At 43.5% G+C, this 576716-nt stretch overlaps 2 protein-coding genes across 4 annotated transcripts; one reads left to right on the plus strand and one right to left on the minus strand.

The window, feature by feature from the left end:
• The first annotated feature begins 37451 nt into the window (after positions 1-37451).
• Positions 37452-463957, plus strand: LOC121287539 (solute carrier family 12 member 5-like). Its single transcript, XM_041205472.1, has 26 exons — positions 37452-37638; positions 76343-76437; positions 98051-98182; positions 190035-190181; positions 226817-226871; positions 303521-303651; positions 320549-320790; positions 324283-324494; positions 346967-347134; positions 380751-380849; positions 383528-383585; positions 389619-389793; positions 392162-392280; positions 400417-400515; positions 402886-403005; positions 412839-412943; positions 413389-413557; positions 432226-432421; positions 437528-437697; positions 440876-441007; positions 442206-442313; positions 444175-444297; positions 446530-446717; positions 446990-447004; positions 453256-453389; positions 463866-463957. Exons 1-26 carry the CDS (start codon positions 37452-37454, stop codon positions 463955-463957), a joined length of 3471 nt encoding a protein of 1156 aa, XP_041061406.1.
• Positions 463958-481161: 17204 nt separating this feature from the next.
• On the minus strand, positions 481162-521640 carry LOC121287420 (nuclear receptor coactivator 5-like). Of its 3 annotated transcripts, XM_041205286.1 has the most exons (11): positions 521481-521640; positions 517315-517524; positions 508296-508403; positions 507518-507584; positions 505058-505198; positions 496581-496699; positions 493364-493487; positions 488946-489145; positions 486277-486591; positions 484964-485458; positions 481162-482103 (listed from the first exon to the last, which is right to left on the minus strand). In XM_041205286.1, the coding sequence occupies exons 2-11, from the start codon at positions 517505-517507 to the stop codon at positions 481517-481519; spliced, it is 2349 nt and encodes a 782-aa protein (XP_041061220.1). In that variant the 5' UTR covers positions 517508-517524; positions 521481-521640; the 3' UTR covers positions 481162-481516. The 3 variants fall into 3 exon arrangements, with proteins under 3 accessions (XP_041061220.1, XP_041061221.1, XP_041061222.1); XM_041205287.1 differs by lacking the exon at positions 508296-508403; XM_041205288.1 differs by lacking the exons at positions 508296-508403; positions 517315-517524 and having other exon boundaries at positions 521481-521636.
• Between the last annotated feature and the right edge of the window lie 55076 nt (positions 521641-576716).

Genomic DNA, 576716 nt, shown 5'->3' on the forward strand with positions numbered 1-576716 from the left:
TGACAACATACCGCTAGTGAATGTGGTAATATTATCTCCAACCTGGTAATCACAGCATTAGGAAGCTTACAGTAACCAGATTGTCATGTGTGCCTCTGAGTTTGACCCTGAACCCTGCAGAACAGGATGGTCATCTATTGTAGCCCTGTTCTGTGCTCGGTTTGGTGATCTTATGATCTTAGTCAGAATGGAAGAAAGCTTGCTAGCAGCATTACGGGATTGCCACAAGAAATGACCAATCCATGTAGAGCAGTACACCTAGGAATGGCCAGACTATGTAGAATATTTCTGCAAGGAACTGAAAGACTGTATAGAACAGTACCCCGAGAAATGGCCAGTCTGTACAAAATGGTACTTTACGGAAAGACCAGCCTGTGTAAAACAGTATCTTGAGGCATGGTTAATCCATATACAGAAGTACCCAAAGGAATTGCAAATCTAGTAGAATGGTACCAGAAGGAATGGCCAGTCCTTGTAGAACGGTAATTGAAGAGTTGGTCAGTCTGTGTAGAATGATCCTGGAAGGAATGGTGATTCCATGTAAAATGGTCTCCCAAGGAATGGCCAGTCTTTGTAGAATAGTCCCAGACGGAGTGGTCACACCAAGCAGAATGGTACTGCAAGAAATGGCCAGTCTCTGCAGAATGATTCCCAAGAACTGTCCAGTTTGGGGAGAATGTTACTGCAAAAAACCACAGAAATACAGAACCTTTACAGTGCAGGAGAAGGCCATTCAGTCCATCAAGTATGCACTGGCTCTCTGAAAGAGCATTCTACATCATCCCACCCCCCTGCATTATCCCTATAATCTTGTACATTCTTTCTTTTCAAATAGTAATCCAATTTCCTTTTGAATACCTCAATCGAACCTACTTCCACCACCCTCTCAGGAAGTATGTTCCAGATTCCAACCACCCTTGTGGTGAAAATTTTTTCTTCATGTCACTTTTACTCCTTTCGCTAATTATTTTGAACTGTGCCCTCTAGTTCTTGATGCTCTCTTGAGTGGGAACAGTTTCTTACGACTTACGCTATCCATGCCTCTCAGGATCTTGAATACCTCTATCAATTCTCCACTCAGCCTTCTTTTCTCCAAGGAAAACAGCCCCAATCTCTCCAATCTATCCTCATAGTCACAGTTTCTTTCATCCCTGGAGTTATTCTTGTGAATCTCTTCTATTCTCTCCAATGCCTTCACATCCTTCCTCAAGTATGGCACCCAGAACTGGACACAGTACTTCTGATGAGGCCTAACTAGTGTCTTATACAAGTTTAACATGACCTCCTTACTCTTGTACTCAATGTCTCTATTAATAAAGCCTAAGATACTATATGCTTTATTAACTGCTCTCTCAACTTTCTCTGTCATTGCCAATGACATATGCATATATACACCAAAGTCCCTCTGTTCCTGCACCTCCTTTAGAGTTTCTCCCTTTATTTCAAATGGCCAGTCTATGTGGTATGGTACTCCAGGAAATGTCCAATCTCAGTAGAATGGTGCCCCGTGAAATGTTCAGGCTGTAGAGATTGATCCCACTTTTTACTATTCAAAAATGAAATAGACTGCTTGTTATGAGTAAAGATAGCTGGGTTTTATGCAAGGAAAACTAGTTATTTTTTTAATGGACTTCTGTTCCAAGCATAAGATGATTCCAGGCATGTGTACATTTCATTTCCCCTGCTGGTGACAGTGATAAATAATGGACACAGCAATAACTTAATAAATGAAGGATTTTTCACAATGACCTTAAAGCCTCTGCATAAACACACACACCACAGCTTATAGTACCAGCACTCTGTTTTCCAATGTGAAAGGGACATTGTAGCATTTCAGTATTGAAAGGGAACATCTTGGTTAAGAGCACTCCCTGAGCCATTGGAAGACACCATAATGTAAGGCATATGTTGCCTGGTCATACAGGAGCAGGTATTTTTTAATGTATGCATCAATTTCTGTTTATCAAAAAAAGGTTTTTACTTGGAATGACATTTTTATTGATGAGAACTGATGACATCATTGGATAAGGTGCAACATAACATTTCCTCTCCATTTTCTCCTCTTAAATCTTGATAGCACACACTCTTACTCGGATACAGCTCCATGTGTTTGGCTTGCCTTCTGATACCTTACACAATGTAGCCATTCTTCATGAGCAGGCTTGGTTAGTTATTTCTGTATAGGCTCTGTGGGTAATTACTGAGGAGCCAGCGCCTGCACAGAAAGAGGTAATTTGCAGGGCTTGGTTCTGTAACTATTGTTGTTTTTCAATGTATCTCAAAAGAGAAATACCTGATGTTGAAAATATTATGCAGCCATGGGGGAAACGCAAGCGAGTGAGGCTAGTTGGATAGTTCTTTCAACAAACTGGCACAGCTACAATGGGTCAAATAGAAGTCATCTACACTGCATGATTATATGGACCCAGATATTACAGCAGTAATGGTGGCAATACTGTTAGCTTTCACTGCCATTACACCTCTGAAATTGAAACTTCAGAGACCTCATATACAGAGCTAAACGTGGAAATTCAGAAGTTGCTGTCAGTAATTCACTGCTTCTCCAAAGAGTGTACTGTTAAGATGCCCCCCCCACTCAGACTGCAATCAATTAGAAAGCATTGAACTAAGAGAATTTCTATTCTTAATCTCGCCGTAAAAGCCCTTACAAAAGCTACAACTTCTTAAATGAGGTATAATTGGGTTTTTAACAGTGTACTAAGTTCATGGTTACTGCCAAACTGCCTCACTACCCCAAAATAGTAATTTTATATTTGTTGAATGTCAAATTTATCTATTATGATGAAGTTTGAGTATAATATTTTAGCTTCTCCCTTAATCCCATGTAAACATTCCAGTCATCTACTTTGCTTTCTATAAAATTTTAACTTTAAAGTGAATGGATTCCATGGGTGAAATTGTCCCAGATTTGCACTAAGTGTGGTATTGGGTGGGTAAAATGCCATTTTACCCACTGGCGGTGATGACAGGTTTCACGCCATATCATCCCAAATCCATTGTATTACTTATGCATTCCCGGGAAACACACCATTTCCATGGCAGGTGGGCTCTCATTCACCCACCTCGCTTCATCACGTCAGGCACCACATTTGAAGTACAGCCACTCTCAGTGCTCCCAGCCTAAGATGTGGCCCTGAAAGGCAAGAAGACTGCAGCCCTCGAGCACATTTTGGATGCCTTGGAGGCCTGCCGTGATGTTCTCTCCCCCCACTCTGGCTGCAGGAGGGGCAGCATCATTATCACTCTGGCTTGGTAGGCGATAGCAGTGGTGTTCAGCGCCCAGAAGAGGTGGGCCATTCAATGCAGATGGAGGATAAATGATCTCATCCATGCAGCCAGGGTGTGGCAATCATCTCATCACTCTAAACTCACACACTCAAGCCCATCACGCATTCACTGGTATCTCATTCACTGCCAGCTCAAGGGACATCACTCCCCATTCTCACACACATAGCCTCATATGCCCATCTGGCCTCATCTCCTCAGCAGACTGCCTCCTCAGCACTCACCATCTTAAGGCCACTTGCACAGATCAACATCTGCCCGCCCACACACACACACACCCTGGGATACCCTCCTTCCCTCTTGTCCTGCAGCCTCTTCCATTTCCTGAGGCCACTTCTCCCCCTACCCCAAGCAAGATCTTGCTCTGCAGCCGTTGAAAAGCCACCCACATATGGCTGATCTGGTAGGTAGAGGCCTACCATGAGCCCCCCTAAAAGTGATGTGTTGCTGTCTGTGAAGCCTGGTGCTGATGACTGTGAGTGCTGACCAAAGCAAGGTAGGCAAACAAACCTTGAAGTCCAGAGTGAAGTGCAGTCCGCCAAGTGCACACCTTATATATGCTGTTGTGAAACAGTTTGGCATGCTTTCCTGCCAATGTGGGCGAACGGTCCAACGGGGTTGGGGGGAATGAGTCCAGTGGGCTGGCCTTATAATGATATGCTGATGTATTACAATGAGATTCCTGACATCTGATCGCGGGGAACACAGCCCGCCATCGGCCGGTGGAGCGGATGTTCGCACACTGGTTTCACGATGTTTGGCCCACTCACCACGTTTTCCGCACACGCTCCTACACACGCCCAATACTGGTGGGCATGGAAAATCCCAGCCCTTGTTTATCACTTGCTGGTTTACAGTCTGTCAGAATACATCAATCTGATTGACTGCTTACCCTGCATGCTGACATCACTGCTGCTGACCACCTTCGTTAGGCAGCAGATTCAAACGGACATTGGGAGACCCATGCCATTGAGATCTCTAAATTGCCTCACTGCTGACTGAAAAATCATGACTTTGAGTATGTATTGGTGATTTGAAAGGAGCGTCTGTGGAAATGACCTCAAGTTTGACAAAGTTGTAAATAGTGGGGAGCAAATGACCCAATTAAAGTGGCATCTGGACTGGTTCAAGATTCAGATCAATGGAAAGAGATGTTGTTTACCAAGACAGATTAAAGACATGAAGCAGGTGGAAAAAAAAGGAATATAAAATAAATGGGTAATGCATACAAGAGCTGAATTAGAAGAGAGATATAGGATATTTAGTGGAAAACACAATCAAACTGTCAGCTCAATGTGCAGTAATGGTGTAAAAGGCAAATGGGATTTTGCTGTTTGTAGCTCAAGGTGTAAAGCAAGAAGACCAGGAAGTAATTATTAGTTTGTGCAAAGCATTGGGCATCTCACCCTAATTATTAAGCACAGTTCTCTGGACTATATCCTAGAGGGACATCATCTACTTGGTGGGTTACGTGTGGTAGGGGAACGTCGGCAGGGTGGGGGGGGGGTGGGGGGCGGGTGGGTGGGGGGGAATACAAAATCAGGTTGATAAATGAAATTGAGTACTGGGTTTGCAAAGAAAGACAAAGGATGTAAGTGATATTTACATTGGGAAAATGTGGCAATGCAGTGACTTCATTGGGATAATTAAGGTCTTCAAGGGAATAGGTAAACTGAATGTCAGAATGGCATCCAGTATTAGCATAAATTCCAGGATTAACGGATGTAAAGTCAAATTCACGCTCAAAAAGGTGGATGCCCAATTAAGAAAATATTTTATGCATGGTGAAGGTAGTAAGCATATGGAATAGCCTAGCCAGTGAGGCTGTAGAAATAAAATGTTATACCTTTTAAGGGCTGAATTTTCCCCCGTCAGGTGAAAGTTGAATGGTGGCACATGCGTGCTTCTGATCGGCGCCCCCAATTGGAGGCGCAGCACCATTTTACGTGGGCGGGCTAATTAAGACCCGCCCAGTGTGACGTCCACACAGTAGCACTATGCGCTCCCTGTGTGGGTGGGGGGAATCCCAAAATTGAGAGAGCGCTCTTTCGCACGTGTGCATGAAACAGCGCACTCATCTCCCTGAGGCTAAGTGCAGCCTCAGGGAGATCGGCTCAAAATGTTAAAAACCTTAAAATAGAAATGTAAAATTTCCCTAACATGTCCCCTTGCCAGTGGATGAGGTTTCATCCTTTTTCTAGTTCACGCAGGGGCTCCTGGCCTGCCCGCCAACCTTAAGGTTGGATGGGCAGGTCCTTTAAATACATAATTGACTCCATCAATTGGCCATTGACAGGTCAGCGGGTGCGCAGCTGATTTTGCTGTGCCCCCGCCTTCCTGAAAATTTAAATGGGGCACGGTGACGTCAGGAGTTCCCCCGACATCACCGTGTGTCATTTTACGCGTCAGCGAGTGGGCCCCTCCCCTGCTCGCCGACGCGTAAAATCCTGCCCTAAGAAGGTGCAAGATACATTTTTGGCAAAAGGAACTAGAGAACAGTATCAGATGTAAAGCAGTCTGACAGATGAAGATGATTATTGTCCATTCTGTTTATGTGTTCTGAAGAAAACTGGGACAAAAGGGATTGGGGTGGAGGGGCAAGAGGGATTGATTTCTAATATGTTTAGTAATACTTTGAGTAATAATGGTTTCAGAAAAGATATTGAATTGAGACAGGTGTTATAGTTGAACACAATTTTATTCCCACATCCTAATTGCACATGTGCATTTTACATCAACAATGAGGAATAATGAACATGAACTTACGCTGATGTCAGGTCGTGTCAGTTCATTTGTTGCCACTCTTACTTCTGAGTCAAAAGGTTATGAACCCAAGTCCCACTCCCAAGACTTGGCTGCAAATCCCATTTGACACTCCACTGTACAAATCAGGAAGCCAGTTGGATAAGACATTAAGCTAAGGCTTTATCTGTCCCACAAGGAGATGATAAAAGTTCCATGGCATGATTCAAAGAATAGGGAACTTTTCCTGGTATCCATGTCAATATTTATCCAACAACCAACACCTAAAACTGATTGTTTAATTGTATTATTGCTGTTTATGAGAGTTTATTGTGCTTGGATTGATTGTCGTGATTTCATATTACAATTTCAAAACAGTACTTCACTGGCTGTAAAACACTTTGGGATGTCCGAAGATCATGAAAGGTGCTATAAAAATGCAAGTATTTCTCTTCCACAGTCTAAAGGCAGTAAGGCTATTCCTAACACTCCTAATTCTATCCTGCCTAAGCAAATATTCTAGGGGCCTTTCTGTTACAAGTCATTTTAAGCAGGAGAGATCTTTTAACCATAGTTATGATAGCCTTGGTGCAATGTGCCCTGTTATCAACTTGCCTCATTCATTATTAGTTCAGTACAAAATGTTAACAGGATTCAGGTTACTCTGTGGACCCGTGTGAGTGCAGACGGCTTGTTCTGGCTGTATTAGGTGCCTACAGTTATGGTTCCAATGGTGCGTAAAGAGCTGATGCAATTTCTTGAAGAAGGTTAATCATGCATAAACTATTGCCAGACTACGCTCTGAAGGAAGGCATCAAATAGTGCCTACTGGTGGAATATAGATTTCTGGCTCCATTGTCAATACTTGAAATGAACATTGCAACTACAAGTAGAATTCTCAGCAATTTGAAAGTCTGAGCGTGTAAATTGTTTTCCATCCTTTGCAATGAGAGTTAAAACAGAAAGCAGAAGCAATTCGGTAAGTATTGTATTGCAATGGACCTTCATGACCCATGTGGATAAACCATTTTTAAATATTAATATACAGACCACTTGAATGTTATCAAGCAGGGGAATGTAAGAGCTAAAAGAATAGTGTAACAGGACTCTGAATTACATGGAGATAGGACATTAAATATACTGGTCCATGCCAGTGTTGTTGCTCCATATTTATTTCATTCAGCCCCTCTTCATCTAGCCCTACCAGAATATCACATGTTTATCAACGCTACCACAATGAAATCAGTTGGCCTCCAAGGAGCTGAATGAAAGGGTCCAAAATAAAGAGCTCACGGACTTTCAAAATGGAAAAATAAATGTGCCGAGAGTACATGAAAGTCAAAACATTCAGTAGAAATGGTACAGCCATCAACCAGAAAGTCAAAAATAATGTTCAGAAATGAAGTCTGAAAGTGAAATGATTAACCAAAAATCAGGGAAATTATTAACTACAAGTTACATGATATCGGGTTTCCCATTAAGTCACAGCTATGCTATTCACCTCAACAATCCATGACCTGAATTTTGTGTTCCGAGTCAGGCGCACGTCTGACCTGGCCTGAAATTGCATGAAATGACTTTGAGCATGTGTCCTGATGTCATTGCACACACAAGAAAGGTTGAGGTCAGCGGGCACGCACAGGAGTTACAATCAAAGGGCCAATTAAGGCCACAATTTTACATTGCCCATGCAGTTTTGCACTCGTCACACAGGCAAAACGGGCAGGTGGGCAGCCCATTTTAATTAATTGCCATCCAAGGGCAGGATAAAAAGGGTCTGGAGCAGTGCCATTATGAGTAGTGTGGAGTTTGGGACATAGTTTGCTGCTGGTTGCTTTGTGAAACTTGACAGCGTTATCTCTGTTTTGAGCGTCAGTCTTTGCATTGTTAGCCTTCATCTCAGCACTCATTGGTATTCCCAAGGCCCCTGGAGGATTTATGCCATGTGGACCCTTCCAGTCACCAAACGGTTTTCTGTTTCTCTGATAATGGAGATTGTGTTCTCCACTGGTAGCACCTTCTCTGAGGAGGAAGAGAGGAGCAGAGGGAGAGGAGGCGAAGTGTCGATAATCAGCATTCAAGGGACTGCAGTGCCAGCCAGAATCCAAGGGGGAAGAGGCCACAGAAGACACCACCATCCTGCTACCAGAGTGTACAGGCAGCAATGCAGCTCCTCAACATGTCAGAAGTGCAGTGCTAAAGGAGGCTCCACCTCCCCATGGAGACTGTGACCCCCGTATGTCGGATGATTGGGCCTGAGATCAGTCCGACTATGTGGGTGGAAACCCATACCAGTAGCTTTGAAGGTCACAGTGGCCCTCAATTTCTATGCCTCCGACTCTTTCCAAGGGTCAGTAGGTGATCTGTGTGGAGTGTCCCAATCAACTGTCCACAGTTGCCTGAAGCTCTTTTCAGGTGAGTCATTACATTTATTTATTTCCAGACAGATGAGGCCAGGTAGGCTGAGTGTGCCAGAGGCTTCGCTGCAATTTCTGTGCTCCCCCACATCCAGGCTGCCATCAACTGTGCACCTGTGACCATCAAGACGCCAGTGGGTCAGCCGGGTGCCTTTGCCAACAGGAAGGGATTCCACTCGATGAACATCCAGATAGTTTGTTACCACAAGACACAGATTCTCCAAGTCTGTGCAAGGTACCCTGGAAGCTCCCATGACGCTTACATCCTCAGACACTCCCAGGTGCCGAGGCTGTTCAGTGCTCCAGCCCGACTGGATGAATGGCTGCTGGGTGATAAGGGATATCCGTTGAAAAGGTGGCTTCTGACTCCTCTCCACTGGCCAAGAACAGAAGCAGAACTGCAGTATAATAGGAGTCATGCCTCCACAAGGACGGTGATAGAGGGGACCATAGGTCTTCTGAAGATGCAGTTCTGATGCCTGAACCATTCAGGGGAAGCACTACAATACTCTCCAGAATGGGTGACACTGATAGTTGTTGTATGCTGTGCTCTCCACAATCTAGCTCTGTCAAGTGGCGACCCAATGGAGGAGGAGGATCTTGAGCCAGCTCCACAGGCCACACATGATGACTCCAGTTGTGGATCAGAAGAACAGCCCAGGGAAGAACACGGTAAAGACGTGGAGGCAGCCCTCCTGAACATCAGGGAGGCAGGGACACAAGGGAGGCCTCGATTCAATGCTCCTTCAGCTAGCCTACCAAGGCACTGCTTTCACCTCACACCAGGGGTGCCGCCTCCTTATCGAATGTTTGAAGTGACCCACCCCATTGAACCCAAAGTCTACACAGCACCTGTGCAATAAAATTTAGAGCCACTCACAACCAGCATGAGATAATGACTTGCCCTGCACCTACAAAATAAGTTAAGCATACTCAGGCCATTAACACAAAAGCAAAATTTGTATACTGTTGGTACTCACAGAAAATGAACATAACAATATAAGGTGCTAATGGTCACACCAGTAAACAATTAACAAAACATGGCAGAACAGAAGATCACCCATGAAAAGTCCCTGTTGTGCTCATGGTGCCTTAAACTTGTGATTCTGAGTGCTGCGGTTTGTTACTGCCCCCTCGCTTGCACCGGCTTTGGAGGAAGCCTGCTGATTCTGCTGTTCTGTTTGATGAACTTGGCAGTCATCCTTTGGCCAGTGAAGCCTGTGCTGGTCCCACCTGGGAGGGAGTGTCCAGTGCCACAATTGGACACTCTTCGGTCATCGCGGCCTCACCAGATGCCACAGTCACAGACAGAGGGGTGGAGGAGCTGCTGTTGTCATCCAGAGAGCCCTGAGAGGAGCCCTCAGAGATGACAAGCAGCTCGTGTGCCAACATGAGCTTGTCATTGATGGACAGATACAAGGTTCCTCATCCATCTCCCACACTGCAGTGACCTCCTTCGGTCATTGCCTGTGTGAGGGCTTGCAATTCCGAGCGCAACCCCAGGAACCCCTGTTTCTGTTCCTGGAGTTGCCTCTCCATGAGAGTTGCCACTCTCTCCATGGAGAATGCAGTGTACTCATAATGAGGGTCAATGCAGTGCTTATGCTCCGCATGGACTCCTCTACAACAGAGACCATGGCATGCAAACCCTTGGGAATCTCCGCCAAGTCCTCCCGTGCATCCCTCTGGGTATCCAGCATCTGCCACCTAATGGAAACTCCGGAGCCTCATCATCTGCCTCGGACTCAGCATGGTCCTGGCCTCCAGCTGTCCTCCAACTGCCAGTGCCCTGGGCACTCTTTACCTTTGCCTGCTCCTCATGTGAGTGTGCCATACCAACATTGTAGCCGATGATCTAATGCCCACCGAGGCACTGGTATCTGCGCTGGTGCCTGGGTGCAGAGAGCATCTGAGGAGGTGCATCTGACGGCACCAGTCGTCTGGCGTCAAGGGTGGCTCAGCAGGGTTCTGCATTTGTTGGCACATGGCGATTCTAAGGGAGGAAAGCAACGTGTCAGTCGTATCAGTCATCACACTGTCACTGTGCATGCTAGGCAGGCTGGTGAGACAATGGAGATCTGCATCATGATGCATCTGCATCATCTGCATCGTCTTTCAATGAACAATGGGGACTCCAGGTTTGAGGCTTCCGTTACAGATGAGACAACACAACAATGTTTATACACCTCCGACGCTCTCACATCTGTGCACTGCACTCATACCTTCATCAGAGGCCCCTGCCACCCCACGAGCAGTGGGCTGAGCTGGGCGCCGACACTCCATCGCTAAGGCAACCAGCTCGTACCTCATCAGTTCAATGTTGTTATGGGTTCTCTTCTCCTGAAAGGACAGAGGACCATTGATTAGTCCACTCTCTATCTGCAGCCCCATTGCAGCCTGGCCAACCCCATCTCAGGAACATCTTGCAGGGCACATCCGAGCAATGCACACAGGCCAAGCAGCTAGAGCTCACCCCCTTGGCCGGTGCTAATGTCATTGACAGTTGGCACTCAGACTCTTACACCCCTGTGCACCACGGAGGGGAGGGGGTGCTGTGTCCAGCCGTTAACACTTCTCCACACAGATCCATGCCAACTCGGTACTCACCCTTGCCGAGAGCAGCAGTCGTTGAACCTTTTGCAGCACTGCACCCATGTGCACCTCACAACACCATGTTCACTGACCTGGGCTACCACCTCTGCCCATGCTTTCTTGGTCAAGTGCGGTGGCTACACCTTGCCATCCCTGGGGATGAGGATGTCTTGCCTGGCACTGACCTCCTCCATGAGGATTCCCAGGCACTCATCAAAGAAATGGGGAGCCGAGTGCCCACGGGACTTGGTCTCCTGACTGGCGTGCCCAGAAGGGGCAGATGCCATTGCAGCTCAAAAAAAAAGTTTCATCAAACAACTCCAAAGCTACAACATGTCCCCTGGCAACCCTCAGGGAGCTGTCTCTGCTGCTTTTCAATCCCCCACCAGTTTGCCATTGGACCCAGTGCTTGACAGGCCCCCGCCCCTGTCCAGCCCTTCCAACCATTGAGCAGACGCTCATTGCTGGTCAGCACGTAATTGGCCAACCAGTGTGAAATTGCTTTGGAAACGCGTTCCCACCCCATCCGGGAGCGGATTATACGACTCCGGGCCCGCCTGCTTGGTGTACACACCAAGTGTGAAATTCAGGCTCATGTGCTAGCAATTTTCACATTCTAACCAATCTTTGGGTAAAGAATGGTCTCCTGAATTCCCTTTTGTGTTTAGTGACTATCGTATTGCCCTTAGTTTTGGTCTCCCACACAAGTGGAACAGACTAAAACTGCCCAACTCATAACAAACGTAATGGACTAGGTTATCTGTATTATTAAAAATATCTTAGTAAGCACGCATTGCACATCCACATTCCTGTTACCACAATTTTTGTGCACATTTTTATGTCAACTTTTAATATGGAAACTGGCTATGTAAACATTTAGAATAATGGAAATCCTGGGTGAAATTTTAACTTTGGCAGGGCATAAAATGCCAATATCAGACCAGCCAATTTTCTTTCCTTTGTAAGTCAATGAGAGGACAATCATGAGGAAGTTTACCAAGGGGCAGCCAGTTTTAGAGCCCCAGTAAAGTCTGTATGTAAGCAGATGCTTGTAACAAAGTAATTGTATTCTCTGGCTACTGCTGTAGAGCATGTTTTTGCAATCTCTCTGTAAAGAAATACTTTTCAATTGACCATGGGCAACACTACATGCAATTTACTGGTTTAAAATCTAAATCAGCTACTGACGTATCGTATTATCGGTCTCTGGTGAGTGTCACTCATTGAACTGAGGTTGACATTATATTAATCATGGCCCATGAAAAGTTATCTCTCATAGTTCAACAGTTCAATCCACAAAAAATATACATCTTGCTTTTAATTTAACTAGGTGATAATACATATTTCTAAAGAAAGCAATAGTTTCTCAAAATTGTGATTTTTTTCAAAGGACTATAAGTTATACCAAAAAATAAATGTTGGCATTTTTCTTTTTTGCTTGGCCCTTGAGTTATTCTGTGTTAAAGTCAGGAAATTCTTGATTGATTTTACTTTGTGAAGCTCTGGGTTGTATTTTGCCTGAGTGATTTTAATTTCTTGTGTCAGGAAATCAGATGGGATTAAGCGAAAGGCACCAGATTCAGCCCAATAAAGAGCAGAACTGGGATTCTTTCCACTCTCATTGGACCTTGATGAAAGCTGAACAGATGTTGCTCAGAGGTGATTTCCCTGGGATCAGAGGTTACATTAATGTCAAAGCCAATTAGACTGTGACATTTTGGAATAACTCGAGTATACACATTTGAAAGCAGGAAGAAGTTTGTACATTATTGCCTCTCCCATTGTTAATACCTTGACTTGATTGCAAAACATGTTAGCTCAGTAACGCAATGTAAGTAATCATTGGTCTCCTGATGAGCCAGTGGAAACATTGCACAAAGCATGGGGAACGCTTATTTGCCACAATCATACTCTCTTCTCTTTTCTTCCCTCCCTGTAAAAGAAACATTAAATACAGCCTGAGTTTAGTTAAAAACACTCTTGAGACACACGTAGAGCAGTGACTGTCCTTCTAGTACAATCACTGCAAAGAGTAATTAAGAATCGATTGACTCACATTTCGTCTTAATCTGAGGCCATAGATAGAGTCATACCCCACGCATAATAATACAGGTTTTGCAAAATGCAGCTAGCATTAAGCAGCAGGCATGTCCTACAGATTTGTTGTTTTCCCTACAAATTATATTTTAAATTATTCATTGTGTGAAGTGGTTAGGGAATGTTTTGAGAATGTAATAAATCAGAAATATAAATAAGAGTTTTTCTTCCGCTTTGTTTCCTAACAATGATCTTATTTTACTTTAATGTTGCTTGTCATGTTAGACCTTCATCTTATTGTTATTTATTCATGTGAACACCAGTATTTTTGCCCATCCCTCTTCACCCTTGAGAAGATGGTGATGAACCAACTTCTTGAACCACTGCAGTCCATTGTCCATTTGGTGTAGAAACACACAAAGTAATGTTAGGGAGGGAGTTCCAGGACTTTGACCCAATGACAGGAAAGGAACAGCGATATAGTTTCAAGCCAGGATATTGTGTGACTTGAAAGGAAACTTGAAGGTGGTGACGTTCCTGGTGGTGGTCTTCTAGGTGGTAGAGGTCATGGGCAGAATTTTTCTGTCGGCGAGCTGGGGGCAGGGCCTGCTCGCTGACATGAAAATGATGCGGGATGATGTCAGGGGCAACCCCTGATGTCATCCACCCCATTTAAATATTCAGGAAGGTTGTCTGAACAGCTATCCGCCTGCCGAACTGTCAATGGCCAACTGAGGCCATTGACAGGGTAGTAAAACCAATTAAAGGCCCTGCCCGTCCAACCTTCAGGCTGGTGGGCAGGCCAGGAGTCCCAGTGGGCTTGTGAAAAAACATGAAACCTCATCCACTGGTGGGATGAGGTTTCATGTCTGTTTTAAAAAAGTTTAATAAAGTTTTATGATATTTATTAACATGTCCCATCTCGTATGGCATTGTCACATGAAGGGGACATGTCAATAATTTTAAAATTTTTTAATTAAAGTTTCAAACACTGTGAGCACTCTCCCTAAGACAGCACTTAGTCTCAGGGAGATGTGCACTCTCTCACACGCATGCGCGACAGAGCGCACTCTGACAGCTGGGGAATCCCTACACCCCCCCGCACAGGAAGCACATAGCGCTTCCCGTCAGGCGGCCCACCCATTTAAAATGACGGTGGGGCCCGTTTCGGTGGCAGCGATCAGCTGCCCTCCCGCCGCCGAGCAGGTGGAGCCCGCCCGCCCATCCAGGGCAAAATTCTGCCTGTTTGGCAAATGCTGTCAAAGGAGGCTTTATGAGTTACTTAAGTGCATCTTATAGATGGTACACATTGCTGCCACTGTGCATGTGAATGGGGCAATGGGATGCCAATCAATTGGGTCTGGATAGTGCTGAAGTCCTGAGTATTGTTGGAGCTGCACTCATCCAGGCAAGTGGTGAATATTCCATCACATTCCTGAATTGTGCCTTGTAGATGGTGGAATTAGGAGGTGAGTGACTCACCAAATAATTCTCAGCCTCTGATCTTCTTTTGTAGTCATAGCATCTACATGGCTGGTTCAGTTAAGTTTCTGTCAATGATAACTCCCAGAATGTTATTGGAGAATTCAGCGATGGTATTGTCATTGAATGTCAAGGGTAGATGGTTAGATTCTCCCTCATTATCTGGCACTTGTGTGTAATGAATGTGACATGCCACTTAAAAAGTCTAAGGCCGGCATTTTCTGGTTCCCGCCCAAAGTCAATAGAACTTTGGCTGGTCCATCAAATATTCTGTCCCGCCCGTGTCGATTCCTGCTGCAAGATGGACCATAAAATCCCAGCCTGGACATTACGCAGGCCTTGCTGCATGCGGGCACAGACGGCTTCAGCATCTGAGGAATTGCAAATGGTACTGAACATTGTGCAATCATCAGCGGGCATCCCTACTTCTGACCTTATGTTGGAGTTGATGAAGCAGCTGCAGATGCTTGGACCTAGGACACTGCCCTGAGAAACTCCTCCATTAAAGGCTGAGATGCTTGGCCTCCAACAACCACAATCACCTTTTTTTGTACTAGACATGACTGCAACTAGTGGAGTGTTTTCCCCTTGATTCTTATTGATTACATATGCTAGGGCTCTTTGATTCCGCAATAAGTCAACTACTGCCTTGACATTAAGGACAGCCACTTTCACCTCACCTCTGGAATTCTGCTCTTTTGTTCATGTTTGGACCAAGGCTGAACTGCGGTCAGGAGTCAAGTGGTCCTGGCAGAACCAATTTGAACATCGATGAGCAGGTTATTGCTTGATAGCATTATTATTAACAAGTTCAGCACTTTGTTGATGATTGAGAGTAGAGGGTGATATTTGGCCAAGTTGAATTTTTCTTGCTTTTTGTGGACAGGGCATATCTGTGCAATTTTCCACATTGTCAGGTAGATGACAGTGTTGTCAATTATGTCACTGCCATATACAACTGTGATGCACTGTGGATTACAATACATACACTCCATACCCACCCAAAACCATTTTATCTCCTGGGAGCCATTTGCTACATGAGAAAATGAAGAGAAGTTTTGCTATGTCAGTTATTGTAATTAAGTTAAACAAAGTAATTAATATTAAGTTGTTAGAGTAAATTGCAACTAATTAAGCACAGAATTCCATTCAGGAACATGAGGTTTTAGCATGTGCTTTTTTGAGGGACAGTTGCCTAGAGAGACACATGCATAAAACTGTGATATGGAATGTATTGCCTGAAAGTGTGGTGGAAGCAGATTCAGTAGTTACTTACAAAATGGAACTGGAGATATGCCTGAAAAGGAAAAAAAAAATTATAGTGCGATGGAAAAGAATAGGGGATTGGGACAAAATTTCAATAGCTCTTTCAAATTGCCAGCATAAACATGACAGACCATTTGGCCTCCTTCTATGCTGTTTGATAAGATGATGCTATAGTTGATGACCTTGATCCTTTGAAATGGCACAAAGGAAGGCCACAATATTAATTCCAAGCTTGAGACACCTTAGTCACTAAGATAGGTTCAATGCATTGGAACTCTAGAATTGCGAGTAGTGTAGACTCAGTTGTGATTTAATTGTGGTTTATAAGATGAAGGAATTAGATTCTTTCATGTAAATAGAATAGAGTGGATAAAGGGTCACAATCTCAAGTTATGTAAGGCTTAATTTAGGTTAGATAACAGAAGATGGTTCTTTTCCCTGACAATAGTGAACATGCGGAACAGTCTGCCAGTTCTTGTGGTGGACAAGTGAGAGCTGGAACTACATCTGACTGTGCAGCGGTCACCCCCTACCAGAGATAGTGATTGTATAACATTAGTCAGGACTAGAGTCCTGACTAGTTTTGATCACCTAAGGGAGATGAAGAGGAATTTTCCAAATTATTTTTGCCCCAGTGGGCCTGATAATTATTATGTGGTTTGCCATCTCTCCCAGGAGATCAAATGGTTTTGGGTGGGTATTGAGTGTACTATTGTAATCCACAATGGATCACAATTGTATATGACAGGCCAGTTGGACCAGTGATTCTCTTCCTGTATGTCATCATTAGTAATTGTATGTTTTGAATTTGGTCCCCTTCTGTTTTCTCATGTTGGAATCTCTCCATCCTGTGGACCATCTTTGTAAGAGAGTAGGCTGAGGACTTGCTATCCCTTGGCCTTTGCTAATACTGTTGGCTTGCTGTTAGAATCTGTACCTGATCTAACTCAATACTGAAGCTCGATTTAAAATTGGACGTTCATATTTCAGAAGTGAAGGTTGTGTAGAAGGGGTGGAGATCAGATTTGAATCCTGTTCTGCTCGCTCCAAGATGAAGCTCCAATACCTGCATCACTACAATGTCCACACAGGACTGTGCCATTCAAATTTAATACTCGCATGTCAATATCTTTGCTCAAGTACTTTAATCCAAGTGCCATTTTTAAAAATTTATTGGTTAAAAGTGATAGATAACCACAATCTGTAACCTCACAGCTGGCATATCTCTCACTCTGCCATATTCGTCAGGCCAGGAAGCTAGTCCTGGTTTAATGAGGAGTGTAGGAGAGCATGTCAGGAGCAGCAGCAGGCATATCTAAAGGCAAGGTGCAACCTGGTGAAGTTACAATACAGGACTGCATGCATGCCCAACAGTAGAGGCACACGGTGTTTTGATATAGAAGCAATTTCTTCGATGACAGACCCGACTGCCAACCCTGCACAGGAAGAATAATGACAGTGCACTGAAATTGACCAGAACTGCAGTGTGAATCAATGTCAATATCATTATTGTTAATTTCCATCACTGTACCTGTTGAAGTGATTAATTGGCAGCAGTGTCACAAGGGTGGATTGAGTCGAACAAGTTCTTGTTATGAAATAGCCCTCTCCCCAGTGATGAGAGATACAAAATCCCAGGCCCTCCTTTCATCAAACCCCTGTTCAGTTGAAGTGATACAGGATACAGCCTTGGTGTTATGACCAATGCAGTTGGTAAAGTGGAGTTATCTAAAAATCCCAGAGGGAAACTTTAAACAACTGACATAACCTATAATTTTAAGTGTTATGTTTGAGATGCAACCCTAAATTCAGGAAAAAGACCACCAGTTCTTGAGGTTTCACATTAAACTAAATTAAACATTTTATTTAATTTACACAGGTTAAAATATATACACATGGCTACAAATTACTACGATCATAACTTTTAACAAATTCCCAAACTAATCTCCATTAAGGCAACCCATAGACTTAACCAAACACCAGGCAAAGCATTTTCACTTTACGAATTCAAAATGAGCTTCTTTTCTCTTTGGTTCCTGTGGAGCCAGTTAGAAGCTTACAACTGCCTTTTGACCTCACATTGCCTCTGCCCTGCACACCCAAAAGCAACTGAAAGTTATACCTACCACTGCCCATTGAATATTAATCCTCATTGTATCAACACCCTCTGAACTAAACCTCTCTAACAATAAAATCCCTTTCATAGTACCAATTTTATTAATAATATAAGCATATGGCTTGGTATCTCCTAGATAGGTATCATTTTTCACCCTACTTCTTGAATGTTCTAATCAAAAAATGCAAATGCACGCTATCTCTCTTACATCTTAAAGCTAGTACACATCAAAGCACCCAGGCTAGCTGACTTTAATCCAATTATGACACACCCACAGAGTAAACCGCTATTTTAAAAGAAAAATATTTTCCAATAATATTATGTACATTAATAGCTTCATGCCACTTCGTGTTATGCTAGCTGAGGAATACAACTATCTATTGCTGTTACATATTCGAACAGGATACTAGGCTTTACATACCTTGGTTTCACCTCAGCAGGTGACTAGAGATAATGGAGTTGGTGGCAAAGGAGCAAAGTTTATTGTAAGATTAAAAGCAATGGTTTGGGCCTTTTCTGGTATTCAGTTGGGGGACGTTATTACTTGATTCCATATATGCTTCCTAATAAATAGGTCAACTAAATGTCATGCATTTTAGAGAGGAATTTACTTTAAGTAACTTCTACTTAAATAAGTGATCAGCCTGTGCCGTTCTCAGGTATGTCAACATTGATCACAATATCTGTTTAATATGTTATGATCCTTGGCCAGACCTCCAGGTTGTTGGTAAGATCTGGTTAGGGATCAAAAATGTTTTGTTTAAAGTAGACAAAGTTGAGATTCAAGACACTTGCTCAGTGAAGAAAGCCAAAAGATTCACTGGGTTTTGAACAAATAAAAATAATTTTTTCTATACAAGGTTAGAAGGGTAAAACAATTTACAATATTTATCTTATACTCTAATATTCAGGGTAGGTATGAGGTACATGTGAATTATCAAGTAATCTGTAGTCAGGCACACCACACTAGACAGTAAATAACAGATGTGACCCAAACAGATTCCATGGATTTCTCAACTACCCACCCAGACATTAGTCACACTCTGAGTCAACCAATCTACTGAAACTCCTTCTTCCACAATGGTTTCCAAACTACACCTTCTATGATCTCACCTTGGAATTCTCTCCAAATCTCTCTCCAACATGGATGGCTTCAACAACAGCTCAACTCTCAGGGTTTCAATCTCACCTTCCGAGATTTCATTCCCCTGGATTGCCGAATGCACTCAAACATTCACTTACAAGCACAATTTCAATTCCTCGGCAGAACATTGCTACTCCAAAAGGGTACCTTTGCCCCAACAGCCTGCAGCACAGTGTCACCAACCTTTGGCTGCCTTCTTGGATCTTCAGGCTTCTTCTTAGCCCCCTTCAATTACTGGGGCTTCTCCCAAGCCCACTTCACTTAAAGTCTGCTCCTTTGGCCCTTTTCTCTAATTGGAACCTGTTTCTCTGCTCCTTTCTTTTCCTTGACTTAACTGGGACCTGTTTCTGTCCCATATTTGTCCCTTCCCTGGGACTTCCTCTCAGGGCCCTTCCCTGTGCCCCTCCTTTGTCCCTCTCTCTGGGACATCTGCTGGCCCTGACACTCCTTACTCGGTCACCTGACCGGGCTTTTGTGTCATTTTCCTCCTTTGCACAAGCACACTCGAATGGGCCTCGGCCCAAATGGCTTAAAGCTGCAACTCTGCACACATGTAGCCTGCTCCCAGTCGGCGCATGTGCAGAAACTCCAAAGACTATTGGAACTTGGAGTTCCCAATCTTTGTTCACAATGAGCAGATAATTGTGGCTTTCGTAGGAAATAAGACTGATATGAATCTCCACAGTGCATTGAAAATGCACAGTTGACAAATATGACACAGACCAGCACAGATTCTATTCATGAATTCTTATTATGGCTTTTATTTGCCATTTTTCACTGAATAAGAAAAGTGTTACCATTCATTGGTCAATGTGTCTCTTCCATCTTTAAGACTCATGCATCACTGTAAAGGTCACTAAAATGCTACCAACAACTGCTCACTTATAAACAGATTGGCTAATATCCAAACTTGCAAGAAACCAACCAGTCAGTATTGGCCAGCTGGAATTGACAAGGACAGGATTAATCAGTAACTGCATCTCATGATACACAATCATAAAAATACAACTTTTTTCTTCTGAAATGAATACAGCTCAAAGAATATCTTCAGAAAGTTGTATGAAGCTCAATCTTCCTGAAATTCTGAATAACAATGTTAATACGCTTTGCCTCTTGGATCTTCTAGGAGGTGGAGGCAGAGAAATCAAAGCCTGATTCAGATACCTTTCAGCTCATGGCCATCTTCACAGAATCACAGAATAACACAGTGCAGAAGAGGCCTTTTGGCCCATCGGATCTGCACCGATATGTGAGAAACACCTGACCTACCTACCTAATCCCATTTACCAGCACTTGGCCCAGAGCCTTGAATATTATGATGTGCCAAGTACTCATCCAGGTACTTTTTAAAGGATGAGGCAACCTGCCTCCACCACCCTCCCAGGCAGCGCATTCCAGACCATCACCACCCTCTGGGTAAAAAGGTTTTTCCTCAGATCCCCCTAAACCTCCTGCCCCTCACCTTGAACTATATCCCCTCATGACTGACCCTTCAACTCAGAGGAACACCTGCTCCCTATCCACCCTGTCCATGCCCCTCATAATCTTGTACACCTCGATCAGGTCGGCCCTGTCTTCTCTGCTCCAACAAAAACAACCCAAGCCTATCCAACCTCTCTTCATAACTTAAATGTTTGATCCCAGGCAGCATCCTGGTGAACCTCCTCTTCACCCCCTCCGGTGCAATCACATCCTTCCTATAATGTGGCGACCAGAACTGCACACAGTACTCCAGCTGTGGCCTCACCAAGGTGCCATACAACTCCAACATGATCTCCCTACTTTTGTAATCTATGCCTCGATTGATAAAGGCAAGTGTCCCATATACCTTTTTCACCACCCCACTAACATGCCCCTCCGCCTTCAGAGATCTATGGACACAGACGCCAAGGTCCCTTTGGTACTCAGAAGTTCCTAGTGTCATGCCGTTCACTGAATACTTCCTTGTCAAATTACTCCTTCCAAAGTGTATCACCTCACAGTTTTCAGGATTAAATTCCATCTGCCATTTATCTGCCCATTTGACCATCCTGTCTATATCTTCCTGTAGCCCAAGACACTCAACCTCACTGTTAACCACCTGGCCAATCTTGATGTCATCCACAAACCTACTAATCCTACCCTCCACATAGTCATCTATGTGGTTTATATAAATGATGAATAATAGGGGACCCAGCACAGATCCCTGTGGTACGCCACTGGACACTGGCTTCCAGTCACTAAAGCATCCTTTTGTCATCACCCTCTGTCTCCTACAACTAAGCCAATTTTGAATCCACCTTATCAAATTACCATGTATGCCACGTGCGTTTGCCTTCTTTATAAGTCTCCCATGTGGGACCTTGTCAAAGGCTTTGCTGAAATCCATATAAACTACATCAACTGCACTACCCACATCAACACACCTGGTCACCTCCTCAAAAAATTCAATCAAATTTGTTAGGCATGACCTCCCTCTGACAAAGCCATGATGACTATCCCTGATCAAACCTTGCCTCTCCAAGTGGAGATAGATTCTCTCCTTCAGAATTATCTCCAATACTTTCCCTACCACTGACGTGAGACTCACTGGCCTGTAGTTCCCTGGCTTATCTCTATAACCCTTATTAAATAGCGGAACCACATTAGCTGTTCTCCAGTCCTCTGGCACTTCCCCCATGACCGGAGAGGAATTGAAAGTTTGGGTCGGAGCCCCTGCAATCTCCTCCCTTGCCTCCCTTAGCAGTCTGGGACACAAATCATCTGGACCTGGAGATTTGTCCACTTTTAAGCCTGCCAACATCTCCAATACCTTGTCACTCCCTATATCAATTTGCTCAAGAACCTCGCAGTCTCTCTTCCCAAGTTCGATACTTTCATCCTCATTCTCTTAGGTGAAGACAGATGTGAAGTATTCGTTCAACACTCTACCGATGTCCTCTGGCTCCACCCATAGATTGCCCCCTTGGTCCCTAATGTGCCTTACTATTTCCCTGGTTATCCTCTTCCCATTGATATACTTATAAAATATCTTGGGATTTTCCCTCCTTTTAGTAGCCAGAGCTTTCTCATATCCCCTCTTTGCTCTCCTAATTGCTTTCTTAAGCTCCACCCTGCACTTTCTGCACTCCACTAATGCCTCCACTGATTTGCTTCCTTTGTATCTGCTATAAGCCTCTCTTTTCCTTCTCGTCGTATCCTGAATATCTCTGGTCATCCATGGTCCTCTGGGCTTGTTATTCCTTCCTGTTACCCTAGAGGGAACATGTTGAGCCTGTACCCTCCCCATTTCCTTTTTAAACCCCCCCCCCCCCCCCCCCCCACTGCTCCTCTGTAGATTTCCCCACAAGTAGCTGTTCCCAGTCTACCTTGGCTAGATCCTGCCTTATTTTACTAAAATCCGCTCTCCCCCAATCCAAAACATTTATTTGCAACTTGTCCATAACAGGCTTAAATTGTACCATGTTGTGGTTGCTATTACTGAAATGCTCCCTCACCACCACCTCAGCCACCTGTCTGGCTTCATTCCCCACAATTACGTCCAGCATTGTGCCCACCCTTGTTGGACCCTCTACGTATTGACCTAAAAAGTTCTCCTGTACACATTTCAAGAAACCCACTCCATCCAAGCCCTTAACACTATGTCAATCTCAATTAATATTGGGAAAGTTGAAATCACCTAATATTGTTATTGTTTTTACACACCTCCGCAAATTGTGCACATATTTGCTCCTCAATTTCCCACTGACTATCTGGGGTCTAAAATAAACAGCTAACAATGTGGCTGCCCCTTTTTTATTCCTAAGTTCTACCCATAAAGCTTCATCCGATGTCCCCTCCAAGATATCATCTCTCTGTACTGCAGTAACTGACTCCTTAACTAATAATGCAACACCTCCTCCTCTTTTACCTCCTCCCCTGTCTCGCCTGAAGATTCTATATCCCGGAATATTGAGCTGCCAATCCTGCCCCTCCCTCAACCATGTCTCAGTGAAGGCTACTATATCACAATTCCACATGTCAATCTCACCCTTAACTCAACCATTTTACTTGTAAAACTCCTGGCATTAAAGTAGAGGTCAAGGAGCCTTGCCTTACTCCCTTGTAACTGAATGCAGCTGTACTCCCTCTGACTTGCTTGTTTTACTGTATTATGATGTTTCCCTATTCTGCTAACATTCTGTATCCCCTTCCCCTGCTGAATTTAGTTTAAACGCCTCCCAACAGGACAAGCAAACCCGCCTGCAAGGAAGTTAGTTCTGCTCTGGTTCAGATGTAGACCTTGTACAGCTTGTACAGGTCCCACCTTCCCCAGAAATGGTCCCAGTAATCCAGGAATCTAAAACCCTCCCTCCTGCACCAGCTCTTAAACCATGTATTCATCTGCGCTATTCTCCTATTTCTGAGCTCACTAGCACATGGCACTGGGAGTAATCCAGGGATTACAACCCGAGAGGTCTTGCTTTTTAGTTTACTGCCTAACTCCCTGAATTCTTGATGCAAGACCTCATCCCTCTTTCTACCTATGCCATTGGTACCAACAAGTACCATGACCTCTGCCTTATCACCCTCCCCCTTCAGGATGCCCTGCAGCCGTTCAGTGACATCCCAGACCCTGGCAACAGGGCGGCGACACAGCATCCTGGAGTCACATTGATGGTCACAGTAGCGCCCATCTGTTCACCTGACTATAGAATCCCCTATTATTATTGCTCTTCCTCGCTTCCTCCTCTCCTGTGCCTCTGTCTGCACTCCCTGGAGGAACCAGTGCCCTCATCAGCCTCCAAAATGGAATATCAATTTGCGAGTGGGACCCCAGGGGACTCCTGAACTACCTGCTTGTTTTTCTTGGACACCCATTCCCTTCCTTCCTCAAGTCCCTTCAGCTGCGGTGTAACCACCTTTCTAAATGTGCTACCCACAATGCTGTCAGACTCACGGATGCTCCACAGTGTCCCCAGCCGCCGTTCCAGCTCTGAAACCCGAGCTTCCGGGAGCTGCAGTTGGACACACTTCTAGCACACTATGCTGGTCCTGGGCACTGGAAATGTTCCCAGCTTCCCACATGGAGCACGAGGAGCACACCACAGCTTTGAGCTCTCCTGCCATGACTTATCCCTTTAAATTAAACCTTTTAAATCAATTACTCTAGGGCCCTTATTTCCTGATCCTCGTTACTATAGAATACTCAGAGCTAGGATTTTCATTAATTCTGCAATGCACTTGCAGTGTGCTGCATGTTAACCATTTCTGCTGAATATGATTGAATCTATGCTCAACGCAACTTGTTATGGCTGTCATCCTAATTGCAACAGATATAGGGCAGCATTTAGCCCTTGTCGGGCAGGCTCGGTGGGGACGGGTGGGGGCAGTTGGGAAGCCGAGTGCTACCCGCGATTGGGGCTGGAAGGCAATTTCACGCTGGCGGGCCAGTTCAGGCCCGCCCAGCATGAAATGTGGACAGCAGTGCTCATTGCTGCCTGTGCAGCATGGCTGGGGGGAGGAGGGCTAGCAGGGCGAACGCAAACTTCACGTGAATGCACGCTTGAGAGCCTCCCTGAGACACAGAGCTGCCTCAGGGAGATGAAGAGTTTTCAAGAAAAATAAGAAGGCTCATGTGACTCTGTCACATGAGCAGGGACATATTATTAATTACATTTTTAAATTTTGATTTTATTTTTATTTGCTCCTGGAAACCTCTTCCCACATGTGGATGAGGTTTCTTAAAAAATGTAAAGGCTGCTTGGCCTTTTCACCTGCCTGCCAAACGTAAGGTTGGATCTGCAGCAAAAATGCAAGTTAATTGAGAGTTTAATGGCCTTAACAGGCCTTTTAATTGTCAGCAGGCGCACAGCCAATTCCCGTGCAAGCCCGCCAACTGAAATATCTTGTGACTGCGCATTGATGTCGGGACACTTGCCCGACATCTATGCGCATCATTTTACACTTGAGTGGGTTGGGCACACATCCATTCACTGAGGTAAAACTTTTGCCCATAAATTCACTTAAATTTAGGAATATCCAAATAGGCCAAATCAGGCCCATCTCAATTAATGGTAATGTGTAAGTGGCTAACAAACTCTCGGATTGTCAAGGGCTATAAATCTACCAGTGAAAATGGGCACATGTTCTTCTGCACAACACCAAAGGGTCACTGAATATTCTTACTGCCATGCTCAGTTCACCAGCAATGGTAGGGCAAATGGATGATTTTTCTGTCATGAGATTACCAGGGATGTGACCTTCACCATCACATGTATTAGACCACCTGGGAAAATATATACACATTAGGAATTGGCCACCCACTTTAGATTGCCAACAGTCATGGTCAACAACATGCACTATGCATCATTTTAATAAAGTTCAATGACAGACAAGTCACTTATAACATCATGGGTTCTCCTTCACCTGCAGAACTCATAAAGCACCCAGAGGCTTGTTGAGAACCAACACATTTAATGATTTGCAGCTTGGCATACAGAAATCAAAGTAAATTAAAAGATGTTGAAGATCACATCAACTTAACAGCAACTTAAAAGTGGGTCAAAAGAAAACCACTGGTGATAAGCCTATGTTGTGCTTAAAGTGCTTTACATTTACGCTTGTGGGTGCTATGTCTTGGTGCTCCCCCTCACTGGCACCGACATTGGAGACAGCCTGCTCACTCTGCTGTCCCCCTGGGCTTGATGAATTTGGTGGGCATCCTTTGGCCCATGGAGCCTGTGCTGGCCCCGCCTGGGAGGGAGCAGCCAGTGGCACTGCTGGCATCTCCCCAGTCGCTGCAGCCTCATTGGATGCCATAGTCACTGGCAGAGGTTTCGGAGGAGCTGCTGCCATCATCCAGAGCACCCTGAGAGGAGCCCGCAGAGACAACAAGCAGCTCGTGTACCAACGTCAGGTCGCTTTGGACCTCCCTGCTCACCATTGATGGATGGGCATCCAGCTGGGATACTGGGTGCCCAATCCATCTCCCACACTGATACTGACCACCTGAGGTGATTGGTGCTATGAGGACTTGCAGGTCCAAGCGCATCTGACTGTTCTCCTGGAGGAGCCTCTCCATGAGGGTCACCACTCTCTCCATGGAAGAGGCAGTGCACTTGGCCATGAGGGTCATTGCATTGCTCATGCTCCGCATGGACTCCTCCATCACGGAGACCATAGCATGGATTCCATCATGTATCTCCACCAAATCCTCCTGCAGACCCTGCTGGAATTCCAGCATCTACTGCCTCAGGGACGACTCCAGAGGCACATCATCAGCCACTGACCGAGCATGTTCCTGGTCCCCAGCATTCCTCTGAGTGCTGGCGCCCTGGGCACTCTCTGCCTCCGCCTACACTCAAGCAAGTGTGAAGTGCCCTCACCACTGAGGCACCAAGACACTAGCCGATGATCTAATTCCCACCGAGGTGCTGGTATCTGCGTTGGTACCTGCCTGGCTGAGAAGGTGTGATGCTGGTGCCTTAATATCTTCTGTGTCCTCAGGGGTCAGCGGTGGTCTCTCAGCCTCCTGAGTCCGGGCATGCTCTGGTGAGGCTGAAAGGAAGAACAAGGTCATTTGATTAGCTGAAGTTGTTACACTGTTACTGTGCATGCCTGGCATTCACTGTCGCTGGGTCAAAATCCTGAAACACTCTTCCTAACAGCACTGTGGGTGTACCTGTGCCACATGGACTGCAGCGGTTCAAGAAGGCAGCTCACAACCACCTTCTCAAGGGCAATTAAGGATGGGCAATAAATGCTGGCCCAGCCAGCAAAGCCCACATCCTGTGAATGAATGAATAAAAAAACAAAATTCTGAGGTTGGAGGGGGGCTACAGGGAGTGGCAGGGAATGGGTGGGGGGCCCCAACCTAACTGCTGTGCTAAGTGATCGTGCCAAGACGTTACTCACCCTTCCTGATCGCAGGAGGTCATTAAACTGCTTGCAGCACTGCACCCAGGTGCACCTCACCACATCATGGGAGCTAACCCGTGATGCCGCCTCCTCCCGGGCATTTTTTTTAGGTGGAGGGGACCCCCTCCTTCTGTCCCTTGGGACCAGGATCTCACGTGTGCTGCCACCTCCTCAAGGAGGGCAGCAAGGTACTCATCAGAGAACCTCGGGGCCGACTGCCCTACCGACCTGCTCTCCCACCTGGCCTGCTTTCGAAAGACATTCTGCATCATATAACCACTAACCAAAATCAGTGGCAGCCTTAGAACGGCTGCCTGCGCCATTTTTGAACAGGCCGTCTGGTCGCCATTGGACCGGCGGACACTGGCCTCCCACCATCGCCCACTCCTTCCCGCTGACCTCGGGAGCCACAAATTACACTGGGCGGGCATTAGTTGGCCCACCAGCGTAAAATCGCAGCGTGTACCCAATTGCAGGTGGTGTTCAGGAACCCAACCGCCCCCGCCCACTCCCGCCAAGCCCGCCCACCAACTGAAAAATTCTGGCCCTAGTGTCTCAATTAATTCAACTTCTTGTGGTTTCGGGGTTCTTTATCTGCTTTTAAAATTCTTAACGTTAATATATATGTTGAACAAAGTTCCCAATGAAGGTTGAAAACATTTCCAGCATACTTTTTCAGTTCTTACAGTTGATGATAGCCCAGTACTCCAGCTTTCTAAGTTATAAATGTTAGAGAGGCTATGGGATGCCTTGCTTTTGACATGACTGAACTTACTCCACTGACCATTGTGCACTTGAAATCAGGCATGTTCTGCCTTCTTCAGATAGCTTTTGTTATTATCATCTGTTGTTTGAATGTGGCATTAAACTGAAGCACCATCTATCCTTTCAGGAGGATGAAACAGATCCCATGGCACTTTTGGAAAGGAACAGAGTGGTTTTCCATGTGTCCTGACCAACACCACTAAAACTGATGACATGATAACCTATTTCATTAATGTTTGCTGCATTTCACTCAAAACAATCTAATTGGCTGTAAGCTATTTTGGGAAATTTGGAGATTGTGAAAAGTGCTATTTAAAATGTCAGTCCTCCCTTCCATTCCATCTACTTCCCCCCTCCCTCCCTCCCTCCAATGCACAAGTATTGGCTGAAATTGGCAAATATTTTGACAAATTATTAGACCTATTGTATAATTTATTCATGTTTTATTCCTGAAAGCTGGCTGGTGCAGGGTAGAACTAAAGCCAATCTATACACATTTTTACATTTATTTACAGCATTTTATATTACAAGTAAATATCTCCTAATGCAACAGCTACAGTTTTAGTCAAGCTACAGGAGCTAAAGTGAATACCCACCATCTGCACATGGTTAAACATAATTAATTAATGTACAATTAATAGTCCACTAGTTACTGATAAAAGATTACATTTCTGTTTCTTTTTTACATATTGAAATTATTGGCCAATATTTTGTAAAATAGGTCAGACACAACGCAAGTTCCCGTCAATGTTGCCTCCAACAATGGCTCAAGATTCCAACATTAGAATAGTAACAAACCTATTGGGACTTTCTATCTATCTTCTATCCATGTGACTTGGTTAAGAAGGATTGTTAAGCTTGTTAATGCTAAATTTGATAAGAATATAAGAACATAAGAAACAGGAGCAGGAGTAGACCATGCAGTCCCTTGAGACTGCTCCACTATTCAGTGCAACCATGGCTGACCTCACGCCTCAACTCCACTTTCTTGCTCACTTGTCATATCTTTTAATTCCCTGAGAGATCAAAAATCTGTCTTTTCAGCCTTAAATATACTCAATGATGGAACATCCATAACCCTCTGGAGTAGAGAATTTCAAAGAGTTATAACCCTTTGAGTGAAGAAATGTCTCCTCGTCTGAGTCCCAAATGATTGACCCTTTATCCTGAGACTTTGCCACAATGTTCTCGATTCCCCAGACCAGGGAAACAACCTCTCACCCTGCAAAGCCCCTTCAAAATCTTGTATGCGTCAATGAGATCGCCTCTCAATCTTCTGAACTCCAGAGTATAACCCAACTCACTTGGCCTTTTATCATAGACATAATAATGGCTCTTCACTAGGGGTCAAGCTTTCTTAAACACATTTCACTTAGGAACCTTAAGATTCTTCAGAGTGAGCGGCCTCCATTTTTTTCTTGCTTATTCTGGACAGGGAGGTGAATGTTTTTACAAACCACAGAGCCGTGGCATCATACTTCAGTTTATTCAAGAACTCTGCATACCCACAACCTTCATTCCCTGCTCTTGTTTATCTGAACAATATAGGACAGATTACATATGACATACAAATTTGTTAGAGGTAAGTATCATGTTGTGCTTCTTGAGAGGTTCGTGGATCATTCTGACAGTCCCTTTATTAGTGCTTGTGTGCTGGTGAGAAATTAGATGCATATTTCATTCTAATTTTATTTGTCAATTTTTTGACAAAACCAGAAAAGCTTGGATAAAGAAAATTATGTATAGGTCATACACACTTTTCTTTCAATACAAATTGGCCAATTTATTGGTAGATGGCTGTGGATTTTTAGTGACTAAGAGCTTGATGGGTAAAATTCAACTTATGTGGTCAGGCAAAAGGCAGAAGTGGATCGGCCACCTATTTTATGCATATTATTTCTGCTGAAGTCAACTTGAAGGAAAATTGGATGCAGTATTCACTATCAGCCTTTTTGAAGTGAACACCCTTTTTAAGCTTAATTCAGATCTCATTTTTTCTTTAATATTACACTCTCCATTGCCTTCCTGCCTCTATGACTTCCTCTGTCAGCCCCAGAGCATCCAAACAGTCTAATTCATAGATATAACTATTGCAACCATTTTCAGCCAGAAATGTCAAGTGGATGAACAATTTTGGCCTCCTCCTGAGGATCCCCCCATCAGTTACCAGTCTTTAGCCAATTCAGTTCACTTCATGTGAAAGCAAGAAACAGCTGAGCACACTGGGTAAAGCAAAGTTAATGCGACCCAACAGCATTTCAGCTGTAATACAAAGGATTTGTGTTCCAGAACTAGCCACCCAGTAGGCAAGCTATTCCAGTACACTCACAACATGTACATCTACTTAACAAAGTGAAAAATTGCCTGGGTACGTCCTGTTCACAAAAAAGTAGAAATATCCAATCTGGCCAATCACCATCCTACCCGTCTATTCTTGGTTATCAACAAAGTGATGGAAGAGTTTGTTGACAGTGCTATCAAGCGGTATGTACTCAGCAATAACCTGCTCTTGGATGCTCAGTTTAGGTTCTTCCAGGATCACTCAGCTTGACATCACTGCAGCCTTGGTCCAAGCATGGAAAAAAGAGCTGAGTTCCAGGCTTGACTTGCCTTGACATCAAGGCAGCATTTGACCATGTGCGGCATCATAGTAAAAGTGAAACCAGGGGCAATTGGGGGAACATTCTCTACTGGTTGAAGTCATACCTAGCAAAGAAAGAAGGTTTTCGTTGCTGGATACCCCAAGCATCTTAGCCAAAGGCATTGCTGCAGGATTTCCTCAAGACAGAAACTAGGCCCACATCTCCAGCTATTTCATCAAGCACCTTTCTTCATAAGGTCAATTACCAATAACCTGCTCGCAGACGCTCAGTTTGGATTCCACCAGGGTCACTCAGCTTCTGAGCCCATTACAGCCTTGATTCAAACATGGACAAAAGGGGTGAACTCCCGAGGTAAGGTGAGAGTGGCTGCCCTTGACATCAAGGCAGCATTTAACTGAGTGTGGCATCAAGGAGCCCTAGAAAAATTGGAATCAGGGGGAAAACTCTCCACTGGTTCGACTCATACCTAGCACAAAGGAAGATGTTTGTTGTTGTTGGAGGCCAATCATCTCAGTTCCAAGACATCACAGCAGGAGTTCCTCAAGGTAGTGTCCTAGACCCAACCATCTTCAGCTGCTTAATCAATGACCTGCCATCATAAGCTCAGAAGTGGGGATGTTCGCTGATGATTGCACAATGTTCAGCAACATTCATGACTCCTCAGATACTGAAGCAGTCCATGTCCAACTGCAGCAAGACCTGGACAATATCCAGGCTTGGGGTGACAAGTGACAAGTAACATTCATGCCACACAAGTGCCAGGCAATGACCATCTCCAACAAGAGAGAGTCTAACCATCATCCCTTGACACTCAATGGCATTACCATAGCTGAATCCCCCACTATCAACATCCTGGGAGTTACCATTGATCAGAAACTGTACTGGACTATATATATAATCACTTTGGCTACAAGAGCAGCTTGGAGGCTAGGAATCCTGTGGCAAATAACTCACCTCCTGACTCCCCAAAGCCTGTCCACCATCGAAAAGGCACAAGTCAGGAGTGTGATGGAATACTCTCCATTTGCCTGCATGTGTGCAGCTCCAACAATGCTCGAGAAGCTCAATACCATCCAGGACAAAGCAACCTGCTTGAATGACACCCCATCCATTAAACGTTCATTCCCTCCACCACCAGCACACAGTGGCAGCAGTTTGTACCATCTCCAAGATGCATTGCAAGAATTCACCAAGTCTCCTTTGACAGCACCTTCCCAACTCACGACCTCTGCCATATAGAAGGACGAGGGCAGCAGATGCATGGGAACAGCACCACCTGGACATTCCCCTTGTCACACAACATCCTGGCATGGAAATATTTCGCTGTTCCTTCACTGTCGCTGGGTCCAAATCCTGTAACACCCTTCCTAACAGCACTGTGGGGGTATCTACAGCACATAGTCATAGTCATAATTATAGGGGTCTACAGCATAGAAAAAGGCCCTTCAGCCCATCAAGTCTGCGCCGGTCAAACTAGTACCTAACTATTCTAATCCCATTTTCCAGCACTAGGCCCATAGCCATGTCATCGCAAGTGCACATCGAAATACCTCTTGAATGTTATGAGGGTATCTGCCCCTTCCATCTTTCAGGCAGTGAGTTCCAGAGTCCCACCATCAGCTGGGTGAAAAGATTCTTCCTCACATCCCCTCTAAACCTCCTGCCTCTTACCTTAAATCTATGTCCTCTACTTATCGATCCCTCTACCAAGGGGAAAAGTTCCTTCCTGTCTACCTTATCTATGCCCCTCATAATTTTATACACCTCAATCATGTCCCCCCTCAATCTCCTCTGCTCCAGGGAAAATAACCCCAGTTTATTCAATCTCTCCTCATAACTAAAATTCTCCAGCCCAGGGAACATCCTGGCAAATCTTCTCTGCACTCTTTCTAATGCAATCACATCCTTCCTATAATGCGGATTCAAGAACTGCACGCAATACTCTAGCTGTGGCCTAACCAGCGTTTTATACAGTTCCAGCATTGCTTCCCTTGGCTAATAAAGGCAAGTATCCCATATGCCTTCTTAACCACCTTTTATCTACCTGTCTCACTACCTTAAGGGACCAGTGGACATGCACATTGAGGTACCCTGATCCTCGGTACTTCCCAGGGTCCTAGCGTTCATCGTGTATTCCTGTGCCTTGTTTGTCCTGTCCAAGTGCATCACCTCACACTTATCCGGATTAAATTCTATTTGCCACTGATCAGCGCATCTGGCCAGCCCGTCTATATCCTCCTGTAATTTAAGGCTATCCTCCTCACTATTTACCACCGCACCAATTTTCGTGTCATCCGTGAACTTACTGATCAGCCCTCCTACATTCAAGTCTAAATCGTTTATATACATATATACCACAAACAACAAGGGACCCAACACTGATCTCTGTGGAACCCCACTGGACACAGGAAACCCAATCACAAAAATACCCCTTGACCATCACCCTTTGCTTCCTGCCAATTCTGGATCCAATTTGCCAAATTTCCTTGGATCCCATGGGCTCTTACCTTCATTATCAGTATCCCATGCAGGACCTTATCAAAAGCCTTGCTGAAGTCCAAGTAGACTACATCAAATGCATTGCCCTCATCTACAAACCTGGTCACCTCTTCAAAAAATTCAATCAAGTTGTCAGACATGACCTCCCCTTAACAAAACCATGCCAACTGTCCTTGATTAATCCCTGCCTCTCCAAGTGTAGATTAATTCTGTCCTTCAGAATTGCTTCCAATAGTTTCCCCACCACTGAGGTTAGACTGACTGGCCTGTAATTCCCTGGTTTATCCCTTCCTCCCTTCTTGAATAACCGTACCACATTGGCTGTCCTCCAGTCCTCTGGCACCTCTCCTGTGGCTAGAAAGGTATTGAAAATTATTGCCAGCGCCCCTGCTATCTCCTCCCTTGCCCCACTCAACAGCCTGGGATACATTTCATCCAGGCCTGGAGATTTATCTAATTTTAAGCCTGCCAGACCACTTAGAACCTCCTCCTTTTCTATGCTAATTTCTTTAATTATGTCGCAAACCTTCTGACTGATTTCCATACCCATGCCATTCCTCTCACTTGTGAATACCGACACAAAGTATTCACTTAGAACCCTACCTACGTCTTCCAGCTCCACACACAAATTACCACTATGGTCCTTAATGGGCCCTACTTTTTCCCTAGTTATCCTTTTACTCTTAATGTACTTGTAAAATAACTTTGGATTTTCCTTTTATTTTACCTGCCAATGTTTTTTCATGCCCCCTTTTTGCTCTCCTAATTTCCTTTTTAAGATCCCCCCTACACATTCTATACTCCTCTACGGCTTCCGCTGTTTTGAGCCCTCGGTTTCTGCCATAAGCCTCCCTTTTTCTCTTTATCCAATTATGTATATATCTCGACATCCGGGGTTCCCTAGACTTGTTGGTCCCACCCTTTGTCTTTACTGGAATATGTTGGCCCTGCACTCTCCCTATTTCCTTCTTGAATGAGTCCCACAGCTCTGATGCAGATTTACCTAAAAGAAGCTGCTCCCAGTCCACTGTGGCCAAATCATATCTGATCTTATTAAAACCAGCCTTCCCCCAATTTAGAACTCTGATTTCTGGCCCATCCTTGTCCTTTTCCATAACAACCTTGAATCTAACGGAGTTATGATCACGTAGGCTGCAGTGGTTCAAGAAGGCTGTTCACCATGACCTTCCCAAGGGCAATTAGGGATTGGCAATAAATTCTGGCCTAGCCAGCAGATGCCCACATCCCATGAGTGAATGAATTTTAAAAAGTGCCGAGGTTTGCTGTTTGCAGTCTATTCAGTTACATTTGCAATTCTTCAGAAAATAAAGCAGTCCATGCTTGCATTCAGCAAGACCTTGTTAAATTCAGGTTTGGGCTGTATGGGCAACCAGGGACTGACATTAAATGCTGGCCCAGCCAGTGAAGCCCACATCCCGTGAATGAATAAAAAAAATGGCAAATAACACTGATGCCACTCAAGCACCTGTCTATGACCATCTCCAACAAGAGAAAGTCTTTCCACCTCCCTTTGACATTCAATTGCATTGCTATTGATGAATTTCCCACCACCAACAGCCTGGGGGTTAACATTAACCTGAAGCTGAACTGGACCAGCCATATAAATGACTGCAAAAGCAGATCAGAGGCTGACAATTCTGCCACGAGTGACTAATTAAGTCACCTCCTGGCTTCCCAAATCCTAACCACCATCTAAAAGACATTAATGTGATTGAATGCTCTCCACTTCCCTGGATGAGTGTAGATCGAACAACTCTCAAGAAGCTCAACTCCATCAAGGATAAAGCAGCTTGCTTGATTGGCACCCTGTCCACTGCCTTAAGCCTTCATTCCCTCCACAAGTGAGCAACGTGGAAACAGTGCATATCATATCCAAGGTGCACTGTAGCAACTCACCAAGCCTCCTTTGACACACCAATCAAACCTGTGATCCCTATTGCCAAGAAAGACAAAGGCAACAGGCATATGGGAACACTATTACCTGCAAGTTCCCCTTCTAGTCACACACACCATCCTGACTTGGAAATATATTACTGTTCCTTCAATTAAAATCCTGAAGCTCGCTAACTAAGAACACTGTAGAAGTAACTTCACCACATGCACAGCAGCAATTCAAGAAGAAGGCTCAGCACTACCTTCTCAACTAGGGGATTGGCAATAAAATGCTAACTTTGCCAGCAATGCCCACATCCCATGAATGAATGAATAAAAATCTTGGAGCAACAATCAGGGATAATGACATTGAAATATCAGTTAATATTTGCAGTCCAATCCATAACTGGCAGGAACATAATTGGAAAATTTTGGAAATACTGAGCAAGTCTGGCAGAATTTTTACAGAGAGAAAGAAAGTTTAATGTTTCAGGGCAAGGCAAAAGGGAAGAGTAATGGCTCAAGTAGAGAAACAAAAGATGGGTCTAGAGGAGGTGTAAAGGAGCATAGCACAATCACTTCTAAGAGCCGCAATCTGAAAACTAGTAGCAGTGATTATCATTTAATTTGTTGAAATCAATATTAAATCTGGAAGGTTCTAAAAGCCTAAATGGAAGATGAGGTGATTGTTCTCGATCTTATATTGAGCTTCATTGGAACAATGTAGGAGGCCGAGGTCAGAGTGCGAGTGGGTGTGAAAACTAAAATGACTGGAAGCTCAGGGTTAACCTTGCAAATTGAACAGAGGTGATCCACAAAGTGGTCACAAAACTGGCATTTGGTGTCCCCGATGTAGAAGAGACCACATCGGCCTAGATTTTCACTCCCAGATTGGAAGCACAGCATCGGGACATTTCCTGGCTCCACAAACCCGACCTGAGGGATAGTGGCTGGGAAGGTTGGATTTTCGTTCTGGAGTGAAGGGGTTCTCTGGGAGTTGTGCTGGGTGACCCCTGAAGGAATGCAGAGGATGCTGGCTGCGGACATGGGCTGAGTGGAAGGCCTGCCTCAGTGCACCAGCACTGTATCAAAGTTATTTTTAAAAAACAGAAAAACCTACAACAGCCTTCCAGTCCTCAGCCCTCACCTCCCACACAATCCTAATGCCTCATCCATGCCAACACATGCTATAACACCCCAGCCCCAACCACCCCATAGCCCCAATACCTTCCATGCCAACCTATGCCTCTCTGCCATCCCACCACAGTCCCATACTCTGAGCAATTCTATGCTGCCCACCCACTCCCATGGTCCTTTATTGCCCCATGCCAATTTAGTGCTAACTCATGCCCCCACCCACCACTCTTTGCTCTTACATCTACCATGCCAACTCACCCAGTATTCACCTTGAGCAAACCTTAGGACATATGCTCAGATTAATTAAAATAAAGATCCAGGTGTCTACTGCCGACCATTTTTAAAAAATTCTCATTCATAAAAACCCATTTACTACATTTACATTTCTTCAAATATATTATCCCTTATAACAACAAACATTTAATGCAATAATCCTTTATAAAAACAAGCATTGGAATTCATAGTCTCACTTCAAATGGTCCATTACCACTTGGAGCTGTGAAATGGGAAGCACTCTATTGTGATCATTGACAGTTGTGAAATCACTCATGCAGCCTAATCCAGTAATAGTAGCCCCCAAGGATTATACCAATGCTTAGAATAAAATAGCAAGCATTTTTTAACACTCCAGATAGTTTTTCCAAAGATTTAAGGGGCAGGGGGTTTAAATACATTGAGAGCTTCCTTTGATAGTTCATCTGATACTTTTGACAATTGTTTTTGACAGTTCCAATGAGCTTCACAGTTCAAATGAGTTTATGTGCTTTTTACGCACATTTATGCCTACTTTTAAAAATCCTAGAGGGCACTTAACCTCTCCAAAGGGCACCTTGCCTCTCCCAAATGGCACCTGAAATTCCCCAACTGTGCCCGGGATCATATCCAAAGGTTACCTTACCTCTGCTAAAGTGTACCTGGCTTTCCAAATGAAATTGCAAAGTTCAGAATTGGTCCTACCAGGTCTAATCTGCGCACATCAGGGGCAGAATTTTATGGCCCCATTTCGGCAGGGACGAGGCTGTAAAATGCAGTGAGCCATTATAAACCCCATTGACGACAGCGGGAACGTAAAATCCCATTGTTGTAAAATTCTGCCCTAGGTTTCAGATACCTCTGACATCAAAACCACACGAGTGGGGCAGCTGCTGATTTCTTTGGGCAGCTGTCTCCACAAAATGAATCCTGACCAGGGCACATGCCCACCCCTGCAAAAATGATAGATGCCATGATCAGTGGTGGGACTTCCAGATTCGGCCTCATCTGCTGTTACAAAATTCCAAGGCCACCGTGTGCAGTGAATATAGCATGTTAAATTGAAAGAAGTGCAAGTAAATCACTGTTTCACTTGGAAGGAGTGTTTGGTGCTCTGGATGGCAGGAAGGGAGCAGGTAAAATGGCTGGTGTATGGAATGGCATCTTGGGAGGGAGCTTCAGAATGATGAAAAGGGAGAGAAGGGGAAGAGGTCTTAGGTAGTGATGTCACTTTGCAGGTAGTGGAAGTGGCGGAGGATGAGGCATGTGGAATGGAAAATCTGGGCAAGGGGAACCCTATGATGCTTCTTGGAGGGAGGGGAATGGATCAGAGCAGAATTGCGGAAAATGTGATGGATGAGGTCAAGAGCCCTGTCAACCACAGCGGAAATGTGGCCTCAGTTGAGGAAATAGAAAGGCATATCGGAAGCCTTGGTATGGAAAGTGGCAGAGCAGATGTGACAGAGATGATGAAACTGGGAAAATGGAATAGAGTCGCCACAGGCAGAGGTGGGTGGGGGCGGTGGTAAATGTGGTCAAGGTATCTGTGGGCTATCGGTCAATAGCCTACCCCCAGAAAATGAGATAGAGAAGTCAAAGGAGGGAAGAGAGAAGTCAAATGTGCACCATGTGAAGGTGTGGGAAGCGTTGAAATTGGAAGCCAAGTTATGAACTTTTCAATCTCAGGGCAAAAGCAGGAATTGGCACTGATACAATTATCAATGTAGCAGAAAAAGAAGTGAGAGAGGAGACCTGAGTAGGACTGGAACGAAGAATGTTCCACATATCCCATAAAAAGGCAGGCACACCTACGAACCATATGGATTCTCATAGCGACTTATGTTATTTGGAAGAAATGAGCAGAGTAAGGGAGAAGTTGTTTAATGTGAGAACAAATTCAGCCAAGCAAAGGCGGGTGATGCTGGATGGGAACTAATTGGGTTTCCAGTCAAGAAAAAAAAGGAGGATCCTTAGCCTATCCCGATGCGGGTAGAGGTGCAGAGTGATTGACTATCCTTAGTGAAAAGGAGATGGTTAGCACCAGGAAGCTAGAAAGCTGTTAAAGTGTCAGATAGCATCAGAAGAGTCACAGATATAGGTGGGATGAGACTGGACAAGGAGAGAAAATACAGTCAGTTCCATGGGGAAAGAACAGGTTGAAATGATAGGTCTATTAGTGGTATGTTTAACTCAGTCCATAAACCCATGGTCAGAGAGATCTAGATCTTGTTCACCTGTTTTTTGAAATGCTAAATCCTTCTGTTTTTAAAGTCAGGATTATAGAGAGATGATGAAATGACTGAAAATTATGGGTCAGTTGAGTTCAGTAATCTCTAAAGATGCATCCTCTCTTACCAAGATATATCATCAACCTTTTGATGGTTCTCACTACTGAGACTGATTAGAAAAAGCACTGAAATTGTTTTGGACTAAAAAATAAACAATTGCTTGAGCACAATTTTTGAGGCTTTAATCTCCTTAAAGAAAGAACTTGCATTTATAAAAAATCTTTCATGGCCTTAAGACATTGCAAAGTACTTCAAAGCTAATGAAGCACTTCTGAAGTGTAATCACTGTTGTAATTGTAGGGAAACTTGACAACCAATTTTCCCATAGCAAGATCACACAAACAATAATGAGCGAATGACCTGATAGTCTTATTTTTTGGCAGTTTGACTTAAGAATAAATGTCAAGCAGGACACCAGGAGTTTTCCTGCTTTTTTTGAAATAGTGTTATGGAATTTTCTGTGTCCAGCTGGGAGAGTGCCTGAGGTCTATGTTTTAATTTCTCATCTGAAGGACAGCACTACCTGCGGTGCAGCACTCCCTCAGTGCTGCACAAAAGTGTCAGCCAGGATAATGTACAAAAGTCTCTGGAGTGGGGCTTGAACCAATTACCTTTTTAATTGGAGGCAAAAGTGCTACAGCTGAGGTAAAACTGATACTTAAGCCCATGTATTCTTCAATTTGTGATCACATGCAGTTTGAGGAACTATTTGCATGCAGGAGAAAGGTTTATGTGTTAGAAATATTGGTCATCAATTCTTTTTAAAATGCTTTTACAATTTTGCTATAAATAGCAATCACAGCAAATCTTCCTGCTACAACCATATCAACCATTAGGATTTTAATCTGACATCAGCTTTTCAACCTATTTATCAGTTTATCAGTATTTCACAAAATGTAAGCTTTATTTCCAAAATTAGGAGATTCTCAGCATCAATTAATCAGGGAAAGAAATTTGTTGTCCCACGCAGACCAACCTACATGTGATTCTAGGTCCACAGCAATGTGGTTGACCCTTAACTGCCCTCTGAATTAGACTAGCATGCCACTCAATTGTATTCAAGCTATTGTATACACCACCACCTTCTCAAGGACAATTAGGGATGGATAATAAATGTTGGCCTTGCCAGTGGCACTACATACTATCCACCATAAATAAAACTATATTTTTGTGAGATAAGGAGGGTGTTCTCTGTTGTGAATGAATTAAATACTTGAACATTCCTGTCACTGCATTTATTGAATCTGTAATGACTGTAAATTTTAAAAAAGAGGAATGGCTTGAAGCGGTATTGAAGTTTACTTAAGTGCAAAAGAATGCAAAGATACACAGAGTTACAGTCAGTTCAAAATTCCCATATTTAAAAAAATCTAATCTTTTTGGCTACATACCACCATTGCTAACAGCTCAAAAATAGCATGGGTATAGGCCCTGTGACAATTAGAAATGGCTTCTGATTACTTTGAACTATTTTTTGGTGGCTGCATTGATTCTAAAAAGTTTTTGGTCAGCTTCTTTTAGGGCCAGGATTTTACAGCCCTGCCATGGCATGTCTCCCCCCCGGCGGATGCTGCAAGCCATTTAAATCTCCATTCAGTTTGGCGAGACCGTAATATCCCAGTGGGTGGGAAGGGCCATAAAAACCTGGCCCTAGTTTTGCAGGTCTATATTTGGTGCATAATGATCAGAGAAGCTAGTTTTAGCTGTCTATGATTTTCTGACCCACTGGAGATGCAGCTGCCCACTACTTTTTTTTGTTGCATTTCCGGGTTTATAATTGCAGACCTTTGCTGTGTTTTAACTATCCAATCGGAAAGCTGTGGAATCCTATGAAGTAAGAGACAGAAATAACAGCTACAACTTTCAGGTCTCTCAAGGAAGTTGAATCATTGAGTATAATCCCTGCCAATAAGAACAAATTATATAGTGACAAAAGGAAACCGCAAAATCCATACAACATTTAAATGTCTCTGTGCTTCTAAATTTTCATATGAGAATTATTTACCAGAATAAATTATTATTAATTATGAAATTTGCCCTGAAATAGAAAGTGGGAACATTGAAGAGTTTAGGGCATCAATTAGACCAATTGCATTGTTTTGTGAAATTATATCATTTTACTTATTGAGGATAAATAGGAATCCCATGCTTCCCATGAAGAGCTGCATTTCAATGAGGAATGGATCAAAGAGCTAGATTTAGTGTTTTAATTCTACCTTCCTTCAAATGTAGCTCTCTGCTAGAAATTTCCTCTTGCAAATGATGGTTTTGAAAAGAGAACAACATATGAATCCCATGATATATTTCAGTAAAGTTGTAACTCTTTTGAGTACAAACCCGTTTCTATCTGTTCCTATTCAGATGAAGTTACATTGTTTCATAGTTTTGCCATTGTGAGATTTGAACTCTTGATCTTGGGGTTACAAACCCAGTACCATAACCACTTGGCTATTTAGGCCAAGCCTTCAGTAAAGTTGTAGTGGTGGAAGTACCTTTTTCTGTTAATTGTGCATTAGTGCTGAGTTAATGTGTAGTAATAAGGTAGCATTAGCATCAGTTGAGAATTATCATTTTTTCCATGCTCCAAAACTTCCTTCCCAGATCAAATCTGTTTAATGTACAAAATGCACTTGACAGTTTTTTGACTCAGTATGTTCCTGTTAAAGATGAAGTGCAATTCAGCTCAAACTTGTCTTCCAGTGTACACTGCATAATTAAGCTTGCAGAGTTGGCAGAAAGGTACAAAGCAGAAGGCATTCTGAGAAGCGGCTGAACTGTTTTAGCAACATCAACCAACCTCATTCAGCAGCAATGTGGGAAAGTTAGGATCATCAAATGTCTTCACAGGATCTAAGGCAAGATGTTTATCACTGAACTGCATCAACCTCAACGCGGAGGATTGTATGAAGAGGTTACAGATCATAAGTGAAACGTCCTCCTTCAACGAGATCTGCAACCAAGAGCAGTTGCAGCACAGTGTTGCCCATAGTGATAAAGCCTCACAGGATCCTTCCAGGCAATGGCCAGAGACTTGGCACAGATCAGTTATCAGATGCCAGCTAACAGACCCACTGTGTACATGTTCAACAAAATTTGAGGTTCAGAAGATTATGCAGAGGGAGAACGGGAAGCACCTGAGTTTCTGAGAGTAATTTGGGAGACACAGCAAAAATTCATCCCTAGGAAGAAGAAGCATACTAAAGGGAGGACGAAGCAACCATGGCTGACAAGGGAAGTCAGGGACAGCATAAAAGCTGAAGAGAAAGCATACAATGCGGCGAAGAGCAGTGGGAAACCAGGGGATTGGGAAGCATATAAAGACCAACAGAGGACAACTAAAAAAGAAATAAGGAGGGAGAAGATTAAATATGAGGGTAAACTAGCCAGTAATATAAAAGAAGATTGCAAGAGTTTTTTTAGATATATAAAGGGTAAGAGAGAGGCAAAAGTGGACATTGGGCTGCTGGAAAATGACGCTGGAGAAGTAGTAGTGGGGAACAAAGAAATGGCGGAGGAACTGAATAGGTACTTTGTGTCAGTCTTCACAGTGTACGACACGAGTAACATCCCCAAAGTTCAAGAGAGTCAGGTGGTAGAGGTAAGTATGGTGGCCATTACCAAGGAGAAGGTGCTAGAAAAACTGAAAGGTCTGAAGGTGGATAAATCACCTGGACCAGATGGATTACGCCCCAGAGTTCTGAAGGAGATAGCTGAAGAGATAGTGGAGGTGTTAGTGGTGATCTTTCAGGAATCACGAGTCAGGGAGGGTCCCAGAGGACTGGAAAATCACTAATGAAACCTTCCTGTTTAAGAAGGGAGTGAGTCAAAAGACAGGAAATTACAGGCCGATTAGCCTGACGTCGGTCATTGGTAAGATTTCAGAGTCCACTATTAAGGATGAGATTTCAGAAAACTTGGAAGTGCATGGTAAAATAGGGCAAAATCAGCATGGTTTCATCAAGGGGAGGTCATACCTGACAAATCTGTTAGAATTCTTTGAGGAGGTAATGAGCAGGTTAGACAAAGGAGAGCCAATGGATGTTATCTACTTGGACTTCCAGAAGGCCTTTGACAAGGTGCCGCACAGGAGGCTGCTCAGTAAGATAAGAGCCCATATTGTTAGAGGCAAGGTATTACCATGGATAGAAGATTGGCTGTCTGGCAGGAGGCAGTGGGGATAAGGAGGTCCTTCTCAGGATGGCAGCCGGTGACTAGTGGAGTTCCGCAGGGGTCAGTGTTGGGACCACAACTTTTCACTTTATACATTATTGATCTAGATGAAGGAACTGAGGACATTCTGGCTAAGTTTGCAGATGATACAAAGGTAGGTGATGGGACAGGTAGTATTGAGGAGATGGGGAAGCTGCAAAAGGATTTGGACAGGTTAGGAGAATGGGCTAAGAAGTGGCAGATGGAATACAATGTGGGGAAGTGTGAGGTCATGCACTTTGGTAGGAAGAATAGAAGCATAGACTGTTTTCTAAATGGGGAGAGAATTCAGAAATCTGGAGTGCAAAGTTGACTTGGGAGTCCTAGTCCAGGATTCTCTTAAGGTTAACTTGCAGGTTGAGTCGGTAGTTAAGAAGGCAAATGCAATGTTGGCATTTATTTCAAGAGAACTTGAATATAAAAGCAGGGATGTGCTGCTGAGGCTTTATAAGGTTCTGGTCATACCACATTTAGAATATTGTGAGCAATTCTGGGCCCCGTATCTCAGGAAGGATGTGCTGGCCCTGGGGAGGGTCCAGAGGAGGTTCACGAGAACGATCCCAGGAATGAAAGGCTTAACATATGAGGAACGTTTGAGGACTCTGGGTCTATACTCGATGGAGTTTAGAAGAATGAGGGGGGATCTTACAGAATACTGAAAGGCCTGGATAGAGTGGACGTGGGGAAGATGTTTCCATTAGTAGGAGAGACTAGGACCCGAGGGCACAGCCTCAGAGTAAAGGGAAGACCTTTTAGAACAGAGATGAGGAGAAACTTCTTTAGCCAGAGAGTGGTGAATCTATGGAATTCATTGCCACAGAAGGCTGTGGATGTCAGGTCATTGAGTGTATTTAAGACCGAGATAAATAGGTTCTTGATTGGTAAGGGGATCAAAGGTTACGGGGAGAAGGCGGGAGAATGGGGTTGAGAAACTTATCAGCCATGATTGAATGGCGGAGCAGACTTGATGGGCCGAATGACCTAATTTCTGCTCCTATGTCTTATGGTCTTATGGTTTATGAAACATCAAATGAAGAGCTCGTTGCAGAAGGAATAATTATGCTAAATGAATAAAGTCAGCAGCAGCAGTGGAGACTGACAACATTTTCCAATAGAATGGCTTTCCCAGATTACAATGTGGCATTGGAAATAGCAATTGAAATTCGTCAACAGAAAAGAATGCCATTCGAATGCCCATGTGGCCAAAAGAAACCCCACCAGATCACTCTACACGTACATGCACTTTCCAGATAGTGCCTAGGCATCAAACCTCGGGGAAATCATGGGATCCCCATTTAATCTTAGTTGACCTGCCTGTGATCCAATTGGCTGCTTAGCTAAACATGTGAGAAGCCCAAACTGTGCTGTACTGGTTTTGGGGCCTGCTTTTATCACTTTATAGCAGCATTAGTCATGGAAAGGATTAGACATGATTTAGGGGTCATTTGCCTGTTCCTCTGCTTTTGGTCATATTTCCCTGCTGGATGCCAAACCCTCATATCTGCAGTTTATTCAAGGACAGTACACTGCAGTAATATCTTGGATTTGTGGTACTCTGGATATATTGAGGAACACCAACAGTCTTGTGCCTTTAGTTCCCACAACCTACCACAACAGTATTTATATAACATCTTTAATAAAGTAAAAGCCCCCTAGTCTCTTCATAAGAGTGTTATCATATAAAATTTGACACCAAGCCACATAACAAAATCAACAACTTATTTATTTATATAGTGCCTCTAACGTAATGAAATGCCCCAAGGTGCTACACAGAGTATTGGAAACCAAAATGTGACAATGAACCACAAAAGAGGTATTAGGACAGGTAAACAAAAGCCTGGTCATAGAAGTAGGCTTTAAAAAATGCTTCATCAGAGGAAAAAGAAGTGGAGAGGTGGAATAGCTTAAGAAGAGAATTCCAGATATTAGGGCCCAGGTAGCTGATGAAATGACACACTGATACCATAAGCAATGTAATATAGACATAAAAAGAGGCGTGCAGGGAAAGCTAATAGCTTTGAAAAGATTCACCTTGAAGGTTGTGTTATCTTGCCAGCCATTTTAGACGCAAGGTACAAGATTCTACAATGCATCACTGGAAGTGCAAGGGGCAGAAATTCTATCGGCCACATTAACCGTCCACTGACCCTACCTGAATACGCAGGAACAGGGTAATTTAAATAAGAAGAGCCGTTCATCTGCATTTGTAGTGATGCATCAGAGATGTTGGCTACAAAGAGGCTGCCGCTTTCTGAAGGAGAACATGAGGGTGGATTGATCTGAAAATGGAGAACAGCAAAAGTAGGTCCAATAAAAGAAACCACGTTAAAGGTCCAATGTAGAGTAGGACAGGCAGAAAACTGATTTCCAACTACAGATCCACAAGCTGGGAACAGGGGAGCTTGTCAAAAGCCCCTGGCATGGGGCCCATTGGATAGAGCGCTTCATAGAACTAACTGTTAGAGAAGGAACAGAAAGGAAGCATGAAAGGAATAATATAGCGCTTTTCAAACTTAAGGACTTCCCAAAGTACTTTATAGGCAATGAAATACTTTTTCATGTGTAGTAACTATCACAATGTAGGAAACACAATAACTAGTTAGCGCACAGCATCTCTCACAGACAGCAATAAAATAAATGACCAGCTCATCTGTTGTTTAGGCTCTCCTGCCTGGCCCCATATCTTACAGCTGTCGTGTTGTTATAATGATGTAAGGGCACCAGTCACTTATATGGAATTGGGTGAACACGCTGTGTGTTCATTTATTTAAACTAGGTACAAGAGAAGTTACACACAGATATAAAGCTTGGAGTCACCAGAGCTCTGTGTGTGTGTGTGTGTGTGTGTGTGCGCGCTCTGCTCAAAAGCAAAAGTGGGTCACATGGCATACTTCACTTCTAATCATGTAATGCTGTTATTCCTTAAAGGCATATACTTGAGCTCATCCAAAACTCTAAGATAAAAGCAAAAAACTGCAGATGCTGGAAATCGAAAACAAAAATACAAAAATATCTGGAAAAACTCAGCAGGTCTGGCAGCATCTGTGGAGAGGAGCACACTTAACGTTTCAAGTCTGCATGACTCTTCAACAGAACTAAGGAAAAATAGAAAAGGGGTGAAAGATAAGCTGGTTTGGGGGGGTGGGTGGTGTTGGGACAATAGAGCTGGATAGAGGGCCAGTGATAGGTGGAAATAACCAAAAGATGTCACAGACAAAAGGACAAAGAGGTGTTGAAGGTGGTCATATTATCTAAGGAATGTGCTAATTAAGGGTAGAAAGCAGGACAAGCAAGGTACAGATAGCCCTAGTGGGGGTGGGGTGGGGTGAAGGAATCGAAAAAGGCTAAAAGGTAGAGATAAAACAATGGATGGAAATACATTTAAAAATAATGGAAATAGGTGGGAAAAGAAAAATCTATATAAATTTATTGGAAAAAACAAAAAGGAGGGGGAAAAAGCAGAAAGGGGGTGGGGATGGAGGAGAGAGTTCCTGATCTAAAATTGTTGAACTCAATATTCAGTCCGGAAGGCTGTAAAGTGCCTAGTCGGAAGATGAGGTGCTGTTCCTCCAGTTTGCGTTGAGTTTCACTGGAACAATGCAGCAAGCCAAGGACAGACATGTGGGCATGAGAGCAGGGTGGAGTGTTAAAATGGCAAGCGACAGGGAGGTCTGGGTCATGCTTGCGGACAGAACGAAGGTGTTCTGCAAAGCGGTCACCCAGTCTGTGTTTGGTCTCTCCAATGTAGAGGAAACCGCATTGGGAGCAACGAATGCAGTAGACTAAGTTGAGGGAAGTACACGTGAAATGCTGCTTCACTTGTAATGAGTGTTTGGGCCCTTGGACGGTGAGGAGAGAGAAAGTAAAGGGGCAGATGTTGCATCTTCTGCAGTTGCATGGGAAGGTGCCATGGGAGGGGGTTGAGGTGTAGGGGATGATGGAGGAGTGGACCAGGGTGACACAGAGGGAACAATCTCTACGGAATGCCGCCGGGGGCGTGAAGGGAAGATGTGTGTGGTGGTGTCATCATGCTGGAGTTGGCAGAAATGGCGGAGGATGATCCTTTGAATGCGAAGGCTGGTGGGGTGATAATTGAGGACAAGGGGGACCCTATCATGTTTCTGGGAGGGAGAAGAAGGTGTGAGGGCAGATGCATGGGAGATGGACTGGACACGGTTGAGGGCCCTGTCAACCACCGTGGGTGGAAAACCTCGGTTAAGGAAGAAGGAGGACATGTCAGAGGAACAGTTTTTGAAAGTGGTATCATCAGAACAGATGCGACGGAGGTGAAGGAACCGAGAGAATGGGATGGAGTCCTTACAGTAAGCGGGGTGTGAGGAGCTGTAGTCGAGGTAGCTGTGGGAGTCGGTAGGTTTGTAATGGATATTGGTGGACAGTCTATCACCAGAGATTGAGACAGAGAGGTCAAGGAAGGGAAGGGAACTGTCAGAGATAGACCATGTGAAAATGATGGAGGGGTGGAAATTGGAAGCAAAATTAATAAAATTTTCCAGCTCCAGATGAGAGCATGAAGCAGCACTGAAGTAATCATCGAAGTACCGGAGAAAGAGTTGTGGGAGGGGGCCGGAGTAGGACTGGAACAAGGAATGTTCCACATACCCCATGAGGAGACAGGCATAGCTGGGGCCCATACTGACCTACTTTAACTTCTGTCTATTCCAGCCTTGCCTAATGTTTATCCATCTTAGATAAAAACCTCTCATGTCAATCAGGTCTGGTCAATAAGTTTCAAGTGGGCATCATCAATAATAATGGACCAAATGTCACATTGTCACAATGGGACAATGATGGAATGAGTCACTGGCAGGACATAAGATTCAAGTTGGATGAAATGTGAAGCATCACATCTTTTGAATGAGGTGTTAAATGTCTGACCTCTTGGATAGATGCAAAACAATCTATAGCATTTTATAAAAAACGCCAGAGGAGCGCTCCCCAGTGTCCTGCCAACATTCCCTGTAAAATGTCATTGTTGTGCATGGCCAGTTTTTTCAAGCACCTTTAATTTTTTTGCTCTGCCGTGTAAGTGCAGTATTTATCACAGAGGCCTACATGGTATCATCCGGGTTTCTGTGTGACCGTGCATGCACGCAGCTTAGTGTGAATATTAGTCCTGAATAAAATTTATTCCTCAATCAACAGCCACAACTTGCTTTTATATAGCATCTTTAATATAGCAAAACATCTCAAGACTCATAGTCACACCTTTTATTTGGAGAAGTGAGTAAGGAGAAATTGTTCAGTGAAATTGCTCATCCAATACTCTATTGTCCATACTGTAACTCATGCCAATTCTTGTTCACCTATCTGTGCTTGCTGATCTTTTTTGGCTACAGCTCCAACAACCTCTCAGTTTTAAATGCTCTGCCTTGCTTACAAGTCCCAACATGGCCTCCCCTCTATAACCTCCTCCAGTCCTACAACCTTCAGAACCTGTGCTCCTCGAATTCTGGCCTTTCTTACACGTCACTGATTTTCATCCCCCAACTATTGTTAACTGTTCAGCTGCCAAGACTCTAATTTCCTGAATTTCCTCGCTAAACCTCTTCAATTCTCTCCTCCTTTAAGAGACTTCACAAAGCCCGTGTCCGTGCACTAGCTTTGGCCATCTGTGCGAATGTCTTCTGATGTGGCATTGTCACAACGTTTAACTGTTAAACCTCCCGTGAAGTGTCTTGGGATGTTTTGCTGTATTAAAGATGCTATATAAAAGCAAGTTATGGTTGTTGATTGAGGAATAAATTTTATTCAGGACTAATATTCACACTAAGCTGTGTGCATGCACGGTCACACAGAAACCCGAATGATACCATGTAGGCCTCTGTGATAAATACTGCACTTACACGGCAGAGCAAAAAAATTAAAGGTGCTTGAAAAAACTGGCCATGCACAACAATGACATTTTACAGGGAATGTTGGGCAGAACACTGGGGAGCGCTCCTCTGGCGTTTTTTATAAAATGCTATAGATGGTTTTGCATCTATCCAAGAGGTCAGACATTTAACAACTCATTCAAAAGATGTGATGCTTCACATTTCATCCAACTTGAATCTTATGTCCTGCCAGTGACTCATTCCATCATTGTCCCATTGTGACAATGTGACATTTGGTCCATTATTATTGATGATGCCCACTTGAAACTTATTGACCAGACCTGATTGACATGAGAGGTTTTTATCTAAGATGGATAAACATTAGGCAAGGCTGGAATAGACAGAAGTTAAAGTAGGTCAGTAAATACAAGAACAACTTGTACTTGTATAGCACTTCAACATAGCAAAATGTCCCAAGGTGCTTTACGGGCGTGTTATCAAACTAAATTTGACACTGAGCCCTAACTGGAGATAAATTGGACAAATGAACTAATGCTTGGTTAAGGAGGTAGGTATTAAGGAGGGTCTTCAAGGGGGAAAGATTGATGTGGAGGGATTTTGGGAAGGAATTCTGGAGCATCAATGCAGAGCAGTGTTGTCAATGGTTGTGGAGAATGTAGCACCCAGATCCGATTTAGAGGCAATTGCATGATCGTGAATAGCAGAGAAGAAAAATAAATTAGGAGAAAAGTTAGCAGAAGGAAAGGAAGTAATAGAAATTCAATCAAATAGAGAATCTGGAGGTTGAAGAATCCTCTTCCTTTTTACTCAGGGTATTATGTGTCCCTGGCACCTTGACATCAGAAATGTTGCAATCCTTTTGCAATGTTGTGTTTAAAACAGCACTGCAAACTATCCCTGTGATCCTGATAACAGCTTTTATTGTTAGTGATACTAGGGTGATATTCTTTAATGCAGCTTTCAAGTAGAAGGTTGCCAGCTAAAGCAGCACCAGAGCTTATTTCCAACAGGGAGCCAGCAGAGTATAATTTGATTACTGCACTAGATTGTCAGCTCCATGCATGAAGTAACTCGGAGGGAGGCAGTCAGTAATAGGTCACTGGCCAGAAAATTGTAACAGTGTCAACTGCATTAAAAATAATTTTAACCCTTTTTGTTTCTGCATTCATCCACATACAAAGGTGTTTGAAACATGCACCCATAAAACAAGGCTTGTGATATAAATGGCTTCTCTGATATTTTATGACAGCCATTAATTCAGCCTTACTCAGAATAGGTTGTCAATGGAGAACGTTTTAAAATTATTTATTCTTTCATGGAATTCGGGCGTTGCTGGAAAGGCCATTTGTTGCCCATCCCTAATTGTCCTTGAACTGAGTAGCTTGCTAGGTCATTTCAGAGGGCAATTAAAACTCAACCACATTACAGTGGATCTGGAGACATATGCAGGCCAGAGCAGACAAGAATGGAAGATTTCCTTTCCTAAATTACATTAATAAACCAGATGGGCTTTTATGACAATCGAAGATAGTTTCATGGTCACCGTTATTGAGACTAGCTTTATATTCCATTTTTTATTAATTGACTTTTTACCTGCTAACATTTGAACCCATTCCCCAGAGCATTGGCTGGGCCTCTGGATTACCAGTTCATTGAAATTACTACAATGCCACCTTCTCCCCAACAACTGATTTTTTTTCCTTGAAAATATATGGTAACTTATAAATATATCATAGGCCCAGAATTTCCTCAGAATCTTTGCAGAAGTGCAGTGGAATTCCCGTTCATATGCACGGAGAACACCAAACTTCTAGTGCAGCTATGGTGACTGAGTGGAAACAACTCTAAGAAAACCTCGGGGCCCAGAGTTCTTTCTGCAAACATTGGTTTTGCTAATTTATATTGTACACACTTTGAACAAACACTGCTTTTAGATGCTGTCAGGCATTCTACAGTAGAAAAACATCACACCTCTTTTCAGGTCACCTGAGTAGGTTTCCTGAAGAAAGCAAAACTGTAGTTTACCAATGCATTATTTAATGTTTCCTGTATTCACAGAGAGGCTATAAATATTTGTTGTTTGAGGTTGTGGTATATCAGAGTATATTGTGAGGAATATGTTTTGGAATAGTGCTCCCTTTTGATTCCCTGTTTCTGAAGCAATAATAAATAAGGCCTCCAAAATTTGGCTTCTAGCACCCAGTTTTCCAGTCCATCGCATGCCATTTTGGACCCAAAATGGTGTCCGCAGTGTGCACGCACACTTCTGGTGCAAGCAGGTCTGGATTCCATTCTGGTGGGTACATTAGCACGCATGCACGCAAGAAGTGTAGAATGTTGACTTGATTCCAGTACTGCCATTTTGGAGCTCAGTTCCAGCTAATGGCATCTATTTACTATGCTCAGCTGAACAGCTGGAAGGAACCTCTCACCATTGCTATTTAAAGCGATCATCAACTGCTTACAGGTTGTTGCTAATAGATTTCTACTGGCTGTTGCTGCAATTCTAAAAGTGTTTGGTGGTTTCTAGAATTCTTTTAAATTTAAAGTCCATTGTGAGTAGTGTGGTAGTTGTTGATGGAAATTGTCCTGATTTCAAGTGTCAAAGTGCTTTGGAAAAGCTATTGCAGTCACACAAAGATATTTGTGGAAATAAGTTGGGGAAGACAGATTTAGCTATGCATGACATATCTGTAGAAGCCTCATCTTTGGTAAGGTAATATCCATATAGATTAAATCCAGCAAAGTTATAAGTACAGAAAGAAATTGACTTCATGCTTCAAAATGATACCACTGGGTCTAGTTGCAGTAACTGGAGTTCACCTATTGTACTGGTACCGAAACCAGGTGGAATACAAAGACTGTGTGTGGACTATCGAAAGGTGAATGCAGTGACAAAAGTGGATTCGTATCCTATATCAACTTTGGAAGATTGCATTGAGAAAGTGGGACAATCAAAATTTATCACAAAACTTGACTTGTTAAAAGGACATTGGCATGTGTCGTTAACGGCAACATCTGGAAGAATTATTCACTCGATTGCAAGAAACTAATTTGGTAATGAACTTGGCTAAAAGTGAATTTGAAAAAGCACAAGTTACGTATCTAGGCCATACCATTCGACATGGTAAGGTGGCTCCGAGAGATGTGAAAGTCAAGACTATCGTGAATTTCCCGGTGCCTACAATAAAACAAGGAGTTTTGAGATTTCTGGGCACGAGTGGGTTTTATTGGAAGTTTTGTACCAGATTTTAGTAGTGTGGTTGCTCCACTGACTGAACTATTAAAAAAGAACAAGAAGATTCAATGGACCCAGGAGTGTCAGAAGGCATTTGATAATTTGAAAACTATATTAACTACGACTCCAGTTTTGACAGTACCCAATTATGCCAAGCAATTTAAGCTGGCCATTGACGCAAGTGATATGGGCATTGGGGCCGTACTGTTACAAGAATATGAAGCTGAAGTTGAAAAACCCACAGGGTATTTTTCACAGAAGTTGAATGTACAACAGAGAAGATATTCAACGGTCAAAAAGGAGACTTTGGGCTGGATTTTACCGTCGGTGAGCAGGGGGCGGGGCCCGCTCACCGACACATAAAATGAAGCGTGCTAACATCGGGTGGAACTCCCGATGTCACCACGCCCCATTTAAATTTTCAAGAAGGCGGGGGCACACCAAAATTAGCTGCGTGCCCACCAACCTGTCAATGACCAATTGAGGCCATTGACAGAGCAATTAAAGTAATTAGTAGACCTGCCCATCCAACCTTAAGGTTGACGGGCAGGCCAGGAGCCCCAGCGGGAAGTAGAAAAAGCATGAAACCTCATCCATGGGCGGGTTTTAAAAATTTTGTAGGGTTTTAAAATTTTAATAAAGTTTTTTGGGAAATTATGAACATGCCCCAACTCATGTGACATTGTCACATGAGGGGACAGGTAAGAGAATTTTTTTTCTATTTTTAATATTTTTGAAAGTAGAGGAGATCTCCCTGAGGCAGTACTTAGCCTCAGGGAGATGAGTGCACTCTTTCGTGCTCATGTGCGAAAGAACGCACTCTCGATTTTAGGCATTCCCCCCTCACCCACACAGGGAGCACATAGCGCTTCTGTGCGGACGTCACGCTGGGTGGGTCTGAATTTGCCCGTCCACATAAAATGTCACCGCGCCCATCAACTTCCCCACCAATGGGGGAAAATTCAGCACTTTGGCTTTGGTGTTAGCATTGCAGCATTTTGAAATTTATGTGGCACACAATTCATCAGAAACAATTGTTTTGTAGACCACAATCTTTCAAGTTTCTGGACAAATTTCGAGACATAAGTGCAAGGCTATACAGATGGAGTTTATTACTGCAACCATTTAATCTACAGATTATACATGTAGCGGGATGAGAAAATCTGATTGTAGGTGCTTTATCAAGAGGTTGAAGCTTGAAGGGGAAGTTGGACATTTAAAAACCTGGACTCTGAGCTGGAATGAGTTTTGCTGATGCAAAGGATATATATTATGTTAATGCATGCATCTGGTAATGTCATAGTGTAATTATATAGATAAGTATAGGAGATAGTATAAAATGGGTTAATAAAAATGAAGCTGTCTTTTTAAATTATGATGGTTCATTTTTCAATACGGGGCGAGATGTCAAGAAGATATAATAATTCTCATAATGTGATTGGAATATGTTGTAAAATAAAATGTGTGTGTGTATGTGTGTGTAAGACTTAACTGAATTAGTCTGGGTGCTTTAATCTAAGAAGAGAGGTTAGGTTTGAAATGTAATTGGGTAAACATGGGGAAGTTTAGAAACATAGGTGTCAAGGGAACATTCGCATTTTGAAATAAACCAGGCTAGATTGTTTTCAAAGGAGGGGTGAAATGTGTCACCGAGCCAGGAGAAATTTAAAAACAGTGTGTTTAATTTTCCCAAAGATTACTGGTAAAATTTAGTGCTATAAGAGGTTTTTATTATCAGGAAGATAAAGTCCAAAGGCATAGTGAAACAATGGACATTTGCATTTAAAGGGGAAAATATGTATAAAGGAGGAAAGGCTGTGTGTAAGGGTAGGCATTTTTAAGATCTTACAGCATCTATGCCTTAATCTGCTGTCTTCAAAGGACTGAAGCTAAGAAAACTCACTTTGAATTCAACTTGTTCAGGGTATTATGTTTCTTGCCTGGGTCTTTTTAAAATCTATGGGAAAATTTTCCCCCCATTGTGGGGGTAAGTGCGGGAGCAGGCACTCCTCTGATCGGCAGCCCCCCAATTGGGGAGGGAATTCCCTCAGCCAGGAGTGTGCTCTTTTGCGCATAAACGCAAAAGAGCGCACAGATCTCCCTGAGGCTAAGTGCTACCTCAGGGAGATCAGCTCCAATTTAAAACTTTCATTAAACATTTTTAAAAATTTTCCCTGCCATGTCACCTCATGTGACACTGTCACATGAGTTGGGAAATGTCCATAAGTTTTATTGAAACCTTTCTTAAAGATTTACCATCTGTGGATGGGGTTTCATGCTTTTTTCGAAAAAGTTGGATGGGCAGTTCCATTAACAACCTTAATTACTTTTTCATTGGCCTCAATAGGCTGTTGACAGGTTGGCAGGAATGCAGCTGACTCGGCTGCGCTCCCGCCGTCCTGAAAACGAAATGATGCAGGCTAATGTCAGGAGTTCCACCCGACGTCATCTCGCATCATTTTATGCATCGGTGAACGGGCTCTGCCCCCGCTTGCTGACCAGAAGATCCTGCCCTTTTTGCCTTACTACTGCCTTAATGAAAGTGTAATTGGGAGTTAGATTGGGACTTCAGAAGTTATCATAGTAGTAATTTATAGATCTATGTATGTATTTAAAATAATTTCTCTTAATAATAAATGATTAATCTAGTTTTGTAAAAACCTATAAGACTCAGTAGTTTTATTACTACTGCGTTCAAGGCATGCATTGTGAAATTTATACAAATTGAAAATTAGTTGTGACAGTTGTTTCAAGTTTCCCTCTGGGATTTGAACAGCTCAACATTTACCATCTGCGGTGTCTTAACACCATATAAATACTGTGGCTACAAGAGCAGGCCAGAGGCTAGGAATCCTACGGTGAGTAACTCTCTTTCTGACTCCCCAAAGCCTGTCCACCATCTACAAGGCACAAGTCAGGAGTGTGATGGAATACTCCCCACTTGTCTGAATGAGTGCAGCTCCAACAATACTCACGAAGCTTGACACCATCCAGGACAAATCAGCCTACTTGACTGGTACTCTTTCCACAAACATTCACTTCCTCCACCACTGACAAACAGTGGCAGCAATGTGTACCATCTACAAGGTGCACTTCAGAAACTCAGCAAGGCTTCTTAGGCAGCACCTTTCAAACTCATGACCGCTACCATCTAGAAGGATAAGGGCAACAAACACATAGGAACACCACCACCTTGAAGTTCCCCTCCAAGCCACTCACCTTCCTGATTTGGAAATATATCGCTGTTCCTTCACTGTCACTGGGTCAAAATCCTAGAACTCCCTCCCTAACAGCACTGTGGGTGTACCTACACCACATGGGCTGCAGCAGTTCAAGAAGGCAGCTCACCACCACCTTCTCAAGGGCAATTAGGGATGGGCAATGAATGCCAGACTAGCCAGTGACACTCACATCCCATAAATGAGTAAAAAAACATGCAAAAATGTGTGAAATTGTTCCAACTGCTTCATGTGTTTGGGTATAAGGTCCAGGACTCACAACCATAGAGGAGGAGAGTAATGGTAAGAGCGTTGTACATCTGTAACTTCATGGACGGTCCAATGCTGTGGTGGTTTACTATTTTGGTGTGAAGCCTTCTGGGTGCTTGGCTCGCCTTGCTGATCCTAGCTGATATCTCTATCGAGCAAACCATCGTTGGAGATAATGGTTCCAAAGTATTTGAACTTATCAGCATTCTTCAACATTCTATCAATGATGGAGATGTCTGGTTGAAAAATGCTGGAATTTGGCAAGGGCTGGTAAAGAATCTCAGTCTTTCCAAGAGTGATGATCAATCCAAACAGCTTTGAAGCCTCTGAAAAATCTGTCAACCATGATCTGCAAATCTCTCGTTTGTGAGCCATTAAGGCACAGTTATCAGCGCAAAGGATTTCCTGGATAAGTTTCTCAGAAGTTTTGTTTTGTGCACTGAGACATCGTAGAAGAATGAGCCGTCAGATGATAGACTCCCTCTTTGAGATCCTTGACAGCATGGCTAAGGACACAGGTGAAGAACAGGTTAATGAGGGCTGGTCCTAGAATGCAGCCCTGCTTCACTCCGTTCAAGACCTCAACGGAAGCTGATGATTTGCCATTTAAAAGGGTCTGGCCCGTCATTCCATCGTGGAACAGATGTATGATCACCACAAATTCTTTTATGCAACCACGCTGTTCCAGGATTGTCCAGAGGGCCTCCCTATTGACTGCATCAAAGGCCTTTGTGAGGTCAATGAAAATTAAGTAAAGGGTCACGTTCTGCTTGGGGCATTTTTGTTGGATTTGTCTCACAGTGAACATCATATCCTCTGTGCTGCAACCTGGTCACAGTGACCATCATATCCACTGTGCTGCGGCCTGGTCACAGTGAACATCGTATCCGCTGTGCTGCGACTTGGTCACAGTGAACATCATTTCCACTGTGCTGCGACCTGGTCACAGTGAACATCATATCCACTGTGCTGCGACCTGGTCACAGTAACCATTATATCCACTGTGCTGCGATTTGGTCACAGTGAAGATCATATCCACTGTGCTGTGACCTGGTTAAAGTGAACATCAGATCCACTGTGCTGCGATTTGGTCACAGTGAACATCAGATCCACTGTGCTGCGGCTTGGTCACAGTGATCATCATATGCACCGTGCTGCGACCTGGTCACAGTGACCATCATATCCACTGTGCTGCGGCTTGGTCACAGTGATCATCATATGCACCGTGCTGCGACCTGGTCACAGTGACAATCATATCCACCGTGCTGCGACCTGGTCACAGTGACAATCATATCCACCGTGCTGCGACCTGGTCACAGTGACCATCATATCCACTGTGCTGCGAACTGGCCACAGTGTAGATCATATCCACTGTGCTGCGACCTGGTTAAAGTGAACATCATATCCACTGTACTGAGACTTGGTCACAGTGTCCATCATGTCCACGGTGCTGCGACCTGGTCACAGTGAAGATAATATCCACTATGCTGCGAACTTGTCAAAGTGAAAATCGTATCCACTGTGCTGTGAACTGGTCACGGTGACCATCATATCCACTGTGCTGCGACCTGGTCACAGTGACCATCATACCCAATGTGCTGCGACCTGGTCGCAGTGAACATCATATCCACTGTGCTGCGACCTGGTCACAGTGAACATCATATCCACTGTGCTGCAATTTGGTCACAGTGACCATCATATCCACTGTGCTGCGACCTGGTCACAGTGAACATCATATCCACTGTGCTGCGACCTGGTCACAGTGCACATCATGTCCACTGTGCTGCGACCTGGTCACAGTGCACATCATATCCACTGTGCTGCGACCTGATCACAGTGCACATCATGTCCACTGTGCTGCGACCTGGTCACAGTGAACATCATGTCCACTGTGCTGTGAACTGGTCACAGTGAAGATCATATCCACTGTGCTGCGATCTGGTCACAGTGAACATCATATCCACTGTGCTGCGACCTGGTCACAGTGAACATCATAGCCACTGTGCTGCGACCTGGTTAAAGTGAACATCAGATCCACTGTGCTGCGACCTGGTCACAGTGACCATCATATCCACTGTGCTGTGACCTGGTCGCAGTGAACATCATATCCACTGTACTGTGACCTGGTCACAGTGAACATCATATCCATTATGCTGCGACCTGTCACAGACACCATCATATCCAGTGTGCTGCGTCCTGGTCACAGTGAACATCATATCCACTGAACTACGACCTGGTCACAGTGACCATCATATCTACTGTGCTGTGACCTGTCACAACGAACAGGTACATTGCTAGAGTTGCATTGCTAGAGGTTGAACGCTTGAGGTTCAATGCTTGAGGTGCAATGTTACACATGCAATGCTGGAAGTATAATGCTAGAGGTGCAATGCTGGAAGCGCAGTGCTTCAGGTACAATGATAGAGGTACAATGATACAGGTACAATGATTGAGATGCAATGCTAGATGTGCAGTGCTTGAGGTACAATGCTTGAGGTACAATGCTTGAGGTGCAATGCTTGAGGTGCAATGCTTGAGGTGCAATGCTTGAGGTGCAATGCTTGAGGTGCAATGCTAGAGGTGCAATGCTAGAGGTGTAAAGCTTGCTGTGCAATGCTTGAGGCTTAATGCTAGGGGCACAATGCTGGATGTGCAATGTTAGAGGTGCAATGCTTGAGGTCAAATGCTTGAGGCAAAATACTAGAGGTGCAGTGCTAGATGTACAATGTGAAAGGTGTAATGTTAAAGGTACAATGCTAGAGGTGTAATGCAAAAGGTACAAGGCTGGAGGCGCAATGCTAGAGGCATAAAGCTAGAGGTACAGTATTTGAGGTACAACAATAGAGGTATAATGCCAGAGTTACAATGCCAGAGGTACAATGCTAGAGATGCAGTGCTTGAGGGGCAATACTTGAGGAGCTTTACTAGAGCTGAAGTGCTTGAGGTGCAGTGCTTGAGGTGCAATGATAGAGGTGCAATGCTTGAGGTCCAATGCTAGAGGTGCAATGCTTGAGGTCCAATGCTAGGGGTATGACGCTTGGGGTGCAATGATTGAGGTACAATCCCAGAGATGAAATACTAAAGGTACAATGCTTGAGGTGCCATGCTAGAGATACAATGCTAGAGCTGCAATATTTGAGATGCAGTGCTTGAGATACAATGCTTGAGGTGCAATGCTTGAGTTGCAATGGTAGACATGCAATGCTGTAAGTACAATGCTACAGGTGCAATGCTAGAAGTGCAGTGCTTCAGGTACAATGATAGAGGTACAACGATTGCGATGCAATGCCAGAGCTGCAATGCAAGAGGTACACTGCTTGAGGTGCAATGCTTGATGTGCAGTGCTTGGGGTGCAATGCTTGAGGTGTAATGTGAGAGGTACAATGTTAGAGGTACAATGCTAGAGGTGCAATGTGAAAGATGCAGTGCTTCAGGTGCAATGATAGAGATACAAAGCTTGCTGTGCAATGCCTGAGGTGCAATGCTTGAGGTGCAATGCTAGAGGTGCAGCACTGGGTGTACAATGTGAAAGGTGTAATGTTAAAGGTTCAATGCTAGAGGTGTAATGCATAAGGTACAATGCTAGAGGCACAATGCTTGAGGTACAGTGCTGGAGTTGTGATGGTAGAGATTTAGATGGAAGAGGTTTGATCATCCTAAAAGTTTAAATGTCCATACTTACCATAATCAACATTTTTTACATAAGCAATATATTGGTTATCTTTTCAATTTCAGATTTCACATCTGAGATAAACTAGATAACTTGTACAGCACAGAGTTTCTACAGGTGTTAAATAATAGAAACTTTCTGACCTTTTGCTCCCTGTGAGGATCCTTCCTTGCTGTTGCAGCTTTAAAAACAAATCCAGGGTTCCTTTGTACCACCTGAACAATGTTTAAAGTTACCTATATTTAATTTAAACCTTCAAACAGTGAATGGCTTGTGTCCTCTTCAAACATTTGCAGTTTTAGTTTGAGGGTCCTGCACACATGTTCCCCTTGAGTGTGCTGTGCTGCTCAAAGCTCCAGACAGGAATCAAAACAATGTAAGTGCAACAATAGAAAGCTAAAAACAAAAAACTGTGGATGCTGGAAATCCAAAACAAAAACAGAATTACCTGGAAAAACTCCGCAGGACTGGCAGCATCGGCGTAGAAGAAAAGAGTTGATGTTTCGAGTCCTCAGGACCCTTCAACAGAACTTAGTGAATCTTAGGAAAGGGGTGAAATATAAGCTGGTTTAAGGTGGGGGGTGGGGGAGAAAAGTGGGGGGCGGGGCGTGGTGTGGTTGTAGGGACAAGCAAGCAGTGATAGGAGCAGATAATCAAAAGATGTCACAGACAAAAGAACAAAAGTACACAGAGGCGTTGAAGGTGGTGATATTATCTAAACGAATGTGCTAATTAAGAATGGATGGTAGGGCACTCAAGGTACAGCTCTAGTGGGGGTGGGGTGGAAAGGCTAGCAGTGCATAAAAGATTTAAAAATAATGGAAATAGGTGGGAAAAGAAAAATCTATGTAAATTATTGGAAAAAACAGAAGGAAGGGGGAAGAAACAAAAAGGGGGTGGGGAGTTCAAGATCTAAAGTTGTTGAATTCAGTGTTCAGTCCGAATGGCTGTAAAGTGCCTAGTCGGAAGATGAGGTGCTGTTCCTCCAGTTTGCGTTGGGCTTCACTGGAACAATGCAGCAAGCCAAGGACAGACATGTGGGCAAGAGAGCAGGGTGGAGTGTTAAAATGGCAAGAGACAGGGAGGTTTGGGTCATTCTTGCGGACAGACCGCAGGTGTTCTGCAAAGCAGTCACCCAGTTTACGTTTGGTCTCTCCAATGTAGAGGAGACCACATTGGGAGCAACGAATGCAATAGACTAAGTTGGGGGAAATGCAAGTGAAATGCTGCTTCACTTGAAAGGAGTGTTTGGGCCCTTGGACAGTGAGGAGAGAGGAAGTGAAGGGGCAGGTGTTGCATCTTTTGCGTGGGCATGGGGAGGTGCCATAGGTGGGGGTTGAGGAGTAGGGGGTGATGGAGGAGTGGACCAGGGTGTCCTGGAGGGAAGGATCCCTATGGAATGCTGCCAGGGGGGTGAAGGGAAGATGTGTTTGGTGGTGGCATCATGCTGGAGTTGGCGGAAATGGCGGAGGATGATCCTTTGAATGCGGAGGCTGGTGGGTGATAAGTGAGGACAAGGGGGACCCTGTCATGTTTCTGGAAGGGAGGAGAAGGCGTGAGGGCAGATGCGCGGGAGATGGGCTGGACAGGGTTGAGGACCCTGTCAATGACCGTGGGTGGAAAACCTCGGTTAAGTAAGAAGGAGGACATGTCAGAGGAACTATTTCTGAAGGTAGCATCATCAGAACAGATGCGACGGAGGCGAAGGAACTGAGAGAATGGAATGGAGTCCTTACAGGAAGCGGGGTGTGAGGAGCTGTAGTCGAGGTAGCTGTCGGAGTCGGTAGGCTTGTAATGGATATTGGTGGACAGTCTATCACCAGAGATTGAGACAGAGAGGTCAAGGAAGGGAAGGGAAGTATCAGAGATGGACTACCGGGACAGTTCTAATCTGTCTCTCTCTGAACTTACTGCACTCTGTTCTCTCAGGTCCAACCCTAACATTGTCATCAAACCCGCTGACAAGGGTGGTGCTGTTGCTGTCTGGCACACTGACCTCTACCTCGCGGAGGCTGAGCGTCAACTCGCAGACACTTCCTCCTACCTCTCCCTGGACCATGACCCCAGCACTGAACATCAAGCCATAGTTTCCAGGACTGTCACTGACCTCATTTCCTCTGGAGATCTTCCTCCCACAGCTTCCAACCTGATAGTCGCCCAACCTCGGACGGCCCTCCTACCCAAAATCCACAAACAGAACTGTCCTGGTAGACCGATCGTGTCAGCTTGCTCCTGCCCCATGGAACTCATTTCTCGTTATCTTGACTCCCTTCTCTCTCCCTTTGTCCAGTCCCTTCCCACCTACATCTGTGATTCCTCTGACACCTTTTGTCACATCAACAATTTCCAGTTCCCTGGCCCCAACCGCTTCCTCTTCACCATAGACATCCATTCCCTCTACACCTCCATCCCCCACCAGAATGGTCTGAGGGCCCTTAGCTTCTTCCTCAAACAGAGGCCCAAACAATCCCCATCCACTACTACTCTCCTCCATCTGGCTAAACTTGTTCTCACACTGAACAATTTCTCCTTCAACTCCTCTCACTTCCTCCAAATAAAAGGTGTGGCTATGGGTACCCGCATGTGCCCCAGCTATGCCTGTCTCTTTATGGGGTATGTGGAACATTCCTTGTTCCAGTCCTACTCCGGCCCCCTTCCACAACTCTTTCTCTGGTACATCGATGATTACTTCGGTGCTGCTTCATGCTCTCGTTGGGAATGGAAAAATTTATTAATTTTGCTTCCAATCTCCACCCCTCCATCATTTTCCCATGGTCCATTTCTGATACTTCCCTTCCTTTCCTTGACCTCTTTGTCTCAATCTCTGGTGGTAGACTCTTCACCAATATCCATTACAAGCCTACCGACTCCCACATCTACCTCAACTACAGCTCCTCACACCCCGCTTCCTGTAAGGACTCCATTCCATTCTCTAAGTTCCTTCGCCTCCGTCGCATCTGTTCTGATGATGCTACCTTCAAAAACAGTTCCTCTGATATGTCCTCCTTCTTCCTTAACCAGGGTTTTCCACCCACGGTCGTTGACAGGGCCCTCAACCGTGTCCGGTCCATCTCCCGCGCATCTGCCCTCACGCCTTCTCCTTCCTCCCAGAAACATGATAGGGACCCCTTGTCCTCACTTATCACCCAACAGCATCCGCATTCAAAGGATCATCCTCCGCCATTTCCGCCAACTCCAGCATGATGCCAACACCAAACCCATCTTCCCTTCACCCCCTCTGGTGGCATTCTATAGGGATCGTTCCCTCCGGGACACCCTGGTCCACTCCTCCATCACCCCCTACTCCTCAACCCCCACCTATGGCACCTCCCCATGCCCACGCAAAAGATGCAACACCTGCCCCTTTACTTCCTCCCTCCTCACCGTCCAAGGGCCCAAACACTCCTTTCAAGTGAAGCAGCATTTCACTTGCATTTCCCCCAACTTAGTCTACTGCATTTGTTGCTCCCAATGCGGTCTCCTCTACATTGGAGAGACCAAATGTAAACTGGGTGATCGCTTTGCAGAACACCTGCGGTCTGTCTGCAAGAATGACCGAAACCTCCCTGTCTCTTGCCATTTTAACACTCCACCCTGCTCTCTTGCCCACATGTCTGTCCTTGGCTTGCTGCATTGTTCCAGTGAAGCCCAATGCAAACTGGAGGAACAGCACCTCATCTTCCAACTAGGTACTTTACAGCCATCTGGACTGAATATTGAATTCAACAACTTTAGATCTTGAACTCCCTTCTGCATCCCCACCCCCTTTCTGTTTCTTCCCCCTTCCTTTTGTTTTTTCCAATAATTTACATAGATTTTTCTTTTCCCACCTATTTCCATTATTTTTAAATCTTTTATGCCCTGCTAGCCTTTCCACCCCACCCCCACTAGAGCTGTACCTTGAGTGCCCTACCATCCATTCTTAATTAGCACATTCGTTTAGATAATATCACCACCTTCAACGCCTCTGTGTTCTTTTGTCTGTGACACATCTTTTGATTATCTGCTCCTATCACTGCTTGCTTGTCCCTACAACCACACCACCCCCCACTTTAAATCAGCTTATATTTCACCCCTTTCCTAAGATTCACTCAGTTCTGTTGAAGGATCATGAGGACTCGAAACATCAACTAGTAGAAAGCTAAACATGGCCAGTTTGAGAGAAATTTCAGCACCTTCAGTGACAGTAGTCTTCGTACTTAATGAGGAGTAGATAGACATTGTTATCCAACGGGAGAGCCGAGCTTTGCAAACTGCTTGCTGCAGATGGTGCAATATTTGGATGGGTAACTGTACAATTTCAATCAGTGCCAGGAGCAGCTGGTTGAGTGGGGATGCTTAAATGGGATTATCTACAGTAGATGGGATCAGATGCTTTGTGCTGAAGATATGAGGGAGCAAACACCTTAAACCTCATTTGCACTAGTGACTGGAGAGGATCTGATCTGCCTACAATTTGATTATCATATAATGTGGTTGAATTATGCGTGCTGAATTAGCCTTGATATGAAGTGAAGCCAGGATTGAGGTATGTTTTATGGCAGATGCAATTTGAAGGCATTTACAATTTAAACTCCCCGTAGATTTGACTGACGTCATTTCACCTGGATGTTAAAAATGCATGCAGATTGTGCAAACAATTGTAAAGAAATGTTGTTAATGTGTGTGCTGCAGAGCACACAGGCACAATAATAAGAATATTTAAAATTATATCTAAAGTCAACAGAATAAATCAAGCAGCAGCACTCAATCCACTGGCTCATATTTGGACATTCAGCCTGGATCAAGATATCAACAAGGCCCCTCACTTCCACTGGACCACCAGGATATTGCATCCTCCCATTAGATCTCAGTCAGGATACTGTGCAGTGCAAAAGGAGGCTCAGCATTGTCCTAGTGGGAAGAGGAAAAGAAAGTCTGTGGTGTAGCACATGTCTAATCTCATACACAGGTTATTAGCTGGGTACTGTGTGATGGTGCCATCAAGCTTAGCCTCAATACCATGGCCTGGATCTTCCAAGGAGCTGCAATCACTGTCAGATTTCCGCTCCGCTCAAAAATGCCTCCGACTTGACGCTGCCCCACATTTCTTTCAGGACCTTCCGAGCTCGGCTTTTCCAGAAATGCACAGTGCAGCAATCCCAGGGGGACACCATCAAATATGTTATTTTGGTCCGAATTACTGATTGCCATAATTTAAACTTGCCCATATGTGGTGTCGTTCAAGTGGTGATCAGATGCGATTTTCATGGGGCAGTGTATGTGATTCCTCACAGCTACTTCCACTGAAGGTGTAGAGTGTTCTGGCTGGCACAAAGCATCATGTTTCAGGATGGCTTAGGTACTGAAGAAAGGACATGCCTCCTTTTTACAGAACTAACTGCCATATGGTAAGATTAAGTATACAGTGTTTGAATGTTAGTGAATGGATGAGTGAGTGGGCAAGTGGATGAATGAGTGAATGGGTAGGCGGGTAAGTGGGTGAGTTAACTGGGTGGGGTGGATAGTTGAGAGTGGTGGGTAGGGTGGTTAGGTGGGTAGGTGGACGAGGTGGGTAGGGTGGCTGGTGGGTTAGTGGGTAAGTGGGTCGTGGTATTATCGGGTTGGGTCGGGGGTAGTCATGTGGTCAAGGTAGTCAGATCAGGTAAGGGGAATAGCCGATTGTTTGGGGGGGAGTGTTCAGGAGGCTATTCGGGGGGTCAGGAGGGTAGTCAGGTGGTTGGGGGGTAGTTGGGTTAGGTTGGGTCTGGGAGTAGTCAGGGGATAAGGAGGTAGTATTCATGGGGTTTGGGTGTTAATCTGGGGGTCAGGCGGGTGACGGGTTGTCGAGGGGGTAGTCAGTTAGCATGAGTGATTGGGTGCTCAGTTGTGTAGTTACCCGGGTGTTAGGCTAAACTTTAAACTGTCTAACATTTCCTAGGTAACCCAGGTTAATACCACAAAACTTTCTGAAGTCTCTGACTCTAACTCAGAGTCAAAGACATTCGTGGAGGGTCCCATATATCAGTACACTGAAAAATGTACTAAACTTTCAAAAGACCTATCCGGAGATACACAAACTATATTTCCCCTCTCCCGCCCATTGCCCACCCCACCTGGTGCATATTTAGTCTGTCTGCTCCACAAATTGTCAGGGCATAAGCTAATAAGCCATTGTCATCTCGCCACTGTCAATCTACTGTTGGTGGCCTGGGTCCTCCCCTCTTCTTATTGATCTTCCTTACTAAAAAGGCAATAAAATATTAATAAATGTAACATATCAATACCATCAGCCAATTTAGTCAATACCAATTTATTTAGGAGCCTTGCCCACATATTTGGCAATGAAGGTTACAACAGCAATAGGCTCGAGCAGACGTTCAAAGCAGATTGCGGGACAAATGTAAATGGGAAGCTCTTCCGATTATTAATACAATAATTTGTTATGACAGAGAATCAAAACATTCTAACCTCTATTACATGTACTCCATTGTATACTCAGCCTGACTTAGGAAGGTTAAATAAGATGGTATTTAATCTGATTTATAAAACTAATTACCTATGCTAGCCCAGTAAAACAAAATGGCAACGTTTTGCCCAGCCACGCTGATTTATTAAAACCTGTTGTAAGTTGAAAGAGGAGTTGCCAGTAAATATTTACCTGATTCAGTCACTGTTCAAATTTCAGTCACTGCCCTTCACCGTTACTGAACTGGATTTGTTTGCCAATTAGCTTATGAGCATAGCACTGACTATATTCCATTATGAGCATGTGGGCCACAGATGATGATTTTGAGAGTCATGTGATGAAGGTCATTTCTGTTAAAAGATAGAATAGGGAACCAGAAACCTAGCTCAGTTCACGTGCTTGCTGTTCAGGCACATAAAAAAAAACACACGTGATGTGAGTAATGACAGGCACAATTAGTAGTTGTGCTGATCTTCTTCTGCCACTAGTCATATATCTATATACACCTTTTGTAGACCTGAGTAAGTTCTTGAAAAACCCTTTAAACAAAGGAGGTTCAACCAGTTCCTCTATAATTGAAAATGGATTTATTTGATGCCAGTGATATGGAAAAGCAAAGCAATTCTATTTCATCAAATGTAATTTTCAAAGGATACCAATAAAAATGGAAAATGCTGGAAATGCATAGCAGGTCAGTCAACAATCTGGCTCAGGGACAGAAGCAAAGATTAATGGTCGATGGGTAATGTTGTGACTGGGAGGCTGTTTCTAGTAGGTTTTCAGAGGGCTCCGCACTAGGTCCCTTGCTTTTTGTGGAACATATAAAAAAATTGGACTTGAATTAAGGGGGCAGAATTAAGAAATTTTCAGGCAATACAAAAATTGGGCATGTGGTTGATAATGAAGAAAGCTATAGATTACAGGAAGATATCAATGGACTAGTTAGCTGGGTGGCAAATGGAGTTCAACCCAGAGAAGTGTGAGATAATGCATTTAGGGAAGACTAACAAGAAATGATAGGACATTGAGAAGTGTAGAACCAAAGAGGGACCTTGGATTGTATGTCCGCAGGTCTTTGGAGGTAGCTGGACAGGCTGATAAGGCGATCAAGAAGGCAAACAAGATACTTACCTTTATTAGCTGAGGCATAGAATATAAGAGTTGGGAGGTCATGCTAAAAACTGTATGAAACACCAATTAGGCCGCAGCTGGAGTACTGTGTGTGGTTCTGGTCACCGCACTATAGGAACGATGTGGTCATACTGGAGAAGATATAGAGGATAGTTACAAGGATGTTTTCTGTACTGGAGAATTTTTGTTATGAGGTAAGTTTAGATAGGCCAGGATTGTTTTCTTTGGAACAGAGAAAGCTAAGGGGCGACCTAACTGAACTGTATAAAATTATGAGGGGTCTAGATAGCGTGGATAGGAAGGCCCTAATCCTCTTGGCTTGAGGGGTCCATAACCAGGGGGCATAGATCTACGGAAAGAGATAGGAGATTTAGAGGGGATTTTAAGGGAAACTTCTTCACCCAGAGGGTAGTGAGAGTCTGAAACCCACTGCCTTGAAAGGGTGATAGAGGAAGAAACCCTCATAACATTTAAAAAGTACTTGGGCATGCACTTGAATTGCTATAATATACAAGGCTATGAATCAAGAGCTGGAAAGTGGAATAGACTGGATGGTTATGGGCCACATGACCTCCTTCCATGCTGTAAATTTCCATGATTCTATGAATACACTGTTGAAGATACCCAGCTTTACTTGTCCAGTATAAAAACAAAAAACTGCAGATGCTGGAAATCCAAAACAAAAACAGAATTACCTGGAAAAACTCAGCAGGTCTGGCAGCATCGGCGGAGAAGAAAAGAGTTGACGTTTCGATTCCGCATGACCCTTCGACAGAACTTGAGTTCGAGTCCAAAAAAGAGTTGAAATATAAGCTGGTTTAAGGTGTGTGGGGGGGGGGGGGGCGGAGATAGAGAGAGAGAGAGAATTGGAGGGGGTTGGTGTGGTTGTAGGGACAAACAAGCAGTGATAGAAGCAGATCATCAAAAGATGTCACAAACAACAGAACAAAAGAACACATAGGTGTTAAAGTTGGTGATATTATCTAAACGAATGTGCTAATTAAGAATGGATGGTAGGGCACTCAAGGTATAGCTCTAGTGGGGGCGGGAGAGCATAAAAGATTTAAAAATATTTAAAAATAATGGAAATAGGTGGGAAAAGAAAAATCTATATAATTTATTGGAAAAAAACAAAAGGAAGGGGGAAACAGAAAGGGGGTGGGGATGGAGGAGGGAGCTCAAGACCTAAAGTTGTTGAATTCAATATTCAGTCCGGAAGGCTGTAAAGTGCCTAGTCGGAAGATGAGGTGTTGTTCCTCCAGTTTGCGTTGGGCTTCACTGGAACAATGCAGCAAGCCAAGGACAGACATGTGGGCAAGAGAGCAGGGTGGAGTGTTAAAATGGCAAGCGACAGGGAGGTTTGGGTCATTCTTGCGGACAGACCGCAGGTATTCTGCAAAGTGGTCGCCCAGTTTACGTTTGGTCTCTCCATTGTAGAGAACACATTGGGAGCAACGAATGCAGTAGACTAAGTTGGGGGAAATGCAAGTGAAATGCTGCTTCACTTGAAAGGAGTGTTTGGGCCCTTGGACGGTGAGGAGAGAGGAAGTGAAGGGGCAGGTGTTGCATCTTTTGCGTGGGCATGGGGTGGTGCCATAGGAGGGGGTTGAGGAGTAGGGGGTGATGGAGGAGTGGACCAGGGTGTCTCGGAGAGAGCGATCCCTACGGAATGCCGATAGAGGGGGTGAAGGGAAGATGTGTTTGGTGGTGGCATCATGCTGGAGTTGGCGGAAATGGCGGAGGATGATCCTTTGAATGCGGAGGCTGGTGGGGTGATAAGTGAGGACAAGGGGGACCCTATCATGTTTCTGGGAGGGAGGAGAAGGCGTGAGGGCGGATGCGCAGGAGATGGGCCCTCACCAGCCCATCTTCCGCGCATCCGCCCTCACGCCTTCTCCTCCCTCCCAGAAACATGATAGGGTCCCCCTTGTCCTCACTTATCACCCCACCAGCCTCCGCATTCAAAGGATCATCCTCCGCCATTTCCGCCAACTCCAGCATGATGCCACCACCAAACACATCTTCCCTTCACCCCCACTATCGGCATTCCGTAGGGATCGCTCTCTCCGAGACACCCTGGTCTACTCATCCATCACCCCCTACTCCTCAACCCCTCCTATGGCACCACCCCATGCCCACGCAAAAGATGCAACATCTGCCCCTTCACTTCCTCTCTCCTCACTGTCCAAGGGCCCAAACACTCCTTTCAAGTGAAGCAGCATTTCACTTGCATTTCCCCCAACTTAGTCTACTGCATTCGTTGCTCCCAATGTGGTCTCCTCTACATTGGAGAGACCAAACGTAAACTGGGCGACCACTTTGCAGAACACCTGCGGTCTGTCCACAAGAATGACCCAAACCTCCCTGTCGCTTGCCATTTTAACACTCCACCCTGCTCTCTTGCCCACATGTCTGTCCTTGGCTTGCTGCATTGTTCCAGTGAAGCCCAACGCAAACTGGAGGAACAACACCTCATCTTCCGACTAGGCACTTTACAGCCTTCCGGACTGAATATTGAATTCAACAACTTTAGGTCTTGAGCTCCCTCCTCCATCCCCACCCCCTTTCTGTTTCCCCCTTCCTTTTGTTTTTTTCCAATAAATTATATAGATTTTTCTTTTCCCACCTATTTCCATTATTTTTAAATATTTTTAAATCTTTTATGCTCTCCCCACCCCCACTAGATCTATACATTGAGTGCCCTACCATCCATTCTTAATTAGCACATTCGTTTAGATAATATCACCAACTTTAACACCTATGTGTTCTTTTGTTCTGTTGTTTGTGACATCTTTTGATGATCTGCTTCTATCACTGCTTGTTTGTCCCTTCAACCACACCAACCCCCTCCACTTCTCTCTCTCTCTCTATCTCCGCACCCCCCCGCCCCCCCCCCCCCCCCCCCCCCCCCCCCCACACACCTTAAACCAGCTTATATTTCAACTCTTTCTTGGACTTGAACTCAAGTTCTGTCGAAGGGTCATGAGGACTCGAAACATCAACTCTTTTCTTCTCCGCCGATGCTGCCAGACCTGCTGAGTTTTTCCAGGTAATTCTGTTTTTGTTTTTACTTGTCCATTGTTTTTCTGAACACAAACACCTCTGTGTTGGTAGTATGTGTGCTTGACCTCAAGCCATGGATGTCTATAAATGTCCTCCAGTTAAGTCCAGTTGATATTGGACCAGATCATATCACATCTTGTCATCTTGTTTGACCCATTCAAACACCATTTTCTATTACAGAATCATAGGCTTGCACAATGAATGCACAAAGGCAGGAGTCTAGCTGATCCATTGTATCTGTGCCGTTTCTGAAAGGGCGATCGAATTAGTCCCACTCCCCTGCTCTTTCCCATATCTTCTGTCCAATAGATACGCTCTGTGTCTCACTCATTTGAGGAATATGTCCGGACAATTCAATTGGCTCTGGCAAAAGCCCAATGTTAATAGGTAGGCTTGGTATTTTTTGTTTGTCAAAAATAGTGATAGCTGATGCCTTCTTTTGGGAACCTTGGCTAGGATTTCCCGGTATGTGAGCGGGGTACGGGACCCGCTCGCCGACACGTGAAATGACGCAGGATGACGTCGGGTGGAACTCCTGACATCACCCCACCCCATTTAAATTTTCAGGTAGGCAGGAGCTCAGCAGAAACAGCTATGCACCTGCCGACCTGCCAGTGGCCAATCGAGGCCATTGATAGAGTCATTAAATTAATTAATGGACCTGCCCGTCCAACCTTAATGTTGGCGGGCAGGCCAGGAGCCCTGGCAGGCATTAGAAAAAGCATGAAACCTCATCCACTGGCAGGATTAGGTTTCATGTAGGTTTTTAAAAATGCAATTAAAGTGTATTTAAAAGTGATGGACATGTCCCAACTCATGCGACAGTGTCACATTAGGGAACATGTCAGGGATTTTTTTTTCTATTTTTCTGATTTTTTACTGCGGAGCCGATCTCCCGGAGGCAGCACTTAGCCTCAGAGAGATGAGCGTGCTCTTTCATGTGATTGTGCGAAAGTGTGCACTCTCGGCTCGGAATCCACCCCCTCCTGCACAGGGAGCGCATAGCGCTTCTGTGCGGACGTCATGCTGTGCGGGCCTTAATTGGCCCGCCCACGTAAAATGGCGGTGCGCCCCCAATCAGAGGTACGCCTCTGCACACCCGATCTTAAACCTGCCCCCACAACGGGGGGAAAATTCTGCCCCTTGAGTACTAGGGTACCCTTAAACCTAACTATCCTTAAGGCCTGAGATAAGGTTTAAAAGCAGATCAAGTGTGTTCCTTATGCCCTTTAAGTATTAGTTCCAACAAAAAGTCTTATTTTGACCTGACAGCATCAGAGGATGTTGCTTATCTTGAACTGTAATAGATGTGCTAGTTAGTATCAAGATCTCAAACCTCTTAGCTTCGATGTCAACATCTTCAAACTCTGGATCAGTTTGGAAAGGAGTCTCTACACTTGTGCCTTTGAAGAATCGATTGATAGTTTCCAGTACAAATTTAGAATTTTGCTGCTCAATGAGCAGAATGTTTCAGGCACTTATCTGGCATGGGTCAGGAAGCATTGAGAGCTCTGATCATCCTGTGAGGCAGAAACAGAGGGTCACATTCCCAAGCATGAACTTAGTTTCTCCAAACAAAGACAGTTTCCAATGCTTATTTTTAACAGGTGCACAATATATCTGTTAGCATAGTATCTATATGTAGTTCTATGTCAACTTTGCCACTTTTGAACATTTTCCAACCACTTCAAGCCATGTTTTTGCAATGCAAATAGAGCATTCATGCTATTCTACTGTAAACTTGCACACAATGTTCAAGGCCATTCTAATAGATAACCAGCTTATGTGAGAGGCAAATAGAATGGCATGCTATATTCTGTGTAAGCTTTATAAATACTTAACTAACACCTCTTCACTTCTGAGATTGAGCATAGCAGCATTACCAGCAGCAGCACAGCATCACAGACATTGAGAGTGGGATTGGTAGGTGGCAAAAACAGTGCGAAACATTGGACTAATCAAAATAGAGGCATATAAGAGCTGTTGCTAGCCTATTTACTGCATAATAAGCAGCCCTCCTATAGAATGACCTTGCCAGTTATTGCTATTGGTGTTCGGAAACAGCACTAAGAAAAACTGAACCTTTATGTTCAAATATGAAGGGCAAAATGTGTGTACAGCATGGGGTTGGGGATGGTGGAATTTTAAAAATCTATTTGAGAGATGTAGGCATCACTGGCTCGGCCAACATTTATTACCCACCCCTAATTGCTCTTGGGAAGGTTGTGGTGAGCAGCCTTCTCGAACCGTTGCAGTCTGTGTGCTGTAGGTACACCCACAGTGCTGGTAGGAAGGGAGTTCTAGGATTTTGACCCAGAGGCAGTGAAGGAATGGCGATTTAGTTTTGAGTCAGGATGTTGAGTGGCTTGGAAGGGAACTCGCATGCAGTGGTGTTCCCTTGCATCTGCTGCCCTTGTCCTTCAAGAGCTCTGCCACTCCAGAACTTGATGACCAAGGAAGGTGTGTTCGTAATGCAGCCAAACAGGTTGAATATCAACTTGTAAATACTTCTAACATGGCAGGTGGTAAGAGGGCAATTCCAATTAGCCATATGTTGGAAAGAAATTGGAACATCTAACATCATTGTTAGCCACAGCAACTCGGAACCCTTTGGTTGGGGTGTGGGGTGTGGTGCAGGGGGTGGTGTAGGCAGTTTGCTGGGCAGCTGGTGTGGATCAGATTGGTGCCAACAAGAGTTTGATCCCTGTTCAGTCTGGGGTGGATTCAGGACTTGCCTCCTTGTCCTACCCATGGTGCTGTGGGGAAGACCTGCCTTCAGGTAGAGAACTCAAGAAGAGGAAATCTGAAGCTGTACAGAGGGATACAGTAGTAGGGCACTCAAAGCACATTTGGAATGTTTTTTTAAAAATAAATATTGAATAATATGTTTTTGACATTGGAGACAAGAATGTTTCACCCACTGCATTGATATATTTAACACCGTTTTAATAATGCAGGATATACACATTGCAGCTAAAAACCTTAGTTTTTATCCAGATCTCTTCATATTCAATTGCATTGTTCCACACAACAGAGATGAAATGATTAATAGTGACATTCCTGTGCTACCTTTCACAATAGTTTATGTACAGTAGTTTATTCCTCATCCAAGACACTGTCTCTATGAGATCAGCACTTTGGCAGATTCTTACCTGAAGTGTTGAAATTATTTAAGAATTTCAGATTCACATAATTTAAAAATAAACTTTTATCATGAGATCTGTCATTTTGAACGTAACAACATTTCTGAAGAAATGAAATGTATTCATCCTCCTGACTATGTGAAACCAGAATAACCCAGCTTCAAATCTATTAGACTGCTACAGTTTTGTCAACTTCAGCGTAGTGGATTTGTACAGAAAATGGTCACATTATTGGGAAACATCTTAACTTTAGAACATAAAGCTCCTTCAGCTCATAGAAGTGGTTTTTCATGGTTTTCCAAAAAAGTTTTGAATTGCTGTTAACATAGCAATAAAAACCATAAAGGCATAAAAAGTGAACTGAAACTATCAGAAACAACTTTCGGGATGGTAGAAAGTTGACATAAATATGTTAAAAGATATTGAGATGGTATAAACCTCCAAGTTATCCTAATGCCAAAGAACTTTATGCACAATAATTATCCCATAAACTGAGGCATGTTTACCATTGGTCATCAGTTATGTCTCCATACAAGAATGCATAGGCTAGAGAAACATTGCATAGTCTATTAAAATATTGTTAGTTTTGCATTGTGAATGATTATGCATGCATAATTAACATTGTTACCAGCAAGGCTTCTGAAATTTGTACTCGGTCATATTCAACCATTGGATTTTTGGGTATTATTTTTCCATAAAGTACAGGTATTCAAAAGCGATGTTCAAGCATCTAATGTATTTTCAAGGTGTAATGTATCAAGTTTCACTTTTTGCACCTCCTGCAAGTTTGTCCTTCCATGGATGCTTCATTCCTCCTTCAATACATTCACTAAAAAGATAAGTTTATAGTTATAATTATTACTTAGCAGTGTATAAAATAGCCTTAATATGAGACCCAATATTCTGTTACGTTTGCTTTTTGTAATTAATTGAAGTTTTCACTTTTAGTAAATTAAATCTATTGGTGAGTGACGCTATATGCATTAATCCTCATAGTTTTGAAAAAATACTGTTTCATAAATTCATATATATGTCTCCTTGACCTGGTGATAACCGATAAGACAAGGACTTAATTCTAAAAATAGTTTTTTTAAAACACAGGCCAAGATTTTTTTTACAGAAAATGCAGAATGATTGAGATTGTGGACATAATGAATGCAGAAACTTCTGAGTAAATCAGGATCTTCACAGTGAACCAAACCTCTAAGGCATGCATATTGAACAATAGAATTCACAAAGTATTTAACATTTGAGTTCATTTAAATTTCTAAGTAGTGAAGTAACAAGTAGTTCAGCAGCGTAGTTTGTAGGTACGTTAGTTCTTTAGTAGTACACATTAAAGTAGTGCACTTCACAGAAAACTCTGGGAAATAAAAATATTGTGGAACATCCTAAAGCTTACGGTGGCTGGGATTGGTATTTGTCAGCAGTGTGAAATAATCCTATAGAAAATATGCAGTCTGTTTTGCTCTACTCCCAATATTCTTCTCTGTTGACTTCAGTGGCAAACAAAATCAAGCATGGTGTAAAATGGGTTAGGTACGGGCCCATTTTGCATTACTGGTGAAGAGCAATTGCACTCCAAGTTTCTGAGCAGTGAGAACAATCTTCCACCTATATGAGTTCTAAAGTTGGCCTTTTATTTCTTTTAACATGTTATTCAATCCAGTGCAGAATACCAGTTGGCGAATCACTACATGTCATGCACACTGTTATGATGATGTATTTTGTTACAACCTGAATCCACACTTTATGGGTCAGCTTCCACACATATGTTGACACTCAGCTTTACCTCTCCATCACCATACTATCATATCATAGAATAATTACAGCACAGAGGGAGGCAATTCGGCCCATCATATCTGTGCCGACTTTCTGCAAGAGTAATTCACCTCATGTCATTCCCCTGCTTTTTTTCACATAACCTTGGAATTTCTTTCCTTTTCAAATAATGATTCAATTTTCTTTGGAAAGCCACACTTGAATCTGCCTCCACCACATGTTCCCTTGATTTGTTCTCAACCTCTCTGGGACCACTTGTCCAACATTAAGTTAAGAATGTGTAAAAACTTCCTCCAGCTAAATAATTGGAAGGCTGAAGGGTATCTATTTTGTTCTTGTTAGTTGCTGTGCCTGAAATATCTCATTCTGTCCTCTCCTCAGCTTCCTAGTTTGTTTGATAGCCTCCTGAGCTCCGAACTATATGGCCAGGATTTTCCAGTTGTTGGGCAGGCTCGGTGGGCAGGCCGGGGAGTGGTTGGGCAGTCGACTGCTGCCCACAATCGGGCCCCGACCATGATTTCATGCTGGCTGGCTAATTAACGACCATCCAGCGTCAATCGTGGGCTGCAGCGCTCAGCATTGCCAGGGTGGGGGTGGGAGGAGTGCGAGTGCTGAAGATCACGCGTGCGCGCAGTAAAAGCTCCCTGAGGCACAGAGCTGCCTCAGGGAGCTGAAGATTTAAAAAATAATAAATAAGGATATTAAAATAATGAAAACATGTCCCCTCTTGTTACTTTGTCACTTGAGCAGGGACATGTTAAATAAGAGTGTTAAAGAATTTTTAAAAATTACTGGTCGAAACCTCATCCCACCTGGGCATGAGGTTTGGCCAAAAATGCAAAGGCCGCTTGTCCTTTTCGCCTGCCTGCCAACTGAACGGTTGGACAGGTAGCTATAAATTCTAGTCAATTAATTGATTAAGGGCCTTAATAGGTCACTTAATTGTCGGCCCGCATGCTGCTGACTCCCGCACGTGCCCGCTGACTGAAATATTGCGTTGAGTGTGCGATGACGTCGGGATGCTTGCCTGATGTCATCGTACGCCATTTTACTCTGGTTTGGGTTGGGAGCGCGCCCACCTGGCAAGCAAAAAATTTTTCCCTATATGCAGAAATTTACCCAAAATTACACTGCCCACATTTTATCCCCTTATGTCTAGAATACATATCGCCCCTGTGTTCATTTGCCTCTACCAGCTTTCCATTCACAAACAAATTGACTTTGCAAACCTAATTTGACTGCAAATTCTCTAAGATCTACTCTACCTTATCTGTGCAGTTCCTTTCCATCCCATATCTCAGCTGAACCATACCCTGTTCTAGAGTCTAGACTACTCATTCCTCCATTCAGCCATCGATAACAGAGTCCTATTTTCAGGAATTCTCTTCTAAATTGTCTGTACCTTGCTTCATCTTTCCTTGTTTCCGATAACCTCTCTAAATCCTACTTCATCTAATTCATATTTGCTTGTGTCTTCTAAACTACTCCCAGCCGTGTTTTTGAAGGGGCCCTTCTATCCACCCATTGTGAAGCACTGTAGGATACTTTCTTATCTTAAATGATTGGTGTGGTTATAGATGTTGTGGAAAGTGTTTCTTAGCATTTCCACCTTTCCAACCATTGTTATGTAAAGCAGATTTTGGATAACTTGACTGAACTGCCTTACCTTGTTTTCTGTGTTCAACTGTTAATTTTGGAATGCCATCTAGCAAGAAATATCACCTTCAAAAAAATGCAGTCAGCATGCTGCCGCAACCATGCCCAAACTGGTACGAAATGGACTCATTTAGACTGATTTTTATGTTTGTGTACTGTGTGGATCGGCTGTTTATACATGTGATCTTTTCCTTACTGAACACATTCTTATCAGTGCTTCTGTTTTGTTTGTTTTATTGCAGGAGATGGAAACCCCAAGGAGAGCAGTCCCTTCATTAACAGTACAGAAGTTGAAAAAGGAAAAGAGTATGATGGGAAAAATATGGCTCTTTTTGAGGTACAGTAAGACAATTTACAGCAAATGCCAAAATCCATCCATTTAGCTGAGAGAGTTCTGACACTAATTTAAAGGATTTTAGTGTCTCAGTGTGACAAATTAAGACTCTTAACAAGATGATGTAGTTAGCCATCTGCCACCTTGTTCTCGGCCAACTTGCAGGTACTATTACAATGAGTCATATGTGTCTATGTGTTGGAACAGAATGTGTTCAAAGTTCAAATCCTGTTCCTCTGCAGTCTTTTGCTCAAGATCAAGTTACAACGTTATGCTAGTTGAGTGACTATCGCTCAACAGTTCTAATGATTGGTTTATCATTTGCTGATCAGCTGCAAATATTGTACAGGTATCCATTGCACCCGTTAAGTATCCTATAATGTTTTATGAAGAGTAATGCCTTTGCATTTCGATCTCAGTCCCTTCTTGTAATTCTTAGTCCAAAACTTTTTGCCAGCTAGTGCCTGATTCATTTAGATTCCCTGGATTTGGGGTAGGTTCCATTAGATTGGAAAATCGTGAATGTAACTGCTTTATTCAAAAAAGGATGGAGACAGAAAACAGGAAACTACAAGTCATTTAGTTTAACATATGTCATAGGGAAAATGTTAGAAGCTATTAGTAAAAGCCTTATAGCAAGGCACTTAGAAAAAAAATCAAAGTAACCAGGCAGAGTCAACATTGTTTTGTAAAAGTGAAATCATGTTTAACCAATTTATTGGAGTTCTTTGAATGAGTCGCATGTGCTGTGAATAAAGGGGAACAGGGGCAGGTGTACTGTACTTAGATTTCCAGAAGGCATTTGATAAGATGCCACATAAAAATCATTGTGGAAAATAAGAGCTCATGGTGTAGAGGAAACAAACTGGCATGGACAAAAGATTGGCTAGTTAACAAGAAACAGACAGTAGGCATAAATGGGCCATTTTCTGGTTGGCATGATGTAACAAGTGGTGTGCGACAGGGACCTGCGCTAGAGCCTCAACTTTTTACAATCTATATTAATGACTTGGATGAAGGGACTTGAAGATATGGCTGCTAAATTTGTTGATGACACAAAGATAGGTAGGAAAGTAAGTCGTGAAGAGGACATAAGGACACTACAAAGGGGTGTATGTAGGCTAAGTGAGTGAACAAAGATCTGGCAAATGGAATATAATGTGGGAAAATGTGAAATTGTCCATTTTGGCAGGAAAAATAAAAAAGAAGCATATTATCTAAATGGTGAGAGATTGCAGAATTCCTGAGATGCAGAGGGATCTGGCTGCACGAATCACAAAATGCTAGAATGCAGATACAGCAAATAATTAGGAAAGCTTATAGAATGTTATTATTTATTGCGAGGGGAATTGAATACAAAAGGTTCAGTTATATAGGGCATTGGTGATACCACATCTGGAGTATTTTGCACAGTATTGGTCTCCTTATTTGAGAAAGGAAGTAAATGCGTTGGAAGCAGTTCAGAGAAGGGTTACTGGACTAATACCTGGGAAAGGGTGGGTTGTGTGATGAGGAAAGGTTAGAAAGACTAGCCTTGTATCCACTGGAGTTTAGAAGAATAAAAGATGACTTGATTGAAACATATAAGATCCTGTGGGGTCTTAACAGGATGGATGTGGAGAGGATGCTTCCTCTTGTGGGAGCATCTAGAACCAGGAGGTCACTGTTTCAAAATAAGGTGTTGCTTATGTAAGACAGAGATGAGGAAAACCTTTTTCTTTCAGAGCGTTGTGAGTCTTTAGAACTTTCTTCCTCAAAAGGCGGCGGAAGCAGAGTCCTTGAATAATTTTAAGGTTGATAGATTCTTGATAAGCAAGGGGGGTGAAAAGTTATCCGGGGTAGGTGGGAATATGGAGTTCAGGTTACAATCAGTTCAGCTATGAAAAGTGGAGCAGGCTCAAGGGGCTGATTGACCTAACCCTGCTCCTAATTCACGTGTTTGTTCATATGTTCGTATTCTGTGCAAACTGATAATTACCTGCCCACCACTGAAATATTTTCTCTAGTATATTAGAACACAGTTAGTCTGTTCTTTTGCCTTATCTAAATAGTAGCATGGATATGTTGCGTCTGACCTTGCTAGAAAAATAATGGCGTGTTAACAACGCACCCCATTAGTAATATGCAAATCAATTGACAAGTGCATGAGATTCTTGAGATAAGGCATGAGGTGTGAATCTCCAGAACTTGCTGGTTGATTTATGCTGCTCCACCATTAGTTCTACACAAGCAGTGGGATGCTGCAGATTAGCAAGACCCAGCCCTATGGCCCAGAATTTGCTGGAATGAGGCATCTCATGGCATGCCTGGATAGTTAAACTTTTTCTTGCACTCTTCAATTCAAAATACTTTTTTACTTTTTAGTTTGGTGCAAATGTGAGCTGAGAAGGGCATAATGAGGGCCACAGGATAACTCAGATCCTGGGAATGCCAATATCATCAATGCATCCAATGAGAATTAAGGATGAATAAATAAACAGAGGTGGGGGGGCGGTGTACTGAGAAGAGGGGTGAATTAGAGTGGGTGAATTCAAAGTCAATCAGGTCAGAAAGAGAAATAAGAAAGTGAAAAGAAAATTGAATTGAGAGAGAAAAAAGTGACAGAAAGGAAAAGTAAGAAAAAAGAATTGACTTTTATAAAATCTCCAACAGCAGTTGCCTGAAAGAAAGAGGCTCCACACTTTAATTTTCCCTTTCCTGGATCATAGAGTTTGATTGCAATTATTATCACTTTGTTAAAAGGGTATTTGAGTTAGTAATCACTAGGCAACATACTCTGATAAGTTTATTGGGCAATTAATGTGCAAATGTAGCTACTTCACGAAACTCACGGGAAGGTTAAGGGTGAGGTAATGGTCAGAATTTTATGTTCCTCTACTGGCAAGTGTGTAGGCAGGCGTGGCTGTAAAATTTTTTGGATGGCTTTCCCACAGGGCTCTTGCCTGCCCCAACCTCTCTGCATTTTTACACTGGGATGGGTGAGGCCTGGAATGCTCCCCCAACACCCTGCACCCCATCTCTTGCCCCAGTTGTGGCCCTTAAGTAGTCAATTAATGACTATTTAAGAGCCATTTCCCACCCAGCATCAATTTTCAGGCTGGCAGGAGTGGGTTAGAGGCAGGGAAACCAGAAAAGTGAACCTGCTCAGGCCTCGAGCGGGGATCGGATGTTAAAGTATGTTTCTCATTCACTGAGTAAAGGAGGAATCTGGACCCAGTCCTTCTTTAACATAGATTTATTCCAAAAACGCAGATAACATAGGCACAGAAACCCTTTTCCTTATCCCCACACAGATGGAAACGGTTCTTATATATAGTTAAGAATAATACCATAACCTTTCCCCAGTTAGCAACAGCTACTGACTTACAACTAGAGCATGCACTTCATTGTGACAGTATTGCAACATTAACAGAGTAGTGGGGAGGCGCCTCATCAAAGGCCTCCTTTTAACATCGGGTGTGCACCACAAAGGTCTGGCCCTGTGGGTCCTACCTTACCCCCCATTCCACCCCCCAAGCCTCTCCACCAACATGCATACCCACCTCTGCCTACCAACCCTCCACCCTGGCCACACCTCCCCTCCCCATCCTGTACTGTCTAAACTGAATTTTGGAACTGTTCACACTGCTACAAGTAGCCTTTTATCATTTAGAATTTCTGAAGTAACACCATAGGAATTGGAACAGGAGGAGCCTGTTTCATCATTCAGCAAGATCACTGTGGATCGGTACCTTAACTGCATGTAACCATTTTGGTTCCACATCTCTTAATACCCTTACCTAACAAAAATCTATCACCATCAATTGTGAAATTTTCAATTGACCTTGCCTCCGCAGCTTTTTAAGAAGATAATTCCAATTTTTCACTGCACTTTGTGAGAGGAAGTGCTTTCTGATGTCATACCCTGAATGTTTAAGATCATGAAACAATATGATATTGGAAATAGAGAGAAACAATTTCATCTGGTGGGGTAATTCACAACAAGGGGACATAATATTAAGATTAGAGCTGGGCAATTCTCTTTTTTGTGACCCCTTGTGGATTCGCCACTAGAGGAAACAATTTCTCTCTAACTACCATGCCAAATCTTTTAATGACTGTGAACATCTCAATTAAGTCATCTTTCAATCTTCTGTTTTCACTTAAATAAAATTCTAATCTATGCAATATGGTTCCACTGTATCTTTATCCTGTATTTCACATTTCCTCAGGCTGAATGGTTCCATGACCACTGGTTGCTCTCCAGTACCTTGATAACTGATTGTTTTTCAATGTGTGAGTGCTAACAGGTTGTTCAACCTTGGAGTATAATGGGTGAACCTGATGCTATGCTTACCCAAGTGTATATTTATTAGCAAGGCCAACTAGCCAACAATTAGAAATATACTCACTGGCTGATTCCTCTCTTCCTAGTCTGAGGATGCTAAGGTTAGTTTGCAGAACACTGTATTCCCATAGCAGAGGGAAATGAATTCAACACAGACTAGTCTTCATAGCTGGAATGTTACTGGCCTGTTTTCTTCAGTACTACACTATGGAATGCATCAACCCACTGTGTCTTCAGTAGAAAGCTCTTTTTCAGGCTTTTCAATTGAATTCATTCTCACATTATCCCATTTGTACCATTTCTTGTCCTTATTGTTTTGAAGAGTAAGTTAAAAAAGTAAGTTTCACTTTAAAATTGTTCTGCTTTATTTAGATTTTCTCCTATTTTTCCCTTCTCTTCCCCTTATCATCATGGTATTTGCCTCTTTGTATTTTTTCTAGCCAAAGAAGTGATTAAAACAGTGGCAATACCTGTCTAAATCTCCAAGTTCTGGAGCAGCGTGTTAGGTATCTATCATAATATGTGAATGCATAGGGCAGCTCTCTGCATTCCCAGAGGAGTGTGTGGCTACTGTGCCAAAAGGAAACAAACATATCTTGAAACTAGCAGAACAGGTGCCAAATACTCAGAGATCTTCCAAAATTGACATTCTATTGAAATCCATAGCTTAAACATAGAGCAATATTTGGAAGATGGACTGATAGTTTGTAATCTCAGTGGGGCTCTCTGCTTTCATCACTTGCCCCACCTCACCCGAAGCCCAAAAAACAATTAGACCCAGCACATTTGTCAGCAGCTGACAGTCCCAGAGCCAGCTGGTTTTGGAACTAAAATCTAAAAGCACAGTCATGGATAATATCAGCAGGTTTAAACACACAACATTCATTAGACACCTGTATTTATTGGTTCCCAGTCTACTAATGCCTCAAATTAAAACATTCTCATTCTTGTGTTCAAGTCCCTTCATAGTCTTGGGCTTCTCATTCTCTACTCTTCTCCCACCCTATAGCCCTCTGAGGACTTTGTGTTCCTCCATCTCTTGCCTCTTGTGCAAACTCGCCAATGGGGGCCATGCATTCAGTGACATAGACCCTAAGCTCTGGAATTTCCTCCTTAAATCTCTTCACCTCTCTTCCTCACTCTTGTCATTTAAGATCCTCCTCAAATCCTACTTTTTTGACCAGTCATCCAGTCATCTCTTCAAATATCTCTTTCTTTGGCTTGATGTGCAATTCATGTTTGACCCTACTCTTGTGAAATGCCTCTGGGATGTTTTCCTGTGTTAAAGGCAAAAAATGCAATTTGTTCTTGCTATGAGTCTCTCTAAACTAAGGTTATTCTGAACAGTTTTGAAACATAGTCCCCTGAACTTGCACAAATCACAATGCAAGAATCTGCTTGCTGGTGACCTCCATGGTTCATTCTGCCACAGTATGGAGAGGTAGTGGGATCCAACACCAATAATCTACCACACATGGGTTAGAAACTCTGGTGTGTGTTGCTGTTGTGGGGGTTGGGCAGTGTTTGGCCAGGTCTCCCATCTTCCCCAGGAATAAATTTCTGCCCCCTCAGCCCTCTTAACAAAGATGACTGATAATTTATTTCTAATTTACCAGTATCCCCGCTGTCCATGCTGCTTCCCTGGACAAGACAACCACCACCACCCCCATCCCTACTCACACGTGCGTGCACAAACACACACACACGCACACAGTGTAAAAACAGATAACAAGAGTTTATACCGGTGCTTAAAAAGGAAAAAAGTAAGTAAAGTGGGTGTTGGTCCTCTAGAGAGTGACAGTGGGGAGTTAATAGTAGATAATAAGGAAATGGTGGAAGAAATGAACAAATATCTTGCTTCTGTGTTCACTATAGAGGATACAAAAAACATTCCAGTAATAGCTGCAAATCAGGAGGTGAACAGGAGAAAGGAACTTGGTGAAATTGAAATCACTAGGGAAATGGTACTGACCAAATTGATGGAGCTGCAGGTTGGCACATCCTGGGTTCTGATGGATTCCATCCTAGGGTCTTAAAAGAGGTGGCTAATGAGATAGTCGATGCACTGGTGTTAATTTTCTAAAATTCACTAGATTCTGAAAAGGTTCGATCAGATTGGAAAGTAGCAAATATAACCCCTATATTCAAGAAGGGAGGGAGGCAGAAAACAGGAAACTGTGGGCCAATTAGCTTGATGCCTGTCATGGGGAAGGTGTTAGAATCGATCATTAAGGAGGTTATAGCTGGGCACTTAAAAGAGCTCAATGCAATTCGGAAGAGTCAGCATGGTTTTGTGAAAGAAAAATCATGTTTACCTAATTTATTAGTGTTTTTTGAAGGAGTAACATGTGCAATGGATAAAGGGTAGCCTGTACACATACTGTACTTGGATTTCCAAAAGATATTTGATAAAGTGTCACATCAAAGATTATTACAGAAAATAAAGGTGCATGGTGTAGTGGGTAACATATTAGCATGGACAGAAGTATGTTGTGAAGAGGACTTAAGGAGGTTGTAGATGGATATAGATCGGTTGAGTGAGTAGGCAAAAATCTGGCAAATGGAGTTTAATGTGGGAAAATGTGAAGTTGTTCACTTTGGCAGGAAGAACAAAAAAGCTTTGTACTACTTAAATGGAAAACGGCTGCATAATTCTGAGATGCAGAAGGATCTAGTTGTTCTAGTACAGGAGCCACAAAAAGTTAGTGTGCAGCTACAACAAGTAATTAAGAATGCTAATGGAATGCTATCCTTTATTATGAGAGGGATTGCACATAAAAGTAAGGACATTATGCTTCAGTTATACATGACATTGGTGAGACCACACCTCAAATACTGTGTGCAGTTTTGGTCTCCTTATTTAAGGAAGGATGTAAATGCATCGGAGGTGGTTCAAAAGAGGTTTACTAGACTGATACCTGGAATGAGTGGGTTGTCTTATGAGGAAAGGTTGGACAGACTGGACTTGTTTCCACTGGAGTTTAGAAGAGTGAGGGGTGATTTGATTGAAGTATACAGATCCTGAACGGCCTTGACAAGGTGAACGTCGAAAGGATGTTTCCTCTTGTAGGTGAGTCCAGAACTAGGGGGGGCATTGTTTTAAAATTAGGGGTCACCCTTTTAGGACAGAGAGGAGGAGAATTTTATCTCTCAAAGTGTTGTGTGACTTTGAAACTCTCTACCTCAGGGGCATTGAATATTTTTAAGGCAGAGGTAGGTAGATTCTTGTTAGGCAAGGGAATCAAAGGTTATCAGGGTTAGATGGGAATGTGGAAATTGAAACACAAGAAGATCAGTCATGATCTTGTTGAATGGCAGAGCAGGCTCGAGGGGCTGAATGGTCTACCTCTGTTCCTATTTCGTATGTTCTTATCCCTAAGTAGGAGGCAGCAGCCCAGCAGGGAGCCAGTCACAGAGCTTGGTCCATTTAGCATCAGTGAATCAAAGGGCAATGGTTCATGCAGCTGATGTAATGATGATTTAAGATCATATGATTAAGTAACAGAGATCCGGAGGAAGGAGAGGTTCTAACCTCATGCAGAGGTCCCAAGATGTATATAGCAGTTGTAAATAAAGATAAATGATTTTAATAAACTACAGTCTTGAAAGCTTACAGTGGGAGAATAGACAAGCCCGAAGAACTCCATCTAGACAGCGAACATACAACGAAACATGGTGGCAGCGGACAGCAAGCAAAAGACCCAGAAAAAACTCCAAGAAGTAGCTACAGACCTGGCAAGTCAGGAAGCCCTTAAAAAAAAATGAAAGGAACAGATTCACAACTCACCAAAAAGACAGAGCATTGCTGGTACAGCAGATGCAAGCTGAGACACAGACACAAAGTCCAGACAGCAGTGAGCACAGACCAGAATCAACAAGCAGCACCAGTGAAACAGCAACAATTCCAGGACTTGGTACAAGCATGGAATCCACACTACACTCCCAGAACCGGAATGCTGAAGGATTGCAATAGGCTCAGCACTGGGACAACTGGAGAAAATGGTTTTCCAGATATAGAATTGCTTCTGGTTTGCACAAAAAAGAACAAAAGGCTCAGATTAGTACATTACTCTATGCAGTTGGAGCAATTGCTGACAATGTAATAGTGAGACGGGGAATCGATGAGGCTTCAATTTCTTATGAAGAAGTCCTGCAAGCATTTGATTTATATTTAAGCGTTTGAAAAAATTTAATTGTAGAAAGGGCAAAAGTTAACAAGCGAAACCAAAGGCCAGGTGAAAGCATGGATTTGTTCATCAATGATCGATACAGGTTGGCAGAAAATTGTGACTAGGGAATATTGATGGATGAATTGATTTGTGATTGGATAGGTGAAGCTCTATCAGGTCTCTTGCCGGCAGGAGATGATTTAACTCTAGTCAAGGCAATACAAATCGTGACACAAACTGAGCTTAGAAACCAAAATGGAGTGAGTGTTTGTTCACAGAAAAGGTGAGGTCCCATGGAAAAGAATGATTGAGGCTATTCAGTATGTGGGCCATAAGAGGGAAAGTGCACCAAAGTAGAAGCCTGTGAAAATGGGGAAAAGAGCACCAACTATCATCTTGAAGTGCTCTTGGTGTGGCAGGACAAACCTGCACAAGTGGGAAGAATGCTCTGCAGAAGGAGCGAGTGTCACAACTCGGAAAAATAGAACATTTTAAAACTGCCTGCTGACCTAAAACACCGACAAACTCCAAGAAGGAAAAAAACATTAAAGCCAAACCACATACAAGAATTGGGAGAACCATGGAGAAAGGAAATAACTGACCTAGGGGAAGTAAATGAAATGGAAGTTAAATACTGGAGTATGAAACTTGAAGCAGATGAACAGCCCACAGTGTTTAAATTAGACACAGAGGCAAGAGTTTCTGTCTTATGCAACAAAGTGAAATGTCTTTGGCACATTACACTACAGCCTTCATCTATCAAGTTACAGGGTCCAGGTGGGACTACATTGAAAGTCATAGGCCATCACATGGCAAAATTGAAGTACAAAGATCGAGAAATCATTGAATCTCTGTATGTCGTCTGGAATCAAGAAGCTTCTTTCCTAAGTGGGAAGGCGTGCTTAAACATGAAGCTAACCGATAACATTGATGAAGTTGCTGGTGAGAATTACAGCAGTGCATTCACGGATGAAGTTCCAAGATTATTTACAGGCTTGGGAAAACTGAAGACTTGAGTGCTGTATCACTCCATGAGCTGATGCTAAACCAATTTGCCTCTTTACACCAAGAAAAGTCCCTCACCCACTCTTGGACAAAGGTGAAGCAAAGACAAGGGTGAAGTTGAGAACATGCTAGAACAATGGGTTATCTCACCAGTAACCATGCCAACAAAAGGGTGTTCCGGAATGGTCATGGTCCCAAAGCCAAACGGCTCAATTAGAATATGCATGGATTTAATTCAACTAAACAAATCAGTGGAACACAAGATCCAGTTGATGCCTTCAGTGGATGAAAGTCTTGCCAAACGAGCAAAGTGTACTCTATGCACAAAATTGGATGAAAACAACAGATTTTGATAGTTGCATTTGGACAAAGAATCCAGATTGCTGACTACTTTTATAAACACCCTTCAGTTATTATTGCTTTGGAATTGTGCCTGTTCCTGATATTTTCCAGAGAACATTGTCTCACACTCTAGAAGGCATGGGAAGAGTAAAAAGCCATATGGATGACATACTTGTACATTTTTCCAGGATAGAAGATCATGACTGTAGAGATAGAGGGATCTTGAAAGTCTTAGAAGATGCAGGTCTGATATTGAATAAAAATGTGAGTTTGCCAAATGTATGATAAATTTCTAGGTCACATTGTACAAGCCTCTGGAATAACAGTTGACTCACAAAAAACAAAGGTAATCAGAGAGTTTCCACAACCCAGGAACATCCCTGAGCTTCAGAGATTCCTCAGGATTGTCAACCAAGTAGGCAAGTTCCTATCAAATTTGGCAGAGGTCAATGAGCCTTTGAGACAGTTGTTAAGACACGGTCAACAGTGGTGCTAGAATGTGGACCAGCAAAATGCTTCTGAGAAAATTGAAAATCTTTTAATTTTCTCTGAAATTTTGGCACATTACAACCCAGAACAACTGACCATAGTAGCAGCAGATGCACTGTCTACTGGCCTGGGTGCAGTATTCTTTCAAGTACAGAGAGGCATTAAACATAGACCAGTTTACTATGCCTCAAAATCACACACGGACACAGAGAAAAGATATGATACAATTGGGAAGAAAGCAATGACCGCAACATGGGTGCCTGGGAAATTCCCGGACCACGTGATGGGATTGTGGCTCAAAATTGAAACAGGCCAGAAGCCACTAGTCACTCTTATGAACATAAAAGAGATTGCAAAGATGCTGCCTAGAATCCAATAGCTCAGATTAAGATTAATGAGATATGATTCCATAACAGAGTATGTTCAAGGGAAGTACCAGACAACAGCAGATACATTATCAAGGATACCAGTCGAAGGAACCATTATAGAAGCTTTGCATTTCATCAAAAAGGTGGAAGCCTTTACATCTCTCATTACGTAATGGTTTTTGCAAAAAGGTTGCAGGAAATAAAACAATTACAGTAGCGAGAATGTATTCATATGAGAAAATACTGTCTGGAAGGATGGTCACACTGTACTCCTAACAATCCAAGATTATGGCAGTACTTCAAAGAGAGATAGCAACTCACATTTATTGATGATCTCCTAGTTTTTAATGACAGTATAGTTCATTCCGAGAACACTCCAGCTTGACATTCTTCAACGTCTTCACCAAGGTCACTTAGGGATAGCAAAATGTTAATCAAGAACCCAGCAATCAGTCTGGTAGCCAGGCATTACTCATTCTATAGAAGAAATGATTTATGATGCCTTACATGCGCATTAAACATCCGAGAGCAAAAAGAGCCATTATCACCTCCTACCTTTCCATCACGGCCATAGAAGCCTAGGAGATGGGTTTATTTGATTTTAAAGGTAAGATATTCCTTATTATCACTGGTTACTACTCAAGGTGGATTGATGTGAAGAGATTGCACAGGATCACAGTGGAATCAATCATTCAATCATGGAATTCTTCACTGTGTTATGATGTGGCAGATGACGTGTGCCTGGCAGATCGAATCCGCAAGAGAAATTTGATCCCGCTATCACAACAGTTTTGCAATTTGTATTCATTTCGAGATGCATACCCTGAATTCAGTAGTATTAAGTCCACAAAGACTTTAGAGATTTTTTAGAAAACTAAATTAAACATTTATTAACAAAAGAAAGGGTTTCAAGCACATACATAGGTCTACAAATTGCTACCATAATAACTCGTAAAACCCCTAATTAATCTGGTTTCCAGTTACACCCAATAGAATTCAAAATGGCTTTTTCCAGCTTCAGTTTCTATAGACCGCAGGCTTCATGCACAAATACTGGAGGCTTTTTGCACTTCTGGGAGATCTTACAATGCCTTCCCTGAAACATAGCCTCTTCTCCTTTTGAACGTAAATCCCATTGTTCCCATATGTCTTTGGAACTTTACCTTCCTCATAATATAAATATTTTCATGGTGCTAATATTATCAGTAACCTTTGAGAAAAATAAACACATTGTTTGGCCTAGCTTTTCTGGCTAGGTGTAACGCCCTACCGTCTCTTTGAAATTCAAACTACCCTGATTTATCTAAAATTGCAAATTCTCCTCACGTCATTCTAAGACTTCAGCCATGTTTATGTATTTATCAATTCAAACCTAGCTTCTTTTGATGAATCAAAGCCCCCAGACCAGCTGTCTCCAATTCAACTAAATCACACACATGCACTCCAAAATTTTGCAAAGGAGTCTAGATTCATTCACATAACCAGCTCACCTCATTACCCTCAGGCAACCGGAGAAACTGAAGGAGATGTACAAACCATCTAAGACATGATGAAGAAGAATAAAAGTCTTAATTTAGGTCTCCTTAGTTACCAAACCACACCACTACAAAATGGATTTTCACCATCAGAGTGGTTAATGGGAAGGAGGTTGAGAACACCACTTCCAACTCTGCAACATAAACTAAAACCTAATATCACCTCAAATGACCACGGGAGGGTAAAAAACATGTGGAAGAAACAAACAGGCTTGTAACTTTAATTTCAGGCACAGAGCATGAGAGTTACCAGTGCTGAAGCCTGGGGAGATAGTATGGGTACGAGACCAACAGAAAGAAGGCATAATAATCAAAAGAGCCCCATAACCGAGATCATACAGGATTAAGGCAGACCAGGGGACTATAAGGAGAAACTGCAGCAGCTTAATATCCTTGGAAAGAAAGCCAGTAGAAACTTAGGCTCACAGCTCAGATCCTGCTGGAGAAAAAGAAGAAACAAGACAAAGCTGTACAGCCACTCAGGGGAAGAACACTCTCACGGACAGGAGATAGAGTGCGGAACGTCCTCAACTTCAGAAAGAGATCAGGGAGATTGGTCAAGGCACCTCAGAGACTGACGCTATGAAGTCTGAAACATTGGGGGAGATGTAGGAGGGTGCATTTAATGGGATAAAAAGTTGGGGGGGGATGTAGAGTTAAGGGTGAACATTAGAAGTACAGGATGCTGATGTAAAGATGAGGAAACACCACATGATTGAATTGTAGAGATCTGGAGGAATGAGAAGCTCTCATGTCATGCAGAGGTTCCAGTGGACAAATGGGGGGTTTTAACAAACTACACTGTCAAGCAGTTTACTTTGGGAAAATAAACAAGCCCCCAAAAATCTCGTCTAGTTTCCAAACACATGACAAAACAGATTCAACCATGATAATTTCAGCCATTGAAAGTCAAGGGGAGATTCTCTCTTGTTGGAAATAGTCATTGCCTGGCACTTGTGTGGCATGGCACAAATTGTGCTTGCCATCTATCAGTCCAACTTGAATGTTGTTCAGGCTTTGCTGCATCTGGACACACTGTTTCAGTATCTGAGGAGTTGTGAATAGTGCTGAACATTGTGCAATCATCAATTAACACCCCCATTTCTGACCTCATGTTGGAGGAAAGGTCATTGATGAAGAAGCTGAAAATGATTGGTCCTTGGACACTACTCTGAGAAACTTGTGCAGCAATGTCCTGGGGCTAGTTCACCTCCAACAACAACAACCAAGTTCCTTAATGCTGGGTATGACTCTAACCAGTGGAGTGGAGAATTTTCTCCATGATTCCTATTGACTTCAATTTTTCCAGGGTTCCTTGATGCCACACTCAGTCAAATGATTGATGTCAAAGGCAATCACTCTCACCTCACCTCTTGAGTTCAGATTTTTTTACCCATGTTTGGACAAATGCTTTAATGAGGTCAGGAGCTAAGTGGCCCTGCTGGAATCCAAACTGAACATCAGTGAGCAGATTATTGGTCAGTAAGTGCCGCTTGATAGCACTGTTGATGACATCTTCCATCACTTTGCTAATGATCAAGAGTAGACTGATGGGGGCTTAATTGGTTGGATTGAAATCCTCTTGATTCTTGTGGACAGAACGTCGCTCAGCAATTTTCCACATTATCAAGTAGCTGCCAGTGTTATAACTGTACTGGACTAGAATGGCTAGGGTACAGCTAATTCTGGAGCACAAGTCTCTAGTACTAGCACTGAGATGTTGTCAGGCTCCATCGCCTTTGCAGTATCCGGTGCGTTCAGCTGTTTCTTGATATCATGTGGAGTGAATTGAATTTTCTGAAGACTGGCATCTATGATGCTGGGAACCTCAGGAGGAGGCTGAGATGGATCATCTACTTGACACTTCTCACTGAAGATGGCTGCAAATGCTTCAGCCTTGATTTTTGCACTGATGTATTGAGCTCCCACATCATTGAGGATAAGCATATTTATGGAGCCTCTTTTTTTAAAATCTTTCACAGGATATGGGTGACACTGGCTAGGCTAGCATTTGTTGCCCACCCCTAATTGTTGTTGAGAAAGTGCTGGTGCTGAGTCACCTTGAAATGTTGAAATCAATACACCCACAGTGCTGTTATTAATAGAGTTTCATTCCTTTTTGACTTTGTAGCAGTTTAGTACAGATGCACGGCTTGCTAGGCCATTTCAGAGTGTATTTAAGAGTCAACCACGTTGCTATGGCTCTAGAGTCACATGTAGGCCAGGCCAGGTAAGGCAGATTTGTGAACCACCAGTTGGCTTTTTACAAGTTGATGATAGTTGCTTGGTCATCATTACTGGGATGAGCTTTTTAATTCCAGATTTATTAATTAATTGAATTTAAATTCCGCTAGCTGCCACAGTGTAATTTGAACCTATGTCTCCAAAACATTAGCCTGGGCCTCTGGATTACTAGTCCAATAACATTACCACTATGCCACCACCTACCCCCTAACTCCTCCACTCAGTTGTTTAATTGTCCACCAGCATTCACGACTGAATGTGGCAGAACCACAGAGTGTTGATCTGATCCGTTAGTTGTAGGAATCCTTAGCATTGTTTATCACTGCTTCCACTGCTTGGCATGCAAGTAGTCTTGTGATGTAGCTTCACCAGGTTGACACCTCATTTTTAGATATGACTGGTGCAGTTTCTAGCATGCTGTCCTGCATTCCCATCACATCCTGGGTGCCTTTGTCACTCTCACTGCTTCCCCCAAATAGTATTCAATATGGAGGAGTGCTGATTCATCAGCTGAAGGAGGGTGGTAGCTGCTAATCAGCTGGGGGCCTATGTTTGACCTGACACCATGAGACTTCATGGGATCCAGGGCAAATTCTCCCTGACCTTAAAACACTGTGCCGCCACCTCTGGTGAGACAGTACATACCCCAGGGATGATGATAGTGGTGTCTGGGACATTAGCTGTAAGCTATGATTCCCTTAGTATGAATATGTCAGGCTGTTGCTTGATTAGCCTATGGGGCAACTCTCCCATTTTGGCACAAGTCCCCAGAGGACTCTGCCAGCTCGACAGCACTGGGTATGCCTTTGTCACTTCCAGGGCCTAGGTTGATGCTGGTGGTCCATCCAGTTTTATTCGTTTTTAACTTTTCTGTAGCAGTTTGGTACAACTGAGTGGCCTGCTGGGGTAGGTCATTTCAGAGGGCAGTTAAGAGTCAACCACATTAATGTGGCTCTGGAGTCACATATTGGCCAGACCAGGTAAAGGACACAAAAGAAAACCAAATGGGTTTTCACGACAATCAGTGAAAGTTTCATGGCCTCCATTGTTGAGACTAGCTAGACAGAATTATTAATTGAATTGTTTTTTTATCAACTGAATTTAAAATCCAGCAGTTGCTGTTGTGGGATTTGCACTTGTGACCCTGGAATAGTAACCTGGATTACTAACCCTGTAACATTACCACTGCAGCACTGTCTCCTGGTCAATGATCAACATGTGTCAATTTTCTTCTTCCTCATCGATTAAGGATATATTCTCTCTTCGTCCCATTTTCCTGACTCATGTCCTGGGAAACATCTGGATATTCTTTAAGCCGATATCCCAGAATTTCCTCTCCAACATCTTTGAGGATTGCCAGCCCCACCAGGCCTCCAGCAATTCACGTAGGCAGCACATAAGCCCCTTCTCAGGGAAGCTACCAAGGGGCGATAAATCCAATGTTGACAACATTGCCCACACTTCAAGTTTATTAAAAACTATCACTTGACCGATGCAAAACTAAATAGTTCTTTGCTAAACTATGATCGAATCCATCAATTATATGCAAGCAGCTATGGGTAGAATTTTGACGGTGATGTTTGATACCAAGATGGAAAACTGAACCAGTGCGCAGGAACACAATAGAAAGACAAATTGCCTATATCTAATTTGTTGTTGGTGATGGAAATAATTTGATTTGTACAAAAATTGAAAAATACTCCACTGGTGCAGTAAGAACTGAGTAAGAGTAAGGGAAGATATTACTTCCATTTAAATTTGCTGTATCTGAGTTAGAAGCACTACATGCCGGCATTGAATCCCTGAAATTATTCTGATCCCTGGCATTAACATTTCAGCTTGATCAGTATCAAATTTAACAGACAACAAAGAGAAAAATTGATTGAACCCTCAGCCACATTCTTTGCATTATGCATTCAACTCACGGCATTATTAAGTGGAACTGTTCACATGAATAGAAGGGAAGATAATCGGGCCAATAACATTAAGATGAATCCAAGATTTTGACATGTTCATGGCTGTGTTTTAGTAATGTACTCATTATCTGTCAGAATGAGCAAGAGGAATCTGTATTCAGTTCTAAATTTGTTTTCAGAAAACAGATGTTTGATGAAGAAGTACATTTAACTGAGATAAATAAAATATTCAGTACAAATAAGCTCTGTCATTTAGACTTAAATAAGGTGAGAAGGACTGGCCAGTCAGATTTGGCAGTCAAGTGATATTTCTTTGAGCTCATTAAAATCTTTGCTAGGTAAAAAGAGCAATTAAACTGCCGTGTTTCAAGATGAATATGACTTGTACAGCAAAAAAAGCTGCATGGGTCAAATTTAATTCGGCGTGCAATTTTAAATAAAAAATAGAATCTGCAGCAAGCCACCACTTCTGAGGCGGTACCCTCCCAATCTGTCACCTCCAGGCTGCAAGGCTGTTCCTTGGCTCCTCTGAGGATAGGCTTTCTCTTTATTCATTCTTGGATGCTAGGCCATCATTTATTGCCCATGGGCATTTAAGAGTCAGCACAGTGGGCCTGGAGTCACATGTAAGGTGAGGACAGCAGATTTCCTAAAGGGCATTATTGAACCAGACTGGCTTTTAACAACAATCATATTTTAATTCCAGACATTTATTGAATTCAGATTCCACCATCTGATTCAAACCCAGGTCTCTAGATTATTATTCCAGTAGCAATACCACTACACCACACCTCCTCTTGAATATTTAACTGGGTCAATTGCCTACCCACCACTAGAGGCTTTCCAATCCTGTCTCTGGGGAAATGATCGGGGGTGGCATGATGTTGGCAAACCAGTGGCATGAATCTACATGCCCGTCTGTCTCCATGCTCACTCTTATTGGTGACTAAAAACCCTGTCCCTTATTTCTGGAAACCCTTGAATAATGCTGTAAATTATGTGTCAATTTCAACAAGTTTTCTCTTGAAGTCCGCGTGCTCCTCCATGCTGAATTAATCGATCTAAGCCAAGGAGTCAGTAAGTGCTACAATGGGCCTCAGGCTCTGGAGAGGACAATCAACCCAATGTTATTAACAAGTTAATCTTGTTATGATTTATGTTTCTCTGACCTCCAAAATCCATGTTGGAAAACTTGAACTCAGTCAGGGTGTTCAGTTGTATTTAGGAATAATGTCAAGGATAGCTGTTTTTCCTTAGAAAATTACATAAGTGACCAATGTCTAAAATACAAGGTGCTGTAACGATTGAAAAGAATTGGAAAGAAGATGAGATATGGAAATGTAAGTCACTAGGCTGCGACAACATACATCACAGAAGGAAGTTGAAGAGGGAATATGGGGAACACTAACCATAATTTGCTAAAAGCCTTTGGAAACAGATATTGTGCCAAATAAATTGATGGAAGAAATTATTATAATTTTTTCAGAAAAGGAGAAAATGACCTGCCAGAAATTCTAGGCCAACTATTCTTATGCCACAGTTAAATATGTCCATAAAATCCACTGAGTCCATATAATGGATGAAACTAATAAACGCTTAGAAAGGTTAAGTCAGATGACAGTAACTTGTTTGTTCATTCATGGGATGTGGACATCACTGGCTAAGCCAGCATTTATTGCCCATTGTGAAGGTGGTGGTGAGCAGCCTTCTTGAACCGCTGCAGTCCATGTGGTGTAGGTACACCCACAGTGCCTTTAGGGAGGGAGTTCCAGGAATTTGACCCAGTGACAGTGAAGGAACGGTGACATATTACAAGCCAGGGTGGTGATTGGCTTGGAGGGAACTTGCAGGTGGTGGTGTTCCCATGTGCCTGTTGCCCATGTCCTTCTAAATGGTAGCGGTCATGGGTTTGGAAGATACTGTCCAAGGAGCCTTGTTGAGTTCCTGCAGTGCATTTTGTAGATGGTACACACTGCTGCCACTGTGCGTCAGTGGTGGAGGGAGTGGATGTGGGGCCAATTAAGCGAGCTGCTTTTTCCTGTATGGTGTCAAGCTTCTTAAGTGTTTTTGGAGCTGCACTCACCCAGGCAAGCAGAGAGTATTCCATCACACTCCTGACCTGTGCCTTGAGGATGGTGGACAGGCTTTGGGGAGTCGAAAGGCGAGTTATTCGCTACAGGATTCCTAGCCTCTGACCTGCTCTTGTAGCCACAGTATTTATATAGCTAGTCCAGTTCAGTTTCTGGGCAATGGTAATCCCCCAGGATGTTGATAGTGGGGGATTCAGCAATGATAATGCCATTGAATGTCAAAGGGTGATAGATTCTCTCTTGTTAGAGATGGTCATTGCCTGGCACTTGTGTGGTGCAAATGTTACTTGCCACTTGTCAGCCCAAACCTGAATATTGTCCAGGTCTTGCTGCATATGGACATGGACTGCTTCAGTATCTGAGGAACCAAGAATGTTGCTGAACATTGTGCAATCATCCCCACTTCTGACCTTATGATGGAAGGAAGGCCATTGATGAAGCAGCTGAAGATGGTTGGGCCTAGGACACCACCTTGAGGAACTCCAGCCGTGATGACCTGGAACTGAGATGATTGACCTTCAACAACCACAACTATCTTCCTTTGTGCTAGGTATGAATCCAACCAGTGGAGAGTTTTCCTCCCAATTCCCATTGACTCCAGTTTTGCTAGGGCTCCTTAATGTCACACTCAGTCAAATGCTGCCTTGAAGTCAAGGGCAGTCACTCTCACCTCACCTCTGGAGTTTAGCTCTTTTGTCCAGTTTTGAACCAAGTTTGTAATGATGTCAGGAGCTAAGTGACCATGCCACAACCTTAACTGAGTGTTAGTGAGCAGATTATTGCTAAGCAAGTGCCTCTTGATAGCGCTGTTGATAACCTCTTCCATCACTTTACTGAAAATCGAGAATAGACAGATGGGACGGTTAATGGCTGGGTTGGATTTGTCCTGCTTTTTGTGTAGAGGACATACCTGGGCAATTTTTTACATTGTCGGTTAGATGCCAGTGTTGTAGCTGTACTGGAACAGCTTGGCAAGTGACGAGCAAGTTCTGGAGCACAAGACCTCAATACTATTGCCGGAATATTGTCAGGGCCCATAGTCTTTGCAGTATCCAGTGCCCGCGGCTGTTTTAATATCACGTGGAGTGAATTGAGTTGCTGAAAACTGGTATCTGTGATGCTGGGGACCTCAGAAGGAGGTAATTGGTAAAGAAAAAGTGTGCTTGACTAATTTCATTGAATGGAGAAAATTACACAGTGTATCAATAATTGTCTCCTTTTACCACATGTGTCCATCAAGGCAGAGACTAAAATAACATTTAAAATGAAACTGGCTGAATGTATGAAAAGGAAGAATATAAAATAATACAAGGAATGGGCAGGAAAATTTGATTAAAGTAAATTGTTCACATTGAAAAGCTAGCACCAGTACAAGCACAATAGGCCAAACGCCATCATTGTGTGTTGCAGATTCCAAGATTTTCTTACATCCTGTCCATTAGTATAGGAGGGGTGTTGTAAGAGTCATCTACAATAGAGGAACAAAAATTAGGTCATGACAGCATAAACCTGAAACTTTATTGCCGGGAGTTTATTAGGTTTTCATTGAACTTAAAATCTGCACCGTACCAAGCCCCTCGTCCTCAATTTTCAAATTGCTAGTCATATCCCAAGAGGCAGGCTACTTTTTAAATATTTCAATCAGTCTGCATGCCTCATATTAATTTTCTGCTCCAGCTTTGATGCTGGCATTTCCTGGGTCTCAGGAAACCTAGCTGCCAAAGAGATGCAAGGACTGCTACGTGGAATAGCCAGGTGCTTTTCTGGCACTGCTTTGAGACTCTAAGCCAACCAGTATACCCAGTTAGATCAGAACCCCAGCCCCCACCACATCAATCCAAACCCCCCCCATCCAGCACCGATTTCAGCCCTGGCCCACAATCTTCTGCCCTGCTCCTCTGATCTCTCCGAGCCCTGCAATCCTCTCCCTTGCTAACCTGATCTCTCTGACACACCCCCTCTCTACCCCCCACCCCCCCCCCTCCCCCAACCCCCCCCCTCCCCCCCACAATCCCCCCCCCACAACTCCCCACCAATTTTCTGTCCTCCTTCCAAATCTCTCCCTCTCTCCTCTCAGTCTTCGCCAAGGCCTCCCCCCATGACAGCCAGCCATCGTCTCAATCTGGCTGTGGCTGCATGTTAAACAAAGTTCAGAAATGGAGGTCAGGCTCTGCCATTAAGAACAGGCTTCTTCCAGGATCCCCCACAAAACTGATCCACAGTATCACAGGCTACCAGGGACATTAAATGTGAAAAAAGTAAACCAACAGAGAAATCAGACAGCTCAGTGGCACTTCTCTCAAGGCATCAGATGGTTTAGATTCATTCTCAGCCCACTCTAATCCAAAATGTATTTAAAATAAATAGATTGGATGTATTGTAAAAAACAAAATATTTCAGAGCTGGAAATCTGATACAAAAATATAAATAGCTGAAAACTCTCAGCAAGTCAATTAGCATTTGTGGGGAAGTAGATGAGTTAACGTTTCAGGTGCAGACCCTTCTTCAAAACAATATATATGTTGGGTCCAGGACCTACTAAACTCTCTGGGTAATTGAACCCTCAGTCACTGAGCCACAATGAGAAGCAGACTGGATGTGGACAACATTATAGAAGCAACATTTTCAAATATTTATTAAAAAATCACTTGTCACTCCCCTTTACAAGAATCTGATGCCCACAATCAAATATGCAGCCAGTCTGAAATCTGGCAGATCACGTTATCACATTTAATATGTTGCAGCATCAAACAATAGGCTTCTCTCAGGCTCAGAATATAAAACATCAATGTGACTACTTACAATATCCTTGGACCTTCATTTCAAGGAACAGGATACCCTGAATCATAATTTACCCCAGTTTAGATTAATGCATAGGTTTACGGGGCTAATAGTGGCAGAGTGGGCCTGCACAAGCTACAGATGAATTCATAACATTGGATTTTGGGTCACTACCTTTAAAATGTTCACATTGTTAAACTTTGCTTGTGCATACATGGCATTTAGATTCGAATGGTTTTGTAAAGTTTGTATTGATTAGTAGTGCGGCGCTAATCGGTCGCAGAGCACAAAGTTTGAATTGTTGCCTTGCTGTATGAATCATTTTGTTTTCTTCCCTTACTGTTTTACAGGAGGAAATGGATACCAGCCCTATGGTATCATCTCTTCTCAGTGGTCTGGCCAATTACACCAATCTTCCCCAGGGGGTCAAGGAGCATGAAGAGGCTGAAAATAATGAAGGAACCAGGAAGAAGCAAGTCAAGGTACAAAAAACAATGGAACAAAGAATTACAATGTAGTTATACTGAAATATTATGTTTCTTTTACACTTTATGCAACCACTCTACAGTAATATGAAAATGCCAGTATAATTCTGGAGTCAGATCCCAATCTAACTCCAAGGCAAAGCAGTGTGGGGCTACCTGATTCCAATGTCATCGGAAATATGATCCAGTGTGGTGAAAATAGTTCTAGGAAATGCGAACCGGTTATCTTTGATCTTTTGGCACTTTATAAACTTATCCCTGGGGTTGTTTTCAGTGTACTAAGAATGCAGAAGCTCCTGCCCGTTCTCTCAAGACATCTCATCATGGAGCTTCAGAGCAATTCACCCAACTTCAGCCTAACCAGCATAATTGATCATAGAATTTTAAACACAAATCAATCCAATTGAGTTTCCGCGATCTTTTGTGTTAGTTTAAGTAAACACTGCTGGAGGCTGGCCAAGCTCATGAAAATGACCACGTCTTCAGATCAAATTAATCATCATTCCAGGTTTCTGTTAATTGTGTCTGTTTGAGTATCTTCAAAGAGGCTCATATTATTAAGATTTTTTTTGGTACAAGAAAGCTAATCGGCACATTATAAAAGCTTTTGAATATATATTTATATAAAGCAAATAGTTCTGCAGTTCTTTTTTTAAAGCCAGTTTCAATTATTTAAAATCAGATTATCCACAGGTCATGGACTGGACACTTGGATTTAAAATGATTATTTTCTTTGTGATAAACCCCTTTGTACTTGAGTGAATCAAACTGTGCCAAGTTACCAAACAAAACAAATGTTAAACATATCCCATTCTGAAACATGGCAGATTTTATATTTGGTGATATCCAGATGAGTTTCAGCAGAAACTTGAAAGAAAAAGGCACATCTGAAAACTAGCACAATTTTGGGCACAATTGCATGTGGGTCAATGATTGCATCCAATTTTTTCTCTTCAAATTTAACACCCTGCAGTGGTGCTCTGGGCAGGTGTATGTTTGCAGTGTGGACCTTTATCCTGGTCCTGAGAATTTTATTTGCAAGGCAGTGCAAATGAGGTTCTGCCAGGTCGCAACTGATTCAGTAATTACTGGTGTCAGACCATATTCTCCAGTGGAGTAGCAAGTCAAATTGCTGATACTGTACAATCTTCATTTGCAATTTAACTTTATTGCTACTTTTCTAAGTTCAGCACATCACTAATTTATGTACATAATTGAATGTAATATTATTAAAACTTCACTTCTGGTACAGAAGGGTACTTTAATTATAATGCGATTATCATCTGCTCATGCTGTTTTTTGTTTCGATGCTAGAACTATTGGAAAAATTCCCGTAGGTCAGAGGAAAGCATTGCTTGCTTGTTACCTAGTCTGTGAATAAGGAAATTAAGCAATCTTCAGTTTTGAATTTCTAGTTGCTACTGTAGGTAAAATAATTTCAAAATGGAGGCACTTACTATTAATATCTCTCATGGCCTGTGTAACTCCCCCCACCCCCACTTAAAAAAAAAAACAGCTGCAAGAAAAATACCTTGGCCAAATGGTTGTGAGTAATAATATTGGACCAAAAGTATCATGAGTAATAAGACCATGCCAAATGGGTTATGATCAGTAATATTGGACCGAATGGATTGTGAACAACTGAACTGCTAGTAATAATTCTGGGTCACAAAGAGTAAGGGTAATAATTCAGAGACAAATAGGCTATGAGTAATAATTTGGGAGTACCACATCCATGAGTAATATTCTGGACCAAATGGACTGTGAATAATAACCCTGGGACAAATAGACTGAGCAACAACCCTTAGTAAAATGAATTGTGTGAAATGATACTGAACAAGAAGGAGAAGGATTAAATTAGATCAAATGGGTTGTGAGTAATAATTCAGGATCAAAATTAGATTAGAAAACAATGTCACCTGAGTGCATTTGTTCTCCTAAAATGTGAGTGCTCCAGAAGGCAATGGTACAGAACTTACTACACCATTATTGTTCATACCAGGTTTTAGAAGATTAGAGGTTAACTGAGGTACTGAAGAAAAATATGCTCTCTGCAGTAACATCCTACTTCCAACTTTTTTTGAGCCATTCTCTGACCAATATGTTTAAAGTGTTAAAAGGGTGGATATGGTAGATGCAGAGAAATTATTTCCTCTAATGGGCGAATCAAGAATGAGGCCACGTAATCATAAAATTAGAGTGAGACCATTTAGAAGAGAAATCAGGAAACAATTTTTCAAACAAATCTGGAACTCTCTCTCCCAAAGGATTGTCAATGCTGGGTCAGTTGGAGTTTTCAAGACTGAGATTAATTTATTTTTAAATAAGGATATATTAAGATATGGAGTTAAGATGGTTAAATAGAGTTGAGGCATGGATTTGTCATGATCTGATTGAACGGTGAAGCAGGCTTGAGATGGCTGTTGTTTGTTCCTATATCCTAATGTTCCTCAAGGCATTGTGGCCTTTAAGTAATTTTTTTCAAGTCACTGACTGGGAAAGAAAGGGCAAAATTTTTAGCTCGTTGGGTGGGTGTGCACCCGAACTGACCGAGTGTAAAATGACGTGCGATGATGTTGGGTGGGCGTCCCGACATCATTGCGCATTTGCGCAATATTTTGGCAGGTGCTGCTGACTTCGGCACACCTACTGGCAATTAAAAGGCCTATTAAAGCCATTAAAAAGTTAATTAAAAGAAATTTTTTTGCTGCCCATCCAACCTTATGGTTGGCAGGCCTTTGCATTTTTTTAGAAGCCTCATCCACGGGCAAGGTGAGGTTTCCAAAAGCAAATAAAAATGTTAACATTTAATTAATAACATGTCCCTAATCATGTGACGGAGTCACATGAGGGGTCATGTTTTGTAACATTTATAAAAAATTTAAAAAAAAATCTCTTCATCTCCCTGAGGCAGCTCTGTGCTGCTCACGTTTCATGCTGGCCGGACCTTAATTGGCCTGCTGGCGTGAAATCGTGGTTGATCCCCGATTGTGGGCAGTGGTCAGCTTCCTGACTGCCCCCGCTGAGCCACCTGACATGGGTGAAATTCTGTGCTAAGTTTTTAAAAAGCACACTTAAAAATAAGGATCAAGATTAAAACCAGCAATGGGATTGTTCCCATGCATCAAGATAACACACAAGAGTGTTGGGAGAAAAATATTGCAAAGGAATGAAAGTTCTGAGCATGTTGACTATTTCTAAGAAAAATATGCACAACAAATCAATACCTTTAACTTTCATTGTTATCTCAGTTACAATGAGGACATAATAGACAGATTTTTATGTTAGTGGGTGTCTGTTCTTTACAAAGAACATGACAGAAGTTGATTAAAACTAGGTTGATTCAAGCTTTTTTAGTAGAATCTAGGAATGTCTGCTTGCAGTTTGTATCCCTCTATTCGTAATAATACCATTTTGTTTTAGATATTTAGGTGACTGCTTGGCATTCATGGTGGCCCTGACTTCTTGTGCTTATTTTCCATGATAGATTGTTGAATCAGTGTATCCCCATAAGTCCATCTATTTTCCCAACAATATAGAATGAGTAACTCCTTATTTATACATGCAACTCCTTAGTGTTTTGCTGTTAACTGCAAAACCAGCATTCAAGTCTTACAGTGAATGTTTGTCCAGTTTTTTGGTGCCCAGTGATAAATAGGCTCTGACACACAGCTGCTTTATTGCTAAGCTGCATTCAATTCCTGCCAGTCTCTCAAAAATATTACCTTGAAAAATAATAGTGCAGGAAATAAAAGGTTTTGGGGCATTGAGCCAGTTGGACATCACCACGCCAAAGCAAATTGGTGAGGGCAAGATTTGAGAGCTTGACATAATCAAAAGGAACCAAATATCTGCTGCTTCCCTTGTGCTTTTCTACTAACTAAGCACTGTTTCAATTGTTCCTTAATCAAGTTTACCAGTTATACATGGGTTGTTCTGTGTTTACTTCCATTTGACTGCGAGGGTAATTTGACACACCAGGAGTAAGGATTCTTCTCGTCGCTGAGCATGGACGCGTTGCAGGTGTTTGCGTAGAGTTTATCTTGCAAAATTATGGCCTGAGTCTTCCAGACGGCGTGCGGGGGCAGGCCCAACATGCCGATACGTAAAATGACGCATGATGATGTCGGGCGTGCATCCTGACATCATTGCGCATCATTTTGATATTTCGTTCAGCCTATTAAGGCCATTAAAAAAGTAATTACACTTGTTAAGAATGCTCCCCCTCCAAACTTAAGGTTGGTGGGCAGGTGAAGGGCCCAAGTGGCCTTCGCATTTTTCAGGAAATCTCATCCGCAGGAGGGATGAGGTTTCCTGAAGTTTTTATAAGATAAATAAATAAATTTACTAACTTCACAAACATGTCCCAGCTCATGTGACCCTGTCAGGCTGCCCGTCATAGGCAACATTTTCCCCTATAAAAAGAAACTTTTGTGTTTTTTGTAATAATTCACTCACAATCATGACAGTAAAGGGGAAGGGGAAACTTTTATCTTACCTTTACCTTGTCATAACAAATTTGCAATGATGCTATGTATGGCAGAGGCAAATTCTTACCCAAGCTGAAAAAAATCGAACTTCCTTCTGACAAATAGGTTCATGACAAAAACACAACATCAAAATGGACAACAGCTGCTAAGTGAAGTTTGGGCCCATATTCTTGGCCTCCCTCCCCTATCCAGGAGCTTGACAGGCAGACTGGGCTAGCTCCATGTGCAAGCACAGGCTTCTGTTCAATCCTTTAGGTAAAATCCTGCAAAGCTCAGGGCTATATGAAGTAGGAGTGTCACAGGGCCCTCTCCCTACTTCCTGTCATTAGCACTGGGCACAATTCAGCACGACTGACAAGAAAACTGGTCCTTTTTTCCAGCTATTAATTGTCATTTAATGGATAAAAACACTGCTCAATCCAATGTATGTCTGAATGCTGATATGATCTTCTCCTCTCCCCCCCACAACCCAATTAATTTTTCTGTTTTCCAAGGTCAAATTATTCTGATTTAGGAGTTTTCAATGAAGTGTACAATTTTGAAGTTCACAGGTAAATATAATTAATGTGTTAAATGAAGATTAATTGGCCCCTGTTTTCACCTTCTCAAATGCTGGTCCAAATAAATTCATGCTTAGGAATTCCCCACAGAGTTTGAAGTCCAATTAGCTCCAGATATGATAGCTTATCTATATTTAACACATAGAGTTGTAAAGTGTGAGGTTTGTGTGTAAGTGTAAAGAATGAAAGGTGATTTTTTTTTTCCATTTTCAACATTAAAACAGTCAGTCTGAAGCAAGCTTAATAGTGCTCACAGAAATTTCTGGGGTCTGCCTAATTAATTAATCTAGGCCCAAATTGAACCTAATGCAATGAGCTCACCAATTGGGAAGCTGTCTATCCCTTTAATATTTAGCCACAGCCATAAAGGACTTTAAGTAGCTCCTTGTATGGGGCTAAAAATGCTGCAGCATTATGAGGACTGTAAATATTTTCTTAGTTTTCTTCCTTTACAAAAGCTGACTATTTAATTTTATTCTTGAATCTTTACAAAGGTTGTTTGGACATAAAAGAAATTTGCTCATCAAAAGCTAGCTGCAGCCATTATAAATGTGAAGGTGAGAAATGAATTCTGTGGGCAAGTGATGGAGCAGCACAGCCACCAACCACCAGAGATTTAAGCACATAACCCAAGCTGACACTCTTGTGTAGTGCTGAAAGGGTAATGAACTATCAGAGGTGTCAACTTTCACATGAGAGGCTAAATCCGGACCATGCCTGACTCAGGTGAACACAAAGGATTCCATGGTACTAGTCAAAGAGTGGTAGGGGAGTTATCCCCGGTGTCCTAACCAATGTTAATGCCTCAACCAACATCATTAAAAATACAGACTATCTAGTCATTATCTCCTTGCTGTTTGTGAGACCTTGTAATGCAGAAATTGGCTGTCACGTTTTCTACATAACAGAAGCTACACTTCACAGGTTATGAGGTCATGGAAGGTGCCTCTATGAATTCTGAACAGCCAACGGAGTGGTGTGAAATGGGTGGCACTGCTTGACACAAGTGGTGCCATGCTATGTCAATGCTGTGTACACCACCTGTACAACTTAGGAATAGATGTGGAAGGTGACGCACTTTAAGGAAGCTACTGCCCAACTGTGCCATTTACCAACTAAGTGGCACAATATACAGATTTTGATATGTTGCCTGTCAACTGCTTGCACATAATATTAGTCCTAGCCAAGTACTCACACAGTCTTACAGCTGTTTCACTGCCGATTGTTCATATCCTTACTACAGTAGGGCACATGTTCAACCTACAACTTAAAGTTGAAAGCCTTGGTGAATTCACATTTTCAGAAGGTTCGATACATAAATTCATCATCACAGAATATTGTTACTTGTTGACACACAGATGGGCTGCAGATTGGGCACATGTCAATCTCTGCTTCAACTTACACATCTCAAGACTCTTCCGCACTTGCATGACAAGAAGGCATCGATCAAAGGGTTTATAAATTAGATTCCTTACATTCCTTTGACAGAGGCACCTGGGGCAGAATTTTGACCTCAGTGGGCGGGCTCAGTGGAGGCAGATGGGGGCGGCCAGGAGCCGACTGCCACCTGCAATTGGCGCTGGACCGCGATTTCACTCTGGCTGGCCAATTAAGGCCTGGCCAGAATGAAACTCGGGCTCGTCACTGACTGGGAAGAGCCAAGCGGGGCGGGGGCCTGTTGGTCGCTGGGTCCAATGGCAGCCCCAGAAAGGCTGCTAGGGAAGGGCGTCTGTCTACCACTACAAGGATGGGAGTCCAGAGTGTCAGCAAACGCCAGGTGGGAGGGCAGGTCGGGGGGGGCACTCAGCCCCCCCGTTTTACCGACAAGTGCCTCACTGCCCTCCTGGAGGAGGTGGCTGTTAGAAAGGACACCCTTGGCTTCAGAGATGGAGGAAAAGGCCACTGCACCTCATCAAGAGGGCATGGGAGGAGGTGACAGCCTGGGTGAGCAGCCACGACATGGTGCGGTGCACCTGGGTGCAGTGCTGGAAGTGCTTCAATGGCCTGCTGTGCTCAGGAAGGGTGAGTACCATGTTGGAATGGGTCATTGTTTCAATTGTTTTGGGCTGGCCATTTCTCCATGGAGCTCAGGGTTGTTAGAGTGTGAGTGCAGTCACACTAGAGCTGGCCAAGGGGGCGAGCCCTGGCTGCTTTGCCTGAGTGTCTTGCACCTCAAGGGCCACAACTCGGATCTGCCCTGCAAGATGCTCCTCAGCTGAGTTGGCACTGCAGATGGAAAGTGGACTAATCAATGCTCATCCGTCCTTTCAGGAGAAGACATCCCATAACAATAGTGAGAGGTCCCGGACTGGTGGAGGACCCCCACACCTCATCATCCTCTCCCGCTATGAACAGGAGGCCTTCAAGCTCGAGATGCGCCAGGCACCTCGGTCAAGTGACCGCGGTTAGGCTGGGGTGCCAGATGAAGGTAAGAGTGCAGTGCACTAAGGTGAGAATTTTGGCTTGTGCAACCATTCTAGTGTAGTCTCTTCATTGATGCGAGCCTCGACCTGGAGTCCCCATTGATCATTGAAAGACGAGGGCACCATGACACAGATCTCCAGGTCTCACCTGGGTGCCTGGCATGCACAGTGACAGTGTGATGACTTGAACTAATGACATGTCCTTCTTCTCCCTTTTAGGTTCACCAGCAGGCGTTCGCCCTCCGGACCCTGAAGGGCCACCCCTGACCACCAGGCTCCATCTGCAGCTGTGTCACACCTGCTCTCTGAAGCAGGCACCAGCGCAAATACCAGCAGCTTGGTGGGCATTTGTTCGGCGGATAGTATCTCGGTGCACATTGGTGAGGGCACATCACACTTGTTTGAGGTGTAAGTGGAGGCAGAGAGAGCCCAGGACATCAGCAGTTGGAGGACTGCTGAGGACCAGGACGATGCTTAGTTGAAGACTGATGATGTGCCTCTGGCGTCATCCATTAGGCGGCAGATGCTGGATGTTCAGTGGTATGTGCAGGAGGATCTGGCGGAGATACATGAGGCTGTGCGTGCCATGTTCTCCGTTGTGGAGGAGTCCCTGTGGAGCATGAGCACTGCATTGACTCTCATGGCCGAGTACAATGCCTCCTCCACGGAGAGAGTGGCGACTCTCATGGAGAGGCTGCTCGTGGAACAATATCAGGGAATCCTGGGGCTGCGCTCAGACCAGCAAGCCCTCATGCAAGCATTGACCTCAGCTGGTCAGAGAGATGGATGGGGCACCCAGTATCCCAGCTTGGTGCCCGTCCATCAATGGCGAGCAGGAAGGTCCAGAGCTACCTCATGTTGGTGCACAACCTGCTTGTCATCTCTGAGGGCTCCTCTCAGGACGCTCTGGATAAAGGCAGCAGCCCCTCTGCCAGTGACCATCAATCTGATGAGGCTGCGATGACTGGGGAGATGCCAGCCGTGGCACTGGCCACTCCCTCCCAGGTGGGGCCAGCACAGGCTCCACTGGCCAGAGGACACCCACCAAGGTCATCAAGGCCAACAAGACAGCAGAGTGAACAGGCTGTCTCCAATGCCTGTGCCAGCGAGGGGGGAACACCCAGACATAGCACCTGTAAACGTAAATTTAAAGCACCTTAAGTACAAGAGAAACTGCTCACATGTGATCTTTTGTTCCCCCATTTTTTTTCTTTTTTAATGTGTGACTACCAATACCAGTTTCTTTCTTTTCAAGACTATGTGAGGTCAAACATACAATTAAGTTTGCTTTTGCTTTATTGGCTTGAGAATGCTTAGTTTATTTTGTAGGTGCAGGGTGGGGCAATATGTAATGCTGGACACGGGTGGCTTGGACCTTTATTGCACAGACACCAAGTGCATCTTGGGGGCCAAGGAAAGGGTCATTTCTGTGATCCAGGATGGAAGTGGCAGCCCTGGAATGAGGTGGTAGTTCTTATTTGGCAGCCTAGCTGAAAGACCATTGGATCAAGGCATCCTTGGCATCCCTGCCTCGCTCGAGGTTACCGAGGTTTGCCTCCATGCATTCCCCCCACTGTGCTCCTCTTCTGACTCACTGCTGGATTCATCCTCTGTGACCTGTGCAGCTGCATCAATATCCTCTTCCTCCAGTGGGTCCCCCATTGCCAGTGCCAGATTGTGGAGAGTGCAGTATGCAACCATGATCAGTGACATCCGCTCTGGGGATGTTGTAGTGCTCCCCCTGAATGGTCCAAGCATTGGAAGCGCATCTTGAGAAAACCTATGGTTCTCTCTATCACTGCCCTTGTAGAGGCATGGCTCCTGTTGTACCGCTGCTTGGCTGCTCGGCCTCTGTCCATGGGTGGTGGAGAGGCATCATGAGCCACCTTTTGAGGAGATAGCTCTCATCACCTAGAAGCCATCCACCAAGCCGGGCTGGATCACTGAAAAGCCTCGGCATCTGGGAGTGTCTCAGGATATAAGGATCATGGGAGCTGCCAGGATACCATGCACGGACTTGCAGAATCTGCATCCTGTAGTCACAAACTATCTGAACGGTCATGGAGTGGAAGCCCTTCCTGTTGAAGAAGGCACCCGGCTCATCCGCTGGTGCCTTGATGGCCACATTTGTGCACTTGGTTGCACCCTGGCTGCAGGGGAACCCAGCAATTGCTGCGTAGCCTCTGGCATACTCTGCCTGGCTGGCCTTATCCGTATGGTAAAGAGTAAAGGTCAGTACCTGCCTGAACAGATCTTCTGTCACCAGCTTGATGCAACTGTGGACATCTGATTGGGACACTCCACACAGATCCCCCACTGACCCCTGGAAAGAGCCGGACGCATAGAAGTTGAGGGCCACTATGACCTTCAGAGCCACTGGCATGGGGTGTCCACCCACACAGTCGGAGCTGATCTCAGGCCCAATCATCTGGCAAATGGAGGTCACTGTCTCCCTAGAGAGGCGGAGACTCCTTCAACATTGCACCTTGGACATATCAAGGTAGCTGCATCACCGCCTGCAAACCCTGGCAGCAGGATAGTGGCGTCTTCTGCGGCCCCTTCCGCCTTTGACTACCTGCTGACCCTGCATCCCTTGTGCCTGCACCTCTCCTCCCACAGGTCACTTCCCTGGAGGTAGCATTGGGACACCTGGCCTCCTCTCCCTTCTGCTCCCCTGTTCCTCCTCCAGCGGAGACCACAATCCCTGTTATCAGGGTAAGGGAATGCTGCCTGATACCGGGAAGGGTCCACATGGTCCGAATCCTTAGGCGGCGTGGAAGACACTGGTGTGCCCAGAAATGAAGCCTGGAAATGCTCAGAATGAAGCCCCAATCAGAGAATAAGCCGCAAAGGCTTAATAGGCGACTAGCAGCAAACTATTTCCAAAACTCCTCACTACTCACATTGCCAAAGCTGCTGACCCTTTTTATCCCATCCATGGATGAGGTTTTGCAAATTGTGGCCTACCTGCTTGCCCGTTTTGCCTGCGCAACGAGCGAAAACCCACACGGGCAACATTAAATTGCCGTCAATTGAGTTGTTAAGGGCCTTAACTGGCCTGTTAATTAATGGCGGGTGCAGCTCCAGCTCCCGCGTGCACCCGCCGAGTGAAATATCACGCAGGTGCGTGATGATGTTAGGAAATTTGCCCCGCATCATTTTACGCCTGAGCGGGTCAGACACACGCCCGCTCAGCAAAAAATTCTTCCCCTGGAAATTCTTACATACAAGAGCATGAAAAAAATAGGCTGGAATTCCACACTGCTGGCACTTCCAGTGCCACTTTCCTGGCTCTATTCTGCCTCCGAGCTATTTTACTTGAGGCACAATGGTAGGATGGCAGAGCTACCCATCTGCCAGTGATGGGCAGCCGATTCTCCTAATTAATGGCCTATTGAGGCCCACTTTTGGACACCAACTGGAATTTTTCAGTCAGCCTCCAGGTCCCTGGTGGCACTAAGGAACAGCCCTCCCCTTGGCAGCCACCCTTCCTTGCCTGCCTGGCTTTAGTAGTAGCTGCAGCCGCAGGCTCTCCTGTGAAAGGGTTTCCTCTCCACAACAGTTGCCAGCTGCTGAGAGAGTTTTTAATTTTAAATTTTAAAAAACTTGAAGCGATGGCACCTCGACCTTGAGGTAGCCTCTCTCTCATATACCTTGGAAGTCCAGCTTCTGCTTATTCAGTGTTGGTGGGCCTCCTATTGGCCCTCCAGCTTTGAGAGCCAGCCCACCGTTTTTAATTGGGCAATGAGCCCAGCCTCTGGCCACTAATTTCCCAATTCAGGGAAAATCACAGAGGTGCGAGCCATTTGAACTGGGCAATGGGTGCCTGGAGTCAACAGGAAAATTCCTGCACATAATGGTTATTGGAATATTTTCAGACTAGAGTGATGGAAACAGTGGTATCCCCCAGGAGGCGGAGGGGGGGGGTCAATGTTGAGCCAACTGACCTTTCCACGTTATAGATAGCCGAGTTGGACTTGAGCTTGGAATTGAGCACGTTACAATTTACATATCAAACAAAAATAAAGAGCATGATTAACCGTGAAAGGTACTACAAACAACCTAAGCAGAACATAGCTTAAATTTTGATCAAGTTAAATGTGGAGAACTGTTACACATTTTAGGAAGAAGACAAAGCAAAGGAAAATTGAACAAAATGGTAAAATGTTTAAAGGAGTTGAATTGCAGATTGACTTAGGAATTCAGATGCACCAGCCTTAGGGGACAATAGCTGTAAAGAAATGCACGCAGGATTTTTCTTTTATAAATGTCACATTTAATACATAAGTAGAAGTAATGCTAAACCCATACTGAGCATTGATTTGTCTAGTTATCTAGTTTTTTGGTACCCTACTTGAGGAAGGATGTCAGGAAGAATTGGAACTCTTCTCACTGAAACACAGAAAGTCGAGGGAAGACCTGATAGAGGTGTTCAAAATTATAATGTTCTGACCAGGTAAACAGAGTCTAATAGGATGAGTTGCCCAAAGAGGCCATAACCAAAAGAATGGGGAGGATAGCAGAATTTCAGTTTGCAGTGGGTTGAAAAAGTGAAGGATGTAGAAAGTAAAATGGGTTTTAACAAGGAAGTGGACCATTACTCGTAAAAGAAAAAATTGAAACTATGCAAAAGTTTTGAAAAATGATCTACAGATATTTCTTTCAGAGAGCCAGCACAGGCACAGTGGTCAATTGGCTTCCTTCCTTATTGTTAAATTCTATGGGCAAAATTTTGCCGTCAGCGAGCTTGGGGCGGAACCCCGATGTTACCCGGTCCATTTAAATTTTCAGGAAGGCGGGCCCGCAGCAAAATCAGCTGTGGGTGCGTCGACCTGTCAATAGCCAATTGAGGCCATTGACAGGATAATTTAAACAATTAAAGGACCTGCCCGTCCAACCTTAAGGTTGGAGGGTCAGCCAGGAGCCCCGGCGGCAAATAGAGAAAACATGAAACCTCATCCAGCGGCGGGATGAGGTTTCTTGTCGGGTTTTTAAAAGTTTAATAAAGCTATTATGTAAATTCTGAACATGTCCCATCTCATGTGACATTGTTATATGAGGGGATGTTAGGGAATTTCTTTTTCTATTTTTCATATTTTTCAAACTGTAAGCTATCTCTCTGAGGCAGCACTTTGCCTCAGGGAGATGTGCGCTCTTTCGTGCGCATGCGTGAAAGAGCGCACTCTCACTTTTGGAGAATCCCCCCAGCCCGCACAGGAAGCGCTTCCAGCCAGATGTCACGCTGGGCGGGCCTTATTTGTCCCGCCCACGTAAAATGGTGGTGGGGCCCGCTTCTCCGGCGGGGATTGGCTCTCTACCCGCTGGAGATTGGATCAGGCCCGCCCACCCTACAGGCAGAAAATTCCGCCCTGTGATTCTATAAAAATGATTGAGCATCACTCACACACTCAACAGCAAACTTACCACATTGATTTTAGCTCCGAATGTGCAGCACGAATTATCTTGCTATTTCTCTGAGCCTGCATCTTCTGGCCTCTGTTGAAAGGTCCTTGGTTCTGATGGAATGAGATTGTGACCTAATGAGAAGGTAAAGTCTCACATTGTATGGCAAAACTGCCAATTGCCTGATGAATCCCCACACAGAATGTTATTATTCGCCCAGTTGCTGCCTATATAACAACTCTCCCAGGCCTGTAGTAGTATGCGGGTGCCCTGCTGTGCAATCTGACATGCTTTACAATGGCTCATTTTCTGCTACATGATTTCTAAGTATGAGACAGACACAGTAGCTTATAAACACATGTTCTGTCACACTTTATTTCTTAATATATTCTTGAAAAACCTAAATCCATAAAGATCAGGATAAAACAATATTAAATATAAATCATTGATCCATTTCTCTGTTGCTGTGACATTTCAAAAAATATCTGCCACACCCTTTAGATGCTGGATACAGAAAATTGAGAGGGATGTGACTAAACATTGTTAATACTTTGTAGTGAGACAGTCAGGTAGATATTCAAAATCACAATTTAAACTTTGGTGAACATTCCAGACTACATAAACTGTATTTAAAGGTGGGCTTTGATTTTTCAAACTCTTTCCCTGTTTGACCAACCTTACATTAAGATCTTACATTGCAGGGAATTGATAGGGGTGAGAGTTTGTTCTGCTATTCTGGTGTGATGCAGCAACACACCAATGTGTTACAACACCAGCTCGCCAACTGCAGTCTGCTAAAATCAACCTTCTAATACATCTTTCTGGTAGAGTTGTGTTTTTAAACCTCTAAATCTGTGTTTCATGGAGGCAAGAAGGGGAGGACTATACAGTTATTGACACAGCTCATTGTGAGAGCGAATTCATGGTGAAAGTGATCACATCTTAGAATCTGGTGGGACTATGTTATAATGCATCTCCCCTCCCATTAACATATTCCCTTGTTCACACTTTTAAACATGGTGCGGTGCCACATCTGCTGCCCATGTTGACAGAAACTTGAAAGTGAAATATGATTAATGAAACTGGCAGATTAAAAAAGGTAGAAGACAGAGTGTAACAGTTAGCAGGTAGCTAAAAAGAGGATAAGACAAGAATGTAAAATTGACACTACTACTGTATAAATAGTAAAACAATCTAGGCTGATATTTCAGTTCAGATATAAGGGACTGCTGTACTGTCAGCCATCTTTTCAATGAAATATTAAACTGAGGCTCTGTCTGTCCTCTCAGGCGGACATAAAAGATCCCAAGGCACTATTTTGTAGAAGAGCAGGAGAATTATCCTCGATGTCCTGGCCAATATTTATCCCTCAATCAACATTACCAAAGAAAAGATCATCTGACCATTTTCACATTGTTTTATGTGGCAGCTTGCTGTGTGCAAATTGGCTGGTGCGCTTCCTACATTACAATGGTGGCAACACTTCCAAAGTACCTAATCGGCTGGAAAGCTCTTTGTGGTCTCCAAAATTGTGAAAGATGTTATATAAACTCAAGGCAATTTTTCTTTGTACAGATCATGGAAGCAAAAGCATGAGTTGCCAGTGAATGACAATGGGCAAACTTTTATACCCTCCTGTACACAGCTCTCCTGCCCTCCCGGGGATGGGGGGGGTGGGGTTCAGAGGCGGTTGGGGGGTGGGGGGTGCATGTGATCAGGTGGGAGGGTGCAGGACGAAGATCCTGCTGCCTTCCCACCTCCTTCCGATCAAGTCCAGGGTAGGAAAGCTTCCAGGTGACCTTCCTTCCTGGTGGCCAAAGAAGGCCCCTTAAGAGCCTCATCCTGCCACCACTAATATTCAGCAAGTGTGGGACTTGCCATCTGAAGATGCCACCCAGTAGACTCTATTGGGTTTTCCAGTGGCTGACTATGGGAGTGGCTACTGTGCCTGATTGAGGCACCTGCCATTGCGAAGGGGGCCCCTGCAGGAAACCATCTCCCACCCTGGCTTCCAGTGCCCCTTCACACCCCCCTTACTGGTGACCCCTTCTCCATGACCCCCATCCCGCCCACACTCACCAGGATCCATTGTCGATCCCTAGTGAGGGCCCTATTGTTATACCGCTCCTTGTGGCATTGCTGGTACTGGAGAGCTGCTGGCCTCTGATTGGCCAGCAGCTCTCGGGACTGAGATTCCCACCCTACTGGGGGCTTAACTGGACAGAAGGCCCAACGCTGCCCAGTTAAGTGCCTGATTGGAATGACATGTCGGAGCTTCCCTGAGAAAAGTGATGCAGTCCTCCCACCGATTCTTCAGCCAATGGACGAAACCCCTGTCACCCACATTAATTCCTAGCCAGAGTGAGATGGATCCCAAACAGACAAAAGACACTACTTGTGGTTTTGTGAACGCACTGGGACTATGCATTAATCAATGCCATGAGGAAGAACTTTTGGTTACCATGCCAACCTCATTGTGATGTAGTTTTGGCAGGGTCCAGATATTGTCAAATAGAAATATATTACTGCTATAGTTAAGCCCATATGGGGAGAGTTTTCCTCAAGTCAGTGTCTGTTACAGTCCAGGTTCTCTCTCTAAAATTTCCTCTGGTGTTCATGGGTAGACAGCACGTTCCATACACAGGAGAATTTAAATCTTGCACATTATTTACTACTGGGTATGGCTTCTCATGTCTGTGTTTAACAAACTATCTTTCACCATGACATATCACTCACAGGAGGATGCTCATGACATTCTTTGAATTACACTCAGTTTTCTTTTCCTATTTTGCTTCATTGTAACTTCAATGGGCAAGAAATCATGAGGAATGTAAAATGGCAGCGCATTCACTATCACCCAATTTGTGCTTCCGCCGAAATCAATTACACCACCTGCAGTTTAAGATGGCTGTCACCAAACGTAATTCGCAGCAGTGTTGAGGATGCTAGGCACATGAACATTGGGCGAAATTGTCCCAGATTTGCACTGAGTGCAGTAATGGGTGGAACAACATTTACCCGTTGGCCGCACTGGTGGGTTTTCATGCTGTATCATTCCAAATCTGCCTTATTATTTATGCATTCCTAGGAAACACGCCGTTGATGGGCGGGCTCCAATTTGCCTCCCACGCCGTCATCTTGTCAGGCACCACAAGGGCAGATTGGGTCGACTAGGCCTGTAATTGCTGGAGTTTAGAAGAATGAGAGGGGATCTCATTGAAATGTATAAAATTCTGACAGGGCTGGACTGACTGGATGCAGGGGTAATACTTCCTCTGGCTTGGGAGTCTAGAACAGGGGGTCACAGTCTCAGGATACGGGGTACGCCATTTAGAACAGATAAGGGTGGTGAATCTGTGGATTTCTCTAGTACAGAAGGCTGTGGGGGCCAGGTCACTGAATATATTTAAGAAGGAAGTAGATAGATTTATAGATTCTAAAGGTGTCAAGGAGAGAGCAGGAGTATGGCGTTGAGGTAAAGCATCAGCCATGATCATATTGAATGGCGGAGCAGGCTTGAAGGGCTGAATGACCTACTCCTGCTTCTATTTTTCTATTAAGAGGTCTCCCTCTATCTTGTAGCTATTTTAGCTTTTCAGTAGAATTAAAACTATGGTAAGTTCTGCCCTGAGCCTCAATCCTTTATCAAGTGCAGTTTTAATTGTAATGCTGGTGGCTTCCTTTCATATTTGGAAATGCAGTACATAAAATAAAACCATGGGGAGAATTTTCTAGTCGGCGAGCGGAGGCGGGGCCCGCCTGCCGACACATAAAATGACGCGCGGTGACGTTGGACGGGTGTCCCAAAGTCACTGCACGTCATTTAGATTTTCAGTTCGGCAGGCGCGCAGCTGACTCGGCTGCGCGCCTGCCAAACTGTCAAAGGCCTAATTAGGCCTATTAAAAACTAATTAAAATAGTTACGTGAGCTGCCCATCCAACCTTAAGGTTGGCGGACAGGTGAAGAGCCCAGGCGGCCTTCGCATTTTTCATGAAACCTCATCCATGGGCAGGGTGAGGTTTCAGGAAGTGTTTAGAAATTCAACAAAAATGCTCAAAAAAATTCATTGACATGTCCCAGCTCATGTGACACTTGAGGGGACATGTTTTAAAAGTTCTTAATTTCTTTATTTTGATGTTTAAAACTTAAACAAATCTCCCTGAGGCACCGCGCATGCTCGAAAGAGCACACTTCCGACTCAGGGAACTCCCCCCCCCCACGGCCCGCACAGGGAGTGCTCAGCACTTCCGGGCAAGCATCACACTAGGCGGACCTTAACTGGCCTGCCCATGTAAAATGGCGGCATGTACCCAAGTGGGTTCGCGCTTGCTCCCACCCGCCCCCAACACAACCTCCCCCCCACCCCCTCCCCCCCCACCACCACTGACAGGGGGAAAGTTCAGCCCCAAGGAGAGGACACCCAGATGTGAAAAATAAGCTGCTGAGTAGAGCAGAGCGAGGCCAGTCCTTGGACAGGTTATTTCTAAGCATCAGCAGCTGCTTTATTTTTAACATGTCTTTAGACAATTATTGGCGTGAAAGAAAATGAAACCCAGTTAATTTATTTGTTCTGACAAAATAAAACAAAACGGCGGAATTAATGATGGTGGTGACACAAATGAGTCCCGGTGATCTACTGTGACATCAGCAGATGCACTTCAGAATGATAAAACATCCAACTAATAATGTGCCACCACTCAGGCTTCCTTGTGTGTTCTATGAATTGACGCTGTCTGATTTCAGAAGGAGCCCATCAGGCTCTGCTGAGATACCAGCAGATGTGCGCCATGGGGATTGCTCACTGCAGACAGCACAGGGCCCATGTGAGCTCCTTGTTTATGGAAAATCAGATTGAGGTGTGTAATTAAGAAATGACTCACATCTCTCAAATCAGCAGTATGGTGCAGCAATCCAGAACAGTCATCATTAATTGATAAACTATAAATCGGAGAATTGCTAAGCATTATGGACAGCAAAAAAATAATGTTACTGTCTATCCATTACAACAGTGTAAAATTTTTTGTGTTAAGTCACTCTGTTATAGTAATTGCGCAACAGGTTAAAAAACTCCCTTGTTGATTGGCATTGTCGCCAACAATTTCAAAATGATATCTGGATGAAGGAATGTCACATAAAACAGGTGGGTTGGAGTTGAGTGGGTTGTTAAAATTTTTAAAATCTCAAACTCAACCCCAACTCGGAAGAGGGATGAGGGAGGGGATTGATGCAATGAATTCGCTCCCCGTAGGCAGGGTGCACATTTAAATATTATAATAAGGCTGCTTGCCTAATATTTAATCTGTCTTTCAGGTTTAACCCTGGCTAGTCCGGGTTTCCTGGGTCTCTGGAAACCTGGCAGCTGAAGGGAGGTGAGGGAATCTTCTTGGAAAAGCCAAGTGCACTCACAGCTTGGCATATTGATGAAGAGGAGCAGGAATGCCTCCTCCCAGCCCACCAATTACTTGCTGCCTTGCCCACCATCATCCGTCGCCTTTCTCCTCCCCCACAATAAGATCTCCCAATCCAAAGAACAGCTCCTCCTTTACCCCCGCATGTTCAAGGATTAGAACCAAGAGGTCCAACACCCCACCAGCCTCTCCTCACAGGGATTGTTGAGTGCAGGCTCCTCTCACCCTGACACTAATGCAGTTGAAGGTTTCACAACTGGTCCTAGGGCTGCAGCATCTTCCAGAGCATTCCCTGGCTGACAGGGAGTAAAGCACACTTCCAGACGGGAAAACTGCCAAAAAACAGACCCACCCACACTGGGGAGTCGAAACTTCATAGCATTAAGGGACACACAATCAAACTCCTCCCACCTAATCAGGGAAGCCACCCCAGTAAATATTAAGACATTGGGTTGTACTTAATGGAGGCAACTAGGAGTCTCGCCCACCAGCTAGAGAGCTGTCGAGGACCCTGTGTCGCTTTCTTTCAGATAGAACCACAAAATTAATTGCTTCTCAAGCATTTAACTAGGTAGTGATGGACTTTCCCCAAGATCATGGACCTAGATGGGCAGGCAGGTGCAGAAATAATGACCCCCCCCCCCCAAAGAGCTGCCAGCCAATCAGAGACCAGCAGCTGTTCATTGCTTGGCACTACCACCAAGGTAGCAGTGGCAGCTACTAGTAATGCATAGCAAACATTGCTGAAATAGCCACTTAAAAACTCCTCTTTTAAATGTCCTCTTTGTAAAGGTCATAAATCTGCCAAAATAATGAAGCTCACATTCCCATTGAAAGCTGTGTCAACAAATCCCCTGAGCAGAATCCATCAGTGAGTTGTAATTCAGCCAATCAGTCATAATGAGATACCCCATGACAGCTGCATAAATGAGGCAGAGGCATATAAGCAGCCAAACAGATGACTGAGCTGAACTTCAGGGTAAAAAATCAAAGCAATGGAGACAATTCATATCATCACTTCTGGATTTCACGATTTTAAATGTAAAGTTGCATTTTGTCCAGTGGATAATGGTCTCTAATGCATCTGAAGACTTCCCCACTTTCACAATACTGTTCTTTCCATTCACAGCTTGCCAGTTGTCAGGAGTGACAGCCTGGCAACCACATTATTTAATTCGCGCTTACCTTTTCAAAACACTATGATTATTCACTGTATTAAAACACATATAAATAATTTTCGGTACAACATTTCATTATGACATGTGAAGTAGCCAACACCTTTAGTATTTACTTTTCATATGGCTCCTGGCTTCAAACCGTGGTTTCCCCACGAATCACCAAACCTCTATGCTGCTGTGATCACGGTGACTTCCAAAACCTGCCTGGCTCTATCAAAATTGAGGAAAGCCTAAAATGTTCATTTCTACAATGGTGCCAGCAATGTCTAGACAACAACATGTTCCAAAATAAATAGGTAACTGGGTTGTAACTAAGGATAAATCAAATTTTAATTTTTCAGTGAAAAAGACTCATCTGGTTCCTTCTAACTCAATGTTACATGTAAGACATAGCTCTGAAATAGCACTCTATGTTATCTTGAATATAGTATTCCTAGTCTGTTGAAGTTCACAAGTTTGTTTAAAATTCACTGGCTTGACATTACATCTGTGGTAAGTCTGTGGTGTCAACTTGATTCCTACTGCCATTAGATAGTTATCATAGTTAAATTACTATTGTGGATGCCAGTGTGAACAGGAGTCTGCACTTTAGAATGATAAATTGTCAGTTAATCAGGCTTCTCTAATTGCTGCTGAATGTTAGGAGGCCTAAATGTAACATTCTAAACGTTTATAAATTATCAATTGGAAAAAAAAGTAGTATGTTTATCATGGTAATGGAGAAGAGCAATTAGATAAAACCCTTAAATTCAGAGTAAAATAGTATTACCATATTACTAGCGCACTTGACGTTAAAATAGGTTATTTTATTCATTCACTTTTCTAAAAATGAATTTCCAAGAAATTGGTAGGTCTGATAAGGCTGTCATTTATTGCCCATAACAAAAACAGAATTACCTGGAAAAACTCAGCAGGTCTGGCAGCATCGGCGGAGAAGAAAAGAGTTGACGTTTCGAATCCTCATGACCCTTCAACAGAACAGAACTATAGTTCTGTTGAAGGGTCATGAGGACTCGAAACGTCAACTCTTTTCTTCTCCGCCGATGCTGCCAGACCTGCTGAATTTTTCCAGGTAATTCTGTTTTTGTTTTGGATTTCCAGCATCCGCAGTTTTTTGTTTTTATTTATTGTCCATTCCTAGTTGCCTGAAGAAGGTGGTGGTGAGACTTCTGCTTGAACCTCTGGTTACAATTTTAAACAAGGAGAGATGAAGTGCAGGAGAGAGATGAAGCCCCAGAGAGTTCAAGAACTGAATTTATTTGGCTTGAGCTGAGGAACAAAAAAGGAGCAATTGCATTGTTCAGTGTAGCCTATAGGCCACCAACTATTGCAAAGGATGTAAAGGGACAAGTTTCCAAGGAAACTACAGAGTGGTGCAGGAATTATGGAGTAGTTATAATGGGAGACTTTAATTATTTGAATATACACTGCGATAGTAGTACTGTAAAGGACAAGAATTCCAAGAGCATGTTCAAGAAAATTTTCTGCAGCAGTATGTTTCCAGCCCAACGAGAGGGTCGGCACTGCCAGACCTGGTTCTTGGGAATGAGGTGGGCCAAGTGGATCAAATATCAATAGGAGAACACTTAGGGAACTGTGATCGTTGTATCTTCAGGATAGATTGGTTATGGAAAAGGACAAGGAATGATCTAGAGTGAAAATAATTAACTGGAAAAGCTAACTTCAATGGGGTAAGAATGGATCTGGGCTTGATAAATTAGAATCAAAGATGGCAGGAAAAATGGTAACTGAACAATGGGCTACCTTCAAAGAAGAGATAGTCCAAAAAGGAGATAGCTTGGGCACAGTTGAGTTATATACCCTCAAAAGGGGAAGGTAGGTTAAACAAATCCAGAGCTCCCTAGATGGCAAAAGAGATAGAGGTTAAGATGAAGAAGGAAAAGTGTGTTTATGACAGATGTCAGGTGAATAATACTATAGAGAACCAGGCTGAATATGGAAGTGAATAAGCAAGTAAGAGAAACAAAAAGAGAGTATGAAAAGAAACTGGCAGCTAATATAAAAGGGAATTCCAAAGTCTTCTATAGGCACATAAATAGTAAAAAGAGAACTGTGGCTGATGAGGGACCAAAAAGGGGATTCATGCATGAAGTCAGGGGGAATAACTGAGATATTAAATAAATACTTTGCATCTGTGTTTACCAAGGAAGATGATGCTACCAGGCTACAGTGAAAGAGGAGGTAATTAGCACACTAGAAGGGAAAAAAAGGGTGTAGAAATAAGCCCAGGAACTACAAGCCAGTCAGTTTAACTTTGGTGGTGGGGAAACTTCTAGGGAAGAATTTCGAGCTCGGCAGGTGGGTGTGCGCCCGACGTGGTCGAATGTAAAATGGCGCATGATGATGTTGGGAAAGTGTCCCGACGTCATCGCATAGTCCCGTGATATTTCATTCGACAGTCACACGTCAGAGTTGGCAGTGCACTCGTAGACAATTAAAAGGCCTATAAAGGCCATTAAAAAGGTAACTGAATTATAATTTATGCTGCCCGTCCAACCTTACCATTGGCAGGCAGGCAAAACTGCCAAGTGGCCTTTGCACTTTTTAGGAAACCTCATCCACAGGCGGGACGAGGTTGCCTAAAGCAAATAAAAATAAAATAAAAATTTTTACACTAGAATTAAAAACATGTCCCTGCTCATGTAACAGAGTCATGTTTTTTGACATTTTTATTTTGTTCATTAGTTTTCTTAAACAGCACTTCATCTTCCTGAGGCAGCTCCATGCCTCAGGGGGATTGAAACACTCTTTTGCACACATGCACAAAGTTCACACTAGGCCTGCTCGCCCTCCTTCTCCTGCCCACACAGGCAGCGCTGAGCGCTGCCGTTCACGTACCACACTGGGCAGGCCTTAATTGGCCCGCCTGTGTAAAATCATGGTGCAGTGCTGGTTGTGGGCAGTGGTCAGCGTCCCGACTGCCCCCGCCTGCCCCTGCCGTACACTCCCACCAAGGGCAGAATCCTGCCCCTAGAAACAATAATTCAGGACAAAATTAATAGTCACGTGGACCAATGTGGGTTAATTAAGGAAAGTCAGCATTGATTTGTTAAGGGAAAATGTTTGTTTAACTGACTTGCTGGAGTTTTGTGAAGAGGTGACAGCAAGGGTTCATGAGGCGATGCTGTTGATGTGGGATACTTGGGCTTCCAAAAGGCATTTGATACAGTGTCGCACAGCAGACTTATGAGCAAGGTTATAACACATGGAATAAAAGGGAAAGAAGCAATAAGGATACAAAATTGGCTGAATGACAGGAAACAGAGGGTAGTGGTTAACTGATGCTTTTCGGGCTGGAGGAATGTTTGTAGTGGAGCTCCCCAGGGGTTGGTATTGGGTTCCTTGCTCTTCATGATGTATATTAATTATCTACACCTTGGTGTATAGAGTACCATTTCAAAATTTGCTAATGATATGAAATTTGGAAGCATTGTGAACTGTGAGGTGAATAATGTAGATCTTCAAAAGGACATGGACAGGTTAGTAGAATGGGCGAAAACATGACCCATTTTACTAACTTCATTCTATGAACTTCAATGCAGGGAAATGTGAAGTGATTCATTTTGCAGGAAGAACATGGAGAGAAAATATAAAAGATACAATTCTGAAGTGGTCGTGGGGGCAGAGGGACCTTGCTGTATGTGTGCATTAGCCATTGGCGGTGGCAGGACAGGTTGAGAGACCATGCAGTATCCTAGGCTTTATTAATCGGGGCAAAGAATACAAGAGCAAGGAAATGTTGTACTTGTATAAGACACTGATGAGCTAAGCTGGAGTATTGCATCTAGTTCTGGGTGCAACACTTTAGCTAGGATGTGAAGGCATTGGAAAGAGTGCAGAAAAGATTCATGAGGATAGTTCCAGGGATGAGGAGCTTCAGTTCTGAACATATATTGGAGAAGGTAGGACTGTTTTCCATGGAAAAGAGAAGACAGAGAGGAGATTTGATAAAGGTATTCAATATCATGAGGGTTCTGGACAGAGTAGATAGTACAAAACTGTTCCCATTCATAAAAGGATCGAGAATGAGAGGGCACAAATTTAAAGTAATCAGTAAAAGAAACAAAAACAACATGAAGAAACCTTTTCACGGAGCGAGTGGTTGGGGTCCGGAATGCACTGCCTGAGAATGTAGTGGAGGCAGGTTCAATCAAGGCATGCAAAAGGGAATCACATTGTTATGTGCAAGGAATGTGCAGTGTGATAGGGAGTAAGCAGAGGAATGGCACTAGGTGAATTGCTCATTTGGAGGCCCGGTGCAGATACAATAGACAAATGGCTTCCTTCTGTGTTGTAACAATTCTGTGATTCTGTGAACTGAATTGCTTGCTGGACCACTTCAGAGGGCAGCTAAAAGCCAGCTATGTTCATGTGAAATTGGAGTCAGAAGTGGGTCAGACAGGGTAAGGGTAGCAAGTTTCCTTCCTTAAAGGATATCAATGAACTGATTGAGTTTTTTATGATATTCCAACTTCTTTATAGATGCTTTTCCTCTTTATTGATCGAGCTTTTTTGAAACTCAACTTAAATTATCAACTCGCATTCTTTTGATTACTAGCCCAGTATCAGAACCACTATACTAATGCATGCAGAAAATCAAAAATCAGGGCTATTAATTAATTGCTGATAAATCTCCTCCAAGGCTTTTCTGTTTATGTGAAACACAGAAAAATATCACTCAATATGAGTGAAATGGCATTCTAATTAATCTCAATGCAATATCTGTACTAATGTCAGACCTAAAGTAATGGCAAATAGCTACGTCTCATGAAAGGTAAAGGACATTATGTATGAAATAAGCCAGCAGTACATGGTCAACTGGCATGAGTTTGTTTCTAAGCAAGGACTCATCTATTCATTACAGTAAAAGTCATCATCATGTATGCTCCGCTCAAAGGCAAATCCTCTGCAAATGCTCATCTTGAGCTATTGTCAGTGGTGGTTAGCCATTGCCTTCCACTCTCAGGGGCAGGGCAAGAAGGCAGGTTCCAAGTCTGCCTGGGCTGGAACAGGAATTAAACCTGCGCTTATTCTGAACAAAACACCAGCTACCTAGCTAACTGAGCTAAGTACTTCATGTGTTGAAACCACTTTTGATCCACCCAGAAGGCTGCCATTAAAGAGGAACAAAGGGTCCTTGAAAAAGGAACTATTGATATAGTAAAACCAAAACCAAATACTTTTAAAGGAAATTTAGCTAATAAGATTAACGTGACACTCCCAGGATTGATGATGCACATCAGTCTCCCCGCCCTCCAAAGCACTCCCCGCCCCATCAGTATGGCTTGAAGTTTACTGGAGGACACTGTGTTCCACCTCCAGGGATGTCAAGGCAGGGATGTAGCTGCAGAAAAGAGGCAGGCAGTCAGGCCAAACAACTCCCTCAACCACTTGTTGCCTGGACTTGTTGATGACCACCTTGGCCCAGCGCAGGAACAGTCCCATGAGGGGATCCTCCTATCTGCACACCCCCCTCCACACTTAGTAGCCAAAGATCAGGGGCATGGAACTGAAGTATTACCTGATATTAAGGAGCAGCTCCCTCTGATATTGAAAGAAGGACTGCAACCTCACACATCCTACATAAATATGAAATTACAGGTGGTCTTGGAGTCTGTTTATCAGGTTCCATCTGGTAGATTTTGACTTTGAGCATTAGTGGAAAGCAGATGATCGAGAATTGGCAGCCTGCCTTACATTTCTCCTGATTTTCATTTCAATTGATGTCAATTGGTATGTGCAAGAACATAAACCTGCACTGACTGTTTGATGTCTGGAAAAAGGCAACTACATTGTTACACTTTTAACCTCTTTTCCCCTGAGGGCGCTGACTTGTGCCAACAACATTTACCCAGTACTTCATTCAAATGACATATATCTTAGATTGAGCCCAAGCGGTGAATTTGACTGGTCTAAGGCAACTGTGGAGAGAATCAGCATCATCCACAGCTGGGCCTCTGTCTAGACCCAGCTGACATCTGCAGATCCTCTACTTTCCACCGGGTGACACTTTAGAGAAAAGGGGAGCAGGACCTCTGGCTAACTTTAACTACTTAAATTTTAATCGTCGTTCTCCCAAAATCAGATGAGCTAGGATTAATTGACACAGAAAAAACGGAGAATTGAACCCAGGGCACTTTCCACATTGGATATTGCATTTACCAGTTGGAATGTTGGGGAGAGCCACATGTTAACAATGTGACAATCTTATTTACAATCAGATATGATAAGTATTCCTTGAAGAATTTGTTGGATTTTATTTTTCTATCTTCAGAATGTTTTCTTCCCCTCATTCCATTGTACTTGCACCATTATCCAAACCAAAAGGTGGGTAGATTGGCTGTTCGCAAGGATTTATCCATACCACTGTGTAGCCAGATCATTTAGGACAATGTGAGAGTGGATCTGATCCAACTGTTGACCTTGTTTCACTCCCACTTCCTCCCACCGTTCCAACGCATCCACCAGGAAGCACCCTGTACTCACATTCCAAGCCAAGATTAGAAACTCAATCATGAGAACCAGTGTCCACCGGCATTAGCCATGCCAGAATACGAGGCACCAGTGAGAGGGTAACTTGTGGGTGTAGGCCCAGCAGCTTCCCTTACCATTACAAGTGCTTCAAAGCCACAGCCAACCCATATGGCCAGCCAAAAAATATGAGGCAAACTCACTTTTGATCCTGAATACACTGTAAGGTCAGCAACTTAGAGGGTACACTAGCATTTTTTATTATTTGCTCATGGGGTGTGAGCATCATTCACAAGGCCAGTATTTGTTGCCTATCCCTAATTGTCCTTGAAAAGATGGTGGTGAGCCACTTTCTTGAACCATTGCAGTCCACAAGGTGTAGGAATGCTCACAGTTCTGTCAGGGAGGGTTATATGGTTAAGTCACTGGGCTAGTAATCCAATGGCCTTGGGCAGGATTTTCCTTTCATTGGGCAGGAGCGGCGGGTTGGCCCAGGGCAGCCACGAAATGGATTGCCACCCGTGATTAGGCCCTGCCTGCAATTTCACACTGAACAGCCATTTAAAAGCCAGCCAGCATGAAAGGTGTGCTGAAAGGCTCAGCGCTGCTGGGGTGGGGACGGGAGGAGGGCGAGTGTGGAAGTCTGCGCATGCATGGGGAATGCATCCGCTGACAGCTCCCTGGGATCACAGAGCTGCCTCAGGGAGCTGAAGATTTGGACAAAGGAAAATAAATATTTAATAAATGATCTAAATATGTCCCCACATGTGACTGAGTCACATGAAGAGGGATGTGTTTAAAAAGAAGTGGAAAATTGTTTTTGCATTTTTTACTCACTGTTGGAAACCTGATCCTGCCCGTGGATGAAGTTTCGTAAAAAATGCAAAGGCCGGCTGACCTATTTGCCAGCCCGCCAACTGAACAGTTGACAAGGCAGCAAAATATATAACTTAATTAATTTGTTAAGGGCCTTAATAGGCCTCTTAATTGTCAGCGGGCGTGCTGCCAACTCTCGTGTACTTCCACCAACCGAAAGATTGCAAGAGTGCGTGATGACGTTGGGCCGCTCGTCCGATGTCATCGCACGTGATTTTCCGCCCAATCAGGTTGGGCATGCGCCCGCCCAATAAATATAAAATCCTGCCCCTGGACTAATAATCCTGAGAATGTGAGTTCAGATTCCAGCATGGAAGTCTGACACCTTGAATTCAGTGTAAATAATCTGGGAATAAATGATGGCATTAGTAAAATTAACCATGAAACTGTCAGATTGCCATTCAAAACCCAGTTGGCTAATTAATATCTCAAAGGAATGGGCAAAGAGTGGAAAGCTCAGTCGTAAGTATTGTATTCCTGACCTATCCTATTTTCCTTCCATTCATTTCAATAGAGTGAATGTCAGGCAGGCTTTATCAGGGATTTGCAATTCTGCTGCCTGATTTTTCTCTTTGCGCTCTGCTCATCTAATGCTTAATGCTCAGGCAGTCAAGGTGACAATTCCCCCATGCTGTACTTTTCCATCAGTCCTATTGCCTTTTTTTAACACAGCCATTATTATAGCAAGCTCACACTCTGCTAACATACACTAAAGAAGCCTTAGAATACAATGATATCCTTCTCAGAATGCATTGTACAAAGGAGAAACAATGCTGCTCGATGAATGGCAGGAAATGGGACATAAACATCCACAGATGATGCCCACTGTACACGTACATTAATGAATGTTAAGCAGGAATGTTCATGAGTCTGAAACCGCAGTTTTGGCTGGCAATATTTAGGGATCTGCATGGTGGGTATAGCAGCCTTTTGCTGTTCAAATGATTTAAATAAATTGGCCAGCCTTTCATTCCAAATTTAAAAGGGTAAGAAAGAAAATGAAAAGGGGAGCATTTCAAGCACTGCCACATCTTTGGAAGACCCCAGAAAGTTTCTTCAAGCTCAGGCCTGAATTCCAATTCCATTTAACATATGATGGTACCGTTACATTTTAACACTGATGCTGCGGCTTTTTACAAACAAAGGCCATAAAACCTGACACCTGATACTTAGGGGTAGAAATCTGTCTCGTTTAGTACTGCAAGATGGTTTGTATCATTTGGCCCATCCATAACATTCACCACTCAAAGATCAGTAATTTTAACTTCAATAGAACTCTACCCAATGTGATAAGAGGCCAATGTGATACAGCCATTTAGTGTTGCCACTGAAGACTAATCTCCAGTTCCTGATTCTTTACTTGACCACATACATTCAAGTATGGAATTAGTAACCAAATAGCTGCTATGGCTGAAATCAAAGACTTCCTAACAACATTTTTCTTTCAAGGCATATATTCACTTCTCTAAAGCAGTGGATAAAGGAATGTAACGTGAGCACTTATCTCCCTGAAAGAAATGAGCAAGTTAGCAGCGTGTCATTTTGCTACTTGGTGGGTCAACTGTGAAGAAAACTAGTCTGACATTCTGCCTCTTTGGCTAAGTGTCACAAATGCTTGAAGGAAACTTTGCTTTAGGATTAATGAAACTAATCAATAACAGATGCATAGGTGTATAATAGATTAGAAATGAGAATATACAAGGTTATTGAAGCACAGGATTGTGCATTGAAGCCTTCAGTTAAGCTTCATGTTCTTAATTTCAACCCATTGCATCACTTGATGGCTATTACAGCTTTAAAAACATGTTGTGAGATGAATTCAGATAAGTTGAAAAGTGCAGAATGTCATATAGGTATGGGTTTGAATGGACCTTATTATGCTTGGAAAAGAAGTGCCGTACAGTTTGCAGAAAATAAATAATTGTTCATTTTCCTTTTATACTTAAGCGTAGTCAACAATGAATTGCTATGAGGGATTGCTATGATGCTGTCTCTTACTTGGTACTTACAGTCAGTTCCGACTCATCTGTCAACACCTAGTTCTTAATTTTCTCCAACACAACAATGACTACAATTCAAAAGTATTTACTTCTTGTAGAGCACTGTAGGACATCTTGAGGTCATGCAAGATACTGTATAAATATAATACCTTTCCTATTTTTCTTCATTCTAATTTGGCATTGTCTGACCAGAACTGCACACATTACTCCAGCTGTGGCCTCACCAAAGTTCTATATAACTCCAACATGACCTCCCTACTTTTGTAACCTATGCCTCGATTGATAAAGGCAAGTGTCCCAAATGCCTTTTTCACCAACTTACTAACATGCCCCTCCACCTTCAAAGATCTATGGACACATACACCAAGGTTTCTTTGTTCCTCAGAACTTCCTAGTGTCATGCTGTTCATTGAATACTTGTCAAATTACTCCTTCCAAGGGGTATCACCTCACACTTTTCAGGGTTAAATTCCATCTGCCACTTATCTGCCCATTTGACCATCCTGTCTATATCTTCCTGTAGCCCAAGACACTCAATCTCACTGTTAACCACCTGGCCAATCTTTGTGTCATCTGCAAACTTACTAACCCTACCCCCCATATAGTCATCTATGTTGTTTATATAAATGACAAATAATAGAGGACTGAGCACAGATCCCTGTAGTACGCCACTGGACATTGGCTTCCAGTCACTAAAGCATCCTTCTGTCATCACCCTCTGTCTCCTACAACTAAGCCAGTTTTGAATCCACCTTATCAAAATACCCAATGTGCATTTGCCTTCTTTATAAGTCTCCCATGTGGTGGGACCTTGTCAAAGGCTTCGCCGAAATCCATATAAACTACATCAACTGCATTACCTCATCTATATACCAGGTCACCTCCTGAAAAAATTCAATCAAATTTGTTAGGCATGACCTCCCTCTGACAAAGCCATGCTGACTATCCCTGATCAAACCTTGCCTCTCCAAGTGGAAATAGATTCTCTCCTTCAGAATTTTCTCCAATAGTTTCCCTACCACTGGCGTGAGACTTACTGGCCTGTAGTTCCTTGGCTTATCTCTACAACCACATTAGCTGTTCTACAGTCCTCTGGCACCTCCCCTGTGGCCAGAGAGAAATTAAAAGTTTGGGTCAGAGCCCCTGCAATCTCCTCCCTTGCCTCCCTCAGCACTCTAGGACACAAATCATCCGGACCTGGAGATTTGTCCACTTTTAAGCCAGCCAACACCTCCAATACCTTGTCACTCCCGATACCAATTTGCTCAAGAACTCGCAGTCTCTCTCCCTGAGTTCGATACCTTCATCCTCCTTCTCTTGGGTGAAGACGGATGTGAAGTATTCGTTCAACACTCTACTGATGTCCTCTGGCTCCACCCATAGATTGCCCCCTTGGTCCCTAATGGGTGCTATTCTTTCCCTGGTTATCCTCTTCCCATTGATATACTTATAGAATATCTTGGGATTTTCCCTACTTTTACCAGCCAGAGCTTTCTCATATCCCCTCTATGCTCTCTTAATTACTTTCTTAAGCTCCACCCTGCACTGTCTGCACTCCACTAATGCCTGCACTGATTTGCTTCCCTTGTACCTGCTGAAAGCCTCTCTTTTCCTTCTCATTATATCCTGAATATATCCAGTCATCCATGGTTCTCTGGGCTTGTTACTCCTTCCTATCACCCTAGAAGGAACATGTTGAGCCTGTACCCTCCCCATTTTCTTCTTGAACGCCCGCCACTGTTCCTCTGTAGATTTCCCCATAAGTAGCTTTTCCCAGTCTACCTTGGCCAGTTCCTGCCTTATTTTCCTAAAATCCGCTCTCTCCCAATCCAAAACATTTTTGTGCAACTTGTCTATTTCTTTGTCTGTAACAAGCTTAAATTGTACCATGCTGTGGTCGCTATCAATAAAATGCTCCCCCACCACCACCTCAGCCACCTGGCCGGCTTCATTCCCCACAATTAGGTCCAGCAGTGGGCCATCCCTAGCTGGACCCTCTACATATTGATCTAAAAAGTTCTCCAGTACACATTTCAAGAAATCCACTCCATCCAAGCCCTTAACACCAAATCTATCCCAATTAATGTTGGGAAAATTGAAATCACCTAATATAATTACCCTATTGTTATTGTTTTTACACACCTCCGCAAATTGTGCACATATTTGCTCCTCAATTTCCCGCTGACTATCTGGGGGTCTATAATAAACACCTAACAATGTGGCTGCCCCTTTTTTATTCCTAAGCTCTACCCACAAAACTTCATTCTATGTCCCCTCCAAGATATCATCTCTTCTTACTACTGTAATTGACTCCTTAACTAATAATGCAATGCCTCCTCCTCTTTTACCCCCTCCCCTGTCTCGCCTGAAGATTCTATATCCTGGAAGGTTGAGCTGCCAATCCTGTCCCTCCCTCAACCACATCTTTGTGATGGCTACTATATCACAATTCCACGTGTCAATCCTCACCCATTTTACCTGTAATACTCCTGGCATTAAAGTAGAGGCCATCCAGCCTTGCCTTGCTCCTTTGAAACTTAATGCAGCTGTACTCCCTCTGACTTGATTGTTTTAAACAACATAGATGACTATGTGGGGGATTGGATTAGTAAGCTTGCGGATGACACAAAGAATGGCCGGGTGGTTAACAGTGAGGTTGAGTGTCTTGGACTACAGGAAGATATAGACTGGATGGTCAAATGGGCAGATAAGTGGCAGATGGAATTTAGCCCTGATAAGTGTGAGGTGATACGCTTTGGAAGGGGTAATTTTAAAAGGAAGCATTCAATGAATGGCATGACACTAGGAAGTTCTGAGGAACAAAGGGACCTTGGTGTGTTTGTCCATAGATCTGTGAAGGCAGAAGGGCATGTTAGTGGGGTGGTGAAAAAGGCATATGGGACACTTGCCTTTATCAATCGAGGTATAGATTACAAAAGTAGGGAGGTAATGTTGGAGTTGTATAGAACCTTGGTGAGGTCACAGCTGGAGTACTGTGTGCAGTTCTGGTCATCACATTATAGAAAGGATGTGATTGCACTGGAGGGGGTGCAGAGGAGATTCACCAGGATGTTGCCAGGGATGAAACATTTAAGTTATGAAGAGAGGTTGGATAGACTTGGGTTGTTTTCGTTGGAGCAGAGAAGACTGAGAGGCGATCTGATCGAGGTGTACAAGATTATGAGGGGCATGGACAGGATGGATAGGGAACAGCTGTTCCCCTTAGTTGAAGGGTCAGTCACGAGGTGAGTAAGTTCAAGGTAAGGTGCAGGAGGTTTAGGAGGGGATGTGAGGAAAAACCTTTTTACTCAGAGGGTGGTGACGGTCTGGAATGTGCTGCCTGGGAGGGTGGTGGAGGTGGGTTGCCTCACATCCTTTAAAAAGTACCTGGATAAGCACTTGTCACGTCATAACATTCAAGGCTATGGGCTAAGTGCTGGTAAATGGGATTAGCTAAGTAGGTCAGATATTTCTCACGTGCTGGTACAGACTCGATGGGCCGAAGTGCCTCTTCTGTACTCTATGATTCTGTGAACCGTGTGCCAGTGCTCCTGAATCCAATCCTGATTTGGATGTTCCCAGATTTAGGAAACAGAATGTCCAACATTAATCTTTAGGGCATGTCACTGAGCACTTTCCCTCATTATGACTGTTCATGAGGACATGAAAAGTGAGGATTAACATAAAGATACATAAAGCCTTGCAAACTGAAGAGAAGGGTCTTTCTGCAAATTGCTTTTCTTCAATTCCGTTTATTATTTGTCCTTTTGAGCCTAATTGAATATAACCTCATTATATTAATGCTCACTACACTCAGAATATTTTGGTTTGCTGTTCAGAGTGAGATTGGTAGTTTTGTATGACTTTTATTGATATTGTGCCAAATTCATAGGTGGTTTTTGCTGTAGATTATAAATCCACTTAGGGATTAGTCAGAGAATATACAGACTCATGACCCCTTATGACTATCATTGACAAAATCTTCATCCCATCTGTCTGAGCTGGATTGGAGTCCATATGCGGGAGGACACTGTTGCAGCATGCCATTGTACCCAGTCACCATGATAACTAACAGAGATGACATATATTGTACAAGTAAAGCCAATCAGATATGGGAGCTCTTCAATTCACCAAAGAAAAGATTATCTGAATGTTGATGTAAGCTTATCAGCAAGAAAATGCATTTAATATTAAATTTTTGTTGGATTTCTAATAAATAAAGCAGATTTAAGAATATTTTGATCACATTGCAAAATAATCTTAAGGGGTCTCCATCCTACTCATTCCTGGGAAGTTGGGATCAGATTAAAGTCAAAGTTCTTTGGCTCTGCAGGTCTGTTATCTCTATAATGACTATTGATGTTTTTTAGTTAATAGAAATAGGCCAACGTGGAATGATTATCTTTCTTTGATTTCTGCTCTTACAGAGCTCACTGCATATTCCACAAACTAGAGGATTTTAATGGGAAGCTGCTGACTATTTGCTTATACAGTTCAGCTTTTTGCTCTCCCCGACCTTAAGTAGATCTCCCTCTGACAGTGTTGGTCATGCTGAGTTAGACGTTACACTTTACCAAGCGAGAGTACTGAAATATGGGAGTGGAAATCATTGCAATCTCCACTGAAGAAGGTTAGAACAAAATATTCTAAGACACCTGCTTGAAGATGGGCAAGGAAGCAGTTCTTGATTAGTTCCTGGAAATCCATTGATGATGGACAAATACAATTATTCCTCAGACATTAAACCTGTGCAAGTTACCCTGTCTATCTGTTCGATCTGGTGACCATAATGACAACATAAAATATTTTATATTATGGGAAAAGTAAATTCTAAAGACATGGGGGAACAATGGGATTTACAGATTAAAGAAGAAGAAATATATTTAAAGAAGGACTGGAAGGCTATGGATGGTGTGGCTGTGTAATATCTGAAAGTTACGCCTGTGAAACAGACTTGGGGAAAAGCGTCTAGCCACTTTGCAAAAGTCTGCTGTTCCAGTGACTGAAGTTGTGTTAAAAACCTTTGGAATTCCACTGTCAAGGGGATGCCTGTGGTAACCTTGCTGGTTTGTCGCTATAAATTTAAATTCTATTTTGCACTGGTGCTTTGCTTTTTGTTGAGGGCCAAAAAATACAAAGAAAACTTAAGAAACGATGAAATTAGTGTTCAAACTTGCACTCCTAAATTTCTCAGCAGTCAGTACTTAAATGTTGCCAAAATGTGCTCTTTAACTAAAAATATTTTAATACAGGACATTTATTTGAAACTTCTCTCTAAACCTAAATAACAGCACAGTTCTTCCAGATTTCACAGCTTAGATTAAAGTTTTTTTCTGATTGCTTCAGGTTTACTACATCCTCCCTGCCCCCAACGACCATCTCCCAAGTCCACCATTCACCCCAATCCCGCCCACCATCTCCCCACCTGACCACCTCTGACTGAAATCTATCCTCTGACCACCATCTCTCCCCTTACCACATCAGCATCTTGCCCCCAGGAATCTCACCAACTCTTCCGACACTAGACCCCCCTGTCCACGGTCTCTCACTTCCTATCTCTTTCTGCCTCCCTACCTGTTCTCTACTTGGGTGCAACTTTTTGCCACCAATCTTCCAACCCAGAAGGCAGCTGGGCTGCCAAACAGACAGCCAGTCAGTCAAAAACCTGAAGGAAACATTTAGTTAATATCCTGCAGTTAACCAAACTACAGAACATCCAGGAACTCCATTCTTCCTGCATGGTTTCCCACCAACAACACTGTCCTCTCCCCGCTCCCTGCAACATACACATGGCCTGTAAATATCAGGACCAACGTTTCAGAGGTGAATGTGAAGCCTGGTGTACATCAAGGGTCACCTATTCACAGCCTCAGGCAACATCTGGGGAGGATCATTGAGTCAAGGTCAGAAATATTTAGGTGTTTCAGGGAGTTGTCAAGAAAGGTTTTGGTTTTGCCTGCATTGAGCTTCAGAAAATTTGACACTGAGCTATACAAGAAGATAATAGGACAGATGACCAATTGCTTGGTCCAAGAGGTAAGTTTCAAGGAGTTTTTTAAGGGAGGATAGAGAAGGTGAAAGATTTAGAGAGGGAATTCCAGAGCATGCCATCAATGATGGAGTGATTAAAACCAGCTCCATATAAGAGACCAGAATTTGAAGAGGGCTGGAGAGTTTACACAGATAGGGAGGGGCAAGACCCTGGAGGGATTTGAAAATAAGGATGAGAATTCTAAAATTAAGATGTTGCCATACCAGGAGCTAATGTTAGTCAGCAAGCACAGAGGTACAAATATACAGGGAGAAGAAGGAACTTCACTAGTACTGGTTGTGCATTGCACATGCTGAGTTAGTTGTGCTACTCTCTATTGTTCAAATTTCAGCACATTTAAGTAATTGGATCCCTAATCAGCTTGAGCCATCTCATGAATTGCTGCATCACAGTTGTCACGGAACTATCATATTTTTCATAGTATTATTAGGGGATATTGTAAAGTAGGCTTATGTTTGTCTGTGTGTGGATGGTTCTGTCTGTGTGGCTGATTTACTTAAATTAGAGACAGATACCACTTGTTGTATCATAACAAAATTGGGGGCTCATCGGGGAGTTTAAAAAAATTCCTTGATTTGCTTGTAGTTGGTGATTCTTAAGGCTACGAGTACAAGAAGAACATTGAACTCAGGAGATGGTGTTGAGAGATTTTAGAGTGGTGAGACTGCAAATATGACTTTAACCATAGCAGATTGGTTTTAAAAAAAGTAACTAAGATTAAGTCAACAAAATTGGCAGATAAGTTGCAATTAGGTTTGTTAGATATGGAAATCTCACACCCATTTCCAACAGATCCCAATTTTGCCAGTGGGGGAAGAAGGCAGAAAACACAAACTCAGCAGGGCCATTTGAACTTGGTTCTAAGTTCAACATGCCCCAGTTTGGTTGTTCCAAGGGCCTTAATCCATAATGTAGGAGTCATGATGGAGTAGACATAAACTCTTTTGAAGGGCAGATAAAGTCTGTTTGACCAACATTATCTGAATCTTTTTTAAAACACCTGCTCTTTAACCTGTGAAAAGATAAATGACTGAATCTGTCCGTGATTGTTAAAAAAGAATTCTGCTGGAGTGCTTTGATAGGTAGGCCAGCTGATGTAGCACATTTTCAAGCAAATTCAATAGAGTTCTTTGTTGACAATTCCCTCAAGCGTTGGTAAGGTGTTATTATGAATGCTTGGTTGTGTTTCAAAAGCTACAATTACCTCAGCAGGGGGTAATTCATAGTTTGATTGAGAATTTAAGATGCTATTAAAAGGGGATGACACAAATTACTTAATTTTTATAAGTTATTAACCACTTGAGATTTAAAAGCTTTGATGCTTCCATGAATGGGAGCATTTTCTCACTGTCAAGTCTGCTAGTAAGAGCAGTATTAAACGCTTAGAAGTTCTTTCTCATCTCCACGTGGCTTCTGAGGTCTGCCCACGGTGGATACTAAGTAAGTTGGCATGGGAGTGTGAGGGTCCATAGTGGGCAGTTGAGGGGCACAAGTTGACATTGAGTTGGCATGGATGGTACGAGAGTGCCATATAAGTGTGTAGGGAGTGAGGGGGTGTAAGGGTTGAGAGCTTAAAGAGCCTAAACTCTTCTAAAGCAACTGGGACCAAGTCCTAGAAAACTGACGCAGACCTTCCAATCAGCCCTCAGCTTGCCTTGACATTTTCCAGCCTACATGTCCTCCTAGCATTTGCTTCCACGGTCGGGCTGGCTGACTTCATCACGCACCCATTCTCCCCCCCCCCCCCCCCAACCCCCCCCCCCCCAACTCTCACCCACCCATGGTGCAAATTCAAGGCACTTTTCACTGCCTCAGTGGTCAAAATCTAGCCTGTGACTTCTTCTACTGCTCTGCCATTATTTTTACTGGGAGAAAACTATGCATTTCCAATTGATTCTACAGCTGCTAAGTAATTCATCAATATTGACTTCCAACAAGACTTTAACAAATTCTGACTTTTTGATTGTTCTTCTCAATTTTTCTTCCTCCTTTTCTGGAGGGGTATGAATGCCCAGATCCATGCTAAAGTGATCCCATTAACCTCCTTCCAATGTGACACCATTATCTCCTCATATACTTTTTGCTAAAATTAGTAACAGAAATGTCAAGCCTAAGGTTACTCAGTAAATTGGTAAGGGCAATATATTAGTAAAAGCACATTAAGTTCCTAACAAAAATATATTAACCTTTTTGAGATTTTAACTCTTATCCAGGTTAATATTTAGCCTGACTGAATCCTTCACCACAAGGTGATTTTATTAATTAAATGTGAAGAGAATCTACACAGGTAACTGCTTGTCATACTATTAAAAAGAGAGGGCAAGAAACCCCCAGAGTACACTCCCAGCCCCAATCTCACAAATCCCTGCTCCCTGGCTCCTAGATTCCTGTTCTCACCAGTCTACCACGACCTCAGCCATGAACTTATTGAATGGTGGAGCAGGCCAAATGGCCTACTCTAGTTCCTATTTCTTATCATCTTTACCCTCAAGCCTGAAACCCCCATGCAATTTCTCTCCACATTGGCTCCTGCTATCAATACCCAGGTTTTGGGCTCCAGCAACTACAACCCTCCAACGTGATACTGACCCCTGGCCCCATGTAGTATTATTTCCCCCTGCCATCTCCAATCTCCAACTCAAACCCCAGGCCCATTTACCTGGCCCTACATTTTTCTAGTCTTCGCCAGTGAGATCTTTTGCCCCACCAACTCTAGTACATTAAGGTCCCAGACCCAATGTTGGGTAGCCCGGGAACTCCCCCATTGAGGCAAAAGCATTGTCACCTGCATCCCCCAGTCCACGATGGGCAAAGCTGATTACCAGGCATTTTGGCAAAAAGAACATTTTAGCCCAAGTGCATAAAGCAGATCAGCAATTTATTACCATCGATTCATGGCCATCAATCATTATCATCAATTTATTATGTTGCCAAAAATCAGTGACAACTATATTTGGGGGATCAATACTATGGGCTGAATTTTTCCATTGGTGAGAAGGAGGCGAGGCCCGCTCGCCAACGCGGGATGACGTCAGGGGGAATCCCCGACGTCATCTCGCCCCATTTAAATCTTCAGGAAGGTGGGGGCACAGTACGATCAGCTGTCCACCCGCCGACCTGTCAATGGCCAATTGAGACCATTGACAGGATTATTAAAACAATTAAAGGACCTGCCCATCCAACCTTAAGGTTGGTGAGCAGGCCAGGAGCTCCGGCGGGCAATAGAAAAAACATGAAACCTCATCCACTGGCGGGATGAGGTTTCATGACGGTTTTTAAAAAGTTTATTAAAGTTTTTGTGCAATTTATTAACATGTCCCATCTCATGTAACATTGTCACATGAGGGGGACATGTTAATGATTTTTTTATTTTTCTATTTTTAAAGTTTGCAAACCTTTCAGCGATCTCCCTGAAGCAGCATTTTGCCTCAGGGAGATGTGCGCTCTTTCGTGCGCATGCGCAAAAGAGTGCACTCTCGCATTTGGGGAATCCACCACCCCCCCGCCCGCACAGGAAGTGCATAGCGCTTCCTGACGGACATCATGCTGGGCAGGCCTTAATTCGCCCACTCACTTAAAATGATGGCAGGGCCCACTTCTCTGGCGGGGATCGACCCTCCGCCCACCAAAGATTGGGTCAGGCCCGCCCACCTGCCAGGCAGAAAATTCTGCCATATATCCTTTTTGAATTCTCTTAAAAGCGAAAGTAAAGGATTGGACCAAAAGTCTCAGTGTGAAGTACTTACTCATAGGTATGCTCCCCATCATCCTGAGCTGAAAGCCTGGCTCTGCTGGAAAATACTGCTTCAGTCAAAGAGAGGTGAAGTCACCCACTGCACCAAACATTGGATGATCATGGAGGAAGCCATTGAGTTCTACGCAGTGAGTCATTATAAGGAAGAATCTGATGTTAACTTTTTTTCTCGCAATGAAGTCCATGGCATATATTGTTTTTAGCACAAGACAAATCAACTATGAACTTAACAGGAACAATGGCTAAAATGAAGATGCGTCAATTGGAGATATAAATAGTGTACCTTTTGTTGTCAATCAATTTTTATGCATTTGCTTAAGATTAAACCATGGCCCAATTTAGCAGTGAAGATAATGGCACAAATCAGACATCAACTTTAGAAATTGGCAGATGTGTGGTAAAATGCAGAAATCCAGAAGTAACTATTTGAAATGTGCCACTCTGCTCTTAGCTTCACAAAAGTGAAAACTTGTGTCTAGTTTCCCATTCTAACGTTGGACATCATGAGGTTCTTTTTCTTGTATTGTAGCGATGAACTAGTTTCACCACAGAGGGGTAAATCTTCTCCTTTTCAGTCTATAAGTACCATTTTTAGCAAAGTGATAAGTCTTAATGACTACCAAACAACTTCTCTGCATCTGAAAAGTAACTATTACAAGTGTGATATCTCATTCCGCTGACTTTCAATTGTTGTTGAAGATTTTTTAAATGTTTCAGTTACTTTATTGCACCTTTTCTTTCTGTTTCTTCTCTCTCTCTCTCTCTCTCTTTATCCAACCTTTCTTTCCCCCTTTTTATTTTTCTTTCTGTACCTGATTAGGCATTGAATTCACCATTCTGACTTGACCTTCCTGGTTTTGATTCTGCACTGTAAATTTCCCAATCCTTCAATCTGATTGATTTGGGAGATATACAGTTGCTCGTTCTCAGATATCAGATATCAGATCCCAGATATCATTGAGGGCATAGAACCATTTCCATCTCCCATTTCCAGCAACTTGTGAAAATGAAACAGGCATGAGCAAGTCTACTAATGGGCAGGCACCGTTTGTTGGTCAGATACAGCAAATTTGGGGCCCACCTCCTAAATCCAGGTCTTTATTACTCTTAGTTTGGGATGGAGATAGGAGTTTTTATTTCACCTGCTCTCATAGACTATTGATTTGAATATTTCCAAGTTTAGAAAGCAAAACTTGAATTGCTGTTAGATGAATTATTCACTTAAAACATTTGCAAAGACTTTTATAATTAGATGAGATTGTACAACACTCTGGAAATGGCCAAGCCTAAGGTAATTCTCTAGATTGCAGTATGCATTGTAATCGGAGCATATCATATCTTCTGCCTTCTTTTGAGAAAAAGACTAATGAAAAGAAATAGCTTGCGCTTGCGTCATGCTTTCCATATCTTCAGGTTATTCCAAAGTGCTACAGAGCCAAAGGACAACTTTTTAAACATAGGGCAGGATTTTCCCAGATTTGCATTAAGTGCATTAGCGGGCGGGTAAAACAACGTTCGATTTTCATGCCGTATCGTTCCTAATGCCGCCACATTATTTATGCACTCCCAGGAAACATGCCGTTTCTATAGTGGTTGGGCTTTCATTCGCTCGCCTGCCATCACCCCACTGCTGATTCATGCCGGGCGCCACAGGCATAGAAAATTCCACCGGTAGCCTTTGTTGTCATATAGTCAAAGCATTAATAGGTTTAGGAGGCTGGATTAACGTCCTGCTTTTCTTTGAATAATTCCATAGAATCTTTCATATCCACTACAACTGGTAGATGGGACCTTTGCTTTATGACAAGATTTCGAACAATGCAGCCCTCCCTCAGTATTGCAATGAAGGTGTTAGCCTCGATTACTAGATTATGTATGCAAATAAATGGAGTAGAGCCGATGCCAGAGTGCTATCATGGAGCCAAGATTAAAATCTTGATTTGTGTGAGACTAAACATTACTTAAGTAGAGCAAACCTATTCCAGAAAATGTAATCAGCTACTATGGCATTAAATAAAAAGTAAATAAACACTAAGCTTCTTGGTCAGCAAAAGCAAATGGCTTAGTGCTTCCTTGGTTTCTATCGATTCCTGAATAATTTGAAGTAGATTTCATTTTATTACCAAAATAAATTTACTAATTCTCCCTTTTTTACCATTCTCAATCATCCATCCACCATTATCTTTGAAATTTTTACTGGTTATTAAAAACTGTATGGCGCAAGTTGAACCACCTTTTAATTTTCCCTCCCATTTTGAGGCAGTGGCTTATCACAACTCAATAGTTCCCCTCCCAAATAGTCCAGCTGAAATCAAGACGTGAGTGCCACTGAGTTATCATTATAAGCTGCATTGTTAATTTTACTTTGGACACAGAATTATTTTGGTTTAGGATAGCAATAAGTATTCCTGAGATTCTAAAAAGCCAGTTTGAAGCTAAACAACTGTGGAGATTAGTGGAAAATAAAATTAGTGTAGACTCATACAAGGCATTTTAATACCAATAGCACCAACTGCACAATAAAGGTCATGATCTCAGACAGGTGATGGTTGGGACTCTGCCTAGGAACAGCAAAGCTGAGCAGGCTGAAATAGTTCCTGATGTTGAGGGCCAGGTTTGCTCTGTAATGCATCCCTTCCAAGTGTCCTTTCAACAGACATATAGCAGGCAACCCATCTCATACCAACTGTTTTAGTCCATCACTGGAAGTTGAACTTAGCCTCATGACTCTTAAGGGACTGGCGTGATCGGTCTTTATTTTTGGCTCGAAATAGGAAATGGGGTGCTGCTTCATAGCTTGTTGCAGAATGCTGTTAGTCTTTACACTTCGTGATGGAAATTATTCTTAATACTGTACTAACACCCCAGTTCACCCCCACCGCCCTCCTTGGTTTATTTGGAGACAGGTGATGGGAAGCAGCTGAAAGCCTCTGTAATGACTGCTGAAGTCATTTCACTGGCCTTTCCCTGAGCCATTCATAACCATTTCCCTATCTCAGAGTAAGAATCTCCTCTCCTTCTGATGATACACATGTTCCATATCACCATGGTTATAAAACAAGGCTCACAGCTGAGCCAATACTTTCCTCCTATTTCCATATGATCATTCTTCATGCCCACACTTGTTTTCCAACTACTTGGTGTTACCCTCTTATCAATTCAGATTGTAGAAGTGCCCTGACTGCTATTTGCTGTGTTGCTACCATCAGTCATGGTACAATGGCACAATAATAGAGGGAACAAAAACAAAACTACCTGGAAAAACTCTGCAGGTCTGACAGCATCTGCGGAGAGGAATACAGTTGACATTTCGAGTCCGTATGACCCTTCATCAGAACAATAATAATAATAATAATCGTCAACAATAGAGGGAGTTGTCCTGCTAGACCAAAGAAGAATGCAGCAATAAAAAAGAATCACAAATTTGGTGGTTATAATTCATTTCAGTGCTCACCATCTGCTGCTGCCAATGTAATAATTGATGTTTAAAGCATCAGGAGATCATGAAAAATTGTTCTGTTTTACTAGACTTCCATTATGCATGCCTTTTTGAAGAGGGATTTATGGCAGCCTATACCCTGGCCATTGACAAGGTCAACTTCTGGAAGAACTTAACTGTAAACCCTTCAGGATAATGGGCAGTATGTTCAGTTTGACGAGTGGGGGAGGTGGGGCCCACTTGCCAAAGTGTATATTGACTCGGGATGACGTCAGGCGGAACTCCCGCTGTCACCCCGCCTCATTTAAATTTTCAGGTCACCATGGGCGCAGCTGAATCAGCTGTGCACCTGATGACCTGTCAACAGCCAATTGAGGCCATTTAAAAACAAATTCAAGCAATTAAAGGACCTGCTCGTCTGTCTTTAAGGTTGGCAGATCGGGAGCCCTGGCGGGCTTCTGAAAAAGCATTCCACCGACGGGATGAGGTTTTATGTAGGTTTTTAAAAATTTAATAGGTTTAATTAAAAGTGATGGATATGTCCCAATTCATGTGACAGTGTCACATGAGGGGACATGTCAGGGAAATTTTATTTGTCTATATTTCACATTTTTGAATTTGGCGCGAAATAGTGCACTCTTGGTTGGGGGAATCCCCTCCCCGCTGCCCGCACAGGGAGTGCATAGCACTTCCTGGCGGACATCACGCTGGGCGAGCCTTAATTGGCCGGCCCACGTAAAATGGCGGCGCGCCCACATTCAGGGGCGCCGATCGGAGGTGCACCCGCTCCTGAACTTCCCCCCCAACGGGGAAAATTCTTCTCAATGTTTACTCTTAAGATCCAGAATAAGCCCACACTTCTTCCTCTTTGCATAGCCATAGTAACTACTGGAATTTTCAATTGACCTAACCCTATCAATTTTGGGGGGAGAAAATTCCAGATAAAGGCATTACCCCTGAACATCTAAACCCTAATTTTAAGATCCCAATTTCAGGACTCTCCCATTAGAGGAAACATTTTGCTTTATTCACCTGATCAAATCCTTTAATCACCTCAAGCACTAAGATCACCCGCTAATCTTCTGTATTCAAAGGGATACAAGCTTCGTCTATGCAATATGTCCTTATAATTTAACCCTTTTAGCTCTGCTATCATTCTGGTGAATCTGTGCTGCAACCCCTCCGAGGCCAGTATATCCTTCCTGAGGTACATGTCCCAAAAAAATACTCCAGATGAGATCTAACCAGAATTATTTACAGCTGTAATGTAACATCCACCCGTTTGTATTCCAGCCCATTTGATATAAAGGTCAACGTTCCAGCAGCCTTTTCATTTTTTTTTTGGTACCTGTCCACTGACTTTTTATGATTTCTGTACTTGGATCGTTAAATCTCTCTGCTCACCCACAGTTCCTAACCTCTTGCCATTTAAAAAATACTCTTTGATCCAAATTAAAGCATGTCACTTTGAGCTCCATCTACTATCATTTTGTCCACTTACTTACGGGTAATCTATCAATATCCCTTTGCAAATTTCTAGACTATTTTCTGTGCCACCAAACGTATACCTGGATTTTCCAGCCCTGTCATGGTGGGACCTGCCATGGGAGATTCAGCAGCCCAGCCAAAAGTCCATTGACTTTCAGCAGAGCTAGATAATCCTGACGGTGGGCAGGGCCGGAAAACCCTGATCTTAAGTGTCATCAGAAAAGTTAGATACCTAACTCACTATTCCTTTGTCTAAGCCATTTACAAATATAGTGAATAGCTGCAGTTGCAATAGACATCCCTGGGAGACACCACTAGTCACGTCCTACTAATCTGAGTACCCACCCATCATCCCTACTCTCTGTCTCTTACCTTGTACCCAATTCCCTATCTACATGAATAGGTTGCCACCAATACTATGCAATCTCATTTTATTAACAGTATCTTAAGTTTAACCTTGTCAAATGCCTTTTGAATGTCCATATAAATAACAGTCACAGACACTCCTAAATCTGTGACAATCATTACCTGTTCAAAAAATTCAACTACGATCATCAGACATGATTTACCCATTACAACTCTCTGCTGACTCTCTCTCATCAGCTCTTATTTGTCCAAATGCTCAGTCACTATGTCCCTAATAACAGATCCTGGTTACTTTCCATGACATGAGTTTAGACTAATAGGCCTATAATTTCCTAGTTTATTTCTCTCACCGTTCCTAAATAGAAATTGGCAATTTTCCAATCCAAGTAGCAAATCCCTGAATTTAGAGAGTTTTGTAAGGATCAACAATTTCCACAGTGACTTCTTTTAAGACCCTGGGTGTAAACCATCAGGTCTTGGAAATTTGTCTGTCTTACCCTGCTGATTTATGGCCCCTGCTTATTCTACTCTCACTCTCCATATGCTGCCCTTCCTCCTGGAATTATCTTATCACCATTCATTCAGCTACACTCCCATTTCTGAGTCTCCGTCTCCTGAACTCAGCATTTGTCTCACTTCAGCCTTAGGCCCTGCCCCAGCCTTGGACTTTTTAACTAATCCCCTTCGCTCACATTATCATGAGGGAACGATAACTTACGTTTGAATCCAAGAATAAATTGATTGCAAGCCAAAAATTAAAAGAACAAAGGAATTTTGCAGATCTAAATTGACATGGACATACAAATTAAATGGGAGCAGCACCATGAGATTTCACATATATAAAAATATAAGCAGTGGAGGAATAAGTCATGGAGCACATTAGCAGAAGAGATGATCAAAATGGCCAGTACAAGAGGGGTCAGTAGACAATTTGATGAGCTTCTGGAGAGCAAGGAATTGAGGGATATTGGGAGATGCTGGTAGTTGGTATGAATTTATCAGAAAGAACTGTTGGGACTAATGAATTTTACCTGTTCCTAAAAATTGTTATGTTCCTTAAAAAGTCAACTTTGACCAAACTTTCAAAGCAACTTTGGTGCAATGCTGCACTTAAACAATAATTAACTACAATACGTGTACTAAACCTGGATCTGTGCGTCAGTGATGAGCAGTAGCTGAATAGAGTACTAAACTACCAAGCACCCTCCCCCACAAGCCACTCCCCACTGCCCCCCGCCGACCCCACCCCAGGGGTGAGATCCCAATCAGTGAGCACTTGCTGTATTGAATTGGCACATCCCATTAAAATGAATGAGATACAGCAATTTGAATCAGCAGATTAGTATCAGTGACTTTCTCCAGTGTGTCAGATCAATGAACTCTCAACTCAAGGTCGGCAGTACATAAAAAGTGCATTTATTTATTGGAATTTGAATGAGTTTTTCAATAATACAGCTCTTTTCACATACTGCCTCTGATGCCCCTGACTTTTGCAGTAACAGCTCTAAAGCACAACAAGAGCTGACACTGCCTGAAATTGTGACACTGCCATGGCTCTTATAATGGCATGTATTTCTCAGGTTCCTTCATGTTGATTGAGACTGTAATCTGATGGAAGCCAAACAATGGGCTAAATTAAAAAGAGAAAAGAAAGCAAAACTGGCAAGGTAAAGATGGGATAAAAAGAGAAACTGAATGCTAGAGATCTGCACTAAAAGGAAAAGGACAGCAGTTTTGTCAGCACCTGGACGCAAAGGATAGATTAGAATTTCAGGTAGAGACCTTTCATTGTGTGTGGTATAAATTTGAGCCTGAAGCTATAGCAGAGCTGAATATCACCACCTTTAGTTGTATTTGTGCAGCTAACCTCCCTCAAATATTACTCACATTTGGGCAGAATCTTACGAGTCGGCAAGCGGGGGTGGGGCCCGCTCGCCGACGCTTAAAATGACACGCGGTGATGCCGGGGGAAACTCCCGACATCACCGTGCCCGATTTAAATTTTCAGGAAGTCAGGGGCGCAGAGAAATCAGCTGCATGCCCACCGACCTGTCAATGGCCAGTTGAGGCCATTGACAGGGTCAGTTAAGTAATTAAAAGACCTGCCCGTCCAACCTTAAGGTTGGCAGGCAGGCAGGAGCCCCGGCGGGACTAGAAAAGACATGAAACCTCATCCACAGGTGGGATGAGGTTTCATGTAGGCTTTAAAAAATTTTAATAAAGACTTTGTAAAAATTATGGACATGTCTCAACTCATGTGACATTGTCACATGAGGGGACATTACAGGGAAATTTTATTTTTCTATTTTTATCTTTTTTACATGTACAGCCGATCTTCCTAACGCAGCACTTAGCCAATTAAAAGGCCTATTAAGACCATTAAAAAGGTAATTAAAAGAAATTTTTCACAGCCCATTCAACCTTACGGTTGACAGTCAGATGAAAAGGCCAAACGGCCCTTGCACTTTTTTGGAAACCCCACCCACGAGCAGGATGAGGTTTCCAAAAGCAAATAAAAACCAAATAAAAACTTTATGTCTTCATTAATAACATGTCCCTGCTCATGTGACAGAGTCACACCAGGGGACATGTATCATAACATTTAAAAAATCTTTAATTTTTTTTTAAAAATCAGTCCATCTCCCTGAGGCAGCTTGGTGCCTCAGGGAGATTATGAGGTGCGCAACTCGTGTGCACATGTGAAGGGCGTGCTCCCCGGCACGCACACCCCTCCCCTCCCGCACAGGTGGTGCTGAGTGCTGCCGCTGAAGTTTCACACTGGGCGGGCCTTAATTGGCCCGTCAGCGTGAAATTGCCTTCCAGGCCCAATCACAGGCAATGGTCAGCTTCCCGACCACCTCCTCCTGGCCCCTCTGAGCCCGCATGCCAAGAGCAAAATTCTGCCCATTACATATATACAAATCAGAGCACCATGCATCCGGTTTGTGAACTGTGGACACTTGGGGCTTGATTAGACAGTTGTTTTATTATTAATTGAAAATTGGAGCAATGAAGTCCATGGAACTTATGCAGTTACCTGTGGCGAAATCATATCCCATTATTTGACCACCCTCACTTACCTCCTTGTCCATTAGTGGTTTGGCTTTGGGTTTTGGCCTTCGTTAGATTGCAGACTCAGGCTGCATAAAGAATTGGTACAGTATAATTGTGTTGACTACTGTAATTTTCTGCGTTTGGTTCAAAATGTGACCCTGTTTAGAACTGATGTAGGTTATCCTTGGAATTACGTTTATTGTCTGGTTTTACATAGGGCAGGCAGTTTTTCGTGATTGTCATGTCTATTTGTGTTTCTTGGCGGTATGAAAGTTCTGCACTATACAAGGAACATAGAAACAGGAGTAGACATTCAGCCCTTGAGCCTTTTCTGCCAAATTGATTGCATATTCATAGCACAAATTAAAAAGTGACTTCAGAATATCTTCATGGCTACAAAAACCACACAGTATGCATTGTCTCATTGTAATAGCGGTTTTTAATACAAAATGAACTTGTTTTTAGGTTTAATGAATGTTTTCTGTTGCTAAATAGAAGTGATTTTGGTAATACTCAAAAGAAAACAATTCTGAAAACCTAATGAGCCAAATCATTGACAAACCATCCAGATCCTGAATAAAATATCTGGATCAGTGATGAACTATCCGGATCATTGATAAAATATCCAGATCATTGATAAACCATCTAGATCATTGATTAACCACCAAGATCATTGCTAACATATTGAGATCTTCGGTGAACCATCCAAATCATGAATAAAATAATTGGAATAGTGAAAAACCATCCACACCTTTGGTCAGCTGTCCAGATCATTAAGAAAATATCCAGATCATTGATCTAGTCACTAATGAAATATCTTGATCACTGAAAAACCATCTGGATCATGAATAAGATATCAGGTTCGTTGATTAACTACCCAAGTCATTGATAAACCAGTTCAGGAATAAAATTTCTAGATTATCAATGAGTGAGCTAAATTATTAGTAAAAGATCCAGATCCTTGATAAACCATCCAGATTATTGATGAGCCATCCAACTGGGGCAACTGAACACAACTTCAACAAACTAGCTAAGCTCTGAGTGAAAACATACAGTCACGTGACAGTATTAGATTAGCTCTCCCAAGCTCCCTTTGATAAATAAGTACATACTTTGGTTCTGTCTTCACAAATAACATACTAGAGATGTTGGGGAACACAGGGTTTAGTGAGAGGGAGGAACTGAAAGAAATCAGTATTAGTAGGGAAATGGTTTTGGGGAAATTGATGGGATTGAAGGCCAATAAATCCCTGGGGCCTGATAATCTACATCCCAGAGTACTTAAAGAACTGGCCCTAGAAATAGTGGATGCATTGGTGGTCATCTTCCAAGATTCTATAGACTTTGGAATAGTTCCTACAGATTGGAGGGTAGCTAATGTAACCCCAATATTTAAAATGGGAGGCAAAGAGAGAAAATAAGGAATTAAAGACCAGTCACCCTGATGTCGGTTGTGGGGAAAATTCTAAAGTCCATTATAAAAGATTTAATAGCTGAGCACGTGGAAAACAGTGGCAGAATCGGACAGAGTCAGCATGGAAATCAAAAGGAAATCATATTTGACAAGTCTACTGGAATTTTTTGAGGATGTAACTAGTAGAGTTGATGAGGGGGAGCCAGTGGATGTGGTTTATTTGGACTTTCAGAAGGCTTTCGACAAAGTCCCACATAAGAGATTGGCGTGTAAAATTAAAGCGCATGGGATTGGGGGTAGTGTACTGAGATGGATAGAAAACTGGTTGACAGACAGGGAACAAAGAGTAGGAATAAACGGGTCTTTTTCCGAATGGCAGGCAGTGACTGGTGGGGTACCGCAGGGATCAGTGCTGGGACCCCAGTTATTCACAATATATATTAATGATTTAGATGAGGGAACTAAATGTAATATCTCCAAATTTGCAGACAACACAAAGCTGGGTGGGAGGGTGAGCTGTGAGGAGGATGCAGAGATGCTTCAGTGTGATTTGGACAAGCTGAGTGAGTGGGCAAATGCATGGCAGATGCAGTATAATATGGATAGATGTGAGGTTATCCACTTTGGTAGCAAAAACGGGAAGACAGATTATTATCTGAATGGCTATAAATTGAGAGAGTAGAATGTGCAACGAGACTGGGGTGTCCTTGTGCACCAGTCGCTGAAGGTAAGCATGCAGGTGCAGTAGGTGGTAAAGAAGGCAAATGGTATGTTGGCCTTCATAGCCAGAGGATTCGAGTACAGGAACGGGGGTGTCTTGCTGCAATTGTACAGGGCCTTGGTGAGCCCACACCTGGAATATTGTGTGCAGTTTTGGTCTCCTTATCTGAGGAAGGATGTACTTGCTATAGAGGGAGGGCAGCGAAGGTTCACCAGACTGATTCCTGGGATGGCGGGACTGACCTATGAGGAGAGATTGAGTCGATTAAGATTACATTCGCTGGAGTTCAGAAGAATGAGGGGGGAGCTCATAGAAACCTATAAAATTCTAACAGGACTAGACAGGGTAGATGCAGGAAGGATGTTCCTGATGGTGAGGGAGTCCAGAACCAGGGGTCACAGTCTGAGGATATGGGGTAGACCATTTTGGACTGAGATGAGGAGAAATTTCTTCACCCAGATAGTAGTGAGCCTGTGGAATTCGTTACCACAGAAAATAGTTGAGACCAAAACATTGTATGTTTTCAAGAAGGAGTTAGATATATCTCTTGGGGCGAAAGGGATCAAATGGTATGGGGAGAAAGCGGGAGCAGGCTATTGAGTTGGATGATCAGCCATGATCATAATGAATGGTGGAGCAGGCTTGAAGGGCCGAATGACCCACTCCTGCTCCTAGTCTGTATATGTATATGTATATGTTTCAGTGCCCCCAAACTCCAGCCTTTCCAATGCCTCCTAAGTACCAGCTTAACTGAGTACCCCATTAGCCCAACTCCCCTGATTGTTCCCAGACCCCACCTCCCCCAATTGTCTCACACCCCAGATCCTCTCAATCCTGCACACTCTTAAAGTGGCCCCAGTGGGGAGGCGATGGCATAGTGGTATTATTGCTGGACTAGAAATCCAGAGACCCAGGGTAATGTTTTGGGGGCCTGGATTCAAATCCTGCCACAGCAGATGGTGGAATTTGAATTCAATTGGAATCTGGAATTAAAAGTCTAATGGTGGCCATGAAACCATTGTCAATTGTTTTAAAAACCCATCTGGTTCACTAATGTTCTTTAGGGAAGGAGGTCTGCTGACCTTACCTGCTCTGGCCTACTTGTGACTCCAGACCCACAGCAGTTGAATCTTAAATGCCCTCTGAACTAGGGATGGGTAATAAATGCTGGCCTGGCCAGTGTTGCCTACATCCTATGAACAAGTAAAAAAAAAAGGAATGTGGCACTCTCTACTATATGGAGTGGTTGAGGTGAATAGGAAGCTAGACATGTAAAGGTGGGACCAAAGAATAAAAGGATATGTTAATAGAGTAGATAGGAGGATGTTCATTATGAAGCATAAACACCAGTATAGACCTGTTAAGCTTTATGACCTGTTTCTATGCTGTAAATGCAATGTAATACCTTGTCATTTATTGGCTGCAACTTTGCTATTTAGCTTGGGCTTTAAAAAAGATGACATTAAACTTTAATACTTCAGGAGAGGAGCAGATGTCTTAGCCCTACAGAGAGCTTTTGAAAGACACATCAGAGAGAAGAGACACAGGGCAGGCTGACTTATAAATAGATTGGGAATGTTAACCCATTTAAAATAAACAATTGAAAACATCTACATTAAGGGAAATGGACGGAGGAATGACATACACAGGCATTAAATATTAGTTTTCTAGTATTATTTACAGTCACTTCTACGGTCATTTATCTTTTTATGATGTGAAGAGGCAATATTGTTTATATCTTATGGAAGAAAGAAGTTATTTGAAAAATGAAATCAGGCTGCAAAGAAGATCTGTTTTGTAAAAGATCAGCTTTTTTTGGCTATATAAGGAATTTGTAGGGTGCTTTTGTTTTCCATCGGCTGCCCCCTGTTTTTTGCCCATTCCAGGAGAGAGCTGGAGCAAGAAGTTGGTGATTGGTTGCAAAGTTGCTACAACATCTGGATGGGGCAGCTGTGTTTAGCCTGATTTTTGTATTTTGGTACTTGGTATTTTGGCATTTTGTCATCCTTCCTTTTACATCTTCCAATGTTTGTTTGCATGAGTTAAGAATTATAAGAAGCTGATCATTCTCTTCCCTCAGACCTTTCTGCCAACATTGCTAAATCCACTTTTGGAATAGGACAAGACTGAATAAATTATCTGCAAATATCTGTAAATATTTGCTTAAATAGCAAAAGCAAATTCATACATTTGATGAACAGATGAATACCTTCATTTATTTGTGCTGTATCTCTGCCTGATCAGCAGTGCAGGATATTCAGGATTGCACAGATTCACAGAACTGTTACAGCACAGGACATCATTCAGCTCGTCATGTCTGTGCTAGCTCCCCGCCCCCCCCCCCCAACTGAATTCTTCCTTTTCAGATAATAATCCAATTCCCTCTTGAATGTATTGGTTGAACCTGTCTCCACTCTCAGGCAGCACATTCCAGATCTTAACCACTTGCTGAGTGAAAAAGTGTCTCCTGTGTTTGCCAGTTACCTTAAATCTGTGCCCTCTCATTCTCGATCCTTCCACCAGTGGGAACAGTTTCTCCCTATCCACTATGTCCAGACTCCTCATGACTTTGAATACCTCTATTAAACCTCCTCTTAACCTTCTATTCTCCTAGGAAAACAGTCTCAACTTCTCCAATCTATCTTCATAACTGAAGTTCCTCATTCCTGGAACCATTCTTGTGAATCTTTTCTGCACCCTCTCCAATGCCTTCACATCTTTCCTGAAGTGCACAAAACTGGACACAATACTCCAGTTGAAACCAAACCAATGTTTTATCTAAGTTTGTCATAACCTCCTAGCCCTTGTACTCTATGGCCTTATTAATAAAGCAGAGGATACTGTATGCTTTATTAACCAAACCCTCAAACTGCCCTGCCGCCTTCAATGATTAATGTGCATATACACCCAAGTCTCCCTGTCCTGCAGTCACTTTAGATTGTACCTTTTATTTTATGTTGTCTTTCTGTGTTCTTCCTACCAAAATGAATCATTTTACGCTTCTCTACATTGAATTTCATCTGCCACAACTTGCCTATGCCCTTTTGAAGTTTACAATCTATCCTCCTCACAGCTCACAATGCTTCCAAGTTTTGTATCATCTACAAATTTTGAAATTGCTCCCTGTACACCAAGGTCTCGGTCATTAATATCTATCAGGAAAAGCAAGGGTCCCAATACTGGCCCCTGGAGATTTCTACTACAAACCTTCCTCCAGTCCAAAAAACATCCATTAAGCATGGCTTTCTGTTTCTTGTCCCTCCGTTAATTTTGTATCCATGTTGCTACTTTCCCTTTTATTCCATGCACAATAACTTTGCTCACAAATCTGTTGTGCACTACTGCATTAAATGCCTTTTGGAAGTCCATGTACAATACATCAGTAGCTTTACCCTCATCAACCCTCTCTGTTACCTCTTCAAAAAGCTCCAGCAAGTTAGTAAAAATGATTTGCCCTATATAATATATAAAATTTGTGTGTTAAGAAGAGTAAAGTGGCTTCAGTTTCATTTAGGTTTTGTTTATGAACCTTGGTACCTGGGTTTCTGGAATGAACTTGTGACTTAAAGGTCAGGTCTTTTGGGTTTGTTTGTATATGTGCATTTTTAATGAAGACTTACAACCCCTGAATTTAAAAAGATGGGTTAAAAGGGATTGAAAGTAGAAGAGCTTGACTGTTGCCTAGCAACAGTGCTTCAGTGAAGCAGACACAGAAAAGGCAGGAGTTCAGTGAGAATTATCAGAGATAGAAGACAGGGATTTGAAGCTCACTGAGATGATAAACTGCAAGGCTAGTATGACAGTGGTTAACTGAATAATCAATTATGGGACTCGGTAAAGTGATCTGTTTAGCAGAGGTGCTACTGGAAGACTGAGTTTAGGGGAGTCGTTTATTTTCCCTGCAGTTGCAGAAACAAAGGGCAGAGTTTTCTGCCTGTCACACCGCCATTTCACGTGAGCAGGCCAATTAAGGCCCGCCCAGTGTGACGTCCGGCGGGAAGTGCTATGCACTCCCTGTGCGGGTGGGGGAATTCCCTAAAAGCAAGAATATGCTCTTTCACGCAAGCGCATGAAAGAGCGTACATCTCCCTGAGGCTAAGTGCAGCCTCAGGGAGATCACCTGCACTTTGAAAAATATTTAAAATAGAAATAAAAACCCCTACATGTCCCCCTCATGTAACAATGTCATATGAGATGATACATGTTCATAATGTATAGAATAACTTTATTAAAATTTTTGAAACCCTGCATGAAACCTCATCCCGCCGGTGGATGAGGTTTCATGTTTTCTCTATTTGATATCGTGGCTCCTGGACGACTTGCCAACTTTAAGGTTGGACGGGCAGGTCCTTAAATTGGCTAAATGATCCTGTCAATGGCCTCACTTAGCCATTGACAGGTTGGCGGGCCCGCAGCTGGTTTTGCTGCACCCCCACCTTCCTGAAAATTTAAATGGGGCGGGATGATGTTGGGGGTTATGCCCGGCATCATCCTGCATCATTTTACATGTCTGCGAAAGGCCTGACCTCTGCTCGCTGATGGCAAAATTCTGCCCAGTGAGTTTAGAGTGCAGTTTTTGGGTGTCTTGGGGAGAGGTAAAGGTTAGGTGTGAAGCATCAAGTGAATGCTCAGGAATTCACCAGAAGAAAACTGTTTGCAACTGTGCCAGTCCCAAGTAAGAAGCCTTTATGTCGTGCTATGGTAGCTCTTCACTGGCTTATGTGGCTGTAAAAATATTGCTGAGGTAAAAGGGGGAAATTGTATCATCTTCTTGCGTTTGTATTGAGATCTTTCCAGCCTTTTTGTTTAGTGTAATATAGTTCACTTTTCTTGTTTTAATAAATATTGTATTCCTTGCATTAAAGGTTCATCAGCAGACTCCTGTGAATTTATTCAGTAACTTTCCTCCACTGTTTCTAAAGAAAGTTTGGATCTATCAAGCCAGGTTTCACCCTAGGATCTGACTTGTCCAGTATTAACAAGAGCTGAGATTGTAACACCCTTAATCCACGCTGGTTTTCCTTAATTAACCCTCATTTGCCAAAATGACTATTAATTTTGTCCCAAATTATAATTTCCAGAAGCTTTTCCATTACTTTTTTTGAACAAGGGTGTAACATTTACAATTCTCCATCCTCTGGCACCACCCCTAGTTTTAAAGAAAGCTGGAAAATCATGGCCAGCGCCTCCATAATTTCCTCCTGGAGTATCCTCAGATGCATCTCATCCAATACTGGCACCTTATCAACTTGAAGTACGCAAAGTGTATCCAATATCTCCTCTTAAACAATTTTAAACACTTTACGTTCCTGAATTACCTCCTCTTTCACAATGACTTGGGTAACATCTTCTTCTTTGGTAAAGACAGATGCAAATAATTCATTTAATACCTCAGCCTCCATGTCTAAATCCCTTTTCAGCCCCTAATTGGCCCTATTCCTCCTTTCGCCACTATTTACTTTATATGCCTTTGGAAAACTTTAGAATTCCCTTTTATGTTAGCTAAAACTCTCTTTTCACACTTTCTCTTAGCTTCTCTTATCTGCTTTGTCACTTCCCCTCTGAATCTTCTATATTCAGCCTGGTTTTCAGTTGTATTAGCAACCTGACATTTTATAAACACACTTTTTCATTTTCATCTTAATCTCCATCTCTTTCATCATCCAGGGAACTCTGGATTTGTTTGCCCTACCTTTTCTCCTTGTGGGAATATACCTTGTGTTACTTCTATATAGTGATTAATTCTTCCACTGTAACCTACCACCATGTGCCCAAACTATCTCTTCCTTAAAGGTAGCCCATTGTTCAGTTACCATTTTTCCTGCTAAGCTTTGAATCTAGCTTATCTGGCCCAGTTCCATTCCTTCCCCATTGAAGTTGATATTCCTCCCTGTTCATTATTATTGCTCTGGATTGTTCTTTGCCCTTTTGCATAGCCAGCCTAAACCTTATGATACAATGATCACTGTACACTAAATATTCTCCTACTGACATTTGATTCACTTTGCCCACCTCATTCCCAAGAACCTCGTCTCCTTTTGCATTGGAGTGGAAACATACTACTGCAGAAACTTTTCCTGAATACACTCTTGGAACTCTGCCCCTCTCTGTCCTTTTACTGATACTATCCCACTCTATATCCGGATAATTAAAATCCCCCATTATAACTGCTCTCTTTAGGTTTTAAAGTGCAACAAACTGTAAAACATTTAATAATTAAGAAGGAGCTGGTAGATTCTAATGAAGCAAATTTATACAAGTTCTCTCATCTTATTGTTTAAACTGTGTTTATGCATCCTTGCAGGGGTCATTGATAAGTAAGCCACCGTATTAAACTGAGCCATAAGGACCTGGCAGATCCTAACAATAAGTGTAGATTAGGACATCTCAGCCTATTCAGATGAAACTTTCCTAGAAATCTATAATCCCACTATCACCATATCCAGCTGCCTCTCAAATAATTCCAGTTTATGGCACTAGTATATTACCTAAATGTTGAATAGTCTGATTTAGTTGGTCCCAGTTGAGGCAACATCAGGGTCACTACAAAAAGAGGAGAATCAGCCTTGACCCAGTTCCTAATCCCTTTCCATTCACATTCATTTATTTGGGAAAGTATGGATCTGTAAACATCAGTTGAAGACAAGGCTGGGACATCTGTGGTGCTTCCCAAATTCTAATATGCTCACGCATATAAATAGAATGGCTATCTGCCTGCAGTAATGGAAGTGTTTGATGACCATGGAGCCATTTTCAAGGAAGGGTCAGCATTTTCAGAAAAGGAGGGGGAGAAAACTGGATGAATAAAAGTAACTGTAGCTATAGTGTCCTTCCCTTTGATTCCCTTTCATTTTAATACTTCCACATAGCGAATAATGCTTCATCTGTAACTGATCTCCATGCACATCAATCAACCAATTACCTGTTATATTTACTGTCATAAGATAAATAGACTAAAAAAGGCTTTCAGTATCCCAAAAATAAATAAAAGCTGCTTAACCTAAAATATGTTTGATAAGTTACAAAGACAGAACAAAAAATATCAATACTGGATATCTGAAATAAGGGCAGAAAATGCTGGAGATATAAAGCAGATGTCTTAGCATCTGAGGGAGAATGAGAGGTTAATATAGTTGACACCACCTTTCACCAGATCCAGGGTTCAACCTGAAGCTTTAACCTATCTTTCTCGGATCACACTGATGTGAGTTTTCAGCATTAAATGCAGTTTAATTAAATGACCTAAATAGGCAAAATGTGGGGTAACATTCAAATATACTGTGTGACTTTGTGCCTCTGTGCCAGTTTGCAGCTTAGATTCAGAACATTGGCTGATCAGTATATTCATAGTAAACTCATTCCATACACATTAATTATTAATGTTCCAGGTCTTCTAAGTACTCCAGCTCCTTTAGTAAACTGTGGAATGAGTCAACATAAGGAGACGTACTTACTACCCTGCCTAGCTTACCCAAATTACTCTAATTATAATGCTATTACATAACCTATCATTGCTTGAGAAAACAGTTTTGAGATACGCATTAGAAACTCTCAGACATATTCTCCATAACTGTCAGTCATGACAACTTCAGTATCAAGCCTCATCAATTATAAATATGTACTTACATAACAATCATTGTTTTCACCTCACTGGAAGAATGAAGCTGCTATACATAGTACAAGAGGGTAATGCTTGACTGGTTTTAGCATCCTTTTATTACCAGGCTACTTGATAGACATACAGGCATAAATCTACTGTCTCCTCTTAAGTATAGCAGCTCTGACATTCTATCTGTTTACTGAGCATAAGCAAATCAAAGCTGAATACAAAGATCTTCTCCCAGCCAGTTCAGAAATGAATGGGAATTTATTACATTTTATTTGATGCACAATTTGCCAAGGGTCCCAATCCCAAACAGTGCCTTATTCAAAGGAAACCCTTGAAAATGCTCCAATATACTGCACCATTGCTTAACTGGATCTAGGATCTAGGTCTGTGCCAAAGCTCCCCAGGGCTGAGCTCAGTATTTGAAACATGGCACTCTCACTGGTTGCTGAATGGAGGTAGACACTTGGCCACAGAAATGGAAGAAATCAAAAACAGAATCCAACGGTCTCATTAAATCAGTCAGAATATTTTATTGGACACTAAAAAAAGGGAAAGGGATAATGCCAAAAAAAAAGAAGGTAATTGATGTTCCCTGGGATGGATTACTTTTTTTGAAACATGAGAATGACTCACTTTGGACCTTCATCCTGTGAAGGACCTTAGGCAAGTCAAGGACACTAGTCTTGGGCTATTCCACCTTTCAAGGGAGGGCTAGGGGAGGCAATTGTGACATCCAGTGCAAGAACCAGTCACCCACCCTGGATTGTAGAGATGACCCCATCTCAAAAATTTAGGTGCATTTGGATCCAGCAACCCTAACTTCTACTGGTGAAGCAGGTTATTGGAATGGTGGGTGACTGGTTCTTGCACTGGATGTCAGCATTGCCTCCCCTAGCCCTCCCTTGAAAGGTGGAATAGCCCAAGACTAGTGTCCTTGACTTGTCTAAGGTCCTTCACAGGATGAAGGTCCAAAGTGAATCATTCTCATGTTTCAAAAAAGTAATCCATCCCAGGGAACATCAATTACCTTCTAAAGGCCTGGGACCTTTCAAAAGGCTTCAGTGGAATTCAGCCCTTATCTGGCAAGAGATGATGGAGGTCCTGAAAGGCTTTACGGTGTGGAATTCTGGAATATCTCAGGAATTGTCCCTGGCATTTTCTCTTGACATCACAGTTAGCATTCTCCTCCATCAGAAAATGGTTGTATAGAAAAAACAGGTCAGAATCCCAATGGAACTGAATTCTGCCCCAAAATATTGCAGCCAAACTGACCACTGGCTACACTTTATGCCACCAAGAATTTTGGTGCTTCGTATATTTAATTCCTACTTAGCACAGTTTTTACAGAGTCCCCCATATTTTCATTTTCTCAGAATATAAGCACATAAAGAAAACATATATAAGTGAGATGAAAGTCTGTCCATTGTGCAGGTGAATAGATTTGTCTTACCTTGATGTTCTTGTCACAGGTATGAATAGCCTATTTCTCAACTGATACTGGTTGGGTGATTCTTAGTCTCCTGGAAAATGCCGATATGTGAATCATAATATTCACACAGGAGAAGGCCATGTAGCCCATCGAGTCTGCATCAACACATTTGAGGAGCAATCCAGTTCATCCCTTTCCACTGCTCTTTCCCCATATCCCTAGGGGTGTGCCACAAAAATGATTCAAGAGGGAATTAAGTTACACAGTGGAAAGAACCATTAGTTCCTGTGTAATTATAAGATAGAAAGGATGAATGGCTGCCCATATTTCTACTTCGCTTTATGATCTTTGGGGAAAAAAAGGCTGTGATTTGAAATCCTTTAATTTTTTTCCACAGATGATCATGGTGGCTTTTTTGTGCAGCGAAAAAAAAACTTGTGTTTTCCTTCATGGTAGCCGATCTTCAAAATATTTTGTAACAGGGCAATTAGTGAATGTAGGCAGTATCCCTTCTTTCTCTCCCTGCTTCCAGTCCAACGAACACAATGCATGCACAGTCATGACACCAAACCTAATGTTCTGTCCTGCAGAACTACTGAAAGAGACTTCAGGATAGAATAGGATATGGGAAAATAAATTGCCAACAATATTAGCAAAGAATTATGTAGAACAACAATGGAAAATATCTAAAATGGTGTTCAACAGAGTGCAGAAAAATATATTAAATATTATACTAAAAGGAAAAAACAAGTTAGGCACTAGTGAGCTCCATGGATGAATAAAGACAATTGAGGGTTAGGAAAGAGGCATTCATTAAGTGCATAGACAACAGAGGAGTGCCTGATAAGAGAGAATGTGAAGACATTAGGTAGAAGTAAACAAAAAATAGGAAGACAAAGAGGAACTATGAAATTAAATTCTCAAGGAATATAAAAACAAAGTGGTAAAATATTTTACAGGCACGTCGATAAAAAAGGAAGGCAGTGATGAGAATTAAACCATTAAGGGATAGGCAAGATAATAACACAGGTAATGATAGAGAGATGGCAGAAATATTAAACGATTATTTTGCTTTGATATTTACTAGGGAGATAGAACAGATAGATGTGGCATTGAATGATGAGGTGATCAATGTGGTAAGTGCATTTAAAATACAAAAGGAATGCATCAAATAAACTAAGCAAACTCAAAAATGGTAAAGCCACTGGTTCAGATGTATAGCATCCACATATTTTAAAATAATCTAGGGGTGAGATAGCAGAGGCATTATTACATATATTTAGTAATTCATTAGAAAAAGGTGCAGTACTGAAAGACTGGTGATTGCTAATGTAATTCCTATATTTAAGAACGAGACAGCGCACAATGGCGAATTATAGACCAGTCAGTTTAACATTTATGGTAGGAAAAATAATGTAATTCTTACTGAAGAAGAGAATAGAAGAATGTCTATGATTTCAAAAGGGAAAACCTTACTTGACCAACATTTTTGATTCTTTTTTAGTTGGTAACAGAGAGAGTAGACAATGGTAATGTAGTAGTTGCAATTTATCTGAATTTTTAAAAGGTGTCCAATAAGATGCCCCAAGAATCAGATCAGGGAATGTGGCATTTGGGGACAAGTGGCAGAATAGATTGCTATCAGGCTCCAATACAAAGTAGCAATGGAGTAATTAGAATGGCAGAAGGTTGGAAGCATTGTTCCACATGGATCAGTGCTGTAGTAATAATGTGGGCTTTGGAATCAAAAACTCAATTTCTAAATTTGTGGATGACACCAAAATCTGTGAATGTGTGTGTGAGGAATTGGTTTGGGGGGGGGGATGTGTGGGGGGATGTGGGTAGGGTAGTCAATACTAAGGAGGACTGCAACAACTTACAGGAGGGCATTAATAAATTTGCAAAATGGACAAGTATTTGCCAAATGAAATTCAGCACATGTAATTTTGGCAGGATAAATAGGGAGATCACTTGTTACTTTGAATCTACAAGTCTAGATGGAGTAGGGGAACAAAGCGATCTTAGAATATAAATACATCAATCACTAAAAGTTGAGCCACAAGTGAGCAAGGCCATCAAATAAAAGCAAAACAAGCGCAGGGTTTTATTTCCAGAGGAACGGAATTGAAAAGAAGGGAAGTTATGCCTTGGCTCCATATCCTTTTACACGTTTGTCTAGAAAAACATTGCTGAATTCAGATTTTAAATTATTAACTGAGGTGGCATCTAATGCTTTTGAGAAGCATTTCCAACTTCACTCCTGAATGCCCTGGCACCTTTCATAATCTCAGGGCATTTCAAAGTGTTTCACAGCCAATGAAGTAGAAATGTAAGAAATGCAGCAGTCAATTTGTGCACAGTAAGGTTCCACAAACAACAATTAGATAATGAATCCGTTTTTTGTTGATGTTGGTTAGCAAAAACCATTGGTCAGGTCAGTAGTGAGAAGTCCATTAATTGGCCACTTAAAGGCCTTAATTGACCAATATGTAGCAGGCCACCTGCGCCTCCCCCGCCTCTGGTAGAATTGTGATGGGGGCAGGGCCAGGCAGATAGGCAGTGGCCACGCTGCCCATGGCATTTTACAGGTGCCCAAACTGCAAACTCACTGCAGGGCTGTAGGGGGCATGTAAAATTCAGCCATTTTAGGTTGATTACAAAGTGTCATCTTCTGACTCGGAGCTGAGAGTGCTAGCAACTGAACCAGTCTGTCATATAAAATAACACTGACTCATGCAGGTAGCATAAAGGATAGAGTATGCCTGCAATGCCTATGCACACAAAGTCTGCAGGGCACTGGAAAAAATAGCACATGAAATGATTGAGGTGACACTGAATTTAATTTGATTAGTAGCTGACACCTTACCATGTGATTTAATGACTAATACTGTACCATTTGATTTAATGACTAACTACCATGTGATTTAGTGACTGCTGCTGTAAGATGTGAATGAATAACTGACACTGTACTATATGATCAGGCAAGCAGTGACAGTAGGATTTGTTTTCTCGATCATTATTGCGTCTAGTGGAAAACCTTTCACCTGTTGACCCTTTCTGTTCTCGCTGAAGAGGAGGATGATGGACAGGAAAGATTTTTTTTCAAAAACATACCACCCAACTGCTGCCTGAGGCCCATGATTTTTGGCAGCTTTGGTAAAATACATAAACGTGGCTGTTATGTTATTTGTAGGAACTTGGCGTCTTTTTGGAGTACCAATGATCAGAGCGTACACTGGAGTCTGTTCCAGAAACATTGCAAATATGGCTTTCAAATGACTTTTGTTGGGCCAAAAGAAGCATATTGCCCTTCTTGGCCTCCCAAAATCATCCCATCTGCTGCTAGCCACTCAGATGCTTCCCCCAACCCCGCACCCCCCACCACACCCTCACTTGCTAAACCTGCCACCAAGATTCCCTTCCACTGTTACCCTTCCCGCACCCCCACCACACCACCAAACCGCGCCCCCCCCACCCCTCCACCCTATTTCAGTTTTGAATTCTATCTGCTCTGCAGAGGGACTGCTGGATTTCCTGTGCTGCTGCCCTTTACCCACCACCACCGCCACCCCTCCCACCACCAATCGAGAAGATTCCGGTCAATGTTCATGGTGTACTTGGCAGCTTATTGAAATTTTGCAGAAGAGGCTTCAACTACTAAGGTAGTCCGGTGGCTGCTCACTGGTGTTCTTGGATGTGTGGCTTTGATCCCTTTACCCACCACCTATTTGGTATTATGTTGCACTCAATCTGAAAATCGCCATTATGTGTCATTAAAAGGGGGGCAAAACAGAGATACAGAGCTCAGGACCAACCATTCCAGCTTTCACCTCTCTCCAACACAGGTACTGTGCCCAAGTCCCCTATTTCATGGATGATGCTTTTTGCTGGATTTCTTTGTATGAAGATGGCACTGCCAGCTCTCCCGTGTTTCCTCGAATTGTCCAAAAATTCAAGATTAATTTCCCACGCAGTGGCACAAGTAACCTGATTGAAAAACAAAATGTGGGATTAAATCAATTTTCATTTTATTTGAATGCCTTTGTTTACCAGTTACGAAAATATTGAGATAAAAACAAACATTTCTAGAAATACTCGGCGTGGCAGTATCTACAGAGAGAAACTCCAGTTCTGATGAACAGTCGTCTCAGCCTGTAAACCATCAACTCTGTTTCTCCTCACTGATGCTGCACGATCCACTGAGCATTTCCAGCATTTTTTATTTTTATTTCAGATTTCCAGCATCTGCAATATTTCATTTTAGGCAAAAAAATTGAAAATAAGAAAAAGGCTGTTTGACCGGGCAAGGACTGATGAAACTTCCAAGAATATATCGAACTAGAGCTGACAAACCAATATGAAGAGAAAACGTTATCAAGCCACACAAAATAGGGATGGGACAACTTTGCTTGAATAATGATTTCCATCAAATTATAAGAGGCAATAGATAGCTTGCCAACTTATTACATGTTGTGATATTAGCTGAGGGATTTAATCAAAAGCGTGAAGCCAAGCACACTAAAACTAAACTCTGAACTCGGATGCTCCAATTTAAATTTCTATTTGAATATTTACACACACCCCAGGTGCCACATTTCGCCATCAGTCAGGAAAGGGAAAGGAAGAAATATTGTTCCATGTAGAAAATATCCATTATGCCTTTGGCATTCACCTAGAGGTTCAGCGACACTGTATCATCTACAGGCCAGACTGTCACATTGGAACATGGACGTATGAGGAGCTCACTTATGTGAAGGAACAGGAAACAGAACATTATAAACAAGTGCAAAAAGAAACACATAAAGTGTTGGGTTTTCTTCAGATTCAAGGAAGGTATTTCATTCTAATGAATTTTTGTCAAAGCTTATGAGGCAGGAATATTTGATTTTAATTTACAGTATATTACAAATATAGACTCTTTGGGTGTAATTTTCCATTCCTGAGACTAAGTCTGGTGGCAGAAACAAAAGTCGGAGTGACTTCTGCTAGAGAACGGGCCAGCTGAACACACGAGATCTTGTGCTGTTCAGCTTATTAATTATGCAGCTGCGAGGAACACATCGAATCTAATGGCAGGGCGGGCAGGAAGTGACCCACCCTGCCATCACCTCATAGACTCCAACGTCTAGGAGCCATATTTGAACAGCACCCTGACAGCCATTCACTCGTCCACTCTGTGCCTTGACTCCACCCTGCTGCCATCCTGGCTCAAACTCACCACCACACCCCCCCCCCCCACCCCCCCCACCCCCACCCCAAAACCATGCCCAGCCTTGGCACAGCATGTGCGACAGGCAGCTGATATCTCTCAGTGACGGTGTGAAGCAAAGGTGAAAGCAACGTTTACTGACCTGAAAGTCCAGGAAGAAGTTGACCTTGCCAGGTGCACACCACTTATGTACAGTTTTGAAACAGAACATTCTAAATTCCTGCTGGCAGGGCACTGAAGTTCAAGGGTTGACAAGATTCCAGTGTAATGAGTAACACCTTTTAATGAGCAATCATGAGATGCAAATGAAGTTCGCGACTTAGATCAGTGGGACATTCGACCTGCCTTGAACTCACCAGGAAAACTGGGGGAACACGATTCCAAACTAATTTTCCAACATCGGGAAACTGATTTTTGGCCTCCTACCAAATCTTGCTCCCCTGCCTGCACCATTCCCACTGCTACCAGGAGTGGAAAATTCCACCCTAAATTCTCTCTACTTTAGTTCAAAATACAGGAGTAATTTATTTCCAATACAGCATTTTTTACAGTAGTTACATAATGGCGCTCATCCTTCTATATGGAAGACGTCACACATCAATTGTTTAAAGCATCATTGATGCCGAGATCCATGAATGAAATAAGACTCTGCCCAAACTCTCCACATGGAATAAAGAAGCAATCAATAAGATTGATATCCAGGCAATAATCTCATCACAGTATTCAGATGTTTATAATTTGCCCTGAGATAGACAACCATTGACAGAACCCTTTGATGGGTTTGCTGCGTGGGTAATCTTTCCTCAGTAATATTATTCAGTATAGTACACCTTCCTGTGACTCATTTTATGTGCTATTCCATATTGCAGAACCCTCTCACAATCACAAAGCATTACGGTATTTACCGCATAGAAACAGGACATTTCAACTGACTATTCAATCCAAGCTTTTATGCTGCATACAAAGTTCCTGCAAACCTATTTCATCTAATCCTATCAACATAACCCTTTCTCCTTCATGTGCATATCATCATTCATTCATGTGTGCTCTGCCCTAAGGCATGCCTTTGGCTCATTGTCTGCTGATGCTTCATCCTGAGCCATTTTCTTGGTCGTTTGTTAGTGGTTTGCCATTGTCTTCCACTTTCAAGGGTAAGGGGAGGAAGCAGGCCCCAAGCTTATCTCAGCCAATGGGAATCAAACCCACACTGTTAATCTTATTTTGAACCACACTATAGCCCTCTATCCAGCTGAACTAACATACTTCCTATGTGCGTTTCTAGCTTCTCTTTAAATTAATCTAGGTCCCAAGTAATTTAATGTTCCACACACATCTTCACACCTTGCTCTCCTTTTGTTAAATACACAGCAACTGTTAGTTTCTCTGATTGCTGGTCTGCACACGAGTGTTTACTGAACAAAATCATCATAGAGTAGGCAAAGGAGTAGGTATAGTGGCGTGATGGGTGGTGAGGAGGATATGGTCAGCAGGTGGGGAGGTTCATAGTGGTGGATAGAGCTGTCACTGATTTGAAAGGAAGAATTGGACATAAAAAATTCATTGCTGAGTTAACTTTTGCAGTGTTGATGGTCTGGTTAGAAAATTTAAATATCTATTTCTTTTCCTTTAGAGGAAAAGTATAAAGATGTTTGCAAAAAAACGACGGTTTTTTGGTCAAGTAACCTAGGAAAGATGAGAAAACGGAGAAAGAGCCCAAAACCAATTCGGGGGGGTGGACTCTTCTGGGATATTCCTCTGCGAAAAAAATTAAAATGAATTCTAGGAGATCACAGTGACTATGAGGCATATATCAATATGCTTTCTGCTGTTTGTGCACTACTCTTTCAACTATAACCAGGAACTCATCAAATTCAGTGAGCGAATCTGCACTTATTATACAAACTGCCAACTTGCTCCAAAGGTCAATGATCCTCTGCAAAAAGAAAACCTCCTGATGGTGTATATTGGGTTCTTTAGGTGTCTCAATGATGATATCTTGAGACTTGTATATTTAAACATGGACCATTCATTGTTAACTCTTAACTATTTACACATCCAAGGTATGGCCATGCATGGAGCTGTTACCTCCATGCAGGCTGGTTCCAGAGTGTTCTCTCTAGACTGTTCTCCCAATCTATTACCATGTGACTCTATGTATCACACCGTGGGTGGTGCTATTTTCCAGTCTCACATTAACCCTTCCTCTGTCAAGCACTTTTACATTACAATGGCATGCAGGCACATCATACAACATCACCCTTTCTTCGCCATAGAAAATTTTCCTCCCTTCCAATGGAGCATTACAATACAATCTTTACTTGCTATCCCTTTTCCCGCCACCTCAAGTCTCTGACTTTATGAATTCAGATGGTCTTGAGGCTTGATAGTTCTTCCACATCTCAGTCTGCCACAGGTGGAGGATTGGTGGTAGTACTCTGTGTTTCCGTTAGTTGGCTCTCTTCAATTGATTCACTTTTTGTGCTTCTTCAAGCTGCGTTTCTCTTTATTAAGACCCATCTGCTTTCTGCAGACACTGTGGGGTAGCCCCATTCCTTCTGATGGGAATGTGCACTCCGTTCATTGCTAGAGTGGACTCAAAATATCTTTTTCCATGGTCATATTCCTGCTGGAAGTGGATGTTTCACAAATGGAACCTTCATTTCTACTTGTTTCACAATCTCAGCCAAACGTTTGTTTGATGTTTTATTTTCAAATCCTTTTGCAAGCTTTTGAATCTTTTCATTCAGCTCAATGGTTCTCAATACATCTGAGACATCCAGTGTGCTTCCTTCTTCTAGTCGCTTGCACTTCAGTATCAGATTTACATTTTCTGATCTTATTTCTGTCTTTTCTTCCTCCGTCTGCAACAGAACTTTGTCCTTGTCCTTCATTTTGGTTTCACTGTTGGCCAGGCTGTCTCTGATGCAGTCTTAACTTGTTTCAGCTTTTTAATCATGCTACTCAAGGCTTCATTATCTGCTCACATTTTGGAAAGTTCTACGGCTTTTCCTTTCACCGACTCCTCTTTGCCATTCAACTGCTTCTTCAGCTCTTCAGTCTGTTTCTTATAGTTTCCTGGCTTTCTCCTGGAATATAGAACATTGCTGGGTCTTCCCTGCCAGCTGGTTCTTCAGTTTGTTCAGAGTGGCATTAAATTCATTTTCCTTTGCTTCGTAATTTTCCAGAGAAATAAATTTTGACCTAAGGGATTCTTGGAATATGCGAATGTTCTTCAACATGTTTTCCTTTTCTTTTGCATTGGATCTTGAAGGACAATAAATTGTTCTTTCAACTGTGCATTTTCTTGTTGACCTCTTGCAACTCACTCTGGGCTTTAGTGCATTGTTTCATTGCTATTGATAATTCCAATGCATCTTTTTCTGAAGTAACATTCAACATCCTCTGTAGCTTCTCATGTCTTTCCATGGCTACATATTGATTCTTCAAGGATTCTTTGAGGGCTGCAACTTCTTTGTGTACCTTTTCTGCCTACTGTACATCTGATTGAGTTTCCCCAATTCTTGTTTTGTGTGGAATTGCTGTGGAATTAAGGACCATTATTTCCTCTGGTACCTTTGTATCATCTCTGAAATTTGTTTGTTCAGATCTCAAACAACTTGGTTCGTTGAAAACTTCAGTTTATCATGTGTTTTCAAAGGTATATACTCAGATTGAATCTTGCACTTTAAATATTCCAGTTCAGCCCTGAAGTGAACATTTTCCTGTAGAACAGCTTCATTTACTTTTTGTACATTTTGCTTCTTTTGAGTTACCTCAAGTTCTGAGGCCTTCTGTTGCCTTCCCTCTTGGGGTCCCTTTTGTTGTCTTGTCTCTGGGGTCATTTGCTGCCATCCCTTTGGATCTCTGTTTGCTCTCCCTCTGGGTCTTTTGCTGTCTTATCTCTGAGGTCTTTTGCTACTCTTTCTCTAGGGCCTTTTGTTCCCTTCTCTTTGAGGTCGTTTGTTGCCCCCTCTCTCTGGGGTCTTTTTTTGCCCTCATTCTGGGGCTGCTTGTTGCCCTTGGCATTTTATTGGGAGTTTCCATCTCTCTGGTGTCTCTTGTTACCCTCAGTGGTGTTGCCCTCTCTCTGGGGTCTCTTCTAATTTTCTGTCCATGGCTGTTTTTCTTTTGTAGTTACAGCTTTAAATCTCATCACCCCTTTAAGAGCTGTCAGCGCAGTAATGGTTTTCTCAATCAGGCCATCTGTAACCTATCAGTTCTGGCTCTGTGGTCTTTCAGCACTTTTCGGGTCTTGGCGGGCTCCCTGGTAATCAGCCACTTCGGTGTTTGGTAAGCTTTCTAAGCTTAAAATTTTTATCTTGCTCAAAACAAAATGTTCAGCAAGTGTGCTTCTTTTCTTTTACTCTCAGTGCCGGTTTTGTTTGAACCAAACTGCTTTGGGAGTCTTGGCAGGCTTGCTTTTTTTTTTAACTTAAAGCTACAATGCTTTTCTCCTCTGCAATGCCTGTCCTTTTTTTTTTTCTTTCAGGTAACTTTCTTTTTTTTCTCAGTTGCTCCTTCTTTACTAGTTTTTCTTCTTAAACTTTTGACTCTGCCAACCGATTTGTACAGGTTTGTGTTTTTTTAAGCTTTGTTTTTTACTTGCAGCTCTCTTTCAGCTGCCCTGTGATGCTGAGCCCTGGGAGTGCCATCTATTCTATAATGTAAGTGCAGCTTTTTTTTGTATTTTTGTACACCATCTGGTGAAATTTCTCACTCAGGTTCTTGCAATTTTCTGTAATAGATTTCCATTCACTCTGGTGGATTCCTCACTTCTAAGTCTGTAGTAAAGCTTCTTCAACATTTCTTCAAGTTTTCTTCTTAGGTGCGTGCCTCTCTAGTTTGGCTTCAGTTGCTTTTAGTTTTCGCACCTTGGGAAACTGTTCTGCGTTCATGCATCTAGCTGTCACCACAGATTACCATATCGGATTATGGTACTAACTCTGATGTGATATCTTGTAGAGGCGATTGCTGTTGCCAACTGTGTTGTATTATGCATTCTTTAGATGACACTTTGAGACTTGTATATTTAAACATTAACCATGTATTGTTAACCCTTAACTATTTACACAACCAAGGTATAGTCATGCATGGTGCTGGTTTTAGAGTGTTCTCTCTAGACCGTTCACTCACTCTATTACCATGTGACTATGCATCATGCCATGGGTGCTAGTCTCCAGTCCCACATTAACCCTTGCTTTGCCGAGCACCTTTGCATTACAATGGTATCCAGGCACATCATACAACACTTGACATCTGATGTAGTTCTAGGGTTCTAGGCTTACATAATTTATAAGGATAGATGCTGATTGTACCTAAATCAATTCAAATTGTATATCCAAACGGACCTTGTCTAGACTCTTCATTGAATGAAATGCTTCAATCAAATTTTCCCATTGTCTATGTTTTTCTAAAGTAAATAGCCCAAGCTCTCTAAGCCAGCTGTGATAATTAAGGGCTTTTAAACCATGTATTAACCTAATGGTTGTCCACTGAATCTTTTCTTGAGGGGTACAAAAGCTTTTTCTTATTCTTTCCCAGGATGTGGGTGTCGCTGGCTAGGCTAGCATTTATTGCCCATCCCTAATTATCCTTGATAAGGTGGTGGTGAGCCACCTTCTTCAACAGCTGCAGCCCATGTGGTCTAGGTACATCCAAAGTGCTGTTGTTAAGAAGGAATTCCAGGATTTTGATCCGGTGGAAGTAAAGGAATGGCAAATATAGTTCCAAGTTAGGATGGTGTGTCACTTGGAGGGGATTGAAGATGGTGGTGTTCCCATACATCTACTATCCTTGTCCTTCTAGATGGTAGAGGCCATGGGTTTAAAAGGTTCTGTTGAAAGAGCCTTGGTGAGTTGTGTAGTGCATCTTGTAGGTGGTACACACTGCTGCCACTGTACATCGTTGGTGGTGGGAGCGAATGTTGAAGGTGCTGGATGGAGTGCCAATCAGGTGAACTGTATTGTTCTGGATGGTGTCACGCTTCTTGAGTACTGTTGGAGCTGCACTTCTTCAGGCAAGTGGAGAGTATTCCATCACATTCCTGACTTGTAGTTGGTGGACAGGCTTTGGGAAGTCAGGAGGTGAGTTGCTTGCTGCATAATTCCTAGCCTCTGACCTCTTGGAGCCACAGTATTTACATGGATGGTCCAGTCCAGTTTCTGGTCAATGGTAACCCAGGATGTTGATAGAGAGGAATTCAGTGATAGTAATGCCATTGAATGTAAAGGGGAGATGGTTGGACTCTCTATTGTTGGATATAGTGATTGCTTGGCATGTGTGTGGTGCGAATGTTACTTGCCACTTGTCAGCCCAAGCCTGATTGTTGTCCAGATCTTAAAAGTGGACAAAATGTTCTGGATAAGACCTAACAAGATATCAAAGAAGGATAACATGCTTTTGTTACCTCTAGACTCGACTATTCTAATGTCCTCCAGGTCACCTTGTGAGCTGTAAACTTGAGCTCATCCAGAACTCTGCTGCCCACACCCTAACTAACACGAAACCACATTTGCCCATCCTCCTTGTGTTTGCTGATTGACATTGTATCCATGTCAAGAAATGCCTCTATTTTAAAATTTTCATCCTTGTTTTCAAATCCTTCCAAAGTCCCTCTCATCGTTAGCTTTACAGCTTCTTCAAGCTCCATAACCCACTGAAATCTCTGCACTCCTTTAATTCTGACTCCTTGACTTCCGCAATTTTAATCACTACCATTGGTGGCCATGCCTTTAGTTACTTAGGCTTGAAGCCTTGGAATTCCCTTCCTAAATTTCTCTTCCACTTTATCTTTTCTCTCCTTTAAGATGCACTTTTAATCTATCTATTTCATCATGTGTTGGCCACCTTTCCTAATGTCTCACATGTGGCTCAGTCAAATTTTGTTTTGCACTCTTGTTAAGTGCCTTGGAATGTTTTACCATGTTAAAGGCGCTATATAAAAGCAAATTGTTGTTGATATTTTATACTGTATTGTCCTAGCAATCATTCTCACACTCTTGTTGCTATTGAGCTCACAGCTCAATATTGAGCTGCACCCATGTTGGTTGTAAACAAAAGCTTTGCAATAAAACTAGGTTATCATCCACTACATCCAGTCTATGTGCTGCAAATCTGTCTGATGTACTAAAGCAATCTCAATAATGCACATAATGGATTTGTTACATTAGGCTTTAGTTGGCATGCCGGATCATTGGCTCATTTTGAGTCAAATGTACTTTAATTTCAGGTACCTTATGTTACAGAGAATTGTAACAGGAATCCTCCCCATCTCCACCCATCCCAAAGAACTCAAAACATGAAAATAAATTCACACCTCAAAGGGAGCATACATTGGAGAATGAATACAGCAATGCCATAGCCCTGTCTGCTTTCACATGGCTCTCTGCAGGGAGTGCTTTATCGATGAATTTAACCCCGAATGTGTATGCAAGGTGAAAACTACATGGAACAAGCCTGTCAATAAATAGTTTTTTCTTTAAACCACATCCATATATATCTTAGCATTGCAGTAGGAATCGAGATGCCAGGAACATGACTCCCTGAGGCAGTGGGTGATTCCCAACATGGTACGAATATATGAAGTGAAGCAGAAATCTCAACATTAGTCAAGGAAGAAATTCTGATATGTTTCTTTGTATTATTACCACATATTAGCATCCGCTTAAGATTTCATGGGCTATCATAATTCAAGTTTGCAACATTCTTATTCCAGGTTTCTGTAATGTTGCTAAATAAATTTTGATTTTAACAATAAACATCATTATCATGTTTTTATAATTATGTGAAGGCACCAATCCCTCATAAGAGATTGTGTCAACATGTTGTGAGCTCATTTATTTAGACATGAACATTTATACAAAGATAGAAAACTTGAAAACATCTGCAGCAGCGCTGCGTGTGCTGTGTTCTGTTCACAAACTAAAGTTAAACTGAGACTGGATCACATGACACACATTCCCTCTAATGATGACATGTTCCTATCCCCTAAAAGCATATGACAACAATCACTTGGTTTAACTATTAGGGGATAAAATTTCATTTCACAGTAGCTTTATGTATACAACATGCTTAGGAGCAGGAATATCCAGCTGTGGCTGGATTTACAAGTAATACAAAAGACTGCAGTTGAAAAATGTCTGGGTTTTTAATCTCAAATATCCTAGTTACATTCGGCAACAGAACAACACTGGCAACACCATCAATGGTGATGTGGTCATGAGCTGTGGTTTTTCTTGAGTGGACAAAGGCTGATGTTGCAAATGTGAACTTAGCACATTTCCCACTGGCCACTGACTGCCAGTGGTAGTCAATTCTGTCAGGACTATAGTTAGAACTGAATGATGGCTCAGTTGAACACCTGAGCTTTTTTTCAAACTACAAAAGCTAAAGTTTAAAAAACAAATTGTGTGCCCGCTGCAATTCATGTGCACAACATGCTGAGTGCTCCTGCTGTAGGACTATCTTCTCCTTAAGTGCCCAAACAACAAACTGTGCCATGAAGCCAGTCCCACTGCTTTATATTACAAGTTTTTCATTGATGTTTCATGGGTAATTTGCAAACAAAACACAAGATCAAAGGTTTGTCCACAGATAATCTATGTCTCAGTTGGTAGCACTCTCACATCTAGCTAGGTAGATTATGGATTCAAATCTCACTCCAGTTACTTGAGCGCCAAATCTAGGCTGATACTCCAGTGCATCCCTAAAGAAGTGCTGACTGTTATAGACACTGTCTTTCAGATGAGAGATTAAATCAAAACCCCATCTGCAATGTTCCCTTTAAGTGTGGGTGTGCAGTTGCACAGTAACTCAAACATACCAAGCAGAAATGCAACTGGCCATGCACAGCTAACATTCCCTTTAAGCTGTATGGTCAACGTGTCAATCTTAAAGGGATCATGCAGTGCAACAAGCCAGTTGTGCACAGCAAACAAAAATCAGAAGGAAAAGTGCCATCAGCTCTTTCAGATTGACATAAAAAAGCTCTTTTGAAGAAGAGCGGATGAGTTCTTCCAAAATCCTGGTTCATATTTAACCCTCAACCAACATCACTAAAACAGATAATCTGTTCGTTATCACATTGCCATTTATGGGATCTCGCTGTGAGCAAATTGCTGCTGAATTTCCTACATTACAAAATTGACAACACTTCAAAAGTAATTCATTGGTTTTGTAGTGTTTAAGGACATCCTGAATTTGTGAAAAGTGCTCTATAAATCCAAGACTTTCATTCTTTACTGCTCAATTTTGATGTAGTTGAAGTCAGTTATTGAGAGTGCCCTCCATTACAAATTTTGCCCTCCACAGCCAATTTTCTGCCATTATTTTGGTGTAGGATATAAGTACTTGTCCTAACATAGCTGTGTATATTTAAATAAAGAGATAAGCAGATAATAATGTCATATGCCACAGCTTCCATCTTTAGCACTTCATTTATGCTCAGCCACAATCGAACCCACAGAAATAGGTGTTCTGTGCTTCTAAACATTACAGAGAAGACAGAAATGAATTAAAATGGCTCCGTAGGTTCTTAAATCTTGCAGTAGTATCCTATATCCTTGACCTAATAAGAGATATTGTCAGTGCCTACACTTTGCCCAAGCTATTTAAACAAAGTTGATACTGGAAATTAGAGAAGGGTTCAGTGTTAGTCCTGTGAGCAAATAGACAATCTATTATTCTTGTGGCACTGAAGATTATTGAGGAGGATCCAAGCTAACAGACCCAGAATAACCAAGATATAAATTGTAGCAGACAGTTAGAATATGTTAAAAGGAATGTGTGATGTTTGTGTGTAATCCTGTATTTACTGGCAGGTATCTAAAATTCTGCCTAGCCCGCAGAGCTTTACGAAAGAACACTCAAACACAAGTTATCAGGCTCCTTTGTAAAATTAGTCTGAGCATTTTCAGTCTAGTTCCCAATAAGAAATGCTGTGCAAAGTTGCTTTGAATTTGACATTAAGTTGGCAATTAGAAAGCCCAAAGGATGTTTGGTTTGGGAAATGGAAAAGCAATGAAAAGTTTGAAAGGGTGCATTTTTGAATTTAGAATTATGGTACACCATTAGCATGGAATACAAGGAGCTTTCAACACCTTGGGGTATGTGTGTATATATACTGGATTTATTGATTACATGAGTGGCTGGATGATATGAATATGACTTCCATGCTCAAAATGATTGTACATGTGTCAAATAAGAATTAGGACCAGGTCAATAATAGACCCATACAAGGATCATATTCTTCCCCAGAGGCTGCTGTTTACATTCACTAGCAATTCATCTCACCCCTCCTCCCACTAGTGAACCAATTACAGAGCATGGTTAAGAGAGGCAACATGCACTTTATAATGCCACAAAGGGAAACAAAGCAGCAAAACACAGTGAAGACACGTGCAGCCCACACTGTTGATTAAGGTCAATAGAAGTTGGAATAGCTGGTCCTCTGGTGTTTAGATTGCATCATTCAGGAGGTAACTATTGAGCAGTGCTGCTGGGTTTGTAGGTTCTGATGTAACTCTATAGGAAATGATGGCAACTTTTTTTCTTTTTTTTTGCCCAAGAGATTGGGTATTCATGTGTTTGTATTTATGCCTGTAATCACAAACAAGCTGGAAAAATTAAAGAGTGAGCGAGCTTCTGTTCACATAGGGATGGAACTTGAGGCTGGAACCCATATATCCACTTGCATGTCATTGGTAATAACCTAAAAATTGCAAAATCATGCCAGATGGTAAAAGTGCCAATCTATCTCACGTTGCTGTGTATTTCTTATGGAACAATAGATCAATTAAGTGACAGAAAAGGCCTCTGCAATCTTCGTGACACAGCTCTGGACTGCAGGTTGGAAACATTTGACAAATATTGCTTGCTGTTGCTAGGAAACGCCAAGTGGTGTGAAAGGTGAAAACAGATATTACCTGTTTGGGCCATCCTTGTGTGGGAATTCCTTCCTCGATGTGCCTCGGTGTGCACGGTTCTGTGATGGGCTTCTTTGGGAGTTGTCCCCACCTTCAGGAGTGGGGTCATACCCAGGGACAATTGCATGGCCCTGTATATACATATAGCAAGCTAAGGGAGGATCCTAACTGAGTGTTTCAGATGCATGCATGTCGTTTTTGTATTCTTCTCTAATCCCCTGACAAGCGGAGAGGATTCCCCTGAGTGATTCCCATACAGGCAACACAGTGTGAAATGCCAGCAAAAGCATGCCAAGCTATCACATGAAATTCGATTCAATTTAATTCAATTTCACTTTATTGTCCATCTAGAGATTAATTTCAGGTGCATTGCGCATTCATTCGAAAATAATGTGTAAATGAATAATAACAAAAAAAAGAAAGAAAATCACCCTGTCACAGAGGTCTAACCTTAATTAAAATGTATTTAAAAACTACTCCTATGCATTAAAATAATCAGTTAGTGAGTCCCATCATGATTGCATATCCTCATCCATTCATCAAACTTCTGTTAAAAGCTCTTATGCAGAAGCACACAGATGGGTTCAAGGACACATTTGTTCTGCATCTGAGGGATTGTGGTCTTTTCCCTGAATGCATCCAGCAATAATACTGAGATAGGGGGTGATTCTCATTGTCATAGAGTCATAAAGGTCTACAAAAAAGAAAAAGGCCTTTCGGCCCATCAAGTCTGCATCGGTCAAACAAGTACCTAACTATTCTAATCCCATTTTCCAGCACTAGGCACATAGCTTGTCCTTGATTAATCCCTGCCTCTCCAAGTGTAGAATAATTCTGTCCTTTATAATTGCTTCCAATAATTTCCCCATCACTAAGGTTAGACTGACTGGCCTGTAGTTCCCTAGTTTACCCCTTCTTCCCTTCTTGAATAACGGTTCCAGATTGGCTGTATTCCAGTCCTCTGGTACCTCTCCTGTGGCCAGAGAGGTATTGAAAATTGTTGTCAGTGCCCCTGCTATCTCCTCCCTTGCCTCACTCAACAGCCTGGGATACATTTCATCCGGGCCTGGAGATTTATCTACTTTTAAGCCTGCCAGACCACTTAGGACCTCTTCCCTTTCTATGCTAATTTATTTTTCATTGTTCATGACATGCTTTACTTTAGTCAAAATTCTTCGAGACCAGATTTCATCAAGAGAGATCTGCTCATCAAATACCCTTCCTGCCTGGCTCAATAATCTCTGTACCCTTAAAAGTCTACTTTCCTAAGACCATGGTATCAGGAGGGACATGCAAAATGGATAGAACTCCCGACTACAGCCATATAGAAGAGTTTCATGGTTGTTGGATCAACTGTTGGAAAATTTTAATTTTCTGAGGTGGTATAATCATAGATATCCCTTGGCCATCACATCTGCACGCTGTTCCCTCCTGTTCAACTTATCATCCACTTTGATGCCCAGTGTCAGGAAGATATAATAATTTTCATCGTGTTATTTGAAATTTATTGCAAAGTAAAGTAATTGTGGGGTCTGTGTGTGTGGGATTTAATTGAGTTCAACAAGCTGGTCTGAAGGCTTTGGTGTATCAGAAGATAAGCTAGGTTTGAAATGTTAAATAGGTAAACATGGATGAAGTTTTAGAATGTGAGGTGTAAAGGGAACTTTTGCATTTTTAAATAAACCAGAATAGCTTGAATTCAAAAGAGCAGGTGGAATGTTTCACCTGGCCAGAAGTTAAGAAACAGTGGGCAGAATTTTCCCCCTGATGGGGGGGAAGTTGATGGGCTGGCGCATGCAAGCGCGCTTCCAATCGGCGCCCCTGATCAGAGGTGCGGCGCCATTTTATGTGGGCGGACCAATTAAGGCCCGCCCAGTGTGACGTCCGCACGGAAGCACTATGCACTATGCGGGAGTAATGTCTAAAATTGAGAGTGCACTCTTTTGCGCATGCGCACGAAAGAGCGCACTCATCTTCTTGAGGCTAAGTGCTGCCTCAGGGAGATCGGCTCTACTTTCAACAATATTAAAAATAGAAAAAAAAATTCCCTAACATGTCCCCTCATATAACAATGTCACATGAGTTGGGACATGTTCATAATTTCCATAACAACTTTATTAAAATTTTTAAAACTTACATGAAACCTCATCCCGCCAGTGGATGAGGTTTCAAGTTTTTTCTAGTTGCCGCCGGAGCTCCTGGCCTGCCCACCAAACTTAAGGTTGGACGGGCAGGTCCTTTAATTGCTTAATTGATCCTGTCAATGGCCTCAATTGGCCATTGACAGGTCAGCAGGCCTGAAGCTGATTTTGCTGCGCCCCCGCCTTCCTGAAAATTTAAATAGGGCTGGGTGACGACAGTAGTTCAGCCTGACGTCATCCCGCATCATTTTACGTGTTGGCGAGTGGGCCCCACCCCCGCTCACTGATGGTAAAATTCTGCCCAGTATGTTATTTTTCTAAAGATTACTGGTATAATTGACATTATGATATTTTTATTACTAGAGAAGCAAAGTTCAAAGACTTAGTGAAACAATGGGAATTTGCATTCAAAGGAGAAAATATGTACAAAGGAGAGAAGGCTGTGTGCATGAGAAGGAATTCTAAGATCTAACAAGTGTGAAAAAGCATCCAGCCTCTGTGCCCAAACTGCTGTCTGCAAGGAACTGAAGTTGAGGAAAACTCACTTTGAATTTGACTGTTCAGCTTAACAAGTTACTTTGCCTGGGTGTTTTAAAGTCAATGTGTCTTACTGATGCCTTAACGGAGGTGTAACTGGGAATTAGATTAATCAGGGGATCTAGAAGTTATTATATTAGCTATTTGTAAACCTGTGGATGTGCTTAAAATCATTTTTTTTATTAATTAAGCTTTAATTTAGTTTTGTAAGAAACCTATAAGACTCGGTGGTCTTATTACTACTGAATTCAAGGCGCGCACCTCGAAATATATACAAATTGCAAAACAAATAAGGCAATTGTTTCAAGTTTCCCTTTGGGATTTGAGCAGCTCAGCATTTACCATCAGCTGTGCCATAACATCCAGATGCTTGTAGCTGCTAACTATTTCAATGTCTACATCATAAATTTTCATGGAAATAATATCATTAACTGGCTTTATTCTAAAGTCAGTGATGTACTATACTAGGCATACATGCACATCATACAACATCATACAACAACTAGTTCTTTCATCTTGTTTTTGTTCAGTTTAAGAAAATTGTCATCTCAACATTTTATGAACTTCTCTGTTGAGTTCCTACAGTTTAATTTGTTATCCGTGATAAGGCCCACAAGTCCTGTATCATCAGCATACTCCAGGATACATTTGAACATATGAATTAGGAGCAGAAGTAGGCCATTCAGCCCATTGAGCCTGCTCCACTATTCAATAGGATCATGGCTGATCTGATTGGAACCTTAACTCCACATTCTCATTTACCCCAATAACCTTTCATCCCCTTGCTGATCAAGAATTTATCAAGCTCTGCCTTAAAAATATTCAAAGACTTTGCTTCCACCACCTTTTGAAGGAGGGTTCCAAAGACTCACAACCCTCTGAGAGAAAGCGTTTTTCCTCATCCTATATGGGCAACCCCTTATTTTTAAACAGTGACTCCTAGTTCTAGATTCTCTGACAGGAGGAAACGTCCTTCCCACATTCATCCTATCAAGACTCCTCAGGATCTTATATGTTTCAATCAAGTTGCCTCTTACTCTTCTAAACTCCAGCAGATACAAGCCTAGCTTGTCCAAACTTTCCCAATAAAACAACCCACCCATTCCAGGTATTGGTCTAGTAAACCTTCTCTGAACTGCTACCAGTGCATTTACATCCTTCCTTAAATAAGGAGACCAATACTATACACAGTACTGCAGATATGGTCTTACCAGTGCCCTGTATAACTGAAGCATACCCTTCCTACTTTTGTATTTAATGCCCCTCATAATAAATGATAACATTTTATTAGCTTATCTAATTACTTGCTGTACCTGCATACTAATCTTTTCCGAATCTTGCACTAGGGCACCCAGATCCCACTGCATCGCAGTGCTCTACAATCTCTCACCATGAATATATTTTTTTCTTTTTTATTCTTCCTGCCAAAATGGACAATTTCACATTTTTCCACATTATACACCATTTGCCAGATCTTTGCCAACTCACTTAACCTATCTATATCCCTTTTTAGCTTCTTTATTTCCCCTTCACAACTTATTTTCCTACCTATCTTTGTATCATCAGCAAATTTAGCAATGATACCTTTGGTCCCTTCATCCAAATCGTTTGTATAAATTGTAAAAAGTTGAGCCCCCAGCATTGACCCCTGTGGCAACCACTCATTACATTGGGCAGGATTTTCAGGTCATCGGGCTCAGGAGCAGCCGGGAAACAGTCGGCCGCACACGATCGGCCCCCAACCGCAATTTCACGCTGGCTGGCTAATTAACGGCCAGCCAGTGTGAAACATGCACTGAAAGCCTCAGCGCTTCTGGGGTGGAGGCAGGAGGAGGGCAGGTGCTGAAGTCTGTGCAGGTGCAGGGGAGCATGCAATGAAAGGTCCCTGAAGGCAGAGTTGCCAGGGAGCTAAAAATTTTTTAAATCAAAAATAAAGATTTGGAAATGATGAAAAAAATGTCCCCACATAGGACTCACTCACATGAACATATACATAATAAAAATTATGTCAAAACATTTTGTTTTTATTAATGTCGGAAGCCTCATCCTGCCCATCAATGAAGTTTCCTCAAAAATGTAAAGGCCATCTCGTCGATCACCCTGCCCACCAATCACAACGCTGGATGGGCAGTGAAAAATCTCTCTTAATTAATAAATTAATGACCTTAACAGGCCTCTTAATTGTTGGCAGATGTACTGCTGACTCTCGCGTGCAGCCGCCGACTGATATATCATGTGTGTGCGCGATGATGTCGGGATGCTCATCGCAAGCTATTTTACACCTGACCTGGTCAGGCGCGGACCCACCTGCAGGACGTAAAATTCTATCTATCTTGCCAACCAGAAAGAGACCCATTTATGCCTACTCTCTGTTTCCTGTTAGCTAGCGAATCTTCTATCCATGGCACTATATTACCCCCTACACCTTTTCACAATAACCTTTGATGTGGCACTTTATCAAATACCTTCTGGAAATCTTAAGTGCAGTACATCCACCAGCTCCCCTTTATTCACAACACATGTTACTAAATTGGTTAAACATGACTTCCCTTTCACGAAACCGTGTTGACTCTGCCTGATTGCCTTGAATTTGTCTAAGTGCCTAACTATAGCGTCTTTAATAATAGCTTCTAACATTTTCCCTTTGACAGATGTTAAGCTAACTGGACTGTAATTTCCTGCTTTCTGACTCCCCCCCACTTTGTGAATAAAGGAGTTGCATTCGCTATTTCCCAGTCTAATGGAACCTTCCCAAATCTAGGGAATTGTAGAAAATTAAAACCAATGTATCAATTATCTCATCAGCCACTTCTTTCGAGACCCTAGGTGAAGTTCATCAGGACCTGGGCACTTGTCAGGTTACAGCTTCAACAATTTGTTTAGTGCCATTTCCCTGGTGATTGTAATTTTCTTGAGCTCCTTCCTCCCTTCCAATTCCTGATTTACAGCAATTTCAAGGATATCAATTGTATCCTGTAAAATGAAGATCGATGCAAAATGCCTTTTCAATTCATTTCCCATCTCCTTATTTCTCATTCTTAATTCCCCAGATTCATTCTAAATAGGACCAATGCTCACTATGTTAATTATTTTACTTTTTATAAGAACATAAGAACTAGGAAGAGGGATAGGCCATTCGGCTCCTTGAGCCTGCTCCGCCATTCAATAAGATCATGGCTGATTTTCTTGTGTTTCGATTTCCACGTTCCCATCTAACCCCAATAAATATCTATAGAAACTCTTACTCTCTGTCTTTATATTTCTAGCTAACTTTCTCTCGCATTCTAATTTTTCCATCCTTATTAGTCTTTTAGTCATTCTCTGCTGGTTTTTATATTCTGTACAATCTTCTGACCTGCCAACTATCCTTGCAAAATTGTATGCTTTTTCTTTAAGTTTGACACTGTCTTTAGAATGTTTATAGTTAACCATGAATGGTGAGTCCTCCCTTTGGAATTTTTCTTTCTCTTTGGAGTGTATCTATTCTGTGTATTCTGAAATATCCCCTTAAATATGTGGCACTGCATCACCATTGACTTAACAATTAACCAAATTTGCCAGCTCATTTTAGCTAGCTCTGCTTTCTTGCCCTCATAATTGCCCTTATTTAAGTTTAAAATACTGGTCTTAGAACCTTTCTTCTCTCCCTCAAACTGAACGTAAAATTCAATCATATTATGATCACTGCTACCTCGGGCACCTTCACTATGAGGTAATTAATCAATCCTATCTCATTGCACAATACCAGGTCTAGTATAGCCTGCTCACTGGTTGGGTCCAACATGTTGTTCTAAGACACTATCCCAAAAACATTCAATGTACTCCTTATCTAGGCTATCTTTTCCCATCTGTTTTTTCCAGTCTATATGTAGATTAAAATCCTCCATGATTATCACCATATTCTTCTGACAAGCTCCCATTATAATTAGCTCCCAGGAATGTTATGCCATTATGTGCTGATTGCCAATCATTTGTGTAGAGGATGAAAAGTAAAGGTGAAAGTACACAGCCTTGAGGAGATCCAGTATTAATTAACATGGTCTCCATGTAAATCCTGGAGACTAACATCCGTTAGCTCCTGGTGTGAAGGAAGTCACTGATCAAAACTAGGAGAATGGGATTCACATCAGATTTTCCAATTTCCTAATAAACTTGTATGGTTGCATGGTATTAAAAGCTGAAGAGAAATCAACAAATGTAGCACCAGCATTGTTGTTTAATCTATTCATGTCCTGCTGGATCAAGGTCAGAACAGCATTGTCCACTGACTTATGAATTTGATAGGTAAACTGCAACTGATCACAATGTGGGACAAGACGATCTAAAAGACATTTTGACAGAATATGCTCAAAACGATTCATGACTATCAACATAAGAGCAACTTGTCAGCAATCATTCAGCTCAGCAGGTCACAACCTCTTTGCAACCAGGACAATTAAGGTTGATTTTCAACAGCAAGGAACAGTATGCATGCTAAACAATTTCTGAAAGACCAGTGAAAAGGAAACTGTCAACTGCCACATTCCTTAAGAATTTTTCCACAGATCTGATCTGGACTGCATGTTTTCTGTAGATTTGCTCACTTGAATTGCTCCTGTACCTTCCATTTGTTAATTATAACACCAGATCCTTCTAATTCACAAAGTGAAGCCACCTGCCAAATCACATGTTCCTCAAATACATCAATTTTCAAACCAGCTAAAAAATCCACTCAATTTATTCACATCAGGAGGATTGTCTGCAGACAAATCAGGATCAATGCTCTTTCTCGATGTGAAATCTGACATTTTATGCGTACACTTCAATACATCCCTTGGATTATGCAGCTTCAAAAAGTTGCTTGTAAGTGCCTGTGATGCAAAGGAGTGCAACAACACACACCTCCCCAGTGAAGAAGGAATAAAATGGATGGAAAATAAATAGCAAGTGCTAATGAATAAGGACAGTTTAAAGGCAAACAACAACAACTTGTATTTATATAGTGACTTTAATGACATTAAATATCCCAAGATACTTCACTGGAGTGTTAACAAACAAAAATTTGGCACTGAGCCACATAAGGGGATATTAGGGCAGGTGACCCAAAGCTTGGTCAAAGAGGTAGGTTTAAAGGAGTGTAAGAGTCTAAACAATGAGAGATAGGCAAGGCCATCAAGAGATTTTAAACCAAGAGTGGGAATTTTAAAATCAAGTTGTTGCTGGACTGGGAGCCAATGTGAGCCAATGAGAAAGAGAGTCATGGTGACTTAGGACATGGGCAACAAAGATTTGGATAAAAGCAAAATAATGTGGATGCTGGAAATCTGAAATAAAAACTGAAAATGCTGAGAAAACGCAGCAGGTCTGGCAGCGTCTGTGGTGAGAGAAACAGAGTTAACATTTCGAGTCTGTAAGCCTCTGAGGTTTGAATAACCTCAATTTTCCTGAAGGTACTTGGTGGGAGGCCAACCAGGAGGACATTGAAGTGGCCGAGTCGAAAGATAACAAATGAGTGGATGACTACTAACATGAGTCATGCTTCCTTTGAAGAGTACAATGTCTGAAAATTTATGCCGCAGCCACGTTATGAGGACTTTAAAATTAAAATAGACTATAGGTTGAGTTTTTTAAAGTCTTAAGTCTCAGTGCCCAAAAATACAGAATTCAAGAGGGGGAGGAAGTCAATTCTATATGAAGAACTTATGATTCAATGGAGGGAAAGGGGCAAAAGACACCACAGTGGGAGTTTTGTCATGTCACTGTGATATTACACAATATTTTAACAGTCACCAAGTGGGCGGAAGAGGTTATTTGTTTTAATAGCGCAATAATGTCAGGGGGAGAAAATAATAGAATCTGATAAATATGTGCTGCAGTGTTTCAATGCATCAGTATTTCATCACAGTAATCTCTTTACGAACGACAGTTCACCTCCCACGCCGTGCAATGGGAATGAATCCTGTTTGTTTTGATATCACATTTTGCTAGCATCTCTCATTGCTGGGCTCGGGCAGGTTTGTTACAAATTGCACCCATTAATACTGAGAAACAATTCTCAGAAAACAAGCAAGTGTAGAAATTATTTTGCCTGTTAAAATATTAATTTTCCTGAGATTATCCTGTTCATAACACAGATTTTCAATTTTGATTTGAACAACTGCTAGTGTTTGAATATCTCTCTTGTCTTTTGGTTAACAAAATTCCTCAGGATATGGTCCGACCACAGTTTGAGTATGATTTCCTTTAATTTGCACTTTGGCTACTTGAGCATTCTGTTTACTTCATTGATTGCTGTTCTGCAGTGATTGGACATGTTGGACATTAAGGCTGGCCTGAGCTCTGCATATCTTTCTATCAGTTGTTTCAATGCCAATCGTAAAGTCCTTTCTGTTCTCCATTATTACTTCCAATGTTCAGTTCTTTGAATTTGTGCTAAATTTCAGCAACCATTTTTTCTACCTGCTTACACATTGGGCAGAATTTTCTGCCTGTCGGGCGGGTGGGCCCGACCCAATCTCCGGCGGGCGGGGAGCCGATCCCCGCCAGAGAAGCAGGCCACACCGCCATTTTACGTGGGCGGGCCAATTAAAGCCCGCCCACGTGATGTCCGGTGGGAAGTGCTATGTGCTTCCTATGCAGGCGGGGGGATTCCCTAAAAGCGAGAGTGCACTCTTTCGCGCATGCGCACTAAGTGCTGTCTCAGGGAGATCGCTGACACTTTTAAAAATATTAAAAATAGAAAAAAAAATTCCCTAACATGTCTCCCTCATGTGACAATGTCACATAAGATAGGACATGTTCATAATTAACATAATAATTTTATTAAAAATTTTAAAACCCTTCATGAAACCTCATCGCCGCTGGATGAGGTTTCATGTTTTATCTGTTTGCCGCCGGGGCTCCTGACCTGCCCCCCAACCTTAAGGTTGGACGGGCAGGTCCTTTAACTGTTTAAATGATCCTGTCAATGGCCTCAGTTGGCCATTGACAGGTCAGCAGGCGCACAGCTGATTTTGCTGTGCCTCCTCCCACCGTCTTCCTGAAAATTTAAATGAGGCAGGATGACATTGGGGGTTCCGCCGGACATCATCCCGCATTATTTTACGCGTCAGCGAGTGGGCCCTGGCCCCTGCTTGCCAATGGCAACATTCTACCCATTATATCCGACTCATTTTGTATTTCTTCAACTACCTCCTCAGAATCTACTAATGTGGTATAATGTGCAGGTGCATCAAGTTTTAAGAGGCCTTCGCTGTTCCAAGATTAACAATTGCAACACATCAAAAAATTGAAGACTTTGGGCGGAATTTCCCCAAATTTGCACTGTGTGGTAGCGGGCGGGTAAAATGGTGTGCTGCCTGCTGACAACGTTGGTGAGTTTTCACGCTGTATCATCCTGAGCTCGCCTCATTACTTATGCACTCCCAGGAAACACGCCGCTTCCATGGTGGGTGGGCTCCTCATCGCCCACCAGCCATCATCCCGCCGTTGCCTCACGCCGGGCACCATGTTTAAAGTTCAGCCGCAAGCACAGCGCTCATTGCTCCCAGCTCATCACTACTGCCTGGGAGACATGGTCCTCAAAGGCAAGAAGATTGCAAACCCCAGTTTAATGATGGGTCCCTTGAGTGACAGCAAGATGCCGTGGAGGCCGCTGGGATGTCCTGTACCCCTGCTCTGGCTGCAGGAATAGCAGCAACATGACCAGTCCAGCTTGGGAGGTGGTGGCAGCAGTGGTCAGTGCCAACACTCTGCAAAAGAGGACAACCACCCAGTGCTGCAAGTGGATGAATGATCTCCTCTGTTCTGCCAGGATATGTCACACCTTTCATCACTCTCAACTCACACACTCACAAACCCAGCACACTTCCATAGGGCTCTCACTCCCTGCCAGTTCAAGGGACATCACCGTTCACTCTCTAACACTTACTGTCATTGTCCTCATCCCATCCATGGGACCCCTCACCACCCTCACAGGCCAAGCACATTTACCATCTGGCCTGGTAGGCGTCCTGCTTACATTCTCTCCATCTCTATCTATGCAGGACAAGCTGGTGCACAACAAGAGAGATAGGTTGCAGACCAGTGGCAGAATGCCTGAAATCAAGGTCCTCATGGACTTTGAAAACAGAGCCATCCAGCTGGCCGGCAAGGATCTGGAAAGGTCCTGTGCTAACGGTGAGGTTGGTGGTGATCCACCAAGTGAGGATCCAGCAGTGCAACATATTTCAGACAACCATGCTGTGAGTGATGTGTCCTCTTTCACAGGCCACTGCCATGCACTAATTCTCTCCCCTTGCTTTTGCAGGCACATCTGCCAAACAGCTGATAGAGTCCATGATCCAGGGCCTCCAATTAAGTCCCAAAGAAACTTCTGAAAAGGAATCTGAAGCCACCCTCCCTGAAGTCCCATCACAGTGCTCACCCACACCCTCCACCAGCGCAGAGGCACACACCTCGGTGGGAATTGGCTTTAGAGTAGCCTTGGGATCACAATCTGGTGAGCACATTGCACTTCCTGATCCACAGCAGGCAGCAGTAGGGACTTCCCAGGTGTCCGGCAATCGAGAATTGCTGGATGCTAGAAATTTGCTGAGTCTGAGTCAGATGACGAGGTTCTGGACTTGGCCATGTCACAGTTGCTGGAGGCAAGCTCAGAAATATCAGGAAGGGATGTCCGCTGCACTCCTCGTATTGCAGAGCAGGATGGAGGAGTCCGTCCACCTTCAGCTGAAGTGAGAGCGCCGGCATTGCAATGCACCGAAGTCAGCACTGGCAGGATGGTGGCCGCCATGAAGACCTTGTCCAGGACTTCGCTCTTGCACTGCTGCGCGAGCTCAACAACATCGCTGATGCCATAGTTGACCTCCAACAGTGTGTATGCGAGAGAGGTGCCAGACAGCTCGGTCTGAATCCAGCTACCCCTGCTCCTCAAGGAGTCAGCCTGGGGTCCCTGGGTACCCATAGGGAGGAGGATCCATAGGCGAAAGCAGGCCGGGGCCCTCCAAGTCTCAGCCCACCAGAGGATGCCCGCCAAGGTTATCAGAGACAGGGCGTCCCAGTCAGCAGGCTGCCTCTGCTGTCGATGTCCGGGGAGCACTAAGACGCAGCAGCTGGGTTAAGAAATTTAAGAAGAATTAGCTGCACAGCCTGGGCATGGGTGTTAACCACTTGTACAAACTGTTCACTATTGTCAATAAACTCCCAATAAACTCCCTGCCTATGGCTCCTTGTTCTGATGAACAGTGTTCCTGTCATTCAGATGTGCAACCTTTCTTCACAAGATAAAGGCAGGTGCCTCAGACCAGGGGCTCTTCCCTGTGCATCCTCTGGTGGGCTGAGACCTGGAGGGCCCCTGCCTGCTTTCAGGGTCCTTCTGTGTGGCAGTGACACCCTCCTCAGCCTGTGGAGCTGGAGCTGCTGAGGTCACGGGGGAGTCGGATGGGCTGGGTACTCTCAAAATCACCTTGATGGATGGGCCCAGAGTGTTCACCTATGGATCCCCCTCCCTATGGGTGCCCAGGCACCCCAGGTTGGCTCCTTGAGGAGCAGGGGTAGCTGGAGTGAAATCGAGCTGTCTGGTACCCCTCTCACAAACAAACTGTTGGAGGGCAACTATGGCATCAAGGATAGAGGTCACAATGATGGTCAGGCCTCACACTTCCTGGAGACATTACTGATACTTGCGCCTCCGGGATGCTTGTTATTACTGCCAGAATGTAGTGGCTACAGGGTTCTCTCACTCTCTCTGTGTGCTCTCAGCACTTTTAAGGTGGGGCTGGCCCCCATCTATTCAGCATCTGTGACCACTGATGCTGCGCTCCAGCTCCTGAAGGGCTCAGGTGCTAAAGGAAGACAAAGCAACAGATGCTTCTAAAGTTTCATGGCTGTGTCTCTATGATATGACCTTGATCACGGAATGCAAGCAAGCTGCCCTACAGGAGTCAGACGTTCTCAGTGGCTGTGTAAAAATTTATAGAATGTCCTCACTGCATGTCGTCATCATTCCCTTGAAATCAAGCAACAATTATGCCCTCAACTGCATCCTGATCACAGGAGCATTCTCACAGAGAGTATTCACGCTGTAATAAGCCAGACTGGAGTCAAACATTCACAAATACTATGCGAGGATCTATGGGGTCACCTCACTGCATGTCATCATCATCCTCCACAAATCTGGCAGCTATGTGGGCCTCCCAAGCGCGTCTGCCTCATTGAGCCAGTGCGAGGGCCTCATCCCCGTCATCGTCGCCTCCGAGGATTGCCTCAGCCTCATCCCCGTCAGCGACCCCCTCATCAGAGGAGACGTGAATCTTCTCCTCAGCCAGCTCATCTCCCCGTTGGAGCACCAGGTTGTAAAGGGCGCAGCAGATGACAACGATGCATGACACCCTCTGTGGACTGTTTTGCAGGGCTCCACCAGACCCACGCACTGAAACACCTCTTTCAGCATCCCGATGGTTTGCTCCATCAAGTTGCAAGTTGCAGCATGAGCCTCATTATAGGATCACACTGCTGCAGTCTGAGGCAGCCGCACGGGTGTCATCAGCCATGGCCTCTGCAGATAGCCCTTGTCTCCGAGGAGCCTTCCTTGCAAGTTCTGTGGACCCTGGAAGACTCCAGAAATCTGTGACCGAATGAGGATGTAGGAGGCATGCACACTTCCTGGAAACTGTGCACACACCTGCAGGATGCGTTTCTGGTGGTTGCACACCAGCTGCACATTCAACAAATGGAAGCCCTTGTGGTTGATGTAGTTCACCATGTGTTGCTACGGAGATCTGAGTGCCACATGAGTGCTGTCAATCGCACCCTGCATCTGTGGGAAACCTGAGATCAAGGCAAATCCAATCGCTCTTGCATCCTGTCTGTCCTGGTCCCGGGTGAAATGCACAAAGTTGTGTGCCCTCGCAAAGGTGGCATCCATGACCTCATGGATGCATTTGTAGGTGGTGTAGGGGGTAGTGGTGTGTGTGTCAGCTTCACCCCTGACTTCTGAGCAGTCCGAATCGCTCCCACTCCCTGGGTTCTAGACCTTGGACTTATTCGGGGGTTGTGATAAAGTACAGCAGACAATTGGTTTTGGTGCAAGAAAAGAAAACTGGGTTTATTGAAGTCACAAATGAACTTATAGCATTCGAATTACACTGAGATTATACAGACTTACAAAGTACACTTAGTTAAGAATGGGGAACACATGGCATAAGGAAGGAAAAATCATGCTACTAATCCCTTTACCCTTGTCCCACCCCCAAAATCTAACTAAATTGAACTAGGAGAGGTCAGGGATCATGCTCACCAACAGGGTTCCTTGACGGTTCGAAGTCCAGCCAGGTAAGCTGGTTGCAGTTTTGGGGTACGCTCTTTGTGCCCTCTGGGATCTGCTGTCCCCACCTGGCCCTGGTCTGTGGAATCTGCGAAGGTTCTTCAGTTGAGTGGAGGGCGCGGTTGTGGGTGGTCGATCTTCGTGAGGGGCTGCAATTGCTTGTTGTCTTCGGTTGAGCCTGCCACCCCGTGCCCCTTGCCGTGATGTTGCCTGCGGGCCTGCAAACCTCCAGATCTCCTTCCTCCACTTGGCTCAGCTCCCTGATTAAACTCTGCTTCAACTGCTCCAAAACTGCTCATCCTCCAGATCTGCCCACCTCCTTCGTAACTGGTGGCCCAGTTATACTGTTTTTCGAATTTCTCTATTTGAAACCAAATCAAGGTAAGTTCTTTGTCTGATTTGGGCTTCTTCAAGTGATTGTTGTCTCGTTTTTAATGGGCTCACATGATGTTTACCATTGTCTTCCTGTCCCTGTACTAGTCTTGAACTGAAAGCCATTGTATATGTGGAGTATTGATGGGTTCGCATCATTGCATTGATTGTGCCTTCCTGCCATAGTAGTTAGTAGCGATTATTTATGCAAGATTTTGATGGGCTTCAGTTTCGTGTAAGATGAAGTCTTTCTCTGGGTTGATTGTTTTAAAGGGAAGAATGCCTATTCTGTCTCCCCTCGTTGTCTGGTTTCAGGCAACAATCCACACTGCACTCAACAAGCCTGGGCATGTCCAGTCCCAGGCCTTCATTGGCCTAGCTTCCTGTCTGCAGGGTTCTACACTTAACTCAGCAGTTGGGTCCTCAGCCATAAAATTCATTTCCTTGTTGATGATATGAAAAATGTGGGAATTTTGAGAACCCTTCAGTGGAAGCTTGAGAGATCCCACAGAGGTCACCCGTGGAGCCCTGAAAGGAGCCACTGGCATAGACATTGAGCGCCACGGGCACTTTCATAGCCACTGGTAGTGGATGCCCTCCATGTCCCCTTGGCGCCAAATCCTGCAGTAGCTGGCAGATGTGAGATACCAGTTCCCTAGACATTCGCAGTCTTTGGTGACACTGGTTCTCAGTCATCTGCAGGAATGAAAGGTGGCATCTATAGACCCTGCGCTGCATGGCCCTGTTATCTTGTGCCATGAGGAGACTGGTCCAAATCGGAATGCTGACGTAGCAAGAGGCTGCGAGTGCCTCTAGTAGTGACTGCTACATGGCCAGCTTTAGTGAGGAGATTGTACAACGTCTGCAGTCCACAAAATTGCTCATGAATTTGCAGTATGTGCTGGGGACAGGGGGGCTGGGGTGGTGGGAGCTCTGGAGAACTTGATGGCACTTTGATGTCTCTGCATTGCTTGAGTGGGCAGATAAGCTCACTCATGTCAATGTGGCTGCACCTGAACAATCTGAGTTGCAGAGGAATGGTCACTTTTTACAGGTTTCCCAAATGTGTGGCCACTTCCCTCGCCCACCCTACCCCCCCACCCCGAAGGCTTATGTGCTATATTCAACGGCAGGGCTGCCCTTGCCCACCGGGCACACCGTTCGTGCCCCCCTGCCACCAGTCACCTCAACAGCAAGGCTGCACTTGCCCCCCACCCCGTCTTGCCCCCGCCCCCTCCAGCTCCTCCCCCTCACGCTCAAAAGTTGTCCCTGAGGCAGGGTGGCACTTAATTCTGACCCCCAGCGCCTCTGAAGCCTGCAAAGCAACAGATGATGCTGGCGAGCTCTGCAGAACGTTGCTGTTCACTAACCTCCAGTTCACCCAAAGTGAAGGCTGCCAAGTGCACATCACCTCAGTGCTGCTGTGAAGCACGTCAGCATGCTTTCCCGCCGACGTGGATGGATGATCCAGCAGGGGGGGGGACAAGTGCCTGGCGGGATGGCCTGATAATGATATACTGATGTATTACAATGAGGTGCCTGACAAAACCAAAGGCGGGAAATGCAGCTGCCGTTGGCGGGCTGAGAGGACAATCGGGACTCACCTTTCTGCCATATCGTGCCATATTGTCTGCTCATGCCACGTATCATGCCTGCCACCAGCAGACATGGAAAATTCCACCCTTTGATTCTGTTGAACATTATTTCTTTTGTATGCCATTTGTGTTTTTATTTTGTAACTTTTATTCAACAAGCATCTTAAAACCACTTGCAGGGCATTACATTACGTGAGATGTTCCGCTTGAAAGAGTTAATGTCTTTATCATCAATATGCGCAGTTGAAACAAGTTCCCTGGAGCACCCTGAATTAATCATGACTTCATCTCTACTGATAGTCTGTTTCCTCCAGTGGGAATGCTCTGTGTTCCTCCTTCCTGACTGCATTTCCCTTTGATGTGATCATCATTATCAGTTGCACAGGTCATAACGAACAAAAAGTAGATCATAGGAAGAATGCTGGAGCTAATCCTGGCCTTTTTTGAGAAGTTGCCTTGATGGTGGTGCTCAGTTTTGAAGTAGCTGATGCTTGCAGAAGTTGAATGTATGTTGCAGAACAGTGATTTTTCCATCACTTTCTCTGTAATAATGTAGAATTGGAGAAATAAGAAACAGTTAAGGGTGAAGGGTAGAAGAACAGCTCTGGTCAATGAAGTTCTCCTCGGGGGTGCATGGCATATGTTTTGAAATTGTCATTGAGATTTCAATAGCAAATAGCAGTGTACCATGAAATTTTCATACATAGTCAACTCGAACTGTGGAAAGTAGTCAATTACATAATTAAAGCTTTTGAGGTAGAAATTTGTCACGTCCAATTTTGGTTGCATAACTGATGTCATGTTTCCAACACATGTCTGAACCTGGAGGCCTGATGATGGACAAAAATTGCCACAGCCTCCAGAGGCAGATCTTCATTTTGCCTGGAAGCCATTTGGGCTGGCTGGTTTGCTGGCAATGGAATGCATGAAAGTTCATGGAGGGGAGGTACCCTTCAGCTGCTGCTGGTTCCACATGGACGTAAATATAAAGAGCTTAACTCCCCATTTCTTTAGCAGCCGCCGACGACCACTGGTTGGGCAGCTGTGGATCTAGAAAAGTAGCAACATCTTGTTCAGTACAGGCCCTGAATGTTCTTAAGGAATTTAACAAATGAGCCATTGAAACGGATGCAAGTCCCTCACTTCAAGTCAAGCCCATGCTCAGTTCAGGCAGCCACCTTGACAACCTAAAAAGATGGCCTTAATAAACTTAGCAGTGACCAGAATGCCTGAGAGATTGGCTGCCGCTCATTACATCTCTAAATTCATCATTGATGTACACAGTGTACAACCATAAGTGGAATTTCTGCCTATTTTTTCTTCCAAATTAATGCTGCACTTGAATAGAACATTTTAAACCACATGATTCTCTGGTAAAATGTTGGTGGTTATAGGCTTGCTGCTGATGATGGGAACAATCTAAGTTGAATGAATTCTGAATATTAGACAAGAAATGTATCACACAGCTTTAAAGTATTTATGTGCAAGTTTCCCCTGATGTCTTGATACTAATGCCATAATTAAACTGGATTGTTTTGACAGATTTTAATTCATTGAAACTTCAGATCGGAGGCTGTTTTAATTTTTTCACTAACTTTTCTTTCTTTGCAGGCTACACGGATGGGTACAATCATGGGAGTCTACTTTCCCTGCCTGCAGAATATTTTTGGAGTCATATTGTTCTTACGCCTGACATGGGTTGTGGGGGTTGGTGGAATCATGGAATCTTTCTTCATCGTCATGTTGTGCTGCTCCTGTGTAAGTAACAATTCCATCCCAACTTGCTCATCTGAGAGATTTCTTTAATGCCTAACAGAGCACTGCACAAAGTGGATACTTTTCAGGCTCAGCTTGGCTTCCAAGTCATAATGGCAGAAGTGTGAACAAGACAATCCAAGCATTTTATAGCCTCAGTAGAAGGATAAAACACGGTGTTTCACTCTTCTCCCACCTGCCCTAAAGAAAGGGAAAAGCCACAAATGGAAAGAAGAGCTGGCAATAATGTGTCAGGGTTGTGATAGGACACAGTGAATGAATAAACAGAACAATGTTGTTGCAATTTCTGTCTAATTATTCAAGGCATATACTGAATTACTGTTAATTCCAGCTGTATAACATAGGAATGTACAGGATTGGAGAACACCATTACAGTCCCTCTGGCCTGTCCTAGTTCAGTCAACTAATGGATAGCTGGCATTCTAGATACATGTGAAAAAAAAATGAAAACTGCAGTTTCCCTTATGACTTACTTGGTGAATACACTGTCCAGTTGAGTTGAATTATACAGACCAGAATCAATGCCCACCAATGCTTGTACAATCTGATCATAACCATGATGGTGACTGAGCTCTTCCACAACTGGAACTTTCTGACCATCCTCATTGTCTAGGTTTACACTTGAACAAAAGCTATTTGGGCAAAGCACCAAAAAGCATGGACAGAAATTTTTGCCTGTGGCCGGGCATGCGCCTGACCCGATTGGGAGTAAAATAGTGCGCAGTGACGTAGGCGAGCGTCCTGACTTCATTGCACACTCTCGCGATCTTTTGGTTGGTGGGCGCGCATGAGAGTCGGCAGCGCGCCCACTGACAATTAAGAGGCATTAAGGCCATTAAACAAGTAATTAATTTGTATCTTCCATCGCCCACTCAGCCGTTCGGTTGGCGAGTGGACAAATCAGCCAGATGGCCTTTGCATTATTTTACAAAGCCTCGTCCATGGGTGGGATGAGTTTTCCAACAGTAAATTAAATAACAATAAAAAATTTTAACATCATTTTTAACATGTCCTTCTTCATGTGACTGAGTCACATGTGGGGAAATGTTTATATCATTTGTAAGGTCTTTATTTTTCATTTTAAAATTCTTCAGCTCCCTGAGGCAGCTTTGTGCCTTCAGGGAGCTTTCAATGCGTGCTTCCCCATGCATGCGCAGACTTCAGCGCTCATCCTCCTTCTGCCCTCACCCTGGCAATGCTAAAGCTCTCATTTCATGCTGGCTAACCATTAATTGGCCAGCCAGCGTGAAATCAAGGTCATAGTCTGATCGCAGGCAGAAATCCATTTTGTGGCCATTCTGGGCCCGCCCAGCAAAGGGAAATCCTGCCCCCTGTAGCACTTATGGAATTGTGCCCAGGTGTGAAGCTTGACGGAGCAGCAAAAAAAGAAATTCCAGACCATATTATTGAACATCTTCTAATGAATAAAGATAGAGAAATTAAGGTAGAATTTACTCCAAGCCTCATGTACACCCTTGGCTCGAACTGCTACTGCTAACCACACCACCATTGGCAGTTTGCCACATAATAAAAACAATATGGTGACCATCAGGTAAGTTTGGGGAAAATGGTTAGATTGGGCAACAGGTGGAAAAGGGAGCATGGCAAGGGAAATCTCCCGAACTGTGGAGTCAAAGGATGTCTGGTTACTTAAAAAACTTACTCCTATCTGATGGCCATAGGACCTGCCAAAAAATTCTGAGTGAGTCAGGTCTGCCCCTCCTCCAGATTTGTACAAGGATCCTTTTAGACGTATTAGGCTCCTCATTGACTTACGGCTCAATGCTTGTTTAAGGCGACTGCCTGAGTTGCTTGGTCTCCCAGTCCTCATTTATTTTCATTTCAACAATTCAGCATTTCCATTCAATTAGATAATTGTAAAATTATTTTTAAAATTTCATACTTAATTTAGAACCCTGCCACTGTTGCCCATTGAATAAGCCAGAAAGAGGAGTTTTATCTCCCTCCTTTGGACAGAAACTAGATGCAACGGGAGTTAAGCTCCAAGCTGTACACAGCGCTCTTTGACAGCCCTATGACTATTCTAATGCTTTCATCATCCTCCCACATCCACTCAGAAATCCATATTTGACCTTTTTTTCCTTGCAAACAACACCCCACCTCCAATCTTTCTTCCCACCCAAAATTCTCTGAACGTGTTGTCGCCGCCAAAATCTATACCCATGTTTCCTGTAACTCCATATTTGAATCTCTTGAATCAAGCTTCTGTCCCTGCTAGAAAACTGAAAAGGTCCAATTCAAAGTCATAAATGACATCCTCTGTGACCTCTGTGTCCTCTGTGATTGTGACTGTGGTGCACCTGCTCCTAATCCTTCTCTCTGCAGCCTTTGACATGATTGACAATGCCATCGTCCTCCAGTGTCTCTCCTCCATTACTCAACGGATTGGCACTGTCCTCACCTGGTTCCACTCTTGCCCATCTGATCATTGCCAGAGCATATCCAGCACTGGCTTCCCTTCCTGCCAGAACACCATCAACTGGAGCCCCACAAGTATGTATTCTTGGTTCCCTTCTCTTCTTCAACCACATGTTGTGCATCATCAGAAAGCATGGTATTAGATTCCAGAAGGACAACAATGAAACCCAGTGCTACCTCTCCAAAACATGTCCAGTACCTTTGAGACAGCTGAAGAGGAATTTGGAAAAGGACGGAAGAAATCCAGTTGTGGTCCATGTTGGAACCAAGTGGGCACAGGGACGAGATCCTGCAAAGGGAGAATCAAGAATTTGGAGCTAAATTAAAAAGTGGGACTTTAAAGGTAATAATCTCTGGATTATTACCTAGGCCACATGCAAATTGGCATAGAGACAGGTCAGGAGAATTAACACATGGCTAAAGAGCTGGTGTGGGAAAGAGGGTTTCATTTTCATGGACTACTGAGTCCTGAATCTTCTGGTCAGCATGCAGGGGCAGGCTCCGCTCGCCGACACGTAAAATGACACGTGGTGACATCGAGCATGTGTCCTGATGTCACCGTGTGTCATTCAGATCTTCAGTTAAGCAGGTGCACACCTGAGTCGGCTGCATGCCTCCCGAACTGTCAAAGGCCCATTAAGGCCACTTAGATACCAATTAAAAGTATTAACATAGCTGCCCGTCCAACCTTAAGGTTGGTGGGCAGACAAAGAGCCCTAGCAGCCTTTGCATTTATCATGAAACCTCATCCATGGGCGGGATGAGGTTTCATGAAGGCTTTATAAATCAAATGAAAATTTTTATTAAGGATCAGTGACATGTCCCAGCTTATGTGACACTGTCACATGAGGGGGCATGTCTGAATTTTTTTTTCCTTTATTTCAAATAATAATAATTAAACTCCTTGAGGCAGATCTGTGCCTCAGGGAGATTTCTGCACTCTTTTGCGTGCATGCGCAAAAGAGCGCAGGCCCCGACTCAGCCTCCTCCCCCCGCCCGCACAGGGAGCGCTCAACGCTTCTGGGTGTGCGTCACACTGGGCAGGTCTTAATTGGCCTGCCCACGTAAAATGGCGATTCGCAGTCGATCGCGGGTGACGATTGGCTGCACGCCTGCCCACTCCCGCTCAGCCCCCTCGATGGGGAGAAAATTCTCCCCTAAGTTCAGTTCAGGGACAAGAAGGAACTATACCAATGCAAGAGGTTCCACTTGAATCAGAGTGAGACCAGTGTCCTAGTGCAAATTGAGGTAACAAAGGCTTTAAATTAGTAAAATGAGGGAGGTTTCTGCAAAAAATGAATCAAGCTAAATATAAAAACGACAGGAAAGGAAAGTATGGTCATGGTATAAATAGAGTTTTGGAACGGGAGCATATAAAGATTGGTAAAAAGTAAAGTGAGAGGAACGGCAATTAAAAATGAGTTAAACTGTCTGTAAAGCAATGGACATGGTATATGCAATAAATCAGGGAAACTGGAGTCAGCGATACATGATGAGGGACAGATGTAGGATTACTGAGACATGGCTATAGAAAATCAGCGCTGGGAATTAAATGTTGCCGGCATTAAAAAATATACTTATGAGAGATGATATAATGGCAATAGATAAAAGTGATGCAGCTATTGGTGGGCAGAAATAGAATCCATGCAGATAGAGTTAAAAGACAATAAAGGGCCACTCACTCTAAAACAATCGCTTAATAGCAGAAGGGAGGTGGAGGAAGAAACAAGCATACAAATTAGGAAAATGAATAAAAAAGATAGAATAATATTCAAAGCGGATTTCACCTATCCTGAAATTAATTAGCCAGAAATCATTGGTTAACGGGTTAAGGGAATGGAGAGTTCCTATAATGTTTTCAAGACTCCTTTCCAACCCAATATGTAAGAAGCCCAACAAGGGAGGATTTGCTACTGAATCGAGGAATGAACTAGAGCAGATAAGAGGAGTAAAAGCAGAGGAACATCTAGACAATAGTTACCATAATATTGTACACTGTAATAATTGAGAAGAACAGTACATAACAAAGATCAAGGTAATAGGTTGGAGAAAAGTAGATTTTGAGGGTCTGAGAAAGCAACTTTGGAAAGTGAAATAGACAACTATATTGGGAGACAACAATGTAGAATAGCAGTGGGAAACATTTTAAATGATGTTCAACAGAGTCCAGGAAAAATATATTCCACTAAAAGACAAACTAAACATTAAACAGATGCCATGAGCAGGATTCTCAATCACTCATGGGGCGAGGTCAGGTGCGCGCATGCTCTGAAAATAGTGCACTTAGATGGCATGACAGTCTTCCGATGCCTGCATGACGCGCTGGAATTTTAAAGGGAGGGTGGGGTGGGGGTTTGTGCTGCAACCTGCATGCTTCCTATTAAAATGCTGCTTAAGCTTGTTGAAAAGCTTCTTAACAGTCGGGAGAGGGATAGAATCAAATTTTCAATGTTAATACTGGAAAGATTGAACAGCCTGGGAGCACAGCCAAGAGCCATTATTCATTGTGACTGCAGATGACAAAGGATAGTCAAATTCAGGTGCTGATGCAGCGCCACATGTTGCCATCTTGTGAGCTGAGAAGATTGAGGTCTTGAGAAGCGAGTGTTTGGGTACTTGTATAGGCCATGAGGCTGCTAGTTGTTGGCCCTCCTCCTGCTCCATTCCTCCAGGCAATGGCAAGCCTCATTATGGCTGCTATTTACTTTTTAAAATCACCCTCCAGCGCGAGTTCCTGCCTCCTCCCTGCACCTGCCACCCCTAATTGGAACATGTCTCTAGGCAAATTAGGGCCTTTCTCATTGAAAATCATATTGCTTGACTGATACTAATTTGGTGCAGGCTCATGACACAGACTGGAATGAAAATTCAGGCCCTGAATGAATAAACTATAAGGGAAAAATTGAGAGGAAGGAAAGGGACATACACTGAGCACGTGGAAAGTACATGGAAAAGCATGACGAGAAATTGGAAGATTAAATTAGAAATGGCACACCACATTTAAAATAAAAAGAGGAGAAATATTAGATAAACTAATTAAAATGAAAGAGGATAAAGCCCCTGATCTGGATGAATTGTACCCACAAATTTTAAAAGAATGTTGAGAAATGAATGCAGAGACAGCAGGTGGAATCATCCGTGCCCGCTGGCGTTGGGCATGATCGGTGGCGTGAGCAGACAATATGGCGAGAAGGCCAAAACTTGGTCTGACAACATGGTGAAACCAGTTTGCGATTGTCTGCTCAGCCCGTGGATGGCGGGCTGCATTCCTTGCCATCAGACGTTGGGGATCTCATTGGACTCCAGCAGCATACTAGTATCAGGCCAGCCCACCGGACTGGATCGTCAGCCCACTTCAGCGGGAAAACACATCGGTGCAGAACATGTCATGACATGTGTGACATGTAGAAGTCAGGATTTACTGTCAGGGCCTTGCTCACATCACGGACCTCCGAGTTGCAGAAGATGCTGGAACCCGACAGCACTGGCGCACTGAAGGAATATCCACGGCATGCCGGGTGGATTCTCATGGACCTAGCTCACGGAATGTGCAAAATCACCGTTGATGCTCACAATGGATGAAGGTCAAGGGAGTGGGAGAGAAAGATCTAGGATCAACTGGGAGAGAAGAGCTGTTGGCTGAGTGAAAATGAGAAGGAGGGAATAAAGGTGCCGGGAGGGGTGAGGTTGGGGAGGGAATGAAGGTGTCAGGGGAGTGAGGATGGGAGGGGGTAATGAAGGTGTTAGGGGAGTGAAGTTGGGAGGAAGGAGGGAGTACAGGTGAAGAAGGGATAATAGGGGAGAAGGTGGCAACTGGGGAGCTAGGTGTAAGGAGGATGGAAGGTTTAAGGGAACGAGTTCGGAGGGGGGGAAGAAGTGCTGAGCGGGCAAGGTGTCCAGGGGGAGGAAGGAGTGCAGAGAAAGGAGGGGATTCAGGGGGAGGAAGGAGTTTGGAGAGGGTAGGGAGTCCAGGGGGAGGAAGGAATGCGGAGAAGGGAGGAAGTAAGGGTGGAGGAAAAAGTGAAGCTGGAGGAAGAAGTAAGGGTGGTGGAAGGAGTCAGGAGGGGGAGAAGGACTAAGGGTGGTGGAAGAAGTAAGGGTGTCTGAGGAAGTCAGGAAGGGAGAAGAACTAAGTGGCGAGGAGCCTGGGGGTGTGGCGGGAGGACTAAGGGAGAGAGAAGGGGTTCTGGGGGTGGGAGGTGGGTTCCGGGGGGAAGGGGGAAGGGGGAAGAGCTTCCATAGTGGGGGAGGGGGTCCAGATGCAGGAAAGCGTTCGGGGGATGGGGGAAGGGATCTGGAGGGATTATATCTAGGTGAACATGCAAGGGACAGTTCTGATGGGTCCATGACTGCTACCTGGGGTGCAAACTGAGAGTAGGCATGGTATGAGGGAAGGAGCAGAATGACCGAGGGCAGAGTGAGGCGGTAGATTGGGAGAGTGAGAGTTCGACGGTAGCGGTAGTAGGGACGACGAGTGTGGTTAGTGGAGGCAGACATCGACTCTGGGGGTGGGAAGGAAGAGGTGGGGGAGGTGAATGTGGATGGGGGTGGGATTTTTGGGAAGGAAGGGAATGTGCACATTCATCTGGATATACATAAATTTTTATTTTTCTTTCATTTAATAGCGGAAACCTCACCCCAGCCTTGGATGAGGTTTCATGAAAAATGCAAAGTCCACCTGGCTGTAAGGCTGGACAGACCATGAAAAATTGGAGACAATTACCTTAAGTGGCCTCTTAATTGTGAGCTTCCGACTTTTGTGCGCATCTGGCGACCGAAATATTGCGCAAACACAGGATAATGTTGGGACGTTTGCCCGACATCATTTCGTGCGATTTCACGTCCAGTTGGGTCGGGTGCACACTCGCCTGCCAAGCTAAAAATTCTGCCCCTTCAGTAAGGTACCGCAGAATAGGCTAATGAATGAGTTCAAATCTTGCAGAGCCAGAATGGATAGCTAACTTGTGACAAGACACAAAACAGAGGGGTAAAGTGTAACTATTCAAAGTGGCAGAAGGTGGAAAGTAGGATCCAGATATAAATGGTGCAATAATTTATTTTGAAAAACAGCAAGGGAGTTCTCACCCAACATCACTCAAACAAATTATCTAGTCATTATCACACTGCTGTTTGTGGGATCTGGCTGCCACATTTCCTACATTACAACAGTGACTACATTTCAAAAGTACTTTGTCAGTTGTAAAGCACTTTGGGGCATCCATGTCTTGTGAATTCAGGTGCCAAGACAAATTATTTGACACTGTGAGATTAAAATTTCATCTTCTTCAAACATGGGAATTATTTTCTCTTTTTTTAGTTAAGGTTATCTTGAACAGTGGGTACCAACCATTTGAAAGACACTTCAGTATTACTTTCTCTGGCTGAGTTTGCTCTTGCTGTATTCTCACCGTGAATGGTGCTTGTGAGGAAGGTGAAAACACTATTCCTCCATCTGGATTGAATGAATCATGTTTCTTTTATTCTCCATGCCATCCTAAATATAGAATCCTTTACTGCTAGACAAGGCATTGGGTCAGTTGGTGGTGCTGTAATTTGGAATCTGCTGCTGCCTGCTGTTGTGTTGATAGCTGCCCAAAATATGATAGAGAAGTCCAGCTCTCCTGGTAGCTAAGTGTTCTACTGGAGCATGTAGACCTGATAGGTTGCAGGGTATTTCTCTGCTAAATTATATAATTCACAATTGGATTGAATATGCTCAGGGAGGATATCTACAGATTACACCCTGACCCCACCAGTACAGGAACTATTACTGACCCTTGGGATATTTGAACCTCTCACTCTCGCCAGGAATTTCCTCAAGGGGGTCCTCCAAAGCAGGAGTGTTGTAAGGATTTTGCAGGCTGGCTAACAACTAACTTTGAGCCACATGAACACTCCTGTGGCCACCATGTTCACTAAACTTGAACCCAGAGCCTTCACTCAGGGGCAAAAGTGCTACCAGCTGAGCTGCAAGGCCATCCTGTTCCTGTAGTAATATTTTATTTGCAGTGTAATATGGACAAGTGTTTATCAAAAGTTGGGGTTCCCCAGATCATCATGGACCAAATACTTGATAACATAGAGCCTCCAGGACTATATAATATTTAAAATCCATGTCCAATTAACTTCCATACATTTCAAGTTGCTGACTGTGAACAAGTCAAATATTACAATGCTGGTCTCAATATAATTGGGCTGGAATTTTTAATGCACATTGCAATCGAACCTGGTGAGCCGAAACTCTCTCATCATTCCTGTCCCATGGTCAAATTGCCTTAAAAAAGATCATGATGGAAAGCAGAAACAATTCCAATCTCTTATTTACCATCAATCACTTTCTCTAATTTCTTTGCACTGCATTCCAACTTCATGTCAAACTGAAGTATACTGGTGATTAAGCAAGTGATTAAGAAGGCTATTGGAATATTGACGCTTATTGCAAGGAGAATGGAAAAGTAGGGAAGTTTTACTGCAGCTGTACAGTACCTTGGTGTGTCCATATCTGGAATACCACAGAGAGCTTTGGTCTCCTTATTGGAAAAATTGGGTTAGAAGCAGTTCAGAAAAGGTTCACTTGACTCATTCCTGGCCTATACCCATTGAAGTTTAGAAGAATAAGAGGCGATCTTACTGAGATGTATAAGATCCTGAGGGGACTTGACAGGGTGGATACTGGGAGGATGTTTCCTCTTGTTGGGGAGACTAGAACTAGGAGACACAGTTTAGGATAAGATGGAGATGAGGAGAAATCTTTTCTCTCTGAAGGTCATTAGTTTGTCTGTAAAATGCCTTATAGGCAATTAAGTACCTTTTTTGAAGTGTAGCCACAGTTGTAATGTAAGAATTGTGGCAGTTAATTCGTGCACAGCAAGATCCCACAATCAGCAATGTGATAATGAGCAAGTGATGTGTTTTTTTTAAATTAAGTTGGTTGAGGGTTAAATATCGGTCAGAATACTGTGAAAAATTCCACTCCTTTTCTTCAAAGTAGTGTCATAGTATAGTTACTAAGGAAGTTAAACAGGGCTGTATGCCAATGCCAGCCCTCTTTAGTATTTTTCTCTCTGCCAAGCTCTCCAGTGCCTTCCATGATAGTGAACCTGGCATCAAAATTAAATATCTTCCCCAGAAAGCAGTGGAGGCTGAGTTAAGGAATGTATTCAAGGCTGAATTAAATAGATTATTGATAGACAAGATAGTCCAGGGTTACTGGGGGGTAGACAAGAGAGTGGAGTTGACACCACAACCAGATCAGCCATGATCTTATGGAATGGCAGTGCAGGCTCAAAGGGCCAAGTAGCCTCCTCCTGCTCCTAAATCCTAAATTCCGGTGTTCCTGTGGAAGAGTAAATTTTATGGAGCTCCAAGCAGGCATGGCATCATTCAATCAGAACATGGATCGGATAACCCAGTTATTTTGGGAAATTTGTACAACGCAAGATCCTACAAACAACAGTGTGATGATAATCCATTTTAGTGATGCTGAGAGTTAATTATTGTCTGGGGAGGACTCCCGTGCTTTTCTTCAAAATAGTGCCATGGCATCTTTTATATCCACTTGAGATGACAAGACCTCAGGTTTAATATTATAGACAGGAGTGCTACTAAATGAACCACAGCTAATACCTGTTGCCATGTAAACATGCATAATCTTTTCCACTACTCTGATCCTTCCACACACATTGCTTCCTGCATACAACACTGGGCCTGCACCAGGTCAAGGCCCTAAATGGCATTCTGTTTGATTGTCAGTGTGGCTTGCTGTCATTCCTCTTCTTCCTGTTATGATATGGCAGGTGATATGTGCCAGGAGGACCAAATCCATAAGGGAAATTTAGCCATGCTATCACAATGGCTTTGCAATTTGTATTTATTAAGAGATGATTTGTGCACTGGATTCAAAAGTAATGAGTCCGCTAACACCTTTAGTGATTTTAAAAATTAAATTAGAACATTTATTAACAAAATAAAATAATTTAAACATATACCTAAGATTACAGCTACTTGATATTATAACAAATCCCAAAATTCCTAATTAACCTGACTCCCAGCTATACTTCCCATTTAAAGCAACAGTCCAAAATAGATTTTAAGGCAATCCGGCAAGGTTACCACAGCACCCCCTCAACAGTGGATCACTAAAAGCTTATAACACAACTTTAGTTACTGGAACAGCACTCCTTCTGCAAAAGTGGCTAGAAGCTTTTCCCCAAGGCTGTTTCATATGGCATACCTTTCAAGATTATACACCGTCACACCCACATAGCCTTCCATCCTTCTTTCTATATGTTTCTCTCTCCTTGATGTATAAAATCCCATTGTTCTATATGTCTTTGGAAATTTACTTTTCCCATAATATAAAATTATTTCATGTCATCAATATGGCCTTTTTCCTTTTGGGAAAAATAAACATAATAACCTTGCCCAATTTATCTTGTTAGTTGTAAACATCCTACCATCCTTTTGAAAATCAAACAACTCCCCACTTAACTTAAAATGCAAATTTCATTCACACCTTATCTACTGACAATTATACTCTAGTTCACTTATTATCATTTCAAATACAATTTTTACACCTAACTCTTATGATAATTTCAACTTTGCAGTCTATCTGACTCTAATTCAATTTGATCAGCCACCCACCGAACCACACATAAGCCTACCTTATAATATCCCACAATACTGTTAAGAAAAATATAATAGTTTTTTGACACCTCCATCCTTATGGAAAAATGAACTATCATAATTTTAAGATAACTTCTTTTCTCAACCCATCTTACATTACTTACTATATTTATCTACATGCACAAACTATTACTATACCAAGTGTGTGTATTAACATAACAATATATCCAAATCCTTTGCATCAACAGAAATCATTTCAGTCCAGTGTCCACATTTTAAATGTTCAATTTCCTTTGAGCTTTAAACTCTCATCAATGTGCCTGCAATTAGATTTTCTTATCCAGCCACAAATAGAATCTGTAAATTAAGTGGTTGCAGTAATAAGTTCCGTCTGACCAGTCTTGCACTTTGGTCTTGAAATTTGGCCAGGAATTTTAAATGATTGTGATCTGTATAAATAATTGCCTCTGATAATTGCTTGCAACATAAACCTTGAAATGCTGCAATGCCAACACGAGTGCTAGAGTCTTCTTTTCGAAAGTTGAATATCTTCTCTGATGTACATCCAGCTTGCGTGAAAAATATCCTACCAGCTTCTCAATTCCAATTTCATCCTCCTGTAACAATACAACACTAATACCTACGTCACTTGCATCAATTGCCAACTTAAACTGCTCGACATAATTAGGCACTACCAAAACTGTTGCTGCAGTCAACACTTTTTAAATTATCAAATGCATTTTGACATTCCTGTGTCCATTGAAACTTCTTGCCTTTTTTTCAGCAGTTCAATCAATGGAGCAACCACACTACTAAAATTTGGTACAAACTTCAGTTAAACCCACTTTCATGTCCAGAAATCTGAAAACTTCTCGCTTTGTTGTAGGCACTGGAAAATCCACGATGGTTTTTACCTTCACATCTTTCAGAACCACCTTACCATGTCCAATGGTATGGCCTAGATATGTATCTTCTGCTTTTACAAATTCATGCTTAGCCAAGTTCACCACCAAATTAGCTTCTTGCAGCTGATCAAATAGTTCTTTCAGATGTTGTAAATGCTCCTCCCACATTTGACTGAAAACTACCAAGTTGTCAATATAAACAGCACAATTGCTCAGCCCTGCAATTACTTTGTTTGTCAGTCTCTGAAATGTTGCTGGTGCATTTTTCATACCAAATAGCATATCTTTAAATTGATATAGTCCCTCTGGTGTCACAAAAGCTCTTTTGCTCCCTCTGATAATGGTACTTGCCAATATCCTCTCCACAAGCCAATCTTTGTGATAAACTTTGATTGTCCCACTTTTGCAATGCAGTCTTCCACTGTGAATGGGATATGGATCCACTTTTGTCACTGTTTATTTTTCGATAATCCACACAGTCTTTATGCCTTATCCACTTTCAGTACCATCACAATAGGCGAACTCCAATTATTGCAACTAGATTCAATGATATCATTTTGAAGCTTGAATTCAATTTCTTTCTGTACTTGCAATAATTTTACTGGATTAAGGATGTTGCCTTATTGATACTGGATCACCCACATCTACATCACGTGTAGCTAAATTTGACTTCCCCAATTTATTCCCACAAATAGTTTTGTGTGATTGCAATAGCTTTTCCAAATCACTTTGAAACATGTCTGGAAGGTAACTTAATATTACATTTACATTTTTAAGTACCCCCTCATTGTCTAATTTGGTTAGAGGAAAATCAATTTCAGAACATTTCATTTCTACCTCTTTCTTTTTATCTACCATCACTAATGCCTCCTTTTGGTTATCTTCCCTGTCAAAGTACTTTTAAAGCATATTTAAATGACATACCCTTTGCTTCTTTCTTCTATCTGGTGTACTTATTAAATGATTTACTTCACTCAGTTTCTCCTCAATCCTGTAAGGTCCACTAAACCTTGCCTTTAATGATTCACCCAATACTGGTAACAAAACTAACACTTTCTCCCCAGCAACAAAATTATAAGCTGTGGGTCTCTTATCTGCCTTGGCCTTCATCACCTGCTGTGATATCTTGAAATATTCTTTGGCTAACTCAGATGCTATGCTCTATCTTTCTCTGAATTTTGTCACGTAAGCCAGGAGAGCAGTTTCCGAATTCTGATCCACTAACTTCTTCTGATCAACTTAAGCGGTCCCCTTAATTCATTCCCTTCAACCGTCGCTTCCTGTACAATCTTTACAGAAACAGATCCAGCTAATTGAATATCTGCATCTTTTCCCTGTCTTTTAAATTCTTCCTCTTCCTGTTTCAACCTGTGAGTTTGCGATCTGGAAACAATCTGGGATGTTCTTCCTGCAACACCTCTGTTGAATGCGCCTCCAGAAGCTGCTTGACTACAGTAGGCATCACCAACACCTGTGACCCAGCTATATCATTACCTAAAATAAATTGAACCCCTGCAATGGGAAATGTTTCCACTACTCCAACAATCACCTCACCTGTTTTCAACTTAATCTTTAAATTTATTTTCCACAGTGAAATAGGTTTAGCATCTCCATGAATTCCACTTATTACCGCTCTTTCCTGCAATACTCCCTCTGGACAACAAATATGACTATCCCATAACATTAAGGATTGCCTAGCATCTGTCTACCTGAAAATTTTAATATCCTTGCCTGCTCCACCCTACTACATATGGAAAGACTTTCCCTTCACTTACAAATTCTTTAAACATTTTTGTAACCTGTCCTTTAACACTCCCTTGGGTAAATTATGAACACATTCCCACTTCTTTACCTATTACTGATTCTTCCTGCTTCAGTTATACACAAACCACTGGCTTTTTCTGACTCTGGATCTCAGTACTCTTATTTTCAGAATTTTTGTGCATTCCAATTACTGCAATAGGTTTTTCCAGTAGCCTCCAACACATAGATTTTCTGTGCCCCATCTTATTACAATGAAAACACCTCAGTTTTCATGTGTCACTTCTACCCTCAACACCTTCCTTTTTGGTCTGAAGAAATACTTCCTGAAAATTTCCAACTGCTCCTTCTCTTGCTTGACTAACTACGTGCTGTCACCCTTCCACTTTCTATCCTTCTCTGATTTAAAAGGTTGATGAACAAAAGGTTTAGATCTATGAACTAACTCATAATCATCAGCTATCTCTGCTGCTTGCCTAGCCATTTTAACCCTCTGTTCCTCCACATGAGTTCCCACTACCGAAGGAAATGAACCTTTAAATTCTTCCAAAAGAATTAATTATCTAGGAGCTGCATATGTTGTCTCTACCTTTAATGCCTGTATCCACTGGTCAAAACTACTTTGTCTTATTCTCCCAAACTCAATATAAGTCTAACCAGGCTATTTCCTTATATTCCTAAATTTCCTCCTGTGCGCCTTAGCATGACATAAATTTAATGCTGTAACAAAAGTCTCTTGACATAACAGAAATAAAATGGTAAAAATACTGTGGATGTTGGAAATCTGAAACAAAAATAAAAATTGCTGGAAAAACTCAGCAGGTCTGACAGCATCTCGTGGAGAGGAAGACAGAATTAACATTTCAAGTCAGTATGACTTCATCAAAACTAAAGAGAAATAGAAATGTGGTGAAATATAAGCTGTTTAAGGGAGGTTGGACAGGTGAAGCTGGATAGAGGAAATAAAATGGTGTCGCACTGCAAACACAATCAGAAGGAACTCATAGGGGGGCTCATGAACCCAGTGTGTGCCTAAGGTGCCTTCATTTTACGTTTGTGGGTGCTACGTCTTTGTGGTGCTCCCTCGCTGGCACTGGCATCTGAGACAGCCTGCTCTCCCTGCTGTCCTATTGACCTCGATGACCTTGGCAGACATCCTCTGACCTGTCGAGCCTATGCTTGCCCCGTCTGGGAGGGAGCTGCCAGCTCTGCAGCTGGCATCTCCCCAGTTGTCGCAGCCTCATTGGGTACTGCGGTCACTGGCAGAGGGGCGGAGGAGCTGCTGCCCTCATCCGGAGCACCCTGAGAGGCACCCGCAGAGGCGAAAGGCAGCGGCTCCGCCAACAAGAGGTCTGTTCGGTCCTTCCTGCTCACCGTAGATGGATGGGCACCAAGGTGGGATACCTGGTGCCCAAACCACCGCCCACACATGCACTGACCACATGAGGTCAATACCCCTGTGAGGGATTGCAGGTCCGAGTGCAACACCAGGAACCCCTGATCCTGTCTTTGAAGCTGCCTCTCCATGAGAGTCGCTACTCTCTCCATGGAGGAAGCTTGGCACTCAGTCATGAGGCTCAATGCATCAGCTATGGTCTGCGTAGACTCCTCCACCACTGACACCAAGCCAAGCACAGCCTTGTGTGTCTCCACCGCATGGTCCCACACACCTGGCCGCATCTCATGAGTTGGCTGCATCGTCGACGACTCCAGAGGCTCATCATTAGTGACGGACAGAGCATGTGCCTGGGCCCCTGCAGTCCTCCGACTGATGGTGCCATCGGCACTTTCTGTCTCCCTCAGCATCTCCAGCAACTGTGAAGTGCCCTCACCGCTGTGACCCGGGACAATAGCCCAAGATATGATGCCCACCGTGGTGCCAGTATCTATGCTGTTGCCTGCCTGGCAGAGATGGTGTGACACTTCTGATGGTGCAACTTCATGCCCCTCAGGTGTCAGAAGGAGCCCCTGCTGCTCCGGGTCCTGGCCCTGCTTTGCTGATGCTGAAAGGAAGAATAAGGACATTCGATCAATTAGCCTGCGGGCAACGTCAATGTACATGCCTGTCCCCTGGATCATCATGCGCTCATCATTCCACAACCAATAGGCAAGCCATGTTGGTCACATCACTCACTCAACAATCAGCACTGCCATGGCTGTTGGGAGACTACTGGTGATGTGAGTGCTGGCCATACATACCTGCCCGTGGAACCCCAGCCTCTCCGGCTCCAGTGGACCTGGGCGTGTAGCACCTTTCCAGGTCGAGGGTCTCCTGCTGAAAACAGCTAAGCAACAAAACCTGGCCTAGCCCATAACCAGTCCTTAGCCGCACAGCAGTGTTGTGAGAATTCTTCTGGAAATGAAAAATTCCATTGATAAATGACACTTGTACCATCAACCTCCTGGCGGCTGGCCCACCCCAAGCCCAGCTGGCCATTGCAGGGGTCCAATGCATCCTTCCCCCGCTGCTGGCCAGCACTCTCACAAATATGGCAGGTGCGTCGTTCCCCACTACCTCCCCCTTGGCCACATGCTGCCTTCATCACATTTGGGAGCACACAGTTTAACCTGCCGTGGCAAGGAGACATAATGACGTGGAGTGCAGAGGGCAAAGATCCATCTGTGCCACACCAATTTGAACACCCTCTCCCACCATGTCATCACCCTGACTTCGACATGTCGTGGAATTTGACCAGTGCGCCTACAAGTAGCTCCTCCAGGCTGCCCCCACCACAGTCATGTGGGTGTCAGTCTGCCACATGCTGCAGGTGCAGAACCCATCTCATCACCACCCTCTCAGGCTGATGAATGCATGGGAAATATCTGCTGGGAAGCCCAGCTAAGGGCACATGCCGTCAATGATCATTGCACTCAGGCCACTCAGACATGGGTGGGCACCGGAGAGGAGAAGCTTACATGATGGATGAAGTGAACAGTGCCAACATGCTACTCACCCTTCCCACGCACAGCAGATCGTTGAAGCGCTTGCAGCACTGGGTCCATGAGCGCCACACCACTTCTTGGGAGCTCATGACCTCCGCTACTTCCTCCAAAGCACACTTGCTCAAATGGGAGGGCCTCCTCCTCCCATCCTCAGGGACGAGCACCTCCTGCCATGCTGCCACCTCCTCGAGGAGGGCAGCAAGGAACTCTTAAAAAAACCTGAGTGCACATTGACCACCCGCTCCACCCTCCTGCATGGCCAGCCTGGATCTGCTTTGGCCCCGACCTCTGGCCATGTACAACTGCAGCTTGGCCTTTAAACAGGCCACCGGCCGCGATTTGACCCGGGGTTGATTGCTGATCTGCCTCCGCCAGCCCACTCCCACCATCCCAGGGAATCACCAAACACATTGAGTGGTCCTTAATTGGCCTGTCCACATAAAATGGCGGCGCAGTCCCGATCGCCGGTGGCAATTGGGTCTGTGACCGCCTGCGCCCATTCCTGCCCGACGTGGGGAAAATTCCCCCCATTACCATTTCAAATACCCTTTTTACACCTAACTTTTATGATAATTTCAACCTCGCAGTCTATCTGACTCTAATTCAATTAAATCAGCCACCTGCAGAATTACACATAAGCCTACCTTATAATATCCCACAATACTATTGAGAAAAATAGGATAGTTTTGTGACATACCTTGATTTATGCAAAACCTTTGATGCTGATCATTTTATTCTCTTTTAACATCTTTCCTTTCCACCAATCTCTGCTGTGCTGCTCTCTGCTGGTTCTGCTTATTCCTGCCACACTAAATACCTTACATTACTTCCAGCACCTTCTCCTGCTTCTGGTATATCCTAAGACTTCATCCCCTCCCCTTCATGATATTTTTGCTAACTATTCTGCAATATTCTTCCCTAGTTCCTTTGGCCTTCTGCCTCCCCTCCTACAGCCTTGTCAAACTCTTTGCTTTCAATACACCTTACCTCCCACTCTTTTTTTCGATTCCTGTTTTCCCTTCTGCCTGGAATCTACTGTCTAGCTTTTGCTTTCTTGATGCACTTTGATTTTTATCTCTGCCCATGCAGACACCAGTAGAAATGTAAATTGCTGTTGCTGTGAGCATTGCTATTGCTTTAGGTTGGTTTTAACAATACAAAATGCATTATATATTTATTGCTGTCAAGTGTACAGAATTTATGGGAAATCAGTTATATTAGAAACAGGACAGCACAAAGAGACTGAACATCAAAATCACTTCTATCTGCAATTCACAATATTCAATGATATTGTGGCGAGATGCAGCAACTATAAATTGTTTTCTCTATCGCTGGCTGGAACTCTTCATGTTCCCAGTAAAATAAAGTTATTTGAGAGGTGGAAGAAATCCAATTCCTCTTCTGTTGACAGCTGAACCACATTGTCTCTTTCACTTTATCTTTAGTTGATCACATTTGAATTTACGAGAATCAGTTCTTGGAATACCCTTCATTTTACTAATTTTACTTATTCTGCTGCTGGTTAATAGCTGGCAAGCAACCAATGGCCACAAATTATTATTGTTAGACAGGCCACTGACCCTAAATCATTAAATAATGGTATGCAAAAGTATTACTTAACACTGTTTCTCCCATTTTATTTTCCTCTCATTTAATCCCTTTCCCTCCAGCACTGTGACTCATCCTCATAAAGCTGGGTTAATTAAGGAGTCTATGCTGTGACCTTCTCCTTGGCCAATGCCAGTTACAATTTTTGATAAATCTAGTGGGACACTTGCAAAAAAAATGTTGGAGTTCATTTAACAGCCAACCAGATATTTTAAATATTTGATAAAGCAGAATACAATGGTGTGAAGTACAATACTTTGTACACAATCAGAGGAAATTGTAGGCTATGTTCACATTTTATAGAAATTAACACAATAGAACACTAATAAAACAAGACATCAATCTCGGTATTAATCCTGGCATCTGCCTGTCAGTGACTTCTCGCTAAAACTCTGTCAAAGATAGAGGGCAGATGCAGAGGTCACCTCATTTAAAAAGGTTCAAGCAGGCGTTTGTGGCACTAGGGCTGAAACTTAGGTGTCCACCCGCCAGAGGAGTCCAGATTGTGGCAAGTTTTCCAGATACTTATTCTATATATATATTATATATATATTATATATGTAATATATATATTAGAGTCCAGGATTCTCTTAAGGTTAACATGCAGGTTGAGTCGATAGTTAGGAAGGCAAATGCAGTGTTGGCATTTATTTCGAGAGGACTAGAATATAAAAGCAGAGATGTGCTGCTGAGGCTTTATAAGGCTCTGGTCAGACCACATTTAGAATATTGTGAGCAATTTTGGGCCCCATATCTCAGGAAGGATGTGCTGGCCCTGGAGAGGGTCCAGAGGAGGTTCACGAGAATGATCCCAGGAATGAAAGGCTTAACATATGAGGAACGTTTGAAAACTCTGGGTCTATACTCGATGGAGTTTAGAAGGATGAGGGGGGATCTGATTGAAACTTACAGAATACTGAAAGGCCTGGATAGAGTGGACGTGGGGAAGATGTTTCCATTAGTAGGAGAGACTAGGACCCAAGGGCACGGCCTCAGAGTAAAGGGAAGGCCTTTTAGAACAGAGATGAGGAGAAATTTCTTTAGCCAGAGAGTGGTGAATCTATGGAATTCATTGCCACAGAAGGCTGTGGAGGCCAGGTCATTGAGTGTATTTAAGACCGAGATAGATAGGTTCTTGATTGGTAAGGGGATCAAAGGTTACAGGGAGAAGGCGGGAGAATGGGGTTGAGAAACTTATCAGCCATGATTGAATGGCGGAGCAGACTCGATGGGCCGAATGGCCTAATTTCTGCTCCTATGTCTTATGGTCTTATACATCCCCCAGCCTACCATTCTTCCCTCATGCCTGGCTGTGGCCATGTACCTTCTGATGCAGGGGGACATTTTTTGAGCCAAGTAGAGGTTCCACCCCCAATTAAGCTTATGCAGGGAAAGCTGGAGATCACCATTTCCAGCTTGTGGCCTGATTTGCCACATTTCCATCAAACTCCCTCTGAATCTATGGTGAGAATAGGTATTTATTCATGGTTCAGAATCTGTCTCCTGTATTACTCAGCAGTATTGATATTAGACAAGGCCCAGAAGAAAAGGTTTATGAGGTATTTGGATGTGGAGCTCAGACATTCCAAGTAGAATCTGTCCATTCTTGGTGAATGACCAACAGAATAAGATAATATTTACTGGAGACTCAACTTTGGGCAGAAAACCCTCTGATGAGGCAACCTGCCACCGATAGAATCAGCAAGAATGAATTACAAATCCACCATGGCAAGGATAATCCTGTAATTAACTGGAACAATGAAGGAGAGAATGAAATAACTGCACCTTATGCATGCACTGCAAATCTGTAGATATTAGAGGAAGTAATTATTGTATTGTCTAAATAACTAAGAATATGATATAGAGGAAGAAATAATGAGCAAATTCACTCATAATTTACTGTTTTGTTGAATGATAGATAAATATTATTACAAATATTATGCTGTGCATTCTGTATCTTTCAGTATCAGTGAAGTGTGAAATAATTTGTTTTTTGTCAATCGGACAATATAATGCTTCAGTAAATTTGATATACTATATGAGAACATAAGAAATAGAAGCAGGAGTAGGCCATACAACCCCTCAAACTTGCTCCACTCTTCAATAACATCATGGTTGATTGTTTACCCCAGCTCCAATTTCTCACTCTATCCATGTATCCTTTGATGCTATTTTTATCCAAAACTCTCTCCATCTCAGTCTTGAATATGCACAATGAATAATCATCCACAGCCTCTGTGCTAGAGAATTCTTAAGCTTCACAACTCTCTGAGTGAAGAAACTTCTCCCTAACTTCGTGCTAAATGGTTGACCTCTTATCCTGAGACTATGATCCCCTGCTCTTCTAAACGCCAAAGAATGCAGGCCCTTTCTACTCAATCTCTCCTCATAAAGCAAACCCCTAGTCCCAGGAACCAATCCAATGAACCATTGTTTCAACCCCTTCCTTAGGTAAGGAAACCAAAACTTAGCACAGCACTCCAAGTGTAGTCACACTAAAACCCTATATAATTGCAGCAGGACCTCCTCTCCAATTGCTTGCAATAAAGGGTAGCATACTGGTTTCCTAGATCATAATGTTGAGGATCCCAACAAGGGAACACACTATTTTGGATCTAGTGTTGTGCAGTGAGAAAAGGATTAATTAATAACCTTGTAAGTAAAGGGGCCTCTAGGAAACAGTGACCATAATATGATGGAATTTTACATTGAGTTTGAAAGTGATTTAACTAAATCCAAAACTGGAGTCTTAACTCTAAACAAAGTCAGCTATGTAGTTTTGAGGTAACTAATATGTTATTGGTTAAGGCAGATTGGAAAATTATATTAAAAGATATTATCACTGACAAGCAATGGCTAGCATTTAAAGAATGAATACATAACTTGCAACAAGCAAACATTCATTTAAAGCACAAAAACCACACAGAAAATGTGGTCCAACCATAGCAACCAAGAGGAGTTTAAGATAGTATTAGATCAAAGGCAGAGGCTCATAATATTGAGAAACTTAAGATTCAGCAAAGGAGGACCAAGAAAGTAATAAGGAAAGCTAAAAGTGTATGTGAAGGTAGACTAAGAAGAGACATAGGCTAGAATCTTCAGATCGGCGTGCGGGGGTGGGCCTGTGTCCCGACATCACTGCATGTCATTCAGATCTTCAGTTAGATGGATGCGCAGCCAACTCCGGTGTGCGCCCGCCGAACTGTCAAAGGCCTATTAAGGCCATTTAAATATCAATTAAAATAATTAACAGAGCTGCCCATCCAACCTTAAGGTTGGCAGGCAGGCGAAGAGCTTAGGCGGCCTTTGCATTTATCACGAAACCTCATCCACGAGCAGGATGAGGTTTCATGAAGGTTTTTAAACATTATTAAAAATTTTAAATAAAATTCATAGACATGTCCCAGCTCATGTGACACTGTCACATGAGGGGACATGTCTTAATTTTTTTTTCTTTACTTAAATTTTTCAAAATCAAACTAATCACCCTGAAGCAGCTCTGTGCCTCAGGAAGATTTCTGTGCTGTTTCATGTGCATGTGCGAAAGAGCGCAGGCCCTGACTCTCCCTCCTCCACCCGCCTGCACAGGGTGCGCTCTGCACTTCTGGGTGTGAATCACGCTGGGCAGGCCTTAATTGGCCCGCCTGCGCCGATGCCCTCTCCCACTCAGTCCCCCCAATAGGGAGAAAATTCTCCCCATAAAAAACATTTCTTTCGGTATGCAAACAAGAAGAGATTATTGAAAGTTAACTTGGGCCCATTAGAGGAAAAGAAGGTGAAATTTCATGCAGAATAAGGAAATGGCAGGGACATTAAACACGAACTTTGAATCTGACCTCATGGTGGAAAACACAAAGAAAGTGCAGAAATAATGTGGAATCAAGGATCTAGTGAGAATGAGGAACTTAAAGAATTCAGTTAAAGTAAAGAAACAGTACAGGAGAAACTAAAGAGTTCTAGCGACAGAACTCAGAGGCTTTTAAAAGAGTCAGCTGTCAAGATAATGGATGCATTAGTTTTAATCTTCCAGAATTCCTTAGATTCTAGAACAGTTCCCAAGGGTTGACAGGTAACAAACATAACATAACCTCACTAGTTAAGAAAGGAGGAAGAGAGAAAATGAGAAACTACAGGCTTGTTAACCTAATATCAGTAGTATGCAAAATACTAGAATCTATTATTACAGACATAGTAACAGGGCACTTAGAAAATCATAATGTGATAAAGTAGAGTCAACACAAATTTATAAAATGGAATTGTGTTTGACAAATCAGTTAGGAGAGTTTTTGAAGATGTAACTAGTAAGATAAATAAAGGAGAACTAGTTGATGATGTGTGTTTGGATTTTCAAAAAGGATGAGGAGTTTAGTGTAATGTATCCCAGTTCGCTGATGATACAAAGCTCGTTGGAAAAATAAGCAGTGAGAAGGATGCAAAGAGGCTACAGAGAGTTATAGACAGATGGGATGAGTGGGCAAGAACTTGGCAGATGGAATACAATGTGGTAAAGCATGAAGTGCCCACTTTGGTAGGAAAAATGAAAAAAGCAAAATACTTTTTGAATGGTGTGTTTGCATTCAGAGAGAACATAGTGTTCTCGTACGTGAATTACAGAAAGTTAACATGTAGATACAGTAAGCAATTAGGAAGGCAAATGGCATGTTAGCTGCTGTTACAAAGGGAATGGCATATAGCCTTTCTACAATTATACAGGACATTGGTGAGACCACATTAGGAACCCTGGGTGCAGTTTTTGTTCCCTTGCCTAAGAAAGTGCATACTTACCTCAGAGGGACTGCAACAAATGTTCAGTAAACTGATTCCTTGTGATAAGGGGATTTCCCCATAAGGAGAGATTAAGTAGATGAGGGCTGGAATTTTCAGGTCCGTCACAGCAGATGTGAGTGGGCAATATGGCAAGAAGGCCAAAAATCGGTTTTACGCCGTTGTGAAACCAGTTTGCAATCGTCCATTCTGCCCGTCAATGGCGGGCTGCGTTTTGCACTGCCGGATGTCGAGAACATCATTTTAATTCAGTTGCATCTAATTATAAGCCCTGCTCACTGGAACCATCCCCCCCACACCGGATCATCCAGGTATGTCAATGTGATTACACGCTGACATGTTTCACAACTGCACATAAGCGAAGTGCACCCAGCGAGCTGCACATCTCTTAGAACTCTAAGGTTTGTTTGCCTACCTTTCTTCTGGCAAATCGGAGGCTGCCCGTCAGTGATATGGCGTGTTTCCTGTGGCTGCATAATTAATGAGACAGGAATGGAATGAAAAGGCGCAAAAAGCCATAACTGTGGCCGGTGTTGGGGGGGGTGGTAAAGCGTCCTTTCTTCCGCCCACTACCGCACTTGTGCAAATCTGGGATGATTCAATCCCAGGTATATGTTCTTTGGAGTTTAGAAGAATGAGAAACCCTGGTGTGTTTACTTGTGGGCTCACAGGAGCTCCCTCATTCAAAGGTGCTCAGTGCCTGATTGATGGATCCAGCATCAGGAATGGCGGGGGTGGGGGTGCGCCACTGAGAGTCACACACCTGCACTTCCTGCTGACCCCCACTCCATGATCTCTCACCTGTTACTTGTTTCCCCCTTTGATCTGAAGCCTTGAGTGCATGTAATACTGATAGCAGCCACCACCTTCCCAGTGACGCTGCTGAGTAAGGAAGAGCTGCTGGTCTCTGATTGGGCGGCAGCTCTAGGCCGATGGGACTTCTAACCCCAGGCTCTTTGATCCTGGGGGAAAGTCTGCCACTGGTAGGCCTTCCTGAAAAGAGGCAATGCTGGACTTGAGGCCTCCATCGCCTCCACAAGATTCCACCCTATTTATGAGTGTCAACTAGCCTTATATAACTAAGTATCTATCAGGGTTCTAGACTTTGATAAATACATCACTATCAATGAGCAATGTCACAGGGGATGGTCCTGAATAAGTGTCTGTTAGAACAAAGCTAAGGGAATACACAATAACTGGGAGAATATTGGGAGTGATAGAGGAAATGAGAGATCTTGGTGTTCATGTCCACAGGTCCCTGAAGGTGGCAGGACAGGTGGATAAGGTGGTAAAGAAAGCAGATGGATTGCTTTCCTTTATTGGACAAGGTATTGAATATAAATGTAGGGATGTAATGATGGAATAATGTATAAAATGCTGGTGAGCCACAGCTGGAATTTTGTGTACAGTTTTGGTCACCACATTGCAGGAAGGACATCATTGCTGTGGCAAGAATACAGAGGAGATTTACGACAATGTTGCCAGGGCTCAAAAATTGCAGCTATGAGGAAAGATTGGATAGGCTAGGATGGTTTTCCTTGGAACTGAGGAGGTTGAGGGGTGACCTGATTGAGGTGGACAAGATTATGAGGGGCCTAGATAAAGTAGACAGTGATGCCCTGTTTCCCCAGGCAGAGAGGTCAATTACCAGGGGGCACAGATTTAAGGTGATTGGTAGAAGGGTTAGAGGGGACATGAGGAAAAACTTCTTCACCCAGAGGGTGGTGGGTGTTTGGAATTCACTGCCATGTTTGGTAATGGAGGCAGAAACCCTCAGTTCATTTAAGAGGCACCTGAATCTGCACCTAAAGTGCTATAACCTGCAAGGCTACAGACCAGATGCTGAAAGGTGGGATTAAAATGGGCAGCTAGTTCTTTTTATTTTTTTCTCTCTTGGCCAGCACAGATATGATGGGCTGAATGGCTTCTTTCTGTGCTGTAACTTTTATGTGGTTCAATGATTTTGTAGAATCCAATAATTTAGTATTACCATTTATGAGCAATGCTGCAGGAGACCTGCTAGCATTATATCAATATGTGTCTCCCCGAGTTTTTGACAGAACGTATAATCTGCCAAGCTTCAGCCTGGCTAAATATCAACCAAAAAATCTGGCATGTGGCTATTGGGCAAATAAGTGCTGATGTCAGTTTGCCCAATGTTTGGCATTGCTCTGTTGAAAACAAGGTAGACATGACGTGCCCTGAAATAATTTCACTCCATGCATCAGTAGAAGGTTTAAGCGCAGTTCTGCTCTTAATTTTAAATGCCAACTTTTGTTGAGGCTGGGGTATTCTAGGGAAAGTTCACTATCTCAAAATAAGAGCAATCTCTTGAGGGCTAAACTAACATAATGGAAAAGACATTCTCAAAATGAGGTGAAATTGTTTCATGGTGAGAAATTATGAGGATAAAGGCAAGTAGAAGGATTTGTCAACACACACCACATTTTATTGTGGGGTGCATCACAGAGTACATTAATCTTACCTCACCCAATATCAGTGAACCCTCAGTGTCAACACTGAGTACCAACTTGCTGCCAGGTTTTCATTCACATCTGGGCTACTTATAAAAATACTTTGAAGTCCATTAAACCTTGGCTAACACTCAGAGAAGCAGAGAAACTGGGATAGGCAGAATTGCTATGAGCCTTGTACCCACTCTCTGAAGTTGCATGGGTCAATGCCATTCCATAGCTGGTTATTAGGAGGTGCTGACCTTGCTCTGTTTTTTTTCTTCCCCGCTTGCCTCGTTTACTTGTCACCTCCTCAAAGTGGCATATCTGAGATCAGAATTTAATTTCAGATTCAAGTATAATTCTCCTGAAGTATGTCCAACTCCTGGAACTTCCTCTTTTCTCAAAATACAAGAAAATGCATATTTGTTTCCATATGTAATGATCTATTTAGAAAAAAAATCACATTTGCAGATCCTGCATGTTCCACTCCTATGAACATACTAAAATGACAGTAGAAAGAGACCAACCATTCCTTCAAGCTCTCTCCGCATACATTATGATTGGATTTTCATGACCAAAACCCAGCCCAAGCAGCCATGGGACCTCAGCAAAAAGAAAACAGAGTTAATGAGGGGGGATACAAATCTCTGTAAAATTTCTCTCCAAACCTGGGGTGTTTGAAACCAATCCAGGAGATCTTATGGACCATGTGGTAGTTACCTTTTAATCCATTTACCTTCTAGGTTATTCTGTGATTGCATTTGTGAGTTTTTACTGACAGATGCTCCCCTAATTTCACTTTTAATGACCAGGGAGTCTTTGTATAAACCATCATGATAGATATTTCAGACATGAATTATGAATAGGTGAGTGCAGACCATTGCAAGGAAACTAAAAATGCCGAGGGATCCTAACCTCATCAGGGACTAATTAATTCCTAAATTACTTTTCTACGGGGATTGCTGCAGTAGCTCATTTTGTCTTCCATTTCTGCTGACACTCTTTTGAACTTTCTCACACCCTGCATTCTGAAAAGTTGCTGATTCAGATATTTTATTCTCAGAGGAATTTTAGGCTATTAAATAAAACTTTAAAATTAATGAACAAAGGAGTAGTCTCCAAATGTGGTCAGGCCTTGTGCATATGATATGAGCTGTATTATTTAAGGATCTGCCTTCAACTCCTGTGTGAAAGGAATTGTTCCATTCGATAAGTGTTCTTGCTGATTTTTTGGGGCATTTCCGTTCTCCTCAACATCAAACTCTTTTTTCATTCAGGCAAATGAAATAATATTTTAAAGGAATCACAGTGAGGGAAAATTAAGACATTTCCGAAGTGCTGTTGTGGATCGCTGTTAAAGGCTAATGGAATTAATAAGGCTAAAGGATAACAGAAGTATAGCCAAATCCATTCCACCAAGTTCCAATTCTGAACAGAAATGTTGAATTTTGTTTAAGAGAATCAGAAAAAATTATTATCCTGGTTTCTCTGTTGTGTCTTGCCTTAGGCCATTGCAGTTCTGAGATTGTTGAGGTATTTACTAGGGAATAATAGCTGAGGTAGCTTCCAGTGTCTTGTACATAGTTTTTATGTCCTCCTAGGTGTGCTGCAGCCAAGGCTGAAGAATCCTTTCTGATATGGAGAGCCACCCACATCCAATGAATGCAAGAACCTCTGATGGACTTCTACCCAATATTTAGAGTTGACAATGAGAATGGAACTAGGGAAAATAAACTGGAAAGAAATGGCAAACAAGGATATAGAACAGCAATGAGAAATATTAAAAATGATGAACAAGATAGGCCAGGCAAAATATATTTTGTTTAAAAGCAAGAGCAAGCAAGCCGTTATTGAAACACTATGAAGAGATAAGAATAAAAATGAAACATATGCTGAGTACATAAAGCATAAAGGAGAGGATGAAAAACGGAATAAGAAGAGTTTAGGAAAGATGTCAAAAAAGCAATCAGGTGAGCAAGGTGGAGCAGCAAAATTAAATTATCCAGGAATAAAGATGAAGATGTAAAGAAGTATTCTACAGGCACCTAATAACAAAAGCAAAATCAGGATAGGGATAAGACCATAAGAGGTACACAAGCTAAATTCATATGTAATGACAGGGAAATGGCAGAAATGTTGACGTTACTTTGCCTCAGTACTTAGCAGGGAGACTTACAAGGTGAACATGAAATTAGAAGAAGAGATTAAAAAGGTATAAAAACATTTAAGATGTGTGAAGATGGATGTTTTTGGTAATATTTTTGGGAATATGGTTATATTTTGTAAAGTCGGCTGTGTGTCTGTGTGCATTTGTGTGCCCGTGGGTAATTAAACTGGGGAAGGTTAGTAAAGACAGCTTGTCTGTGGGAACAGAGAGGTGAAAGGCAAAGGTACTAGCTGCATTGCATTTGTAACGAGGAGCTATGGTGGAGTGGATTTGCAAGTAAATATGTTGGGATTTAAATTTTGCATTAGGTGATAGATAAGGACATGATTTTTCAGCTGCTAAATTTCAAAGGGAGTTTAAGGGACTTTTATAACTTACAAAGGTTTCATAAATAAACAAGGGAAGGTTATTAAATTTTATTTGACCTGAAATTGGAGGCAATAGGAAGACATGAAAGATTTTGATATCTTCAAAAATTTGAGTTCAAAGAGGTGCTTAGGACAATGCAGTCTAGGATGAAAGGGGGAAAAAGATATTTAAGGAAAGACGTTTAGTTGAGTTGTGGTGGCCGTGCAGGGGAGATGTCCTGAGGCAGCTCTGTGTTGAGAAAAGTTGTGAATTTGAAGCAGCCGCCCAATTTCAAGCCAGAGAAGTCTTTGTTTTCAGGAAGCAGTCTGTTTCTGAACTTCCTTCAGATTACCACAGCAGAGTGGAAGAGAGTGAGAAATTGTGTGGCATACTTTATTCAACTATTAGAAGTTTTTGCCTTGGGGAATATTACTGGACTTTTATGGTTAAAAATCTGAGGGAGCTATTGCCAAGTTCACTTGTGTGTTCTGACAAGTGGAGTTTTTTTGGGAAATGCTTTGTAAGATTGTTTCAGCTGTATAATTTTATTTTTGTGTGTTTGTATTTTTTTCTTCGTGTTAATAAGTATTTTAATTTTAAAATCCTAAAAGTGTTACTGGGATTCTATGCTTCTAGGATCAGTAGTTTTCCCCTCATTTTCAAAATACAAAACAAAAAAAGTTATGATCAGTAAGACAAGTTTCCTTCTGAGATTTAGCTTTCTGAGCAAATAACATCAGCTTTGGTTGTAACAAATTGGATAAAACTCCTGGTCCAAATGGATTACATCTGCATGTATTAAATAGATAGCTGTAGTACTGTTTTATATATATATATATATAATGTAACAACTCATTGGAAAAGAGAATTGTGCCAGAGATTTGGTAAATAGGTAATATTATGCCTATATGTTAAAAATGAGTTAGAATAGGTCTAGCAAACTATAGACCAGTTAGCTTAACATCAGTGTTAGGAAAGATAATGGAATCTTTACTCAAAGGTATGACAGAAAAACATCTAGAAAGTGAAAATATAACAGAATATTCAGGATAGATTCCAAAAGGGAAGATCTTGTGTGACAAACATCACTGAATTCTTTGAAGAAGTGCCAGAAAGGGAAAATAAAAATAACAGAGTAAATGCAACATATTTGGATTTTCAAAGAACCTTAGATGAAGCACTGCTATCATTACTAAGGTCAGAACATGTTGAGTCAGGGGATCGATGCTGGAATGGATAGCAAGCTGGTTACAAAACAGAAAACAGGAAGCAGCGGTTAGAGGCAGTTATTTAGACCGACAAATGTTGGAAAGTTGCTTTCCATAGAGATCAATGCTGGGATCACTGTTGTTCACAATTTACATTAACAATGTGAACTTGGGAAGCAGTGAAACAGTGAAGTTCCTTCACTGTTGCTGGGTCAAAATCCTGGAACACCCTCCCTAACAACACTGTGGGTGCACCTACAGCACATGGACTGCAGCAGCTCAAGAAGGCAGCTCACCATCACCTTCTCAAGGGCAATTAGGGATGGGCAATAAATGCTGGCCTAGCCAGCGATGCTCAAATCCCATGAACAAATTTATTAAAAAGCAATGTACAATTTCTAAATTTGTGGACAACATCCAATTGCGAGGCATCGTTAATAAAAACAAAGATTGTGACAAAATAAAGGCATTAATAAACTTTCACATTGGCTGTTTACAATTGGCAAATTAATTTAAATGTAGATAAATTTGATGTGCATTTGGTAGGAAGAAAAAGAAATCCACATACTACTTGGATAACAAGCTGCCCTTTGAAAAAATTTAGGCATCATGATAATCCTTCCCTAACTTCTTTTAATAAGCATGGATGCAACCCATTTGGGTTAGGAGTTTTACCCTCTCAAAATTTGATTAGTTTATCAATTATATCCTCCTTTCTACCTAAAAGGTTTTTCCATGCTTTCTGACCTCTTCTTCAATGTCATTTCCAGGTCCTGACCCCACACACGTCAGAGGTGCGCCAGCGAGGAGAATCTTCTGGGTGGTGGCCAATTAAGAGACCACATCCATGTTCACTGTCCTAATTAATGACAGCATGCAGGTTCCTGAGGTGGATGGCCCAATCAGAGGTCCCACAGCACTTAAGAGATGGCTGCCCCACCAATGGAGGTGAATGCTGCTGAAGCAGTGATAGTAGCCCAAGGGTGTTGCACTGAGGAGCCTGCCAAAGATTTGAAAAATACAGAGGCCCATAGCTCTTAGGGTCATGGTATCTTCATGGCCCAGGCTGAGCCTTTTGCATTCATGTGGTGCAATAATGGGCCCAGTGAAGAGAGAGGGCTGCTTTCAAGATGCTGCCAGCCTCCTGATTCAATGACAGCAGGAATTCTAGGCGCTGTCTGCCACTGCTGTTCTGTGCCCACCTCCAGCAAAAGCGCAAGGATCCAAGAAGGCATTGGGTAGTCAACCCAATGTGGAACTTCCAACATTTCCTCCCGTCTCCATTTCCAAAGCCAACTCTGCTGTTCTGGGAAGATTCCACCCTAAGTATTTTAATGGCGTAGTGGTAATATCACTGAACTTAATCCAGAGGCCTAAACTCATGCTCTGGGGGCACAAGTTCAAATTCCACCATGATAGCTGGTGGAATTTAAATTCAATTAATAAATCTGGAATTTAAAGTTAATCTCAGTAATGGTGACCATGAAACTACCATTGATCGTAATGTTTTTTAGAGAAGGAAATCTACCATCCTTTTCTGGTCTGGCCTATATGTGACACCAGATCCACAATAATGTGACTGACTAATAACTGTCCTCTGAAATGGCTGAGCAGGCCACTCAGGTCAAGGGCAAAAAGGGATGGGCAACAAATGTTAGCCTTGCCAGTGATGACAACATCCCATGAAAGAATAAAGTTTTTTTAAAAATGGGGTAGAAGGGCAAAGGGATCTAGAGTACAAATGCACAACTCACTGAAAGTAGTGGTGCAGGTTAATAGGACCATAAAAATGCAAAACAAGACACATATTTTCCATAGAAAGATAGAATTGAGAGGCAGGGAAGTCATGTTAACCTAGTATAGAATCTTTAATTGATCACATTTGGAATATTGTAAACTGGTCTGGTCTCCTTAGAAAGAAAGATACAGAGGCAATGGATACAAAAAAGAAAAGAAGGGCATGCTGACCCTGATGTAGAAGGGTGAGAGGAAGTTCATATGCAACATTAATGCTGGCATAGACTAGTTGGGTTGTACGCTCGATGTAACTCAGAAATACTACCACTAAGACACATCTCACTGTAAGTATCACATTGGATGTCAATCTAGTATTTAGATATTATGGAGGTGAAATTAATCTTTACATTCATAGTGAGCTTTGCAAGGGAACCTATGCAAGGAGTCAGAGGAGGGGGAATCAAAGACAAGAACAAAAGAAGAAAGAGGAATAAGAAAAGTGATAGGCAGAGAAATCAAGGGCAAGAATCAAACAGGGCCTCAGTGAAAAATTGTGGGAATGAGACAAGTAATGTTAAAAAGACAAGCCTTAAGGCTTTGTGCCTTAATGCGAGGAGCATTCTCAATGAAGCGGATGAATTAACCGCACAAATACATGTAAACAGGTATGACATAGTCGGGATTACAGAGACATGGCTGCAGGGTGACCAGGGATGGGAAATGAACGTCCAGGGGTATTCAGTATTTAGGAAGAACAGACAAAAAGGAAAAGGTGGTGGAGTTGCATTGCTGGTTAAAGAGGAAATTAACACAATAGTGAGGAAAGATATTAGTTCCAACGATGTGGAATGTGTATGGGTAGAGCTGAGAAACACAAAGGGCAAAAGATATTAGTGAGGGTTGTATATAGACCCCCAAACTGTAGTAGTGATGTTGCGAATGGCATTAAACAGGAAATTAGAGACGCATGCAATAAAGGAACATCTGTGGTTATGGGTGACTTTAATTTGCATCTAGATTGGGCAAATCAAATTAGTAACAATACTGTAGAGGAGGAATTCCTGGAGTGTATACAGGATGGTTTTCTGGACCAATATGTTGAGGAACCAACTAAAGAACAGGCCATCCTAGACTGGGTATTGTATAATGAGAAAGAAATAATTGGTAATCTAGTTGTGCGAGGCCCCTTGGAGATGAACGACCATAATATGATAGAATTCTTCATCAAGGTGGAGAGTGACATAGTTGATTCTGAGACTAGGGTCCTGAATCTTAAGAAAGGGAACTATGATGGTATGAGATGTGCGTTAGCTATGATGGATTGGGAAACGTTACTTAAAGGGATGACGGTGGATAGGCAAAGGCAAGTGTCCAAAGAATGCATGGGTGAACTGCAACAATTGTTTATTCCTGTCTGGCGCAAAAGTAAAATAGGAAAGGTGGCCAAACCATGGCTTACAAGGGAAATTACAGATAGTATTAGATCCAAGGAAGAGGCATACAAATTGGCCAGAAAAAACAACAGACCTGAGGATTGGGAGCATTTTAGAATTCAGCAAAGGAGGACCAAAGGATTGATTAAGAAGAGGAAAATAGAGTATGAGAGTAAGCTTGCGGGAAACATAAAAACTGACTGTAAAAGTTTCTGTAAGTATGTGAAGGGAAAAAGATTGGTGAAGAAAATTGTAGGTCCCTTACAGTCTGAAACAGGGGAATTTATAATGGGGAACAAAGAAATGGCTGACCAACTAAATACATACTTTGGTTTTGTCTTCACAAAGGAGGACACGGGGTTTAGTGAGAGGGAGGAACTGAAAGAAATCAGTATTAGTTGGGAAATGGTGTTGGAGAAATTGATGGTATTGAAGACCGAAAAATCCCCAGGGCCTGATAACCTACATCCCAGAGTACTTAAGGAAGTGGCCCTAGAAATAGTGGATGCATTGGTGGTCACCTTCCAAGATTCTATAGACTCTGGAACAGTTCCTTCAGATTAGAGGGTAGCTAATGTAACCCCACTATTTAAAAAGGGAGGTGGAGAGAAAACCGGCAATTATAGACCAGTCAGCCTGAAGTCGGTAGTGGGGAAAATTTTAGAGTCCATTATAAAAGATTTAATAGCTGAGCACTTGGAAAACAGTGGCAGAATTGGACAGAGTCAGCATGGATTTATGAAAGGGAAATCATGCTTGACAAATCGACTGGAATTTTTCAAGAATGTAACTAGTAGAGTTGATGAGGGGAAGCCAGTGGATGTGGTTTATTTGGACTTTCAGAAGGCTTTCGACAAAATCCCACAGAAGAGATTAGTGTGTAAAATTAAAGCACATGGGATTGGGGGTAGTGTATTGAGATGGATAGAAAACTGGTTGGCAGACAGGAAACAAAGAGTAGGAACAAACGGGTCTTTTTCCAAATGGCAGGCAAACTAGTGTACCGCAGGGATCGGTGTTGGGACCCCAGTTATTCACAATATATCTTAATGATTTAGATGAGGGAGCTAAATGTAATATCTCCAAATTTGTAGATGACACAAAGCTAGGTGGGAAGGTGAGCTGTGAGGAGGATGCAGAGATGCTTCAGGGTAATTTGGACAAGCTGAGTGAGTGGGCAAATGCATGGCAGATGCAATATAATGTGGATAAATGTGAGGTTATCTACTTTGGAGCAAAGACAGGAAGGCAGATTATTATCTGAATGGCTATAAATTGAGAGTGGGGAATGTGCAACAAAACCTGGGTATCCCCAGGTTGTTGAAGGTAAGCATGCAGGTGCAGCAGGCAGTAAAGAAGGCAAATGGTATGTTGGCCTTCATAGCAAGAGGATTCGAGTACAGGAGCAGGGATATCTTGCTGCAATTATACAGGGCCTTGGTGTGACCACACTTGGAATATTGTATGCAGTTTTGGTCTCCTTACCTGAGGAAGGATGTTCTTGCTATAGAGGGAGTGCAGCAAAGGTTTACCAGACTGATTATTGGGATGGCAGGACTGACATATGAAGAGCGATTGAGTCGGTTAGGATTGTATTTGCTGGAGTTCAGAAGAATGAGGGGGGTTCTCATAGAAACCTATAAAATTCTAACAGGACTAAACAGGGTAGATGCAGGAAGGATGTTCCTGATGGTGGGGGAGTCCAGAACTAGGGGTCACAGTCTGAGGATACGGGGTAGACCATTTAGGACTGAGATGAGGAGAAATTTCTTCACCCAGAATGGTGAGCCTGTGGAATTCACTACCACAGAAAGTAGTTGAGGCCAAAACATTGTATGTTTTCATGAAGGAGTTATATATAGCTCTTGGGGCAATAGGGGTCAAGGAATATGGGGAGATACTGGGAGCAGCCTATTGAGTAGGATGATCGGCCAGGATCATAATGAATGGCGGAGCAAGCTCAAAGGGCCGAATGCCCACGCTGCTCCTATTTCCTATGTTTCTATGAGCTGGCAGCCCATTTTACACATTGTTAGACTTTCTAGTGACATCCATGAAAAAGGAAATCAGGCACTCTGTAAAATAAGCTACTGAATCATTATGAATCACACTATTGGTGAAGTGCAGTGTCACCACCTCCTTCTCCCCTTCTCCGCCTCAATATTCTGGTCTCCATGCTCCAGGACTATCTGATGCAGGACTTAAGCCTTTCACTACACAAGACCAAAGGCTTGCTTCCAGCATACTAACATATCACTGAAAAACTCTTAGCACTGAAAATCAGAGGCAGCGCCAGACTATCCTTAATCTATGGAAACTTTGTAGGTTCTTTGTGACACAAGGCCCACAGACAGGGAGATGCCACACAATGAAGTTTCTCTGAGTGGCCACCAAGGTTCAATGCACTTCACTCATAAGAAATCAAATAGGAATAGAAATTGCTTCAATTCCTTGTACTTATTAATTCAATGATGTGACATCCATTCAACCAAAATTGCAATCATAAATCTTTAATTAAAATGCTGATAGCAGCAGAGTACGGGGCACCAAGAATCACACCATATAATGGAATTACCTATTTAACAGAATCTGAGAGCCTGGCTATTTGCAGCAATTAGACCTTGTGGCCTTAAAGGGACAGATCACGTTAACATAAGAAAATAGTAAGCTACCCATGAAATGTAAATTACCTCTGATTATTAAACTGTATAACCAACCTAAGCAAAGCAATGGGTGATCAGCTGGAAGTTCAAATACAGCTTGATACAATTTTGTATTACTATATCATCACTATATCATCAATTATATATTTAGTAAATGCTTCAGAAAGTCTTACTTACTTGGCATGCTAAATGCATACAATTATTTGGTTCCTTAAAATTACACAAGGCCTGTTGAGTAGGCCTTCCTTTCTGAACTGTTCAGCAAAATGCCGAATGTGAGACATTTGGTGATACAGCAACTCTAGCTGCATTATGTTTTTACCGTAGTTTCTTTGGTTAGTTTTCTTTTCTATATTGTTGTGAATTATATGCTTACTCACTCAACTGTTTTGCTGTTGCCACTTATGCACTGACTGTGTTGTCATCAATAACATTTTGGCAGCAATTTATGCTTCCTTTTCTCTGTTGTCATTTGTATCCTTTTTAGATATCACTACATTTAAAATGTCATTGAGCACCATAGGCATACACTGCCATTTGGTGACAGAGTTTAGTTCTGACTTGTGTTCCTTTCCTGATTGGCTATTGCATTCATCCAGCAATTATTTCAATTGGTAAAAGTACTGAAGGTGCAAAAGTTTGTACTTTTCCAAAGTGGAGATGTTTCACCTTTTTAAACAGAGTAGTGGGCTGGGATTTTCAATCCCCCATGGGGGTGCGAATAGGAGAGGGCACACTTTGATGATAGCCACTCCCAGATGGTGTGTCAGTACCCTGATGCTTCCAGAACATGCTGGAATTTTCAAAGTGAGGAAAGGGCTGAGGAGACATTGGGAACCCACTCAACTCCAATCCAGACTTTAATCTATGCAAACTTTGTAGGTTCTTAGCAAAGAGCTAAGCTCTTTGAGAAGCTTGTTAATGGGCCAGGAAGGCCAGAAGGCAGTTTTCAATTTGAAAATTGTCAAATCCAAACAGTCTGATGCACATTATTGCTCAGTTGTTGAGTTCAACACAGAGAGCAGTTAATTTTTTTTTATGACGAGAAATTTTTGATGATAGGGGATTTTGTTCCAGATTGTGTGCAGTACCTTTCAGTTGGCTTTTAAACCACTTTTATGCATGGTGAGGCTGCTGGACCACTGAGGTGCTACCTCCTGTCTTCTGCAAGGCAGTGGCAGGCCTCATTATGGCTACGTCTGGCTTTCCTGCTTGTGCTCTGCAGGCAGCTCTCGCCTCCTAGTATCATTCTGCACCACTATTTGAAAACTGAGCCTGCCATTAGCTCAATTAAGACATTCACATTTGAATATTTTTCTGCGTGAATGATATGCAGAGAAATTATCCAAGCATCGAGTTCCAACCCTGGATTGAAAATCAAGCCCATGGTTTCATTATCCACCCTTGATGAGTTTCCCAGAGCCTAATGACAAATGACTAATGAAACAGTTAATTTTGATATGTGTTTACTACAGGATCAACCATTAATGTGAAGATCCATCCCCTCCATTGACCTTATGTCCTGAATTTCTTTTTCAGACTATGTTAACAGCAATCTCGATGAGTGCGATCGCTACCAATGGTGTTGTGCCAGGTATGGATACCACTATTTACAATTACTAACTGATTATGTTTGAGGAATTAATAGAAAGATGCATGGTTGAACACCGGAAAGTACGAAGATGTTGCAAAGCAGGTGAACAGTGTATGCACATGAATGTTCTGACTCTCGTGCCCTCTTCCTCTCCAGCTATTGATTTAAGCCAAATTTAAATCACTGTCCATTTTAAATGAGACAGTCCACTGTGATCATGGAGCATTAAATCAGTGAAGGATGAATTCAAATTAACATTGCAATAGTGCAAAAGAATTTCATAATTTTCGTCATAATCTCCCAGTATTGGGCAGTGGCAGGTATCTCATTATTAGGTCTTTTTAATGAGGGGTTTCACAAGAGTGGATCATGCTAACTCAGCCTCGTCTTTTTCAACTCACTCTTTAAGAACAGCTTACCTCTACTTGGTACCGCCCCAGGCAGTCCGTCTGAGATCAGGAATTGTGGAACAGATGTATTCTTACAAATACTTCAAAAGGACAATGTTTAAATTGAAGAGGTTTTTTTTTGGATTCATCCAAGTGTCCTTTTTGCTACTTCCACTTTCCCTTTTAGTACTTCACAGATAACTCCATCATTGTGTTCCCAATGGTATTTCTATGCTTCAAATTGAGTGATACTCATGAGTGATACCATCCAGCAGCCCAGCTAAGCAGAACAAAAATTTGATGCTTGAGAGCAGAAAACCTCGAGCATTGATCAAAAGGGTCATTCAGATACATTTGTCTTACTGTAATCCAACACCTTTGTAACAGAGCTAGTGGACCCCCACTCCCCTTTTGCTCTAGTTTTCCGCTCCCCTTACCTAAGGAAGGATATACTTGCCATAGTGAGAATGCAGCAGAGGGTCATCAGACTAATTTTTAGGATGGCTGGACTGTCCTATGAGGAGAGATTGAGGAGATTAGGCCATTTGGCCCATGGTGTCCATGTTGACCCTGGCCTCTTTGAAAGGGCTATCCAATTAGTTCCACTCCCTGGCTTTTTTCATATAGTGATGGATTTTCCTCATTTACCCCATCAAAACTTCGCACAATTTTGAACATCTCTATTAAATCTCCCCTTAGCTTTCGCTGGTCTGAGGAGACTGGGCCTGTATTCACTAGAGTTTAGAAAAATGAGAGGCTATCTCATTGAAACTTACAAAACTCTTAAGGGGCTAAACAGGGTAGATGCGGAAAGGATGTTTCCGCTGGTTGGTGGGGGAATGGGATGTCTAGATCCAGGGGACCCAGTCTCAGAATAAGGAGTAGGACTGATATGAGAAGCAATTTCTTCACTCAGCGGATGCTGAATCTTTGGAATTCTCTACCACAGAGAGCAGTGGAAGTTCACTCATTGAGTATCTTTGTGATGGAGATTGATACATTTCTAGATACTAATGACATCAAGGGATATGGGGACAGTGCAGGAAGAGGGTGATGAGGTAGATAATCAGCCATGATCGAGTCGAATGGTGGAACAGGCATGAGGGGCTGATCGACCTACACCAGCTCCTTGATTCCTATGTATATTTTTTGGATAGAATGCAGAAAAGATTTACCAGAATAATATTAGGGGTGCAGGACTTTAGTTATGTGGAGGCGTTAAATAAGCTGGGATTGCTTTTCTTACACCGGAGAAAGCCTAAGGGGAGATTTAATAGAGATGTTCAAAATTGTTAGGAGAATCTGTCACTCTGGAAAGTGGGTCAGTAACCAGAGGACACGAATTGGACTGCGCTGCCTGATTGAAGCACATTCAGTAGGAGCTTTCAAAAAGGGATAGAAAATCTTTGAAAAGTATAAGATTGCAGGGCTGTAAGTTAACAGCTGGGGAGTGAAACTGATTGGATAGCTTTTTCAAAGAGGCCAGGGTCAGCATGGACACCATGGACCAAATGGCCTTTTCTGCACTATAAGCTTCTCTGACAGCAATTTATTTAAGGTGTTGAAGATGTTGGTGCCCACAAGCATTGAGTTTAGGAATTGTGCGCTGAATGAAGTAACTGAAAAGGAACTTGATGAAGTCACTTGGAGACCAAGAAATCCTGGACAAAATAACTATTCCCAACCTCCATTTAACCAATTAAGCAACAGGTACAAGGGTATTATACAATTTATGTCAATATAGAAATACCTTCCTTTTCATGTTACTGAACAGCGTGGGATGAGAAAAGACCATTTGGCTCATTAAGTTCACTTTTTCCAACAGAGCATATATAATTTGTACTAGCAATGACATTATCCAATTTGTCTAATCTCCCAAGTGAGCTGAGGGACACAGAGAAAAAGTCCAAAAGGAAACATTCACTGACACCTAATATTCAAGTATCATTCTGGCAAATTGGTTTGAACATAGCAATTAGCACTTTGCAAACTGACAGTGGAGACTGTGTTCATGATCCTAGAAAGAAAGGAATCACTGTGTTCCACTGAACATTTTTGTTATCTCTGTCTATACATACCCTTATAATCTCCACTTCTGTTGTTAGTCAGATGTTCATCAAGAAATCTTTTTTAAAATACTCATGTACACAGCGTGAACTGCTTTTAATGAAAATTTACTCTACTTAGTTACCTCTCCGTAATGAAAAATCTAGGCTCTGACTCACTTCAGGTTTATAAATGGTATACTTGTGTACTGTAATTCTGCATTCACTGTTAACTTAAATAACCTGGTCCATTTGTAATGTTATGTCCTTCAACATTTTAAAAGCATTGGTGTTATTTATTCAATGGGAAAAACAAACACTGGAGGACCGTAGGGGAGGAAATTGGTCTACATTGTTCCATTTTCTGAGTGGAAAATAAAGACATATTAAACCAATTTCAGGGTGCAATGATCTGTGCCTGACCTGTGATAAAGGTGCAGCTATATTAGTGAAGGCTGCTTTGTGGGCATCCAGGATGGCTGCCTAAAACAGTTGTTTAGGCCTCGTATGTATGAAATATCTGGTTTAGACTTACTTGCAGAAATTTGTTTCAGTTGAGTAAAGCAAAAGCTGAGTGCACTCTGCTTGAGATTTGTAAAAGGGCCGCTGTAGTCGAAAGACATATGTTTTTTCAGTGTTGCTGTGGATCCAGGTGGAGCAGAGGTTCTTCCAAGACTCCATAGTCCTCATGAATGTTCCACCCCTATCTGTTATCACTCCAACTCCATGATACACAAATCTCTAAAAGCAGTAACACACTTTTATAAGGCCATAAAAAGTAGGCAAAGCCCTGGGATTCACTTCAATAGGATTAGAATTGAAAATCAGAGAAGTTAAGCTGTATCAAACCTTGATTAGGCACATTGGAACCCTGTGCAAGTTCTGGCCACCATGTTATATGGTCACCAGAACTGAGAGGTTATTCTTATTAGAAAAGATTAGACAGGCTGGGGCTCTTTTCTCTCGAAAAGAGAAAACTGAGGGGTTATCTGAAAGAAGATTATGAAAAGTGTTAGTAGATGGATGTAAAGAAAATGTTTCCACTTGTGGGAGAGACCAAAATTAGGGGCCATAAATATAAGATAGTCACTAATGAGTCCTATCAGGAATTCAGGAGAAATCTTTCCCCCCAGAGAGTGGTTAGAATGTGGAAGTCACTAAAACAAGAAGTAGTTGAGACTAGATACATTTAAGGGAAGCTAGATAAAGACATGAAGGAGAGAAAGCCAGCTCGCTGATAGTCTTTAATGAAGAAGTGTGGGTGGTGGTTCATGTGAAGCATGAATGCATGAACCAGTTGGACAAAACGGTCTATTTCTGTGATATATATTCTATGTAAAGCACTAGTCTCAGTAATTTTCATACCTCAAGATTGTACACAATGCTGCCTTGTACATTGGTTTGAGTTGTATAAATCAGAAATGTCATGCTTTAGACACAGGAGAGATGAATACATGTAAACTGAAAGTGTTGCACACAGATTCAAATTACTGTGGTTCCTGCACTTTGAAGCACAGGCCCCTTTAGGCCTGTCAGCAATGTAATCTGATTTTCTGCATTAGTGCTGCTTCAGGGAGCCACGCAAAGCAAATGTCACCTGCTTTTGATTACAAGTCAGATGTGCTAGGGCCTTACTTTGTGAGCTGATATCATAATAATTGTCTAGAGAGCTTTGGAGATGTCATGAAGATTGGAGAATGGATTATGAAATTGATTATTACTGTTGTTAAACATATTTCAGACATAAATATTTTGAATGACTCAGATTTCTGAAAACACTGTCTTGTGTTTTGTACACTCTGTGGTATCTTGTGTTTTGCTTACTCTGTGATCCAAATGGCTACCATGATTTTATTATGGTGTTGCATTTCTGATATTATTTATTCATTATTGTCCATTGCCGACTGGTTACCAAGCTAGTGCAGCCTTGAAGTACTATCCAGGGTCGCCAGCTGTGAAAAATGAATGAAAATATGAAAGCACTTTCCCCATAGGATGAAAGACAACAAAAGATTGTGAGTGAATTATCAAGGCACATGCAAAGTGGCTTTACATTATAGTTTTAGTTTTAATTTATTTTAGCTGACAGTGTATTTGACAAGAAAATGACAATGCTGAGGAATTGAAGACTGTTCCACTTGGGGAGAAATCTGAGTTGTACCAACATCAAACGGGAGGCATGACTGCAAAATATACCCAAACAAAAGATGGCGGCTCCAAGGACCAACCGTAACTTGGCCTCAGCTGAATGAAATTGGTGAGCTGCAGATGCCAATTGAGCACCTCAATGTAGCTCGCTGGTTGGGGCCTTAGGAATTCTGGTTGGCTCAGATACTGAGCTGGCCCACAGGTTAGTCCTGGGAAATTGTGGACTGGGGGAAGATATCGTGGAGAGCCGAATGGGACCAACAGTTTTTTTGTGAAGCCAGAAGGAACACTCTTGCTTCTCCAGGCTTTACGGAGAAAAAAAGTTCCCTTGCCTTTATGTGAGTGGTCTTCAGGTATCCCTGAAGGACTGCAAGCTTCACCCAGTTAGTGACCAGCATTAGGGCTCCATACCCTGAGCAGCTAACATCTGTTTCAGAGGACAATCTGCAAGCTTGGAAGTTGTTTATTTTAACAACAGGCTACATCCATGGGAGTTTAGCAGCAGGAGATAGCAAACCAAACATGGCCACCCTAATAATTTTCCACCCCAAAAATGAGCACAACAAGATGCAATTTCTCTGCCCTTTGGCTCAACACCAACTATTCTTGATCAGTGACAACTGAGAGGAACAAGAGCTCTTTCACTGATGCTACCATCATGCTTATCACCCTGCTACAGTATAGATTCAATTTTCACAGCAGTGCGAATGGAGTGCAAGCTTTACCTTTTGCCCCCTCACTCTTTTCATTCCTGATGTTCAGCTGATGGGTAGGTTTTGTGAACAAGCTCTGGAATACCTCGCTTTCCTCCTTTAAGGCATTCCTTAAAACCTACCTCTTTGACCAACCTTTGTTAATCTGACAAAGTATCTCCTATCTGGCTCAGTGTCATATTTTGTTTATAATGCTGTTGTGAAGCAACTTACAACATTTTTTTTAAGACACTGGGTGGAATTTTCCATTCCGGGGACTAAGTGCATGATGGGCGGATTTTACAGCGTGTTTCCCGTTGGGCGGCGTGGCGGGAAATTGTGCCCGATTCCACACTCGGAACTTCATTAATTATGCATTGGCGAGTAGCTGTCCGAATTACATGGTGGGGTGGGCACTGATTCAAAGGTCCATGCGCCACATTCAAACACCACTTGAACACACACACTACTCTCAGCAAGCCAGCTTTGTGCAAGAAACATATTGATATGACTCCACCGAAGAAAAAAGCTGCCCCCAGGTTCAGCAATGACGCCCTTGAGGCCCTCGCCCATGGAGTCTGCAGCACCAGGATATCCTCTACCTGAGTTCCACCAGCCTCACCTCGTCGGCCTGGGAGTTGGTTGCAGGGGCACCTGCCCGAGAAACACCATCCAGTGCAGGAAGAGGATAAATGATCTCATCCGCTCCACCAGGGTAAGTCAATCTCCAACTCATTCCAATCCCACACTCTCATTATGGCATCGTGCACTCAAAGGGTTGCACTGCTCAGGGATCTCACACATTAGTTCCAGGGAACAGAGTCGGAGGGTGGAGTTCCAGAGCGGTGAGTATAAAAACCTTACCTCGGGGATTCGCGGCCTAGTTCCAGGGAGCAGAGTCAGAGGGCGGAGTTCCAGAGCGGTGAGTGTAAAAACCTTACCTCGGGGATTCGCAGCCTAGTTCCAGGGAGCAAAGTCAAAGGGCGGAGTTCCAGAGCAGTGAGTATAAAAACCTTACCTTGGGGATTTGCTGCCTCATTCCAGGGAGTAGAGTCGGAGGACGGACCTCGGGTCTTTAGAAAAAATTAAAAGTGGCGTCATGGTAAATCTGTGACCTGATTGGCTGGTAGGGAATCTACACTGAATTTGAAACTAAAATATTGTTAAACTAATTAAACCAAATAAATTAATCACTTAATTAATAAATAGAGGGTATCTAGACCAGAATCAGGGGATTACTGTTCTTAGAATTTAGCATTTATAGTAGAAATCTAGTCATAGGGAACGTATAGTTAATAAGGAGTCAAGTAAGCAGTTATTAGATTTAACTTAATTTATTAAATAGTTCTAGAAATGGCAGTTGCTGGGGCGAAGTGCTTCATCTGTGGGATGTGGGAAATCTGTGAAGCTTCAAGTGTCCCGGACAACTACATCTGCAGGAAGCGTACCCAATTGCAGCTCCTCACAGACCACATGTATCGGTTGGAGCAGCAGTTGGATGCACTTAAGAGTATTCAGGTGACGGAAGGCGCCATAGACAGGAGTTTTGCAGACGTGGTCACACCCAAAGTACAGACAGATAGATGGGTGACCGCTAGAAGGGGCAGGCAGTCAGTGCAGAAATCCCCTGTGGCTGTTCCTCTCCCTAACAGGCATACCATTTTGGATACTGTTGGGGGTATGGCCTATCAGGGGAAAACAACAGCAATAGCCAAAGCAGTGGCACCACGGCTGGCTCTGTTGTTCAGCAGTGGAGGTCAAAACACAGAAGAGCAATTGTCATAGGGGACTCTATAGTCAGGGACTCAGACAGGCGCTTCTGCGGTCCTGAAAGATACACCAGGATGGTATGTTGCCTCCCTGGTGCCAGGGTCCAGGATGTTTCTGATCGGGTAAGGGACATTCTGAAGGGGGAGGGAGAACAGCCAGAGGTCGTGGTACACAATGGTACTAATGACATAGGCAGGAAGAGTGATGAGGTCCTCCAGCGGGAGTTCAGGGAGTTAGGCAGAAAGTTAAAAAACAGAACTTCTAGGGTTGTAATCTCAGGATTACTCCCTGTGCCACGTGCCAGTGAGGCTAGAAATAGGAAGATAGTGCAGCTAAACACGTGGCTAAACAGATGGTGTAGGAGGGAGGGTTTCCAATATCTGGATCATTGGGATCTCTTCCGGGGCAGGTGGGACCTGTACAAGAAGGACGGGTTGCCTCTAAACTGGAGAGACACCAATATCCTGGCTGCGAGGTTTGCTAGTGTCACTCGAGAGGGTTTAAACTAGTCTGGCAGGGGGGTGAAAACCAGAGCAATAGGTCAGCAGGTGAAATAAATGACTGGGAACTAGTGAATATGGCCAGTAGGACTAAGAGGAAGAGCAGGCAGGGAGAAATTACTGAACGCAGTGGGACTGGGGGTCTGAAATGCATTTGTTTCAATGCGAGAAGTATAACAGGCAAGGCAGATGAGCTGAGAGCTTGGACTATGATGTTATTGCTATTATAGAGACTTGGTTGAAGGATGGACAGGATTGGCAGATAAACATTCCAGGGTTTAGATGTTTCAGGCAGGATAGAGAGGGATGCAGAAGAGGTGGGGGAGTTGCACTGCTGGTTAAGGGGAATATCACAGCTGTACAACAGGAGGACACCTTGGAGGGCTCATGCAGTGAGGCAATATGGGTAGAGCTCCGGAATAGGAAGGGTGCAATCACAGTGTTGGGGGTTTACTAAAGGCCTCCCAATTGGCGGCGGGAGATTGAGGAACTGTTATGAAGGCAGATTTTGCAAAGATGTAAAAGCAATAGGGTTGTTGTGGTGGGTGATTTTAACTTTCCCTATATTGACTGGGAATCACTTAGAAGGATATGGAGGCATTGGAGAGGGTGCAGAGGAGGTTGACCAGGATGCTGCCTGATCTGGAGGTTATTAGCTATAAGGAGAGGTTGGAGAAACTCAGATTGTTCTCGCTAGAGCGACGGAGATTGAGGGGTGACTTGACAGAAGTTTACAAAATTATGAGTGGCATGGACAGAGTAGATAGTCAGAAGCTTTTTCCCAGCGTGGAAGAGTCAATTACTAGGGGACATAGATTTAAGGTGAGAGGAGAAAACTTAAGAGGAGATGTGTGGGGCAAGTTTTTTACGCAGAGGGTAGTGAGTGTCTGGAATTCGCTGCCAGAGGAGGTGGTGGAAGCAGGTACGATATGGTGTTTAAGAGGCAGCTTGACAAATACATGAATAGGATGGGAATAGAGGGATACGGACCCCGGAAGTGCAAAATGTTTTAGTTTGACAGGCAATATGATTGGCGCAGGCTTGGAGGGCCGAAGGGCCTGTTCCTGTGCTGTACTTTTCTTTGTTCTTTGTTCTATAACCAGGGTCACATCAGCACTGATTATCTCATGGACACTTTAACATCACTAGCATCTTGACTACCATGCTGCACAAACTCCATCCACAGCCCTAACTGAGGTGGGCTCAGCACACACAGCAGGCATGGATGCTTCCCAACCTCTCCTCCATCTCTTCTCTTCACATTCCATCCATTTGACTTCATGCAGGCCAATCTCGCCCACAGCCAGAGGGTGATAGCCCAGATGGGAGAAGGGGTGGCAGATGTCCAGGAGCTATCCCAGTTTGAGGAGGATGCCACAAAGCTGCTGGGTAAAGACAAAGATCGCTCCTCTGGGAAGGTGAGATCAGCCTCTACCAGAAAGCCAGTACAGATGAGCCTTCCATGAGTCGATCGCATCCTGAGAATCACAGTGAGTGACATGCAATGTTACATTCTGCCTGTTCATGAACTAAGTCTATCTCCTGTCTCTTGCAGACACCAGCAGGCCCAGACAGAGCTCCAAACCAAGCATAAGCACCAGCCCCACATCAGCCCAGAGGAGGATGATGAGGATGCACCAGATGAAGACCCATCACTGCATTCACCTGCACCCTTCACCAGCGCAGAGACACACACCCCAGTGGGTCACCCAACTAGATTAGTCTGAGGTTCACATCCTGGGGAACTCCTCACCGATATGTCTCCGCAGCAGCCGGAGACAGTGACAAACCAGGTCTCTGGCACTCGGAGGACTGCTGGAGATCAGACACCCACTGAGTCTGAGTCAGATGTTGAGCATCTGGAAGTGGCCATTGCTAAAAGGCCTGGAGACACAAAGACAGGTGGTAGAACATCAGGTAGAGTTGTGAGAGGCAGTCAACAGACTGGAGCGAAGATTGGTGGAGTCCATCCACATTCTTTCTGATGTCATGGCTTTGACATGCAAGCGTCTCAAAGTCTCCATGGGAAAGATGGGGGCCGCCTTGGAGACCTTGGTCCAGCAGATCCAGTCGGATTTGCACTCGGACCTGCACTCCATTGTCATAAGCATTGGCAGGAAACATCAGTGGGTGGGCAAGAGGAGGCGGGATAATTTGACCTCCCTCCAGGAGCCCATTCTTCTCAGGGAGTCAGGCGGGGGCCCTGCAGCACTCATGTGGAGGAGGATCAGCAGCTGGAGTCCCTGAGGCCATCCAGCCAGGTGACTCTGAGAGTCTGCGACTCGGCTGATCCCAATATCCTCTGCCTGTGTGCCTCCATTATTGCACTGGCATGGTGCTAAGGAACAGAAGGAATGTGATCATGTCTTGTTGCCTGCACCTAACTCCCTCTGAAATCTTGTGACTATCAGTGTGGTGCAAGCACATCTTCTACATCATGTTTCTTCGATGGCATCATCACATGGCAGCTGACCCTCATTTCCCTCTTCAGGTTCCTGCCCTTCTTCCTCTTCACCATCCGAGGAGCTTTTAGACTCCTCCATGTCTTCCTCTGGCAAGGGAACTCCCCCTTGAAGCGCCAGGTTGTGAAGGGCCACAATTATATGAGACACCCTCCGTGGAGAGTACTGCAGAGCCCCACCTAAGCGGTCCAAACATTGCAAGCGCATCTGCAGGGTGACAGTAGTCTGCTCGATGATGGATTCTGTTGTGCTATGCACCGCATTATATCTCTCCTCTGAGGCACTCTGAGGACAATGCACGGGTGTCATGAGCCATTGTTTGAGTGGTTCTCCTCATCCCCAGCAGCCAGCCCTGTAATCGCTGAGGACCTTCAAATATGTGAGGCACCTGTGAGTGACTCAGGATGTATGAGTCATGGGAACTCCCAGGATACCTGGCATAAACGTGCATGATGTGCTTCTGACGATCGCACACCAGTTGAACGCTCAGGGATTGGAACACTTTCCTGTTAGTAAGCACCTGGGGCTGCTGCCATGGAGCTCTCAAAGCCACATGTGTGGAATTGATTGCACCCTGTACTCTAGGGAAGAGATAGCTTCAAACCACAGGAATCTAACAGCCTGGATAGCTTCATTGAGTGTGAGCTAGATGTAATGATGAGTTGCACTGTAGAGGGCATCTGTCACCTCCTTGATCCATTTACGTGTGGAGGAATATGAGATGCTGCATAGGTCTCCGGTGGATCCCTGGAACAATCCATTGGCACAAGAATTGAGTGTGGCGGTGACCTTCAGGGGCACTGGAAGGGGATTTCCTCCCAGACTATGTCCTCCCGCAGAATGTAGCAGATATGATCCACCACATCTCTTGACAAGCACAGATGTGCTCGGCATTGTCTGTCACTTCTCTCCAGATAGAAAAGTCTTCTTTGGTAGGTTCTTGGTCATGCAAGCTACCTCCGTGGGATGAATCAAACCTTTCATGCTCTGGGTGTTGCTGGGACCCTCCTGGACCATGGCCCTCAAGCCAGGCCTCCTCTCAAAGCTGCGCTAGGCAATTCTGGGCCTTTCTCCTTCTCAATCGGATCACTGCCATCAAGCGTGCAGGCTTCGTTATTCAATTCTCCTACTCCCTGTGCAATGATAGATGCAATAGAATAATGAACACTGGGCAAATATAGTCAACCTCCCAATGACAAACAGAAAGCCAATGTCATGCCCCAGAGCTGCACCTGCGCTATTAGATTTTCGCTGATATGGCGGTGCAGCTGAGGCGCAAACTCACAGATCTAGGTAACCAGGGTGCCAACCCTGATACTTGACATCTCAATCCCACAGAGGCTGGAAGAGGTTTGGATGCACACATGTAATGTGCCACCTTCCCAAAGGCACTTCTGCCTTCTCAGGTCAGGTATACTGATTAAGCTCAACTTGCACTTCAGCAATGATCGGATGCCCTTTGGCTCATTATCCATGCCAATTGGAGAAAGCACAATAGAGACAGTTGATGATCTGACAGATATGCAGCAGCTATGCTTCCTTAATGGTTGCCTGCATTTTCCATTCTCACATACTTCTCAGTTAGTGCTCAAATGGAGCTACTGCATTGTGAAGCCAATAACCAAACCAGAGAGCAGGTTATCTGAAACAAAAACAGAAAATGTTGGAAGAACTCAGCAGGTCTGACAGCATCTGTGGAGAGAGAAACAGAGTTAATGTTTTGGGTCTGTTTGACCCCTCTTCAGAGCTGAAGAGAAGTGGAAATGTGATGAAATTTATACAGTTAAAGGGGGGTGGGGCAGGTGGAGCTGGATAGAAGGCCAGTGATAGGTGGGGACAAACGAGAGATTTACAAAGGCGTCATGAACTAAAGGACAAAGGGGGTGTAAAAAGGTAGTGGTAAGGGCTAAAAAGGTGCTGATAGTGGCATAAAGGTAAGTAAGCAGATGTGATTATAGCAGAACAAGGGTAGCATTGTGTGAAAGAACAGCATGGAACAAGTAACAGAGGGCCCTGTAGGGGATGGATGGGGGGAGAGGGCAGTGGTGGGGAAAAAAAAAGATAAAAAATGGGATGGGAGTGGGGATAAAACCACAGATAAATAAATGAAAATAAAATTAAAAAGGATAAAAATAAAAATGAATGTAAAAAAAGGGGGGATTAAAAAAAGGGGGTGAGGATGGAGGAGAGAGTTCATGGTCTGAAGTTGTTGAACTCAATGTTAAGTCCAGAAGGCTGTAAAATGTCTAATCGGAAGATGAGATGCTGTCTCTCCAGTTTGCGCTGAGCTTCACTGGAACATTGCAGCAGGCCAAGGACAGACATGTGGACATGAGAGCAGGATAGGGTGTTGAAATGGCAAGCGACAGGGAGATCTGGGTCATGCTTGTGGACAGACCGAAAGTGTTCCACAAAGCGGACACCCAGTCTGCTTTTGGTCTCCCCGATGTAGAGGAAACCACTGGATGTGGCAGATGCAGTAGACTAAATTGAGGGAAGTGCAAGTGAAGTGCTGCTTCACCTGAAAGGAGTGTTTGGGGCCCTTGGACAGTGGGGAGGGAGGAGGTAAAGGGGCAGGTGTTGCACCTTCTGTGATTGCATAGGAAGGTGCCCTGGGAAAGGGATGAGATGTTGGGGATGCTGGAGGAGTGGACCAGGGTATCCTGGAGGGAATGGTCCCTATGGAATGCTAACAAGGAAGGGTGAGGGAAAGATGTGTTTGGTGGTGGTAGCATCATGCTGGAGTTGGTGAAAATGGTGGAGAATGATCCTTCGAATGAGGAGGCTGGTAAGGTGAAAAGTGAGGACAAGGGGGACCCTATTTTGGTTCTGAGAGGGAGGGGAAAGTGTGAGGGCAGAGGCACAGGAGATGGTTTGGACATGGCTGAGGGCCCTGTCAACCACAGTGAGGGGGAAGACATGTCAGAAACATCGTTTTGGAAAGTGGCACAGATGAGACGGAGGCAAAGAAACTGAGAGAATGGGATAGAGTCCTTACAGGAAGCGGGGTGTGAGGAGCTGTAGTCGAGGTAGCTGTGGGAGTCGGTAGGCTTGTAATGAATATTGGTGGTCAGTCTATCACCAGAAATTGAGACAGAGAGGTCAAGGAAGGGAAGTGAAGTGTTGGAGATGAACCACATGAAGGTAAGAGTGGTGGAAATTGGAAGCAAAATTGATAAATTTTTCCAGGTCAATGAGAGCATGAAGCGGCAGCAAAACAGCCATCGATGTTACCAAAAAAGAGCTGTGGGAGGGGGCCTGAGTAGGATTGGAACAAGGAATGTTCCACATATCCCATGAAGAGAGCAGGTTATATTCAACTTGGTATTCTGTAATGTGAAAGGATTAATTAACGACCTCAGAGTAAAGGCACCCCTAGGTAGCAGTGACCACAATATGATTGAATTTTACATCCAGAATGAAAGGGAGAAGAGTGGGCCTAAGACTAGTATTTTAAACTTAAATAAAGGCAATTATGTGGGCATGAAAGTTGAACTAGCTGAAGTTAACTGGGATACCGGGCTAGGGGATAGATCAATAGAAAAGCAGTGGCTAACATTTAGGGGGATTTTTCAGAATACACAGAATAAGTATATTACTACTATAAACGAAAATTCTAAAGGGAGGGCCCATCATCTGTATTTAACTAAATGTATGGAAAGCATTAAAGTTAAGGAAAAAGCATATAACTGTGCAAAGATGAGTGGCAGGTCAGATGATTGGAATATAAAGGATGGCAGAGGTTGACTAAAAGGTTAATCAGGAGAAAGAAATTAGAGTATGAGAGGAAGCTAGCTAGAGATGTATAAACGGATAGCAAGGGCAGGATTTTCCCGTTGGCGAGTGGAGGGCGGGGCCGCTCGCCGATGTGTAAAATGACGTGGGATGATGTCGGGCGGAACTCCTGACGTCACCATGCCCCATTTCAATTTTCAGGTAGGCAGGGGCTCAGCAAAATCAGCTGTGCACCTGCCGACCCATCAATGGCTAATTGAGGCCATTAACAAAGTCATTAAACTAATTAATGGACCTGTGGTTTCATGTAGGAATTTTAAAAACTTAATTAAAGTTTTTTTAAAAATTATGGACATGTCCCAACTCATGTGACAGTGTCACATGAGGGGACGACGGGAATTTTTTTTTCCACTTTTAATATTTTTGACAGCACAGCCAATCTCCCTGAGGCAGCACTTAGACTCAGGGAGATGAGTGCACTCTTCCACGTGCATGCGTGAAAGAGCACACTCTCGGGTTTAGGGATTCCCCCCCCCTCCGCCCGCACAGGGAGTGCATAGTGCTTCCATGCGGATGTCACGCTGGGCATGCCTTAATTGGCCTGACCACATAAAATAGTGGTGAGCCCCCAGTCAGGGGCGCCTATCGGAGGCGCGCCTGTGCGCACCCGCCCTTCAACTTCGCCCCCAATGTGGGGGGAAATCCTGCCTCAAGAGTTTCTACATGTATTTAAACAGGAAAAGAGTAGATAAAATGAGTGTTGGTCCTCTAGAGGGTGAGAATGGGGAGTTAATGGTAGATAATAGGGAAATGGCAGCTGAAATGAACAAATATTTTGCTTCTGTGTTCACTATAGAGGATGCAAAAAATATTCCAGTAATAGCTGTAAATCAGGAGGTGGAAGAGAGAGGAGAACTTGGTGAAATTACAATCACTAGGGAAGAGGTACTAAGCAAACTGATGGAGCTGCGGGCTGACAAGTCTCCAGGGCCAGTTGGACTTCATCCTAGGGTCTTAAAGGAGGTGACTAATGAGGTAGTAGATGCATTGGTTAATTTTCCAAAGTTCCCTAAATTTTGGAAACATTCCATCAGACTGGAAAGTAACAAGTATAATCCCTCTATTCAAGAAGGGAGGGAGGCAGAAAGCAGGAAACTATAGGCCAGTTAGCCTGATGTCTTTTGTGGGGAAGGTGTTAGATTTGATCATTAAAGAGTTTCTAGCTGGGTATTTAGAAAAAACTCAAGGTAATCAATAAGAGCCAGCATAGTTTTGTGAAAGGAAAATCATGTTTAACCAATTTATTAGAGTTCTTTGGAGGAGTAACATGTGCAGCGGATAAAGGAGAGCCTGTTGACATGCTGTACTTGGATCTCCAGAAAGCATTTGATAAAGTGCCACATCAAAGGTTATTACGGAAAATAAAAGCTCACGGTGTAGGGGGTAACATATTGGCATAGATAGAGGATTGGCTGGCTGGCAGAAAGCAGAGGGCTGAATTTTCACCTCGGCGCTGAAGTCGGTAGTGCACCCGCCAACAATTAAGAGGGCTGTTAAGCCCATTAATTCATCAATTAAATGGAATTTTTGGCAGTTGTCAGGCGAGTGCAATGGCCAAGTGGTGTTTGGATTTTTGAGGAAGCCTCATCCCCAAGCAGGATGAGGTTTCTGATGTTAAGTAAAAATAAAATAAAAATGTTTAAATCTCATCCCTAATGTGTCCCTGCTCATGTGACAGAGTCACATGAGAGGACATGTTTTCCTTAATTTTATCATCTTTATTTGTAAAGTTAAAAATCTTCAGCTCCCTGAAGCAGCTCTGTGTCTTCAGGGAGCTTTCTGTGAGCGCACTGTGTACATACACTGACTTCTATGCCTGTCCTCCGCCCCCCGCCCCCAGCTGGCTGCTAATTGAGCTGGGACATGACTATGAATCTTTTTGAAAATTTTTATGAAAGTTTAAAAACCTTCATGAAACCTCATCCCGCCCATGGATGAGGTTTCATGATAAACGCAAAGGCCGCCTGGGCTCTTCACCTGCCTGCCAACCTTAAGGTTGGGCGGGCAGCTCAGTTAATTATTTTAATTGCTGTTTAAATGGCCTTAATAGGCCTTTGATAGTTCAGCAGGCACACAGCCGACTCTGGTGCCCGCCCGCCAAACTCAAGATCTGAATGACACGTGGTGACATCGGGACACATGCTCAATGTCACCGCGCGTCATTTTATGCTGACCCGAAGATTTTGGCCCATATTTTTCCCTCTTCAATATAAGTTGTTGGTGGTGGTAAAACATGTAAAGGCATCTTTTTGTACCATCAGTGGTCTACTTACGTTTGGACAAAAGTAAATATAAGTTGCACCTCTTACTGACTGTAGGGTGCAGAGTAAAGGGTGAATTTATATAGCACCTTTCGTGACCTCAGGTCATCCAAAAGTAGTTTACACCCAATGAAGCAGTTTTGAAGTCGAAACTGTTGAAATGTAGGAAACACGGCAGCCAGTCGGTACATAGCAAGGTTCCACAACTTTGCAATAATGACCTTATCATGTTTTAGTGATGTTTGTTGAGGGGTAAATATCACCAGGACACTGAGGGGAGCTCCCATGTGCTTCTTTGAAAGAGTACCATGGGATTTTCATGCCCACTGGAGAAGAAAGACAGGGCCTCAGTTTAACATCTCTTCATAAAGACAGCGCCTCTGTCAGTGCAGGGCTCCTCTGGTACTGCACTATAGTGTCAGCTTAGATTACATGCTCAGTTCTCTTGAGTGGGACTTGAAGCTGTAATCTTCTGACTCAGAAGCTGCCAGCTAAGCCATGGCTGGCACCTAATGTATAAAGTTTATATCAAATGACCTAGCATTTCACATTAGGCTTTTTATTATAGGCATAACGAAAATTCTGGTGTGGCACCAAAAGTGCAGAAAACAACAGCTTTGAAAACCATTGCTGGTAATTTGCTTTTGCGATTTTCCTGATAGACATCATAGACAGAGTTTCCTGAACTAGCCTACAGCCCAAGTGTTAATATTTATCAAAAAGCTACCTTCATACCATTTATGGGGTCGCTACCTGAACCCAACATCACAATGCACTGTACAGCTTATCCTCTCTACGTTACCATACCCCTCACCCGACAGGTCAACATGTGCACACATATTTCTTACTATCAGTTTCACCAAGTTTGATCAGTAACTCAATCTCTTTAAAACCTTATTGACAAATAATGCCAAGATCTGTAAAAATACCTAAGTCCCTTCAATAATTCAGCAATGTTTCATTGGACTTGCACCCAGCTTAAATATTTTACGCTCTGCTACAGCATGTTGTTTGCTCTTTTAAATTTTATTTATATATTCCATGATTTAATCATAAATTCATGTAATGAGTGTCCTGATAAATTCTGAATGATTGTTCCTTACTCCAGTCATATATCATATTTAAATACTTTGCATCAATACAACTGTAGGTTTACAGCCTGTATAATAGAACTGAAATGTAAAGAAACAAAGAAAGACTTGCATTTATATGGTGCCTTTCCCAGACTCAGGACATAACAAAGTGCTTTAAAAACAAAGAAGCACTTTTCAAGTGTATTCACTGTTGTAATATAGGGAACACAGCAGCCAATTTGTGCACAACAACGGGTGGAATTTTCCCCCTGTCAAGGGGTTGTGCGGGAGCGGGCATGGGCAGGCACGGACCCGATTGGCGCATCTGATCGGGTCCTTTGCCACCATTTTACATGGGCGGGCCAACCTGCTCAGCGAGATGTGCACCCGGACGCACTGACTGCTCCCTGCGCGAGCTGAGGGAAGGTGATCCCTGAGCCTGCGGTCTTTCACACATGCGGGCAAAAGAGCACAGAAATCTTCCTGAGGTGCAGAGGTGCCTCAGGGAGATTAGTTTAAATTTCAAAAATGTTAATGAAAAAAATTTAAAACATGTCGCCTAATGTGACAGTGTCACATGAGCTGGGACATGTCAATAATCTTTAATGAAAAAATTTATTTAATTTATGAACCCTTAATGAAACCTCATCCTGCCCGTGGATGAGGTTCCATGAAAAATGCGAAGGCCGCCTGGGCTCTTTGCCTGCCCGCCAACCTTAACGCCGAACTGAAAATCTACATGATGCGTGGTGATGTCGGGACACATGCCCAAGTCACCCCATGTCATTTTGCACCTCGGCAAGTGGGCCTCGCCCCGGCTCACCAAGCCAAAATTTCAGCTCAAGGTCACATAAATCGCAATGTGATAAGGAACAGGTATTTTGTTTTTTCAGTCATGTTGATTGTGGGTTAAATATTGGCCAGGATACCAAAGAGCACTCCTGCTCTTTCTTCAAAATAGCCTCATGGAATCTTTCGTGTCCACCTGAGAGAGCAGACAGCACCTCATCTGAAAGTTGGTACCTTCGACGGTGCAGCATTCTCTCACTACTGTACTGGACTGCAAGCCTAGATTTTTTTTACACTCAAATCTCTGGAGTGGGACTCAAATGCACACTTTGGATTCAGAGGCAAGAGTGCTAGCACTAAGCTACAGTAATGCCAATCCCACAAACTCATATATCAGGAAGTAAACTCTTAGGCCAGGATTTTCCAGTGGTCAGGCAGGCTCTGCTTGGGGTTAGTGGGAAGGGCTGTGATCTGGACTGCCGCCTGTGATTGGGCCTCAACCGTCATTTCACCCAGCGCTGTCTGTGTGGGGGGAGAGGAGGGCAAACACTGAACATGGCGCATGAGTGCAAGTATGCACAGTAAAAGCTCACTGAGGCACAGAGCTGCCTCAGGGAGCTAAAGCTTTTTGAACATTAAAAAATTAAGAACTTAAAAATGTTAACAACATGTCCCCTCATACATCACGTGAGTGGAGACATGTTACAAATTAGTTTGAAAAATTTTTATTTTTTTAAAATCACTGGTCAAAATCTCATCCTGCCCATGGCCTTTTCACCTGCCCGCCAACTGTAGGTTGGACGGGCAGTGAAAATTTTCATTTAATTGGAACTTTGATGGTCTTAATAGGCCTGTTAATTGTCGGTGGGCACACTGCCAGCTCCCGCGTGCGCCCACCGACCAAAATATCGTGCGAGTGCATGATGACATTGGGATACTCGCCTGTCGTCAGCGCGCGTCATTTTATGTTCATTCGGGTCAGGCATGCGCCTGCCCAACAAGCACAATATTCTGCCCTTAAAATTCAAGAAATTTGGTATAAAAATCATCTATAATTATTTTCTGCCTATCTCCTCCCAGCTATTTCTCAATCCAGCACAATATATTACCTCTTATGCAGTATCCTATCAAATGTTTCTTGGAAGAATAAGTAGACAATGTCTCCTTGGCTTCTCTCATCCACCATCTTGGTTATTTCTTCAAAAATTCAATTAGGTTTGCAAGACATGACCTTTTTATGAAGCTATGCTGGGTGTCCTAATATGGCTTTCTTTACCAAAACACTTATACATTGCATTCTTAATGATTCCCTCTAGCATCTGCTGCTGAACTAATGGGCCCATAGTTACCAGAGTCTTTTCATTTCTTTTTTAAAGATGGAAAACTTTATGTTAGCCTACTTCCAGCCTACAGGAATCATCCAAAAGTATTAAAAGTATATTAAAAATATAGGCTAGGGCTTCACACAGCATGTGTCCCATCTCTCTGAGAACCCTCACATGATACCGTTTTTCCTGGCTGCTCTATCAATGCTGAGTGAGTTGAATCAGTGATCCTTAAAGGGGCTGTTGCAGATAGATTACAGAATGACACAGGTAAGCTCTTTTTAAAATTCTCAATGGGCTTAGAGGATCCCCTAAATGAACCCCTGGGCCCAACAAATATCTCCTGACCCACTATGGTGCTCATTTCTCTTCCCTTCCTCAAACAATTATTAAGATACAAATTTTGGCTTGGATCCATGGGAAAGCTGTCAAAAAAATCCCTCCTGCGCCAGCCAGCTCCCTGTGAGCACTGGTAAAGTGACTGAATGAGGCGCAGTCACAAGAGCTTTGTACAGGTGACAAGTTTTCTCCATGTACTCCTACCCCTACTCCCCACCCCTGCCTGGAATCTGCCTGCTGTGTATTGATTTCTATGAATCCCCAGATTTTTGTCGTTAACATTTGTAAGACCCTCTGCCTGGTCTAAATGTTCTTGCTTTACTCTAGATAACAATGGCACACAACAACTTAGATATTGTTCCACTAAATGTGCTACACCTTTATTGAACCACTGTGTAACAGTAGATGTTCATGATACTCCCAGTTGCTTAGTTTCCCTACGAGCCAGAGTCGGTCTTGCTGGTCAATCCACCGACGAGCCCCCCATGCTTGACTTTGGAGCAACAGACCAAATCACTCTACTCCACTGCAGCAATGATGCCTTTGTGTGCTCTTTCTTTATACTTTAGCTCTGGCCTTGTGGCCTATAAAGTAATACCTGTTTTTAGCCCATTGAATTGGCCTTCAATTACATAAGTGTCTTTTCCCGTGCCTTTATTTCCTGGGCGTCTCACAAGGGCATGCTTGAAGGAATAGAGCCAGTCTGACTCCACCTTGTTATCTCTTACACTATTATCAATCCCCAGGCTGGTACAGATAGACATCTTTATCACCTCTTACTGAGCATAAAACGGGCCTATCTTTGTCGCAGTTCGAGACCAGTTCTCCTGCACAATTTAATTCATTTTGCAGTCCTTGCTACTTCTGGCAAGGGTGTCTTGACTAAGTTACCCATCCTGCCTAGCGCCCACAATACATGTGTCTTCAGTTAGGGCACTGCTCCTCATCAACCTTTCATATTACCACCATGAGACAAACTCGGCACACAGGTTCATCAAGCAACCGGGTCTGCATTCATTAATATAAAAGAAGTAAAGAAACAGTTACATGGTTAAAAAGTAATGAATACAATAAAAGAAAGTAAATAATAAATTGGCTTACACATTGTATTAAGTGTTTGGCTCTGTGTTCTTGCTCCAGCTGTTTCTATTGGTTTCAATGCCTGCAACCCTAGGCTACCATGGCCAGAATCTTCTGTTTGGCATGTGGGGGTGGGCTCTGCATGCTGACGTGTAAAATGACGCATGGTGACATCAGGTGTGACGATCTTATTAATTAAATAAAATAATTTATCTGAATTCATAACCATGTCCCAGCTTATGTGACACTGGCAGGGAGATTTCTGCGCTCTTTCACGCGCATGCATGAAAGAGCGCAGGCCCCGACTCTCCCTCCTCCCCCTCCTCCCCCTCCCAAACAGGTATCGGATGCACGCCACGCTGGCAGGCCTTAATTGGCCCGCCCATGTAAAATGGCGCACAGCTGATCGTGGGCGCCGATCAGCTCCGCACCCGCCCGCGTCCCCTCCCGACCGGCCTGCCCGACGGTAAGAAAATTCTCCCCCAACAAAAAGGACTTATGTTACTGTTGTAAGGGAATAAGGAGTGAAATGAAGGTGCATCAGTGTTACCCACTACTAGGACACCAGCTTTGGGTAATTCAATATTATTATGACTTCGATTAAGTATACTACTGAGCTTTGCATATATTCCCCAAATCAGCATGTTGCAACTGTACATTGTATTGGTTCAAACTCTCATTGTAATTCATTTCCAGTCCTTCTACGAACAACTCAACTGTGCAGCTCTCTGCTTTCATCTGTCTTCCTGATGAACTGCAATCTCTCGTGTTTCGTACAACATATTTGCTTCCTAATTAGCATTCAAATAACCCAAAATGATTCATCACTATAATATATGTGGTAGCGCTCCCACTTCCATTGGTCCAGCCAGCTGCAATATATAAATCTTTTTAAAAGACAATTAAAATGCAATTTTAAAGACCATCACTTGCTGTAGCACACACTCGGAAAGGAGTGGACTGAGTAATCTTGCTTTGAGATGCCCTCCATACAATAAGGTTGACCGTAAACTTATTAGAATTCACCCAGTAACCCAGCAACTACAAATACAGTTGCACAATAATAGCAGTCAAAAGATCTGTTTAGCTTTTTGTTTCACTATAATTTGGAACTGTTGCTATTTGCTGAGAGTTGCTTCCATTGTTCTGCCATGATTTTATCAGAAGTGAGACAGACCCCAGGTTTTTTTGTATTCATTCATGGGCTGTGGGCAATATTTAATTGCCCTTGAGAAGGTGGTGGTGAACTGCCTTCTTGAACCACTGCAGTCCATATAGTGTAGGTACACCTGCAGTGCTGTTAGGGAGGGAAATTGCACAGGTCAGCCCATGATTATCTCCAGGAATGCCATTGATAACTCTATTCCCTAGCTACTGAATTCATCCCTGTACCCGCATCTATCTAAGTATAAACCAGGCCGTTTGCAATTTTGGTATCATATTTGACCTCAAGATGAACTTCCAATTACATACTCACGTTATCACTAAGACCACTTGTACTAAACTTTATAAAATTGCCTTACTTATCCCCTGCCTCAGCTTATCTGCTTTTAAAACCCTCAACAATGCCTTTGTTAGGTTTGACCATTCCAATAAATTCCTGGCTGGTCCCCAACATCCTACCCTCTGTAAGTTTGAGATCATCTGAAAATCGGTTGCTTGGATTGTAACTAGCACAAAGACCCATTCATCTTTCACCCCTTTTCTCACTGACCTGCATTGGCTCCCAGTCAAGCAACATCTTGATTTCAAAATTCTCATCCTTTCAAATCCCTCCATGGCAGCACTTCTCCCTATCTCTGTTACTTTCTCATGCCCACAACCCACCAAACTATCTGCGTTCATCTAATCCTGACCTCTTCTGCATCCCTGAATTTAATTATTCCACAATTTATGACCATGCCTTCAGTTGCCTAGCCTCTAGTCTCTGGAATTCCCTCCCTACATCTCTCCACCCTCTCTACCTTGATCTGCCTTTAGGTCATTCTTTAAAACCTAGCTCTTTGACCAAGTCTTTGGTTATTTGACCTAATATCTCCTTATGTGGCTCTGCATCACATTTCATTTATAATGTTTCTGTGAAGTGTCTCATGATGTTTTATTCAGTTAACGATGCCAGGTAAATATTCGTTGTTCTTGTTGTTTCTTGATTGAGCTTCCAAATAAAATATGCAAGTAAGTCCACCCCTACTGCATAGCTTTCCCTCTTACCAGAGTGAGCCAGCTGAGTATGGCAGCTCTGCCTCTACTGGAGAAGGCTTTACTCTCTATCCTTAAATACAAAAGTTACTGACAAGTCTGTGAAAGGTACAATGAATATTTGTAACTCTTTCGAGTACAAACCCGTTTCCATCTGTTTCAGATGAAGTTACATTGTTTCATAGTTTGCCATTGTGAGATTTGAACTCTTGATCTTATGGTTACAAACCCAGTACCATAACCACTTGGCTATTTAGGCCAAGCCCATGAATATTTGTAACATGCACCATTGTGAACCAAAGAAAGATTAGTTTGACTAATGTTAAGCCAGAGTAAAGCAAAGGCTGATTCAATTATCTTGCAAAGACATCAGTTAAGGATTAATCTGTTCATGTCACTCGGTGTAGAACTAAAGAGGTTATATCACACAAGGAAAGATCTCCGCAGGCTCAATATAGAGGTATATTCACCTGAAATTTGTATAATTGGAATGGAATGAAAATTTAGTGGGTTCAATAACAGGTAGGTTATCCATTTCACAAAATTATCACCCATATAATAAAGATAAACCTAGGAGCAGAGGAATAGGAGGAGGCCCCCTCTAGCCTGCACTGCCCATCAATTAGACATAACTGATCCGGATCCCCATTCTATCTATATGCCATGGTTTGTTAACTCTTAACACCATTACCTAACAAAAATCCCACAAATTTAGTTTTGAACTTTTCAATTGGCCTGGACTTAACAGCTTTTTGAGGGAAGAAGTTCCAGTTTTCCACTTGCTTTCACCAACCTTGAATGGCCTAGTTCTAATTTTAACACTATGGCCCCTCATTCTGCACGCTCCCAATGTTTTAACAGCTTCAAATGTGGATAGCCCCGAATGTCGTCTGAGGCTTGTCTTGGTTCAAAGGAAACAAGCCATTTAATTTATTTCTCAAAAGCCGACAGCAAAATATCAACCGTTCTCCATTCCCCTAACCTGCCCCATTAACTCCCCAAAGGATACTTGGGGCAGGACTTTCAGCTTGACATGCACAAGAGAAATAGTGTGCAATGATATCGAGCGAGCATCCCAACGTCATTGCGCATTCACACAATGTTTCAGTCGGTGGGCATGCGCGGGAGTCGACAGTGCGCTCGCCAACAATCAAGAGGACTGTTAAGCCCATTAATAAATTAATTAAAGTGAAATTTTCCCTACCCATCCAATCTTATGGTTGGCAGGCTGGCAAATAGGCCAAGTGGCTTTTGCCTTTTTTGTGAAAGCTCATCCACGGGCAGGATGATGTTTTGAACAGTGATTAAAAAAACTATAAAAAAATTTTAAACCAATTTTTAACATATCCTTGCTGCTGACAGAGTCACATGAGGGGACATGTTTTCCTTATTTTTGAAATCTTTATTTTTAATGTTAAAAATCTTCAGCTCCCTGAGGCAGATCTGTGCCTCAGGGAGCTTTCACTGAGCGCACCCACATGCATGCACACACTTCAACGATCACACTCCTTCCACCCCCACCAAGGCAGCGCTGAGGTTATCAGTGGGTGTTTCGTGCTGGCTGGCTGTTAATTGAACAGCCAGTGTGAAATCGCGGTCGGGGCCCAATCGCAGGTGGCGGACTGTGGCACAGCTGTTCCCAAGTCTGCCCGCCGACGAGGTAAAAATTTTGCTTTTGAGGTTCATATTACACAGAGTTCATGAATAGTTATCAGGGCTCACATCTCTAACTTCAATCCATGCTCAGACCTAGAAAAGGTCATGCCAGGAGTGAATCCATAAGTGTCAAGCTGATTTTAATCTGTTGCTCTCCTACCTTCAAGTCAAAAAAAGGGCAGAAATATTTCACTGGAGATATTTTATCAATTTTGCAATTGACCTTATAATTGAACTAGGTGCAAATCAAAGAAACAAATTCAATTGGAGCACTTTAGAAAAAAGATTGAATAAGGTTGGATTCTATAATCCACAATCCTTTCTCCTGTCTGACATCACTTGGGGGTTTGTAAGAGAGCAGTCCCCTGTTGCTTACTTGCTGTGTATCATCAGAACATCAATAAGCATTGAATAATGAAAAGTTGAAAGGTAATTCTACTCCACATAACCTTACAAATCGGCTGAGTCATTTTTTAAACTGTTTTTTTCCTGTAAAATTGATTCAAAGTAAGTAACTGCACCAGGGTGGCCATTATCAGGATAGATGGGCTGAAGCATCTCCACAAACACTCCAACAACTCATCGACACCAACACCCATCTAGGACCCTCCACCCCTGCCTGTCCCTCCGTCCCCACACCATCTTCCAATCCCAGCCCCGGCCGTGTATTCACGATACCCCCTGACCTTCCCCTCTCCGACACTGAACGTTCAGTGCTCAGCAAAGGACTTTGTTTCATACCCTTACGCCCTCATCTCAATGAATTTCAGGCTGGGCACGATGCTGAACTCTTCTTCCGCCGTCTTCGTCTCCATGCTCACTTCTTTGGGCAGGAGTCCTCTCCCCGTTCAACGGATCCGTTTACCCACCTCCAATATTCTCCCTTCACCTGGACCCCTCCCTCTGGATTCTTACCTTCTCTTGACCTTTTCATTGAGAACTGTCGGCGTGACATTAGTTGTCTCAATTTCTCTGCTCCTCTTACCCATTCTAATCTGTCTCTCTCTGAACTTACTGCACTCCGTTCTCTCAGGTCCAACCCCAACATTGTCATCAAACCCACTGACAAGGGTGGTGCTGTTGTTTCTAGCGCACTGACCTCTACCTCGCAGAGGCTGAGCGTCAACGCGCAGACACTTCCTCCTACCTCTCCCTGGACCATGACCCCACCACTGAACATCAAGCCATTGTTTCCAGGACTGTCACTGACCTCATCTCCTCTGAAGATCTCCCTCCCACAGCTTCCAACCTGATAGTCGCCCAACCTCGGACAGCCCGCTTCTACCTCCTACCAAAATCCACAAACAGAACTGTCCCGGCAGACCAATCATGTCAGCCTGTTCCTGCCCCACGGAACTCATTTCTCGTTATTTTGACTCCCTTCTCTCTCCCCTTGTCCAGTATCTTCCCACCTACATCCATGATTCCTCTGGCACCTTACGTCACATCAACAATTTCCAGTTCCCTGGCCCCAACCGCTTCCTCTTCACCATGGACGTCCAATCCCTCTACACCTCCATCCCCCACCAGGATGGTCTGAGGGCCCTTAGCTTCTTCCTCGAACAGAGGCCCAAACAATCCCCATCCACCACTACTCTCCTCCGTCTGGCTGAACTTGTTTTCACACTGAACAATTTCTCCTTTAACTCCTTTAACTTCCTCCAAATAAAAGGTGTGGCTATGGGTACCCACATGGGCCCCAGCTATGCCTGTCTCTTTATGAGGTGTGTGGAACATTCCTTGTTCCAGTCCTACTCCAGCCCCCTCCCACACCTCTTTCTCCGGTACATCGATGATTACTTCAGTTCTGCTTCATGCTCTCATCGGGACTTGGAAAAATTTATTAATTTTGCTTCCAATCTCCACCCCTCCATCATTTTCACATGGTCCATCTCTGTCACTTCCCTTCCCTTCCTTGACCCCTCCGTCTCAATTTCTGGTGATAGACTGTCCACCAATATCCAATACAAGCCTACCGACTCCCACAGCTACCTCGACTACAGCTCCTCACACCCCGCTTCCTGTTAGGACTCCATCCCATTCTCTCAGTCCCTTTGCCTCCATCATATCTGTTCTGATGATGCTACCTTCAAAAACAGTTCCTCTGACATGTCCTCCTCCTTCCTTAACCGAGGTTTTCCACCCACGTTCGTTGACAGGGCCCTCAGCCGTGTCCAGCCCATGTCCCGCGCATCCGCCCTCATGCCTTCTCCTCCCTCCCAGAAACATGATAGGGTCCCCCTTGTCCTCACTTATCACCCCACCAGCCTCCGCATTCAAAGGATCATCCTCTGCCATTTCCGCCAACTCCAGCATGATGCCACCACCAAACACATCTTCCCTTCACTGCCCCCCCCCAGCGGCATTCCGTAGGAATCGTTCCCTCCGGGACACCCTGGTCCACTCCTCCATCACCCCCTACTCCTCAACCCCCACCTATGGCACCTCCCCATGCCCATGCAAAAGATGCAACACCTGCCCCTTCACTTCCTCTCTCCTCACCGTCCAAGGGCCCAAACACCCCTTTCGAGTGAAGCAGCATTTCATTTGCATTTCCCCTAACTTAGTCTAATCAATTTGTTGCTCCCAATGCGGTCTCCTCTACATTGGAGAGACCAAATGTAAACTGGGCGACTGCTTTGCAGAACACCTGCTGTCTGTCCGCAAGAAGGACCCAAACCTCCCTGACGCTTGCCATTTTAACACTGCACCCTCCTCTCTTGCCCACATGTCTGTCCTTTGCTTGCTGCATTGTTCCAGTGAAGCCCAACTCAAACTGGAGGAACAGCACCTCATCTTCCGACTAGGCACTTTACAGCCTTCCGGACTGAATATTGAATTCAACAACTTTAGATCTTGAACTCTGTCCTCCATCCCCATCCACTTTCCATTTCTTCCCCCTTCCTTTTGTTTTTTCCAATAATTTATATAGGTTTTTCTTTTCCCACCTATTTCCATTATTTTTAAATCTATACCTTTTATGCCCTGTTAGTCTTTCCACCCCACCCCCACTAGAGCTGTACCTTGAGTGTCCTGCCATCTATTCTTAATTAGCACATTTGTTTAGATAATATCACCACCTTCAACACCTCTTTATTCTTTTTTCTGTGACATCTTCTGATTATCTGCTCCTATCACTGCTTGCTTGTCCCTACAACCACACCCCCCCCAGTTCTCTCCCCACAGCACCCCCCCCCCCCCACCCCACCTTAAACCAGCTTATATTTCACCCCTCTCCTAATATTCCTCAGTTCTGTTGAAGGGTCATGAGGACTCAAAACGTTAACTCTTTTTTTCTCCGCCAATGCTGCCAGACCTGCTGAGTTTTTCCAGGTAATTCTGTTTTTGTTTTGGATTTCCAGCATCTGCAGTTTTTTGTTTTTATATCTGAAGCAAATGATTTTGCATGTTCCAATTCACCAACACTCAGACCCACTTCTCAGTCACTGTAGCATACTGCAAGTGATGTGGTTGTCACCAGATCTGGAATGATTAGAGGTGTGCTTTTTAAATAGTTCAAAAACTTTAAAAAGTACTTAAAGCACAGAATGGTGTCTCTTCAATCACTCAGTGAGTTTTTCCACTGAGTAGTTCAAGCAAGCAGATGAGGAAAGTCCCGGGATCAACATCCAGAATGTTGACTCATCTCAACAAGAGGACAAGGCCTCCTCAATTGGCTTGAGGGATCTTCTTTAATAGAGTCAAAGGTTTAGTCATTATTCCTGCTCCTGCCCTCTATCCAGAGTTCCAAAACAAGATTAGGTACAGCTGCAATGCCTCGCAACAACTTTTATTTCTAAACCGCTTTTAAAGTAGTAAGACATCCCATGGCACTGCACAGGAGCGTTAGCAAACAAAATTTGACATGGAGCCACATGAAGGACAGAGCAATGATCAGTGCGTGTTCAAAGCGGTAGGTCTGAAGTAGTGTCTTAAAGGAGTAAATAGAGGAAGAAAGGCATAAAACTTTAGGAAGGTAATTTCAGAGCTTACAGCTGAAGGCACAGCCACTAGTATGGAGCAATTAAAATCGAAGATGCTCAAGATGTCTGAATTAGCGGAGCACAAGTATCTCAGAGGGTTGTTAGGCTGAAGGAGGTTACTGAGCTAGGAAGGGGAAAGGCTATGGAGGGATTTGAAAACAGTTGCCAAGGAGAGGGATGAAGTTGACAGCTAGGTAACAGAGTTTTGTAGTGGCTTCAGTCTTCCCAATATTTAGTTGGAGGAAATTTCTGCCCATCCAGTAATGGATGTCACACAAGCAGTCTGACAACTTAGAGACAATGGAGGGGTTAAGATAGGTGGTGGTGATGTAGAGTTAGGTTGTCAGCGTTTATGTCGAAACTGAATCTTCTTTATCAAATGATCTTTCCAAAGGATAGCATATAGAAATAAAAGAGGGCCAAGGAAGGGCTTACAGTAGAATAGCCTTTGGACATGAAAATGGCCCCTTGGGCAAGGTGTCAGAAGACAACCATAGCCTAGACAATCAAACACAAGTCAACACCTTCAGGAGGGCAGTGGAGGGCAAAAGTTGGCAAAGGGGAATAAAAACCTAAGGGAATGATAAGACTGCATTCAATGCAGTCTTTAAGAAATAGTTTTAATTAAAACCAATTGCATTGAGCCCCTGGGAGTCACTCAGCTGCCCTTTCATTTCAGTTGAAGTTAAGCTTCTTGACATTTTAATGAATGAATTACACTTTGCAGTCTCAACAGTTTGCTGCGAGGAGACTATCTTTGGATTTTCTATGCTGTTAGCTGGACATGTTTTGTTACTTTTTTTCTTAATTTTAGGTATTTTTTCTTTCACTTTTCTTCCTGCTTTCCTCAAAGAAATTGGCTTTTATTAGGTTACCAACCCACAGTGTGAAAAGGCTGCTGATATCTTATCTATCATCATGATTGAGCCTTGGCTCGAGTGTTTGTTACATTGTGATCAAGCACATTGCAATCCTCAGTCAACATCCACACATGTTCAGGAGTCTCAGACACAAGACAGCACTTGAACATAGGAACAGGAGTAGGCCATTCAGACTCTGGAATCTGCTCTGCCATTCCATTAGATCGTGGCTGATCTGTACCTCAGTTCCATTTATCCATCTTTGTTCCATGTCCTTTAATAACATTAGTGAACAAAAAAATTATCAATCTCAGTCTTGAAAATTTCAATTGACCTAGCTTCCGCATATGTTTGGAGGGAGCGAGTTTCTGATTTCCACTATGCTTTGTGTGAAAAAGAGTCTCCTGGTTCACTCCTAAATGACCTCACTGTAATTTGAAGATTATCCCCTCTTGCATATATCTGTCTCTTGCCCAAGAGCACTGAAGTTAATTATAAAGACACATACTTGCTGCAGAACAGGCCATAGGAAGAAAGCTCCAACATTTTGTTAATGTTTCTAAGACACCTCCCATCCCAATTAATGTCCTGGCAGAGATGGGCTCCTCAGTATCGTTTGGCAAATGGAATCTAGGATCTCCTTGGTCAGTATGGCCTAGGTCAGGACTTGGCAACCTTAATAACAAGAGGCATTTTTAAGTTTACTCAAAAACACAATATCTTAAGATCTTTAATGCTGTTACTCAAATGTCAATGATAATGAAAAACAAGATAGAGACATATTCCAAAAACATTTTAAAGATTTTTACAAATAGTTGCTTGGCAGTACCAAACTTGAATATGCTGAAAAAATAAGACATGCTGTCAAAGCTTTTTGTCTTGCTCTCATCAGGACAGATGCAAGAAGGCCAAATTTCAAAGGAAGCAACAATTTATACTACATTAGAAAACTTTGCTGATTGGTTGGAAAGTTAACTCTGATCAGTTGAGCTGTTGTCATGGAGACTGCACCAGGGAACTATTGTTCCCCCATGTTTTTTTTTCAAAAAAGCTGTTAATTATATGATACTTTTTCAGAAGTGCAAAGTTAATAACAGTTTTTAAAAACTCAAAACAAGTCATCTAATGCCATCAAAAAGGGTTTGATCAATCAAGTTCGGGAGCTGCACACGAGCCACATGCAGCTCCAAAACCATATCTTGCTGACCCCTGGCCTAGTTCATTTGCATTTGCCTATTCAACTGCTCTCCCCGTGTCTCAGCAACATTAAAAAAAAGTTGGAGCTTTCTTCCTATGGTTTGTTCTTTACTTGTAGCAAGTAGGTGTCTTTACTGTATAAGTTGTATAAACCATTAATGACCCTTCACCAATATTTTTGCATTAAATGTCCCACTGTTAAATTTAGAGGGTTGGTACTTTCCATTCACAGAAACTTATGATGCAGCAATTGTGAACTTGACCATATTACTGAAGACATTTAGCACATTATCAGGACTGCAAACTACTATTCAAAGAAACTATTTAATAGCTGATTACTTCTAGGTACTTGAATATTAATAGGATAATTTAATTTGGTTTTACTGGTAATTGATACAGCAGTAGTTCACACCGTGATAATTTGCTGTTGCTATTCAGTTAATTAATATCCAAATGACTTGATAATGGATTTAGATTCAATGCTTCATTTCCATTTTCTCTAAACAACCACATAATGAGCTGTTTGCTCATGGTCCGAGCAGCCATTTGGTATTTGTGAAACACCCATATCTGAAATGTATTCAAGCATCACTATTTCAAGAAGCACATCCCATAATCTGAATGTCAAATAACATGTTGAGTAATACTGAATGTGATGCTTCTATCCAAAGAGGATGTGTTGACCTTCTGTTAGTTGTGTGTGGAAATCTAAAGGGAGAGTGCAACACTGAGACATGCAGCTTAGCAAAGTCTCGTGTTCCATCTGTGCTACGTTAGCTGGTCTCAACTAGGATGGTAGGAGAATGCAGTTGATCTTAGTGCTCATGGCTGGGGAAGGCAAAGAAGGGAGGATGGCATCACAGACTGTAGTCCTCTTCCAATATGATTGGTTCACATATCTTCATTTTGAAAGTACAGGCATGACTGTTATGCAAAATCAGCACTGAGCAATTGAAATGTTCAAGACTGAGATTAATGGATCTTTTCAAGTAAGCAAAAGCAGAGAAATGGTACTGAGGTGTCAGCTATGGCTGGGTGATAGCATGCTCACCTCTGAGTCACAAGGACATTCGTTTAAAAGCAAAATGATGTGGATTCTGGAAAACGGAAATAAAAATGGAAATGCAGGAAATACTCAATAGGAAATACTCTGTGGAGAGAGAAACGGATTTAATAGAGTTGATGAACTATCATCTGGCTTTTTAGTTTAAATCCTACTTCTTAAACTTGAGTACATAATCTAGGCTGGCTCTTCAGTGTCTGTACTGGGTGAATGCGGCACTGTTGGAGGTGCTGCCTTTGGGATGGGAAACTGATGTCCCAGCTAAGCTTTCTCAAGTGGATGCAAAAAATCCACTGGCAATATTTAAAGAACACCAGGGAAGTTCTCCCCAGTGTCCTGGCCAGCATTTATCACTCTACCAACACCTGAAACAGACCATGTGATCATTTGGCTCATTGTTGTTTTTGGAACCTTGCTGTGCACAAATTAGCAGCCACATTTTCCCATTACAATAATTACCGTGTTTCAAGAAAGTACTTACCAATCATAAAGTACTTTGGAAATTTCTCAAGTCATGAAAGGTGTTAGAAATGCAAATTATTTTCTTTCTTTACAATATTCTCTTGATGCTCAAATAGCTCACCCTCCCTTACTGCCTCAGCTCACATAGGAAGAAGCCAATATACCAGGAGGTGTTCCATATCTCTGGAATCATCCCCCAGTGTAAGTCACAACTGTAGGGCAAGAGGGGGAAAATTAGGGAAAATAAATAATCGGGTACCTTTTGAAGTTTTTATTGTCCGAAGATAAATAAGTATACCAGAGTATTAAAGCCCACACAAAAGCAAAGTATCTCTTTCAATAAGCCATCCCATTTTCATCAGCTAAGCATCGATATAGAACAGATCACTGCTGAATAACAAATTTCTTCTGTCTTCTGGAGATGAGTCATTTTCGACTTGAAATGTTAACTCTGTTTCTCTCTGGAAATATTTGCAAAACCCAGCTGTGTCTAAATCATTTTACCTTAACAAGAACCCTGGCAACCTCAGTTTCTGACAGGCTCTGTAGGTTTTAAGTACCAAAGAGCTTGTTGTAACAAACACCCCTGATGTGACACCAGTTATGACAACTTTTCTCTTGCTAATCAAGTTTAGATACGGGGTCTAGAAATTCAGTTATATCATGCCTATTATATAGGTGCCACATGGGTACCTAATGATCTATTATGGCAGGTGGCGTGCACGTGCTTCTGTGCCAGAAGTGTACTACCTGTCATTAGATTGAGCTTCTCTGTATCAGGGTAGTAGAGGCAATTGAGACCTCAGGGAGGGGAGGGTCCCTGCTCTTTTGTGAGCAACCTCAGGCCCAGGTAAGGGTCCCATGATCAGGATCAGCCATGACCATTGGTGGCCGAACCAGCAAATTTTGGTGGCGGAGGAATTAGAACCCCAAGGGGCGATGGCTACTTACAAACAGAGACACCTTCAGGAAGGTGACTTGTGATTCTTTTAAGCACACATGAGGAAGGCAATGGGAAACCACCTCATGTATTCTTTTCCAAGACATATTGCTCATTTAAATTGAAAATGGGAGCCCCCTGTGAGCAACTAAAGAGGAAAACACATGGCCGCGAGGCAGGGAGAAATGAGCAAAGAACCTGCCCTTCAGCAGATCACTGCTGCTACTTCTCTGCAGGTGTCCAGGGCACATGACAGGTGTGTTAAAGTGCTTTATTAAAATATTTAAATAAGGGTCCTCTGCTTATTGTAGGACTGTTTTGTGGAATTGGGCTGCCCGAGCACCTAGCTCACCATCTGATAAACTCACTGAGCAACTCATGGCTCTATGCAACAAGGGCCCTTCAGTTGTGCTATTTAAAGGGATCTTCCCTTAAAAAAAGTTGTTACTGCGCTTTGTCCTTTGATGCCGCAGGTTTACTTCCAGGTGGTTTTCTTTTGCCTGTTTTCTGCCTTCCAGAACTGATTGCGACATCTGTTGCAACTTTTTACTGAAGCTGGGCTACTTTTGGCTACATTGATAACAGGTTTCCTGCAAACACAAGTGCTCTGGTAAGGCTGCTTTGGGTGTTGGAAGAAAAGGGAAAGCAGCCAAGAAGACAGGAGAGAGCAGGAGCTTGAGAGAAGTAGGTCACTATGTAGGAGGCCATTCCCACAGCAGCACTTCAGGGAGCACCTTCAGTGAGCTATGTCACAATACAAGTCTCAAACCAGGACATGGACAGCACTGCCTAAGCATGTGAAGATCACAGCGGCCTTTAACCTTTATGTCATGGGTCACTCCAGGCTTCAGTTGGTGTCCTCAGTGATATTCCAGTTTCCTGCTCACTGTTGTTTTGGGAAGATGACTAAGTTCTCCACGCCAGGAGAAACCACTACTATTTTCCCAATAGACAGAGAGAAATAAGATGAGAACTCTTTGCCCAAATTGCAGGCTTCCCCAGGGTGCAAGGAGCCAGAGTTCAGCATCCTCTCTTCCAGTCTCTGTAAACTTGAGCTGATCCACAATACTGCTATTGGTATCCTAACTTACACATATTCCCATTCACCTATCACTCCTCTGTTCACTGAAAGTGGCACCTGGTCTGACATTGCTTTGATTTTAAAGGTCCTCTCCTTATTTTCAAATCCTTCCATGGATTCACTCATCCCTATCCCTGTAATATCCTCTAGCTCTACAACCCCCTAAAACCTCTGTGCTTTTCCAATTCTGATCTCTTTACATCCAACAGTTAAATTACTCCACTGTTGGGGACAGTACCTTTAGCTGTCTGTGCCCTAAGCTTGCGAGTTCACTCCCTAAGCCTCTATGGGGAGAAATTCACTTTCATAGCACTGCTTCGAGTGGCACTACCCAGACCAAGACAATTCCCTGGGAGAAGGCATTGCTTTGGCAGGCTACCTGTGCACCTTGCATGGTGTTCAATGATATCAGTGAGGAATATTGTATGAGCCCCTCAGGCCAGTGGCTCTGTCTGCTTCTAAAGAACCAACAGTAGTCTGCATAGCATGACATCCCATCTTTTAAAATGTTCCATAAAACCAATCTCTTTGTACAAGCTGTTATCACGTCTATCCTCAATGTCCACCTTGTTTGTGACCACAAGCAGTGCATCCTTCGAATATGTGCCTGGTTATCTAGCAGCAGTAGTAATTCATTTATCCTGCATCAATTCTCTGCGCTGCTTTTGTTACAACCAGACTATTAAGTTAAGGGGGGCTGCTGGGTTACAAAAGTTAACCCCTCCAGAAAAGATTCATGACTCCTGCCAGGAACCCAGCACAGATATAGTGCTGGTCTACATTGAGAACTATGCCATCACCAGAATCATCACCAAGCAGGCAGTCAATGTTCTCAAACAACACTTCCACTACTTGGGCTGTTCAGAAACAGATTTGGAGTATAACCCTAAGCTTTCCAGATTTCTAGTCACCTGTTACATACTGCTTAACTTTGAAATAATGAGGTATAAACATTTACCACCTTCTGAGTAGCATGAAGTGCAGGAGGAGGAGAAGCAGGTGGAGGAGGAGGAATAGGAAGAAGAGCAGGAGTGGCAGCAACCAATAAACAATAAGCAGACGAAGGGTCATGGGGACTCGAAACGTCAACTCTTTTCTTCTCCACCGATGCTGGCAGACCTGCTGAGTTTTTCCAGGTAATTCTGTTTTTGTTGAAGCAGAAGGAGGCTATTTGGCCCCAAGTCCCTGTGCTGAAAGAGCTATCTAATTGGTCCCACAAATATACCATTTGGAGTGCAAATACACCAATCACTAAAAGTTGCACTACAGGTTAGCAAGGCCATAAGTATAGCAAAACAAGTACATCGGTTTTATTTCTAGAAGGGTGGAATTGAAAAGTAGGAACGTTAAGTTAACCTGTATTGAATCTTGGTTAGACCACTCTAAGAGTACTGCGTGCAATTCTGGTTGTCAAATAATAAAAGATTATAGAACTACTGGAAAAGGTGTAGAGAGATTGATAAGATGTTACCAGAGTGCATAAACATACCAGGAAAGGGTTAACAGATTGGCTATCATTTCTCTTGAAAAAGTAAGACAGAGGGATTGACATTAATAGAGATCTTCAAAATTAAAAGCTTTTGATAGAGTGGGTACAGAGAGAATGTTCCTTTTGTGGGAAAGGGTATAACTAGAGGCCATCAATATAAGATGGTCACCAATAAATCAAATAGGGAATTCAGAAGAAACTCCGTTAGCCAAAGAGTGGTGAGAATGTGGACCTCGCTACCACAGGGAGTGGTTAAAGCAAATAGTAGAGAAACATTTAAGGGGAAGCTAGCAAGCATTTGAGGGAGAAGGGAATAGTGAGTTCCAATGATAGATTTAGGTGAAGAAAGATGGGAGGAGGCTCGAATGGAGATAAACACTGGCCTGGATGGTTAGGCCAAAGACCTTTTTCTGTGCCTTATATCTTATATAATCCTTGTTCTTTTCCCATTGACCAACAAATTTCTCCCCAACAAGTATTTATCCAACATCCTTTTGGAAGTTACTGTTGAATCATGGGGACAAAAAAAAAGCTACCCCTGGGCTATGTTTGCACAACTCCAAATTGCCAGCATAAAATTAGTGGAGGCCTATGCAGAAGCCAACTGTCAGCTGAGCCCCAGGAACAACGTGATGACGTGAGGCCACTTTCTTTGAAGACTGTAGAAATGAGGGACAAATCCAAAAGGTATTCACAATTTATTTTCATCCTTGACAAAGAAAACTATTTTCCGATATTCTTCAAACTTTTAATCTCTTTGCCTTTAAAGAACTTTCTCCAATTTTTTGCTTGCAAGTAAAAGAAAAATATAAGGTGGAATCGTACCAGATTTGCACCAAGTGCAGTAGCGGGCGGGTAAAAAGATCTTTTACCCGCTGGCCCCAATGGCGGCTTCTCACGCTGCATTGTCCCAAACCCGTTGCATTAATTATGCAGGAAATGCACTGTTTCCATGGCGGGTGGGCTCTCATTCGTCCACCATGTCATCACCTCGCCGTTTCATCACGCTGGGCACCATATTTAAAGTACAGCAGCGCGCACACCTCTCAGTGCTTCCAGCCCAGGACTGCTGTAAATAAGACATTGCCCTGAAAGGCAAGAAGACTGCAGCCCCCAAGTTTAGTGACGCGTCCTTCAAGCACCTTTTGGACGCCATGGAGGCCTGCCATGATGTTCTTTACTCCCATTCTGGCTACAAGAGGGGCAGCAGCATTACTAATTTGGTAGGCGACGGCAGTGGTGATCAGTGCCAATGCTGCACAGAAGAGGTTGGCTATCCAATGCAGACAGGGGATGAATGATCTCATCCATGCAGCCAGGGTGTGGCAACCATCTCATCACTCTAAACTCACACACTCAAGCCCATCACACATTCACCGACATCTCACTCACTGCCAGCTCAAGGGATATCACCACTTGCTCTTTCACATGCACCCTCACATCTCCACCTGGCCTTATCTGCTCTAGAGACTGCCTCCTCAGACCTCTTGAGACCACTTGCACAGATCAATGTGTGGCCCCACACACCCTTCCTCAGTACAGCCCTCACCCTGCAGCCTCTTCTTTTGCCCAAAGCCACTTCTCCCTCTTCCCCAAGCAAGCCCTAGCCATGCAGCCATACAAAGCCACCCCCACCTTATAGCTGGTCTGGCAAGTAGAGACCTGCCTATGAGCCCCCCCTAAAAGGGCTGTGGTGCTGCCTGAGAAGCCTTGCACTGTTGACTGTGAATGTTGCCTGAAGCAAGATAAGCAAACAAACCTCGAAGTCACAAGCGAAGTGCAATTCGCCAAGTGCACATCACTTGTGTGCAGTTGTGAAACACTGCGGTGTGCAATCATGCTGATGCGGGCAGAGGATCCAGCAGATTAGGGGCGGATGAGTCCAGCGGGCTAGTCTTATAATGATATGCAGATGTATTACAATGCGGTTCCTGACATCTGATGGCGAGAAACGCGGCCCGTCATTGACAGGCTGAGCGGATAATCACAACCTGGTTTCATGATGTTGTGAAACCAATTTTTGGTTTTCTTGCCATATTGTCTGCTCATGCCGCTGAGCATGCCCAATACCAGCGGGCACGGACGATTCTGCCCATAGTACCGTTAGACATTTCTGCTGAGCAGCATCTAGCAATAGCAAAGATGGTGACAGTTCAGGGCTCCTGTGATCAAACGGTAGGCATTTTAAGTAAAGATGTTCAAGTGTGAATTAGAGTCTGTGCCTCCAATAAAATTCTGGGAGATTCAATCTGTCCATGCTGTGTTATTACTGAACATGTTGCTGCAGGAACACAAACCTGAGTCAAGAAGCCCTCAACTGTAGCAACTAACATTTGTGGTTTTCCCTGAAATGAGATGCAGAGAAAATTAATCATCATCCTAATAATAATAGTCATTCACCTGATGTCCTCACCACAGAAAAACTGCTGATCTGACACCCCTGTTGGGCACTAATACATTGCAGAGGAATGATGCTGGGTTAACCCTTAGAGTGCCAGCAATTCCTGGAAGTTCTATGCTTCTCTAGGCGGGATACTTTATAAAAGATTTCCGGGCACCCATCACAACACTGAAAAATTTCCAGTCACCTACCTCAGGTATCAAAAGTTAGACTTTACAAATCTGTTCTTCTGATGCAAAACTGCGCACGCTGAGATTTTGGTGAAAGATCAGAGGCCCCTGAAGGACTTCCATTCATTACTTTGTAAATTTTGTGGGCCCCTTGATGTCTTAATTCATATTAACGACATGGACTGCAGGTGGGTAAAATTCCATGGTGGTGTCCCATTTGCTTTAACTGTAGTACTAATGATAAAGCATTAAAAGATTGTCTTTAAAATAAAAGTATAGTGATTATGTTATTGGACTAGACATTGTGAGGCTTGGGCAAACACTCCAGAGAGCAGAGTTCAAATCTCAGTCTGACAGTTTGACTTTTTGTGAAAGTCTGGAGATAAAAAGCTGGCACCTGGGAATGTCACCATGAAGCTGTTGAATTCTAGTAAAAACCCAATTGGTTCACTGATGCACATTAGGGAAAGAAACCTGCCATCCTTACCAAGCCAGGTCTATGTTTAACTTCCAGTCCAACACTGATGTGATTGATTCTTAACTGCCTATTGATTTGGCCTAGCAAGCCACACAGTTACAGCTAATAAGGATGAGCAATAAATGCCATCTTTGCCAATGAGACCCACAACCTGAGAACGAATAAAAAGTGGAAAGTTTTTAAACATCTGGGTGGTATTTTAATTCTCCTGAAGGAGCAGGTAAGCAGGTAAAATGGGGCAGTTCCATTCCCCATGCCATGGCCTGTGATTTTAGATTTTAATGTCGCTTATCCAGCAACCGTCGTGGTGCCCACCACACTCAGGTAGGTACCACAAAAATTAATGCAAATCCGGGCCTCATGGTACTGATCATAATTTTGTGTGGGCCTTTTTGGTGAAGCCAGGTAAAATTAGATCAGTTGGGAAGACGAAAAGGCCTTCTCGGTAAGTTTAAAAACTTTCCTTTGTTAGGTCAAGGGAAATGTGAATGCTCGTCTGGGCTCGACAAGGAAAGCTGCATCCTCCCCTGCCCCAGGCACCACTTTGTCCCTCCATCAGAACCCTCCTAAAACCATTTCCCTGTGACTTACCTGCTTGCTTTCTTGTCATGCTGGCTGCCCAAATTTCCATTCCCAACCGCCAGCTAGCTGTCGCTTTCTACCCACTCCACTGGCTGGCGGACTGCAGATGGGGCCCAGGACTTAAGATACCCTCGACTCCGCCTGAACCACATGACTTCAGGCCGGATTGTAGCCTTGATCCAGACATGGATAGAATAGCTGAATACCAGAGATAAGGCGAGAGCATTTGTCCATGATAGCGAGGCAGCATTTGATCAAATATGACACCATGGACCCCAAGTAAAATTGAAACCTGTGGGGATAAAAGGCGTGACCCTGAATTGGCCTAGTTAAAAGTAAGTTTAGGAGGCCGGCTGGGATTTTCTAGTCAGCCCCCAATGTTACATTGTTCTCAAACCAGATGGTAAAGTAGGAAACCAGATGCCATCCTTTTACTTAATACAAGATTTATTGATTGAATGCAACATTACAAATGTCTGTCTTCTATCTACCCAACAACCATTGTCCTTGAAGTCTCTCTTTATACTCTATTTAAGCATAGTAAAATAAAACTAAATAACTAATTAAATAAAACGAAAGAACCACCCTTAAAAAGGCCACTGTAGCAAAAGTGAAACTTCAATGGAAACTTATCAAATCAAACCAAAATGTCATTGTGAGGGAGACATAATGCACTCCAACCCCTGTGGTGCCCATCGGCTGCAGAAGACCTCAAGCATACAGGTGGACACTGCATGCTCCCTCTCAAAGGACACCTGGGAGTGAATGTAGCCATGGAAGAGAGTCAGTCAGTAAGGACTAATGACTCCCTCCATGGCCTGCTGCCCGGACCTGTTAATGGCTTCCTTAGCTCAGGCCCAGGAACAGACCCACAAGGAGGTCCTCCGATTTGCCCACTCCCTTCTGCACCAGGTGGCCACCTGGGGCTGAAGTGCAGCCAAAAACTGAGGAGCAGTCCCTTCAAATAATAAAAGAGGGGCTGCAACCTCACACAAACTGTGTAAACGGGGAACCCGGACTCCTCAAGGCTGCAGAAATTACAGGCGGCCTGGGAGTCCATAAACCGACTTAAACTAAGATTACATGGGACTGCTGTGTGCAACAGCCTCCACAGCAAATCCCCAATGATAAAAGGGAGAGTGTCCACATAGACAACCCTCCACTGGGGACTCCTGACACCTCCGGATGGCAGGATGTGTCTGAGCAGCTGACGAGGGAGAGGAAGTGAGGGCGTGGAGCAGCAGCCTCTACAGGAAACCCCTCCTTGCAGAGTGGAATAGCAGGAAAGGGATTTTCATGAGATGGCTCAAATTGTGGGGCAGGGGTTCCTGAGGGAGGTTTCAGGACCTGGGACCAATGAGAAACAGGGGTCAGTTTGACATGCTTAAGCCACCTTGATACCACAAGTGCAAGTCTCTCTTCATATATGCACCCCTAGGATGCTAGTGTTCCTGACAAGCCTACGTGCCCTCGTTGTCTGCCTGAGTGGGGTACTGCTAAAGGCCACCCTAGAGGTGTTTTCCCCTCCCCCAGTTTCCAAATCCACACACTGGGGTCCTGGCTGGTTTTTTTTTCTGTTCCCTCCCAGTTACTTACCTTGTACTGCAACAGCTCTGAAACTGGAAGGCCTCTGATTGGCCCTGCAGCTTTGAGAGTCCACCCGCCTCCTGTCCTTAATTGGACAGGAAACCTGTCTCCAGGCCAATTAAAAACTCCCCCATGTGAAAATATTAACTATAACCATTTCTCCATGGAGGTGTGTTTCCAATCCAAAAACAAACCCAGCTCCTGTCCCCTGCCTCCTTGGAGAAAATTGAGCCTTGAGAGTAGCAATGTTGTGGGAACATCATCACCTCCAAATTCTCCTCCGACTCACACACCATCCTGCCTTGGTACATTTATCACCGTTCCATCATGGTCATTGAGTCAATAACTGGGAAACCCCTGCCTAAAGCTATGGCTTTTGTACCACGATCACCAGGATTGTATGGGGTTCAAGAGGAAGGCCCACCACCACCTTTCAGTGAGAGGCAATAACTGCTGCCTTGCCAGGATCAGCCACATCCTGAGAACAAATGAAATATGTTAATTGTTGCACTGTGTAGCATTTTTTATATATATATATTCACACTCATTTTCTTTTTCTGGCTGGTTTATTTCTTTTTTTCATTGCAATTGAATTATTCATCTCTCACTTATTTCCTTTATTTTCTAGTTTTATATTCATGTCTGTTCTTTCATTTTCATTTTAACATCAAGGATACATGAATAAAATATGAATGGAATCACACAAAGCAGAATAAATGTACATATGTTTTAGGTACTTCCAGGAAGAGACTGAGCATGAAAACGCTTGCAAGTAATTCCTCCTCTGTGCACACATTCTTGTCTTTTAATGTGGACACACACACATTTGTGACATGTAAGAACACAAATACAAACATACATGCCTAAACAAGTGAAAACATACATGCATGCAAGCCCGCAGTTGTGCATTGCTGAAGAAATGAGATACAGCAACTGGTCCTGCAGCATTGACGGTACCACGAATGCCACACACAGTATCTATGGCAACCTGTGGTTCTAAAAGTGAAATGGGAATTGCATCTATTTATTGCTTCATCACTTTTGCATTGTCTATGCTTCTTTTGGCACCAGCTAATGTTCTACTGCCAAGATGCTTTGAAATTGCTTGCTCTGGTAGAGATGATTGCAACCACAACATATGTTTAGTTCTGTTGTCACATGACACACATGATCCCTTGTGTAATGATCTATTTGTCATTTGCACATCAGTTACTTCATATTCAGCCAACATGTGATCTGTGTCAACGGGTAAGTTTTGGAAAGGGACCTTCAGTAAAATGAATGCTATTAAAAACCATTAAAATGTCAATTTGCCCTGGATTTCACTAAATGTTTATGAAGGATACACAGCATCTGGAGCAGCTGGTGCTGCTTCCATTATAAAAGTTTGTTGCTATGATATTGCCTGGAGTGCAGGTTTTCACTCCCCTTGGTGTCTGTGTTGAGCTGGCGGGATTACAGTGGTGACATTATAACAGTCTGTTTATCATTGTAAATATTTCTACTTCCCTGATTTTAATTCTGGGCAACACTCTCAGGAGGTGACTGACAATGTGAGTTGGAAAACCACGCACAGCTCCTAAAATAAGGCCCAGGGTATTTTAACCACTGATCCTTGTTTCAATTCCACTGGTGAAAAATCATACAGGCCGGAGGCTGGCCGCCAAAACCAGGTAAGTGGTGAGATCAACTGTCGGGTGGGGGTCTCACAATCTCGTGTGCAAGCCCACGGCAAGGGAGGCCTAAGCTGTTCGGGTGGGGTCTACAGAAGCGTAGCTTTTTTGGGCCTTTTTGAGCATCAGTCCACTTTGTCAATGGCTAGGGGCAGAATATTTCATCCCGTAGGCGGGCGCACGCCCGACCTGATTGGGAGTAAAATAATGCGTGATAATGTCAGGCGAGCACCTAACATCATCGTGCGCTCGCGCGATATTTTACTCGGCGAGCGTGCACGGGTGCTGGTGCAGTGCCTGCCATTAATTAAGCAGTCACTAAAGGCCCTTAACAGGCCAGCTGACTGTGATTTTTCTTTGCCCGTGTGATTTCCTGCTCACTGCACAGGCAAAATGGGCAGGCGGCTAGCCAACATTTTCACATACCTCATTCAAGGGCGGGATAAGGGTCAGCAGCATTGCCATTGTGAGTAGTGAGCTGTTTTGGAGATAGTTTGCAGCTGGATGCTTATTGGTACTTGGCAGCTTCATCTCTCTTCAGGGTTTCATTCTTAGCATTTCCAGGCTTCATTTCAAGAATCATTGCTGTCTGCCAGGCCCCAGAGGATCCAGACCATGTGGACCCTTCCAGATATCAGACAGCTTTCTGTTACCCTGGTAATGGGGTTGTGGTCTCCACTGGAGGCACCTCCTCTGAGGAGGGAGAGAGGCAGAAGGGAGAGGAGGCCACGTATCCATATGTAGCTTCCAGGGGAGGGACGCGTGGGAGGAGAGGCGCAGGCACAAGGGGCACAGGGCCAGCAGGAAGTCCAAGGTAGAAGGGGCTACAGAAGACCCACTATCCTGCTGCCAGCATTCACAGGCAGTGATGCAGCTACCTCAATGTGTCTGAGGTACAATGCCAAAGGAGGCTCCACCTCTCAAGACAGAGTGTGACCTCTATTTGTCAGATGATTGGACCTGAGATCAGCTCCGACTGTGTGGGTGGACACCCCATGTCAGTGGCTCTGAAGGCCACCACGGCTCTCAGCTTCTATGCCTCCAGCTCTTTCCAGGGCTCAGTGGGGGATCTGTGTGGAGTCTCCCAATCAGCTGTCCATAGTTGCATCAAACTGGTGACAGAAGCTCTGTTCAGTTGAGTCCAGACCTTTATTTTTTACCGTACGGATTAGGCCAGCCAGGCTGAGTGAGCCAGAGGCTTCGCAGCGATTGGTGGGTTCCCCCGCGTCCAGGGTGCCATCCACTGCACACATGTGGCCATCAAGGTGCCAGTGGGTCAGCCGGGTGCCTTCGTCAACAGGAAGGGCTTCCACTCCGTGAACGTGCGGATAGTGTGTGATCACAGGATGCTGATTCTGCAAGTCTGTGCAAAATACCCTGGCAGCTCCCATATCCTGAGACACTCCCAGGTGCCGAGGCTGTTCAGTGCTTCAGCCCAGCTGGATGGATGGCTGCTGGGCGACAAGGGCTATCCCTTGAAGAGGTGGCTTATGACGCCTCTGCACCACCCAAGGCAGAGAAGCTTTACAAGTCACGCCTCCACAATGGCGGTGATAGCGAGGACCATAGGTCTCCTCAAGATGCGCTTCCGATGCCTGGACCACAATACCCCCAGAGCAGGTGTAATTGATCATGGTTGCATGCTGCACTCTCCACAATCTGGCACAGGCAAGGGAGGACCCACTGGTTGAAGAGGATCTTGATGCAGCCCCACGGGCCACAGATGATGAGTCCAGCAGTGAGTCCAAAGATGAGCATGATGTGAAGGATGCTAAGGGCATGGAGCAAGGCCTCGGTAACCTGCAGGGAGGCAGGGACACCAGGGACACCTTGATCCAATCCTCCTTCGGCTAGACTACCAAAGATCAGCTTCAAACACCATGCTAGAGCTGCCGCCTCCATCCCGGAAGTCTGAAAGGACCCTTTCATTTGAACACATAGAACACTCAGTGCCTATGCAATAAACTTCAGAGTCACCTACGTCCAGCATTACATACTGATATTCCCCACACCACTGAAATAAAAAGGTGTAACATACTCAGGCCATGATGCCAAAAACACAATTTATGTCATGATAACAGTTCAATAACCTTAACAGAAATGTTTCTAGTATTCATTCTAGTATCGGACTGGTATACACAAAATAAACAAAAATGAACATAAAATCACCAGTGACCTGTCCCTCTTGTTCTCATGGTGCCTTTAACTTATACTTGCAAGTGCTACATCTAGGTACCACCCCCATCGGCATTGGAGACAGCCAGCTGCCTCTGCTGTCTTGTTGGCCTTGATGACCTTGGTGGTTGTCCTCTGGCCAGTGGAGCCTATGCTGGCCCTGCCTGGGAGGGAGCGGCCAGTGCCATGGCTGGCATCTCCCCTGTCGCTGCAGCCTCATCAGATGCCACGGTCACTGGCAGAGGGGCAGAGGAGCTGCTGCCATCTTCCAGAGCGCTGTGAGTAGCCTGCAGAGACAACAGGCAGCTCGTGCGCCAAAGTGAGGTCACTCTGGACCTCCCTTCACATCACTGATGGGTGGGCACCTAGCTGGGATACTGGGTGCCTCATCCATTTCCCACACTGATAGTGACCACCTGAGGTCAGTGCCTGTATGAAGACTTGCAAGTCTGAGCGCATCCTCAGGCACACCAATTCTGTTCCTGGAGCTGCCTCTCCATGAGAGTCACCACTCTCTCAATGGAGGAGGCAGCACACTCGGACATGATGGTCAACGCAGTGCTCACACTCTGCATGGGCTCCTCCAACACGGACACCATGGCACGCACACTCTCATGGGTCTCTGCCAGGTCCTCCTGCACATCTCACTGGACATCCAGCATCTGCCGCCTAATGGACAACTCTAGAGCTCATCATCAGTCTTCAACTAAACGTAGTCCTGGTCCGACTGCTGACGCCCTGGACACTCTCTGCCTCCACCTGCACCTCAAGTGATTGTGAAGTGCCTTCACCAATGTGCGCTGAGATACTAGCCATTGCTCTAATGCCCACCGAGGTGTTGGAATCTGCGCTGGTGCCAGCTTCAGAGAGCAGGTGTGACGCAGGTGCAAATGACACCCATCCTCCAGTGTCAGGGGTGGCTCTTCGAGGTTCAGAGAGCAAACGCCTGCTGGTGAATCTAAAAGGGAGAAGAAGGACATGTCATTCATTAAAGTCATCACACTGTCACTGTGATGCCAGGTACCCTGGTGAGACAATGGAGATCTGCATTATGGTGCCCTCATCTTTCAATGATCAATGGGGATTCCAGTTCGAAGCTCACATCAATGAAGAGACTGCACTAGAATGGTTGCACAAGCCAAAATTCTCGCCTCGGTGCACTGCCATCTTACCTTCATCTGGCACCCCAGCCTCTCCATATCCAGTTGCACTGGGGAGTGTTGGCTCTTGAGCTCTAGGGCATCTTGCTCATACCTCGAGAAGATTAGGAGTTCTGCCGGTCCGCGACCTTTCTATATTGTTGTGGTCTGTCTCCCCTGGAATAACAGCGGAGCATTGAATAGTCCACTCTCTACCTGCAGCGCCATTGCAGCCTGGCCAACTGTACCTGAGGAACACTTCGCAGGGCACTTCGGAGCTGTGGCCCTCAAGCCGCAAGGCACTCACTCCAAGCAGCCAGGGCTCACCCCCTTGGCGAGCTCCGGCATCATTGACAGTTGGCACTCAGACTCTAACAGCCCTGAGGTCCACAGGGGGATGGCCAGACCTTAACACATCTTCACACTGACCCATGCTAACATGGTACTCACCCTTCCTGAGTGCAGCAGGTCATTGAAGCACTTCCAGCACTGCACCCCGGAGTGCCACACCACGTCACAGCTGCTGACCAGCACTGCCACCTCCTCCCATGCCCTCTTGGTGAGGTGTGGTGGCCTCGTCCTCCCATCTCTGGGGACAAGGGTGTCCCTCCTGTCAGCCACCTCCAGGAGGATGGGGAGGCACTCATCATAGAAGTGGGGGGCCGAGTGTCCACCAGACTTGCCCTCCCACCCGCCCTATCCAGCTGCACTCGGGCTCATAGTGCTGGCTCAGGGAGCGTCCTCCACAGAGGCTGCCTGGACTGCTTTTAAACTGGCTGCCAGGTTGCCATTGGACGGGGTAGCCAATAGGCCCCTGCCCCCACTCAGCCCATCCTGGCCAGTGCAGAGCCGTGTTTCATGCTGGGTGGGCCTTTATTGGCCCGCCAGTGTGAAATTGCGATCGGGGCCCAACCCCAGGCGGCGGTCCATTTCGTGGCCGCTCCTGGGCCCTCCCACCATGCCCGCCCGACGAAGGGAGCTTCCTGGCCCTAGGTTCTGGCTGGAATCTCGCTGTTGTTTTTTACTCATGCTGGCGGGTTAAAATTGCAGTTGGGTCCCAGTGATATCAGTGGGATCTGATATGCACCATGTTAACAAAAGGCTGCACCAGCTTTACAGTTGAGCAAGGTTCAAATCATGGTCAAGGTGAGCGGGGCAGCCTGGATTTCAGAAGAGATTGTAAGTTTAAAACACAATCAAACTGGGGCACAGGGTTTGGACAAATTCAACTCTCATGGCAGCAAAGGTTAGAGTTTCTAGCCATATTGGACAAGATGGCACTAGAGAGGTTCCCAGAGTGACACAGAAAGCCTGCAAGTTAGCTGCTCTCCTCCCAACCCCATGAACTTCAGTACAGTCACTGTGTAATCACCAGGATCACAGGCTGTTGATTCACAGGACCTATATTTTCTCAAAATTAAATGCAGCTAGGGAGCTGATATCATCAATAGTCATTAATATTTTATGTTCATGTATGTCTTTTTATACTAAAAAGGTCCTTTCCTTTTCAGTTGGCACAAGAATTGAGAAACTATTTGTTTACACAAAACCTAAAATTAGTATAAGAAACTGAGTTCAAGTTATTCCAAGATGGAGAGCAGCTTTTCCTCCGCTCCCATCACACTCATTCTTTAAACAAAATGTGCGCAAGACAATTAATATGCGACACATGAACTTCAGTGCAACTGAAATAGAATTTGGAATAGAGGATTATTACTATTTTTATGCACTTGTGCATTTAATTTTGTACACGTACATGTATGGATAACATTTTTCAACAGGAAATGTGGGGGACTTTAAAAGTAAAATGATTGATCCTTATTCATATTTTGATGAAACGGACAGCTCTTTCAAAGAGCAGGCACAGGCATGAGGGACAAAATGGTATCCTGCTGTGCTATATGCTCCTACAATATTGTACATTCTATAAAAGCCTTTGGAAGGCTTGGGTAAATGAGTCCTATAAAATGTTAACTAACTGCTGCAGTCAATTGGCACAGCAAACTGGTGCTGCTCCCGTGTAGTATTTTGTTAGTCATGCAGCATGATTTCACAGCAGTCTGTGAGTACAGCACGTTGCCAGTCGCACTTTGCATCCTGACATTCCTTCAGCACTGCACCTCCAGTTAATTAACCACTATTTATCACCCTGACACTATCATGTTGCCCTGTCTGTTTACTCACATCGATTTCTGCCTCTAGGCACTGTACTCTGGGGGGAGGTTAACCTTTGACATACCTTCCTCCCTTTCATCTGGTACTTGAACAATTACAAGCGATTTGGGTGTGTCAGCCCAAGTGGAACTGTCATTATTTTGCTGTAAGAAACTGCAGATGAATTGTGTATTTTATTAATTGAATCCAGTCATTTATACCCAATTTACCCTTGATCTTCCCTTTCCTAACCAGAGAATGGGATGGTGTGCATTGGGAACCTACCGAAAGCCACCATCAGTGCTGAGTGGCAGCCTGTACTTTATATAATAGAATTGTAGCCCCGATACCAACGCATCTTCCAGAGTGGAAACCTATTTATATGCAGAGCTACTTCAGCGATTGAAAGGGATATTTCAGGATAAGGTTTTTCAAAGGCATTATTGTCTTCTTCTTCTTGGTTGCCCTTCTCGAGAGCAATTAGGAATGGGTAATAAACGCTGGCCTAGCCAGCGATGCCTACATCCCGTGCAAGAATTTTTAAAAACCTGTTTTAATGTTCTACAGTCCATATTAAAATCTCTTAATTTTTGTAATCTGATCTAATTTTTGTAATCTAACTCACCAAAGAATGTTTATTTAAATTTTCCATGCCAGATTAACCAGTCTCTGTTTTCAGTGAATCACAGCATTCAAAGGGTGCTGAAAGAATACATTTAGCTGCATGCTTGATTAGTCATCCTGTGTATGGTATTTTAAAATACTCTCATTGACCCACTGGTAGAATGCAGAACTCCTGGGGCCCAAGCTTTGATCCTAATCTTCAGTGGATAGATACAATCCAATCTAGGAAACAAGCAAAATCTAACATTATGTATGCTTGGCAGACAGCCCAGTTACCTATTTAAACAACAGAGCACCTGCTCCCCCATGCAAACATCATTTGATTGACAGCTCAGGCCCTCTGATCTCTGTGGCCAATTTCATGATGTTTGTTTACATAGGTCAATTGGTTTCAAGTGTTTGTGGTTTGTGGTTTTGAAATTTCAAAGTGCCTGGATGATTGTCTCTTTTATTAGCTTTCATGTCATGTCTTGTTTATAGGAGAAGTGTATCAATGGAGTACATTTTTTCAAAGCTTTTTTTTAATACATACCACTTTACACTGTAAAAACTCATCAGGTCTGACAGCATCTATGGAGAGGAATACAGTTAACTTTTCGAGTCCGAATGACTCTTCATCAGAACTAAGGAAAAATAGAAAAGAGGTGAAGTATAAACTGGTTTAAGGGGGGGTGGGACAGGTAGAGCTGGATAAAGGGCCAGTGATAGGTGGAACTTGCAAAAAGATGTCATAGACAAAAGAACAAAGAGGTGTTGACGGTGGTGATATTAGCTAAGAAATATGTTAATGGGGACATTAAGGGTGGAAAGCAGGACGAGCAAGGGTCAGATAGCCCTAGTGTGGGTGGGGTGCAGGATGGTGGGGTGATAAGTGAGGACAAGGGGGACCCTATCATGGTTCTGGGAGGGAGAGGAAGGTGTGAGGGTGGATGCACGGGAGATGGGCCGGACACGGTTGAGGGCCCTGTCAACCACCATGGGTGGAAAACCTTGGTTAAGGAAGAAGGAAGACATGTTTAAGGGGGGCGGGACATGTAGAGCTGGATAGAGGGCCAGTGAGAGGTGGAGATTGCAAAAAGATGTCATAGACAAAAGGACTCGCCCTCTATCCAGCTCTACCTGTCCCACCACCCCACCACCCCGCCTTAAACCAGCTTATATTTCACCTCTTTTCTATTTTTTCCTTAGTTCTGATGAAGAGTCATTCAGACTCGAAACATTAACTGTATTCCTCTCCACAGATGCTGTCAGACCTGCTGAGTGTTTCCAGGTATTTTTGTTATTGTTCTAGATTTCCAGCCTCCGCAGTATTTTGCTTTTTTCCACTTTACACTGTTCATTGGTTCTAGAAAGTGTACAGTGGGATATTGGTCATGGAAGTGCCAGAGCTTGGCATGGGGACATAATGGGACATGGGACTATGGATGGGGGTACAGAGGGGAACCTCTTGAACTTAACTTTTAAGATGTCCTCTCATGCACACTGGTGTTCATGATGCCGTTAAGGGGCCGTGAACCACAACTCTTTAAAAACCTGACGCGAACCTGAAATTGCAGAGGAATATGAGATACCTATCTTCACAATGGAGTCAGCTGGGTCAGGCTTCTGACAGGAAGAAGCCTGCACCCTTTAAAGGCACTTCAAATATCCGTACAGCCCAGAAATGGGGTCAGGAATCCTGGAATCGGGAGCCTCTCACTATGTTTAAAGGGGTCCCGAGTCAACCCAGCTCAGTGAAAATCCAGGCCAATGTATCAGGTTGAGATGATCTTTCAGTATATTTTGTTTTCAACACGTCATCTGCCCCCTGGTTCTTTTGCCAATTATATTATACCTGTGTTCTCTGGTTACCAAACCTCCTGCGAATGCAGTTTCTCTTGATTTACTCTGTCAAAACTCCTTCCTAATTTTAAACATTTTTGAGCATTTTGAATCAATGTTTGTACCTTAATCAGTGAACAAAGTCGGGTATCCTTGCACTTGCAATTGACGGGGAAAACCATTGATACATGAAGGCTCAAAAGGGGAAAACAAACAGTTGAAAACAAATGGCTGAAGGCAAAATACAATTGTTATGTTTCTACAGGAGTCTGTGGGCTCACTCACCTGGAAAAATGGGAGTTTTCAGTACAAAGAATAATGTATTCTTATTAGATCATCACTTCTATGCTTCACAATTAATATATTTGAAACTGGAAAAATGGCAGAACAGTTTTCATCTGACCAACCAGATTGGCATTTATCTGTGGACAACCGTATTAATTCCAATTGTGTATTAGGAACATAAGAGCAGCATGGATCAACTAAAGCCTAGCTCATTCCAAGGTTCCATCGGTTTCATGCCATATCGTCCCAAACCTGCCTCATTATTTGTGCACTGCCAGGAAACGCCGTTTCCATGGTGGGCAGGCTCTCATTCACCCACCTGCCATCCCCTCACTGCTGCATCACGCCACACGCCATATTTAAAGTCCAGCTGCAAGCACACATCTCAGTGCTTCCAGCTCATCACCACTGTATGGAAGACATGGCCCTTTAACTGAAGAAGTCCGCAGCCCCAGGGTTGAGCAACGTGTCTCTCATGCAACTTTTGGATGCCGTGGAGGCTTGCTGGAATGTCCTCTACCCAAGGTCTGGCCGCAGGATGAGCAGCGACAGCACTAATCCGGCTTCGGAGGTGGTGGCAGCGGTGGTCAGCGCCAACACCCCTCAGAAGAGGACAGCCACACAGTGCCACAAGAGGATGAATGATCTCCTCCATTCCGCCAGGCTAATTCACTCATCTCATCACACTCACAAACCCATCACACATCCACAGGGCCATCACTCACTGCCAGTTCAAGGGACATCACCATTCACTCTCTTGCACTCACCGTCATTGCCCTCATCCCGTCCATGGAACCACTCACCACCCATACAGGCCAGGCATATTTGTCATCTGGCCTGGTAGGTGTCTTGCTTATGTTTTCTCCACCTCTATCCATGCAGGACAAGCTGGCACACAATAAGGGAGAGAGGTTGTGGACCAGTGGCAGAATGCCTGAAATCAAGGTCCTCACAGACTTTGAAAACAGAGCCATCCAGCTGACCGGTGAGGATCTGGACCAGTCCTGTGCTGACAGTGAGGTCGGCACTGCTCTACCAAATGAGGATCCAGCAGTGCAACATCCATTAGACAACCATGCCATGAGTGATGTGTGCTCTTTCACAGGTCAAAGCATCAGATGCTTCTAAAGTTTCATAGCTGCAGCTCTATGATATGACCCTGATCACAGAGCGCAAGTGAGCTGCCCTTGGCCAGACGGGAGTTAGACATTCTCAGAGGCTATGTGAAGATCTATGGAGTATCCTTGCTGCATGTCGTCATCATCCTCCTGCAATCGAGCGACTATTAGGGCCTCCACTGCACCTCCATGACAGGAGCATTATTACAGAGGGTATTTGCGCTGCCATAAGCCAGACTGGAGTTAAACGTTCACAAATGCGATTTGACAACCTATAGGATCACCTCACTGCATGTCGTCATCATCCTCCACAAATCTAGCAGCCATGAGGGCCTCCCGAGCTAGTGTGAGGTCCTCGTCTTTGTCATCGTCACTTCCGAGGACCTTCTCACCCTCATCACTGTCACCACCTCACTGGAGGAGACGTGCAGCTCCTCCATCTCCTCCTCAGCCAGCTCCTCTCCCCATTGCAGCGCCAGGTTGTAAAGGGTGCAGCAGACGACGACGATGCATGACTGTATTGCAGGGCTCCACCAGACCAGTCCAGGCACTGGAACCTCATCTTCAGCATCCCGGTGGTCTGCTCCATCAAGTTGCTAGTTGCAGCATGAGCCTCATTATACTGTTGCTCTGCTGCAGTCTGAGGTCACCACACAAATGTCATCAGCCATGTCCTCTGTGGGTAGCCTTTGTCCCCAAGGAGACATCTCTGCAGCCTCTGTGCTCCCTGGAAGATTCCAGACATCTGTGACCGACTGAGGATGTATGTCTCATGCACACTCCCTAGAAACTGTGCGCACACCTGCAGGATGTCTTTCTGGTGGTCACATACCAGCTGCACATTCAGCAAGTGGAACCCCTTGTGGCTGATGTAGTCCACCATGCAACGGAGACTTGAGACTTGAGTAAAGTCAATCGTAGCCTGAACCTGTGGGAAACCCAAGATCTGGGCAAATTCAATCGCTCTTGCATCCTGGCTGTCCTGGTCCTAGGCAATTTGCACAAAGTTGTGCGCCCTCATGAAAATGGCATCCTTGACCTCATGGATGCCCTTGTGGCTGGAGGCTTGAGAGATCCCACAGAGTTCACCTGTGAAGCCCTTAATGAAGCCACTGGCATAGCAATTGAGTGCTGCAGTCACTTTCACAGCAACTGGCTACCAGTCACCTCAACAGCAAGGCAGCACTTGTCCCCCCACTCCCGCTCACCCTCAAAAGTCATCTCCGAGGCTGGGTAGCACTTAACCCCAACCCCCCGTCATCCCTGAAGCCTGCAACGCAGCCATTGTTCAAAGTGGGTTTACGGAGCTGGGAATTCTCCTGACTCTGTGACCCGACTCAAGGATGAAAATCCAGGCCAGTGTCATAACCTCATTGTCTACGTGCAGATCAATTATCTTGAAACCAGGTTTCTTTGAGGAGATGCTACGCCTGCTACTAGTGGCTATTTGCTATAATAAAAGCTTCTAAGAAAAATGTATATTTTCAATCATCTTTTGGGAGACATTGGCTGAACTGAATTTAAAATGACTTCTTATTTTCTGTAAAAGCTTCTCTGGCCCTGCCCTCTAATACTGTGGCACATGTTGAAGATCAGATGGAACCACCTTCAATTTCTGTTCTTTAAACAGAATAAGAGATGCCACTGTTTGCAAAAGGGCCATATTCCATCCTGTGCAAAGAACAACTTGGACTTTTAGCATAATAAAAAATCTCAAGGCACTTCAAAGGAGCAAAATCAGACAGAAATTGGCACCAAGCCAAAGAAAGAGTCAAAGAGAAATGGACACATGGCCAAACATTTGATCAAATAGGTTGGCTTTAAGCAGCATCTTAAACGAGAGAGAGAGGTAGCAAGACAGCTGAAGAGATTTTGGGAGGAAATTCCAGAACTTAGGGCCTAGGCAACTGAAAACACTACTGGTGGGGTGAAAGAAGTGAGTGTTTCACACAGTTGGAGGTATGGTGAATTCTCAGAGGGTTTTAGGGTTGAAGCAAGTTACAGAGATGAGGGGTGAAGTCATGGGTGGATTTGAATGAGGATGCGTATTTTAAAATTGAAACTTTGGTGGAGCATAGTTAGGTTCTGTACAGAACCCGTTCACCTCTACAGCAACAGCATGCAGAAACTCCAACCTCAGGAAACACTGCCTGCTGCCCAAGCCTGATCATTCTCACAGCTCACATCCAAGTTTTGTTTTATTCTTTCATGGGATGTAGGCTTCGTTGGCTGGGCCAGCATTTATTGCCCGTCCCTAGTTGCCCTTGAGAGGGCAGTGGTGAGCTGCCTTCTTGAACCGCTGCAGTCCATGTGGTGTAGGTACACCCATAGTGCTCTTAGGAAGGGAGTTCCAGGATTTTGACCCAGCGACAGTGAAGGAATGGCAATATATTTCCAAGTCAGGATGGTGAGTGACTTGGAGGGGAACTTCCAAGTTATGGTGCTCCCATCTATCTGCTGCCCTTGTCCTCCTAGGTGGGCATGGTTTGGAAAGGTGCTTTCTAAGGAACCTTGGTGAATTCCTGCAGTGCATCTTGTAGATGTTACACACTGTTGCCACTGTGTGTCAGTGGTGGAGGGAGTGAATATTTGTGGATGTGATGCCATTCAAGCGGGCTGCTTTGTCCTGGATGGTATCAAGCTTCTTGAGTGTTGAGGGAGCTGCTCTCATCCAGGCAAGTGGGGTGTATTCCATCACACTCCAGACTTGTGCCTTGTAGATGGTGGACAGGCTTTGGGAAGTCAGGAGGTGAGTTACTCATCACAGGATTCCTAGCCTCTGGCCTGCTCTTGTAACCACAATATTTATATGGCTAGTCCAATTCAATTTCTGGTCAGTAGTAACCCCCAGGATGTTGATAGTGGAGGATTCAGTGATGGTAGTGCCATTGAATGTCAAGGAGTGATGGTTAGATTCTCTCTTGTTGGAAATGGTTATTGCCTGGCGCTTGTGTGGCGCAAATGTTACTTGCCACTTGTCAGCCCAAGCCTGGCTATTGTCCAGGTCTTGCTGCATTTGGCCTGGATTGCTTCAGTATCTGAGGAGTCGTGAATGTTGGTGAAAATTGCGCAATCATCAGTGAACATCCCCTCTTCTGACCTTATGATGGAACGAAGGTCAGATGAAGCAGCTGAAGATGGTTGAGCCTAGGACACCACCCTGAGGAGCTCCTGCAGTGATGTCCTGGAGCTGAGACGACTGACATCCAACAACTACAACCATCTTCCTTTGTGCTAGGTATGACTCCAACCAATGGAGAGTTTTCCCCCTGATTCCCATTGACTCCAGTTTTGCTAGGGCTCCTTGATGCCACACTCGGTCAAATGCTGGCTTGATGTCAAGGGCAGGCACTCTCACCTCACCTCAAGTGCTTTATTTGAGTGAGAATGATAATCTAGTGCTTAATACCAAATGGTGGGTAATTTGGTGCACCCCTTAGGAACTGCATTCAGCTCACTTATTGAATTTGACCTAGCACTGTTGACAACGAGTAGACATTCATTGTAGCCCACCTATCAGAGTTGGACAGATATTTCCTAACCCATGTTAGTACCATTTCTTATTTCAATGTTTTTGTCACAATTTTTTGCTTGTAAAAACCTTTATGAGTTTGCAGTGATGAGGAAATACAGGATAAATAATAGGACAAAGTATGGTTAGTCTGAAATGATGTGATTTTTGCCAGCTTACAAGAGAATACAATGTTCAGTCTTTGAATGGATAGTTGCTTTTTCATTTGAAAATAATAAGCTTTCTGGTAAAAAAAATAAACAAGGTCAAACTGGCTGTGGCTTTTCATTCCTAGGATAAGCTGCTTATCTAGGTCAGAAGAATGAGGTGTTGCAGTACTGAAATAGGACACATCCTGGCACATTTCCCTCGTGTGTGCAAAACAACACTACCAACCGCATATTAATTCTGAAATCTTATCGAGACTGACTGCTGCTGAGTAAACAAAATACAATCAGGGGGTTGTTATGCTGCTTTATGCATGTTCATTTTGATAAATCACTGCTCCCATTTATCCATTGGCTGTTGGTACCTTGTGTTCTACAGCTCTCCACCTTATCCGACAAGTGCCAGTCACTGAAGTGCCCATTGACTTAGGCAAATGATAAAACGGGTCCTGATAATTAGCCATTGGGATCTTGTTAAACAGCTAAGATGTAATTGCAGATTCTCAACTCTGAACACTTCTCTGTGGTTTTCAAATCTGTGCCTCTTTTATGAGAAAATCAGTTGCTATAAGTTATAAAAGACAGATGGCTAAGCCTTCATTTTAAATGAATTCCTAAATCCCACTATTTCCATTTGAATCTAGAAGAGGAAGAGCAGACAAAGATATTGTTATATATTTGACCTAGAACTGCTGGCAAAGAGGAGACTTTCATTGCAGCCTGGCTACCAACAATTCAGGGATATCTTCTAATTTGCTTTACTACCCAGACAAAGGGAAATGGCTTTAACTGGTGTGATTAAATAATCAGTTACTGATTGCAGTTGATACAGTTCATAAAATGAAACCAACTGCAGATATGCACGATTTTCACTGTCAGCTGCTCTTCCCAGTGTAATTAACAACAACTTATATTTATATAGCACCTTGAACATAGTAAAACATCCTAAGGTGCTTCTCAGAAGCATTATAAAACAAAGTATGACGTTGATCCATGTTTTTCTTATTTGTTCATGGGATGTGCTGTTGAGGCCAGCAATTATTGCCCATCCCTAATTGCCCTTGAGAAGGCAGTGTTGAGCTGCCTTCTTGAACCGCTGCAGTCCATGTGATTTAGGTACATCCACAGTGCTGTTAGGAAGGGAGTTCCAAGGTTTTGACCCAATGACAGTGAAGGAATGGCGATATATTTCCAAGTCAGGATGGTGAGTGGCTTGGAGGGGAACTTCCAGGTGGTGGTGTTCCTATCTACTGCTGCCCCTGTCCTTCTTGATGGCAGTGGGTGTGGATTTGGAAGGTGCCGCCTAAGGAGCCTTGGTGAGTTCCTGCAATGCATCTTGTAGATGGTACACACTGCTGCTACTGTGCATCAGTGATGGAGGGAGTGAACGTTTGTGGAAGGGGTGCCAATCAAGCGGGCTGCTTTGTCCTGGATGGTGTCAAGCTTCTTGAGTGTTGTGTGAGCTGTACTCATCCAGGCAAGTGGGGAGCAATCATCACACTCCTGACTTGTGCCCTGTAGATGGTGAACAGGCTTTGGGGAGTCAGGAGGTGAAGATTCCTAACCTCTGACATGCTCTTGTAGCCACAGTATTTATATGGCTAGTCCAGTTCAGTTTATGATCAATGATAACCCCCAGGATGTTGATAGTGGCGGATTCAGTGATGGTAATGCCATTGAACATCAAGGGGCGTTGGTTAGATTCTCTCTTGTTGGAGGTGGTCATTGCCTGGCACTTGTGTGGTGCAAATGTTACTTGGCACCTGTCAGCCCAAGCCTGGATATTGTTCAGGTCTTGCTGCATTTGGATATGGACTGCTTCATGAGGAGTCATGAATGCTACTACATATTGTGCAATCATCAGCAAACATCCCCACTTCTGAGCTTATGATGGAAGGAAGGTCATTGATGAAGCAGCTGAAGAAGGTTGGGCCCAGGACACCACCCTGAAGAACTCAGGAGATATTAGTAAGAATATAAGGAGATATTAATTCAGGTGAACAAAGGCTTGGTCAAAAAGGTAGATTTAAGAAGCTTCTTCAAGGAAGAAAGCAAGATAGAGAAATGGAGAGGTGTAGGGAGGGAATTCCAGAGTTTGGGGCATAGACAGCAGAAGGCATGGCCACCAATGATGGAATTGTTATAATTGGGTCTGCACAAGAGGCCAGAATTAGAGGAGCACAGATATCTTGGAGCATTGTGGGGCTGGTGAACGTTACACAGATAGGGAGGGGAGAGGCTATGAAGTGATTGGAAAGCAACTACGAGAATTAGTTGGGTCTAATGGTAACAAAGGCATGAATGAGGGCTTCAGCAGCAGATGAGCGGAGACAGAGACAAAGCTGTGTGATGTTACAGAGGTGGAAATAGGCGGGCTTAGTGACAGCACAAATATGAGGTCAGAAGCTCATCTCAGAATCAAATGTGACACCAAGGCTGCGAACAGACTGGCTTAATCTCAGCCAGTTGCCAAGGAAAGGAATGGAATTGGTAGCTAGGGAACAGATTTTGCAATGGTGACCAAAAACAATGGCTTTGGTCTTCCCAATAATTAATTGGAGTAAATTTTTGCTCATTTAGTACTTGATGCCGAAAAATTGTTCCCCTCCCATCGCTGGATTGCCCGCCCAAGTCAGTGTGATTGCACACTGACGTGTTTCACAATGGCATATAAAATGAGTGCACTTAGCAGGCTGCACTTTGAGGGGAACTCGGAGGCGAGTACACGGTAACGTTGTGGAGCACTTACCTTTTGGGACTTCAAGAAGCATTTGGCAGGGGGTCACAGTGAGCTGTCACTGGTTGGCACCTAGCTAGACCCAGGGTCCATAGACGTCACCGTTGCGGGTGGCGTGGTGGATGAATGAGAGCCCGCCCACCATGGAAACGGTGTGTTTCCTGGGAATGCATAATTAATGTGGTGGGTTTGGGACGATACTATGTGAAAAGCTGTCATGGTGGCCAGTGAGTAAAACATCATTTTACCCCCCCACTACTGCATTTAGTGCAAATCTGGGATGATCGCACCCATTGTTTGTGATTATATAGATAAGAATGGAACCAGGCTAATGCATTCCCACTCAGCTGGACAACAGTGATAGGTATTCTGGGAGGATGATGTGGTCAACCATGTTAAAGGCTGCAGACAGGATGAGGGGCATGAGAAAGGAAAATTTATCTTTGTCATGATACCATGTAATTTGTCATTTTGATAAGAGCCATTTTAGTACTGTGGTGAAAAAATGGGCATGGATTTGGGAGACAACAATACGTTTAAGGACTTTGGAGAGGAAAGGGAGGTTGAAGGTGGGACGGTCATTTGTAAGAGCTGTGGGGCCAATGGTCAGTGTCTTGAGAAGAGGGGTAATTATGGCAGATTTAAAATAGAGAGTAACAGCAGTTGAAGAGAGGGAACCATTAACAGTATCAGCTCATACAGGGACTAGAAAGAGAATTTGGATGATTTAGTGAGAATAGTGTCAAGGTAGCAGGAGGTGGGTTTCATTACAAGATAAGCTCAGAGAGGGTATGCGGATGGATAGGAGAGAAACTGGAGAAAAATTACCTCAGGACTAGGGAAGTGGGCTACCTTAGAAGAGGTTTGGCCTGGTGGGCTAGTGGAAGGGAGGGAAACGGCTGAGGTAACTGATTAGATGGTCTCAATCTTAGTGGCAAAGCATTTCCTGATGCTTGTTTCTGGAGGCAAGGGTGGAGGAGAGAGAGGAGGAGGGGTTAAGAAGACAGTGTGCAGTAGAGAAAAGAAGCCGGGGATTATCTTTGCATTCCTGGATGATCCCGGAATATTGAGCAGTTTTAGCAGATAAGAACAGGACCAATTAATGCTTTATGTGGTCCACACAGATCTGGCAGTGAATGGCTAAGCCTAAGGGTGGTGGAGATGAGGGCTGCACCAGGGAACAACCAGGTTGAGAGAAGGTAATGGTTCTTTAGGGTCTAGAACATCAAGGGTGAAAGTGAGAGTATGGCTGAACAAATCATTAGCTGCAGAAATATTGTGGTGAATGGAAGGCCAAAGTTGGGATTTTGAAAGTGTAGTTGTGATTTTTGTCCTGGGCAGAATCAGAAGGAGGTCAGATTGGAGTGTGGAAAGGAGATGTGGGTGGAGAGCAGTATAAGGAAGTGATCAAAGATGCGTTATCCGTGATTGATACAATGCGAACAGCAGGACCACATTGAGATAGTAAGATCAAGGGGGTGGCCATGAATAGGCATTGGGAGCTTATGTGAAGGGAGAAGTTTAGGGAAGATAAGAGGGCAGTGAACTCAGGCGAGCTAGAGCATGATGAGTTGAGATAGAGGTGGAACTGACCAGTTGTTTGTTCATCTTGAAAAATCTTACCATCTTAGCTCACCCTGCCTGGCTGACAGTTTTGGAAAAAAGTTATTCTAAAGACTAATGAGTGCAGCCACATTTTTTTTGTATTATTTGGAAAGTGCAAGCTTTTCGTCTGGAAGTGAACAATGAGGGCTGGGGACTGGAGTGATCTTTTATCTTGTAGTCAGTGACAGGATTCAGCAATTTCAAGGTCAGTTATGTCTCTCTAGGGGATGAATTGGAGGCTAGCACTCCCTCTGCATTATCTGAACAATGTATCTTAACACTAAACAGAGTAACGTTCTCCCTGACAGACTAATTTGACTTCTTTTTTCCAGAACCCTACAGCTAGTTTGTTAAAATGGTGCTAACTGCTAGGTTTTAAGGTATGCTTTGGCTGTTGGGTCAGGTTTTTCAGACTTTTGAGTAATCAGGATTATCAGAACTCATTTTAGAGATTGAGGGTCTGAAGTAAGCTTCCAGAAGTATGTGTATTGTCTCACTAAACTACTCAATCCTCCTTACAAATGTTGTTTTTAAGGTTCAAAAGTGGCTGCCTTGGGCTCATTCATGAGCATGCATGATACACAGCAAGCCATGATCTGACTGCAGCACCCTATTTCAAAGTAGGGTGCATCAAAGCTACCCTGCAAGATAATGGCTACCCTGATCATCATTGCTCACTGTGTATCTCGCATACTCACAAATGGGCCTTAGGTCACCACTTTCAGAGCTGAAAAATGCCCAATCTACCTCAAATTGCCCTGGAAGGGTAAGTATCTCAAAACTTTAAGGTGAGGCTAGACATTTTACACTGTTGCTAGAAACCTGAATGGTATTTTCCACCAACAGGATGCTGCAGTCAGACCAAAAAGACGTTCTGCCTACCACACAAATGAGTAATGTGGTGTTTGAATTTCAGTGCTGGTGCAATGTCAGGTATGTAGGCCGTACTTCCCAATGCCTGATTGATCATATCAAATAGCATGTCCCTTTTGTTATTCACAATAGGCAGGGTACTGGACCGTAATCAACCAGCAAGTGTTTGCAAAACTCAGAACATAATGTACAGTGTTAGATAAGATACTGCAATTAGGCAGCATTCCCTGAACAATCCTAAGTATGCTAAGGATTGCACTAACAGCCAATTTAAAATTATCAATCGGGCTTATAATGTAGCTCACTTACACTTGCTAGAAGCTAGATATATTCATATGCAAGGACCTGTCCTCTGCAGACAAAGGGAATATGTCCAGATATTGCACCTTTATTGAATAAATAAAAGTATGAGATCAGTAGTTCCCTGGTGCATTTTCCATTGCAAAGTCTCGACCAATCTGAGCTGACCTTCCAACCAATCAGCACTCCTTTCCCTTTGAAATTTGGCATTCTTGCATCTGTCCTGATGAGTGCAAGTTGAAAAGCTTAGGCAGCATGTCTCTTTCTTCAGCAAAATATCATGTACATTAATATACTGTATAAAAGATTGCAGACATTTAATTAGGGATCCCTGGATCAGTCTTAGCATTTAAATTGCTAGATTTTGCTGGAGTGTCATATATGGACAGGGTCCTGGTTAACTGGGGTTCGATTCTCAGAGAGAGAAAGAGAGATTCGATCAGACGTGTGGTGCCTTAAAAAAATTTCTGGGGAAGCAGTTGTTTCCGGCAGCCTTGGTGGAACAAATGGTACATTTTGCAGTGTCACTAAGAATTGAAGATGCAATGATTTTGAGATCACCTAGATACTGGATACTGGCATCAGTGTAACGGATGAGTTACAGACAATAAGAATGAAGATAAAAGCATCTTTAGTACATTTGTATATCACAGTAGAAGACAGGGTTGGAACAGCAATAAAAAGTTAATGAATCCCAGGAATGCCTGCAGAATACTTATCAGGTCTTTCAGGTATAACTCAAAATATCATTATGCCTTAAACTGCCCAAAGCAGAAAAGCAGGATCTTCAAAGTGACACATGACACAGTGAATCCTGAGGCTGAAGAATGTGATAATGATCAATTAGAAGGAATTGTACTCGTCACAAGAAGCTTTAGTCCAGTGATGAGTGTGTCAGTTGCAGACTCATTCAACTGTACTGTGTTAGATAGTGGTGGCACCTCAACAATATGTGGAATAGATTGGTTAAAATATTACTTAGATTCACTTTAGTAGAGAGGATCATTGCAAGGTTGAGGAGTATGAAAATTCTACTTGTTTTAAGTGTGATGATGGCAACACATTGAAGTCACTAAAAAGAGTGGTGATTCCTTACAAAATATTTGGCGTAAACCAGTTTATCAGTACTGATGTAGTCCCTAGTGAGATACCCTTGTTATTTTAAGTCTTGCATGAAAAAGGCACAAATGAAACTGGACATGGAACATGATAAGGCAATTGATTTTGGAAAGTAAGTAGATCTGCAGTTTAATCAATTAGGACATTATCGCATTCCCCTAACAGCACATGATGTTTCTAATCAGAGCATTCGAGAAGCATTAGTGACATCAAGTGATAAGAATCGGAGAGAAAAAAAGCAAATTGTCATAAAGATGCACCAACAATTTATTCACCCTTCTTGACAAAGATTAAAAATCCTGCTAAAAGAGGCATGCGTGATTGATAAAGAGTCCATGTGTCTCATGGAAGAGATTAGTGCAAAGTGTGAAATTTGTAAAAAGTATAAGAAGATTCCACCATGTCCTATTGTAAACCTTCCATTGGCCTGTGACTTTAACGAGGTAGTTGCCATGGATCTAACGGTAGGGACAGAGACAGAAATATTTTCATTCTTCGCTTTATTGACATGACAACCAGATTTAGTCTTTCTACTATTATAAATAGCAAGGACCAAAGGGTGATTAGAGACAAAGTCATGCAGAAATGGGTAGTGACCAGACTTGAGGCACCAACTAATCTCTTGACTGATAATGGAGGGGAATTGTCTAAGGACGAGTTTAGGGACATGTGCAAAAACATGAACATTATGGTCATGAATAATGCCACGGAACATCGATTCAGCAATGGACTCTGTGAAAGGAATCATGTGTAATCAATTGAATGCTGCATAAAATCTTAGCCGATCAGTCAAACTGCAAGGTGACAACTGCACTGGTGTGGGTGGTTCATGCAAGGAATTCGCTTCAGATGATTGGAGGGTATAATCCTTATCCATTGGTCTATGGGAGAAATCCCAAATTGCCTTCTATGCTGTGCAGCAGTCCTCCAACTCTATAATGTACTACAATTTGTTTCACTTTTTCTGCACATTTGAATGCTTTACATGCAGTGAGAAGGGCTTTCATCAAGGCTGAGGTCTCAGAAAATATTCAGAGAAATCTAAGGCATCGTATAAGATCATCCTAGGTAGACTTCAACTCATGAGATTTGGTGTATTACAAAGGAGAGAGCCATAAGGAATGGAAAGGCCCCGGTGACGATAAGACTGGGGTAATCCAACATCGCAATTAAGCTGTTAAGGTTAATTTCTCACTTTTAATTGGGATTGATTATAAAATCAAAGAATCTAAACAAATGATAGAAGGTGATGAGGCACCCTTCACATACTCAGGTGTTTTGTCATCACAGTGTTATGGAAAAGAATAAGATAGCTCAAAGGCTGGATGGTGGTAAGGAGAGTGATCATGTCCAAAGGCCAACTGTCTACAGTAGGATCTTGGGTGACATACATTCCAGAGGGTTCTAGTGAATGGAGGGATTCAACAATTGTAGGACGTGTGGTAAAAGCTACTGGCAAATGTAAACATTAGTTGAATATTCAGAATGATGGCCAATAAGTGAGGCCCATGGGCTGATAGAATGGGGTAAAAGAGTGGAAAGTGAGAAAGTACAATGTGAATTCTAATAGTGGGTCTGAGGGTGACTCTGTGTTAGAAAAAAATCTCCAATTGTGCAAGTGAGAGCTCTTAAAGTATTAGGCCCGTAAAGCATTGAAGCACTAATAAAGACTGCAAGCTGAATAGAAATTAGGGCTACGGAACAATCTCAAGATAGGACTATGTTGTGAGTGGTGGCCGAGTTGGTACTATCAATAGAGTTGATCCCCAGACACTTGTTGGGTGGAAACATTCAGGGCTGAATTTTCCCTTTAGCTTGCGGGGGTGGACCCCACACGTCCATGCGTAAAATGACGCATGGTGATGTCGGGCGAGCGTCCCGATGTCACCGCGCACCATCGCGATATTTCGCCGGGCGGGTACGTGATGAAGCCCGATGCACGCCTGCTATTAATTAATGGGCCAGTTCAGGCCCTTTAGTCTTCAATTGACGCCGATTTTTTGGCACCCATGCGATCTTCAGCACAGCGGGCAGGCAGATCGAAGACTTCTGTATTAACCTCATCCACGGTGGGATAAGAGGGCTCACTGGGGTCATGAGTGCACACGGTCAAGTATTTATTTCTGAAAGCTTTTCAAACTTGCCTATGTGATCTGCAGTACTTCAAAATGCACACCAGCTGCCTTTTCTGGACTCTTAAACTTCAGTTCAACACTCTGCAGTTTAGCAGTGAGTAATCTTTTCTGGGCCTGCAGGTTTCAGGAAGCCTTCCCTTAGCCTGGGAATGGGAGTTGAACTGTCCATTGGAGGCAACTCCTCTGAGGTGAAAGGGAGGGCTAGAAAGGGGAGGGGGCCAGTGCATATTCAGCCTCCGGGGAGCCACCTTTGGGAGTACAGGCACAGGCACAAGGGGCACAGGGCCAAGAGGTAGTCCAAGGTGGAAGGGGCAGCAGAAGACACCAATTTCCTGCTGCCAGGGTATACAGGTGACGAAGCAGCTGCCTCAATATGTCTGAGGTGCAGTGCCGAAGGAGGCTCCGTCTCTCAAGGGAGACAGTCAACTATATCTGTCAGATGAGAGGGCCTGAGATCTCCGCTAACTGTGTGGGTGGACACCCCATGACAATGGCTCTGAACGTCACAGCTGCCCTCAGCTTCTATGCCTCTGGCTCCTTCCAGAGGTTGGTGTGTGATCTTTGCAGTGTCTCCCAATCTGCTGTCCACACATGTGTCAAGCAGGTTACAGACACTCTGTTCAGGTGTGCATTGACCTTCATCCACTACTGTTGGGACCAGACACAGGGAGCCAGAGGCTTCACAGCGATTGCTGGCTTCCCCCGCATCCAGGGTGCAATAGACTGTACACATGTAGCCATCGAGGCACCAGCAGGTGAGCCTGGTGCCTTCGTCAACAGGAAGGGCTTCCACTCCATGAACAGGATGCTGATTCTACAAGTCTGTGCAAGGTACCCAGACAACTCCCACACTGCCTACATCCTCAGACACTCCCAGGTGACGGAGCTCTTTAGTGCTCCAGCCTGGCTTGATGGCTGGCTTTTAGGTGATAAGGGCTATCCCCTCAGAAGGTGGATCATGATGTTTCTCTGCCATCCAAGAACAGAAGCTGAGCAGCGGTACAATAGGAGCCATGCCTGCACAAGGGCTGTGGTGGAGAGAACCATCGGTCTTCTCAAGATGCGCTTCCGATGACTGGACCACTCGGGGTGCACTCCAGTACCCCCCAGAACGTGTGTCGGTGATAGTGGTTGCATGCTGCGCTCTGCACAATCTTGCGCTGGGAAGAGGGGATGTAGTGGACGGTGAAGATGTCGACACAATAGCTGCAACACGGTAAGTCCAGCAGTGAGTCTGAGGATGAGTACACACAAGGAAATGCTGAGGGGGTAGCTGCTGACCTGGGCATACTCCAGGGAGGCAGGGACACCCGGGAGGCTTTAATCCAACAAACCTTCAGCTAGCACACCACAGATGGACCACCAGGACAAGCCTGGGCTGTACACTCGATACTCAACACCTAAGTGCAAAATCTGCCAGGTTAGGGACAGTCACTAAGGACCTTGTTAATAAAGCTGAACATCCAGCCAAGCACTCATTACAGTTTTGGAAACCATACATATGCAGAAGAAAAGAGGCATCCTTAGCCATGGTGACATTTCTGAATTTATTCTGTCAAGCAAACCAACTTATTCAAAAAAAAAGAGAATAGTGTTACCAAACAAAACAAATCATAAGGACCTCATCTCAGGCCAACACAAAAGCACCAGTGAAAATCCCGTGGTGTGCCTAATGTGTTTTATGTTTTCGTTCCCGGGTGCTACATCTTGGTGCTGCCCCATCGCTTGGAGTGGCATCTGAGACAGCCTGCTGACTCTGCTGTCCTATTGGCCTCGATGACCTTGGCGGTCGTCCTCTGGCCCATGGAGCCTGTCTGGGAGGGAGCTGCCAGTTCCACAGCTGGTATCTCCCCAGTCGTTGCAGCCTCACCGGATGCTACGGGGAGAGGGGTGGAGGAGATGGCGCCCTCATCCAGAGACCCCTGAGAGGTGCCCGCAGAGACACCAGGCAGCTGTTGCGCCAATGTGAGGTCGCTTCAGACCTCTCTGTTCACCGTGGATGGATGGGCACCGAGCTGGGAATGTTGATACCCAGGCCACCTCCCACACAGCTGAGGGTCAATGCCAATGTGAGGGGTTGCTGGTCAGAGCGCATCCCCAGGAAGTCCCGACAGGTCTTCTGGAGGAAGCTCTCCACGAGAGTCGCCACTCTCTCCATGGAGGACACATGGCGCTCAGATATGTGACTCATTGCTTCGGCAAGGGTCCGCATAGATTCCTCCACCACGGAGACCAAGCCAAGCATAGCCTCGTGTATCTTCCCCGGATTTGCCCCCATACCCAGCCGCATTTCCTGCACCTGCTGCATTGCGGATGACTCCAGAGGCACATCATCAGGCACCGACTGAACAAGTGCCTGGTCCCGTGCAGTTCTTCGACTGCTGGCGCCATGGGCACTCTCTGTCCCTGCCAGCTCCTCCAGCGACTGTGAAGTGCCCTCACCACTGTGCCCCGGGACACTAGTTGATGTCTAACTCCCACCAAGATGCTAGTATCTGCGCTGGTGCCTACCTGGCAGAGCTGATGTGACGTTGGTGAGACTTCAGGCCCCTCAGGTGTGAGGGGGGGCCTCTGCTGCTCCTCCTCCCGGCTCTGCTCCACTAATGCTAAAAGGAAGAACAAGGACAATGGATTAGTTAATGTGGAGACAATGTCAAAATGTATCCTGTCTCCCGGATCATTATGCGCTCATCCTTCCATAACCAATGGTCAAGCCATGTTGCAGAATTAAATCAATTAACATTCAGCAGTGCTATGGATATTGGGAGAACACTGCTGACCTCACTGTTGGACATAAATACCTGGCTGTGGCACCCCAGCCTCACCGACACCAGTGGACCTGGGCGCACGGTGCCTCTGCCGATCCAGGGCCTCCTGCTCGAAGCAGCTAAGAATGGCGATCTGCGCCTGGCCGCCTCCAGTCCTCGCACACTCTGCTGCATTGTGAGTATTCTTCTCCTGAAAATGAGAGATGAGCATTGATTAGTGCAAATTACACATGGACTCTGTTCGTGTACAGCCCACCCCAACCAGAGTGGGACATATCAGGGCTCCAGTGCCTCCTCACCCCACTGCTGCTGAACACTAACATAAAGATGCTTGACCTGCTCCACAACCCCCAGCCCCCTTTGGACACATGCTGCCTACATCACATTAGGCACCACACAGTGTATCCTTCCATAGCGAGGAGGCACAAGCAGGTGCAGCGGAGAGCGCAGCAGATGGTTTGTTGCCACACCACCTTGTAGCCCCCCTCTCAGCGTGTCATCACCCTGACTTGGACATGTCCTAGAGTTCAAACACAGTGCCTAGGTGCAGCTCTTCCAAGTTGCCCCCAAACTAGTCATGTGGGACGCAGTGTAACACATGCTGCGGGGGAAATACACATCTTCTCATCACCCTCCCAGGCTGACCTCAGCATGGGCAATATCTGCTGGCCCACCCAACAAAGGGCAAATGCCGTCAATGATTCAATGCAGTCCCTACACTCAGACTTGGGGTGTGTGTTGGGGGGCAGGCAGCAGGGGGGTAAGCCGAGCTGACGGGTTACATGACCAATGCCAACATGGTACTCACTCTGCCAAAGCGCAACAAGTCGTTGAAGCGCTTGCGACACTGGATCCAGGTGCGCCGCACCACGACGCGGGAGCTCACCACCTCTGCCACCTCCTCCCAGGCACATTTAGTCATGTGGGGGAGCCTTCTTCTCCAGTCCTGGGGAACCAGTGCCTCCCGCCATGCTGCCACCTCCTCAAGGAGGGCAGCAAGGCAGTTATTTGAAAAATGAGGGGCACACTGGCCCCCCCCGCTCTACCCTCTGGCCTGGCCTGTCCCACTGCCCTACCCTCCAGCCTGGCCTGCTCACCAGAAGCCCTCTGGTGAGCCCTTCCACTTGCCATTGTGAGCAGCCTTGCAAAGGCTGCCAGCGCTTCTGATAAGCAGGCCACCAGGTCACCATTGGACCCGGTGGACAATGCCCTCCTGCCACCTCCCGCCCACTCCTGCTATCCTTGGGAGTCAGGCATTACGCTGGGCAGGCCTTAATTGGCCCGCCCGCGTAAAATGGCAGCGCGGACCCAATCAAGGGCAGCAATCTGGTCTGCACCCGCCTGCGCTCAATCCTGCTCCACTCCCCCAGCAAAACAGAAAATTCAGACCTAAGTTTATTTTCAAAGTACTCAGCAGCAACTACACGTGTGCTTTCAACTCAGACTTTATCTCTGCACTAACTACTGAGGCAGCCCGTGCTAGTCTCCTATTGGTTACTACAGATCATGTGATCTTCCTTAACGAGCATTATTCTTAATATTCATAATATTGTACATTAAAAAAAACATAATTACTCCAGACTAGAAACAGAAGTCCTATGACTATGAAATTTTGGTGACTGCCAATAAGCTAGAGGGTGAACTAATAAGAGAGGCAAAACAAAAAGAATTAGATAATTGGAAAGAACTTGGAGTTTGTTCTGTGTCAGATAGGGGATAGCCAGCCTTGTTATAAATGGATTTGTACTGAAATACTTCTTGCAGATAGGATTTAAGAGGCTAAAGTGAAGCTAGTTGCTTGGGGTTTTGAAGAGAGATTGTGGAGTGGACTAATCTACATCAGAAAAAGTAATCCTGAGAACCTTTTTTCACTCCTTTGGCCACATAATCATGGAGTGTAGATCAATTGACATGAAAGCCATGTTTTTATAGGGTGATACCTTTCAGAGTGAAGGTTTCTGAAACCACCTAAAGAGGCACGATGCAGAAGGGAAATTATGGAAACTAAACAAATTCATCTATGGCCTGAATAATGTTTTGATGTGTGGTTTTATTGGTAAGAACTGTTTTGCTGGAAATAGGCTGTGTTCAGCTAAAAGCTGATCTTGCAATGTTTTATTGGTGTCATAAAGGGAAACTTTCAAGTATCTTCATGATACATGTTGATTTTTTTTGGGATGGAATGGCACAATTTGAGAAATGTATTATAAATAGGATTACAGGGAAATTTCAGATTGGAAGTCAGGCTTTTGGGATTTAAAATCTATTGGTTTAGATATTAAGCAGAATGGATCTAGAATAACTTTAAATCAGCAATCCTATTTAGAGAGCGTTTTTCCCATCGCGGTTAACGTGCTAAATCATCACAGAAAATTAATGTTACATCTAAAGAAGAGACAAATTAGTTGTAGAGCTTGATTGGTAATGCACTCAGACAAAATTGAATACTAGTTTTTAAGTATTGGAATTAAATATCCTAAAGGCAAGGATGTTTTAAGGACAAAGCATTAAAAAATGGTGAAATACTTTCTTAAGTTTCCATGATGTGGACCATCATATGGACTCGAAACATCAACTCTGTTTCTCCACAGATGCTGCCAGACCTGCTGAGTTTGTCCAGCATTTTCTGTTTTTATTTCAGATTTCCAGCATCCACAGTGTTTTGCTTTTATCTTAAGCTTTTATCCTTGGGTTACTCAAAGAACACCAAATTAGTCATTTTTAGTGATGCTTCACATGTTAATCTTCCTGATGCATTTTCAAATGCAGCTAATTTCATAATATTTTTGATGGCTGAAAATAGGAAATTTCTTTTAGTCTGGAAAGCAAACAAAATAAAAAGGGTTGTTAAAAGTAATTTAGCTGCAGAAACACTGACCTTCTGGAAGCAGTGCATATGGGTTTTTGTATTTGTCAAATATTTTAGGAGAAACTTTATTCAAGGGGCATATTGAAGATAATTTTTTGGCCATTGAATGTTACATGGATAATCATTCTTTGTGTTGTAATGTACTCGACAAAAAGTGTTACTGAAGAAAGATCTTGGATTGAGTTTGCTGGATTGAAACAAACGTTGGAGAGAAAAGTAACCTCCAAGATAAAATGGGTTGATGCAAGTCATCAATTATGATTGTTTCACAAAAATAAGTGTTTGTGCCAAGAAATTGTTGGGGCTTCTAGAAGAGAGGTGACATGGAATATAATGCGTTGTACAAAATATGGATAAAAAGTAGTTTTTCCCTTTGAGATATTGTTTGTGCATATTAACTGTTAAGTTTTATTTAAAGAGATAAGGGAACACTGTCATGGCTCTAGGATGGAAGGAGAGTGGTGAGAGTGGTGAAATAGAGGGCCCTGTGAACCATGAGAGTCCTCACTGGAGAAAAATGGAAGACATACCACACACACTAGTAAGGTAGCATTATCAGAAGGAACTGGGAAATGGAATAGAGTCCATACAGGAAGCAGTGTGTCAGGAAATGTAAGATAGTCATGGGAGTTTATGGAGTTGTGGGCTTAGTTAATAACATGTCCTCAGAAATAGTGACAGAGAAGTCGAAGAAGAGGAGGGAAGAGTCAGAGATGGACCAGATGAAGGTGAGCGAAGTGGGGAAATTGGAAACAAAGTCAATGAAATTTCCCAGTTCCAGGCAAGAGCAGAAAACAGCGCTCATACAGTCATCAGTGTACTGATAAAAGAGGTGAGAGGGTGCCTGAATAGGATTGGATGATAAGACCATAAGACATTGGAGCAGAAATTAGGTCAATCGGCCCATCGAGTCTGCTCCACCATTCAATTATGGCTGATAAGTTTCTCAACCTCATTCTCCCGCCTTCTCCCCATAACCTTTGATGCCCTTAGCAGTCAAGAACCTATCTATCTCGGTCTTAAATACACTCAATGACCTGGCCTCCACAGCCTTCTGTGGCAATGAATTCCATAGATTCACCACTCTCTGGCTAAAGAAGTTTCTCCTCATCTCTGTTCTAAAAGGTCTTCCCTTTACTCAGAGGCTGTGCCCTCGGGTTCTAGTCTCTCCTACTAATGGAAACATCCCCACATCCACTGTATCCAGGCCTTTCAGTATTCTGTAAGTTCCAATCAGATCCCCCCTCATCCTTCTAAACTCCATCAAGTATAGACCCAGATTCCTCGAACGTTCCTCATATGTTAAGCCTTTCATTCCTGGGATCATTCTCGTGAACCTCCTCTGGACCCTCTCCAGGGCCAGAACATCCTTCCTGAGATACGGGGCCCAAAATTAGATAACATCCATTGGCTCTCCTTTGTCTAACCTACTCATTACTTCCTCAAAGAATTCTAACAGATTTGTCAGGCATGACCTTCCCCTGATGAAACCATGATGACTTTGCCCTATTTTACTGTGCACTTCCAAGTATTCTGAAATCTCATCCTTAATAATGGACTCTAAGATCTTACCCACAACCGAGGTCAGGCTAACCGGCCTGTAATTTCCCGTCTTTTGCCTCACTCCCTTCTTAAACAGGGCAGTTACATTAGCGATTTTCCAGTCCTCTGGGACCCTCCCTGACTCCAGTGATTCCTGAAAGATCAGCACTAACGCCTCCACGATCTCTTCAGCTATCTCCTTCAGAACTCTGGGGTGTAATCTATGTGGTCCAGGTGATTTAACCACCTTCAGACCTTTCAGTTTTCCTAGCACCATCTCCTTAGTAATGGCCACCATTCTCACCTCTGCCCCCCCGACCCTCTTGAACTTTGGCCATGTTACTCGTGTCTTCCACCGTTAAGACTGACGCAAAGTACCTATTTAGTTCCTCTGCTATTTCTTTGTTCCACACTACTACTTCTCCAGCGTCATTTTCCAGCGGCCCAATGTCCACTTTTGCCTCTCTCTTACCCTTTATATATCGAAAAAACTCTTGCAATCTTCCTTTATATTACTGGCTAGTTTACCCTCATATTTAATCTTCTCCCTCCTTATTTCTTTTTTTAGTTGCCCTCTGTTGGTCTTTGTAGGCTTCCCAATCCTCTGGCTTCCCACTGCTCTTCGCTGCATTGTATGCTTTCTCTTTAGCTTTTATACTGTTTCTGACTTCCCTTGTCAGCCATGGTTGCCTCGTCCTCCCTTTAGTATGCTTCTCCTTCCTAGGGATGAATTTTTGCTGTCTCTCCCAAATTACTCCCAGAAAGTCCTGCCATTGCTGTTCCACTGTCTTTCCTGCTAGGCTCATCTCCCAGTCAATTCTGGCCAGCTCCTCCCTCATGCCTCTGTAGTTGCCTTTATTCAACTGTAATATCATTACATCTGATTCCAGCTTTTTCCTCTCAAATTGCAGGGTAAATTCTATCATATTATGGTCACTTCCTCCTAAGGGTTCCTTCACCTTAAGCTCCCTTATCAAATCTGCCTCATTACACATCACTAAGTCTAGAATTGCCTGTACCCTAGTGGGCTCCACCACAAGCTGCTCCAAAAAGCCATCTCGTAGACATTCCACAAATTCCTTTTCTTGGGATCCACTATCAACCTGATTTTCCCAGTCTACCTGCATATTGAAATCCCCCCTGATCACTGTAACCTTGCTTATCTTACATGTCTTTTCTATCTCCTGGTGTATCTTGTGCCCCACATCCTGATTATTGTTCGGAGGCCTGTACGTAACTCCCATTATGGTTTTTTTTACCTTTGCGGTTCCTCAAATCTACCCACATAGATTCTACATCATCTTACCCTATTTCATTTCTTACTAACAAAGCAACCCCACCCCTCTGCCAACCTGCCTATCTTTTTGATAGGATGTATATCCGTGGATATTTAGCTCCCAGTCCTGATCCCCTTGCAGCCATATCTCCATAATGCCCACCACTTCATACCTGCCAATTTCAATCTGCACCACAAGCTCATTTACCTTATTTCATATACTGCGTGCATTCAGATACAACAACTTCAGTCCTGTATTGCCTGTCCCCTTTCTCATTGTCGTCCCTTTATCTGATGTGCTTGAAGTTAGATTCCTAGCTCTTTCCAAACACTCTGTCCTATTTTGTGCTCTGGGGACTTTAATAGCCTCTCCTGGGCTTTCCTTTTCATTTTTTTCATAATTTTCCATGAAGTTGAATCCACACCCCCACACACTAACACGCTGCTTTGTTTCCCATTTGTCATATTTCTTTGAGTTTTACCCTTCCCTCCCCCCACCTTCTAGTTTAAAGTCCTGTTAACCACCCTATTTACCTTTTTCGCTAGAACATTGGTCCCAGATCGGTTCAGGTGGAGACCGTCCCAACGGTACAGATCCCTCCTGCTCCAATACTGATGCCAGTGCCCCATGAAATGGAACCCCTCTTTCATGCACCATTCCTTTAGCCACGTGTTTACTTCCCTTATTCTCGCGTCCCTACGGCAATTTGCACGTGGCTCGGGTAGTAATCCGGAGATTATAACCCTTGAGGACCTGTTGTTTAATTTAGTTCCTAGTTCCTGATAATCCCCAAACAGGTCCTCTTTCCTAGTCTTACCTATGTTATTTGTCTCGACGTGGACCACAACAACTGGATCCTCCCCCTCCCTCTCCAATATCCTTTCAAGCCGGTCAGAGAGGTCCCTCACCCTGGCACCGGGCAGGGAACATACTATGTGGGACTCTCGATCCTGCTTACAAAGGATGCTATCAATTCCCCTAATTATAGAATCCCCTACAACTACCACTAGTCTTTTTGCTCCCCTCTCTTTTCTGGCGTCCTGTGCCATGGTGCCGTGGTCAGTTGGCTCTTCCTCATCCTCATAGGGAGCAAGTAGTTCGTACCTTTTGGACAAGGTCAAGAGCTGAGGCTCCTCTGTTCCTGAACACAGGATCCCTCTTCCTGCCTCACTTGCAGTCACACCCTGCTGACCCTGACCACTGACCAAACTTGAGGTACTTAATCTACTGGGTGTGACCGCCTCTTGAAACAAAGTGTCCAGGTAACTCTCCCCCTCCCGGATGTGCCCCAGCATCTGAAGCTCAGACTCTAGCTCATCAATTCTGAGCCGGAGTTCCTCCAGCAACCAACACTTGCTGCAGATGTGGTCACTGCAGCTCGCAATGGGATCTGCCAGCTCCCATATCATACAGCTACAGCACATCACCTGCCCAGAAATATTGACGTAGATAATTAACTTATTAATTAGTTTTGCAGTGTTCTCTTTTCAAATTTGGTGCAGATTTCCTACCAACCAATCAGGTCACAGCTTTCCTGTGATGTCACATTTTCAGTTTTGGCTTCAGTTACTCTGTGCCCCGAGGTCACCGCTCCGGTGTTCCTCCCTCCGAGTCTGCCCCCTGGCGATAAGGCTGTGAATCCCCAAGGTAAGCTAGATTTATACTCATTGCTCCCGTGCTCCTCCCTCCGAGTCTGCTCCCTGGAGATAAGGCCGCAAATCCCTGAGGTAAGCTAGATTTATACTCACCGCTCTGGTGCTCCTCCCTCTGAGTCTGCTCCCAGGATTTACTTACCAATCAGCTGCTTTTTCTTTAAAATCCACTTTCAGAAGAGTGTCCCTCGCAGGTCTGGTGCACCCCTGAAGGCACTGCCTCTTCCTCTCTCTTTTTTTAGGTTTGAGGCTGGGGGAGGGATGGAAACACTACAGCAATGTAATGTTTGGGACTCTTCTGTTCTTTGACAGTGGGTCCTCCTCAATTCCTTCCTGAGTTGCAGTGGCTGTGCTGACTTCTCCCAGCGTGCTTCAGTCACTTCTTACCAGTGCCCTCTGTTGGATGCTCTTACTCCTGTTGAGTGCAAGAGTCATTCTCCTCAATTCCCTCCTGAGTCGCTGTGGCTGCGGTGACTTCTCCCAGAATGCTTCAGTCACTTCTCACCAGCGCCTTCTGTTGGAGCAAGGAATGTTGCCACAAAAAGGCAGAACAGCTGGGACCCATGGTAGAGAATGTACCCATGTGGGTACCCAAAGAAACACCTTTTATTTGGAGGAAGTAAGTGCATTTGAGGGAGAGGTTGTTCAATGGGAGATCAAATTCATCCAGGCAGAGGAGGGTGGTGGTGTTTGAGGGTTGCATGAGCCTCTGTTCAAAGGTACCTCTTGTCATTTAAAGTCCCCTTACCACCTCTCTATTGCAGACATTCCCTTTCATTCTCCTTCCCCCTCCCTCCTTTCCACCTGCTCAGAATTATTACAATTCCACCTTTCCTCAGTTCTGATAAAAGGTCATTGACCTGAAATGTTAACCCTGATTCTCTCTCCATAGATACTACCTAAAGTGGACAGAGTATTCCAAGCATTTTCTGTTTTTATTTCCAATTTTCAGTATCTGTACTATTTTGCTTTTGCCTTGAGTTCAACAAATCTAGATCATAAGCTCTGTCCCTATTTTGTTTCATTTCTTTTGTTGATTTTGGTTTTTCTCCCTTGTTTGGGATTCTGCCATTGACACCTCCTCTAGATGCATCTTTCTTTCTTTCCTTGTTCCACTACCATTTGGCTTTGGCCTTGCCCCATCAAGCCTTTTGCCATTTAATCTTTCCTGCCTTCCACTCTATCACAAACCTTCCCTTTTGTTCTTTCTACCACCAGACCCTCTTTCACTTGATTAAAACCTGTTACATCTCTAACCTTTCCCAGTTCTGATAAAAGGTCATTGACCTGAAATGTTAACCCTATTTCTCCCTCCACAGATGCTGCTGATTATTTCCAAGTTTTTTTTCCATTTTAATGCAATATTATCATTTGTGTTTAGGTTTAAATGTTCTTATGGGTCGCATCAAATATAACAGTAGTCAACATGAGTGGGAAAAAACAGCCAATGATATGCAACTTGATGTCTGACTGTATTGATATTTTCCATAGAAAAATATCCCTTGAATTCCATTAGTGGAACAGGCTTCCTGACAAAACAGTTGGAGCAAAAATCCTGTAACCATTTTAGTAAAAAATTGGATTCTGCAATCGAAGAATTTAAAAATCAATCAGATAGATGAATTATGAAGGGTCAAATGGCCTTAATTATCTTGAGATCACATACAACTGGCGACCTTTCACATCCTCCTTATTGTATTGTTTCATCTAATTGTGAAAGCAGAGAACTTGGTTTAGTGGACAAAAACGAAGCCAGAAACAGCCCTGATTTGTACCCAAGTTGGCATCATGACTGATCAGTTATATACCTGCAAAATAATTCCTGCAAAAACAAGTCTTCACCTGCATAACATTGTCCGAATACATTTGTGTTAATGTTAGCATTGTTTCACCACCATGGAACAAAGACCTTGTTCATTATGTGTAACTAGTAAAGCCATTCTTAATAAATGGATTTATGATTTCATTACATTTAGCACACAGGGACAATTTTCCCATTCCCCCAATCCACAGGTAAAATGAGTAAATTATGCCAATATGTTTGGTATTTGAGACAAATGCATATGGAACTGAGGACTTTTCCCACCTTAGGTATGTAATGTAGCATAAGATCATGTTTAAGTTTCGACTGATTCCATTATCAGATACATATTGCACATATCCACCATCACCACCTTTGGAAATCTTTGATCTATTTGTTTGTAAATTCAAAGGGAAAAAATACATTGGATATGTCATCTAAACACAAATATTTGTGACTTAATCCCTTGTTTGCTGTGTTTCCTACAGCTGGTGGTGCCTATTACATGATCTCCCGCTCACTTGGTCCAGAATTTGGGGGTGCAGTGGGCCTCTGTTTCTACCTGGGAACAACCTATGCTGGCGCCATGTATATCCTGGGCACCATTGAAATCTTGCTGGTGAGTACAAGTAGCAAAAGCTGGAAGCAGTAAGAAAGAAAGAAATTGCCTTTTATAGTACACTTCATGACCTCAAGGTGTCTCAAAGTACTTTATAGTCAATGAGGAACTTTGTAAAGTATTCTCACTGTTGTAAGGTAGGAAATGCAGCAGCCAGTTTGCACACAGCAATGTTCCACAATCAGCAATGAGATAATAACCAGATTACCTGTTTTAGTAGTAGGGCAGATAGGTCCTCCATTTAATGTCTTATCCAAAAGACAACACTTCCTCAGTACTATGGAGTGTCAGCCTGAATTATGGACTCCAGGTCTCTGGACTGGGACTTAAACCCACAGGCTTATGACTCATCTGTCCTGCACTACCCATGCTGTTGATTGGCATGATGCTTGAGGAGAGGTGTTTGGGTGGTGGTGGTGGTGGTGGGGGGGGGTGGGGGTGGTGGGGGGGGGTGGGGGGTGGGGGCGGGGTGGGTAGTTGGGGTCAGTATCATAGTATCATATATGGCTTGCACCATCTCGATGTTCCCTACACTTCTTAAAGGGGAAATGCATTTTGCCTGCAGCAGGTGCTGGGAGTTGTCTGATTTGATAAATTGTTCATAATATTTAAAACATAATTGAGCAGGGACGGTAGGTTTACCAAGATGTGAAAGGAAGGTGACTGAATCTGAAAGGAATCTGGCCTAGGAATGTCAGCAGAATGGCACAACCTGGGAGAGAGTGGTCTCCAAATTTTTTCGACACTCCATTGGAGGCCTTAATGGAGGAGGTACAGATGAGGAGAGATTCCTGTACCTGTGAAAGCAGGGTTGGGTGAAACAGGAGGTCTTCCAGACAAACTCTCAAAAGGCAGTGGGAGCAGATAGACATGGAGCTCAATGACAGGATGTTAGCCCTGAGGACCTGTATGCAGTGCAGTGTGAAGTTCACTGGCTTCACATAAGTGATCAAGGTCAGTGAATGCATCTTCATGTGCCATATCTCACCAATTGAACCATTGTACTCAGACACTGCTCAATGCACCATAACCTTGTCGCACACCTACCCACCAATCTGAACCCATACCTGATAATCATGTGCTCCACCTGGCCCTCACACACACTAGCTGCAAGCCTTACACTCAAAGATTGCACACAGTGCCAGCTGTTCAGTCATGACAGCCACATTACCCAAACACATTATAACACATTCACTGACACACTTCTTGCTCTTTTGCAAGACAACTGGAGGCAGCAGGAACCAACTGGTGGAGGACAAACATCCCTGCACATCCTGACCCCCATGGAGGAGACGGTGTTGGCCATTATTGAGACACCCATCGCTGAGGCCATGGCCAGTGGAGGTGTTGAAACAATCGAGGATGACAGAATCCTCCTTCTCAGATCACACCTCTCCCTCATTCTACATTAACTTATGATTTACAAGCTGCAGGTGGTGTAAGCATGCACTGTTTACTTTCTCCCCAACCCTCAACTTGCCACACCCCAAACTTACCCTTGTGCCTTTCTTTCAGAAGCACCGTGTACAGTTTTAGTCTCCTCAGTTAAGGAAGAATATATTTGCTTTGGCGGTGGTGCAGCAAAGGTTGACTACTAAGATGAGAGAATTGCCCTACTATGAGATGTTGAGTAGAATGGGTCCATGCTCTCTGGAGTTTAGAGGTGATTCCATTGAAACATAAGATTCTGAAGGGGCTTGACAGGGTTCTGAGAAGTTTTTTTTCTCCGGGCTACAGAATCTAAAATTAGGGGTCATAGTCCCAGGATTTGGGGCTTGTTACAATCCTCATGGGGGAACCATAAACCAAAATTAACTAACTTTACCAAATGACCCTCAAATGAAGAAATTACCAACAAGATTCAATTTTTTTTGTAGCTTTTACTTTAACATGAATTATACATGAGTTAACAGTCAAATTATGGTTGGCATGTATTATAAATTACACATAGCAGATACAACAAAGGCCATCTCATGAGATTGCAAGCATTCAACATCACTCCCCCCACAAGTGTGCAATTTCACAGCCTTTCCAAAAAACATACTCCTGAAGAACCTCCTTAGCACGATTCATGGCCTCTTGTACTTTGTTAGATCTCTCACTTGTCTCACTCAATGGATTTGGTCCTCAAGTCAAAGAGTCATAGAGTTATACAGCAGAGAAACAGGCTCTTCGGCCCATCGTGTCCATGTTGGCCATCAAGCACTTATCTATTCTAATCCCATTTTCCAGCACTTGGCCCAATAGCAGCTCAAAATAATTTCACCAAGTTAGCCCCTTTATTTCCTTTGGCTGCCTATTCCTAGGGTCATGCCCAAAAACGATGGCAACTCACCATGTTTTGATTAAAGTATTATTTGTAAATGTTTTTTTCACAAAGATGAAAATCACAATACAAAGAAAAATAAACTATAAATAAATACAATTCAGTAATGTTTCTACTTCAATATTTTAACAGTGATGTCACAAATGCTGGGATAAAAGTCATCAGTCCCTCAGTGCCAGGTGTTCTACACTCAACAAGGAACGCTGGATTCAGAACAGCCAATAAATCTCCAAAACTCAGAGCATCCAAGAGGATGCACTGAGCTACAGAAAATTAAGTTTTCCTTCCTACAAGTTCCTACATGGAATATTTCAGAATCCCACTGTTGCAAATTTTGGCTTTTTTGAAATTGCAGTAGATTTTACAAGGGACTATTCCATTAAGATCTTCTATTTGAATTCCATTCAGTTTGCAAACAAAATGTATCTAATCCACAAGGATGAAGGAAAGTTACCCAGAACAGTGTCCAGCTTCATACAATAGCCATGTCCCAAATTAGACCCTTGTTCTTCCACGGACACAGCCAAGTCAATTGTTAAACAAGTTAAAAAGAAAAAAACCTCCTAGTCACAACGTACAAGAGCCAAGAATAGAGCTTAATGTAGTCATAGAATGTGAAATGGTGCTTCTGAAAGAATGTTTAGGAATTCAATTCCCTCCGTCCTTTTATCTTTGGCATCACTTAATCGCTACTTTATTTTACCTTGTCTCTTTTCAACTGTAGTTGTGTATGCATTAGAAACTTTGGGTCTCCATCTTGAATAATTAAAAATAATTCCTCTTAAGTGCTTCTGCCATACAAAAAGCACATCAGTCCCACGACAGTGGTTACAACTCTGAAAGATGACTGAGTCCTCCACCCCTCAGATATTCAGCTGCCTCAGCATGGTCCCAATGTCTCCATCCAACACATCTGTAAACTATCAGGAGTTAAATTACTTTTGGATGAGACAAAACCAAAATTGTTCCAAATGGATGCAAAATATAACATGGCACTAGTTCAAAGAGGAGCAGGGGAATCCTCCCCAGCATCCTCAAATAATATCACTTAAACAGATTATTTGACCTTAATGTCATTGTCATTTGTGGCAGTTTACTGTGTGCAAATTCCAACTGTACAGCATGAGATTGCTACATTTCTTACATTACAATGATTATACTTCAAAAGGTTTTTCATTATAAACTTTGTCATTGCTCATGATATTCCATCCATTGACCTTAAGCAGATGGAAATATCATAGCATTTCCCAATTGTTGTATGCAAGAACCCAATGGTGGTGTGGAGCTTCAGAAAGTTCTCCCCAAAAAATCTTTCAGTCTTACAAAATATATCTTCCACATTAAGTCACCTGCAACAGTAGCTCTGCTCCATCCAAGTCCCCTGGAGACAGTCAACACCCAAACAACATACTCCTGCAGAACCTCCTTGGCTAGATTCATGACAGACTTGATGGCACATCTCCTTCATCTGACTGCTTTAATAAATCTCATTAAATGGCCTGGTCAGCTCTGGCAAAACTGAAGAATAGCATTGGAATTCTCCAATTTTCAGTCTCTGGTCTAACCATGTGTTCAGTTTTCTGTCCTTTTTAACTGTTTAACGAATAAAAAAACTCCTTGTAAATGTACATTCTCTGTTCTCCCCGCTGCTGCAGCCACACAGCTCTGTATCTTAATTGCCTTCATGTTGCTATTGTTTCCAGGTCAAGGGTTGCCCAGATCATATGGACCAGTATTTCTTATTATAAGGAAGAAAATCACAGTTGATCCCTTTACCATTGCTGCAAACTGTTAAAAGTCCTTTTCAAACATTCTTAAAATCAGTTATGGTTTCCATTGACATCTTAAAGAAATTACAAGTTTTCCTTACTGTAATGCTTCCCAGTCAAATGTCACCACACACTTAAGGCTAGATGAGGGCAAATTACTTCATTCGGAGTGTGGTGAATCTTTGGAATTCTCTAATTCAGAGGACTGTAGATGGTCAGTTATTGAATATATCCAAGGCTGAGATAGATAGGCTTTTAGGTTAATCAAGTGATATGGGCCTTGGGCAAGAAAGTGTATTTGAGGTCAAAGCTAATTGAATAGTGAGCAGGAATTATGGCCTGCTCCTGTTCCTCATGTTCTTATGTTCTCAATAGATATCTGTTATTGGGTGGCAGAGTCACCTATTTGTAATAGAGTTGATCTGCAGACAACTTTCTAAGTGGAAACATTGGGCAGAATTTTTTGCTTGGCATGTGGGCACACACCCTATCTGCTCGAGTGTGAAATAATGCATGTTGACATCAGCCAAGCGTCCCGACGTAAACACACACTCTTGCGATATGTCGCTCAGCGGGCGCACGCAGTAGACAGAGGCGCAACCGCCATTAATTAAGAGGCCAGTTAAGGCCCTTGACACACCAATTGGCTCCGAATTTACATAGCCCGTGCAATTTTTCAGCCATCGCACAGGCAAAACAGGCAGGCCACAATTTGCAAAATTTCATCCACAGGCGGGATAAGAAGGTTAGTGACATTGTCCATGTGAATAATGAGGAGTTTTGGAGATTGTCTGCTGCTGGTTGCTTCTGTAAACTGGACAACTTCATCTAGTTTCAGAGCTGCATTCTGAGCATTATCAGGACTTTATTGTTGTCTTCCAGGCCCCCAGAGGATTCAGACCGTGTGGACCTTTCCAGGTATCAGACAGCCTTCCATAAGCCTGGCAATGGGGATTGTGGTCGCTGCTGGAGGCACCTCCTCTGAGGAGGAAGAAAGGGGCAGAAGAAAGAAAAGGCCAGGTGTCCCAATGCAGCTTCCAGGGGAGCGACCTGTGGGAGGAGAGGCGCAGGCACAAGGGGTGCAGGGCCAACAGGTAGTCCAAGACAGAAGGGGCCACAGAAGATGGCACTATCCCGCTGCCAGGGTTTACAGGCAGCGATACAGCTACCTCAATATGTCCGAGGTGCAATGCTGAAGGAGGCTCTGTCTCTCAAGGGAGACAGTAACCTCCGTTTGTCAGCGGATTGGGCCTGAGATCAGCTCCAACTGTGTGGGTGGACACCCCATGCCAGTGGCTCTGAAGGTCACAGTGGCCCTCAACTTCTATGCCTCTGGCTCTTTCCAGGGGTCAGTGGGGGATCTGTGTGGAGTGTCCCAATCTGCTGTCCACAGTTGCGTCATGCTGGCGACAGAAGCTCTGTTCAGGCGAGTACTGACTTTTATTCTTTACCGTAAAGATGAGGCCAACCAGGCTGAGCGAGCCAGAGGCTTTGCAGTGATTGCTGGGTTCCCCCGCGTCCAGGGTGCAATCGACTGCACACGTGGCCATCAAGGCGCCAGTGTGAGAGCCCAGTGCCTTCGTCAACAGGAAGGGCTTCCACTCCATGAACATGCAAATAGTGTGTGATCACAGGATGCAGAATCAGCAAGTCTGTGCAAGATACCCTGGTAGCTCCCATGACGCATACATCCTCAGACACTCCCAGGTGCCGAGTCTCCTCAGTGCTCCAGCCCGACTGGATGGATGGCTGCTGAGTGACAAGGGCCATCCTTTGAAAAAGTGTCTCATGACGCCTCTCCGCCACCCAAGAACAGAGGCTGAGCAGCGATATAACAGGAGCCATGCCTCCACAAAGGCGGTGATAGAGAGGACCATTGGTCTTCTCAAGATGCACCTCTGATGCCTGGACCATTCAGGTGGCGCATTACAATACCCCCCAGTCACTGATAGTGGCTGCGCTCTTCACAATCTGGCACTGTCAAGGGGGTAACCCACTGGAGGAAGAAGATCTTGATGCAGCTGCTCAGGCAACAGTTGATGAGTCCATTATTGAGTCTGAGGATGAGCACAGTGAGGAGAACGCTGAGGACATGGACGTTGACCTGGGTAACCTCCAAGGAAGCAGGGACACTCGGGACGCTTTAATCCAATGATCCTTCAGCTAACCTACCAAATAAGAACTACCAACACATGCCAGAGCTACAGGCTCCATACTCGATTCCTGACAGGGCCATTTCCTTGGTCAACAATATACACTCTGTGCCTTTGCAATAAAGTTTCAGGAGACACACGTCCATCATAACATCATGGCCTACCCTGCACCTACAGAACAAATGATGCATACAGAGGCCAATTGCACAGAATAACATCTCATTTAATGTTACATGTGACACGATGCTGGACTAAACATTAACCAGTAAGATAAAGGCAAAATACTGCAGATGCTTTAAACCTGAAACAAAAACAAAAAATGCTGGAAAAACCTGCTGAGTTTTTACAGCATTTTTTAGTTTTTGTTAAACATTAACCAGTGGTGATTATCACACCCTTAAAAAAGTCAAAGCAAAATGGGGGAACAAAATATCACCTGTGATAAGCCCATCTTGTGCTTAAGGTACTTTACATTTACATTTGCAGGTACTACGTCATGGTGCTCCCCCCTCGCTGGCACCAGCATTGGAGACAGCCTGCTGACCCTGCTGTCTTGTTGGCCTTGATGACCTTGGTGGTCATCCTCTGGCCAGTGGAGCCCATGCTGACCCTGCCTGGGAGGGAACGGCCAGTGCCACGGCTGGCATCTCCCCAGTTGCCACAGCCTCATCAGATGCCACGGCCACTAGCAGAGGGGTGGAGGAGTTGCTGCTGTCATCCGGAGCACCCTGAGAGGAACCCACAGAGACAACAGGCAGCTCATGCGCCAACTTGAGGTCGCTTTGGACCTCCCTGCTCACCATTATTGGCCGGGAACCTAGCTGGAATATTGGGTGACCAATCCATTTCCCATACGGACACTGACTGGCTGAGGTCAGTGCCTGTGTGAGGGCTTGCAGGTCCGAGTGCATCCACAGGTACCCCTGATTCTGTCCCTGGAGCAGTGTCTCCGTGAGAGTCGCCACTCTCTCCATGGAGGAGGCATTGCGCTCGGCCATGAGGGTCAACGCAGCAGCCATGCTCCACAGGGACTCCTGCCAAATGGAGACCACGGCACGCATACCCTCATGTATCTCCGCCAGATCCTCCTGCACACCCCACTGGACTTCCAGCATCTGATGCCTCAGGGGTGACTCCAGAGGCTCATGATCAGCCACCTATCGAGCATTGTCCTGGTCTCCAGCAGTCCTCCAACTGCCAGCTCCCTGGGCACTCTCTGCCTCCGCCTGCACCTTAAGCGAGTGTGAAGTGCCCTCACCAATGTGCATCAAGATACTAGACAGCGATCTTATGCCCACTGAGGTGCTGGTATCTGCACTGGTGCCTGCTTGACTGAGTGGGTGGGACGAAGAAGTGTGGTGAGCTTGGTGGTCTTCCAGGGTCATGGGGGGCCCTCAGGGTCCTCAGTGCGAATGCCTGTTGGGTAACCTAAAGTGGAGAAGAAGGACATGTCATTAGTTTAAGTCATCACACTGTCACTGTGCATGCCAGGCACCCTGGTGAGACAACGGAGATCTGCATCATGGTGCCATCATCTTTCAATTATCAGTGGGGATTCCAGGTTTGAGGCTCACATCATTTGCACTACAATGATTGCAATATTCAACATTCTCACCTCCATGCATTGCACTTTTACCTTCATCTGACATCCCACCTCACGGCAGCTGGTTGATTGAGGTGCATAGCGCCTCTCGAGCTCCAGGGCCTCCTGCTCATAGTGAGTGAGGATGAGGAGGTTTGGGAGTCTCCCTCCACCCCTTGACCTCTCAATATTGCTATGGGGTGTCTTCTCCTGAAAAGAAAAAGGAGCATTGATTAGTCCACTCTCTACCTGCAACACCATTGCAGCCTGGCCAGCCCCACCTGAGGAACACCTCACATGCCTCATCTGATTTGTAGCCCTTGAGCCACAAGGCAAGCATTCCAAGCAGCCAGGGCCTACCCCCTTGGCCAGCTCCAGCATCACTGAGAGTTGGCACTCAGACTCTAACACCCCTGAAGTCCACAGGGGAGGATGGCCAGCCCTGAACTGCTCTCCACACTGACCTATGTCAACATGGTACTCACCCTTCCCAATCACAGCAGATTATTGAAGCACTTCTGGCACTGCACCCATGTGCGCCTCACCACGTTGTGGGCTGCTCACCCAGGATGCCACCTCCTCCCATGCCTCCTTGGTGAGGTGCAGTGGCCTCCTCCTCCCGTCTCTAGGGATGAAGGTATCCCTTCTGGCAGCCACCTCTTCCAGGAGGGCTGCAAGGCACTTGTCGAGAAACATGGGGCCGACTGCCCCGCCAACCTGCCCTCTTGCCAACTGCACTCAAATGCACAGAGAGGGTACAGGAGACATCTTTCCGTGGCAGTCTTCCAGGGGCTGCCTGGGCCGCTTTTGAATCGGCCGCCGGGTCACCATCGGACCCGGCGGACATCATGCCCCGCCCCTGCCCACTCCTTCTCGGAGCTTCTCCAGCCGCCTTTCATGCTGGCGGGCCAATTAAGGCCCGCCAGTGTGAAACCGCCTTCCGGACCTGATACCGGGCGGTGGTCGGTTTCCCGACCACCCCAGATGAGCCCGCCTGTCAAGGGAAAAATTCTGCCCAAAAGGTTTATTTACAATATAGCCAGCAGCAGCTACATGTGTGCTTTCAACTCCATTCCTATCTCTACGCTGACTAGAGGTAGCCCGCACTACTAACACATTGGTTTACACAGATCATGTGATATTACGTCACAGGGTGATGGTTAGATTTTCTCTTGTTGGAAATAGTCAGTGCCTGGCACTTGTGTGGCGCATATGTTACTTGCTGCTCATCAGCCCAAACCTGGATATTGTCCAGATCTTGCTGCATTTGGGCATGTACTGCTTCAGTATCTGAGGAGTCACAAATGGTACTGAACATTGTGTAATAATCAACAAACATCCCCCCTTCTGACCTTATGATGGAAGAAAGGTCATTGATGAGGCAGCTGAAGATGGTTGGGCTGAGGACACTACCCTAAGGAACCCCTGCAGTGATGTCCTGGAGCTGAGGTGACTGACCTCCAACAACCACAACCATCTTCCTTTGTGCTAGGTATGACTCCAACCAGTGGAGAGTTTTCCCCCAGATTCCCATTGACTCCAGTTTTGTGAGGGCTCCTTGATGCCACACTCAGTCAAATGCTGCCTTGATGTCAAGGGTTGTCACTCTCACTTCACCTCTGGAGTTCAGCTCTTTTGTCCATGTTTGAACCAAGGCTGTAATGAGGTAAGGAGCTAAGTGGATATCAGTAAGCAGGTTATTACTAAGCAAGTGCCACTTGATAGCACTGTTGATGACCCTTTCTATTAGTTCAATGATGATCGAGAGTAGGCTGATAGGGCAGTAATTGGCCGGGTTGGATTTGTCCTGCTTTTTGTGTATACGGCATACCTGGGCAATTTTCCACATAGCTGGGTAGATGCCAGTGTTGTAGCTGTACCGGAACAGCTTGGCTAGGTGCGCGGCAAGTTCTGGAGCACAAGTCTTCAGTACTATTGCCGGAATATTGTCAGGGTCCATCACCTTTGCAGTACCCAGTGCCTTCAGCCATTTCTTGATTATCATATGGAGTGAATCAAATTAGCTGAAGACTGGCATCTATGATGCTGGGGACCTCCAAAGAAGGCCAAGATGGATCATCCATTCAGCACTTCTGGCTGAAGATTGTAGCAAATGCTTCAGCATTATCTTTTGCACTGATGTGCTGGGCTCTCCATCATTGATGAAGGGGATATTTGTGGAGCCTCCTCCTCCAGTGAGTTGTTTAACTGTCCACCACCATTCACAACTGGATGTGGCAGAACTACAGAGCTTAGATCTGATGCGTTGGTTGTGGGATCACTTAGCTCTGTCTATCACTTGCTCATTGTGTTATTTGGCAAGTAGGCCTGTGTTATAGATTCAAAAGGTTGACACCTCATTTTTATGTATGCCTGGTGCTGCTCCTGCACTCTTCATTGAACCAGTGTTGATCACCTGGATTGATGGCAATTGTAGAGTGGGGGATATGCTGGGCCATGAGGTTACAGATTGTGTTCGAGTACAATTCTGCTGCTGCAGAACAGATGCATCTATGGCAGGCAAGTTGGTGAGGATGAGGTCAAGTATGTTTTTCCCTCACCACCTGCCATAGACCCAGTCTAGCAGTTATGTCCTTTTGAACTGAGCCACTCTTGGTGATGGACATTGAAGTAACCCCCCACCCCGCCTGCTCCCCCACACCCACAAATACATTCTGCACCCTTGCCACCCTCAGTGCTTCCATGTTCAACATGGAGGAGCACTGATTTATCAGCTGAGGAGGCTTTTTTGCCCATGTTTGGACTAATGTCATATGAGACTTTATGGGGACCTGAGTTGACCAGGGCAGCCCTAACTGTATACTACTGTGCTGCCATCTCTCTTGGGTCTGACCTGCAATGTCTGGGACAATATCTGTAACATATGATTCTGTTGCTTGATTGGTCTGTGAGACAGACTTCCCAATTTTGGCACTAGCCCCCAGATGTTAGTAAGGAGGACTTTGCAGGGTTGACTTTGTTGTCATGCCTAGGTCAATGCCAGGTGGTTCATCCAGTTTCATTTCTGAGGCTTTATAGCAGTTCGATACAAATGAGTGGCTTGCTTGGCCATTTGAGAGTCAACCACATTGCTGTGGGTCTGGAGACCAGGTAAGGGCAGCAGATTTCCTTTTCTAATGGGCACTAGAGCCAGATAGGTTTTTACAACAACCATTTCATGGTCATCATTCCAGACTTTTTTTTTTAATTCAAATTTCACCATCTGCTATGGTGGGATTTGAACCCAAGTCCCCAGAGCATTAGTGGGTCTCTGAATTACAAGACCAGTAACAGTACCACTATGTCATCATTTTATCTTCGGCATCACGATCCAGCAAACCATTGTGAGGGACTGGAATAATGTCAAAATAGGCACAGTTCGATAACAAAAACAGAATTACCTGGAAAAACTCAGCAGGTCTGGCAGCATCGGCGGAGAAGAAAAGAGTTGACGTTTCGAGTCCTCATGACCCTTCGACAGAACTTGAGTTCGAGTCCAGGAAAGAGCTGAAATATAAGCTGGTTTAAGGTGTGTGTGTGGGGGGCGGAGAGATAGAGAGACAGAGAGTTGGAGGGGGTTGGTGTGGTTGTAGGGACAAACAAGCAGTGATAGAAGCAGATCATCAAAAGATGTCAACCACAATAGTACAATAGAACACATAGGTGTTAAAGTTAAAGTTGGTGATATTATCTAAACGAATGTGCTAATTAAGAATGGATGGTAGGGCACTCAAGGTATAGCTCTAGTGGGTTTTTTTTAAAATTATTCGATAATGTGTTTATTGCCTCCGAGTGTTTATAGGTGCTACCAGCCACCATTTTATTGTCTTTTCGGAACCTTCTTCCTTTTTGTCTTCTTCTTTCTACCACAGAGTTTAGTGTCATCCTTCATTTTGACTTCATTGTTGGCCAGACTTCTCTCAGGTGAAATCTCAACTTGTCTTAGTTCAGTAGCTGAGCCTCCCAACATCTAATTATCTGCTCGCCCTTTGGAAAGGTCTCTGACTCTAGCTTTCAAAGTCTTTTTGGCTTTGTTTAGCTCCTTTGTCTCTTTTTTGTATTTGTTGGTTGCCTGCTGGAAACTTGACCATTGATGTATCTTCTCTGCCAACTGGTTCTTCAGTTTGTTCAGCGAAGCGCTGAATTCTTTCTGTTTTTCTTCATACTTTTCCAGAGGCACAAATTTGACCTGAGCGCATCTTCTAGTGTGTGAAGGTCTTTCAACAGGTTTTCCTTTTCCTTGCGAAGGTTATTTACTTCATCTTGAACTCTGTCATTCAGCAGGGTCTCCTTGAATTTCTTCTGCTGATCTTCCATGTTCTTTTAAGATAGACTGCATTTCTTCAGCTTGTTGAATCCTTACAAACTCCTTTTTCATCCTTTTGTAGTCCTTGAACTCTTCAGGCTCTTTCTGTCATACTTTGCCTTGTTCCTTTTTCAAGACATGAACTCTTCCAGCTTCCTTTTGAAATCTCACTGGCCAAACAAGGTTGATTTCCCTTAACCAGTTTTACGCTAGAAGGCTTGGTCCTCTGCCTCTCAATACCATCACTGGTAGCTGTGCTGATTGGTTTCTATAATGGACAGTTACTCTACTAATACCTTTTTCTTAGATTTCTTCTCCTGTGTATGTTTTCAACTAGGCAGATGTTTGTTCCAAATTTATTTGATGTTCACCATTATTTAAATATCTAAAAGTGTGTTTTCCGTGTCGACTTCCATTTTTACTGGTTTACCATTCACTTTTCCTGTAACAAATATTGGCACTGTCTTCCCAACTTTCCTGTTAATCAATGAATAAATGTCAGAATGTGTTATTTCAGGCTCTTCTATACTGTAGATTTCATTGGGCTTTTTCCATTGTTTGCAAGCCTGTCTCATTATATGTCCTCTTCTGTGACAAAAATAACATCCTACTTCTTTAAATTACCAATCATTAAAAGATTAAAGTTGTTCTTCAATTTAGTTGCTAAATTATTTCTTCTTATTTTTTGATTAGCGGAGGCTTTATCCCACTTTGCAGCAGTCTCGCTTTTTTGCACCACTTTCGGCTGACTTTTCCTGCCCAATTTGCGCCATTTGCACCTCTTGTATTGCTTGTGAATCTCTTAGATTGCTTTCCCTGGACAGCGCTATTTCTAATGCTTTCTTAAAATCCAGATTCACTTCAGCCAGCAACTTTCTCTGAACAGTGTCTTCTTTCACACCACACACTAAACAACCTCTGAGCATGTTGTTCAGAGTCTCACTGAACTTGCAATGTTCCATTTCAAATGCTTCAAATTAACCATGGGGCTCTATTTCATAAATTGAATTGGAACCTCTGCATCATGACTGAGGACTTAGGTTGAAAATGTCCCTTCATGATGTCCATCAGTTCTCCGAAATTCTTCGAATCTGGGGCAGTAGGTACCATAAAACTTCAAATCAAACTGTAGGTTTTGCTCCCACAAGTACTCAAGAGGATCACTACCTCTTCTCTTCCCCATGATTTTGATCGCTTGAAAGAAGAATCATCTGTGACTGGCTCAAAGGGATTGATTCTACCAAATTGTGGAATTTTGGGTGCGTATATCTTCTGTTATTTTAACGAACATTGATAATCATAATCGTTGGGTGAGGTACAGTACTGATTCCGATTTATCTTGATTTATCCTGATTTATCCTCATTGCCAGTTTGTTGTAGCGTGGCTGAGTCGCCTATTTGTAATAGAGTTGATCCGCAGACAACTTTCTAAGCAGAAACATTAGGTTTATTTTCAACATAGCCAGTAGCAACTACATGTGTGCTTTCAACTCCATTTCTATTTCTACGTTGACTGTGGAGGTAGCCCGCACTGCTAACATTTTGGTTTATGCAGAACATATGATCTTACATCACAGGATTATTCTTAAAGGTACAGTCCAACACTTAACAAAACCACAATTACTACAACACCCAATGTGCATTCTGACCAGGCAGCACAGGAGCAGGGTGATGAAGAAGACCAGGGCTGCATTTTACATACCCCCACCAGGCATGTTTTTGACCCTGAAAATACGCTGCCCACACCATATACTAGCCATGGGCAGTTGGGCGGGAGTGGACAGCGCGATTTTTTCAATAATCATTTCAAAGGAAGAGAAGGGTTTCTATTTTAGGGGCTGCCCTTTGCCGATCAAGGGGTGGTCCCCATAAGATAGAACCCCCTCTTTCACCTTACCCATCCACAGCCTTAAACACACCCCACTACCTATTTCTCCCCTCCCTGACCTGCTCAAACCCTCCCAGCCTAATACCCGAGACTTACCTGTTTCCGGGGATCCATGGGTTTTCTTCCTCCTCCTCTTGCAGTCCCAGTAGTACCCACTATTGTGCTATCGGTGCTGCCGGGACTGATGGAGCTGCCAGCCAATCCAATTGGCTAGCAGCTTCCGAGGATGGGCCTCACTCCCAGAAAGGGTTGGAAGACCCACTCAGGCCTTATTTCGCCCACCCACAGCATGTTATGACTGTGGGGTGAGCTGTTCACCTCCCCCCACCACAGCAATATTCAGCACCATATCTTGATTTTACACCAGCAGCCATCAGCAGATACTGGCACTGTATAATTTAGAGGCAGGACCTGCACGTGGTGAGACACTGGAAATGGGTGGCCTCCAGCCAGGGCAGGTGGCAAGGATGGTACAGAGGTCAACGTTGAACACGATTTCTGCCGCAGAGGACTCAGATGAGCACTTCCGTGAGGCAGGCTACAGAAGAAGTCTTGATGGGTGAACACAACAAAATGCTTGGCACATTGGGAACTCTTCCAAAAATCCTGCATCCAATGTTAAGGAGCATGGAGGAGTCCAACACCAACATGATACAAAGCTTTGCACAGAGTGTGCGGCCAATAGTTTCAAGCATGAAAGCAATGGATAAATCCATCAGTGCACTTGTGGGACCAGTCGTGATGCAGGTCTCGTCTCCCAGCTTCCATTGCAGCGCAAGCAGAAGCTACCAATGTCTGAGTTCTGCAATGGAAACACAGAATGAAGTAATGCAAGGTCAACATGCTACCATGCAGGCTCAGACTGTTGCCATCATGGTTGTAGCTAGGCAGCGTTATTCAAAACAGGGCACAGGGTGTCAAGCTGTCTAGTAGTCTGTCCTGTAACAGGTTAATAGCATTGCTGAGTCGCTGCCTTGGTGATGTGACTCCATGGAGTACAAACCTGCTTTCCTCTCTCAGAAAGACAGCGTTTGTCCTCCCATGACTGCCCCTCCACTGGCCCCTATTGTTGGCTGTCTGTCCAGACTGCTACTATCCATGCCGAGATGCTACAGTTTGGAGTCAGGTCTCTTTCAAAAAGCCAGTTCAATGAACTGAAAGAGTTAAGTCACCTTTACTGACTTCTCTTGTCCACAATTTCAAGGACCAAAACTAAAGTCAGCACCAGCCATGCTACAGCCACTGGGGTAGCATGGCATAGAAGCACGAGGAGCCACAAAGGCACACAGAAGACAGCCATAAGGATGATTGGCCAGTTGACTTTGTGTATAAAATGGAATGATTTTATTTATAAATTTGATTGTATGTTGACTGTCTGGTGGCTTTTAGTTTAACATTGTGGCCAAGCTGATGTGATGGTCAGTGACAGGGGAGGTAAGGTGTGGGACTGTTTGTGACTGTGTAATTGGGGTTGTGGTCACTGTTATTGCATCTGAATGAATCCTTCACATACAGTCGGGCCAGAAAGGGGTTGTGTTTAGTTCCGTTCACTCTCCCCATTCCTTCCTGCTCGCCATATGGCGAGGAGACAGAGGTTCTCACCTCATGATGGTGAGGTTGTGCAGAATGCAGCAGACAACCATAGATCTTATGACCACTTTACTGAGTACTGCAAGGTTTTTCCAGCGTGGTTCAGACAGCAAAAGTGTTGTTTTAGCACGCCAATGGTCTTCTGTATCGTATTTGGAAGGCAGCATAGCCTTCATTGTATGCATGCTGCTTATGTGTGTGCAGATCATCAGCCATGTGGTTGGCAGATCGCATTTGTCACCCCATAGCTACCTTTGGTTTGCTCAAATGGTGGCCCAAATGCAGCTGGCACAGCAGACCACTGCAAAATGAAGGCCTCTTAGAGTATATGGTCCAGTGAGTTTCCTATTGGATACCTTATGTACAATACATAAAGCATTTACCTATCAAACTTTAAAATCTTCTTTCTACTAGAGAGGATCAAGAATGAAAGCCTCTAAGCCATGCATCAATTACAGGCCAGAAAAATCTAAGAAACTGACTGCATAAATAGCTTAAAGGAAAATTTTCCGCAAACTGGAATTATTTGTATTTTAATAACTGTTTGAATCCTAAGGGGTAAAGAAGCTGTCTAATAAAGATATCATTTAAAAACTAGCATCTGCCTCACAAATAGGTTAATAGATAAGTCTACTGCATGATGTGATATTGAGCAATACACGCCAGAAAGATTCCAGGAATGATCTTGGTTAGCAGTGTGAAGGGTCATAAAAGTCAGCCTCAATGTGTTGTATTGTGCTGTATTTTTCTTCACAAAGGGTAGTAGAAATCTGAAGTTCTTTCCTACAGGAGCCTGATATTGGGAAAATTGGAGCTTTCAGGACTAAGATTGATAAATTTTTACTTGGTAGGGAGGCCAAGGGATATGGAGCTGAGACAGTTAAATGGAGTTGAGGTGTAGGTTAGACATGATCAACTTGAACAGAAGGGCAGGCTCAAGGCCCTGAATGGTCTACTCCTGTTCCAATGTTTTCCAATCTGCAAACTAAAAAAATCTTTAGCCTGAAATATAACGACAGTATTCTATTGTTCAGCTGTTGAATCATGACAACAATGGCATATTATCTTCCTTCATCCACCATGTGTTTAGTTCTAACTTGAATGTTGTGGTTAATTATATGTATGACTAATGCAGAGTTGATTGATGAGAGGATACCATAACATGAGTTGTATAATTGTCAGGATTTTTAACTGTATCAGGAAGAGTTTAACTGAGTAAAACATTTAGAAAGGGTGACTACATCTGTCTACAAAAATTCTGTAATTCCCTGTACTTTTTACAGACTTACATTTTGCCCAGTATGGCAATTTTCAAAGCAGAGGAAGCCAGTGAGGAGCCAGCAGCCATGTTGAATAACATGCGTGTGTATGGAACGTGTGTCCTCACCTGCATGGCTCTTGTAGTCTTTGTAGGAGTCAAATACGTCAACAAGTTTGCTTTGGTGTTCCTGGCCTGTGTCATCTTATCCATTCTTTCCATTTATGCTGGAGTTATCAAATCTGCAATTGATCCACCAAGCTTCCCGTAAGTACAATACCACAAGGTGACAATACAATATTTAATAATATTAGACCAAAAATCATGGTGCCTGCTGTGTACCATGAGACCATATTTAATTGAAACATATTGGACTTTAATTCAAAGTCAAAGCTGATTTACTCAGCCAAATCACCTGTAGAGTTAACAGGCTGGTAACCTGGTCTGAGGACAAGTAAAAGGAAAAAAACCCTAAAGTGGAAATGTGGAGAATATTGAAAAGTTACAGCAAAATGAAAGATTTCACACACCTTCTAAACACCCTTACATGTTGATTGACCTGCTATGAATTTTTACTTTGTTGCCTGGGTTGGGATAATTAACCTTTACCTATTCTGGGTAACTATTTCATTCAGCCACCTTTCCCAATGGAGACAATTCTGAAGAATGTTGTATGAAGGAAGGAGCAAAACCATTCCAATTTAGATTCAGGCCAGCAAAAATTGAGAAAAATCCTAGTTAGATACAGTTAGATAAAGCACAGGCTTCCAGAACACCATAGACCCCTGGATTTTTCAATTCACATTTTTTCATACTCTTGTTGAATTCAATGGGTAAACAGTCAGCAGAAAACCTAAACTAGAGATCAGTGCATCATAAGGTATTCCATGAACTTGCCTATTGTGAACTGATAGAAATCAATAGTTTCAGCAAAGGCAAAAGCAGCATACAATGGTCCGAATCCCAACCACAAAAATAGAAACCTTAGAATATAAGAATTGTTAGAAACAGAAAAGCAGCATTAACAAGCAAATCTTTATTTGAAAGATCAACTCAATCTACCACTTTTTGCTGTATTCCACAATTCCTTCTTTCTCAAAGTGAACCTAATTGTTTCATGAACCTATTTATACTGCCAAGTTTAATACTCTTTCTTGGTAACTTTTAATCCACGACTCCTTTACCTTCTGAATTACAAAAAGTCATCTGATTTTACCTCTTATTTATATCTTCCTCATTTATGTCCTCTCCATTGATACATTAACGCTTTGTAGAAGTGAAGTATTTTCCTTAATCAGTTTTATCATTTCCTTCATAACCTAGTTATTCTCAAATTTGTGCAAATGACTTCTGATCAATTTCTGACCAATTTTCCCTTATAGAGAATGACATTTGAATTATTTGCTTATTTAATAGATTATGGGCTGGATTTTGCAATAAGCAGCAAAGGAACATTGTTCGCCACTGACCTTGAAGAAAGCTGCCCACAATGATCTAGCGATTAGTTTTCCCCTTTCCCATTAGCAGTTTAAATCTGGCCCCAAGTCAAGGGGATCCCCAGATGTCAGCAGCAATGCTGTCAGCAAGCAAGGTAACAAGTTAATTACATTGACGTTTTCCCGGGACACAAACCAAGTAGTCAAAAGCCTTTGTTTTAAATTTAAATTTTTAGATAGCAAAAGAGTTGATTTATAATTGGGTGCAAAAAGGACCTAAAATATCATAAGCTTTAAAACTAATGTTTCAAAAATATTTCGAACCTTTGAATCATGCTGGAGAAATTTGGCATTCTACAAATGTGAAATTAGCTTTTTAGGGCAGTGAGGATGCTCAGCAGTAATTGTAATTTTAGTACATCATTAAAAACCCAATTACATCAAGTTCAGATCAGGGACAGGATCAGATCAGGGACATTTAAAAGATTTAAAAGATTATCAGATCAGGGACAGGTTGCAATCGGGGACAGGTTCGGATCGGGGACAGGTTCCGATGGGGGACAGGTTCGGATCGGGGACAGGTTATTATAGGGGACAGGTTTGGATCAGAAACAGGTTCGGATCGGGGACAGGTTCGGATCGGGGACAGGCTCCGATGGTGGACAGGTTCGGATCGGGGTCAGGTTCGGATCGGGGTCAGGTTCGGATCGGGGACAGGCTCCGATGGTGGACAGGTTCGGATCGGGGTCAGGTTCGGATCGGGGACAGGTTCGCATCGGGGACAGGTTCGGACCAGAGACATGTTCGGATCAGAGACATGTTCGGATCGGGGTCAGGTACGGATCGGGGACAGGTTCGGATCGGGGTCAGGTTCGGATCGGGGACAGGCTCCGATGGTGGACAGGTTCGGATCGGGGTCAGGTTCGGATCGGGGACAGGTTCGCATCGGGGACAGGTTCGGACCAGAGACATGTTCGGATCAGAGACATGTTCGGATCGGGGTCAGGTACGGATCGGGGACAGGTTCGGATCGGGGACAGGTTCGGATCGGGGTCAAGTTCGGATCGGGGACAGGTTCGGATCGGGGACAGGTTCGGATGGGAGACAGGTTCAAATCAGGGATAGGTTCGGATGGGAGACAGGTTCGGATCGGGGACAGGTTAGGATCAGAGACAGGTTCTGATCAGAGACAGGTTCGGATCGGCGTCAGGTTCGGATCGGCGTCAGGTTCGGATCGGCTTCAGGTTCGGATCGGCTTCAGGTTCGGATCGGGGACAGGTTCGGATCGGGGACAGGTTCGGATCGGAGACAGGTTCTGATCGGCGTCAGGTTCTGATCGGGGACAGGTTCGGATGGGGGACAGGTTCGAATCAGGGATAGGTTCGGATGGGAGACAGGTTCGGATCAGGGACAGGTTCGGATCGGGGACAGGTTCGGATCAGAGACAGGTTCGGATCGGGGACAGGTTCGGATCGGGGACAGGTTCGGATCAACTGGAAATACCCGATCACAAAACCTCAAAGGCTACAACAACAAAAAATTCATAGGGTGACCAAAAATTGAATTCCCTAATGCAGATAGAAAAAGTAAAATTGGAATTCAAAAGAAGAAAATAGAGGTGGCCCACAATGAGGAGACCATTATGACTGTTCTGCATGATAGCAATTTGATATTACAAGTACTGTCAGTCAAGATATCTGTCCCTTCTTGTGTCCAGTACTTACCTAGGTAATGGTTTTGTGTCCAGAACACTTCTAGCACACTAAAATTTATGAAATGTATAAAATAAAACTTCATTTTAACTTCAGACCCAGAACTGAAAATTTACAAATACTTGCCTCTCTGCAAACTTCCCTCACCAAAAACAAACTGATGATAAAAGCAAAATACTGCAGATGCTGGAAATCTGAAATGAGAACAGAAAATGCTGGAAAAATTCAGCGGGTCTGACAGCATCTCTGGAAAGAGAAACAGAGTTAATGTTTCGACTCAGAATGACTCTTCTTCAGAGCTGAATCTGCCATGATTTTGATATCAGCTACATTTGCTGAAAGGAATTAATATGTGTGCCTGTAAAGGAACAGACCAGCTAAATAAACCCCACCTTAGCTGCAGCATAATACATTGTACAGTAAATGGTACAACATGACATCATCATCCCTTACCATAAGCAACATCACAGGAGATCTCCTAGCACAATATAACAGGTTTCTGCAGAGGATTCCTACTATAAGAGGTTCTTGCCAGTGTGTAACTGAGTTTGCCTCAGAGATACTTCATGTTTCCTAGTCCACAGTTAACTGGATGTTGTCTCTGTTTTCAGGGTCTGTATTCTAGGGAACAGAACATTGTCGTGGCAAGATTTTGATGTGTGTGCTAAAGTGATAACAGTGGCCAATGAAACAGTGACCACCAAGCTTTGGGAGCTCTTTTGCACATCTAGTTTGCTCAATGCCACGTGTGATGAATACTTTGAGAAAAATAATGTGACTGAACTTCAAGGGATTCCTGGAGTCGCCAGTGGACTCATCGTAGGTGAGTAGCGATAAAAAAGCACCAAACAGGTACTTTACTCAGCATGTGTGCAGCATGTGCATCAAGTGTGCACATGTGCATCTCAAATGTCGTCTTCTTCAAGTTATCCTGTTTGCTCCTCTTCTCGCCTGAAGGTGCTGACCTTTGCTGGGTGTGCGGTCCTACAGGTATTTATTTGTGTCACCCTTTCATACTTCACCCAGGCACCCATTCTTCACATATGAGCCCTGAGGGTAAGAATATGCAGGCTACCCCAGAGTCATCACAGCCAAGTCAAACCTGTTTCATTCAACATTCACAGTGATCACTATTAGGAACAAAAACTCTGCTGATTTCCAGCCTCTCCCTAACCAAAAGGCTTTGAGATCAGTTATAAAACCCTTAGCTAAGAATAGCCAATTTAGTAGAATTCAGGATTAGGTCTGAGGTCCTAGGGCCTAGGTGGCTCAGTGTCTTTACTTAACTGAGCGATTGAAGGAGACAGGAGTCTGTGTTTCCAGTTGTCCCATTCTATGATTCTCTTTGTGAAGGTTGATTAAAAGAATACACAGTTTGTTAGAGGGGAAGGATGGCAATGTTAATCTCAGACACTCAGTTGGAAACTAACAGAATCGAGTTGGCTGGCCATGTTTGGTTGCCTTGCCCAATTCTGCTCTTTCTGGAGTCAATGAGAGGTACAATGAGTCCAGTGTTAATGGGTAGCTGGCCCAATCCCAGCAGTTTCCTGGTGGGTGGTTTAGATTAAAATGACCCCTGAGGCATGATGACTTTCACTGATTTCCTGACAATTGATGTTAACAGAGCGAGGAAGAATTATGGGACCAGAAGATGTTCAACTAGTCATGCTGACATTTAACAGGCATTGTGGATTGACCATGGTTTGAAATCAATGAAAAGGGACACCTGGTAGATGTTATAAAGGGGCACCCAATCTGCAATGCCAGGGCAGTAAAATGAAAATCTAACCCATCATTTCTCCAATAGTGAGGAGCCACATGTAGTATTGTCACATCAGGTGATGTGAGGCTCTAAGTGTCAGAACAGCGGTCCTGGGCTTATTTTCCCAAGTTCGCTACCTCCCAAAATCATGAGTAGACTCTCTGTTTGTGCACTTTTGCACCTAAGAAGTGTCAAGCACAACGTATTGGGGAAAAAAATTATGACAGCAAAGCAACAGCTGATAAAAGGCACAATGCAGGAATCTTTTGCAAAGAAAACAGAAAATGGTAGAAAATAGTCAGCAGGTCAGGCAGCATCTGTGGAGAGAAAACAAGAGCTCTCTCTTGCAATATTTCAGGTCTATGACCATTTATCAGACACATATGATCAAACCCAAGATAGGAAACAGGAAATAATGAAACAAACTAAAACCTCATCTGAGAGAAGAGCAGGAATTCTTCAAGGTGGGCATTCCTGGAAGAGAAGTGACAGTGAATTCTAATTGAATAGCAGAGCAGGCTTGAAGGGTCGAATGGTCTTCTCCTACTCCTATTTCCCACGTTCCTATGACTTAAACAATAAAAAAAAGCTAAATACTGCAGATGCTGGAAATCTGAAAGAAATAAATTTGAAAATAATAACTCTCTCTTCCTAGAGCAGCAGTTCAGGGCTTGCTATACATAACCAACATCTTACATGACAAGCACAACTTAAAACAAGGTTGTGTGCAATTACCTACATAACAGATCTATAATCTATGCTGTTAGAACCAGAGACAAAGAGGAAGAGGTAAAAAAGACTAGATTGCGAAGGAAACAAGGAAAGAAAGACTTGCATTTATATAGCGTCTTCCATGACCTCAGGACATCCCAAAGTATTTTACAGCCAATGAAGTACTTTTAAAGTGTATTCACTTGTCATACAAGAAATGCAGGAGCCAAGATGCCAAAGAGAGAAGTGGAGAGAGAAAATGTGGCTTGCATCACTTCTACTAATAGACTACAGGGCTGTAAACCAAACGCAAGCTTCATTAGAGCATCTTCATTATTCGCTATAAGCCATTAGGTCTTTCCTATAGCTAAAATGATTTGGTGATAACACTACATGGACTGCAGCAGTTCAAGAAGGCAGCTCATCGCCACCTTCTCAAGGGTGTTTTGGGATAGGCAATAAAAGCTGACCTAGCCAGCGATGCCCACATCCCTTGAGTGAATTTTTAAAAAACTGGTGAAATATCTCAAAATATCTTGACAATATTGATTGTAATGATCCATTATATCATCTGTTCTGGAGGCTTTGGAACAGCATTCTGCTTTCCAAATGTTCCTCGGGTTATACTTAGGAGCAGCAAAGTGTCCCACAATTGTGTATACTTTCCTCTTGGTAAAAAGCATCATATACAAAACAAAAACAAAGCAAATAAGGTGAAAATGTTTTTGTCAATTGACTTTAACCTACACCCAGTCCACTCATTGTCAGACCCAACTAAACTAAAGCCATATATGGACCTTTTAAATTGCTCTGATTTTCTAATCAAGCTGGGTGAGTGGTTGGGGGAAGATAATTGGAGGTGGAACCTGGTTTTACTTGTTCCCCATCTTTTTCTGCACCAAATTCAAAATTTCTGCAGAGTTGATATTGGGTGCTTCCTGCATTCCTCCTGACTTCTGGGAGCAAAACTGGAAGAGACAGGGCTAGTGAGCTGACACCTGGCGTCCAAAGTTCTGCTAGTTCTGCCTCTGTTACCTCCATACATGCAGTGCTTGCTAAGCCTGAATCCTGGTAGAAGTGTAGCACAACAGAATTTTAATGTTTTGTTTTTGGAAGTTTCAAATTGAAACTCAAGGCACTTAAACCCTTATGTGATTTTTGTCCAGCTCAGTCAGGTTTGGTGCACTGCAGCAATTTCCCTTCCTGCCATCAGAGGAGTCAGTGATGAATGCATTGCGGCCGATACTTGCTAACCCACAGCTATTTAATGCTCCAAGGAGCATTAATTAACTGGAGATGGGACTTCGGCCCCTCACTCAGGAGGAAGTCTGGCCTCAGAGAGTTGCCAACCAATCAGATTGGCCGGCAGCTCTCTAGTTACAGCAATGTCAGAAGCCACAGTGGACAGGACTAGGACTGCAAGCAGTCTCAGAATCTAAGTCCTGGGAGTCCAGGACTAAGTATGCGGGTCTTAGGATGAAGAAGGGAGTTGAGGCCTGGGGAGGTGGTGGTTGTGTAGAGTGGGGTAAAGCATCCAGTGTTGAAAGGAGACTGTTGATGAAGACACCCCCAACCCCCAGCCCAAGGCCTGAGTAGTATCACTTTTCAGACTTACCCCTGCCCCTCAATCCCTCCCACCGGCCTGAAAGTTGAGGTTAAGCCTTAAGTAGCCATAAGTGGCAAGCAATAAATGAGATGAATGAGCAGTTTATTTGCTTTGATGGCATTGATTGAGGTGAACATTTCACTAGGGAAAACCTGGCGAGGAGACTTTTATTCTGTGCATATAAAGCGGCAGACTTGTACAGAGACTGCAGACACTGTAGACCAGTCATAAGGGAAACAGAAAATGCTGGAAAAACTCAGCAAGTCTAACAGCATCTTTGGAGAGAGAAACAGAGTTAATGTTTCGAGTCTGTATGACTCTTCTTCAAAGCTAAAGAAAGATAGAAATAAGATGGAATTTGTACTGTTTAAGGGAGGTGGAGCAAGTAAAGCAGAATAGGTCAGTAATAGGTGGGACCTAAGGAGAGACTGACCAAGGTGTCATGGACACCAGACAAAGCGAGTGTTAATGGTAGTGGTGAAGACTAAAGATGCCAATAGTGGCATAAAGGTAAGAAAGCAGAATGTGTTAATAGCAGAACAAGGGTCAGCACCCTGTGAAAGAACAACATGTAACAAGTACCAGGGGACACTTTTGGTGGGGGGGGGTGATTGGGGAAAAAGGTTTTAAAAAAGGGATAAAAAGGGAGGATAAAAAAAAGGGATAAACTAATGAATAAATGAATAAAAATGAAAATAAAGAAATAAATAAAAATAAATTTATAAAATGGATTAAGAAGAGGGTGAAGATAGAGAAGAGAATTCATGATCTGAAGTTGTTGAACTCAATGTTAAGCCTGGAATGCTGTAAAATACCTAATTGGAAGATGAGATGCTGTTCCTCTAGTTTGCGTTAGCTCTGAAGAGTCATATGGAGTCGAAATGTTAGCTCAGTTTCTCTCTCCACAGTTGCTGTCAGACCTGCTGAGTTTTTCCAGGATTTTCTGGTTTTATTTCAGATTTCCAGCATCTGCAGTATTTTGCTTTTATCTTACTGTAAACCAACTGTTTGGGCAAATAAATTATCATTGCAATCCTCCAATGTTACTGACACAGTGGCAGTAACTTACACTGAGTCATCATTTTAATAAGTAATATTACCACTAAGCGTGCCTGAACTGTGTCCACGAGTCATTCATCTTGACTAAGTGTTTGCCTTCAGCACAGTCAGAAAAGCTGCACCAAAAGCTTAACTACTCCTATAAAGAGAACATGACTTGAACTTTAAAGACCAATGTTGTGAATCAAATCTTTGCAGTTTCAAATGAATGAACCTTTAGTGTGTGAATATTTGATTCATGCTTAGATGGTTAAACATTCAAACTACCCTCTTCCTTTTGGTGACATAGCCGTATTTAGAATATTACACAGCTTCCCGTGTTTTTTTTTTGCTAACTCTCTACATTTAGCAGGTCAAACTAAAGCTTTGAAAAATTCTCAATTAGTATTCTTGTTTATCTGGGCACACTTGATAGAATCAGAATGGGTATTGCACCGTTTATGGGCCATGAATTTGTGGATGATTAGATGAAGGATATTTAGGAAGGAAGTATTGATGGCATCTGAGACTGAACACTGTGCCAAACAACTACCCCAGAATCAAGTGATTTCAGACAAAACACAGGCACATGAAGCAAGCCAAAGTGCATCTATCTAATGGTGCTCAGCCTAATTCAAAAAGTACTGACTGACTTGTGCCACATGCTACAGGTAAACTAAACAAGATCAAGACCGGCTCATTCATCTAACCTGCCTCACATCCACAATGCCCAAAGCATCATGACTGGACACTTCCTACCTTCCTCCTTCTGCCTTTCTTTGCGCCCCCCTCCACACACCGCCCATGCCCCCACAACACCCCCAATTGACCCAGTGTCACTTAAAACTCTGATAAGTAACACAATTTGTGAGCTGAAAATAAAATCAGGCAAGCTTCCTTGGCCTTGTATACTTGACTACTTCAGAAGAGAAGAGGGGTCATTTGGCAGATGTGAAAGAAATAATTAGGTTATCTTGCACTGTTACCTGTTTGCTTTTCTGCAGATAAAAGTACATTGATTAGAATGGGTCACCATACACTTATTCAAGGCAATAAGAATATTACCTGTATGTGAGCCAATGCAATCTGACTGTGATTGCTGTGGCTGACTCAATTTGTATGGACATAACATAATAAAAACAGTTCCAAAGCTGCAGCAGAAATAATCGGAGCCAGTTCCTGTCTCACAGGGCATGGTTTACCTACTGAAAGGGGACATTATGTTAGATAAGAAGTGAAAATTCATCTGCAACTAATCCAACTCTACAAGCCACTGATTCTATTGAATATAATGATAGATCTCAAATCCGAGGCAGAATGCTACAAGTAGTTTGGTGTAGAGAAAATGCCCTCAATCAGTTTAACTCCTTCACCTACACTAGCCTGTAGGTTCAAAAAAACGAATGCATAACCCTAGATTTCTTGTTAGACTGCTGTATTTGTATCAGATTAAGTGTGAAGTTTCACATGTAAATGACGCTGACTGACACCCTGAACTAGCATAAAAGCAAAATACTGCAGATGCTGGAAATCTGAAACAAAAACAAAAATAGCTGGAAAAACTCGGCAGGTCTGACAGCATCTGTGGAGAGGAAGACAGAGTTAATGTTTTGAGTCCATATGACTCTTCATCTGAACTAAAGAAAAATAGAAATGAGGTGAAATATAAGTTGTTTGAGGGGAGTGGGACAGGTGGAGTTGGATAGAGGGCCAGAGATAGATGGAGGCAAAGAAGAGATTGCCAAAGATGTCATAGACAAAAGAACAAAGGGGTGTAGATGGTGGTGATGCTGTCAGACCTGCTGAGTTTTTCCAGCTATTTTTGTTTTTGTCCCTAAGTTAGCATGATGTCTTCCACTTCTGGTATGTGGTATTTTTCTCTCTGTTTTTTGTCTCTCCCTGGAGGTCACATGGCTCCAGGGGATGGAGTAGTGAGGCTGGTGAGGTCAGTGATGATGTGTAGAAGTTACAGAGTGGCTCAGACTCAACGGATGGGCTATCTGTTCTTTCTTGTGTACGTGCTTTTACATCCAGTTTGGAATGCAATCTGAATTGGTGAGATAGGAGGTTGCTTTCTCTGCTGCATTCAAGTGTCCCTTGTGAAATTAGTGTGAGCAAACTTAAAACATGTTTCTAGTGGGCTCTGCTCTAAGATAAAAACAATCCACAATCTCACAATCTCATCCAGGAGGCCAAAGGGATAGTTGGCAGGGGATATGGAAAGTGTACGCTGGGTGCAGTAGAGGGTGTTCTTTTGATGTTGAAGTTATTATATTTTTTGAGTATTACCATCCAGGCAGTTAACATGTGCACATGAAATTATTTCTGAGGTGCTAATTTGATGGAAATAAATAGAGGTTCATGGCTCCATTAATATTGTGAACAATGGGGAAGGTATTTAATTTCAATATAGTTATTGGAACAGAGTAAGGAGATCTATTCTCAATACTTGCTCCATGATTGTGAAAGATGGGCTGCTTGATGGAGAGCTGTTCAATATGAACATCCTTCATCTTGATGAACAATAAAGTAACTGAATATTTAAGTAGATATAGAGGTTTGAGATTTAGGTGATGTCCTCTGAACAAAATATACAGAATTCTGATGCAACTCAACAGGGACAATTTGTCATAATGAATGGGAAAAATCGTCCCCAGATAACTTTATGATAGGTGAGTATTAGAAATTCATCAGTTTTTCCAATATTGTGACAAAAAAAATCTGACTTAGAAAGCAAAATTTGGCAAAGGTGCTGATGATGATCCTAGGTTTTACTTCTCCAATGTGTATTTGACCCAACTGTTGTGAATGGGGATGAAAAATCAATTCTTGCTTTGGGTTTTTGCTTTTGTTTATCAAAACAGATGGTACCACCAGATGGCAAGGAAAACAAACAGATAATCTCTTAGACAACCAGGAGTCAGACAAACTCACACTGCATCCTCCCCCTCCCTTTGCTACAGTTGTTCTTGGCACAAATACAAGTTGCTCAGCTGATAACTGGCTGATCTTGATGTAAGGGACAGGTGAAGGTGAACCTGAACATTTGAGAAATGGGCAAAATTTTAATTCAGGTTAGAAATTCGGTCTCTCAACCCCACTTGGTACCAGAAGTGGAAACTGGCTCTGTTGCACTGCGGTCTGGATTTAAATTCCTTGAAAAGTTGATGTTGAAAGCTAAACTGGGTTGCTTGAATTTGTTAAAGCAACAGTCAGATTTTTTTTTCTGACTACACTTACTCTAATCACAGGCTCAAAAATTGACCCCATCATCACACATTCCAGTGCAGTGCCAAACAAAATGCTTAAGAATCACATTGTGGCTTCTTGTGATTCCACTACCGTGGTGTCATCTGTTGATGAGAGTAGATATTCAACCATCTGGGTAGTCAGGTGATGAAATCCCTGAAAATATCAAGTCCTTGCCAATAGTTAGATATGATTAATGAAGGTTGTCTTCTACCTATTGTGTAAACTACCAGCTCTGTGGAATTTAAAATAATTTTAATCACACATTTAATACATCTACAGCATGTTAATTGGCTTGTCACCCAATGCACAGTTACCAAGGTCAGACCATTGCCAGCAGGAAAATGCCATGAAAGAATAAAAAGCACGACCGACTGTAAATCCCTTGAGCTGAAAAGAGATCTATCTATTATTGGGTGGTACAAAGAAACAGGAAATGTTTTTTAAGTAAAATTGGCGCATCTCATTGAGGATAAGTTAAACTCAACTTGTCCTATCCCCCTTAACCAAGACAATTCATAATAATTATAAATAACAGGAAGGCAAAATCATAGTCAAAGCTGAATTTTCCTGTTGGAGATGTGAATTGGGAAGTGGATTCAATTCTGGGTCACAAACCCATCTCCGTCCTCCAGCCTGCTGTGAATTGTGATTTTTATGGAGTTGAGGTCTTGGTGACCCTAAAGACAGGATTGCAGCGCAAATAGTGGCCGGGGTGGGGGGGGGCGGTGAGGGGCGGTAGGTGACGGCAAGAGGGGTAGGAGCGGAGGCAACAACAGCATTGTTTGGCTGCCATCTGTGGTGGTATTAAAAAAATGAAAGGATCTTCATCTTCAAAGTGGCCAGGGCAAATGGAGATTTGTGACCTGGGAAAGGGTAGAGAAAAGTTGGTTAGTAAAATCTTATTACTGCACAGTAGTTTTTAGTCCAAATATTCACTTTTTTGCATTTAAAAAAACTTATTCAGCATAGCTGCCCCTGCTCCTGCCAGGTTGCAGCTGGTCAGCTTCAGAGCAGTATTTTGCCTTTATTTGTGTGGGTGGTGAGTGGTCCCATGGACGTATTGAGGACAATGATGGTATGTGTGAAAGAGTGAATGGGGATGTCCCTTGCACTGGCAGTGAGGATGTGTGAGGGGTTTTTGAGTGTGTGAGTTGGGAGTGATGAAAATAGTGACTTATCCTGGCGGAACAGTAGAGATCATTCATCTTTTTGCGCCTTGGGTGGCTGTTCTCCTCTGCAGGGTGTTTGTGCTGACCACCGCTGCCACCATCTCCCAAGCCGGGTTGACGGTTTTGCTGCCTATGCTACGGCCGGAGCGGGGGCAGAGCACATCCTGGCGGGCCTCCACAGCATCCAGCAGTTGCTTGAGGGACCCGTTGTTGAAGCGGGGGGTGGGGGGGGTGCTACAGTCTTTCTTCCTTTGCTGGCCAAGTCTTCCAGGCAGCGGTGGTAAGCTGGTGGTCATGAGCGCTTTGCTGGTGGCTGCCTTTTAAAGATGGTGTCCAGTGGTGATGCAACAGTGGGGGTGATGGCGGATGAATGCAAGCCCGCCTGCCATGGAAACTGCCTGACGATACAGCATAAAAATCCACCATTTTCATCAGCATGTAGGGCTCCGTTTTACCAGATGGCTACCACACTTAGTGCAATTCTGGGAAAATTCTGCCCCATAGCTAGAACTCATTTGCACATTTGGGCTCCAGCAAGTCTAACTTAGCAGTAAAGTGAAGGCAAAACTACAATGCTGATTGGCCATGAAGGTGGCCTGAGCACTAGATGTTCCAGGGTGTCCAGTAAAGATACAATTTATAGAAAAGCAGTTAGAAGGAATGCCATGGCTGCAAAGCTGATTGTCTAGAAGGATGGTCTCTGGCCTAAAATGTTCTGCGGCCCTCCGGTTAGAGATACAATTAAGGTTAGCTTGTTGTGGGGATGCTAGGAGTACTCTTCCCCATTGGTCAAGTATTGCAAATATTGGGTTAGAAGTTGTTAGTTGCATTGATCCAGCACATATTTGGGCTAAAGGTTACAAAGCCCCATAGGGAGGAAGATCAGCAGGTGCACACTCTAGGGCCATTGGCCCAGATGACTCTGGGAGTGACCATCTATTCGAATCCCCTCTTTCTGTGACCTCCTCAGCTCCAGCTTCACAGGCCGAGGAGGGTGCCACTGCCACACAGAAGGACCCCGAAAGCAGGCCTGGGCCCACGAAATCTCGGCCCTCCAGAGGACACCTGCCAAACTCATCACAGACAAGGCACTACAGTCAGCAGGCTGCCTCCATCTCTGCTGTGGATGTCCAGGAAGCACCAAGACGTAGTGGCAGGGTTTAGAAAGTCTGGTAAAAGTAGTTGCACAGCCTGGCCATGGGTGTTGATCACTTGAAGATACTGCTCACTATTGTCAATAAACTAAAAATGTCTCCCTGCCTGTGGCTCTTCGTTCTGATGAGCAGTGTTCTTGTCACTCAGATGTGAAACGTTTCTGCACAAGATAAAGGCAGGTGTCTCAGTCCAGGGCCTCTTCCCTGTACTCTGTGCAGCCTTCAGACCACAGTGATGGTCCAGTCTCACACTCCCTGGAAACATTATTGATGCCTGCACCTCGGCAGTGCTGGTCATTGCTGCCAGAATGTAGTGGGCAGGTGCCACAGAGTTCTCTCATTCTCTCTGTGTGCTTTCAGCACCTTTAAGGTGGAGCTGGCCCCCCTTCACACTGGCATCTGTGACCAGTGATGCTGTGCACCTGCTCCTGAAGGGCTGAGGTGCTGAAGGCGGACACAGCATCAGATGCGTCTAAAGTTTCATGGCTGCGTTTCCAATATGGCCCTGATCACGGAGCACAAGCGAGCTGCCCTCAGCCAAACAGGAGTCAGGCATTCTCAGAGGCTGTGTGAAGATCTATGGAGTGTCCTCACTGCATGTTGTCATCATCCTCCTGCGATCAAGCAACTATTGGGGCCTCCACTGCATCTCCATGAGAAGAGCATTCTCACAGTAGGTATTGGCGCTACCATAAGCCAGACTGGAGTCAAACGTTCACACATTCGATGTGAGGATCAATGGGGACACCTCACTGTATGTCATCATCATCCTCCACAAACCTGGCAGCTATGAGGGCCTCCCGAATGCACCTGCCTCATCTAGCCAGTGCAAGGGCCTCATCCCCGTCATTGTCACCACCGAGGACTTCCTCACCCTCATCAGCGTTCTCCTCATTGGAGAAGACCTCCAGCTCCTCCATCTCCTCCTCAGCCAGCTCCTCTCCCCATTGCAGCGCCAGGTTATAAAGGGCGTAGCAGACGACGACGATGCATGACACCCTCTGTGGACTAAATTGCAGGGCTCCATCAGACCGGTCCAGGCACCAGAACCGCATCTTCAGCATTCCAATGGTCTGCTCCACCAAGTTGTAAGCTGCTGCATGGGCCTCATTATAGCGTCACTCTGCTGCAGTCTGAGGCTGCCACATGGGTGTCATCAGTCACGGCCTCTGCAGGGAGCCCTTGTCCCCAAAGAGCCAACTTTACAGCCTCTGTAGACCCTAGAAGACTGCAGGGATCTGCAAGCAACTCAGGATGTAGACGACATGCACACTCCATGGAAACCGTGCGCACACCTGCAGGATGCGTTTCTGGTGGATGCACATCAGCTGCACATTCAGTGAGTGGAAGCCCTGGCGGTTGATGAAGTCCACCATGTGTAGTGACGGAGACCTGAATGTCACATGAGTGCAGTCAATCTCACCCTGCATCTGTGGGAATCCGGGATCAAGGCAAATCCAATGGCCCTTACATCCTGGCTGTCCTGGTCACGGGTGAAATGCACAAAGTTGTGTGCCATGGAGAAGGTGGCATCTTTGATCTCATGGATGCATTTGTGGGTGGCGGATTTTGAAATCCCACAGAAGTCACCTGAGGAGCCCTGAAAGAAGCCACTCACATAGAAATTGAGTGGCATAGAAATTGAGCTTCGCGGTCACTTTCACAGTCACTGGCAGTGGATGCCCTCCATGTCCCCTTGGCGCCAAGTCCACCAGTAAGTGGCAGATATGAGCGACCAGGTCCCTAGAAATGCACAGTCATCAGCAACACTGGTTCTCAGTTATCTGCAGGAATGGCAGGTGGCACCTATAGACCCTGGATGTTGCCAGGCACCGACCAGCCACGGCTCGCTGTCGCTTCTGGGCAGCGTGTATGGGAGCCCCTGCAGCCCCTTCTTCATGAGGTTGTTGCTCTTGCCTTTGCGCAGCCAGGAGCCTCAGTTCCTCCACCTTCTAAGGTTAACGAGGAGACTGCACAACGTGTGCAGTTCAACTGCTCCTCGGTCCAATAAAGTGGTGGTGGACTCGAAGTCTGTGCCGGGGTGGGGTTGGGGGGGGTAAGGAATGGAGCGCTAGTGGCCCTTTGGTGACTCAGCATTACTTGTGTGGGCGGGCAGGCTAGTATCCTGACCCCAATCATATCACTTTGGCTGCGCCTGATCTGTCTCAGTTGCAGAGGCATGGTCAGTTTATACAGGTGTCCGTAATGCGGCCCACTTCCCTTGTTTACCTTGACCCCCACCTCAGTTGTCTGTGCGTGGGATGCAGTGCCAGGGCAGCACTTGACCCCCCACCACCCACCCTCCCCCCCCCAACCCACTGACAACAGTTGCCTCTGAGTCTAGCCAGCAATCGCCCCCAGACACACCCCCACCCTCAGCAGTCACCTCCGAGGCTGGCCAGCACTTGCCCCTGGACACCACCCCCTCAGCAGTCATCTCCAGAGCCAGACATCATTTGCCCCCCAGCACCCCTGAGGCCTGTTAATAACAAACAAGTTGTTGCTCACTCACCTCAGTTCCCCCAAAGTGAAGGCCGCCAAGTGCATGTCGACTGCATGCTGTTGTGAAACACATCGGTGTGCTTTCCCGCCGACATGGACAGACAATAAGGCGAGGTTCCAAAAGCCTGGTGGGATGGCCTTTTAATTATATGCTGATGTATTACAATTAGCTCCCTGCCGACCGATGGCGGGAAACACGGCCCACCATCGGTGTATTAGCAGACAATCGCAACCTGCTTTCATACCGTCATGAAGCAGGTTGCACCATATTTTCTACGCACACCACCTACCATACCTGCCGCCAGCGGGCTCGGAAAATTCCACCCATAATTTCAGTTCACTCCCAAAGGGCGCAGGTGTTCTTTCTTAAAGCTACTTCACAGTATTTAGAACTTGAAGAGATACCAACTTTAAGACACTCTTAACAGCATACCCCAAAATTCATGCATCATCCCAATAATACATACAAATATGTTTCATCACTAATCTTAGGCACAGTACAATTTGATAATTTAAGCCTTATTAATTACACAAATTTCCCACCAATGTGAAGTCTAACACAAAGTAACGGACATTGATGCTTCTCATTTATACAGTATCTCACTGTAGTGACAACCATTCATTCATATCACTCTACCCCTAATTATCATGGCAACAAAATTTTCTCCAAAAAGGTTATTCAAGGGTGAAGAGAGACTTGCATTTATACAGCAACTTTGAAGGCATCAGAACATCCCAAAGCACTTTACAGGAGTTAAGTACTTTTGAAGTGTAGTCACTGTTGCAATGTAGGAGAATGCAGCAGCCAATTTGTATGCAGTAAGTTCCACCTACAACAATGGGATAAATGACCAGATTATCTGTTTTAGTGATATTGGTGGAGGGATAAATATTGGCCAGAACACCAGAATTTCCCTGCTCCTTATCAAACAATATCAGGAGATTTTGTACATTGACCTAAAAAGGCAAACAGATGGTTTAGGGTTTCATCTGAAAATGTCACCTTTGACAGTGCTTCAATCCTTTGGGACTGTGCTAGATTATGTAGTCAAATTGCTGCAATGAAGCTTGAACCCATAACCGTCTGATTCAGCGAAAGTGTCATCACTGACACATCAGTTTTGTAATTTACCCTCTTTAGAAAAAAATTTAAATTTATGTTTAACCGAATATAGTGTAATTTACAGCCTAGAAGGAGGTCCTTCAGCTCGAGTCTATGCTGGCTCTCCACAAAGCAATCCAGTCAGTCCCCCCCCCCACCCCCCCCCCCCCCCCCCCCCCCCCCCCCCCCCACCCCGCCCCCCCACTCATTCTCTGTAGCCCTGCAAGTTTATTTCCTTCAAAAGCTCATCCAATTTCCTTTTGAAGTCACTTCTCTGTATTAAATTCCATCTACCACTTATCTGTCCATTCTGCTATGTCCCGTTGCAGGCAATTTTTATCATCCTCACTGCTTGCCACTCTTTCAAGTTTGGTATTATTGGCAAACTTTGAAACTTTACTCTGCATTCCAAGATCCAAGTCATTTATATATAGCAAAAACAGCAGCGTTCCTAGCACGGATGATGAGGAACACTACTGTCTATCATCCTCCAGTCTGAAAAATAATAATTTACCATGGCTTCACAGTTTTCTGTCTTTAAGCTAATTTTTTTTATCCAATTCGACACTGAACCTCTTATTCTGTGAGCCTCAATTTTGTAAACAGCCTTCTATGTGGTACCTTGTCAAATGTTTTCTTAAAATCCATGTAGACCACATTCACCACACTCCCTTCATCAATCTTCTCTATTACATCATCAAAAAATTTGATTAGATTGGTCAAGCACTATTTGGCTATTATAAATCCATGGTGGCTATCCTTAATTAACTCAAACTTCTTCAAATGTCTGATTTTTTTCCCCTGAATGTTGTTTCTAAAACCTTACCCACCATTGATGTTAAACTGATGGACCTGTAGGGGCCTATCCTTACATCCTTTCTTGAATAAGATTGCCATGTTGGCCACTCTCCAATCCTCTGAACCTCCCTCATGTCTAGGGAAGATTGGGAGATTAAAGCAGGCCCTTCTGTTATCTCCACTCCCACTTGGTAAACCTGGGATGCAAGCCATCCAGATTAGGTGCCTTATGTACTCTAAGGGTTCCAAAGAAGAGCCATATTTTACTCGAAACGTTAACTCTGTTTGTCTTTTCACAGATGCTGTCAGACCTGCTGAGTTTTTCCAGCATTTTCTGTTTTTATCTACTCTAAGCAGAGCCAGCTTTTCCAATGCCACCTCCCTCTTAATTTTCACCCTATCCAATGCCTCTGCCATCTCTACTTCTACCAATATTTTATTAGATTCCTTTTTCTTAGTAAACATTACGTTTACTAAGTAATTCCATATTTTAGCTTTGACCTCTGCCTTTAGGCATATATCACCCACTTTGTCCCTAACAGGAGCCCCCCACCTCTTACCACCTCCTTAGTATCTGCTGCCATTCTATCCTTTTGTTCTCTCTTTTCCAGTCTTATTTTTATCTTTACCTCTCCTCTCAACCTACTGTATTTGACCTGGTTCTAACATCAGTTGTAAAAATGTTATCTGCATACTGTGAAATGTGACACCCAAGTACAATCTTTTGGCTTTAAAATTGAACCTTTGCTCTGTCTTCATGAATTTGTATTTGGCAAACTTTTTCGAAGACTTATATTTTATATAGCACCTTTCATGACTTCATGAATTCCCTGACATGCATCATACATTTTTTTGTTTCATCATATTCTCTACCACCCTCATCATTCAAAGAGCCCTGTATATTGTGATTGGCAAAAATGTACAAAACAGTAGAGGGATATTTTGGGCTCTGTATTGCTGCAGAATAGGAGCATGATGAAGGGACAGAGAAGAGCAAGAAGTGGTGGAAATGGAGAAGTCGAATGTGCAATAGGAAAGGGAGGAAGGGAAGCATGAGGAGCAAGGGAAGCTGCAATATAGATAGCCTCTCTCTGCCATTCTGTGTGACTGAATAATTCATGCTGACAGTCACAAACCCTTTGTCTCTCCTCCTACATTGGCCTCATTGTCCTCTTTTCAACGTCACAAAAATAAAATAAAAGCAGAAAATGTGCATTCAACTCCAATTTTATAAATTCAATTATAACCTAATGCATGTAGAATAAAGGGTTAAAATCAGGAGCACCTGATACTGATGTAACTACCATGTAATGTCACATGACTAAGAGATTGAGACCTGGCAGGAAGCAGAGGTTCAACCTTGTGCAGCGATGCACATAGATCTGTAAATAACCAAGAATTTTTTTTTATGAATAACAGTCGATGGTAGTGTTGTTAGAGTAACAGGCAAACCCTAAAGAAACCCCTTCAAGGCCCCGAACACAAGATGAAACATGATGGCAGTGGACAGATCGTAAAGACCCAGAAAAACTCTAAGAGAAGATGCAGAGCTGAAAGACCCACAAACCATTGGAAAAAGGATAAGAAGAAGAAAGATTGAAGATTCACCTGAGAATGGAGTATCAAGGCTGCAGTAGATACAAGCAAACACACATACTCAGAGTCCAAGCAGCAGTGGGTACAGATCACAACCGACAAGCCAAAATTCTGAAGCAGCAAAAGATCCAGAACTTAGAGTAAGCATGGAGTCTACATTGCCACTACCAGGAACATGCCAAAGCACAAAAGGCTCACAACATTAGTATGACTAATGGGAAACAAAGCAGCAGGTTAGTGTGCGTGTGTGTGGGGGAGGTGCGGGGGGTGTGGATTCAACTTCATGGAAAATTATGAAAAAACTGAAAAGAAAGGAGAGCCTAGGAGAGGCTATTAAAGTCTCCAGAACACAAAATAGGACAGAGTGTTTGGAAAGGGCTAGGAATCTAACTCCTAGCACATCAGATGACAATGAGAAAGGGGACGGGAAATACAGGACTGAAAATGTTGTATCTGAATGCACGCAGTATATGAAATAAAGTACATGAGCTTGAGGCGCACACTGAAATTGGCAGGTATGAAGTGGTGGGCATTACGGAGATATGGCTGCAAGGGGATCAGGACTGGGAGCTAATTATCCAAGGATATACATCCTATCGAAAAGATAGGCAGGTTGGCAGATGGGGTGGGGTTGCTTTGTTAGTAAGAAATGAAATTAAATCGATAGCAACAAATGATGTAGGGTCAGATGATGTAGAATCTGTGTGGGTAGAGTTGAGGAACCGCAAAAGTAAAAAAAACCATAATGGGAGTTATGTACAGGCCTCCGTACAGTAGTCAGGATGTTGGGCACAAGATACACCAGGAGATTGAAAAGGTGTGTAAGAAAGGCAAGGTTACAGTGATCATGGGGGATTTCAATATGCAAGTAGACTGGGAAAATCAGGTTGGTAGTCGATCCCAAGAAAAGGAATTTGTGGAATGTCTATGAGATGGCTTTTTGGAGCAGCTTGTGGTGGAGCCCACTAGGGAACAGGCAATTCTAGATTTAGTGATGTGTAATGAGGCAGATTTGATAAGGGAGATTAAGGTGAAGGAACCCTTAGGAGGAAGTGACCATAATATGATAGAATTTACCCTGCAATTTGAGAAGAAAAAGCTGGAATCAGATGTAACGGTATTACAGTTGAATAAAGGCAGCTACAGAGGCATGAGGGAGGAGCTGGCCAGAATTGACTGGTAGATGAGCCCAGCAGGAAAGACAGTGGAATAGCAATGGCAGGAGTTTCTGGGAGTAATTTGGGAGACACAGCAAAAATTCATCCCTAGGAAGAAGAAGCATACTAAAGGGGGGACGAGGCAAACATGGCTGACAAGGGAAGTCAGGGACAGCATAAAAGCTAAAGAGAAAGCATACAATGTGGCGAAGAGCAGTGGGAAACCAGGGGATTGGGAAGCCTACAAAGACCAATAGAAGACAACTAAAAAAGAAATAAGGACGGAGAAGATTAACTACGAGGGTAAACTGGCCAGTAATATAAAAGAAGATTGCAAGTGTTTTTTTAGATATATAAAGAGTAAGAGAGAGGCAAAAGTGGACAGTGGGCCGCTGGAAAATGACGCTGGAGAAGTAATAATGGGGAACAAAGAAATGGCGGAGGAACTGAATAGGTACTTTGCATCAGTCTTCACAATGGAAGACACGAGTGACATCCCCAAAGTTCAAAAGAGTCGGGGGACAGAGGTGAGTATGGTGGCCATTACCAAGGAGAAGGTGCTAGGAAAACTGAAAGGTCTGAAGGTGGATAAATCACCTGGACCAGATGGATTACACCCCAGAGTTCTGAAGGAGATAGCTGAAGAGATAGTGGAGGCGTTAGTGGTGATCTTTCAGGAATCACTGGAGTCAGAAAGGGTCCTAGAGGACTGAAAAATCGCTAATGTAACCCCCCTGTTTAGGAAGGGAGTGAGGCAAAAGACCAGAAATTACAGGCCGATAAGCCTGACCTCGGTTGTTGGTAAGATTTTAGAGTTCATTATTAAGGATGAGATTTCAGAATACTTGGAAGTGCATGGGAAAATCGGGCAAAGTCAGCATGGTTTCATCAGGGGAAGGTCATGCCTGACAAATCTGTTAGAATTCTTTGAGGAAGTAATGAGTAGATTAGACAAAGGAGAGCCAATGGATGTTATCTACTTGGACTTCCAGAAGGCCTTTGACAAGGTGCCGCATAGGAGGCTGCTCAGTAATATAAGAGCCCATGGTGTTAGAGGCAAGGTACTAGCATGGATAGAAGATTGGCTGTCTGGCAGGAGGCAGACAGTGGAGATAAGGGGGTCCTTCTCACGATGGTGGCCAGTGACTAGTGGAGTTCTGCAGGGGTCAGTGTTGGACTACAACTTTTCACTTTATACATTAATGATCTAGATGAAGGAACTGAGAGCATCCTGGCTAAGTTTGCAGATGTTACAAAGATAGGTGGAGGGACAGTTAGTATTGAGGAGGCGGGGAGGCTGCAGAAGGATTTGGACAGGTTAGGAGTATGGGCAAAGAAGTGGCAGATGGAGTACAACGTGGGGAAGTGTGAGGTCGTGCACTTTGGTAGGAAGAATAGAGGCATGGACTATTTTCTGAATGGGGAGAGAATTCAGAAATCTGGAGTGCAAAGGGACTTGGGAGTCCTAGTCCAGGATTCTCTTAAGGTTAACTTGCCGGTTGAGTCGATAGTTAGGAAGGCAAATGCAAAGTTGGCATTTATTTTGAGAGGACTAGAATATAAAAGCAGGGATATGCTGCTGAGGCTTTATAAGGCTCTGGTCAGACCACATTTAGAATATTGTGAGCAATTTTGGGCCCCGTATCTCAGGAAGGATGTGCTGCCCTGGAGAGGGTCCAGAGGAGGTTCACAAGAATGATCCCAGGAATGAAAGGCTTAACATATGAGGAACATTTGAGGACTCTGGGTCTATACCCGATGGAGTTTAGAAGGATGAGGGGGGATCTGATTGAAACTTACAGAATACTGAAAATCCTAGATAGAGTGGTGGTGGGGAAGATGTTTCCATTAGTAGGAGAGACTAGGATCCGAGGGCACAGCCTCAAAGTAAAGGGAAGACCTTTTAGAACAGAGATGAGGAGAAACTCCTTTAGCCAGAGAGTGGTGAATCTATGGAATTCATTGCCATAGAAGGCTGTGGAGGCCAGGTCATTGAGTGTATTTAAGATCGAGATAGATAGGTTCTTGATTGGTAAGGGGATCAAAGGTTACGGGGAGAAGGCGGGAGAATGGGGCTGAGAAACTTATCAGCCATGATTGAATGGCGGAGCGGACTCGATGGGCCGATTGGCCTAATTTCTGCTCCTATGTCTTATGGTCTGATCGTCTAACAGGCTGAAAACTGGGACAATTGGAGGAAGCAATTCTGTAGATACAGAACAGTTTCAGGTTTGCATAAGACCCAGAAGGATCAGGTCAGTTCTTTGCTCAATGCCATAGGGGCCATGGCAGATAATGTTAATCATTGCAAGACAGAGCATCAATGAGGCTTTGAGCTCATATGAGAAGGTCCTCCAGGCACTTGATTCATACTTCATTGTTCAAAAAATTTGATCACTGAGTGAGCAAAATTTATTGAGAGAAAGCAAAAACTGGGTGAATACATGGATTAATTTATAATTGACCTGTACAGACATATGACTACAGGATCCTCAGAGGTGAATTAATACATGATTGCATAGCAGTTGAAATCTTAGATGAAACTTTATCAGATCTTCTGCAAATGAGGGAAGATTGAACTCTCACAAAGGCAGTGCAAATAGCAAAACAGACTGAGCTTAGGAAGTAAAACAAAGCAGTTGTTTGTAGGAAAAGTGATTTCCCTTGGGTAAAAAAATGAGTGAAGCCATTCAATACTTCTGTCAGAACTGAAAAAGCTTCAATAGGTCAGTCAGAACAGAAAAAGCATAAGCAAAAGTCCACAAAATCAGAAAAAGCGCACCAGCAGTCATCTTGAAATGCTCTCGATGTGGCAGGAAAATTTTGCAAAAGCAGGAAGAATGCCCAGCAGGGCATTCACAACTATGGAAAGTTAGGACACTTTAAAATGCTTGCCAATTTAAAATACAAGTAGCTCACAGGAGGAAAGAGAAAATAACAAGAACAAATCAAATTCAGGAAGTGAGTGAGCCACAGAAAAAAACAAATAACCTTCCTAGCAGAAAGTAACAAAACAGAAAATAATTATTGGAGCATTAAATTAGATTTTGATGGTCACCCCACAGACTTCAAGCTGGACCCTGCGCAGGTGTTTCAGTATTATCTGATGAGGTAAAGTAGATTAAAAATATTACATTACAGCTATCCTCCATCCCATTCCAAACCTGAATGTTGTCTATGCTGCATATGGACATGGACTTTTTCAGTATCTGAGTCATCGCAAATGGTGTTGAACATTGTGCAGCCATCAGGAATCCTGACCTTATGATGGTGGGAAGATCATTGATGAAGCAGCTGAAGGAGAAAAATCCAGCCCCAGGAGTCAGCTCCTGAGGTTCGGACAACCCGACCCTGATCTACACATCCACATGAGCTCAGAGTTGGATGGAATTGGCTGTTAATTAAGTGGGTCGTGGCCTAACCAGTTCCACTCATGGCTATATCCTTGTATGTCAGTCTGGTGTGAAAACAAATAGGAAATTAAACCAGTCTAAATGACTGGAATAAGCTGGATAAATTAGCAAGTAATTTTTGATTAGGAGTGTAGATCAATGAAGCTGGGACCTAAATTAAGCAGCCAATGACCACAACCATAATCACTATCTAAAATTGAAATTGTGATGGCCTTTAAAATATAAACTGTCATTATTTTCTTCTTAGGATCAACAATCTCCTGTTGATATAATTTTCAATATCGTTCACTAGGTTTCCCCTGTCCTAGGTTTTTACAGAAAAAAACAAATTTACTAAGGTCATGCGATATATTATAATAAGGATGGAGTACGTATTTGAGTGTGTTGACTTCCATGCCATATAAGCTAATATTGATCAAGAGCAAGATTTTGAGTGCAAGAGATGAGGGTGAATTGTTTGAAAGTGTCTTCAGACAAAAGTGCTGACTGAATGATTCTAATTGGCCTTCTCCTGAAGTCCTCTCCATCACATATTCCTTTGTCCAGCCATTTTGCTTCAATCCATGTGACATTACAGATTGGATTGGATTGGATGGATGCACAGGATACAGAAAAGGTTACAGGCCCTGACAGCATTTAATACATGGAGCTTATGTTTCATAAATACTTTCCCTCGTTTTTAATGGCAACTGAGTCCGTCACCATCAACACCTTAGGTTCACCATTGACCAGAAGAAGAAAATCAGCAAGATGGTGTCAAAACCATCATCTCCAACTTCCACTCCACATCACACACACTTTGAATGGAACATATTCCTTTGTTGTCATTAGTTTAAGATCTTGGAATTTCCCATGTAACACTAGCGTGGGCAGACCATCAGCATAAAGACTGCAAAAGTTCAAGGATAAGGTTAACTACCAGCTCCCAATTCAGCATGGGCAAAATGTGTAGCTTTTACAGCAATCAGATTCTTGAGAGCAAATCAGTGAAGAAGAACATACAGGCTATTAACATTTGGGCAAAATTCTGGTTTTAAATTTTTGTGTAATTATCTTTTCTCTTGCACTCGACTGCATACATTGTGTTCTTTCTAGGGTTGGTGAGATAAGGTCAGTGGCATTATAGAATCCTGAAGAAAGTGCTTTTAATATGATGTTCCTGTATATGCTAATATGACATATCTCTCAGTCTCAAGCTTCTGAATATGATTCTAAATACTGAAGAGTTTATGCAAAGCTGCTCTTAATGGAAAATGGTCATTCAGTCCATTTTGGTTTTACTTTAAAGGTTGAAGATTTGTCAAGGATGAAACAATCAGCAATGTGATCATGGATCATGCTTGCACAGTTGCCTCTTGACAAGTGTCTGTCAACTCTACTAGATAAAAATCATCTTTTGGTGATATTCGCTCCTTTCCTCATCAAGATCTGCAGACTTCAAAGATCACAGTATCACTGTGGTTTCAGCAGATTTATTTAAAAAGCTTTACTGAAATTACTTTTTTATATAGCCAAATTACAAGACTGTGTTCGGTTTCCAGAATACATTAGGTCTGCTGAGCAGAGGATGCAATTTCTAAATTGCAGTCTCCCGTTCTCGCTTCTAAAATGTGGTAGGCACAGTGAGGCCCAAGGATTTCCTCCCAAATATATGTCACTCATGGTTTTACTCAAATTCTGCTGTGAGTTGTAAGTCAAGGAGGGACATTAGCAATGTCCATGAAGATGAACATGGATGGGCTAGAACATATCTGCCAGTACAGAACTGTGAGGGTCAATCACGGCTGGGTGGCCGGAGGGTGGGGGGAGAGGATGGGTGGGTGGCAGGCAGGAGGGGAAGGGGGGACAAGGGGGTGAAGAAATAAAAATAAATAATATCTACCAACTTTACCCAATGCCACTACCAACACAAAGATAACATGTTTGCTAATGATGTATGACTTCATGGCTAAGTACATGATGATCCCGTCAGTGGGTGTTGTATCTGAGAATGATCTAGCTAACTTTACCCGGTTTATCTCTTTCTTTGTACTAGAAAACCTGTGGGCGAATTACCTGGCTAAAGGTGTGATTGTGGAACACCGTTACTTGCCATCTGTGAGCAGCTCAGTGAGAACTGTCAGCTTGGATCAGCCTTACGTTTTCACTGACATGACATCATATTTCACCCTGCTGGTTGGCATCTACTTCCCTTCAGTGACTGGTAGGAAGTATTTTTTGTATAGATAACATGTAACTCATGTTTAGTGGAAATCCATTTGTTTTGTTTTTACATTGAGGGCTCACACAGTCAGCTGTGAGGGTTGTATTCCCAGAATTTAGAATATTAAAGGCCAATTTGATTGAAGTTGTCAAGATATCAAGGGGGACTGATAGGGTAGATAGAGAGAAACTATTTCTGCTTGTTGGTGAATCTAGGACTAGAGAGCATAGCCTAAAGATTAGAGTCAGTCCTGTCATGGGTGAATTTGGAAACATTTCTACCTGCAAAAGGTCATAGAATTTCAGAATTCTCAACTACAAATGGCATTTGATGCGAGGTAATTGTTAATTTTAAAACTAAGATTGATAAATCTCTGTTAACTAAAGGTATTAAGGGATTATAGGGCAAAACCAGAGATAGGGAGTTAGGTCTTAGATCAGCCGTGATCGCTTTGAGTGGCAGGCTATACTCGAGAGGCTAAATGGCTTACTATTTCCTTGGGCACAATGTGGGACAGAAATTCCCACTGAAGTCAACGTACCTTCTGCTGATCCATCAAATTTTCTGTCCCTCCCACAATGATTCCCACAGCAAGCAGGACCGTAAAATCATATCCTTTGTTCCTATGGGTACTGGGTGTAATATATATCTTTCCCCCTTCACATTCTATGATACTTTCAAACACTTATATTGAAAGGCATCCTTTTTCATTGAACTGTTCATCAAATTTGATGGTTGAGCAAAATGTTTAATTTCCTGCTTCAAACAGTTCTCTTCAGCCCCCCTGCTTTATCAAGGGATAAGATAGTAACTGTACAAAACATCTTTACACATTACCTACCATGTCCATAGCAGGTTGACCAGAGTAACCATTATACTTCCTCAAAATATTGCTTGATTTTGGTGCCTAAAGGACCTTTTGTTTTCCAGAGTAGAGTTGCCAGGAGACAACTTTCTCCTTCAGGGACACACCATATTTTAAGACGCTCCCACTCTCCAGCCAGGAGAAACAACCTCTCAGTGTCTACCCTGTCCAGCCCCTTCATAATCTTGAATGATTTAATGATATCACCTTTCATTCTTCTAAATTCCAGGGAATATAGTCTCAATTTACTCAGTCTTTCATCATAGCACAACCCTCTCATCCCAGTGACCAACCTGATGCATCTTCTCTGTACTGCTTCCAATGCAAGTATATTGTTCCTTAAATGTACGGACAAAAATTGCAAAAGTATTCCGGATATCGTTTCACCAAAGCCCTGCACAATTATAGCAGTATGTCTTTATTCTTGTACTCCAGTCCCCTTCCAATAAAGGCCAACATGTCATTTGCTTTCGTAATTGCTTGCTGTATCTGCATACTAACTTTCAGTGTTCTTCCTTGAGCACACCCAAATCTCTCTGAACATCAACATTGACAAATTTCACACCTTTTAAAAAATATTCTGCTTTTCTATTCCAAGATTAAAGTGAATAACCTCACACTTCCCTACATTATACTCCATCTGCTATCTTATTGCCCACTCACCTAAACTGACTATATCCCTTTGCAGCCTCTCTGTAAAGTATTGAAATTAGCCTCCTGATGTGCGGCAGTATGAAATGTGGGCCGCCATTGACGGGCAGAGCGGACAATCGCCAGCTGGTTTTACGACATCATGAAACCGATATTTGGTCTTCTCGCCATATTGTACCCCTTCCCCGCCCGCCATGACACCCAACACCTACAGGGTTAGTAAACTCTAGCCATTAAGTGGCTTCTGCTTGTGCTGCATTGGAAGGTGTGATATCGCCCACCTGACACCGCATCACAGCTAGTTTTGCAAGTGCTGTGATGGAGTAGGCCACCATTTCCATGCTAGAAAGGATGGGCTCAAAGTTCTGTGCGATGCCCGTGCTATGTTTGAGCTAGACTCCTCCATGCTCCTTGACAGTGACAAGATGCTCTGTGACAGGCCTGCCAATGTACCAAGTATCTCAGAGTGTATGGGCTATATATAGAGAGAAGAATAAATATGTAGGCAAATTTCTGCTTGTAAGAACAAGAGGGCAATAATAGTGGGAGACTTCAACTATCCTAATATCAACTGGGATTCAAACAATATAAGGGGCACTGAGGGAGAAAAATTCATGCAGTGTGTCCAGGAAAATGTTTTCAACCAATTAGTGACAAACCCAACGAGAGGAGATGCAATTCTAGACCTAGTCTTGGGGAACGAAGAAGGGCAAGAGGGTGAAGTGACAGTTGGCGACCATATTGGGGACAGTGATCACAATTCAGTCAGATTTGGCATTACCATGGAAAAGGACAGAGATAAGGCAGGAGTAAAAGTCTTGAACTGGGGGAAGGCAAATTTTGCAGAAATGAGAAGGGACTTGGCTGAGGTGGCCCGGACAGCACCGCTGGAGGATAAAACAGTGGAATATCAGTGGGAAGCACTAAAAAGCGAGATCCTAATTGTACAAAGTAGACATGTCCCCTACAAAAATAAAAGTGGTACTGCCAAATCTAGACCCCCTTGGTTGTCTAGAGGAATACAGGGGAAGATCAAACAGAAAAAAAAAGCGTACGATAGGCACAAAGAACTAAGCACTGCAGATAGCCTAGACAAATATATGAAGTGCAGGGACAAAGTAAAAAAGGAAATAAGGAAATCAAAGAGAGGGCATGAAAAAAGGTTAGCAAGTAAAGTTAAAGATAACCCAACCCAAACATGTTTTACCAATACATTCATGCTAAAAGGTTAATTAAGGAAAAAGTGCAATCTATCAGAAATGTAGAAGGAAACTTGTGTGTAGAAGCAGAGGCTATGGGAAGGGTTTTGAATGAATATTTTGTCTCCGTGTTTACAAAGGAAAGGGAGGATGTAGATATAGTGGTCCAGGAGGAACACTGCAAGATATTGGACGGGATGGTCATAAAGAGAGAGGAAGTACTCGAAGGGTTGAAATCCTTGAAAGTTAAAAAGTTACCAGGGCCAGATGGATTGTTTCTGAGGCTGCTTAAGGAAGTCAGGGAGGAGATAGCAGATACTCTGGGGATGATTTTCCAATCTTCTCTAGATACAGGGGAGGTACCAGAGGACTGAAGAAATGCAAACCTAGTTCCATTGTTTAAAAAGGGATCAAAGGAAATGCCAAACAATTATAGGCCAGTTAGTCTCACATCGGTGGTGAGCAAATTAGAGAGATAGGATTAACTGTCATGTGGAAAGGCATGGACTAGTCAGGGATGGTCAGCATGGATTTGTTAAAGGAAAGTCTTGCCTCACAAATTTGATTGAATTCTTTGAGGAAGTGACAAGAAGGTTTGATGAAGGTAGTGCAATTGATGTTGTGTACATGGATTTTAGCAAGGCATTTGACAAGGTCCCTCATGGCAGATTGGTCAGGAAAGTAAAAGCCCATGGGATTCAGGGTAATGTGGCAAACTGGTTAAAAGGTTGGCTTTGTAACAGGAAACAAAGTGTAATGGTCGATGGATGCCCTTGCGAATGGAAAGTTGTCTCAAGTGGTGTTCCACAGGGCTCTGTGTTGGGACCCTTGCTGTTTGTGTTATATATTAACGATTTGGACGTGAACGTGGGGGGCACAATTGGGAAATTTGCAGGTGACACAAAGATTGGCTGAGTAGTGGATAGTGTAGAGGATAGCCATAATCTCCAAAACGATATAGATGGGTTGGTGGAGTGGGCGGTAAAGTGGCAGATGGATTTTAACATAGAGAAGTGTGAGGCCATGCATTTAGGGAGGTCAAATAGTTACAGGGATTACACTATAAATGGGAATATACTAAGAGAGGTAAATGAAGTGAGAGATCTTGGCATACAAGTACACAGGTCCCTGAAGGCAGCAGTTCAAGTAGACAAGGTTGTAAAGAAGGCATATGGAATGCTCTCCATCATTGGCAGTGGTATAGATTATAAAAATAAGGATATAATGTTGGAATTGTATAAAACACTGGTGAGGCCACAACTGGAGTATTGTGTGCAGTTCTGGTCACCACATTACAGGAAGGACGTAATAGTTCTGGAGAGAGTGCAGAGGAGGTTTACAAGAATGTTGCCAGGGTTAGAAAAGTGTAGCTACGAGGAGAGATTAAATAGGTTGGGGTTATTTTCCTTGGAACAAAGAAGGCTGAGAGGTGACTTGATTGAGGTGTACAAAATTATGAGGGGAAAAGATAGAGTGGACAGGATAAAATTGTTTCCCTTGGTGGAGAATTCTAGAACCAGAGGACATAGATAAGTGGCAGAAGGTGTAGAGGGGACATGAGGAAGAACTTTTTTACGCAGAGGGTGGTGGGTGTCTGGAATTCGCTGCCCAAGTTGGTGGTAGAGGTACCTGGATCTGCACATTAACTGCTGTAAGCTGCAGGGCTATGGGCCGGGTGCAAGAAGGTGGGATTAGAAAGGGCACCTGGGTGTCCTCAGGCTGCCATGGACAAGATGGGCCAAATGGCCTCATTCCGTGCTGTAACTTTTCTATGGTTCTATGGCTGCAAGTACCAAATCAAGCAGTGGTGTTGCTTCATCAGAGCTCTGGTTTAGCTCTCACCCTTCCTCGTGAGGCTGCACTGGCTAGCCAGCTGGCATGTCATGGGTAGCTAAAAGCAGAAATGCAGATGGAGAGTGTTGGATGAGGGAAGGGGTGTGTTTGAAAGCAAGAGGTCCATAGTCTCACTATCTATAGCTTGAACTCCATGTTAGAAAGTAGGATGAAGGTGGGGTGGGATTTGGGAAAACATAGGCAGGAACACATTGGCATCATAATTTTTTTGACATCCTTCGTTACAGCTCCATGATATAGAGTACTATCTCCTCCCGAGGGCTCAGTTGATGTAGCTGTGCCTATCCCTCACTGTTTCTCTGCTGCTCCCTACTGTTATAAACCATCTTGATCTGCAAGAAAGAGGAAATAATATCAGTGAGTGTGTTGCAATATGGTTGGGTAATGTGCCTGCCATTGCCTAATAGCTGGAGGTTTGTGAAAGCAACAAGAGATCAGTGCGAGACTGGCAGCATTGTTAAGGTGAATGGCGTATCTAAATGTTCGGCATGAGTTCTTATTGTTGATAAATGAGTGGTGGGAATGAGGTTCATTGAGCAGCATAATGTCATGTGAAGATGCATTCACTGTCCTTGACCATCCATGTGCAGCCATTGAACATTTTCCAGCGCTGCAGCCAAGTCCTTGGGGCCAGAGTCTGGGAATTGAAGTCCCTTGCCACATGCTCCTATTTCTTTCTCAAGTGCCTTGAGTGTCTGATGGCTGTCTGTTGGAACATAATGTATTTCTTTCTTCGCACCTCCACCATTAATGCCTCCTACACCACATCAGAGAAGCTAGACAATCTCTCCCTTGCTTGTTGCTTCATTTGCTGTGCTTTTCTTTCCAAGCAGAGACAATTGCAGCAGTTCCTATTGCATGAGTGCAGCTCCGCTTTAAGAAGGGCAGGCTGTCAGTAAGAGGTCCAACTTAGCTGTACTTCATGTTAGCCACTCACGCTGCTGGACCCCCTGTTGAGTGTGCAGCTCGTCAGTTGCATGTTCTGTGCTGGGCTGCATGCTGGAATCATTTAGGTGAGCAGGCAACACAAAATTTGTAATCTGCCTGCCTCAGCAGGACCTGGCACTGGTAATCGACATTATGATTCCTGTGCCCAAAAATGGACCTTGTCCAAACTTTCCCCTTTGACTTTCACTGACACTTCCATAATCAATTAGGATTGATAACTGCATCTTTTACAGCTGGCTTAATGCCTTGTGTAGCACTTTCATATCCATTAAGGCCTTCATGAGTGATTTAGTTGCATTTTTTAAATTATCTAATTTTTTAACAGAATTAAAATGATTTCAAGTCTTACAATTCTCTTGTCGCATTTTCACTGGCTGGGAAAACTCGATAAGTGTCACAAGTATTGAACAGAGCTATGTGGGAGCCATGGCAGTTCTTTTTGTAGGTGCAGATGGTATCTCTAATCTGCAGGGCAACAATTAACATGGCAAGTATTGCAAGCAAGTATTCAAATGAGTCATAATATAAATGACTAAAATTTAATATGAGACTACGTAAGCATGAAGATATCTCTAGAATAAATGAAGCATAGAAGCTTACCTTGGAGTATTTCTTAAATCTAAGATACTTAGAATGCAGAGCTATCTTTTAAATGCAGAAGTCAGTTACAATTACTGTAGCAATTGCCCCATTTATGTCACTGGCTGATTTCTACAGAAGGCACATTAAAACAATTCAACATGCAAAATTGTTTAATGGTCACTGTTTGTGACAACTTCCTGGAGTCCCTGCATTCAACAATAAATACGGAATATCCAAACCAACCATTAAGTACACAAGTGCCTTACTGGCTTATAACTATTGGACTCGGAACTTAAATCATCAAAATACATACCTTCCACTGTACATTATGTTGTTTTAAGGGCTGGTCCTGCCAAAGAGTTGTAAACTAAAATAGCCTTTGCTGGAAGTGCCTCACTACCTTTGGCAGCTCAAGTGCCATCTTGTTTACTTTGCAGGTAAGAATTGTTGTTACTGTTGTTGGTCAAATAAATACACCATCAGCTGTTTTAGCATTTCCAATTTATTTAAATGAGACAAAGTGACCTTTACCCAATTTCTCTCTGTCTGTTCGATCATCTGCTAATGATCCATTGCAACAGAGCAAAAGCCACAGCACATTGATAGCCCTTTTGATGTATTAATGCAAGCTACCATTTTACCTCATTGTCACAAGTATTAATATCTATTCACAGAATGAGCTGCCTGTCAACTATGCATTACATCTTGTTTCTGATACATTATATTTTACAGTGCATTTAACAGTGAATAGCCAGCGCAATTTACCTAAAACATCAATGTTAGAATCAATTTGTTTTCTACTGACAAAAAGTTAAAAAACCCACTTAGTTGCAGTTTATTTGCAAAAGACAATTTCAATTTTATGAGACTGCCATCAAACCTAGTAAAAGCCAAGCTAATTATACTGCATTCACTCTGTATCTGATCCATGAATTACAAATCAGACCTACGATGATTCCTAAAATCATCCATCCTAACCCACCTCCAAAAGACCTCCAATTGTCTGAGCATTATTCCCCATTATTAGAAATGCTAAATGGTAGCATCATGATAACCATCTTCTTAAACCCCCTCCCCTTCTTCAACCTCACTTCTGACAATAAAAGGGGGAGAAAACAAATTGATTCTAAGCGTGGAATTTTCCATTCCGGTGACTAAGTGTGGTGGCGGGCGGGATTAATGGCAAGTTTCCCGCTGATCGGCAGGTTGGATTCTCATGCCCGATCTTCTGCATGAAGCCTCATTAATTATGCATAGGCGAGCTGCTCGCTGAATCACATGGTGGGGTGGGCACTGATTTATCCGCCCACCCGCCATCACCTCATGAGGTCAAAGTTCCTGCTGCCATATTTAAACACCACCCGAACACAGACATCACTCTCTGCAACCTAGCTATGTGGTCGGAAGTTCCAGAGATTGGCCCAAGGAACAAAAAGAGCGCACCAAGGTTTATCCATGGCTCTCTGGAGGCTTGAAGTCGAGGTGTCCACCAACACTGGGAGGTTCTTTTTCCCAGGAATGGATCCAGGAGGTCCATCAGCCTCAACTCACCTGTCTGGGAGGCAGCTGATCAGAGGTCAACTCCGTGGGCAACCACCAAAGAAATGCCATCCAGTGCAGTAATGTTGATGTCCCCATGCCCCATGTGGACCGCATCCCTCCTCATCTTGAGGCTGTGTGCACAGTACCATATGACGTGACTCCCTCTCGAGAACTTCAAATCCGCGCCCCCCCACTGATCTTTATTACGTTTTCTCCATTTACAGACTGCAGATGCCTCCCCTGACCATGACCATCTCATCTGCAGCTCAGTACTGAGCTAGACACTCGCATCACCCCCGAGTGTGAGACTATAACCGCACCCTGCACACCAAACTGTGCCTGATCTCCATTGGCCATGCAGGTCTGACCCCTCCCTGGAGTGGGAAGATGACCTGCATGCCATGCATAGCCCTGTAGCATGGCCTGTGAAGCCCCAGGACTGCCTTAATCTCTCACCTCAACTAAGTGGTCCACAGAGCCCCAGCACTGCCTTTAACGTCTCAGCCAGACCACTTTGCCCCAGTCCAGGGACTATGACTGTCTTACTCAGCTCTCCAGTTCCTTCAGGGCTGGACACAGACCGTTTCCCCTGCACGAGTCTCTGTGCAAACTGTGCCTCTTGTGCAAGCCCTCCTGCCGACAACACTCATGAGTCTATGTGTAACCCTTCCATCATGTGCCACACTAACCCCCCACTTTCCAATTCCAGAGTCTGCATGCGTCTGCTCGCATTCATGCAGTTCGAATCCCATCCACCCCCACTTCGCTTTGCAGCTTCCCCATCTCCAATCTTCCCTCTGTCTGCCATCATGCCCCCCAGCAACCCCACCATACCCCTTCACCCTCATCTCTCCATCATCCACTTCCCCCCACCCCAGTCACCATGCTGGCACCTATCATGAGCAGCCCAGCTCAACAGCCGAGACACACCGTGAGCAGCCCAGCTCAACACCCGAGGCATCCACCGTGAGCAGCCCTGCTCAACACCTGAGACACCAGCGTGAGTAGCCCAGCTGAATACCCGAGACACCCACAATGAGCAGCCTAAGCATGTATCCCCACCAGTATGGGTTATCGCTAGTGTCACTGAGGGCCTGGAGCACTGAATGTTGCAATCACCTCAAAGTCACAAGTGAAGTGAGGGTGGACTGCTGCACACCACTTATATCCTGTCACAAATGGGATCGGTCTAATTTCCCGCTGGCGGGGCACGTAATTAGGAACAGGAGCATGACTTGGTGAGTTGCATTTTTAATGAGTATTCATGACATGTTAATGCATGCAGATGGGTTTCCCGTCATGGGTCAGCAGGAAATCCAACCCACATTCAGCCCACAATGAAAGTGTTGAGGGGTAAATTCTGACTTGTTTTCCTGCCAGTGGGATTCTGACTTTTGACTTCTCTCTGAATTTTCTGCTTCCACCAGCCACGAAGTCCACTACTGGCGGGACTGGGGAATTCTGTCCTAACATTGGTGTTTTGGTTAAATTGTGATGGCTGCTAACTATTAAGTGCACTGTAAAATATAGCATGTCATAAACAACAAGTAATATATAGCTAACGTGCGTGCAGACTTACATTGGCTCATGGTCAAGCAACACCTTGATTTTAAAATTCTTACTCTTGCAAGTTATTATTGAATCTTCTTCCACCACCCTTTCCTGATCACAATAACTCGCTGTATAAAAAACTTTCCTCATGTCACCATTAGTTCTTTTGCCAATCATTTTAGAAATGTGTCCTTTGGTTACCAACCCTTCTACCACTGAAAACAGTTTCCTCTTATTTATTCTATTAAAACCATTCCTGATTTTGAACACCCCCATCAAGTGTCCTCTTAAACTTTTTTGTGCTGAAGAGTTTTCGTCATCAGTTTTTCTCTGAGCCTTTTACTGGAGGCACTGGCCCATGTTGGTTACAGTTTCGTGGGTGCCAATGCCTCACCAAAGTAATTATTCTTCCTATGTGAATTAAGACCCTGAGTGTCAGACTATGTGGGCCAAAGTCTGATTCTGTTCTCACTCAACATCCACATCTGCCCTACTTTCTAACAGGAGATACCAGATAACAATCAGAAGCAGGAACACTGGCTGATATTTTTCCATTTTTAATCCTTGGTTCACTGAGTCTAACTTTAGTGCCCGTATTTCCAGCTATCTCAGGCCAGGCTTGGCAGCTACTTAATCTTAGCTGGTGTCAAAGTCATGTATGCTGACTACATCCAGATTTACCTCACCACAACTTCTCTCGGCCTCCTCACTGTCTCCAAATTGTCAGACTGCTTGTTCGACATTCAGTCCTGGAACAGCAGAGATTTCTTCCAACTTAATATTGAGAAGACCAAAGCCATTGTCACTGGTCCCCACCACAAACTGTGTTCCTTGGTCACTGACTCCATCCCTCTCCCTGACAGCAGTTTAAAGCTGAACTAAACTGTCAGCAACCTTGATGTCATTTTTGATCCAGAGTTGAGCTTCTGACCACAGATCCAAGCCATCACTAAGACCGCCTGCTTCCACTGCCGCAACATCACCAGTTGCTTGCTTCAGCACAGTTGCTGCTGGAACCTTTATCAATGCCATTGCTACCTCTAGGCTTGACTTATTCAATGCACACCTGACAGGCCTCCCACTTTCTATCTTCCATAAACTTTACATCATTCTGCTGCCTGTGTCCTGATCTGATTCATTCATCACCTCCGTGCTTGCTGACCTACGTTGGTTCCCCATTGAGCAATCTCTTGATTTTTAAAATTCTCATCTTTATTTTCAAATCCCTCCAAGACCTCACCCTTCCATACCTCTGCTATCCCCTCCAGCCTCTCAAACCTCCAAGACATCTGTACTCATCTAATTCAGGCCTCTTGGACATTCTTGATTTTAATTACTCCATTGATGGCCGTGCCTTCAGCTGCCTGAAGCTCCTACGAGCATTTTATTGTTTACAGATGCTATATAAGTACAAGTTGTTTTTATTGTTGTTCAGGTCTCAACACCTGGGCAGTGTTCTAGCTCAGTGATCACCTGGTAAATGTCAGTTGTTGTGGTCGCTATCTTTTCTTCAACACACTGAATGTTACTTTTTCTCATAAGTTAGATCTGCCCAACAACAACAACCTACATTTAAATACCACCGTTAACGTCTTAAAACATCCCAAGGTAATTTAGAAAAGAAGCATTGTCAAACAATATTTGACATCAAGTCATCTAAGGAGATGTTAGAATCAAAAACAAAAATAGCTGGAAAAACTCAGCAGGTCTGACAGCATCTGTTGAAAGGGAGACAGAGTTAACATTTCAAGGTCTGTATGACTCTTCATCAGAACTAAAGAAAAATAGAAATTAGGTGAAATATAAGCTGTTAGAGGGGGTGTGGGACAGGTGGAAATGGATAAAGGGCCAGTGATAGGTGGAGGCAAAGAAAAGATTGCCAAAGATGTCATAGACAAAAGGACAAAGGGGTGTTGACGGTGGTGATATTAGCTAAAAGATGTCCACTGAGGAAGGAAATATGGCTGTGAAAGCAAGTTTTAGTAAACACCTTGTCAAACACCAGGAGAGAAATGGAAAGCAATGAAGGTGAACAGGGCAAAAGAGACAAGCGGAAATCCTGTCAGAGAGAAGAGCAGTACTTCTTCAAGACAGGCATTCCTGGAAGAGAAGTGGCAGTCAATTAAACACTAAGATAAAAGCAAAGTACTGCAGATGCTGGAAATCTTGAAACAAAAACAGAAATATCTGGAAAAATTCAGCAAGTCTGACAGCATCTGTGGAGAGGAAGACCGAGTTTGATATTAGAATCGGTGGTCAAAGAGAGGTTTTAAGGGGTGTCTGAAAGGAGGAGAGAAAGACAGAGAAGCCGAGAGGTTAGGGAGGGAACTCCAGCACTTAGGGTCTAAGCAGCTAAAGGCAATGCTACTAATGGCAGTGCAATGAAAATTGGAATGCACAAGGAGCCAAATTGGAGCAGCGCAGAGGTCTGTGAGGGTAGCAGGACTTGTTGAAATTATAGAGATAGCAGGCCCTGATAGCCAGACCTTGGACATGAGCAAGATTGCTTACTGCAACGTATGTGATCGTGCATCCCTGACAGGCTCATCGAAATTAAGAACTCAACAAGATGGATTGGATGATGGCACAGATGTTGTCCAGAGCAACTGACTGTGGATTCACATCCATGGTCCATCATTGTTGTTTTCAATCACAACCTGGTAACTGAGAGAAAGCAAAGAGCAAAGGGGAGGCTGTACCTATGTAGAGGGATGCAAAGTAAGGGGAGAAACATTTCATTTCCTGGGAGAGGGAAAGAAATGGGAATGAACAGGAGAAATAGTTTGGAACAAAAGATTTCATAGTACACAAGCCAAAGCAAAGGATCTCACTATGTGATGAGTCATAGCCAGGCTGTTAGAGAATGGTTGTTCTTACTTCCAAGTTTATAAATAATTCCTCAAGATCATTTATATTATCTTAAGATAATAGGGTTCAAGACATTTATTGCCTTTCATAGGAAGTGAGTATACATGATAACTATTATTATCAATAATTACACATATATGATGATTAGTGTTATTAATAATTACGCATATAGTTAAGGTCACACTTATGATAAAATAAATTACTAGAGAATTCACACACTACAATCTTGAGCTCTTTTCTTTAAAACTTAGCTGTGACTGCTAGAGTTAGAGACAATCTTCATGGAAAATGTATTTAACAGGGTAAAGTTTGCTTAAATCACAGATTGCATCCATCTAATATGCTTTTGTCATAAAAAATGATGCTAGCATTATTTCTATATACCCCCTCTCCAGATAAAATTAAAGCTTACCAAATACTCATAAAGACAGTGTCTTCAATTCGCAAGCAGCTGAAATTCCCCTATCAAGAAATGGGGCAGAATCTTTTGCTCTATGTGTGGGTGGCCCCTGACACGCTCGAGTGTAAAATAGTGCGTGATGACATCAGGTGAGTGTCCCGATGTCATTCGCGCGATATTTCACCCGGTGGGTGCAAACAGGTGCCAGAGCCGCACAGGCGAAACGGGCAGGTGGCCAGCCGACAATTTCAAAAATCTCATCCACGGGTGGGATGAAAGGGGTGAGCAGCATTGCCAGTGTTAGTAGTGGGGTGTTTGGTACATAGTTTGTTGCTGGTGACTTATTGGTGTGTGGTAGGTTCATCTCTGTTCGGGGCTTCATTGTTAGCATTTCCAGGCTTCATTTCAGGTCTCCTGGTGCCTCCAAGGCCCCTGGAGGATTCAGACTGTGTGGAAACTTCTGGGTATCAGACAGCCTTCCCTTACCCTGTAAATGGAGATTGTGGTCTCTGCTGGTGGCACCTCTCTGAGGAGGAACAGGGGGGTGCAGGAGGGAGAGAAGGCCTGGTGTCCCTGTGCAGCTTCCAGGGGAGGGACCTGTGGGAGGAGAGGCGCAGGCACAAGGGGGGCAAGGCCAGCAGGAAGTCCAAGGTGGAAGGGGCTGCAGAAGACACCACTATCCTGCTGCCAGGGTTTACAGGCAATGATGCAGCTATCTCAATTTGTCTGAGGTGCAATGCTGAAGGAGGCTCCGCCTCTCAAGGGACAGAGTGAACTCCTTTTCTCAGATGATTGGGTCTGAGATCAGCTCCGACTTTGTGGGTGGACACCCCAATCCAGGGGCTCTGAATGTCACAGTGGCCCTCAACTTCTATGCCTCCAGCTCTTTCCAGGGGTTAGTGGGTGATCTTTGTGGAGTCTCCCAATCAGCTGTCCACAGTTGCATCAAGCTGGTGACAGAAGATCTGTTCAGGTGGGTATTGACCTTTATTCATTTCCATATTGATGAGGCCAGCCAGGCTGAGCGAGCTGGATGCTTTGCAGCGATTGCTAGGTTCCTCCGAGTCCAAGGTGCCATTGACTGCACACATGTGGCCATCAAGGCGCCGGGGGGGTCAGCCGGGTGCCTTCATCAACAGGAAGGGCTTCCATTCCATGAACATGCAGATAGTCTGTGACCACAGGATGCAGATTCTGCAAGTCTGTGCAAGGTACCCTGGCAGCTCCTATGACGCTTATATCCTCAGACACTCCCCAGGCGCTGAGGCTCTTTAGTGCTCCAGCCCGACTGGATGGATGAATGCTGGGCGACAAGGGCTATCCGCTCATGACACCTCTATGCCACCCCAGAACAGAGGCAGAGCAGCATTATAATAGGAGTCATACCTCCACAATGGCAGTGATAGAGAGGACCATAGGTCTTCTCAAGATATGCTTAGGATCCCTGGACTGTTCAGGAGGTGCACTACAATACCCCCCAAAATGGGTTTCACTGATAGTGGTTGCATGTTGCGCTCTCCACAATCTGGCACTGGCAAAGGTGGCTGGAGGAAGAGGACCTTGACGCAGCTGCACAGGCTACAGAGGTTGTATAGGACATTGGTGAGACCAATTTTGGAGTATTGTGTGCAGTTCTGGTCGCCTAACTACAGGAAGGATATCAGTAAGATTGAGCGAGTGCAGAGAAGATTTACTAGGATGTTGCTGGGTCTTAAGGAGTTGAGTTACAGGGAAAGATTAAATAGGTTAGGACTTTATTCCTTGGAGCGTAGAAGAATGAGGGGAGACTTGATAGAAGTTTACAAAATTATGAGGGGTATAAACAGATTAAATGCAAGTAGGCTCTTTCCACTTAGATTAGGAGAGGTAAACACGAGGGGACATGGCTTTAGGGTGAAAGGGGAAATGTTTAGGGGCAACATTAGGGGGAACTTCTTCACTCAGAGAGTGGTGAGAGTGTGAAACGAGCTACCATCTGACGTGGTGAATGAGGTCTCACTCTTAAGTTTTAAGAATAAATTGGATAGATACATGGATGAGAGAGGTCTGAAGGGTTATGGACTGGGTGCAAGTCAGTGGGACTAGCGGAATAATATTTTGGCACAGACTAGAAGGGCCAAATGGCCTGTTTTCTGTGCTGTAGTGTTCTATGATTCTATGGTACAGAGGATGAGTCCAGTAGTGAGTCAGAAGAGGAGCATGGTGAGGAGAATGCTGAGGGCATGGAGCCAGACCTCAGTAACCTCCAGGGAGGCAGGAACACCAGGGATGACTTGATCCAACGCTCCTTCAGCTAGGCTGCCAAAGATCTGCTTTCACCTCATGCCAGCCTCCATCCCGGATGTCTGAAATGACCCTTTCATTTGCACCTAAATTCCACTCGATGTCTGTGTAATAAAGTACCCAGTCACTCAAGTCCAGCATTACATTGAGGCATACCCTGCGCCAAAAAGAAAGAAAAGTGAATCAGAACCAAAACAACTTTAATGTTATCGTCACATTGAAATCATTATGCCATTACAATTGCTGGTGTTGATTTCCACAACAGCGGACATATAAATCAAACATAAATGAATAGAAAATCACCCATGAAATGTCTCTCTCGTGCTCATGGTGCCTTGAACTTAGGTTTGCGAGTGCTATGTCTTAGTACTCCCCCCTCCACCCCCCGCTGTCATCGGCATTGGAGACAGCTGCTGACTCTGATGCCCTACCATCCATTCTTAATTAGCACATTCATTTAGATAATATCACCAACTTTAACTTTAACACCTATGTGTTCTATTGTACTATTGTCGTTGACATCTTTTGATGATCTGCTTCTATCACTGCTTGTTTGTCCCTACAACCACACCACCGCCCCCCCCCCACCTCTCTCTCTCTCTATCTCTCCGCCCCCCACACACACATCTTAAACCAGCTTATATTTCAACTCTTTCTTGGACTCGAACTCAAGTTCTGTCGAAGGGTCATGAGGACTCGAAACGTCAACTCTTTTCTTCTCCGCCGATGCTGCCAGACCTGCTGAGTTTTTCCAGGTAATTCTGTTTTTGACTCTGATCTCTTGTTGGCCTTAATGACTTTAGTGGTGGTCCTCTGGTCAGTGGAGCCTGTGCTGACCCCGCCTGGGAGGGAGCAGCCAGTGCCACGGCTGGCATCTCCCCAGCCATCACAGCCTCATCAGAGGCCACAATTCTTGCAGACGGGTGGAGGAGCTGCAGCTGCCATCATCCAGAGCACCCTGAGAAGAGCCCGCAGAGACAAAAGCAGCTCATGTGTCAATGTGAGATCGCTCTGGACCTCCCTGCTCACCACTGATGGACGAGCATCTAGCTGGGATACTGGGTGCCTTATCCATCTCCCAGACTGACACTGACCACCTGAGGTCATTGCCTGTGTGAGGGCTTGCAGATCCGAGTGCAACCCTAGGAACCCCTGATTCTGTCCCTGGAGCTGCCTCTCCATGAGAGTCAACACTCTCTCAATGGAGGAGGCTGTGCACTCAGCCATGAGAGTCAACGCAGTGGACTCCCCCACAGTGGAGACCATAACTTGCAGACCCTCATGGATCTCTGCTAGATCCTCCCACACATCCCACTGGACAACCAGCATCTGCCACCTAACGGACGACTCCAGAGGCTCATCATCTGCCTTCGACTGAGTATCGTCCTGGTCCTCAGAAGTCTTCCAACTGCTGATGCCCTGAGCATTCCCTGCCTCTGTCTGCACCTCAAATGTGTGTGCAGTGACCTCACCAATGTGCACCAACATTCTAGCCACCAATCTAATGCCCAAGGAGGTTCTGGTATCTGCCCTGGCGCCTGCTTCTGAAAGAGGGTGTGACGCAGGTGCAAGTGAAGCTCAGTTGTCCTCCAGCGTCAGGGGTGACCCTTCAGGGTCCAGAGAGCGAGTCCATGCTGGTGAACCTAAAATGGAGAATAAGGACATGTCACCACACTTTCACTGTGCATGCCAAGCACCCTGGTGAAACTTTAGAGATCTGCATCATGGTGCCATCACCTTTCAATGATCAATGGGGAATCCAGGTTCGAGGCTCCCATCAATGAAGTGACTACACAAGAACGTTTGCACAATCTGAAAGTTTCACCTCCGTGCACTGCTCTCTTACCGTCATCTGGTACCCACACCAGGTTGCATGGGGAGCATGCCGGCTCTCGAAATCAAGGGCATCCTGCTCAAACCTGCTGAGCAGCAAGAGGTTGGGCTGGCCTCTGCCTGTACATGCCCTTTCTGCCTGGTTATGGCTCGTCTTCTCCTGAAAGGACAGAGGAGCATTGATTAGTCCACTCTCTGCCTGAAGCACCATGGCAGCCTGGCCAACCCCAGCTGAGGAACACCTCACAGGGCACATCCGAGTCATGGCCCTTGAACCACAATGCACACAGTCCAAGCAGTGAATGCTCACCCCCTTGGCCAGCTCCAGTGTCAATGATAGTTGACACTCAAACTCTAGCATCCCTGAGGTCCATGGGGGGATGACCTTAACACTTCTGCACACTGGCCCATGCCAACATGATACTCATCCTTCCTGAGATCAGCAGTTTATTGAACCGCTTCTGGCACTGCACCCATGTGTGCCCCACCATTTTATGACTGCTCACCAGCACCGCGACCTCCTCGCACGCCCCCTTAGTGAGGTGCAAGTAGCCCCCCTCCATCTCTGGGGACAAGGGTGTCCCTCCTGGCAGCCACCTCCCCCAGCAGGACAGCGAGGGACTCATCCGAAAAGCGGGGAGGGCAAGCGCCTACTCAACCTGCCCTCCCGCCTGGCACCTCCAGTCACACTCGACTCCGCAGAACAGACATCCTGCCATGGCAGCCTTTCTGTGGCTGCTTGGGCCATTTTTAAACCGGCCGCTGGGTCCAATCGCAACCAGGCCCCCGTCCCTGCTCAGCCCTTCCTGATCAGTGAAGAGCTGCGTTTCACACTCGGCGGGCCTTCATTGGCCCGCCAGCCTGATATCACGGTCGGGGTTCGATTGCCAATGCCGGGCCGTTCCCTGGCTGCTCCAGGTCCTGCCGACCGTGCCCGCTCACCCACCTCAAAATTCTGCCCATGAGGATAATGTTCATCTTCACTAAATGGGGCAATAATTTGGCAAAGGAGGCCTCCCACTAATTATGGAATCTAATTTTCATTCCATTGAAATCAGCAGTAACCAGGCAGATTCAGCAGGGGATGGACAATTCACTCCACTGGATTATGGCCCATGTGTCAGAGGCTGAAATTTATCTCAGAGTCTTCTCTAAAATAATATACCCATGACAAAATCATTAGCAGCCTATAGTGCTAATGATGAAAAATATACCCAAGAAACAAACAGGAATAGGCAGAGTAAAATAAAAAAGCATGTTCACCCTAATTATTTGTAATCCATTTTTGAGAAGCTGGCACTCTGTGAAATAAGCATAGCAATTCGTTAATGAATCTTAATATATGGTCTAACAGTTCTTTCAGACGTGAAGTCGGTTGAAATTACAGTTCAACACTAATGCATAATTCCTGGTGCTGAAATGGAGAGTGGTTTTAAATCCCAGAGCAACTGCAGTTAATACCAAGTGTAAGATCTTTGATAAAAGCAAAGAACTGTGGATGCTGGAAATACAAAATAAAAACAGAAACAGAAATACCTGGAAAAACTCAGCAGGTCTGGCAGCATCGGTGGAGAAGAGCACAGATGACGTTTCGAGTCCTCATGACCCTTCAACAGAACTTTGTTGGGATGAAGGAGATGCATTGATTCCTTGCTGATTGCAGTTGTGGCTCATTCAACAGCAGTCTTCCATCATATAGCAAACTAGCACCTTATTAGTCGTTCAGATAAACAATCCAAGATCATTGTGCAGTAATTTTTGTTCATAATCTTATAAACCCTATATGTTAATGCCCTAATAGCTTTAAGTAGGGACAAAGCGGCATGTTGAAGTGATTTCTAAAATAAAACAATGTGACCCAGCAACATCTGAATGATCCTTTAGATCTTCCGATTTCTGAATAATTCCCCAGCTTTGTGCCAGCTTCTCCTTTTGCTGCCTGGACAATGAAGCAAAGACATTATGCTCCTCATGCTGTCCTGCCAAATGATCCTGATTCCTGCCCTCATCCTACTCTATCTCTTTTCTTAGCCGGTTAAAAGCACTTACCAGTACGTTGGATCATTGGTGAAACAATGGAGACCTTACCCCATATTCTTTCTAATCAATGAGCAACCAAGATGACTTTGACTTTCTTTCAGAAGCCCGATCTCCATCGTGAATAGATGATGATCTAGAAATATTGAAGTCCCTTTGCATTATACAATAGTAGATTCACATCTAATGGACTGAAGCTATATCTAAACTTCAAGCTCTAGTCTTCATTTTTCTGGCCTATTCCTGGCCAAGGCTAGATATGTAGTGGGCAACAATGCTGTACTCACTGGGGATAGGAAGCAAAATTACCAAGCCCTGCACCCTCAGCAGAATCAAACTTCCATGCAGCTAATTACCAGGCAACGCTGGCCTGTGATATAGAAAAGAAATCTTGCCATTGATCTCGAAAGCTGCCTTCAAAGATCTAGTGATATTGGTAGTGTGGATTTTACATTTCAAAACATTAATTTGAATGTGCCACTAGGTCAAGGAATTCTTCAGGAGTCCAGCAACAGTGATGTCATCAAGTAGGGTAGGTAGCCAATCACATTAAAGAATTCTCGCATACAGCAAACCAGAAAGTTAAATGCATTGGTTTTTCTTTGACTTTTTAATGAATTTTACAGAGAGCAAAATAAAGATCATAAGATGATAAGAAATGGGAGCAGGAGTAGGCCATTCAGTCCATTGAGCCTGCCTTCTGTTCAATATAATTGTGGCTGATCTGATTGTGGCCTTAATTCCACTTTCTCGCCTTTCCCCCCAAAACCTTTAACTCCCTTGTAGATCAAAAATCTGTCCATCTCAACCTTGAATATATTCAATGATCATTCCACAGACTAACAACCCTCTGAAAGAAGAGCTTTCTCCCCATCTCCTTCTTAAATGGGAGATCCCTTATTTTTTAAATTGTGCCCTAGTTCTAGATTGCCTCATGAGGGGGAACAGCCTCTCAGCATCTACCCTGTCAAGTCCCTTCAAAATCTTAATTGTTTCAAGAAGCTCACCTCTCATTCTCCAAAACTCCAGTGACTATAGGCCAAACCTGCTCAAACTTTCCTCATAAGACAATCCTTTCATCCCAGCAATCAGCATAATGAACCTTCTCTGAACTGCTTATAATGCAAGTATATCCCTTTTTGTGTAAGGAGACCAAAACTGTACAGAGCATTCTAGGTGTCACCTCACCAATGCCATGTACATTTATAGCAAGACTTCCCTACTTTTATACTCCATCCCCTTTGCAATATATGCCAACGTTCCATTTCCCTTCCTAATTACTTGCTGTACCTGCATGCTGACTTTTTGTAATTCATGTACAAGGACTCCCAGATCCCTCTGTACTGCAGCATTTTGCAGTTTCTTTCCATTGAAATAATATTCTGTTTTTCTATTCTTCCTGCCAAAATGGACAACCTCACGTTTTCCTACATTATTCTCCACCTGTCGAATTTTTGCCCATTCGCTTAACCAGTCTATAATTCTTTTCAGATGCTTTATAGACTCCTCACGACTTGCTTTCTTTGTATTATCAACAAATGTGGCTGCCAAGTAGGCCCCTTTGTTCAAATCATTAATATAGATCATAAATAGTTATGGCCCCAGCACAATTCCCTGTGGCACTCCACTCATTACAGTTTGTCAACCTGAAAATGATCCATTTATCCTGACTCTGATTTCTGTTAGTTAGCCAATCCTCAATCTGCACTAATATATTACTAATATATTACACCACCCACCCTACCCACTGCCTCACCCTCCACCTTCCACCACAATACCATGAACTCTTATTTTGTGCAGTAACCTTTGCAGACACCTTATCAAATGCCTTTTGGAAATCCAATGACACCACATCTACTTGGACCCCTCTGTCCAATCTGCTTGTTACATCCTCAAAGAACTCTAATAAATTTGTCAGACTTGATTTGCCTTTCAGAAAAATCACATTCTGCCTGATTGTATTGTGATTTTCTAAATGTCTTGTAATAAATTCTAACATTTTCCCAGTGACAGATGTTCAGCTAGCTGGCCTATTGTTTCCTGTTTTCTGTCTCCATCCATTCTTGAATAGAGGTGTTATTTTTGCAGTCTTCCAAACACTTGGGACATTTCCAGAATCTACGTAATTTTGAAAGATTACAACGACTGCAGTCACTATCTCTAAAGTCACTTGTTTTAAGATTCTAGGATGCAGGCTGTCAGGTCCAGGGGATTTATCAGTCTTTAGTCCCATGAATTTTCCTAGTAATTTTACTCTAGTGATCATGATTGCTTTAACTTCCTCCCTTCCGTTTGCCTCTTGATTTTCTACTATTCTTAGGATGTCTTCTATATCTTCTACTGTGAAGACAGATAAAAAAATAATTGATCAAAGTCTCTGCCATTTCCTCGTTTCCCATTATTAATTCCCCAGTTTCCCATTATTAATTCCCTAATCTCACCTTCTAAGAGACCAACACTCACGTTTGTTATTCTTTTCCCTTTTATATACTTGTAAAAGCTTTTACTGTCAGTTTTTATAATTCTTGCTAATTTTCTCACATGCTCCGATTTTTCCCTCTTTATTACTACTACTATAACTACATTCCTTTTTACTCCCTCTACTTGAATGGCCCCCTGCACCATAGTGCCATGGTCATTTTGGGGTAGACTGAGGCACATGCATTAGAAACCAAGATATCATGAACATTCTTTTAAAAAAAATACATTAGAAAACATTGGAATTTTTATCATAATGGAAAAACTTGATGTTACATCAGTAAAAATTAGTTTCCCCAGGCTGTAGAGGTTGCTCAGCAGTAATTATGACTTAGTACACCACAAAATCTAGTTTCACCTCAACAAAACATGACATTTTTGGAGGGGGTTGTGGTTTAGCAGCATAAGAGGGAGGATCTCCTTGGTTCAGTGATTTCTAAATATTTCTACTTTCAGGGATCCCAACTGGACACCCTGCAGGGGAGCAGAGAATCACTGACAACAACTTCTCAATTTCCAAGCTTTACTGCACATGTGCGAACACCAGAAGTTGTGGTCAGTTTCACAATTGTAATGATGGCAAACACTGAGAGTTTCACTATCATTACAACCACAAAACCAGGGCCTATGTAGCGTAAGAAGGAAGCCATTAAATGGCTGAATAGTAATTTGCTTGTTAATTCAGTGGTAATAGCCAATGAATGAATATTCTGTATTCTGTAGAAGTGTTTAGTCTTTTTGGACAGATCTACAATTCGTGAGTGCTTGATTTAGCAGAGTGATTTCAAGGACATCCTATATTTTCTGAGCTATTCAAATGACATTCTAAAAGGAGTTAATTTTTTTTTACCTAATAACAGGTCAATGGAGTTTCCATCAAAGATGAAGCTGGTTAATCATCTATATATTAGCAGATGTTCAAATCCTTTCAACCTGAAGCTCACCTCTATTACACTCAACAATATTATTAACTGAAAGTTTATTTGGAATTTCCTGATCTAAGTCTCTCCTTACAAAGCTTTTGCTGAATTGGTATATGTGCAATTTATCATTCAAAGAAAAATTCAATTGGTTTTCAGCAGATCAGCAAATGTTTTGTGAACAGCAATTATATTAACAACAAAATTAATGACATTGGGTTAAAATGACCTGTAATTTAAAGACTAGAAATGAATTGCAAGAGGATTGAAATGTCAGTCAGCATAAAAGCTTTATCTTCAATAGTTCACGACCTGAATTGCAAAGATCATGGAGCCGTCTTCATTTCAGTCCAAATCATATATATACTTTATGATAGATGGTTGTTCTTCTAAATGTTTTTTAATGGATCCCCGATTGTTGATGAATGCGCAGCACAGTTATTATAGTTTAAACAAATGTAAGTTCCCGGCTTAATCACTAAGCCTGGTAATTAGTAAGAAACTGTGGTCACAGGGATTATTCAAAATTAATATTTCCAACATTGCTATTTCAGTCCATGTCAATCATTTTCAGCTAAACATGTCATTGGAAATACAAATGGTGCAAGAAATCTTGAAGGGAAAACTATTATATATCCATTAGAAACCAGTGTCCAAACAAAGAATCTGTTGTCATTATTTCAAAAAAGTTCTGCAGCGATCATTATCTTGAACAAAGACACCTGCTGTGAAACTAAGCTTCATAGCACCCTGCTCATTGGCACTAAAAGTACCATTTTGCCTCCAAAACGGCATCCACGGGACCCATGCACTATTCTGATGCTAACCACGCCAAATGCCAGTTAGCGCGCACACAGTGAACTTCTGCCAGCAGTATGTAAAATAGGCTGCGAGTGATGTCAATCAGCATATAAACTCAATGCTTCAGCTACTGCCTTCTCTTAATCTTGCACAGCTGAACAAACATTCAGCAGCAGCAAGCACCACCCTTCCCATCCCCACTATTTAAAGGGATAATTTACTATTTTCAGTTTAGTTGCTGATTGATTTCTGTTGACTCTTGCTGTGAATAAACACGTGTTTGGTAGTTTCCAGGATTATCTATTGTTACTGAAGTCTACACGAATGGTGTGACATATGCAAAAGGACTTTATACTGACTTTAAGGTTGTTGAAAATGCCACTTGCTCATGGACATGGTTGCAATTGGCTGGCATCTCCCTTGGACTTCAACATGACAGGGATATGAATGAGCAAAGGTGACACAGAGCAGTACAAGCTGTTGGAACGGGGAGGAAAGGGAGAAAGGCTGTCAGCAGAAGGCCATATCTGCCCCAGGTGTTCAGGGTGTGATTCTCCTCCCTGAGTGAGGAACAATGTGTCTGCAGTTCAGTAAGGATGCCCTTACTAAAATAGGCTACCTAATGCAGCCACAACTGCAACCTCAGAGCAGGCAAGGTCAGCACGACCAGTTCCTATGAAAGCGATCATGGCCGTGAACTGTTAGGTGTCTGGCTCCTTCCAGCCAGGAGCAGGCGATATTTGCAACATCTCCCAGTTTGCAATCCATGTTCAAAGAGAGCTCAATACATTTCAGTCTCTTGTTAGAAATAAGTTGGCAGAGCAAACATGCAGTTTTACAATGATTGCAGATTTCCCCATGGTGCAGGGTGCTATTGCTTGCGTGCACATCACTTTGAGGGCACAGAATGTCAACTCTGAGATACCCCCTCAATCTCCAGCTTGTGCACAGCAAATCATGCAGGCCAATGCCTAGTATCCTGGCAGGTAGTTTTGAAGCCTTCATCCTGTGACACATTCTGCTGTGCTATCTAAATTTGAGTCACCATGACAAACTGGAGGGTGACTATTGGACAGCGAGGGCTAAACTTTGATAATGTGATTCCAGTGTGCAATCCCTGTACACATGGACAGCATGCAAATAAATGAAAGCCTTGCTGCCACATGAAGGGTGATTGAGCAAACTGTTGGTGTGCTTAAACAGTCCTCCTGCTGCTTGGACAGCTTGAGAGGAGGCCTGCAGTGCTCAGCAGAGTGAGCATCAAAATTTGTGGTGGTTTGCTGTATGCTGCATAACCTCACCATCATGGAAGCACAGTCCTTGCCATCAGTTATACAATGACCAGCTGAGGAAGAGGAGAAAGGAAGAGGAAAGGAGACCACCAACACAGCCCCTTTCTGACCAAGCTATCCATAATTGACCCTTTCAACTGTGAAAGCAGTAAACACAACCCAAACCCCTATTCACCAACAGATCCATAACTTCCCTTCCCTCTATCACAGATCATCACAGCATCTGTTTTGTCAGAATGCAAAAATAAAAGCCAGCACAAAATAAAAATTCCAAACAGAATTTACGGATCAAATCATGCCATGTTGCATTTAAATGTCAGCTGATTACTTTTGTGCATTCCCTTAGTGCCTTTCTTCCATGTTTCTTTGTCTGTCCTAGTTTTCCTACACCATGCTACCCTAGTTGATACATCATGGCTCATGGGAGACTGCTGACCTTCATTGGGGGAGGCTGCAGATGGCCTTTCAGGACAATCTCCATCATTGAGTCTTAAAGGACTGGCATCAGATTGAACTTGGCAAAGGCCACAGCAGCCTAGCTGGCTGGCTTACAGGCAACAGCACAGACACTGGCAGAGAGGCAGTGCTGGAAGTCCACAAGCTGATATTCAGAGAGGGCAGTCGATTCCATGGAGCCACTGCCATTCCCTAGGGTGGTGTCTCAGTAATCATAGTAATCTGAGGAAGGACAAATTGCTGGATTTCAGTAAGTCCCTGCAAGTACCCGCGAACACTGGTATCCGCAGCGAAGGTGGGACAGTCTGAGCTTGCATGGCAGCAAGCTGAGATTGCATGACTTCAGTCTGAGCTTCCACTACAGCACTCAGACTTTGGGTGGCTTCTACTTGTGATGCAGTGCAAGCAAAGACATCAGCCATCAGACACTGCCTCATAGTTGCTTCTGTGAATGATCTCATGTAGTTGGCCACCATCCATGCTGGAAAGTATAGGTTCCAAGCTCTGCACAAAGCCCCGTGCCAAGTTAATGCTAGAATCTTCCATTCTCCTTGACATTGACCATTGGCTTTCTGGCAGGCCTGTCAATGCACCAAGCATTTCCGTATGCATACCCATCAGCCTTCTTCTGTGGGCTGCCACATTAAGGTTCTCATCTGAGTCCAGCCGTAGATTTCGTATGTGATCTCGTTCTCTGGGAAGCTGGCACCTGTGCCACTCTTATCCTCTGTGCTGGCTGCAGGCCACTCATGCGTGGTGTCTCTCCATGTGCAGATCCCACCTCCAATCTATCTTCCCAACTACACGCGGTGACGGTATCCTAGCTGGTAGCTGTGAGGGACAGTATTTCCCCTTCATCATTGTCATCCTGCTCTTCTACCTCTTGCTCCTCCACAACTACCCACAAAGGTTTCATTTCTTGGAGAAAAGCAAAAGGCAGGACAGGATTGTGATAAGGGGAGGGTAAAGCAAGAGGTGTGTTCTTACATCACCTGCAGTTTGTAAATTAGAAGAGTGTGCAATGGGGTGGGGGGGGGGTGGGTGTGGGGTGGGGTGGAGTGGGACATGAGAAAGAGAATTAGGTATGAGCATACTGTTGTCATTGCTGCTTTCACCCCTGCTACTGACCACAGCCTCAATCATGGTCATTCCAATGATGGAGAACACCATCTCCTTCAGGGAATGAGGAGGAGCTGGGAGCTCCTGCTGCATCCTGTAACATGCCACTTTCTGCTGCAAGGGAGAGGGAAATGTGCCTGTGAGTGTGTTGTAATATGTTTGGGTAATGTGGCTGTCATGATTGAATAGCTGGCAGTGAGTGCAAGCTGTGAAATATGGGTGTGAGGCTTGCTGCAGTGCTAAGTATGTGAAGACAAAGGGGACCAATGAATGTTAAGTATGAATTGCGATTGATCAAGATGGTTAGCAAGTAAGCAATGGGATTGTGGTGCACTGAACGATGTGTGAGGCTAGTGGTACAGTTGATGGGATAAGGCATGTGAGAATGCATTTACTGATGTTGACCACTTGTGTGAGGCCATCGAACTTTTCGCTGCCCTGCATCCAGGTTGTTGTGGCTGGATTCCTGGTATTGACTGCCACAACTATTTGGTCCCACTGCCTTTATAAAGCTTTTCTGCGGGGCTCCCTGAGTCCCTGCGAATACATGCAGCCAAAGTTTTATTCCAGGGTCAGGAACCTGGCATAGGAACCATTTCCAGGTCCAGACCCGCATGGCATGTTCCGGACACACCCAATCAGTATTTTTAAAGATTCAACAATTAAAGGCCAAAGAGCAGGCATGTACACCAACGAAAGCCCTTCCAGTACTCAGAGATCAGCAGACCTGCCAGCCAAGGTGGCAGCTGCAATCTGAACATGGAGAAAGAGAAAGAGAAGGCCAGGTAAGTTTTTTTTTATATTTAAAATGGCTATACCTACCTGGCCGCAATTATGGAGGGTCAACTCCTTCACAGGACGGCTAGTGGCCACAGCTGTGGCCTGGAGACTATTAAAGGTGCAGGAAGGTCCTCCATTCCCAATCTGAGACCACCAACTTGGCTTAAACATGTTGCAGGCTTCCGTGGGCTACCTGCATGCCCACTGGAAATCCCAGCCGGCATGGGAATAGGGCTTAATATGCCCCTTAAATAAATCATATTTTATTGACTTCAATTGGCTACCCGTCAACTGCAGGCATGAGACAGTTCCAACCCTGACTTGGCCTCTCTGAAAATGGCTCAGGGTCAGGACCATGGTGCCAAGTGGCCAGCATACCAATTGCAGGCCCACCCACCTCTGCTCCCAATTCCAACATTTAAAAATTCAACCCTGATACCACCCCCCCAAAAAACTGCTCCTTCTCTCACACATCACTCTTTTCCTAACTTTGATTAACAGGTCCAATATATCAATGGAAAAAGCATATTGACTTGTATTAGAATAATTTTTTTAATGAGAACCCTTGAGCTGTAATCATTTGTTAACTTTATTCAGTGATTTAATTCACACAGAAGTGCTTTGAGAAAGGTGACAGTTTGACTTTGATGATTAATGCAATGAAATAATAGTCTACTGATTTTGACCTTGAGAAGGACTTGATTGTAATGCTCTAATGTATGAAAATGATTCTGTGCGTTGATGATGGCTTCTCAAATAATATTTAGGACATGTTGCAAAGGTATGCTGCAGAAGCTGACTTTGCAGTGTCACCACGCTGGCCGCTGGAAAAAGGTGAAAGAACTGCTGCAGTCTGAGCTAACACAATGTGCTTTGTTTAGAGATTTTCTTTATGGATATCTAGTTAAAGGATATCTCAGTTATTTAACCAAACTCTCCTGAGAATTTAGTGGGAATAGCTAAACTGTACAGATCAGCAAGCTCCTAGGTACAATCTATACGAAGTTATGAGCACACAAAATTGATGGACAGAAAAAGACCAACTGGTTCAGCAAAACCTGTCCCACGCCTCAAGATGGGTAAAACGACATTTTACCTGCCCGCTACTGCACTTTGTGCAAATCTGGGACTATTCCACCCTACGTCTTTTATGTTCAAGTATCCTTGATTATTTTCATTGGGAGTCTGATCCACATGAAGACTGCTCTAGATTATTGCTGACTGTTTAACTCTAATTGCTGTCCAGACTCTTGTTTTATGCATCAATATTCTGGTAATAAGAACAGGGATATTCCATCTTGTGGATATCTCCATTAATAATGCTACAAGAAGATGGCTAGAGGAGTACAATATTACCCACAGATCAGGATTTTTTTCAATCTCAGGATGTGGGCATCACTGGCAAACAAGAAATTATTGCCCATTCCTAACTGTCCTTGTAAACGTGGGGGTGAGCCATGTTCTCAGCCTCTGCAATCCATGTGGTTTAAGTACTCCGTCAGCACTGTCAGGAAGGGATTTCCAAAGTTTTGACCCAACGCCAGTGAAGGAACAGTGATGTATTCCAGGTCAGGATGGTGTGTGGCTTGGAGGGAAACTTGTAGGTGGTGATGTTCCCATGCATTTGCTGCCCTTATCCTTCCAGGTAGTAGAGGCCACAGGTTTGAAAGGTGCTGTTGACGAAGCTTTGGTGAGTTGCTGCTGTGCATCTGGTAGACATTGCAGCCATGTTACATCACCAATGGAGAATGTAAATGTTTAATGGTGAATAGGGTGCCAATCATGGGGAGGCAGTGGTATTGTGGTATTGTCACTCACTGGTATTCCAGAGACCCAGGGCAGTGCTCCGGGGACCTGGGTTCAAATCCCACCATGGCAGATGGTGAAATTTAAATTCAATAAAAATCTGGAATTAAAAGTCTGATGATGACCATGAAACCATTGATGATTGTTGTAAAATCCTATCTGGTTTGCTAATGTCCTTGAGGGAAGAAAATCTGCTGTCCTTACCTGGTCTGGCCTACATGTGACTCCAGACCCACAGCAATGTGGTTGGCGCTTACATTCCCTCTGAACAAGGGCAATAAATGCTGGCCTAGCCAGTGACACCCACATCCCATGAATGAATGAAAAAAAAATCAAGTCCTGGATGGTGTTGTTGGAGCTGGAATCATCCATTAGAGAGTAAACCACCGCACTCCTTATAGATGGTGGACAGGCTTTTAGGAGTCAGGAAATGAGTCACTTTCCAGAGAATAACCAACTTCTGATCTACTGGTTCCCTCATTGTTCATATTCCTGAGATCAATGTTCAGACATAGACGATGTGGATGTGATGGAAATCACACAATTATCAATACAAAGCAATCCTGTCTTGGATTTTTTTGATCATTTTTCCATACAGGGGATTTAGCATTGTTTTTAAATGTTGGATGTTTTAAAATGAGTGTATTCACACGTGTGTTTTTTAAAAAGCACCAAGATGATGGGTAGTTAAAATGCTAATGAGATAAACTTTGACTTAGTTCTTCCATGGACTGTAAATATTAAGCAATTCACTAGCCTGTCTCAGCAATTAATAAGGATTTCATACCCATTGTGTGCAAAAGTGTTCTGGCCTGTTCAAGTTATGAGACGAAAGCACAGATAGTTAGCCAAATCCAGCAAAGATTGTGAAATCTGTCAGAGTTTTAAAGCAGAACATTGTAAACTTTGGTTGGACTCAGAAGTTCCACCAGTCTCCAGATTGATGGAACTCATAAAGAAATGCAGAAACAGCAGAAACAGTTAATTGCTTTTTAATTCTTTCACGGCCCACATTAGCAATACTGGCAAGGTCAGCATTTGCTGCCCATCCCTAATTTCCCTTGAGAAGGTGGAAGTGAGCCCCTTTCTTGAACCACTGCAGTCCATGTGGTGTAAGTACATTCAAAGTGCTGTTAGGGAAGGGTTCCAGGATTTAGACCCAGCACCGGTGAAAGAACGGCAATATAGTTCTAAGTCAATTCCAGTCACCACCAACTTTTCAAGGCCAATTAGGGATAGGCAACTATTGCTGGCCTAACCAGTTACGCCAGCATCCTCTGAAAGAATAAATTTTAAAAGGCAGCAGAGGGACCTGGGTGTATATGAGCATGAATCATTGAAGGTGGTAGGACAGGTTGAGGTATCAGTTAATAAAGCAAGCAGACATCCTAGGCTTAATCAATAGGGACATAGAGTACAAAACATGAGAACATAGGACTTAAGAGCAGGGGTAGGCCATTCAGCCCTTTGAGTCTCCTCTGCCATTTGATAAGATCATGGCTGATCTGGTGTGGTCTCAACTCCACCTTTCTGTCTGCCCCATAACCTTTGATTCCATGACCCTCTGAGAGAAAAAAACTCCTCATCTCAGTCTTAAAAGGTAGACCTCTTATTTTAAACTGTGTCTTCTAGTTCTTGTCTCCCCCACAAGAGGAAACATCCTCCCAGAATCCACCCTATCAAGTCCTCTCAGGGTCTTATGTTTCAATAAGATCACCTCTCATTCTTCTAAACTCCAATGGGTATAAGCCCAATCTTTTCAAAAGGTAAGCCCTTCAGCCAAGGGATGAGATGTGTGAACCTTCTCTGAACTGCCACTAATGCAATTATATCATTTTTCAAATAAGGAGAGTGAAACTGTACTCAATACTCCAGATGTGGTCTTGCCAAGGCCCTGTACAGCTGCAGTAAGATTTCCCTACTTTTATATTATATTCCCCTTGCAATAAATGCCAATATTCTATTTGCCTTCCTAATCACTTGCTATACCTGCATACTAACTTTTTATAATTCAGGTACCCAGACACCCAGATCCCGCTGTACCTCAAAGTTTTGCGGTCTCTCTCCATTTAAATAATATATTGCCTTTCTGTCTCTTATCTTTCATCCATCCTTGTTCGAAGAGTTGGCTGTACTATGAACAAGGTTTCTCCACTGATTTCTATTCTCCGCTGCCCTCACCGCCTGTCCCATAGGCAGGCCAGTCCACATTCTGATGTTATCCATAATGCCACCTTGGGTCTTCCTTGTGCACATTTTCCAGGCGTTTAGACTTGCATTCCCTCTTTTTCCAAACACTCCCCAAAATATCTGAACTTCCTTGATATCCCTGCCTCAAACAAGTTCCTCTTAACACCAGCTTTCTCAAGCATTCACTCATTTATCCATCCATGACATATATAATATCCGTCCTTTCATTTCAAATGCTCTTATTTGAGCCTCGTCACGCTTCTTGATGGCCCAACTTTCACAGTCATACATTGTCACCAGCCACACAACAGCTTTCAGAAGATGAATTTTCATTGCAGTCGAAATGTTGTGGCCACTCCATACTCTTTTAAGTGAGTTCACAATACCATGATCCTTATTAAGTCTCGCCTGAATTTCTTCGGTAGACCCTGAAACTTCCATGATGAGTGAACCAAGACAGTGGAAGATATTAGCCTGTTCAAGCTGAACCCTGTTAATTACAATCTTGCAGGTCATTCCACCCGCCCCCATCACCTTTGTCTTGTCAACATTGATCAGGAGACTGTTTTTCTGATTAATTTGATTAAAGCAATCCACCAACTCCTGTAGCTCCTCCTTTGAGTTAACAGACAGAATAATGTCTTCAGCACATCCAAGATGCGAAACTCACCAGCCGCCATTTGCTATCCCACCTCTATGTCCATCAAGTGTCTCCCTCATAACCATTTTTCAATAAACATGGTGAAGGGACACGTCCATGTCTAACACCCTTTTTGAATCTGAATCATTCTGCCAGCAACTCTGACCCTAGCTCGTTGCTTACAATAAAGCTTGGGAAGCAAGTCAATCAAAGCTGATGGATATCCCATGTCAAACATTGTCAGCCAGAGTTTTTTTCCCTGTATTGGGACCAGAAGATCACGCTGGTGTGATGGGCTAGAAAATTCCAACCCATGATCCTAAGATTAGTGACTTGATCTCTGGTTCCTCTTCCACATCAAAATCCATCAGCAATCTCACTCTCTGGATGGAATTGTCCCAGAAATCAGCAAAGTCCTCGGTGGGGAAATCAGCATGTGACCCACCGAGTGCATTGGCAGCTTTTTCCGCTGCATCATGAACCATTTTGTTTAAAATATTGAAAGGTGCAAGTTTTACATCAGGTCGATGGCAGGGTGGCCTCTGATTTGCCCACACCGCCGTGACCTCAGGCCTCCAGTAAACTGGTGCCATATTTGAAGGCTGCCACTGCACAGAGCTAGCACTCTTTAAGGGATAGGAAGTTGCTCGGAACTGATGGCTGCCAAAGGGAGAAAACATGCTGTCCCCAAATTTAGCAACACCTCCCTCGAGTGCCAACTGGACACAGTGGAGGCCCGCCACGATGTTCTCTACCCCCACTCTGGGAGAAGAATCTCATCCAAGGTGACAAATCCAGCATGAGTCAGTGGCAGTATTGGTCAGTTCCAACACCCTTTAAAAGAGGACAGCCACCCAGTGCCAAAAGAGGATGAATGATCTCCTCCCTTCCACCAGGGTAAGTCACTCTTCTCACCACTCAACTCACACATTCACAAACCCACATGGATCTCACCGACTGCCAGCTCAAGAGACATCAGCATTCACTCTCACACACACCTTCATCTGCCCCGCAGATTGTGTCCTCATTCCGTACATGGCACCACTCACCACCCACACATGCCAGGCATACTTATCATATGGCCTGGCAAGCGTCCTGTTTACACTCTCTCCATCTGTATTCACGCAGGTCAAGCTGGCACACAACAAAAGGGTGAGGACGCTGACTAGTGGATGATGCCCAATTGGAGTATTGCATCCAGTTCTGGGCAAATCAGGACATAAAGGCATTAGAGAGCATGCAGAAAATATTCACGAGAATAGTTCCAAGGATGAGGAACTTCAGTTATGTAAATAGATTGGAGAAGTTGGGACGGTTTTCATTGGAGCAGAGAAGGTTAAAGAGGAGATTTGATAGAGGTATTCAAAATTATTAGGGGTCTGGACAGAGTAAATAGGGAGAAACTGTTCCCTTTGGTAGAAGGATTGAGAATCAAAGAGCACATGTTTAAAGGCAATTGGCAAACAAAGCAATGGCGATATCAGGAGAAACCTTTCCACGCAGCGAGCAGTTAGGATTTGGAATGCACTGCCTGAGAGCATGGTGGAGACAAAACAAGTTCAATCGCAGTATTCAGGAGGGAATTAGATTATTACCTAAAAAGTGAGAATGCGCAGGACCAAGGGGTGAAGGCTGGGGAGTGGTACTAGGTGAATTGTTCCTTCAGAGAACCACTACAGACTCGACGGGCCAAATGGCCTCCTTCTGTGCTGTAACCATTCTATGATTCTATGCCCAAGATCTCTGTCAATCCTCCACTTACGTTATGGTGGGAGATCAGGAGAACTCTGTAGAGGTTCTTCCCTTTCTTTAATATCAGGTAAAGCTGATGGTTAAGATGCCATTATTTTGTATTATGAGACAAAGAAAGGTTGTATTGGGTGAATCTGATCATAGCTGTTATTGAGAATGTTCAATTGCTGCGAAATAAAGCAGATTAATGATTCCCATCTGGCCTAAATGTACAAGGTGTTTTCTCAATCTTTCTTCAAAAGGATTTCAAATGACAGTATGCAGTGGCAATCCTATTTAAATCACATATGAATACTGATGTCTCAGTTGCATATTGGACAGTACAGCATACTTTTAAACATACAGACAATGACTCCACCAACAGGAGTACTTAGCACCACTGTCCCCGAGAGAATATCAAAGGCAAGACCCTTAATTCATAATGGAAGACTTGAACTGCAGTGAAACTTGCAAATTTTTCCTTCAGTGTTTTTACTCTGCATTCACAGAATAAGCAGTTCCCCTTGGAATGTGGCAGAAAATTAGCATTTCACTTAAGTTATAGAGTGCATATTTCTTGCATAAATGTATTTTTGCTTTCTTTTCCTATCTTTCTAATTATTTTCCTTTCCCAAACAATGCTTCCCTCACTGGGAATTTTGTTAATTCAGCTCCTAAGCAAATGAGAGCCTGAGGAAATTTGATTTGAGATACAAAAGCTCAAATCACTGCCAGTATGTATAAATATTACGAAGATGCTCATGTAATCTATTCTTTATTTTTCTTTCAGGAATCATGGCTGGTTCAAATAGATCAGGAGACCTGAGGGATGCCCAGAAGTCTATTCCAGTTGGCACAATCATGGCAATTGCAACAACGTCTACTGTCTGTATCCTTTCTCCTCTTAATACAGAGCCTAGCCAACCTGCTCCTAATAAGATAATTAAGTGATAACTTTCATTGCTGCAGTGTACAAAGCATTAAATGGCTCCCACATGGTTATTAGGCACAGAGATGACAAGCAAGGATTTTAATAAGTATGTATAGAGGCTGCTTAATGTTAGGAATATTAAATTAATTAGAGTTTTGACCGAGATAAAAAAAATACATGGAAATGAGACATTATAAATTATTGTTTCACTTATCCTGTATGAAATTCAGTGCAGATATTTCTACTGATGGGTTCTTGTAAGTGCAATGGTAGTATTTTATATGTCACATTGCATGCCCATGACGTGCCATTCACTAAATCGACAAACATCTAAAATGATGCTGCAGTGCCAAACCCTCTCTATTCCAGATCTACTAGGCTGAATTTTAGCTTTGCACGAGCACGTGTTTTGGGAAGTAGGAGGGTGAAAAAACGTGAAATCTGTTGCATGTCAGGAAGTTGGCCCCAACCCTCTGGCCTGGAACTGGCTCAAGAGGCTAAATGGTCTACTGCTGTTCCTGTGTTCCACATTTAACTGCAGCGTGCTAGGATGGATGCAAGCAAACCCTTTGAGAGAGAGGTGGGTTATTGGTTTCAATATGTCAATCGCTCAATATTGACGTGGGTTTTAAAATTTAACTTGTGGTTCCATAGGTTTCCCAAGCTTTTTGGAACCTGCCAGAGAAAGCAAGGTGAGAACACAGCATCAATTGAGGGGGCTGAAGACATGATGGGAAAATATGGCAAAAACATTGAAACCTCACAGCTGCTTTCTTGCCTGTTTGTGGGAAAGGCTTAGTTCACAGTACTTTTGCTGGGAGGTTACTTTTGCTGCTTTGGAGGTTACATTGACAACTTTGGAAGTCAGGTATGAATTCCACTTTGGAGCTCTAACCTATCAGATCAGCTTGGGGCCACTTACATTATTTTACTTTGGATCAGCTGAGGATCAAGATGACCAGCTGCAGCAGCAACACCAGTAGCATGAGTCAGAGCAAGGGGCAGAACAGCCTGCTCCTTAAAGACCCACAACTCCACAGTAGACAGATAAGCAGACCGTTGCAGCTCATAAAAGGCCAAAGTCAAAACACAGGATGTACAAGCGGTGATAAGCTTCCTCAGCATGTCAGAACATTAGTTTCAGGAGGCTCAGGACGCCTCATCAGGTGGTGGCAGGCATTTCCAGCCATTGGGAACATGACCTGCTGCCAAGTGAAGCTATGGCCCAGGAGTATTCGTCAACCACAAGGGCTTCCACTTAATCAATGTACAGCTGGTGTCCAACCATAAAAAGATGTTTAAGCAGGTGTGCGTACGATTCCTGGACAAGTACCCTGATGTTGTTGTCCTGTGGCAGCTCATCCTCCCTGATCTCTTCATACATCAAAGCAGACTTACCGACTGGCTGCTCGGAGACAAAGGATGACCACTTAAGACATGCTGGATGACACTTGTGAGAATCTCAACCAATGCAGCCCCAGAGCCATACACTGAAAGCCATATAACAGCTAGATGTACCATTGACAAGCCATCAGCATACTGAAGATGTGCTTCAGCTGCCTGGACAGTTCTGGTAGCGTCCTTCAATACACACCAGCCAGGGTCTCTGGAATGGTAGTGGTGTGCTGTGCTCTGAAGTGGAACTTCAGAATGTATAAGGTGCCAAGCACTTAGTCTTTTCAGACAATTCTTATAGTGTAGCTAAGCTAGCTGCATTAACAACAATTTAAGATAATTGGTGGAGCTCATAACATGGCTCATTTACCCTTGCTAGAGTGGCATGCATTCTTAGATAAGGACCCGTTCTCTACGAAGAAAAGCAATATGTTCAAGCCTTGCACCTTTTTTGAATTACCTAGGAGCTTGGGGAGCCAATAGTTCCCCATTGCTTTCTCCATGGCAATGCTTTGGCTCAGAGTCAACTTGCCAACCAATCAGCACCCTTTTGTCCTGTATTATAATTGTTGTGATGGTTTGAAATTTGGCATTCTTCTGTCTGTCCTGATGAGTGAGAGACAAAAAACTTTGGCAACATGTCTTTCTTTTCAGCAGCATAAAAGAAAAGGAGACTGAAAAACAGCTTTGTTATAGCCTTAAATTGCTGCTATAGATCTTGAAATAAGGCTATTTAAATGTACTTCTGTAGACAGCATACTTTAGCAGTCTTGCATTTTCATTTAATATAGGTGAATGGGTGATTGAGCTTGTAAAACTTACAGAAAATTTTGGTAGTTGGTGTGCATCAACTAAATAATATAATTGGGGCTCAATTTTACTATTTTTCTACTGCAAACCACCAACGATCTCTGGCACCAGAGTTAGATGAATGGGGGTCAGATGCAAGCAACATCTGTATGTTGTAACCAACGACACCCATTAAATCAGGTATTTCTGTTCATAAAACTCTAATATATTTGCTCTATACTTATCATTGATATTGTGAACAGGAGAATAAAGTATATATTTTTATATAAAAATGTCACTTTTGATCCTGTGAAGCTCTATATATTTGTACCCAGGCCCTGTTTTTTTTTCTGCATACATCATTTAAATTTTGATGCCTGATCAAAAAGTCAATTTTGTATTTAGCAATGCCTGGACCAGAAACTGTTTTAATCCTTTATACTTCATCACAGATGTATCTACTATCATTCTCTTCGGTGCATGTATTGAAGGTGTGGTACTCAGAGACAAGTAAGTACATTTTATTCACTGCTGATAAAATACACAACAAAGGAACTGACTGTATGCAGTCACATGCGTGATGCATCTTCAGTTCTTTCCTCTTCATTAGCCCATTTCCTGTTTAATTCCTTCTAAATCCCATAGAACATAGTAGTTAATGAGCAAGTCAAGACTCTATGACACTTGACAATGCATCCCCCGTGTGTGAGTTAGCAATCTAGCCTATTCTAGCTACAATTAGCCTCAATACTCCTGGGAAAGGAAGGGGAAAAATAAGATGGTGCTCTTCACCCTTAATGTTAGTCTGAGACCCCCTTCTGAAAAGTACACATAAAAGCATATAGCATAGAAGGAGGCCATTCAGCTCATCTGTGCTGACTCTTTGAAAGAGCTATCCAATTGGCCCCACTCCCCTGCCCTTTTCATATTGCTCTGCAAATTTTTCCTTTTCAAGTATTTATCAAATTCCCCTTTGAACATCACTGTTGAATCTGCTTAAGGTTGACGGACAGGCCGGGAGCCCTGGCGGGCTTCTGAAAAAGCATGAAACCTCATCCACGGGCGGGATGATGTTTCATGAGGGATTTTAACATTTCAGAGTATTTTAAAATAAAAGTTATGGAAATGTCTCAACTCATGTGACAGTGTCACATGAGGGGACATGGCAGTGAAATTTTTTCCTCATCTTTATTTAAAGTTTCAAGCCTGAGCCGATCTCCCCTGAGGCAGTGCTGCCTCAGGGAGATCTGTGCAGTCTTTCACACACATGTGCGAAAAAGTGCACTCCCAGCTCAGAGAATTCCCCCGCCCACACAGAAAGCACAGCTTCCTGGCGCACATCACGCTGGGCGGGCCTTAATTGGCCTGACCCCGTAAAATGGCGGCGCACCCCCAAATGGGGGAGCCGATCGAGAACCCATCCGCTCATGCCCACTCCTGCACATCCCCCCCAATGGGGGGAAAATATTGCCCATGAAGAATACACACTTGTACAAACACTGGGGGGTTTCTCTATACACCAACATCTTCTAGAGGGGAAAGAAAAAATTGGGAATGGATACGTGAGGTAAAATGTGTGCTGAGAAAACAATTGATTTTTTAAAAATTTATTCCTGAGATTTGGATATCTTTGACATATATTGCCCATCTTTAGTTTGCCTCAGATGTAGCCAACTGATGTACTAGGTCATTTTAGAAGGCAATTAAGATTCAACCACACTGTTGTGGGACACATATACTCCAGCCCAAGTAGGGATGGCAGATCCCTTTTCTCTGAAGGGTGTTAAATTGTTCTTTTTTTAAAGAAATGACAATCCAGCAGGTTTCATGGTCAAATTGCTAGATTTATTGAATTCAGTTTCACAACTTGACATGAGTCGGAGCAAATCACTGGAATTCTTTGCAGTACCATAACCATAACAATCAGTACCATAACCTACTATGTCCATGTCTGTAACATCTGCTATTCTATTTTGTAATGAAGAGTTGAGAACTATTTAGTGTCATTGTTGAAGCATTGATTTTTTTTAGAAAAAAATCTAAGATCTCTCAAACCAGAGCACAAGTGTGTGATCTTTTTTAAAATCTTTGGCAGAGGTCTCAGGACCTTTCTAACAATGACATTCCTGACCATATTTAGGCATAATTTCCAGCATTTCCTTTGCAAAACATAACTAATTTTCTAATACATAAAATATAAAGCAAACTGATTGCATCTAAGTCCTGAAGCTTATCCAGCTAGGTTCCAAAAGCAAAAAGAAGATTGGTTAGTTGAAGTAATATTAACTGTTGCTCCTATCTGTTTTGATGCCACCTTGGTGTAGGATACCTCTTCGTCTTTAGCAACACAAAGCTGCCACCATTTGAATTTCCATGGAGTCACTTGATAAATTTAACATCATTGAAAGTTCATCCATATTCCTAATCTGTGACAGATCACATTACTGCCCTTTGCAGCACTAATGGAAACTGTCCAATTTAATCTCCAGTCCTTTCAGCAACTTCTGAGTTATTTTGAAGAGTGAAGGTTAGAACCAGTTTTTTTAATCACTGTACTTGCTGACAACACTTGCAGTGCTGCAGCTGGGACTCACTCACTGTGGTTCGGATCCAGATCAACTACTACACTTGCCAACTGCTCTTGCCATTTCAGGATAGATGGCAAAAAGCAAAGTAATTAATTCCATCTTAGGTCATACATTTAAAAACAAACTACAGTTCCCTCAGCACTGCGTCAATTTTTTTTGGCTCCACTACACTGCTCTGCATTACAAAGAAATTACAACACTAAAACTGGCCATTCAGCCCAACCAGTCTGCATTGGTATATATTTTACACATAAACAGTAGTCCTAATCCCATGTGTTGCTCCATTTCCATATCCCTTTATTCCATTTTTCTCCAACCACCTACCTAACCTATTCATAAATGTTGACATGATCTCTGATACTGTATTTTACAGCCTCATGACCCTCTGTTTCAAAAAGATTGTCATTAACAGATGAACCTACTATAGTCCCCATCCAGCAGCCATTCACATGTAATTCCGGCAGCGAATACCAGACCATAATTAGGACTTGGATCCCTGATTAATTAACCATTGCTCATGAAAAGAAAGTTCTCATGTCAGTCCTAATTTGTGAAGTATATGCCTTTGTGTCCTATTTTCATAACAGCTCCGCATTTATCTTTTCTGCAGTGTTCTCAGACTCATAACCCCACCTCTCAGTTACCTCCATTCAGGGCTGCAAACCCCATTTTTCCTCAGGCTTTCCTCATAATTCAATCATCATTTGACAGTGGGGATCAGCCTTGTGGCTTTTCTCTGTGCTACTCTCAGAGCTTGAAAGTCTTTTTGATGTCTTGGTGATGAGAAGTGAATACAATGCACTTGGTGTGATCTGACAAGTGCCCTACAGCATTGCAGCTCAACTTTCTTGTCACGCACGTCATGTGCTTGGTGTTGAACACAGAGCCAAGCCACTGCATTAGAAATACAGTTGGCTAGTACATCAGACAACTTGAAGCAGTCACTGAGAGCTGAACAACTTGAGTACAATCAACAAATATAGTGGTTATAAGGTCATTTCAGACCATCCACATTTTCTGTCACTTTAAAGCAAATAGCGGGAACTAGAAGGAAAGGATGTTATAGGAGTAATTTTCTGTGCAATATACTTGCCTGGGTGCTTTAGGTTCTGTGCTCATAAATAAAAGCAACCCCTCACTTTAAAATCCAAACAATGGCGCAACCTTCTAATCTTATATGGAGTTTGTATGGAAGTCCACAAATCCAATTCGTCTTCGTTTAATGGTTGGGATTCCCACCTTACCTGCACTGATTTTTTAAATGGAACCACAATAAGTAGCAGTGAGAACATGGGTCAGGGACTCACCCAATCATTTATAACCCCTTAGGTTTCCTGCCAGAAGACAATCAATGTATCTGCTCACGTACAGGTGGGAAAACTGAAATGATCTACGGGCAGTAAAAGATTGATGGGATAGGCTTTTCACACTTACTTCTAAAATAAAATCCACAGTGGCCATTGATAATACAATCCTCCACGCCTGTTCCATATGGACTCTCCAGCATAGGCCAAGAGCCGGGTAGTGTTGAAATTTCCCTTTTTGGGCAGAATATTTCTCTTGTCGGGCAGGTGTGCACCTGACCTGAACGAGTGTAAAATGACGCGCGATGATGCCAGGCAAGCGTCCTGATGTCATCGCGCACTTGTGCGATATTTCGGTCTGCGGGCACGTGCAGAAGTCGGCAGTGCACCCACCAACAATAAAGCAGCCTATTAAGGCTCATAATCAACTAAATGATTGCAATTTTTCGCTGCCCATCCAACTGTTCGGTTGTTGGGTGGTCAAAAAGGCCAAGCAGCCTTTGCATCTTGAGCAAAACCTCATCAACAGGCGGGATGAAGTTTCATCCACTGATTTAAAAAAACGTCTTGCACTCATCCCTAACATGTCCCTGCTCATGTGACAGAGTCACATGAGGGGACTTTTTTTTATAACATTTTTAAATCTTTATTGTTTATTTGCAAGATCTTCAGCTGCCTGAGGCAGCTCTGTGCCTCAGGGAGTTTTTGCTGCGCGCACTCACGCGCATGTGCGAACCTCTGCACTCGCCCTCCCTTTCCCACACAGGCAGCGCTGAGCGCAGCAGCGTGCTATTCACGCTGGCTGGCCATTAATTGGGCAACCAGTGTGAAATCACAGTCAGGGCCCGATAATGGGCAGCAGTCCATTTCACGGCCGCTCCCGCTCACCTCTGCTGAGCCTGCCCAACAACCAGAAAATCCTGGCCTTTGTTACATGCTAACAGCCAGCAAGCTGGAACTAGGTAAGGCTCAGGGTGATAGCCTTTTGGGAGGGGTGGTGGGGGCCATAAGACATGCCACACAAGGAAGCACTCTAATTCTACAAAAACTGAATATCTGAACCAGCTACTTCAAGGAACTAGAAGTTATGCAATTCTGAATTATTTACCTTTAATTTCTCTCCCGAAATAAAATAAGTGGTGTGCTCAACACCGGAAAGTAATAAATTAAACCTAACCAATGTGCACAGGAATGCATGCTGAAACAGTGGAACAGCAAGTCTATGTCTCGGTTGCCTTCTGAAATAAAAAGCTGGTATTGGTAAAAAGTGACAATGACGCTGCCAGATTTCATCAAAACCCAACTGGTTCATGAATTTCCTTACGGAAGAAAACATGCCGTAGGACAGGATTTTCCCCCCACCTGGGGCAAAGTTGAAGTACGTGCGCACGGAGGCGCGCCTTCGATCGGCCCATTTTACGCCAATTAAGGCCCACCCAGTGTGACGTCCACACGGAAGCGCTATGCAGGCAGGGGGGATTCCCTAAACCCGAGAGTGTGCTCTTTCACGCATGCACACGAAAGAGGGCACTCATCTCCCTAAGGCTAAGTGCTGCCTTAGGGAGATTGTCTCTACTGTCAAGAATATTAAAAATATTTTTTTTTTTAATTCCCTGACATGTCCCCTCATGTGACACTGTTACATGAGTTGGGACATGTTCATAATTTTTTTAAGACTTTAATTAAATTTTTTAAAACTTACATGAAACCTCTACCACCCACGGATGAGGTTTTCATGCTTTTTCTAATTCCCGCCAGGGCATCTGGCCTGCCCACCAACCTTAAGGCTGGACGAGCATGTCCATTAATTAGTCTAATGACTGTCAATGGCCTGAATTGGCCATGGACAGGTCGGCAGGTGCACGGCTGATTTTGCTGCGCCCACGCCTACCTGAAAATTTAAATGGGGCACGGTAACGTTAGAAGTTCCGCCCAACGTCACCGCACGTCAGTTTATATGTCGGCGTGCGGGCCCCACCCCCTGCTCGCCGACAGGAAAATCCTGACCATAGTTATTCAGTCTGATCTATACGTAACTCCAATCGCATGCCAATGGCGTTGACTATTAATTGCCTTCTGATGTGTCTACCAAGCCATTCGTTTGTATTAAACCACTACAAAAATGAATAAGAAGAATTACACTGGACAGACCACTCAGCTGCAACCCAGGCATTAGATTCAGTCATGGCAATGGCACACGACCCTACTTAACCCTGCAAAGGCCTCCACACTTATGCCTGCAGACTGGTGTCAAAGTTGAGGGATCTGATCCATAGACTAGTCAAACGACAGCCTGACATAGTCACACTCGCAAAATGATAGCCAATTAATTAATTAAATAATGTGTGCTGCTAAGATGCTAGCTGGGAGAGAAATCTAATAAAATAATATAAAATGAAAACAGAAAAATGCTGGTAGTGTAAGGTGCACCAGCATCTTTAAAGAGAAAGGCAGGTTAATGTATCAGTTTGGGCACTTCAGCGGAAAAGTAAAAATAATTAAAATTATTCCTTCTGCATTCAACCAGAATCACAAATTGGTTCATTTTAGTGAGAGATTGTTTATTATTATTATCTCTTACTGGGTGGAGAATATTGACCCTAAATATCACAAGCAAGTTGCTTGGTAAACCAGAGTGTTTGTTTTTCTAGATTCGGAGAAGGTGTGAATGGGAATCTTGTGATTGGAACATTGTCCTGGCCATCGCCATGGGTCATTGTGATTGGTTCATTCTTCTCTACGTGTGGCGCTGGTCTTCAGAGTCTGACAGGTGCCCCTCGTCTTCTGCAGGCCATCTCACGAGATGGGATTGTACCTTTCCTAAGGGTATGTTTTTGTTGCTTGTTCTCACCAGGGAAATGGATGACAGTGTCGGAGCGTGCAAAGCGACGGACTATGTTAAATGTGTGCAAATTGTATTTCATTCAGGTTGCAGCTTGCAGACCAGGTTATCTCCCCACCATGAGATAAATTGGAAAAAACAGCAAGGTTAATTCAGCATCCGGTATTAACTATGGGGCGAAAGGATCTTGTGTGAATTGAGATAAAGGGCTGGATTTTCCACATCCGCCCGCCGCTGTGAACTTCCACTCCTGCCGCAAGTCAATGGACTTCTGGCTGGACCGCCGCCTTGCCCACCACAGGTCCCCCTCACCATGGGGCTGGAAAATCCCAGCCAAAGTCACAGATAGTTTGAAAGTCTATGGGGAATATGTTGGAATCATAGCAAGGCTTATTTTGTTAATGGTTAATTCCATGGAGATATGTTGAAAATTGACAATACTTCAATTCTAAAGCTTAAGGAGCACTGTTACTAATTCAACATCTTGTCAAGGAAGTGGGGTCAACCCAGCACTGATAATCCCTCCACACCCACCCCTGAATGTGAGAACAGTGTTATATGGGCGTACAGAAGAAAAACTAGGGTTGACTTCTCCTTTTGGTTTTATCTCCCTTCACTCAATGGTACACTTGCACTTGTGAATTCATTGGATTATCAAGTACATGCAGAGGAAGACTTCCTCCCATAGAGAGAGTCAAAGGCAAAAACAACATTATCAGCCAATCAGTTAGTGCAGCAGTGTTCATTATTTTCTATGACTTAAGGCAAGTGGGAGAGGTGCAGAGGAAAAATGAAGAGTTACTAGATCTAGGCAATTTGGCAGATATCATGATTTGGGCACCATGAGCATTCAGAGAGAGAAAAATCCAGTCACATATTTCATGACAGAGGATCCCAAATATGTCCAATGGTATCTTCCTAAGCAAACAACAACATCAGTGAGCATATGCAATGGGATTGCTGTGGTCTTAGAAAACAGTAATTGGATGTGACAAGGATACCAGCTTTAGCCTTTACATATCTTACACTGATGTGGTGCTGAATTGTTATTGTGGTCTCGCTCTCTTCTTAGATACACTTCATCAAAATTTCATATCTCTCAATTGAAGAGACAGACTCTCTTGAACTGTTGTTAATCTTCTGCTCTCTATGCCTTGAGCATCCTTGGCATATTTCGTACATACAGTTGTGTAATGCTGTGGATTTCTGTGATGTAATCTGACACTTGTCTGCACAGAAAAAGCCATCTGTTTTAATTGAGAACAGACTTCTGTAAATTCCAAGATCATTTTATTTTAAAGAGCCAACTGTTTTCTTCCTAGGATTAGCAAAACAGTGGAAATGCACACTTTTTTTGACCAGTGCAGTTGTGGAGAATGTGATTTGGTATCAGGAGTACAAACAAGTGATAGAAAATGGCTTCACCAGTGTTTGAGACCATGAGTATGGAGTAGTCATCTCCTCATGGCCTACCAGGAAAGTTAAAAAAAATCTTAAAAAGTGCCTTTCCAGGCACCATCTGTTTTGCTGCAATTTTGGGCTTGGTCAAAGACTCACCACATCTCCTTGCTCACACTGCTGAGTTAAAATTGCACGCAGTTCCCAATAACCCACCATGCATATGTAAAAATGGATCCCAATAGCTTTGGGTGATTATCCTTGCCACCTGCTTAATTGAGCAAGTTAAAAATCAGCCCCCAGCAGCTCTAATGTGGATAAGTAATTGTGATGATTTTAACTGCCCACATGCCTGGTTTCTGCCAGGTAGGTAGGGTTGAAACTTCCCCTGTGTCAGATGAGTGAAAATTTAACAATTTTTATTTTGTGTAAAAATGGGTGATATCAAATCGGCAGCCTGTTCTATTTCTGTTGAAAATTGGAGAATTGCAAAACAGACACGCATGTACTTGTACTATCTTCCTGTTTCTATACTCACTAGCAGTGGAAGTAACCTTGAGAATACCACCTTTGAGATCCTGCTTCTTAATCTTGTTCTTAGCTCTTCAAGCTCTGCTTGTTGGACCTAACTTTTTCTACCTATATCATTGGTTCCAATATGGACCATGATTTCTAGCTGTTCCCCATCTCCGTGCAAAATGCCCTAATCTAAATTCATGCAACTAATACAAATTTAACAGCAATTTACAAATTGACAATGCTGGGACAGAAATTAAGTAAATAAGAGTTGTCCAGTTTTCATTCCCCAAAAAGGAATCTTCTCTTAACTGCATTATCTGCAGTAAAGTTATCTGCATTTGAATGTTGTGGTATTTTTAAAGTAGTCTCTGGTTATGAATGTGCATAGTTTTTCTCTCTGATGCTGCAGTTGTTTTACTGTTCTTTTTTTCCCAGATATTCGGCCATGGAAAAGCAAATGGTGAACCTACCTGGGCCCTGTTACTGACAGCATGTATCTGCGAAACTGGGATCCTCATTGCCTCATTGGATGAGGTGGCCCCCATTCTCTCCATGTAGGTGCACTTTTTGGAATATTACTGACCTGCAAATAAATAGTGGTTTTCACCAACCTGTGTCATTAGTATGGAGCTCCACACAAGTTGGGCATCCAGGTGGCCTAGTCAGCAGGCCCAACAGGATTCTTTTTCCCTTTATTCCAGTAACAATTCCAATTCTGATCCATTTTGAAAGGATAAATTTGTAAACCTACCCTTACATACTTCACTGGTGGTTACACAGATGTGTCCCAGAAAGTTTCAATGCTGTAATTCCTGTAGCAAACAGGAAGTTCCATTAACTTGCACCCTGAACCTTGCTGTGTTGACCTGGAACTGTCCACTGCAGGATGCTTCAGCCTGGTCATATGACATACGCTCTAGAACTCTCTTCTGTGGGAAAGTATCTCACTAATTTCCATGCTTCCCATTGACAATTTACAGGCCAAAGAACTGCAAACTTGAGCTTCTGGCCCATCCCAAGGTGGCATGGTGCATTGGTACATCAATCTATTGTACCATCTGACCAAAAGCTGTACATTCCTCACTCAAACTTTGGAGACAGAGATACAGGATGTGAGGATGAGTGAAGACCGTCTGTCCTATCTGCCTGATCCAGAGTAGTGCAATTTTGCACCCCATTGGCCCACTCCTCAGTCATATAAGATCATCTGGGAATGATAAAGAAAATACAAGAGAAAGGAAACCCAAGGTCAGTTTTGCAAAAGCTGCGGTAAGTTCATCTCCCAAAAAGAATCAATACCAGTTCTAGAAGACAATCACTTTTCCTAGCCAGCAAAGTATCCTTCATAACTTGAAATCTGCTTCAGACTTAGTAATTTCATTTGATTGTCTTCAAGGAATCCACTGCGCAATAATCAGTTCTCAATGTCAACCATCTCCTCAAAACATTTAAGTATTTGGATGTGCACTTGCGATACCATGGCATACAAGGCTATAGACCTAGTGCTGGAAAATGGAATTAGAATAGTTAGGTACTTGTTTGACCAGCACAAACTTAATGGGCCGAAGGGCCTTTTTCTGTGCTGTAGACCTCTATGACTCTTTGGGCAGAATTTTACATTTGACGTGCAGGGGGGCGGGACCCACACGCCAATGCGTAAAATGATGCGTGGTGACGTCGGACGAGCATCCCGACATCACCACGCGCCATTGCAATATTTCAGTGGGAGGGCGGGTGTCCATCTCCGTTGCGTGCCCGCCATTAATTAACGGGCCACTTAAGGCCCTTGAGGATCCAATTGCAGCACCTGTGCAATCTTCGGCTTGTCGCAAGGGCGCAACAGGCAGGCAGGCAGCAGAAATTTGTATGAACCTCGTCCACGAGCAGGAGAGGAGGGCTCAATGGGGTCGTGATTCTATAGATTTAAAACTCACTGTAGAAAAGTTACTGAAACTTGCCTGTGTGAGCTGGAAAAGTTCAAACTGCATACCAGCTGCTTGGACTGGACTCATAACCTTCCGGTCAGCACTTGGCAGTGAGGATATGTCTTGGGGCCTTTCGGTTTCAGGAAGCCTCCCTGAGCCTGGGAATGGGAGGTGATCTCCCCACTGGAGGCACCTCCTCTGAGGAGGAAGGGAGGGCTTGAAGGGGGAGTATTGCTGGCTTCCCCCATGTCCAGGGTGCAATAGACTGCACACATGTGGCCATCAAGGCACCAGCAGGTGAGCCCGGTGCCTTTGTCAACAGGAAAGGCTTCCACTCCATGAATGTGCAGATAGTGTGTGACCAAAGGATGCAGATTCTGCAAGTCTGTGTAAGATACCTAGGCAGCTCCCACGACACCTACATCCTCAGACATTCACAGGTTCCGGGGCTCTTCAATGCTCCATCCCGGCTTGATGGTTGGCTGCTGGGTGATAAGGGCTATCCCCTCAGAAGGTGGCTCATGACGTTTCTCCGCCATCCAAGAACAGAAGCTGAGCAGCGGTACAATAGGAGCCACGGCACCACAAGGGCTGTGCTGGAGAGAGCCATCGGTCTTCTCAAGATGCGCTTCCACTGTCTGGACTGTTCTGGGGCACACTCCAGTACCCCTAGATTGAGTGTCCCTGATAGTGGTTACATGCTGCACTCTCCACAATCCTTGTGCTGCAAAGGGGGACGCAGTGGACGATGAAGATGTCGAAGCAATGGCTGCAGCTGCACACGATGAATCCAGCAGTGAGCCCAAGGATGAGCATGCACAGGGAAATGTTGAGGGGGCAGGGACACCCGGGACGCTCTAATCCAAGGAACCTTCAGCTAACACACCACATATGGATCTCCAACACAAGCCTGAGCAGCAGCCTCCATACTGAAGACATTAGTGCCAATTCTGTCAGGATAGGAGTATTGACGATGGGCCCAGTCAATAAATGTCAATGACACACAAATCATTCATAACATCTCAGGAATCCATGCACCTACCCAAGAAAAGAGGCACCCCCAGCCATGTTAGACAATCTTAATTTAATGCTTTCACAAAAGTCTCTTAACATAACACAAATAAAATAGTGTCGCACTGCAAACACAATTAGAAGAAACTCATAGGGGGGCCAACAAAAAACTACTAATAATGAACCCAGTGTGTGCCTAAGGTGCCTTAATTTTACATTTGCGGGTGCTACATCTTTGTGGTGCCCCCTCGCTGGCACTGGCAACTGAGACAGCCTGCTCTCTCTGATGGCCTGTTGGCCTCGATGACCTTGACGGACGTCCTCTGACCCATGGAGCCTGTGTTGGCCCCGCCTGGGAGGGAGCTGCCAGATCCGCAACTGGCATCTCCCCAGTCATCATAGCCTCATTGGGTGCCACGGTCACTGGTAGAGGGGTGGAGGAGCTGCCGGCCTCATCCGGAGCACCCTGAGAGTCGCCCGCAGAGACGATAGGCAGCTGCACCGCCAACGCAAGGTCCGTTCAGCCCTCCCTGCTCGCCATAGATAGATGGGCACTGAGGTGGGAGACCTGGTGCTCACACCACCACCCACACAGGCACTGACCACCTGAGGTCAATGCCCCTGTGAGGGATTGCTGGTCCGAGCACAACCCCAGGAACCCCTGATCCTGTCCCTGGAGCTGCCTCTCCATGAGAGTCGCCACTCTCTCCATGGAGGAAGCTTGCCGCTCATGCATGAGGCTCAATGCATGGACTACAGTTCGCGTAGGCTCCTCCACCACTGATACCAAGCCAAACACAGCCTCATTGTCTCCACCAGATGGTCCAGCACACCCGGCCGCATCTCATGAGTTGGCTGCACCGGGGACAACTCCAGAGGCTCATCATCAGCCATGGATTGAGCATGTGCCTGGTCCCCTGCAGTCTTCTGACTGCTGGCGCTATGGGCACTCTCTGTCTCCATCAGCCCCTCCAGCATCTGTGAAGTGCCCTCACCGCTGTGCCCCAGGACACTAGCCGAAGATCTGGTGCCAGTATCTGCACTGGTGCCTGCCTGGCAGAGATGGTGTGATGCTTGTGATGTTGACACTTCATGGCCCTCAGGCGTCAGAAGGAGCCCCTGCTGCTCCGGGTCCCGGCCCTGCACCGCTGATGCTGAAAGGAAGAGTAAGGACATCCGATCAGTTAGCCTGCGGGCAATGTCAATGTACATGCCTGTCCCCCAGATCATCACGTGCTCATCATTCCACACGCAATGAGTAATCCATGTTGGTCACGTTCCCTCACTCAACAATCAGCACAGCCATGGCTGTTGCAAGACTACTGGTGATGTGAGTGCTGGTCATACATACCTGCCCGTGGAACCCTAACCTCTCCATCTCTGGTGGACCTGGGCACATGGCGCCTCTCCAGATCGAGGGCCTCCTGCTTGAAATGGCTAAACAGCACTACCTGGACTGGCCCACTGCCAGTCCTCAGCCGCTTGGCAGTATTCTAAGAATTCTTCTCCTGGAAATGAAGAAAGAACATTGTTAATTGATACTTGTACCATGAATCTCCTCACGGCTGGGCCACCCCAAGCCCAGTTGGCCATTGCAGAGGTCCGATGCATCCTTACCCCACTCCTGCCAAACACTCACACAAATATGCCAGGTATGTCCTTCCCCGCCCTCTCACCCTTGGCCACATGCTGCCTTCATCACATTTGGGAGCACACAGTTTAAACATCCGCAGTAAGGCACAATGACGTGGAGAGCAGAGGGCAGCAGATCCATCTGTGCGACGCCACCTTGAACATCCCCTCCCACCATATCATCCTGACTTTGACATGCCCTGGAGTTCGAGCACTGCGCCTGGGCCCAGATCCTCCAGGTTGCCCCCACCACAGTCATTTGGGCCTCAGACCACCGCATGCTGCAAATGCAGAACCCATCTCATCACCACCCTCTCCGGCTGACCAACGCATAGGCAATACCTGCCAAGCCGCCCAGCTAAGGACACATGCCGTCAATGACTCATTGCATTCAGGCCAATCAGACATGGGTGGGGCGCCAGCAGGGGAGAAGCTTACATGATGGGTGAAGTGAATGATGCCAACATGCTACTCACCCTTCCTGTGCGCAGCAGGTCGTTGAAGCACTTATGGCATTAGGTCCATGAGCACCGCACCATGTCATTGGAGCTCTCAACTTCTGCTACCTCCTTCCACGCACGCTTCATCAAGTGGGGTGGCCTCCTCTTGTCCTCGGGGACGAACACCTCCCGCCATGCTGCCACCTCCTTGAGGAGAGCAGCAAGGCACTTGTCCGAAAACCTGGGCGCACACTGACCACCCGCCCTACCCTCCTGCATGGCCAGCCTGGATCTGCCTTGACCCCAACCTCTGGCCATGTACAGCAGTCTTGGAGCGGCTGCAGCTTGGCCTTTAAACAGGCCGCCGGGCCGCCATTCAACCTGGCGGCGATTGCCAATTCGCCTTCGCCCGCCCACTCCCGCCATCCCCGGGAGTTGCGAAACATGTAAAATGGCAGCGCCCCCCTGACCGGGGGCGCCGATTGGAAGGCTGCCCGCCCGGGCCCACACTTCCACCCCCGGGGGGATAATGTTGCCCCAAGTTCCGAACCAGAAATAGATGATAACCCAGTGGCCAAACAGAATGAGGAAATTGGAGAAATGAATATCATCAGAGATAAATATTGGAGAAACTTAAGGGACTAAAATCCAACAAATCCCCAGGGCCCTAGGGTTCTAAAAGAGATAACTGCAAAGATGGTGGATTTGCGCCCGTCTGCACCCTCTCCTGCTGCGTCCCTCCCCCCGCCAGATGGAAAATTCTGTCCTATGACTCTATGTTCTGTGGAAATAAACTGCTTCCAACATTGAACTGAACTCTTATCTCATTCTACACATTCTTGTTTCCTATTTCTCCCATTCCCCTCTGGAACAAATAATCTGTCCAGTGCACAGAATCTATTTACTTTGAGTTTAAACATCTCAATTTAATCTTTTCTAACCCATAGAAAGAAGTGCAATTCTTGGGCCTATCCTATAGCTGACACCCTCAAAGCATCATTTTAGTCAGTCTGCACTAGACATTCTTTCCCACCATGTTTATGGACCACATGGGGCTACAGCACTCTCAATATGGCTGTATCAATGTCTTGTATAACCAAAGTATAGCATTCCTGTTTTTCTATTGCTTTGCCATAGCAATACACTCTAAAACCCTGTGTGCTTTTCCAATGACCTCATCACATTGCTTTTAGACCTTCAGATGGTCTTATTCGACACACTCAAGCAGTTCCAAATCTAGAGCTCCCAGTTTTAGACTGCATCACCTCATCATGGGTGACAGCTGGCTCACTGAGAGGCACAAGCAAGAGCACTGGTAATATAGCAATGGTAAGTGCATGAATGCTTTCAGCCTGAGAGAAGACTGCAGATTCATGCTGCACTGCATCACTGCCAACCCTAGTGACCTGTTGGAGCACAGATTGTTAGATTGCTGCAAGAGCCTGTATGTCCCTTTAAACGCAGAGATTTGCAGTCATGGCAGCAGTCCGAACCAACATGGAAGCAATGAGCTCTGTCTGAGCTTCCACTACAGCAGTGAAAGGTTGGGTGGCTTCTTCCTGTACTGCCATGGGATCTGAGACATTGGCCACCAAACACTGCATTCCAGCTGTGTCCACAAATGGTGTCACAAAGTTGGCTGCCACTTCCATGGTGGAAAGGATGGGCTCCATGCTCTGCACAATGTCCTGTACCACATTGGAACCAGACTCCTCAGTGGCAAGAAGCTCTCTGGCAAACCTGCCAAAGCACCAAACATCTCAGTGTGTGCGCACATCAGCCTTCTCCTATAGGCCACCCCATCGATGTACTGATCTAGTTTCCTCTAGCAGAGCTCACATGCAGCCTGGCCTCCATTGAGCTGATGCACAAACTATCTTCTCCCTGTAGCTTGACTGCAGCCCTTTCATGCCACTGACACACCATGTTCAGAACTCAACTCTGTTTCACCCCCTAAAGTTTGTGCAGTATCCGAACTAGCGGTTGCAAATTACATCAAATCACAGTGTTCCTTCATTAAAGATGTGGTGTAACTTTCACCCTTCACCCTGAAGCTGCTTTGACTGGGTAGGCATCAGTTCCTGGGTGTTTAAAGCAAAAAAATCAGGAAGGGAGAGTTGAATGAGGAGTGGTTAGAAATCAAAAGGTCCATGGTCACACCAACATCTGCTTGCACTTAATGTCAGACAGCAGAATGAGAGTGAGGTAGGAGTTGAGAAGGGGCATAAGGCAGGAACGGACCATCATTCTCAATGTTCTCAGCGACATCAAATACAATGGGCTCTGCCATAACCAGCCCCATGATGCAGAAGCATCTCCTCCACAGGGCTCAGAGGATATAGGCATGCCTACATACCCAGCCAGTTGTACTCTGCTCCCTTCTGTTGAGTGCAACCTGCAAGAAAGAAGGAAGAATGTCAGTGATTGTGCTGCTCTGAGTTTGGGTGATATGCCTGTCAAAGCTGAATAGCTGCATGTATGTGGAGGCTGTGAGAGTTATGTGTGAGGTTTGCATCATGGTCTGTGAAAGGTGAGCTGGAGCATCTGAATGTTAAGTCCTGATCACTGGGGACTGCTGCAGGATGAACAATAGGGTTTTGGTGTATTGAAAGCGGGGGCGTTTGTGCTGTGCTGGGAGAGCATGTCATGTGAAGATGCATCCACTGACTTTGACCAACTGGTGAGGTCATTGAATTTCTTACAGCACTGCTGCTAGTCCAGGGCTGAGAGTTTACCTCGCCACCTGCTCCCATTCCCTTCTGAGGATGTTTCAAGAAGGCCTCTTGCCCGCCTCCCGCAACAACTTCCCCTCCCCCACCCACAACCACCACAGAAACATGGCCTCTTTCCTCCTGACCACCTCCATCTTTAAGGCTTCCAGCACCGCATTTGTGAACCCCAGAGCCCTTTCTCTTCCTGGGTGCTCTATTTGTTTAGCTTCTACTTGCAGCCAATTGGACTACAGTCAGTCAGCAGCATCTTCGTTCTAAGAGTTATAGGCCGGCTTGAACAAATGCTAGCCATGGATGCTGCTTGCCCCCATGTTGAGCATTCAGTCAGCCAGAAGTGTGGGTCATGGTAACCTAAGTGCTACAATAATGCAAATAAGGACACAGCACTAAGTTTGCATGCTGCCTGCCTCATTGGCACCAGGTGGAGAATACATACAAATCAGAACCGTACACTCAAAAAAGGGGGCTACTGAATTTTGAGCAGTTTGTGTTTTATTCACTATGACCCCCAGTTCCTTCATTGCTCTCTAAAGCAACCTTTAACAGCTATCTGTGCACTATATTTACAGACCTGTAATAACCCAGCCCCAATTACATCATATTGCATTTATTCATATTGATGAACGTATTGTATTAATTCAGATAGGCTCTCTAGACAGATGGAAAGATGATCTGTGAATGTGAGAAATCTGAAGTAAATATCAGAAAATGCTGGAGTGCAGAGCCTCTCGCTAAGCAACTGCAAGAGAAAAGATAGGTTAATGTATTGGGTGGAATATTGGTTATATTGGTTGGAACTGGAATTCTAAAGCTCAGATTTCAAATGTTGGTGCCCCTGTAAGATTAAGTTTTGTGGGCTGCATTAGAATGTGGCCTTTATTTCATTAAACTTCTTGTGCATTCTTTGCATAACGAAGGAAGCGACTTTATGTGTTTTTTTTTGTCCTCAGGTTTTTCTTGATGTGCTACATGTTTGTGAACCTGGCCTGCGCTCTACAGACGCTACTCCGAACCCCCAACTGGAGACCCCGATTCAAATATTACCACTGGTATTTCACACTTTCTCTAATCTACCATATTTTTGACCTTGTTATTTTTGTGTTATTCTGACAAAAGCATTTTTTAAAAAACACACTTGAATAAAGCAAAGCGTGTCACATAAAGTATTGCAGATGTCTCAGTGCATGTTACGTAGAGAATAACAGATTGCTTGCTGTGTTGTATAGATAACAAGTACTTCAGAGTGTGTTACGGATATTTTCTACAGAAGATATCAGGTGCTTTAGAATGTGTGTTTTTTTTTCATTCATGGGATGTGTACATCGCTGACTAGGCCGGCATTTATTGCCCATCCCTAGTTGCCCTTGAGAAGGTAGTGGTGAGCTGTCTTGTTGAACCACTACATGTTGTGTAGGTATACCACAATGCCGTTAACCCAGAACAAAAAAAAAACTGTAAAAGCTGGGAAATAAGAATACTGGTCCGAACTGGTTTTTCCTTCTGGAAGGGAGGGAGTTCAAGGATTTTGACCCAGCGACAGTGAAGGAATGGCAATATATTTCCAAGTCAGGATGGTATGTGACTTGGAGGGGAACTTCCAGGTGGTGGTGCTATCATGCATCTACTGCCCTTGTCCTTCTTAGATGGTAGTGGTCGTGGATTTGGAAGGTGCTGTCTAAGTAGCCTTGGTGAGTTTCTGCAGTGCATCTTATAAATGGTGCACACTGCTGCTACTGTGCATCAGTGGTGGAGGGAGTGAGTGTTTGTGGATGTGTGCCAGTCAAGTGAGCTACTTTGCCCTGGATGGTGTCAAACTTCTGGAGTGTTGTCAGAGCTGCACTCATCCAGGCAAGTGGGGAGTATTCCATCACAGAAAAACCTGGTCCTCTTATTGCTATTGGTGTGGCCTTGCTGTGTGCAGGTTGGCTGTCATGTTCCCCACATCTGCTCAATAGCTGCACTTCAAAAAGCACACGTTGGTTGTAACATGCTTTGCAACATCCTGAGGCTATGAAAAATGCAATTTAAATACAAGTTTTTCTTTCTTTCCTTCTTTTGTATTGTTAATCAGCAACACCATCTGGAAATATTTTGTGCGGATGTAGAGTTCGGACACTTCAAATAACCTATTAATGTTCACTATCTGTATATATATCTAAAAGAATGGGCATTTAGAGAAGATGCCAGTGTTAGTTGAACTAATCTCAAGAAGGAGTCAGTGATAGTGTGAGAGGACAGATAAACCATTAAAAAAACTATACATATTACTATTCATCCATCCAAAGTGGAACTATTGGCATAGCTTTATGCTGCAAAAACTGATTGAAGGAAAAGTAAAACTTGCAAATCAGGTTTGCTCAACCTTAAAGGGCAATGAGACCTCAACTGAGCTGTCACTTCCTATTATAGGCACTCTTATCTGTTCAGCTGAGCAATGCCACTCATGCGTGAAGTTCATTCAGATTGTTAATGGCCATCTTCACTAGGCCATTTTAAGATTTTTCTTCTGGATGAACAGCTGGGTGAAGGCAAAGGAAAATAACTGATGAGAGCTCCAGCCTTAATGAGCCAGCCTTCCTGGTTCATCCTCTCACATATTCTGAACTCTCTCCAACCGCTACAGTACATTCAGTCAGCTCCAGTGAGGGTGATTTTATGGTGTCCCCAGTAGCCCTTTATATTTCTTGTGAACCGTTAAAATAAATTTTTTGTTAAAAAATGTGGAACTTATTCAGAAAACAAAAATAGGTACTGAGAAAATCAATGAAAGTTAATGTTTGATGGTTTTGGACAACAGCCTGATACTAATGCCCCAACATTGGCAGCTCTGTTGTGTAAATGATCTGCATCAGTGTTATTACAGGCACCAAAACCCTCCTCAGGAAGTCATTTCCTGGGTAACTCTGACCACAAAGTGCCAACAACAGAAAAGTGAAATATCCAACAGCACTGTCATTAGATCCGCTATCTTCAGAGTGCAAAAATAAAACAAGCCCTCTGCACATCCATACAGGTTAGCAAAATACTTTTGCCATTGATAACCTGTAGAGGCTACTGCCTCCCTCCCCCTTGCCCCCCACACCCATCCCTCACCAGTGAGTGCTGGTCAAAAGAGTAAGATCTCAAATATATGTTCTCAATTCATCCACAGCTCTTCCATTTTTGCAGAACAAGCAAAGAACTTGTACTTCTATACTGCTTTTCAGGACATCAAGATGCCCCAAAGCATTTACAACCAGTGAAATACCTATTTGAAGTGCAAATGGCAAAATTATGGAAATTCTATACTGTAATAAATAACAGAAATAAGTGGCTGATAAACTGAACACAAATAACAAGCTTCAATGAACAAAATATGCCACCGTGTCTGTGGCATTACATTTTTATACTTGTGACAAGCTTTTACTTTTTTTAAACAGGACAATGTCATTCCTGGGAATGAGCCTGTGCCTGTCCCTGATGTTTATTTGTTCCTGGTACTATGCAATAGTGGCCATGGTAATTGCTGGACTTATCTACAAATACATTGAGTTCAATGGGTAAGTCTCCGTGTTTGTTTTGTACAAGTCATTGCAAAGTGAAACTCTGGACCGTAGTATATAAAAATACTCTCCTTGTACCCCTTGATTCCCCACCTGCCCGTGTCTTGCCAATATTGAAACTACCACTTGCAGATATCATTACTAAACTGAACAGAATTTATTGGCTTTATAGCTCAGTCTTGTTCATGCTGATCAAGGTTTTAATTCACTATTGTTGGGATAACAATTTGACTTTTAGCGCAAAAGCAAATTAGTGCAGAGGCTGGAAAACTACTAAAAAACTGAAAAGACTGGAAAACACTCATCAAGTCAGGTAGCATTTGCAGAGAGAGATAGAGCTAATGGACTGGATTTTCATCTTCAACGCAAATAGGAGTCGTCGAGAAATTTCCTCCCCTCAATTGCAGCAACACTCCGCTATCCCTGTACTCCATCCCCTTGTAATAAATGGCACATGCAATTTGCCTTCCTAATTGCTTGCAGCACCTGCATGCTAACTTTCTGCGTTCCTTGTACAAGCACACTCAAGTCTCTTTGAAGATTAACACTTACAAGTTTCACACCTTTTAAAAAATATTTTGCTTTTTTATTCTTATGACCAAAGTGAATAACTTCACTCTTCCCTATACAATACTGCACCTGTCATCTTGTTGCCAACTCACCTAACCTATCTATATCTCTTTGCAGCCTCTGTGTCCACCCCATAGCTTACCTTTCCACATAGTTTGGTATCATCAGCAAACTGATACATTACTCTCTGTCTCTTCACCTAAGTCATTAATATAGATTGTAAGTAGCTGAGGCCCCAGCTACTTTTCACTGTCTCCCAACTTGAAAAAGTGCTATTAATGCTCACTCTATGCTTTCTATCTGTTAACCAATCCTCTATCCTGCTAAAATATTATCCCCATCTCCATGAGCCCTTATTTTTCCTATTAACCTTTTGTGTGGCGTCTTATCAAATTCCTTTTGGAAATCCAGGTATACTACATCTACTGGTTCCACTTCATCTACCCTACTAGTTACATCCTCAAAAAAACCTAATAAATTTTGTTAAACACCATTTCCCTTTAGTAAAACCGTGTTGATTTCTTCTAAACATATTGTGCTTTTCTAAGTGCATTGTTAAGATTTCCATAATAATGGATTCCAGCATTTTCCCAACAACTGATCTTAGGCCAACTGGCCTGTAGTTCATTGTTTTCTCTCCACCTCCTTTCTTGAATAGCGAAACATTTGCCAACGTCCAATCTAAAGGGACCGTTCCTGAATCTAAGGAGTGTTGGAAAATCATAGCTAGCACATCCACCATCTCTGCAGCTATCGCTTTTAGAACCCTAGGGTGTAGGCCAAAAGGTCCTGCCGATTTGTCGGATTTTAGTCTCTTAAGTTTCTCCAATATTTATCTCTGTTGATATTAATTTCTCCAATTTCGTCACTCTCTTTAACCACTAAATTATCATCTATTTCTGGTTAGGAACTTAGGGCAACATTTCCCCCCCATTGTGGGGGAAGTGCAGGAGCGGGCAGCTTTCTGATCGGCGCCCCCGGTCGGGGGGCACCACCATTTTACATGGGCAGGCCAATTAAGGCCCACCCAGCATCACATCCGCCAGTAAGCGCTGTGCGCTCCCTGTGCAGGCGGGGGTATTCCCTCAGCCGGGAGTGCGCTTTTTCATGCATGCATGCGCAAGAGCGCGCAAATCTCCCTGAGGCTAAGTGCTGCCTCGGGGAGATCGGCTCCGATTGAAAACTTTAAATAAAGGTGATAAAAGAATTTCCCTGCCATGTCCCATTATGTGACACTGTCACGTGAGTTGGGACATGTCCATAACTTTTATTGAAACATTTCATAAGAATTTATATATCCTCATGAAACCTCATCCTGCCCGTGGATGAGGTTTCATGGTTCTTCTGAAGCTCACCTGGGCTCTTGGCCTACCCGCCAACCTAAAGGTTGGACGGGCAGGTCCATTAATCATCTTAATTAGTTTTTTAATGGCCTTAATAGGCTTTTACACATTGGCGAGTTTGCCCCGCCCCCACTCATCGACCAGAAGATGCTGCCCTTAGTATCTGTCTTCACAGTAGAAGACACCAAATATTTGTTCAAAGTCTCCACTATTTCCTCATTCCCCATGATAATTCCTCCTGTCTCTGCTTCAAAGGGACCAACATTTACTTTAGCTACTCCTTTTTATGCACTTACAAAAGTTCTTCCAATCTGTTTTTATATTTCTGGCTAGTTTACTCTATTTTTTCCCATTTTATCAAATTTATGGTGGTCCTTTGCTTGGTTTCTGAAACACTCCCAATCCTCAGACTTGCCATTGATTCTTGCCAACATTGTAAGCCTTTTCTTTTTATCTAATACTATCCTTAACTTCCTGAGTGATTCATGGATGGATTCTTCTTGCTGAGTCTTTATTCTTCAGTGGAATGTATTTTGAAGATTTTGAATTGTTTCTTTAAATGCTTCCCACTGTTCACTTACCTCCAATACTTTTAGTTTTTTTACCCTATTTACCTATTAACCTTTCCTCATACCAATGTAATTGTCTTTAAGTTGAAGATTTTTGTTTGCAGTTGGAATATGTCACTTTCAAACTCAACATGGTATTATAGTCACTGTTTACCAGTGGATCTTTTACTATGACATTACTAATTAACCTGGCTTCATTACACAATACTAAATCTAAGATCGTGGAACCAACTAGGAATAAAATTATGTACTGCTCCAAGAAACTAAACACGAAAATGTTCTACAAACTCATTTTCTAGACCTTTCTTGCCAATTTGATTGTCCCAGTCCAAGGGAAGACTATTACATTTCCTTTGGTGCAGGCTCCAATAATTTCTTGTTTAATGCTCTGCCCAATGATGTAACTACAATTAGGGGGCCTATAAAGTACTTCCACAAATGTTTTTTGACTCTTACTTTTCCCAATTTCCACTCATACTGACTCTACTTCATGATCTTCAGAGGCCAGACCCTTTCTCACAAATATCCTTATGTCATTTTTGACACTCAGGCTACCCCTCCTCCTTTGCCATCCTGTCTGTCTTTCCAAACTGCAGGGCAGAATTTTATGTCCTGCAGTCGGGCGTGTGCTCGACCTGATCAGACATAAAATAACGCACGATGTCGTAGGTTGAGCGTCCCGACATCATTGCACACTTGCGCAATATTTCAGTCGGTCGGCATACATAAGCGGGTGGAAAGCCGCATCTGCCATTAATTAAGAGGCCGCTCAAGGCCATTAAAAATCAATTGACACCAATTTTTCGTTGCCCATGCAATTTCACACTCATCGCATGGGCAAGGCAGGCAGGCAGCCAGCTGACATTTTCAAAAACCTCATCCACGGGTTTGATAAAAGGGGTGAGCAACATTGCCAGTGTCGGTAGTGAGGAGTTTTGGAGATAGTTTGCTGCTGGTGACTTATTGGTACTTGGCAGCTTCATCTCTGTACGGGGCTTCATTCTTAGCATTTCCAGGCTTCATTTCAGGACTCCTTGGTGTCTCCAAGGCCCCCAGAGGATTCAGACCGTGTGGACCCTTCCAGGTATCAGACATCCTTCCCTTACCCTGGTAATGGGGTTGTGGTCTCTGCTGGAGGCACCTCCTCTGAGGAGGAAGAGAGGGGCAAAAGGGAGAGGAAGCCAGCTGTCCCAATGCAGCTTCCAGGAGAGCAACTGGTGGGAGGAGAGGCGCAGGCATGAGGTGCGCAGGGCCAGAAGGAAATCCAAAGTGGAAGGGGCCGCAGAAGACACCACCATCCTGCTGCCAGAGTTTACTGATGGCGATGCAGCTGCCTCAATATGTCCGAGGTGCAATGCCAAAGAAGGCTCTGCCCCTCAAGGGAGACAATGACCTCCATTTGTCAGATGATTGGGCCCGAGATCAGCTCCAGCTGTTGTGGGTGGACAACCCATGTCAGTGGCTCTGAAGGTCACAGTGGCCCTCAACTTCTATGCATCCAGCTCTTTCCAGGGATCAATAGGAGATCTTGTTTTTATGATGGGATGTGGGCTTCACTGGCTGGGCCAGCATTTATTGCCCATCCCTAATTGCCCTTGAGAAGGTGATGGTGAGCTGTCTTCTTGAACTGCTGCAGTCCATGTGGTGTAGGTACACCCACAGTGCTGTTAGGAAGGGAGTCCCAGGATTTTAACTCAGTAACAGTGAAGGAATGGCGATATATTTCCAAGTCAGGATGGTGAGTGACTTGGAGGGGAGCATCCAGGTGGTGGTGTTCCCATCCATCTGCTGCTCTTGTCCTTCTTGATGGTAGTGGTTGTTGGTTTGGAAGGTGCTGTCTAAGGAGTCTTGGTGAATTCCTGCAGTGCATCTTGTAGATGGTACACAATGCTGCTACTATGTGTCGGTGGTGGAGGGAGTGAATATTTGTGCATGTGTTGCCAATCAAGCGGCTACTTTGTCCTGGATGGTGTCAAGCTTCTTGAGTGTTGTGGGAGTAGCACTCATCCAGGCAAGTGGAGAGTATTCCATCACACTCCTGACTTGTGCATGGTAGATGGTGGACAGGCTTTGGGAAATAAGGAGGTGAGTTACTCACCGCACGATTCCTAGCCTCTGACCTGTTCTTGTAGCCACAGTATTTATATGCCTAGTCCAGTTCCGTTTCTGGTCAATGGTGACCCCGAGGATGTTGATAGTGGGGGTATTCTGTGATGATAATGCCATTGAACAACAAGGGGCGATGGTTAGATTCTCTCTTGGAGATGGGCATTGCCTGACACTTGTGTGGCGCGAATGTTACTTGCCACTTGCCGGCCCAAGCCTGGACATTGTCCAGGTCTTGCTGCTTTTGAACATGGACTGCTTCAGTATCTGAGGAGTCGCAAATGGTGCTCAGCATCATGCAATCATCAGCGAACATCCTCACCTCTGACCTAATGATGGAAGGAAGGTCATTGATGAAGCAGCTGAGGATAGTTGGGCCTAGGACACTACCTTGAGGAACTCCTGCAGTGATGTCCTGGAGCTGAGGTAACTGACCTCCAACAACCACAATCATCTTCCTTTGTGCTAGTATGACTCCAACCAGCAGAGAGTTTTCCCCCTGATTCCCATTGACTCCAGTTTTGCTAGAGCTCCTTGATGCCACACTTGGTCAAATGCTGCCTTGATGTCAAGGGCAGTCACTCTCACCTCACCTCAGGAATTCAGCTCTTTTGTCCATGTTTAAACCAAGGCTGTAATGAGGTCAGGAACTGAGTGGCCCTGGCGGAACCCAAACTGGGCGTCATTGAGCAGGTTATTGCTAAGCTAGTGCTGCTTGGTAGCACTGTTGATGACCCCTTCCATTACTTTACAGACAATGGAGTGTATGCTGATGGGGTGGTAATTGGCCAGGTTGGAATTGTCCTGCTTTTTGTGTACAGTACATACCTGGGCAATCTTCCACATAGCTGGGTAGATGCCAGTATTGTAGCTGTACTGGAACAACTTGGCTAGGGACGCAGCAAATTCTGGAGCATGAGTCTTCAGTACTATTGCCGGAACATTGTCAGGGCCTGTAGCCTTTGCGGTATCCAGTGCCTTCAGCCGTTTCTTGATATCACGTGGAGTGAATTGAATTGGCTGAAAACTGACATCTGTGACGCTGGAGACCTCCAGAGGAGGCCGAGATGGATCATCCACTCGGCACTTTTGGCTGAAAATTGTGGCAACTGCTTCAGCCTTATCTTTTGCACTTATCTGCTGGGCTCCTCCATCATTGAGGATGGGGATATTTGTGGAGCCTCCTCCTCCAGTGAGCTGTTTAATTGTCCACCACCATTCTCGACCGGATGTGGCAGGACTGCAGAGCTTGGATCTGACCTGTTAGTTTAGAATCCCTTAGCTCTGTCTATCACTTGCTGCTTATGCTGTTTATGCAAGTAGTCCTGTGTCATACCTTCACATTGTTGACGCCTCATTTTTGTATGCCTGGTTCTGTTCCTGGCATGCCATCCTGCACTATTCATTGAACCAGAGATAAACCCCTGGCTTGATGGTAATGGTAGAGGAGGGGATTTGATGGGCCATGAGATTGCGTTCGAGTACAATTCTGCTGCTGCTGATGGCCCACAGGGCCTCATGGATGCCCAGTCTTGAATTGCTAGATCTGGTTGAAAGCTAACCCATTTAGCATAGTATTAGTGCCACACAACACAATGGAGGATATACCCAAAGTGAAGGCGGGACTTTGTCTCCACAGTGATTGTGCGGTGGTCACTCCTACCGATGTTATCATGGACAGATGCATCTGCGTCAGGCAGGATGGTGAGGACGAGGTCAAGTATGATTTTCCCTCACTACCTGCCACAGACCCATCTAGCAGTTATGTCATTTAGAACTTGGTCAGCTCGGTCAGCGGTGGTGCTACCGAGCCACTCTTGGTGATGAACATTGAAGTCCCCCACCCAGAGTTTATTCTGTGCTCTTGCCACCCTCAGTTCTTCCTCCAAGTGGTGTTCAACATAGAGGAGCACTGCTTCATTAGCTGTGGGAGGGCAGTACGTGGTAATCAGCAGGAGGTTTCCTTTCCCATGTTTGACCTAATGCTATGAGACTTCATGGGGTCCAGAGTTAATGTTGAGGACTCCCAGGGAAACTCCCTCCTGACTGTATACCACTGTGCCACCACCCCTGCTGGTGGGACAGGACATTATCTGTAAGGTATAATTCCACGAGGGTGACTATGTCAGGCTGTTGCTTGACTAGCCTGAGAAACAGCTCTCTCAAATTTGGCACTAATCCCCAGACGTTAGTAAGGAGTACTTTGCAGGGTTGACAGGGCAGAGATTGCAGTTATTGTTTCCGGTGCCTAGCTCGATGCCAGGTAGTCCATCCGGTTTCATTCCTTTTTTGTGACTGTGGCAGTTTGTTACAACTGAGTGGCTTGACAGGCCATTTCAGAGGGCATTTTAAGAGTCAGCCACATTGCTGTGGATCTTGAGTCAAATGTAGGCCAGACTAGGTAAAGACAACAGATTTCCTTCCCTATAGGGCATTAGTGAACCAGATGGGTTTTTACAACAATTGACAATGTTTCAACAGACAACAATCAACAGAGTTTCATGGTCATCATCAAACTTTTAATTCCATATTTTTATTGAATTCAAATTCCACCATCTGCGATGGCGAGATTCAAACCCCCGATTACCTCCAGGGAGGCAGGGACATCAGGGACGCCTTGATCCAACGCTCCTTCAGCAAGGCTGCCAAAGATCAGCTTCAACCACATGGCAGGGCTGCTGCCTCCATCCCGGATGTCTGAAATAACCCTTTCCTTTGAGTGCAAAGTCCACTCATTGCCTGTGCAATAAAGGTTAGAGTCATTCACATTAGCTGAGTATTAGCTTAGTATTTCAGTGTTATACTTACCCCTATTAGAATTCTCTAGTTTTGATTAGAGTAAAAGTGACAATGCTTAGCAACCAATCAATCACCTTCCTTCTGTGTTGGTCTGTCAGACTTCAATATTTTTTGGAATGCTAGAAACCTACAGACTGCACCAACCCACCCATTCATAACTTTCTTTCAAAAAAAAAGCTGCTACTATAACCCCATAAAAGTATCATGAGCCCCACCTTTAAATTATTAATAGCAGAAACTACAAGAGCTTTCTTGTGTAAGGGGACTTGACAGGGTGGATGCTGAGACAATGCTTCCCTTTGAGAGAGAGAGAGACTAGAACAAGAGGACATAGTTTAGAAATAAGGGGTCTCCCATTTAAGACAACAATGAGGAGAAATGTTTTGAGGGTTTTTACTGTGGAATTTTCTTCCTCACAGAGCAGTTGAGGCAGGGCAATTGAATATTTTTAAAGGAAAGTTGGATAGATTCTTGATTGACAAGGGAGTCAAAGTGTATGGCAAATAGACAGGAAAGTGGAGTTGAGGTACAATTAGATCAGCCATTAGATCAAATGGCAGAGCAGGCTTAAGGGGCCGAATGGCCTACTTCTACACCAATTCATATGTTTGTTCGTATGTAAGTAGACATTGAGTCAATGAAAAAATAGATCTGAAAGGAAGCACTAACAAACAAGCAATGTTTTCCCTTGTGTGGGCCTGTTTCAACAAACTGATGTAAGTCTGAGCTCTCAGCCATGACCATGACTTCAAAAAAATCTGGCCCAAACGTTTCAGGTTGAAATATTCCTTCAGAACTCATGTTGGAGGTAAGCAGCTTTTAAGCAAATACTGAAAGAAAGAGGTGGAGAAGGGTGCGAGAGGGGCAAGACAGCAAAAGAACAAAATGGAGAGATTTCTAATAAGGTGGAGAATAGGAGTAGTTGAATGACAAATGTGGCTGCATGCTTAAAAAATAAGCAAGGACAGAGCCAATTTTTCATTTAATCTGATTTATAGTAATATTTAATGTATGATGTGGCATTGTGTTTTCTCCTGTGTTTATAGTATAAATCCACAGTAGTCTTACTAGTGTACTACTGGCAAGAACTAATTTGCTGTGTTGGCTATCTTAGCACATCTCAAACAAAACAAAACACATGTAGTTAAGTACAGTACATGTATTTAGACATGTTTCTGGTGAATATAAATGCAAAACCAACTTTGGTCTGAATTTATTTATTTTTAAACGTGGGAATTTGCTGAATCATTAGCAGTGAACTTTACACCTCACGCCTCCCCTACCACCTTGCTGAAAGCTAACCCCAGCACATCGTCTTGGTTCAGGTTCATGTGTTGCTAACAGGCCTTGTGCTATTTCCATCACTACTGGATCACCCATCTTAGTTAGAGGTGAGAAACGGCTACAACGTCTCCAGTGGTTGAAATGGTTTCTTTAACTTAAGCACCGTGAATCACCCTGCAATTGATTCTCAATTTGGCATTCTCAGTTTCATTCTTCCCCCTCTTGTGATAGCAATGCTGAGCGCTAGAGACACATTGCCATTGCATTAATGACCAGAAATACACTCCAGAAATAATGTATGATTTTGATGAGCCTACTAATAATTGGGTGGATCCATTCAGGTCTCACCAGACAGTGCTAGAAATGTTGTCAGACAATGGCTGCTCTGCTGTTGCCTGAAAATGTGTCATAGTGGCATAATAAACCTGCCCCCTGTACGTCTAATGGACGATAACTAAATTACTGATGATTCTGTTGACTAGCTCTGATGGTTTTATTCTGTCATTGAAATCCATTAGGCTGCATTACTATATAAGTATGACATTTTATTTCCATAGCAGGCAATGCACAAGGACATGGGCCTTGAACTGAGTAAAGATAGCAGGAATAGATCATGGAGTCATAGAGTCATTTATGGCACAGAAGGCAGCCATTCGACATCAAGTCCTTGAATATCCTTCGAGACAAATGGATAGCAAAGTGACATGACACTGAAACTATTTGACAACAAAGAAGAATTCCATTAGACCCTAGAAAATTTGAAGGACGTTGTAAAGCTATTAATAAAATTTGGCCTGAAGGTGTTGAAAGCAACTGCTTCGGTAATTCAATGAAAACAGACCAAACAGACTGATAAGGGGCAAAATTGAATAACATTACCCATTTGATTGGCAGCATCAGAAAGATGAATAATAATAAAATAATTCATGATATTTAACCTAGAGGAGAATCACAATCACATGACTAGTCCTACAAGGTAATTTTATTTTCCTTGACAAGTTAGCAGTCCGAACAATTTTGTGCAAGGTATTATTGCAATATTGCTGCTGTCCATTCAGATAGTAATGCATTACTGACTGGCTATGCATAGGTTTATATGATTCTCTCATATGGAAGTGAGCAGCAGAATGTTTTGATGATCCTGATTTCCTTTGTGCAGAGCTGAAAAAGAATGGGGAGATGGCATCCGTGGTCTGTCCCTCAGCGCAGCTCGATATGCTCTGCTCAGGCTTGAAGAAGGTCCTCCTCACACCAAGAACTGGAGGTTAGTGGCCAATTTAAACGTCTATGCTTTAATATCCTGGTCTAGCAAAATTGCTTTGGGTTAACATCTGCAAGCCTGCCAGCAATTCATAACCATCAACAATTAAAGGCAAGAGCTCTACTTACTTGGCAATTAGTAAGACATTTTGAATAACAAAGCCTGTAGTACAAACATCTGCTCCCCATACACTGCTGTGTGTGCTTAATTGGAGTGATTGAATAAAGGGGATGTTTTGTTTACCTCAGGGTGAACATGTGAATTGGTCCCACTGCATTAACCATTCTATTACTCTCCCAACAAAGCTTGATAGAATGGATTATATACTGAAAACTTGGTTCCAGTTATAATTGATAAATGTATTCTAAATGTAGAATCAGCCTGTTTGGATGGGCTTTGTTCTTTTGTTACATGTCGGGTTGACCAAAATAATTTGGTTTGCTCGTAGGCCCCAGCTCCTAGTACTTGTAAAGGTGGACCAAGACCAGAATGTCAAACATCCACAGCTTCTGACTTTCACCTGCCAGCTAAAGGCTGGGAAAGGACTCACCATTGTGGGCACGGTATTGGAGGGCAGCTTCCTGGAGAATCACACCCAGGCCCAAAGGGCTGAAGAGGTACACACTAATCTAGTTTCATCCTCTAACATTTTTCTGCATATCTTCAGCTTTGTTTGATATGGGTGATTCTTGTTTGGAGAAGAGTTTCTAATTTATGTTCATTGAGAATTAGCAACTAGGTCCCAGGACGCTGGTATAAACAGTGTAAAGTTGTTTACTAAAGTCAGTAAAAGCTGTATTATGGAATATAAAGACCTCATCAGGCTGGTAGATAAATATACTTTACTCATACAATTTTGATGTGAAAAAGCTCCTTTGGCTTGAGAATATCAATTAAGTTCAAAATGTGTTGATAAGTACAGGGATTTACTAATGTAGTCTACAACCTTCCTTAACTCTTTTTTGGCAAGTTTTTGTGCATCCAGACAAGGGACCTTAAGTGCTCAGAACAGTTCACTTTCATTTAGGGCATGGCATTGTCAAGCAAGTCCAGGTCACATCAGATGTGAAGGAAAGTTCCTGCTTCTCTTCCCTCAACACAACTTCAGGAGAGTGTCCTCTACAGTATGAGATTTTACCTTTTCCCAAACCAGCCATCCTTTGACTTTGAGTTTGCCAACCGGGGAAGAGCTTTGCAAAAGTCAGAACTTGGACAGCTTGATGCTAGTTTACAGGATTTAAAATCTTTGATCCAATATTTGATGCAAGTCTGGAATTATTGGCAGGCTAGACTTGTAAGCAATTTAGAAAGTAAGAACAGTGGTAAATATATAGTTTTGTCAGTACTTCATTCAAATATCTCAAGAAGAAAAAGATTTAAGTCAGTCCATCATGTATGTGCCAGCCAGAAAAAAGGTGAAAAAGAAACTAGCCATTCATTTTAATCCCACTTTCCAGCACTTGGTCTTGCAGATTACAGTGCTTCAGACACAGATCCAAATACCTTTTAAATGAATTGAGCATTTCAGCCTCAACCATTGATTTAGGCAGTGAATTCCAGATGCCCATCAACCTCTGCATGAAAACATTTTTCTTCATGTTCCCCCTAACCCTTCTACCAATCACCTTAAATTTATGCCCCCTGATAATTGACCGCTCAGCCTGCGGAAACAAGTCTTTACTATCTAGGTGCCTCAATTAGGTCATCCCTCAGCCTATTCTGCTCCAAGGAAAACCACCCTAGCCTATCCAATCTTTCCTCATGACTGCAATTTAAGCCTTGGCAACATTCGTGTAAATTTTCTCTCTACTCTCTCCAGAGCAATTATGCCCTTCCTGTAATATTGTGACCAGAACTGTACACAATTCTGGTTGTGGCCTAACCAGCATTTTATACATTATTCCATCATTACGTCCCTGCTACTGTATTCAATACCTCATCCAATAAAGGAAAGCATTTCATGTGCTTTCTTTACCACCTTATCCATTTGTTCTGCCACCTTCAGGGACCCGTGGACATGCACTCCAAGGTCCCTCACTTCCTCAACCCCTCAATATCCTCCCATTTATGGAGCATCCCCTTGCTTTGTTTGCCCTCACCAAATGCATTACCTCACTTATCCAGATTGAATTCCATTTGCCGCTTTTCTGCCCACTCAACTAAACCCATGATATCATCCTGGAGACAACAGCTATCTCCTTCACTATCAAGTACACAGCCAATTTTCATCATCTGCAAATTTTGTAACCATGCCTCCTACACTACTGGAAACTGTTTTCCATTCGCAAAATACATCCATCTACCATTCCCCTTTGTTTCCAGTCACTGAGCCAATTTTGGATCCAACTTGCCACACTCCCCTTTTTCCCATGGGATCTCACTTTTCTGACCAGTCTGCCATGTGGGACCTTGTCAAATGCCTTACTAAAATCCATGTAGACAACATCCACTGCACTACCCTCAATCTTCCTAGTTACTTCCTCAAAAAATTCAATTAAGTTAGTAATACATGATCTTACCCTAACAAAGCCATGCTGACTGTCAATGACTTAAGTGACAGTTTATCCCATCTCAGACTTGATTCCAATAATTTGCCCACCACTGAAGTCAGACTGACCGGTCTATAATTTTCTGGCCTATCCCTTGCACTCTTTTTAAATGATGGTAAAACATTTATCAGACCTCCAGTCCTCTGGTACCTCACTTGTATCTAGTGAGGATTGGAAAATGATCAGAGCATCCATTATTTCCTCCCTGGCTTCCTTTAACAGCCAGGGATACAATCCATCAAGCTCTGGTGACTTGAGGGTGGTCAGTCACTCCAGTACTTCCTCACTCACTATGCTTATTGTATCTAATGTTTCACACTGCTCTTCTAACTAGAAAGTCTGCATCACCCCTCTCCTTAATGAAGACAGAGGCAAAGTCCTCATTGAGAACCCTGCCCATCTTCAGCATCAACGCACAAGTTACCATGTATATCCGATAGGCCTTACCCTTTCCTTAGTTACTCTCTCAATGTACTAGTAAAACATCTTTGGGTTTTCTTTGATTTTACCTGCCAATATTTTTTCATATTCTCTTTGCCTTCCCAATTTCCACTTCACCCCTGTAGAAACCCTAGAGGAGTAAGTCTTATATGACTGTCATAAGCTCTCTTTTCTGCTTTATCTTGGCCTGTATGCTTTTGGATAAGCATGGGGCTCTAGATCTGAGTACCATCTTTTTTTGTGGTGATGTGTCTATACTGTGCCTGTAGAATCTTGCTTTTGAATGTCTCTCACTGATTTGACACTGTTTTCCCTCCTAATAGCTGTATCCAGTCCACTCTCACCAGCTCAGCTCAAGCTTCGTCAAATTTGTCCTCCCCCTTTTTAGAACTTTCACTTCTGTTCTTTGCCCTTTTCCATAATGATGGAAAATCTAACGGTATTATGGTCACCATTTCCAAAATGGTCCCCCACTGCTACTTCATCCACTTGCCCAGGTTCATTTCCAAAGACTAAATCTAGAATTGCACCCCATCTTGTTGGGCTTGTCACATGCTAGCTAAAAAAGTTCTCTTGAATGCAGTTCAAGAATTTTGTGCCCACTGTGCCCTTCACATTGTTTGCATCCTAATTGCTATTAGGATAGTTGAAGTCCCCAACTATTACTGCCTATTGTTTTTGCACTCAAATCTGCCTACATATTTGCTCTTTTAACTTTCTTCCATTGTTTGGGGATCTATAGTACACTCTTAGCAGTGTGGCTGCCCCTTTTTTTATTTCTGAGCTCAACCCATATGGCCTCATTTAGTACATCATCCCTCCACACAGCTGTAATTGATTCTTTAACCAATACATGATTTCAACATTATATTTAAAAAAATTGAAAATTCTGTATAAAATTACTTTTCTATCCTTCCCATGGCTAATTCTCTGTTGTCCTCTCCTTTCCTGAAGCCACTGTCCATGAATTTCGACTTCTACACAAAATGGGTATCACCGCAATGATTATTAAATTCAGCCTCTTGTCTCCTTCCATGTTTCCCCAGCCTAGACATGCAAAGGACAATTGTCAATCACCAATCACTTCCTGAGTTGAGATCAACTAAATCAGCAGTTTCACACTGGGTGATAAGTTTATCAACTCAATATTGGGGAATGCTCTCCAATATAATCACATTTTCAATTCAACTTCTGCAGTTGGTTTTCAGGCACAAACATTAATTTTATTGAATTAATTGCCTTGCTTTAGATTTACACAGTCTTTAACATTGTAATTAAACAGCACTCAGTTGTGTCCGTATATTGTCATGGCCATTAGTTTCAATGATACAACAGTCAAATCTCATGACAGCACCATGTTTAAGTAGCTTTTAATCAGACAAGTGTTCTAGCAAGAGCTTTTAGTACTTGCTCCATTTAATCTGGTAAACCCACACAAACGGTGAGTTCTAAGATTTCCTTGCAGTATGAGATATAGCACCCAAAGTACACCACAGCTTTCTAGCTACAGTCACTGGCATACACTTAATTCCAAATTTGTTAATGGCAAATTGATAGCTTTGACTTTCATTATAAAGCATTTGCAAAGAAACGTAGATCCACAAAACATTTCTCCCTACCTGTGCTGTTTAAAATACTGAGGGAGGGAGGGGGTGGGTGAGATTGGGTTTGCTTTCATAATTTTCAGGAACTAACACCTGTTTCTTTAAGTATTCTTCGCTTTATTATCAATTACTGGTGTTTTCCTGTCCCTTAAAGCAGGCACTGTTTTTCCCCCTTTTTAATATATTTTGTTGTCAGAAATGTCCTTGCTTATCAAAACATGTTATAATTACTGCAGATATGTTGTGGATGTTTTTAAGTAGATTTTCAAGCAATGATTTTTAATCAAGAAACTGTTTCAAGGGAAAGAATGTCACAACCCCATTTGCTGTACAAACAACTTTTCACCCAATGCACTTTGTCATCTTTTAGAACTCAAATAAGCAGATGGTAAAAGATAGAATATTAAAGCCTAACCTTTACACCTACAAGCTATTATTTACAGAAACACACATTACATATTATGCAGCTCCAAAATAATAACCCCTCCTTTCACCCTGCTGGAGTAAAAAAAACTAATTAACTAGTAAACAGATTAACAGCCCCTTAAAGAGGCACCATAAAAATAAAAGAGAAAACTCCATTTTCATAAGATTCCTTTAATGTTCCCATGGCTGATGACATACTTCAGTCCCTAAGGTGCCCACTAGCCATGGAAAGTCTCAAGCATACCAGCAGACACCACATCCTCCATCTCCGTGGGACATCCGGCCACAAGCATGGCCGCAGAAAAAAAGACAGGCTGTCAGGCCACATGACCCCCTCAACTGCTACACTACATATGCTCTTTCAAATAAAACCATACATCAATAAAATAAACTAAAAAGGGGATGACATCCCCTGATAGGGCACTGTAACAAAACTTTGAAAGAAACTTACATAATTAAATTAAAATGTCATTCCCAGAACTGACAATACACACCAGCTCCAGCAGAGTCCGCCAGTCACAGAAGGCTTCAAGCATGCTAGTGGACATCACATGCTCCCTCTCCAAGGCCACCCAGTCACAAACATAGCCATAGAAGAGGAGCACACAGTCAAGTTGGATGACACCCCTCAACCACCCAACCGCTGCAATATAACTCTTTCGAGTTAAAACCAATTAAACCAAATTAACAAAATTGGGATAAATCAGGCACAGCCGCTAATTCAGGTCAGCTGTAAAACCAAGAACAAAGTTTAAAGGAAACTTACAACCTTTAAACCAAAATGTGATTAAAGGGGTCGATAAAACACCCCAGTCCCCGCGGTGCCCACCGAGCACGGAAGGCCTCGAGAGTGCCAGCAGACACCGCGTGCTCCCTCTCCAGGGACATCTGGCCGCAAATGTAGCCGCAGAAGAGGGACAAACAATCGGGCGGGACTCCCCCGTCGATCGCCTGCTGCCTGGACCTGTTAATAGCCAACTTGGCCAGGCCCAAAATTGACACCGCTGCAATATATATGAACGTAGATGAATCCCCAATTAATACCCACCACCTGAGTACAATTAGCACCCAACTGATATACAATTATCAGCCCGGACTCGAAACATTAACTGTGTTCCTCTCTGCAGATGCTGTCGCACCTGCTGAGTTTTTCCTGGTATTTTTGTTTTTGCTTTGGATTTCCAGCATCTGCAGTTTTTTGCTTTTATAATTATCAGCCTCCTATTCAAAGCTGTTGCATGCGATGTTGTCATAAACTATTCACATGCCCTCCATTTTGACCACTGATTAAAAGGGAATGGTATAAATTTTAACCCCACTCTCTTAGTATTTGACACTACTACATAAATTTGACCTCAACCTGTAACTTATCCCTATTTATATAAAGGAAACACAATTTGAAAAAAACCTATCTCACCTAAATTAACCAATAAGTAAATACACTCATGACAGTAAATATTAAAAACAAGACTATAGCAAAATGTATTTTTCAACTGTGTTGGATTTCAATTACACCAATCCGGTCATCACGTCAATTCATTAAACAGATGAATAATTAGCAAGCATACACCACAGAGGTGTGATAAAGTGAAGAGAAGCCATGGAAGTCAGCCCCTTATTTATCAAGACAAGATGCTACAGAGTTTCCTTGCTGCACTTCAGCAAATGTCAGTGAACATATGCAGAACCGTGAACATCAAACTCAAGGCCTTTCTTGCAATTAGATAATGAGGGTTGGTAATTCTGTCTGCATATGCCTGGGTTGAATATACCAGCGCATGTGAGATGGCACGTTTCTGAACTGTCCTGAGTGCTATGAGCAAGAGTTTGTGACCCAGCTCTAAGATGGGGCACTGAGTCTGCTCTGAGGGTATACGAATAGTGTCAGGTATAATTTGCAACTGGGACTATCAGTAAAGCAACAGCAATCCCCCAAGCAGATCTCTTGTGGACTAAGTCACACAATCACACACCTTGTGTATAATGACAAGCATGCCCAGATCACAACACCAAGTTAAATCGCTACTGTGAATAAGATATGTAATAAATGTTAGAGGATTGCAGGCAATGACCCAATCTTAGGGTTCAGCTGAAAGAAAGAGAACACAACCTTCTGAGTGCCTCAATTGAATTAGCACCTGTAATCCTTTGCCAGCCATCTAGAATCTGGGATGGGTGCCAAATGTCCCGTCTTTTCACATCCCTCTATTGATCCTAGATTAAACTGCCTGTTACCTTAAAGAATCCTCAAAATATTCTGGAATGATCCTGTGGTGAATTGCCACGGTAATGCTGCTCTCTGCATCTACTTGGATTAGATGTTTGGTAAAAGGTGAACATAACAGTCAGACTGTCAATCAGGCTACAGAAAAAAATTAAGAGTTGCAAGTTTCCTGTCTATAACTCATTTCCACCCCCCACCCACCCCATTATTGAATGTACCTCTAAGATACAATCAAGGCCTTAGAATTATACAGAACATGAAGAGGCCATTTGGTCCATTTTTCCTATGCCAACTCTTTAAAAGAACAATCCAATGAGTCCCATTCCCTGCTCTTTCCCCAGTATTTTATTTTCCTTTTCAAGTATTTACCCAGTTTCCTTGTGAAAGTTAAGATAAGATCTGTTTCCACCTCCCCTTCAAAGACTCCAATCCGAATCATAACAACTCGCTGCTGTGCAAAAAAGTTCTCATCTCCTCTCCAGTTCTTGCCATTCTTTCCCTCCCTAATGGCACTGTGGGTGTACCTACATCACATAGACTGCAGAGCTCAAGAAGATGGCACACCACCTTCTTCTCAAGGGCAATTAGGCATGGACAATAAATGCTGGCACATCCTGTGAAAGAATTTTTAAAAATTAGGTCAAATTTGTATCCTCTGGTTGCTGACCCTCCTGCCAGTGGAAAGAGTTTCATCTAATTTACTCTACCAGTACCTTTCATAATTTTTAAGACTACTTTTAAATCTCCCCTTAACCTTCTCTACTCCAGGGAGGGTAATCTCAGTTTCTTTAGTCTAGCCAATAACTCAAGTGCCTCATGCCTGGTATCATTCTAGTAAATCTTCTCTGGACCTTCCCTATAAGTGTGATGTCCAGTATTGGACAGAGTACAATAGCTGAGGCCTAGCCAGTGCATTACTTTTGTCTCTATTTATGAAGTGAAGGTCCCATATCCTTTTTAACAGCCTTATACAAATTGGCCTGCCACTTTCAAGGATCCGCACATATGAACCTTCAGATCACTCTGTTCCTGCACTTGGGCTAAATTTGAGGTCAAAGAGGTGAAACAATATTCTTAACCTATTATTATATCAAACTATCAATATTACTTTATCAAAGGCATTTAATTTTTTTTCCTGTTGCAGGCATAGGCAACCCTAAGAGTATTTCTTTCACAAATGAGTAACAATCATCCCCACAAAACTTAATTTAATCTGAGACATCCAGAAATATAGCTTATACACAAGGGAATTACTAAATATAAGGACTAAAACGTTTTCAAATGAGGATCTAAATGCTTTCAATGCAACCCTTCCCAGATAAACAGGTAAGTCGAGGATTTATCTCTAAGATGCCATTAGCAGTGTTATTTTTGGTAAGGCATTAGGTGAGAGTAAGCAGGGGTCACCAATGTTCCAAAGTTTTCTTTCTCTCCAAAGGAAGTTACCTAGCCTCTACTTGACCTCTATATGTGACAGTTAAGATTGTCTGTTCAGAAAATATCAGAAAGGAACCATGGTTTAAAAATATTTAGACCTCATTTAGAGTATGGAGTTCAGCCCTGGGCACCACACCTCAGGAGGAACAGACTGGCCTGGCAGAATCTTATGCCTCATGGGCAGGAGCACACCTGACCCAATCGGCCGCAAACTCACCCAAGATGTCGGGCAAGCATCCCGACGTTATCCCACACGTACGCAAGCTTCAGGTTGGTGGGTGCATGCAGGTGTCGGAGCTGCGCCCGCTATCAATTAAAAGGCCGCTTAAAGCCATTAAAAATCCAATTGATTCAGATTTTCCATTGCCCACATGATTTTGCGCTCGTCGCATGGGCAAAACAGGCAGGCGGGCAGCCCACATTTTGCAAAACCACATCCAAGGGCAGGGTAAAAAGGGTCAACAGCGTTGCCCATGTGAGTAGTGAGGAGTTTAGGAGATAGTTTGCTGCTGGTTGCTTATTTGAACTTGACAGCTTCATCTCTGTTCTGAGCTTCATATTTAGCATTTCCAGGCTTCATTTCAGAACTCATTGCTGTCTCCAAGGCCCCTGTGGGGTTTTGACCATGTGGGCTCTTCCAGGTATCAGACAGCCTTCCCTCACCCTGGTAATGGGGATTGTGCTCTCCACTGGTGTCACCTCCTCGGAGGAGAAAGAGAGGGGCAGAAGGAAGAGGACCCCAGGTGTCCCAATACAACTTCCAGGGGAGCGACCTATGGGAGGAGATGTGCAGGCATAAGGGGTGCAGGGCCAGCAGGTAGTCCAAGGCAGAAGGGGCCGCAGAAGACGCCACTGTCCTGCTGCCAGGGTTTGCAAGCAGCGATGCAGCTACCTCAATATGTCCAAGGTGCAGTGCCGAAGGAGGCTCCATCTCAAGGGAGACCGTGACCTCCATCTGTCAGATGATCGGGCCTGAGATCAGCTCCAACTGTGTAGATGGAAACCCCATGCCAGTGGCTCTGAAGGTCACGGTAGCCCTCAACTTCTAAGCCACCGGCACCTTCCAGGGGTCAGTGGGGGATCTGGTTAGAGCATCCCAATCAGCTGTCCACAGTTGTGTCAATCTGGTGACAGCAATTCTGTTCAGGCAGGTAATGACATTTATTAATTTCCATATGGACAAAGCCAGCCTGGCTGAGCAAGCCAGAGGCTTTGCAGCAATTGCTGGGATCCCCCGCTTCCAGGGCGCAATCAACTGCACAGATGTTGCCATCAGGGTGCCAGCGAGTCAGCTGGGTGCCTTCATCAACAGGAAGGGATTCCACTTGATGAACGTCCAAACAGTGTGTCCACAAGACGCAGATTCTGAAAGTCTGTGCAAGGTACCCTGGCAGCTCCCACGACACTTATATCCTCAGACACTCCCAGGTGCAAAGGCTGTTCAGTGCTCCAGCCCAACTGGCTGGATGGTTACTGAGTGACGAGGGCTATCCGTTGAATAGGTGGTTAATTATGCCTCTCCGCTACCCAAAAACAGGCAGAGCAGCATTATAATAGGAGCCATGCCTCCACAAGGCCGCTGATAGAGAGGACCATAGGTCTTCTGAAGATGCGCTTCCGATGCCTAGATCGTTCAGGAGGAGCGCTACAATACCCTCCAGACTAGGTGTTACTGATAATGGTTGCGTTCTGCGCTCTCCACAATCTGGCTCTGGCAATTCGGTACCCACTGGAGGAAGAGGATCTCGACACAGCTTCATAGGCCACAGAGGATGAATCCAGTGGGGAGTCAGGATCCTGGTGAGGAGAACGCTGAGGGCATGGAGGCAGACCTCTGTATCCTTCAATGAGGCAGGGATACCAGGGATGCCTTGATCCAACACTCCTTCAACTAGGCTGTCAAAGATCTGCTTCCACCTCATGCCAGGGCTGCTGCCTGCATCCAGGATGTCCAAAATGCCCCTGTCATGTGAACCCAAAGCCCACTCAGTACCTGTGCAGTAACATTTAGAACCACTCATTTCCAGCATTACACACTGTAATACCCTACACCAGAAAAAAAGGTGAAGCATACTCAGGCCATTATGATAAAAGCAAAATTTATGTAATTTTCACACTTAAAACAAATTAACATTACTATCTGTTGTGGTCACTTTGACAAACGGACCATAGGAGTCTCAGGTACAAGTCATGATCGTTTATTCGGAGCACCATCACAATACAGCTTGAGATAGTACTCTGCTAAACTACAAGTATTTTTATACATTATTGGTCACGTAAAAGAACAGTTTCCAGATTCCGATCTCGTCAACATATAGGTTTACATTAAAAGACATCTCTGATAACAAGTACATCCCTATTTGTTTTCACCCAGGCATGGACCTTACCATCTGTTCTTCCCCAGTCTGTTGAAGAGCACTCTTAATCTTAGTTGTTATTGCCATCCTCTGACTACAGTCTGGCTCCAAGGCCTTTCTGTTGTTTGTAGGCCCCTAAGGCTGTGCAAGGTTCATTTGGTAACCTTTAATTGCCAATGTGCTTGGAGATTTTAAGTAATCCATTCCCTTTCAATAAGTTCTTACTGTACCTCTATATTCCCCCCTAACACTATCTCTGCCCCCACAGTAACGGTCACTGCCGCAATTGTGGCTGAATTTTGGGGCGTTGCCCTCCAAATTGAATGGTGCCTCTGGCTCCAAAGGCTACCCAGCCTGCTACTGGGAGGCCACCACCATTTTACAGCTGGTGTCCTGACGCAACATGTACCTCATGCTCCAGCTTTAAAATCCAGTCAGCTCAGGAGAGTGTTCTTAATAAAGCCCATAAGGAGCTTAATTGGTTACCTGCCACAGTATGGCAGGTAGCTATTCCTGCCATTGCCATGACTCCTGCATAGGTACTGTGGATTATGTGTCATGAAGCCAGCCCAATGGGATTTCTCTCCCGTTTTTGCCCCCCTCCTTTTCCGCTGTTGCCTCCAGACCTGCCTCCACGGGCTATTGAAAATTCAATCCATGGAGTTAAGGTACAGGTAAAATATGATCTAACATGTCCAGGGTGCTGAATGACCTAATCTATTAATAGGTTTCTCGATCAAACAGATGAAGCCTGCACCCTGCTATTCTATGCAATGCACATTTTGGTCAATAAAATCAATCTGTGTGAGAAGATAATTGTGTGAGTTACCTAACTGTGACAGGAAGCAGTGAAAAGTTGTCATTTAATAATTCAATGCTTTATATGATCATTTCACTTGGAATGAAATGCTAAAATAATTACAGATTTTGTTGAAAATTGTCCATTAACCAAAAGCACCACCTAATTAATGTGCAGAAACATAATGTTTATATGAAAAAAATATGGCTCTGTGTTGCTAGAAAAGAGAGCAGTCCTAACTGTTATAAAGGGGTTTGAAAGGGTAGATGTAAAGAAGATACCTCCACTTATGTGGCGTCCAAAACTAAGGGCCATAAATATAAAATGGATGTAAATATAATAGATGTATCATACATATGATAGATTCAGTAAAGATTTCAGGTAAAACTCCTTTACTCAGAGAGTGGTGTAAGTCTGGAATTCCATATGGAGTAGTTGAGGTGAATGACATAGATGCATTTCAGGTAACGTTGATAGGGTGAGATGCAGTAAGGTGGGAGGAGGCATAAATGTTGGCATAAACCCGTTGGGCCAAATAGCCTGTTTCAGTACTTTAAAGATCTATGAGCTGAATTTTCCAGGCCACCTGCAGTGGGAAAACAGGCAGGTGGACCTGTAAGTTAGGCTGCCATGTCATCAGTGGTGGGCCCACTGTCAGCCAGCCTATCCCCACCTTGCCTCGATTTGATAGGTAGTGGGGGAGGCATCAGGTGAGCTGCCCACCTGTGACCCAATTGTAGTAAAGGCCTAATTAAAGGCCTTATCTAACTGCCGCTCCAACATGTAGTGGGCTGCAGGTTTGTGAAAGGGGCTGGGGTGCCTCCTTCCCTGGACAACTGTACCAAGCGAAGGCCCAGTCTCCATGCTTTTGCCTCACCATGTCCAGCCTTTCTCCACCACCCACCCCCGCCCTCCCCAACATGCCCCCCGCTGTTGTCTGCCAACTCAACTGCAGCAAGATCCCAAACTTACCCAGATTTTGGGGAATCCAATGTTCCTCTTCCTCCCAGGCCTCCTGCAATAGCTTTTTACGGCATGCGCTGCCATATTCTGGTAAGTCAAGAATTTAAATGCCCCTAACCTCCTTGAAAACAGTTACGGAAAGTGTGTAAGATAAATGGATAAGGGGGCAGGGTGGTTAAGAAGGACTGAAGTAGTCCATGTTCATATGCAGGAAGATCTGGACAACATTCAGGCTTGTGCTGATAAGTGGCAAGTAACATTCAGGCCACACAGTGGAAGCCCATGGATTAGTGGTAATGACACAAGACGAGCAATCCAGAGACCCAGCTTACTGCTCTGGGGTCCAGGTTCAAGTCCCACCATGGCAGCTGGTGGAATTTACATTCAGTTAATAAGCCTGGAACTAAAAGCTAGTCTCCATGAAATCTTGTCGATTGTCGTAAAAACCCATCTGGCTCACGAGTGTCCATTAGGAGGAAGGAAACCTGCCATCCTTACCTGGTCTGGTTCTGACTCCAGACCTGCAGCAATGTGGTTGACTCTTTATACCCACTGAAGTGGCCTAGCAAGCCACTCAGTTGTATCAAATCACTACAAAGGAATGAAATGGGAGGGATCCCCCCCCCAGCATCAACCTAGGCTCCGGAAACAACAGTGGCAAATCCAGCCCTGTTGACCTGCAAAGTCCCACTGGAGGCTTGTGCCAAAAATCGGGAGGTAGGGCTTGTGCCTTGGGAGTTCTCAACATCCATGAAGTATCATGTCATCAGGTCAAACAAGGAAACCTCCTGCTGATTACCACCAGCTGCCCCCCCCCCCCCAACCAACCCACCACTTGAGCTGATGAATCAGTGCTCCACCATGTTCCTCCATCACTTGGAGGAAGCATTGAGGATGGCAAGGATGCAGAATGTACTCTGGGTGGGGGGGCTTCAATGCCCATCACCAAGAGTAGCTCAGTAGCACCACCACAGACAGAGCTGGCCAAGTTCTAAAGGACATAGCTGCTAGACTGGGTCTATGGCAGGTGTTGAGGGGCCCAACAAGAGGGAAAAATCTGTTTGACCTTGTCCTCATCAATCTGCCTGTCGCAGATGTATTTGTCTATGACAGTATCGGTAGGAGTGATCACTCTACAGTGCTTTTGGAGATGAAGACCCGTCTTCACATTGAGGATACCCTCCAACATGCCACGTGGCACTACTACCGAGCTAAATGGGATAGATTTCGAACAGATCTAATAACTCAAAACTGGGCATGAGGTGCTGTGAGCCATCAGCAGCAGCAGAATTATACTCAAACACAATCTGTAACCTCATGGCCCGGCATATCCCCCACTCTACCATTAACACCAAGGCAGGGACTGAACCCTGGCTCAATGAAGAGTGCAGGAGGGCATACCAGGAGCAGCACCTAAATATGAGGTGTCAGCTTGGTGAAGCTACAACCTAGAACTACTTGCATACCAAACAATGAAAGGAGCATGCGATAGACAGAGCTAAGCGATCCCATAACCAATGGATCAGATCTAAGCTCTGCAGTCCTGTCACATCCAGTCATGAATGGTGGTGGACAATTAAACAACTCACTGGAGGTGGAGTCTCCACAAATATCCCCATCCTTTACTAGGCATTCTTTACTGCAAAGGCTATGGGCACTGACAACATTCTGACAATAGTACTGAAGACTTATACTCGAGAACTTGCCACGCCCCTAGCCAAGCCGTTCCAGTACAGCCACAACACTGGAATCTACCCGACAATGTGCAAAATTTCCCAGGGATGTTTTGTACACAAAAAGAAGGACAAATCCAACCCGGCTAATTACCAGCCCATCAATTTACTCTAGATCATCCGTAAAGTGATATAAGGGGTCATCAACAGTGCTATCAAGTAGCACATACTCAGGAATAACCTGCTCAATGGTGTTCACTTTGGGTTCCACCAGGGTCAGTCAGCTCCCGACCTCATTACAGACATGAACTAAAGCACTGAACTCAAGAGGTGAGGTGAGAGTGACGGCTCTTAACATCAAGACAGCAGTTGACCAAGTGTGGCAACAAAACTGGAGTCAATGGAAATCAGGCGGAAAACTCTCCGCTGGTTGGAGTCATACCTAGCACAAAGGAAGATGGGTGTGGTTGTTGGAGGTCAGTCATCTCAGCTCCAGGATGTCACTGAAGGAGCTCCTCAAGGTAGTGTCCTTGGCCCAAGCATCTTCAGCCACTTCATCAACGACCTTCCTTCCATTATAAGCTCAGAAGTGGGGTTGTTCACTGGTGATTGCACAATGTTCAGTACCATTCGTGACTCCTCAGATATTGAAGCAGCCTGTGCCCAAATGCAGCAAGACCCGGACAACATTCAGGCTGATAAGTGGAAACTAACATTGGCACCACACAAGTGCCAGACAATGATGATCTTCCCTTGGCATTCAATTGTACTACCATCTCTGAATCCCTCCTCTATCACCATGCTGGGGGTTGCCATTGACCCGAAGCTGAACTGGACCAGTCATATGAATACTGTAGCTACAAAAGCAGGTCAGAGGCTGGGAATTCTGAGGCAAGTAACTCATTTCCTGACACCCCAAAGCCCATCCACCATGTACAAGGCACAAATCAGGAGTGTGATGGAATACTTTCCACTTGCCTGGATGAGTGCATTTCCAACATCCTCGAGAAGCCAAACAACATCCAGGACAAAGCAGCTTGCTTGATTCCCTCCCCATGCACCACCTTAAACATTCACTCTCTCCACCACAGAGGCACCATGGCAGCAGTGTGTACCACCTTCAAGTTCCTCATCAAATCGCACACCAGCCTGACTCTGAACTATGTTGCCATTCCTTCACTATCACCTGGTCAAAGTCATGGAACTCCCTCCCTAACAGCACTGTGGGTGTACCTACACCACATGGACTACAGAGATCAAGAAGGCAGCTCACCACCACCTTCTCAAGAGCAATTAAGGATGGGCAATAAATGCTGGCCTAGCCAGTAATGCCCACAACTCAAGAAAGAATAAAAAAAAGAGGGTAGGATGGTTAAGGTAAGTGGGTAAGTGTGTAGGGTGGGTAAGGGGGTAGGTAGATAAAATAAATGGGTAAGAGGGTAGAATGGGTAAGGTAATTGTGTAAGGAGGTATGGAGGATATGGGGGGTGGGGTATGTAAGATAAGTGGGTCAGGGGCTAGTGTGGGTAAGGGGGTAGGGTTGCAGTGGGTAAGATGGCAGGTGGGTAGGGTGACAAGTGTGTAGGGTGGTAGATGGGTGAGGTGGTCAAGATTGGTAGCGTTGCAGGGGGTAAGGTGACAGGTGGGTAGCTGGGTGAGAGACGAGTCATTTCGGGTCAGGGGCGAGGCAGGTCGGGTCCGGGTGTTGGGTGATCGGTGGGGAGTTGGGTGGTGGGGCAGAGTCAGGTTGGGTCTGGTGCTAGTGAGGTTGGATCAGGAGAGATTCAGAGGATCGGAGCAGTGGAGGTAGTCAGTGGATCAGGGGTGTATTTGGGGGTCAGTCATACAGTTACCCAAGTGTTGTAGCAGGTTCTTTGTTGTGTGATATTTCCTGGGTGTCCGTCCAACTCTAACTCAGATTAGGAGACTTATTCAGAGGGTCCTGGGAAGCAGGGGAATTGCCCATTGGAAGTTCAGACTTCCCAAGCAATTCCCATGGAGTCCTTGTGTTGGGACTTCCAAGAGATCTCGTAGTGCATCTGCCAGGGTACGTCAGGTCTCTGACTATCCGGAGAATGGAAGGTCTAGGTCATTATGTACATGAAATTCGGTGTTTTCACATAAGTTAGTTTGGTTTAATACAGTATTTCTTCCTACTTTTCTGTAAGTTTTTGACCATATTTCCTAGCCCTGTGTTGCACTTGATTTGACTGGGTCACTGGAGCAGCAGATAGCCTGTAATTCTGGGTCTCTCGCAATGTTGCTGTTGAACCATGTTGAGCCAGGAAGTTGTATAAGTGTAGCTTACTTACCTTGATTTGGTTTCTGATTCTTTCCTCCCACTTTGGGGGTGGAGAGGTATTTCTTCAGATGAGTTTTTTAAAAAAAAACTGATACTTTTCAACTAAGTCCTATCACATAGGATTTTGTTTATCATACTGAAAAAAGCTCAGATAATAATGAATAATGAAGTTATTTGTGCAATAACAATCCCTGTAGGGTCCATTGCTTAGGGCAATTAATTACTAATTGCCGTCAAGATTTAAAAAAAATTCTATGATCAAAGACACTGGGATTGTATGTTCGCCAAGAACTAATAACAATCAAGGGCACAGAATATGAAGCTGTTGGATACAACTTATATTTGTTATGATCCTTGGCCAGACCCTGGGACATGGGGAGATATCCAGTTAGGGACCAATGATATTTTATTTAAAGCAGAGAAAGGTTGAAATTCAACACTCCTGCTTTTGGAATAAAACCACAAGATTCCATGGGTTTTGAACAAACTAAACAAAATTTACCATACAAATTCAGAAAGATAAAACAATTTACAATATATATCTTATACTCTAACATTCAGGGTAAGTATGAGTTACATGTGAATTAACAGATGAACTGTGGTCGAACATACCACACTACAGAGTAAATGACAGATGCGACCAAGACAGAGTCCATGGATTTCTCAACAATCCACCCTGACGTCAGCAAACATCGAGTCTAATAATCTCATTGAAACTTTGTCTCACAAGGGATTTCCAGCTTCACCTTTGAAGATCTCTCCTTGGAACTCTTTCCAAAAGTTGCTCCCACTCAGATGGCTTTAACAATGGGCCCTCTCTCAAGGTTTCAATTTTGCCTTCTAAGATTCCTTCTCCCTGGATTCCCGAGTCTGCACTTCAGCCTGTACTTAATGGCATAATTTCAACTCTTTGCGAGACAGAGCTCACTGAGCTGGCACCGCCCTGAGTTTCTCCAAACTCCTGTTTCCAGGCTGTATCCAGCTATATGTGACCCCCCCCCCCCCCCCAGGACTTCCTTTGAGCCCTCTTCCATTACCAAGTCTACCCTTAAGCCTCTTCCATTCCCCTGAGCCCTCTTCTCAGTTCCTCAGAGCTAACAGATGCACTTTGTCCTCATGGAGCTTCTTTCCCCTGCTCCTGACTCTCCTGAAACTGGCTGCCTCCAGAAGAGTCATTCACTGGCCCTTGAACTGTTCTGGTGACCCATCAAAACACTCCCAGAGGCTCCCACCCTTGGTACTAGGCAGGAATCAATATAACAGGCGTTGGAACATCCTATACCTTAAATGTTGCAACCTCCACAGACAGCTGATTTAGCACCCAGGGACACACAGATCAATGGATTTCATGACATACTGCACATGCATGTTAACCTAGTAACTCATGCAATGAAATAAGGCCTAACTAAACAGATACGTTTAGTTGCTTTAGCACAGTAGGTGTTGCCTGTGCTATCACAAGCCATAACACATTGGACTGAATTTAATGTAGGCACTTGAGATCTCGCCCACCAACTGGAGAGCTGGCAAGAGTCCTACATCACCTCTTTTCAAGAATTCCCGATGTATTAAGTGGCAATCAGACACTTAACTGGGCAGCCGAGGGTCTTACCCAGGATCAAAGACCCCGGGGACAGAAGCCCCGTCTTCCGAGGGCTGCCGGTCAATCAGAGTTCTTCATTGCTTGGCAACGCCACCAAGGAGGCAGTGGCTGTTGCTGGAAATGCATCCACCTGAGGACCAGGACCGCCAAGGAACCCAGGTCACAGGTGAGTGATGGCAGGAGGGGGATCGTGGGGTTTGAATCACAGGGGAGAAGGGAGGGGCGTGGGAGTGCCTCTCTGCAAAACTCCCCCCATTCCGATGCCTGGTCCCTAAGTCAGGCACTGAATACCTGACTACAAGGGACCCACTGAAAGCCTGCAAGCAATGCTGACAGAGTTTGCTTTTCTGCCTTCTCGCATGGTGAGTCTCTCACCCACTGCTGGGTACGCAACAGTGGCAGCGGGATGAGGCCCATAAGTGGGCATTAATTGGTGGGGTGGGAAAGCCGTTGATGAGCCTTCCTGCCGGTAGACTTAATCGGAGCAATGGTGGAAAAGTGGCAGGGTCCCCATCTGCCACCCTTGCACCTGATTAAATGCTGCTACTGCCACCAAACTCTCCATGACAACTCCACCCATCAAGTCTATTGATCTGGAGAACGCAGTTAAATGAAATAATCTAACAAGCTGGTTCGCATGTTTTTAGGTAATTGGTAACTATTTACAAATTCTATCCCATGAGAAAATTCCACAGTTCAAATCAGCCTAAGAAAGAGATGGAGGCTTGTGAAGATAAATAATTGTTTCAAATCATTCATCTGTGTAGTTAACCAATCAAGCTCTCATTTCAAACATCATTGCCTATTCTATCGACCAGACTTCCAAATGTTGATTTTGCTAATAACCTTGCATTCATATTATACCTTTTGAATTCCTGTTTTGATCTCTCCACATCTTCCTGGGCAGTCTGTTAAACGTCTCATGGAAGTGGAAAAGGTGAAAGGGTTCTGTCAGGCAGTCGTATCGTCCAACCTGCGTGATGGCATGTCTCATCTCATCCAGTCGTGTGGTCTGGGAGGAATGCAACACAACACTGTACTGATGGGCTGGCCAAGAGCCTGGAGGCAATCTGATGATCCCAGAACATGGAAAAATATCATCGGTATGTGTAATTCTAAAAATCACAGAATTCCTGAGGAATTGTCCGTGCATTCTGAATCAGATTATAAAGGTCATTTAAAAATCAAAGCACAAGAACTGAACTGAAAGGAAATTCAAAAGAAATAGGGATAAGTTAGTGTTAACTGTCTTTAAAAGAACATAAGAACATAAGAAATAGGAACAGCAGTAGACCATTCGGCCTCTCAAGCCTGCTCCACCATTCAATAAGATCATGGCTGAACTTCTTGTTTTTTTATTTCCACATTACCATCTAGCCCCGATAACCTTTGATTCCCTTGACTAACAAGAATCTATCTACCTTTTCCTTAAAATTATTCAATGACCCCGCCTCCACCGCCCTCTGAGGCAAATACTTCCATAGTTGCACAACCCTCAGAGAAAAAATTTCTCCTCATCTCTGCCCTAAAAGGGCAGCCCCTAATTTTAAAACAGTGCCCCGTAGTTTTGGACTCACCCACAAGAGGAAACATCCTTTCGATATCCACCTTGTCAAGGCCATTCAGGATCTTGTATACTTCAATCAAATCACTCCTCACTCTTCTAAACTCCAGTGGAAACAAGCCCAGTCTGTCCAACGTTTCCTCATAAGACAACCCACTCAATCCAGGTATCAATCTAGTAAACCTCCTTTGAACCGTCTCCAATGCATTTACATCCTTTCTTAAATAAGGAGACCAGAACTACACACAGTATTTGTGGTGCAGTCTCACCAATGCCCTGTATCACTGAAGCATAACATCTTTACTTTTATATTCAATCCCTCTCATGATAAAGGATAGCATTCCATTAACCTTCTTCATGTGGAATGTTCTGATAGTTCTAGTCATTGGGGCAAGATTTGTCAATCATTCATGGTCGATAAGTGAAAGAAGCTTCATCCACAAGTTTGCTAGATTTTAAATTTGCCTCTGGCTGTCAAGTCATCCTGTCCTGCAGTATAACCAAATGTCGCAGACATAATGGTGGCATTCAGCAGTAGTAGGAAAGAATACTAATGAAAACAATCCACAACTGTGTATGTGAACTCTCTCTAAGGAGAGAGAAAATAAACCATGTATATGATACTTATTGAAAAGAATGAAAATGTCTGGAATTGTATACAGATCTGTAAAACACTGCACTTGAAGTTATGTTTGTGAACTGCTTGATCTTGAATCTTATTATTGTCAGTCAAACTCTTCCTGACTGTTGCAGCATTGTTACATACTCCTACATTACATTGTTACATTACCCCTATATGCAAAAAAATGTGGTATCTAGAAGCAACAGTTTCTCGTAAGGTCTTATGTGTTAAATTGGACCTAAGGTATTCATTAAGAAGTTGTAAGAACTTTCAAAGGTGCAGAATTGGAAATAATGCAGAAACTGGAGTAGGCTGATCAGTTCTCCAAGCGTGTCACCATTCAATTCGATCACGACTGATTTGAACCTCAACTCCATTTACCTGCCTCGCTCCAAATCCCTTATTTCCCTCACACAACAAAAATCCATTGTCCTTAGTCTTGAGGTCTCCAATTGTTCCCCAGCAGCCATCGCATTTTGGGGGAAAGATTTTTTTATTTCAGCTAACCTTTGTATGAAAAAGTGCTAACTGATTTCATTCCTGAGAGGCCAGCACCAGTCCCCCATCCACCCACCCCACAGCACCCTCCCCCTCCCCACTCCCCACCTCCATCCCCTTTTCCATGAATGGGTTAGTGAAAATAATCATGTTTTTTATTCACTCATGGGATCTGGGCTTCGCTGGCTGGGCCAGCATATATTGCCCATCCACTAGTTGCCCTTGAGAAGGTGGTGGTGAGCTGCCTTCTTGAACTGTGTAATACATGTGGTGTACATACACCCACAGTGTTGTTAGGAAGGGAGCTCCAAGATTTTGACCCAGTGACACTGAAGGAATGGCAATGTATTTCCAAGTCGGTATGGTGAGAGACTTGGAGGGGAACTTCAAGGTGGTTGTGTTCCCATGTATATGCTGCCCTTGTCCTTCTAGATGGTAACGGTTTGTGGATTTGGAAGATGCTGTCTAAGGAGCCTTGGTGAGTTTCTGCAGTGCATCTTGTTGATGGTACATACTGCTACCACTGTGCGGTGGTGGACCGAGTGAATGTTTGTGGATGTGATGCCAAACAAGGGGGCTGCTTTGTCCTGGATGGTGTCAAGCTTCTTCAGTGTTGCTGGAGCTGCATTCATCCAGGCAAGTGGAGACTATTCCAGCACAGCCCTGACTTGTGCCTTGTAGTCGGTGGACAGGCTTTAGGGAGTTAGGAAGTGAGTTACTTGCCACAGGATTCCTAGCTTCTGACCTGCTCTGGTAGTAGCATTATTTTTATGGATAATTCAGTTTCCGGTCAATGGTAACCCCCAGGATGTTGATAGTGGGGGATTCAGTGATGGTAATGCCATTGAATGTTAAGGGGTGATGGTTAGGTTCTCTCTTGTTGGAGATAGTCATTGCCTGACACTTGTGTTGTGTGATTGTTACTTGCCACTTGTCAGCACAAACCTGGATATTGTCCAGGCCTTGCTACATTTGGACATGGACTGCTCAGTATCTGGGGAGTCATGAATGTTGCTGAACATTGTGCAATCATCAGCGAGCATCCCCACATCTGACTTTATGATGGCAGGAAGATCATTGATGAAGCAGATGAAGATGGTTGGGCCTACGACATTGCCCTGTGGAACTGCTCCATTTGTGTCCTGGGATTGAAATGATTGACATCCAACAAACACAACCATCTTCTTTTGTACTAGGTATGACTCCAACTAGCGGAGAGTTTTCCCCCGATTCCCATTTACTCCAGTTTTGCTAGGGCTCCTTGATGCCACACTTGATCAAATGCTGCCTTGATTTCAAGGGCAGTCACTCTCACCTCACCCCTTGAGTTCAGCTCTCTTGTCCACGTTTGAACCAAGGCTGTAATGAGGTCACAGGCTGAGTGGCCTGGCGGAACCCAAACTGAGCGTCAGTGAGCAGGTCATTGCTAAGCAAGTGCCGCTTGATAGTACTGTTGATGACCCCTTCCATTACTTTAATGATGATGGAGAGTAGACTCATGGGGCAGTAATTGACTGGGTTGGATTTGTCCTGCTTTTTGTGCACAGGACATAGCTGGGCAAATTTTCACATTGCCAGGTAGATACCAGTGTTGTAGCTGCACAGGAACAGCTTGGCTAGGAGCTCGGCAAGTTCTGGAGCACGAGTCTTCAGCTCTATTGCCAGAATATTGTCAGGGCCCATAGCCTTTACAGTATCCAGTGCCTTCAGCCGTTTCTTGATGTCACGTGGAGTGAATTGAATTGGCTGAAGACTGGCATCTGTGATGCTGCAGACCTCAGGAGGAGGCCAAGATGGATCATCCACTCGGCACTTATGGCTGAAGATTGTTGGAAATGCTTCAGCCTTATCTTTTGCACTGATGTTCTGGATTCCTCCATCATTGAGGATAGGGATATTTGTGGAGCCTCCTTCTCCAGTGATTTCTTTAATTGTCCACCACCATTCACAACTGGATGTGGCAGGACTGCAGAGCTTGGATCTGATCCGTTGGTTGTGGGATCGCTTAGCTTTGTCTATTACTTGCTGCTTATGCTGTTTGGCACACACAGCTATTACGCTGTGTAATAGCTTCCCCATGTTGACACCTCATTTTGAGGTATGCCCGGTGCAGCTCCTGGCATGCCCTCCTGCACTCTTCATTGAACCAGGGTGAATCCTGGCTTGATGGTAATGGTAGAGTAGGGGATATGCTAGGCCACGAGGTTACAGATTGTGTTCGAGTACAATTCTGCTGCTGCTGATGGCCCACAGCACCTCATTGTTGCCCAGTCTTAAGCTGCTAGATCTGTTTGAAGTCTGTCATATTTATCACGGTGTTTGTCCCACACAATATGTTGGAGGGTATCCTCAATGTGAAGGCAGGGCTTTGTCTCAACAACAACTGTGCACTGGTAACTCCTACTGATACTGTTATGAACAAATGCATTTGTGACAGATAGATTAGTGAGGATGAGGTCAAGTTTGTTTTTCCCTCTTGTTGGTTCCCTCACCACCTGCCACAGACCCAGTCGAGCAGCAATGTCCTTCAGGACTCAGCCAGCTCTGTCTATAGTGGTACCACCGAGCCCCTCTTGGTGATGGACATTGAAGTTCCTCAACCAGAGTACATTCTGCGCCCTTGCCACCCCCTCAGTGCTTCCTCCAAGTTGTGTTCTACATGGAGGAGCACTGATTCATCTGCTGAAGTGGTGGGGGGCAGGTGAGGGTTGAGTGGCAGTACTTGGTAATCAGTAGGAGGCTTCCTTGCCCATGCTTGACCTAATGCCATGAGATGTTATTGGGTCCAGAGTCAATGTTGAGGATTCCCAGGGCAATCCCCTCCCAACTGTATACCACTGTGCCACCACCTCTGCTGGATCTGTCCTGCCAATGGGACAGGACATAGCCAGGGATGGTGATGGTGATCTGCAAGATATGATTCTGTAAGGATGACTATGTCAGAATGTTGCTTGACTAGTCTGTGAGACAGCTCTCCCAATTTTGGCACAAACCACCCGCCATCAGCCCCCACCCCTCCCCCTTCCTCTCCCTCTCCCTCTTCCTCTCCCTCCATAGATGTTAGTCTAAAGGAGTTTGTTGTTGTTGTTTCCGGTGCTAAGTCAATGCCAGGTGGTCCGTCCAGTTCCATTACTTTTAAACTTTCTAATACAACTGAATGGCTTGCTAGGCAAGTTCAGAAAGCATTTAAGAGTCAACCACATTGCTGTGGGTCTGGAGTCATATGTAGGCCAGATCAGGTAAGGATGGCAGATTTCCTTCCCTAAAGGGAATTAGTGAACCAAATGGGTTTTTATAACAATGGTTTCATGGTCATCATTAGACCTTTAATTCCAGATTTTTATTGGATTCAAATTTCATCATCTGCTATGGTGGGATTCAAACCCTGGGCCTCTGGATTACTAGTCCAATGACAATACCACTACATCACCACTTCTCCTTGCTTCCAAAGGACTATAAATGTAGAAATATGAAAACTGTCCAATAATGGTAGCATGCAGTCACATTGTAATCTTGTTTTTGTAGAAGTGGTTCGAGAAACTACAGCAGGTCGCTTGGCCCTTCTGGTAGCTAAGAATATTGCTGCATTTCCATCGAACCAGGAGAGGTATTCCGAGGGTTACATTGATGTCTGGTGGATAGTTCATGATGGAGGAATGCTGATGCTGCTGCCTTTCCTCCTCAGACAGCATAAGGTAACATGAAAATGTTTTGTTCAGAGCAACCATTTATCATATTGCTCTATTGATGGGTTAGTTCTGCTGTGCGTGTGCTTGTCTATTGGAATCATTGCAATTCACTTTAGGTGCAGAATCGATGTCAACAACAGCACTACAATCAATAACCAACACTGCAATCACTCAGATTAACTGAAGCAGCAGGACTGAAGGTACATTGGGTACAGGACTGAAGATACACCAGATATAGGACTGCTTGTGGAGTAGATGCAGGGCTGCAGTTCGGCACTGTAGATAAAGGGCTTCAGGCAGTTATACATCTTTCTGGCATTTCCACAAAAGTTGCCTCCCCTATTTGGAGGAACCCATTCAGAGGTTCCGGTGCAGTTTGGAAACATTCTACTTATATAGGGAATCAAGGGTACCCAGTGGGGTCTGGGCAACCCTAACTACCAAAGTGGGCAAGTAATGGATTTTCTAACTGCATGGGGCAGGTGGGAAACTGAGAGGTGTCTGTAGTTGCTGGTTCAGATGACAAATCACCCATATAAATTAGCTGCCCTCTTGCTGATCTTGCCAAGTCCATGTGGGTGAATGCTGGGGGCACCAGCTGGCACAGTCTTCATGTAACCACTGGTAGTGCAGGTTTTTGAGACCATCATTCTTAATGCATGTATTTTCTTTTAGGTGAGTGGCATGGCAGACACTGATAGCCAAATGCTCCCTGAATGATGACTAATTTTAGGGGACTTGACAGGGTGAATGTGGAGAGGATGATTCCTCTTGTGGGAGAATTTAGAACTGGAGTCATTCTTTAAAAATAAGGGGTCACCTATTTAAAATGGAGATGAGGCGCATTTTTTTTTCTCAGAGGGTCATGAGTCTTTAGAACTATCTTCCTGAAAAGACTCTGGAAGCAAAGTCTTTGAATATTTTCAAAGCAGAGGTGGATAGATTCTTGGTAAGCAAGGGGATGATAGGTTATTGGGGGTAGATGGGATGCAGATTTGAGATTACTATCAGATCAGCCATGATCTTACTAAATGGCAGAGCAGGCTCGAGGGACTGAATGGCCTACTCCTGCTCCTTGTTCATATATTGGTATGTTCATATGATGTGTGATGTACAGGATGTACAGGATTGAAGGCTAGGAAATGCAAAGCTTCAGATCCAGGAGGTAAGGGCTCCAGGTACAGGAAGTACAGTGTTGGAAATACCTGCGGGTGCAGTAAGTACAAGGCTGCAGATACAGGAAGTACAGGGTTGGATGTACAAAGCTGCAGGTATAGGAAGTACAGTATTGGAAATACCTGCAGGTACAGGAAGTACAGGGTTGGACGTACAGGGCTTCAGGTACAGGAAGTACTGGGCTGCGGATGCAGGAAGTGTAGGGTTGGACATACTTCAGGGCTTCAGATGCAGGAAGTACAGTGCTGCAGATACAAGAAGTACAGGGCTGGGCGTACAGGGCTTCAGGTGCAGGAAATACAGGGCTGCAGATACAAGAAGTACAGGGCTAGGCGTACAGAGCTTCAGGTACAAGAAATATGGGGCTCCGGATGCAGGAAGTACAGGGTTGGACGTACAGGGCTTCAAGTGCAGGAAGTATGGGGCTGCAGTTTCAGGATTAGAGGTACAGGACTGAAGGTAAAGGAGTTACAGTACCGGAAGTACAGGGTTGCAGGGACAGGAAGTGCAGGGCTGCAGATACAGGGTTAGAGGTACATGCTGAAGATAAAGGAGGTACAGTATAGGAAGTTCAGGGCTGCAGATACAGGAGGTACTGGATTGGCGATACAGAAAGTTCAGGGCTGCAAGTACAGAGGTACAGAGTCGGAATTACATGACTGTGGGTACATTAGTTCTGTGTTTTTGGCCAAATTCAGTATGATCACAGTTTTTGAGTTACAGACTTATTTTTTCCACTTCTTCTAGTGTGACTGTTTGCCCAAGTACTGGCCTCAAAATGTCAATTCTATCCTACCTGTTTTAATATGCTGGAATTCAGAAAGTAATGAAAAAGTAATGGTATATATGCCATTGTTATTTTAAGCTTTTTTTTTTACTTGGTGATTTATTCTCCTGGCACCCTCATGGTTAAAACCTTCCCTGTTAAAGAACAGTCATTCACAGAGAACAATATTATGACTTCTAAAAGTTTAGAATGTAATGAATGGAGTTTTGACCTGCAGTGACCAGCAGAAGTAAACCAGCTGATGACCTGTGATACTAAATGTAGACTTATCAAATAACTCACTTGTATTTATGATCTTCAGATTAATTGTATATAATTTACACTGTTTTAAATTCTGTTAATAAAAGTCAGAGGACCACTTCTCTAATTGTATTTGAGTACATCACACATCATTAATCATCATACAGGGAGTCTTTAGCTATCAGTGTCTGCCATATCACTCACCTAAAAGAAAATACATGCATTAAGACATGCATCAAAAAACTGCAGCAACAGTGGTTACATGAGGACTGTGCCAGCTGGTGCCCTCAGCACTCAGCCAAATGGAGTTGGTATGGTCAGCAGGAGGACATCTAATTTGTATGGGGCGATTTGTCATCTGCACCAGCCACTACAGACACATCTCAATTGCCCGCCTGCCCCATGCAGTTAGAAAATCAATTATTTATCCACCATGGTAGAAAGGGTTGCCTAGGCCCCACTGAGTGTCCCCTTGGTCCCCTGTATAAGTGGAATGGCTCCAACTGCACCAGAACTTCCTAGTGGGTTCTTCCAAGTGGAGGCAACTTTGGTGGAAATGTCAGATAGATGTATATGTGGGGCAGGACTGATTGTTCAGGGTTTCACTCCTTACAAATCCAATTCAGAAATCCCAGAAAGAGGCAGTAAGTCAGGAATTAAGCACAACATCTGCCAAAATTGGGTTCCTGTATTTCCAGGATTGATTGGAGCGTAGTATTCTTATCCTATATTTTGGCCAATCTTTGCAAACCATTTCTGAAATGTAAAGCTGGAACATGTCAGGTCTGAAATAAAAGGTATTTTCAGGTAGGATCCGTTTTCAGAAACGATGTCATATGAACCCTTCCGCAACCTAATAACCATTCCCAGATACCAACCGTTCTCTGAAAATCTGCTTTCCTGTAAAATTGAATTCTTCACCGGCTGTAAACTGCAGAGGTATTGATGCCACCTCTTTTATGCTCGGTCTTTGATTGACAGGTGTGGAGGAAGTGTAAGATGCGCATTTTCACAGTGGCCCAGTTGGAAGATAACAGTATCCAGATGAAGAAGGACCTCACAGTGTTTCTCTATCACCTGCGGATTGTAGCTGAAGTGGAAGTTGTAGAAATGGTATGAGGACAGCTGTGAAATGTGGAGACAAATGTGGATAAGTAGCTATTCATGCCAGTGTACTAAAACAAAAGGGGAAGAATTATGAACTCTCAGTTAACATATTGTCTCTGTATAAAAAGGAATTTGTTCCAATTACCTCCATTTTGGGGGAGATCATGGCATAGTGATAATGTCACTGGACATGTAATCCAAAGGCCAGGCTAATGCCCTGAGACATGGGTTCAAATACCAGCATGGCAGCTGGTGGAATTTGAATTCAATTGATTGATAATTCAATTGATTAATTTGGGATTAAAAGCTAGTGCCAGTAATGGCCCCATGAAATGATCATGGATTGTAGTAAATGCTCTCATGTCCTTTAGGGAAGGAAATTTGCCATTCTTACTAGGTCTGGCCAGTATGTGACTCCAGACCCACAGCAATGTGGTTGACTCTTAACTGCTCTCTGAAATGGCCTAGAAGTTCAAGGGTAATTAGGGATGGGCACAAATGCTAGCCTTGCCAGCGACGCCCGCATCCCATGAAAGAATTTTTTTTAAAACTAGAAAGACATAAAATGCCCCCTTAGGTTCAGCTAACGTTACCTGAGTTCAAATGGACCAAGCTCATGGACAAAGAATTGTTTTTGGTAACTGTTACAGATACCCCATCTCCCACCCTCCATTCAAACAGAAACAGTACAAACAATAAGCATCCAAATCGTTAGAACGAAAAAGGAAATTTAATAAATTACATTATAATATTATTTGCATGTTGCTTCTCCATGGAAACCTGGATGCCGACATAGTTACAGAAGGGAGACAGGCCAGCAGAGCAACCACACTCCATAGGGCGTGTCTAAAGAACCAGATTTCCAAAGTCCCAAAAGCATATGATCTCCTGGACTAGTTTCAGTCTTCCAAGGGATTGAAGAGGAATTTTTTTTCAAAATTGAGTTTTCGTTTTATCTGGTTTCACACCTCTGCCAGGAGATTAGGTAGAGTAGGGATGCTTTATTGTGATGCACAAGACATTGCAAAGTATGGGTCCGCCATTATTAATATTATACCTGCATTATCCTTTGGGCATTTGGGATACTTGTATAGTCCACCACTGCCCCCACCATCAACATTGATATGTCACTCACAGAAAATTAACATAATCAATTTAAATAAGCTTTAATGTTTCTTATAGCATGTATTGTTCTGCTTCACAGCATGACAGTGATATCTCAGCTTACACTTATGAGCGAACACTAATGATGGAGCAAAGGTCACAAATTCTAAAGGAAATGCACCTAACAAAGAATGAGAGGGAGCGTGAGGTAAGGGTCCATTTATTTTGCTTCGTGAGAAATTTTGTTCAGGTCTCATGTTTTGAGGTGTGAAATCCTAAAATATTAAACGTAGCACTCATTTTTCAAATGATGCTGAAATCCTGTTCACTCACAAAAGTCTTGTTAAATAACAGAACAAAGGAGGTTGTTGAGTTAATAAACATACCATCTGACATGACATTGAAACATTCAGATCAGAAGGTTCTAGGTGGTCCTAGGTTCATTCCCTGCTCTGGGCTGAATTAGTTGGAAGTGTAGCCAAACCCACCATGTAGATAATATCAATTTGTTGTGCCAATTTTTGAGACTATTTTCACGATCAAAGATTTAAGGGAATGTATAGCCACCGATGCACAGTAGCAGCAGTGTGTACTGTCTACAAGACGCACTGCAGGAATTCGCCAAGGCTGCTTAGACAGCACCTTCCAAACCCACAACCACTACCATCTAGAAGGACAAGGGCAGCAGACACATGGGAACACCACCACCTGGAAGTCCCCATCCAATTCACTCACCATCCTGACTTGGAAATATATCGCTGTTCCTTCACTGACATTGGGTCAAAGTCCTGGAACTCCCTCCCTAACTTCACTGTGGGTATACATACATGGACTACAGCAATTCAAGAAGACAGCTCACCACCAGCTTCTCAAGGGCAACTTGGGATGGGCAATAAGTGTTCACCCAGCCAGCGAAGCCTACATCCCGTGAATGAATAAAAAAAACTCTCACTTCCAATGAGGGGCCACACTCCCAGAGTGTGTGGGCTAAAGGTTGGGGGCTACAGATTTGAAACCTTGACTCCAATCCAGACTTCTGGTAAGCACGGCTCCTTACTGAGATCAGAGCAGCATTGAATCACCCCTTAGGATTTTCTACAAACAACAAAATAACTGACAGATAAGCAGATGGTTAAGCAACTGCTGTTTGTCATGATGCCAGGCATTTCCAATAGTAATCAGCTGTGACATCTTATTTTTGAAAAACTTAAGTGAGGAGCCAATAATGTTGAAGAAAGTAATGGTGAAAACTGCAAGCCAAGAAGTGGTTGTTATTTGCTGCCAGGTTTGGATTTGAGAATTTGAGTAAGGAAGGAAAACTGGTATTTGCAAAGCACCTTTCACAACCTCAAGACTACTCAAAGCACTTTACAGCCAATGAAATATTTTGAAGCAGTCACTGTTGCAATATAGGAGAGGATCCCACAATTATGAGGTCCTGGGAAAGACTGAGAGTAGCAGATGATGAGCTTTGATTTTGACAGAACCAGGATGTAGGGAGAAAGAAGAAGATATAGGCAGAACCACAGAGGAAATTATGAAAAGTTATCCCGCTTACCTTTTGAATTTAAAGAAAATGAGTTTCATAACAGTGAGGTACAGCAATGAGAGCAGATTTCCTCATTAAGCCACCAATATGTGAATTCAAGAAAGCACACCCAATGGCATAAAAATGATGCAGTGCTAATGTAACAAGAGATTTACTCTTCAGTTTACATTGTAGCCTCTTCTATCTCACTGACTGATGTATTAGGATGGTAGGTTGACCTAAAACAAGGAACAGTATGAATATCAACACCCCAGGGGCATCATCTTGTTGATGGCTGCTCCACAGGCATGATAACATGTTGGATTTTCCTCTCCTGGCTTCCTCAAAGACTGTTATTGGCAAAGGGAGTCACAGAAAGGGAAAAAATATTAAGTATCTGAACAAAAAAAAAATCTAAAACAGTAAATGAATGCCTGTGATGTCTCCATGAACAGCACCCTGTCACTGCAGTTTATTCCTCTACAAAAGAAGTCAATGTTCCTGAGGACCTTGTCCATTATTGCTCTTTTCCCTTGTCCAGATTCAAAGCATCACAGATGAATCACGCGGTTCCATTCGTCGTAAACATCCAGCGAAGGCCAAGCTACGCCTGAGCTCTCAGGACGAACAGGAAGGAAGTGCTGAAGAAAAACCCGAGGAGGAGGTACTCCCATTATAGTGAAATTAGTGAATCTAAAGGGACACCTCAGCATTTGCTGTCTTCAATGTCTTTACTCAGTCAGATCACACAAGGTATCCTGTTTTGGGGAGATTTTTCTAACAGAGAAACATGTTGTAGGACAAAAGCAAAACACTGTGGGTGCTGGAATTCTGAAATAAATACAGAAAGTGCCGGAAAAATTCAGCCAGTCTGGCAACATATGTGGAGAGAGCAACAGTGTTAACGTTTCAATTCTAATATGACTCTTCATCTGATGAAGCATCTCACTAGACTTGAAATTTTAATATGTTGTAGGAGTTGCCTTCCAAAGAATTCTTATTTTTCATTCATTTAATTTGAATAATAGTTTTCTATCTTGCTTTTTACCTCCGTGGCAATGTTTGAATCCAACATTGATTGCTAAAGAAATAGGATTATTAAGGAACATCCGCTAGCTTATGAACTCAGTTTGCAGACTGATGGGCTTCTAACTGGATCTAACTGCTTGTCTAACTGTAACATTGGTGCAGCACTTTCTGGTGTTAAGAGAATGGGATCGATGGTTGTTGTTATTGCTTGGCCAGAACACAGAAAGGAAAGACCGGCTCAAGGAGGCTCGCATGGTCACTGCCAAGTGATGTTCTCGAGGTGAAGGTGATTCTCAATTTTGTTAGTGAATCATCAGTGTTAAAGGGACCATCCTCCATCACTGTGTCCAGATGAGGCTGCAGTATCATCTGTAAGTAAACAGAAACAGGGTAGATAAGAACAGTGCCATTGGCCAGTTTCATTTCAGAACAGGAATTTAAAAAATGAAACACTATTATACAAAACTGGTGAGCAGAAGAATACCAGCTGACCCAAAGGCCTGCCATACAGCCTGGTGGCTGAAGCATCAGGATTATGCAATACCTCCCTGCGCACTCTACACAGACTTCTCCCTGTCCCTATTAGAAAGGTGATGTTGCAGTGCAGAGCCCTTTCCTGTGGTCAGGCAGCAGATGCTTTGACAAGCCATAATTTGTGCTCAGATTTTCCTCCAGGTAAGGAGTTTCTGGTAGTGGATGCTCTCTCGGCAGGGCAAGCTGGGTGATTTTTGCTTTGGACATGGTCAGTAATCAGCGGCACTTTACATACCCTGTTACTTTTCCTTTCCACTGGCTACGATGGGAAGACAATGAGTATAAAGGGTGCCTGATTTGCAACTGTCAGTTTTCTGCCTGCGCACATAGTTTTAATTACCCTCTAAGTGTGTTATTCCATAGTCTACATGATTTTCTTAAATGGTGGATCTCTGCAACTTCAAGTGACCCTGCAGTCCATTTCCACCTCATTCAATTATCTCAGCAGCTGGAAAGTCCTCTATTTTTGGATGTACAAATCCTTTGTGGTGATCAGAGAAGGTATTATTTTATTAACCACTGTCAGATTTGTAACTCTGAATCTCTCAGGCCCCTCTCTCTTCCCTTACAGAGTACAGAAGGTGATACTGGTTGAAAGAGGTACTTAATATCTTGGAGGATACAGGATTGTGAAGGGCTGTAATGCTTTCATTCCTGCTTATGTTGCTGCAGGAACCTTATATTAAATTCTTGAGTAAGATTAGATATCCCAGGCACATGGCCTTATGAAAAGGGAGATGATGTATTATCACGATAAAGGAAAAGAGTTCTCCAGCTCTTGGTAGCTCGAGTGACCTTTCCTGGAAACTTATTCCAGAAGTATATTTACCATTTATATTTTTTCACTGTTGACTTCCTCTTCTAACTTCTCTCCACCACTAACATGTACAAAATGCACCGCAGCAATCAGCATGCTTTCTTTGACAGCACATTCCAACACTGCGGCCTCCACCACCAAGGAGGAAAGGGCAGCAATCTTTGGGAAACATCACCAGCTCCAAATTTTCCTCCACATATTGCCGTTATCACTCAGATATAAAATCCTGGAATTCTCTATCTAACTTGAATGTGGGATCATCATCGCCACAAAGACTGCATTAGTTCAAGAAATAGATTTGCCACCACCTTCTCCAGATAGCCATTAGCGGACAATAAATGCAGCCTTGCCAAAAATAAAATCAAAATGTCCTAATTTTTACTTTAGTTGTCAGGAATTTGACTCCTCCATCATCGTGCTAAATCCGACACATGTAAAATTTGATTCCGTGTCACCAAACATAGACAGCCCTTGTTGCTCACACCTGTTTTATTCCTCTCTTTCTACCTTTTTCAGCTTCAGTTGATTCATGACAAAACAGCATCCACTCAGTCGATAGCCTCTCGGTCACCTGCTGATGTGGTGAGCACACCTGGAGAGAAAGTTCACATGACCTGGACTAAAGAAAAATTAGTCGGAGATAAAAACAAAAACAAAGGGCCAGTCACACCAGAAGAAATCCGGGATCTCTTCAGTATGAAACCGTGAGTGCTCTTAATCTGAAGTACAGCAGGGAAGAGAGCAAAGTGCTAGTTAAATATCTAAGCATTCTGTGCACTTCAGTAAATAAGATCAGAGAGGAGGCATGTTTCTTGGTATACATGGTACCATGCAGTTATTAGGACTTCAATGCTTTGCTAGAGTTTGTGGTTTTAATTTGCTTAAAGCTGGAACTCTGAATCCTGTGCTTGGCATCACTGTCACAGTCATTCACCTACTTTTTTCAACTGGTCTTTTTCTCACTTTATGCTGCCAGTGAATGGGAGAATCTGTAAGTCAAGTTCATTGTTTACTTTCTTATTCCTTCTTTCATCCTATTGGTACAATTTTATGTTTTGTTTACAGGAGAGTACATTCTGTTACAATTATGAAGTTCATGGGATTGTTACGTTTTGGGACTGTGGGTGGAATTTTCTGTGTCCTTTGGTGTCATGGCGGGCGTGAGCAGACAATATGGCGGGAAGGCAAAGTTTCACGCTGTTGTGAAACCAGTTTGCAATCATGCTTTCCACCTGTCAATGGTGGGCTGTGATTCCCACCACTGCGCATCAGGAATGTCATTTTAATACATCTGCATATCACTATAAGCCCTAGAATCATCACCCCACATCAAATTTACCACCCATGTTGGCGGGAAAACACGCCAGTGCAGAAAATGTCTTGACAAGTGTGATGTGCAGAAGTCAGGACTTAATGTCAGGGCCTTGCTCACATCCCGAACATCCGAGCTGCAGAAGATGCTGGAGCCCGACAGCAACAGGACCCTGGAGGGCCGTGCATTGAATGCTGAGTGGGTTCTCATGGACAGAGATCCGCCATGAAGCAGCTCCCGGAAAGTGGAAGTTCACCATTGAGGGTCGGCTTCAAGACAACAGTGTCTTGGCCATAGTCTGCTATGGATGATCATCAAGGGGGTGGAGAGGAAGGTGTAGGTTTGACTGGGAGAGGAAAGTGTACCGGGGGATGGGGTGGAGGGAATGGGAGTCAGGTTGGGAGAGGGGGAACAGTGGTGTCGGGGGTGGGGGGGGGGGTGAGGTTGGGTGAGGGGGAATTATGGTGTCAGGGGCGTGACGTTGTGGAGGTAGGAAATACGGGGGAGGAGGGTGTGACAGGGGAGAATATGGCAACTGGGGAAGTAGATGTAAAGGGAGAGGAAAGTGTAAGGGAAGAAGTTTGGAGGGGGTAAGAGTTTGGAGGGGGGAAGGAGTCCAGGTGGAGAAGGAGTTCATGGTGGGGAAAGAGTCCAGGGGAAGGAAAGAGTAAGGGTGAAGTTAGGATTAAGGGTAGAGAAGTGAGGTGGGGGGTGGTGGAGTATGTCCAGGTTAACATACAAGAAAGGGGCCTGTGGAGTCGATGACTTCCTGGGGAGTGAAATGATGGTGGGCATGTAGGAGGGAATGGTGAGAATGAGAGAGGGCAGAGTTAGATGGTAGGGTGGGAGGTAAGGCTGCGACAGTAGCGGCAGAAGAGACAGCAAGGGTGGTTGGTGGGGACTCAGAGGCAGATATGGACCCTGGGGGTATGAAGGAGGAGGTCAAGGAGGTTAATATGGCTGGGAGTGAGATTCTCAGGAAGGTAAGGAACATATACATTCACCTGGAGATCCCAGAAAGAAAAGCATTCTGGCTGGTAGGTGATGGTGGGGAGGTGGAAGGTGATGTTGGGGGGTCGACAGTGATGGGGGAAAGGACTTGTGCGACTGGGGATGGGGAAAGGACAGGGCAGCTGAAGACAAACATTACCAGTACCATGCTTCTAAAATCAAAAGTGAAAAGAGCCTCGTGTTGGACGGACACAGATGCTGTATGGGAGTGTGATCAGTGGGTGGTTGGAGATGCAGGTCAGCTCAACTGAAGAGAACCCCAGCAAGCAACATTGAAAATGCTCAGGAGCATTTGAGATGAATATGATGGGGAAAGGACCCACATGTATGGGAGAGTGCTTGCACAAGGCTCCAAAAGGCCCTGCTACAAACACACACACACACACACACACACACACACACACACACACACACGTGTACACACACACATTTCTCCCTGCAGAATCACTTGTGGGCTGGCTGTGTGCAACTGAACTGCTATTGGAAGGGGAATACAGGAGGAGGAGTCGCAAAGCCTGTAAATGAAGCTGAAAGACAACATTTACACGCTATTCAGTGAAAGTGAATACATTTTCAGATCATAAAGTGACAGAATGTGTGCAACCTCTTGTGGTCAGAAACTCTTAGCTTTTCTAGGTCTAACACTTGTAGGTGCTGCCCTGACATCTGCAGCAAGGTTGGCGATGGGGTGGAGCCTGTTCAAAGGTTGGCCCTGTAGACTCCGAAAACCTCTGATGATTTTGGTCTGCATCCTCTGGATAGCCGAGGCTTTGAGGGCCCCGGCTTGCTTTGGCTGTCCTCCTGTGTGCCAGCTGCTCCCTTTGCAGTGACAGAGGACGAGGTTGAGGGGGTCACATGCAATGGGGACTTGGGAGAGGACAGTCTCTGAGATTCCTGAGAAGATGACCCACGGGTGTCCAGCTGCTGCTTCTCCTCCCTTCGGGTGCCGAGGGGCCCCGGCCTGACTCCTTGAGGGCAAGGAGCACCTGGAGGACGTCAATGTGCCCTGCTTCCCTCTCACATTGCCACATGGCTACTACGACAGATTGCAAGTCTGTGTGCATCTCTGCATTCTGCTGGACCAGGGTCTCCATGGCACCTGCCATCCTCCCCGTGGAGACCTCCATACATGCATATGTGGGTGCCACTTCATCAGAGAGCAGGCGGAGGCATTCCTCTGACTCGCGTACCACTCTGTCGAGGGCTTCCAACAACTCTGTGTGATACTCCACCACCGCCCCCCCCCCAACCCCAGTTCTGGTGACTTTCCATGATGAGGTAGAAGGCCGAATCTAGAGGCTCATCATCTGTCCTGGACCTCACGGATGCCTCTTCCCCAGCAGTACTCCGAGTGCTGGGGAACTTGGTTGAACCTGCTGCGGACACCTGTGCGGTGACCACCAGATTGTGAACCCAAGCCTGCTCTAGATCAAGGTCCCACCAAGGTGTGTGCCTCTGCGCTGGTGGAGGGTGTGGGTAAGCACTGTGATGGGTCTTCCAGGCTGCAGCATTTCAATGGAAGAGGTGTCCTTTGGCTGGAGGTGAGGATGTGGATGGAGCTGAGGGACTGGCTAGCTGAGGATGTCGGTCACTTGGCAGAGCTCCCTGTGAACCAAAGTAGAGATAAATAGTGCATATTAGCAGAGTCAAAAGCAGGAGAGAGAGCACTCACAGTTGCATTGAGAGAGGGGCGATGTGGTGCAGGATCTTTATGTGGGCGTTCGCCGCCAACCTCACCCTCACCAGAGGCACAGTCCACGTCCTCACCAGCCAGCAAAATGGAACTCTCCTCAAAGTGAGTGAGGGGTCTAATAGTCGGCACTCCACCCCCGGTCTGGGACCTCTGTCTGTTAATGTGAGCCAGCTTCCCCTGCGTGAAAACAGATGGAGAGAGTGTGAGCAGGGCACATGGCACTGCCTGGAATGTTTGTGTGGTGAGCGGAGCCATGGACGGGATGAGAACATGAGCTTGAGAGGAATGAGCCTGTTGGTCGTGTGTGAGAGTTAGTGGTGTTGTCCGTTGAGGCATGAGATCCCTGTGAATGCGTGATTCGTTTGAGTGTGTGTAAGTTGAGAGTGAAGAGAAGAGTGACTTACCCTGGCAGAACGGAGGAGACCATTAATCCTCTTTCAGCACTGAGTGGCTGTCCTCTTTTTCAGGCTGTTGGCACTGACCACCGCTGCCACCGCCTCCCACGCTGGATTGGTGACCTTGCTTGCTGGTCTTTGCCCAGAGCTGGGGTAGAGGACATCACGGCAGGCCTCCACTGTGTCCAGTAGGTACTCAAGGGAGGCATCACTAAATCTGGAAGCAGCACATTTCCTCCCTTTGGCAGACATCAGTTCACGGCAGCTTCCTGTCCTTTGAAGAATGCTAGCTCTTTGCATGGGCGGCCTTTAAATATGGCACCTGGTTTACTGAAGGCTTGATGCGATGGTGGGGCAAGCAATTAAGATGATGCCTCACCAGCAACCTGGCATGTTTCCCAGGAATGCATGATTAATGAGGCAAGATTGGTACAATATGGGGTGAAAAGCTGCCATTGCAGCCAGCGGTTAAAAAAATCCTTTTTCCTGTCCGCTACTGCACAGCGTAAATCTGGGATGATTCTGCCCTGTGTGTCCAATTTAAGGTAAAATGAAGGAGGTAATGTAACCTCTTCTGAAGTCTGTCTGACCGAAGCCTAGGTGATTTAATGTTAGAGATTAACCAGGGTGCAGTTTTTTTACTGGGAAGAAGGTGCATGATGTTTACATTTGGAGACAATAGCCGCAGCCTGTGTGCAAACAGTGGATAAACTTGGAGGCTCCAAAGTCTCAGAAAGCTGTTGAGAATGTTAGGTTTAAACAGTTGTGCTTTAAAGTAACCATTTAATTTCAAAATGAAAGAGAGTTGGGTTCTCAAAGATAGCTAATCAGCCTTTCTATCTGGATACAAGGCCCATTTAATTCATGTTACCATGGAAATGGGCTTTGACACTATGGTTCACCATGCAAGAATTGGGGTGGGAGATTGTGTTTGGTTTGATGTTATGGACAAGAGGGCATTTAATTTAAACAGTCCTGATTTTCCTCTCCCTACCTGGCCATAAGCAGAAAGGTGTTTTTGATTTTTGATTTTCCCCTTATAGGGGGTGGGTGTGTCGCTACATAGCCCCCAGTACATTCATACAAAAAAAGAGGGATAGAGAAATAAAGAGGTACATGGCAAGGACCACAGAATTAATAATTATTGTTTCACGTGAGTCCAGAGTCCAGAATCAAAAGTCCAATGATGTATTCTTTCACAGAGTCAGCAGTCTGGAGACTAATGTTGGATAATTCACTTTTCAGTGGAAATGATTATCATGATGAGATGGGCACAGAGAGGTGAATTAGTCTTGTAGGCGCCGGTACAGGAGTTCAGAAGTTCCGATGGAAACAATGTAGATGGGGTGCAGGTGTTTTAAGACCTGGACAGAGGGCTCTGGTTCTGCTGCTGCTTGGTTGTTGGAAGATAGCAGTCTGAGCTTTTCTGCTCCACAAGACAATATTACAAGTTTCACCAGCTTGAGGGGGTAATGGGGGTGGGGGTTGGTGGGGTGGGGGGGGGGTGGGTGCGGGGGGTTAGGATCTTGTGATATTGCCACTTCTCACTTTGGCTTGGACAAAGGCAGTATGTTCCTTTGTCGGGATTCTTGAGATGGTTATGCCCATTAGCAATTTTTATATTAAAACAAGGCTGGAAGATTGTGCCCCCACTGTTGGCGTTATTCTGCATCACATTGCCTATAAAAATAGTATTTAGTCGATAATACTTTTAATCTGTTTGTTATAGTAAACATCTTAAAACGGGAAATGTTGCTGTATCATCCATTCCACTATTAACTGAAAGTTCAAATTTCTTTTTAAATGTTATCTCTACAGATATCGTAACAGTTAGCACAGTCTATTGCCACAGTTGCATCTACTCGTATAGCTGCGTTACACACTTGAGATATTTTGTTGTCGAGGGAGTTCTTTTATAAGACCACAAAGAGCTGTCCAAAACATCAGTAATTTGGGTCACTCTTGGTGCTTTGGAACATATAATTGGCTATAGAACCAGAGGCAACATGAGAAAAATTAGATTTACAAAGTGAGTGTCATGATCTAGAATATATTGCCTGAAATGTTAGTGGAAGCAGATTTAATGGTAACTTTTAAAAGGAACTTGACTAAATACATGAAGAGAAAAAGATGCAGGGCTTTGGGGAAAGAGCAGGGGAGTGGGAATAATTAAATAGCTCTTGCACAATGGGCTAAATGATCTTGTCCTGCACTATATCATTCTGTGAGGTAGAGTGCCTACCCTCTGGTATTGGCCTGTCTATCCCTGGGGAGATGTTGCAATGTTCGTAAGGAGAATCTTGTTTTAGACTTCTAAGACAGCTTCATTCTTTTCTAGTATTAGGTGGAGGCTGTGTATTAAAAACAATTATGTTTACTGTGTATAGAATTTTACTTTGTGATGCAGCTATGGAAGTCAGAGCAGTGAGGTAACAATTTGTTGCACTATTTTCTAAATTAAATACAATAGTTTTTTTTTAGATAGTATATAAATTATCTTGGTGAATGTGCAGCAACGCACCAAGCTGAAGATATTAAACCTGCTGATTTTGGTGCTGTGTATCTGTTTTAGTGAAAGTTGACTGTTGCAGTGCCACATAATGAGCCTGACACAATATTTAATTTCATTTCACTTCTTTAACAAAAGGTGGCAGTCTTCTTATCACAAAATGCAGATGCAGTTTATCGATCGATTTTTTTTTTACTAGTTTTTCTCCCTGCGAGCAAGTGTGTCAGTTTGTGTGTCTCTTTGTGCAGGAAAGTATTTCATGCACATTTTAACAGTTTAACAATTCACACTACAAGTGATAATGGCTTTGTCTGTCAATCAGAAATCAATCAAATGTCCGGCGGATGCACACTGCAGTCAAACTTAATGAAGTCATTGTGAAAAAGTCCCAAGAAGCAAAGCTGGTCCTGCTGAACATGCCGGGACCTCCGAAAAACCGGAATGGAGATGAAAACTGTATCCTTTCCAAAGGAGGAGGAACGATTATGCGATATCAAGGCCTACTCAACAACTAAGTGGTTGGAGGAAGTGGTAGCATAGCGGTAGTGTCGGGTAATCTAGAGACCTAGCTTAATGGTCTATGGACACGGGTTCAAATCCCACCAGAGCAGCTGTTGGGATTTAAATTTAATTAATAAATATAGAATTAAAAGTTAGCCTCAGTAATGGTGACCATGAAACATCAACAATTGTTGTAAAAACCCAAATGGTTCACTTTAGGGAAGGAAACCTGCTGGTCTAGCCTACATGTGACTCCAGACCCAATGTGGCTGACTGTTAAGAACAAAGAACAAAGAAAAGTACAGCACAGGAACAGGCCCTTCAGCCCTCCAAGCCTGCGCTGATCATATTGCCCGTCAACTAAAATATTTTGCACTTCCGGGGTCCATATCCCTCTATTCCCATCCTATTAATGTATTTGTCAAGCTGCCTCATAAACATCACTATCGTACCTGTTTCCACCATAAGACCATAAGACATAGGAGCAGAAATTAGGCCAATCGGCCCATTGAGTCTGCTCCGCCATTCAATGATGGCTGATAAGTTTCTCAACTCCATTCTCCCGCCTTCTCCCTGTAACCTTTGATCCCCTTACCAATCAAGAACCTATCTATCTCAGTCTTAAATACACACAATGACTGGCCTCCACAGCCTTCTGTGGCAATGAATTCCATAGATTCACCACTCTCTGGCTAAAGAAGTTTCTCCTCATCTCTGTTCTAAAAGGTCTTCCCTTTACTCTGAGGCTGTGCCCTCGGGTCCTAGTCTCTCCTACTAATGGAAGCATCTTCCCCACGCCCTCTCTATCCAGGCCTTTCAGTATTCTGTAAGTTTCAATCAGATCCCCCCTCATCCTTCTAAACTCCATCGAGTATAGACCCAGATTCCTCAAACATTCCTCATATGTTAAGCCTTTCATTCCTGGGATCATTCTCATGAACCTCCTCTGGACCCTCTCCAGGGCCAGCACATCCTTCCTGAGATACGGGGCCCAAAATTGCTCACAATATTCTAAATGTGGTCTGACCAGAGCCTTATAAAGCCTCAGCAGCACATCCCTACTTTTATATTCTAGTCCTCTCAAAATAAATGCCAACATTGCATTTGCCTTCCTAACTACCAACTCAACCTGCAAGTTAACCTTAAGAGAATCCTAGACTAGGACTCCCAAGTCCCTTTGCACTCCAGATTTCTGAATTCTCTCCCCATTTAGAAAATAGTCCATGCCTCTATTCTTCCTACCAGAGTGCATGACCTCACACTTCACCATGTTGTATTCCATCTGCCACTTCTTAGCCCATTTTCCTAACTTGTCCAAATCCTTCTGCAGCCTCCCCGCCTCCTCAATACTACCTGTCCCTCCACCTATCTTTGTATCATCTGCAAACTTAGCCAGGATGCCCTCAGTTCCTTCACCTAGATCATTAATGTATAAAGTGAAAAGTTGTGGTCCCAACACTGACCCCTGCGGAACTCCAGTAGTCACCGGCCGCCATCCTGAGAAGGACCCCTTATCTCCACTCTCTGCCTCCTGCCAGACAGCCAATCTTCTATCCATGGTAATACCTTGCCTCTAACACCATGGGCTCTTATCTTACTGAGCAGCCTCCTGTGCGGCACCTTGTCAAAGGCCTTCTGGAAGTCCAAGTAGATAACATCCATTGGCTCCTCTTTGTCTAACCTACTCATTACCTCCTCAAAGAATTCTAACAGGTTTGTCAGGCATGACCTCCCCTTGATGAAACCATGCTGACTTTGCCCGATTTTACCATGCACTTCCAAGTATTCTGAAATCTCATCCTTAATAATGAACTCTAAAATCTTACCAACGACCGAGGTCAGGCTAATCGGCATGTAATTTCCTGTCTTTTGCCTCACTCCCTTCTTAAACAGGGGGGGTTACATTAGCAATTTTCCAGTCCTCTGAGACCCTCCCTGACTCCAGTGATTCCTGAAAGTTCACCACTAACACCTCCACTATCTCTTCAGCTATCTCCTTCAGAACTCTGAGGTGTAATCCATCTGGTCCAGGTGATTTATCCACCTTCAGACCTTTCAGTTTTCCTAGCACCATCTCCTTGGTAATGGCCACCATACTCACCTCTGCCCCCCTATTCTCTTGAACTTTGGGGATGTCACTCGTGTCTTCCACTGTGAAGACTGACGCAAAGTACCTATTCAGTTCCTCCGCCATTTCTTTGTTCCCCACTACTTCTCCAGCGTCATTTTCCAGCGGCTCAATGTCCACTTTTGCCTCTCTCTTACCCTTTATATATCTAAAAAAACTCTTGCAATCTTCTTTTATATTACTGGCTAGTTAACCCTCATATATAATCTTCTCCCTCCTTATTTCTTTTTTAGTTGTCCTTTGTTGGTCTTTGTAGGCTTCCCAATGCCCTGGTTTCCCACTGCTCTTTGCCGCATTGTATGCTTTCTCTTTAGCTTTTATGCTGTCCCTGACTTCCCTTGTCAGCCATGGTTGCCTCATCCTCCCTTTAGTATGCTTCTTCTTCCTAGGGATGAATTTTTGCTGTGTCTCCCAAATTACTCCCAGAAACTCCTGCCATTGCTGTTCCACTGTCTTTCCTGCTGGGCTCATCTCCCAGTCAATTCTGGCCAGCTCCTCCCTCATGCCTCAGTAGTTGCCTTTATTCAACTGTAATATCATTACATCTGATTCCAGCTTTTTCCTTTCAAATTGCAGGGTAAATTCTATCATATTATGGTCACTTCCTCCGAAGGGTTCCTTCACCTTAAGCTCCCTTATCAAATCTGCCTCATTACACATCTCTAAATCTAGAATTGCCTGTTCCCTAGTGGGCTCCACCACAAACTGCTCCAAAAAGCCATCTCATAGACATTCCACAAATTCCTTTTCTTGGGATCCACTACCAACCTGATTTTCCCAGTCTACCTGCATGCTGAAAACCCCCATGATCACTGTAACCTTGCCTTTCTTACACACCTTTTCTATCTCCTGGTGTATCTTGTGCCCCACATCCTGACTACTGTTTGGAGGCCTGTACATAACTCCCATTATGGTTTTTTTACCTTTGCGGTTCCTCAACTCTACCCACACAGATTCTACAACATCTGACCCTACATCATTTCTTGCTATCGATTTAATTTCATTTCTTACTGACAAAGCAACCCATCTGCCAACCTGCCTATCTTTTTGATAGGATGTATATCCTTGGATATTTAGCTCCCAGTCCTGATCCCCTTGCAGCCATATCTCCGTAATGCCCACATCTTACCTGCCAATTTCAATCTGCGCCACAAGCTCCTTTACCTTATTTCGTATACTACGTGCTTTCAGATACAACACCTTCAGTCCTGTATTTCCCGTAACCTTTCTCATTGTCATCCCTTTATCTGATGTGCTTGAAGTTAGATTCCTAGCGCTTTCCAAACACTCTGTCCTATTTTATGTTCTGGAGACTTTAATAGCCTCTCCTGGGCTCTCCTTTTCAGTTTTTTTCATAATTTTCCATGAAGTTGAATCCACCCCTCCACACGCTAACCTGCTGCTTTGTTTCCCATTAGTCATACTTCTTGGAGTTTTACCCTTCCCTCCCCCTGCACTTTCTAGGTTAAAATCCTGTTGACCACCCTATTTACCCTTTTGCTAGAACGTTGGTCCCAGATCGGTTCAGGTGGAGATCGTCCCAATGGTACAGATCTCTCCCTATCCAATATTGATGCCAGTGCCCCACCACCTCCTCTGGCAGTGAATTCCAGACACTCACTCTGCATAAAAAACTTGCCCCGCACATCTCCTCTATAGTTTTCTCCTCTCACTTTAAATCTATATCCCCTATTAATTGACTCTTCCACCCTGGGTAAAAGCTCCTGACTATCTACTCTGTCCACGCCACTCATAATTTTGTAAACTTCTATCAAGTTGCCCCTCAATCTCCGTCGCTCTAGTGAGAACAAACCAAGTTTCTCCAACCTCTCCTCATAGCTAATAACCTCCAGACCAGGCAGCATCCTGGTAAACCTCCTCTGCACCCTCTCCAATGCCTCCATATCCTTCTGGTAATGTGGCAACCAGAATTGCACGCAATATACCAAGTGTGGCCTAACCAAGGTTCTATACAGCTACGGCATGACTTCCCAGCTTTTATACTCAATACCCCTGCCGATGAAGGCAAGCATGCCATACGCCTTCCTGACTACCTTATCCATCTGCGTTGCCACTTTCAGTGACCTGTGGGCCTGTACGCCCAGATCCCTCTGCCCGTCAATGCACTTAAGTGTTCTGCCATTTACTGTATAATTCCTACCTGTCTTAGACCTTCCAAAATGCATTACCTCGTATTTGTCCAAATTAAACTCCATCTGCCATTTCTCCGCCCAACCGATCTATATCCCGTTGTATCCTTTGACAATCCTCTTCACTATCTGCAACTCCTCCAACTTTAGTGTCGTCTGCAAACTTACTAATTAGCCCAGTTACATTTTCCTCCCAATCATTTATGTATACTACAAACAGCAACGGTCCCAGCACTGATCCCTGCGGAACTCCACTAGTCACAGCTCTCCATTCAGAAAATCACCCATCTACTGCTACCCTCTGTCTTCTATGACCAAGCCAATTCTGTATCCTTCTTGCCAGCTCACCTCTGATCCCGTGCGACTTTACCTTCTGTACCAGTCTGCTATGAGGGACCTTGTCAAAGATCTTACTGAAATTCATGTATATAACATCCACTGCCCTTCCATCGTCAATCATCTTTGTCACTTCCTTGAAAAACTCGATCAAGTTAGTGAGACAAGACCTCCCCTTCACAAAACCATGCAGCTTCTCACTGATACGCCCATTTGCTTCTAAATGGTAGTAAATCCTGTCACGAAGAATCTTCTCCAATAATTTCCCTCACCAGGCTGTAATTTCCTGGATTATCCCTGCTACCCTTCTTAAACAATGGAACAACATTGGCCATTCTCCAGTCCTCTGGGACCTCACCCGTGGCCAGTGAGGATACAAAGATTTCTGTCAAGGCCCCAGCAATCTCCTCCCTTGCCTCCCTCAGTACTCTGGGATAGATCCCATCTGGCCCAGGGGACTTATCCACCTTAATATTCTTCAAGATGCCTAACACCTCTTTTTTGATCTCAACATGATCCAAGGTATCTACGCACTCTTCCTTAGACAAATCAGCTGCTAAGTCCTTCTGTGTGGTGAATACTGATGAGAAGTATTCATTTAGTATCTCTCCCACTTCTTCTGGCTCCACACACAGATTCCCTCCTCTGTCCCTGAGTGGGCCTACCCTTTCCCTGGCTACCCTTTTGCTTTTTACGTATGTATAAAAGGCCTTGGGATTTTCCTTAATCCTGGTTGCCAGTGACTTTTCATAACCCCTTTTAGCCCTCCTGACTCCTTGCTTAAGTTTATTCCTACTTTCTTTATATTCTCCATGGGCTTCATCTGTTCCCAGCCTTCTAGCCCTTACGAATGCTTCCCTTTTCTTTTTGACTAATCTCACAATATCCTTCGTTATCCAAGGTTCCTGAAACTTGCCATGCTTATCCTAGCAGGAACATGCTAGCCCTGAATTCTTATCAACTGACATTTAAAAGCACCCCCCCCGCAACATCAGTTGTTGATTTGCCCTCAAACATCTGCCTCCAGTCTAGATTCCTCAGTTCCTGCCTAATATTGTTATAATTAGCCTTCCCCCAATTAAGCACCTTAACCCGAGGACTCCTGTTATCCTTATCCACCAGTACCTTGAAACTTACTGACCTATGGTCACTTTTCCCAAAATGCTCCCCTACTGAAAATTTGACCACCTGGCCAGGTTCATTCCCTAATACCAGGTCCAGTATTGCTCCTTCCCTAGTTGGACACATTGTCTCAGGAAGCCCTCCTGGATGCACCTTACAAATTCTGCACCATCCAAACCCCTAATACTAAGCGATTCCCAGTCAATATAGGGAAAGTTAAAATCACCCACCACAACAACCCTATTGATTTTACATCTTTCCAAAATCTGCCTATGTAACTGTTCCTCAATCTCCCGCCACCAATTGGGAGGCCTTTAGTAAACTCCCAACATTGTGACTGCACCCTTCCTATTCCGGAGCTCTACCCATATTGCCTCGCTGCATGAGCCCACCGAGGTGTCCTCCTGTCGTACAGCTGTGATATTCCCCTTAACCAGCAGTGCAACTCCTCCACCTCTTCTACATCTCTCTCTATCCTGCCTGAAACATCTAAATCCTGGAACGTTTATCTGCCATTCCTATCCATCCTTCAACCAAGTCTCTGTAATAGCAATAACATCATTGTCCCAAGTACTAATCCAAGCTCTAAGCTCATCTGCCTTGCCTGTTATACTTCTCGCATTGAAATAAATGCATTTCAGACCCCCAGTCCCACTGTGTTCAGTAATTTCTCTCTGCTTGCCCTTCCTACTGGCCATATTCACTGGTTCCCAGTCATTTACTTCACCTGCTGACCTATTGCTCTGGTTCCCACCCCCCTGCCATACTAATTTAAACCCTCCCGAGTGACACTAGCAAACCTCGCAGCCAGGATATTGGTGCCCCTCCAGTTTAGGTGCAACCCGTCCTTCTTGTATAGTTCCCACCTGTCCCGGAAGCGATCCCACTGATCCAGATATCGGAAACTCTCCCTCCTACACCATCTGTTCAGCCACATGTTCAGCTATACTATCTTCCTATTTCTAGCCTCGCTGGCACATGGCACAGGGAGTAATCCTGAGATAACAACCCTAGAGGTCCTGTTTTTTTAACTTTCTGCTTAACTCCCTGAACTCCCACTGCAGGACCTCATCACTCTTCCTGCCTATGTCGTTAGTACCAATGTGTACCACGACCTCTGCCTGTTCTCCCTCCCCCTTCAGAATGTCCCGTACCTGATCAGATACATCCTGGACCCTGACACCAGGGAGGCAACATACCATTTCGTGTCTCTTTCACGACCACAGAAGCGCTTATCTGAGCTCCTGAAAACAACCCTTTGAAATGGCCCAGGAAGCCACTCAGTTCAAGGGCTGCTAGTGATGGGCAACAAATGCTGGCCTTGCCAGTGATACCCATATCCCCTAAAATCCCAATGAAAAATAAAAGCTCAAAACGCAATGCAAAAAAATATAACTTCTGAATATCTAATGCAGTGGGCTGAGTAAGTATTTACTGTCCAACCTGAGCATTTGAGCTGCAGGAATGTTCTTATATGAAACCATCTGGCTCAATTTTATTATTGCCCTTCAAAGTATTTGCCCATCCATACATTAGAAATGAGGGTATGGCAAAATTTAAATAGGATGATCTGCGAGTAAGGGTGGAACTCAGTTGTGATGCATCCTCAATATTAAATATCCCATTCTCTAGGCTCAGACATGAAGTAGATTCAGTTTGTGCAAGGTTCTGAACTACTGCTAACATCATATACCTTAACATAAGTCAAAACCTTCAGAAGAAAGTAAGGGGGTGGGTAGATATGCAATGGTTGGGATGGGAATAGGAAGGGAGCTTCTGAGAACTATTCACAGCAATCATCCCTCACCCCAAGCAAGCTGGAACTGTTGGTGGCTTCCTTCCCCATCAAGGAATAACGTACCACTCACCATCTCCCACCCACAAGTAGAGAATAAAACAAGAGAAGCAAATTAGATGTTCTGGGGAGAGAAGCAAATAAAAAGAGGAGAGAGACAATTGTAGTGAAGGAAGGAGACACAAGTAGAGACAGAAAGACTGAGAAATAATAATGTAAAGATAGCAGAAAATGGATTAGAGAATGACACTATTCTCTGAGTCATGTGCAAAGCCATAGGAGATTGACTAGTGTATATTTAATAAAAAGAGAAGGGGGGAAATAGTACACAAAGTGCACGTTAGAAGTATTTCAGGGCATTCCAATAAATAAGTCGTGATCACAGTACAAATACTGCAGGGGGTCCTAATAAATTAGAAGTGACTGCAGTGAAAATATTGCAGAAATTGCCAATGAATTAATTGTGATTGCAGTAAAAAATACTGCAGGAATTACCAATAAACTAATGGTGACTGCAGTGAAAATGCTGCAGGGGCTGCTAATAAACTAGAAGTGACTGCAGTACAAATACTGCAGAAATTGCCAACAAACTAGTTGTGGTTACAGTAAAAATGCTGCAGGAATTACCAATAAACTAGTCATGGGTCGCAATAAAAATACTGCTGAAATTGTTAATAATTTAATTATGACCACGGTTTTATCTCACAAGAAAGTGGTTATGCTTGTAGAATTTAAATAAAGATAGTTTTAAGTGCAGTGCAGTCGGGGTAGAAATTGCTGCCTGAATTAGGAAAATGAATATAGATGGGAGATTATTTTGTTAGCAGGGATGTGGGAAAAGAAACAGCAAGGAATATTCTCAGTGCTCATTTGTATTAGACTGAGAAGCAAGGAAAATTCTGTTTAACTAGTTCTGTATTTGTTTTCAATGCTTGAGAGACACAACAGAATCACAGAATGAATACAGTAGGAGGCCATTTGGCCCGTCGTGTCACTGCTGGCTCTCCAAAGGAGCAATTCATCATGTCACTCACCCACCTTCTCCCCATGGCCCTGCACAATCTTCCTTTTCAGATAATAATCCAATGTCCTCTTGGGTGCCTCAATTGAACCTGCCTCCACCACAGCCTAAGGCAGTGCATTCCAGACCCTAACCATACACTGCGTAGCAGGTTTCCCTCATGTCATCATTGCTTCTTTTGCCATAAATACTTGTAATATGTGCCCTCTTCTTCTCGGTCCTTCCACCAATGGAAACAGTTTTTCACTACCTACTCTGTTCAGACCCCTCATGATTTTGTATACTTCTATCAAATTTCCTTTCAACCTTCTCTTCTCCAAGCACTACAATCCCAACTTCTCCAATCTATCTGTGTAACTGAAGTTCCTCATCCCTGAAACCATTCTTGTGAATCCTTTCTGCACTTTCTCAAATGCGCTCACATCCTTCTTAAAGATGGCACCAGAACTGGACACATTAATCCAGTTGAGACAGAATCAGTGTTTTATACAAGTGCAACATAACTTCCTTGCTTTTGTACCCTGTTCCCCTACTAATAATGCCTAGAATGCTGTATGTTTTATTACCTGCTCTCTCAACTTGTCCTGCCACGTTCAATGATTTATGCAGATAAATCATTGACCCAGGTCCCTCTGCTCCTGCACCCTTTTAGAATTGTACTCTTTATTTTATGTTGTCTCTCCACATTTTTCCTACCAAAATTAATCAATTCACACTTCTCTGCTGTAAATTTCATCTGCCATTTATCCACCCATTCCATCAACCTGTCTGTGTTCTTTTGAAGTTCTATGCTACACAGTTCATAATACTTCCAAATTTTGTATCATCCACAAAGTTTGAAAATGTGCCCTGTATACCAATGTCTAGGTCATTAATAAATATCAGGAAGAGCAGGTGTTCCCACACCAATCCTGGGGATCTCCACTATAAATGTCCCTCCAGCCGGAGAAACATCCACTAACTACTCTCTGTTTCCTGTCACTCTGCCACTTTCTGTCCATCATGCCACTGTTGCTTTTATTCCATGAGCTCCAACTTTACTCACAAGTATGTTGTGCAGCACTGTATCAAATGCCTTTTGGAAGTCCAAGTACACCACGTCAACAGCATTACCCACATAACCCTCCCTGAAACCTCATCAAAAAATTCAAGCTAACCATGATTTCCCATTAACAAATTTATGCTGGCTTTCCTATCCTTACCTCCTCCTTATCAATTTTAAATCTTTCACATGTTTGAATTACCTCCTCTTTCACCGTGGCCTATGCAGATCCTCTTCCTGGGTAAAGAAAGTTGCAAAGTATTTATTTAATACCTCAGTCATGCCCGCTGCCTCCATGCTTAAATCCCCTTTTTGGTCTTTTGTTGGCCCCACTGTTCCTTTGACCACCTTTTGCCTTTTATATGCCTATAGGAGACAAAAGTAAATTTTTGTTAAGAACAACAACTTTCATTTATGTAGCACCTTTTAATGTAGTATAATGCCCCCAAGCACTTGAGAAGCCAGGATTAGTGGAGTGCAGAGATCTCAAAAGGGTTGAGTTATAGGATTGGGCAAGACTGGAGAGATAGGGAGGGGTGAGGTCATGGATGGATTTGGAAACAAGGATAAAAAATTTAAAATTAAGGCGTGGCCGGACAGAGCGCAAATATAAATTAGTGAGCACAGGGATGATTGTTGAGTGGAACTTGATGTGAGTAAGAATGCAAGCGGCAGAGTTGTGAATTAACTCGAGTTTATGGATAATCATTTTTTAAAATTAGACCAGTCCACATTAGCCAAGTCAATATGTCTTGGGGTCTTGATCCATGCAATGTCTTCTAATGTCAGCTAGATGTTTATCGAGGCTGAAAATGTTTTCTTTGACAGATGCTGCAGACATGGAATTCCTGGAGGTGTTGACAGAAGGCCTGGACCGTGTGCTGTTGGTTCGTGGTGGGGGCCGTGAGGTCATCACCATTTACTCGTGAGCTCCAGTCCACTGCCAATATTCGCGCAATGAACCCATCTCAGCTTTTTATCAGCGATTCCCAGTCTCTTCTAAATGTATAGTGTTTGCCATGCAGCTAAAATGACTTCCTATCCAGCTCCTGGTAACAGCTTTTGTAAAATGTTTCCCTTTGATGACAGGATAGGAAGTAGCACTGAACAGACATGGAAGGGGAATGCTCACCTACATAGCTTCTTCTTGTCTGAAATGACTTTGCTTATTGTTGTCCTTTCTATGCTTCACTTGTTTCCTAGGAACTTTTCATTCAAGTTGCAATATTAGAAAACATTTAAGGTCACTGAACACTTTTAAAACTATCATTAATGTAAATGGACACTCTGTAGGTGTAAGGAAACAGTTATAGGCTGTATAGCAACGTACTCAAATCAGCAGCATTTGCATGACTGGACAAAACTTTCTGAAAAACACATGAATTACAATTTAACCCTTGGTATGTCACAGGTGGATAATTCCAAAGTCTGGTTGTTAGGCTGTGAATAGACCAGTGTTGGTACTCCATTATTTCGCAGTGGAACATCATGCTCGCATCTGTGATGCAGCCTTGTTAATCTCCAAACATCCAGACCATAAACAGTTGAAAAACCGGCCCTTTGAATTGGTTTTCATCCAAGTCAAGGCTAATCTGTTAAAAGTGGGTTCTCTTTCCAAACGGAACCAGGGGCAAATGAAAGCAGAAAATAAATCTATTTTTTTTGGGGGTGGGGGGTAGAGTTGTTGAAGAAAAGATGTAAAATAGATAGACTATGGTATATTAGATACAAATAAAGTAAAAATGAAATAAAATAAAACACAATATGGGGAACAAAAGCTAGGGTTAGCTGATGTAATGTTCAAAACGCTTTATTTTTATTTCACTATGTTAGTGTTTGTTTTGGTTGTATAGATTAGTAATACAATAATAATTACTCTTGATGTGTGAGTGACAGTAACATTTGTGCTTGTTTCAGTGAGACTGTAGTTCCCCAATGATCAAAGGATTAATTGTACTTGTTAAATAGATGTGAAAATGCTCCAATCATTATTTGTTACACACACATAATTAGCTGAGGTGTGCATTCTCTAATAATATTGCTTCAGAACACGTAATGTTTTGTAGCATGCATTTAAAAATATCAATAAATAAAATTAACATCCTTTTTAACATATTTAGACTTCTTAAAGAAGTTGTGCTTACTTTTTGTCTGGAAGAAATTGAGTGAAATATAATTATGAGCAATATGAATATATTTTCACAGATAAACATTTTTCACTGACCCTAAAAATAAAGGATATTCAATTATTGCAGGTTGTGTACATACAGTTGTTTTCTAACTAAGCTATAAATAGCAAATTACTGTAAGCTGCAAGAAGGGCTGAGCTATATTACTCAAGTTGCTGTGCGAATCTAGGGAACTTATAAAGCAATCATTTATTACAAGATTCTGAAATTAAACATCTCCACTAGCAAACTATTTCTATTAATTAAAAACCCTGAAATGCACATGATTAGCATGTATCATATATCGTATTATAAAATGTTTATTTTTCCACTTTTCTTTCTGTAACATATCAATGTGGTTGTTTGTGATTTGGAGTTGATGTCAATTGTGTAACCAGCTGAAATGATTTTCAAAATTTAAATGACATTTATTAAAATGAAAATAATGGCTTTGGCAGCTTGCTCAAAAGCATTTAAAAGCTGTGTCTTGTTAGCATTTCCCTTTGATAATTTTGTACATATTGTATGCATTTTAATGTATTGCTATAAATGACATCTGCAATATTTAATTTTTGATCATTCAGTGCATTTTATCAGGGAAATCCAATCAGAATCTATCCAACCCTATCAAAACCCAATCCAAACAGGGCAAACTGAAGGCAAAGCTATGACTGACCACAGCCAGACACACGTTCAATAGAGTTGCAGTATTGCAGAAGTCAATCCAAAAAAATCAAATTTGAGTAATAGCAAATTGTGAAAATAAAATTCTGGCCTTGGCAGGTGTGTAACCTTAGATCTCAGATCAAAACAACCAACTGCCATTGCAATTCAGAAACGTAAATGTAAAACGTTCAAACACAGACTGATTTGAAAAAGATTGGTATTTTAAAGACTATTATTTATTGAGGGTTAGTGCTTGGTTGACAATCTGACAAGCATGCAAACACCAGATAGCATAAACTTTCAAAGCACTTTCTAGCTTTTCTCTTTTTCTTTGGAAAAACATCATTTTTTTTTAGTTGATGCTCTTTCATCATTTAAGATTTTGTTTTTAATGTATTTCCTTCACTGGGGAAGTGTCTGCCAAAAGAGAATAATTGAATGTTCATTGTTGGACAAAGAATTGAAGTAATGATGCCATGCATTTTGTGGCCACAAGGAGTCACCAAAATGCTTCAGTTGCTAACTCAATATTTTTCTTAAATACTATTCAATGGTTCCCTCATATTATTGTCTATGATTTGAATAGTTAAATAAAAAAATGAAATTTGTGTCTTGAAAAGATTTGGAGCTCTTTGGTTTATTTTGTATAATGATTATTACTTTTTAGACTTCATACATCTCTGACTGACATCAGCAGCATTGATAATCACCTTCATGTTGTCTTTGCATTTTTCAATGCATCATTAACTAATTTTGTTTTTAAGTCGATGAAAGACATAACATAAGCTACCTCATTCCTTTTATTGGAATTCCTGCAAAAGTTACTGAATTATCATTGGCTCTTCGTAGCTACAAAGCATTGCAGTAGTGTCCTACTGGTAAACAGAGCAATAGTGCAAACCTGACCAAGAATTATTCAGGCCTGACTATATGCAAAGCAACAATGTATGCATGGAACCATCGTCCAACATTGTCCGGGCACCACAGAAGCAGGAGCTAATGTCAAAATGGATTTAAGATATCGAGATGTCATCCCCAATTTTTTTTCTCGTGATTTCAAATCAGTAGACCAAAGTGCTATTTCACCCCCAAATTTTCTTAAACCCTGTAAACAGTGAATGCAATTCAGATCACTCCGAAGATTTTTTTTTAAAAATCCATACAACTCAGAATTTCCTGGAATGTCACCTGGCAGTCAAAGAATATCCTGGTTCCCTGCCATAGTTCAAATGAAAGCTTTCTGTTTAATTTTAAAATACATGCCTTTAATTGGTCTGTTCATACAGGTACATTAGGGCAGTTTCTAACGGTGTTTACAGGTACATCACGGGGCAGTTTCTAATGATTGAGCAGACAGGTTTCTAAATGTAACTATAGAAATTGTGCTATCCATTTCCCAACAGTACCTATGGGATTTTAACCGACAAAGGCTAATAGTATCTGCAGGCATTTACTGGTCAGTCTCTTAATATTATCCACAGATATTTTACCTAACAGTTTCTGTAAGAGGCATTTTACTTGCCTCTAACTAACAGTGTTTATGGATAATTACCGAAGTTCGAATACGTGAAGGTATTTTATTGGCTTGTTTCTTATAGTGCTTGGAGTATTTACTAATTCTAACAGTAATTTCACATTTCAAATAAAAATCACAACTGTTTAGTGGACAGTTTCTATAAAGATCACAGATATTTACTGGAAAGTTGATTTCAGCAGTTATGGGCTAGCTGTGTTTTCCAGTGTCATCTGGCCAATGTTAATCAGTGTAGGGAAAACGCTACATCCTCATCAACGCATCCTCATGGAATAAAGTCGGCAGGTGACCATTCTAATTTACTTATTTATAATTAGTATCTTTTGTTAAACTGACCATTCTCCATATGGCGTGGACACGTTGCCGTGATTCGTTGTCAATGCAGATTTACAAAATAAGCCAAAGAGAACAACATGATCTGTAAAATTAGACACTGTACAAAGTAACTTATCTCAGTCCGTACAGGAACTTCAACACAACTGAATAAAAACGGCATTAACATTCAGAGGTTTGTCCTAAAATGGGAAAGTATAAGATTAGGGTGTTGTTTACCGACCAAATACTGTTCTTAAGTAATTCCAATCAAAAACCGTGTTGCTGGAATACGGTACAGTACACTCAGCATTTGTTTGGGATATGGTAAGGAGAAATCAATCGGATATCAGCCACTGAATGGTCATTGCCAGGTTTAACTGGAAAAAAAATACCTAAAGTTATATTTCAAGCACCATCTTTTATTAGTTATAGAATGTGTTTGAAGTATATACTTCTGCGTCCTTTAGTCAGCCCTATAACCTGCTAGAAGTTGTAGTTACAGTATTGTTTTCGTCTCAGTATTACTAAGAGCGATACTAACATGAATGGAAATACTTATATCACTGTCTGCAAACCAACCATCAAGGCAGGTTTCATCTATTTATCTTGTGTATCACTGTCAGTCTTATGGAGGAGGGAAAAAGGAGAGAACCAGGTATATAGTCATTAGCACTGACTCGTGTTTCTCAACATTAAGTAACTTTTTTTCGAATAATGCTGTTCGGTCGCAGTTTTAATTATATGCAAAAAAGAGTTACATGCAAATTACCAACTTGCTTGCTTTAAATTTCAACTTTATGGGACTTTAGGTTGTCTTTTATAACAGTGACGGCGTATCATTTAAAGGTAAAATCTGTTTTCATCCCATGGGCAAACTTTTTGTTAACGAATGGCAAAATCATTTCACGACGGCCCTTTGCTACGTGCTTTGCTTAAAATACGGCAGACATGCCCTTCAGGACATTCTCAAATCCGTTCTCAGAGCCAGCCCCCCAAAAAATTGATCCGGATTTCATGTCCGTGAATTGGATATCCTAAGGTATTGCATATCAGTTGCTAACCGAATTTACAGTCTGCCTAGGGACTGAAATGAGTTTTATGATGTTGACCAAAATGCTGTGATGTGGAATCACTGGATGAAGAACATTGCCACTCAGCTTCAATCGTCAAAAGACTCGGTACTTGCTGCCTGCCTTTTTAAAATGTATCTGAGGATTTTACAAAAAAAAAATCTGCATTGCAGCTTTCTCGTATTTAATCCCTGCGCATTTCGTACTTGGTTCCCGTCTTGAAAGTAAGTCAAGCATCGGATAAGTATTTTTGGTAATATAAACATTTATGAAGTTTGATTGGGTAATATAAACATTTATAAGGAGTGGGGCGGGGGGTCGGGTGTCATTGGTGGGAACAGGGTCCGCTGGGAACTTGTCAAACCAACTTTTTGTTTTTATCTCTATATTTTATTCAGTCCTACTTCCCGACTGACTTTCAGCAACAGTTTCCTTACCGAAACTGAATAAATCCATTTAAAACCCAGCCACTAGCAGAGAGTTAAAATCGCGCTTCAAGAATCTCTTTGGTGAAACACTTATTTGGTTTGATAAGTGCAATGGAAACTGGGCTGAAAGAGTCTCAAATATGGCAGCAAAAATAAAAAAGGATCCTTATTAATTACATGCACAAATGCAATTTCCAAAATCTGTAATCATTCCGAGTCTTTAACGAATATTAAACATGCGGTATTTCTTTTGTTTGGCCAATATTAAAACAAATCTAAGTACTTTGAACACACTTTACTCTAAGGAATTAAAAGACTGGTGCTACATGGTGTGCTAATGGTATAAGTTAATATAATGTATCAGAGAATGGGTCCCTGCATATTAATGTATGTCGCTTCTAGCAAACGCAAATGAGCGTCATTATGAGCTTGACTGATTACCTTATCTCGGCAAACTAAAAAAATATGTTCAAGCTTTGGGCCTTTTTGAATTACCAGGGAGCTTGGGAACTGTTGCTTTCTCCAGGACAATGCCATGGCCAATCAAAGTTCACTTACCAACCAATCAGCACCCTTTACTTGTGTAGTATAAATAGTTATGATTGTTTGAAATTTGGCATTCTTGCATTTGTCCTGATGAGTGCAAGACAAAAAGCTTCAGCAACTTGTCTCTCTTTTCAGTAATATTCAAGTTCTGTAAGACCAAACTACTTTCAGATCCTTAGATAATTGTGATATTTCTTCAGAATTGTTTGCTTCAAAACACTAGCAACAGCAGTAAGGCTGTTAATAAAAAAATAGCCATAATCACATAGGTGGATAAACAAAATATGGACCAAATGTTCTAGAGATAAAAGATGGGCTAACATTTGGCACATTGCCTCCTTAAAGCATGGTACTTTGGATTCTATATTTGTCTGACTCTTTAAGTAATTCTGTAGTGAAGGAACATGATCATCTTTCTCCAAGGGTCCTTACTCTAATGTATTAATGAAGGATGATAAATTGATTAAAGTGTGATCAGATCTATTAAGTCTGAACCAGTCAAGGCAAGCTAAGAATAATAGGTACTATTTCTTTATAATGTAAGCACCAGATTTGTTAGTCAGTACAAAAAGATGCATTTAAAAATATTAAGAAATAAGGCATACATTGATAATTGTGCTTGTGTATTTTTCCACTGTAATTGAGTGTTGGCACTCTTGAGTTAACTTATGTAAAGAGGAACCTAAGAGTCTGGATGCCTGTGTATTCCTGGTGTGTATTTCTGTGCTGTGGTCTTCCTGTTCAAAGGTTGAATGCATGCATTTTTCAACTTGTAAGAAAACTGTCAGAACATAATTGATCTGCACATTTTAATAAAGATTGTAAAATAATATTTTGGAAGACTGGAATAATTAGGATGTTGTATAGCTGATATCCTTGATAACTTTCATGTAACTTGTACACAGACAGCCAGCAACAAGGGATACTATCTCTCTGCAAATGTAAGAAAATTTGAACTGTTTCAGTATGAAATGATTTAGTCAGAAAGGAATAATATCTTGATGACTTCCTTCAGAATCCTCCTCAACAAATTGCAAGATTCCTTTCAGAGTAGTTGCTACTTGATGTAACCAGTGTGAACACAAGATTATGTACCGGAAGCAATGAATCTCAAAAAAGTTGCAACGTGTGCCAAAATAAAATTAGACCTCAATGTTCATAGTCTTCCAATTATTTGAGAATCTTGCCATTTCCTTGCTAAATAGATATATTAATTCTTGAAAATTAGCCGCCTGTCCTTGTACTACATGGAGGTTTCTCCCAATAGTATATTGCAGACAAGCTATTTCCCATGGAAGAACACCTGCTGGGAGTGGACATGCCTATTTCTAACCATGTAGAGCCAAAGGCTATTGCCCTTTCAATGGTTAGGATACTATTAGTTTCCATTCATGCTATGGAACTAGAATCATTGTTTCTTTGCAAAGTGTGACAAGGCATACTAATGTTTCAAAAATGGGATTAGAGTTATTATTCCTTCATGGACTTGGATCCGATGATAATATTCTCTGAAAAGGTTGTACTGAAATCACTATTCTTACATTGGGTGGAAGTAAGACTATTATTCCTTCATAAAGTAATGATAGAATCAATATACCTCAGTAGGTCGGAACTAGAGCACAAATTTAAAAGTGAGAAAAAAGAATCAAACATCACAGGAAGGCCATGAGTTGATTGGTTGGTGGGTATTGTAGCTATGTGTTCCTATCTCTAAAGTTAGGGAGTTAGTGTAAGGAATTAGTAAATTAAAAATGTCAATTTTCTTTTAAATAATTCAGTTAGCTTCCCTATGTAAGGAGCTGGTAAGTCTTTCGTTTTATGTGGTGAGGTTTATTATCCAATATATGTGGAATGTCAGGGCAACTCTGACCTCTTGAGTGCTCATCCTGTTTCGTGTGGGCAATCTAGGATGCTTCCCATGTTCTTGATAACTATATAAGCAGGAAGTATCATCAGCTGCAGCAGCTTGAGCTTCAGGTTTCAGAGCTTGAGCAGCAGCTGGCATCACTGTGGTACATCTCAGGTTGTGAGCTTTGTGGATAACACATTTATGGATGTGGCCACCCCACAGCTTCAGACCATGCAGGGAGAGAGTGAATAGGTGACCATCAGGCAGTCAAGAAGAAACAGGCAGCTAGTGCACAAGTCTCCTGAGTACATTTCACTCTCCAACCAGTATTCAGTTCCCAATACTGATGAAAGTGAGAGTTCATCTAGGGAGTGCTGCCAGAGCCAAGTCCATTGCACAATGGCTGTCTCAGCTATATAGGGGAGTGGGTGGTTTACAAAGAAGGCTGATAGAGCAGCAATGATAAGAGATTTGGTAGGGGAATAGGCAGGCGCTTCTGCGACTGCAAACATGAATCCAGGATGGTATTTTGACCCTCTGGAGTCAGGGTCAAGGATGTTACTGAATGGCTGCAGAGTACCTTGAGGGGGAAGGTGAACAGCCTGCAATTGTGGTCCACACTGGTACCAATGACATAGGTGCCAATTACATAGGTGGAAAAAGGGATGTAGTCCTATAGTCAGAATTTTAGGATCTAGGTAGGTTATTAGCCCATCAGGGTTTCAAAAGTAGTAATTTCCTAGCACCACATACAGGTGAGTATAGAAATAGGAGGATAAAGCAGATGAATGTGTGGCTGGAAAGACGGTGCAGAAAGGATGCTTTTAGATTCCTGGGACATTGCCACCAGCTCTGGGGGAGATGAGACCTGTACAGGCCAGACAGGTTGCACCTGAACAATTTCTTCTTGGGGTGATTTGCTAGTGCTCTCGAGGCGGGTTTAAACTAATTTGGTAGGGGTGTGAGAAGCAGGAGGTAATACTAGAGAGGAATACCAAGGTGTGCAAAATACTGGGACAGGCAGATAGAACCAGAGTAGGAAATAGTAAGTTATTAAATGGATTCAGAGTAAAGAGGGGAGTAATAAAGTATAAACTAGTGGTACTATGCATGTATGTGAATATGTGGAATGGGGTAAATAAGATTGGTGAGTTTCAGACACATACTGACATGTGAAAATATGATAAAAACAAAAAAACTGCGGATGCTGGAAATCCAAAACAAAAACAGAATTACCTGGAAAAACTCAGCAGGTCTGGCAGCATCGGCGGAGAAGAAAAGAGTTGACGTTTCGAGTCCTCATGACCCTTCGACAGAACTAGTTCTGTCGAAGGGTCATGAGGACTCGAAACGTCAACTCTTTTCTTCTCCTGTGAAAATATGATGTTGTGATGATAATGGAGACTTAGCTCAAAGAAGGGCAGGACTGGGTATTAAATATTCCTGGATACAAGGTGTTCAGGAAAAATAGGAAAGGAAGGAAGGAGAGCTAGAGAAGGAGGATGTCCCTATTTGGCTAAGGAACAAAAAAGCTGCAAATAAGGTGAAATACTGCGGATGCTGAAAATCTGAAATAAAAACAGAAAATGCCGAAAAACTCAGCAGGTCTGGCAGCATCTGTGGAGCAAAAAACAGTTAATGTTTTGAGTCCGTATGATTCTTCTTCAGAGCTCTGAAGCAGTCTTATAGACTTGAAACGTTAACTCTGTTTCTCTCTTCAAAGATGCTAACAGGCTTGCTGCGTTTTTCTAACATTTTCTGTTTTTATTACAAAAAAGGTGCAATTACATTGCTTGGTCTAGTCTATAGGCCACCAACTAGTGGATTTGCAAAGAAATATTTCCAGAGAGGTGCAAGAATTATAGAATAGTTATAATGAGGAAATGTAATTATCTGAATGTAGACTGGATAGTACTTATGTAAAGGGGAGAGGGGGCGAGAGTTCCTAGAGTGTGTTCAGGAGAATTTTCTTCAGCAACATGTTTCCAGTCCAATGTGAATGGAGGCACTGCTAGACTTGGTTCTTGGGATGAGGTGAGCCAAGTGAATCAAGTGTGAGTGGGGGAACATTTAGGGGACAGTGATCATTGTATCATAAGGTTTAGGCTGGCTATGGAAAAGGACAAAACAATCGAGGATAAGAATAATTAACTGGGGGAAAGCCAACTTCAGGTAAGAATAGATGTAACCCAGGTTAATTGGAATCAAAAGTTGGCATGACAAACTGTAACTGAACAATAGGCTGCCTTTAAAGAAGAGATAATTGGCAAAGTTAAGGTATATTCCCACAAAGGGGAATGGAAGAGCAAACAAATCCAGAGCTCCTGGATTGACAAAAGAGATTAAGATGAAGAAGAAAAAGTGTGCTTAGACAGAAGTCAGGAGGATAATACAACAAAGAACCAGGCTGAATATAGAAGGTTCACAGGAGAATTGAAAAAGCAAACAGGAGAAGCAAAGATAAAATAGGAAAAGAGATTTACAGTTAACATAAAAAGGAATCCAAAGTCTTCTATAAGCATATAAATAATAAAAAGGTGGTAAAAGGGGCAGTGGGGCCAATTAGGGACCATAAACACCACCTAGAACACTCACTCCCTCCACCACTGATGCACAGTAGCGGCAGTGTGTACCATCCACAAGATGCACTACAGCAACTCACCAAGGCTCCTTCGACAGCATCTTCCAAACCTGTGACCTCTACCACACAGAAGGACAAGGACAACAGATCCATGGGAACACCAACACCTGCAAGCTCTTCACCGTCCTGACTTGGAAACATATTCCTTCAATGTCACTGGGTCAAAATCCCGGAACTCACTTCCTAACAGCACTGTGGGTGCACCACATGGACTGCAGCAGTTCAAGAAGGCAGCTCACTACCATCTTCTCAAGGGCAGTTAGGGATGGGCAATAAATGCTGTCCTAGCCAGTGATGCCTACATCCGGTGAAATAATAAATAAAAAAGTAAGGGGGTTTATGCAAGGAGGCAGGGGGCATGGCCAAGCTATTGAATGAATACATTACTTTTATCTTTACCAAGGACGAAGATGCTGTGCAGCTTACAGTGAAAGAGGAGATCATTCAGGCACCTGAATTTGATAAGGAGGAAGGATTGGATAGGCTGCCTGTACTTAAAAGTTGATAAGGCACCAGACTCATGGGCATTTACAGCACAGAAGGCCATTCGGCCCATTGTGTCCACGCCGGTCAACAAAGGTCCGACTACACTAATCCCATTTTCCAGCACTTGGCCCATAGCCCTGGAAGCTATGGCAACGCAAATGAATATCTAAATATTAATTACATGTTACGAGAGTTTCTAACTCAACCACCCTTTCAGGCAGTGAGTTCCAGACTCCCTCCACCCTCTGGATGAAAAAACTTCTACTCAACTCCCCTCTTAGCCTTCTTACCTTAAATCTATGCCCCCTAGTTATTGACCCCTCTACTAAAGGAAAAATTGCCTTCCTATTACCCTACCAATGCCTCTCATAATTTTATACACATCAGGCCCCCTTTCAAACTTTGTTGCTCCAAGGAAAACAACCCTAACCTATCCAATGTTTCCTCATAGCTCAGGCTCTCCAGCCCAGGCAACATCCTGGTAAATCTCCTCTGCATCCTCTCCTGTGCAATCACGTCCTTCCTGTAATGTGGCGACCAGAACTGCATGCAGTACTCCAGTTGACTAGCATTTTATACAGTTCCAGCATAACCTCCCTGCTCTTGTATTCTACACCCCGGCTAATAAAGGCAAGTATCCCATGTGCCTTCTTAACCACCTTATCTACCTGCCCTACTGCCTTCAGGGATCTGTGGATATGCACACCAAGGTCCCTTTGATCTTCAGTACTTTCCAGACTCCTACCATTCACAGTGTAATCCCTTGCTTGGTTAGTCCTCCACAATTGCATTACCTCACACGTTTCCAGGTTGAATTCCATTTGCCGCTGCTCAGCCCACCTGATCACTCCATTGATATCCTCCTGCAGGGCCAGAAGAGATGCATCCAAGTCAACTGAGAGACATGAAAGTGGAAATTGCAGAGGCATTGTCCACAATGTTCCAATTTTCCATAGATTCAGGGATGGTGTCAGAGGACTGGAGAATTGCTTGTTGAATGAAAAGATGTAAAGATAAGTCCAGCAACTGCAAGCCAGTCAGTTTAACCTCAGTGGTGGAGAAGATTCCAGAGACATTAATGAAGGGCAGAACTAATAGTCACTTGGGCAAATGTGGGGAATTAAGGAAAACCAGCATAGATTTGTTAAGGGCAAAATCATGTTTAACTAACTTGCATGTTTTTTAATGAGGTAACAGATAGAGTAATGCAGGTAATAGGTTGATGAGAGTAATGCTGTTGATGCAGACTTCCAAAAGGCATTTGATAAAATGTTATACAATCGACTTGTCAGAAAAGTTAGAGCTCATGGAATAAAATGGAGAGTAGCACATGAATGCAAAATTGATTGTGACAAGAAGCAGAGAGTAGTGGTTAACATTTGTTTTCCAGTTTGGAAGAACATTTATAGTGGAGTTTCCCAGTAGATCAGTGTTAGGACCCTGGCTGTTCCTGATGTATTTTACTGACCTAAACCTTAGTGTACAGGGCACAATTTCAAAATTTGGAGGCAAATTAAAATTTGAAGGTATTGCGAGTTTTGAAGGCGTTAGTGTAGAACTTCAAAGGAACATGGGTTGGTGGAATGGGTGGACAGGTGGCAGATGAAATTTAATACAGAGAAGTGTGAAGTAATTCATTTTGGTAGGGAGAACACAGGAAGACAATATAAAATAAAGGGTCGAATTCTAAAGGGTGTGCAGGAGCAGAGGACCTGGGTGTATATGTGCATAATTCATTGAGTGTGGCAGGACAGATTGAGAGAATGGTTAATAAAGCATATGGTACCCTGGGATTTATCAATAGGGGCATAGAATACAAAAGCAAGAAAGTTATGTTAAACTTGCATAATACTAGTTCAGCCTGAACTGGAGTATTGCATCCAGTTCTGGGCACCACACTTTAGGAAGGATGTGAAGACATTAGAAAGGGTGCAGAAAAGATTCAAGAGAATGGTTCCAGAGATGGGGAGCTTCAGTTATAAATGGATTGGAGAAGTTGAGACTGTTTTCAATAGAGAATGTTGAAAGGAGATTTAATAGAGGTATTCAAAATAATGAAGCATCGGAACTGTTTGCCTTGGTGGCAGGATTGAGAACAGGAGTGCACAGATTTAAGGTAATTGACAAAAGGAGCAATAACGACATGAGGACCTTTAACATAGCAAAATAACCCAAGATGCTTCACAAGAACAATTAATAGAATAGTAAAATTGGGAGACTTTAGTTATCCTCATATAGATTGGGAAAGATAGTTCCAATGGTGGGGGAGAAATTTCTGCTGTATGCACAGGATATTTTTCTTAGCCATTATATTTCCAGTTCAATAAAGAAGCAGTATTGGATCTGGCTTTGCAAAATGAAGTGGGAACATGGAGATGTAGGAAATCATCTTGCTAACAGTAAATCAAATTATGTTGTGGTCAGAGTAATAATGGAATGAGACTAGAAATTGTTAATGGTGAGATGCTGAACTGAAAAGAGTAATTTCAGTGATTTAAGGTAGATTGGAAAAGAAGTAATGGAAGACATTCATGCAATGGGCTGTACAGGTAGAACTAGGCATAATAGTTTGAAAAGGAAGAAAGAGTATCCAAAGCTAATGCTCCCTTGCTAAAGGAAATAAAAGTTAACAGTAAAAGAACGTCAAATAGCAGGAACACAGTTCAATTAATAACTAGAAAGATTATAGAAAGTAGAGGGAATTGAAAATGCTAACAGAAGCAAAAGGGTTATAAGGTTAGCAGTCAACATTAAATTGAACCACAAAACGTTTTAGAAACAAAGTATAAGCAGTTAGCTACGTAAATAATTGGGCCTATTGAGGGGTCAAAGAAGCTTTATGTAGAGGCAGAGGAGATGCCTAAAGTATTAAAATGAATACTTTGCATCTATCTTCGCAAAGGATGTGTATTTTACACTAAAGAGTAGAGCAGAGTTACTGATAGTAATAGTGATAGAAGACGGATACTAAAACAAAATTAGCATTACTGAAAAGTGGTAAGTCACGTGGTCTGGAATGCAAACTAGGTTACCAGAAATATTGATTACAATCTTTAATTCTCATTGGATATAAGCATTGTGTCAGAGACACCTGGAGGGCTGCTAATGTTATACCATCATTCAAGAAATGGTCGGGGTCTGGGGAACTAAACCATAGACCTAATGTCAGTGATGATGAAGTTAGTGGATTGGAAATGGCATACGTTAACATCAAATTTTCTCTAATTTGATTGAATTCTTTGATTGGGTAACAGAGATTGATCAATGTGTTGAAAATGAGGCAATTGTGGACTTTCCAAAGACGTTCTACGAAGTACAACGCAGGCTTGTGAATAAGGAATCCCATGGAATTAAGGATAAAGTGAAGGTATGGATACCAAAAAGCAAAAGGGTGGTGGATGGGTCTTTTTCAGGCCGGGAGATCTGCAAAGTTAACCAAAGGGTCAGTTTTGGGTCCATAACTCGTAAAAAAAAAATGACTCGGGTGCAAGAACAGCATTATAAAATTTACAGACGGTACAAAACTTGGCAACATAATATTCATTCACATGTGCTTTGCCCAAAGGCAGGTCCTTGGTTCATTGTCAATGTTTCGACTGGAGCTGTTTCCTTGGCAGTTTTTTCAGTGGTGGTTTGCCATTGCCTTCTACTGATAGAAGTGGGGCAAGCAGGTAGGTCCCAAGTCTACCTCAGCTGGAATGGGAATCAAATCCACGCTGTTGATACCACTATGCTAGCCACTAGACAACTGAGCTAACCGAGGAGATGGTGTAATGGTAATGTCACAGTTAATGCTCTGGGGAATGGCAGTAGGTGGAATTTAATTCAAGAAAATCTGGAATTGAAAGCTAGTCTCAATAACAGTGACCATGAATTATCTTTGCCAGAAAACCTTATGGTTTTCAGGTTTGGCCAGCAAGGCTCTCTAATACCCTAATATAATTCATTATTACGTAGCACACCGTAATTTCCTCCATATGCCCCGCTACATCACGCACCTGAAAACTAATTGCCTAACGAAAATCAACAGAATGGAACATACAATTGTGCAGTCTGGGAAAAACAAAAAAAGTCAGATAATGACTTTTGGTACTTAAAGGCTCGTTTGTTGAAAACTAAAATGTTTCTGTCTGATCCCATGATCTGCTCCGAGACCAATGACTTAACTCATTACCTTTTCTAGTGGTTCAAATAGGATATTTTCACTGATTTAACTTTGTCACTCTTGTGACAAAGTGTGTGAGTACACATAAGTCATCCATGACTTACACATGATTAACATCGATCTAGACAGAGTGCAACGTCCTGAGCCACGCAAAATCCTGTTTTCGGATATAAGTGCTGGTAAGTCATAAGTCCTACAGTATTATAATACCATAAATCCTAGATTTGGTTTTACTTCCTTTATGCAACTACAATGGTTATACTTCATGATGCCCAAAATGAAATTAAAATTATAGCTAATTACTATACTGCCAGACTATTTTTTCTCAGGCAGTAAAAGGTAGTGATAAAAAACTAGGTGAATGACCTGGGTTGGAATTTTCCATCCACATTGGTGTCAGGGTGGGCATAAGCAGGCAATATGATGGGAAGGCCAAAAATCAGTTTCAAAATGTTGTGAAACCAGTTTCCGATCATCTGCTCCACCCAAAGGTAGGCCGCGTTATCCACCACCAGATGTCCGGAACATCATTTTAATGTCTGCACATAATTATAATTTCTGCCCATCAGAATCATCCCCCCAAGCTGGATCACCCGGGTACGTTGGCATGTTTCACAATTATACACCTGGCGAGCTGCACTTCGCTCAGGTCTTTTGAGGTTTGATTGCCTACCTTGCTTCAGGTAGCACTCGGTCAGCAGCGTCAGGCTTTGCAGGCAGCACATCACTTTTGGGTGGGGAGGGGGGCACGGGCAGGTCTCTACCAGCTGTAAGGCAGGGCTAGGGCTTGCTTAAGGGGGAAATAGTGGCCTCAGGCAAGGGAAGAAGCCGCAAGGCTGTAGAACATCCCATGGTGTGTTTGTGGGGGCACGTTGGTCTGTGCTAGTGGTCTCAAGATGGTGAGGTCTAAGGAGTCAGTCTCTAGAGATGTGACTAGATGGGAGTGTTACAAGTAGGTGATGTCATGCCTTGGGATGGCAGAGAGTGAGATGCTACTAAATGCGTCAAGATCTTGAGAGTTTAGACTGATTAGATGGTTACTTTACCCTGGCAGCATGGATTAGATCAATCATCCTCTTTCTGCACTGGATGGTCAATCTGTTCTGCGCAGCACTGGCACTGACCACCACTTACCAAACTTGAGTGGTGAAATTGCTAGAGCACCTGTGGCCAGAACAAGGGTGAAGAATATCATGGCAGGCCTCCAAAAGGCATTCCAGTTGACAAGTCACTGATCTCTTCTTGGCTTTCTTGGCTATGTCTTCACTGGAGCAGTGCTGGGCTGCCAACATAAATATGGCACCCAGAGTGAGGAAACAGTGTGCACCAGCAAGACAGTACATGGCCTGTGGCTGCATAAGCAGATAAGGAGTAAAAAGCCACCATCACAGCCAGTTAAAACACCCTTTTTCCTGCCCACTACCTCATTGCAAATCTGGGACGATTCCACCCATTTATTATTTTGACCATTGCCACCAATTCAGTATTATGAAAGGATCATAGCTTAAAAATGAAGTTCAAAATGGGCATCTGTTAATCTAAAGCAAGAAAAACAATGCACAATTTAAATAGAAAGTAAGCAGTTAACAGTATTGGGTAAGTCTTCCTACAATTAACTATTACACACAATTTGGGGCTCTAGGACAAGACTTTCATAATGACTTGGGCAAATGAAATGTTACTATGTGAATGCATGTTGATTATGTTAATGGTGGGCTTATTTATTTTAAAATTAGTTTTTTTACTGTTGTGATACCCGGTTTTCTTTCCCATGTGCATGCATATTTTGTTGAAGTGCAAGACATTTGTTAAATCTGCAATTTTGCATTAAACACAAATACTTGCATCTAATACATTTACTGTAAAGCTTATATTTTGTCTACTTGTATTTTCTAGTTACATTTATCCTGAGTTCTTCCTTCCACTGACCCTCTCCCCAAAATAGCTACACAGAATAATATTCCAGTGTGAACTCCTTCTGCACCCCCCTCCTCAAAAATGCTGATCAAGATAGGAGACAATGCAAGAATATCATTTATATAGTGCTGTACCCCATTTTCTGCACTTTCCACAAATTTTTTTTTTAAAAAGAGTGCAGTTCATAAAAACTTCCATACAACTAATAAATCAGCATTTAGCATCCACTAAAGTAGAACTTTGCAAGTACTCCACCACTGCAGTGGCATGCCCCATCCCTCTGCTTCTGAAATGGCTGTTCGATCTGGAATTGAATCTTGCATTTTAAAATGAAAAACACAACACCACTTAACGATGAAAGGCCAATCAGCCTGCATTTATTACAAACAAAAATCCATTCAAACAGACATGAAAAATTTCCCTTGACTAGTCTGTAAGCTCTCTCAAGCTAACAAATCAAATATACATATGGATGCAATTACGATGCACCCCATTTCAACTTTCATTTTGTCAAAGACAGTACTTTGGCTACTGATCTGTTTGGTATGTCAGCAGCTGCCCAAGATGACAGTTTGACAAATCCTCCATGTTGACCAACAGATGAACCAACCTAACTTTAAACAAGCCAGTAGTGTAGCAACCACTTACTGGTTTCAGGTCACCAGGCAACAGGAGAGGGAATGCCAATCAAGTGGGAAACAAGCTAACTACCATACATCAGATCTTCCCTCAAGTAATATTTCAGACTGTCCATCAAAGTGTTATTGAATAAATCTAAACCAACATCAGTTAAGTAATCTCCTCTACCAACATAAAGACCTTGACGCTTGATGTCAAAAGGGTGTTCTATGAATCTTTGGCCCTTGTATTCCATGTATTTTTTTATTACCCCATTTATAGTTCTCCTGTCATTCTCAAGTTGAGCACCAGGCTGAAAAGCCCAATGAGGACGTGGGAGCAACTCTGAACAAACCAATGTAGTCTTTGGTAATAGGGCTTCCAGTGCTCCCAGCACCTCTTTTGCCATGTATATTATGTCACTAGTCTGGACGTAACCTATGTCATTATCTCCCAAATGAATGAGCAGGTACTTTGGGGGCTGGTGTTGTGCCAGGTGATGCATTAAAAGGTCATGGAGCTCGTGCCATCTCAGATCAGGTGTGCTCAGCCAATGAACTGAAAAACCACGTTTATCAAGGCCAAGATTGATCCCGTACGGTTTGGTGGCTGCTCTGTCACGTGCCTGGCTGATGATCACATGTCCTGCTATCCACACAGTATTCTGGGTGTCTGAAACATAAATAATACCCTGTTGAGCCATAAGGAATAAACGGATGTATTGCCTCACTGTTTTACCAGAAAAGGGGTACAAGGGGCTAAAGTGGAATTATATCATTGCTTTTGGTCATCATGTGCAAGACATAGGTCATCACACTTGACTGGTCTTCTAGCAATGTACATGATCAAGAAATCTCCCAAACAAGCAAGTTTAGTTGGTAATCACCATTCTTTAGATCATCAGGGGTCTATTACAAGTAGCAATGCAGCAGTGCCATTTAGTTTCTCTTCCCTCCCCTTAATTCCTCAAAGGCATTAACCAACCCTAAAGAGTCTCAAGTGTAAGTTGATATCACTGTTTGTGTCTTAACTTCTATAATTGATGCCATCATCTCCATCTTTGCCTGATCTTGTTTTTCCTTTTCTAAGAATCATAAGGTGCAGGCTGCTGCTCTCTCTACTGTCAGCTATTCCAAAACCTTCAAGCTTAGAAGACCCACTTATGCACAAATATGAATTTTCCAATTCCTATACAAATCAAACTTGACAACCTTGCATCATAAGCATTCCAGTCTTGAATTTCAGGGTTGCTTTGCTATAAATTAACAGTCCCAAAGAGTTGAGGCCTTCATGCTTATTTCAGTCTTAAAGACAGCAAAAAGACTATTCTCTCATTAGCTAAGGACTGATTCACAACTGGATCACAAACATTCAGGCATAGGTTACATATCATGTTATCACTGGCCATATTTACACTATCAATATTAATAAACTAAGGTAAAAACAAACTTTCCTGCTGCCTTAATCCATGAACATCAACTTGTTCCTTGTACCATATTAAGTTCTCCAAAATAATAGTTGGGGGAGAAAAAATCTACACAACCATTGGAACTTTTCATGTGCTACAATTACACTTTACTCAGAACTTGAATGCAGTAATTAGTTGGCTGTCTTTTGTTCCATGACAGCGTGACAGCAAAAGAATGGGCAGGTAACAGAGAAAGGGGCAGCAACAGCCAATGCTCAAGTATTGTGTGCAAGCTAAAAGATGGTAGACAATTGTGACCCCTCTGGTCATTATCACTGTACACGAGATCTCAGTGGCCAATAGAACAATTGACGTATACACCAGTGATTCCCTGCACCATGAAACTCTTGCTCTTGGCTGAACTACTGCAGGGAAGGGGAACCAATGACAATGGTTGGTACTCTGCAAACCATTTAAATTGAGAAAAGCCAGGGAATTTATTTAATAAAAGTTGATTCAGCTAATTTAATCCAGGAAACCTGAAGAGACACTCCACAGGTAATCTTACCAGAAGTTGTCTTATACATTTGCTAAATTAAATGACCCTCAACTTCACTTCCATTATTTGTGCAGAATTTTTAAAAACGCATGTTTTTGCAGGAGCACAGATTATACGACAAGCCCATTTAACCTCTACCTACATCCTCAAGGTTTTCCAATTTAACAACCTTCATTTCATCCTCAAACTTGTCTCCTTTTTAACTGGATTCAGATAAATACCGGTCTCGATCCCCAACTTAATTTCTCCATGTTTGACCTCAAGTATATTGTTTACAACATATACTCACGTAGAGGCACCCCCTTGAAACCACGTTCACAACATTATTGCAATGAAAGTTCACAACTCCACTGCCAACTTCAAGCATTTCAACACACCTTTCAAAAAATGGTTTGAATTTTTATAAGATTCTAACAGCCTATCCCACACTAATTTCTGCTGTAATTCTCTCGAAATTCAACTTCACACAATCTCTTTGTGCAGATCTCAGCAGTGGAAAAAAAGTTTGCTTTAGTCAGACTGAAATGATTCCCAAAGGGTTGCCATTGGACTTCTGTCACCCACCTTTGAGTTATCAATACTTTTGCAACTTCCTGCCCGTCCATAGTATATACACACACATACACACACAACCAAAGGGGAAAAATGGAAGAGAAACCTTTATTCTTTACAAACCAGATGAAAGTAGTGACTCAAACATTGAACTACCAAGAAATATACAACAGCCACCATTCCACAACTGCAAATGGCACTGGCTACAAATTAAGCGTAAAGCACTTGCTCACAGCTGAAGAGAATGTACACAAGGGAAAGGGGATCACAAATGTAACAGGAAACCATAAAACTTACAAAAGTCAATTTTACAGAACCATTATGACAATGACAACCTGTCTAGCCTAGGATTTAGTTATAAAAGGAAAAAAAAAGTGACAAAAACATTAAAATATAAAAACTTGTTTAGTAAGGTCTGCTATCCTGGATTTTAGTTACATTTTTAGAAATATCCATTTAAAAACACTGGATTCAGACTGCAGCATCATGCTTTAATACACAGAATCATCTGGTTAACATTTCAATTTTTTTTAAAAGATCAAAGTCAACATAAACTAAGTGATTACTATTATGGCCTTGTTCATGAACAAATGTGGTTTTTTTTTTTATATATATACAGTTACAAGATAAGCGCCTTTATAAAATAATTCCAATTACCCGGTTACTTTAAATGCAACTGACTTTTTAAACACGCCAGAACTGAACAGTAACCATTTTTTTTAATGAGGCACTCGTTCAATAACCTACATTTGTTTATGAACCCTCAACAGGAAGCCTTTAAGGGGTTTGATGGGTGTGCTGACTGGTCTTCCATAAGGGCATATCTCCCTCCCCTCCCCCTTGCCCCCAGGCTCAGTAGTGGCGCTGGTAAGATGCCATAGAAGCCTGGTTCATTGGCTGCCCAGGGCGTGGTACCTGGGTAGAAGCTTGGTTCACCAAGTGGGATAAAGATGGACCACTCTGAATCAGGGTATCCAATGCTTTTTGCACACTAGGGTTATCAAAGTTTATACCTGTTGCAACACCAGATCTCTGGGCCTGAGACAAAGCACTTGACTGATTAGGGGTTGGACCTCGAGGTTGCTGCTGGCCATAAAGACCTTGGGGTTGAGGCAGAGGTGAGCGAATGGCAGTGGCTCTCGGTGCAACTGCTTGACTCATTAAAGGTGGAAGTTGTGAATTAGGACCTGTCATGCGCTGCTGAGCTTGAGACAGATACGAAGAGTTACTCAGACCAAGCTGGCCAGCTCGGTTTTGAGGCTGGGTATTCAGTGCACTTCCATAAGCTGGGCCCTGTGTTCCTGCAGTATTCGTATTTGCACCAGATGCTCCACTGTTGAAGAGGCTTAAAATCTTGGCTTGCAGCTCCTGCTGCTGTGCTGCTTGTGTGTCCTGCGGCCCTCCCTTTAAAGACGGAGCAGGTGGTAGCGACGGCTGTGCATCAAGTGGGTTCATCCCTACAGAACCCATGTTTGGTCTGGGCAGGGGAGCTGGATTGTGAACAGATCCTGTCAAGAAAATTGGTAAAAAAAGATAATTTATCCCAACCATCTTCTCACTCCACTGTAGCATAATGAAGACCACAGCAATTATAGGTGCTTAATCACTAAGGTCAGATCATGCTATTAATTGAATCAGACATCTGACCTAAGATCCTGGTTGCAATACAGAGAGTAGGGAATAATAGATATGTACTCTAACTAGAGGGAAGTGACGACTGGTGTTTCTATGGTTGTGCTGGGTCTTTAACTACTCACTAGATTTATTAACTTAAATAACAAGACAGCCCTATCCTTGAAAAGGAGTGCAGCACAGATGCACCGGAATGTTACCAAAGCAACCAAGGATTACGAAAGAGATTACATAAACTAAGCTTGCATTCCCAGAAATGTAATAGGCTATGGGGTTGACTTTGATTGGATTTTGGCATTTAGAGAGAAATTGATAGGGTAGAGCATCAGAAATAAATTAAAGCTAAACTAACATTTAATTTAAGCTCAAAGCACAAGGATCAGATCCAATTCATCCTAATAACCAGCTGAACACCAATGCAGATATACCTTCCAAGCAGGACATTTATCGGTATGCCTTTGAGGTAATGGTTGTACATTTCCTTCAAGGGAAGTAAAATTTTGCTTTTGTTCTTCATTTAACCCTGTATCTATAGTGTTGCAAACTTAATGTGCAACAGCTGCGTGTTAATTAGACTGAGTGGTTCTAATTTGTTACAGCAGCTAAAGCAAAATAGCAACTCCAATTACTTTAAAACATCTATATCTAAACAACCAGAGTCATGGAATCTCCATAGACAAGTTATAAGTGTTACCATGCAAGGAGTCTCCTCCTCTAAGAAATCGTTCCTTTTTTTCTCTCAGGTATTCTATGATCTTGTCAATTTCCTCTATGGTAAGGTATCTTCCATCAGCAAGCAGGTTCAACAGTGGCTGGATGCTGGGGGGATTTCCTCGCTCTTCCAGACCCCCTTGGGTAGGCTCCCGTTCACGCATGATTACTTCATCTGCCATTTTAGCTGCTTTTCTTGCAACCTCTTCTCGCTCTTTTTCACGCGTTTCCGTCTTGTATCTCTCATAATTGCGTGCAACCAAGATCATTGCATCAGCCATTGGCATGTTACGATGCTCTGGATGTTAAATGTAATTAAAATAATCAATGCATACAAAAATTACATTTTGGGCACCCTTCCTTTTGTTGAGTTTAACTATCTTTTTACGTTTGCAACCACAATGGTTTGAGTTACTTAGGTTTCTTAATTTATAACAATATCAACCTCTCTCAAAAGAGCAGTTGCTATCAATGGGGAGCAAAAACAACCTTCATTTTTCAGTCAGTTGCTACAGACAAAAAAGGCAGACAATCCAAAATGGTTCAGCTTGGCTTTACATGGCACTGCTCCCAAATAATTGTTTCTACTGTCAATAGTTCTTAAAGGAGAGTCTGTATTGTTAATGGATCCAAAATTTGAGTTTTGATTACTTCCAATGGGCCATCTGAATCCAAAAATGAATGCATCTTCAAGAAGCATGAAAGCTAAGGGTCATCATCTTGAATATTTCCCTAAATTACGACTGAACTCAAGACCAAAATTTGTTCAACACCATTTTGTCATTTTAGGGGCAGTTGAAGGAACACGCAGGATGATACATCTTCTACTTGAAAGGGTGACAAACCCTACAGAGTTGGTTCTGCCATTCAGAATAGGGTCTTGAAGGCACTGTCAGAACTCCCCACTTGTATGGATGAAAGGCTCATGGCACTTCACCTATCATTCAGCTGTAACCAATATGCCACTGTCATCACTGCTAACACCCTGAACCTTGACTCCAATGAGGATGTTAAAGAATTTTGACCTTGAAGTCCTCACTGCCACCCTAAAAGAAAAGATCATCCTTCTGGGTGACTTTAAAAAGCCAGGGTTGGCTATAACTCAGTTGTCTAGAGTGGAATGATTAGGAAAGACGATGTGGGAGAAGCCAATACAAATGGCACCCTCCTGCTGAGGAAATGTGCTTAGCATGGCCTCGTTATAACAAACACCCTCTTCTGCCAGAAGGACAAAAACAAAATAACACGGACACATTCCAGATCAAGCTATTGGCACCTCCTGGATTATGTCATTGTTCAGATCACAATTTTAAGTGATCTCTGTATCACTAGATCCATGTGGGGGACTGGACATTTGTTGGATAGATTATAGACTTGGCTATAACACCAAGACATTGCAAGGTCCGAAAGTCAAAGATGATATCTTCGATGACTTGGCCCTAAAGCAGCTGACTAGAAGAAAGGAGTTCCAAGCACAACTCATGACCAATCTGGAAAAATTTTCACACACCCAAATTAATTCCAGAATAGTGGAATCTAATAAATTCAGCTATACTAGAGTCTGTGCTCAGATGATTAGGTTCGAGCATCATAAGTTACCAGGACTAGTTTGATGAAAATATTGCTAAAAACGTGACCTCCTAAAACAAAAATGAGCAGCCTTCACTGCCTGTCAGAACAACCCAAGGTCACAAGTCAACGTGGCAGCATTCCAACAGCTCAAGGCTCACGCACAAAGACAAATCTGGAAGATAAAAGGACATGTGGTGGGAAGAGAAAACCTGAGACACCCAATAATAATGTGAAGATTTTTTTAAGCCACCGCGGTCATCTGTAGACCAGGGCCAAATGGACAACATCCCCCTTGGCTCACAAGATGGTATCTCACTTCTCAAGGATGACAATTCCACCCAAGAACACTGGAATGAACATTTTCAACAACTCAACTGTGAATCCACAGTGTCAGCTAATAGTCTCCAGGCTATCCCCCAGTACCCAGTGGTTGAATCCATGGGTGAACCACCACTGATGGGAGAGCTGTAGCAACCAAACAAGTGAAAACACTATGGGGGCCACAGGCTTTGTTATCCCAGATGAGGTCTTCAAAGCTCTTGGGGTTTTGCTCACCTCAAGTACTCATCCTTTGGACTTGGGAAGAAAAAGAACTCCCCCTCGACTTTAAGAACACAACAATTGTAATTATCTTCAAGAAGGGAGATAAATAATGCTGTGGAAACTAGAGTTCTTTCTCTCTTGTCTATACAAGGAAAATCCTGACATGCATTCTCTTGAATCACCTTGTTCCAGCACTCTGGATCCCACTACCTTGTGGACATTTTACCCCATGTGCTCAAAGATCTGTGGGTTGAGAATTGGCTTATTCATTCACATGAAGACCCATGGTAGGAACCCATGACCCTGAATAGTCGCCATCCTTGAATTGAGGGGTGGCCAATGACAACTTCTAATCAAAAGCAATTAAATTAGTCAACTGTCAAACCTAACAGGTGGAAGCCTGGCAAGCCAGGCTTAGAATAAAAAGGATTCAATATTTTTACAATATCTTTTAGTAACTTGGCAGCTGCAGTGCAAATGAAAGCAAAAAGTCAATGTAAAGCTAAACACTAAACTAATTTAAAGAGCAAAACTTACCTTGTGGTGTTCCAAACAGGATATTAACAGTACACGATCGATGTATTTCATGTTGTTGAGTAATGACAATAGCAAATGCCGTGCCTCCCCTGCTGACATCTTCAAGAGCTTGGGTAAGCGACACTTCAGTATTCAAGAATATCAAATCGACGACCATACCAAGATCACGAACCTTTCGACCAACAGACTCTGCATATTCCCTGATCAAATCCCAAAAAGATTCACAAGTGAAAACCTACAAATTAACATCTATAAAGAAGAAAATTATGCAAATAAAACCAAAACTTATTTGCTCGGATATCCTCATTACACAACACAGGAACAGTAGAAAAACAAAATGCAGAAATTAAGTACCCAAAGGTTCAGAGGTAATTAGATCTGCAATACTGCTGCAACTTATCCACTGAACAAGGACCATGCCCTCCTGCCAGTGCCTTGGAAATTAGTAAAAGCACCCAAAATTAGATTGGTAGCAGCTGATATTTAAGAGGTTAAGGAAAATTAACTATGGGAAAGCTACTGGACAACTATACTGAAAAACAAGATCTTCAGAAGCATGGAACCAATGGAGGTTGCAACTACAGAACAGTTCACATTGAAGCAAGATTGAACACCAATGATTTTTCAGCGACAGAACATAAGAAATAGGAGAAGGAACACCAATGATTTTTCAGCCACAGAATATAAGAAATAGGAGAAGTAGGCCATATGCTCCATCAAGCCTATTCACCATTCAGTAGGAGTATGGCGATCTCCTACCTCAATTCCATTTTCCCATCCTACCCCTACATCCCTTGATTCCCTGTAACCAAAAATCTAATCAGTCGCAGTCTTCAATATACTTAATCGATTGGGTACCCAAAGTTCTCTAGGGTACAGAATTCTGAAAGCCTACAACCCGCTGGATTTCTCTTCACTGGTCCTGAATGGCTGATCACTAATTTAGAGACCATGACCCCTGCTTTTAGATTCTTCAACCAACTTGCCTGTGGCATTTACCCTGCCCTATCAAGCTTGAAAAATTTAGTGTTTCAATGAGATCACCTCTCACTCTCCTAAACTTCAGAGAATATCCATTTTACACTTCTCTTCCACCCCTCCACCATCCCAGGAATCAGTCAAGTGAACCGTCATTGCATTTCCTCTAAGATGAGGATGCCCTTTCTTAGATATATGGGGGAAGTGACAAAGATGATCAACGATGCAAGGGCAGGGAATGTTATCTACATGGATTTCAGTAAGGCCTTTGACAAAGTCTCTCATAGCAGATTGGTACAGAAGGTAAAGTTGCACGGGTTCAGAGGTGAGCTGGCAAGATGGATACAGAATTGGCTTGGTCATAGAAGACAGAAGGTAGCAGTGGAAGGGTGCTTTGCTGAATGGAGAGCTATGACTAGTGGTGTTCAGCAGTGATGAGTGCTGGGACGGTTGCTGTTTGTAGTATACGTAAATGATTTGGAGGAAAATGTAACTGGGCTAATTAGTAAGTTTGCAGACGACACGAAGGTTGGAGGAGTTGCAGATAGTGAAGAGAATTGTCAAAGGATACAATGGGAAATAGATCAGCTGGAGAGTTGGGTGGAGAAATGGCAGATGGAGTTTAATTCGGACAAATGCGAGGTAATGCATTTTGGAAGGTCTAATACAGGTAGGAATTACACAGTAAATGGCAGAACTCTTAAGTGCACAGACGGGCAGAGGGATCTGGGCGTACAGGCCAACAGGTCACAAAGTGGCAACGCAGGTGGATAAGGTAGGCAGGAAGGCATATGGCATGCTTGCCTTCATCGGCAGGGGTATTGAATATAAAAGCTGGGAAGTCATGCTGTAGCTGTATAGGACCTTGGTTAGGCCACACTTGGTATATTGCATGCAATTCTGGTCGCCACATTAACAGAAGGATATGGAGGCTTTGGAGAGGGTGCAGAGGAGGTTTACCAGGATGCTGCCTGGTCTGGAGGTTATTAGCTATGAGGAGAGGTTGGAGAAACCCGGATTGTTCTCACTAGAATTACAGAGATTGAGGGGCGACTTGATAGCAGTTTACAAAATTATGAGTGGCACGGACAGAGTAGATAGTGGCCGAAGGGCCTGTTCCTGTGCTGTACTTTTCTTAGTTCTCGTTCTTAAAGGAGACCAGGACCCTGTACAGTACACCAGGTGTGGTCTTATCCTTTTAAATAAAAAGGTGTGGCAATGGGTACCCGCATGGTCCCCAGTTACGCCTGTCTCTATGGAGTATGTGGAACATTCCCTGTTCCAGTCCTACTCAGGCCCTCTCCCACAACTCTTTCACCGGTACATCGACGACTGCTTCGGTGCCGCTTCATGCTCTCATCTGGAACTGGAAAAATTTATTAATTTTGCTTCCCATTTCCACCCCTCCATCATTTTCACGTGGGCCATCACTGACACTTCCCTTCCTTTCCTTGACCTCTCAGTCTCAATTTCTGGTGACAAAACTGTCCACTAATACCCATTACAAGCCTACTGACTCCCACAGCTACCTCGACTACAGCTCCTAACACCTCGGTTCCTGTAAGGAATCCATCCCATTCTCTCAGTTCCTTCGCCTCCGTCGCATCTGTTCTGATGATGCCACTTTCCAAAACAGTTCCTCCTACATGTCTTCCTTCTTCCTTAACCGAGGTTTTCCACCCATCGTGGTTGATAGGGCCCTCAACTGTGCCCAGCCCATCCGCCCTCACACCTTCCTCTCCCTCCCAGAACAATGATAGGGTCGCCCTTGTCCTTACTTATCACCCCACCAGCCTCTGCGTTCAAAGGATCATCCTCCGCCATTTCCAGCATGATGCCACCCCCCCCCCCCCCCCCGCGGCTTTCCGCACTGATTGCTCTCTCCGGGACACTCTGGTCCACTCCTCCATCACCCCCTACACCTCAACCCCCTCCCACAGCACCTTCCCATGCAACTGCAGAAGGTGCAACACCTGCCCCTTTACTTCCCCACTCCTCACCATTCAAGGGCCCAAACACTCTTTTCAAGTGAAGCAGCATTTCACTTGCACTTCCCTCAATTTAGTCTACTGCATTCGCTGCTCCCAATGTGGTCTCCTCTACATTAGAGGCCAAATGCAGACTGAGTGACCGCTTTGCCGAACACCTTCAGTCTGTCCGCAAGGATGACCCAGACCTCCCTGTAGTTTGCCTTTCCAACACACCACCCTGCTCTCATGCCCACATGTCTGTCCTTGGTCTGCTGCAACGATCCAGTGAAGCTCAACAGCAACTCATCTTCCAACTAGGCACTTTACAGCCTTCCGGACTTAATGTTGAGTTCAACACTTTCAGATCATGAAATCTCTCCTCCATCCCCACCCCATTTCCGATCCCCCTTTTTCCAATAATTTATAATTAAAAACATTTTTCTTTTCCCACCTATTTTTAAATTTATTTTGATCTTTTAGCCAATTTCAATCCCTTCTCCCCACCCCACCCCTACTAGGGCCATCTGCCACAAGCTTGTCCTTCCTACCCTTAAAATCCCTGTTAGCCCATTCCTTAGATAATATCACCACTGTCAACACCCCTTTTTTCCATGACATTTTTGGCAATTTCTTTGCCTCTACCTATCCCAACCAACCCCCCACCCCCCCTCCACCTAATATTTCACCTCATTTTTCTATTTCTTTAGTTCTGAAGAGTCATATGGACTCGAAACATCAACTGTATTCCTCTCCGCAGATCTGTCACACCTGATGAGTTTTTCCAGGTATTCTTGTTTTTGGTCTTACTAAAGCCCAATATAACTGCAGCAAGTTTTTCTTATTCTTGCAGTCCAACCCACCTTGCAATAAAGGGTAACATACTTAATTACTTGCTAAACCTGCACGTTAACTTTGTGTACAAGGGCCCCCAAGTACCAACAAGGTGAGAAAGGCTTTTTGATCCTTGAGGAGTTATGAATTTACCTAGCTGTCAGGCAAAGTGGACACACACTGACACATGATTGAGCATTTGCCAACAAGAACAAAAGTTTCACCAGTAAAAGTAATTGTAGTGTATAAAATAATGAGGGGTCCAGAACAAGTGGATAGGAAGGACCTTTTCCCTCATGAGTCAATAACCAGGGAGCAGAGATTCAGAGTAATCAGTAGATAGGTTAGAAAGATAAATTAAGTGGGAATTTTTTTCACCCAGATGGGGGTTTGGAACCCACTGTCTGGAAGGGGTGCTACAAAAATTGAACTCAAAATAGGTATCACTCAAACATCCCAAGTCATTAACTGGCCCCCACCACACTTTGTGGGACCTTGCTGTGTGGTGCAAAGGGGCTGTTGTGTTTTCTAAACAATAGCAGTGAGCACACTTCAAAAACATTTCATTGGTTAAATAATTTGGGATGCCCCAAAGACATGTAAGGCACCACATGAAGACAAGCATTTTTGCAAACTCACTTTTGCTGTTTGTTGACTACAATAACGGAACAATCCACAGGTCTTTCAGCATCATAACGTCTTTGGATCTCATCATAGTATTGCCGATACAGTTCTTCTCTTCGGCGCTCTCGTCTCATCGGATCTTGGGGGAGTAAAAAAAGGCACATAAAATCAACTTACATTTTAAATTCATCTGATCTACCCCACTCATTACAACCTGGTGCAAGCTAATTACAATGACAGTACATGGGAGATAACATTCTCCCAAAGGCATGTGGTTACCAGCAACACTGTGGTGCCTTCCAAATGCTATCAGCGTTCAGGGTTTGATGGCAATGCAAATAATTAATACTTGATTATCTTTAGTTCACTCTTGCTTTCCAGTGAAGAAAAATTAGGCTTGCGAACCCGCTCACCTCACCCCAAAAACACAAGACCAACTAACACTTAGCATCACTCCACATTCTACTGGACAAGGAATTGAATATGCTTCTATATAAGCATGCTGTATTACCGTTTGCTACTTCCACTGTTTAATTATTTTGCAGCTGAAGTCTGGGCCAAAATTTAATGCAACAAATTTCTGTTACCTTTCAAAAACGATGATCTAACATTGCAGGCACAATAAAATTAACTAAAACAAGCTGATAAAGGCTCTTTTGATCCTTGAGCAGGTATGAATTTACCTAGTTGTCAGGCAAAGTGGACACACACTGACACATGAGCGAGTATTCACCAAGAACAGAAGCTTCACGAGGTACGGGCATTGCCAGCTAGGTCGCAATTGTTGCCCACCCCCTAATTGCCCTCGTGGTGGTGGCGAGCTGCCTTCTTGAACTGCCACAGGCTATGTGGCGTACTGTTGTAGGTACACCCAGTGTGGTTAGGAAGGGAGCTCCAGGATTTTGATCCAGCAGCAGTGAAGGAATGGCGATACAGTTCCAAGTCAGGACGGCATGTAGCTCAGAAGGGAATTTGCAGGTGGTGTGTTCCCATGTGTCTGCTAGGTGGTAGAGGTCACAGGTTCGAAGGGTACTGTCAAAGAAGCCTCGAATTCCTGCAGTGCATCTTGTAGATGGTACACACTGCTGCAAGCGTGGCTGGTGGTGGAGGAAGTGAATGCTTAAGGTGGTGAATGGGATGCCAATCAGGCAGGCTCTGTGTCCTGGATGATATCAAGTTTTGAGTGTTGTTGGAGCTGAAATCATTCAGGCAAGTGGAGAATTCCATCACACTCCTGACTGGTGCCTTGTAGATGGTCGGAGGAGTTGAGAGGGGAGTTTCTTGCCACAGAATTCCTAGCCTCTGAACTACTCTTGTAGTAATTATATGACTGGTCCAGTTCAGTTTCTGGTCAATGGCAATCCTGAGGGTGTTGATAGTGGTAATGCCACTGAATGTTATGGGGAGACGGTTAAATCCTCGCTTGTTGGAGATGGTCATTGTCTGGCACTTGTGTGGCATGACTCTTACTTTGATCAATTAATAACAGGTCGACAAGTTATACTGAAAGCAAATGTAGTAGTGCAAATAATGAATAAATCTTCCAAAATGCGCTACAAGGCATGGAAAGATACAGAAAGCATATTTATTTTGCTTATAGCAGCTACAGATAACGAAGCATGGAAAAGTATTGCCACAGATTGCATGCAGAGGGGCACTAATAAGCTGAGCTAGCAAAAAAATAAACACATGGCATAACTAAGTGGGGTCTCAGGAGCCCATGACCAACTGATACTAATTTCTAAAGGATAGCTTCATCAGGCCTGTTGATTTAGTAGCAAGCCCTCCCAAAACAAATATCTTGAACTGGGTATAGAAGGCTTTATACAGCAGCTGATGAGGTTGCAGATTATGATTACAATTCTGCTGCTGCCCATAGCAGCTCATGGATGCCCAGTTTTGAGTTGGTAGGTCTGTTTGAAATTTATCCCATCGCCAGCAGTACAGACATACACAGGGAGGGTGTTGGTGGTGTCTGAGGCTTATGATTCGGTGGTATGACCATCAAGATTGTTGCTTTACCAGTCTGTGGGCCAGCTCTGCCAATATCGCAAAAGTCCCAGATGCTAGTGAGGAATTTGCAGGGCTGACATACCAGGGTCTGCCATTGTGGTTTCCAGCCCCTAAGTCAATGTTGGGTGCTCCATCCGTTTCATTACAAAGTCAAAAAGTAGCGATTTGCATGAACTGAGAGGCTTGCTAGGCCATTTCAAAGTATATTAAGAGTCAACCAGAGTCTGTTGGCCAGACCAGGTAAAGACAGATTTCCTTTCCTAAAGAACATAAGTGCACCAGATGAGATTTTTAAAATCACAAATGATGGTTTCAGGGTCGTATTACCAGGACTAGCTTTTAAAACTAGATTTATTAATTGAATTTTAATTCCACCATATGCTGTGAACTTATGCCCCCAAAGCATTTTTAATTTCTTTTTTCAATTTTCATTCTCAGGATGTGAGATTCGTTGGCTGGGTCAGCATTTATTGCCCATCCCTAATTGCCCTTCAAAAGGTGTTGGTGAGCTGCCTTGTTGAACTGCTGCAGTCCATGTGGTGTAGGTACACACACACTGCTGTCAGGAAGGGCCTCTGAATTAGGCCTCGAGATTACTAGTTCAGTGACATGACCGTTGTGCTACTGCCTCCCGGACACTGTCTTCTTGGGTCTGGGATATCCGAATCGCTGGGCCAGGAATTCTCATGAAACTTATTGCTCCTCATGTGACAAGGATGGACAGGAGTGAAGTCCTTCAAAAAAGAAAAAGTGCTAACCAGCATATTATGAACACATGATGCCAACCGCAAGCCAGGTAGGAATACTTTTTGCTTTAAAAGCTGGAGAAACAAGCACACACACTAGTCAGCTTGTTTCACTGAACACAATCACACTTCTAGAATAACAAGGTATATGTCGGTCACTTTCTTGTAAAAGCCCTGTTGGATTGTTACGGTTGTTAAACATTACTGCCCAAATATTTATTTTTACATGGAACAACTGGACTGCTTTAGACAAGAATGGAGGTTATTGACAGAATGCGAGGCCTTACTAGGCATTATCCCAAGATTCTCCTTGGAACTCATTCACGTGGAGAATGAAAACGGAAGAATCTAAAATCATGGCACAAAAAAATTATAACTTCAAACTTGCATCTCCTAAAGCATTTGCTAGGTCACAATAAAGCAAGCTTCAGTCCACTCCCTTCCTTCAACATAGACAGCTGCTTATTACTTACCATCAACTTCACGAGGGGCCCTGGAATCCCATGGCTCCCGGAATCTATCCATATATGGCTCCTCCTTCCTTCGCAAAACATCATCATAGCGATAATACCTATCGTAGACTTCTTCCCGTCTGCAATGCAAAGGGTTATGGTTGAACTATGAGAAATAGTTATTCAAAAACACAAACTAAGTCAACAGTGAAAACATTTTACAATTTGACTCAAAATGTTTGAATCGCTGAAATGAAATACCTAACCTCTTGCTTCACTTTATAAGAGTCCATTACACAATTGCAAACTAATATAGCTGTGCCAAATGTGTACAAGTGTCATTCATTATTCAGTTTTGCACACAAGCGAGTGTGCCCAAACATCCTACAGGCATTGTTCCTTTAAAAAATTATATTAAATAGTTGAGAGATTTTTCCCTGTTCTATTGAGGAGGTGTATTCTCAATTGGTTGTCTGAAAAAGGAAGCATTGACACCTCAGTGACAAAAGGAGACTGAAGCAAGACACCATAACCACAGATCAATGTCAGACTAGACTGTACATGGAGGTGAACTTCAAAGTAAATCACTATAGAGTCTGTCTACTTATCCTCATTTCCTCAACTGCCAAACACTACTGGCCTAACAGCTGGCATCTTCAGCCACACACACTGCCCAAACAAGCCTTGACCAAAAACACCAAGGCAATAAGTTCAAACAAGAGGAATGACTGCACTAGGTACTCGAACTCAAAGAGACCTATACACTGATTGTTCTCTTTTCTCTTGTGAACTGTATCCAATAAAAGTAAACATTCCCTAAAACCACTTTTAGTTATGGACATTTTGACCTTGTATGAAACAAGTAACTTAACCATAAGAACATTCCACCCCATACAACATGGCAAGTCACTGCACTACAAGTGCAAATCACCACAGTACTTGCAGTTAAATCAAGATATAAAAGCGAAAAAGTTTCCTGCCTCTCTCAAGGTATTCATTTTGCCTATGGGTTACAGCATAAAATCTAGACTTCAGTGCAGTTCTAAGTGCACTGTCGGAGGTGCAATCTTTCAGAAGGTAGATTATATTTGCTCTCAGATGCATGCTTAAAACCCATGCCATCAACATTTACCCTTCAGCCATTCTCATTGCTGCTTGCAGGCTTTTCCTATATTATAATAGCTACAATTCAGAAATACTTCACTGGCTAATATAGTTATACTACCCTAATAAACATTTGATTCATACTGCCCTAACAAACATTTTCAGGCACAATGAGGCCCAAGCATGGAGCTCATCTGCCTACATCAATACAGCAGAGAAGCTCACCAAGCATATGCCATAAAAAGGAGTCAAGTTGTAGCTTATAAATGAAAAAAAGCTAGACGACTCAAAAACGCAACTTGAAATGACTCTGACTTTCGTCTGCTTAGAAGCAAATTTAAATTGCGTGTTATAACTTAATGACACCTTCTAGGATGCGTTATGAAGTGAGACACTGAGATGCTTTTCCTATTACCCTACCCGAAGATGGTTAGAAGGCTGAAATAAAAATAACCTCCAAGGCCAGTGCATCACAAGACAGAGCACTGAAGTTGTGACATTTGTGTGGAATGCAAGACAAGCAGAAATGCATATGTATATCTTCTCTGAAGGCAGGTAGCTATCGACTGCTAACAGCTGAAGCTCTCAATAATCACAGCATTCAGTAGGCACCTTAAAAGGACACCCAGCTTGTTTAAATGCCTCCAATTATCCACTTAATATGGGACCCTGCAACTGATGGCACTTTCCTAGCAGGTCAAAATAACTGATATTCCCGGTTCAATGTACCAAGAACATCTTTTTCAAATAACAATGAAAATACCAAAAGAAGCTGCAAACAAAAGGAATATCAAGATTAGGCAATAAAAAATTATGTTAACAAAAATTAAATTTACAGAAATTTAAAATGGTAATTTGGAGCATTGTGAAAACAAAGGGTTTATAATCAAGCTAATTCTAGCTCACTTTGTCATTTTAAAAATCTTCATTAGGCCTAATGCTATCCAACAAGGATATGACAATGTTCACAATAATTTGTCGCAAGTATATTCTCCAGTCTGAAATACATTTGGCTTATTCAAAGATGTAGGATTTTTAAAAAAAATTCGGACAGGCAGGGTTTCCCAATATTTGGGATGAAATAAGTGTCAGATGTTTGCACCTTAATTTCATACATTCCACCTAGTTCAAACCTTTTATTTTAGAAATTCAGGTGAGGGCAACATTGATTATAATGACACTCCACATTGCTGCCCTCAAACAATATTTAATATCAAAAAATACTGAAGTCAAACAATTAATGCTGAGTTTAACTCTGAAATTTCAGACATGGAACAAAATCCAACTTCACAAATACCGCATTACACTATGAACAATACGGAATACAGAAACCTTCGCTTAACATACTACACAATGTCATTTTGCAGTAATGCCGCTCTCCTATTAAAAGCCAATGTTCACAATTTGTTGTGCCTTTTCACATTAATATCACTCTATGTCTGGACGTTCCCAGGAAAGTCCCATGTTGAGAGAAAGCCAGGTCTCGGGTAAGGTGGGAAGAGGTTCTGAGCCTCAACAGACTTTCATTTCTCATAATGCCACTTTTTCCAGGAGCCAATTAATAACATTAAGTGAGGCCTTCTGACACCAAAAACACAATTAGAACAACTGTACAGTTTTGACCAAGTGCAAGGCAGACTGCTTAACTCTGAGGAGTGAGGAAATCTGTTGTAATGAGTGAGGTTCTGTCCAGTCTATTACAAAACAGGGATTGGTCTGAGAGCAGGAGCCAAAGATGAGAACTGAGGACCAAAACGTAGCAACATTAAATAGGTGAGCAGTTAGGTGTTTGGTGGGTTTCAAGTCTTCCTTCCTTCCCTCCCACCTAAACTGGGCAGTAGATTAAATTGGCACTGGGGAAATAGTAGTTGTTTTTATTAAATTTGTAGCGTAACTAGTTAAACTCCATCATATAACTATCTAAACTCATTGAGTAAGATTTCTAAAATTGAAGCCTAATTAATTAAATAAAATAAATATGGTAATGCAGGGGATACACTGCAGCTACAGAATGAGACCTAGTGGCCACCTGTGATCTAGCGCAACCAGATCTACAGTTTATGCCTGTAGCTAGAGGAACCTGGAATCCGAGCTTCAGACACTGCAACGCATCCAGGAGGGGGAAGTTACTTGGACACAATGTTCCATAAGACAGCAACAGCCTTTAGATCAATAGCAAAAACAGAAAATGCTGGAAAAACTCAGCCGGTCTGACAGCAACTGCGGAGAGAGAAATAACTGAAAAAAACCCCTCAAAATGTTGACTTAGAAAAAAAATAAAGTCAACATTGAGGTTTTTTTTCCTGTTATGTCTCTCTCCGCAGATGCTGTCAGACCTGCTGAGTTTTTCCAGCATTTTCTGTTTTTGCTTTAGATTTCCAGCAGCCGCAGTATTTTGCTTTCTCCGCCCATCCCTTTAGATCTATGGTCAGGGACAGGAGGGTGTGTCTGTAAATAAGGCAGGTATGGGGATCCAGAAGGTAACTGAGGAACCTCAGCACTTTCAATTGTCCAACAGGCTCAATGTTCTTGCAGCTCGTGTGATGAGAGCAGGCACTGTTGAGAGGATGAGCAAACTGATCATAATGCAGGCCAGTAAGGGTGCAGAGTAAAAAAAGGGATGTAGTTGGAATAGGGCTCAGTATAGTTAGGGGGATACATTCTGTTCTCTGCAGATAAGAGTGAGTCCCAAAGACTCCGTTGCCTGCCTGGTGCCAGGGTCAAAGACATTTCCTCAGGGATGGAGAGGAACTTGGGAGTGAGGGGGTGGGAAGGATTGAGTTGTCCTGCTACACATGGATACCAGCGACATAGGTAGGGCTAAGAAAGAGGTTCTGCTGACAGAATATGTGCAGGTAGGGTCTAAGTTAAAAAGCAGAACCATCAAGCTGGTAAGCACTGGATGACTGCCTGAGCCAAGAGCAAGCTGGCATAGGATAAAGATGATCAAAGTTGAATACGTGGCTCAAAGACTGGTGTGGCAGAAATGGGGACTTGTAAGAAAGGTACTACCCATCTTACATTTTAGATATTTTCCCATTCCACTGTAGACAACAATGTCTCACACCATTGTTATTGCCTTTAGTTTCAGTCACACGTTTCTCACTCAAACAGAATGTGAAATTCATCATGTTATGATCACTCTTACCAGGAGGATCCTTTACTATAAGGTGCTCAATTGTGTCACATTACCAGGTGTAAAAGAGCCAGTTCTGCAATTAGTTCCAGAACACACTGACCTAAGCAACTCACTATGAACTCATCCTCCTGGCTACTTTTGTCAAATTGACTTGCCTAATCGATAGGATGATAAAAATCTGCATGTGATGCGCATTGGGAGATATCCAGGAGGTAGCAATGTGGGGAGTGGGAAAAGAAACTATTGCAAGTGACACTCTGGCTACGATTAGATAAGAGTGAAACTATCGCGTGCAATCGCACCTAACCTGATGACAGTGGAGAGGCACTGCAGGTGACTGGAGTGGTCAAAGGTATCAAAGGTTGCAGACAGGCCGAGGAGGAATAGTTTACCTTTGTCACAATCCCACAGAATTCCACTGGTACACCTCACAATTTGGCTTGGATGAAAAAAGTCCGTCAGGCCACTTGATATCCTTTCCAGTATGGCAAATTTCCTTTCTCTCCATTACAACAGCTAGATTAAGTGTGCCCCTATCATTCCACATCCTTTGCTAGTTAACAGTTGTAAAGAAATAATTAATTGACCTTTGCCTCAAAAAAACATTACACGCTGGCAACAGCCTATATGTCTCCATACCTCTCTCAAATGCTCCACTCAATGCTTCCTACAACTAAACACTGGAAAGGCCAAAGCCATGAACTTTGGGCTCCACTACAAACTCTATTCCCTAGCCCTAGACCTGGCACCATTGCAATGGTCAGATGTCGAATCAGGCTGTTCACAGCCTTGGTGTCAGATCTGATTCCAAAATGAGCTTCTATTTCATCACCAAGACTACCAGTTCCCACCTATGTAACATTATTCAATTCCTCCTCGCCTCAGCTCATCTGTCATTGAAACCCTCATTCATATCTTTATCATCTCTAGAATTGACTGTGCCACATTCCTGGCCGAGCCCCCCACATTCTACCCTGCGTAAACTTGGCAATCCAAAACTTTGCTGTGCATGTGCTTACTCTCATCAAGTCCTGTTCACCCAACAGCCCTGGCTTGCTGACCCACAATGGGTTGTGATTAAGCAATACCTCAATAAAATTCTCATCCTTTCAAGATCTTTCATAGCATCACTTCTCCCCATTTCAAACTTCCTCCAGCCCCACGCAATCCTCCAAGATATAATTCTAGCCTCTTGAGCATCCAATTTTAAAATCACTCCACATTGATGGCTGCACTTTCAACTGCCTATGCCCCAAGCTCTGGAGTTTCTTCCCTAAACCCACCCTCTCTCTTTCAGACACTTAAATCCTACCTCTGACCCAGTTTGAGGCCATCTGCCCTAATTCTGCTTTGTGACACATACGAACAAGGAGTAGGCCATTCAGCCCCTCGACCCCGCTCCGCTATTTAGTAAGATCATGGCTGATCTGATAGTAACCCGAAACGTGCTTCCCAACTACTCCCAATAACCTAACACCTTGCTTACCAAGAATCTATCAATCTCTGCATTAAAAATATTCAAAGATACTGCTTCCATCACTTTTTCAAGAGTTCCAAAGACTTGCAACCAGTGAAAAAGTTTAATCTCATCTCAGCTTTAAATGGGCCACCCCTTATTTTAAACAGTGACCCCTAGTTCTACATTCTCCCACAAGAGGAAACATCCTCTCCGCATCTACCCTGTCCAAGAACCCTGAGGATCTTATGTTTCAATCAAGTCGCCTCTTACTCTTCTGAAGTCCAGCAGATAAAAGCCTAGTCTGTCCAAACTTTCCTAAGACAACCTATCAATTCCAGGTTTTAGTCTGGTAAACCTCGTCTGAACTGCTTCCAATGCATTTATATTCTTCTTGAAGGAGACAATATTGTACACAGTACTCCAGATGTGGTTTCACTAATGCTCTACATAACTGAAGCACAACCTCCCTACTTTTGTATTCAATTCTCCTCACAATAAATTGTAACATTCTATTAGCTTTCCTAATCATTTGCTGTACCTGCATATTAGTCTACTGTGATTCATGCACTAAGACACCCAGATCCCTGTGCATCTCAGGGCTCTGCAATCTCTATTTAGATAATATGCTTCTCTTTTATTCTTCCTACCAAAATGGACAATTTCACATTTTCCAACATTATACTTGACTTTCCAGATCTTTGCCCACTCACTTAACCTATATCTTTTTGTAGCCTCCTTACATCATCTTCACAACACACAAAAGTAGGTAGGAAAGTGTCATCTGCAAATATGGCAATCATCCCACCCAATCCTTCATCCAAATCATTTATATAAATTGTAAAAAGTTGAGGTCCTGGCACTGATCCCTATGGCACACCACTCGTTACATCTTGCCAACCTGAAAAAGACCCATTTATGCCTACTCTGCTTCGTTTAGCCAGCCAATCTTCCATCCATGTCAATGTTACCCTCTATACCATGAACTTTTATTTTCAGCGATAACCTTTGATGTGGCACTTTATCAAATGCCTTCTCAGAATGTAAATACAGTACATTTACCAGTTTCTCTTTATCCACAGCATATGTTACTTCCTCAAACTCCGGTAAGTTGGTTAAACATGATTTCTCTTTGACAAAACCATGTTGACCCTGCCTGATGACCATCAGCTTATCCAAGTGTCCTGCTATAACTTCTTTAATGATAGCTTCTAACATTTTCCCTACGACAGCTGTTAAGCTAACTGGCCTGTAGTTTCCCACTTTGTCTCGCTCCTTTTGAGCAATGGAGTTACATTTGCTATCTTCCAATCTAATGGGACCTTCCCTGAATCTAGGGAAATCTATGGAAAATTAAAACCAATCCTTCAACTATCTCACTTCTTTTAAAACCATAGGATGAAGTCCATCTTGACCCAGGCTCTTGTCAGCCTGCAGCTCCAACAATCTCAGTACCACTTCTCTGGTGGCTGTAATTCCCCTGGTTTCCTCCCCCACTTCCATCTTCATGATTATAGCTGCTTCTGGGATGTTGCTTGTATCCACATTAGTGAAAACTGATGCAAAATAGCTGTTCAATCCATCTGTCATCTCCTTGTTTTCCATTATTATGGGGAGGAGGTGGCATAGTGGTATTGTCACTGGGCTGGTAATCCAAAGACCCAGGGTAATGCTCTGGGGACCCTGGTCTGAATCCCACCACACCAGATGGTGGAATTTTAATTCAATAAATTATCTTGAATTAAAAGTCTTAATGATGACTCTCAATTGTCATAAAAACTCATCTGGTTCACTAATGTCCTTTAGGGAAGGAAATCTGTTGTCCTTAACCTGATCTGGCCTACATGTGGCTGACTCTTTAAAAATGCCCTCTGAACAAGGGCAATTAGGGATGGGCAATAAATGCTGGCCTAGCCAGTGATGCCCACATCCCAAGAACAAATAAAAAAATTATCAATTCCCCAAACTCACTTTCTATAGGACCAACACTCACTTTGTTAACTTGTTGTTTCTTAAAATATTTATAAAAACTCTATCTGTTTTTATTTTTCTGGCCAGCTTTCTCTCATACTCTTAGTTTTTCTCTCCTTATTAGTCTTTTAGTCATTCTTTGCTGTTCCTTATGCTCTGTGCAGTCTTCTGACCTGCCACCTGTCTTTACACAATTTTGTTTTTTCCTTAAGTTTGATACTATCTTTAACTTTTCTAATTAACCACGGATGGTGTGTCCATCCCTTGTACTTTTTCTTACTCGTTGAAATGCATCTATTCTGTGCACTCTGAAATGGCTCATTAAATATTAACCATTGCATCTCTATTGACCTATCACTTAACCTAATTTGCCAATTCAATTTAGCCAGCTCAGCTTTCATGCCCTCATAATTGCCCTTATTTAAGTTTAAAAACAGTCATGAACACACACTCTCCCTCAAACTGAATGTAAACTTCAATCATACTGTGGCTATTGCTACCTTCACCATGCGATCACTATTCTCTCCACATAATGGGGATGACATGACTTAATAGTTTGATAGTGTTCACCTTTCCTAAAGGCTGCTTCTAAGTTATTGCCTGAAGGACATTTAAAATCTCAAAACTGAATGTTGCAGCTTTAGTTTCTGCCGACAACAACATGGAGCACTTAAGGTACAATAATTAATGATTCAAACTTGTTGATGCAAACTAATTAACAGTTATTGCTTTTTAACCAAAACTGACTAGCCAGCCAAGAGCAGCCAAAATTGCATATACAGTTTGGTCTTGACAGACAGGCAAAAAATCCAAAAGTAGTAATTTTACCTGTAGGTTGGGTCCCTGGGGTCTCTAGCATCCCTGTACCTATCATACAGAGGGTCTCTTGCATCTCGTTCATCTCTAGCAGGTCTGAGTGGAGAGCGTTCACGTCTAACATCACGTTCGTCACCAAAGGCAAACGGATCTCTATGAAAAGCAGATGATTCAATCAGCTTCTTTATATTAAAAAAAATGCCAGCTTCTGTAACAATTAAGCCTGAATCTTAAAACTGCCAATAAGCTAAGCACATACCTATTGACGACAAGCTCTCATTTTGGAGTCTAAAACAAACTAGCAAATATCACAAATGCAGAGTACATGGTTTACTGAAGTATTGCTGAAATTCAAGGGGCTCACTGAAGCTTGCAGAATGGGTTAAATATACCCAGGGATGTTCTCTGATCAGCTAATAAAAGTTACTGTGGCTTACCGGAACAGCTGCTTTCACAACTCTGATAGAGAGTCAGAATTTCTGCAATGTCAATTGAGCACCCATTTTGTTTTATTCATAAAAAGGGGAAATGTGAAACGAGTAAAATTTTCAAATCTGAAAAGCAAAAATTGGCAGTATCTGTTTCAAATCATTTCTCAGTGCTTGCATAAGCTACAAGGTAAACTAAGGGTAAATGGTGTCAAGGAGGTATATGTCGAAGTTAGCAGCAGCTTGGTCTTTTTTTGTTCTGAAATATCAATGAAAGATTCAACCGAGATCTAGCCACTTATTTCATATAATGGTAGATATCGGTTTGCTCTGACCCCTTCCAAATCTCCAGCACTGAGGTGAAAAGCCGCTTAGCATTTCTGGAATGTTACTACAGCCCATGTCATGCAATTTATAATATGACTACTAAAGCTTGCTGGCTGATGACAAGGAGGTACACTTCAGAATGAGGAATTTTCAGATTCTTAGCAGCGCACAAGTTTCCAAACTTAAAACATTTGATTATAATGCAAGTTAAATACTGTGTTTGAGAATTGTATCATTTACATTAGGGGGAAAAACACCAGGATATGGTCTGGAAATAATTTTGAGCTCAAGATTTTGTAAGAACTGATTTAAGAACCTCACTAAAATGCCTTGCCTTTTAAGTTCACGGCTAGATGGGAGCATTGAGTCCAGAAGCTGTCTCCCATACTACACTTAATCATTACCATCAACGCATTTGGTTGACCACCCCCCCACCCCCAATCATTCGGATGAAACTGCAGCCAAGTCTTCTTTATGCCCCGAGATCCAGTTAAGCCAACATTTTTCAACAGCGCTGGCGATTCAGATTCTATCTACACCACACCCATTTTCCAGACATGTCACAAAAATGTTGACTTTTCTTAGGTATCACTTTTGGGTCACCATGACCATCCACTCCTGAGTGAAATCTTGTGCTGTTACTTACCTTTCGTTTAATATCTTATACAAAAGAAACAGTACAAATAGAAGAGGGAAAGAGTTTGTACTTATAAAGAAAATGTGTTTTTCACCAAGAATGTGGCTGAGATCCACAAAAACTTTAATGTACAAAGTGTCGCAAGAAATTCCAACGATGGGATCTATTGGCAGAATTATACAAGCTGCTCCTTTCAAGTAATCATCATTCAGGAGGTTGCACATGCCATGTTGTTGATACCAGTATAGTCAAGCATTTTGGATACTGAAGTATATATACTATGACTAATGGAGCATGCAAGACAACACACCAGTGATAATTTTCAGGTAGAGAACAGGTTTCAGCATTCCCAAATAGACCTACAGCATACAGTCCGCAAGATTGAATCCCGATTCAGTTGATCTGAACTACTTTTGTTATTCATTAAGGCAAGAGCCTTCAACTTAATACAGCCTTTAAGTCCTCTTCATCTTGTACTCCCCAGACGAAAGGAATAATGGAAGGCTGCAGCAGTGGGTAGCAACAGATTATTACGGCTATAATCATTGCCAGCTCCAAATGAGCCTCCTGCTCTTTTGACCCATTTCCCCTCCGATACTTACCTCACTAGGCAGAGCACATAATTACCAGTTATAAGCCTAAACATGTAAAGTGAATGGACGCAACAGCAAACGAGATGCAAAGTGATGTGGAACAGAAGTACGCTAAGAATCACTGGGAGCCATGGCACGTGGTCAACGCCCCAAAGAACACTTGGAAAATTCATTGCAAGTTGCAATTCATTTCAAAATGCACCAATTTTTATTCATTTCGTATAAAAACGAAATTACATTGTTGACATACATAAACATTAATGCTACATACTTCATTAAACCCTTTCAAAATGTACAACTGACTATGTAAAACCAAAATCCTGAGAAGCACTCTTAAAATAGTTGTCATTTAAATGTGTAACTTACGTCACGATCAAACGGCCAAACAGGCCAACTTTAGAACTTTAATATGCTGATTTAACAAGACGGCTGTCATCCCATCACTGTCTTGTCCTCTCGTGAAAAAAAGACGCACAAGTTTTATTACCTTCTCGGAGGACTCGGTCTCCGTGCAGTTTTATTCGAATTTCTTCTTTCAGCTGCCATATTAACATCTGAAAAGAACCAACCAACCAATTTGTACAAAACAAAAACAGAAATATAGACTTCAGAATGCAAACATATCTGACAAGACTGATTTACATAAATGTTTATTAACAATAATGTTTTACTGCATTAAGCAAAATCGCTTACAAATTTTTCAGACAAGCGATCACAAACTGGCATCTGAATTATGTACTCATCAGTACAAATTTGTGGTGGAAATGTTATGTTACAAGCTTGGAAAATTGAGCAAATGGAAAGAATCCTCCAGTGCAGCCAAAGTCAAAAATCAGGCGATATAAACTAGTTATTGCAGATCTTCACACCCATGGTTTGGATAAAAATCAACAGTAAGATGATATCCCTGGAACACGAAATTGTGCTTATTCCGTGATCGTTTTGAGTTGTACCAAACACATAATTAGTTGAACGGACTGAGTGGTGCAATGTTACCACATTCAGAATAAACTCTGGATTACCACAACGAAACATACTTGGGATGCCAAACATGCCAAAACTAGTGTTAAGACACAAAAGTGCGCACTTTCAGATCAATTCATTTGAAAATGTGGGCCAATGCACTAATGCACAGGGGTCCAGAATAAAATTGAGTATCAACAATTAAGCAATACACTCCTTTATAAATGTTCTTTAAGGCTTGTAAATCCCAATGCATTCACAGTATACATTTGAAGACACTTGCAGTTATCTCAAGTTCTTACCTAATCTGTACCCTCTACACATTCGCTCGTTCTCTCCTTGCACGGCAGCTTTAGCATCCTCAACACGATCAAACTGCACAAACCCAAATCCATGGTGCATTGACAAAGCTGCAAAATTAATGTTGTTAATGAAAATGTACATACCTGTGGGATGGAAAAATTCCAGATGTTCAAAAATCTCCAGTCAACAGAGCAAAATTATTTCCCTTGACCCTTGCAAGTTAAACTGGCAATGTCTAGTTCACGGAAGGTCAATAGAAACGACGTTGAAGTCCATTAATTCTTCAAACTGTTCACATGGCCAGGCAAAATTCCCGTGTAGAGGAAATAACTCCAAAAAAATGGTTGCGAACGAGATCTCAATAAGAACAATCAGCTTATGCTTAAGTATCAGCCACTTGCAGACAATACCAGAGTGAAGCCTTTATGCTGAAGCCAGCCATCAAAACCAACAGCATCATTAAGAATGTGTGTAAAATCTTGACCGTTCGCACAACTTTGAAATGGTAAACCTTGTTATTGGTTAAAACTGACTTCACAGGAAAACAAATTGAAGTGCTAGAATGGGATTTATGGCACATCTTTAAGATATCAATATGTACTAGAACGTGTGTTAATGTTTAATCAAATTCCAATTTGCTTGAACTTTGAAGATCTCTTCTAGTTCTGCAAATTTGCTAACAACCTTTGTCTCGTCTCTACATCATGGATAAGATCCCTACACACACACACACACACACCTTACAGGACTTTTCCACTTCTCATGAAAGTGCTTGTATACATATCCACAATGAGGATTACTGAATGGATAATGAAAGTAACCCGAGTAAAGTACCGCATGAGATTGCAGGGTCTATTATTTTGATCAATAACAACTCTTATTCCATATTAATTTGACTAACATTAGCAAATTGTGCAGCAATATTAACTATTTAGGAGTGGGGATTTAAACGGAACTCCAAATTATAAGCAACCAGTCACTGGATCAATGTAAGCATCTATATTGTCTGTGTTTAACTAAAAAGACAAAAGCAGCATCCCTTCAATACAAAACACAGGTTCTCAGCTGAAACTCAGCCATAAAAACTTTATTTTGGACATTTGTTGATATAAATTAACAGTCAAATATAGTCATACATTAGTTTAAGTAACTGTCACACTAGTAGTCAGTAACTTAGCAGCCAAAAATATGGCTGCAAAGATTTATTCCATGGGAATACCACTGCTATTTAGTAGACATTGCCATTTTAACATCAATAGAACCTAGGTTTTAAACACTGGCTAATCTCCAGAAGCAAATGTACAAGCTAACAAAAATATGACTAGCCATCTTGAAAAACCAGGCACTTTCAAAGTTAACATGCAATACTTTTTACTTCATGAAAGTAATCAAACTCAAAATCTGTACACTGCAAGTTGTATTTCTTTCTGTCTGTAGAGCAAAAACTTCCAAGTCCATTCGAGCTTCAAATTTGTAAATTTAATATCAAGCACATATAAAAGCAGCCACTGACAGCAGTGAATGTGGATGTCCAACTAAATGTTAAATAAAGCAAAGACCGCACAATCCAGCTGTACCCTTGTCAATGTGGCAGCACCACATCTTTATGCACGGTAAGCAGCAAATTTCAGCATGGGTACTGCTATGTGACCAATATCCACTCTTCCATTGTTGAAGCCATCAAGTTCAGCCAAGATTGCACACATATGAACATGCATACAAATTAGGAGGAACAGGCCTAGGATTAGCTAGAATGGGGTGGGAGAAGGGAGTGCAAGGAAATAAACCGTTTTGAAAGAATACAAAAGCTCTGCCTATCAAGGATTGCAGCCAGTGGGAGAAGGGGATAAAGAAGAGGGTAATTATAATGTTTTCCGCAGTCTTTGAATTAGCCATACACTTAGAAATGCAAGATTATTCAAATAGCAGACATTTCCAGTTACAGGATCGAGTATTCTTTATCTGAAAACCGAACACCACACCCTTTTTGAACCTCTTTGACCTTTAGCGCAGGAAGTCCCTGACCTGAGCCAACACAAACCTCAACCTCACCCTACCTTTAGCACAGGAAGTCTAGTAGTTTGCCTGCACATCAACACTCTAAACCCTCTCCTTCAAGCAGGATTGCAGATGGTGCCACAGGTGGGAACTTATTACAGGGACCCTGTGCTTATTATGCAGTGATACATCTTACTTTTCCTTATTTGCTTTAGACAATAGCTAGTCTAGGCTTAGGACTAATTGTGACATCCGAAAACTGATCGACCCCAAGGATTTCAGATAACTGATTCTCAACCTGTATTCCCAGTGGTGGAATGATACAGAATGCCAAAAGGTGATTTGCAAAAGCAGCAACAGCGACATGAAGGAAAACCTTCTTCTGCAGCAAGCAAATAGGATTTCGAACGCCACTGCCCATGTGTGGTGAAGGCCAATTCAACTGAGACCTTCAAAAGGGAATCTGAGCATCATCTGATCAGTAAAACTTTTGCAGGGCTAGGGGGAAAAGGTGGGGCAGTGGGACTGGATGAGTTGGTTTTGCAGAGAGCGAACATGCATACGATAAGCCGAATGACCTCCATCAGTGCAGTAACCAATGCATGATTTGAAATTCAATGCCCAGGTCTTCATGTAAAAAATGTGAATGCTAGGCAATGTTTTAGATGCAATTTTCAAACCTAAAATTAAAGTGGAATTTGATCACTGTTCCACCAATGGGAATGAGTTGCAACAATCATAAATCAGATCTTAAGTTGGAAAATGTGAAAACTAGTTTGAAGCTTCATTTGAGTTCTAGGCAATATAATCGCTGGATAATAAAAAAACTAAAATATGATTAGTGGAGTTGGCCCTGCCCTGGATTCCTCAATTTGTTCATATTGGCCTGCTGGGTTACCCATACTCAGATGATGTGTGCTTCCAATGGCCTAAATCATCCAAACAGGCAGTGGATGCTGGCCAGAGTTTGGACTCCTGACTATGGTTCAGTTACTCCCATTGCATATGTATAGATATCAGGCAAATCACACCCCCTCCTTCTTGCTACAATCTGATGGCGATCAAACTAATGTCAACAATGGCGTCTTCAGTGAATTCAAATTTATTGCAAAGAATATCTTCAAACTAAAAATATTTAACTGCTGAAACTTAAACTGCATATAATACTGCTTTCCATCTTTGGAAGAGGTCATCAGAATTGTGTATCAAGTAGATAGAATAGAAAAGGCAATCAAAAGACTTATTAGCCAGCATAGAAGATATAGAATCTACTGAAAATAGTGCCCATATACTAAAATTAGAGATTACAACAAATTGATGCTTTCAGTTAAGAATTTTCAGTTGAGCCAAGGATGCAAAGGCAGCACTGCATTAAACAGAAAAAATAACATTGTGTAGACTATAGTGCTTTTAAATTGCCCCTGTAGAATGGGAGGGCAAATGAATATAGCTACATGACTATCCATTCATCAGTTTCAAAATTGTTGTTTCAAATCTGGTTATTAAACGATCTTGCTTCTTCAGTTCTATGAATTTGCACAATTCCATCTGCAGACGGAATTAATTTTAAAATCACCAATTGTCTAGAGGCTTGTATTAAGATTTGTGGATAAAATTAGTCAAAGAATGACATTCTCTTCAGTTTACGAACATTCATTTCCAGGATGAGTGTGGGTGAAGATGAAAAATGGTGCGAAAATTGTGACAAGAAATCATGTACATGTTAAAGCACAAAGTAAAGTCACTGCAAAGCGAGGAACCGAAAAGTTATAGTACTTGTGACCTGCAGTGAAATGCAAATCTTTCCAGGCCACTTCAAGTGGCTGAAATTATTATACCTCGAATGACTGGAAACATTAAGCTTTTCCTCTGTTTACCTTCCCTTTTGGACATATTCTAACAAATCACCAAAATGACCTCAGCATTCAATGCAGTCAGTGCATGTAATACAGGAAGAAGTCCCTAAGAACAGAACATCACTGTCAAGTTTTACAAACACTGCTCTAACTAACTGGTTTGGTTTTGCCTTTCAACACCTTAGGTATAAACACACAAATCAACAAATAACTTGTATCTATATCTTTAAAGCAGAGAAAAGTGCTTCACAGAAACATAATCAGACAAAAGTTGACACCAAGGCAAGCGAGAAATCTTAGGACGGGTGAGATAGGTTTTAATGGGGGGGTGGGGGGGCTCAAAGAAAGGTTGAGACACCAACACTAAGGGAAACTCACCCCTTGAAAGTATCATCCAGCTTTTTCTATTGGTGGGGTAAACAAGGAGTCATCACATCGCTGAGAGGAACCTTGCCAAGCAGGCAGGCAAGTTAATGGTGCACGTTTTTAGTCCTGGGCCAGGGATTTTTATCTCGACAATGTAAACATTATAACCTGTATATTTTTAGTTATAAATATTAGCTTGCACAAACATCATTGAAAAATAGGAAAAACCACAGCCCCAACTAAATCATCCAAGTGCAATGTTGTCTACATTGAGTAAAGCTTTTTTCATCTAATTATTTGCTGTTCATAAATGTTCTCAATGTACAGCTGTTCAGGAGAATAAAGGATTTTACACGTATCAGGTCAAAAGAGAAATCAGTAAAATCAAAATCTGACCATATTCCTGCAAGGGTAACTGGATAGTCCACTCTAAATACTGATGACAACAATTAAATTACAGCAGTTGCCAGTGATTTAATTAACGGTTTTGTTCACCTATCAACTACTATAAATTATCATCTTTGGATTAACAGACCTATATAAGAAACAGAATACAAATCCTATCGAAGTTCTCTGCCTCTACAACAAAATTCACCAAGATCACCCAAACAGGCATCTCCTCAGGCGAGTGAAAAAGGTTGATCTCAGGAATCTGATGCATACTACTCGACTGATAATTGTTCTAGCTGTCTCCAAAGCACAGTCAGCGGTTGCAATCAGATTCAATCAGGAAAAAAACCCACAGTGGATTATGCACACGCAAAAGCAAGCGAAGGACTACAAAGAGGGAGGGGCAGAGGTCAGAAAAACATTTCAAAGGCAGGAACTTCATAAATCAAAAAGCCGAAATTCTGCCAAATCGCTTAAAATTCTCACCCTGCAACACCTTGTGTTGGAAAGCATATCCTATTGCATGGTGGGAAAGCCAAATTGCAAAGATAACTCAATAACAATGCAGGAATTTTTGAGAGAGTATGATTCTCCTTGCTATAGATTCAATGCTAGCAATGAATGTTATACCCCGATTTTGAACATGGCTGTGATATCCAATATGCTGGTGACTTCAGTGGGTACTGCTGAGATGGGACAGACCATCATTACGCTCCAAGTACGGTAACCACCCTGGACTCTCTAACCTCCACCCGCCAAGACAATTTGGGTGACAAATAGCATGCACCACCCTTGACTTAATATTCTATATTAAAAAAGCAAACATCTGTAAAATATTAACAGTGAAGACATTACCGAGCTAGCAATACCACAGAAAATCCAGTGTATATCTTATGCTGGACTGGGGAGACTAGGACCAAGTTTTGATTAATCAAAAGGCCAATTATAGTCCTTTGTTTGTTGCCCACTGGAGCATCATCTTACCTCTAGGGTCTGGAACAAATGGAATGTCAGCCCTAATTACAACCATTACCTTTGTCATTGTTGTGCCAGTCAATTTACAAAATTTATATTTTAGGCAATACAGCAAGGAATCTGCATGCAACATGCCTTCAGTCACTAAAATCAGTAAACAGAAATAAAAAGACATAAACTGAGAAAAAAAATTCAATGTCAGCTTTGCTGCTTGAGAAAAAAAGTTGCTAGAAATGACCGTGGACTAGATTTTGGACAGCTGTCAAAACTATACATTAATGTTTGGAGTTAACTTCTGACCATTAAAACTAGAAATTAATTTCAATTCCAAATCAAACCTAGCTTTAGTTTTATTTGGTTACATTTTATAACATGACTAATAGGCAGGTTGTAGCTTGACATGTGCACCTACTAGTCCAAACTACTTTTTAATCAATTGTATAAAGTATGCCATCCTTTGTCTGAACTTACAGCCCAAGATTCCTCCACGATTAAGATGCCTTCACATCTCCTGGTTTTAATGTCACTGGCACTGCTCAAAGTTTCTTTCGCAATAGACCATATGAAGGATAGAGCAATTTTCTAAAGTCTGTTTCAAGGAAATCAATCCCAAAACTGAAATTTCCAATTCCCAAACATTAAAAATAACTGAAAATCCTCATAGCACAGATTTGTTCCATCTTGAACAGACAAACCTAATCAAATGCTTATTAGTTTAGCAAATGATCCTTTGATCTGATGGATGATGGAATTGGCATTATGTATGGCAATCATTAATGACCAACATTCATGCTGGCAGTTATCAAGGCTTGCACTCAAAACTATATCAAGTTAAGCAATTGTTCAGAGAAGGCTATGATACTTAAAGCCCAATTCATTTATGGAAATATCTTACCAACATGTGTTTAGAAGTGATACAAGCTTAAGACAACTTCAAGCAAGCTTCTGGAGAGAGAACTACTTTACGAAAAGATACTTGGGAGAGTTAATTGCAGTCTCCAAAGCATCCTGAAGTCAGTAAATTGCAAACACTGAACATTACTAGGTGTACTATTTTGAGGAGGAACTTAGGCACTCAAACTTGAAAAGGGAATACATTTCCAACACCGCATTCCTCCCCACCAATGCAGATGTACAAAACATTCTATCTACAAGGACACAGCCTTCACATGCATTAGTAACCCACATAAGCTGAAGACATTAGTTAAATCGTATTAGGTGAGTCCTGCAGGTCCAGATTGTAAAATTATTTCATGAAATGGGGATGTCACTGAATAGGCCAGCATTTGTTGTCCATCCCCAATTGTCCTGAGGTGGTTGTGAGCAAGTGGTGGGGCCATTTGTGGCAAGAAAGACCAGGGCTGTCAGGAAGGGAGTTCCAAGATTTTGACCAAGAGACAGTGCAAGAACGGCGTAATATTGTTCCAAGTAGGGATGGCTTGGAGAGGAACTTGCAGGTGGTGATGTTCCCATGTATCTGCTGCCTTTGTCCTTGGAGGTGCTAGAGGCCATGGGTTTGTAAAGTGCTGCCGAAGGAGGCTTGTCAAATTGCTGCAGCGCATCTTATATATGGTATGCACTGTGCAGTGGCAGAGGGAGCTAATGTTTATGGCAGTGGATAGAATGTTGATCAAGCAGGCTGCTTCACCCTGGATAGTTTCAAGCTTCTTGGGTGCTGTGGGAGCTGCACTCATCCAGGCAAGTGAAGAATATACCATCACACTGCTGATTCGTGCTTGTAGATGTCAGACGGCCAGGAGACAAGTTAGTCACCGCAGATTTCCCAGCTTCTGACTTGCTCTTGTAGCCAGTCTTACATGGCAGTACAGTTCAGCTTCTGGATTAATGGTGATCCCTGGATGTTGATCGTTATACGTTTTAGGAACGTAGGATTCAGAGCAGGAGAATGCCATTCAGCCCATCAAGCCTGCTCTACCATTCATAAGACCACAGCCAGCTGATCTGGTTGTGGTCTCAACTTCACTTTGCTGTGGAGTTTTCAACATGCTACTCACCCAGGTAGCGAATCAGTCAAAAACCTGCTCCTACCTAGTTTCACAAAAAAGTGTATTCCATCAATGGTTACTAGGCAGATCAGGAGCAAAAATCTAGAAAAATTCAGTTGTCCAGTTTACTAAATTCAAGTAGAACCAGGGGTCAAAATTCCATCCAACTACAAAGCGGCAATGGCAGCTGAAACAAAAGTGACATTAATATTGAACTTGAAAGCTCTAAACACAAAATGAAACCAACTCCATCAGCACTTAGCTGTATTTAAAATGAAACTTTTCCTGAATGCCCTTTCTTCTTAAAGGGCAGTTACGGGGAAAAAGAATTCTTTCCTTTTGGGAACAGATTACGCAAGCTGCAAACTTCGTTAAATAACCTAAATTGTATCTCCAACTCAAAAACAAAATCCAAAACTGTTGATGTTGTTCTTTGACCAAAAACACTGTACTTCAGAAAGATTACAATTCTGATTTTATCATGAGTGAAATCAACTTTTATCAGGTCTTGCAGCATTGAACTTGTCAAAAGGTGCAATGACAACAGGTTCAAATGAAGATAGTGGCCATGGATGAAATATCAAGAGTAACCAATCACCTGTTATTAAGGATAAGTTCAAGTGGATTAAGTTGCAACTCAATAAAAGGACAAGGCAGCTGTTGCAACATGCAGAATTAATTTCACACCAGAATGCAAGTTTGCATGCTGGACAATAAGCCAGAACTTGACCTACATGGAAGCTTAAAGGGTGCATACTAACCTTCTGACAGCAGTACTTTTATGTTGCACTAATATGGTACTCTGGCTTTTATGAATGAGAAAACATAATATTTCATTAATCTACTGACCCTGGGCTATGTGTAGATACAATGTTAGTAGACTTTTACTGCAGAAAGTGAGTCTATAACCTGCAGAGAATTTGCAGGTTTCCCTGACTCTCTCCCTCAGCCCTGGACCAAACACTGGACGAAAACGACCAAAGACAAATTTTTATGCACACCATCTACTTGTGCATATCATTGTGCTGTACAAACGTAACTGAACTCGACGAAGAACCAAACTCACCTCTTCCAAATAAAACCTGTTTAAAACATTCTCCCTTTGCAAGTTTTAAGAATTTCCATTATGTGAAATGGGAATTCAGAGATGCGCAGGCTGGAAGGACAGACAAACCAAAGCTTCAAACTGTTTTAGCATATTGTTCCACCCAATCAGGAACAAAACTTCTGAATCAATAATTTTCTTAGTCTTGGTGTTTTCCAACTGAAACTACCGCTAACGTCATAGGAGCAAATAGTATCGAGCAGCGCAAAGGTATTATAGTTCAATTCTGAAATTGTGGTAACATACCTTTCAAGTAGTAACAGGTAGGACATTAAAAATCAAGTACTGGATTCAGTTGGAATGTCTGTTTCCAGATACTAACCATTTATCTTGCCGTATTTAATGAACATATCCTCCAAATCCTTCCTCACCATGGAGTCGGTGGGCAAATTTCCAACAAAAATGCGCCTCTCAAGATCTCGAGGATCAGCGCTGTCAGTCTTGGTACTTGCACCACGTTCACCACGCATTCGACGTTCTCGGGATGGGCTTCTGCTTCTTCTCCGGGACATCATTTAGAATCCTTTACGTGCTTTACCACGTGAAACAAAAGAGAGAAAATTTCCATTTGCATTAGATTACAGATGTTTGAGAGGAAACTGTTACCAAGTGCCCTGCAAGACAACTTCAAAAATTAGATGAGACTTTCAGAAGGTTAAGAGCTACCACATTCAGGTTAAGAAAAATAATTTCTAGCATTTCATTTTTAGTGTCAATAGGTAGCTGACAAAAATACTAGACTTTTATACTATTCACTTTTAACTTTTGATAAGAGAGAAGACATCTTTCACAGCAACTGAAAAGTTGAGTCCTATACATTATTTGAGCATGTACAATTTAGCTTTGCCATCCAGCTCCCATTGGTTTCCTGAAATATCAGATTGACAGGGACAAAACTAAAAACGTCACCGGTTATTGCAATTAGATAACTTGCCAAATTAATTTAAGATAGAAAATTAACCAGTGATAATTTGTATCATTGCCTATTTCTGAAGCTGGACCCAAGTTTGCTGATACTAAATTCCACATAAAATATTATCAAGCAAAACTTAAGCTCTAACAGTAACTTTGGCAGAAAGCCATTTTTTAAAACATTCCAGGCTTGAAATTGAACATATAAATCTGAACTGCTGTAAGATTATTAGGTTTCACTATCATACCTACTTTAAAAATGAGGACGCAGAAAATGCTCCAACACATATGAAGGAGTTGCTAATATTGTAGATTTGCAAGAAAATGGCAAGGGTATAACTCATTATATCAGCAACAGCATACTTACAAAGTGATTTGTACTCATGGACTCATGCCTGACATTCAACAGAATATATCCCAAGCAGTTCCAACAATCAACTGCACCCAAATTCAAATTTGTATCGTGTCAGTACAGTCCAGGAAAAAAAACATTATACTCACCCAGATGGGCAATGGATGTCCACACCATCTAAACAAGAACGCTGTTCAATTTAAATGAAATTATAGCAGAAGGTAGATTGAATTTAGAAACTGATTCATAGCTATGCACCATGTAAAGGATTACATTAAAGGGATGTTATTGAAATTGGTTAAAACTGCATTGCTCACTCCCAGGATCTGTAAACATCTCACCTTCCAATTCCTTAAAACAATCTTAGTGTCTGATTTATATTTTAGTACAGAGCAAGAAAGAAGATACCCCACCATATTCTGATCAGGCTAACAACCCGTGTGCCTTTCCCAGCAGCTGATTAATAATTTTTTTTGTAAGAAGTTAGACATGACGTGAGGCAAACATAGCATGCACCAAACAGGGAGTGTTTCTTTTTAAACTGCATCACCATAGAGAGACCGAAGCCAGATTATACAAACATAAAAATTAATAGCTATATATGGAAATTTTAACAATACCCTCAGATTAAGTTGCAAGAAGCTTAACATTCGGCATTTAAATTGTAACGCAGTTCAAAAAAAAGCTTCCATTCATTGCTAAGAATTTTGTTTTCATATCTCATGAAACCCATCCCAAATACTGAGGGGCCAATTACTGTGAAGAGATAAACTAAACTCAGAGGGAAATGAAAATTGTCTGTATCAAGATTAGCATTAGACCCAACAATCACCCACCAGAACACTGATTCAATTTTAAAACTTGCTTTTTTTTTAAACTTAATGTGTTTTCAGATAAGTTTCCAAGGCACAGCAGGAAGAGAAGCCATCACAGCCGATTCTCTGCCTACAGCTGGCTAGAGTTCAAATATCATGCTAGTCCCTCATCAGTGTAGAATCAAAATAATATCTTTGGATCCACTAAAGTTACCCCAAGTTCTCATTTTTGGCCAGAGAGCCATACAATCGACTTTTAAGAGCTTCCTATTGCCCATTACAATAGGTAGGGGCACGGTAAACGATTTCTACTTCAGAATAACATCCTCTCAAATAGTATTTCTTTACAAGCAATCCAGTCACGATGCTGTTTTTGAATACAGAAAATGAAATGCTGAGCGGTACCTTCTGAAAATCTACACATTAGTCACAGTAGATCAAATTTAAGTTTGACAGTAAACCTGCATGGCGTTGAAATGCAATTTGGATACGCAACATTTTGAATTTGTATTTAATACTGTGCCCTTCGTGATTACCAGCTGCGTATAGTAATGTTGCTGGAGTGCACTATGAAACTTCCGGCTTAAGTTTGCGATTTACAACTTGAAAATGAAACACTGGAAAGTGAACAAGTTTTCGTACAAACTTGAACTTGTTGAGCTCCAAAATAAGTGTGCAACACTGCAAGAAAAAGCTTACAAAATGGATAGATACTTTATTGGAAATGCACAGCTGAGAAGGTATCATTCAGAGGTAGAAACGCACGGCCTCACGGAATCAACCCAAAGTATCGGCACACATAAGGAGATGTGATTTTTTTTATTCCGCTAAAATGTTTTAAATAGCAACTCAACTGCACTTACAAATGTTTGATTATACAAACTATTGGTGTAAATAATGTACAATTTCGACAGTGACGCATAAAGAAATCCGTGCCCTTACCCGCTTTGCTGAAATACTACTAACGTAAAATCCGAAACACGCCGAGCGTGTGCCCAACGGAGCGCCGGCCATTTTAAAAAACAGCTGCCTTCAATCTGGGAATTTCGGACGACTCCACAAGATGCCGCCTCTTCTCTCCTCGCTCACTTCATCTGGCCCGCCCACCCGCCCGCCGCTGGGGTCCAGCTGCCGCCGCACAGGTCTCCCAATCGCGCTAGTGCTCCTGACCGACCCATCCTCACCGCTTCTGGGTATCCGCCATGTTATGGAAGCAACGGCAAGGGGTAGGGGTTTCGTTTGATAATCGGGAGTGATTAAAGATGGACGTTCGCAAAATATGGTAAGACCCGACGCGCCTTCCGCAGCCTCCTCGCCGCGACATGGAGGCACCGACTCGGAGTGCAGTCTCCCGGGACCAGCGCCTCAACCCCTAGAGTCCGCGTAAACGCAAAGCCGGCAACGCCGCCGCGTCCGACTCCGTAAGCCCCAGGCAGCCCGGCCGCGTGTGCCCAGTCCCACGCCATTGCCAGAGAAAAACCGCGCCAACCGAGCGGGCGAACCGCGCCTGCGCGCGGAGTCCTGGTCGTCCACCAAACGAAGCGTTTTTGTTCAAATGACTCGGAGGGGCACCGACCACTAACCGCTGGATAAGCCGGGCACCAGAGACGTTATTTTGATCGACCTTGTTTCGAGCATTGGTCATCTCTGAAAGCCTGTTGGATTGAATAATGAAGTACTCGGCCCCCCGTGAGCATTGCCCACCTTCAAACCTGCCACCGAGCAAGGAAGGGGGATGCTGAGGTAGATTAGCCATGGTCGCATCGAATGGCGGAGTTATTCCTGTCGATAGGTGTAATTTGCTCCATTCAGTCTCTTTCCGATTCAGTAAGAAAACCGCTTTTCAAAATTCACTGCGCAACGAACCAAGAGGGTGAGAATGGGAGAGAAACTGAAGGAACGCGGATTGGCTGAAAAGGGACGAATTGGTGGGAAACTCGGCTTCAAATTTTCCTAGTGTTAATTTTACAGATTTTGTTTTAACACTGGATATTTACACGTCCCCCTGTGTAGGTGAAAAGACGAGCCAGGAGGCGGTGACTGACGAAGGAGCTAACTCTTCCGCCCCCACATAACTGTCCGCCATTTTAAGACGCACCAGCCTTCAGTAACGAGCTCGAAGCGCAGACCCGGACAGCGCCTCTCGGCCCACCTCCCCGATCCTCCAATCTCACTCCCCTCACACCTACAGACCCAGCCTCGACCCAGCTTATCATCCTCCACCCAACATCGCCTTTCACAAAGCCGCCCCATTCCCCTTTGTGTCGGCCATGTTGAGCGAGCGGCCCCTTTGTGCGGAAAGAAAACGGAATGCAGACGCCATTAGAGAGGCGGCGGCTTTTGCTCTAACGTCCAGAGGCGGCTTTAGGTAATTCGCGCCGGCAGGAGAAAAGCCCGCGGATCCCTTACCGTTGTCCGATGCGAAGTTAACTGCCACCCTCAGGGTCTGATTGTTGTGTAAGCGACGCTTTCTCGTCTCCTCAAACGGCCGCTACTCAACGCTCCGCCACACTCGCCTCTCAGAGGTAATCGGCAGCAGCTTTCGCGCATGCGTCCTGGAGCACAGTTACGCCAACTGCGCAAGTCCGCCAGAGACGTTGGTCCCAGCAGCTGTCTGCGCGTGCGCACGTTCCAGGGGCGGGGCTAGGGAGCGTGCTGTCGAGCATGCGCAGGTCTTTGGGAGGGCGGGGCTATACGGAATGCTGACTGCGCGTGCGCAGCTTTTAGCGCTGAATAAGCGCGCCGCTAGGATGTTCGAAGTGCGCCTGTGATTATTATCGTCTGACACACCCACCTCACTTTTCGGGCGTCTAACCCCAAACTAAACACAATTGGTGAGGAGCTAGATCCACGGAACAAAGCGAGCTTTGCATATTAATATTATCAACGGTCGTAGAAAGTCTTTGTATTCTGGTGGATATACTGCTCTTTTTCTAGGCCCACCTGAGTTCAACAGAAGCAGCAGAAACCAGATGGATAACCTGACAGACCCAGAGCTGACCGACGATGAGGTTTCCAGCAGTATTAATTGAGCTGTCAAATTTCGAATATATGTGTTATGAACTTACAGGGCAGGTTTCTTACTTTATTACAGAGCTCTTTTAGCAGCCACATAGTTGGAACAGGTCAATGATTAGAAAGCTTCACCTCCTGGGTTACCTGTGCTTAGGGCTCATTTGTCAGAACAGTCATGTGACCCCTAAAGGGTTATACCTACAATCACTACATTTCCTCATCCTTTAGTTTTTTTTTTAACATTTCCTATTTACAAAGAATCATTTAATCCATAACATATACATGTATGCACAGATCATGTGATTAAAGATTAAGCCTCTGAGATACTTTTCTAATTCAGTTAGAGCAGCATAGCTCTACCAGTTGAGATTCTCCCACTGGATCAACATGATCAGGAATTGCAGCATCAGGGATATCCTTAGACAGTGGACATCAGATAAGCCTATTCTAGGTTGATTTGTCACCTCAGGGGTTAAAGGTTCAACATCAATTACAGGCAGAATAACTGGTTGTTGGAATGTCTCTCTACTTCTTAAATGACCCACATATTTTTGAACAATCTGGCCTTCCACTAGGAATGATAAGGGTCCAGTTTCAGAGACAAATTATACCAGGGGCCCAACTAGGAGCATTTCCAAAATTCCACACAAAAACTATCTCCCATAGTAAATCTTCAAGCTTTGCTATGAATATCGCAATTCAATTTTTAACTGCTCTGATTCTTCTCTACCTTCTCTAAGTTTGGAAACACCAAAATTAAGCTTGGATGAAGGCGACGTTTCATCATTAATTCAGACGGTGTTGAGCCCATTGTTACATGAGGAGTCGTACGACAGTTGAGAAGAAAACGTGAAAGTTGAGTTTCTAAAGTACCTCTGGATAACATCTTCCTTCCTGATTTGAAAGTTTGCACCGCTAACCCATTTGATGAAGGACGACATGGTGCTGTTTTAATATGCTTGATTCCATTTAAACTCATGAATCTCTGAACTTCCGTACTAGAGAAGAAAGTACCGTTATCCAAAACAATGTCTTCCGGTAGGTCATGTATACTAAAACATTGAAGCAGTTTTTCAATAGTTACACACGATGTCAGTGATCGAACTTCATACACATCCATCCGCTTAGAATGTGCATTGATCATCAATAAAAACATGGTACCTAAAAATTGACATACATAGTCTATATGTAGTCTAACCCACAGTCGATGCAGTGGAGCTGAAACAGACAAATTCTGTTGTTGCTGATGCTGGAGACAGTGCTTACCATGCTTTCAATGTCACTGTCTATGCCTGGCCACCAGACCTAGCTTTGCACACGATCTTCATCTTCGATCGGCCTGGATGTGCACTGTGAAGCTTTGTCAAGAGTGGTTCTCGTCCTTATGAAGGAACGATGACTCTTGATCCCAACAACAAGATTTCATCTTGACAACTTAGCTCTATTTTTCAGGCGTGGAGTGGTCTTATCTCTCCAGGCACTGGTGCATTCGACCATCCTTGCAATACCAGGTCTTGGACTTTTGACAAAATCGGGTCCGTGTTTGTCCAATTCCTTACTTGCTTCACACATACAGGTGAAGAGTCCAAGGAATTCAACACAAGCACAACTTCTTGTGGCACTGGAGCATGTACAATGCTATCTGGTAACGGAGGTCGACTGAGTACGCCTGCATTTGCAGGTTGGTGCATGAAGTTATACTCATACATTGATAATATCAAAGCCCAAAATTGGATTCTTGCTGAGGCTATTGGCGGAATGATTTTATCCTCGCTAAATAAAACCATTAATGGTTTATGATCTGACACTATGGTGAAATGTCTTCCATGCAGATACTGATGGAATTTCTTCACTCCAAACATTATTGATAAACCTTCCTTTTCAAGATGAATAACCCTTCTCGACTGCAGAGAGGGTGCTGGTGACATAGCCAATTGGCCTTTCAGAACCATTTTCCATCCTGTGTGACAACACAGCCCCCATATCGTAAGGAGGTGCATAACAGTGAATTCTTTTGATGAGTCATAATTTATCAGTAGACATGATGAGTGTAGTAGCTTCTTGACTTTTACAAAGACTTCATCTTGTTGTGCATTCCATAGCTAATGATGGTTCTTTTTCAATAGTAAGTGTAAAGGTGCTAACACTGTTGACAAGTTTTGCAAGAAGCGACTATAATAACGTATCATGCCCAAAAGATACTTGAGTTCAGTGACACTCGTAGGAGAGTGCACTTCTTTGATCGTCCTAACTTTCTCTTCTACTGGATGTAACCCTTTGTCATCCACTCGGTGACTCAAGTGACTTCTGGAATGTACATTTCTCTTCCTTCAATTGTACATTAGCTTCCAAAAATCTTCTTAAACCCTCTTCCAGGTTGGCCAAATGTTCAGCTTCTGATCCTATGATCAGGACATTATCCAGGTACATCATCCTACTACTCGGGGAAGTCTTTACAATACGCTTTCCATGGTCCTTTGGAAGATTGCACATGCAAATGATACACCAAAGGGTAGGCATGTTTATTGGTACAGGCCCTTGTGCATGTTGATGTTTACATTCCCTCTAGCTGTACTGTTCAGTTCTAGCTGTTGGTATGCATGGCTCATGTTCAGTGTGGTGTAGGATCTTCCTCCAGCTAGTTTAGCGTACAAATCTTCTATCTTCAGGATAGGATTTTTACCAGTTTAGCAGCCTTGTTCACAGTTAATTTGTAGTCTCCGCAAAAACAAATTGTTTGATCTGGTATCATCACAGGGACTACGGGCACTGCCCATTCCAAAAATTGGCCTGGCTGGATGATACCTAGCTTCTCTAAGCGGCACAGTTCTGCATCCAACTTCTCCTTTAGGGCACAGGCCTGACCCTAAAGAACTGGAGTGTCGCCTCCGAATCCACATATATTTTTGCTTGTAAGCCTTTTATCTTTCCCAATTTGTCATGAAAAAGCACTGTTGTACTTCATTAACAACTCAGGAATTCCTCCTGTTCTCACTTGAAATACTTCTGACTGTAACCAGTCACAGACCAGAAGACTAGGTCCTTCACCTGTCACTATGATCACTGGAAGCTGGGTTGTCTATTGCCCATAGGACACAAGACCTGTGGTGATGCCCTTTACCTGTATTAACTCTCCAGTATATTTCTTCAGTTGAACCGTGGTTTGCTCCAGATTCAGTGGCTGGGTACCTTCATTTAGTTATTTAAATGTGTGTTCTCCCACCATTGTGGTCAAAGCTCCCGTGGCCACCTCCATTTCTGGAGGCTTCTCATTCACCTGAAGAGTGACAGCTATTGGTTCAGTTTTTACTGCTTTGACATTGTATAGGGAATAGATATCAGTATCAGCAGCTTCTGGTTCTGTTATATTGTGCACTTCAACTAACTTGGTCTGCTGTCTGATTGTCTGTCTCAATTTCACCCTGCATTGCTTTACTACGTGCCCTTTTTTGTGGCAGTAATGGCATTCTGCCTCCTTAAATCTGCTAGTATGTGGTTACCGCCACCTCTGTAACAGATTGATTCCTGAATTGCTGCTGAGATGTTTCCACAATGATTTTTCATTTTTCAAGCAGCAGAGACTGTCTCCTGCTTCGCAGCTGTCTTTCTGGTTTTCATGCCACGCCGGGTGGTAGGTTCCTGCCCCAACTGAAGAATGGCACTATGTTGCACGCTCGCTAAAGCCTGTGAGTCCCTCTCAGAACTTTCCATGGCTAGTGCTATTTCCATGGTGCCTTTCAAATCAACGTTAACTTCTGCAAATAAACAGCACTGAATGGCATTGTCGGGAATGCTAGAAACCAACCGGTCCTGCAACATGTCACTGAGTGTATCTCCGAAGTCGCAGCGCTCAGTCAACTGCTTCAACTTCACTATATAAGTTGCAATGGACTCTCCCAGGATCCTTACTCTGGAGTTAAACTTAAATCTCTGCATTATTACTGATAGCTTCAGCTGAAAATACATCTTCATGAGGTCTACGAATTTATTAAAACATTTAGAATTGGGCATGTTCGGGGCTGTCAGACTACAGATGTCTTGCTATCACATACACTTCAAAGAATTGCTTTCTGATTCTCCTCCACTGTTATTTCATTTGCTACAAAATAAAATCCTAGGTGCTCTATGTACTGGTTTCAATCTTCCATGGAGAGTCATAAGGGTCGATTCTTCTAAAAAGTGGCATGATTGCTGAGTATACTTTTCTTTCTTTCCTTAAGAACTGATGTACTCACAAGGCAAGGTGCAGCGTTGGAGCTATTTATCCTCGTCGCCAAATGTTACGAATTTGATGTACTGGATACGTTTCTTACTTGAAACAGTTAACTTTATTACAGAGCTCTTTTAGAAGCCACATGCTTTAAGGGGACATTTCAGAGTATTCAGAATAAGTGCATTCCACCTATAAAGAAAAATTCTAAGGGGAGCACCCACCATCCATGGTTAACTAAAGAAGTTAAGGGAACCATCAAACTTAAGGACAAAGCATTCAACTCCGCAAAGATGAGTGGCAGGACAGATGATTGGGCAGAATACAAAGAGTAGCAGAGACAAGAGTTTCTAGAGGTTTTTAAAGAGGAAAAGAGTAAGTAAAGTGAGTGTTGGTCCTTTAGAGAGTGAGAATGGGGAGTTAATAGTAGATAATAAGGAAATGGCAGAAGAAATGAACAAATATTTTGCTTCTGTGTTCACTATAGAGGATACTAAAAACACCAGTAATAGCTGCAAATCAGGAGGTGAACGGGAGAAAGAAACTTGATGAAATTGAAATCATTAGGGAAATGGTACTGAGCAAATTGATGGAGCTACAGGCTGGCAAGTCTCTGGGTCCTGATGGACTACATCCTAGGGTCTTAAAAGAGGTGGCTAATGAGGTAGTTGATGCGCTGGTGTTAATTTTCCAAAATTTGCTAGATTCTGGGTAAGTTCCATCAGATTGGAAAGCAACATTAATAACCCCTCTATTCAAGAAGGGAGGGAGACAGAAAACAGGAAACTATAGGCCAATTAGCTTGACGTCTGTCATGGGGAAGTTATTAGAATCAATCATTAGGAAGATTATAGCTGGGCACTTAGAAGATCTCAAGGCAATTGGGAAGAATCAGCATAGTTTTGTAAAAGAAAAATCGTGTTTAACCAATTTATTGGAGGAGCAACATGCACGTTGGATAAAGGGGAGCCTGTGAACATACTGTACTTGGATTTCCAGAAGGCATTTGATAAGGTGCCACATCAAAGGTTATTACGGAAAATAAATGTGCATGGTGTGAGGAGGTAACATATTAGCATGGATAGAAGATTGGCTGGCTGGCAGAAAGCAGGGAGTATGCATAAATGGGTCTTTTTCAGATTGGCAGGATGTGTTGAGTGGAGCCCCACAGGGTCTGTACTGGGGCCTCCATTTTTTACGATTTACATCAATGACTTAGGTGAGGGAAGTGAAGACATGGTAGCTGAATTTGCAGATGGCACAAAGATAGGTAGGAAAGTATGTTGTGAAGAGGACATGAGGTTGCCGATGGATATAGAAACGTTGAGTGAATGGAGTTTTATGTGGGAAAATGTGAAGTTGTTCACCTTGGCAGGAAGAACAAAAAAGCAGTATATTACTTAAATGGAGAAGGGCTGCATAATTCTGAGGTGCAGACGGATCTAAGTGTTCTAATACGTGAGTCATAAAAAGTTAGTATGCAGGTACAGCAAGTAATTAAGAAGGCCAATGGAACGCTATCCTTTATTACAAGTGGGATTGAACATAAAAGTAAGGGTGTTATACTTCAGTTATGCAGGGCATTGGTGGGACCGCACCTCGAATGCTGTGTGCAGTTTTGGTCTCCTCATTTAAGGAAGGATGTAAATGCATTGGAGGCAGTTCAAAGGAGGCTTGCTGGATTGATACCTGGAATGAGTGGGTTGTCTTATGAGGAAAGGTTGGACAGACTAGGCTTGTTTCCACTGGATTTAGAAGAGTGAGCGGTGATTTGATTGAAGTATACAAGATCCTGAGCAGCCTTGACAAAGTGGACGTCAAAAGGATGTTTCCCCTTGTGGGTGAGTCCAGAACTAGGGGATACTGTTTTAAAATTAGGGGTTGCCCTTTTAGGACAGAGATGAGGAGAATTTTTTTCCCCAGAGGGCTATGTGACAATGGAACTCTCTGCCTCAGAAGATGGCGGAGGCGGGGTCATTGAATATTTTTAAGGCAGAGGTGGATAGATTCTTGTTAGGCAAAGGAATCAAAGGTTATCAGGCTTAGATGGGAATGTGGAAATCGAAACACAAGAAGATCCACCATGATCTTATCGAATGGCGGAGCAGGCTGAAGGGCCGAATGGTCTACTCCTATTCCTATTTCTTACGTTCTTATGAATCAGGTCCATGACTAGAAAGTTCCGTCCCTAGGATTACCCACATTCAGGTGTCATTCGTCAAAACAATCATGTGACCCCAAAAGGTAGTAGGAAAGCTTATACTACAATCAGTAGAACACCTGACCATCATTTTATGAGAAATGTGTTTCTTGTTCAGATGTACTGGACATGGACAATGCAAAAGAAATTCAGCTACGACGTATACAGATGGTAATCAAACCTATCTCAAGAATAAAAACTTGACAGTATTACAAACTGGCAGCCTTCCATCTTTTGAGGTGATCGTTTGTGCCGTGTTGTAAACTCTATTAAACAGTGCCTTGTGTGATTCAGGAACCCAACTCTGACATGGGAGTCTTTGCTGCACTACAGTGGGCTGAGAAGATGCAGGATTTGTTGACCTGTTTTCTCTGAGCCCTCTTCTCAGACAGCTGAACTTTCCTTTTCTGTTCCAAACAGAAAGCCTCCAGTGGTCTCAGGCCATTGAGGGCTATATATTATATGTGTCAATGTCTGCCATCTTCATATCTTGCTTGCAGGTGTCCTTGTAGCAGAGGATGATAAGGAAGAAGTGCTAAATAAACTGTCAGCACTTAAAGTTGACAAGGCACCAGGACTGGATGAGATGCATCCAAGGATATTGAAGGAAGTGAGAGTAGAAATTGCAGGGGCTCTGGCCATAATCTTTCAGTATTCCCTAGACTCAGGGTTGGTGCCAGAGGACTGGAGAATTGCAAACATTACACCCTTATTCAAAAAAGGTTGTAAGGATAAGCCCAGGAATTACAGGCCAGTCAGTTTAACTTCAGTGGTCGGCAAAATTCCAGAAACAATTATTCGGGATAGAATTAGTAGCCACATGGAAAAATATGGGTTGATAAGGAAGACGCAGCATGGATTTCTAAAGGGGAAAATCTGTTTAACTAACTTTCTGGAGTTTTTTGAAGAGGTAACAGAAAAGGTCGATGAGGGTAATGCTGTTGATTTGGTGTACGTGGACTTTCAAAAGGCATTTGATACAGTACCACACAACAGACTTGTGAGAAAAAGTATTGCTCAGGGAATAAGAGGGACAGTAGCAACGTGGATACAAAATTGGCTGAAGAATAGGAAGCAAAGAACAATGGTCAATGGATATTTTTTGGACTGAAGGAGTGTTTGTAATGGAGTTCCCAAGGATCGGTATTGGGACCCTTGCTTTTCCTGATATATAATAATGATCTAGATCTTGGTGTGCAGGGGACAATTTCAAAGTTTGCGGATGATACGAAGCTTGGGAGTGTTGTGAACTGCGAGGAGGATGGTGTGGAACTTCAAAAGGACATAGACAAGATGATGGAGTGGGCAGATAGATGGCAGATGAAGTTCAATGCGGACAAGTGTGAGGTGATGTATTTTGGTAGGAAGAACATGGACAGACAATATAAAATAAGGGGTGAAATTTTGAAGGGGGTGCAGGAGCAGAAAGATCTGGGTATATATGTGCATAGATCATTGAAGTTGGCAGGACAGGTGAAGGGAGCATTTAATAAAGCATATAGTATCCTGGGCTTTATTAATAGGGGCATAGAGTACAAGAGCAGGGAGGTTATGCTGAATTTATGTAAGACACTCGTTAGACCTCAGCTGGAGTATTACGTGCAGTTCTGGGCACCAAAATAGAGGAAGGATGTGAACACATTAGAGAGAGTGCAGAAGAGGTTTACAAGAAAGGTTCCAGGGATGAGAAACTTCAGCTATGAGGATAGATTGGAGAAGTTAGAACTGTTCTCTTTGGAAAGAAAAGGGCTAAGAGGAGATTTGATAGAGATGATCAAAATCATGAGGAGGCTGGTCAGAGTAGATAGGGAGAAGCTGTTCCCACTCGTAAAAGGATCAAGAATGAGAGGGCGCTGATTTAAAGTGATTTGCAAAAGAAACAAATGTGACGTGAGAAAAAACTTTTTCATACAATGAGTGGTTCAGGTCTGGAATGGACTGCCTTGAAGTGTGGTGGAGGCAGGTTCAATCGAGGCATTCATGAGGGCAATAGATGATTATTTGAATAGAAACAATGTGCAGGGCTACGGGGAAAAGGTAGGGCAATGGCACTAGGTCATAATGCTCATTTAGAGAGCTGGCTCAGACATGATGGGCCAAATGGCCTCCTGTGCCATTAAAATTCTGAGAGGTATGAACATCCAGCAGATCGTGACTAGTGACCACATCACGGCAGTTGACAGCATAATATCCACTTTTTACTTACAAAATAAAAGTTCTTCCAATGGTACTGCTCACAGTTGTTGCCATTGCCTGAACCTGTGGCTAGTCAGCATTTCTATTGTACAGCACTGGTCTAGCTGGAACAGAGAAAGAATGGAATTGGTTTTGTTACTTGATGATTGGGAGCTGAAATGTCAGGAATAAGACAGAAGTAGATTGTCATAGAGCTGAAGGAGACATTAATGAGACTGAGGCTGAGAATGGCATTGTTTCTAGACTTTGAATTGGAGTTAGGGTTAGGACAACAGGAGCTAACTGGTCGGATGGGAGATTTCCGAGTACCTTACAAATGGCCCCGTAGTACCAGATGTCCTCTTTCTTAGAAGAATCCAAAAGAATTTCCAGTCAACCCCTTGAGGCCACTGAGAATGTCAGGGCTAGATCTGTATATTTGCATTATTTTTGTGATCTATATTACAATCCGTGGTATGTATTTATGATCTCATCAGAAATTCTTGAGATATAGGTAAAAGATTTGTGCTACCGTTTGACAGTTACATTTACAGTATTCGCCCGTTCAAATAATGGCTTCCTTGAACTTTAATGTTGACAGTCCTTTCTTTAATTGCTGGCTGGGCCTTGGAGGGATTACAAATTATCTTATTCTGTAAATGTCCACTTGTGCTGTCAGTCAATTGTATACTTCATGAAAAAGAAGCCTGAGTTATTAAACAACTAGAGAACTTATAGTTAACAACACTGGCTATTCATTGAGCATGGCTCAACTCTTTTTAAATCCTGATCCAATGTCTCTTGGACTCAAGACTACCGCCCTAAGTTACATCTACAGGGTTACATCAATATTTTCTGGGAGTTGTAGTGTTAATGATCTGGAGGGGGAGGTGAAAGAATTAAAAACCAAATACAATGGACAAAGAGGTGGCTTTTGATAAACCACAAGTTATAGTCTGGACCAGATAAGAGTCAAGGTCTGTGTGTATACATTGAATAAGAATGGATAATAATCTTGTACGAGTGTCTCAAAGATAATAGGATAGAACTAACGAACTAATTGTGTGTGTAAATGATTGGGTCTTGTAATGAGGTTAAAACATATAGACATTGATCATTGGTGCATGCGAATAGAGTAAGATAAGGGAAAAGTATAACTGCTAGGAAATGTAACCATTCCGCGAGCTTGTACACATCTTGTATGGATGCAGTCTCCCCTGTTTGCTCGAATAAAACCGGTGAAAGAAGCTTGAGTCTCGTGTGGTCGCTGCGGGATCAGAGGGTGCTTGAACTCCCTTTCAGTGGCGCAGTTGGCAGAATTCGCCCGGATCTCTGTGAAGGCAGAACAATGATCTGATGAGTATACTTCATTTGAAAAATACTCTCCAGTTGTTCATGTCAGACTAGAACGGAGGACTGATAGGGCGGATCCGAACTTTAGACCAGAGACTCAAGTGGATGGGACGATTGGGTCCCGGGTGCATGAGTAATGCGAGACAATTGAGTCCTGGGGGAACAACTGGATCCTTGTAAGGTGCGCGATTATGGCTGAGAAAACTTAACTCGAGTTTGTTGCGGAAAGGCCAGGTGAGGGAACCATGTCCCTTCACCTCGCCCAGAAGCATAAAAAGCTGATCAGCAAAATGATTAAAAAAACAAGGTTGGCTGCGGAGCGATTCACCACAACACTCTAAGGAGTGGTGGAAAGCTCAGACAAGTGATAAAACCGACAAAGCTACAGTACTTATTTTGAGCCTGTATCTGCAACAAACTAAACTAATACAGAAATACCTCGGTCAAGTTGCGCTGGTTGCAGCGGCACATCAATTTCTCCCAGGGGCCACCAACAGAGAATGGGAATATGTGGAAGGATGATTGGGACCTAAAAGATCCCCTACTGAATTTTGTTTTGTTTGTAACTTAGAAAAATGAATTGATCTAAGTTACAAGAGCAGTTTGTGCTGAAGAGAGAGAGAGAGAGAAAGGGGGTACCCCTCGTGGGGTTAATGAGCAGTGACAGGCAGGAGCAGAGGAAGTGTGAGCTTCAGTCAGTTTGATTGTCCCTATAGGTGGAGCCTCCAAGACCCCTTTGTTCCTCCCATTGCTACTTGAAGTTTCGTTTAGAATTTGAGAGTTTTAAGTTAAGTTCAATGTTATAGGAATATAAATAAATACCTTTATATATGTGTGCTTTTGTGTGCAATGAAGTGTTTGTGTTCAAGGAAGCATTTATATGTGACCTTTAACATGTTTTCTTCCCTAAATTGTCATTTGTGAGTGTGGTTCAGCACTTTAGAGTTGAGAGCCCCATATTAGATTAAAAGAAAATTATACTCAAACAAAAAAGTTTGGAGTATAAGGTTTGAGTTGAGATTTCCGGATAAAGTCGCAATTTGAAGGTATTGTAAAGATAAAACAGGGTTTGCCTTTGTTTGAGTTGAACCAACCTTTGTACCACCCCCTTGCACACTTGCATGGGGTAACTCAGATCACCAGCTTCCAAGCTGATTAGGATTGATACATATGAGTTACATTAGCTCGTACGAGTTGGTATTCTAAAATTCTGAGGGAAAAGAAAATTACCTGAAATCCAAAAGAATTCTATGAAAACCAAAAGACATAGATACACAGTCATGGTGGTTCCAATGGATAAAAAGGGGTTTCTTTTGAAGAGATGAATTAAATATGAAAGGAAATCTGCATCCCAACAGCACTGTTATTTGAATTTAGGACAATCTTGAGATGTAAAGTGCAGTGTAATTCAGAAGGTTATTTTTGAATAACTTGGATGCTATCCAAGATAAAGAATGTGTTGATAAACATATGGGACTCTTAATCTGGATACAAATTAATACACATGAGAAAGGGGTAGTTTTAAATTTAATAGTGTAAATTACAGTTCTTACAAAGTTTTAAAAAAAATAGATTTACGGTTTGGTTTCCAATAAAGTTCTCAAAAGGGAATTTTTATTTTAAAAGGTTTGACAACAACTGACACTAATTCAAATGCTGCAAGCTTTTGTATTGTATTTTGTAAGTCTATTCCCAAAATATAAAGTTAAGCTCACGATCTTGACAAAGTTTGGCAGAAATCCAATTTTTGGCCGGGTTAATGAATCTGGGATAATTCTAAACAAAAAGGTCAGACAAAATTTAGTGGGTTACTTTTGAGACAGTAAAATGTTGTTTGAGAAGATGATATGGAAGCAAAACATGTCAATGCCTGATTTCTGTTTTAAAACTGTTATGAGAACACTTTATTGGACTGTAAAGTCTCTCCAGACAACCTGAACAAGATAAGATTGTAACTGCATGTGTAAAATAGTAAGAGGAAAGGATTAAGGGTAGGAGAAAGAGCTAGGGAAAAAGGACACAATATACAAACTGTTTTAAGGGAACTGAATTTGAAAATCTAGCCATCAACGGAGACATTAGAACCGCACAGGGGGAGATAAGCAAAGATCTAGAGAGAGATCTTCGTTGACATGGAATAGTTAATATGGTCTTAAGAGTAAGGAATCATTTTAAATGATCAAGACAATAGAGAAACTGACCTCAACAGAATCTTAGGATGATCATGGTTGGGGGAAAAAAACCTTAGAGGTAAAACTATGTGGAATTTGTAGTTGAGGCAATTGAAGGGTAAGGAGAAATAATACTTTAACAACAATTTACCACAAGATGGATACAGATAAAGGGAAAGCTAGAAAAAGGCTAAATAGATGTATTACTTTCTATATTAATGTGCCCGCGAGCTATAAACAGTAAGACACAGGACTGACACCATGATGACAGGCAGAGTTAAGCAGCTCCCAGAGAGAACCACCACTGGAAGTGAAGATACTGAGCCACTGAAAGATAGGATAAGAAGGTGTATGAGGAAAGGCCGCTGTATAAGTGCACCGAGGGACTGGGAATTGTATAGACCCCTCGGACTGTACGGCTCACAATGAATGTATGCATTGAATACTAGTTGTATTATAATTGTTTTGAAGCACCTCAGAGTGCAACATGATGTATGCTGATAATTCCAATATCATTGCACTGTCTGCTTGTCTGTATTGACCATATTGAAATGATTGTAATATTCATTGATTGTACTGAAGCACCTTATGATCCATGTGTAAAAGTTGAATCTAATTGTACTTTTTGTGATGGCGATTTAGAAATGTTTTGTAATGTTCTTCCAGATATTTTATGAATAAAGTATATTTTTCAAAAAAAAATTGTAGAGTTGTGCAGGCAGCTTAAGGTCCGACATGGGACAGCAACAGGAGATAATGGACCGGAAGGAGTAGGGCGGGGGAGTGCCTACCCAAATGGATTCAGATCAGGGAACTCTTTTCACAGGAAGAGTCATGAAAGAAATGTGTAAACTTATGGAGATTAAACAAATTCCACATTCCCTACCACCCACAGAGCTCAGGGATGTGGAAAGGAAGAACCGAACTTTAAAAACATCAATAGCAAAAGCAATTCAAAAGACAGGGAGCAGCTTGGCAACAGTATTGCCCAATATTCTGATGTGCCTTAGGGCTACCCCAAGCAGGACTGCCGCGATCACCCCATTTGAACTAATGACAAGGCGAGCAATGAAGTTACCCAAGGGAATCATAGTAGGAGGGGGAGATGTAGGACCACTAAAAGGAAGGGTGCGAGACTATATGAGGGAAATGAGTAAGCAGTTGCATGAGTTAAGGAAGGAAACCAGAGACCGGCAGGTGATTAAGGATATGGAAACAGGCAAATCCAAAGAACAACAATGGACCCCCCACGTGGGGAATAAGGTGATGGTCAAGGTGAGCCTGGAGCGAATTGGGTTTGCCCCCAGGTGGCATGTATCATACGAGGCAATTATAAAGGGTGATATGTGCATACTTGTAGATATGAAAATAGGAAGTAAATGGAGGCATCACACACAGTTAAAGATATATGACGAATCACCAAGCGGTAACACGGACAACGGGAGCCGATGTTAATGCCTCTACAGGTCTACGATCCCGGTCATGGGCATGTCAGTACTACCATGGGAGGCACCAACCATTAACATCGACAACGGCATCTGCCTCCACCATGGACAATACGTACTACTCCCCCGAGGGGGAACTGGGGAATGGATAAGGAAGCCCACACCTTGATTACGGACCAAGTCACTACACGAACACATCAAACGAACAATTGGAAATCGGACCCCATGTGTGACAACACAAAAGGTTGTAAGAGTAATTTACGTTTATCAGCACTAGGGCAACCGGTCTGGCTAACACCACTTGAAAGTACCAAAGAGAACTTCAAGAGGTGGTGGTACCCACCTAAGGGCAAGGACAGTGATAAGATGGCAAATGCACTCTTGAGGATACACCCCAGTGGATACACTAGCCCAGTAATATCTCGCTAAGCATGAGCACAGACACAAGCAGCGGAGTAACAATAACTGGGAATATGACAATATGACTCGACTGGGTTGGTGGTAAGGAGGATGTAGAATGCATGCGCCCCCTACCAGTTTTTCGCCAACAGACGTTTGGGTGTATCAAGAGATTAATATGATCGCCGGATGGACAGACCTACCTCCCTTCGTATGGGAACCCAGTCTTGAGGGACAATACTGTCAAGAAACATGTAAACATGTAATAGATAGGCTTGATTGTTATGATATGCAATGTTTTAAACTGAATACTTGTGGATATCAAAAACCAACCCGCTGCCCTAAGATGACAAATCCCCCCCCTCCAGACGGAATAGTTAGGATCGGGAAGGCCAAACCCCTGTTACATGATGTCACCATGGTATCCCTGGAAGTGACATACAACCTCACAGGTTTAGCAACGGCCTTACAGGGACCGTGTAGAAATCACCGAAACTCGATTAAGTGGAATAAATATTGGTTAGAACAGATCATTGGGGATTACAAGGCTTGAATTACCCCGGGGGCAAGAAAGCAGGGAAGACGGATAAGGAGCCTGTTGGAGGATATAGGAGGTCTCTTTGGAAGTGTGAATAGAGTGGTAAACTGTGCACAGTTCTATGAACTAAATAATTATGCATCACATTAGCTACCGAAGAAGTCAAAGGATTGCTGCATAACGCATATGGAACAGAATATGCTTTAACAGCTATTAGTATACAAGGGGAGGGGCTGTTGGAAACCCTGGACACTTCCGCACAAGGGCTCATTGATGTTGCCGACTCACAAAGTCAGAGAAGGGCATGCGACATGTTGGCCTGAGATTTAATTGAAGGGATAAAATCAGATATAGAAGACATCAGTTTGGGACTGTCCCCGGACATGCGTTTGAGCCAATATCCCAATTGTATCTAATAAACCTGCACCCGGAACAATAAGAGCTTGTAGTCACCCAACCCCAGTGTGGAGGAGAGGATGGGGTGATTAAATGACAATACCCCAGGAGTACTACCTGAAAACCTCCTTCCATGATAGTTATCGATTCGAATCCCTGAGGGTAGAGAGATGGGTGGGGTTTAGCGAGCAGGATCCCATGGCCTACGTTAACTCCTCCATTTGGATGAGTACCAAAGACTGTTGTATGGAATTACTAAGTTACGTTTTGTGTACTTTCCATACCCTAGAGCCCCTGACTAACAACAGCAGAATTATCCTCAAGATGTCTCCCATCCAGGGAACCTTCAAGGCAGTCCAAATGTCCCTGAGACAATGATGTTTTATGACCAGTGAAGACGCGATGGATTTTGGAAGACTAAGGTGTTCAGTGAACTCCAGTTTTATTATACAAATCACTGATTCCCTTACATTAGAAGATTTCCACCCATCAGGACAAACTACAGGATACGTGTATAACATAGAAAATAGGAGCAGGAGTAGGCCATTCGGCCCTTTGAGCCTGCTCCGCCATTCATCATGATCATAGCTGATCATCCAATCCAATAGCCTGCCCCCCACTTTGTCCCACCTTTGATCCCTTCCGCCCCAAGAGCAATATCTAACTCGTTCTTGAAAACATACAATGTTTTGGCCTCAACTACTTTCTGTGGTAACGAATTCCACAGGCTCACCATTCTCTGGGTGAAGAAATTTCTCTTCATCATCAAATGGTCTACCCCATATCCTCAGACTGTGACCCCTGGTTCTGGACTCCCCCACCATCAGGAACATCCTTCCTGCATCTACCCTGTCTAGTCCTGTTAGAATTTTATAGGTTTCAATGAGATCCCCCCTTATTCTTCTGAACTCCAGTGAATATAATCCTAACTGACTCAATATCTCCTCATATATCAGTCCCGCCATCCCAGGAATCAAAGATAAAAACAAAAAACTAAAAACTGCGGGATGCTGGAAATTCAAAACAAAAACAGAATTACCTGGAAAAACTCAGCAGGTCTGGCAGCATCGGCGGAGAAGAAAAGAGTTGACGTTTCGAGTCCTCATGACCCTTCAACAGAGGGATCAGTCTGGTAAACCTTCACTGCACTCCCTCCATAGCAAGAACATCTCTCCTCAGATAAGGAGACCAAAACTGCACACAAGGCGTGGTCTCAACAAGGCACTGTATAATTGCAGCAAGACATCCCTACTGCTGTACACAAATCCTCTTGCTATGAAGGCCAACATAACATTTGCCTTCTTTACCGCCTGCTGTGCCTGCATGCTTACCTTCAGCGATTGGTGTACCAGGACACTGAGGTCTCGTTGCATGTTCCCCTCTCTCAATTTATAGCCATTTAGATAATAATCTGCCTTCCTGTTTTTGATATCAAAGTGGATAACCTCACATTTATCCACATTATACTGCATCTGCCATGCATTTGCCCACTCACTCAGCTAATCCAAATCACACTGAAGCATCTCTGCACCCTCCTCACAGCTTATTCTCCCACCCAGCTTTGTCATCTGCAAATTTGGAGATATTACATTTAGCTCCCTCATCTAAATCATTAAGATATATTGTGAATAGCTGGGGTCCCAGCACCGATCCCTGCAGTACCCCACTAATCATTGCCTGCCGTTCGGAAAAAGACTCATTTATTCCTACTCTTTGTTTCCTGCCTGCCAACCAGTTTTCTATCTATCTCAATACGCTACCCCCAATCCCATGTGCTTTAATTTTACACACTAATCTCTTATGTGGGACTTTGTCGAAAGCTTTCTGAAAGTCCAAATAAAGCACATCCACTGGCTCCCTCTCATCAACTCTATTAGTTACATCCTCAAAAAATTCCAGTAGTTTGTCAAGCATAATTTCCCTTTTGTAAATCCATGCTAACTCTGTCCGATTCTGCCACTGTTTTCCAAGTGCTCAGCTATTAAATCTTTTACAATGGACTCTATAATTTTCCCCGCTATTGACGTCAGGCTGATTGGTCTATAATTCCCTGTTTTCTCTCTACCTCCCATTTTAAATAGTGGGGTTACATTAGCTACCTTCCAATCTGTAGGAACTGTTCCAGGGTCTATAGAATTTCGGAAGATGACCACCAATGCATCCACTATTTCTAGGGCCATTTCCTTAAGTACTCTGGGATGTAGATTATCAGGCCCTGGGGATTTATCGGCCTCCAACTCCATCAATTTCCCCAACACCATTTCCCTACTAATACTGATTTCTTTCAGTTCCTCCCTCTCACTAAACCCTGTGTTCCCCAACATTTCTGGTATGTTATTTTTGCCCTCCTTTGTGAAGACAGATTCAAAGTATTTATTTAGTTGGTCAACCATTTCTTTGTTCCCCATTATAAATTCCCCAGTTTCTGACTGTGAGGGACCTACATTTGTCTTCACCAATTTTTTTCTATTCATATACCTATAGAAACATTTACAATCAGTTTTTACGTTCCACGCAAGCTTACTCTCGTACTCTATTTTCCCCTTCTTAATCAATCCCTTGGTCCTCCTTTGCTGAATTCTAAAGTGCTCCCAATCCTCAGGTCTGTTGTTTTTTTTTTTCCAATTTGTATGCCTCTTCCTTGGATCTAATACTATCTGTAATTTCCCTTGTAAGCCATGGTTTGGCCACCTTTCCCGTTTTACTTTTGTGCCAGACAGGAATAAACAATTGTTGCAGTTCACCCATGCGCTCTTTGAATGTTTGCCATTGCCTATCCACTGTCATCCCTTTAAGTGATGTTTCCCAGTCCATCATAGCCAACTCCCGCCTCATACCATCGTAGTTTACTTTATTAAGAATAAGGACCCTAGTCTCAGAATCAACCACATCACTCTCCATCTTGATGAAGAATTCTATCATATTATGGTCGCTCATCCCCAAGGGATCCCCAACTAGATTGCCGATTATTCCTTTCTCATTACTCAATACCCAGTCTAGGATGGCCTGTTCTCTAGTTGGTAATACTCAATCTAGGATGGCCTGTTCTCTAGTTGGTAGTTGGCCAGTTTAGTCTCTGGTGGGATGATACAGAATTTACTGACGAGTCCCTGGGCAAGATAGCACGATTAGCCATGGTACAGGCTACAACCCAAGCACATCAATACACTCGCACATCCAAGGACTAAGTTAGGAGGGGATGTGCCCAGGTGGACCTAGCCATTAAATTCACAACTAAGTTAGCTGGGTCTACCTCAGCCTATGCTACCTCAGTGCGCTTGATCAATTGGTAAGAGATCCTCCGAATGGCAATGACAATCTTCAGCCTAGCGGTATTGGTTTGGACCTGTTGCCTGTGTAACTATCAGCAGAGAATCTTAAAGGACTACCGCATAATATTCCAAAGACATGCTCCAGTGTCCACCGCGCGCATGGAGAAATGGGTTAAAGGGACTAGAGGAAAGTCAGTTTATATAACTCGGCAGTTGAGGATTCCTCCAGAAGTCAGGACGACTGGCAATCCGAAGGACAAAGAGGAAATTCTCAACACTGGTAATTGGCCATCTTGGGCTTTTGCCAAGGGCCAAAAGAGGGGACTGAGTGGGGAGGTGAAAGAGTTAAAAACCAAATGCAATGGAAAAGGAGGTGGCTTTTGATAAACCATGAGTCATAGCCTGGACCAGATAAGAGTCAAGGTCTGTGTGTATATATTGAATAGGAATGGATAATATAATCTTGTACGAGTGTCTAGAAGATAATAGGATAGAGCTAATGAACTAATTGTGTGTGAAAATGATTGGGTCTTGTAATGAGGTTAAAACATGTAGACATTGATCATTGGTGCATGCAAATAGAGTAGGATAAGGGAAAAGTATAACTGCAAGGAAATGTAACCATTCGGGGAGCTTGTACCCATCTTGTGTGGATGCAGTCTCTCTTGCATGTTTGAATAAAACTGGTGAAAGAAGCTTGAATCTCATGTGGTCGCTGCAGGTTTGGGGGGTGCTTGAACTCCCTTTCAGATCACAACCTCAATGTCCTGTTTGACCCCAAGCTGAGCTTCCGACCCCATATCTTTCCTGGCCATCACAAAGACTGCTGGCTTCCACCTTCATAATATCAACCTCTCTGTCCTTGCTTCAGCCTATCTGCTGCTGAACCTGCATTGATATTTTTGTTACCTCCAGACTCGACTAATCCAATGCTCTTGTGGCCTTTCATTTTCCACTCTCTCTAAATTTCAGCTGATCAAAACTTCTGCTGCCGCATCCTATGCTGGGCCAAGTCCTGGTCAGTGATCACCCCTGTGCTCATGTAACATCAGCTCCCTATGGTCTCCAATTTAAAATTCTCACCCTCAGGTTAAAATCCCTTTGTGGCCTTACTTTCCCCCTAACCATGTAACTTCCTCCTTTACTCCAACCCTCTAAGAATTCAGCATTCCTCCAACACTGGCCTCTTGCAGCCACCAACCTTTTTTGCCAAACATTTAGCTATTTAGGCCTAAGATCCAAAATTCCCACTCTAACTCTCTCTGTCTTTTTCTTGTCCTTTAAGACCCTTCATAAAACCTACCTCTTTCACCAAACTTTCAATCACGTCCGCTGATATATCTCCCTCTTTGGCTTCATGTCAATCTCTTCCCTGATTACACTTCTGGGAAATGTCTTATAGTAGTTTTCTGCATTAAAGATGCTATTTAAATACAAGTTGCTGATGCAATGACTTGCTGTAATGTAAATAATTTAATTATTGTATGTATATCATAAGCTCCATGAGAAATCAAAATGTACAACAAAGTAAGTTTGAAAATTGATTCAGTGTGACTTCATTGGTCAGTTTATGGCACTTGTTGGTTGTTCATTGGTAGGTTTGTCATACCTATGTTTCCATATGACAACATTGTCCAGTTAATTGTTATTTGTTAAATTGGATAATTGGGATCATCGCTCCTGTGCTTGTTGGCCTACATTGGCTTCTGGTCCAAGAGTTTGTGTTCAAACCCTTCCATGGCCTCACCCCCCTCTCACCTTATAACCCTTTCCAGCCCCACAACCTCCCAAGATCTCTGTGCTCGTCCAATTCTGGCCTATTGCAGATCTTCAATTCTCATCACTTTGCCATTGGCAGCCATGCCTTCAGCTGCCTTGAATCTAAGCACTGGAGTTCCCCCTTAAAACTCTTGCATCCCTTTACCCCAACAGGAAAAATCCAACCCGGCCAATTACCACTATATCAGCCAACGCTCCATCATCAGTAAAATGATGGAAGGGGTCATCAAACAGCACTTGCTTAGCAATCACCTGCTCACTGATGCTTGGTTTGGGTTCTGCCAGGGTCTCTCAGCTTCTGACCTCATTCTAACCTTGGTTCAAACATGGACAAAATAACTGTACTCCAGAGGTGAGGTGAAAGTAACTGCCCTTGACATCAAGGCAGCATATGATTGAGTGTGGTAGCAAGGAGCCCTAGCAAAACTGGAGTCAATGGGAATCAGGGAAAATTTCCCCTGGTTGGAGCCATACTGAACACAAAGGAAGATGGTTATGGTTGTTGGGGGTCAATCATCTCAGTCCCAGGACATCACTGTAGGAGTTACTCAGGGTAGTGTCCTAGGCCCAACCACCTTCAGCTGCTTCATCAATGACCTTCCTTCCATCATAAGGTCTGAAGTGGAGATGTTTGCTGATGATTGCACAATGTTCAGCACCATTCACAACTCCTCAGATGCTGAAACAGTCCATGTCCAAATGCAAGACTTGGACAATATCTAGGCTTGAGCTGACAAGTGGCAAGTAACATTGGCACCACACAAGTGCCAGGCAATGATCATCTCCAACAAAAGAAAATCTAACCACTGCCCCTTGACATTCAATGGCATTGCCATTGCTGAATCTCCCAATGTCAACACCCTGGGGATTACCATTGACCAGAAACTGAACTGGACTAACCATACAAATACTGTGGCTACAAGAGCAGATCAGTGGCTAGGAATCCTGCGATGAGTAACTCACCTCCTGTCTCCCCAAAGCCTGTCCACTATCTACAAGGCACAAGTCAGGAGTGGGATGGAATACTCTCCACTTGCCTGGATGAGTGCAGCTCCAACAACACTCAAGAAGATCGACACCATCCAGGACAAAGCAGCCTATTTAATTGGCACCCCACCCACAAACATTCACTCCTTCCACCACCGATGAAGAGTGGCAGCAGTGTGTACCATCTACAAGATGTACTGCAGAAGCTCACCATCCAAATGACCACTACCATCTAGAAGGACAAGGGCAGCAGATACATGGCAACACCACCACATGGAAGTTCCCCTCCAAGCTACTCACCATCCATCAGGAAGATATAATAATTTTCATAATAGGATTGGAATTTGTTGTAGAGTAATAGTGGGGTCTGTATCTATGGATCTGTGTGTTTATGGGTGTGTGTGTGTGTGCATGTGCACACGTGGAAATTAATAGAATTAAAGACAGCTGGTCTGAAGGCTTTGATGTAAGAAGAGAAGCTAGGTTTGAAATGCTAAATAGGTGAAGTTTTAGAATGTGAGGTGTAAAGGGAACATTTGCATTTTTAAACAAACCAGCTTAGCTTGAATTCAAATGAGGAGGTGAAATGTTACACCTAACTGGAAGAAGTTAAGAAACAGTGTGTTTATTTTCCTCAAAGATAACTGGTAAAATTAGCACCATGATAGTTTTTATTATTAGAGAGGAAGCCCAAAGACATAGTGGAACAATAGGAATTTGCATTCAAAGGGAAAAATAGTGTATAAAGGAGAGAAGGTTGTGTATAAGGCAGGCATTTTAAGATCTAACACAAGTGTGAAATGCCTTCAGCATCTAAGCCTCAAGCTATTGTCTGCAAAAATTGAAGTGAAGAAAACTCACTTTGAATTTGACTGTTCAGGGTATCATGTTACTTTGCCTGGGTCTTTTAAAATCTATGTGTTTTATAGTTGCCTTAACGGAGGTGTAACTGGGAGTTAGATTAATCAGGGGAGCTAGGAGTTATCATAGTAATCATTTGTAGACATACGTATGTGCTTGAAATCAATTTTTATTTAATAATATTTTAATTTAGTTTTGTAAAAAAATGAATAAGACTTGGTGGTCTTATTACTACTGAATTCAAGGCTTGCATCTCGAAATAAATACATAAATTGCAAAACAGTTGTGGCCGTTGTTTCAAGTTTTTCTTTGGGATCTGAGCAGCTCAGCATTTACCATTGGCTGTGCCATAACACCATCCTGACTCCCTTCACTGTCTCTGGGTGAAAATCCTGTAACTCCTTCCCTAAAAGCACTGTGAGTGTACCTACACCACAGGGACTGCAGCAGTTCAAAAAGGCAGCTCACCACCATATTCTGAAGCACAATTATGGATCGGCAATAAATGCTGGCCTACCATCCTGTAAATAAAAAAAAAAATTCACGACTGAAAACCTACCACTTTGACCAAACTTTTGGTCACCTATCACTAAACTCTGTGTGTGGCTAAATGACAAATTTTGTCTGGGAAATTTCATTTGAAGCACCTTAGGACATTTTTACTACATTAAAAACTCCACATAAATGCAAGATTTTATTGTTATTCTGCCACTTGGACCCTTTGAATGTGTGACAGAACGCTACATTCTGTATGTAATGGATGTGGACTAGGCATATGACTTTAAATTGTATAACTAATTGATTATCAGGGTATATCCTTTCCCTTCTGGCCCTATTCTTCGCCGCTCATGTTTGCCATATAGATGCAAAAGACCTATGTATCGGATTCTAGTTTCATAATTTTATCTCCAATCACTGAGTTGCCTCCTACATATTTGTCTGGCTTTCTGGTTCCTCTTTTAATGCTGCTGTAGACTTTTTCTAATTGTGCTGTAAGTTTCAATGCAACGCCCATTGTTTGCATTGTTCAATGATTCCACATCTGTCTATCTGGGTTTTGCCTGGCAATTCTGCTGTCAGACATCTTTCACACTGACAGCTGTTCTTCCCAACTGCTGTTCAAGTTTACCTAATTATATTTTCAAAATATAAATGGTACATTTAAATGTAAAGCCGAATACTTTGCCATAGTCACATATTCAATGGTAACAGGTATAAATATTAAATTACAACTATTGCTTTTTTAGAATTTGTGAGTTTCAGATTCCTTTCCAAAGGACTGATTCTTTGAGGACAGAAAGATATCTGTCATGGGAAATGGAACTTCAAGCTAACTCAGCTGGTGATGCTGATGTGAAGTTGATTTTAAAACACTTTGTCATGTATAATCAATTGAGATTTTGACTAAATCTGTATTTTATCTGCCTGAGGTTCCTTGCTGCTAATGGTATGAGTTAGAGTAGAAAAAACTGTTCCATCTCGAGCATTGACAAGCATAACATTTGCTACCATGGTGCACATCAAGAGTTCTTAAATCTTCTCATCTACTCCATTGGAGAAGAGCTTACATCTCAATTTTTTTAAATTAAAAAATTAAATAGATTAATAGCAAGTCTGCTGTAGATGCATAAGCAGCTAAATTAATGCATTTTCTCCCTCAGTCCAAGTGTTTATTTTCCAAATATAATTTCACTTCCTGAAATTGTATGAATGTTGAATTTAAACAGCGATGAGTCACTTTTTTAGCTATATTGGTAGCACTCTTGTTTTTGAACCACTAAGTTGTAAAAGCTCATTCTTCACTGCAGAACTTGAGCATATAATCAAGGCTCACACTTCATTATAGACTCATGATTCAGCCTCGGACTGAGGGAGTTTGCCATTATTGCATGTGTTGAGTTCAAGTGTAATGTTAAACCCTGTCTGCCTCTTCTGATAGTTCAGTTGAATATAAAAGATTGCTTAAAACCACGAACAACAGATTAACATGCAGTTGATTGTTGTTTGTGGCACTGTGAGAGGATTAAGGCAAGGAGAAACCTGATGTTTGGAATGAAAGATGCTTGCAGGATGTAAGGCAGGAGACAGTCACTAAGGTAGGGTGGGGCAAGACCAAGGACGGTATTGAAAACAACGCCAATGAACATTAGTCTTAAGATGATTGCAGCTGTAGACAATGATTTTAATGACAGGGGGTTAGGGGTTGAGGCTATTCATTCTGCAGAAGTGAAAGAAAGTTGTTTTTCTAACTGTACAGAGAGAAGAAGCTTAACCTAGAATCAGGCAGCAGGGGAAGCCTCTGGACCTCCTGAGAACCTGACATGGGTAGGGGGTGTGATTTGATGGAGCTAAGATGAGACAGTGTAGATTCGATCAAGAGCCAAAATTAATCATTTGTTTTTTTCCAACATTAAGGTGGAAGAAGTCAGAGACAGCTGATGAGTTCAGCAATGGCCTTTAGGCCAATATAGGAGGCAGTTAAGTTGAGGGCATGGCACTATCAGCATATACATGGAATTCAGCTCTTGATTGCAGATGACAATGCCAAAGGATAGCATGTGGATGGAGCGGAGCAAGAGGCTTAGAATAAACTTGGAGAGGATTAAACCAATCTTAATAGCACCAATGAAATGTTTTAAGACATAATTATGCTTTACAGAAACAACAATAAATTTTACTAGATTTTTTTTGGTAGATGTCTGAATAATTTACATTATGCATTGGAATATTTTTTCAAGACATTATACTCCAGGATCAAGCCTACTTGTAAAAAGTGACTGCAAAATTAAATAATTTAACATTCCTACCTTTTACACATAAGGGTCCTCTTACAGATATTAGAGGCCTAAAATGTTCCCTGGGCTTTGGTTCAGCTGATACTTAAGTCTCAAACCTTTGCTGTATTTGGATACTGCAATTTCAAAGTTATCTTCTCTTGGCTCCAGTATTATTGGTTATGTAACTCTTTAAGAGCCATCTCGGCCAGTGTAACTTTCTAAAGATTGAAGAATATTGGTTTGACCAACTTTTTAACTTTAAGTCTTGGGTGAGTCACAACTAGCATTAGATCAAGAACAGGAAAACAGGAAACCATTCTCATCAAACCCAACCTCCGCCACAGTTTCCATTCCCTGTCTTCATACTCAAACTGATAATCTTTGGTGTCCTGTTCAATCCTAAACTAAGCACTGAGCTGCATATCCTATCAATAACTAAGATGGTTTGCTTCCATCTGTTTAACATTGCCTCCTTCCATCTTATCCTTCAACCCTTATGCTATTGAAATCCTTATATGTGCCTTCGGCACCTCCAGACTCAACTACTCCAATGTTTTCCTTGCTAGCCTTCCATTCTTTACTTTCCATGGCAAACTTTTCCAAAACTCTGCTAGACATATCTTGGCCCACACTGTACTCACTAATCGCCCTCATCTTCACTGCCTACAATGGTTCCCCATCTCCCAATACATAGGCATCCTCGAGTTCAGGAAAAGGCCAGAGGAGCACAAGGAGGAGCTGTGAGGGGAGGAAGGCACAACCCAAGATATCCAGTGTACTGCCATCGAGTGAGCTACCTGCCAATGACAGAATGCTAGTGCCATAGGGGGCTGCACTATCAGCCAGATGGTTTTGGACATCTGTCCTCAGTTGCAAAATTACCTGATGTCTCCATGGCGGGACATCAAGGTAGTTCCCTACCTGCAGCCATCAAGGTCATCATCGTCCAGAATTTTCAGGCATTTGGATTGTTCCAGAGATGATTTGCAGACCTAGGCATCATTTTACCATCAACAGCTTATCAAGCCATCAGGCAGGTCACAGGTGCACTCTTCTGGAAGGTGGAATACACCCACTTTGAAATGGATGGGTCAGTGCAGGCACAGAAGACATTAGGGTTTGTAGCCACCAGTGGATTCCTGCAGGTCTATTGGTTCATTGATTGTACCCATGTAGCTATCAATGCACTGAGAGACCAGTCTGCCAGATTCCTGAACAGAAAAGACTACTGCTCACTGAATGCCCAACTACAGGAAGTGTATCTTGCAGTTGTCATGATTCCTTCATCCTGTGAGAGTTCCAGGTGCTGACCCCTTCAGACCAACATACAAACTCATTAATTGGTACTCAGAGATAGGTGTTATCTTCTGAGGTGGTCACTCTTGATGCCTGTCCAGCACAGATGCAGAGAGGTGTTGCAGCCAGAGTCATTACTGACAGACACTTGCATTGAACAGACCGTTGGCATTTTGAAGGTGTACTTCCATTACCTTCACCGGTCGGTGGTACCATCCAGTACGATAAGCCAGGTTGTCTCATTTTGTGCTTGTTTGCTGCACCCTGCATAACATGACTATACAAAGAGAACTGGAGCTGAATGAAGAGGGGAAACTGGTATGTCACTGTCTCTCAGAGAAGGATAGGGAAAAGGAGGATGAAGATGGTGCTGCAGAGGAGGCTGATGCCCTTACATTGGAGGTAGAACGCCAAGACCTTCTCAGGCTTCTAGGTGATCTATAGGCTGGCCAGGTCATAAAGCAGCATTTCACTTGAATACCACTCAAATTTATGAAAGATCACAGACTTACATTCCATCAGAGAGAATGTCTGTATCGAACACACACATCTGAAGAATCCCATTGCCTCCACTGACATCATTGCACCACATCACAGATCATGCAACTGCACCAAGCCCAGCTTCTCTCTATCCCTAACCGCCGTCCACCCCAAAACCTGTATTTCACTTTCTCCACAAGCTTTAAAAACACAAGCCTGATCGAGATAATCAAAAATAATAATTACAAGGCAGAGCAATGACAAAAAAAAAGAAAAAATTCCGGGTAACCTGTTAAGTGCAACGAACAGCATGGTGCTTTGCTCTCATGCACACTTCTACACTGTGCTCCCCTGAGGATGAGCACGCTGCAGGTTTTTCCTCACCATTGCTTCTTTTGCCAATTACCTTAAATTTGTGCCCTTTTTTTCGTGATCATTCCATGAATGGGAACATTTCTCCCCTATCTACTCTGCCCAGACCCCTCATGGTTTTGAATACCTCTATCAAATCTCCTTTCAACCTTCTCCTCTCCAAAGAAAACAGTCCCAATTTCTCTATCTATCTATGTAACTGAAATTCCTCACCCTGGGATTATTCTCACGGGGCAGAATTTTTCGTCCCGTGGGTGGGCGCGCACTCGACTGACTGGGAGTAAAATATTGCGCGATGACGGCGGGTGAGCGTCCCGATGTCATCGTGCACTCGTGCACTATTTTGCTTGGTGGGTGCTGGAACCACGCCCTCCATTAATTAACGGGCAACTTAAGGCCCTTAACAGCCCAACTGACTGTGACTTCACCTTGCCTGTGTGATTTTCTGCTTGTTGCATGGGCAAAACGGGCAGGTGGCCAGCCGACAAACCTCCTCCAAGGGCAGGATAAAAAGGGTCAGCAGCATTGCCAGTGTGAGTAGTGAGCAGTTTTGGAGATGGTTTGCAGCTGGTTGCTTTTTGGTACTTGGCAGCTTCCTCTCTATTTAGGGTTTCATTCTTAGCATTATCAGGCTTCATTTCAGGACTCATTGCTGCCTGCCATTCCCCAGAGAATTCAGACCGTATGGACTCTTCCAGGTATTGGACAGCCTTCTTTTACTTGGTAATAGGGATTATGGTCTCCGCTGGTGGCACCTCCTCTGAGGAGGAAGAGAGGGGCAGAAGGGAGAGGAGGCCAGGCGTCCCAATGCAGGTTCCAGGGCAGGGGCCTGTGGGAGGAGAGGCGCAGGCACAAGGGATGCAGGACCTGCAGATAGCCCAAGGCAGAAGGGGCCACAGAAGACACCACTATCCTTCTGCCAATGTTTACAGGGGATGATGCAGTTACCTCAGTATGTCCGAGGTGCAATGCCGAAGGAGGCTCCACCTTTCAATGGAGAGTGTGACCTCCTTTTGCCAGATGATTGGGCCTGAGATCAGCTCCGACTGTGTGGGTGGACAGCCCATGCCAGTGGCTCTGAAGGTCACAGTGACCCTCAACTTCTATGCCTCTGGCCCTTTCCAGGGGTCAGTGGGATCTGTGTGGAGTCTCCCAATCAGCTGTCCACAGTTGCGTCAAACTGGTGACAGAAGCTCTGTTCAGGCGGGTACTGACCATTATTCTTTACCGTATGGACGAGGCCAGCCAGGCTGAGCGAGACAGAGGCTTTGCAGCGATTGCTGGGTTCCCCCACAACTAGGGTGTCATCGACTGCACACATGTGGCCATCAAGGTGCCAGCAGGTCAACCGTGTGCCTTTGCCAACAGGAAGAGCTTCCACTCCATGAATGTGCAGATAGTGTGTGACCACAGGATGCAGATACTGCAGGTCTGTGCAAGGTACCCTGACTCTCATGATGCGTACACTCTGAGACACTCCCAGGTGCCGAGGATATTCAGTGCTCCAGCCCGACTGGATGGATGGCTGCTGGGTGACAAGGGCTATCCATTGAAGAGATTGTTCAGGTGCCTCTCCGCCACCCAAGAACAGAGGTAAAGCAGTGGTACAACAGGAGTTATGCCTCCACAAAGGCAGTGCTAGAGAGGACCATAGGTCTTCTCAAGATGCGCTTTCGATGCTTGGACCAATCAGGGGGAGCACTACAACATCCCCTAGAGAGGGTGTCACTGATTGTGGTTGCATTTTGCACCCTCCACAATTTGGCACTGGCAAGGGTGGACCCACTGGAGGAAGAGGATCTTGATGCAGCTCCACAGGCCACAGATGATAAGCCCGGTAGTGAGTCCAAAGATGAGCATGATGAGAATGCTGAGGACGTGAAGCCAGACCGTGGTAACCTCCAGGGAGGCAGGGACACCAGGAATGCCTTGATCCAATGCTCCACTAGGCTACCAAAGATCAGCTTTAAGTACATGCCAGGACTGCCTCCTCCATCCTGGATTTCTGAAAGGACGTGTGCAATAAAATTTAGAGCCATTTACGTCCAGCATTACGTACTGGCGTACTCTGCACCAGTAAAATAAAAAGGTGAAGCATACTCAGGCCTTGATGACAAAATACAAAATTTATCTCATTTTGACAATACAAACTATTTAAATAAACTTCTCTGCTCCTCATTCCCAGACCAGTATAGATAAAGTAAACATAAATTAACTTAAAATCACACATGACCTGTTCCTATTGTGCTCATGACGTATTTAACTTATATTTGCAAGTGCTATGTCTAGGTGCTCCCCCCTCACTGGCACTGGCATTGGAGACAGTCTGCAGATTCTGCTGTCTTGTTGACCTTGATGACCTTGGCGGTTGTCCTCTGGCCAGTGGAGCCTGTGCTGGGCCTGCCTGGGAGGCAGCGGCTAGTGCCACAGTTGGTATTTCCCCAGTCATCGCAGCCTCATCAGATGTGACGGTCACTCGCGGAAGGACAGAGGAGCTGCTGCGGTCATTGCTGATGAGAGGAGCCCACGGAGACGACAGGCAGCTCGTGCGTGGTCGCTGTGGACCTCCCTGCACACCACTGATGGGTGGGCACCTAGCTGGAATACTGGGTGCCTCATTCATTTCCCACACTGATAGTGACCACCTGAGGTCAGTGCCTGTTTGAGGGCTTGCAGGTCTGAGCGCGACCCCAGGAACCCCTCATTCTGTACATGGAACTGCCTCTCCATGAGATTGCCATTCTCTCAATGGAGGAGGCTGCGCTTGGCCATGAGGATCAATGATGGACTCTTCCATCATGGAGACCATGGCACACAGATCCTCATGGACCTCTGTCAGATCCCCCCGCACGTCCCACTGGACATCTAGCATCTGCTGCCTAATGGATGACTCCAGAGGCTCACCATCTGCCTTCGATTGAGCATCATCCTGGTCCCCAGCAGTCCTCCAACTGCCGGTGCCCTGGGCACTCTCTGCCTCCGCCTGCACTTCAAGTGACTTTAAAGTGCCCTGACCAATGTGCACTGAGATACTAGCTGCCTCTCTAATGCCCATCGAAGTGCTGGCATCTGCGCTGGTGTCTGCTTCAGAGAGTGGGTGTGACGCAGGTGAAAATGACGCTCGGTGATCCTCCCGGATCAGGGGTGGCCCTTCGGAGTCCATAGACAGAGTACATGCTGGTGAACTTAAAAGGAAGAAGAAGGACATGTCATTAGTTAAAGTCATCACACTGTCACTGCGCATGGCAGGCACCCTGGTGAGACAACGTAGATCTATTTCATGGTGCTATTGTCTTTCAGTGATCAATGGGGACTCCAGCTTTGAGGCTCCCATGAATGAACAGACTACACCAGAATGGTTGCACAATCCGAAAGTCTCACTTCTGTGCACTGCGCTCTTACCTTCGTCTGGTGTCTGGTGCCCCTGCCTCTCCATGCCCGGCTGCACAGTGTGTGTGTGTGTGTGTGTGTGTGTGTGTGTGGGCGGGCGGCGGGGGGGGGGGGGGGGGGGGGGTGGTGGTGGTTTGCGGGGGGAACGTGCTGTCTCTCCAGTTCCAGGGCATCCTGCTCAAACCAGGAGAGCAGCAGCAGATTGGGCGGGCCTCCACCTGTATGTACCCTCTGTGCTTGGTTATGGCTTGTCTTCTCCTGAAAGGACAGGGGAGCATTGATTAGTTCACACGCTACCTGAAGCGCCATGGCAGCCTGGCCAACCCCAGCTGAGGAACACCTCGAATGGCACATCCGAGTGGTGGCCCTCGAGCCGCAAGGCACTCAGTCCAAGCAGCCAGGGCTCAACCTCTTGGCCAGTTCCGGTGTCATTGACAGTTGACACTCAGACTCTAGCACCCCTGAGGTCCACGGGGGGATGGCCAGACGTTAACACTTCTGCACACTGACCAATGCCAACACGGTATTCACCCTACCTGAGCATAGCAGGTTATTGAACGTCTTCTGGTACTGCACCCATGTGTGCCGCACTTTGTCATGGCCGCTCAACTGGGCTGCCACCTCCTCCTATGCCCTCTTGGTGGCCTCCTTCTCCCATCTCTGGAGACATGGGCATCCCTCCTGGCAGTCACCTCCTCCAGGAGGACAGTGAGGCACTCACCAGCAAAGTGGAGAGCTGAGTGCCCACCTGGCCTGTTCTCCTTCCCTGGCAGCCTTTCTGGGGCTGCCTGTGCCATTTTCAAACTGGCCACCGGTCATCATGGGACCTGGCAGCCAACAGGCCTTGCCTTTGCTAGGCCCTTCCCGGCCAGTGCGGAGTTGCGTTTCATGTTGGGCCGGATTTAATTGGCCCACCAGTTTGAAATCGCGTTCGGGGCCTGATCGTGGACAGCGGTCTGTTTCACAGCTACTCCCAGGCCCGCCCTTCCAATGAGGGGAAAATTCTGCCCATGAATCTTCTCTGCGCCCTCTTCAATATCTTCACATCTTTGCTAAAGTGTAGCTCCCAGAACTGGAAGTAGAACTGCAGTTGAGTCTGAGCCAGATTGCTGTCACAATGGTAAGGAGAACTGTGGGCACTCAACCTGCTCAGCTCGTGTGAATGTTACTGTGTATAGAGTTAGAGACCTATCACCAGGCTGTTGCTTGCTAGTCACCTTCCCAGATCTTAACAGGTCATTGCACCTCTTGAGCCACTGGACCCATGTCATCCATGTGACAGCTCTACTGCTGACCTCCGCAAGCTTTTTGTCTCTTGAGGTGGCTTACTTCTGCCAGACACCAAGAAGAGCATTTCTCGCCTCCTAGCAACTGCCTCTGTCAGAGCCTCAAGGGAAGCATCAGAAAAGTTTGGGGCCACCCTTGGATGTCTGCCCGTGCCAGCGCTGACCTGATCAGCATCCTCCTGTGTTTTGCCCTTAGCAAACTGCAAGCTTTTGCAATTTTAATTATATTCTCTTGTCCAAATAGAGTCAGTCAACAACAGTCTATAATTAATCCTTATGTGAGTTAGACTGTGTATGCTAAATGGTTGTGAATAGCCACTTTTATATATCCTGGCTCCTGGAGGTGGAATATCTGTAGGTATTATGTAGGTATAATGGCCAGCATTCACAAAGGTGTTGACATCTTAGACATGGATACAACCTTAACAGAATTTGGAATGGGTATGTTTCTTCAAGATTATATTAAAAGCTTTGAGAAATATTTGGGAAAAGTCCCCTTTTCGAGTGAAATTTAGCTTACAAAAGTGAGTAAGATTATAAACATGTTGTTTGCATTTTTTAAATACAGAACAATGTCAGAAAGGTAGCTTAAGCTGTGTGCTGAGTCATACAGGCTTTTATCATAGTGGGAAAATGTAGTTTTAAGAGGAATTTTAATTGTCATGGAATAGTTTTAAGAGGAATTTTAATTGTCATGGAAAAGGAATGTTTTCTTTTCTGGACATGAACAGATAAGACATCAGCAGTGTATGCAACAGTGGATAAAGCTAATAAACAAAACAGCAGTGGTGTCAACAGGATGTAGAATACTATATGGTGACCCCATTTATCCTAATTAATTAAACCTATAAGAGTACAAATTCACTGAACTTTAAGTAAGAATTAACACTATCTTCAAAGCAAAGTAACATGAACACTTCTGGATTGACATGGCTCATGATTCCTGGGAAGTTCTTTACACATGAGTTTCTAGACATAGGACTGCATGTGCTGCTCTGTATGTAGTCATATGATAAATGTATTGAAACAATAATAAATGAAGTTAATTATCAAACATATATGTTTCTAGCTTTACAGATATGATATTAAAAAGGTAAAGGAGTTATGTCATTTCAACAGCTAAAAACCTTTGTGAATGTGGAATACCACAGGTAATTCTCTAGAGACCCTGTGTGGGAAGAGGATTGGGAGAAATCACTTTGTGAAAACTCATTAGATTATGGCCCACAGTCACTTGAAAGCTGCAATAGGGCTGGCAAAAAATATTTTACATTGGATCCTTATAGTTGATAGGGTCAGTTCAAGATGGATTCAAACTGAATTTGAATGCCAGAGATAATCCAATTTGTTGGTTTTATTATTATACTCATAGTGTTGTTTGCAACACAGAAGGAGGCCATCTGGCCTAAGTCTATGCCAGCTCTCCACAGAGCAATCCAGTCAGTCCCAGCTCCTGGCTTGATCCCCATAGCCCTGCATGTTTATTTCCTTCAATTTCATTTTGAAATCATTGACTGTTTTCGCTCCCACCGCCCTCATGGGCAGCGAGTTTCAGGTCATTACTACTCGCCCCATAAAAATGTTCCTCCTCACTTTGCCCCTGCAACCCCTGCCAAAACCCTAAATCTGTGCACCCTATTCCTTGTACAATCAGCTAATGAGAACTTTCTTGTCTACTTTATCCAACCTGTCATAACCTCGTACAGCACTATCAAATCTCCCCTCAATCTCCTTTACCCCAAGGAGATCAACCCAGCGAATCCAATCTATCCTTGTAACTAAAATCCTCCATTCCTGGAACCATTCTTCTGCACAATTTATGTAGCCTGATTCCTTACTTGATGATTTGGCAAAGACAGGTTAACTGATTCTCCAGCAGCTCTTGTATATCTCAATTGGATGAGGTTAAAATGAATGCTGGTATAGTATGAACTGGTTGATGTAGAGCAGGCCAAATCCAATAGAGCATTCACTCCGAAACATAGGCTAGACAGTAATCTCAGTTGTGTCCTTGATGAGCAGTAAGGCAAAGGGGTTAAAGGTTTATCTGGTGTCTTGATAAGTTTTGATTTGATTTGAAGTGTCTTGATTTGCTGCAGTGTTAATACCAGTGATTTTACAACTGTTTTAATCTGATCAGGAAGGGACATAGTAAGTGCTAACTTGGTTTGGTTTGCAGCACTCACCCCCTGAACACAGAAGGTGGTGGGTTCAAGTCCCAGTGTAGACCAGAGCACCAAATCTAAGCTGAATCTTCAGTGCAGTAGTGAGGGAGGTGGTTGGAGAGGGGGAGGTGCAGTCTTTCACAGAAGATGTTAAACCAAGCTCATACTGCCATTTCATTTGGTTCAAATGATCCTCTGGCATTTTTTGAAGGGCAGGAAGTCTTTCCTGTGTTCTGGTAAGGTTCCTCCCCAATAAATACAGCTTATACACCTCGTTTGATGTTTCTGGGACTGTACCGTGTATGATTTAGCTGTCATGTTTACCCACTTAACAACAGTGACTGTACTTCATGTTATCCATTAGTGGTGGATTTCTGGCTGGAGCAGAGTAGTCCAAGGGAATTTTTACCTTAAGGGTGGAATTTTCTGACATCATGAATCACTGAAGCGGTATTGTATGGAGCAGCAAGATATTGCACAATACACTGTCAGTGCTTTCCCAATAAACTACTGATTCCATGTCCATTTGGCAGGGGAGATCAGAAGAGACGTCTTCGAGAATTTCATCCTCGAATACTGAAGCAATCCATGTCCGCATGCAGTAAAACATTGACAACATTCAGGCTTGGACTGATAAGTGGTGAGTAACATTCATAGAATCGTTGAGTGGAATTTTACAGCCCCTGCTGCCATCAGGATTTTCCAGTCCCACCGAAGTCAATGGGCTTTTGAATGGCTCGCCGCATTTTACAGCCACCCCCCCCACCCGCCTGCCGAGATGGGGCTGTAAAATTCTTCCCATAGAATGGTTACAGAACATATGGAGGCCATTCGGCCTAGTATGCCTGTGCCGACTCGCTACAAGAGCAATTCACCTAGTGCCACTTCCCTGCCTTTTCCCACAGACCTTTCTTTTCCGATAATGATCTAATTCTCTTTTGAAACCTATGATTGAATCTGCCTCCACCACACAATCAGGTAGTTCAGTCCAGACTAAACAATTTGTTTAAAAAAGAGTTATTTCCTTGTGCAACCATTTACCAATAACCTTAAATTGGTATCCTCTGATCCCTCCGTCAATGGGAAGAGTTTCTCCCTATCTACCCTAGCCAAACTGCTCCAGTACAGCTACAATGCTGGCATCTACCCGGCCATGTGAAAAATTGCCCAGGTATGTTCTGTACACAAAAAGCAGGACAAATCCAACCAGCCAATTACCACTCCATCAGTCTACACTCAATCATCAGTAAAGTAATGGAAAAAGTCATCAACAGTGCTTTCAAGCGGCAGTTGCTTAGCAATAATCTGTTCGCTGATCCTCAGTTTGGATTCCGCCAGGGCCACTCAGCCCCTGACCTCATTACAGCCTTGGTTCAAACATCGACAAAAGAGCTAAACTCCCGAGGTGAAGTGATAGTGACTGCCCTCGACATCAAGGCCATATTTGACTGAGTGTGGCATCAAGGGGCCCGAGCAAAACTGGAGTCAATGGGAATCAGGAGGAAAACTCTCCATTTGGTTGGAGTCAACCCAGCACAAAGAAAGATGGTTGTGGTTGTTGGAGGTCAATCATCTCAGTTCTAGGACATCACTGCAGGAGTTCCTCAGGGTAGTATCCTCAGCCCAACCATCTTCAGCTGCTTCATCAAACCTCCCTTCCATCATAAGGTCAGAAGTGGGGATGTTCACTGATGATTGCATAATGTTCAGCACTATTCGCAACTCCTCAGATACTGAAGCAGTCCAGGTCCAAATGCAGCAAGACCTGGACAATATCCAGGCTTGGGCTGACAAGTGGCAAGTTACATGGGAGCCACATAAGTGCCAGGCAATGACCATCTCCGACAGGAGTGAATCTAAACATTGACGTTCAAAGGTGTTTCCATCACTGAATCCCCTACTATCAACATCCTGGGGGTTACCATTGACAAGAAACTGAACTGGACTAGCCATATAAATACTGTGGCTACAAGAACAGGTCAGAGGCTAGGAATCCAGTGGCAAGTAACTCATCTCCTGCTTCCCCAAAGCCTGTCCACCATCTACAAGGCACAAATCAGGAGTGTGATGGAATATTCCCCTCTTGCCTGGATGAATGCATCTCCCTCAACACTCAAGAAACTTTACACCATCCAGGACAAAGCAGCCTGCTTGATTGGGACCACATCCACAAACATTCACTCCCTCTACCACTGATGCATAGTAGCAGTGTGTACCATCTACAAGATGCATTGCAGGAATTCACCAAGGCTCCTTAGACATCTCTTTCCAAACCCATGACCACTACCATCTAGAAGGGCAGCAGATAGATGGGAACACCATTACCTGGAAGTTCACCTCCAAGACGCTCACCATCCTGACTTGGAAATACATTGTTGTCCCTTCACTGTCACTGGGTCAAAATCCTGGAACTCCCTTCCTAACAGCACTGTGGGTGTACCTACACCACATGGACTGCAGCAGTTCAAGAAGGCAGCTCACCACCATCTTGTCAAGGGCAACTAGGGATGGGCAATAAATGCTGGTTCAGCCAGCGAAGCCCACACCCTGTGAATGAATTAAAAAAACTCTGTCCTGACCCACATGGTTTTGAACATCGCTATTGAATTTCCTTCCATCCTTCCAAACTTCTCCTTGGAGAAGAGCCGCAGCTTCACAAATCTATTGTCATGCCCCTTACAGACATGTCACATTATGAACTTTTAGTTAATACTTTAAAAAATTGGACACAAACAAGTTGTTAAGATGGCTACCATAAATCATTGGGCGATGGTGGTATAGCGCTAATGTTGCTGGACATAATCCAAAGACCCATACAAATGGCTTTGGGGACATGGGTTCAAATCCCACCACAGCAGCTGGTGGAATTTAAATTCAGTTAATAAATCTCAAATATAAAGCTAACCTCAGTGATAGTGACCATGAAACTATCTTCAATTGTTACAAAAACCAATGGGTTCACTAATGCCTTTTAGGGAAGGAAATCTGCCATCCTTACCTAGTTTGGCCTATATGTGACTCCAGACCCACAACAATGTGGTTGACTCTTAACTGCCCTCTGAAATATTCAGTGCAAGGCAATTGGGGATGGGCAACAAATGCTGGCCTTATCAATGATTCTTGCATCCCATGAAAGAATAAAAAAGAAATGTGACTTTTGGCATTTGGACTACTGGTGAATACGTAATTAAATCTGGATATAGTTGAGGGTACCTCACAGCCATTTGTGGAATTCACACATCCCACTGTTTAAGGATGGGCCAACATCTTTCAGACTGCCTTTCTCCACGTTTCCTCCTGCACAAAAGGGAAGATCGAAAATCAATGGCCACTACCAACTTCCCAGTTGTAATGCAATGGCGTCTCTCATGCAAACTAGACTATGTGGGCCTCAGAAGTATTAACCCAGTGGTCGTGTGATCAAAGCTGGTTTCAGAGACTGCATCCGTATTACCCCAGGACCCAGCAGGTCCATCAGCCATCAGCCAGTCTTAGAACCAGACTCTAAAAACTAGCTGCAAGTCATCAAGCAGCCAAAGTGCTAAATATGTTCCAGTTTCAAAGTTCACCTGAGAACCAACCTCCTAGATATTTGACTATTAGAAATCTCATAACCTTCCATGAACCCTTCACTTTACAAGACCCTCATTTCAATTTAAAATCACCAAATCCATTCAAGAAACTACAGACCTGCCACCAGAAATCAGACACTGAATTAACTGTAATCTGTAATAGTGGCACTATCTTTATCTGTACCCAATCTGTGTGTGTATGTTTTTTTGTGTGCACACACGTGAGACCATGTGTGACATTGTGTTAATTCAGGGTAAGTGTATGAGAATAAATAACCTTCTTAGTATTACTCCAAGGATAAGAAAGGACACATCTCTTTCCATGCAAAACATACCGATTATGGGCAATAAGAAAGAAAATACATTCTGTCAGTGACAGAATTAAGGGCTGCATTCAGGATTTATACCTATTGGAGCAAACGAGCCAAATCTGACTTTAGAGGAAATTTGGAAGTAGAAGGGAAAAGTAACATAGCCAAATTATTGAAAGATGAACAAAAGAGGTTACAGGAGTAACAGAAGTGAATAATAACAATAGAAAATAAGATGGCTGACTTTGATGTAAAAGCATTCCTGCAACAGGAGGGCTTAACTTCAGCTAAATTAGTGTCCCTAAAACAGCTAAAAACCATAGCTAAGCAGATAGAACTTAAATACATAATAAAGCACGGAAGCCTGAGGTTTTAAGATGCTGGCTGAGCCTCTTGGTCTCACTCCAGACTTGGAACAGGCAGAAGATGCAGAGCCTAAAACAGACCAGCTTACCTTAGCCAAAATTCGCCTAAAGATTGGAGGCTAGAGTTAGAGTTTCACGTAAGGAAAGAGGAATGTGAAAGGCAGGAGAAAAATGAGGAGTGAGCTTCAGCTAGAAAAGCTGGAGAAAGAATTGCAAGCACAAAAGGATTGGGAATGAAGGCAGATTGAAGCGGCTTGGGAGACCTGTGTTTACCTAGGGGAAACACTGCTGATAATTCAACTACCCCTAGCTCAGAAACAAGTCTTGATTTCTTAAGGTATTCCCAATTATCCTCAAGTTTGAAGGAGAGGACATGGAAACCTTATTCCCATTCTTTGAGAAGCTGGGAGATCAGTTATAGTGGCCAGCAGAGTCTTGTACTCTCCTAATGCAAGGTCAGCTGATAGGGAAAGACCACAAAGTTTATTCCATGACAGCCCTGCAAGCACAAACAGGGGAAAAGTGCTACCTTGAGGTGTTTATGAATTAGTGCAAGAAGAATGCTGCCAGACATTTAGGAATCCTTGTAAAAAGCCACTTCAAACTTTCCTTGAGCTTGGAAGAATTAAACAGCTCATTTTTGACCAGTGGGTGCAAGCGCTCAAAATTGACCTCACATATGAGGGAGTAAGAGAAATAATCCTGTTAGAAAAGTTCAAAAACTGCCTCTTATAAAACCTACAACTCATGTAGGTTTCCAAAGCCATAGCAGACGATTATGGATTGACCCACAAACCTTGAACTGTGTTTATTCTACAAGCTAGAGAGAGATAGGGTGGAGGTAGATGAAACAGAAATTACCTCCAGATAAAATGAGACTAGGGAAGGAAAAGCTGATCAGTCTCCCACTTTTAAAAGTAAGAAGCTGGATGGTAAACCAACAGCCAGTCACCCTGTGTGTTTTCGGTGTGGGAAATCTGGGCATATCAAAGAAAATTGTTGGCATGCCAAGAAACCAACAGGGGACATTGCAGTCAGGCCAACATCTGTAGCCATGAGGGTAGTAAACTTGAGCTGAACTGTAACTGGGAGGATTAAGATATCTACCACAAAGGGTAAATGATCCCTTTTCTAACCCACCCCCAAGAAAAGAAATAATTATTCTCAGGGACACTGACTGTTTTCAAACCCTACTCACAGCAAAGGTTGCAGAGATGCCACCTCTAGGCAGAACAAATACCACAGTGTTGGTAAAAGTGCTTAATGGCAAATGCTTGAAAGTTCCCTTAGTTAAAATGTGCCGGCAGAGTAAGTTTCCCAAAGAAGTTGTAATGATTGGGGTAATACCGAACTTACCCATGCAAGGTACAGATCTATTATGAGGCAATGACATAGCCGGAAGTGCAGTCTTTTGTCCAAAGGGTCCAGAGCAGTCCATGGAGACTGGGGAATATGATGGGAACAAACAAAATGCTGCTCAGCTGCAAATGGCTGAGGAAACCCCTAAAATCCTACAGGGGGTTGGGTGTGTGTGTTGGGGGGTTGCGATTGAACCAGTAGGAACTAAAGAGGCTGAATAAAAGCCAGCAGAATTTACAGGGCTAGGTTACAGCCCGTAGAATTTAAAGCAGCCAATTTTACAGAGGCCAGAGTAGGGTCTGTGGAATTTAAAAGGACCAAAATAAAGCCAATGGAGAGGAAAAGTACTGGGGTATATTGATAGAAATTACATGCAAGTTTTATGTTTATACTTACTAGTAGGATATCTTGAGCTAGTGAGCTACTAAGAAATCCATAGGAGTTGTCCGCAGGGGAAATCAAAGAATTACTGAAAGTGAGTCGATTTATGCACCTGAATGTATAATGTCAAATGATTCTCTAAAGGTATCAATGCTGAGATCATCATATGATCTTCATGTGTCATACACTATAAAACCAACAGATGGCAATGTTGCACCAAATCTCTGTTCTCATTGGCTTGTAGGTGTAATTTATGTAGTTTATTACACAACTTTGCTTAATTAGAAATATCACACAGTACCAGAATAATCATAACTGAAATTTAGATATGGTTTATTCAAACTAGCTACAAAATCTCTTAAGGTAGCCAATGCAGAATTCTGTGTTCACATTCATACAGACGTGAATATCTAAGATATGGTTAGATTTACAATGCTGGCTAACAAAAGAATAGGCAGTTATTTGTTTTATTCTATCCATGTGACTTAACTTCTAAGTTATACCACGAGTTTGCATCAGTTGAATCCACTTCACATTAACATAAGATGTGAGATATAACTGGTCAGTTAATGCAGGGATGCGTTATAATCTGGGCCTCAAATTCAAGGCAACATAGGGCAGAAATTTTTGTTTGACGTGCGGGCAGTGGGTCCCACATATCCATGTGTAAAATGATGCGTGGTGACATCGGGCAAGCATCCCGACGTCACCGCCACCATCACGATATTTTGCAGGGCGGGGTACGTGATGAAATCCGATGCACGCCCACCATTAATTAACGGACCACTTTAGGCCCTTTGGTCTTCAATCGACACTGATTTTTCGGCGCCTGTGCGATCTTTGGGTCGCTGTAATGGGCAGGCGGGTAGGAGACATTTTTATTAGCCTCATCCACGGGCAGGATAGGAGGGCTCAGTGGGATCGTGAATCTGGTCTTTGAAGTATTTATTGGAGAAAGTTTTTTAAACTTGCCTGTGTGATCTGCAGTATTTCAGAATGAATTCCAGCAGCTTTTTCTGGACTTATAACCTTCAGGTCAGCACTCTGCAGTGAAGAATCTTTTCTGGGCCTGCAGGTTTCAGGAAGCTTTCCCTTAGCCAGGGAATGGGAGTTGAACTGTCCACTGGAGGCAGCTCCTCTAAGGGTGAAGGGAGGGCTAGAAGGGGGGGGAAGCCAGGAGTGCACATTCAGCCTCCAGGGGAGCCACCTTTGGGAGGACAGGCGCAGGCAAAAGGGGCGCAGAGCCAAGAGGTTGTCCAAGGTGGAAGGGGCCGCAGAAGACGCCAATATCCTGCTGCCAGGGTATACAGGCGGTGAAGCAGTTACCTCAATATGTCTGAGGTGCAATGTCGAAGGAGGTGCCGTCTCTCAAGGGAGACAGTCAACTATATCTGTCAGATGATTGGGCCTGAGATCTCCCTTAACTGTTTGGGTGGACACCCCATGCCGGTGGCTCGGAAGGTCACAGCTGCCCTCAACTTCTATGCCTCTGGCTCCTTCCAGGACTAGGTGGGTGATCTCTGCGGTGTCTCCCAATCAGGTAGACACACTTGTGTCAAGCAGATCACAAATGCTCTGTTCAGATGCACATTGACCTTCATCCACTTCCGCTGTGACCAGGCCAGCCAGGCACAGTGAGCCAGAGGCTTTGAGGCCATTACTGGCTTCCCCCGTGCCCAGGGTGCAATAGACTGTACACATGTGGCCATCAAGGCACCAGCAGGTGAGCCCGGTGTCTTCGTCAACAGGAAGGGCTTCCACTCCATGAACGTGCAGATAGTGTGTGACCACAGGATGCTGATTCTACAAGTCTGTGCAAGGTACCCAGGCAGCTCCCACGACACCGACATCCTCAGACACTCCCAGGTGATGGGACTCTTCATTACTCTGGCTCGGCTGGATGGATGGCTGGTGGGTGACAAGGGCTATCCCCTCAGAAGGTGGCTCATGACGCCTCTCTGCCATCCAAGAATAGAGACTGAGCAGCCACGGCTCCACAAGGGCTGTGATGGAGAGAGCCATCGGTCTTCTCAAGATGCGTTTCCAATGCCTGGATGGCTCGGGGGTGCACTCCAGTACCCCCAGATCATGTCTCGGTTATAGTGGTTAAATGCTGCACTCTCCACAATCTTGTGCTGGAAAGGGGGGATGCTGTCGACGATGAAGATGTCGACGTAGTGTCCACGGCTGCTCACGGAGTCCAGCAGTGAGTACGAGGATGAGCATGCATAGGAAATGCTGAGGGGGCAGGTGCTGACCCAGGCATGCTCCAGGGAGACAGGGACACCCAGGAGGCTTTAATCCAATGAACCTTCAGTTAGCACAACATAGATGGACCTCCAGGACCAGCATGGGCTGCCGTCTTGATACTCGACACATAAATGCAAAATCTGCCAGGTCATCAGCAGAAACTAAGGGCCTTGTACATAAAGATGAATATCCATGGAAACACTCGTGACACTTTTCTCAAATTTACACATGCAGAAGGAATGAGCCACCCTCAGTCATGGTCACACGTCTGGCATTTAATATGCGAATCAGAAGTTCTCACAATTATTAAACATTAGTATCAACACTCAAAAAGAAATGATAAGGACCTAATCTCAGGCCAACAGAAAAGCACCAGTGAAAACCCGTGGTGTGCCGAAGGTGCTTTATGCTTTCATTTCCGGGTGCTACGTCTTGGTGCTGCCCCCTCACTGGGACTGACATCTGAGACAGCCGGCTGACTCTGCTGTCCTGTTGGCCTTGATGACCTTGGCGGTTGTCCTCTGGCCCCTGGAGCCTGTGTTGGCCCCGCCTGGGAGGGAGCTGCCAGTTCCAGGAGCACCCTGAGAGGAGCCTGCAGAGACAACAGGCAGCTGCTGCACCGACGTGAGGTCACATTGGACCCCCCTGCTCACCATGGATGGATGTGCACCGAGCTGGGATACTTGATGCCCACACTATCTACCACACTGGTACTGACCAGCTGAGGTCAGTGCCAATGTGAGGGCTTCCTGTTCAGAGCGCATCACCATGAGAGTCACCACTTTCTCCATAGAGGACACATGGCACTCGGATATGTGGCTCATTGCTTCGGCCAGCGTCCACGTAGACTCCTCCTCCACGGAAAGCAAGCCAAGCATAGCCTCATGTATCTCCCCCAGATGCTCCCTCACACCTGGCTGCATTTCCTGCCCCTGCTGCATCGCGGACGACTCCGGAAGCACATCATATGGATGCAAAGAAAGTCCATGTACAATTTGCACAAATCAATGCTCTACTCTCATTATCAGGAGAAGAATGCTCATAATGCGGCAGAGTGTGTGAGGACTGGAGGCGGCCAGGCGCAATTAGTCATTCTCATCCAGTTTGAGCAGGAGGCCCTGGATTTGGAGAGGTGCCATGCACCCAGGTCCACTAGTATCGATGAGGCTGGGGTGCCATGGCTAGGTTTGTATGCCCAGCAGTGAGGTCAGCATTGTTCTCCCAACAGTCATAGCAGTGCTGAATGTTAGATGAGCATGTGCCTGGTCCACTGCAGTCCTCCGACTGCTGGCACCATGGGCACTGTCTGTCTCTACCAGCTCCTCCAGTGGCTGTGAAGTGCCCTCACTGCTGTGCCACAGGACACTAGCTGATGTTCAAATTCCCACCGAGTTGCTAGTATCTGCGCTGGTGCCTGCCTCACAGAAATGGTGTGATGCTGGTGAGACTTGAGGGCCCTCAGGGTGAGAGGGGGCATCTGCTGCTCCTCCTTCCGGCCGTGCTCTGATGATGTCAAAAGGAAGAACAAGGACAGTGGATTAATTAGCGTGCACACACTGACAAACTTCATCCCTTTCCCCGGCTCATTATGCACTCAACCTTCCAGAGCCAATGGCCCAGCAATGTTGTAACAATAACTAATTTAACAATCTTCATTGCTATGGCTGTTGAGCAGACAATGCTGACCTCACTGTTGGGCATAAATACCTGGCCGTGCCACCCCAGCCTCACCGACACCAGTAGACCTGGGTGCATGGTGCCTCTCCAGTTTCAGGGCCTCCTGCTCGAAACTGCTCAATATGGAGAGTTGTACCTGGCCCTCTCCAGTCCTCACACACTCGGACACATTATGAGCATTCTTCTCCTGAGAAAGAGAGAAGACCATTCAGTAGGTTAAATTGCACATGGATTCTGCACGCGCACGGCCCACCCCAACCAGAGTGGGACATATCAGGCCTCCATTGCCTCCTCTCCCCGCTGCTGCTGATCATTCAGGCCAAAATGCTAGGCCTGCTCCCCCACTCCACCCCGCCCTCTTGGACACATCCTGCGTACATCACATTAGGAACCACACGGTATTTCCTCCCATAGCAAGGAGGTGCAAGCACATGCAGGATAGAGGGCAGCAGATGGTTCTTTGCCACAACACCTTGAGGCTCCCCTCCCACCATCTCCCACCCTGAACAGGACATGCTCTGGAGCTTAGCTGCATCTCCTGCAGGTTGCTCCCAAACCAGTCATGTGCAATTAAGAGCAACACATGGTGCGGGGGAGAATTCATCTCCTCATGACCCATTCAGGTTGACCTCTGCATGCGGACTATCTGCTTGCCCAACCAGCAAAGGAAAAATGCTCTAAATGATTCAATGCAGTCATGACAGTAAAACTTGGGGGTGTGGGTGGCCTCAGAGGGTAAGGCTACCTACTGGGTTAAATGCCCAATGCCAACATGGTACGCACCCCTCCAGAGCGCAACAGGTTGTTGAAGCGCTTGCAGCACTGGATCCAGGTGCGCTGCACCACGTTGCAGGAGCTCACCATCTCTGCCACCTCCTCCCAGGCAAGTTTGGTCATGTGGGGGGGCCTCCTCCTCCCATCCTGTGTGACCAGCACCTCCCACTGTGCTGCCACCTCCTCGAGAAACGAGGGGCACTTTGGCCCACTGCTGGCCTTCCCTCCAGCCTAACCTGCTCACCCGAACCCCTCTGGTGCGGCCTAGAATTGGCCATTGTGCCAGGCCTTCTTTTAAACAGACTGCCGGGTTGCCATTGGACCTGGTGGTCTGTGCATGCCCGCCGCAGCCCGCACACTCCCGCTATCCAGGGGAGTTGGCAAATACGTTGGGTGGGCCTGAATTGGCCTGCCCACATAAAATGGCGGAGTGGACCCGATCGCAGGTGGCAATAGGGTCCATGCCCACTCCCGCTCCTCCCCACAGCCCCAACGGAAAATCCTGGCCATAGTCTTACCTGAACTTCTCAGGGTAGTTTAACCCCCTCACCCCAAAGCTGTGAGTGCTGGGGTGATTGATGGGATGTTGTTAGTGGGTCATGGCCTGAATTTTATACACATGGTGTGCACGCCATCAGCAGGCCCAGAAGCGGATCCGTTATTTGCTTCCGTCCGTGACCGCAACCCAGACGCAATTTCAGGCTGGCTGGAGAAGTAAGGTCTGAAATGCGCTTGGACATTGGCTCAGGCCTGCTGGTGGGGGCAGAAGGATGGCAGGTGCCGGGTGCCAATGGTGATCTGGGGAGGGGCATTTAAAAGAGTACAAACAGATCCCTGAATGCTGGAGGAGCCTCAGGGAGCTCTCCACCAGAGAGTGCAAGATTGTAATCTTGGCAGGATTGATGGCCTCAGCACCTGCTGGGCACACCAGGTGGGAACACAATGCCAGTGGGCACCCTGTATCCCCCTGGTCCCTGAAGAGTGCCTGGGAGATGTGCCCACTTGCCTTGGATGTATAGAAGGGTGAGGTGTGCTAATCTGATGGGCACCTTGTCCTTTATGCTTCTCATAGATGTTGGGCATGGGACTGGAGTGTGACAGATGGGAAGGGCTGCAAATTTTATTTCAGTGGCAGTTAGCTGACATAGGGGTGGTAGGTTGGCCTTATCAAGAATGTTTAGCAAGCAGGCGTCACCCTTGCCCTCACTTTCAAGCCATGCCTTGGGTGCCAAGCTGAATGAGCGGAGTATCAAGGTCTCCCTGGTCTCCCTGCTTCCCCACAAGGTTCATCACTTCTGCAGCCACATCCTCAACCTGGATTTCCCGGGGGTTGTGGGGCGGGGCGAGGCGGTGATGGTGTGGCAGGTAGAGGGTGCACTAATGAATGCACTTTTGACTGTACAGGAGAAGAGAATAATGTGCTGGAGTGTGCACAAATGGGTGCTGGGGTCCCCAACCTGCTGATACTTTCCAAGTTTGAGATGGACACCCTGGGCATGGAATGTGAGTGTGGAGCAGGGTCCACAGGTCGTGGAGGGGCAAGAGTCTCAGAGGATGGTGAGAGTCCAGTGGACAGGTAAGAGAATGGGGAGTGTGTAAGAGCTGTAGGATCCTGGCACCTCCAATAAGAAGTTCAAATCAGCAGTCCCCATTGCTTGTCCAATCACAGTGCCTCAGCGAGACAGTTGTTCATTCTGACAGGAACCGTAGTTCAAAGTCACTTTGATACAATATAATCAGTGACATATTCTGTTCCTCCCTTAGAAGTGCCATCCTCAAGATGCCTGATAGACCCTGAAGACCCTCCCTTGACACCCCAGGAGGAGCTGCGGACAGATACACCCGGGTCACATTGTCTCTCCATTCCAAGTACCAGTGCAGAGACAGGTACATCAGTGGGCAATAGTGCATCAGTTGGTAGTGCACAGTGGTGAGGGCACATCACACTTGCCTGAGGAACTGGCGGAGGCAGAGTGCCCAGAGTGCCTGCAGCTGGGGGACTGCTGGAGATCAGGGCTATGCTCAATCCAGGGAGATGATGAGCCTCTGGAGTTGTCCATCAGGCGGCAGATACTGGATGTCCCGCAGGATGCATGGGAAGATCTGGCAGAGATCCCTCAGGGCCTCTGTCTTGGAGGAGTCCATGCGGAGCATGAACACTGCATTGACCCAGGGCTCTGAGTGCACAGCCTCCTCCATTGAGAGAGTGGTGACTCTCAAGGAGGGGCAGCTCCTTGATTAGAATCAGGGGTTTATAGAGCTGCACTCGGACCTGCATGCCCACACACTGGTAGTGACCTCAGCTCCTCTGCCCCTCTGCCCCTCTGCCCCTCTGCCAGTGCCCATTGCATCTGATGAGGCCACGATGACTGAGGAGTGCCCAGCCATGTTGCTGGATGCTCCCTCCCAGGTAGTGCCTGCACAGGCTCCGCCAGCCGGAGGACGTCCACCAAGGCCATCCAGGCCAACAGGACATCGCAGTCAGCAGGCTGCCCCTAATGCTGCTGCTAGTGAGTGGGGGAGTGTGGGGTGTCGGTGGGGGGGGCAAGGGACGTAGCACTCGCTAGTGGAAGTTTACAGCACTATAAACACAAGAGCATTGTCATGGGTGATATCACTTTTTTAGAAACATGTTCTATGTTCAAATTGTGTAAACATGACCACCATTTAAATATGTCATTATATTTCATGGTCTGAACATGCTTTATGCTTCTCTTAGATGTTTGGCATGGGAGTGGCTTGTGACAAATTGGAAGGGCTGCAAACTTTATTTCAGAGGCAGTTAGCTGACATAGGGGTTACAGGTTGGCCTCATCAGGAATGTTTAGCAAGCAGGCGTCACCCTTGCCCTCACTTTCAAGTCATGCCTTGGGTGCCGAGCTGAATGAATGGAGAATCATTCCTGGACTCCCTGCTTCCCCACAAGGTTCATCACTTCTGCAGCCACATCCTCACCCTGGGCCTCCTCTGGCTCCTCATGAGATCCATCCATTGAATCACTCTCTGTGGCCTGGGGAGCTGCCTCATTGTCTTCATCCTCCAGAAGGTTCCCCTTTTACCGAGCCAGATTGTGTAGAGCACAGCATCCAATGAAGGTCAGTGACACGTCCTCTGGAGGATATTGCAGTGCTCCCCCTGATCGGTCCAGGCAGCAGAACCTCATCTTGAGCAGCCCAATGGTTCTCACCATTGCCACCCTTGTAGAGGCATGACTTCAATTGTACCTCTCCTCCGCTTCTGTCCTTGGGTGTCAGAGTGGCATCATGAGCCACCTTTTCAAGGGTTAACCTTTGTCACCCAGGAGCCAACCATCCAACCGAGTTGGAGTGAAGAAGACAAAAACAGAAACAGAAATGCCTGGAAAAACTCAGCAGGTCTGGCAGCATTGGTGGAGAGGAGCACAGTTGACGTTTCGAGAACTCATGACCCTTCAACAGAACTAAGTAAAAATAGGAAAGGTGTGAAGTATAAGCTGGTTAAAGGGGGTGGGAGGTTGATGGGACAAGCAGCCAGTAATAGGTGGGGGTTGGGGTGGGGGTGGGTGCGGGGTGGGGTAGTGGTGGTGTCGCAAAGGGAGGTAAGTTAACTGGACACTTTGTTTCAGGAAACCCTCCTTCTCCTTAGTTACGTAGAACCTCAGACTTGGTCAATGTTCGGGGACATAAGCATGCATGCAACCGAGAGTCAGGAGGTATGAGGATCCAGGATGTAAGTCAATATGGCAAGCTAGGCACCAAATCATGTCCTAGTTTCAGCAGAACCTCTGGGCACAGATTGGCCTTAGCAGTCAACTACGTACCCACTGAAACCTTACCAAACACCCCAGATAATGAACAGGATCACCTTCACCTCGAAGGATGGACAAAGCATCAACAGATTAGAAAATTAATGTTGTGGCTCAAAGAGTGGTGTAGGAAAAAAGGTGGGGGGGTGGTGTTGATCAATCGGGCACTGGCACCAATACTAGGAAAAGTGCGAGCTGTTCAATGCAGATGAGCACCCCTTAAATAGAGCTGGGATCAGTGTCTTGGTGGATCATGTAACAAGGGCTGTAGTTAGGGCTTTAATTCAAAAGTGGGAGGGATCAGATAACAGGAGATTTAGAAAACTAAATAGAAAAGTCAAGTTAATACAGCAGTGCGGCGATTTAGGTAAAGACAAGCAGAATGGGACAGGAAAGGAAAGTGATTTGAATAGCAGTGCTTCAGCAAATTAGGTTCAAGCAAACAAGGTAGTAAAACAATCAAATTAAACGCTCTTTATCTGAATGCGTGAAGCATTCATGATTAATGAACTAGTAGCACAAATAGAGATAAATGGTTTTGATCAAAAGACCATTACAGATAAATGTTTACAAGGTGACCAAGGTCGGGAAATAAATATTGCAGGATACACAACATTCTGTAAAGACAGACAGAATTGAAAAGAAAGAGTAGCCCTGATAATAAAGGATGACATAAGGACAGCAGGTCCTTGGTTTAGAAGATCAGGAAGTCAAATCAGTGTAGGTGGAGATTAGGAATAACAAGGGTCAAAAAACATTAGTGCAAATAGTTTATAGGCCACCCCAACTGTACTTATTCTGTCAGACAGAGCACTAAGAAAAAAAATGGAGCTTGTAACAAAGGCAATATAATAATAATGGGAGACATTAATCTTTACATAGGCCAGACAAATGAAATTGGCACAGGCAGTCTGGAATCTGAGTTTTCTTTCATGACAGTTTCCTGGATGAATGTGTTGTGGAACCAACTAGGGATAAAACTATTTTGAATCTAGTATTGTGCAATAAGGCAGTTTAGTTCGTAATCTCATAATCTGGGGACTGATCACCAGTAGTGTGGACAGAAACCGCTGGAGGCCTCAGATGGGCCACTGTGATTGGTGTGCGGCATGTGTGTGCAGAGTACGAGCGATCAGCCCCAATAAATCCTCCTCTCTGCTCTGCAGGCAAAAACCGAACACAATCTCAGGGAACGCCAGAGGACTGGTGGTAGGCACACCATGCTCCAGCGCCTCACCACCTACGAGGAGCAGGCCATAGAGCTGGGGAGGAGGCAGGTGGCCTGGGCTGCAGGTGGCGGTGAGGCTGGGGTGCAGCGGCCAGGTATTTGAGGTCCACAGTCCCATCCACTCTGTCTCCCCACCATCCAAATCACTGATGGTTGCTGCAATCGTTAATGCTGCAACACTGCTCATTCACAGACTTAGACACTCTGACGTGTGGGTCATACACAAAGGTCCCTCATCCCCTTGAGGATATGAGTCTCCAGCACCTTCAAAAGTCACCTTATCCCATTTGTGACCACTATCCCCATGGCCTAACATACCATGGCATCACTGCTGCACAACTAAAAATGTTTTGCATCTTAGGGTGTTTGGGACCTCCAGCACCCTTTCAGCCAGTGCGCCCCAAATTACTCTGTCCAAAAGGTCCTCAGCATCTCACCTGTCAACCTCATGGCACTCAGCCTAAATAAATGCCACCACCTCAGTCATCCCTGCGCCAAGGTGAAATGTTGCCTTGTGTCCACCCATTCTATGCCCCTCATAACGGTATGAAGGTCAATAATGTGACCTGTCAATCTCCTGTGGTCCATGGCAAATGTCACAAGTGTATGCACTGTTTCCTCATCACTCCAACTCTCCAGGCCAGCATGCATCCAGGTCAGGAACCTCTGCACTCTCCCCACTCCAATGCCATCCCTCCCATGAAGCACAGGTCACAACTGAACGCAGAAGTGTAGATGTGGCCATGACAGATTTTTCTGCACTTGCAACATGACCTCCCTTTTCCTACATTCTATTCCTCAGCTAATAAAAGCAAGCCTGGCTTCAACCTTGTTAAATGCTTTATGTTCCTGTTGTGCTACCTTAACAGGTCTGCCCAGCAAGGTACCTGTAATCGTTGTGACTTCCCATGGTCCTACCATTATTCATGTATTCCTGTACCTTGCTTGTCTTTCCCAAGTGCTTAACCGAACACTTATCCACATAACATTTCATGTGGCACTCCTTAGGCCATCTGACCAGCCTGTCTGTATGCACGTGTAATGTTTAGGCCTCCTCTTGACTATTTGCCACCCCATCAATGTTAATCTCCTTAGGCTCTTGAATGGTGAGCGACTTATGAGGCTGGTGGGGGGGAAAGGGATGAAAGGTGTTACTGACTGAACGCTAACTGATGCACTGGCCTTGTTGTTAACTTCAGCATCACTACTGCATGGCCGCCCCCAACACGTCCGGAGCCCCCCCCCTCCACACCTGAGGGCCAAGACTTGCGACTTGTGTCACATCCTTTCAGTGAGCCAGGCACCAACGCAGCAACAAACACTTCACTGGGGAATATAACGTTGGCTAGTGTCCTGGGGCACAGTGGAGAGGGCGCTTCACAATCGCTGGAGGAGATGGCACGGACAGAGACTGCCGATGGCGCCAGCAGCTGCAGGACAAGCGGCAGGGTGCACAGGAGCTTCTGGCAGGGTTGCACGATAGTATGTTTAGTTGGTCTCTGTGGTGGAAGAGTCCAGGCAGAGTGTCAAGAGAAGGCATGAACCTCAGGACAGAGCTTCAGGCTTCCTCCATTGAGAGATTGGCGACTCTCATGGAGAGGGGCTTCAATTGGATTGAGTCTCTTTTGATTGGGTTACACTCTGACCTGCAAGTCCTCACAGCGCTAATGGCCACAGGTGGTCTTTCGCAATGTGGGAGATGTTCTGGGCACCAAGTGCTCGGTGCCCATGCATCTGCAGTGAGCAGGGAGGTCCAATGTGACCTCACGTTGGTGCAGCAGCTGCCTGCCATCGCTGCGAGCTCCTCTCAGGGCACACTGGATGAGGGCAGCAGCTCCTCCGCCCCTCTGCCAGTAACCGTTACATCCGTTGAGGCTGTGACAACTGGGGAGGTATCAGTTCTGGAACTGGCCACTCCTTCCCAGGAGGGGCCATCACAGGCTCCACGGGCCAGAGGACGGCCGCCATGGTCATCAAGGCCAACAGTAGGCTGTTTCTCAAGCCAATCCGAGCGATGGAGCGACACCTAGATGTAGCACCTGCGAACGAAAGCATAAGGCACATTAGGCATTCCAAAAGTTTGTCACTGGTGATTTTGTATTGGCCCTAGATTATGGAAAATATAATTATATACGTCTGAGTGATGTTTGTGATTTATTTTGGTGGGAATAAAGTCCACTTTTCTGACCATGGCTAAGGGTGTTTCCTTTGTGCTGCATTTGTATGTTTCACAGACATCTTGTGAGTGTTTGAGTGGACATTGATGTTTCTGTACTAAGCCCTTAGTTGCAGCTGATGAGGTGGAAGATGTAGCACCTAAGTGCCACGTGTGGAAGCACCGGGCGATGCTGGTCCTGCTGATCCATGTGTGTGGAGCTAGCTGAAGGTTCATTGGATTAAGATGTCCCGGGTGTCCCTGCCTCCTTGGCGTAGTAATGGGTTCGCCCCTCATTGCCCTTTGCTTCCTCATCCTCTGAGCCACTGCTGGATTCGTCATGTGCAGACTCATCCACTGTGTCAAAGTCTTCATCGTCAACTGCGCCCCCCCTTTCCAGCGCAAGATTGTGCAGAGAGCAGCATGCTACCACTATCACAGAGACGCGATCTGGGGTGCGCCCCCTGAGCAGTCCAGGCAACGCAAGCACATTTTGAGAGGACCGATGGCTCTCTCCACCACAGCCCTTGTGGTGCCGTGGCTCCTATTGTAGCGCTCCTCAGCTTCTGTTCTTGGACAGCGTAGTGGCGTCATGAGCCACCTTCTGAGGGGATAGCCCTTATCACCCACCAGCCAACCATCCACCTGCGTGGAGTACTGAAGAGCGCCGGCACCTGGGAGTGTCTGAGGATGTAGGAATCGTGGGAGCTGCCTGGGTACCTTGCACAGACTTGTAGAATCAGCATCCTGTGATCACACACTATCTGCACGTTCATGGAGTGGAAGCCCTTCCTGTTGACGAAGGCACCCGGCTCACCTGCTGGCGCCTTGATGGCCACGTGTGTACAGTTTATTGTACCTTGGACACGGGGGAAGCCAGCAATGGCTGCAAAGCCTCTGGCTCACTGTGCCTGACTTGCCTGATCGCAGTGGAAGTGGATGAAGGTCAATGGCTGTCTGAACAGACTGTCTGTAACCTGCTTGACACAAGTGTGGACAGCTGATTGGGAGACACCACAAAGATCACCCACTGAGCCCTGGAAGGAGCCAGATACATAGAAGTGGAGGGCAACTGTGTCCACCCACACAGTTAGGGGAGATCTCAGGCCAATCATCTGACAGATATAGTTGACTGTCTCCCTTGACAGACGGACCCTCCTTCGGCACTGCACCTCAGTCATATTGAGGTAGCTGCTTCGCTGCCTGTATACCCTGGCAGCAGGGTAGTGGCATGTTCTGCGGCCCCTTCCACCTTGGGCAACCTCTTGGCCCTGCGCCCCTTGTGCCTGCACCTGGCCTCCCAAAGGTGGCTCCCCTGGAGGCTGATTGTCCACTCCTGGCCTCCTCCTTATTCTATCCCTCCCTCCTCAGGAGAGCTGCCTCCAGCAGAATGTCAGAACCCATACTTAGGCTAAATGGAAGCCTCCGGAAAGCTGCAGGCCGAATAAAGATTACTGTCTGCAGAGTGCTGAGCTGAAGCTTCAAAGAACAGAGAAAGCTATTGGAAATTGATCTGAACTGCTAACAATCACACAGGCAAGTTTAAAACACTTTCTGCATTAAATACTTTAGAAAAGACATGAACAAGCCCTCTGAGCCCACATATCCTGCCCGTGGATGAGGTTTGTTAAAAAATCACTTATCTGCCTGCCCGTTGGACCCATGCGCTGAGGCAAAGATAGCATGGGCTCCTAAAAATCCGCTTCAATTGCCGAGTTAAGGGCCTTAACAAGGCCTTTAATTAATGGCGGACGCGTGTTGCGCTTCGTAGCGCTCGCCCAGCTAAATATCATGGCGCTGTGCGCTGACGCGAGATGCGCACACGACATTTTAAGCGCTGACGGGCGGGCTCCGTCACCCACGCGTCAGTCATAAAATTCTGCCCCATATTAAGTTTGAGAATGACATACCCTAGTCCCAAACAAGAATCTTAAACTTGAACAAAAATATTTGCTTAGGAATGTGGTGTGAGCTGGCAAAAATTGATTGGGTATAGGCTAAAACATATTGTGGTAAATAAAAAGTGGGAAACATTTAAAGAAACAGTTCAACACGTTCAACAAAAATATATCTCACTGAAAAACAAAATCTCAGTGAGAAAGATCCATCCGTTACTGGGCAAGTTAAAAATAAGATTAGATTAAAAGGAGATGTTTATAACATTGTGAATAATCACAGGGCAGAATTTTGCCCTTGTCGGGCAGGCTCGGCGGGAGCAGGCAGGAGTGGTTGGAAAGCTGTCGCATGAGCAGGGACCCGTTAGAAATTAGTATGAAAATTAAATATTTTTTAATGGCGGATCATCCCACCTATGAATGAGGTTTCGCAAAAAATGCAAAGGCCACTTGGCTTTTTCGCCTGCCCCTCAACCGTAAGGTTGGATGGGCAACAAAAAAATTTAATCAATAGGATTGTTAAAGGCCTTAATAGGCCTTTTAATTGTCGGCAGGCACGCTTCCAACTCCTGCGTGCACCCGTTGACTGAAATATCATGCGAGTGTGTGATGACGTTGGGGCGCTCACCTGACGTCATCGTGCGTTATTTTACGCTCGCTCGGGTCAGGCACACGCCTGCCCCATGAGCAAAAAATTCTGCCCATAGTAAGCCTGAGGATTGGGACTGTTTTAGAAACCAACAAAGGCCACCAGAAAGTTTATAAAAAGTGATAAAATAGAATATGAGAGTAAACTAGCCAGGAATATAAAAACAAATTTTAATTGCTTTTACAGGCCAATGACTTAGACAAAGGGAACATGTGTGTGGACGAAACAAAGCTAGGCAGGAAAGAAAGTGGTGAGGAAGACAGAAAGAGGCTGCAAAGGGTTAGAGGCAGGTTAAGTGAATGGACAACACGGTGGCAGATGGAGCATATTATGGAGAAATGTGAGGTTTTCACTTTGGTTATAAGGACTGAAAAGCAGAATATTTTTAAAAGGACAAATGTCATAGAGACTTGGTTGTACTCTCACAAGGAACACAGGCATGCAGATATTATTAGCAGTTAGGCAGGCAAATAGCATATTGGTCTTTATTGCAAGGGGTCTGGAATACAATAACAGTAAGTTTTGCTGCAATTGTATAGGGCTTTGATGGGACCATGGGCAGAATTTTGCGCTCGTCGGGCAGGCGGGCCTGGGAGCAGTCGTGAAGCCTACCTCCGCCCACGATCAGGCCCTGAAATGGATGTTATGCTGGCTGGCCAATTAACGACCAGCCAGTGT

This window comes from Carcharodon carcharias, chromosome 14 (genome assembly GCF_017639515.1).
Source record: "Carcharodon carcharias isolate sCarCar2 chromosome 14, sCarCar2.pri, whole genome shotgun sequence".
In the NCBI taxonomy this organism is placed as follows: domain Eukaryota; kingdom Metazoa; phylum Chordata; class Chondrichthyes; order Lamniformes; family Lamnidae; genus Carcharodon; species Carcharodon carcharias.

Excerpts from the sequence above, each read along its gene's own strand:
- LOC121287420 (XM_041205286.1), bottom strand. The coding sequence starts at position 517,507 with ATGATGTCCCGGAGAAGAAGCAGAAGCCCATCCCGAGAACGTCGAATG. Across the intron at positions 496,700-505,057 it reads CCCAGGGACCCAACCTACAG|ACGGGAAGAAGTCTACGATA; the intron begins GTAAAATTACTA and ends TTTGCATTGCAG. Across the intron at positions 489,146-493,363 it reads GTAGTCAACAAACAGCAAAA|GGAATATGCAGAGTCTGTTG; the intron begins GTGAGTTTGCAA and ends GGATTTGATCAG.
- LOC121287539 (XM_041205472.1), top strand. The coding sequence starts at position 37,452 with ATGGATCAGAGCAGAATTGCGGAAAATGTGATGGATGAGGTCAAGAGC. Across the intron at positions 98,183-190,034 it reads CCAGGAAGAAGCAAGTCAAG|GCTACACGGATGGGTACAAT; the intron begins GTACAAAAAACA and ends CTTTCTTTGCAG. Across the intron at positions 226,872-303,520 it reads TACCAATGGTGTTGTGCCAG|CTGGTGGTGCCTATTACATG; the intron begins GTATGGATACCA and ends TGTTTCCTACAG.